This window comes from Thunnus thynnus, chromosome 24, assembly GCF_963924715.1.
Source record: "Thunnus thynnus chromosome 24, fThuThy2.1, whole genome shotgun sequence".
NCBI classification, from domain to species: domain Eukaryota; kingdom Metazoa; phylum Chordata; class Actinopteri; order Scombriformes; family Scombridae; genus Thunnus; species Thunnus thynnus.
Window position 1 is genome coordinate 15,503,905 of NC_089540.1, and position 576,716 is coordinate 16,080,620.

General features: G+C 36.3%; 7 protein-coding genes and 23 long non-coding RNA genes across 37 annotated transcripts in view; 22 read left to right on the forward strand and 8 right to left on the reverse strand.

Moving 5' to 3' along the window:
- Positions 1–13,826: 13,826 nt before the first annotated feature.
- LOC137177291 (uncharacterized) lies at positions 13,827–17,704 on the forward strand. The gene is made up of 7 exons (XR_010926053.1): positions 13,827–13,974; positions 14,240–14,266; positions 14,478–14,501; positions 14,610–14,693; positions 15,004–16,236; positions 17,178–17,247; positions 17,346–17,704. It is a non-coding gene; the product is annotated as an uncharacterized lncRNA (long non-coding RNA).
- Positions 17,705–18,882: 1,178 nt separating this feature from the next.
- Positions 18,883–61,682, forward strand: LOC137177280 (uncharacterized). The gene is made up of 23 exons (XM_067583467.1): positions 18,883–20,972; positions 21,147–21,372; positions 22,487–22,680; positions 22,843–22,897; positions 26,093–26,242; positions 31,881–32,006; positions 32,099–32,253; positions 33,343–33,436; positions 33,725–33,829; positions 33,929–34,024; positions 34,150–34,245; positions 34,444–34,539; positions 35,195–35,290; positions 35,922–36,008; positions 36,237–36,335; positions 36,544–36,630; positions 47,136–47,240; positions 47,873–47,962; positions 48,611–48,727; positions 59,749–59,775; positions 59,940–59,963; positions 61,034–61,060; positions 61,555–61,682. The coding sequence occupies exons 4-23, from the start codon at positions 22,852–22,854 to the stop codon at positions 61,590–61,592; spliced, it is 1,761 nt and encodes a 586-aa protein (XP_067439568.1). The 5' UTR covers positions 18,883–20,972; positions 21,147–21,372; positions 22,487–22,680; positions 22,843–22,851; the 3' UTR covers positions 61,593–61,682.
- On the reverse strand, positions 49,184–50,849 carry LOC137177290 (uncharacterized). The gene is made up of 3 exons (XR_010926052.1): positions 50,596–50,849; positions 50,456–50,517; positions 49,184–49,662 (listed from the first exon to the last, which is right to left on the reverse strand). It is a non-coding gene; the product is annotated as an uncharacterized lncRNA (long non-coding RNA).
- A 1,596-nt stretch (positions 61,683–63,278) lies between the features above and the next one.
- LOC137177297 (uncharacterized) lies at positions 63,279–77,338 on the forward strand. The gene is made up of 4 exons (XR_010926059.1): positions 63,279–63,303; positions 63,866–63,892; positions 64,388–64,402; positions 77,312–77,338. It is a non-coding gene; the product is annotated as an uncharacterized lncRNA (long non-coding RNA).
- A 3,513-nt stretch (positions 77,339–80,851) lies between these two features.
- LOC137177294 (uncharacterized) lies at positions 80,852–107,106 on the forward strand. The gene is made up of 3 exons (XR_010926056.1): positions 80,852–81,177; positions 89,704–89,730; positions 107,082–107,106. It is a non-coding gene; the product is annotated as an uncharacterized lncRNA (long non-coding RNA).
- LOC137177318 (uncharacterized) lies at positions 95,238–96,888 on the reverse strand. Its single transcript, XR_010926069.1, has 3 exons — positions 96,580–96,888; positions 96,191–96,210; positions 95,238–95,775 (listed from the first exon to the last, which is right to left on the reverse strand). It is a non-coding gene; the product is annotated as an uncharacterized lncRNA (long non-coding RNA).
- An 8,602-nt stretch (positions 107,107–115,708) lies between the features above and the next one.
- On the forward strand, positions 115,709–126,142 carry LOC137177288 (uncharacterized). 2 transcript variants are annotated; one of them, XR_010926049.1, is made up of 5 exons: positions 115,710–115,734; positions 116,810–116,836; positions 123,697–123,774; positions 124,824–124,910; positions 125,045–126,142. It is a non-coding gene; the product is annotated as an uncharacterized lncRNA (long non-coding RNA). The 2 variants fall into 2 exon arrangements; XR_010926050.1 differs by lacking the exon at positions 116,810–116,836 and having other exon boundaries at positions 115,709–115,734.
- A 3,804-nt stretch (positions 126,143–129,946) lies between these two features.
- LOC137177043 (uncharacterized) lies at positions 129,947–130,805 on the forward strand. Its single transcript, XR_010925938.1, has 3 exons — positions 129,947–129,965; positions 130,432–130,501; positions 130,592–130,805. It is a non-coding gene; the product is annotated as an uncharacterized lncRNA (long non-coding RNA).
- Positions 130,806–133,974: 3,169 nt separating this feature from the next.
- LOC137177299 (uncharacterized) lies at positions 133,975–136,265 on the forward strand. Of its 2 annotated transcripts, XR_010926060.1 has the most exons (4): positions 133,975–134,436; positions 135,141–135,202; positions 135,312–135,429; positions 135,889–136,265. It is a non-coding gene; the product is annotated as an uncharacterized lncRNA (long non-coding RNA). The 2 variants fall into 2 exon arrangements; XR_010926061.1 differs by lacking the exon at positions 135,141–135,202 and having other exon boundaries at positions 133,980–134,436.
- A 10,498-nt stretch (positions 136,266–146,763) lies between these two features.
- LOC137176731 (titin-like) lies at positions 146,764–192,617 on the forward strand. The gene is made up of 29 exons (XM_067582612.1): positions 146,764–146,894; positions 146,994–147,126; positions 149,643–149,744; positions 150,269–150,418; positions 151,125–151,250; positions 151,343–151,503; positions 151,736–151,823; positions 175,432–175,581; positions 176,272–176,397; positions 176,490–176,650; positions 176,883–176,970; positions 178,454–178,603; positions 181,025–181,150; positions 181,243–181,397; positions 182,451–182,544; positions 182,833–182,937; positions 183,037–183,132; positions 183,260–183,358; positions 183,557–183,655; positions 184,308–184,403; positions 185,038–185,124; positions 185,520–185,618; positions 185,742–185,762; positions 185,960–186,046; positions 188,204–188,302; positions 188,932–189,021; positions 189,424–189,540; positions 192,096–192,122; positions 192,580–192,617. Exons 3-29 carry the CDS (start codon positions 149,699–149,701, stop codon positions 192,615–192,617), a joined length of 2,781 nt encoding a protein of 926 aa, XP_067438713.1. The 5' UTR covers positions 146,764–146,894; positions 146,994–147,126; positions 149,643–149,698.
- Positions 192,618–196,590: 3,973 nt separating this feature from the next.
- LOC137177259 (uncharacterized) lies at positions 196,591–197,998 on the reverse strand. Its single transcript, XR_010926039.1, has 2 exons — positions 197,911–197,998; positions 196,591–197,321 (listed from the first exon to the last, which is right to left on the reverse strand). It is a non-coding gene; the product is annotated as an uncharacterized lncRNA (long non-coding RNA).
- Positions 197,318–204,261, forward strand: LOC137177254 (uncharacterized). The gene is made up of 6 exons (XR_010926034.1): positions 197,318–199,784; positions 202,355–202,381; positions 202,545–202,568; positions 203,585–203,611; positions 204,104–204,127; positions 204,237–204,261. It is a non-coding gene; the product is annotated as an uncharacterized lncRNA (long non-coding RNA).
- An 18,047-nt stretch (positions 204,262–222,308) lies between these two features.
- On the forward strand, positions 222,309–407,941 carry LOC137177249 (uncharacterized). The gene is made up of 11 exons (XM_067583427.1): positions 222,309–222,335; positions 232,283–232,306; positions 235,897–235,923; positions 236,403–236,426; positions 237,868–237,894; positions 238,388–238,411; positions 239,829–239,915; positions 335,077–335,160; positions 338,905–338,991; positions 406,372–406,458; positions 406,593–407,941. The coding sequence occupies exons 7-11, from the start codon at positions 239,831–239,833 to the stop codon at positions 406,634–406,636; spliced, it is 387 nt and encodes a 128-aa protein (XP_067439528.1). The 5' UTR covers positions 222,309–222,335; positions 232,283–232,306; positions 235,897–235,923; positions 236,403–236,426; positions 237,868–237,894; positions 238,388–238,411; positions 239,829–239,830; the 3' UTR covers positions 406,637–407,941.
- Positions 223,768–230,823, forward strand: LOC137177260 (uncharacterized). The gene is made up of 4 exons (XR_010926040.1): positions 223,768–225,189; positions 225,459–225,485; positions 225,833–225,856; positions 230,808–230,823. It is a non-coding gene; the product is annotated as an uncharacterized lncRNA (long non-coding RNA).
- LOC137177258 (uncharacterized) lies at positions 241,227–241,506 on the reverse strand. Its single transcript, XR_010926038.1, has 2 exons — positions 241,391–241,506; positions 241,227–241,313 (listed from the first exon to the last, which is right to left on the reverse strand). It is a non-coding gene; the product is annotated as an uncharacterized lncRNA (long non-coding RNA).
- On the forward strand, positions 243,837–246,417 carry LOC137177251 (uncharacterized). Its single transcript, XR_010926030.1, has 3 exons — positions 243,837–244,306; positions 244,772–244,841; positions 244,932–246,417. It is a non-coding gene; the product is annotated as an uncharacterized lncRNA (long non-coding RNA).
- LOC137177253 (uncharacterized) lies at positions 247,491–251,012 on the forward strand. Of its 2 annotated transcripts, XR_010926033.1 has the most exons (5): positions 247,491–247,696; positions 247,814–247,917; positions 248,624–248,753; positions 250,116–250,177; positions 250,285–251,012. It is a non-coding gene; the product is annotated as an uncharacterized lncRNA (long non-coding RNA). The 2 variants fall into 2 exon arrangements; XR_010926032.1 differs by having other exon boundaries at positions 247,491–247,917.
- On the forward strand, positions 270,836–309,354 carry LOC137177454 (CD48 antigen-like). The gene is made up of 12 exons (XM_067583794.1): positions 270,836–270,878; positions 274,095–274,250; positions 274,931–275,056; positions 275,166–275,320; positions 288,034–288,118; positions 288,406–288,489; positions 289,509–289,535; positions 296,777–296,800; positions 297,741–297,764; positions 298,778–298,801; positions 304,573–304,596; positions 309,335–309,354. The coding sequence occupies exons 1-12, from the start codon at positions 270,836–270,838 to the stop codon at positions 309,352–309,354; spliced, it is 792 nt and encodes a 263-aa protein (XP_067439895.1).
- Positions 309,726–325,125, reverse strand: LOC137177257 (uncharacterized). The gene is made up of 3 exons (XR_010926037.1): positions 324,806–325,125; positions 310,049–310,110; positions 309,726–309,875 (listed from the first exon to the last, which is right to left on the reverse strand). It is a non-coding gene; the product is annotated as an uncharacterized lncRNA (long non-coding RNA).
- LOC137177455 (uncharacterized) lies at positions 353,697–369,215 on the forward strand. Its single transcript, XM_067583795.1, has 20 exons — positions 353,697–353,748; positions 355,557–355,706; positions 356,455–356,580; positions 356,673–356,833; positions 357,066–357,153; positions 358,209–358,358; positions 361,323–361,448; positions 361,541–361,695; positions 362,803–362,896; positions 363,187–363,291; positions 363,391–363,486; positions 363,613–363,708; positions 363,903–364,001; positions 364,659–364,754; positions 365,398–365,484; positions 366,140–366,238; positions 366,874–366,960; positions 367,125–367,229; positions 367,863–367,952; positions 368,606–369,215. Exons 1-20 carry the CDS (start codon positions 353,697–353,699, stop codon positions 368,752–368,754), a joined length of 2,211 nt encoding a protein of 736 aa, XP_067439896.1. The 3' UTR covers positions 368,755–369,215.
- LOC137177255 (uncharacterized) lies at positions 369,242–370,854 on the reverse strand. Its single transcript, XR_010926035.1, has 3 exons — positions 370,592–370,854; positions 370,452–370,513; positions 369,242–369,650 (listed from the first exon to the last, which is right to left on the reverse strand). It is a non-coding gene; the product is annotated as an uncharacterized lncRNA (long non-coding RNA).
- A 3,527-nt stretch (positions 407,942–411,468) lies between the features above and the next one.
- On the forward strand, positions 411,469–411,660 carry LOC137176971 (uncharacterized). The gene is made up of 2 exons (XR_010925912.1): positions 411,469–411,539; positions 411,630–411,660. It is a non-coding gene; the product is annotated as an uncharacterized lncRNA (long non-coding RNA).
- A 1,560-nt stretch (positions 411,661–413,220) lies between these two features.
- Positions 413,221–417,169, forward strand: LOC137176732 (uncharacterized). Its single transcript, XM_067582613.1, has 8 exons — positions 413,221–413,245; positions 413,978–414,103; positions 414,195–414,266; positions 414,524–414,610; positions 415,177–415,190; positions 415,334–415,466; positions 416,168–416,229; positions 416,339–417,169. The coding sequence occupies exons 1-8, from the start codon at positions 413,221–413,223 to the stop codon at positions 416,459–416,461; spliced, it is 642 nt and encodes a 213-aa protein (XP_067438714.1). The 3' UTR covers positions 416,462–417,169.
- Positions 417,170–431,266: 14,097 nt separating this feature from the next.
- LOC137177247 (V-set and immunoglobulin domain-containing protein 1-like) lies at positions 431,267–573,996 on the forward strand. Of its 4 annotated transcripts, XM_067583423.1 has the most exons (17): positions 431,267–431,421; positions 431,654–431,738; positions 436,335–436,490; positions 437,217–437,342; positions 437,435–437,589; positions 438,676–438,763; positions 439,053–439,142; positions 440,699–440,722; positions 441,102–441,125; positions 459,458–459,481; positions 476,179–476,262; positions 485,180–485,260; positions 495,371–495,457; positions 495,933–495,946; positions 496,089–496,221; positions 496,922–496,983; positions 497,093–497,882. In XM_067583423.1, the coding sequence occupies exons 1-17, from the start codon at positions 431,305–431,307 to the stop codon at positions 497,213–497,215; spliced, it is 1,473 nt and encodes a 490-aa protein (XP_067439524.1). In that variant the 5' UTR covers positions 431,267–431,304; the 3' UTR covers positions 497,216–497,882. The 4 variants fall into 4 exon arrangements, with proteins under 4 accessions (XP_067439524.1, XP_067439525.1, XP_067439527.1 ...); XM_067583424.1 differs by lacking the exons at positions 495,933–495,946; positions 496,089–496,221; positions 496,922–496,983; positions 497,093–497,882 and adding exons at positions 572,570–572,656; positions 572,791–573,996; XM_067583426.1 differs by lacking the exons at positions 495,371–495,457; positions 495,933–495,946; positions 496,089–496,221; positions 496,922–496,983; positions 497,093–497,882 and adding exons at positions 572,570–572,656; positions 572,791–573,996.
- On the reverse strand, positions 464,013–465,368 carry LOC137177256 (uncharacterized). Its single transcript, XR_010926036.1, has 3 exons — positions 465,290–465,368; positions 465,150–465,211; positions 464,013–464,976 (listed from the first exon to the last, which is right to left on the reverse strand). It is a non-coding gene; the product is annotated as an uncharacterized lncRNA (long non-coding RNA).
- LOC137177252 (uncharacterized) lies at positions 490,611–493,978 on the forward strand. Its single transcript, XR_010926031.1, has 3 exons — positions 490,611–491,857; positions 492,328–492,397; positions 492,488–493,978. It is a non-coding gene; the product is annotated as an uncharacterized lncRNA (long non-coding RNA).
- LOC137177437 (uncharacterized) lies at positions 535,778–540,408 on the forward strand. Of its 2 annotated transcripts, none has more exons than XR_010926128.1 (3): positions 535,778–535,850; positions 536,638–536,742; positions 540,316–540,408. It is a non-coding gene; the product is annotated as an uncharacterized lncRNA (long non-coding RNA). The 2 variants fall into 2 exon arrangements; XR_010926127.1 differs by lacking the exon at positions 540,316–540,408 and adding an exon at positions 538,357–538,444.
- On the reverse strand, positions 544,378–545,317 carry LOC137176972 (uncharacterized). Its single transcript, XR_010925913.1, has 3 exons — positions 545,231–545,317; positions 545,091–545,152; positions 544,378–544,917 (listed from the first exon to the last, which is right to left on the reverse strand). It is a non-coding gene; the product is annotated as an uncharacterized lncRNA (long non-coding RNA).
- On the forward strand, positions 566,000–572,081 carry LOC137177261 (uncharacterized). Its single transcript, XR_010926041.1, has 3 exons — positions 566,000–566,027; positions 566,515–566,538; positions 572,055–572,081. It is a non-coding gene; the product is annotated as an uncharacterized lncRNA (long non-coding RNA).
- A 2,033-nt stretch (positions 573,997–576,029) lies between the features above and the next one.
- LOC137177000 (uncharacterized) overlaps positions 576,030–576,716 on the forward strand; it is a 1,392-nt gene continuing 705 nt past the window's right edge. The window contains exon 1 of the long non-coding RNA XR_010925925.1: positions 576,030–576,471. This is a non-coding gene — a long non-coding RNA (uncharacterized lncRNA). The remainder of the gene's footprint in view (positions 576,472–576,716) is intronic.

The window sequence follows — 576,716 nt, forward strand, 5'->3', positions numbered from 1 at the left end:
ACACCAGACTCTGTAGAGAATCTTATCACCAGCATAGTGTGGAAACATGGACCTGATCTTGCCATGGAGTGGTATGGAGGCGAGACTTTCTCCTACCGACACTTCAAAGGTTTAAGGTTTAACTTTAATCTAAATCAAGCTGTTTGGTAGCCAGAGATCAATGATTTTATACATTAGTTTGAAGTTTTTGATACATTTAGGTTGAGATTTTGGTTTAAATTAGGGTTCTTAATATTTTCTGTTGTAAATTAATTATATTTTAAGGAATTCTTTTACAGTATTTAATAGTTTTATCCCAGATTTTGGCTAAATTATTGAATTGTATTATAATAGAGGGGTTTTAATGTATTTTCTGCTTTTTTAAAAAGAAAAATTGTATTTGACAAGTACAATTACTGTAATGTAATCCTTTAAATTAAAATATGTTAAATAAGGTTCACTTTCATGTGTTTTGGTCAAAATAACTAAATATCTGAGCATGTTACAATCTATAGATTTATTCATTCATTATCCCTGTGAAACCCAATTAAATATCTTAATTACATAATAATCAATGGGTAAATTAATGGAATTAGGTTACTAGTGCAGTGCCTGTTCAAAATGTGCATGTTTGGAATGGGTTGATTCTCAATACCTAGAGAAGTTGTACCCCTCCCCTAAACGGTAATCGGTATACACTACAATTTACAGACACTCCCTAAATGCCTAAGGTGCAGGCTATTGGTAGACTCTACAGTTTGTCAATGTTCCCTAAATGGCTCACACACAGGCTATCAGTAGGTGCTATAATTTACCCATGTTGCCTAAACACCTCACATGCAGCCTATTGGTAGACTCTACAATTTACTGATGCTCCCTTAACACCTCACACAAAGAATATTTGGAGACTGAAGTTGATCATATGAACTGTAGTAATCATTCAACACGTGCCTGAGACATCCTGCATTATGTCTTGAACACACATACAGTTCTCGCATGTTAGGAACAGGAATAGAACTTAACTTTCTAAACTTTTTCAATTCATTCTCTGGTGGTTCTTATCACTACTGATGTAATCCCACCTCAGACCACAATGTGGGTTGCAAAGGCAGAGTGGCGCTGTCCTAGACTTAAAACTAGACCTTTTATTGTATGAAAATCAGCTGTTCTACAAACATTTTTAGTGTTTTAAAGTGCATAACTCTCCAGCTGCCCACTCTTAAGTGACCAACACTGGAAATAAGTGATTCTTACTGACAACATACTGTAAGATGACGAAAAATCCCTGTTTAGAAGCTAAACTTGTGTATTTTTGCAGATCGTGGTAGGCTGAACACTTCAACTGGAGCGTTGACAATCACAGGATTGACTTCAGACGACAGCGACAACTACACAGTAGAGATCAACAACAAAGTCACCAGCAAGACTCAACTCCTGGTTATCTGTAAGTGGAAGAATTGTGTGTGAAGTTTGTCCTACTTTATCAAAACGGCCCTAAATTCAAAGGAAATGTCTTTTTGTTTCGTTTTCTATCAGCTCCTGTCTCTAAACCCACCGTCTCCGATTGGTGTGCAATGACCTACTGTGTCCTCACCTGTAATGGCGACACCACCGGTGCTGAACCAGTCACCTACTGGTGGACATCAGGTGATACGACGTGGTCTTCAACCAAGGAGCAGAAAATAACAATGATATGCACAGAATAATGATGTTTGTGTGTTTGTCATCAGTAACAGATAAATCATGTTGCAAGAATAAACCAGAATCTAGTCTTTAAATTGATTCACATATTCAGGCATCAGTTGGTGACCAGCTGAGACAGAATCCAGGCTGTGCAGTTTAGGATATTCAGACAGTTTAGAATATTTCTGAAATGAGCTTAAATTATATCTGGTATATTAAATATGTTTTGCATTGTCTCTGGTAAATAAACAATATATAATTAAATAAACTGAACAAAAACATGAACAAACCTGCAGAAAATAAAGATGTCAGATCATGGAAATAGACAGATTTGTCTCTGTAAAGTCATAAAAAGTGACAACAAGAAGTGCATTTGGATACAAGGTTGGACATTTTTATTTGTATCCAATTAACAGGCAACTGTTGAGATGATCTAATATTTTATATGAATGTCGTAGTTTCACAAAACATTCAAAGATATTTCACTACAAGTTTAAACCTTCAGTGTTCAAACATTTTTAAAACTCTTTTAATTTTTTTTAGTATCTCCACAAGTGTCATGGCAATAATAATAAAGCATCACATTAAGTCATTTGTAAATTGATTTATTAATTCCTGTAGTTATTGATACAATTCAATATTAATAAATGAAATGATTTATTACTTTTTATGTGACACTTTTGGTCCTCTATACACCAGATGTGGCTATTTCATCATTTTTGTATCTTTTTTGTTTCCCATACAGTCTTGTGTGCGTAAAAAATGTGATATTAGAAAACTTGACAGGTTTCTCTGTTAATTACTTTATAGCTATTTGTGATACAGAGAAAAATTTAAAAAGATGTTAGAGATTGCCCAAATAAGGTTTTAGTATTCTACCAAAGCATACTAGTATACTATAATTTTTACTGGATAATTCAGTCCTGCAGATGTGCTAAATCGTGGATTACAGCGTATATAGTGAAAAGCTGATGACTAAGTAGCCACATCACTGTGTTGTCTCTGATGTTATTGTTGGTAATCTGGACATACTGTAAAAAGACAAAGTGAGCTCCTCAAAAGATCTGTATGTTTGGATTATGAGTTTTTAGCTAATAATGTTTTTCTCCCAATTTCTAGGTGGAAAAGGAGCTGTGGTTCAGCTGGTTCAGCTGTGCATTTGAAAACCCAGTCAGCATCAACAGCAGTGAAAAAGTCTTCAACCCCTTTATAAGTGAGTTATCACACCAACAAATATCTGCTGTAACACATTTAATGTATTAATGCATCTTACTGTTTTTACTAAACATGACAATGTACTCAATGTCCTCATAGGAGTTACAAATCATGTTTTAACAGCATTAAATGACTAAATGACGAGCTTTGAGTTTATTATTTTTCTGTATTGGGTCACCTCAGAGTGCATTATCAAAGATGGGATCAGCTAACCACATTAGAATACAATACAGTGTCCTTGTAAACCATTTTTTGTTTTAATTATTTATTCATTCATTTTTTTGTAGGGAATCAGCTCATCTTCATGGCAATATTATTACTGGTTGTCTGCGTCATCATCATCACTTTCAGACACAAAGGCATCATCAATTTCAGTTGCAAATGGATAAATGGTAAGAAGTCACAAAATATTGTATTTATTTTGATGCACTAAATATACTGTATTTTTGTGGTTTGATATAAATCAAATCTTTGACTTGAATTTACATTCTTTAACTTAAATGACTAAATGACGAACTTTGAGTTTATTATTTTTCTGTATTGGGTCACCTCAGAGTGCATTATCAAAGATGGGATCAGCTAACGGCATTAGAATACAATACAGTGTCCTTATAAACCATTTGTTGTTTTAATTATTTATTCTTTCATTTGTTTGTAGGAGTTTTGAAATGGACGTTCATCTACATATTAGTGTGTATTCTGGTTGTATTCAACATCATCCTAATCTTTGATTTTAACTACAAAGGCAGAAAAGGTAAGAAGTCACAAAATATTTTATTAATTTTGATACACTAAATAAACTGTATTTTGGTGGTCTGATATAAATCAAATCTTTGACTTGAATTTACATTCTTTATATTTCTTTAGGTGTTGTATATTAATATTTCTGTAAATTTGACTGATAATGTTAATCTAGCTGTGCATCATACATATTCAAGTTCTTTCAAGAGTGTGATTCTACCAACAATATTAGTCCTGATGATGTATTTTCATGCTAAGAGACAGGAAGTTTCTATCCTCATGCAAACATCCACAACCACAACCAATACCAAGAGATTCTCTCCAGATGTTTCATGAATCTGCATAAAAGGATGTTTCAGGGTCGACTTGTTGTCTTAGTGGTTAAAGCTCATAACAAGTATCTGCAACATCACTACTATTATGCACTATTAATGCATCTTGTACTCAGTGCCCTCATAGGAGTTACAAAACATGTTCTAACAGCATTAAATGACTAGATGATGAGTTTTGAGTTTATTATTTTTCTGTATTGGGTCACCTCAGAGTGCATTATCAAAGATGGGATCAGCTAAAGACATTGAAATACAATACAGTGTCCTTGTAAACCATTTGTTGTTTTAATATTTAGTCCTTCATTTTTTGTAGAGGATCTGACAGTGATTATCATTGTAACAGCAGTATTTGGAGTGATTCTGGTTGGATGCATCATGATCATTATCTATTTGAGATACAAAGCCGGAGACTATTTTGCACAGACATTTATAAAAGGTAAGAAGTCACAAAATATTGTATTTATTTTGATGTACTAAATAAACGGTCTTTTGGTGGTTTGATATAAATTAAATCTTTGACTTGAATTTACATTCTTTATATGTCTTTAGGTGTGGTATATTAATATTTATGTAGATTTGACTGATAATGTTAATCTAGTTGTGCATCATACATATTCAAGTTCTTTCAAGAGTGTGACTCTGCCAACAATATTAGTCCTGATGATGTATTTTCATGCTAAGAGACAGGAAGTTTCTATCATGCAAACATCCACAACCACAACCAACACCAAGAGATTCTCTCCAGATGTTTCATGAATCTGCATAAAAGAAAGTGTTGTGGGAAATCTTCAGATGGGCCAATAAATCTTCAGGTCACCCATAACTTAGTATTAAACTCGAAACTTATAAGAGAAAGACTCAAAGAAATGCACTGGAAACTGGTAGAGTTCAATGTGAATAGGTTTACTCTGCATAAAGAAAAATACAAAGCAAACCGAGGCCTTGATCCCGAGATAAAGAACCTAATGAATAATCATAAAACATTAAATTATATACCTCTCATAACCCCTCCTAATGTGGAGCTTATTTTCTAAACCCCACCTTGCTTGATCTTAACACTTTGATAATAATCCAGACATGACTCAGCTTCAGAAAACAATGGTGTCTCACAATTCTCTAACATGTATCAGTTGTACTTGGCCTCTTCCTCATTTGTCTCAATACATATGGCCTAGCAGCCTTCGCTCATTACACACAGGAGATTAAAATGGTATATTACTGATCCTCCCCTTCTGTATTACCTTGGGAACTATCTCTTATTGACGTAAATGTTATCTCTTCACAATTACTGGCCTATTCATGGAAGGGCAGTTTTCCACCACAGATGTTTCAGGGTCGACTTGTTGTCTTAGTGGCTAAAGCTCATAACAAATAACTGCAACATCACTACTATTATGCACTATTAATGCATCTTACTGTTTTTACTAAACATGACAGTGTTCTCAGTGCCCTCATAGGAGTTACAAAACATGTTCTAACAGGCATTAAATGACTAAATGATGAGCTCTGAGATTATTATTTTTCTGTATTGGGTCACCTCAGAATGCATTATCAAAGATGAGATCAGCTAACAACATTGAAATACAATACAGTGTCCTTGTAAACATTTGTTGCTTTAATTATTTATTCTTTCATTTTTTTTGTAGAGGATCTGAAAAGGATGTTCTTCTTAATACTAGTATTATTTCTGGATATATTCAACATTATCATCAATTTAATATATGAAGGCAGAAGAGGTAAGAAGTCACAAAATATTTCATTTACTTACTTTGATATAAATCAAATCTTTCACTTGAATTTACATCCTTTATATTTCATTAGGTGTGGTATATTAATATTTATGTAAATTTGACTGATAATGTTAATCTAGTTGTGCATCATACATATTCAAGTTCTTTCAAGAGTGTGATTCTACCAACAATATTAGTCCTGATGATGTATTTTCATGTTAAGAGACAGGAAGTTTCTATCCTCATGCAAACATCCACAACCACAACCAATACCAAGAGATTCTCTCCAGATGTTTCATGAATCTGCATAAAAGGATGTTTCAGGGTCGACTTGTTGTCTTAATGGTTAAAGCTCATAACAAGTAACTGCAACATCACTACTATTATGCACTATTAATGCATCTTACTGTTTTTACTAAACATGACAATGTGCTCAATGTCCTCATAGGAGTTACAAAACATGTTCTATCAACATTAATTGACTAAATGACGAGCTTTGACTTTATTATTATCTGTATTGGGTCACCTCAGAGTGCATTATCAAAGATGGGATCAGCTAACAACATTAGAATACAATACAGTGTCTTTGTAAACCATTTTTTGTTTTAATTATTTGTTCTTTCATCTTTTGTAGAGGATCTGACATGGATGATCATCTTAACAGCAGTATTTGGAGTGATTCTGGTTGTGTGCATCATCATCATCATCTTTTTAATATACAAAGAAAGAAACTGTAAGAAGTCACAAAATATTTTTTTTATTTATTTTGGTTTGATATAAATCAAATCTTTGACTTGAATTTACATTCTTTATATTTCTTTAGGTGTGGTATATTAATATTTATGTAAATTTGACTGATCATGTTAATCTAGTTGTGCATCATACATATTCAAGTTCTTTCAAGAGTGTGATTCTACCAACAATATTAGTCCTGATGATGTATTTTCATGCTAAGAGACAGGAAGTTTCTATCCTCATGCAAACATCCACAACCACAACCAACACCAAGAGATTCTCTCCAGATGTTTGATGAATCTGCATAAAAGGATGTTTCAGGGTCGACTTGTTGTCTTAGTGGTTAAAGCTCATAACAAATAACTGCAACATCACTACTATTGTGCACTATTAATGCATCTTACTGTTTTTACTAAACATGACAATGTACTCAATGCCCTCATAGGAGTTACAAAACATGTTCTAACAGCATTAAATGACTAAATGACAAGCTTTGAGTTTATTTTTTTTCTGTATTTGGTCACCTCAGAGTGCATTATCAAAGATACCATTTTGAGCATAGTTGTATTCCTTACCGTCTCCTTTGACCATAACGTTAAGTGCTGCAACTTGCTGCTCTGTGTGCCATGCAGTCTTGTCTTGGATTACATAGGCAGCACGGTGTAGCAGGTACAGGTGAAGCTCTTACTGTAGCATACTCCACCGAAAGATGGTCTGACACTTGAACTGATGATTTTAGATTTAATGACAATCCCAAAACCAACGTAAGAGCTGGGTACAAAACACAAAACAAAAAATATATTAGCCACCTTACCATAGCTTAACACTAGCTTGCACTAAGCTAAAGCTAACTCAATTAATTAAACAAACTTTAAGCTTTGAGTTTATTATTTTTCTGTATTGGGTCACCTCAGAGTGCATTATCAAAGATGGAATCAGCTAACGACATTGGAATACAATACAGTGTCCTTGTAAACCATTTGTTGTTTTAATGATTTATTCTTTCATTTTTTTGTAGGGGGTCTGATATGGATGATCATCTTAATAGCAGTTTGTATTCCGGTTGTGTTCAACATCATCAATTCAATATACAGAGCCATAAGAGGTAAGAAATAAATAATTGTATTTATTTTGATGCACTAAATATTAGTGGTGCGCAAAAAATCGATTCACATAAGAATCACGATTCTATCTCTGACAATTCAGAATCGATTCACATTTTTCAGTCTTGCCACAACGCTGTTTTCCATTTTCTCCTGACATGAGTTAGCTCGCTAAATCCCATAGATGGCACAATGACGCCACACTGGTTTTTGCCCGGCCCCAACTCCGGGGGCAAGAAGGAAGAGAAGTGGTGTCATGGAGAGGCGGAGTACTTGGCAGAAAAACAAATACAACCTGGTCCACCGGCAATGAAAGCAATCATTTGGACATATTTAGTTTTTTCTTATCTTGAAGGGAAGGGGGAGCTTGACAAGACTATTTCCATTATCAGGCGTTGCAGTGCACCTCTGCAGGTTTGTGCGGTTGTGGGTTTATTAATTTGTAACCACCGTGAAACAATCAGAAAAAAACATTTTATTCCTCTCATTCATCGGCTTTCTCACCACCACAGCTGCAGGGTTGAGCAGAGGTGTGTGTGGGGATGTTTGTGCTTTAGAATGTAACCGCTGTGAAACAATCAGAAAATAATGTTTAATTGATCTGATTCACCAGCTTCATCACTAAGGTTACTAGCTCCCTCTCTTCATTCACTCTCTAGCTCGCTTGACCACTGCTTCTCTTTCTCTCTCTCTCATCTTTTTTAAAATGAGTCGGGAAGCCGTCAGCAAAGCCTAACTTTACTTTTAACATTATCAAACAAAGAGGAATGTCCTCCCCTCTTCCCAATAATGTTTTTGTCATAATGCAGGGTTGTACAGTGTTACAGGTTACTTTTCTCCAAAAGTTGGTTCTGGTTCAACTTTCTCGCTGCAGCCCCCCTGCAGTCCCCTCCCCCGCAGCCTCAGTGTACAACTCGTCAGACTGCCAGCTGGTTACCTGAGGACGAGAATGGGAAAGTCATTTTATCTCAGTGAAAAACGTCTCCTTGAAGTTTATGACAAACTGCCAAAAACAAGCCAACAAGATGCAGCAGTGAAACAAGCGTTTAAACAGCTGTTCTGTATTTTGAAAAAGTCAATAAAATTCAGTAAATAGTGAAACTGCCCGTTTCATTACTTTATATTCATGTAATAAATATACAAATGTCAATTAGATGGTAATCTGCATGAGAAATTAAGAAAAAGAAACAACATCGGTTGTAATAATAACCTGCTTATAGTGATCAATTTGACCAATTTTATCAATTTTCTGGTTTGCACTTTGCAGCTAAATGTAACAGGCAGCTATTGTTTATTTGATTTTGTTACTTGAAGTAAGAATTTAAGTTATTATTTGAAGTTTTGCACTCAGCAGTTTATCTTTGCAATCATTTTTATTTTTGTATTAAGTATTCATTTGACTCTTTGTCTCAGGGCTGCTTTGGTTTCCTGTTGACTGAGTGAACTAAAGGAACATAAATCTTAGTCAGGGTTGATGTTGATAGCAAATGTTTACACTTGATTCAGTGTGATTTTTTTTCTTTGACACCTATGAAAGTGTCTCCTGCAGTCAAATGGAAAGATTTACTCAAAACATCAATCTAGAATCAAATCTATGAATGTATTGAATTGAGAATTGATTTTGAATCACAAATCAATTGTGAATCGAATCGTGAGATTTCCTGAATCATGCACTCATATTAAATAAACTGTATTTTGGTGGTTCGATATAAATCAAATCTTTGACTTGAATTTACATTCTTTATATTTATTTAGGTGTGGTATATTAATATTTATGTAAATTTGACTGATAATGTTAATCTAGTTGTGCATCATACATATTCAAGTTCTTTCAAGAGTGTGATTCTACCAACAATATTAGTCCTGATGATGTATTTTCATGCTAAGAGACAGGAAGTTTCTATCCTCATGCAAACATCCACAACCACAACCAATACCAAGAGATTCTCTCCAGATGTTTGATGAATCAGCATAAAAGGATGTTTCAGGGTCGACTTGTTGTCTTAGTGGTTAAAACTCATAACAAATAACTGCAACATCACTACTATTATGCACTATTAATGCATCTTACTGTTTTTCCTAAACATGACAATGTACTCAATGTCCTCATAGGAGTTACAAAACATGTTCTAACAGCATTAAATGACTAAATGACGAGCTTTAAGTTCATTATTTTTCTGTATTGGGTCACCTCAGAGTGCATTATCAAAGATGTGATCAGCTAACAACATTAGAATACAATGCAGTGTCTTTGTAAACCATTTGTTGTTTTAATTATTTATTCATTCATTTTTTGTAGGGGGTGTGACCTGGATGATCATCGTAACAGCAATTTTTGGAGTGATTCCGGTTGGGTTCATCATCAGCATCATCATCATCTATTTGAAATACCGAGCCAGATTTTGTAAGAAGTAACAAAATATTTTGTTTACTTATTTTGGTCTGATATAAATCAAATCTTTGACTGGAATTTACATTCTTTATATTTCTTTCTTTATTTCTTTCTTGTTTCTCTTTTTTGTAGGGAATCTGAGATGGATGATCATGTTAACAGCACTTTGTATTTCGGGTGTGTGCAACATCATCACCAATTTAATATACGAAGGCAGAAAAGGTAAGAAGTCACAAAATATTGTATTTATTTTGATGCACTAAATATACTGTGTTTTGGTGGTTTGATATAAATCAAAGTTTTGACTTGAATTTACATTCTTTATATATCTTTAGGTGTGGTATATTAATATTTCTGTAAATTTGACTGATAATGTTAATCTAGTTGTGCATCATACATATTCAAGTTCTTTCAAGAGTGTGATTCTACCAACAATATTAGTCCTGATGATGTATTTTCATGCTAAGAGACAGGAAGTTTCTATCCTCATGCAAACATCCACAACCACAACCAATACCGAGAGATTCTCTCCAGATGTTTCATGAATCTGCAATCCTCTGCAGGCTCCACTTCACTCAGCTGCCCGTCTGCTTCTTCCCACTTTAACCTGAATAACAAACCGGGGCTCAGTGTTCTGGTTGGATCGACATAGAGAGCTGGGGCTAATATTAGTTGGGAGCAGCAGGTCTGAGTGAAATGGAGCCTGTGGAGGAAACACTGGAACCATCAGGGTGAAACAGTCCATTGAAGTGCTGCTATCTTTGGCTGCACAGACAGGAAAAAACTTGACTGAGAGGATATACCACTCTGTTTGTGGTGCATTACCGCCACCTTCTGCTCCGGAGTGTGGACCAGAGATTAAACCCTATACATTAATCCTGTCTGTCTAATAAACTCAAAGAAAACTCTACTGCTCCACCCACTTGGCAAGTTCATTAAAGTTTTAACGCTGAGCTCCTGAACTCCAGTCTTCTTGATCATACTTAATACAATCTATACTTGCATGCACAATAATCTCCTCAGCCAGCTGGAAAAAATATGTTCTTATATCGATATCGGCAAAAAAATCTGATATCGTGCATCCCTACTATTAATGCATCTTACTGTTTTTACTAAACATGACAATGTACTCAATGTCCTCATAGGAGTTACAAAACATGTTCTAACAGCATTAAATGACTAAATGACGAGCTTTGAGTTTATTATTTTTCTGTATTGGGTCACCTCAGAGTGCATTATCAAAGATGGGATCAGCTAACGACATTAGAATACAATACAGTGTCTTTGTAAACCATTTGTTGTTTTAATTAATTATTCTTTCATTTTTTTGTAGAGGATCTGACATGGATGTTCAACTTCATACCAATATGTATGCTGGTTGGGTTCACCATCATCATCATCTATTTAATCATCTTTTTCAGACGCAAAAGGAGAGAACGTAAGAAGTCACAAAATATATTTATTTTGATGCACTAAATATTCTGTATTTTAGTGGTCTGATATAAATCAGATGTGTTTCTAGATGTTTCAGGGTCGATTTGTTGTCTTAGTGGTTAAATCTCATAACAAATAACTGCAACATCACTACCTTTCATGTCTCCATCTACACTACTGAAGGCAAAAATGTTAATTAAGTGAGCTTACTTTGACTGTAAAATCACTCAGCGTCTCAGTACATTTTGCAAACAAAAAAGTACACATTCAACAACAACAAAAAATGATACATTTTATGGCTTTTTTACAAAAAGCTGTAAATAAGGGGAAAAAAATGGAACAAGGCCGCAATTACACAATTAAATTGTAGAAAAATAAAAGGTTTCAGTCTGGATTTAATGGATCAAGGCACCAACCGTGAGATCAGACAATTTTCATGTCTCAATCTATTTAATGGAAATATAACACACACTTATTTATTTTCAATACAGGAGCTGCTGAAAGGAGATGGCAAGGTAAGATAGAACATTTTCAAATTGTTCACCTATTTGTCTTTAATAATTTTAGAGTTTGTAACATGACAATATTATATAATATATATAATATATAAGTCTCAAATTAGACACATTCTTAGTTGTTGTTGATTTAGTAATGTGATGTTTTCCTAACAGACAAATTAAGTTTTACAGTCATCAATCAGCAGCAGTTAAAAAACTTCTAATATGGATTCACTGTGTGATAGATGCATCATGGTTGTGACTATTCTTTATTTATTTCACAGAGTTCCTACAATGGTTGGATAAAGGTAATGACAACTTTTTCTTTTTTCTTGAACCGAAGAATTCGAGCAGCTGCATTTTGGACTTGTTGGATCTTTTCAATAGTACAGAATACAAGACCTGAATGACCATGAATGAGAATTTCTGCATCTGACTGTGTTAGAAATGGGTGAACTTGAACGATGTGTCAGAGGTGGAAGAAAGCTACTTTAGTGATGTTGCTGATGTGTCCCTCAAATCTAAGATAAATGAAATTACAGGACTTCTTTATCTCTTCTGTTTAGTGGCAACATCAGAAGACAACTTCCTAATCAGAGCTGAGTATGTAAAGTAGAGGTTCATTGATAAACACACTGAAAGGCACCAGAGACAGTCTGCCTTTCTGTATCTGTATGTCTGAAGTCTTTGAAGCCATAAAAAAGTCTTGAAGGTTCGATATTTAAAAGGTCAAGACCAGGCGAGTCTTCAGCTGTACTGCAGAGACTGTGTGTTGTCACTAAACTAAAACGTATGACTCTTTACATTTTCTTTGGCTGATTCTTCCTCACCTCTGAGAACATTGTCAGAGTATTAGGAAAACCCATCTCTCATGACTCTACACATATTGTCCACTCTGTTAATACTATTAATATTGTTCTATTTGTTAATGAGAAGCTGTGTTTGTAAAGGTTTAATGAAGAATTCCAGTGAGTTAACACACACTTATTCATCTTCAATACAGGAGAAGCAGCTGAAAAGTCATGCCAAGGTAAGATAGAACATTTTCACATTGGTCACCTATTTGTCTTTAATAATTTTAGAGTTTTTAATATGACAATATTTTAAATAATCTTCTGTTCATTCATCCAGCACTTAAAAAGTAATTAATATCTAAACTTTTACAATCAAAAACAAAATGCATTCAATGTACTTTTTTTTTAATTGCTGAATTTTAAAAATGAATTAAATAAAAAAAAGTCTCAAATTGGACACATTGTTAGTTGTTGTTGATTTAGTAATGTGATGTTTTCCTAACAGACAAATGAAGTTTTACAGTCATCAATCATACTGCTGTTAGTTTTAACAGATAAAAATAAAACATGTATTCTGACAAATTTTTGAAAGATTTATTTGCAACTAAATACTGACAAAGACATATCTGACCAACATTTGTTTGAATAGCAGCAGTTAAAAAACTTCTAATATTGACAATTCTTCATTTTATTTCACAGAGGTGCTGGAAAGGTTGAAAAACAAGAACAAGAACAAGAACAACAATTTTTGTTTTTTTTGTAAGTCTGACTTGAATGAAACCGTAAACCAGTGAATCAGAAGAATTGTAGCAGCTGCATTTTGGACTTGTTGGATCTTTTTAATAGTACAGAATACAAGACCTGAATGACCATGAATGAGAATTTCTGCATCTGACTGTGTTAGAAATGGGTGAACTTGTGTGATGTGTCAGAGGTGGAAGAAAGCTACTTTAGTGATGTTGCTGATGTGTCCCTCAAATCTAAGATCAATGAAATTACAGGACTTCTTTATCTCTTCTTGCACTGTGACAGATTATTATCTTCTATTTATAAAGCAGAGCAGGGGAATGACAGACACATTTTTTACACATACATAGCAGTTCCAAGTTTTAGAGTCATCAATCATACTGCTGTTAGTTTTAACAGATAAAATTAAAACATGTATTCTGACAAATAGGTTTATTTGCTACTAAATACTGGCAAAGACATATCTGACCAACATTTGTTTGAATAGCAGCAGTTAAAAAACTTCTAATATGGATTCACTGTGTGATAGATGCATCATGGTTGTGACAATTCTTTATTCATTTCACAGAGTTCCAAGAAAGGTTGAATAAAGGTAATAACAACTTTTTGTTTTTTCTTGAACTGTTATAACTGCAGTAAACTAGAAGTTTCACTGTCTGACAGATGTACTGTGGTTGTGACAATTCTTTTAACATTTAATACTGATCTCAACAATTTCTGAGGTCCATAAAACATCCACCCAGGACCTTTACTTTTTCACAAAAGTAAACGTAACTTATAAAAGCTAATTATGAAACAAAACATGATTAATGAAGAATTTCAGTGAGTTAACACACACTTATTCATCTTCAATACAGGAGAAGCTACTGAAAGGGAATGGCAAGGTAAGATAGAACATTTTCACATTGGTCACCTATTTGTCTTTAATAATTTTAGAGTTTTTAACATGACAATATTTTAAATAATGTTCTGTTTTCATGCATCCATTTTAAAAATCAATTAAATAAAAAAGTCTCAAATTTGTTGTTGATTTAGTCATCAATCATACTGCTGTTAGTTTTAACAGAAAACAGCTATTTTTTATTCATTTCACAGAGTATCTTGAATGGATGAAAAAGAGTAAGAGGAACTATCTTTTCTCTTGAACCGTTATAACTGCAGTAAACTAGAAGTTTCACTGTCTGACAGATGTATTGTGGTTGTGATAATTCTTTTATCATTCAATAGGAAAGTCAACAATTTCTGAGGTCCATAAAACATCCACCCAGGACCCGACATCTGTTGTGACCCATGATACCAGCAATGAAACTGGTGAGTGAAACATCGATCACATAACAGCAACAAATGTTTCATTTGTGAGTAAGAAACATGAATGTATAATAAGAGCTGGATATGGCTGTGCCACTCAGCTTTGCATTTCGATATGGTCGAAATCTTATTATTATAATATTATTTGTTTATGTTCTGAATATTTAGGCTAAGGTTATGTTCTTCTCTTGAGAAAACTGTAAAATAACCTGAATTTCTATTAGGATTTGGCACTTAAAATAGGAGAAAAACAACTTGCTAGCATCTTGCTTGTTCATGTTTTTCTGTTGATGCTCTTCTCATTAAGAAATAGAAATAGGAGAATGAACAAAGGTCCACCTAGAAGGAGACGAAGCTCAGGAGGACGAGCTGGAAAAACTCTCATCAGCTTGATGCTGGTTCGATCCTCTTTAATGGACTGCTCTCAGTCGTTGCTCTTGATCTTCTTCCTGTTAGAATAAATAGTAGGACAAACTGTATATAACTGTACTGACAGAGAGCTCAGTAGGATGAGCAGAAACACCTGACTTGGTTCCATCCTTCGGTGTTGATCTTCTACTCAATAAACTAAAGAAATAGGAGAATGAACACTTGACCTCATAAAGAGGAATAGCTCAGGAGGAAGAGCAGGTTCCTAAATGAACACCTGAGTAATCAGATGTTGGTTTGATTCTTGATGCAGGATCTTTCTTAAAACAAATGAAACAGGAGGACGAACACACTGATGTTTGTCAGGAAGAATAGCTCAACAGGATCAGCTGATTACATGATGGAGTCATGAAAGACTTAATGTTGGTTCAAATCCTTGTTTGTGCTGCTTTCATTCTTTACTGTTGATCGTCTTCTCAGAAGAAACACAAACAGGAGAACGAGCACACAGCTGTTCGTAGGTACATATAGCTCAGTAGGATGAGTTCCTGCAAATACTGCATCAGTGTAATGTTGGTTCGATTCCCATCTGAGGACAAATGTTGTTGTTGTCAAAACTAAAGCAAAGTTTTTAAAAAAGATTGCAGAGTCCATATACTGCCCCCTGCAGGCTGCTCTGAGTCAGTGTGTCAATAAAAACAATTGATCTCTGGCAAGTGGAATTGGCTGATAATCAATCAACAAAGTGACACACACATATAATAACATGTATGTTTCTAAACTGACTGTAGTATGATTAAAAAGAACAACTAATTGAACAAGACAAAACCAATAAATACATTAAAAAAACCCAAATTGAACAAGAACCAACACCCACCCCCCCAATTCAGAGAGCAGAAACAGAGAAGAAAGAAAGAAAGAAAAGAAAAGAAAAAAACCAACAACCCATAATTGTGTTTATAGGTAAGCAGCTACTTACTGTTATTATGTATGTATGTGTGTGTTTAAGTAAGTAAGTTACTTGGCAAAACTCTTCCAACATTTTTAAAAACATTCGTCTCAACTTCAGTGAAATGTCAGCTGCTTGTGCTTTCCTGTCCCATAACCTCCTGTTGATCCAGGTCCTGGCAACGGGCAAAGACCTTAATGACGCCAGTGAAATGTCCCGCCTACAAACGTAAAAGAATAATGACTTCTATTCAATTGTCATATATTTAATGCCTCTACCAAAATGGCCTGTGTTGAACAAAAATATTATAAATGTGCATATTATTATAACTATTTAGTTAATTACTTATTTATTAAAATTATGATAGAATCAAAGCAGAAATTTGTAAGACATTCATTCAGAAATATTTTTGCTGGGAAGCCCTGCAGCCTGGTGGTTGAACCATTCTTCTAAAACCACATTACAAAGTGGATAAAATTAGGGATGTCACAAGAATCAATACATAGATACCATAAACACATAGGTATCAAATCAAACCAGCAGTTATTTTTTCAGCAGTAATTATACTAATACGGTTTTAGTCATCATTTGTATCAACACTTCACTCTATAAGTCAGATATAGCCAGAGTGTGTTTGTTTAAATGTTGAAACACTTCAAGTTTCAGTCGTACTTACAAGATTGCAAACCAGAATGAGGGAACATAATCACACAGCTGTATTTGTTGTTACAGCATCACGACATTTGAAATGACTGTTTTTGGGTTGCTTTGCTTTCTACTTGAAGGCTACAGGCATGCATGCACGTTTTTAAAGGGACAGCCAGTGCCACCCCTACAATCTGATTGGCCACCTCCGATACCACCTCAAAATTTCTGCCACATCATTGGCTCCAAAAAGAGGTCCAATTGTATGGAAGTCTATGAGATAATGACCCTACTTCTCTCTTGAGTTATTACCTCAGTAAACACTTTCCTAATGAGTCTGTGGTCTCTAGTTTCAAGTCCTCTTCAATACAACATGATGTTCATTTTGTAAATTATGGTCCGTTTGGTGTGAAATAGACAATAAAGCAGGGTATGCTTAAGGCCTAAATATGTTCTGAATAAATTTTGTGAATATGATATTGCTGCTTAGTATCATAGAGTAGCTATTTCTTATCTCTCCACAGGAACATAGGTGAAGTTCCTATCAACAAAAACAGGGAACAAGTCCACCTCCAGGTCCTGATCCTGATGAATGTGAGTTCATTGCATCCTAATAATATTGATGACATATGCCTTATCCTCTAAAAATCATCATGACAATATGTTCCCTGTTGTTTATTTTTTCTTAACAGGTCCATCAACTTCCACCATCTCCAGCACTTTAGCACAGCAACACCACCATCCATAACTAAGGAGTTTATTTTTTACTTTTTACATTTGGAACAACTAACTTAATCAGACACTGAAAAAATAATCACCCCGTAAACATGCCCAATGTAAAGAAGAAAAATCTTTTTTATTATTAGTTATTTGAATAGTTAGCATACATTTGAATTTCAATATTCCATTAAAAAAAGTTGCAAAAACATTTGTGTATGCTGTCAATTATAGTTCTTGGAAAGAAAGTAAATATATAAAGAAAGAAAGAAAATCTTATTAAATTCTTATAAAGAAAGAAAATCAGAATCGGTAAAAATTGGAATTGGCAGGTCAGACTTTTGAAAAAAAAAAAAAATCAGAAATCTGAATCGGTGGAGAAAACTGCAATTAGTGCATCTCTACTTCAAATATACATTTCCTGTTGTCCCAGTTCATGTCAATATGAGCATGTAACGGAAACGAGACTCTATCTAACCTGGGGATGTCGTCACAAAAAATGACTTCACCAAAAAATATATCACAAAACATGCACAGAAATATACCATGATATTATAATTTTCTCAACATGTCAGTTAAAAAATTATGACAGTTTAATTATCCAAAACTTTCCCCTGGCTCTCACTGTGGTCCAGAACATAAAGTAAAACAGCAACATCTTCCTGCTCTCAGTTAGGTTTAAATAGAAGCAAGACACGTAAATTCACGGTGAGTCTGTTCAGTTCAAGTATATAGAAATTTATAAATGTATTAAGAAGGTTAAAAGGTGGGAAATGTTGCCACTGACAACAGAAGTTAAGGAAGAAGAAGGAAGTGAAAGAAGCAGAAGAACAACAGGAAGTGGTTCACCTACATGACGAGCTTCTGACTGAGCGGCTGTCATTTTACTTAAATTTTATTAAATATTTCAGTCACCTTGTAAGTTGCTGTCATAAAGAGAAGTTCAATTTCCTTAAAAGAGACGTGCTTTGATTTACTGGTGCCACTAAAACAAAAACATGCAGAAAGGAAAAAAAAACTTCCTTTCGCATGTGGTTGCTTGGCAACTGGTCCCAGCCAATAAATCATCCGGCATGTAACTCCCCATAAAATGGAGAATTGTCATTTTTACACTGTTTTTTAACGGATTAAACAAATAACATATATCATGTCAGTGAGTGAGCTTTACAGGTGTTTAGTAGGCAGAATAATAAAGGCAAAATAATATCTGCCATGCTTTGGCAACTGACCAGGCGTCATATGTAGGCGGACATTTCTGCCTGGAGCTTAAAGGGAAACTTTGCTGATTTTCAATCAGCGTTGTGTCATAATAATATGGGTAGTATATGCAACAATGTTTAACTTCCCTCTTTGTCTTGGTGCTCTGCCAGATGTAAACACACTGCTAGTAGAGTCAGTCAGTCTTGTTGGACAGAATAGCAATCAACACAATTCAATTTACATTTTCCATGTCTGAAAATGAGCAGGGAGAAGAAAAGCTTATTTTGTCTGCCCCTTACTCAAAACTTAAATAAAATTAAAATCTTAAAAAATAAGAATAGATGGTCTGTCATTTACAGTTAACCACCAATACTTACAGTAACACGAGAAAAGAATCTAAAGCCAAACACAATAATTCACCATCAACTAAGGAAACCCATTACCTGACTTCATATAGTCTAATTATTCTTCATACATTTTCTTGAACTTTCAAGTCACTGTCCACATACAGAGCCGCACCCGTCGCCTCTTGTTGGTTCTATTGATATAATGTAGCTAACTAATAACCCTCAATATGGAAATCAATACCTTTCTCTTGATTTAACCACGTCTCAGATAAGACTATCAATTTGAATTTACTTTTAAATATATTCAAATATTCATTGATCTTAGTGAAGTTCTACATTTGACATTTATTAATAAAAATGCATTATCCACTTCAACATTGTAATTAAATTGATCATCAGTATAATATTTACAAGTGTCATTGATAGAATTAAACACATGACTCTGGATCGACATCATATATTTTATGCTCTGTGTAGTCAGATCTTGAGATTTGTAAACCTGCAGGGAATCACACTCCCTGGACATTTGTCTCTGTTTTACAAATCCACACATTCCTTTACAGTCCTTTGTTCTTTGATACAGATCTAGAGAATCAATTAGTGTCTTCAGTGGTGGATTGTTCGTGCAGTTTGTATGTTTCTTTCTGCTTTAACATTTTTTTGCTGTAATAGAGCCTTGAAATAGTTGATAAAGCTTTTTGTTGTCAGAATTCTTCCAAGATTCCTTAATTGTTTGTGGCGTGATGTATCTCAGTACCTGCTGGCAGCCATCTTGACATGTTAATCAAATTCAATTATACAATAATTAGTCTCTATGTATCCACATATATACCAATTCAATGTTTCTCTCTGTATGTAATAAATAGACTGGCTAACCTGATACTTTGAGATTAAACAGCATTGAATTTGTGAATTGAATCATGAAATATTTGACAATATGACAACAAGGGAGGGCAGGAAATCCTTTAAAGAGGCCAGAATTTAATAAATTACATCTAAATTGCTTTACTTTGATGTAGCCTATCAAGCTAATATTTCAAAGCTTCTGGGGGCTCAACAGAGTTCATTTTTAACAGGAACGTTACCTTTAAGCAATTGTTCAGACTGCTGGTCTGTGGAGAACAGTAACTTCTTGTTGGTCTTCAGACTGGATCGCTCTGATGTTTTCCATGCGCTCTGAACTGGCAGCTTCTCCAGCTTTATACATGGGGCACACCGGCCCTGGAGTGTCCTATCCTGCTAATCAGCCTGTCCTCAGGTACCTGCCCCTAAATTTGGAGTGCACGCTATCCTCACCTTTATGGTAAATGCATTGAAGAGTCAGCGAATTTATTCTGTCAGATGTCTCACTTTCCAAAGACAAGTGTTGCAGTATGAAACTGTTACCTGAAGAGAGGCTCTGACATCTTTATTCTACCCGAGCACATCTAGTACAATACACAGGGTATATTATACATCCACGGCATATACAGAAAATATATATGGAAATTATATTAACTGGATTATATTTACTGGAAGCAAAAAGCATGTTATATGTCCCCCTTATAAATTAAAACGTACCATTAAATTATGAGGGATATTACTTTATTATTAGGTTTTGGTTTGCAAGAAAAAAATCCTGACAATGAACTCTGACTACACACTAACCTAAAATCAAGCATTTTCACATTTTCATATCATTCTAGAGACTTTACAGATTAAATGTCCCACATTTGTACCTTTAAACTGTTTCCTTTCTGAAACTGGTAAATGCAAATGATCTTATTACTTTTAATAGACTGTCTGTATCTGTCAATCTGTCAATCTATCTATCTATCTATCTATCTATCTATCTATCTATCTATCTATCTATCTATCTATCTATCTGTTACACTGGCACAGACTGTAACACCTGCTGCGGGTCACTGTCCCACAGCAGCTTACTGATCATCAGGTCACCAAATGTGACAGGTGACAGAAAATAGTGTAACACCTCGTCTATTCCCGCCTATTTCCTGGTGCCATTTGCCTAATTTACTTTCACTTTCTCTGACATCTTGACGCAGGTTCTTGAAGGTAATGTAACTGACAGTTTCCAGCATTTGACACTTCAATGGCTCTTTGTTCATGTTGTTAGTCATATTAGCCTCTCTGGAAACAACACAAATCTGCCGTTTGGTTGTTAAAAGTGTCGTTTGGTTGTTAAAAGTGAACTCACAACTAACGGCTGGAATTTCCGCTATCTTGTAGTTGAGTGTCCTTGGGTGGTGTGGCCGTTGAATTGAGTTGATCTTCAGTAATTAAACACAGTGTTGTTGTTACTGTGTCCCTCCACCTACTGATGCCTGACGGCAGGTTTTCCTGCCTGAATCAGCCTGTGGAGGAGGCGGAGATGAGCCGCTGTTCTCCCCGCTGTCTGAGACACTAAATGCGGCTCCAGCCGCTGGAGAACAGCTTTGACTTCATGTGTCTACAGGTGAATATAGACCTGTTTATATTTATACTACAGGAATGATGTGGAGACAGTGTGGGAGTCAGAGGGGGAGACTTAACCTGTTAATTTATTACCGTGTTTCCACGTCGTCAAATATCAGAGAGTTAGAAAAAAAACATTTAGTCAAAATGACAGCCGGAAACCGCTGACCTCTCCCTCCTCTCAGGACATTAAAAGACACCATTTTTCAAATGTGTCTTAACACAGCCAGGAGCCCAAATGAACATTGAAATACTTTATTCTTGCCATAATCATCCCTCTTATTCATACTAATCTCTATAAATATCTATTAAATCGTCGATAGTCGATGGGTTCCCGAGATCAGTTCATACTGACCATTAGAAGATCCCTTCATAATGCACTTACAATGGAAGTGATGGAGGACAAAATCCACAGTCCTCCTTCTGTACAAAAATGTATTTAAAAGTTTATCTGAAACTAATATGAAGCTTCATTTGTCGAAATGAATCAAATCAAGTAGATATCTTTCAACATTACAATGTTTTTGTGCCAAAGTTCCTCTTTTTGTTACTATTCTTCCACCACAGCTCAACAGGGAAACACTGTCTGAGGAAACACAAAGAGGGAATTTTTAGCTAAAAAAGACTGTAAATGTGTCAGATATCCACTTGATATGACTAACTCAGACTGCTGAAGCCTCATATAAGCTTCACATCAACTTTTAAATGACTGTGTGGACACACTGTGGATTTTGGCCTCCATCACTTACATTGAAAGCACATTTGAATTTGTCTGCTTTTTAAATTTACTGCAGACAAGACAAGATATAAAGAAAACACAGGGGAAATAGCATATAAAAAGACACATGTAGGATTTCAAAAAAGTTTAAAATAGAAAACAATAAAGATATGAAAATGGAATAAACAGTGAAGATGACAGTAGGTGAAGTGAAAGATATCAATGAATCGTCCCAAATGTAATTTAAGAGAAAAGTTTTGAGCCGTGATTTAAAAGTGAGCAGACCTCCAGTTTTCTGGGAGTTTGTTCAGATATGTGGAGCATAAAAACTTAAGTCCTGTAATAAATTTAACTTTTACATGTTGGTCCGCTCTTTTTTATGATTTAATATTTGCAGTGATATTTGCTGTATAAACAACCACTAAGGGAGCTGCTTCTGGGACACCTCTGAAATGCGCTGCAACGTGTCTGGTGGGATCACCAGCACTGACTAGAGGAGACAGGATCAGCTCCGGCGGCCACATCACAGCCGGGACGCAACGCAGACACGCCCGCTGGGATCAAGCCGTCAGTCATAAGCACGTCATGTAGGTAAGATACTTCCTCACTCTCAGCTTCGGCTGTCAGCAGCAAACTTTCCTACTTTTTCACTGTCTGAATACATTTATAAATCTCTATATACTTGAAATATTTTTGAATATCAACAGAATCATCATGAATTTATGTGTTTTACTTCTATTTAAACCTAACCAGATCAGGAAAATGTGGCTGTTTTACTTCCTGTTCTGGACCGCAGTGAGAGCTAGGGGTAAGTTTTGGATAATTTAAACTGTATAATATGATGTTATATTTCTGTGCATGTTTTGTGTTATATTTTTTGGTTTCAATTTTAATTTTGTGACCCCACTCTCAGGTTGGTTAGTCTAGTTTCTGTTTACCAATGCACATGCCCACATTTAAATGAAATGTGACAACAAATTTATGTTTGAAGTCTATCATAACTGTGAATATTTGGCTGTGAACAGTTTTATAAATCTGGCTTAAGGAACAGTGATGTGATGAGGGGTCATAAGGTATTTGTAAAGAGGTTTTAAAAGGATATTTGTCCCCTAAAATTGAAAATAGACTAGAACCAGTGGTGGAAATTGGCTGAGGCGCTTAACTGTTTTACTATATTGTTATTCTTTATCTGATTGCACACCAGCATCCAGTTATGGATGCCCACATGAGGAGTTACAACCATTTACAAAAACATTAACAAACACTTATATTTGCTAAAAAACAACAACATTATACTGTGTTAAATGTAAAATACTGCTGTAAATGCTAAATAAGGAGGCTTTATGTAAAGTGTTACTGCTTATTATTTTGAGTATTTCTATTTTATTGTACTTTATGGCTCCACTACATTTACTTGACATTGTTTAGTGTAGTTAGTTTACAGATTATGATGTTACATTTTGAAAAAGCATATTTATAAAATACAATGTAGTGTTAAAGATCAAACCAGTGCTCGCCAACCTTTGTGGCTTGTGACCCCTGTGACAAAAAAGCAGATTCTAGTTGGTACCTCTTTACTTTTCTGATTGTTTCATTTATAGAATTGCTAGTGGGTCCAGAGAGGTAAAATGATACAATATTTCACTGAAAAGCAAATTTGAGGCTAGAGAAAGTTCAAACAAATAAATACAGCAGCAGAACTGTCATATAGACTCTGCACCAGTAAGTAACAGTGAATAGCAAAGTCTTTATTGTTTGAGCAGGCAGAGGTGGTGAGATGGAGGCTGGCTGGTGTTAGGGCTCAGGTGAGGGGAAGGAATCCAGACTAAATGCTTGGTTGAGGGAATCCCGAGGATGTGAAGCTGGCTGGCGAGCTTGGTGAGCAGACAAGGCAGGCGAGCAGGCAGGTAATCCTAGAGACAAGGAGAACAGGTGTAAGGCAAACTGCTGGCAGGCAAACAAACTAACTAGCAGATAAGGCAGGCAGGAGATGTAACTGAAATCAAAGCTAGAAGCGTGCACATCAAACCGTTAATGGCACGACGACCCTTAATTGACGTCACCTGGTAAGTGCTTGAGTGAGAGAGGCTGCAAAGGCTCGGTAAGTTATAAATAAGAAGTGGACGGAACTCTGCGACGTATCACGTTACCTCGACGACACCAAAACATGTTACGTACAATTGTGGGTTTGGGACTTTTTATTTTACGTTCTTTGCTTTCTTCATGGCCAAGGCACTTAAGCTTCAATACTTTATTGGGCTCACTTAAACAAAAACAGAAAAAGACAAAAATAGTAAAACCACTCACTCATAAAGCAAATAATACATTAAAAAAGTAATAAAACAGAAAGCTAATATCTGACCCATAAAATAATCATGTGCACAACAGTCAAGTAAGGGACCAACTGCCTGATTTGAGCATCTTCCAGGCTCCTGCCTTACAGAGCGGACGAGAGATAACAGCATCATTAAGCAAAAAGTAAAAGAAATGATTGATAAACTTGTGTAATTTAACTTCTGCTTGCATTCCTCTGATTTAATGTGTTTTTTTATGTACCATCTTAAATCCTTGTTAATGTAGCATTTCTTTGTAAAGTTAGGTATACCAGCGCACCTACGATGCCAGGCTGAACACTCATGTGCCAGTTTGTTAACCATTTTTTTAACGCTTCCAGGCAACCCCTGGTAACCCCGTAATTAACGCTGATTCAACATTACAACACTATGAACTGTGGGTAATTCCCTCAGGCAAAGTCTGCAGAGATGCAGACAAATTTAAAAAAAGTAATTACATTTTATTGAATTAAATAAATTAGAGTAAATGCTGTAATTTAATTCAGTAAAAATTAAATTTTTTATTTAGTGAGATGAGACAAAACAGGTAATACAAGACATGACAAGACAGAACATAATCCAACGGATGACATGACAGGATTTGCGTGATCATACAAACATGCATTTAGGACTTACAGCGGTAACAGCAGAAAAGAAAAATAAGACGTTAGTACTTATGATATGAAATGTGTGTGTTAGGGCAGGTGTAGGGCAGTCTGTTGTACAGGATTTCTGTGTGTGTAGGTGAGAGTGTCTATGTAAGTGTAGAGGAGCCATTGGGGCGAGTTGTTATAAGAAGAAAAAAAAAGATTATAATGATGATAACAAGTACATAAATAAAAATAAATAAATAAAAAGGGAAAGGAATGGAGAAATTTTTGAATTAAAAAAGAATAAGTTGAATTGTCTAGGTAGGGGAGGCTGGTGATGTCTTCATTCACTCATCTCCCCCTCCCGTCCGCCAAGCTGCACCTCACCGGCCACAGCGCCCCCCCCAAAAAATTTAACTAAAAATTCAGTTCAATATCAGACCAATGTTTAAGCCTGGCCTTATTACATGCTGACTGATACAAAATCATGTCATTACATTACAGCCTTGACTGTCTCCATCGCCTTGTTTGACATATATTTATGGAATAATTAGATACTTTTGGACTTTTACTTAAGTAAAGAAAGAATCTTAATACTTCTTCTACAATTGAGTAGAATAGATTATATAACAGAATACACAGTTTAGAAAAAAAGTTTAATAAAAAGAGTAGGCTAAAACTAGAGCAGGACACACTTGATTAAAGAAAAAAAGAAACATCTCAGTAATTAAACAGAGAAATTTGCGTTCACTTGGGGCTGGGCAATATGTCAATATTGTGATATGAGACTAGATATCGTCTTAGGTTTTGCATATCGTAATATTGTGATATGGCATTAGTTGTGTCTTTTCCTGGGTTTAAAGGCTGCATTACAGTAAAGTGATGTAATTTTCTGAACTTACCAGACTGTTCCAGCTGTTCTATTTACCTTTACCCACTTAGTCATTATAGCCACATTACTGATGATTATTTATCAAAAATCTCATTGTGTAAATATTTTGTGAAAGCACCAACCAATTCCTACAATATTGTCGGAATGACTATATTGCCCACTTGTTTTCATTTTATTTTATTTTGCAGAAGAACCACTCTACGGGAAAATAGGTGACGAAGCTGTTCTCTCATCAGACTCTGAAGTGAATCCCATCACCAGTATAGAGTGGAAACATGGAGCTGATCTTGCCATGGAGTGGTATGGAGGCGAGACTTTCTCCTACCGACACTTCACAGGTACCACTTTAATCTAAGTCAAGCTGTTTGGTAGCCAGAGATCAATTATTTTATACATTAGTCTGGAGTTTTTTGACAAATTTAAGTTGAGATTTTGGTTTAAATTGGTGGTCTAAATATTTTCTGTTGTAAATAAATTATATTTTAAGGGATTCCTTTACAGTATTTAATAGGTTTATCCCAGATGTTGGATAAATGAATGGATTATATTATAACATATACATATGTAATATGTATTGTGTTTTCTGCATGAATTGAGTTTTTTTAAGGAGTATAACCCGTTAAATTTGACAAATGCAATTAATACAGACCCTGAATTTATACCTTTATTAAAATATTAAGGCCCTTCACAGGTATACTGCAAAATAAGGTTCCCTTTCATGTGTTTTGATCAAAAAAGCCCGTAACTTGTGCAGATATTCCCCAAATATCTGAATATGTTGCAATCCAAAGATCTTTTCATTCATTATCCCTGTAAAACCCAATTAAATATCTTAATTACATAATTATCAATGGGTAAATGAATGGAATTATGGTTATAAAAAAGGGATTCACTTGCTTTTTCAGTGGGAAACAACACTAAACTTTTTGTATGAAAATCAGCTGTTCTACAAACATTTTTAGTGTTTTAAAGCGCATATTTCTCCAGCTGCCCACTCTTAAGTGACCAACACTGGAAATAAGTGGCTCCAACTGACAACATGCTGTAAGATGACTAAAAATCCCTGTTTAGAAGCTAAACCTGTGCGTTTTTGCAGATCGGGGTTCGCTGAACACTTCAACTGGAGCGCTGACGATCACAGGACTGACTCTAGACGACAGCGGCAGCTACACAGTAGAGATCAACAACAAAGTCACCAGCAAGACTGAACTCCTGGTTATCTGTAAGTGGAGGAATTGTGTATGAAGTTTGTCTTAGTTTATCAAAACGGCCCTAAATTGTCAGGAAATATCTTTTTGTTTTGTTTTCTATCAGCTCCTGTCTCTAAACCCACCCTCTCCATATGGTGTGAACCTGAGATGACCTACTGTGTCCTCACCTGTAATGGCAACACCACAGGCGCTGAACCAGTCACCTACAGGTGGACATCAGGTGACAAAACATTGTCTTCAACCAAGGAGCACAATATAACAAAGGTAAACACAGGATAATGATGTTTGTGTGTCTCATCAGTAACAGATAAATCATGTTGCAAGAATAAACCAGAATCTAGTCTTTAAATTGATTCACATATTCAGGCATCAGTTGGTGACCAGCTTATTGTTGATAATCTGGACAAACTGTAAAAAGACAAAGTGAGCTCCTCAAAAAATCTGTATGTTTGGTTCATGAACTTTCAGCTAATATTGTTTTTCTCCCAATTTTTAGGAAGAGAATGAGCTGTGGTTCAGCTGTGCGTTTGAAAACCCAGTCAGCTTCATCAGCAGTGAAATAGTCTTCAACCCCTTCAAGGAAAGTGAGTTATCACACCAACAAATATCTGCTGTAACACATTTAATGTATTAATGCATCTTACTGTTTTTCCTAAACATGACAATGTACAATGTACACATTTATATGAACTGTGAAACCAGGAAATGTATTTTTGAAGTCTATCATAACTGTGACTAGTCGGCTGTGAACAGTTTTATAAATCTGGTTTAAGGAATAATGATGTGATGAGGGGTCATAAGGTATTTGTTAAGAGTTTTAAAGGGATATTTGTCCCCTAAATTTAGAAATAGATTAGAATCAATGGAAATTAGCTTAGGCGCTTGGGTAACACTTAAAGTCCCCTTATTTAGCATTAATAAGATGTATATAAACATTTATAAACATAAACATTTAATAAATGTTTATAACACACTATAATGTAGTTGTAAGTATATGTTAGAAAGACGGGTTCACATTTAACGTCTGTCTTAAAACAACAGTCAGGAGCCCAAATGAACATGTAAACATGTTTTTCTTGCTGTAATCATTCCTCCTGTTCATACTGACCATTAGAAGATCCCTTCATAATGCACTTACAATGGAAGTGATGGAGGACAAAATCCACAGTCCTCCTTCTGTGCAAAAATGTATTTAAAAGTTTATCTGAAGCTAATATGAAGCTTCAGCGTCCAAATGAGTCAAATCAAGTAGATATCTTTCAACGTTACAGTCTTTTTAGTGCCAAAGTTGAAGACATATTTTATTATTATTACTGTTTTATTAAAATTGTCATCAGCTGACTACAGTTATGGATCCCACATGAGGAGTTACAATCATTGACAAACACTTATATTTGCTAATGAGTGAGTGTGTTGAATGTTAGATACTGCTGTAAATGCTAAACAGGAGGCTTTAAGTAAAGTTTTACCGCTTGTTATTTCGAGTATTTCTACTTTATGCTCCACTACATTTTAGAGGTAAATATTGTACTTTGTACTTTACTTTTTACTTAGTTTTTACTAAAACTAGAGCAGGACACACTTGAGTAAAGAAAAAATTTGCATTCACTTGTATTTAATTTATTTTATTTTACAGAAGAACCACTCTACGGGAAAATAGGTGACAAAGCTGTTCTCACAGCAGACTCTGTAGTGAATCCCATCACCAGTATAGAGTGGAAACATGGACCCAATATTGCCATGGAGTGGGATGGAGATAATACTACCGCCTACCGACACTTCAAAGGTACCACTTTAATCTGAATCAAGCTGTTTGGTAGCCAGAGATCAATTATTTTATACATTAGTTTGTAGTTTTTAATACATTTAGGTTGAGATTTGGTTTAAATTAGTAGTCTAAATATTTTCTGTTGTAATTAATTATATTTTAAGGAATTCTTATACAGTATGAAATAGGTTTATCCCAGATTTTGGCAAAATTAATGAATTTTATTACAATTCAGTATTTTCTGCATGGATTAATTTTTTTTTTTTTTTTTAAAGTATAAGACATTAAGTTTGACAAATACAATTACTGTAATGTAATCCTTAAATGTGCATCTTTAAATTAAAAATATTAAGGCCTATTAAAGGTGTACTGTTAAATAAGGTTCACTTTGTGCAGATAATCCCAAAAATATCTGAATATGATGCAATAGATATATTCATTCATTATCCCTGTGAAACCCAATTAAATACCTTAATTACATAATAATCAATGGGTAAATGAATGGAATTAGGGTTACTAGTGCAGTGCCTATTCAAAATGTGCATGTTCAGAACAGGCAGATTTCTCAATACCAAGACAGAGTTGTTCCTGTCCCCTAAACGCCTCTCATACAGACTATCAGTAGATGCTACAGTTTACCGATGCTCCCTAAATGCCTCACATGCAGCCTATTGGTAGACGCTACAATTTACTGACGCTCCCTAAACACCTCAGATGCAGAATATTTGGAGACTGAAGTTGATCAGATGAACTGTAGTAATCATTCAAAACGTGCCTGAGACATCCTGCACTATGTCCTGAACATACATACAAAGTTCCCGCGTGTGAGGAACAGGAATAGAACTTAACTCTCTAAACTTTTTCAATTCATTCTCTGGTAGTTCTTATCACTACTGATGTAATCCCACCTCAGACCACAATGTGGGTTGCAAAGGCAGAGTGGTGCTGTCTGTATTTCTGCTCATTGAATCCATGTGCAGAAGAAGAACATTGTTTATGAGGTATTTTTATATATTTCTGAACGTGCCTGAGACATCCTGCACTAAGTCTTGAATGTACATGCCAAGATTCATTCACAGTAATGTTGCACAGGTCAATAGTCAAGCTCAAGTCTCTTAAACATTTTCAAGTCATTAACATCATGGATGTAATCCCACCTCCACACACAATGTGGGTTGCAATGGCAGAGTGGCATGGAATGTACATGCAAAGTTTCATTCACAGTAATGTTACACAGTTCAATAGTAGAGCTTAAGGGTCCTATCTTACGCCTGGTGCAAAGCAGCACCAAACGCGACGCTCGTGTCTTTGCTAGTTTGAGACCAAGGCAGTTGTCATTTTCCCGTCCAGTGCTGACGTTGTTTTAACAGCATATGCACTTGTGCCCATCTGAGCGCCCATGGGCGTGTTGGTCCTAAAATAAGGTGTGGTCAAGTGCATTGCTATCTTGATGCAGCAGAAAGCAATTGCGCAATTGACCAACAAAAACGTGGTCTGAAGTCAATGGTGCAGTGTTTCACTGTTATTTTAAGTGTTATCAGGATAGTAATATGCGCCTACAGGCGGGTGCACAATGGACACTCTGCTTGTTACACACATGGATGCGCAGCAGCGCACAAACATGCAAAAGATAACAAATAAAAGGATTACAATGTGAACGATTGTTATTGTGTACATCAACATATTTTAAAAAATACACGTGATACTGGCTAGTCAGAATATTGATCAGAATTAGCTAATCACAGTAATGAGGGATGAAATTGTCTAATTGTTTGACTGAATCGTGGCAATACATGGAGGTATTTAAACAGATCTGTCAGGTTGAAGGTGTCTGTCAAGACCCAGCAAACAGAAATCAACAACAGATCAAACACAGATCAACTTTCCTGCTTCATCAATACATGATGACATGAGGAACACATGAGGAAATAAATGAGGTGAAAACAATGATTCAACTAAAGAAGGAAATAAATCTGGACAGCTTCTAACTGCTGCCAGCAGCAGGATCAGAACCTTAGAAAGTCCTGACAACTGTGCATGATGATTTTTTACATGATTAAAATGATTTAATTTCTGAACAATATTTAACAAATATTCTTTAACATTTTTGAGATTACAGTGATCAGGTTTCCATACTTTCAGCAGTTAAAACCCTGCTGATTTGACCTTTTACTCCATGACTGAACAAAACGATTTCAAAGAAACCAAAGCTGTAACTAAAATAATAAACCTGGTTAAACTGGTGGTCTGGGGCCACGGGAGGGTCCATGATCAGCAGGGGTCAGTGTGCTCATTATGGATCGTGCTCTTTCACTTCACGCACAAGCAGATCCGTTTCCTCTGCAGAGAAGCGCTCATTCTTACTACTTAGCAAATGCACCATTATAATGGTTATAAAAATATATTATAAAGCTGCAAGTGCACCAGGCTATTAAAGGGAATCGGAGATGACACTCTGATTGGTTTATTGCATGTTACACCCAAAACACATCCATGATTAATTAGGAGACTAAGTACAACCCTAAATGCACTTGCGCCATGCGCTTCAGACTGTGCGCTTAGAACGTTCAAATAGGGCCGTAAGTCTCTTAAACATTTTCAAGTCATTATCACTACTGATGTAATGCCACCTCCAACCACAATGTGGTTTGCAATGGCAGAGTGGTGCTGTCGGTATTTCTGCTCGTTGACTCCATGGGCAGAAGAAGAAGCAAATCAACGTTATCAGCATTATTTATGAGGTATTTTTGTATATTTCTCGCGAAGGACAAACCCACATACATACATACATACAGAAATTCCTGGCTTTATATAGAGAGATAAAGACTTGTATTAAAATCAGCTGTTCTACAAACATTTTTAGTGTTTTAAAGTGCATATTTCTCCAGCTGACCACTCTTAAATGACCAACACTGGAAATAAGTGACTCTGGCTGACAACATACTGTAAGACGACGAAAAATCCCTGTTTAGAAGCTAAACCTGTGCATTTTTGCAGATCGTGGTTTGCTGAACACTTTAACTGGAGAGCTGATGATCACAGGACTGACTCCAGACGACAGCGGCAACTACACAGTAGAGATCAACAACATACTCTCCAGCAAGACTGAACTCCTGGTTATCTGTAAGTGGAGGAATTGTGTATGAAGTTTGTCTTAGTTTATCAAAATGGCCCTAAATTCAAAGGAAATGTCTTTTTGTTTTGTTTTCTATCAGCTCCTGTCTCTAAACCCACCCTCTCTGAATGGTGTGCGATGACCTACTGTGTCATCACCTGTAATGGCAACACCACAGGCGCTGAACCAGTCACCTACTGGTGGACATCAGGTGACACGACGTGGTCTTCAACCAAGGAGCACAAAATAACAATGGTAAACACAGAATAATGATGTTTGTGTGTCTGATCAGTAACAGATAAATCATGTTGAAAGAATAAACCAGAATCTAGTTTTTAAATTGATTCACATATTCAGGCATCAGTTGGTGACCAGCTGAGGCAGAATCCAGGCTGTGCAGTTTAGGGTATTTAGACAGTTTAGAATATTTCTGAAATTAGCTTTAACTATATCTGGTATATTAAATATGTTGTGCATTGTCTCTGATAAATAAACAATATATAATTAAATAAACTGAACAGCAACATGAACAAATCTGCAGAAAATAAAGATTTCAGATCATGGAAAAGGCCAGACTTGTCTCTGTAAAGTCATAAAAAAGTGACAACAAGAGCTGCATTTGGATACAAGGTTGGACATTTTTATTTTTATCCAATTAACAGGCAACTGTTGAGATGATCTAATATTTTATATGAACGTCACAGTTTCACAAAACATTCAAAGATATTTCATTACAAGTTTAAACCTTCAGTGTTCAGAATATCTCCACATGTGTCATGGCAAATAGTAATAAAGCATCACATTAATTAATTTGTAAATTTATTCATTAATTCCTGTATTTATTGTGCAATCATATATTAATAAATGAAATGTTTTATTACTATTTTTGTAACACTTTTGGTCCTCTATACACCAGATGACTCAATTACAGTGTTTTTGTATCTCTTTTGTTTCCCAAACAGTCTTGTATGTGATAAAAATGTGATATTAGAAAACTTGACAGGTTTCTCTGTTAATTACTTTATAGCTATTTGTGATACAAAGAAAAAATCAAAAAGATGTTAGAGATTGCCCAAATAAGGTTTTAGTATTGTACCAAAGCATACTAGTATACTATAATTTATACTGGATAATTTAATATTGCAGATGTGCTAAATAGTGGATTACAGCATATATAGTGAAAAGCTGATGACTAAATGACTAAGTAGCCACATCACTGTGTTGTCTCTGATGTTATTGTTGGTAATCTGGACATACTGTAAAAAGACAAAGTGAGCTCCTCAAAAGATCTGTATGTTTGGTTTATGAGCTTTCAGCTAGTAATGTTTTTCTCCTAATTTCTAGGGGGAAAAGGAGCTGTGGTTGAGCTGGTTCAGCTGTGCGTTTGAAAACCCAGTCAGCAACATTGGCAGTGAAAAAGTCTTCAATCCCTTCATAAGTGAGTTATCACACCAACAAATATCTGCTGTAACACATTAAATGTATTAATGCATCTTACTGTTTTTACTAAACATGACAATGTACTCAATGTCCTCATAGGAGTTACAAAACATGTTCTAACAGCATTAAATGACTAAATGACGAGCTTTGAGTTTATTATTTTTCTGTATTGGGTCACCTCAGAGTGCATTATCAAAGATGGGATCAGCTAACGACATTAGAATACAATACAGTGTCCTTGTAAACCATTTGTTGTTTTAATTATTTATTCTTTCATTTTTTGTAGGGAATCAGCTCATCTTCATGGCAATATTATTACTGGTTGTCTGCATCATCATCATCACTTTCAGACGAAAAGGCGTCATCAATTTAAGTTGCGAATGGATAAAAGGTAAGAAGTCACAAAATATTGTATTTATTTTGATGCACTAAATAAACTGTATTTATACCATTTGTTGTTTTAATTATTCATTCATTAATTTTTTTGTAGAGCTTCTGAAATGGACGTTCATCTACATGTTAGTATGTGTTCTGGTTGTGTTCAACATCATCCTCATCTTCAATTCAAACTTCGAAGGCATACAAGGTAAGAAGCCTCACCCACCTCAGAGTGCATTATCAAAGATGGGATCAGCTAACAACATTGGAATACAATACAGTGTCGTTGTAAACCATTTGTTGTTTTAATTATTATTCTTTCATTTTTTGTAGAGCTTCTGACAAGGATGTTCATCATGATAGCAGTATTTGGAGTGGTTCTGGTTGGGTTCATCATCTTCTTCATCTATTTTCTATACAAAGCCGGATGTAAGAAGTCACAAAATATTTTATTTATTTATTTTGGTCTGATATCAATCAAATCTTTGACTTGAATTTACATTCTTTATATTTCTTTAGGAGGGTCACGTCAGAGTGCATTATCAAAGATGGGATCAGCTAATGACATTAGAGTACAATACAGTGTCCTTGTAAACCATTTGTTGTTTTAATTATTTATTCTTTCAGATTTTGAGGATCTGAAATGGATGATCATCTTTATAGCTGTACTATTTCTGGATATGTTCAACATCATCATCAATTTAATATACGAAGGCAGAACAGGTAAGAAGTCACAAAATATTGTATTTATTTTGATGCACTAAATAAACTATTTTGGTGGTTTGATATAAATCAAATCTTTGACTTGAATTTACATTCTTTATATTTCTTTAGGTGTGGTATATTAATATTTCTGTAAATTTGACTGATAATGTTAATCTAGTTGTGCATCATACATATTCAAGTTCTTTCAAGAGTGTGATTCTACCAACAATATTAGTCCTGATGATGTATTTTCATGCTAAGAGACAGGAAGTTTCTATCCTCATGCAAACATCCACAACCACAACCAACACCAAGAGATTCTCTCCAGATGTTTCATGAATCTGCATAAAAGGATGTTTCAGGGTCGACTTGTTGTCTTAGTGGTTAAAGCTCATAACAAATAACTGCAACATCACTACTATTATGCACTATTAATGCATCTTACTGTTTTTACTAAACATGACAATGTACTCAATGTCCTCATAGGAGTTACAAAACATGCTCTAACAGCATTAAATGACTAAATGAGGAGCTTTGAGTTTATTATTTTTCTGTATTTGGTCACCTCAGAGTGCATTATCAAAGATGGGATCAGCTAACGACATTGGAATACAATACAGTGTCCTTGTAAACCATTTGTTGTTTTAATGATTTATTCTTTCACTTTTTGTAGATGATCTGACATGGATGTACATCCTGATAGCAGTATTTGGAGTGATTCTGGTTGGGTTCATCATCGCCATTTATTTTACATTCAAGAGTGGAAAGTGTAAGAAGTCACAAAATATTATATTTATTTATTTTGGTCTGATATCAATCAAATCTTTGACTTGAATTTACATTCTTTATATTTATGTGTGGTATATTAATATTTCTGTAAATTTGACTGATAATGTTAATCTAGTTGTGCATCATACATATTCAAGTTCTTTCAAGAGTGTGATTCTACCAACAATATTAGTCCTGATGATGTATTTTCATGCTAAGAGACAGGAAGTTTCTATCCTCATGCAAACATCCACAACCACAACCAATACCAAGAGATTCTCTCCAGATGTTTCATGAATCTGCATAAAAGGATGTTTCAGGGTCGACTTGTTGTCTTCGTAGTTAAAGGTCATAACTAATAACTGCAACATCACTACTATTATGCACTATTAATGCATCTTACTGTTTGTACTAAACATGACAATGTACTCAATGCCCTCATAGGAGTTACAAAACATGTTCTAACAGCATTAAATGACTAAATGACGAGCTTTGAGTTTATTATTTTTCTGTATTGGGTCACCTCAGAGTGCATTATCAAAGATGGGATCAGCTAACGACATTAGAATACAATACAGTGTCCTTGTAAACCATTTGTTGTTTTAATTATTTATTCTTTCACTTCTTTGTAGGGTATCTCATATGGCGTGTCATCTACATGATACCTTGTATGTTGGGTTTGTTCAACATCATCATTTTAATGTACAGAGCCATAAATGGTAAGAAGTCACAAATATTGAATTTATTTGATGCACTAAATATAATGTATTTTGATGGTCTGATATAAATCAAATCTTTGACTTGAATTTACATTCTTTATATTTCTTTAGGAAGGTCACCTCAGAGTGCATTATCAAAGATGGGATCAGCTAACGACATTAGAATACAATACAGTGTCCTTGTAAACCATTTGTTGTTTTAATTATTTATTCTTTCATTTTTTGTAGGGGGTCTGATATGGATGATCATCTTAACGGCATTATTTGGAGTGATTCTTGTTGGGTTCATCATTGCCATCATCCATTTAATATACAAAAACACAAACCGTAAGAAGTCACAAAATATTTTATTTATTTATTTCGGTCTGATATAAATCAAATCTTTGACTTGAATTTACATTCTTTATATTTCTTTAGGAAGGTCACCTCAGAGTGCATTATCAAAGATGGGATCAGCTAATGACATTAGAATACAATACAGTGTCCTTGTAAACCATTTGTTGTTTTAATTATTTATTCTTTCTTTTTTTTGTAGGGGAACTGAGATACACGCTCATCTTAATAGCAGTTTGTATTCCAGTTGTGTTCAACATCATCGATTCATTATACAGAGCCATAAGAGGTGAGAAATCTTAAAATATTGTATTTATTTTGATGCACTAAATATTAGGCGTGCACAAAAAAATCGATTCAAATAAGAATCACGATTCTATCTCTGCCAATTCAGAATCGATTCACATGTTTCAGTCTTGCTACGACGCTGTTTTCCGTTTTTTCCTGACATGAGTTAGTGTTACGCCCCTGAAACGGGGAGAAATAATCACAAGAGTGATACGAGTGATTTCTTCAGTGAGAGCGTTTACTCGAATGAATTATTGAACATATACACAATCTACAAATAAACAAATAAACAGGCTACCCTGCTTAACAAGCTGGTTATAGTAGCATACATACCCTATTCAAGTTACACAAATATACAGTATTTCTTTGAGACATAATTCCTATTCTCTCTACTGTTACTGGTAAATAATATACTGCTGTAACTCAGTAACCTCTCATAACCTTGTAAAAGTTACTAAATAGACAATATAGAAAAACTGTGTAAAATACATCTGCATATGTAGACAATTGAATTCACAAAATGGCGGAAGCAATTGGCGTAGTTACGGGTTGAACTCTGCTAACAAGCTGGAGCTAGCTCGCCAGACACTTTACCATACTCGGCAAACTTTACTTTAACTCACTTGAAATGTTACACATACATTCACTTGACACTCAAAACATATTAGAAAAATTATTACAACCACCTTAATAGTGTCAAATGCCGACAACATACCTGAAACGGGGAGAAATAATCACAAGAGTGATACGAGTGATTTCTTCAGTGAGAGCGTTTACTCGAATGAAGAAAACACCGCGAGTTCCCCTGGATACGTGGGTGGAGACAAAAGCAATCGATCTCACGCTAGTAGATTAAGACTACTTTGCGGATCACTGATAATACCATTATAGCTGAACCTCTGACAATAAAGGATGAAATGAACAATGAATTAATTAAAGACCTTTTAAAATTTTAACCTCTTTTGACATAATGAATTCCTACTTTTTTTTAACCCATTTTAAACACATCTTATAAATTGTTTCTCATGACTATGATCTTTTTAACCTTATCACAGCATTTTAAGTGTACTGTCCTTTTTAAGCTTGTATGGCCCTTTTAGTGCATCATTCTTTTAACTTATCACATACTCCCCTACAAAATAAATGTCGTCCCGACATTAAACCAATTAATTAAACAATTTTCTCTCCTTTTCTTTTCAATCTCTCATGAGCTTGGCAATGAAGGGCTCCTGTGAGTTGGTACACAAACAAAGGTCACAGTCTGATGACTCAACAGTCCATAATCACAGGGCTACAGTCCATATTCGGTGACTGGCCAATGCATAAACTGTCTATCAGCAGTTTTTCAACAGTCCATTAGTTTTGCATGGCAATGATACACAGACTGCAAATTGTCCATGACAATAGTTTTGAAACAGTCCATGAATAGTCCATGGCAACAGTCTGTGTGAACAGTCTATGTATTGTCCATGGTGTTCGTCAAACTTAGTCAAGTCTGTAGGCTCATGGTTTGCTGGAGTCCATACATGAAGGGGAGCTGGAAGTAGTATGGCTGAAGGGGTGGTAGCCATGGGACCAGTCCTGATGCATGGTAGACAGGTAACATCTGAGTTGCTGGCTGGATACTGTAGCAAGAGGGGATGCCAAGCTGATCGTAGGTCATACGTCTCGGTGGGTGTCTCTCTCTTTGTGGCAGCTGGTAGGATGGCTCCTCAGGTTCAGCAGCACTTGACGAGGGAGAGGCATGTGGTGAGTGTTCATCAGGCAAATTTCCAACAGGTAAGTCTATTTCCTCACCAGGCAGGTTTTCAGCAGGTGTGCTAGACTCCTCCAGCTGATCTTCCCCAGGAGACTGTGCTTGTGGTGCAACAGGAGCTGGCATTTCAATTCTCTCTTCCACTGGTGGGCGCCTATGTTCAAGCGCCATCCTCGATTCACCCAAGGTTTCCTTTCTTTCTGCAGGCACTGTGGGGGCTCGGAGTGGCTCATAATGGAGTTCATACTCATCTCCACTGTCCTCATCAGATTCCTGAGTTTGAGATGCAGGCTGGTATTTCTTTTTCTGTGTCCCTTTTCCATTTTTTGTAAACCCTGGTGATGTCTCGAAAGGTAAGTGATCACAGGGCATTAGCAAGTTTCTGTGCAGAACTCTGGAGCATCCCTTACCCCTTTCTGGTCTCACTTCATAAATTGGCAGGTTAGACCCCATTCGTCTCACTACTGTGTGAACTGTGTTCTCCCAATAATTCCGGAGTTTGCCTGGTCCTCCCCTGGGTGTCAAGTTTTTGATCAGGACGCGCTCACCGGGTTGTAGTGCTGAACTCCTTACTTTTGTGTCATAGTACCTTTTACTCCTTTCAGCAGCCTTTTGAGCATTTCTGTTAGCAATGGCGTAGGCTTCCTCCATACCTTGTTTCCATTTCTCCACATAGTCTCGCTGGTCACTAGAGCCTGATTCTGTGTGCAGTCCAAAGAGCATATCAACTGGAAGCCTGGGTGATCTCCCGTACAGAAGATAGTATGGCGAGTAGCCTGTCACTTCACAACGTGTACAGTTATAAGCATTCACCAGTTTGTTCAAGGACTCTTTCCAGTTTGATTTCTGTGCATCAGTCAGTGTCTTGAGCATCTGTAACAATGTCCTGTTCATACGTTCCACTTGACCGTTCCCCATCGGGTGATAGGGCGTTGTCCTGGACCCAGCCACTCCGCTGAGTTTCTGTAACTGACTGAACAACTGATTCTCGAATTCTCCCCCTTGGTCGTGGTGGATGCGAGAGGGGAAGCCAAACTTCAGGGCGAAATCATTGAAGATTAGGTTGGCAGCAGTTTTCCCTGACTTTGATGTGGTGGCGTATGCTTGGGCAAAACGCGTGAAATGATCAACAAGGACAAGGATGTACTCATATCCGCCTTTGCATCGGTCAAGATGGAGGAAGTCAACGCATATCAACTCAAATGGCTGTGTTGTCACAATATTTGTCAAGGGAGCTCTTGTGTCATGGCAGGGTTTTTTCTGTTTTAGACAAGAGCAGGCTTTAGTCACATAGTGCTCGATGTCTGATTGCATGTATGGCCAGAAGAAACGGTCACGTACTAGGGATACTGTGCGATCAGCGCCTTGGTGACCCATGTTATTGTGCAACTCTTCCAACACCTTTCCTTTGTATCTTTCTGGCAAGACCAGTTGCTCACGGGCAGTGGTAGTTCTGTACAGAACACCATCATCATCTATTGTCAATTTGTCCCATTCCCTGAACAAGCATTTCGTCTTTGGACTGAGCTCTCTCAGCTCCTTAACTGGTGGCTTGGAACCTGACAGTTTGCACTCTAGCACAGGACAGATAACTGGATCAGACTCTTGTGCTTCTCGTAACTGTTCTTTTGGTATGGGGCTGATAGATGCAGTGGCTGGCTCACTTTCAGCTGAAACTGACATGGATACAGCCGTGAGTGACCAAGTTGCAGGGGACTCTTTCTGTACCTCAACAGCTTGGATGGCAGCAGTGATGGTGTTAGGTAGCAGTTCCTCACAATATTCTCTCATTAGTGACTCTACATCCAGCGGCATTCTCGACAAAGCATCAGCATCACTGTTCTCCTTCCCTGGTCTGTACTTGATTGTAAAGTGGAAATCAGCCAACTCTGCAACCCACCTGGAAGTGGTTGCGTTCAGCTTTGCATTCGACAGGATGTAGGTGAGCGGGTTGTTATCACTATACACAGTGAAAGTTGGAGCATAGTACAGATAGTCGCGGAACTTGTCAGTGATTGCCCATTTTAAAGCCAGGAATTCTAGCTTGCCTGCATGGAGGTGATAGTTCTTTTCAGCTGCCGTTAACGAACGAGAGCCATAAGCAATGACTCTAAGCTTGCCATCTTGGTGTTGATACAGTACTGCTCCCAAACCTTGGTGTGATGCATCAGTGTGTACAATGAATGGCTGAGTGAAATCAGGGAAACCCAACACTGGTGGATGGAGCAGGCAGTCAATCAAATGTTCAAGTACCTGTTGGTGCTGATCTGTCCACTTGATCAGTTTATTTGAGGGCACAACATGACTCACTTTCTTTAGTCTTGTTTTTATTTCTCTGCTGTTGACAGAGACTTCATCTGTGTCTGCTTTTAGGAGCTCATATAGACAGCTGGCTTTTCGTGAAAAGTCTTTGATGTACTGCCTGTAGTAGGTGAGTAAACCAAGCATTTTCCTGAGTTGGCCCACAGTCTGAGGTCTGATATCTTTTAGTGCTCTAACAGCTTCGAAGTCGGCTGGATCAACTTTACTGCCCTCTGCAGATACTATTCTGCCCAGGTAGCGGACCTCAGGCTTGAATAGATCACACTTACTTGGCTTGAGTTTGATGCCATGCTCTCTGAGGCGTTGCAGCACTTTTTGTACATCATTCACATGGTTGTCAAAGGTTTTACTGAAAACCAGTGTATCATCCAGATAAGGAATGCAGATGTTATCCCGAAGCCCTTCCAAACACTCCTCCATACAACGTTGGAAGGCCGCTGGGGCATTCATGAGGCCGAAGGGGATGCGAATCCACTCATAAAGTCCCCATGGGGTAACAAAAGCTGTCAGTGGTCTGCTTTCTTCCGACATAAACCCCTGGTGGTAAGCTTTCCCCTGGTCTAAGAGAGAAAACCAGGATTTACCACCTAAACTGTTCATGATGTCTTGGACCCGAGGGATAGGCTGACGATCAGGATGGGTCTTCCTGTTCAGGTCTCTGTAATCTATGCACAGCCGAAGGGTGCCATCTTTTTTTCGCACACACACAACGGGTGAGGAGTATGAGGAGTTTGACTTCCTGACCCAGCCTTGTGCTATTAGGTCGTGGAGGTAACCCTTCATTTCCTGGTACAGGGGGCTAGGCACTGATATATATGTGCGTTTGACAGGTTCAGTGTCTTTGAGGGAAATGGTCATATGCAACTTTTCAATACAGCCGATATCACTGTCTGACTTTGAGAAGGAATGACACTCTTCTCTGAGCATCTGTTTCACTACCTGTCTCTGATCCTCACTAAGGTGACTAAGATCCACTGGTGGATCCCACTGTTCACTGGCACTACTTGTGGGCTTCATGCTGGTGTGACTCACTGTGGCTGGTGTTGCAACTTTCTCAAATACCTGGGCGGGCAGGACTGTCATAATGGTTTGTACTGTGCCAATTAATGTGCACCCTGGTAAAACAATGTCATGGTCAGTTGGGTTAGAAACATCAATTGTGATGACTGGGAATACACCTTTCCTGACTCTGACTAGTGTGTCATAAAACTCAAGACCATCTGGCCATTGTGGGTTCAGGTCTGGCTGAAACAGCATGGTTATGTTCTCTTTGAAGGGCTGTGTAGCTACGCGACAGTTGATTTGGATGCTGCTGTGTTTTGAAACTGCAACCTCCTCTTTCTTCGTTTTTACTGCATACTCATCTTCTTGCTCTGCGCTAACAGCCTGTATGAAAGCTCTCACTTTGTTTCTTTTGAGGCTTGGGAAAGCTTTCCTCACTGTGTGATACCGTTTAGTCTTTTCAGTCTTTGTCAGGATGTGCTCAATAACATTGAAACCTATGATGGGATGAGACAGGTGCCAGCCTTTCATTATAAGCACTGGAATGATCAGTTCTTCTGCTTGGTCAGTTTCAGAGGCTAGCCGGAAAACTGTTTCAATCCATCCCAAGTACGGCATTTCAGTTCCGTTTGCGGCAGTCAATGTCAAGTCATCATGTGAGTCAAGGATCTCTGAAACATCTCTCAGCCTTGTGGTTGGGAAGTATTCCTCTTTCCATCTTTCATCAATTACCGACACCTGAGAACCTGTGTCCCATAGAGCTTGCAGGTGGTGGCCATTTAGGTAACATTCAACAAGACACTGCCTGCCAACTAGCGAAGTGACTTTGCGGGGGTGGCCAACATGAGGTAGGAGGGGCAGAGTATCAGCAATTTTCCTTTTGCAGGAAGCCTTTCCACCGGCGCTTGGCAGGTGAGTGCATTTTCCTTTATGCTCAGCCCAGTTTTGGTTTTGACATGTTTTGGAACAGTACAGTGTCTCTTTGCAGGATGAACATCGTTTCAATTTGTCAGGTGAGTCTGCACTGCCACAATTTGCACATTTCTGGGACTCTTTGCTAGTCACGGTTAGCACCCGTCCCGTGGTGGTAACCATTCCCTGTTTAAAGGAGCCTCCCTGGATGGTCTGATTCCTCTGATTTTGCATCCAGCCTGAAAATGTTCTCCACTTCCACATCGGTAGCAGTGCATGCAGCGTTCATTCGCTCCTGTCTGCTGGCAGACAAAACATCTCCGTGAAGCACGGACAGAGTGATTGGTGTACTGATTCGGTCCATACTGTGGCCGCATTGGAGCAGGTGTTTGAGGCTGGTTGTAGCTGCTGTAATACTGCTGCGGTGAAACAGATGGCTGAGGGTCCCTATCTGGCCTAACTGCAGGTGGGGCATAGGACTGTGGCTGGAACCTAGTCTGATGTAAAGTTTCTTTGATCTGGGCTATCTCTGCACTGAGACCTTTCAGAGAAGCTACACTTGTCTTAAGCTCTTGTATCTCTGTTAACAGTTCTGGGGAAATCCCTGTTTTGGTTTCCTTCACAGAGCACTTAGCAGGTGACCTATCTTCTGACTGCACTACACTTACACTTGTGGCTGACTGTTGGTTGCTAAGCTTCCTTTTGTTTCTCCTTTCAGCCTCATTAGCACAGGCAACATTTAACCTCTCTAGCAGAAGCTCATCTGAGGTCTCAGTATCTAATAGGAGAGGCTGCATGTCTATCCTGATACTTTCATTCTGGAGACCAGTAAGTAGTGTGTGTAAACACATGCGCTGGACTAACGCTGGATCATACTTAAGCCCTGATTCTGACTCTTGGGAAGCAAACAGTACTTTCTGCCTCAAATCTAAAACTCGCATGAGGAAAGTCTGAGGAGTGTCTTTGCTGTTCTGTGCTTCAGAAGCTAGCTGCTTGTAGAGCTCTGTGGCGCTCTTTTCTTGGAAGTGGGAGCGCAGGATGCGTCGGAGTGTGGGGAGAGTCAGGTGGGGCTTTCCTTCCAAATAGCTGCGTAACTGTGAGCCGGGAGATATAGCTCTAATTACAGCATCTACTATTTCTATTTCAGGATAACCTCTGTTCAGTCCATTCTCAATCTGATGAGCGAGGCTAGAAAATGTCAATTTATCTTTCTGGCCTGCTTCGCCTATTTGACCTGAGATTTTGAAATCTTTGCGCCAGCATGGGCTCGGCTGCTGCAGCTGAGCACTGACCAGGGGCTGCATACTGACTGGTGGGCTGACAGTAGGTTGGGACTGGCACTGAGACTCATACCCAGCAGCATTAACAGGGATGGACTGCTCAGTTTCCACTCCTTTACATTGCTTTACAGTTCTCTGCTCCTCTATTTCCCTCTGAGTCCCTGCCCTTTCCACATTCTCCTCAGTTTGTACTGCTCCGTTATCCGTGCCCATGGCCAAACCTGCAATTTTGTCTTTCAGCAGCAACAATTCTGACATGCCGTCATCTTCTAACTCTGCCACTTCTTCTCTTTCAAGATACTTCATTACATGAGTCACTAGTGATATGCGGGACTTTCCTTCAACATTTTCTCTCCGCTCTCCTGAGACGTTAAGAAAATCACAGACTCCGAGCAAATTTTCTCTAGTCAGGGTATGTAGTTCTCCTACAACCTCTTCCTGTAGCTCTTCCAAGGCTGTCATCATGTCGACAGGGCAGGAGCAACTTTTACTGTGCAGGAGTTGACTCTGAACTGGATGGCCTTTAATGTCCCTGATGATCTCTGACTGGCCTCAGGTGACGTGTACTTAACCACCAGCTTCCAGCTCTCCTCAAACAGCAACACGTTCCTCACTACCACCTGTCTGGGTTGTATTGTGGGGGATTTAGCTACCACAGGATTCGGCCGCCAGGTTGTGGACACCGGACATCCAAGGAGCAATCCCAGCGGTGCCTCCAAAATGTTACGCCCCTGAAACGGGGAGAAATAATCACAAGAGTGATACGAGTGATTTCTTCAGTGAGAGCGTTTACTCGAATGAATTATTGAACATATACACAATCTACAAATAAACAAATAAACAGGCTACCCTGCTTAACAAGCTGGTTATAGTAGCATACATACCCTATTCAAGTTACACAAATATACAGTATTTCTTTGAGACATAATTCCTATTCTCTCTACTGTTACTGGTAAATAATATACTGCTGTAACTCAGTAACCTCTCATAACCTTGTAAAAGTTACTAAATAGACAATATAGAAAAACTGTGTAAAATACATCTGCATATGTAGACAATTGAATTCACAAAATGGCGGAAGCAATTGGCGTAGTTACGGGTTGAACTCTGCTAACAAGCGGGAGCTAGCTCGCCAGACACTTTACCATACTCGGCAAACTTTACTTTAACTCACTTGAAATGTTACACATACATTCACTTGACACTCAAAACATATTAGAAAAATTATTACAACCACCTTAATAGTGTCAAATGCCGACAACATACCTGAAACGGGGAGAAATAATCACAAGAGTGATACGAGTGATTTCTTCAGTGAGAGCGTTTACTCGAATGAAGAAAACACCGCGAGTTCCCCTGGATACGTGGGTGGAGACAAAAGCAATCGATCTCACGCTAGTAGATTAAGACTACTTTGCGGATCACTGATAATACCATTATAGCTGAACCTCTGACAATAAAGGATGAAATGAACAATGAATTAATTAAAGACCTTTTAAAATTTTAACCTCTTTTGACATAATGAATTCCTACTTTTTTTTAACCCATTTTAAACACATCTTATAAATTGTTTCTCATGACTATGATCTTTTTAACCTTATCACAGCATTTTAAGTGTACTGTCCTTTTTAAGCTTGTATGGCCCTTTTAGTGCATCATTCTTTTAACTTATTACATTAGCTCGTTAAATCCCATAGATGGCGCAACGACGCTGCGCTGGTTTCCACCTGGACCCAACTCCGGGTGCAAGAAGGAAGAGAAGTGTTTGTCATGGAGAGACCGCGAGCAATGGAGTATTTGATAGAAAAACAAATATAAACTGGTCCATCAGCAATGAAGGCAATCATTTGGACATATTTTGTTTTTTCTTTTCTCGAAGGGAAGGAGGAGCTTGACGAGATTAATGCTGTTATCAGGCGTTGCAGCGCCGGTTTGTGTGGTTGTGGGCTTATTTATTAGTAACCGCCGTGAAACAATCAGAAAACATTTTATTGATCTGATTCACCAGCTTCATCACTAAGGTTACCAGCGCTCCCTCTCTTCATTCACTCTCTAGCTCGCTCGACCACTGCTTCTCTCTCTCTTATCTTTTTTAAAATGAGTCGGGGAGCCGTCAGCAAAGCCTAACTTTACTTTTAACGTTATCAAACAAAGAAGTTTTCTTCCTCTCTTCCCAGTAATGTTTTTGTCATAATGCAGGGTTGTTCAGTGTTACAGGTTACGATTCTCCAAAAGTTGGTTCTGGTTCAACTTTCTCCCTGCAGCCCCCCTGCAGCCCCCTCCCCCGCAGATTAACACACGTCAGACTGCCAGCTGGTTTTCTGAGGACGAGAATGAGAAAGTCATTTTATCTCAATGAAAAACGTCTCCTTGAAGTTTATGACAAACTGCCAAAAACAAGCCAACAAGATGCAGCAGTGAAACAAGCGTTTAAACAGCTGTTCTGTATTTTGAAACACACAATAAAATTCAGTAAATAGTGAAACTGCCCGTTTCATCACTTTATATTCATGTAATAAATATACAAATGTCAATTAGATGATAATCTGCATGAGAAATTAAGAAAAAGAAACAAAATCAGTTATAATAATCATCATCTTATAGTGATCAATTTGACCAATTTGATCAATTTTCTTGTTTGCACTTTGCAGCTAAATGTAACAGGCAGCTATTGTTTATTTGATTTTGTTATTTGAAGTATGAATTTAAGTTATTATTTGAAGTTTTGCACTCAGCAGTTTATCTTTGCAATCATTTTTATTTTTGTATTAAGTATTCATTTGACTCTTTGTCTCAGGGCTGCTTTGGTTTCCTGTTGACTGAGTGAACTAAAGGAACATAAATCTTAGTCAGGGTTGATGTTGATAGCAAATGTTTACACTTGATTCAGTGTGATTTTTTTTCTTTGACACCTATGAAAGTGTCTCCTGCAGTCAAATAGAAAGAGTTACTCAAAACATCAATCTAGAATCAAATCTATGAATGTATTGAATTGAGAATTGATTTTGAATCGTAAATCAATTGTGAATCGAATTGTGAGATTTCCTGAATCATGCACTCATATTAAATATACTGTATTTTGGTGGTTTGATATAAATCAAATCTTTGACTTGAATTTACATTCTTTATATTTCTTTAGGTGTGGTATATTAATATTTCTGTAAATTTGACTGATAATGTTAATCTAGTTGTGCAATTAATAATAATAATTATTTATTCTTTCATTTTTTGTAGGGGAGCTGACCTGGATGATCATCGTAACAGCAATATTTGGAGTGATTATGGTTGGGTTCATCATCATCATCATCATCATGTATTTCAGATACAGAGACAAATTATGTAAGAAGTCAGAAAATATTTTATTTATTTATTTTGGTTTTATATGAAACAAATCTTTGACTTGAATTTCATTCTTTATATTTCTTTAGGTGTGGTATATTAATATTTATATAAATTTGACTGATAATGTTAATCTAGTTGTGCATCATACATATTCAAGTTCTTTCAAGAGTGTGATTCTACCAACAATATTAGTCCTGATGATGTATTTTCATGCTAAGAGACAGGGAGTTTCTATCCTCATGCAAACATCCACAACCACAACCAACACCAAGAGATTCTCTCCAGATGTTTGATGAATCTGCATAAAAGGATGTTTCAGGGTCGACTTGTTGTCTTAGTGGTTAAAGCTCATAACAAATAACTGCAACATCACCACTATTATGCACTATTAATGCATCTTACTGTTTTTACTAAACATGACAATGTACTCAATGTCCTCATAGGAGTTACAAAACATGTTCTAACAGCATTAAATGACTAAATGACGAGCTTTGAGTTTATTATTTTTCTGTATTGGGTCACCTCAGAGTGCATTATCAAAGATGTGATCAGCTAACGACATTAGAATACAATACAGTGTCCTTGTAAACTATTTGTTGTTTTAATTATTTATTCTTTCATTTTTCTAGATGATCTGATAGAGGTGCTCATCTTAACAGCAGTTTGTATTTCGAGTGTGTGCAACATCATCATCAATTTAATATACAAAGGCAGAACAGGTAAGAAGTCACAAATATTGTATTTATTTTGATGCACTAAATGTACTGTATTTTGGTTTGATATAAATCAAATCTTTGACTTGAATTTACATTCTTTATATTTATGTGTGGTATATTAATATTTATGTAAATTTAACTGATAATGTTAATCTAGTTGTGCATCATACATATTCAAGTTCTTTCAAGAGTGTGATTCCACCAACAATATTAGTCCTGATGATGTATTTTCATGTTAAGAGACAGGAAGTTTCTATCCTCATGCAAACATCCACAACCACAACCAACACCAAGAGATTCTCTCCAGATGTTTGATGAATCTGCATAAAAGGATGTTTCAGGGTCGACTTGTTGTCTTAGTGGTTAAAGCTCATAACAAGTATCTGCAACATCACTACTATTATGCACTATTAATGCATCTTACTGTTTTTACTAAACATGACAATGTACTCAATGTCCTCATAGGAGTTACAAAACATGTTCTAACAGCATTAAATGACTAAATGACGAGCTTTGAGTTCATTATTTTTCTGTATTGGGTCACCTCAGAGTGCGTTATCAAAGATGGGATCAACTAACGACATTAGAATACAATACAGTGTCCTTGTAAACCATTTGTTGTTTTAATTATTTATTCTTTCATTTTTGTAGAGAATCTGACCTGGATGTTCAACTTCATACCAGTATGTATGCTGGTTGGGTTCATCATCATCATCATCTATTTAATATACAAAGGCATCATCTATTTCAGACGCAAAAGGAGAGAACGTAAGAAGTCACAAAATATTTTATTTATTTCTATGCACCAAATATACTATATTTTGGTGGTCTGATATAAACCAGATGTGTTTCTGGATGTTTCAGGGTCGACTTGTTGTCTTAGTGGTTAAATCTCATAACAAACAACTGCAACATCACTACTTTCATGTCTCCATCTACATTACTGAAGGCAAAAATGTTAATTAAGTGAGTTTACTTTGACTTAAAATCACTCAGAGTCTCAGTACATTTTATAAACAAAAAAGTACAACAATAACAAAAAAGCATTTTTATGGCTTTTGTACAGAAAACTGTAAATAAGGAACAAAAGTCTGAACAAGATAGCAATTACATAATTAAATTGTAGTAAAATGTAGCATCCTCAGTGCTAACCAAAAGTAGTAATAAGACACAACATCTAACTTGGTCCAATGAGCGGTTGTCTTGAATAATTCAGGGAGTAAATTAACTTATGGTTGAACAGTGACAATTTATTGTCTCAAAACTTTTACACAATAATACACAAGACTTTAATTTTTAAAAGAATGGAAGATAAAAAATAAAATACATAAATCAAATAATCAATAATCAATAGAAATAGTCCGTTATGGAGGTGGAAAACCTCCAATGAAATGTTCTTTAGTTTACTGGTTGTTCCTTTAATCCACGGTTACTCCTTATGATTAAAGAGCTCAAGAGTTCAGTTCAAAGTAGTTTTGTGTTGTATCTGTTCCAAGTGTCTAATAGTGTCACTACTATTACTACCTGGGTAGGATAATTAGTGTGTGTGTCTTATCTGTAACCCAATGAAAATGAATATCACTTTAAATCAGATGTCCTCTGTGGGCAGTTCCTACTGTTGACCAACACCGTTTCTACAACTGTCCACAGAGTCACAGGCTGGACTCGCCATCTCTGATTCTATCTGGTCACAAAAAACCAACCTACACAGATACAGATAATGCAGGATAATAAGTTATTTGGTTCTCTTTATGTGTCTAAGATGAGATCTCATTAAATTCTTTTCTCTCTCAGAATATCATACATCATATAACCAACAATTAAGGAAACACTTGTACTACATTGACCATATATTAACAACTGGTAATTTTAACATGAACAATTTACCATGAATTTCTTTAAAACAGACGTCTTTTTAACTTTAATAATAAATTATTTACAATGAATTTTCCCTCTGTCACATCAACATTTGTATTCTTACAGTAACAGATTGCTTATTATGAATTTCTTATGTCAAAACAATTAGCATTTTAACATTTATCTAGATTATTTGCTGTATTGTTACATTTTTATTTTTAATGTACTGTTAATCATGAAAACGAACTAAATTATCCTTTATGATTCACTTAACATGTACATATAGCAACCATAATCGGTTAAATTACCATTTAATGGCATTACAAAACATTAAAGTGCACAAATCCCATTAAAATATAACGATTTTAATATTAGAAAACAGTGTAATGTTCCTTTAAAGTGTTGACACGGTGTCGGTCGCTCCATTAGCCAGAGCTAGCGATTAGCAGCTAGCGATCTTTTCAGACTATAAAAACAATGATACAGTTGCATCAAAGCATGTAATAAACATCAGACCACATTTTAACAATCAGCGGTTGGTTTTTATGAAAAGTATCTTGACTCAACAGGAAGTTTAATGCAGCTTCCCTCCACAGTGGCTAACACAACAACAGACTAGCAGACAACATGGCAACTCACCGGAGTTTCTCAACATTAATAACTGGACAGAAGTTGTTTCCCTCTCGCTCACAGTTGGACCTCTATTAAAAGAGCAACTTATTAACATTGTTACATGGACATTAATCTGACTTTTATGACTATTTTGCGGTGTCTAATACCAGGAAATGCTCGTTTTTTGTTTGTTTACATGCTCACACATGTCTGCTGTGTTGGTAGTGCTGCTGCGGTAGAAAGAAGAGAGAGCACGTGTCTCCCTCAACATAACAGGCGCACTGTGTTTATGCGCCCAACAACATGTAATTACATCTCTAAATCACATATATGGGTTTTGTAGCCCTATAATCCATGTGGGATACGAAAATAATAGGTGTCAGTCTGGATTTAATGGGTTAAGGCCCCGACCATGAACCGCAGTATCTCTAAGATCAGACAATTTTCATGTCTCAATCTATTTTAGGGAAATATGCCGATAATTTGTTTGTTTTTTTAGTATAAAATCAGTGTCTTGATACACTTGACAAAAAAGAAAGAAGACAATTAGAGAAAGATAAAATAATAACAACATACATTATACTAAACATACATGATACTATTCAGTTATAGGAGTGGTAAAAATTGGATTCAAGAGGTGAAGCGTCGACCATGAACCACAACGTCCCTGATTCATGTTTGATTATCTTCACTGATAGTAATCAATAATCAATAAAAGCATAGAACGCCCAATAAGTTATCACCTAAAATCTGAATGGTGTAATTTTTGGAATAATGAGATAACCTGCATCATGTGATGTGAGTGTTCGTGGGGGAATGTGAGGTCTGAGAAGTTTTGACAGGTCAGGAGGTAATAGGTAGCAGTTTGTAGTTTGACTTGAATGAAACCGTAAACCAGTGAATCAGAAGAATTGTAGCAGCAGCATTTTGGACTTGTTGGATCTTTTTAATAGTACAGTATACAAGACCTGAATGACCATGAATGAGAATTTCTGCATCTGACTGTGTTAGAAATGGGTGAACTTGGACGATGTGTCAGAGGTGGAAGAAAACTACTTTAGTGATGTTGCTGATGTTTCCCTCAAATCTAAGATAAATGAAATTACAGGACTTCTTTATCTCATCTGCTTAGTGGCAACATCAGAAGACAACTTCCTAATCAGAGCTGAAAATGTAAAGTAGAGGTTCATTGATAAACACACTGAAAGGCACCAGAGACAGTCTGCCTTTCTGTATCTGTATGTCTGAAGTCTTTGAAGCCATAAAAAAGTCTTGAAGGTTCCATATTTAAAAGGTCAAGACCAGGCGAGTCTTCAGCTGTACTGCAGAGACTGTGTGTTGTCACTAAACTAAAACGTATGACTCATTACATTTTCTTTGGCTGATTCTTCCTCACCTCTGAGAACATTGTCAGAGTATTAGGAAAACCCATCTCTCATGATTCTACACATATTGTCCACTCTGTTAATACTATTAATATTGTTCTATTTGTTAATGAGAAGCTGTGTTTGTAAAGGCCACCTTCTACATCTGTAATTAATTCAGGTATTTAATCTCTACAACTTTCTCAACTAAACAAAACCACCAGATAAAAGAGCAGTTATGAATGTTACAAATGTATTATTAATACCCATGTTGCACAAGTTTGACATTCACAAAAGAAAATGTAACTTATAAAACCTAATTATGAAACAAAACATGATTAATGAAGAATTCCAGTGAGTTAACACACACTTATTCATCTTCTATACAGGAGAAGCTAAAGAAAGGGACTTACAAGGTAAGATAGAACATTTTAAGTATTAATGTGACAATATTTTAATTAATGTTCTGTTTTCATGCATCCAGCACTTTAAATTAATATATAATCCTTTACAAGCAAAAACCAGTGTTTCAAATGCATTCAATGATTTTTTTTTAATTACTGAATTTAAGAAATAAATTAATAAAAAAAGTCTCAAATTGGACACATTGTTAGTTGTTGTTGATTTAGTAATGTGATGTTTTCCTAACAGACAAATGAAGTTTTACAGTCATCAATCATACTGCTGTTAGTTTTAACAGATCAAATTAAAACATGTATTCTGACAAATAGATTTATTTACAACTAAATACTGACAAAGACATATACATTTGTTTGAATATCAGCAGTTAAAAAACTTGTAACATGGATTCACTGTGTGATAGATGCATCATGGTTGTGACAATTCTTTATTCATTCAACAGAGTATCTTGAATGGAAGAAAAAGGGTAAGAACAACCCTTTTTTTTCTTGAACTGTTATAACTGCAGTAAACTAGAAGTTTGACTGTCTGACAGATGTATTGTGGTTGTGACAATTCTTTTATCATTTAATACTGATCTCAACAATTTCTCAGGTCCATAAAACATCCACCCAGGACCTGGAAACTCTCAATCTATTTAATGGAAATCTGACAATAATTAGTTTATTTTTTAGTGTCAAATCACAAAAAAAGAAAGAAGACAATTACAGAAAGAGAAAATAATAACAACATACATTATATTAAACATACATGATACTATTCGGTTATAGGAGTGGCAAAAATTGGATTTAAGAGGTGAAGCGTCGACCATGAACCACAACGTCCCTGATTCATGTTTGATTAGGGACCTTTATTGATTGTTGTTCTCCATCTCTCTCTCCCCCTGTCCCTCATTCTCTGTCATCTCTTCACTGATACTAATCAATAATCAATAAAGGCAGAAAACATCCAAAAATGATTTCTCAAATAAAATGGATGTAATCTTTGGAATTATGAGATAACCTGCATCCTGTGTAGCAGTTTGTAGTTTGACTTGAATGAAACCGTAAACCAGTGAATCAGAAGAATTGTAGCAGCTGCATTTTGGACTTGTTGGATCTTTTTAATAGTACAGAATACAAGACCTGAATGACCATGAATGAAAATTTTTACATCTGACTTTGTTAGAAATGGGTGAACTTGGACGATGTGTCAGAGGTGGAAGAAAACTACTTTAGTGATGTTGCTGATGTTTCCCTCAAATCTAAGATAAATGAAATTACAGGACTTCTTTATCTCTTCTGCTTAGTGGCAACATCGGTTCAATCAGGAGAGACTCAGTTTTTCATATAAGTGAATGTTATTTATTGAACATGCATGATAGGTGAAAGTGAGAGTCTTTGGTGATTAGACCCCATCGTGAATGTCAACATTTATGAAAGGGGGGAGGTGAAGGCGTGATTAGAATAGGATAACCCCCCGATGGAGTCTAGACACTGGTGGTGGTGATGAATAAAGGGAGCAGATCTTGATGGTGAAGGCAGCAGGCTCCTGGTGAACTCAGACCTGGTGCTGAAGTATGAAGTGGAGAAGATGAGGTGGTGATCAGGAATGAAGAGGAGAGGAGCGAGCTGCTGGAACGCAGCCGTGGAGTTGGATGGGGTGGAGGAGGAGCGATGATCACTCTGAAATGACAACTGACAGCAACAGAGAGGGGAACAGATTTAAAGTTTGACAGCTGAGTTGTGATTGGCAGTTAGAAATTGTGGAGGAATCTGATTTGATGACTAGAGTAACGCCCCTAATCAGCTGATTGGACAGCGGGAGAAACAGGGAGAGAGAGAGGAGTTGGAATGAATGAATGGTTATAGATAGTATTCCTGCCTGAATTTACGCTAAACTCCATTTCAATCAGAAGAGACTCACTTTTTCATAGAAGTGAATGTTATTTATTGAATATGCATGATAGATTACAGTGAGAGTCTTTGGTGATTAGACCCCATCGTGAATGTCAGCAGATATGAAAGGAGGGAGGTGGAGGATTGATTAGAAAAGGATAATCCCCCAAAGAAAGAGAACTGAGGACATACAAACTTACTCAAATATTTGATCCTTACCTTACCGGCAGGGAAGGATTCTAGTGAGATATGCAAAAGGGAAAATTAGACAGAATGCAGTGATAATAAACGTTCATGACAATGTAAACATTACACTTGAATGAATGGAAGATAAAAGAGTTGATAGAAGAGAGTGAGTTAGTGATCACTAGAAGAGTGGTGGGTGGCGTGAGGTATGGAGACCATGTTCTTATGCACATTTCATAAGGAGGGAAGAGAGAGGATAGCCTGAAAGCAGAGTGAAATGACCCGTAGATATGACATAGCTCTTTACCATGCACAAGATTTGTTGTATGAGAGGAAGAACTGCTAGCATGATCAGCAATGATAGCAATGAGCTGCGACACCCATAACTCAGGACACCACCACCAGTTATATGTATGACTTACCAGATTATGGCCTAAGAGATCTTTGATTTGCAAGAACAGTGCTGACGTCTGGACGATGAGGATGTGTAGGCAGAGGGTGACCGCCGACACAGTTGTAGCAGGGAGGCAGATAAAATACTTTGGGTGGGGGTGGAAGTAACCACCACGACCTAAAAGAAAGCCCTGAATAATGCTAATTTAAATGAAAGACAGCGGCAGATGATAAACTACGATGGAACTGTGTCGCTGCTGCTATTGGATAGATGTGACCAGCGGATGTGAGCAACTGATATCTCGATTGACGACCTTGGCAGGGCGACCAGGGAATAACGAGTAACAGATGCATGAGATGTGAATGCAGGATGATAACACACATGAGAAATAAAATAACAGCCTATGCATGCAAAGATAGTCTTCCTGACTGAACTTATCTAAAGCTCAATACATAGGACAACAAGTGAATGAAGTAAAGATAATGTTTATTCTACCAGATGATGATGAGAGATAATTAAGTCTAAATGTATTGCACTCAGACTCTACGGGAGATTTTGAGTTGAGGGAGTCGCCCTGAGCAGCAGCAATATAAATCCCCCCAAAATAAAGGGTGCAAGCCCCCACCACTAAAAGAATACACAGCCTGATGTTTTCCCCTAAATAATGCTTACTTACCAAGCAGGAATGAAACAGGCCTCATTTAGTTGTGAAGATGGTACGATCTGCTAGAGACGAAGCATAATATTGAGCTTGACACAGAAAATATGTTTTTGAACTAGAGAGATTAAAATCAACAGTCAACCGAACATAAACAGGCAGAGACAAAAACCTCCTGTATTGACTAGGTTGGACTGACCTGAAAAGCTACAATATTGAGCTTTAAAATGTTAACATGAAACATAGGACTGGAAAGGAGGCATAGTTTAATATATGAACAATACCTGATGTTTAAATTGCTTAGAGGCTGTAGAATATGAATTAAAGCATTTAACATCGCTACTGTTGAGACAATCAGAGTGAGCCGACGTCGGGCCGTATGAAGAATGATGCTTCCACTGCTGAAGAACATAATAAATACACTGACAGTGACGCAGTGATGTACTGATGAACGTGCTGATACATTTGACTGATGAGTTTGCTTATTGAGAAACTAGTAGCTGTCCTCCTTAGTTGTAGTACCATGATAGCCAGCTAATCAACATCCATAGTAAAACATATTAGGATGCTCCAAAAATATGCAGACTCAAGGTGAGAAGAATGAAAGATTACATGATGCAGGGAAAAGGGCCAACGTCCGCTATGATGGGAGAAGGCCAATGATAATGCAGAGGATAACCAGAAAGCAGGGAAATGATATGAAGATGCAGAGGAGCAAACCGTGATATGAGTAGGCAGTTATTCAGATCATAGTTTGTGGCTCACAGGTAGCATGAGATGAGGAACTGACGTTACTGTGACGTCACCCACTAGTTTGGAACTGCCGTTTTGAAGCCTCGAGTTTAGAGATTTGACCGTCACCATCTTGGAGTTGACAGTCGCCATGATTGATTTGTGGAGCCAGGAGTGACCATATTTGGACGAGAGGGAGGAGCTGATCATAGCGCTAGCTGCTAGCTTGGTTAGCATGGTGCATATAATCTATGGATAACAGCGATAAACTAATGCTAATGCTAATTCCCGCTGGCATAAAAAGGCGTAAAGCCACTGAAATAAGATGTACTCACCAGAGAAACTGAACGTGCGACTCTTTAGAGGGTCTTGTATCACAACCAAACGCTGAACACAATTTTTATTTAGGCGATCAAATGTTAGAATTAACTGTCATGAACTAAAACGCACTGTGAAATAGCAGCAGCTAAACCTATAATCTGTGAACTGAGGTTACGCCATGGTTACGTTACGTAATCAGCGTTGTCACTGGTAGCTACTTGTCAATCACAACGTAGCCACACTCTAAAGCTGCTTTATCATCTATTTATTCAAAATGAGACTAGAGTTGTGCGATTAATTTAATTTTAATTTCGATTACGATTTTGGCTTCCAACGATTATGAAAACAAGATAATTGACATAAAACGATTATTGTTTATTATTGTCATCTCGTAATGATGCTCTCGTTTTGTCTTGTGTTGCAAATCTAGCAAACCTCTTTTCTTTACAGCGGTGCGCTTTCGCCCCTCACCGCGTCCGACAGGCGTTGAGCGTCTCCGTCCACAGACTAACCTGCCTTCACCAGGCTGACTGACAGCTGAAATTTACTGAACCAAAATAGTTTGCATGTGGGATCCACGTGAAGAAATCAAGTGTTTGTACTTATTGATTCATTGGTTTTATTTCCTCGCCCACTGTAGCGAGTGAATCTGCCTGTAGTGAAACCGGGGCTAACTGGTGTTTCCTCCGCAGGCCCCACTTCACTCATCTGCCCGACAGACCCGCTGCTTCTTCCCACTTTAACCTGAATAACAAACCGGGGCTCGGTACTCCGGTTGGATCCAAACGTTATTGATAAGTTAATCTGATGCACTGATTGCCGTGTGCAGGATTCTATGTGCTCTGTATGGGCTGATTTATATCCTGAGTGCTGTATGCTCTTTCCTCCTACTTCCTCCTGATTAAAAAATTAAGCAGAGATGCAATAGAGAGCGTAGGCACCACATAACAGTATAAAATGCCTGAAGGGCATGTTAGGAAGTTCTAGTTTCCCTGCTATGACTATGTGCTGGACTTGTTCACGCAGAACCCGCTGCAGGTGATCGATCAGAATCACGCAGATGTCTTGAATTGGTATGGATTTATTGTCACCATCACAACCACAATCCTTGTACAACAGTCTGATGACTCAGTGGTTCTGAATAAATCAGAATAAACATGTCAGATATCCACATGAAAGTATAACAGGCTAATGTAGAAATGGTAAACTATATTACTTTCTGAATGTATAAATTTCCACTATACAAGACAACACAACTGGCAAACAGCTGGTAAATAATGTGGCCATGTATTAAACAGGCATAGCTGAGGCTGAAGCAGCATATTCCCTCTAACAGTGAGTTAATGTCCATCAGCAGTGCAAAACCGCCATCTATTGGCCAGTAGTAGACATGCATGACATCAATCCGGGGGCTGAACGAGCTGCTAAACTGCACGGGTTGTGCGCGCCCGTTAATTAACGAGCGGACCTACAAGTAGCCGTTCAGTCCGCTATTCTATCGGTAATATAGTAAATATTACACAACAAACCCAAACATAAAGGCCTAACCGTATGCTTGAGGCATGATGCCTATTAACATCTGGTAAATGTGGGTAACAGTAGCTGCTAATATGAAGCTACACAGTTGGCAGATTACATGAATATGAGCCCCTTTAGATCGGCTAACATAGAAATAATTCACTAACGAACAGCAACTATAACAACATGCTCAAACTGGTCACTCACTTGCGCTAGATGACTGTTAGTACAAAGCAAAGTCCTTAATCCTAAAGAGCGTCTGATGCGTGGCAGATTCCAGACTACCATCCTGAGGAAAACTGCGGGTCAACCTAGCTCAGTTCTGATAAGCTCCAAAATCCATGTCACGTGATGCAGAGTTCAGGTGGGGGGAGAGAGGGGGCATTATGTAGTGAAAGTGTTGCTGCTAAATAGGGCCTTTTGGACAGAGCAGATACATAATGCAATGCGTACGTGACACGATGCGTATGTACTAACCAACATGCTGAAATACATAACAGAGATGCATTAACTTACTGATGGGCGAGAGAAAAGCCTGTATGACTGAATGAGTTGAACGTGGTGTGTTCGCTTATTGTTTGAAATTCACTTCCAGATTCGCGTGCTGACATGCCTTGACGGTGATATGTCCACTTAATATAGGTCTACATAGCCTACTGAATACGCTTATAGCAACGTTGCATGTTTAAAAGAAGAAAGAACTAAGGTAGTAGCATTATGAATGTTATAGTTCTGTAGTTTACGAGCGTACCTGAAGCCCTCATGCACTGACCAGGTGAAGGAGAGCCAGAGTAGGGGTGGTCTGGTTGAGATTTGACTGAAGTAGAGAGGTTGACTGAGAAACTCTGAAATGGATCCGGACTCCGCTGGAGCAACTTTGCCGGTCGCTTGCTTTGCGGGGTTCGGAGTGCCGTCGTGAGGAGTTGCAGAGGACAAGCGAGCGGCTTTGAAGCCGCCGCTTGCGTGAGTAACAGAGTGACCTGTGGTCCTAGTGACCGATACAACGACCTGCGTGACGACGGAAGCATACAGCAGCATGACCACTGAGTCGCGATGATTGCGCTGAAATGACAACTGACAGCAACAGAGAAGGGAAGTTAGAGATCGTGGAGGAATCTGATTTCATGACTAGAGTAACGCCCTTAATCTGCTGATGTGAAAGCGGGAGAAACAGGGGAGCAAGAGGAGTGAGAATGAATAAATAGTTAAAGAGAGTCTTCCTGCCTGAGTTTACGCTAAGCTCCATAAGACAACTTCCTTATCAGTGCTGAAAATGTAGAGGTTCATTGATAAACACACTGAAAGGCACCAGAGACAGTCTGCCTTTCTGTATCTGTATGTCTGAAGTCTTTGAAGCCATAAAAAAGCCTTGAAGGTTCGATATTTAAAAGGTCAAGACCAGGCGAGTCTTCAGCTGTACTGCAGAGACTGTGTGTTGTCACTAAACTAAAACGTATGACTCATTACATTTTCTTTGGCTGATTCTTCCTCACCTCTGACAACATTGTCAGAGTATTAGGAAAACCCATCTCTCATGACTCTACACATATTGCCCACCCTGTTAATACTATTAATATTGTTATATTTGTTAATGAGAACCTGTGTTTGTAAAGGCCACCTTCAACATCTGTAATTAATTCAGGTATTTAATTTCTACAACTTTCTCAACTAAACAAAACCACCAGATAAAAGAGCAGTTATAAATGTTACACATGTATTATTAATACCCATGTTGCACAAGTTTGACATCCACAAAAGAAAATGTAACTTCTAAAACCTAATTATGAAACAAAACATGATTAATGAAGAATTGCAGTGAGTTAACACACACTTATTCATCTTCAATACAGGAGAAGCTGATGAAACGAGATGGCAAGGTAAGATAGAACATTTTCACATTGGTCACCTGTTTGTCTTTAATAATTTTAAAGACATATCTGACCAACATTTGTTTGAATAGCAGCAGTTAAAAAACGTCTAATATGGATTTACTGTGTGATAGAGGCATCATGGTTGTGACAATTCTTTATTTATTTCACAGAGTATCTAGAAAGGTTGGATACAGGTAAGAGCAACTTTCTTGAACTGTTATAACTGCAGTAAACTAGAACTTTGACTGTCTGACAGATGTATTGTGGTTGTGACAATTCTTTTATCATTTAATACTGATCACAACAATTTCTGAGGTCCATAAAACATCCACCCAGGACCTGGAAACTCTCAATCTGTTTAATGGAAATATGACAATAATTAGTTTATTTTTAGTGTCAAATCACAAAAAAAGAAAGAAGAAAATTACAGAAAGAGAAAATAATAACAACATACATTATATGAAACATACATGATACTATTCAGTTATAGGAGTGGCAAAAATTGGATTTAAGAGGTGAAGCGTCGACCATGAACCACAACGTTCCTGATTCATGTTTGATTAGGGACCTTTATTGATTGTTGTTTTCCATCTCTCTCTAAATGTAAATAAAATTACAGGACTTCTTTATCTCTTCTGCTTAGTGGCAACATCAGAAGACAACTTCCTAATCAGAGCTGAAAATGTAAAGTAGGGGTTCATTGATAAACACACTGAAAGGCACCAGAGACAGTCTGCCTTTCTGTATCTGTATGTCTGAAGTCTTTGAAGCCATAAAAAAGCCTTGAAGGTTCGATATTTAAAAGGTCAAGACCAGGCGAGTCTTCAGCTGTACTGCAGAGACTGTGTGTTGTCACTAAACTAAAACGTATGACTCATTACATTTTCTTTGGCTGATTCTTCCTCACCTCTGAGAACATTGTCAGAGTATTAGGAAAACCCATCTCTCATGACTCTACACATATTGTCTACTCTGTTAATACTATTAATATTGTTCTATTTGTTAATGAGAAGCTGTGTTTGTAAAGGCCACCTTCAACATCTGTAATTAATTCAGGTATTTAATCTCTACAACTTTCTCAACTAAACAAAACCACCAGATAAAAGAGCAGTTATGAATGTTACAAATGTATTATTAATACCCATGTTGCACAAGTTTGACATTGACAAAAGAAAATGTAACTTATAAAACCTAATTATGAAACAAAACATAATTAATGAAGAATTCCAATGAGTTAACACACACTTATTCATCTTCAATACAGGAGAAGCTAAAGAAAGGAAATTGCAAGGTAAGATAGAACATTTTCACATTGGTCACCTATTTGTCTTTAATCATTTTAGAGTATTTAACATGACAATATTTTAAATAATGTTCTGTTTTCATGCATCCAGCACTTAAAAGTAATTAATATCTAAACTTTTACAAGCAAAAACCAGTGTTTCAAATGCATTCAATGTACTTTTTTTCTAATTGCTGAATTTTAAAAATCAATGAAACAAAAAAGTCTCAAATTGGACACATTGTTAGTTGTTGTTGATTTAGTAATGTGATGTTTTCCTAGTAAACAAATAAAGTTTTACAGTCATCAATCATATTGCTGTTAGTTCTAACAGATAAAATTAAAACATGTATTCTGACAAATAGATTTATTTGCAACTAAATACTGACAAAGACATATCTGACCAACATTTGTTTGAATAGCAGCAGTTAAAAAACTTGTAATATGGATTCACTGTGTGATAGATGCATCATGGTTGTGACAATTCTTTATTTATTTCACAGAGTATCAAGAATGGAAGAAAAAGGGTAAGAACAACTAATTTTTTTTCTTGAACTGTTATAACTGCAGTAAACTAGAAGTTTGACTGTCTGACAGATGTATTGTGGTTGTGACAATTCTTTTATCATTTAATACTGATCTCAACAATTTCTGAGGTCCATAAAACATCCATCCAGGACCTGGAAACTCTCAATCTATTTAATGGAAATATGACAATAATTAGTTTATTTTTTAGTGTCAAATCACAAAAAAGAAAGAAGACAATTACAGAAAGAGAAAATAATAACAACATACATTATATTAAACATACATGATACTATTCAGTTATAGGAGTGGCAAAAATTGGATTTAAGAGGTGAAGCGTCGACCATGAACCACAACGTCCCTGATTCATGTTTGATTAGGGACCTTTATTGATTGTTGTTTTCCATCTCTCTCTAAATGTAAATGAAATTACAGGACTTCTTTATCTCTTCTGCTTAGTGGCAACATCAGAAGACAACTTCCTAATCAGAGCCGAAAATGTAAAGTAGAGGTTCATTGATAAACACACTGAAAGGCACCAGAGACAGTCTGCCTTTCTGTATCTGTATGTCTGAAGTCTTTGAAGCCATAAAAAAGCCTTGAAGGTTCGATATTTAAAAGGTCAAGACCAGGCGAGTCTTCAGCTGTACTGCAGAGACTGTGTGTTGTCACTAAACTAAAACGTATGACTCATTACATTTTCTTTGGCTGATTCTTCCTCACCTCTGAGAAGATTGTCAGAGTATTAGGAAAACCCATCTCTCATGACTCTACACATATTGTCCACTCTGTTAATACTATTAATATTATTATATTTGTCAATGAGAAGCTGTGTTTGTAAAGGCCACCTTCAACATCTGTAATTAATTCAGGTATTTAATCTCTACAACTTTCTCAACTAAACAAAAACACCAGATAAAAGAGCAGTTATGAATGTTACAAATGTATTATTAATACCCATGTTGCACAAGTTTGACATTGACAAAAGAAAATGTAACTTCTAAAACCTAATTATGAAACAAAACATGATTAATGAAGAATTCCAGTGAGTTAACACACACTTATTCATCTTCAATACAGGAGAAGCTGCTGAAAGGAGATGGCAAGGTAAGATAGGACATTTTCAGGAGTATTTAACATGACAATATTTTAAAAAATGTTCTGTTTTCATGCATCCAGCACTTAAAATGAATTAATATCCAAACTTTTACAAGCAAAAACCAGTGTTTCAAATGCATTCAATGTACTTTTTTCTTCAATTGCTGAATTTTAAAAATCAATGAAATAAAAAAGTCTCAAATTGGACACATTGTTAGTTGTTGTTGATTTAGTAATGTGATGTTTTCCTAACAGACAAATGAAGTTTTACAGTCATCAATCATACTGCTGTTAGTTTTAACAGATAAAATTAAAACATGTATTCTGACAAATAGATTTACTTTCAACTAAATACTGACAAAGACATATCTGACCAACATTTGTTTGAATAGCAGCAGTTAAAAAACTTGTAATATGGATTCACTGTGTGATAGATGCATCATGGTTGTGACAATTCTTTATTTATTTCACAGAGCATCTTGAATGGAGGAGAAAGGGTAAGAACAAATATTTTTTTTCTTGAACTGTTATAACCGCAGTAAACTAGAAGTTTGACTGTCTGACAGATGTATTGTGGTTGTGACAATTCTTAATTCATTTCACAGAGTATCTTAAATGGTTGGATAAGGGTAAGAACAACTAATTTTTTTCTTGAAGTCTGCCTTTCTGTATCTGTATGTCTGAAGTCCGTGAAGCCATAAAAAAGCCTTGAAGGTTTGATATTTAAAAGGTCAAGACCAGGCGAGTCTTCAGTTGTACTGCAGAGACTGTGTGTTGTCACTAAACTAAAACGTATGACTCATTACATTTTCTTTGGCTGATTCTTCCTCACCTCTGAGAACATTGTCAGAGTATTAGGAAAACCCATCTCTCATGACTCTACACATATTGTCCACTCTGTTAATACTATTAATATTGTTATATTTGTTAATGAGAGCCTGTGTTTGTAAAGGCCACCTTCAACATCTGTAATTAATTCAGGTATTTAATCTCTACAACTTTCTCAACTAAACAAAACCAACAGATAAAAGAGCAGTTATGAATGTTACAAATGTATTATTAATACCCATGTTGCACAAGTTTGACATTCACAAAAAAAAATTGTAACTTACAAAAACCTAATTATGAAACAAAACATGATTAATGAAGAATTCCAGTGAGTTAACACACACTTATTCATCTTCAATATAGACGAAGCTGCTGAAAAGTCATGGCAAGGTAAGATAGAACATTTTCACATTGGTCACCTATTTGTCTTTAATAATTTTAGAGTATTTAACATGACAATATTTTAGATAATGTTCTGTTTTCATGCATCCAGCACTTAAAAGTAATTAATATCTAAACTTTTACATGCAAAAACCAGTGTTTCAATTGCATTCAGTGTACTTTTTTCTTCAATTGCTGAATTTTAAAAATCAATGAAATAAAAAAGTCTCAAATTGGACACATTGTTAGTTGTTGTTGATTTAGTAATGTGATGTTTTCCTAACAGATAAATGAAGTTTTACAGTCATCAATCATACTGCTGTTAGTTTTAACAGATACAATTAAAACATGTATTCTGACAAATAGATTTATTTGCAACTAAATACTGACAAAGACATATCTGACCAACATTTGTTTGAATAGCAGCAGTTAAAAAACTTGTAATATGGATTCACTGTGTGATAGATGCATCATGTTTGTAACAATTCTTTATTTATTTCACAGACAGGTTGGATATGGGTAAGCGCAACTTTTTTTTTTCTTGAACTGTTATAACTGCAGTAAACTAGAAGTTTGACTGTCTGACAGATGTATTGTGGTTGTGACAATTCTTTTATCATTTAATACTGATCTCAACAATTTCTGAGATCCATAAAACATCCACCCAGGACTGGAAACTCTCAATCTATTTAATGCAAATATGACAATAATAAGTTTATTTTTAGTGTCAAATCACAAAAAAAGAAAGAAGACAATTACAGAAAGAGAAAATAATAACAACATACATTATATTAAACATACATGATACTATTCAGTCATAGGAGTGGCAAAAATTGGATTTAAGAGGTGAAGCGTCGACCATGAACCACAACGTCCCTGATTCATGTTTGATTAGGGACCTTTATTGATTGTTGTTCTCCATCTCTCTCTAAATGTAAATGAAATTACAGGACTTCTTTATCTCTTCTGCTTAGTGGCAACATCAGAAAACAACTTCCTAATCAGAGCTGAAAATGTAAAGTAGAGGTTCATTGATAAACACACTGAAAGGCACCAGAGACATTCTGCCTTTCTGTATCTGTATGTCTGAAGTCTTTGAAGCCATAAAAAAGCCTTGAAGTTTCGATATTTAAAAGGTCAAGACCAGGCGAGTCTTCAGCTGTACTGCAGAGACTGTGTGTTGTCACTAAACTAAAACGTATGACTCATTACATTTTTTTTGGCTGATTCTTCCTCACCTCTGACAACATTGTCAGAGTATTAGGAAAACCCATCTCTCATGACTCTACACATATTGTCCACTCTGTTAATACTATTAATATTGTTCTATTTGTTAATGAGAACCTGTGTTTGTAAAGGCCACCTTAAACATCTGTAATTAATTCAGGTATTTAATCTCTACAACTTTCTCTACTAAACAAAACCATCAGATAAAAGAGCAGTTATGAATGTTACAAATGTTTATTTATAGTTATTAATACCCATGTTGCACAAGTTTGACATTGACAAAAGAAAATGTAACTTCTAAAACCTAATTATGAAACAAAACATGATTAATGAAGAATTGCAGTGAGTTAACACACACTTATTCATCTTCAATACAGGAGAAGCTGCTGAAAGGAGATGGCAAGGTAAGATAGAACATTTTCACATTGGTCACCTATTTGTCTTAAATAATTTTGGAGTATTTAACATGACAATATTTTAAATAATGTTCTGTTTTCATGCATCCAGCACTGTAAATTAATTAATATATAATCTTTTACAAGCAAAACTCAGTGTTTCTAATGCATTCAATGTACTTTTTTTTAAATTGCTGAATTTTAAAAATCAATGAAATAAAAAAATCTCAAATTGAACACATTGTTAGTTGTTGTTGATTTAGTAATGTGATGTTTTCCTAGTAAACAAATGAAGTTTTACAGTCTTCAATCATACTGCTGTTAGTTTTAACAGATAAAATTAAAACATGTATTCTGACAAATAGATTTATTTGCAGCTAAATACTGACAATGACATATCTGACCAACATTTGTTTGAATAGCAGCAGTTAAAAAACTTCTAATATGGATTCACTGTGTGATAGATGCAACATGGTTGTGACAATTCTTTATTTATTTCACAGAGTTCCTAGAAAGGAGGAGAAATGGTAAGAACAACTAATTTTTCTTCTTGAACCGTTATAACTGCAGTAAACTAGAAGTTTCGCTGTTTGACAGATGTTTTGTGGTTGTTGTGGACATTTTGAGCGATGGTCAGCACCTCAGTGGAGAAAAGTGCACACGAGCCTTTGATGTCTTAAAGCTGAAAATGTTTATTGACATACTTGATCAAGGAGAACTTAAATAGCGAACATCGAAGTCATCTGCAACTTGGATGCTTTCTCTTTCCATTCTGCCCCTGAAGGTCTGAATCCTAGTCTTTATCAGCCTACAACATGAAAAATTAGTTTAATTGGTTCACTAGTTTCTAAACAAGGAACTGCATTTTACCCATATGAGTTTAGATCACGTTGCATGGAATTTCAGCAGTTTTGGTTTGAATGTCTGGCTGTGTCAATAGAATCTATGCATCCACCTATTCTGTGTTGCCTAGGAAAGCCTCCTCTGACCTTGGTAACCATGGCAATGCTGATATACCTTCTATCAGAGAGGTTTCTGCTTTCCCCAAAACATCAGACAGCTGGAGTCTCAAGGAGAGGGGAAAATGGCCCCTTCCTGCTTAAGAATTACAGTGTGACCTCAAGGCCCAGGCTTGAGCCAATATAACCCAATCTGTAAACCTTAAAGATGAAAAATTCCATAACAATCCCCTCATATTGATCATAAGATCAATACCAATTACCAATTAATCATTAGATTTACAGACCATCAGAGCACATGTATGGAGTAGAAACAATATGCACATGACCAAATCATTCTCTTACACAGGAACCCAAGAATATATATAAATCTAAACTATTACATAAAACAAAAGTCATCAAGAATCAATCTTTTCAAACCATAATTCAGTTAAGATCAATACATACAAGCAGCAAGTTAGATAAAGCCGCTCTTGTGTACCCCCTCAGCACTCCTGTCATGTGACCCATGAGTTCCGTCTTCCAGCCACCAAGGGCAGTTATGAGGCAAATCCTCAAAGAAGATCCCCTGAAACACCAAGGTGTTAAAGGAGGTCATGACAGAGGTCACTGGTCACATGAACCTACAGACAGAGGCCAAGACACGTCTTGCCTCCTACTAGATGAAACCCTGGCAATTTAAAGGGGGTTCACACAAACACTTGATTACATCAGAACAATAAAACAAATGATTAAACAATCTAGATGAACAACTTTAATCAAAAACAAAATCAATCACAACAATCATCATCATCATAATCAATCACATTGTGAGGTCTTCAACCCATGCACTTTATGTATAGTAGAGGGTCACCACCATGGAGAGGTTACTAGCACATATGATGCATGGTGGTGTGGAGTCCATCCTTGCGGAGCAATCATCTTCACTTTCATCACCTATCAATCACAAACATTTCATAATAATCAAAATACAATCATGTCTATGAAAAATATGAATTGACTAGATCTTAAACAGATTACTAAAATGACTAACTCTACTTGATTACTATTACTACCTTTTTATTCAGATCAGCAATTACACACACCATCAAAGCAAGAATCATCAAAAGCTATGTTAAGATGTTGCCTGCAAATAGAAAATTATATGTTTCTTCAACTTTATTCAGTACAAACAAACATACCTCTATTCTATTCAGCTCTCTGTTTAATTTTCTCTTAGAACCTTTTAGAAGTGTTCTTACAGGTTTGAAGTTTCCTCCTCCTCGTCTTCCTCCTCCGAAGGAGTGTCATCCAGGAAGCCTGCATAATCATAATACCTCATACTCACATTATTAGTACCTGTTGTGTCCACAGTTACATGCACCTTTGGTTTAGATTTGGCTGCAGCAATTGTGTTTATGGATGCAAAGTAACCACTCCAGAGATAACTATCATCCTCATCAGTTTCATCATTCCCACTGATCTTACAGCTTTTCAGCTCTCCCATACCCTCTTGAAAATTAGCACCCCACAGTCTACAATCAGAATAACTTTTCAACTGCTGTTTGGTGAAACACCACAATTCGAGAGGTCTGGTCATAGATACAGTAGATGTGAACGTTACCTTCATTAAGCTGGGTGCCCTCTGCTCCATCTTAATTAGGGCTTTTATCGTGTGCAGTCCACCACCATTTACAGTGCTGTTGAGTCCAGAGGGACTTGTCGATGTGCCCCTATGTTCAGAGCCTGGTTCTTGGTCTGCTTTTTCTGGAATGTTCTGCAAAGGGCGCCCCCGCTTATGGGGCACTGGGTTCATGACATTGGCCGTATCATGAAAGCCTCCCTGCTCTCCGTTGCCTGGAACAAGAGAGACCCCTGTCTCTCCATTGTCTGGACTGCCTTGACCTGCTCCCTGCCCAAGCCCACTAAACAGGAGGGAAAGGAGGAGTAACTGTCCGGTTACTTGCCATGGCTCTGCTCTCCCTCGCTAGCGGTTGGGGGAGCCAGTCTGCACCTTGTGGCATGGATCCATTCTGCTCTGCCTTTGACTTTCAGGGCCATCCTAGTCATCAGCAACACCTGGTGTGGACCTTTCCACCTAGGAGACAAAGACACTTTTTCCAGAGATTTGATTAGTAGAAAATCACCTTCCTGAAAAAGATGAATTGGTTCCTCTGATGGTTTGGGGAGCCTGTCAGCCACCTGTAAATGAAACCTTCTCAAAATCTCTGATAGTCTTTTCACATACTCAATCATGAACTCATCCGTCCAAAGCAGAGTAGCTTTGTGTGGTGTCAGAGGGGGCTTGTCCCTGTGGACATTGGTCTCCCCATCAACACCTCATGAGGACTTAGTCCTGTAGTTGCGCTTAGTGTGCTTCGAATGGAATACAGCACAATAGGTGGACCTCTGTCACTATCTATTCCTTGTAGTACTCCATATCTAGGGATTACATCTTTTAGCAGACACTTTACAACTGTTCTTGCGTCTTCTTTTTTTGTTGCAAAACCCTCCACCCACTTTGAATACCTATCAGTTATGACTAACAAATATTTATAGCCTTGACAGTTTGGCATATGTCCAAAGTCTATTTGCATATTTACAAAGGGACCTGATGAGGGTTCCAAATGGTCATGCTTCACTGTGCTGTTCTCCTTTCTGGTCTGTTGGCATATCATATAGGGGTGCACAATTCAGGAAATCTCACGATTCGATTCGATTCGATTTGATTTCTTGGGGTCACGATTCGATTCACAATCGATTCACGATTCAAAACGATGCGTGATTCAAAATCGATTTGATTTGCGATTCAAAATCAGTTCTTCATAGATTTAATTCTAGATTGATGTTTTGAGTTACTCTTTCCATTTGACTGCAGCAGACACTTTTATAGGTCTCAAATAAAAAAGATCACACTGAATCAAGTGTAAACATTTGTTACTCAATGTCAACCTGAATAAGATTTATGTTTCTTTAGTCCACTTAGTCAATAGGAAACCAAAGCAGCCCTGAGACAAAGGGTAAAATGAATACTTAATACAAAAATAAAAATGATTGCAAAGATAAACTGCTAAGTGTAAAACCTCAAATAATTTAAATTCCTCCTTCAATTCACAAAATCAAACAAACAATAGCTACCTGCTACATTTAGCTGTAAAGTGCATACAAGAAAATTGATCACTATAAGCGAGTGATTATTATAGACTAACCAATTTTGTTTCTTTTTCTTAATTTCTCATACAGATTACCATCTAATTGATATTTGTATATTTACTACATGCATATAAAGTAATGAAACAGGCAGCGTCGCTATTTATTGAATTTTATTGACTGTTTCAAAATACAGAACAGCTGTTTAAACGCTTGTTTCACTGCTGCATCTTGTTGGCTCGTTTTTGGCAGTTTGTCATAAACTTCAAGGAGACTACATTTTTCATTGAGAGAAAATTAATTTCTCATTCCTGTCCTCAGATAACCAGCTGGCAGCAGACCTGCTGTGCGTTGTGAGTTTACGCTGTGGGGGTAGATGGCTGCAGGGGCCACAGCGAGAAGGGTGAACCAGAATCAACTTTTGGAGAAACGCAATGCTGTACAACCTGCTATATGACAAAAACATTACTAGGAAGAGGGGAAGACATTTCTCTTCGTTTGATAATGTTAAAAGTAAAGTTAAGTCGGCTTACCGACTTATTTCAAAAAGACGAGAGAGAGAGGCAGTGGTCGAGCGAGCTAGTGAATGAGGAGAGGGAGCGCTGGTAACGTTAGTGAGGAAGCTGGTGAATCAGATCAATAAAACGTTATTTTCTGATTGTTTCACAGCCGTTACAAATAATCCCACAATGGCACAAACGTGCGGAAGTGTGTTGCAGCGCCTGATAATGGCATCAAGCTCCTTCTTCCCTTCGAGATAAGAAGATCCAAAATATATTCAAATGATCGCCTTCATAGCCGATGGACCAGGTTGTATTTGTTTTTCTGTCAGGTACTCCATTGCTCGTGGCCTCTCCATGACACACACTTCACCTCCTTCACCCCCGGATTTGGGTCCAGGGTGGCGTCATTGCACCATCTATGGGATTTAGCGAGCTAATTCGTGTCAGGAAAAATGGAAAACAGCGTCGTGGCAAGACTGAAAAATGTGAATGGGTTCTTGGAATTTCTGAATCGATTCTGAATCGGCAGAGATAGAATCACGATTCTTATGTGAATTGATTTTTTTGAGCACCCCTAATATCATACAACCATCCACAAATGTTTGTGAGACTTGCGTAATGCCTGGTGCAAACCATTGTGAGCGAATAACATCATTCATTACCCCTCTTCCGAAATGCGCTGGACCATGCGCAACACATGCCAGCACATGTAGGAAAGCTTGAGGGCAAACCGGTCGACCATCAGGGTGGAGCCACAAGCCAGACTGCGCATCAACTGTACAACCTTTACTCAACCAAAGGCTTTGCTCCCTGTCATCAGCGTGACTTTGCATTGTCACGACATCATTAGAGGAAGGTACTGGAATTGGATTGGCAGGTTGTGTGGAGGCACACTGATGTACCATGGAGGAAGAGGAAAGTGCAGCTTGTTTGGCTGCAGCATCAGCCATTGCATTTCCTCGTGAAACAGGATCATTTCCATTTGTGTGAGCAGCACATTTGATAATTGTAAGCTGAGACAGGTGCAAAATAGCATCTAACAGGTCATTTACCAAAGCATGATGCTATAGCTGTTTGCCAGAAGATGAAACAAAATCTCTCATCTTCCACAATACAAGCTCTAGTAAGAGCATACAGCTCTGCTGCCTGAGCTGAAGTTCCTGGAGGCAGCGCCTTTGCTTCTAGTATTCCCCAAATCATTCACTACTGCATAGCCAGCCAGATGTGTGTTTTCAGATGGTCTACTAGCTGAACCATCAGTGTAAAGAACCATATCAGAATTAGGTATTGGTGTCTGCAATAAGTCTGGCCTTAGGGATGTACACAAGTCAATAGTTGTAATGCAATCATGCTCATCATCTGTGTCAATCAATGGAAGGAGAGTAGCCAGATTCAGTGGAGGTGAGCGCTTTAAAGTTATGTGTGGACTATGAGGAATGATAGTTTCATAGCCTGAATGATGTGCAGCTGTCATGTGTTGAGTAGCACATGTGTTCAAGATGTGAAGTACTATATGTGGAATGTGCACAACACAGTCATGAGCCAGTACAATGCGAGAAGATTTGTCAATCATGATGGCAACAGCGGCCACTGTTCTTAAGCAACCTGGCATCCCAAGAACCACAGGGGTTAGTCGAGAGGAATAGTACGCAACTGGACGATAATGAGACCCATGTTTTTGCACGAGAATGCCTATAGCAAAGCTATCTCGTTCATGTATATGCAGATGGAACGGCTGATGATAGTCCGGCAACCCCAATGCCGGAGCCATGGTGAGAGCATGTTTCAGATCTTGAAAAGCTTTGTGCATGCCCTCAGTCCACTGCACCATGGAAGGAGCTGACTGCAGTGTGGCAGCTCGCAAAGCAGAGTCCATAGTGGCACACTCAAAAATCCAATGTCTGCAATAGTTAGCCATCTCAAAGAATGAGAGCATTTGCTCCTTGGTCATGGGAGGAGGCATGTTAACCAGCAGCTCCAGCCTCTCCGGAGACAAAAGACGCTGTCCATCTTTCAAAACATGACCCAAGTATGTCACTTCAGACTGACAAAACTGCAACTTGGCCAGTGATGCTCTGTGACCATACTCAGCTTCTCTGCAAGAGCAAGATAGAGTCCATTTGATAAGCTTCTTGTGATGGTGAAGCTATTAGGAGATCATCTGTGTACTGCAGGAGAGTGGAACCCCCTGGCAAGTGGAGGTTATCCAAGTCCTGTTTCACTGCTGCTGCGTAAACTGTAGTACTCTTGACAAAACCCTGAGGTAAATGCCACCAAGTGTACTGTCTACCTTTGAATGTGAATGCAAACAGATACTGGCTGTCTGGATGCAACGGTATTGAGAAAAAAGCTGAACACAAATCTATGACTGTGTAGTGTGTAGAGTTGGATAGTAATGGGGCTAAAATCGAATTGGCGTCTGGCGCAATTGGAGCTGTAGTTACTACAATGTTATTAATAGCCTGCAAATCTTGCACAAAACGCCATTCATCCGGGCGATTTGCTTTTAGAATGGGTGTGTTGCATGGACTGGTGGTTTGAACCAACACATCTTGATCCAATGGAGATTGAATTACACCTTCAATACCAGCAATTGACTTGTGAGGCAAATTGTACTGTCTGATCGTTGGAAACTGAGTGTGACTTTATGAGATGGAGCCGAATTCACAAAACCTACATGGTTTTTATGTTTAGCCTATAAAATCGATGGAATCTCTGAAAGTTCTGATGGAGGCCCATGCTGTGTGGAAGGAGGTGGCTGGTGCAAAACAAATGTGCTCTGTGGTAACTGAATGTGCTCACTTAAAGATAACATGTACAACTCCTGGCCCAAGTGTGTTATCGTTTGTGTTTGAGAAGCATGTGCAGCTCCTCTCAATGCCTGGCACTGGGCCACCATGCTTCCAAGTTGTTGTGGCTCACAGCCAGGAGCTACTGCTACAGTGATGTGTGGAAATGAATCTTTATCATTAACCAATTTGTGCTGTGAATCAGATAGCAGGATTAGTATTGCACATCCCTGTGGACCAACAAACATTGTTCACACTCCAACCCCTCTTGTGTATTCAAAAGCCCATTAGCCAATTGTTTATACTACTCTGAAGGGTTAAATACTGCTGTACAATGACAATGAAGGAAAGGCCTCATAGCAGACATCAATGTTGCACATGCTGGGGAAGTTTTAGCAACTTTTTGAATGCTGGATACTGTGAAACTGGAAACCATGTTAAAATCTGGCAATGTCCAACAACACAAACAATCAACAGTAGATTACAAAAACTGAAATGCTTGAGCAGCTTTCTTATAATACTGTGTGAGGTATGATGCCGTCTCTGTGTCATTTTGGGTCTGACTACAGGCTCTGTGTCGTCACTATGGTCTGTATCAAACTCCTCCTCCTTGTGTCTGGCTCCTTGGGTCTCAATTTCTACCTCACTGTCCCCTGTGCTGTCCTGTGTGTCTGTCTCTGTCTCTCTCCCTTCAGCTATGACAGCTAACTGCCTTTCATTCCTCTCTTTTCTTTTCTGCGCTTTCTTTTCCTGGTTGAGTAACGAATTAGCTTTCCTTTTGTTTTCTGCAGCTTTCCTAGCTCTTTCTTTGTCGGCTCTGTCTTTCTTTTCCTGCTTAATTCTTTCCCTTTCTCTCTCCTCTCTCTCTCTCTGTAAGTCTCTCTGTACCTGTTCCTCTCTTTCTCTCTCTCTGGCTGCTGTCTGTTGGTCCCTATTTTCTGCTTCAGCCTGTACTCTCTGCCCCTCAACAGCTGTGGCTAATAGGAGAAACTCTTCGTCTGTCTTTGTCTGTAGTGAACTAGTTTGGTCAGTCATATTAGCAGCTGAAAAGGGATTTGTAGTTGACAGTTGTGGATAAGTTGAAATCACATTTTACTTCTGTTAAAATGGTCAGCAAAGCTTGTGGAGAGGGAGCTTTCGTTTGGCGTTTTTCCCAACCATACATAATAGCTTTTGAAATGGCCTCTATAGTATCACCATGCTGTTTAACTTTCATCATCTCTAAAGCTCTTGTTTGCAACTTTGCTTCCAACATTGGTATATGACACGCTGTCACACATTTAGCACAGTTCTCCACTGCTGTTCTGAACTCATCAGAAAAACAGTCTATGCTTTTTTTTATCTAATCTCACTCCACATCGCTGACGAGCAACAGTCAACCAGACATTCACACAGTCCTCTATCAAACGCTCCCTCATACGGCCACCCACCACTCGTCCACTCATTCATAAGGGAAGAAAATGGAAACACAGAAGTACATCCTTTCAGTCTACCAACAATTCCAGCCAGCGATTGTGGGGAGAACATTGTTTTGTATTGTGTCTCTGTGGGTGTGTGTGCGTTTGCTTCGGCATGCTTATCAATGACAGATTGTCTTTTCAGTTCCAAATTGCTACATTTATTTTCTACTGAAATACAGGTACTCTTCCTCTTATCTTTTGGTGAGTTGATTCATTTGATTGTAGATTCTGTTCTACTCACTGCTTTGGACGCTTTGTTGCCCATTTTCACACTCACACATTAAGACATTACACCAACAGACCTATTAAGACATTACACACAAACAGATTTCAACAACATCTTCAGCAGCATCAAAGTTCTTTTCACACTTTTGCCCTTGGCGCAGTAGCAGTGGTCTGAAGCCAGATGGATGAAGCAAGCTCTTTGCCTTGTGTACCTTGTTGTGCCTCAACATTTCTCAAAGGACACAAAGTGGACGATCCCCATACTTGATTTAAATGAAGCAGCATCTATGCACTACCCCAAAAATGTCTTTTCTATAGTTAAAACCTCAGGTGGGTCCCTCTGTGTTGAGCATAGCCCGGAGCTAGCCCAGAAATCACCAGCCACTTTGTGGCACTGCAGGGGTTAGGGACACTAACCCTCACCTTTTTTTCTTTGCAACCACACTGCTCTGCACCCAACTCATCTCAGCCTAACTTAATCAGTTTCAACATCTTTATGTATTAAGATTTTCAACCATCAGCTCCTTTAACTTCTTTTTGTTCAATTTCAAACCAATATTACAGTTAAGTGATACACAGTTTCTTTATGATTTCGTCAAACACAGACATGGTAAGGCACAATAATAATAAAAATTCTGCACTTACCATGTCTTTGTTGTGTTGAAATCCTTGTTCGTAGAGGCAATTGTTGTGGACATTTTGAGCGATGGTCAGCAGCTCAGTGGAGAAAAGCGCACACTAGCCTTTGATGTCTTAAAGCTGAAAATGTTTATTGACATACTTGATCAAGGATACTTAAATAGCAAACATCGAAGTCATCTGCAACTCGGATGCTGTCTCTTTCCGTTCTGCCCCTGAAGGTCTGAGTCCTAGTCTTTATCAGTCTACAACATGAAAAATTAGTCTAATTGGTTCACTAGTTTCTAAACAAGGAACTGCATTTTACCCATATGAGTTTAGATCACGTTGCATGGAATTTCAGCAGTTTTGGTTTGAATGTCTGGCTGTGTCAATAGAATCTATGCATCCACCTATTCTGTGTTGTCTAGGAAAACCTCCTCTGACCTTGGTAACCATGGCAATGCTGATAGACCTTCAATCAAAGAGGTTTCTGCTTTCCCCAAAACATCACAGACAGCTGGAGTCTCAAGGAGAGGGGAAAATGTCCCCTTCCTGCTTAAGAATTACATTGTGACCTCAAGGCCCAGGCTTGAGCCAATGTAACCCAATTTGTAAACCTTAAAGATGGAAAATTCCATAACAGTGGTTGGGACAATTCTTCAATATATTTAATGGAAATATGCCAATAATTAGTTTATTTTTTTTAGTGTAAAATCACAAAAAAGAAAGAAGACAATTACAGAAAGAGAAAAGAATAACAACATACATTATATTAAACATACATGATACTATTCAGTTATAGGAGTGGCAAAAATTGGATATAAGAGGTGAAGCGTCGACCATGAACCACAACATCCCTGATTCATGTTTGATTAGGGACCTTTATTGATTGTTGTTCTCCATCTCTCTCTGAATGTAAATGAAATTACAGGCTTCTTTATCTCTTCTGCTTAGTGGCAACATCAGAAGACAACTTCCTAATCAGAGCTGAAAATGTAAAGTAGAGGTTCATTGATAAACACACTGAAAGGCACCAGAGCCAGTCTGCCTTTCTGTATCTGTATGTCTGAAGTCTTTGAAGCCATAAAAAAGCCTTGAAGGTTCGATATTTAAAAGGTCAAGACCAGGCGAGTCTTCAGCTGTACTGCAGAGACTGTGTGTTGTCACTAAACTAAAACGTGTGACTCATTACATTTTCTTTGGCTGATTCTTCCTCACCTCTGACAACATTGTCAGAGTATTAGGAAAAGTCATCTCCCATGACTCTACACATATTGTCCACTCTGTTAATACTATTAATATTGTTCTATTTGTTAATGAGAACCTGTGTTTTGTTGAAGAAATTTCACTCAAGTCCTTGTTCAAAGTTTGCTGTGGTGGAAGTGGTTTAATAGCATTCCGGAAATGCGGTGAGCATACTGACACAGAACTGGTCTGATACAGTAGACTGACCCAGAGCAGAAGAAGTGGAGAGACTTTATACAGTAAAGATCAAAGCACCAAATGGTGAACAAAAGCTACAGTATGGACCAACAATTGGTGAACCAAAGATAGGAGGTGAGGGCATTTACATACAAGATCAAGGTTTGTCAGGGGCAAGTCGGGAGGGGTCAGATCAGTAGAGGTCAGGAGGGTGACTAACACATGGTAAACAAAAGGGTAGAAAGGGAGGGCATTTACATACAAGATCAAGGCAAATCCAGGGGAAATACAGGAGAGGTCACATCAGCAGGGGTCAGGAGGTGGAAAGGACACAAACTTGGCATATGTTTGATCAAAGAGTTGTCTCAGACGTTATTTGATTATCAGGTCTCCAAACTAAATGTGTTCTCCTTTGATGATTGAGTCTGCTCCCAAAGGGTATTCTTCTTCAGTTTGTAATGGCCACCTTCAACATCTGTAATTAATTCAGGTATTTAATCTCTACAACTTTCTCTACTAAACAAAACCACCAGATAAAAGAGCAGTTATGAATGTTACAAATGTATTATTAATACCCATGTTGCACAAGTTTGACATTGACAAAAGAAAATGTAACTTCTAAAACCTAATTATGAAACAAAACATGATTAATGAAGAATTCCAGTGAGTTAACACACACTTATTCATCTTCAATACAGGAGAAGCTGCTGAAAGGAAATGGCAAGGTAAGATAGAACATTTTCACATTGTTCACCTATTTGTCTTTAATAATTTTAGAGTATTTAACATGACAATATTTTAAATAATGTTCTGTTTTCATGCATCCAGCACTTAAAAGTAATTAATATCTAAACTTTTACAAGTAAAAACCAATGTTTCAAATGCATTCAATGCACTTTTTTAAATTAAAGAAATTGCTGAATTTTAAAAATCAATTGAAAGAAAAAGTCTCAAATTGGACACATTGTTAGTTGTTGTTGATTTAGTAATGTGATGTTTTCCTAACAGACAAACGAAGTTTTACAGTCATCAATCATACTGCTGTTAGTTTTAACAGATAAAATTAAAACATGTATTCTGACAAATAGATTTATTATCAACTAAATACTGACAAAGACATATCTGACCAACATTTGTTTGAATAGCAGCAGTTAAAAAACTTCTAATATGGATTCACTGTGTGATAGATGCAATATGGTTGTGACAATTCTTTATTTATTTCACAGAGTATCTAGAAAGGTTCGATACAGGTAAGAACAATTAATTTTTTTTCTTCAACCGTTATAACTGCAATAAACTAGATGTTTGACTGTCTGACAGATGTATTGTGGTTGTGACAATTCTTTTATCATTTAATACTGATCTCAACAATTTCTGAGGTCCATAAAACAACGACCCAGGACCTGGAAACTCTTAATCTATTTAATGGAAATATGACAATAATTAGTTTATTTTTTAGTGTCAAATCACAAAAAAGAAAGAAGACAATAACAGAAAGAGAAAATAATAACAACATACATTATATGAAACATACATGATACTATTCAGTTATAGGAGTGGCAAAAATTGGATTTAAGAGGTGAAGCGTCGACCATGAACCACAACGTCCCTGATTCATGTTTGATTAGGGACCTTTATTGAATGTTGTTCTCCATCTCTCTCTCCCCCCGTCCCTCATTTTCTGTCATCTCTCCACTGATACTAATCAATAATCAATAAAAGCAGAGAACGCGCAAAAAGTTATTACTTAACTAAAATGTGAATGGTGTAATCTTTGGAATAATGAGATAACCTGCATCATGTGATGTGAGTGTTCGTGGGGGAATGTGAGGTCTGAGAAGTCTTGACAGGTCAGGAGGTAATAGGTAGCAGTTTGTAGTCTGACTTGAATGAAACCGTAAACCAGTGAATCAGAAGAATTGTAGCAGCAGCATTTTGGACTTGTTGGATCTTTTTAATAGTACAGAATACAAGACCTAAATGACCATAAATGAGAATTTCTGCATCTGACTGTGTTAGAAATGGGTGAACTTGGACGAAGTGTCAGAGGTGGAAGAAAACTACTTTAGTGATGTTGCTGATGTGTCCCTCAAATCTAAGATAAATGAAATTACAGGACTTCTTTATCTCTTCTTGCACTGTGACAGATTATTATTTTCTATTTATAAAGCAGAGCAGGGGAATGACAGACATATTTTTTACACATACAGTTCTACAGTCAAATTATAAGTCAGGGACAATATAACAAGATAGATCATGTAAATAATGATACCAATAAATAAATAAAATTTGACAAAACATAACATTTTTTCTAGAAAAGTAGCTGTTTTTTGTGCTTTTTTAAAAAATTGATAGTGCAAAATGAATGATTAACATGAAGACACATGACACAGGACAAGACAAGAGGGACAAACAACAAAACAACAACAAAAAACTGGATTAAAACTTTTAGATTTTCTTATTGTAATACACACCATGTGTGTGTTTCTTGTGCTTTTTGAATTTCATTGATCACTAAGGGATGCATACAAGTTTCCCATATCAATTGAAAAAAAAGTCTCAAATTGGACACATTGTTAGTTGTTGTTGATTTAGTAATGTGATGTTTTCCTAACAGACAAATGAAGTTTTATAGTCATCAATCATACTGCTGTTAGTTTTAACAGAAAATTAAATATGTATTCTGACAAATTGATTTATTTGCAACTAAATACTGACAAAGACATATCTGACCAACATTTGTTTGAATAGCAGCAGTTAAAGTTATAATATGTAATTATTCCGCATTAAAATGTCTAAAAACAACTTGACCTATGTTATACATTTTGTTGAGTTGTGTACTTACATAATCCCAAATGTTTCCAACAATTTTCAATCCCAGAGAAATCTGTAATTTTAATCAAGGTAACGGACCGTTTCATTTGGTCGCCTGTCAATGGCGTCATACCTCTCTACCAAAGAGTATAGTGCACAAGATGCATGCCTCGGCGTTGTGGCTGTTTGCCACAATGGCGTCTACCAAAGAGTAACTTGCACACATACAAGATAATACATCAGTGTTGTGGTTGTTCGACAGAAACTGTTATAAATTGACTTTTATTCAGTTTTAAGTCACCGGTGCTCGCCAAACATTATCAGAGAAACATTGATTTTTTAGGTGAAACAGCTTTATTCAGTATTTTTAATGATTTTAATCTGCGTGTACGTTTGTTTTTGGAGAGGAGGATACCTCTGCGGATAATTCCGCTCCTGGTAGAAACCTGCTGGACATCTTAAATTATAAGAGAAATAAACAGAGCAAACGTTAGCAGCAGCTCGGCTAACAGCCCTTACCGGACGTCCAGTGGTCGCCATACATCGTCGGAGAAACACTGATTTTTTTTTAAGGTGAAACAGCTTTATTCAGTGTTTTTATCTGTAATCTCTGGGTCCGTTTGTTCTGGAGAGGAGGAGACCTCTGCGGGTAATTGGGCTTCCGGTAAAAACATCCTGAATGATTAACACTGGAGTAATCCTATCCCGGAGAAGCCGGTTATTTAACAATGAGGACAACAACTCCCATGATCCCTTGCTACTTCTCACCGTCATCACACTCCGTCTTTTATTATTGTTTTGATTGAGAGACCCCTAGTGGCTGAAATTACATATTTTGCGTTTAAAAGACTTCGTATATGGATTCACTGTGAGATAGATGCATCATGGTTGTGACAATTCTTTATTCATTTCACAGAGCATCTTGAATGGAGGCGACAGGGTAAAAACTACTGATTTTTTTTTTCTTCAACCGTTAAAAGTGCAGTAAACTAGAGTTTGACTGTCTGACAGATGTATTGTGGTTGTGACAATTCTTTTATCATTTAATACTGAACACTAAACTAAAACGTATGACTCATTACATTTTCTTTGGCTGATTCATGACATTCACAAAAGAAAATGTAACTTATAAAACCTAATTATGAAACAAAACATGATTAATGAAGAATTCCAGTGAGTTAACACACACGTATTCATTTTCAATACAGGAGAAGCTGCTGAAAGTGAATGGCAAGGTAAGATAGAACATTTTCACATTGGTCACCTATTTGTCTTTAATAATTTTAGAGTATTTAACATGACAATATTTTAAATAATGTTCTGTTTTCATGCATCCAGCACTTAAAAGTAATTAATATCTAAATTTTACAAGTAAAAACCAGTGTTTCAAATGCATTTAATGTACTTTTTTTATATTGCTGAATTTTAAGAATCAATTAAATAAAAAAGTCTCAAATTGAACACATTGTTAGTTGTTGTTGATTTAGTAATGTGATGTTTTCCTAACAGACAAATGAAGTTTTACAGTCATCAATCATACTGCTGTTAGTTTTAACAGATGAAATTAAAACATGTATTCTGACAAATAGATTTATTTGCAACTAAATACTGACAAAGACATATCTGACCAACATTTTTTGAATAGCAGCAGTTAAAAAACTTCTAATATGGATTCACTGTGTGATAGATGCATCATGGTTGTGACAATTCTTTATTTATTTCACAGAGTATCTAGAAAGGTTGGATAAGGGTAAGAACAACTTTTTTTTCTTGAACCGTTATAACTGCAGTAAACTAGAAGTTTGACTGTCTGACAGATGTATTGTGGTTGTGACAATTCTTTTATCATTTAATACTGATCTCAACAATTTCTGAGGTCCATAAAACATCCACCCAGGACCTGGAAACTCTCAATCTATTTAATGGAAATATGACTATGGACCCTGCTGCCACTGAAACCACGTAGTTGCATGTTGTTGAATCATTGTCTTTGTGTTGTGTAGTTATCTGACCTGTTATGTTATTTGTGTTATTTCATGGAAGTGTTTGATGATGTTATTTCAATTTAAAAAAGTAGAGTTTAAAGTAGAGTTTAGATGGAGAAATTAATTGAATTTGAAATCCAGAATTTGAAGCTTAATGATTGGCTGACTGGAGTATCAGCCAACAGGAAGTATTTTCCTTACTGTCAACGTGTCAAGGTTTTCTTTTAATGATATTTTAACATTTGTCAACAAAAAAAACCACAAAAGTTTCCTTGATAACTCAGCAAAATGATAGGTCAATGTTAAGGCCATCAGTTTTAATTATTTCTCTTTCGATTCTGAGAAATAAAGGTTTTTTTTGTCAGTTTTCAATTGCGGGAGCGGCTTCATTACCCAAAAGCCTCATTGACCGTTACTATGGAGACAAACATAGTCAATTTTGTGTTACGTTACGAAACTTTTATTTACTATTATATGTGCTATTTACTTTTAATTAGTGAATTTATTCCAAACTGATTAAGATTTTTGTGTGCAGTTGGTTCATTGGGTTCCCCCACCCCATTCTCTCACACACACACACACACACTTAGTGCGTTTGACTCCTTTTTGGCTAAAATATCTCAAATAAAACAAGATCTTTACTTTTTCTTAATATAGATAATCTAGATGTAGTGTGATTACTAGTCTGGCTATACTAGACATTTGATATATTCAGTACATATATCTTGTCATGACCCTATTTTACAACTCTACTTTGCACACCGGATGAACTACAACTCTGGTGCTGATTTGTACCAAGCTGCATGGTGCAGCTCGAGGGAATTGTAGATTTTAAAAAATATTAGTGTTTTTCCTAGAATTTGAAGTTGTAAATACTGAATTGAGAGCACTCTTAGGAATTTAAGGGGATGATAAACACATTTGTGTAATCATATATTAAATATCTAATTGTTAAATGAGTGAAACTTAATTCAAACCATATTTTACTCATATCTGACAGAGGTCAAGGTTCAAAGGTCAGTATTTCAAAGCAGGAGCCATGTACAGTCTTCATATTGACATATGTTACTCTCCAGGTTGAGACCTTTCCAACGATGTCTTTGGTTTAGCTCTACGACAAAGTTTTAATTTTCTCATTTCATGGACACAAGCCATCCCAGGCCTAGTTTCAGAGATCACGTTGAAGGCCCAGTATGTAAAATAAAGCTTTGTGTTTGATTGTTTTTTTTTTCTTTTTTAGTGGAAATGAGTCACCTTCAGAGATAACAATACTGCTGACAATCTAGTACATTAGTGCAGGCTTGGAGGAAGGTCTGAAGTGCTTGGGTTATGGTTAGGGCTGAAAAGACCAAACTGTTCTCATTCATGCATAGGTTACTATTCACACAACCCTGGAGATTTTTTGTATCTTTATGATTCTTGGTTTTGGGATTTTATGTCAGCATGACATACAGCAGCCCGTTCAATCTGTTTTATTAGCCAACGCAACCATACAAAGAATCAGTCTTAATGTTTGCTCCCAAAAAATGTAACACAGAAGAATGAAAATAGACAAAAGTAAGGCAAAAATGATAATAATGAAATAAACAAAGTAATATTAAAATGAATTGAAGTTTTAAAATCTATGTACTGAATAGAATAGTAAAAGTTTTGAAATGGGATATAAAACTTGAAATTAAATATTGACTACAAAGGAAATATGGACTGTGCTACATGGACAAAGAAATGAAGTGTATTAAATATATGAAAGTGACAAGAACAAAAATTAAACATGATGTCATAAATAATTAAGTTATGTAACAGTGGAGGTTGAATGCAACGCAGAATGTAAAGTCCAGTTTAATGAAATATATGAAAGTGACAAGTGCAGGAAATAAATGAGGGATGTGAAGTGTAACGTCCAGTTTGACAACCCTGTCTTCAATGTTGTACACACACACACACACACACACACACACACACACACATACACACACACACACAATATGCATTGAGGAGGACTATTTTTTAAGAAAGATGATTTCATATTAAATATCATAAGCCACATATTCTTGAAAATATAAAATTAAATGAGCAACTTCACATTTTACAATCACAGGCTATAAAACACCTTTTCTTAACAGAGATGGTGGCGTTTGGATTCAGGTTACAGTGGACAGCAGCAATTTGAAATGGAATGAAGCCCACTGATGGCAGACAACCCAAAACAGTAGTCGAACGCGCCACATCTGCCCACAACACAATGTTCTTCATTAGCCTTCTGCTATTAAAACCAGACAGAAAAACGTTATTTCTCAGAATCGAAGGAGAAATAGTTAAAACGGATGGCCTTAAGATAAACCTATCATATTGTTAAGTTATCAAGGACACTTTTGTGTTTTTGTGTTGATAAATGTTAAAAATATAATTAAAAGAAAACTTTAACATGTTGACAGTGAGGAAAGTGAGGAAAACATTTGTATTAAAATAACATCATCAAACAGTTTCATAAAATAACACAAATAACAGAACAGCTCAGATAACTACAGAACGCAAAGGTTTCAGCGACAGCAACTACCATAGCAATGATAGAAAATGTTGGATTCTTACAATTTTCTAGCGAGACCTGAAACAACCTTCATAATTACTAACAAACTAAACGTCATATACATTCACTAAACAAATATTATGAAAATAAAATACACATTTCTCGTTAGCATGTCATCAAAATGCATTTTAATGCCGAAACTATCCTAAAATCTTGCATTATCCAATGAGAATAAAAGAAATGTCAGCCATTTTGTTTGTTTTTGCAGGCACAAACTTCACAATAACGTGATGCAAATGCAGTCCAATAGAAAATAATAGGCCAAAGAAAAAACTTAGTCATCTCACAATTTTAGAGCTGTTGTTGTGAAACTAATAAGTTTTGCACCGTGGACCAACGTAGGTATTATACATTTTGATGTGAGACTGGGCTTTTTGACCCAAATGAAACCGTAAACCAGTGAAACGAGTTGGTGTTATGTTTTCAAATCTTTTGGTTATCAGAAGGGTCATAGCAGCTGCATTTTGGACTTGTTGGATCTTTTTAATAGTACAGAATACAAGACCTGAATGACCATGAATGAGAATTTCTGCTTCTGACTGTGTTAGAAATGGGTGAACTTGGACGATGTGTCAGAGGTGGAAGAAAACTACTTTAGTGATGTTGCTGATGTGTCCCTCAAATCTAAGATAAATGAAATTACAGGACTTCTTTATCTCTTCTTGCACTGTGACAGATTATTATTTTTCTATTTATAAAGCAGAGCAGGGAAATGACAGACACATTTTTTACACATACATAGCAGTTCCACAGTCAAATTATAAGTCAGTAACAATATAACAAGATAGATCATGTAACTAATAATACCAATAAATAAATAAAATTTGACAAAACATAACATTTTTTTCTAGAAAAGTAGCTGTTTTTTGTGCTTTTTAAAAAAATGGATGCAAAATGAGTGGATTCACTGTGTGATAGATGCATCATGGTTGTAACAATTATTTATTTATTTCACAGGGCATCTTAAATGGAGGAGAAAGGGTAAGAACAACTTTTTTTTTCTTGAACTGTTATAACTGCAGTAAACTAGAAGTTTGACTATCTGACAGATGTATTGTGGTTGTGACAATTCTTTTATCATTTAATACTGATCTCAACAATTTCTGAGGTCCATAAAACATCCACCCAGGACCTGGAAACTCTCAATCTATTTAATGGAAATATGACAATAATTAGTTTATTTTTTAGTGTCAAATCACAAAAAAAGAAAGAACACAATTACAGAAAGATAAAATAATAACAACATTCATTATATTAAACATACATGATACTATTCAGTTATAGGAGTGGCAAATATTGGATTTAAGAGGTGAAGCGTCGACCATGAACCACAACGTCCCTGATTCATGTTTGATTAGGAACCTTTATTGATTGTTGTTCTCCATCTCTCTCTAAATGTAAATGAAATTACAGCACTTCTTTATCTCCTGTGCTTAGTGGCAACATCAGAAGACAACTTCCTAATCAGAGCTGAAAATGTAAAGTAGAGGTTCATTGATAAACACACTGAAAGGCACCAGAGACAGTCTGCCTTTCTGTATCTGTATGTCTGAAGTCTTTGAAGCCATAAAAAAGCCTTGAAGGTTCCATATTTAAAAGGTCAAGACCAGGCGAGTCTTCAGCTGTACTGCAGAGACTGTGTGTTGTCACTAAACTAAAACGTATGACTCATTACATTTTCTTTGGCTGATTCTTCCTCACCTCTGACAACATTGTCAGAGTATTAGGAAAAGCCATCTCCCATGACTCTACACATATTGTCCACTCTGTTAATACTATTAATATTGTTCTATTTGTTAATGAGAAGCTGTGTTTGTAAAGGCCACCTTCAACATCTGTAATTAATTCAGGTATTTAATCTCTACAACTTCCTCAACTAAACAAAACCACCAGATAAAAGAGCAGTTATGAATGTTACAAATGTATTATTAATACCCATGTTGCACAAGTTTGACATTCACAAAAGAATATGTAACTTATAAAACCTAATTATGAAACAAAACATGATTAATGAAGAATTCCAGTGAATTAACACACTTATTCATCTTCAATACAGGAGACGATGAAAGAAGATGGAAAGGTAAGATAGAACATTTTTCACATTGGTCACCTATTTGTCTTTCATAATTTTAGAGTATTTAACAGGACAATATTTTAAATAATGTTCTGTTTTCATGCATACAGCACTTAAAAGTAATTAATATCTAAACTTTAACAAGTAAAAACCAGTGTTCCAAATGCATTCAATGTACTTTTTTGAATTGCTGAATTTTAAAAATCAATGAAATAAAAAAGTCTCAAATTGGACACATTGTTAGTTGGTTTTTGATTTAGTAATGTGATGTTTTCCTAACAGACAAATTAAGTTTTACAGTCATCAATCATACTGCTGTTAGTTTTAACAGAAAATTAAAACATGTATTCTGACAAATAGATTTATTTGCAACTAAATACTGACAAAGACATATCTGACCAATGTTTTTTCAATAGTAGCAGTTAAAAAACTTCTAATATGGATTCATTGTGTGATAGATGCATCATGGTTGTGACAATTCTTTATTCATTTCACAGCGTTCCTAAAAAGGTTGGATGAGGGTAAGAACAACTATTTTTTTCTTGAACTGTTATAACTGCAGTAAACTAGAAGTTTCACTGTCTGACAGATGTATTGTGGTTGTGACAATTCTTTTATCATTTAATACTGATCTCAACAATTTCTGAGGTCCATAAAACATCCACCCAGGACCTGGAAACTCTCAATCTATTTAATGGAAATATGACAATAATTAGTTTATTTTTTAGTGTCAAATCACAAAAAAAGAAAGAAAAACACAGAAAACAGAGGGATGGATGAGAAAAGATGGTTGAGCGGCCTTTGGTTATGGAGGGTAGAAGGGAGGGGCAGGCAGGCTGGAGAGGGGTTGTGTGGCAGTGAGAGGCAGGTGGCTGGGTGCGCTTGGCGTGGGGTGGCTGTAGAACAACAGATGACCAGGTAGACGGGTTGACACTGGAGACCTGAGGGGTGTCATCAAGCTGGCTAAGTGAGAGCTCCGCTCCATCACTGCGGTTTATATGAGTCCCAGCCCAGTAACCATGGTAACTTAGTCAGCAGAACTAGCTGCTCCGTGGCAGGTTAATGGTGAAGCTTAATTTAGCTGTGTGTCAAAGAATGTCTGACGGACGGAAACAGACTCTTAAAAGACGGTTCCATCAAGTGTCTTTTCCAACTCGCATCACTTGTCCGTGTTCAGAAACATAAAATAGAAGAACTGTGAGAGACTTTTACAAAAATACTTCAGTAAATCCTCATTTTATTTGTGGTCACTTCTGTGTTGGACTGGACTCTTTTCTTTAAAAGCTTAGCATTCATAATTTAAGAAATGAAAGTGTGCCGGTGTTATTTTGAAGTTATTTATTTATTCATTCACTCATTTTGTTCAAGCTGTGAAGACAAAAAGAGAATTAAATAAAGTTCAAACCATGACCTTCTGCTGTGTTTAAATGTATACAGTGGTAACCGCTTATAGTGATCACAGTTACAGTGATCAGCTGTTTATATGGATCAAAAAGCTCTGAGACAGAATCATTCCTATACAAAATGTTTGCTGTTTAAATCAGTCGCCTATAGAAATCAAGTAGTCCACCTACAGAGTTCATTTTTTGTCTCTTCATACATGACAACATATGGAAAAACATTTCAAACTAGATTAATCTATTTTTTGTACTTTACTCCCGTGATAAGCGGCTGCTGCTGCGTAAACACTGAAATCATGACGGAGACAGAAAATCATTTTTTCTCAATGACAAACGTCTCCTTGAAGCTGATGACAATAAAAGGGAGGAGAAATTTAAGTAAAATTCACCGTTATCTTCACCTGTTCTGCCGCCGGGGAAAAGAAGGAACTTGTCACTGGCAAAAGTCAGAACCTGCTGCTTCAACAATGTGTGCACACTGTGTTTGAAACAGCTGTACTGTATTTTGAAACAATCAATAAAATTCAGTAACTTATATTCATGTAGGCTAATAAATATGTATGGGAAATAAAGAAAAAGAAAAGGTTATAATGATAATCTGTTTATAGTGATATTTGACCCGGACAGACGTGATCACTCTAAGCAGTTTCCACTGTATTTATATCTTTCTCCAGTTTCTTCATTTCCAACTGAAACTTAATTTTTGACTTTTATCGATGCTTGTAAATGGACATTATGTGAAAGAGAAAATGTGTCAGAGTATGATAATATTGGAAAGTTGGTTCTCTTAAGTTGCCTACATCATAACTTTAATTATACATCTGATATTATCTAGCCTAGTGATAATATAACCACAGTCACTGATCTGAATGTTCATTTATTAACAAATAAAGATAAAACCATGAACAGGGATAAGCGCTGCTCTTCACTTTCCCCTCGCAGACTCATCAAGCCAGATGAAGGGATTGAACCATCAACCTTTTAGTCATAAGTTCGCTCTTCTAACCTTTAGGCCATCACTACCCATCTACAGTTAGATATTTAATCTGTCATCAGTTTTGTGTCAAACCATCTCCTTCACCTTGTTAATTGTAGCAGTTTTGCCCTTTTTGGTGAAAACCCCTTTAAATTCTTCATATAGTTTCATCAGCAGGTTTGTTCTGCTGTGCTCTAGTTTTCAATTCTTTTTGCGACATAGTATCGTCTTTTTGACAATCAACTGTTCTGGGCTGCTTATGTACTCTGAGCACGTGCACACTGCAAGCTTATTCCAGTCTGGCTAGATTTAGCGTTTACTAGATACGGCTGAGCTGCATTAGTGGAACAGCTTGAGCCTCAAGTGAAAGTTGACGTTAATTCTAGCCAGACTTTTTTAAGTAAGCGCAGCTTTCTTTAACTGTGTTGAATGAACAACCTTCTGGGCACAGGAGAAGTTGGATTAGTGGAAGCACAAAAAGAGAGCACATGAAAATAACTCTAGTATTGATAATACTGAGTGGCCGAGAGAGTAGCTACCACTGAGGTGACTGAACAATCTGGCGATGAGTGGAAGGAGAGCCAGAGTATTTGAGCTGTGGCTCTCTCTCCCCCCGTCCCTCATTCTCTGTCATCTCTTCACTGATACTAATCAGTAAAAGCATAGAACACCCAAAAAATGTATTACTTAAAATGTGAATGGTGTAATCTTTGGAATAATGAGATAACCTGCATCCTGTGATGTGAGTGTACGTGGGGGAATGTGAGGTCTGAGGAGTTTTGACAGGTCAGGAGGTAATAGGTAGCAGTTTGTAGTTTGACTTGAATGAAACCGTAAACCAGTGAATCAGAAGAATTGTAGCAGCTGCATTTTGGACTTGTTGGATCTTTTTAATAGTACAGAATACAGGACCTGAATGACCATGAATGAGAATTTTTACATCTGACTGTGTTAGAAATGGGTGAACTTGGACGATGTGTCAGAGGTGGAAGAAAGTTACTTTAGTGATGTTGCTGATGTGTCCCTCAAATCTAAGATAAATGAAATTACAGGCTTCTTTATCTCTTGTGCTTAGTGGCAACATCAGAAGACAACTTCCTAATCAGAGCTGAAAATGTAAAGTAGAGGTTCATTGATAAACACACTGAAAGGCACCAGAGACAGTCTGTAGCTTATAAAACCTAATTATGAAACAAAACATGATTAATGAAGAATTCCAGTGAGTTAACACACACTTATTCATCTTCTATACAGGAGAAGATGATGAAAGGAGATGGCAAGGTAAGATAGAACATTTTCACATTGGTCACCTATTTGTCTTTAATCATTTTAGAGTATTTAACATAACAATATTTTAAATAATGTTCTGTTTTCATGCATCCAGCACTTATAATTAATTCATATCTAAGCTTTTACAAGCAAAAACCAGTGTTTCAAATGCATTCAATGTACTTTTCTTTAATTGCTGAATTTTCAAAAATTGGATACATTGTTAGTTGTTGTTGATTTAGTAATGTGATGTTTTCCTAACAGACAAATGAAGTTTTACAGTCATCAATCATACTGCTGTTAGTTTTAACAGAAAATTAAAACATGTATTCTGACAAATAGATTTATTTGCAACTAAATACTGACAAAGACATATCTGACCAACATTTGTTTGAATAGCAGCAGTTAAAAAACTTCTAATATGGATTCACTGTGTGATAGATGCATCATGGTTGTGACAATTCTTTATTTATTTCACAGGGCATCTTAAATGGAGGAGAGAGAGTAAGAACGACTCTTTTTTTTTTCTTCAACCGTTATAACTGCAGTAAACTAGAAGTTTGACTGACAGATGTATTGTGGTTGTGACAATTCTTTTATCATTTAATACTGATCTCAACAATTTCTGAGGTTTATAAAACATCCACCCAGGACCTGGAAACTCTCAATCTATTTAATGGAAATCTGACAATAATTAGTTTATTTTTTAGTGTCAAATCACAAAAAATGAAAGAAGACAATTACAGAAAGAGAAAATAATAACAACATACATTATATTAAACATACATGATACTATTCAGTTATAGGAGTGGCAAAAATTGGATTTAAGAGGTGAAGCGTCGACCATGAACCACAACGTCCCTGATTCATGTTTGATTAGGGACCTTTATTGCTTGTTGTTCTCCATCTCTCTCTGAATGTAAATGAAATTACAGGACTTCTTTATCTCTTCTGCTTAGTGGCAACATCAGAAGACAACTTCCTAATCAGAGCTGAAAATGTAAAGTAGAGGTTCATTGATAAAAGCACTGAAAGGCACCAGAGACAGTCTGCCTTTCTGTATCTGTATGTCTGAAGTCTTTGAAGCCATAAAAAAGCCTTGAAGGTTCCATATTTAAAAGGTCAAGACCAGGCGAGTCTTCAGCTGTACTGCAGAGACTGTGTGTTGTCACTAAACTAAAACGTATGACTCATTACATTTTCTTTGGCTGATTCTTCCTCACCTCTGACAACATTGTCAGAGTATTAGGAAAACCCATCTCTCATGACTCTACACATATTGTCCACTCTGTTAATACTATTAATATTGTTCTATTTGTTAATGAGAAGCTGTGTTTGTAAAGGCCACCTTCAACATCTGTAATTAATTCAGGTATTTAATCTCTACAACTTTCTCAACTAAACAAAACCACCAGATAAAAGAGCAGTTATGAATGTTACAAATGTATTATTAATACCCATGTTGCACAAGTTTGACATTCACAAAAGAAAATGTAACTTATAAAAACTGATTATGAAACAAAACATGATTAATGAAGAATTCCAGTGAGTTAACACACACTTATTCATCTTCTATACAGGAGAAGCTGCTGAAATGATATGGCAAGGTAAGATAGAACATTTTCACATTGGTCACCTATTTGTCTTTAATCATTTTAGAGTATTTAACATGACAATATTTTAAATAATGTTCTGTTTTCATGCATCCAGCACTTAAAAGTAATTAATATCTAAACTTTTACAAGTAAAAACCAGTGTTTCAAATGCATTCAATGTACTTTTTTTCTAATTGCTGAATTTTAAAAGTCAATTAAATAAAAAAGTCTCAGAAGTTAAAAAACTTCTAATATGGATTCACTGTGTGATAGATGCATCATGGTTGTGACAATTCTTTATTCATTTCACAGAGTATCTAGAAAGGTTGGATAAGGGTGAGAACAACTCTTTTTTTTCTTGAACCGTTATAACTGCAGTAAACTAGAAGTTTGACTGTCTGACAGATGTATTGTGGTTGTGACAATTCTTTTATCATTTAATACTGATCTCAACAATTTCTGAGGTCCATAAAACATCCACCCAGGACCTGGAAACTCTCAATCTATTTAATGGAAATATGACAATAATTAGTTTATTTTTTAGTGTCAAATCACAAAAAATGAAAGAAGACAATTACAGAAAGAGAAAATAATAACAACATACATTATATTAAACATACATGATACTATTCAGTTATAGGAGTGGCAAAAATTGGATTTAAGAGGTGAAGCGTCGACCATGAACCACAACGTCCCTGGTTCATGTTTGATTAGGGACCTTTATTGATTGTTGTTCTCCATCTCTCTCTCCCCCCGTCCCTCATTTTCTGTCATCTCTTCACTGATACTAATCAATAATCAATAAAAGCATAGAACGCCCAAAAAGTTCTTACTTAAATAAAATGTGAATGGTGTAATCTTTGGAATAATGAGATAACCTGCATCCTGTGATGTGAGTGTTCGTGGAGGAATGTGAGGTCTGAGAAGTTTTGACAGATAAGGAGGTAATAGGTAGCAGTTTGTAGTTTGACTTGAATGAAACCGTAAACCAGTGAATCAGAAGAATTGTAGCAGCTGCATTTTGGACTTGTTGGATCTTTTTAATAGTACAGAATACAAGACCTGAATCACCATGAATGAGAATTTTTGCATCTGACTGTGTTAGAAATGGGTGAACTTGGACGATGTGTCAGAGGTGGAAGAAAACTACTTTAGTGATGTTGCTGATGTGTCCCTCAAATCTAAGATCAATGAAATTACAGGACTTCTTTATCTCTTCTTGCACTGTGACAGATTATTATTTTCTATTTATAAAGCAGAGCAGGGGAATGACAGACACATTTTTTACACATACATAGCAGTTCCACAGTCAAATTATAAATCAGTGACAATATAACAAGATAGATCATGTAACTAATAATACCAATAAATAAATAAAATTGAACAAAACGTAACATTTTTTCCAGAAAAGTAGCTGTTTTTTGTGCTTTTTTAAAAAATTGATAGTGCAAAATGAGTGATTAACACAAAGACACATGACACAGGACAAGACAAAAGGGACAAACAACAAAACAACAACAAAAAACTGGATTAAAACTTTTAGATTTTCTTATTGTAATACACACACACATGTGTGTGTTTTGTGCTTTTTCAATTTCATTGATCACTAAGGGATGCATAAAAGTTTTACACATCAATTGAAAAAAAGTCTCAAATTGGACACATTGTTAGTTGTTGTTGATTTAGTAATGTGATGTTTTCCTAACAAATAAATTAAATTTTACAGTCATCAATCATACTGCTGTTAGTTTTAACAGATAAAATGAAAACATGTATTCTGACAAATAGATTTATTTGCAACTAAATACTGACAGAGACATATCTGACCAACATTTGTTTGAATAGCAGCAGTGAAAAAACTTCTAATATGGATTCACTGTGTGATAGATGCACCATGGTTGTGACAATTCTTTATTTGTTTCACAGAGCTCCTAGAAAGGTTGGATGAGGGTAAGAACAACTTTTTTTTTCTTGAACCGTTATAACTGCAGTAAACTAGAAGTTTGACTGTCTGACAGATGTATTGTGGTTGTGACAATTCTTTTATCATTTAATACTGATCTCAACAATTTCTGAGGTCCATAAAACATCCACCCAGGACCTGGAAACTCTCAATCTATTTAATGGAAATATGACAATAATTAGTTTATTTTTTAATGTCAAATCACAAAAAAAGAAAGAAGACAATTACAGAAAGAGAAAATAATAACAACGTTCATTATATTAAACATACATGATACTATTCAGTTATAGGAGTGGCAAAAATTGGATTTAAGAGGTGAAGCGTCGACCATGAACCACAACGTCCCTGATTCATGTTTGATTAGTGACCTTTTTTTGATTGTTGGTCCCCATCTCTCTCTCCCCCGTCCCTCATTTTCTCTATTGTTAATATTGTTATATTTGTTAATGAGAACCTGTGTTTGTAAAGGCCACCTTCAACATCTGTAATTAATCTCTACAACTTTCTCAACTAAACAAAACCACCAGATAAAAGAGCAGTTATGAATGTTACAAATGTATTATTAATACCCATGTTGCACAAGTTTGACATTCACAAAAGAAAATGTAACTTATAAAACCTAATTATGAAACAAAACATGATTAATGAAGAATTCCAGTGAGTTAACACACACTTATCCATCTTCAATACAGGAGAAGCTGCTGAAAGGAGATGGCAAGGTAAGATAGAACATTTTCACATTGGTCACCTATTTGCCTTTAATAATTTTAGAGTATTTAACATGACAATATTTTAAATAATGTTCTGTTTTCATGCATCCAGCACTTAAAAGTAATTAATATCTAAACTTTTACAAGTAAAAACCAGTGTTTCAAATGCATTCATTGTACTTTTTTTTTAATTACCGAATTTTAGAAATCAATTAAATTAAAAGCCTCAAATTGGACACATTGTTAGTTGTTGTTGATTTAGTAATGTGATGTTTTCCTAACAGACAAATGAAGTTTTATCATCAATCATACTGCTGTTAGTTTTAACAAATAAAATTAAAACATGTATTCTGACAAATAGATTTATTTGCAACTAAATACTGACAAAGACATATCTGACCAACATTTGTTTGAATAGCAGCAGTTAAAAAACTTCTAATATGGATTCACTGTGTGATAGATGCATCATGGTTGTGACAATTCTTTATTCATTTCACAGAGTATCTTGAATGGAAGAAAAAGGGTAAGAACAACCCTTTTTTTTCTTGAACTGTTATAACTGCAGTAAACTAGAAGTTTGACTGTCTGACAGATGTATTGTGGTTGTGACGATTCTTTTATCATTTAATACTGATCTCAACAATTTCTGAGGTCCATAAAACATCCACCCAGGACCTGGAAACTCTCAATCTATTTAATGGAAATATGACAATAATTAGTTTATTTTTTAGTGTCAAATCACAAAAAAAGAAAGAAGACAATTACAGAAAGAGAAAATAATAACAACATACATTATATTAAACATACATGATACTATTCAGTTATAGGAGTGGCAAAAATTGGATTTAAGAGGTGAAGTGTCGACCATGAACCACAACGTCCCTGATTCATGTTTGATTAGGGACCTTTATTGATTGTTGTTCCCCATCTCTCTCTCCCCCCGTCCCTCATTTTCTGTCATCTCTCCACTGATATTAATCAATAAAGGCAGAAAACATCCAAAAAATGATTACTCAAATAAAATGGATGTAATCTTTGGAATAATGAGATAACCTGCATCCTGTGATGTGAGTGTTTGTGGGGGAATGTGAGGTCTGAGAAGTTTTGACAGGTCAGGAGGTAATAGGTAGCAGTTTGTAGTTTGACTTGAATGAAACCGTAAACCAGTGAATCAGAAGAATTGTAGCAGCTGCATTTTGGACTTGTTGGATCTTTTTAATAGTACAGAATACAAGACTTGAATGACCATGAATGAGAATTTTTACATCTGACTGTGTTAGAAATGGGTGAACTTGGACGATGTGTCAGAGGTGGAAGAAAACTACTTTAGTGATGTTGCTGATGTTTCCCTCAAATCTAAGATAAATGAAATTACAGGACTTCTTTATCTCTTCTGCTTAGTTGCAACATCAGTTCAATCAGGAGAGACTCAGTTTTTCATATAAGTGAATGTTATTTATTGAACATGTATGATAGGTGAAAGTGAGAGTCTTTGGCGATTAGACCCCATCGTGAATGTCAACATTTATGAAAGGGGGGAGGTGAAGGCGTGATTAGAATAGGATAACCCCCCGATGGAGTCTAGACACTGGTGGTGGTGATGAATAAAGGGTGCAGATCTTGATGGTGAAGGCAGCGGGCTCCTGGTGAACTCAGACCTGGTGCTGAAGTATGAAGTGGAGAAGATGAGGTGGTGATCAGGAATGAAGAGGAGAGGAGCGAGCTGCTGGAACGCAGCCGTGGAGTTGGATGGGGTGGAGGAGGAGCGACGATCACTCTGAAATGACAACTGACAGCAACAGAGAAGGGAACAGATTTAAAGTTTGACAGCTGAGTTGTGATTGGCAGTTAGAAATTGTGGAGGAATCTGATTTGATGACTAGAGTAACGCCCCTAATCAGCTGATTGGACAGCGGGAGAAACAGGGAGAGAGAGAGGAGTTGGAATGAATGCATGGTTAAAGATAGTATTCCTGCCTGAATTTACGCTAAACTCCATTTCAATCAGAAGAGACTCAGTTTTTCAGTGAATGTTATTTATTGAATATGCATGATAGATTACAGTGAGAGTCTTTGGTGATTAGACCCCATCGTGAATGTCAGCAGATATGAAAGGAGGGAGGTGGAGGATTGATTAGAAAAGGATAATCCCCCAAAGAAAGAGAACTGAGGACATACAAACTTACTCAAATATTTGATCCTTACCTTACCGGCAGGGAAGGATTCTAGTGAGATATGCAAAAGGGAAAATTAGACAGAATGCAGTGATAATAAACGTTGGTGACAATGTAAACATTACACTTGAATGAATGGAAGATAAAAGAGTTGATAGAAGAGAGTGAGTTAGTGATCACTAGAAGAGTGGTGAGTGGCGTGAGGTATGGAGACCATGTTCTGATGCACATTTCATAAGGAGGGAAGAGAGAGGATAGCCTGAAAGCAGAGTGAAATGACCCATAGATATGACATAGCTCTTTACCATGCACAAGATTTGTTGTATGAGAGGAAGAACTGCTAGCATGATCAGCAATGATAGCAATGAGCTGCGACACCCATAACTCAGGACACCACCACCAGTTATATGTATGACTTACCAGATTATGGCCTAAGAGATCTTTGATTTGTGAGAACAGTGCTGACGTCTGGACGATGAGGATGTGTAGGCAGAGGGTGACCACCGACACAGTTGTAGCAGGAAGGCAGATGAAATACCTTGGGTGGGGGTGGAAGTAACCACCACGACCTAAAAGAAAGCCCTGAATAATGCTAATTTAAATGAAAGACAGCGGCAGATGATAAACTACGATGGAACTGTGTCGCTGCTGCTATTGGATAGATGTGACCAGCGGATGTGAGCAACTGATATCTCGATTGACGACCTTGGCAGGGCGACCAGGGAATAACGAGTAGGATGCATGAGATGTGAATGCAGGATGATAACACACATGAGAAATAAAATAACAGCGTATGCATGCAAAGATAGTCTTCCTGACTGAACTTATCTAAAGCTCAATACATAGGACAACAAGTGAGGGAAGTAAAGATAATGTTTATTCTACCAGATGATGATGAGAGATAATTAAGTCTAAAAGTATTGCACTCAGACTCTACGGGAGATTTTGAGTTGAGGGAGTTGCCCTGAGCAGCAGCAATATAAATCCCCCCAAAATAAAGGGTGCAAGCCCCCACCACTAAAAGAATACACAGCCTGATGTTTTCCCCTAAATAATGCTTACTTACCAAGCAGGAATGAAACAGGCCTCATTTAGTTGTGAAGATGGTACGATCTGCTAGAGACGAAGCATAATATTGAGCTTGACACAGAAAATATGTTTTTGAACTAGAGAGATTAAAATCAACAGTCAACCGAACATAAACAGGCAGAGACAAACACCTCCTGTATTGACTAGGTTGGACTGACCTGAAAAGCTACAATATTGATCTTTAAATGTTAACATGAAACGTAGGACTGGAAAGGAGGCATAGTTTAATACATGAACAATACCTGATGTTTAAATTGCTTAGAGGCTGTAAAATATAAATTAAAGCATTTAACATCGCTACTGTTGAGACAATCAGAGTGAGCCGACGTCGGGCCGTATGAAGAATGATGCTTCCACTGCTGAAGAACATAATAAATACACTGACAGTGACGCAGTGATGTACTGATGAACGTGCTGATACATTTGACTGATGGGTTTGCTTATTGAGAAACTAGTAGCTGTCCTCCTTAGTTGTAGTACCATGATAGCCAGCTGGTCAACATCCATTGTAAAATATAATATTAGACTGCTCCAAAAACATGTAAACTCAAGGTGTGAGAAGAATGAAAGATTACATGATGTAGGGAGAAGGGCCAACGTCCGCTATGATGGGAGAAGGCCAATGACGATGCAGAGGATAACCAGAAAGCAGGGAAATGATATGAAGATGCAGAGGAGCACACCGTGATATGAGTAGGCAGTTATTCAGATCATAGTTTGTGGCTCACAGGTAGCATGAGGTGAGGAACTGACGTTACTGTGACGTCACCCATTGGTTTGGAACTGCCGTTTTGAAGCCTCGAGTTTAGAGATTTGACCGTCACCATCTTGGAGTTGACAGTCGCCATGATTGATTTGTGGAGCCAGGAATGACCATATTTGGACGAGAGAGAGGAACTGATCATAGCGCTAGCTGCTAGCTTGGTTAGCATGGTGCATATAATCTATGGATAACAGCGATAAAATAATGCTTATGCTAATTTCATCTGGCAAAAAAGGCATAAGATGTACTCACCAGAGAAACTGAACGCCCGACTCTTTAGAGGGTCTTTTATCACAACCAAACGCTGAACAAAATTTTTATTTAGGCGATCAAATGTTACAATTAACTGTCATGAACTAAAACGCACTGTGAAATAGCAGCAGCTAAACCTATAATCTGTGAACTGAGGTTACGCCATGGTTACGTTACGTAAACAGCGTTGTCACCGTGGTGGCTACTTGTCAATCACAACGTAGCCACACTCTAAAGCTGCTTTATCGTCTATTTACTGAAAATGAGACCAGGGCTGTACGATTAATCAAATTTTATTTTCGATTACGATTTTGGCTTCCAACGATCAGAAAACAAGATAATTGACATAAAACGATTATTGTTTATTATTGTCATCTCGTAATGATGCTCTCGTTTTGTCTTGTGTTGCAAATCTAGTAAACCTCTTTCCTTTACAGCGGTGCGCTTTCGCCCCTCACCGCGTCCGACAGGCGTTGAGCGTCTCCGTCCACAGACTAACCTGCCTTCACCTGTCTGACTGACAGCTGAAATTTACTGAACCAAAATAGTTTGCATGTGGGATCCACGTGAAGAAATCAAGTGTTTGTACTTATTGATTCATTGGTTTTATTTCCTCGCCCACTGTAGCGAGTGAATCTGCCTGTAGTGAAACCGGGGTTTACCGGTTCTTCCTCCGCAGGCTCCACTTCACTCATCTGCCCGACAGACCCGCTGCTTCTTCCCACTTTAACCTGAATAACAAACCGGGGCTCGGTGCTCCGGTTGGATCCAAACGTTATTGATAAGTTAATCTGATGCACTGATTGCCGTGTGCAGGATTCTATGTGCTCTGTATGGGCTGATTTATATCCTGAGTGCTGTATGCTCTTTCCTCCTACTTCCTCCTGATTAAAAAATTAAGCAGAGATGCAATAGAGAGCGTAGGCACCACACAACAGTATAAAATGCCTGAAGGGCATGTTAGGAAGTTCTAGTTTCCCTGCTATGATTATGTGCTGGACTTGTTCACGCAGAACCCGCTGCAGGTGATCGATCAGAATCACGCTGATGTCTTGAATTTGTATGGATTTATTGTCACCATCACAACCACAATCCTTGTACAACAGTCTGATGACTCAGTGGTTCTGTGTAAATTAACATAATAAGTCAGAATAAACATGTCAGATATCCACATGAAAGTATAACAGGCTGATGTAGACATGGTAAACTATATTACTTTCTGAATGTATATATTTCCACTTTACAAGACAACACAACTGGCAAACAGCTGGTACATAATGTGGCCATGTATTAAACAGGTATAGCTGAGGCTGAATCAGCATATTCCCTCTAACAGTGAGTTAATGTCCATCAGCAGTGCAACATCGCCATCTATTGGCCAGTAGTAGACATGCATGACATCAATCCGGGGGCTGAACGAGCTGCTAAACTGCACGGGTTGTGCGCGCCCGTTAATTAACGAGCGGACCTACAAGTAGCCGTTCAGTCCGCTATTCTATCGGTAATATAGTAAATATTACACAACAAAACCCAAACATAAAGGCCTAACCGTATGATTGAGGCATGATGCCTATTAACATCTGGTAAATGTGGGTAACAGTAGCTGCTAATATGAGGTTACACAGTTGGCAGATTACATGAATATGAGCCCCTTTAGATCGGCTAACATAGAAATAATTCACTAACGAACAGCAACTATAACAACATGCTCAAACTGGTCACTCACTTGCGCTAGATGACTGTTAGTACAAAGCAAAGTCCTCAATCCCAAAGAGCGTCTGATGTGTGGCAGATTCCAGACTACCATGCTGAGGAAAACTGCGGGTCAACCTAGCTCAGTTCTGATGAGCTCCAAAATCCATGTCACGTGATGCAGAGTTCAGGTGGGGGGAGAGAGGGGGCATTATGTAGTGAGAGTGTTGCTGCTAAATAGGGCCTTTTGGACAGGGCAAATACATAATGCAATGCGTATGTACTGACCAACATGCCGAAATACATAACAGATGCATTAACTTACTGATGAGCGAGAGAAAAGCCTGTATGACTGAATGAGTTGAACGTGGTGTGTTCGCTTATTGTTTGAAATTCACCTCCTGATTCGCGTGCTGAAATGCCTTGACGGTGATACGTCCACTTGATATAGGTCTACATAACCTACTGAATACGCTTATAGCAACGTTGCATGTTTAAAAGAGGAAAGAAATAAGGTAGTAGCATTATGAATGTTAGAGTTCTGTAGTTGAGCGTACCTGAAGCCCCCATACACTGACCAGGTGAAGGAGAGCCAGAGTAGGGGTGGTCTGGTTGAGATTTGACTGAAGTAGAGAGGTTGACTGAGAAACTCCGCTGGAGCGACTTTGCCGGTCGCTTGCTTTGCGGGGTTCGGAGTGCCGTCTTGAGGAGTTGCAGAGGACAAGCGAGCGGCTTTGAAACCGCCGCTTGCGTGAGTAATAGAGTGACCTATTGACCTAGTGACCGATACAACGACCTGCGTGACGACGGAAGCACACAGCAGCATGACCACTGAGTCGCGATGATTGCGCTGAAATGACAACTGACAGCAACAGAAAAGGGAAGTTAGAGATCGTGGAGGAATCTGATTTCATGACAAGAGTAACGCCCCTAATCAGCTGATGTGAAAGCGGGAGAAACAGGAGAGCAAGAGGAGTGAGAATGAATAAATGGTTAAAGAGAGTCTTCCTGCCTGAGTTTACGCTAAACTCCACAAGACAACTTCCTAATCAGAGCGGAAAATGTAAAGTAGAGGTTCATTGATAAACACACTGAAAGGCACCAGAGACAGTCTGCCTTTCTGTATCTGTATGTCTGAAGTCTTTGAAGCCATAAAAAAGTCTTGAAGGTTCGATATTTAAAAGGTCAAGACCAGGCGAGTCTTCAGCTGTACTGCAGAGACTGTGTGTTGTCACTAAACTAAAACGTATGACTCATTACATTTTCTTTGGCTGATTCTTTCTCACCTCTGACAACATTGTCAGAGTATTAGGAAAACCCATCTCTCATGACTCTACACATATTGTCCACTCTGTTAATACTATTAATATTGTTCTATTTGTTAATGAGAAGCTGTGTTTGTAAAGGCCACCTTCAACATCTGTAATTAATTCAGGTATTTAATCTCTACAACTTTCTCAACTAAACAAAACCATCAGATAAAAGAGCAGTTATGAATGTTACAAATGTATTATTAATACCCATGTTGCACAAGTTTGACATTCACAAAAGAAAATGTAACTTATAAAACCTAATTATGAAACAAAACATGATTAATGAAGAATTCAATTTCAGGAGAAGCTGCTGAAAGGATATGGCAAGGTAAGAAAGAACATTTTCACATTGGTCACCTATTTGTCTTTAATAATTTTAGAGTATTTAACATGAAATATTTTAAATAATGTTCTGTTTTCATGCATCCAGCACTTAAAAGTAATTAATATCTAAACTTTTACAAGCAAAAACCAGTGTTTCAAATGCATTCAATGTACTTAAATTGCTGAATTTTAAAAGTCAATGAAATAAAGAAGTCTCAAATTGGACACATTGTTAGTTGTTGTTGATTTAGTAATGTGATGTTTTCCTAACAGACAAATTAAGTTTTACAGTCATCAATCATACTGCTGTTAGTTTTAACAGATAAAATTAAAACATGTATTCTGACAAATAGATTTATTTGCAACTAAATACTGACAAAGACATATCTGACCAACATTTGTTTGAATAGCAGCAGTTAAAAAACTTCTAATATGGATTCACTGTGTGATAGATGCATCATGGTTGTGACAATTCTTTATTTATTTCACAGGGCATCTTAAATGGAGGAGAGAGAGTAAGAACGACTCTTTTTTTTTTCTTGAACCGTTATAACTGCAGTAAACTAGAAGTTTGACTGTCTGACAGATGTATTGTGGTTGTGACAATTCTTTTATCATTTAATACTGATCTCAACAATTTCTGAGGTCCATAAAACATCCACCCAGGACCTGGAAACTCTCAATCTATTTAATGGAAATCTGACAATAATTAGTTTATTTTTTAGTGTCAAATCACAAAAAATGAAAGAAGACAATTACAGAAAGAGAAAATAATAACAACATACATTATATTAAACATACATGATACTATTCAGTTATAGGAGTGGCAAAAATTGGATTTAAGAGGTGAAGCGTCGACCATGAACCACAACGTCCCTGATTCATGTTTGATTAGGGACCTTTATTGCTTGTTGTTCTCCATCTCTCGCTAAATGTAAATGAAATTACAGGACTTCTTTATCTCTTGTGCTTAGTGGCAACATCAGAAGACAACTTCCTAATCAGAGCTGAAAATGTAAAGTAGAGGTTCATTGATAAACACACTAAAAGGCACCAGAGACAGTCTGCCTTTCTGTATCTGTATGTCTGAAGTCTTTGAAGCCATAAAAAAGTCTTGAAGGTTCCATATTTAAAAGGTCAAGACCAGGCGAGTCTTCAGCTGTACTGCAGAGACTGTGTGTTGTTACTAAACTAAAACGTATGACTCATTACATTTTTTTTGGCTGATTCTTCCTCACCTCTGAGAACATTGTCAGAGTATTAGGAAAAGCCATCTCCCATGACTCTACACATATTGTCCACTCTGTTAATACTATTAATATTGTTCTATTTGTTAATGAGAAGCTGTGTTTGTAAAGGCCACCTTCAACATCTGTAATTAATTCAGGTATTTAATCTCTACAACTTTCTCAACTAAACAAAACCACCAGATAAAAGAGCAGTTATGAATGTTACAAATGTATTATTAATACCCATGTTGCACAAGTTTGACATTCACAAAAGAAAATGTAACTTATAAAACCTAATTATGAAACAAAACATGATTAATGAAGAATTCCAGTGAGTTAACACACACTTATTCATCTTCTATACAGGAGAAGATAAGGAAAAGAAATGGCGAGGTAAGATAGAACATTTTCACATTGGTCACCTATTTGTCTTTAATAATTTTAGAGTATTTAACATGACAATATTTTAAATAATGTTCTGTTTTCATGCATCCAGCACTTAAAAGTAATTAATATCTAAACTTTTACAAGCAAAAACCAGTGTTTCAAATGCATTCAATGTACTTTTTTTTAAATTGCTAAATTTTAAAAATCAATGAAACAAAAAAGTCTCAAATTGGACACATTGTTAGTTGTTGTTGATTTAGTAATGTGATGTTTTCCTAACAGACAAATTAAGTTTTACAGTCATCAATCATACTGCTGTTAGTTTTAACAGATAATATTAAAACATGTATTCTGACAAATAGATTTATTTGCAACTAAATACTGACAAAGACATATCTGACCAACATTTGTTTGAATAGCAGCAGTTAAAAAACTTGTAATATGGATTCATTGTGTGATAGATGCATCATGGTTGTGACAATTCTTTATTTGTTTCACAGAGCATCTTGAATGGAGGAGACAGGGTAAGAACAACTGTTTTTTTTTCTTGAACCGTTATAACTGCAGTAAACTATAAGTTGCACTGTCTGACAGATGCATCATGGTTGTGACAATTCTTTATTCATTTCACAGATTATCTTGAATGGTTGGATTGGGGTAAGAAGAACTCATTTTTTTCTTGAACTGTTATAACTGCAGTAAACTAGAAGTTTGACTGTCTGACAGATGTATTGTGGTTGTGACAATTCTTTTATCGTTTAATACTGATCTCAACAATTTCTGAGGTCCATAAAACATCCACCCAGGACCTGGAAACTCTTAATCTATTTAATTGAAATGTGACAATAATAAGTTTATTTTTTAGTGTCAAATCACAAAAAAGAAAGAAGACAATTACAGAAAGAGAAAATAATAACAATATACATTATATTAAACATACATGATACTATTCAGTTATAGGAGTGGCAAAAATTGGATTTAAGAGGTGAAGCATCGACCATGAACCACAACGTCCCTGATTCATGTTTGATTAGGAACCTTTATTGATTGTTGTTCTCCATCTCTCTCTAAATGTAAATGAAATTACAGGACTTCTTTATCTCTTGTGCTTAGTGGCAACATCAGAAGACAACTTCCTAATCAGAGCTGAAAATGTAAAGTAGAGGTTCATTGATAAACACACTGAAAGGCACCAGAGACAGTCTGCCTTTCTGTATCTGTATGTCTGAAGTCTTTGAAGCCATAAAAAAGTCTTGAAGGTTCGATATTTAAAAGGTCAAGACCAGGCGAGTCTTCAGCTGTACTGCAGAGACTGTGTGTTGTTACTAAACTAAAACGTATGACTCATTACATTTTCTTTGGCTGATTCTTCCTCACCTCTGACAACATTGTCAGAGTATTAGGAAAACCCATCTCTCATGACTCTACACATATTGTCCACTCTGTTAATACTATTAATATTGTTCTATTTGTTAATGAGAAGCTGTGTTTGTAAAGGCCACCTTCAACATCTGTAATTAATTCAGGTATTTAATCTCTACAACTTTCTCAACTAAACAAAACCACCAGATAAAAGAGCAGTTATGATTGTTACAAATGTATTATTAATACCCATGTTGCACAAGTTTGACATCCACTGAAGAAAATGTAACTTATTAAACCTAATTATGAAACAAAACATGATTAATGAAGAATTCCAGTGAGTTAACACACACTTATTCATCTTCAATACAGGAGAAGCTGTTGTAAGATCATGGCAAGGTAAGATAGAACATTTTCACATTGGTCACCTATTTGTCTTTAATAATTTTAGAGTATTGAACATGACAATATTTTAAATAATGTTCTGTTTTCATGCATCCAGCACTTAAAAGTAATTAATATCTAAACTTTTACAAGTAAAAGAAAGTGTTTCAAATGCATTCAATGTACTTTTTTTAAATTGCTGAATTTTAAAAATCAATGAAATAAAAAAGTCTCAAATTGGACACATTGTTAGTTGTTGTTGATTTAGTAATGTGATATTTTCCTAACAGACAAATGAAGTTTTACAGTCCTCAATCATACTGCTGTTAGTTTAAACAGATAAAATTAAAACATGTATTCTGACAAATAAATTTATTTGCAACTAAATACTGACACAGACATATCTGACCAACATTTGTTTGAATAGCAGCAGTTAAAAAACTTGTAATATGGATTCACTGTGTGATAGATGCATCATGGTTGTGACAATTCTTTATTCATTTCACAGTGGTTCACAAAAGGTGGAATATGGGTAAGAACAACAATTTTTTTTTCTTGAACCGTTATAACTGCAGTAAACTAGAAGTTTGACTGTCTGACAGATGTATTGTGGTTGTGACAATTCTTTTATCATTTAATACTGATCTCAACAATTTCTGAGGTTTATAAAACATCCACCCAGGACCTGGAAACTCTCAATCTATTTAATGGAAATCTGACAATAATTAGTTTATTTTTTAGTGTCAAATCACAAAAAATGAAAGAAGACAATTACAGAAAGAGAAAATAATAACAACATACATTATATTAAACATACATGATACTATTCAGTTATAGGAGTGGCAAAAATTGGATTTAAGAGGTGAAGCGTCGACCATGAACCACAACGTCCCTGATTCATGTTTGATTAGGAACCTTTATTGATTGTTTTTGTCCATCTCTCTCTAAATGTAAATGAAATTACAGGACTTCTTTATCTCTTCTGCTTAGTGGCAACATCAGAAGACAACTTCCTAATCAGAGCTGAAAATGTAAAGTAGAGGTTCATTAATAAACACACTGAAAGGCACCAGAGACAATCTGCCTTTCTGTATCTGTATGTCTGAAGTCTTTGAAGCCATAAAAAAGCCTTGAAGGTTCCATATTTAAAAGGTCAAGACCAGGCGAGTCTTCAGCTGTACTGCAGAGACTGTGTGTTGTCACTAAACTAAAACGTATGACTCATTACATTTTCTTTGGCTGATTCTTCCTCACCTCTGACAACATTGTCAGAGTATTAGGAAAACCCATCTCTCATGACTCTACACATATTGTCCACTCTGTTAATACTATTAATATTGTTCTATTTGTTAATGAGAAGCTGTGTTTGTAAAGGCCACCTTCAACATCTGTAATTAATTCAGGTATTTAATCTCTACAACTTTCTCAACTAAACAAAACCACCAGATAAAAGAGCAGTTATGAATGTTACAAATGTATTATTAATACCCATGTTGCACAAGTTTGACATTCACAAAAGAAAACGTAACTTATAAAACCTAATTATGAAACAAAACATGATTAATGCAGAATTCCAGTGAGTTAACACACACTTATTCATCTTCAATACAGGAGAAGCTGCTGAAAGGATATGGCAAGGTAAGATAGAACATTTTTACATTGGTCACCTATTTGTCTTTAATAATTTTAGAGTATTTAACATGACAATATTTTAAATAATGTTCTGTTTTCAAGCATCCAGCACTTAAAAGTAATTAATATCTAAACTTTTACAAAAACCAGTGTTTCAAATGCATTCAATGTACTTTTTTTTAATCGCTGAATTTTAAAAATCAATTAAATAAAAAAGCCTCAAATTGGACACATTGTTTGTTGTTGTTGATTTAGTAATGTGATGTTTTCCTAACAGACAAATGAAGTTTTACAGTCATCAATCATACTGCTGTTAGTTTTAACAGATAAAATTAAAACATGTGTTCTGACAAATAGATTTATTTGCAACTAAATACTGACAAAGACATATCTGACCAACATTTGTTTGAATAGCAGCAGTTAAAAAACTTCTAATATGGATTCACTGTGTGATAGATGCATCATGGTTGTGACAATTCTTTATTTATTTCACAGAGTATCTAGAAAGGTTGGATGAGGGTAAGAACAACTTTTTTTTCTTGAACCGTTATAACTGCAGTAAACTAGAAGTTTCACTGTCTGACAGATGTATTGTGGTTGTGACAATTCTTTTATCATTTAATACTGATCTCAACAATTTCTGAGGTCCATAAAACATCCACCCAGGACCTGACACTCTTAATCTATTTAATGGAAATGTGACAATAATTAGTTTATTTTTTAGTGTCAAATCACAAAAAAGAAAGAAGATGATTACAGAAAGAGAAAATAATAACAACATACATTATATTAAACATACATGATACTATTCAGTTATAGGAGTGGCAAAAATTGGAATTAAGAGGTGAAGCGTCAACCATGAACCACAACGTCCCTGATTCATGTTTGATTAGGAACCTTTATTGATTGTTGTTCTCCATCTCTCTCTGAATGTAAATGAAATTACAGGACTTCTCTTATTTCTTCTGCTTAGTGGCAACATCAGAAGATAACTTCCTAATCAGAGCTGAAAATGTAAAGTAGAGGTTCATTGATAAACACACTGAAAGGCACCAGAGACAGTCTGCCTTTCTGTATCTGTATGTCTGAAGTCTTTGAAGCCATAAAAAAGCCTTGAAGGTTCCATATTTAAAAGGTCAAGACCAGGCGAGTCTTCAGCTGTACTGCAGAGACTGTGTGTTGTCACTAAACTAAAATGTATGACTCATTACATTTTCTTTGGCTGATTCTTCCTCACCTCTGACAACATTGTCAGAGTATTAGGAAAACCTATCTCTCATGACTCTACACATATTGTCCACTCTGTTAATACTATTAATATTGTTCTATTTGTTAATGAGAAGCTGTGTTTGTAAAGGCCACCTTCAACATCTGTAATTAATTCAGGTATTTAATCTCTACAACTTTCTCAACTAAACAAAACCACCAGATAAAAGAGCAGTTATGAATGTTACAAATGTATTATTAATACCCATGTTGCACAAGTTTGACATTCACAAAAGAAAATGTAACTTATAAAACCTAATTATGAAACAAAACATGATTAATGAAGAATTCCAGTGAGTTATCACACACTTATTCATCTTCAATACAGGAGAAGCTGCTGAAAGGAGATGGCAAGGTAAGATAGAACATTTTCACATTGGTCACCTATTTGTCTTTAATAATTTTAGAGTATTTAACATGAAATATTTTAAATAATGTTCTTTTTTCATGCGTCCAGCACTTAAAAGTAATTAATATCTTAACTTTTACAAAAACCAGTGTTTCAAATGCATTCAATGTCCTTTTTTTAATAGCTGAATTTTAAAAATCAATTAAATAAAAAAGTCTCAAATTGGACACATTGTTAGTTGTTTTTGATTTAGTAATGTGATGTTTTCCTAACAAACAAATGAAGTTTTACAGTCATCAATCATACTGCTGTTAGTTTTAACAGATAAAATTAAAACATGTATCCTGACAAATAGATTTATTTTCAACTAAATACTGACAAAGACATATCTGACCAACATTTGTTTGAATAGCAGCAGTTAAAAAACTTCTAATATGGATTCATTGTGTGATAGATGCATCATGGTTGTGACAATTCTTTATTCATTTCACAGAGTATCTAGAAAGGTTGGATGAGGGTAAGAACAACTAATTTTTTTTCTTGAACCATTATGACTACTGTAAACTAGAAGTTTGACTGTCTGACAGATGTATTGCGGTTGTGACAATTCTTTTATCATTTAATACTGATCTCAACAATTTCTGAGGTCCATAAAACATCCACCCAGGACCTGGAAACTCTCAATCTATTTAATGGAAATATGACAATAATTAGTTTATTTTTTAGTGTCAAATCACAAAAAATGAAAGAAGACAATTACAGAAAGAGAAAATAATAACAACATACATTATATTAAACAGACATGATATTATTCAGTTATAGGAGTGGCAAAAATTGGATTTAAGAGGTGAAGCGTCGACCATGAACCACAACGTCCCTGATTCATGTTTGATTAGGGACCTTTATTGATTGTTGTTCTCCATCTCTCTCTAAATGTAAATGAAATTACAGGACTTCTTTATCTCTTCTGCTTAGTGGCAACATCAGAAGACAACTTCCTAATCAGAGCTGAAAATGTAAAGTAGAGGTTCATTGATAAACACACTGAAAGGCACCAGAGACAGTCTGCCTTTCTGTATCTGTATGTCTGAAGTCTTTGAAGCCATAAAAAAGCCTTGAAGGTTCCATATTTAAAAGGTCAAGACCAGGCGAGTCTTCAGCTGTACTGCAGAGACTGTGTGTTGTCACTAAACTAAAACGTATGACTCATTACATTTTCTTTGGCTGATTCTTCCTCACCTCTGACAACATTGTCAGAGTATTAGGAAAACCCATCTCTCATGACTCTACACATATTGTCCACTCTGTTAATACTATTAATATTGTTATATTTGTTAATGAGAAGCTGTGTTTGTAAAGGCCACCTTCAACATCTGTAATTAATTCAGGTATTTAATCTCTACAACTTTCTCAACTAAACAAAACCACCAGATAAAAGAGCAGTTATGAATGTTACCAATGTATTATTAATACCCATGTTGCACAAGTTTGACATTCACAAAAGAAAATGTAACTTATAAAACCTTATTATGAAACAAAACATGATTAATGAAGAATTGCAGTGAGTTAACACACACTTATTCGTCTTCAATACAGGAGAAGCTGCTAAAAGGGACTTACAAGGTAAGATAGAACATTTTCACATTGGTCACCTATTTGTCTTTAATAATTTTAGAGTATTTAACAGGACAATATTTTAAATAATGTTCTGTTTTCATGCCTCCAGCACTTTCAATGAATGAATATGTAATCTTTTACAAGCAAAAACCAGTGTTTCAAATGCATTCAATGTACTTTTCTTAATTGCTGAATTTTAAAAATCAATGAAATCAAAAAGTCTCAAATTGGACACATTGTTAGTTGTTGTTGATTTAGTAATGTGATGTTTTCCTAACAGACAAATGAAGTTTTACAGTCATCAATCATACTGCTGTTAGTTTTAACAGATAAAATTAAAACATGTATTCTGACAAATAGATTTATTTTCAACTAAATACTGACAAAGACATATCTGACCAACATTTGTTTGAATAGCAGCAGTTAAAAAACTTCTAATATGGATTCACTGTGTGATAGATGCATCATGGTTGTGACAATTCTTTATTTATTTCACAGAGTATCTTCAATGGAAGAAAAACGGTAAGAACAACTTTTTTTTCTTGAACTGTTATAACTGCAGTAAACTATTTAATGGAAATATGACAATAATTAGTTTATTTTTTTCTGTCAAATCACAAAAAAAGAAAGAAGACAATTACAGAAAGAGAAAATAATAACAACATAAATTATATTAAACATACATGATACTATTCAGTTATAGGAGTGGCAAAAATTGGATTTAAGCGATGAAGCGTCGACCATGAACCACAACGTCCCTGATTCATGTTTGATTAGGGACCTTTTATTGATTGTTGTTCTCCATCTCTTCACTGATACTAATCAATAATCAATAAAAGCATAGAACTCCCAAAAAGTTATTACTTAAATAAAATAACCTGCATCATGTGTGTGTAGCAGTTTATAGTCTGACCCAACAGTCTCACATCAAAATGTTTAATGCCTTCGTTGGTCCACGGTGCAAAACTTATTAGTTTCACAGTAACGAGCTTAAATTTGTGAGATCAATACGTTCTTTTTTTGTCCTATTCTTTTCTATTGGACTGCGTCCACGTCACATGACTGTTGAGTTTCTGTCTGCAAAAGAAACAAAATGGCTGACATTTCTTTTATTCTCAGTGGAAAATGCAAGATTTTAGGATAGTTTTGCCATTAAAATGCATTTTGAAGCAATTAGTGCGTTTGACTCCTTTTTGGCTAAAATATCTGAAATAAAACAAAATCTTTACTTTTTCTTAACATAGATCATCTAGATGCAGTGTAATTACTAGTCTGGCTATACTAGATATTGAATATATTCAGTAGATGTATCTTGTCACGACCCTATTTTACAACTCTACTTTGTACACCGGATGAATGACAACTCTGATGCTAATTTGTATCAAGCAGCATGGTGCAGCTTGAGGGAATTGTAGTTTTTAAAAAAAATCTTAGTGTTTTTCCTAGAATTTGAAGTAATAAATACTGAATTGAGAGCACACTGAGGAATTTAAACACATTTGTGTAATCAGATATTAAATATCTAATTGTTAAATGGGTAAAACTAAATTCAAACCATATTTTACCCATATCTGACAGCGTCCCCAGTTGTTGACTCTACTCACATGATAGCTGAAGTCAAGAGCTCTCTATAACAGGTGGTCCCATGTCTGAAGCCCCTTTTGTTGCTGAATTATAAGCCTTCAAACATGCACCAAGGTCAAGGTTCAAAGGTCAGTATTTCAAAGCAGGAGCCATGTACAGTCTTCATACTGACATATGTTTCTCTCCAGGTTGAGACCTTTCCAACGATGTCTTTGGTTTAGCTCTACGACAAAGTTTTAATTTTCTCATTTCATGGACACAAGCCATCCCAGGCCTAGTTTCAGAGATCACGTTGAAGGCCCAATATGTAAAATAAAGCATTTTGTTTTTTTGTTTGTTTTTTCTTTTTCAGTGGAAATAGTGACCAAAATGAGTCACCTTCAGAGATCACGATACTGCTGACAATCTATTACATTTACTACAAGCTTGGAGGAAGGTCTGAAGTGCTTCAGTTAGGGCTGAAAAGACCAAACCGTTCTCATTCATGCATAGGTTACTATTCACACAACCCTGGAGATTTTTTGTATCTTTATGATTCTTGGTTTTGGGATTTTATGTCAGCATGACATACAGCAGCCCATTCAATCTGTTTTATTAGCCAATGCAACCATACAAAGAATGAGTCTTAATGTTTGCTCCCAAAAAATGTAACACAGAAGAATGAAAATAGACAAAAGTAAGGTAAAAATAATAATAATGAAATAAACAAAGTAATATTAAAATTAAATTAAAGTTTTAGAATCTATTTTCAGAATGGAATAATAATAGGTTTGAAATGGGATATAAAACTTGAAATTAAATATTGACTACAAAGGAAATATGGACTGTGCTACATGGACAAAGAAATGAAGTGTATTAAATATATGAAAGTGACAAGAACAAAAATTAAACATGACGTCATAAATAATTAAATTATGTAACAGTGGTGTTTGAATGCAACGCAGAATATAAAGTCCAGTTTAATGAAATATATGAAAGTGACAAGTGCAGGAATTAAATGAGGGATTTGAAATGTAAAGTCCAGTTTGATAACCCCGTCTTCAATGTGGTACACACACACACACACACACACACACACACACACACACACACACACACACACACACAAACACACACACAAACACACACACACACTATACATGCATTGAAGAAGACTGTATTTTTTAAGAAAGATAATTTCATATGAAATATCCTCAGCCACACATTCTTGAAAATATAAAATTAAATGAGCAACTTCACATTTTACAATCACAGGCTATAAAACGCCTCATCTTAACACAGATGGTGGCGTTTCGATTTGGGTTGCGGCGGGAATTTGAAATGGAGTGAAGCTCACTGACGGCAGACGGCAGGAGTCAAACGCACCATATCCGCCCACAACACAATGCTCTTCATTAGCCTTCTGCTATTAAAACCAGACAGAAAAACATTATTTCTCTGAATCGAAGGAGAAATAATTCAAATGGATGGCCCTAAGATAAACCTATCATATTGTCAAGTTATCAAGGACACTTTTGTGTTTTTTGTGTTGATTAAAAATATCATTAAAAGAAAACCTCAACACGGTGACAGTGAGGAAATACTTCCAGGCAGCTGATACTCCGGTCAGCCAATCACAAAGCTTTAAATTCTGGATTTCATATTCAGTTCATTTCTGCGCTCTAAAATCTATGTTTCTATTGAAATAACATCATCAAACAGTAACATAGAATAACACAAATAACAACAGCTCAGATAATTACACAACGCAAAGGTTTTACGGGGCCAGAACAGTGACATTTACATTTTAGCATCGAAAAATAAAATTTGGCATTCAAAACAAAACCTGAAATGAAAAAGAAAACATTGGCATTGAAACACTTGTATTGGAAAACGTTGTATTGGCAGTGAAACAAGTTTCACCGCCAGAGCGCAGTGCCATTACGCACGTCGGTTCACTGTGTTTACCTTCATTAAATCAGCTGAAAACGACACCAGGCTCGTGGAACAAATCTCACTCCAAGCTGAAGTCAAAAGTAGCCAGCCCTGGTGCAGGTCTTGGTGATTTACCGCTGACACGACGCTATTTCAGCCATAACTCTAATGTAGCCTATCTCAACTCGTAAATGGTCACATAGTTTAGTAATTAATGTTACACAACAGCATTTACACTGCAATGTGTCTCAAGAATAAAATAAGAGATGTTACTTTTGCTGAAAAGAACGTTGGAATAGAGGATATGATGAGCCCTGCAAACCCGACGTGTCATTCATAAAAAGGTAGAATATCGAGTTATAACCGACCAGTCTGATATGTGTAGAGGTGTGTGTGATTTAATGTATCAGCCTGGTGTCGTTTTCAGACGATTTAATGAAGGTAAACGCAGTGAACCAACGTGCGTAATGGCACTGCGCTCTGGTACAGCACCTCAGAGGCTTCAGATTTATCAACATATCAGGCTGCCCATTTTAGGTGGAGAATGTTTAATTGAAATAACTTTTTATTTTATTTTAAGCATTATTCCGTTATTGCAGCACATTTACAGCAAGTATTTAGTTTGTTCTTGTTGATAAAATCACCAAGTGGCAGCGGAGCGACTTTGCTCCAGAAACGATGTGGTTCTGTTGCCTATTTGCGCGTCTCGTCCCAGCAGTTCACCCTGCATGCAGCGCTGCGCACAACACCACACAAACGAGCAAAGCAAATATCAAGGTCAGGAAAATACCAAACTATCTGTGTGCTGCTTGCGCTGGTCGTTTCACTATCACGAAAAATAGGGCTCAATGTTGTATTTGGTGGTCAAATTATTTAAACTAGTCTGAAGTGGCAACCATCATAGACTACTCACAGTCCTCTGTGTTCTGATTAGGATTGGATTTGAAGGTCCAACATTGTAGAGTAGACATTATCGCTGTGACTGTAATACCTGGCTTTAGACGTCACCACTTTATTACCATAACACCTGAAAGTGGGGACACAAAAAGTCTCATTGTCCTCCCTGTTCTGGCACCAGTGTGTTGAGCACTGGGCAAGTTTGACTCAGGAGAACAAACCTCTGAGGACAGGAAGACGCTTAATAAAATAAAACAAAATGTAATATAGACAGATCTGTTTGTTTTAATACATTTATATTTATGTAAATGTGGTGATATCTGTACATATAGAGCCCCAGAGGCAGCGCTGCTGTTCTGTCCAGAAAGAACATGAAATCAATCAATGAACAGAATAGGCCAAAAAAGACGTACGCATCTCACAATTTTAGAGCCGTTATTGTGAAACTAATAAGTTTGGCACAGTGTACCAACGTAGGTATTATACATTTTGATGTGAGACTGGGTTGTTTGACCCAAATGAAACCATAAACCAGTGAAACGAGTCGATGTTACGTGTTTCAATTCTTTGGTTATCAGAAGAATTGTAGCAGCTGCATTTTGGACTTGTTGGATCTTTTTAATAGTACAGAATACAAGACCTGAATGACCATGAATGAGAATTTCTGCATCTGACTGTGTTAGAAATGGGTGAACTTGGACAATGTGTCAGAGGTGGAAGAAAACTACTTTAGTGATGTTGCTGATGTTTCCCTCAAATCTAAGATCAATGAAATTACAGGACTTCTTTATCTCTTCTTGCACTGTGACAGATTATTATTTTCTATTTATAAAGCAGAGCAGGGGAATAACAGACATATTTTTTACACATACATAGCAGTTCCACAGTCAAATTATAAGTCAGTAACAATATAACAAGATAGATCATGTAACTAATAATACCAATAAATAAATACAATTTGACAAAACATAACATTTTTTTCCAGAAAAAGTTTTTTTGTGCTTTTTAAAAAATTGATAGTGCAAAATGAGTGATTAACATGAAGACACATGACACAGAACAAGACAAGGGGGACAAACAACAAAACAACAACAAAAAACTGGATTAACTTTAGATTTTCTTATTGTAATACACACGCATGTGTGTGTTTTTGTGCTTTTTCAATTTCATAGATCACTAAGGGATGCATAAAAGTTTTCCACATCAATTGAAAAAAAAGTCTCAAATTGGACACATTGTTAGTTGTTGTTGATTTAGTAATGTGATGTTTTCCTAACAAACAAATGAAGTTTTACAGTCATCAATCATACTGCTGTTAGTTTTAACAGATAAAATTAAAACATGTATTCTGACAAATAGATTTATTTGCAACTAAATACTGACAAAGACATATCTGACCAACATTTGTTTGAATAGCAGCAGTTAAAAAACTTCTAATATGGATTCACTGTGTGATAGATGCATCATGGTTGTGACAATTCTTTATTCATTTCACAGCGTTCCCAGAAAGGTGGGATGAGGGTAAGAACAACAAATTTTTTTTCTTGAACTGTTATAACTGCAGTAAACTAGAAGTTTGACTGTCTGACAGACTGTCTGACCACAAATTATTGTGGTTGTGACAATTCTTTTATCATTTAATACTGATCTCAACAATTTCTGAGGTCCATAAAACATCCACCCAGGACCTGGAAACTCTCAATCTATTTAATGCAAATATGAGAATAATTAATTATTTAATTTATTTTTTAGTGTCAAATCACAAAAAAAGAAAGAATATATTATTAATATATTAAACATACATGATACTATTCAGTTATAGGAGTGGCAAATATTGGATTTAAGAGGTGAAGCGTCGACCATGAACCACAACGTCCCTGATTCATGTTTGATTAGGAACCTTTATTGATTGTTCTTCTCCATCTCTCTCTGAATGTAAATGAAATTACAGGACTTCTTTATCTCCTGTGCTTAGTGGCAACATCAGAAGACAACTTCCTAATCAGAGCTGAAAATGTAAAGTAGAGGTTCATTGATAAACACACTGAAAGGCACCAGAGACAGTCTGCCTTTCTGTATCTGTATGTCTGAAGTCTTTGAAGCCATAAAAAAGCCTTGAAGGTTCCATATTTAAAAGGTCAAGACCAGGCGAGTCTTCAGCTGTACTGCAGAGACTGTGTGTTGTCACTAAACTAAAACGTATGACTCATTACATTTTCTTTGGCTGATTCTTCCTCACCTCAGAGAACATTGTCAGAGTATTAGGAAAACCCATCTCTCATGACTCTACACATATTGTCCACTCTGTTAATACTATTAATATTGTTATATTTGTTAATGAGAAGCTGTGTTTGTAAAGGCCACCTTCAACATCTGTAATTAATTCAGGTATTTAATCTCTACAACTTTCTCAACTAAACAAAACCACCAGATAAAAGAGCAGTTATGAATGTTACAAATGTATTATTAATACCCATGTTGCACAAGTTTGACATTCACAAAAGAAAATGTAACTTATAAAATCTAATTATGAAACAAAACATGATTAATGAAGAATTGCAGTGAGTTAACACACACTTATTCATCTTCAATACAGGAGAAGCTGATGAAAGGATATGGCAAGGTAAGATAGAACATTTTCACATTGGTCACCTATTTGTCTTTAATAATTTTAGAGTATTTAATATGACAATATTTTAAATAATGTTCTGTTTTCATGCATCCAGCACTTAAAAGTAATTAATATCTAAACTTTTACAAGTAAAAACCAGTGTTTCACATGCATTCAATGTACTTTTTTTAAATAAAAAAATGCTGAATTTTAAAAGTCAATTAAATAAAAAAGTCTCAAATTGGACACATTGTTAGTTGTTGTTGATTTAGTAATGTGATGTTTTCCTAACAGACAAATGAAGTTTTACAGTCATCAATCATACTGCTGTTAGTTTTAACAAATAAAATTAAAACATGTATTTTAACAAATAGATTTATTTGCAACTAAATACTGACAAAGACATATCTGACAAACATTTGTTTGAATAGCAGCAGTTAAAAAACTTCTAATATGGATTCATTGTGTGATAGATGCATCATGGTTGTGACAATTCTTTATTTATTTCACAGAGTTCCTAAAAAGGAGGGATCTGGGTAAGAACAACTATTTTTTTCTTGAACCGTTATAACTGCAGTAAACTAGAAGTTTCACTGTCTGACAGATGTATTGTGGTTGTGACAATTCTTTTATCATTTAATACTGATCTCAACAATTTCTGAGGTCCATAAAACATCCACCCAGGACCTGGAAACTCTCAATATATTTAATGGAAATATGACAATAATTAGTTTATTTTTTAGTGTCAAATCACAAAAAAAGAAAGAAAAACACAGAAAACAGAGGGATGGATGAGAAAAGATGGTTAAGCGGCCTTTGGTTATGGAGGGTAGAGGGGAGGGGCAGGCTGGAGAGGGGTTGTGTGGCAATGAGAGGCAGGTGACTGGGTGCGCTCGGTGTGGGGTGGCTGTAGAACAACAGATGACCAGGTAGACGGGTTGACACTGGAGACCTGAGGGGTGTCATCAAGCTGGCTAAGTGAGAGCTCCGCTCCATCACTGCGGTTTATATGAGTCCCAGTCCAGTAACCATGGTAACTTAGTCAGCAGAACTAGCTGCTCCGTGGCAGGTTAATGGTGAAGCTTAATTTAGCTGTGTGTCAAAGAATGTCTGACGGACGGAAACAGACTCTTAAAAGACGGTTCCATCAAGTGTCTTTTCCAACTCGCATCACTTGTCCGTGTTCAGAAACATAAAATAGAAGAACTGTGAGAGACTTTTACAAAAATACTTCAGTAAATCCTCATTTTATTTGTGGTCACTTCTGTGTTGGACTGGACTCTTTTCTTTAAAAGCTTAGTATTCATAATTTAAGAAATGAAAGTGTGCCGGTGTTATTTTGAAGTTATTTATTTATTCATTCACTCATTTTGTTCAAGCTGTGAAGACAAAAAGAGAATTAAATAAAGTTCAAACCATGACCTTCTGCTGTGTTTAAATGTATACAGTGGTAACTGCTTATAGTGATCACAGTTACAGTGATCAGCTGTTTATATGGATCAAAAAGCTCTGAGACAGAATCATTCCTATACAAAATGTTTGCTGTTTAAATCAGTCGCCTATAGAAATCAAGTAGTCCACCTACAGAGTTCATTTTTTGTCTCTTCATACATGACAACATATGGAAAAACATTTCAAACTAGATTAATCTATTTTTTGTACTTTACTCCCGTGATAAGCGGCTGCTGCTGCGTAAACACTGAAATCATGACGGAGACAGAAAATCATTTTTTCTCAATGACAAACGTCTCCTTGAAGCTGATGACAATAAAAGGGAGGAGAAATTTAAGTAAAATTCACCGTTATCTTCACCTGTTCTGCCGCCGGGGAAAAGAAGGAACTTGTCACTGGCAAAAGTCAGAACCTGCTGCTTCAACAATGTGTGCACACTGTGTTTGAAACAGCTGTACTGTATTTTGAAACAATCAATAAAATTCAGTAACTTATATTCATGTAGGCTAATAAATATGTATGGGAAATAAAGAAAAAGAAAAAGTTATAATGATAATCTGTTTATAGTGATATTTGACCCGGACAGACGTGATCACTCTAAGCAGTTTCCACTGTATTTATATCTTTCTCCAGTTTCTTCATTTCCAACTGAAACTTAATTTTTGACTTTTATCGATGCTTGTAAATGGACATTATGTGAAAGAGAAAATGTGTCAGAGTATGATAATATTGGAAAGTTGGTTCTCTTAAGTTGCCTACATCATAACTTTAATTATACATCTGATATTATCTAGCCTAGTGATAATATAACCACAGTCACTGATCTGAATGTTCATTTATTAACAAATAAAGATAAAACCATGAACAGGGATAAGCGCTGCTCTTCACTTTCCCCTCGCAGACTCATCAAGCCAGATGAAGGGATTGAACCATCAACCTTTTAGTCATAAGTTCGCTCTTCTAACCTTTAGGCCATCACTACCCATCTACAGTTAGATATTTAATCTGTCATCAGTTTTGTGTCAAACCATCTCCTTCACCTTGTTAATTGTAGCAGTTTTGCCCTTTTTGGTGAAAACCCCTTTAAATTCTTCATATAGTTTCATCAGCAGGTTTGTTCTGCTGTGCTCTAGTTTTCAATTCTTTTTGCGACATAGTATCGTCTTTTTGACAATCAACTGTTCTGGGCTGCTTATGTACTCTGAGCACGTGCACACTGCAAGCTTATTCCAGTCTGGCTAGATTTAGCGTTTACTAGATACGGCTGAGCTGTGTTAGTGGAACAGCTTGAGCCTCAAGTGAGAGTTGACGTTAATTCTAGCCAGACTTTTTTAAGTAAGCACAGCTCTCTTTAGCTGTGTTGAATGAACAACCTTCTGGGCACAGGAGAAGTCGTATTAGTGGAAGCACAAAAAGAGAGCACATGAAAATAACTCTAGTATTGATATTACTGAGTGGCCGAGAGAGTAGCTACCACTGAGGTGACTGAACAATCTGGCGATGAGTGAAAGGAGAGCCAGAGTATTTGAGCTGTGGCTCTCTCTCCCCCCGTCCCTCATTCTCTGTCATCTCTTCACTGATACTAATCAATAATCAATAAAAGCAAAGAACGCCCCATAAGGGCGTAATAAGTGAGTTAACACACACTTATTCATCTTCAATACAGGAGAAGCTGCTGAAAGGATATGGCAAGGTAAGAAAGAACATTTTCACATTGGTCACCTATTTGTCTTTAATAATTTTAGAGTATTTAACATGACAATATTTTAAATAATGTTCTGTTTTCATGCATCCAGCACTTAAAAGTAATTAATATCTAAACTTTTACAAGCAAAAACAAGTGTTTCAAATGCATTCAGTGCACTTAAATTGCTGAATTTTAAAAGTCAATGAAATAAAAAAGTCTCAAATTGGACACATTGTTAGTTGTTGTTGATTTAGTAATGTGATGTTTTCCTAACAAACAAATGAAGTTTTACAGTCATCAATCATACTGCTGTTAGTTTTAACAGATAAAATTAAAACATGTATTCTGACAAATAGATTTATTTGCAACTAAATACTGATAAAGACATATCTGACCAACATTTGTTTGAATAACAGCAGTTGAAAAACTTCTAATATTGATTCACTGTGTGATAGATGCATCATGGTTGTGACAATTCTTTATTTGTTTTACAGAGCTCCTAAAATGGTTGGATGAGGGTAAGAACAACTTTTTTTTTCTTGAACCGTTATAACTGCAGTAAACTAGAAGTTTCACTGTCTGACAGATGTATTGTGGTTTAGACAATTCTTTTATCATTTAATACTGATCTCAACAATTTCTGAGGTCCATAAAATATCCACCCAGGACCTGGAAACTCTCAATCTATTTAATGGAAATATGACAATAATTAGTTTATTTTTTAGTGTCAAATCACAAAAAAAGAAAGAAGACAATTACAGAAAGAGAAAATAATAAGAACATACATTATATTAAACATACATGATACTATTCAGTTATAGGAGTGGCAAAAATTGGATTTAAGAGGTGAAGCGTCGACCATGAACCACAACGTCCCTGATTCATGTTTGATTAGGAACCTTTATTGATTGTTGTTCTCCATCTCTCTCTAAATGTAAATGAAATTACAGGACTTCTTTATCTCTTCTGCTTAGTGGCAACATCAGAAGACAACTTCCTAATCAGAGCTGAAAATGTAAAGTAGATGTTCATTGATAAACACACTGAAAAGCACCAGAGACAGTCTGCCTTTCTGTATCTGTATGTCTGAAATCTTTGAAGCCATAAAAAAGCCTTGAAGGTTCGATATTTAAAAGGTCAAGACCAGGCGAGTCTTCAGCTGTACTGCAGAGACTGTGTGTTGTCACTAAACTAAAACGTATGACTCATTACATTTTCTTTGGCTGATTCTTCCTCACCTCTGACAACATTGTCAGAGTATTAGGAAAACCCATCTCTCATGATTCTACACATATTGTCCACTCTGTTAATACTATTGATATTGTTCTATTTGTTAATGAGAAGCTGTGTTTGTAAAGGCCACCTTCAACATCTGTAATTAATTCAGGTATTTAATCTCTACAACTTTCTCAACTAAACAAAACCACCAGATAAAAGAGCAGTTATGAATGTTACAAATGTATTATTAATACCCATGTTGCACAAGTTTGACATTCACAAAAGAAAACGTAACTTATAAAACCTAATTATGAAACAAAACATGATTAATGAAGAATTCCAGTGAGTTAACACACACTTATTCATCTTCAATACAGGAGAAGCTGTTGTAAGATCATGGCAAGGTAAGATAGAACATTTTCACATTGGTCACCTATTTGTCTTTAATAATTTTAGAGTATTTAACATGAAAATATTTTAAATAATGTTCTGTTTTCATGCATCCAGCACTTAAAAGTAATTAATATCTAAACTTTTACAAGCAAAAAACAGTGTTTCAAATGCATTCAATGCACTTTTTTTAATTACTGAATTTTAAAAATCAATGAAATAAAAAAGTCTCAAATTGGACACATTGTTAGTTGTTGTTGATTTAGTAATGTGATGTTTTCCTAACAGACAAATGAAGTTTTACAGTCATCAATCATACTGCTGTTAGTTTTTACAGATAAAATTAAAACATGTATTCTGACAAATAGATTTATTTGCAACTAAATACTGACAAAGACATATCTGACCAACATTTGTTTGAATAGCGGCAGTTAAAAAACTTCTAATATGGATTCACTGTGTGATAGATGCATCATGGTTGTGACAATTCTTTATTTATTTCACAGAGTTCCTCGAGAAGTGGGATAAGGGTAAGATCAACTAATTTCTTTTTTCTTGAACCGTTATAACTGCAGTAAACTAGAAGTTTGACTGTCTGACAGATGTATTGTGGTTGTGACAATTCTTTATCATTTAATACTGATCTCAACAATTTCTGAGGTCCATAAAACATCCACCCAGGACCTGGAAACTCTCAATATATTTAATGGAAATATGACAATAATTAGTTTATTTTTTAGTGTCAAATCACAAAAAATGAAAGAAGACAATTACAGAAAGAGAAAATAATAAGAACATACATTATATTAAACATACATGATACTATTCAGTTATAGGAGTGGCAAAAATTGGATTTAAGAGGTGAAGTGTCGACCATGAACCACAACGTCCCTGATTCATGTTTTATTAGGGACCTTTATTGATTGTTGTTCTCCATCTCTCTCTCCCCCCGTCCCTCATTTTCTGTCATCTCTCCACTGATACTAATCAATAATCAATAAAAGCATAGAATGCCCAAAAAATATTACTAAAATAAAATCTGAACGGTGTAATCTTTGGAATAATGAGATAACCTGCATCCTGTGATGTGAGTGTACGTGGAGGAATGTGAGGTCTGAGAAGTTTTGACAGGTCAGGAGGTAATAGGTAGCAGTTTGTAGTTTGACTTGAATGAAACCGTAAACCAGTGAATCAGAAGAATTGTAGCAGCTGCATTTTGGACTTGTTGGATCTTTTTAATTGTACAGAATACAAGACCTGAATGACCATGAATGAGAATTTCTGCATCTGACTGTGTTAGAAATGGGTGAACTTGGACGATGTGTCAGAGGTGGAAGAAAACTACTTTAGTGATGTTGCTGATGTGTCCCTCTAATCTAAGATAAATGAAATTACAGGACTTCTTTATCTCTTCTTGCACTGTGACAGATTATTATTTTCTATTTATAAAGCAGAGCAGGGGAATGACAGACATATTTTTTACACATACATAGCAGTTCCACAGTCAAATTATAAGTCAGTAACAATATAACAAGATAGATCATGTAACTAAAAATACCAATAAATAAGTACAATTTGACAAAACATAACATTTTTTTCCAGAAAAGTAGCCGTTTTTTGTGCTTTTTTAAAAAATTGATAGAGCATGAAAATGAGTGATTAACATGAAAACACATGACACAGGACAAGACAAGAGGGACAAACAACAAAACAACAACAAAAAACTGGATTAAAACTTTTAGATTTTCTTATTGTAATACACACGCGTGTGTGTGTTTTTTGTAATTTTTCAATTTCGTAGATCATTAAGGGATGCATAAAAGTTTTCCACATCAATTGAAAAAAAGTCTCAATTTGGACACATTGTAAGTTGTTGTTGATTTAGTAATGTGATGTTTTCCTAACAGACAAATGAAGTTTTACAGTCATCAATCATACTGCTGTTAGTTTTAACAGATAAAATTAAAACATGTATTCTGACAAATAGATTTATTATCAACTAAATACTGACAAAGACATATCTGACCAACATTTGTTTGAATAGCAGCAGTTAAAAAACTTCTAATATGGATTCACTGTGTGATAGATGCATCATGGTTGTGACAATTCTTTATTTATTTCACAGAGATGCTAGAAATGCTTCCATTAACATCCCCCCAGGACAAAACATCTACTGTGCCTCCAGAAACCAGTAATGAAACTGGTGAGTGAAATGTTTTAATATCCAACAAGTTTGATGGCCAAAGCCATAACAGTCAGATTTCACCCGTTGAAAGCACCAATTATATTCCCCACAGTAACTGCATTTACATTCTTTCTGTACTTAAGCACCATTTTGAGGTACTTTAACTTCACTCGAGTGTTTCCATTTAATGCTACTTTATATTTCATCTCCATTTCAGAGGGAAGTATTATACTTTTTACTCCACTACATTTATCTGACAGCTACAGTTACTGGGTACCTTGCCCAGATAGCAAAATTGCTGTGGCCCAGATCCAGCCAACACCCGATACTTTTAGCACTTTCACATACTACATGGAATGATGGCATTTTGACGGTCCGCTCCTGTTTCCCAGCTCTGGGCCACAAGCAAGTCAAATGTCAACCAAGAACAAACCATATATACTAGAACCGGCCCATATCCAGAATACACATAACTGAGAGCACCGCATCTTTACGAAATCATCATGATCATTTGGGATATTTGGGCCATATTTGCTATGTTACATGTGGGCCATTTCAGGCTCACATCCATTTTGTCCAGGCCAGAAGAAGGCCAGCAGTGCAGCATCATTGCTTGAGATGGCCCACTTCTGTATGCTATCTGGGTGTAGATTTCAATTTTACATGTAAAACATGTGATCATCATATAAAATATTTGTTATAAGTAGTTGAAATTAGCAGCACTTTCAACCAGAGCAATAAAATTTTAATTACACATGAATATAACACTCACAGGGGCCATTTTTCTACATAACAAGTACTTTTATTTTTGATAATTTAAGTGTATTTTTCTGCTAACGCGTTTTTACTTTTATATAAGTAAAGTTTTGACTATAGATTTTCATTTACTGGACTAATGGAGTGTGATATTACTACAACTACTACAACAGAAGATAACTGAGACTTTCTTCAACTTGCTTCATGCTGTATTCACTCGGTATTTTAATAGTTTATGAACAGTTTGGATGAGAGATTGCACTGTGCGACAGGTGTATTGTAGTCATGACAATTCTTTTATCATTTGACAGAGAGGTCAACAACAAGTCCAGATGTCCCTGAAACATCCACCCAGGACCAGGAAACTGCTGAGTCACCAGATCCCAGCAATGAAACTGGTGAGAGAAATATTATTGTAACCAGTCAGAATGATGCCAAAAGTTACAGCAGCAACAGCAGTAAACTAAAACTCTGTGTGACCTGCATGTATTAGAAGTATTGTAATTCTGATAGTTCTTTTATCATTTTACAGAGAAGTCAGCAATGATTCCTGATGTCCCGGAAACATGCAGGCTGCTGATAGATGAACAGACAGCAGATCCACAAGATGAGGCCCAAAGCTGAAGTACTTTGGGTACCAAAGAACAGATTTGTTGTCTGTCAGGACAGAAGTTCAGGGTTTCATCACTGAATGTAACTGCTTTGGGCTGATCCTTCCCAACAGATGTGACTACAAACAGTGTTAAATGTTGACAGCTGTGTGCAGGACTGTGTGAAATACCTGCAGCCAGGTGGAGGTTTGTGGTTGTGCATCTCTAAATCAATTCATTAAGTTGGCAGTGGTTACTGTATTTGAGTTATTTTGTTTTATTTCATCCAATTTTGCATTTTGATCTGTTTCATGAGCTGTAGTTTAGTTTTTAGTGTCTCATTGTCTCATTTAGATTTAAGTCTAAAAAAGAAAAGAAGAAACCTAAGTTATTTTGTGATGCCTTTGAACTCATAATATCAATACCAACATGAGCATTTGGTGGCACAATATTAAGACTCAGTGTCACTGTAAAGATGTAATTTTTTATTGCAGAGAAATACACTCGACTATGCAGGATGTGTTAAAACAGCCCAGAAACTAAATAGTTTACAAATGGAAACTCATGTTGTTGTTGTGTTACAACTAAACATTTTATCAGATATAATTTATTCTTTGATCAATCCTTAATTGAAAAGTCAGATTTTTTTTATACTTAATGTATTTTTCATACTTCCAAGTGAACTTCTTAAGAAAGCTTAGAGTAACAAGAATCATCTAACCTTCACCAGAGCCAAATTAAATACAGTACATATCCAGCTTATGAGGGTCAGATGATTACTGGCTTCTACAGGAAGTTCTGAGGTCTGAGGAACATTTTAAACTGCTAACATGCCAAAGAGAAGAAACAAGTTGTTGATTGTGGAGGTAAAAATGGACTCAGCAGGATGTGTTGAGTCCCTGGAAGAGAACGGTTTTATTCCTATTATGTATGTAAAATGTCTCTTACATGTTGCTGCTGCTCCTGCTGATGATGATGATGATGATGATGATGATGATGATGATGACGATGATGATGTCAGCACTTGTGTTTTGTTTCTCTTTATGAAGTGTCTGTCTTTGCATTCTGTGACCCCCCCAGGCCTTACTATTCTTTATCTGCCCACCAGAGGTCCCCACACAGTCACACACTTTGTGGATCTTGGTGTATTGTTTCTATGAACTGCTGCACCTTTTCCTTTGAAATCTGCTCTGTGTGCACTTTTTAGTTTTAATCACCTGACCTGATTCCACTTCCCTGTTTTAGACGTGACAATCACTGTGAACCATCATCACTATTATCTTCACCAGATCAGATGATTACTGGCTTCTACAGGAAGTTCTGAGGTCAGAGGAACATTTTAAACTGCTAACATGTCAAAGAGAAGAAACAAGTTGTTGATTGTAGAAGTAAAAACTTCAGCAGATGATCCAGAACATGGCGGCACGTCTGGTCTTCAACCAGCCCAAAACAGCACACGTCACCCTGCTGTTCATGTCCCTCCACTGGCTCCCAGTTGCTGCTCACATCAAATTCAAAACCCTGACACTCGCTTATAAAACAGCAACTTAAACGGCTCCCACCTACCTGAACTCTCTCATTCAGGTCTACACTACCTCCTGCTCACTACGCTCTGCCAATGAAAGGCGCCTGGTACCACAACAGGGCTCTAAGTCACTACTAGACTCTTCTTCTCTTCTGTAGTTCCTCGGTGGTGGAACGAGATACCAAACTCTGTTCAATCTGCAGAGTCCCTCAATCTTAAAGAAAAGACTGAAGACCCAGCTCTTTCACAAACACCTCTGCACTTGATGGACTGAAGGAAGAGAAAAAACAAAACAATTAAACAAAAACAAAACAAATCTGCTTCTATGCACTCTATGTATTGCCTCTGTGCACTGCCTGTTGGCATCTACATCCTATTGGACTCAAACTTAGTTTCATGGTACTTAACTGGTGTTGTTCTCTCCTGACTAGATCCTTGTTTGTGTTGTATCAGCTCTCAGATGTACGTCGCTTTGGATTAAAGCGTCTGCTAAATGAAATTGTAAATTGTAAAAAAAACAGGATGTGTTGAGTCTCTGGAAGAGAACAATTTTATTCCTATAATGTAAAATGTCTCAGGTTTTTAAATGTTACAAGCTGCTGCTGCTGCTGCTGCTGCTGCTGATGATGATGATGATGATGTCGGCACTTGTGTTTTGTTTCTTTTCTTGATGCTTTTTATGTTCTATGTAAAAAACTTTGAATTGTCTTTTTAAAATGTGCTGTACGAATAAACTTGCCTTGTTCTCACAGTGTGACATCTTTATTTATGTTTTTTGGTTACAAACAGAGGTAAGAGAGAGAAGTGTACTGTAAGAATAAGGGGATCATATTTTGATATTCTATTATAACTAAACATCTTTATTTAAGATTTCAGGGGTAGCGTATTTTAATAGACCAACATCCTCTATCAAATAATGCTCCCACTACAGAATCATTTTATATTACATCACTACTCACTCCATGTATACTGTAAGAATAAGGGGAGCAAGTTGAAATACTCTATTATAACATCTTTATTATTATGACCCCAAAGACAGTAAAATGTTCTATAAATTTTAATTTCATGTGGAGAAATAAAACCTACTATATTTTAAATCCCAGTTAGTTAAAAGGTGGTTTAAAAGCTTTAGATTTTGAGTTACTTGTCAGAATAAACTGGATTAGGAAATATCTCTCTATGTGGTTTCACATAACAGCAACTCCACACATTCTGTATGAGTAAATAAATCATGATACACTACAAATGTTTCATTTATAAGAAAGCAAAACCTTTTACCAACTATTCACTCACATATAGAATATGTAATGTATAAATGTGTATAAAGTCTCGACAGCAAGGTTGCATAGATTGACAGTGGTGCACTATATTGACTCCTGAATCATTTTTCACTATTGTAGTCTTACTTGGAATTATTTGTATATTTGTATAATATATAATTACATGAAAATGATGGTTTAGGTTGAATGTCTTTCATTGCTTGATCATAGTTTGAAAGCTTCAGCGATACAAAGATTGTATAATAATGCTAATTGGTTTTATGTCTCCAAGTGGTTCATTTGTGGGAAAAAATTTTATCTTTTTTTTTTTTAATGTTATCTCAACCTTCGGCGAAAAATGTGTTAACCTCATGTTCTAATTTTTCCCCATTTTTTATAAATTCAGTGTTCAGCTTTGTGTATCAGAACTTTGTTTTTTCTTCTTTCCTCTCCCATTAATCATCTCACGACCCCTCAGATTTATCTGGTGACCCTTTGGAGGGGCCCCAGCCCCTAGGTTGGGAACCACCGGACTAAACTAGCTAACTGTATATAAAGTAGTTGAAACTAGCTCCACCTCCAGCAGCTACAACAGTAACATGCTGCTCTAACACTGATGCTTCAGTATTAATTATCTAATGATGTCATATATAATAATATATCAGTCAGAGGAACCAAACCACTACTTTTACTGCAATACTTTAACTACATCAAGCTCATAATACTTATGTACTTTTACTGCAATACTTTAACTACATCAAGCTGATAATACTTATGTACTTTTACTGCAATACTTTAACTACATCAAGCTCATAATACTTATGTACTTTTACTTAAGTAGGATTTTTCATGCAGGACTTTTACTTGTAATGGAGTATTACTGTATAGTGTACTTAAGTAAAGGATCTGAGCACTTCTTCCACCGCTTGTGTCAGTTGAATATTTTTTGGACTGTACTCAGACTAAATAAACATGGCTGTCAACTCTGGGAACTAGTGACGGGCCTTTTTCATTCATTTCTAACATTTCATAGACTTGACACTTGTGTGATCAACTAAAACTAATCAATACATGAATCAGAAGTGGTTTATTGCTTGTTCTCATGGTCAGTCCAGCAGGAGAGGGAGAATCTATTTAAATAGAGAATTCTATTTTCTCAGTAAGATGTTACTGATCTTTTGGTTTAATTCCACAAAGAAGGATGAATAATGATTATATGATGTCGATGGTCGCATGTGGCTTCTGCCCTCCATTACTGCAGCAGCGAAAATGAAAATACTGTATTTTACCATCAAATCTTACAGTATCCTACTGTTAATGTCTGTTCTTGGTTTTGGCTTCAAAGCATCAAAATTTACAGTGTTTTACCGTATTTAGAAAGAACAGTACTTTACTGTTAGGATTTGGCCGTATTTTTATAGAAAGTTATTACAGTGAATGTGTGTGTATGTGTGTGTGCAGCAGCTGCCCCTGTGTGCGCCACGTGCATGTTGTGGTTAAAGCCTCTGATTGGTCAGCCTGCAGCTTCAGTTGCTGCAGTGTATCTGCAAGGATCATGAATGCAGCTTCATTCATTTCTGTGCTGATATCATTCGAATTCATTCAGGGAAGCCCTCAATCTGATCTAACAAAGCACAGGAATTGTCATTTAAATGCGCAGTTTTAAAGGGGTGGCCGGGGTAGCCAGTGTCACCACTACAATCTGACTGGCCACCACAGATGCCACGCCAAAATGTCTGCCGCCTCACCGGCTTCCACCTTGCTGTGGGGCGGGTGTTTGGCTCTGTCTGTCACTGTCTCATTTAATGGGAATCATTTCAGTGACAACCAGTACAAGAAAACTCAACCTAAGGGGCCCATCTCATCGGCGTTTCTGTGAGCAGCGTCACATCCAGGTGACTACTGTTTGCGTTTACTAACGTTACGCAAAATAGAGTGAAATAGAGGAATTATCCGTCCGGGAGTGAAGAAAGAGAAAGAAGAGAAAAGAAAGCAGGACAGTGACAGGTTTGACGGCCAAAGCCAAGACAGTTGGATTTCACCTGTTGAAAGCACCAATTAAAAGAAAGCAGGACAGTGGTAAGTGGATCATATAATAATGAATGATGATAAATGATGATTGATAATAGTAAATGGGAAGCCAAAAAGTTAGTTAGCAAAGATATATGATGTCATGTAACATGCAAGCTAGCTAGCTAACGTTTTAGGAGTTGGTAAGAACTTGACTAATGCTATCTAGCGAGCTAACAGAGTTTAGCTTGCTAGCTATTTACCTTGAGATTACATGAGACTGATTAAAATCTAATGTAAACTAAATAAATAGTTTTAGCTTTGGAAAGGCTTGTGAAGCCAGCCTGTGAAACTGGTTAAAGTCAAATGGAATTAATCAAAAAATATAAATTTATATAAATTTATAAAATAAATTAATAAGGCCATAAGAAATATTTAAGATTAATTTCAGGAATTCCTATGAACTCATTCTGAATATACTTTGTGAATATTGCTGCTTAGTATCATAGAGTAGCCGTTTCTAATCTCTCCACAGGAACATTGGTGAAGTTCCTATCAACAAAAACAGGGAACCAGTCCCCCTCCAGGTCCTGATCCTGATGAATGTGAGTTCATTGCATCCTAATGGTGTTGATGAGATACGTCATGCTTTTCTAAAAATCATCATGACAAAATGTTCCGCGTTATTTTTTCAGGTCCATCAACTTCCACCATCTCCAGCACTTTAGCAACAGCAACACCACCATCCATAACTAAATGTATTTATTACTGTTAAGAAGTCAGATAAGAAGATTATTATATATGTTTTTTCTGCTAACATTAGTGTGAAAAATGTTTAAGCTAGATGTTGATGAGTGCTGATGTCATACTGTGGGAAGAGAAAGAACATTTAGAGTTAGCTTTGAATTCATTTGCACTTGTTATTTATATTTATTTGTTTACTTCTTTACTTTATACTTTTAAGTTGTTTACATTTCTTATTTCATCTTATTTGGTTAATATTAAACTATGTGTTTTTAGGAGTTTATTACGTTTGATTTTCGCTGTTAATATAAATGTGTCAAAATAAAAATGTTTAGATTCCATAAATGCTTTTTGATTAATATCTGATTATTTAATAGGTGTTCTGGGGAACATAATGCCAACAAAAGTTGGTCAGATGGGCCCCTTGGGATCTTCTGCCCGGGGCCCCATCAGTCCTCACCCCTTCCCCAAACAATCTGTAGCTGTTGGGTTATAATTATTACAGCTGCTGCTGATATGAACATGCCACTTGTTTAATCCAGATAAGAGATAAATACAAATACTGTAGAATATCTGCACTTGTTAATCACATGCCTATTACTTCCACATAGAAGTGCTGCTTGTGCTGTTGTTGACGTTGCACTGTTCTCTCATCTATGTTTCTGATATCTCTGATTGCACATCAACAAAACATTGTTTTCTTACTGCATCAGTCATCAACCTTGTTATCATCCCCAAATCATAACATACATTAGCTTATCATAATAATCATAATTATTTTTGCTGTTCTTATTTAATTTGAACATTTCTGTGTAGCAAACTTTTCTTGCAAACTTATTTAATTATAGCAGAGGTATAGCTTCCATGAAGTCAGTTTATTATTATTATTATTGTTATTTCAGAGTCGCCTACCTTTTGGTAAAAGGTCTCATCAGCTCTTTGAATGGCTTGTTATAGATCCATGACCACAAATACTTGCACAGGTTTAGTTACAGGTCAGAGCATTAATTATATAATAAAGGAACCTGAAGATGGAAATACAGAAGGTGGTAATGGTAATTCAATCAGGAGAGACTCAGTTTCTATGTAAGTGAATGTTATTTATTTAACATTGAAAGGTGGGCATGTCATAATGAATCTTAGCTCTGTGATGCTAAAAGTTGAAGATTGATGGGTGGATGTCATTATATTATCTGTTTAAACTGGTTGGTTCAAGGCTGCATAAGCACACATCATATTTTGTTTTACAGGAAGAAATTGATTGGATTTTGATATAAGAATACAAATAAATTGATTTTTTATTTATTTTTATTTATTTATTATTTATATTGTTAAATAGGTGCACAATATGACCGGGGATGTGATCTAAAAGGGTTAAAAAGACATTTTTCATTTCATCTCGACTTTAAACAGAGAAACTTGCATTCACTTGTTTTTATTTTATTTTATTTTATTTTACAGCAGAACCACTCTACAGGAAAATAGGTGACAAAGCTGATCTCACACCAGCCTCTGTGGTGAATCCCATCAAGAGCATAGTGTGGAAACATGGACCCATTATTGCTGTGGGGTGGTACAGAGGCGGGACTTTCTCCTACCAACATTTCAAAGGTACCACTTTAATCTAAATCAAGGTGTTTGGTAGCCAGAGATCAATGATTTTATACATTAGTTTGAAGTTTTTGATACATTTAGGTTAAAATATTGGTTTAAATTGGGAGTCTGAAATATTTTTCAGTTGGACATTAATTATATTTTTAGGAATTCTTTCACAGTATTTAATGGGTTTATCCCAGATATTTTGGCTAAATTAATGGATTATATTATAATCGAGGGGTTTTGAATGTGTTTTCTGCATGAATTGAGTTTATTTTAAGGAGTATAACTCATTAAATTTGAAATACAATTACTGCAGACCCTGAATTTTCACCTTTATTAAAATGTTAAGGCCCATTAAAAATATACTGTTAAATAAGGTATCACTTTCATGTGTTTTGGTCAACAAGCCCTTAAATTGTGCAGATTATCCCTAAATATCTGAGGATGTTGCAATCCAAAGATTTATTAATTCATTATCTCTGTAAAACTCAATTAAATACCTTAATTACATAATTATCAATGAGTAAATGAAAAGAATTCAGGTTATAAAAAAGGGATTCACTTGCTTTTCTGTGGGAAATCAAAACTAGACTTTTTATGTATGAAAATCAGCTGTTTAGTGTTTTAAAGTGCATATTTCTCCAGCTGCCCACTCATGAGTGACCAACAAAATCCCTGTTTAGAAGCTAAAATTGTGCATTTTGCAGATCGTTGTATACTGAACACTTTAACTGGAGCGCTGACGATCACAGGACTGACTCCAGACGACAGCGGCAGCTACACAGTAGAGATCAACAACAAAGTCACCAGCAAGACTCAACTCCTGGTTATCTGTAAGTGGAGGAATTGTGTATGAAGTTTGTCTTAGTTTATAAAAAACTACCCTAAATTCAAAGGAAATGTTTTTGTTTGATTGTCTATCAGCTCCTGTCTCTAAACCCACCATCTCCTTATCATGTGAACCTGAGATGACCTACTGTGTCCTCACCTGTAGTGGCAACATCACAGACGCTGAACCAGTCACCTACTTTTAAAGTGTGATATGACCACGACTACTAAAAAAGAAGATAACTGAGACTTTCTTCAACTTGCTTCATGCTGTATTCACTTGGCACAACTATAAATCCTCCTGAAGTGTAAAACAAATACATTTTCTTTAACTATTTTAATAATTTATGAACAGTCATGAACAAGAGATTGCATGACTGTTACAGGTGTGTTGTAGTCATGATAGTTCCTTTATCGTTTGACAGAGAGGTCAACAACAAGTCCAGATGTCCCTGAAACATCCACCCAGGACCTGGAAACTGCTGAGTCACCAGATCCCAGCAATGAAACTGGAGAGAGAAATATTATTGTAACCAGTTGTAATCTATTGAAGGCCAAATAAAGAAGTTTATTTTCAATGTTAAATCACAATGTCTCACTTTACAAAAAGTGCTCTCTGTATACTCGTCTGCTTGGGAGTATATTAAGGCCTTAAGGCAGACAGTGAACAGTAAAAACAATTGAGAATAATGCACACAAGAAAAAAAAATTATTAACATGTAATAAAATAAAATAGATTTAAAGTTATAATAATAATGAAATAGAGTGAAATAAAAACTAGATCAAAGAAAAAACAATGAAAAAAACAAAGATAAATAAAATTGATGAGGGATTAAAAAATATATAATAATAATAATAATAATGAAATAAAAAGACAATATAATTTTACAGCATTAATACAATAAAATAAGTGAATAAAATAGTAAAGTAAATAATGTCTATAAATCATTCTTAATCTAAAGCCAGGCTAAAGAGCTTTTAAGTTATATCTGAAGATATCAACACCTCCATCATCTTTGTTAAATATCCACCAAACATCTGAACATGTGATATGTTTTCTTCTTTGTCTCCTTCTCATGTAGAAACCAACGATCAGGTGTGTTTCTGGACAGAGAAGATGCTGAGTCATGAGAAGTGGAGATTAAACCCACTTTAATACAGTATTTATACAAACTTTTTATCTTTCCACTGATAAAAAACTTCTGTATTTTTATTAAGTTGTATCTGTGTGTGTAGAGGAAGCCTTGCAGGAATTACAATGAAGGTGGCTGTTGGAAAGGTGACAGTTGCCACTACAGACATGTTTGCAAGTTCGCCCTGAAAGGAAACTGTCCCAACGGATCCAACTGTCAGCTGAAACACCCCGGAGGTGATTATGGGAAAATAGGAAAAATCCTTCCTATTGTAAAAATAAAGGTCTGGAAAGGGAATGGGTTATATAAGAGGCTTGTCCATTGGATAAAAAGAACAGAAGTTAATGAAATAAACATTTAGAGGTTTTAGACTCTTATTTATGAAGAAAAATAACTACAGTATTACATTCTTAATTCATTTTACAGCAGACAGCAGTGTTGCTGTACCTGAATGTTGTTCAGCAGTACAGAGCTGATAAATGTTAAGTTAGATTACTTAAAGCTGCTGTATGGATTATCTGCTGTTGTTAGTGATTGTAAATACAATATTCACTCTCTATTTAACTTTTCTTTTGGTCTCCACCAACTAATGAGAAAAATATTCAGCTAAATGTTCCACTTTATTCACTGAGTCGTCACTAACTTTGTCTGCTGTTACAGTACCTGCTGGGCAGGTAGCATATAGAAGGTTTATCAGAGCTTTTAAGAAAAAACAAAACAATGAACTAAAAGAGGCGAAGAAAGCTCTAGAGCTGAGAGTAACTGCAGAATTCTTTATAGGTTTGTCATTATGATCGATATCTTTCACATCACACAGTCATTTGATACATTATTCATATAAAAATATAGATTAGTGCAGCTTTAATGCCCCTTAAAAAATAAAATAATAATCACTGTTAGTGTTGTTAAATGTTTCATCTTGCTCTATTTCATCAAGCAGGCACCGAACCACAATGGCAGTTTGAGGGAGTCAGTGGGACATCGTATGAGTTCATATACAAGGTAAGTTATCTGCAGAGTGGACTTCATATTTAGCTGAGAAACTTTATTCGTCTCTGAATAATAAATACATTTCAGCATTATTATGATTTGAATGGCCTTTTTTCTGCAGAGGGGCACAACTGAATGCTCAGTAAACAGTGATGAAATCGAGAGGAAGTACCAGCAAAACCCCAACAGCAAAATGCCCTTCACAGTGAACAGAAACTACTACGAGCTGGACTTTGAAGGTTGAGTTATGCTTTACATATTGTGATAAGAGAAAAAAATGATAAACTTCAATTTCTTTAAGGTTGTCTGGAAATAATTATGCAATTTGGAACTAATTGTGTGTGAAATAGAGACCGCTATCAGAGTTTAGTTAGTTGTGGTGAGTTTAAAGTAGCTGTTGATGCCCAGAGGAATTTCCTTGAAAGAACTGCTCTATTTAAACCCAACGAAATATTCATGAATTATTCATTTATCACTGGTAATGTTATTCCTACAAGATGGTGAATTGTATGCTAGCCTGTAGAGAAATTTCCCCTTTTTGCATCTTCAGCAGAAATTATCTAGTTCTTTCCATGCTCCTTGTGGACAATGAACAACTAATAAAGAATCTTAGTTATAATATACTGTAACTTCCTTTAAAAAGACTCCTGAAACATCACATGGAAAATTCAATTGTTTGATTTTCTTCTTTTCCACAGCGAAGATCCAAACCAACCTGATGACAAAGAACAGACGCAGGGTCAGACGTGTGTTGTTGTGAGCACCAAAGAGGATTTCAAAGACTTCAAGAAGACAGTTGTGCAATACCTTACTTTAACTGGAAATTCATTTATTTTGTGTGTTTGGAGAATATTTTTTTATTTTTGGATTTCAATAGGTTTGGCTCTACTTTGGCCTCTTTATGGGAAATCTAACATTGTGTTTATATAGAGGGGAGTAGACGATACGATTAAACCATCCTGTAGGCTTGGTTTCCATAGGGTTTATATCAAAAGCCTTTGAAGATTACTAAAAATATCCAAATACTGCAAACCTGCACTGAGATATTGTACTGTACCACTTTGGTTTTTTTTTTTTTTTTTTACAAAATTCCAGTTTGAATTACCATTTCTAATAAGTGATAATTTTCCCTCAGCATTCCCCACTGTGATACGTTATCCTCGAGTCACACTTCAAGCCACTATTTCTCAACAATATTGTTTTATTTTTATTATCATTCATTATTTTTATTTATTACTTTATGCTTCATTGTGTGTCAAGACGTTTAGCTTTTAATAAATAAAAATAAATGTTTTCATTTATCCTAAGATGTTGTGTGATTTCTTTGAGCAACAGTAAACAGAGGTCACTGCTTGGAGAAGAAGCTTAAATTCAAGCTTTAATGTTTCCTCCGGACACTAAAGGTTATTTGTGGAAGGTGGTGCCCAGACGAGGTTTTATATTAATAAAAGTATTAATGTTCCAACACGAACAGTGGAAATTAAACATGATTATATGTGTAGTAATTATATTCAAACATGTGCAATGTGGGAGGGGAACCCCAGACTGTAGGAGCTTGACTGAGTGACGTCAGCTGTGCTCCAAGATCATAGTGGTTGTACTGACACTGGCACTGTGATGGTCAGGAAAGAGTAGAGCAGCCAGACTAAATGCACACACAAGATAAACTCTTATATGAATATGTCATTTTGGAAGGAGTAGTAAATTCATGCACTGATCAACAACATCTGTCATCAGGATGTGAGAGAAAAAGTATTATGAAAGGCAAAACATGTCTTATTCCACCACTTGGTTCACACACACAAAAAGGTGGAGCATAGAAAAACATCACATACAGTATGTACTGTATGAAGGATAACTCTCATCCTTAAAGTATTTTGGTTTAGTTTCTGTGTCTATTAGTGAACCTACATGAACTGAGAGCAGAGCGAGCTTAGTGCCAACACAAGAGGATGAACACCAGGGTTCAGGTAAAAGTAATAGTAATAGTATGACTATCATCATTGAATATCTTCATCACCATCATCTGACCAGGGCTCAGTGGTCACAACTGTCTGAAGTACAAAACAAATGCAAATACTTAAAAAATGAGAACTTGCTGCCAGTAGAAATGTCTCCTGGTCACTCAGTGCCTGAACAGTCCACTTACAAACTGTGGATTAATGGTTATAAATATGTTGATGCTTGTCAAACAGCTCATTTTTAGCAGTAACATGCAGACACCAATATATCACATTCTGATATCTGATGTTGGAGGACATCAATTGAAATAAACTGTGCTGACAGTGGTAAACACATCTGTTATTATTTAGACTGTAGAGCTGATCCAGCTGTGTCGAATATAACCACGGGAAACACAAGAAATATTGATCAAACATTATTCACTACATCCAGAAAAAAAATCAAAGACAATCATGAAAAATATAAATACAGGCACTGCTAACCAGAAACCTCCAGTGTAAATTTTGTATATTGACAAACGACACAACGGCTTCATAGCTGTCAAAGTTTATCTGTAACACATCAAAAAATCAACAACTTGATAAAAACAAGACAGTTTTTGTAAAAAGCCTTTTGTTAAAACACATTTCTCTACTACATTGTGTTTGTATTTGCTTCATCATACTGTAGACACAGTCAAACAAACATGTTTCATCAGCTGACATGTAAACACTTTAAACTGTTAACCTCTGTACCTCTCCCCAACAGAAACACAAGTTATCGTTATTCAATGCATTTACCATAAAGATGAGAATAAGTGTGCACTCAAAATTTAGGGGCAGGTACCTGAGGACAGGCTGATTAGCAGGATGAGACACACCTGGGCCCATTGTGCCCCATGTATGAAGCTGGAGAAGCTACCAGCTCAGAGCACATGGAAAAGACAGGAGTTTGTTGAGAAATGTTTTGTTTTTCAAGATAAGAAGTTACTGTTCTCTACAGGTGAGGAGTCTGAACTTGCAGGTAACGTTACTGTTAAAAATTAACTTTGTTGAGCCCTCACAAGCTTTGAAATGTAAGCTTAGTTTTTGATAGACTACATCAAAATAAAGCAGTTTGGATGTGATGAATTCTGGCCTCTGTGAAGGATTTCCTGCTCTCTAGCTGTATTATATCAATGGGACCAACAGGAGGGCTGTGGCTCTGTATGTGGACAATGACTTGAATGTTCTTAAAATTTCTAAATGTATATTTTGATTTTTCTCATGTTACTGTTAGTATTGGTGGTTAAGTAATTGTAATTAACAGACCATCTATTTCTATTGTTTTATGTTTTCAGTAAGGAGCAGACAAAATAAGATTTTCTTCTAACAATCTGCTTTGTGAATTCTGTATAATGTTTGATAAATCTCTGCCAGTATATCAGATCTGGACTTGGATTTGATTTCTCTTATTGTAGTTAAAGCTGCACCTGAATCACTGCATATAATTGAGTTGTCTGCTTTATTGTCCTCTATCCACCAAAGTGCACCTTAATATTGCCAACATCTCTGCTGTGAATACTGACATCTGATACGTCTGTTTTTAATTCTTAATTCAGGAATGATTACTCCAAAGTAACCAATTCTTTATTTATCTTTTATTCTGTAAATATGAACTCCATCTTTGTTGCAGATGAGACTTAACTTCCTTGACTATTTCTCCTGATCTCTATCTTTTGTTATTATTCAGTGAGCATAGATCGACTTCAGGTTCTGGGATTATCCATGATGGTTCAACTGACCAACAGACTGGAGGGCACACATTAATATTAATAATACCAATTTCCTCTGCCTTAGACTTTTGCTTATTTCCAAAGTTTGATTTGGCCTTTCTCTCTTTACTTCCGATTCAAGAGAGGCGATTGAATTTCTGTCCAATTGGTGTCATCCACTGGGTGGCAGTGCAGGATGACTGGATAGGTGATGTAGGGTTTTGAATTAAAGGGCTCTCCATAAGTTATCACGCCAACAAATACCTGCTGTAACACATTTAATGTATTAATGCATCTTACAAAACATGTTCTAACAGGCATTAAATGATGAGCTTTGAGTTTATTATTCTTCTGTATTGGGTCACCTCAGATTGTGTTATCAAAGATGGGATCATCTGCATTTTAATTGTGTGAAGTTTATTTTATCCCTGGAGTGACAGCTGACAGTGTGGATGATTTTTAACCTCTGATTCCTTCACTGCAGCTCAGAATAACATGAGACAACCATGTGATGATAGTTGGAAATAAAATGAATGCTTGTCTTTGACTAAAAAAAAAAATCCACACACTGTTAATTGGCTCCATGATTATAAATGCAACATTTCAGTCATTAACTACTTTCCCAGTCTTTGCTTTGGTAGCAGAAACGGTCTGGCTTTACTTTTTAATTTAAAAAAAAAATTACTTCATTCATGGTTCTGATGATGTTGCTTGTAATTAACAACCCGCCTCTTTCACATGAACACGCTCGTAGCTGGAAAACCCCAAATTGACTGAGCTAGTTGATAGCAGCTACCGGTTATCTGGAAGGACAATGTTAGGCTCAGTGAAGCCAGATAACGAAAAGATATCCTGAGTATGTTGAACTTACTTTGTAGTACAGGGGCCTGTTTCAGAAAGCAGGTTTAGTGAAAACTCTGAGTTTGTTCACCCTGAGTTGAGGGAAACTGGGTTTTCAGTTTCAGAAAGAGAGCTAACTTAAACTTGGTGTCAGTTACCGCAGTAACTGACTGTGAAGCTAACCTGCTCGCTGGCAGGTTTTCTTCAACAAACCCTGAGTTTCTCTCCGTCTCCTCCCTCTTCAGAACCAGACACACGGTTTCATTTCCTCATTCATTCAGTCCGTATCAAAGCGCATTCATTAGCAGAGGTTCACTATCTGTCAGAATCTAAATCCTGGTTGAATATTAGTTTAGTTACTCAAGGACTTTCTAAAGTTACCACTTTATATAACTATATATTTACATTTTATAGTATCATCACATCACCAGCACAGGTCCTCTGACAGCTGAAGAGTCCTTAAATCAAAATATATAGTGATTTCTTCTTCATGGTACAAATTGTTTAATAGAAATAGTACACTGCAGGATTCAGAGCGCCTTAAAAACCTCAGAGAAAATCCAGCTTGGTTATGTGTGAAATAGAATATCATTGGTCACTGGAATCTTTGTTATAAAAGATGCTAAAAATCAAACTTTAGATCCTTTGTGGTCAAGTTCAGTAACACGCAACAAAGCAAACTGTAGAAGAAATTTTGGAAGCAAACTCGAGACTGCTGATTAAGAGGAAAATGTTAATGCTTGAGTAACAGATCAGTACTGTCCATCTGGTTTTATACATGTACACTTGTAAGGTACAATAACCTAGGCAGTGCATCAATTTTGACATGCAACAATCCTGAAATAGTCTGGAAATGCAATAAAAGGTACAGAAGGCTGAATAAGATGAAAGCAAATAAGCTGATGTGAACCGTTTTCTTCCAGGATTTAAGGGGTGATTCTGATGAAACTAGCTCAAGGAATAAAGTCCACTTGAGCCGTTCAATCACTCATGATATGAACACAAAACCTTCCTGAATAAACTGAGTTGGGATTAATCTCAAACTGTGACAATTGCACTCCAAGAATGTCGAGTACAAAACAACAGGAAACCTCCAGCATTTAAAGAACACAGCATAGAAGAAGAAGATCCCACCTCAACCTATGGTCCTTCTGGTCAGGTAGAAATGGATCTCAGGTGCAGGTTAAGTTGCTGAGGCCCAGTGGCCCGCTGAATGTCAGTAAATCAGAATTTAAACCAGGTCAGATTAAAAATACAGACAATAACAGGATATAATAAGATTTTAAATCTTTACTTTCAATCGGTGTCTTTTTTTGAGAGAAATCAAGGCTCTTCTGTCCACAATAATTTAAAAGAATAAGACTGGTAAAACAATGTGCAGACCATTTTTTGCATTCAAAAACAAATTCTCTGTTTTATAAGGCATTATATCATTATAGTCTATTTAAATTGGACTTAAAAATGTTGGATTATTTATACATTTAAAAGTATGATTGTATATTTATACAAACCTTTTATAGGAAATGATGAACTCCTTTTACTTTAAAAGTCAAAACCACCTTCAAAAGTGAAACTTAAAGATAAGAGTAAGAAATACTTATTGAATATAACTTCATACTTCAACAGATGTGGAAGAAATACTATTTTTCTTACCTACAATATGTAAATGACACAATAAAACATATACCTTAATTCAATATCTCACTGCATTTGTTAATAATAAACTTTAAACCATGGAGAGAAGACTGTTAAAATTAATCTAAATGTCATAAGTTATTTTAAATAATAGTTGTGTGAAATTACTGATGTGTTAACATGAAAGCAGTGTTTAAAGGTTGTAGCTGCTCAAAGTGAAGATTAGACCTTTACTGTTATTGATTTTACAGCAATGACTCTTATTGTTGTTGAGTGAAAATCTCACATGTCTCACATAACTTTGGGGATTACCCTTATTTGTTTCCCATTGTCACATTTCACTTTGTGGCAACTCAAAATTCGCAGTTAAAATGGTCCAATTTCATCACATCAAACAGCTGGTGTGACAATAATTCTTAAGGCCCGTATGTACATTGAAATAGTTGTTGGTCTCTAATTGTTCCTTCTGTTCATATTTGCCCTGAAATACTGTCAGACTTAAATGTAAATGATGGGAATCAATTACACAGTTCCTGTTTTATGAAAAAATTCATTGTTAAATTCAACTTAGACTAAAATGAAGGTTCAGTAGCCTGAGTTAGATAAAATCAAGAGGGTACCCTCCACATTTGCAGCTTTTCAATATGAAATCCCTAAAATGACGAACTTCAAAACACAAGACAAAACAAACCAAAATAATAGAAGAAAATGTAAACAACACAAGTTAGACTTCCAGTATATTTTAGACATGGACTTTCAGAACTGTATGTTGGTTTTATGGTTGGTGGAGAGAAGCTGTGGCGCCTCACTCTGAAAACTGGATATGTAATAATGCAAGCATATCAGAATTCCAACATGTATGTTTTGTCACGTACTTACCAGTGATGCTTGCAGGACTAGTTCTTCTCAAACAAGCTCTAATTTCCTCTCTGGTTTAGTCAAACAGGAAGTCACACTTGACAACACACCCTGCAAAGCTCTGAGAGACTCAGACACAAAGAAGAAATCTAGAGAAACAGAAGAAGCAAAGCAATAATCTTTATAAACATTATTACTGTATTTGTTTGTAGATTTCTTCACCTGTCATTTTCCACTAAGTGAAGACTTATTGTATCTTTGATTTGTATAATCTTAAGTACAAATCTTTCTTGAGTAATACATGGATGTGTTTGCATGTGCTGGAAAGCAAAAAACACAATTCAGCTTCTGACAAAAAAAGAAAAAAAAATCCTTTTTATGTAAGTGCAATGAATGAGATGAGATTAAAAAAAATGTCATGAATGTAATACAGATATCAAAACTAATATTAAATTATAAGAAACTGATCATTAATTCAAGAAGGAAGGCTGGTTAGAGTCTACAGTTAAGCAGCTCTGTGAGGCTGCACTTCACAACACAAAGTGAGGTTTCTAGTGTGAATTCAGTTGAAATTTACAACAGTGATTATAGATCAAAAATATTTTTGTGCACTTACTAACTGATTAAAAGTGAAAATACACAGTTGACAGTTTACTTTAACTATGTCCAGATTAGTCTTGTAGGAGTATTAAAGAACAAGCTGTTGTCCTCCTACAACCTGTGTGCATGAGTCAGGCTGTCACAAATGGGAGCTTGTACTAAAGGTCTTTGGAGGTATAGTGATAAGTTTGTTTGGTTTGGTTAAAGTTGCTGTCTCTTAAGCAAACAAGTAGACGTCATTGTTTGCAGGGTTTTGGTGAATTGTAGTAGCAAAGTTCCACTGTTTTCCTCTCTCTGATGGTTGTAATTCTACTCCTTCAAATTAATACCACTCAAGTAGTTTGAAGTCTGAAAATCTATAGTTTTGTCCCCCATCACTTACACTGTAAGTGGATTATGAAGGGATCTTCTAATGGTCAGTATGAACATGAGGAATGATTACAGCAAGAAAAACATGTTTCAGTGTTCATTTGGGCTCCTGACTGTTGTCTTAAGATAGACATGAAATGTGAGCCTGTCTTTTAAACTTTATCTTGGGGCGTTGATATAACTGTTAAATATGTTTGGTGAATATGAAGCCACCTCAAGGAGCCAGTTAGTTAATTAGCTTGGCATAAATACTTAAAGCCTGGTTCTGCCCAATTATCAACAAAAAGAAAACAAAAGTCCACTTACTAAACACCTCTAAAGCTCACTCACTAACATGATATATGTTGTTTGTTTAATCTGTTGAAGAAAGAAAAAACAGTATAAAACGGCAATTTGCCATTTTATAAGGAATTATCAGTGTATGATGTATTATAAGACCTCTTATAATACATCCATGGGAGTTATGTGCCAGACGGTTTATCGGCTGGGACAAGTTGCCAGGCAACCACACGCAGAAGGAAGTTTTTTATTTATTTATTTTTTCTTCTGCTCCGCTCAAATTTCTGAATGTTTTTATTTTAAAGGCACCAGTAAATCGCAGCACCGCTGTCTTAAGGAAATCAAGCTTCTCCCTTTATGACAGTTACAGAGTGACTGAAACATACAGTAATAAAATATGAAATGACGGCGGCTCATCAGGTGTCTAGATGGTAACCCTGGATTTGCAAAAGATCTCGCGAGAGTGATCCCGAATCGTGATTTTTTTTTTTTTACTGTCCCTAACCAAGTGTATTTTGTGCCTGAACCTAACCAGAAGTTAACCACAGCGTTGTCATATCATAAAACATAATTATTTTGTACAACGCACACAATGAAAAAACAACACGTACAAATCTTGCGAGAGATTTGCAAATCTAAGGTAACCATCTAGACCTAGATATGACCTTGCCCAAAGACACTATAAAACATTTATAGTCTCCTTCATCTCGACGTGGATGTAATATAAGAGCTCTTATAAAAACATCCATGGACCTTGCCCTCATTTCACCTTTCATTGTCAGCTTTACTCTCAGTTGCTGTCAGCAGCAAACTTTCCAACTTTTCCACTTTCTGAATACATTTTTAATCTCTATATACTTGAAATATGTTTAAATATCAACAGAATCATTGTGAACTTATGTGTCTTACTTGTATTTAAGCCAAACTGAGAACAAGGAAAATATGGCTGTTTTACTTTCTGTTCTGGATCACAGTGAGAGTCAGCGCCATTAAGTTTTGGATAATTTTAAATGTTTTTAACTGACATCTTGAGAAAATTTTAATATCATGGTATATTTCTGTGCATGTTTTGTGTTATATTTCAATTTTAATTTTGTGACCACATCCTCTGGTTAAATAGATAGTCCATATCTATTGGATAGCGAAGCCCTCAATCTGATCTAACAAAGCACAGGAGCTGGCATTTGTTGGCGGTAAAGTTACTCAACCTTTTTTGGGCCAGTGCCTCCCCATCCATTATCCAGATGCCTTATTAATTGTTCCAACGGAAAACAATAGCAGCCTACCAAGGAAAAAAGTCTGAGGCTACTGGGAAAAAGCAGAAGGATATGTATCCATAGTTAAGGTGTTCAATAGAAAACTGGCAGCATTTCTTCTTGTTCTGCGTCATTTTGCTGATATGATTGTTGTTGTTTTCGGATGCTATTAATGATTAAACATTTGGACCTGCAGTGGTCAAATAAAATAACCAGATCAAAGGTCCACAGGAGTTTTGGTTCGAGTGTTTCTTCCCCCAAGAAAATTTGATGTTATTTAACTAAAAACTATGCTTTTTTTACACAATTTTGGACTATTATCTGTGTGCCATAAAAAAATCACAAAACATTGGTAAAACAGGCTTATAGTGAATGGATTTGAACTGCGATTTTCTCATCCTCCCATAGTCAGGCTGTAGCCACCAGCCAGCTGTAGGGACGACTATGGTTAGAATTTTATCTTTATCTTACCCACAAACCATTTATTTGTCCCGTTTTGCACATATCACAGAGATACAACAGACTACATTAATGCCATCTCACCACTTGCCCCCTGTGTTGAATATCATGTTATGTGTGTATTAATGTCTGTGCTTGTGCAAGGAGTGCAAGGAGTTGCAGGCCTGCAGTTCTTGGCAGCCAGGGAAGTCAGTCCTTCACAAAGCAGCAGTGAAGGACAGCACTCCCCCCCCATGATAGGTGTTATACACAATGATAACATCATGAAAACTGTTTACAACATGAAGAATATACGAAAATAATGTTAATTAAAATAAAGCAGATTATATTTCTTTATCTCAGGAGTGGGGACAGCTCACGGTTCATCTGGACAACAAGTGTCACCACCGAGAGCCACGAGCTGTATTCCCTCTTCATGAGGCACAGTCCCACAGTCTCACTGAGGCCAAGTGGTCCCAGCTGGAGGGGAAGCACAGGATGGTCAGCCTGACTGATGCCGAGGTGATGAAGAGTGAAATTAGTTTCTTTTTTTGCAGCTGCAGTGCAGTATTAAGTTGCCCTAAGGAGGTGTCATTTCTGTGTGGGGTTCTCTAGATTGGTGAATGCCTACATGTGTCATAGTAGTAATAAAGTATAATATAGTTGAATGATGTGACTGCTGTTAGTTATTGGTTTGATTAATGATTTACAGTCTAATAATGTGTGTTGTATTGATTACTAACGGTGGCTGATCAGGCTAATTATCAGCTAATTGTACTCAGTTTCTATGCAATAAATGGTTGTGTGCGTGTTTTTAAACTACTTTCCTGATTAAACTCTATGTGCTTGATTATGTTATTAATGACTTCTGATGAGACTTGAAAGCTATTAGAATTCTGTTGCAGATATCCAGAATGTTCATTCTAGATATCAAAAATGTAATTGTGGATATCTGAAGTTGAGAGCCTAATAGCCTACACATGAATGGCAAAAGTGATGTAATTTGTCCTCGGAAAAATGTCATTGTGAATATTTGAAAGGTTCATTTTGACTAGGAAGAATTGAATTAGATATCTACGATGCATATCCAGTCTAGCTGTTAAATGTATCTTAAATTTATTTTTGACTAGTAGACAATCAGCGTTGTCGGTATCTTGAAATACAATTTCTACTAGTAAGAATGTTATTGTGGATCTCTTTAATTATCATTCAGACTAATGAGAATACAGTTTTGACTAGGAAAAACACTATTATGGATATCTAAAATGTAATTACAGATAGGAATGTGGTTCGATTAAATGTTAAAGACTTGCCATAGCAGACTATAGTGTAGCCTACCTGCTGCGGGTCACTAAATGTGACAGAATATAGTGTCATGACCCGGCTCTTAGGACATGACAAATAAAGGGAAATACTAACGGATGTACCCAAAATCAATCATTTATCTGTAACACCTCCTCTATTCCCTCATATTTCCTGGTGACATTTGCTTTTACTTTTAGGCTACTTTATCTGACATCGTGACGCAGATTCTTTTCTCCATCCTAAGGTAATGTAACCGACAGTTTCCAATGTTTTACACATTAATGGCTCTTTGTTCATGTTGTTATTATTAACTACTGTTAGATTAGTTCCTCTACAAACAGCAGAAATCTGTCGTTTGGTTGTTAAAGTGTCGTTTGGATCTAAAAGTGAACTCTCAACTAACGGCTGTAACATTTTCCGCCATTTTGCAGTTGAGTTTGAGTGTGTGGAGTAACGTTAACAGTTGAAGTAAACTGATCGTCACTAGTTCAGCACAGTGTTTTTATTACTGTGTCCCAACACTTTTCAGGTTTTCCTGCCTGAATCAGCCTGTGGAGGAGGCGGAGATGAGCCGCTGCTCTCCCCGCTGTCTGAGACCCTAAATACGGCTCCGCCCAGCCGGACAGCCGCTGGAGAACAGCTTTGACTTCATGTGTCTACAGGTGAATATAGACCTGTTTATATTTATACTACAGGACTCATGTGGAGACAGAGGGGAGATTTAACCTGTTAATTTATTTTCGTGTTTTCACGTCGTTAAATATTAGAGAGATAGAAAAAACATTTGGTCAAAATCACAGATGGAAACAGCTGACCTCTCTCTCCTCTCAGGACAAGGACACAATTTAACAGATGTGTGTTAAAATAGTCCAAATGGAGCCCAAATAAACATTGAAACATGTTTTTCTTGCTGTAATTATTCCTCCTGTTCATACTGACCATTAGAAGATCCCTTCATAATGCATTTACAATGGAAGTGAATCCACAGTCCTCCTTCTGTGCAAAAATGTATTTAAATGTTTATCTGAAGCTAATATGAAGCTTCAGCGTCCAAATGAGTCAAATCCAGTAGATATCTTTCAACATTACAGTCTTTTTAGTGCCAAAGTTCCTCTTTTTGTTACTATACTTCCACCACAGCTCAACAGGGAAACACTGTCTGAGGAAACACAAAGAGGGAATTTTTAGCTAAAAAGACTGTAAATGTGTCAGATATCCACTTGATATGACTAACTCAGACTGCTGAAGCCTCATATAAGCTTCACATCAACTTTTAAATGCAGTTTTGCACAAAATGACTCCGTCACTTATGCTACTTTATGCTCCACTACATTTTACTCCAGTCCATTTATTTGATTGATTGATTTGTTTATTGTAGTTAGTTTACAGATTTTGATTTTACATTTTGAAAAAATCATACTTATAAAATGCAATGCAGTGTTAAAGATCAAACCAGTGCTCCTCAACCTGTTTGGCTTGTGACCCCTGTGACCAAAAAGCAGCATCTAGTTGGGACCTCTTTACTTTTCAGATGGTTTCATTTATAGAATTGCTAGTGGGTCCAGAGAGGTAAAATTATACAATATTTCACTGAAAAGCAAATATGAAGCTAGAAAAAACAAATAAACACAGCAGCAGAACATTTAGTTTTTCTCTTTTCTTTCCTTTCTGACCCTTTGGGGGGTCTGAATCCTACAGGTTGGGAACCACTGGACTAAACACCAGCTACTTCATTTAAAAAAAAAAAATTATTATGTATTAATTTAATCCAAAAAGTAATTCTTCCATTGTTTCTTTTTTAAGATGTGTGTGTTGTGTCTGGTTGACATGTTTTGCTCCTAGTTATGGAGGTTTTATATGGAGGGTTTTAAGGGCTGAAACTAAATATATAAATACATAAATAATTATATAATGCTTAAATAAATGAATAAATAAATATTATTTCATAATAATTGTCACCATAAATAAATGAATCACAAATTAAATGAGACATTAAATATAAGTTGAATTTATGTTTATTTATTTATTTAAATTATTATTATTATATACTTATTTATTCACACTTTTATTTATCTATTTATAATCTTATTTCATCATTTATATATACTTTTATTTATCCATAGCGTAACTTGCTGCAGCAAAACAAATAAATGTGTCAACTTCATCCATCAAAAGTCAGGGGGCGGGTTAAAGACTCTGATTGGTGAATGAACAGTATTACAGACCAGCAGGATCTGAGATCCTGAATACAGCTTCATTCATTTCTGTGTCAGTCGGGTCAATATCATTCCAATTCATTCAGTGAAGCCGTCAATCTGATCTAATAAAGCACAGGAACTGTAATTTGCCTCCATCTGTTCAGCTACAGCTGACATATCTACTATTGTAACACACAAGATTTAATTTAAATCTGCACCAGGTGCTGCCATCTTGAATTAGGCAAAAGCAGCAGATTCAAGTTCAACCACCAATCACAGGGCAGAGTCCGACCCCCTGACTGCTGATGGATGAAGATGACGCATTTATTTATTTCACTGCAGCAAGTTACACTATGGATACATGAAAGTATATATACAGAAAGAAATAAAGAAAGTTATAAATAGATAAATAACATTTATATATTTAATGTCTGATTTAATTTGTGATTTATTTGTGGTGATAATTAAGCACTGAATTACACAATTATTTATCTATTCATTTATTTAAGCATTTTGTTGTTATAATTATATATTTACTCATATATTTAAGAATTTAGTCATATAATTATTTATGTATTTGTATATTTAGTTTTGGCCCTTAAAACCCTCCATATCACAATAGCAGAAGGAAATGTTTTTATTGATTTATTTCTTTTGTTTCACTCTTTCTTCATGTTTTTGTTTTAGAGGCAACAGTAAATCAACAGCTCTGTCTTAAGGAAATTGATCTTCTCTCTTTATGACACTAACTTACAGAGTGACTGAAACATTTAATGAAATATAAATAAAATGACAGCTGCTCAGTCAGAAGTTCGTCATGTATGTGAACCACTTCTTGTTGTTCTGCTGCTTTTACTTCCTCCTTCACTCTCAGCTACAGCTGTCAACAGAAGCCTTTCCTACTTTTTAACTTTCTGAATACATTTATAAATCTACATATACTTTAAAAAATGTTTTTATATGTTTTTAAATATCAACAGAATCACCGTGAATTTATGTGTCTTACTTCTATTGAAGCCCAACTGAGAACAAGAAGATGTTGTTGCTTTACTTTCTATTATGGACCGCAGTGGCAGCCAACAGTAAGTTTTGGATAATTTAAATTGTTTTAACTGTTAGAATTTTTTAACTGACATGTTGAGAAAATTATAATATCATGTTATATTTCTGTGCATTGTTTGTGTTATATTTTTTGGGTTCAATTTTAATTTTGTGACGACACCCTCAGGTTAGATAGAGTCTAGTTTCTGTTTACTACATGTACACATTTACATGAACTGTGACAACAGAAATGTATATTTGAACAAACACTTATATTTGCTAAAAAAAAACAATATCATAGTGTGTTAAATGTTAAATATTGCTATAAATTATAAACGAGGGCTTTAAATAAAGTTTTACTGCTTTTTATTTTGAGTATTTCTATTTTATTCTACTTTATGCTCCACTATATTTTAGAGGTAAATATTGTACTTTGTACTTAACTTTTTACTTAGTTTTTACTAAAAACTAGAACAGGACACACTTGATTAAAGAAAAAATACATTTCAGTGATTAAACAGAGAAATTTGCATTCACATGTATTTTGTTTTATTTTATTTTACAGAAGAACCACTCTACGGGAAAATAGGTGACAAAGCTGTTCTCACACCAGCCTCTGTAGTGAATCCCATCACCAGTATAGAGTGGAAACATGGACCTGATCTTGCCATGGAGTGGTATGGAGGCGAGACTTTCTCCTACCGACACTTCGAAGGTACCACTTTAATTTAAATCAAGCTGTTTGGTAGCCAGAGATCAATGATTTTATACATTAGTTTGAAGATTTTGACAAATTTGAGATTTTGGTTTAAATTAGGAGTCTTAATATTTTCTGTTGTAAATTAATTATATTTTAAGGAATTCTTATACAGTATTTAATAGGTTTATCCCAGATTTTGGCTAAATTAATGGATTATATTATAATAGAGGGATTTTGAATGTATTTTCTGCATGAATTGAGTTTTTTTTAAGGAGTATAACCCATTAAACTTGACAAATAAATACTGACCCTGATTTTTCACCTTTAGTAAAGTATTGAGGCCCTTTAAAGGTATACTGTTAAATAAGGTTCACTTTCATGTGTTTTGGTAAAAAAGCCCTTAAATTGTGCAAATTATCCCCAAATATGTGAATATGTTGCAATCCAAATATTTATTCAGTCATTATCCCTGTAAAACCCAATTAAATACCTTAATTACATAATTATCAATGGGGAAATGAATGGAATTAGGGTTATAAAAAAGGGATTCACTTGCTTTTTCAGTGGGAAATCAAAACTAGACTTTTTTGTATGAAAATCAGCTGTTCTACAAACATTTTTAGTGTTTTAAAGTTTTTTTAAATAAGTGGCTCCAGCTGAGAACATACTGTAAGACGACTAAAAATCCCTGTTTAGAAGCTAAACCTGTGCATTTTTGCAGATCGTGGTTCGCTGGACACTTCAAATGGGGCGCTGACGATCACAGGACTGACTCCAGACGACAGCGGCAGCTACACAGTAGAGATCAACAACAAAGTCACCAGCAAGACTGAACTCCTGGTTATCTGTAAGTGGAGGAATTGTGTATGAAGTTTGTCTTAGTTTATCAAAATTGCCCTAAATTCAAAGGAAATGTCTTTTTGTTTTGTTTTCTATCAGCTCCTGTCTCTAAACCCACCCTCTCCTTATGGTGTGAACCTGAGATGACCTACTGTGTCCTCACCTGTAATGGTAACACCACAGGCGCTGAACTGGTCACCTACTGGTGGACGTCAGGTGATATAACATGGTCTTCAACCAAGGAGCACAATATAACAAAGGTACAAACAGGATAATGATGTTTGTGTGTCTGATCAGTAACAGATAAATCATGTTGCAAGAATAAACCAGAATCTAGTTTTTAAATTGATTCACATATTCAGGCATCAGTTGGTGACCAGCTTATTGTTGATAATCTGAACAAACTGTAAAAATACAAAGTGAGCTCCTCAAAAAATCTGTATGTTTGGTTTATGAACTTTCAGCTAATATTGTTTTTCTCCCAATTTCTAGGAAGACGATGAGCTGTGGTTCAGCTGTGCGTTTCAAAACCCAGTCAGCTTCATCAGCAGTGAAATAGTCTTCAACCCCTTCATGGAAAGTGAGTTATCACACCAACAAATATCTGCTTCAACACATTTAATGTATTAATGCATCTTACTGTTTTTCCTAAACATGACAATGTACAATGTAAACATTTACATGAACTGTGGAACCAGGAAATTTATATTTGAAGTCTATCATAACTGTGAATATTTGGCTGTGAACAGTTTTATAAATCTGGTTTAAGGAATAATGATGTGATGAGGGGTCATAAGGTATTTGTAAAGAGTTTTAAAGGGATATTTGTCCCCTAAATTAGAAATAGACTAGAATCAGTGATGAAAATTACCCGAGGCACTTGGGTAACACTTTAAGTCCCCCTATTTAGCATTAATAAAATGTATATGAACATTTATAAACAAACATTTAATAAATGTTCATAACACACGATAATGTAGTTGTAAGTATATATTAAAAGGATGGATTCACATTTCAAGTCTGTCTTAAAACAACAGTCAGGAGCCCAAATGAACATGTAAACCTGTTTTTCTTGCTGTAATTATTCCTCCTGTTCATACTGACCATTAGAAGATCCCTTCATAATGCACTTACAATGGAAGTGATGGAGGACAAAATCCACAGTCCTCCTTCAGTGCAAAAATGTATTTAAAAGTTTATCTGAAGCTAATATGAAGCTTCAGCGTCCAAATGAGTCAAATCAAGTAGATATCTTTCAATGTTACAGTCTTTTTAGTGCCAAAGTTCCTCTTTTTGTTACTATACTTCCACCACAGCTCAACAGGGAAACACTGTCTGAGGAAACGCAAAGAGGGAATTTTTAGCTAAAAAGACTGTAAATGTGTCAGATATCCACTTGATATGACTAACTCAGACTGCTGAAGCCTCATATAAGTTTCACATCAACTTTTAAATGACTGTGTGGACACACTGTGGATTTTGGCCTCCATCACTTACATTGAAAACACATTTGAAGGATCTTTTAATATCCAGTATGAACAGGAGGAATGATTACAGCGAGGAAAACCTCTTTCACTGTTCATATGGACACCTGACTGTTGTTTTAAGACACACTCGAAAAACTGTGAACCTGTCCTTTAAGTGTTTATTAATGTACAGTATTTGTCAGCAATTATAATTTCTCCTATGAAGACATATTTTATATTATTATAACTGTTTTACTAAATTGTCTTTATCTGATTACAGTTATGGATCCCACATGAGGAGTTACAATCATTGACAAACATTTAGATTTGCTAAAAAACAACATTATAGTGTGTTAAATGTTAAATACTGCTGTAAATGCTAAACAGGAGGCTTTAAGTAAAGTTTTACTGTTTGTTATTTTGAGTATTTCTATTTTATGTTACTTTATGCTCCACTACGTTTTAGAGGAAAATATTGTCCTTTGTACTTTACTTTTTACATAGTTTTTACTAAAACTAGAGCAGGACACACTTGATTAAAGAAAAAATACATTTCAGTAATTAAACAGAGAAATTTGCATTCACTTGTATTTAATTTATTTTATTTTGCAGAAGAACCACTCTACGGGAAAATAGGTGACAAAGCTGTTCTCACAGCAGACTCTGTAGTGAATCTCATCACCAGTATATTGTGGAAACATGGACCCAATATTGCCATGGAGTGGTATGGAGGCGAGACTACCGCCTACCGACACTTCAAAGGTACCACTTTAATCTAAATCAAGTTGTTTGGTAGCCAGAGATCAATGATTTTATACATTAGTTTGAAGTTTTTGATACATTTAGGTTGAGATTTTGGTTTAAATTAGTAGTCCAAATATTTTCTGTTGTAAATTAATTATATTTTAAGAAATTCGTTTACAGTATTTAATAGGTTTATCCCAGATTTTGGCTAAATGAATGGATTATATTATAAAAGAGGGGTTTTGATGTATTTTCTGCATGGATTGAGTTCTTTTTAAGAAGTATAAGACATTAAGTTTGACAAATACAATTACTGTAATGTAATCCTTGAATTTTCACCTTTAAATTAAAATATTAAGACCCATTAAAGGTGTACTGTTAAATAAGATATCACTTTCATATGTTTTGGTCAAAATAATCCCCAAATATCTGAATATGTTGCAATCTATAGATTAATTCATTCATTATCCCTGTGAAACCCAATTAAATACCTTAATTACATAATAATCAATGGGTAAATGAATAGAATTAGGGTTACTAGTGCAGTGCCTGTTCAAAATGTGCATGTTCAGAACAGGCTGATTTCTCAATACCAAGACAGAGTTGTTCCTGTCCCCTAAACCCCTCTCATACAGACTATCCGTAGATGCTACAGTTTACCGATGCTCCCTATGCCTCACACGCAGGCTGTCAGTAGTTGTTATAATTTACTCATGTTCCCTAAACGCCTCACATGCAGCCTATTGGTAGACGCTACAATTTACTGATGCTCCCTAAACACCTCAGATGCAGAATATCTGGAGACTGAAGTTGATCAGATGAACTGTAGTAATCATTCAAAACGTGCCTGAGACATCCTGCACTATGTCCTGAACATACATACAAAGTTCCCACGTGTGAGGGACAGGAATAGAACTTAACTCTCTAAACTTTCTCAATTCATTCTCTGGTAGTTCTTATCACTACTGATGTAATCCCACCTCGTTCACAGTAATGTTGCACAGGTCAATAGTCGAGCTCAAGTCTCTTAAACATTTTCAAGTCATTAACACCATGGATGTAATCCCACCTCCGACCACAATGTGGGTTGCAATAGCAGAGTGGCATGGAATGTACATGCAAAGTTTCATTCACAGTAATGTTACACAGTTCAATAGTAGAGCTTAAGGGTCCTATCTTATGCCTGGTGCAAAGCAGCACCAAACGCGACGCTTGTGTCTTTGCTAGTCGTCATTTTCCCGTCCAGTTCTGACGTTGTTTTAACAGCAAATGCACTTGTGCCCATCTGAGCGCCCATGGGCGTGTTGGTCCTAAAATAAGGTGTGGTCAGGTGCATTGACCAACAAAAACCTGGTCTGAAGTCAATGGTGCAGTGTTTCACTGTTATTTTAAGTGTTATCAGGATAGTAATATGCGCCTACAGGCGGGTGCACGATGTACACTCTGCTTGTTACACACATGGACGCGCAGCAGCGCATAAACATGCAAAAGATAACAAATAAAAGGATTACAATGTGAAAGATTATTATTGTGTACATCAACATATTTTAAAAAATACATGATACTGGCTAGTCAGAATATTTATCAGAATTAGCTAATCACAGTAATGAGGGATGAAATTGTCTAATTGTTTGACTAAATCGTGGCAATACATGGAGGTATTTAAACAGATCTGTCAGGTTGAAGGTGTCTGTCAAGACCCAGCAAACAGATATCAACAACGGATCAAACACAGATTGACTTTCCTGCTTCATCAATACATGATGACATGAGGAACACATGAGGAAATAAATGAGGTGAAAACAATGAAGGAAATAAATCTGGACAGCTTCTAGCTGCTGCCAGCAGCAGGATCAGAACCTTGGAGAGTTGATCAAGTCCTGATAACTGTGTATGATGATTTTTTACATGATTAAAATGATTTAATTTCTGAACAATATTTAACAAATATTCTTTAACATTTTTGAGATTACAGTGATCAGGTTTCCAAACTTTCAGCAGTTAAAACCCTGCTGATTTTATTTGTTACTCCATGACTGAACACGGTCACAGGAGGGTCCATGAGCAGCAGGGGTCAGTGTGCTCGTTATGAATTGTGCGCTTTCACTTCACGCACAAGCAGATTCGTTTCCTCTGCAGAGAAGCGCTCATTCTTACTATTTAGCAAATGCGCCATTATAATAGCAATCCGCCAAGCTGCAAGTGCACCAGGCTATTAAAGGGAATCGGAGATGACACTCTGATTGGTTTATTGCATGTTACACCCAAAACACATCCATGATTAATTAGGAGACTAAGTACAACCCTAAATGCACCTGTGCCATGTGCTTCAGACTGTGTGCTCTTAAATGTTTTCAAGTCATTATCACTACTGATGTAATGCCACCTCTGACCACAATGTGGTTTGCAATGGCAGAGTGGTGTTGTCCGCATTTCCGCTCGTTGACTCCATTGGCAGAAGAAGAAGCAAATCAACGTTATCAGCATTATTTATGAGGTATTTTTATATATTTCTTGCGAAGGACAATCCCACATACATACAGACAGACATACAGACAGACAGAGATTTCTTGCTTTATATATAGAGAAAAAAAGGGATTCGCTTGCTTTTTCTGTGGGAAATCAAAAAGACTTTTTATGTATTAAAATCAGCTGTTCTACAAACATTTTAGTGTTTTAAAGTGCATATTTCTCCAGCTGCCCACTCTTAAGTGATCAACACTGGAAATAAGTGGCTCTAGCTGACAACATGCTGTAAGACGACTAAAAATCTCTGTTTAGAAGCTAAACCTGTGCATTTTTGCAGCTCGTGGCTCGCTGGACACTTCAAATGGAGCGCTGACGATCACAGGACTGACTCCAGACGACAGCGGCAACTACACAGTAGAGATCAACAACAAAGTCACCAGCAAGACTGAACTCCTGGTTATCTGTAAGTGGAGGAATTGTGTGTGAAGTTTGTCTTAGTTTATCAAAACGCCCTAAATTCAAAGGAAATGTCTTTTTGTTTTGTTTTCTATCAGCTCCTGTCTCTAAACCCACCCTCTCCTTATGTTGTGAACCTGAGATGACCTACTGTGTCCTCACCTGTAATGGCAACACCACAGGCGCTGAACCAGTCACCTATAACTGGACATCAGATGACACAACGTTGTCTTCAACCAAGGAGCACAAAATAACAATGGTAAACACAGAATAATGATGTTTGTGTGTCTCATCAGTAACAGATAAATCATGTTGAAAGAATGAACCAGAATCTAGTTTTTAAATTGATTCACATATTCAGGCATCAGTTGGTGACCAGCTGAGGCAGAATCCAGGCTGTGCAGTTTAGGATATTTAGATAGTTTAGAATATTTCTGAAATTAGCTTTAACTATATTTGGTATATTAAATATGTTTTGCATTGTCCCTGGCAAATAAACAATATATAATTAAATAAACTGAACAGCAACATGAACAAACCTGCAGAAAATAAAGATTTCAGATCATGGAAAGGGCCAGACTTGTCTCTGTAAAGTCATAAAAAGTGACAACAAGAGCTGCATTTGGATACAAGGTTGGACATTTTTATTTTTATCCAATTAACAGGCAACTGTTGAGATGATCTAATATTTTATATAAATGTTGCAGTTTCACAAAGCATTCAAAGATATTTTGTTACAAGTTTAAACCTTCAGTGTTCAGACATTTCTAAAACTCTGAATATCTCCACATGTGTCATGGCAAATAGTAATAAAGCATCACATTAATTAATTTGTAAATTTATTCATTAATTCCTGTGTTTATTGTACAATTAGATATTAATAAATTAAATGATTTATTACTATTTTTGTGACACTTTTGGTCCTCTATACACCAGGTGTGGCTAATACAGTGTTTTTATATCTCTTTTGTTTCCCATACAATCTTGCATGTGATAAAAATGTGATATTAGAAAACTTGACAGGTTTCTCTGTTAATTACTTTTATCTATTTGTGATACAAAGAAAAAAATCAAAAGGATGTTCGAGATTGCCCAAATAAGGTTTTAGTATTCTACCAAATCATACTTGTATACTATAATTTATACTGGATAATTCAGTCTTGCAGATGTGCTAAATAGTGGATTACAGCATATATAGTGAAAAGCTGATGACTAAGTAGCAACATCACTGTGTTGTCTCTGATGTTATTGTTGGTAATCTGGACATACTTTAAAAAGACAAAGTGAGCTCCTTAAAAGATCTGTATGTTTGGATTATGAGCTTTCAGCTAATATTGTCTTTCTCTTAATTTCTAGAAAGACAAGGAGCCGTGGTTCAGCTGTGCATTGAAAAACCCAGTCAGCTTCAACAGCAGTGAAAAAGTCTTTAACCCCTTTATAAGTGAGTTATCACGCCAACAAATATCTGCTGTAACACATTTAATGTATTAATACATCTTAATGTTTAGGAAAAACATGACAATGTGGTCAATGCCCTCATAGGAGTTACAAAACATGTTCTAACAGGCATTAAATGACTAAATGATGAGAGTAAGAGCAACTGATTCTTTTTTCTTGAACCTTTCTTTTAACTTTGTAACATTTTAACAGAGAGGCCAGCAAGTCTTGTAGTTGTGCAAGAAACATCCACCCAGGACACAACATCCACTGGGCCTCCAGAAACCAGTAATGAAACTGGTAAGTGAAATGTTTTAATATCCAACAGGTTTGACGTCCAAAGCCAAGAGAGTTGGATTTCACCTGTTGAAAGCACCAATTATATTCCCCACAGTAACTGCATTTACGTTCTTTCTGTACTAGCTTTATCTCTGGGGAACACCCCCAACGCCTGGGAGTGATGTCCAAATAAGGAAATGTGTGTCATGAAGCAGGTGGATGTGACTCCCTGCGTTGAGACCTGCTGATACACTTAACAGGGGAGCAGAGGAGAGAGACTGAGATAGTGTTGTTACTGACTTCCGTGCTGGTATTTCACGTTTTTTTGTTTTTTTTCCCGAAATAATTTTAAAAAATATTTTCACAGAATAAATGTTCATAAAAAACCCACTATTTGTACTTTGCCAAATAAGGTATTTTTATTCGGGCACAACCCTAGTTGTTACATGTTGCTGCTGCTGCTGCTGCTGCTAATGATGATGATGTCAGCACTTGTGTTTTGTTTCTCCTTATAAAGTGTCTGTCTTTGCTTTCTATGGGCCTTACTATTCTTTATCTGCCCACCAGAGGTCCCCACAGTCACACACTTTGTGGATCTTGGTGTATTGTTTCTATGAACTGCTGCACTTTTTCCTTTGAAATCTGCTCTATGTGCACTTTTTAGTTTTCTAATAAAAACCTGATTCCACTTCCCTGTTTTAGACGTGACAATCACTGTGAATCATCATCATTATTATCTCCCTTATGTGGAGAGTTTAGTATGTGGATGGTTTTACAAAGCTAAATCCAAAACTACAAATAATCCATAGTTACTATCATTTCAAGTTTGGCTTCATGGCCAAAAAAGGCACATTTTCTACACATTTCACTACATGTGTAAAGTTTGCTCCTCTCCCTTTTAACTAGGCTCTGGTTGCCAACATTAACAGTGATGGACAATTTCAGTTAATCATTTAATCGTCAATTTACACAGTTTCAGAGTATTTTGTTCTTCACCAGGGCTTGACATCAAGGCTTGTCTGCTTTAACCAGGAAAAGTGGATTTTATAGGGCAAGTGGAAGAGAAATTTACTTGCCCCACTGGACAAGTTAAGTAAAAAAACAAACAAACAAACAAACAAAAACATGTCTTCATATTATGTGCAGTGTTCCCTGCTGAAAAAACAGCATAGACCAGCTTAAATTGGTTGCTGGTTTTAGCTGTTCTTAGCTGGTGTTAGGCTGGTTTAGTTGGTTTACCAGCCTGGACAAGCTGGTGAGGTGGGTCTTGCTGGTCTGTCAGCATAGTTGGTCAGCTTGGTATGGCTGGTCACCCAGTCAAGCTAAGCTGGTGTCTGCTGGTCAAGCTGATTGGCCAGCTGGCTGGCTGGACTGACCAGCAAAGCCCAGCTGGTAAGCTGGTTAAGCTGGTTAAGATCATTGGATCTTTTATGTATAAACTCATATATTGAGTTTTCCCCTCAAACCTATAACTGAGTGAATTCATAATGACCTATAGACCTGGTTTGTTCTGTTCTTTCTCTCAATAAAAGATTTTTAAATTAAATTAAAAATTTAAATTACATTTATTTATTATACTTTCAGTAAAATGTAATTAATAAATTAATTTAAATTAAATAAATAAATCAACAAATAACTAACAAAGTAAATGAATAAACAAATAAATTTAAATTAGCTAAATTAAGCAATCAATAATAAATTCATATAATCAAACAATTTAACAGTTTACAATAATTCAGGTGGCATATTCCATAGTTTATGTGCAGGAACTGTGGTTTAGATGGACCAATACAGTGGTAATGTTATTTAACAAGGCAATACACTGTGGCTGTGGCTCGGTGTGATGCATCATCAAAAAACAATACAATATATGAAACGCTACAGGGCTTTTAATTTGAAGCGAGGGCTTTTCATTTGAATCTGATACAGAAGTGGCATTTGGCCGACCAATTGTGTAACGCCATCACTCAGTCACGTGGCATTCGGTCGACCAATGGTGTAACTCGGGCCGGCCCCGCTGTTGCCAGGCAGATAATCATCTCTGTCTTTAGGACATGCGTAGTGCCATATCTAGTGACGACGGTTGGCGGGCTTCTACTTTATTCAACGACAGCAAATTCACGCCACTAACCGCCGACTGCTGCTGCGGTAAGTAACTTATACCTGCCTATAATGTGAAGTTCTTTTAAAACCGTCTTACACATACAATATCGATGTATTGTTTTTATAAAGAAGGTAAGATCACATGCAGTCTGATCTAGAGCTAGATATGACCCTCGAGGATTATGGCAATTTACAGTTTACTAACGTTAATTTGAACTCAGCTGTGTTCAGTGAATGTTTTAGCTAGCTAGTACAAATTAACCTAGCTGATAAACTATTGCACTCGATTTTATGCAGCCTCTCCCAAAATCAAAGGCAGTAATGTTATACCCCCTGTGAAACAGCAAGTTGTCTTTTTTTGTTGTATGGATTAAACAAATGAGATACAACATGTTAGCTAAATTTGTCAGATTTAGAGGTGCAGGGAGGGAGATTACCTTTGGCCAGAGCTAGGCTAACTGTCTTCCCTGGTTTCTAGTCTTTATTCTAAGCTAAGCTAACCAGCTGTTGGCTCCAGCAATACAATTACCGTACAGACATGAGAGTGGTATTATATTGATCCTCTCAACTAACTGCTGAATAAGCATATTCCCCCAAATGTCAAACTATTCCCTTTATTGTGTTATTAAATGAATTTGAAGGACACAAACAAAAAAAAATTAAAAAGTAATTTTCTGATCAAGTTCAAATTTGAATGTAAGTTCCAATTTACAGTTTTGGACCTGGGTACCATAGTTTATATTCTAGACTAGGTAAACTAATCTGCATAATGAATGACTATACATACTGTACAAGCGTGCACCATAGTTTTGCCATACCATTATATTTAAAATATGTGTCTCTCTGTTAGTTTCTGCGGGCCCACTGGCAGTCAGACCCCTGCTGTGCCTTTTATGGAGTGGAAGGCACCACCTGCCCCATATTACCTCAGCCAGATAGAAGACTTTTGTCCCCATCCTCTTGGAAGGAGCCACTCTGCACCGCCATGGCACCAGGACAGTCTGATACAGAGAATGTATCTTTACAACAGGTCTATATTTTTGTGTTTTATTGTTGTATGGAGGCAGAATAATTAAATTAACAATTGTGAAATGCTACTTTTTATGATTGATATATGATCATATCTCTAGCAAAATTATTTCTATCAGGTTTACATACTTACACTGTGTGTTTCATCACAAAAGTGATGTAGACAAACTACAGGAAGAACTGAATTAGATATCTGCGATGCATATCCAGTCTAGCTGTTAAATGTATCTTAAATTTATTTTTGACTTGTACAATCAACGTTGTCGGTATCTTGAAAGACAATTTCTACTAGTAAGAATGTTATTGTGGATCTCTTTAATTATCATTCTGACTAGTGAGAATACAGGTTTAACGAGGAAAAACACTATTATGGATATCTAAAATGTAATTACAGATAGGAGTTTGGTTCGATTAAATGTTAACGACTTGCCATAACAGACTATAGTATAACACCTCCTGCGGGTCACTAAATGTGACAGAATATAGTGTCATGACCCGGCTCTTAGGCCATGACAAATAAAGGGAAATACCAACGGATGAACCCACAATTAATCATGTTTATCTGTAACGCCTCCTCTATTTCCTGGTGACATTTACTTTCACTTTTACTTTGACATTGTGACGCAGATTCTTTTCTCCATCTTAAGGTAATGTAACCGACACTTTCCAGTGTTTTACACTTTAATGGCTCTTTGTTCATGTTGTTAGTGTTAACTACTGTTAGATTAGCTCCTCTACAAACAGCAGAAATCTGTCGTTTCGTTAAAGGTGTCGTTTGGATTTAAAAGTGAACTCACAACTAACGACGAGGCTGAAGTTGGCATCCGATTCACAGCCTCCCATTGGAATTTCCCAATCCACCTTAAAATTGGTATAACGCCTGTAGATGGCGTTGTTCGGTCATTTTCGAGCTAATTCATGAGGTGAATAAATAACAAATAGTGGGGAAATGAAATGAGGATGATTAGTAGACCGAAATTGTCCTAAATTTTGATCATTTTAACTGTAGCATATTTTTCTTTTTGCCCTTACTATTAGTAAACTGCTTTTCAGTCTAGTTATTGCTATCTCTGCCTATTTGCTGTGGGCTGCTTAGTTTTAAAAAGTCAAAACAAACTAATACTCCAGTATGACAAGAAATGTCAAAGGGTATCATAATCCTAAGTTTTATTCATGTTGACTGTAATACTTTTTTTTAATGATCTCAAACCCTTTACTCTATTTGAGAAAATGCAAAAAAGGGCGATTTCACTGCTTTTTTTTCCCATCCAGACCACATTCTTAGATCAGAAACCACTATACTTAGACCTGTCAAACCTGGACTGAATTATCACAGAGACTCCAGAGAATCAATAAAACACAGTTTCTGATTTGTGAAACCTTCATTCTATTTTTGAATGCAAAAATGGCAATTTCACTGGTTTTCTTTAATCCAGACCACATTAGACCAGGTCCACATCAGAAACCACTGTACTTAGACCTGTCAAACCTGGACTAGATTATCATGGAGAACCCAGAGAATCAATAAAACACAGTTTCTGATTCGTGAAACCTTTACTCTTTTTGTGAAAATGCAAAAAACAGCGATTTCACTCCTTTTTTGGCATCCAGACCACATGAGACCAGGTCCAGATCTCACTGCTTCTGGCAATGTTAGTCTCCTCACTTTTGCCAAAGCCTGTGCTGTGGCCTGTGTTAGAAGTACCATAATTCAGCCATTAGTGTTCTTGCTCTTCATATATATGTATATGTATATGTATATGTGTATATATATATATATATATATATATATATATATATATATATATATATATATATATGTATATATATGTATATGTATATATGTATATATGTGTGTGTGTGTGTGTGTGTGTGTGTATGTATGTGTATATGTATATATATGTATATGTGTATATATGTGTATATATATATGTGTGTGTGTGTGTATATATGTATATGTATGTATATGTGTATGTGTGTATGTGTGTGTATATATGTGTATATATGTATATATATATGTATGTATGTATATATATATATATATATATATATATATATATATATGTGTGTGTGTATATATATGTGTGTATATATATATGTGTGTGTATATATATATATATATATATGTATATATGTATATGTGTATATATATATGTATATATACATATTTGGACATTTTTATAAAGAGCTTTCTTTCAATACTTTGTTACAGTTATCAATATTTGATTGACTGTCCACTAACATTTTCCATCATTTCAGACCCTGCTTTTCTCCTCCTGCCCACCAGTTGTCCTTATTGTGTTCCTACTTTTTTCATTCACCTGACCTTGCACCCGCCTGCAGTCATGATCCTCATTACCTCATTATCCAAAGAGTTTATACTGTAGACCTGCACAGTACCCTAGTCATTTGCCACAGTGTGTATCATGTCTTCTAGTCATAGCGTTGCAACCCTTTTGTTTTGCCTTAGTCTATACTAGTTTTTTTTTTTTTTGCTTTTTCCTGCCTGCCTTAACTTAACTGCCTTATTTTTATTGCTTTGTGAAGCACTTTGTAACATTTGTTTTTAAAGTTCTGTATAAACAAATAAATAAATTATTATTATTAACCTTTTACCTGTTTAACCTGTTGGTGTCCTGTGTTGTGCCTGGTGACAAAGTAAATTCTTTTCATAATGATCCTGCTTTTTGCGTCTGTGAGTGTGCCTTTGGGTCAAAAGTAGTATTTCCCAGTTTCCCATTCTCTTACCGTCACTATTGCTTGAAAGTACTTCTACAACTTTTGATTGCATTCCTAATATAACTAATACTATTACTAATGTTTCAAGTACCTATGGAGCCCTTTAACTACTGCTAAAACCTCTATATGTAACTCAATCTTTGTTTCTTCCTGATATCCTCTTGCTCCTTTCCATACCAACTGTCGTTTGAATGTCCTGCTTTTGTCTCAGTTTCCTTCAGTCTTACTGTCTGGCCCATTTACATTCTGTACATTTCTGTCTATCTAACTTACTTTTTTCCTTCCTTCTTTCTATCTCCTCTCTTCCATATTCCTGCGTTTCTCATGATCATATGCATAGCTTCCACCATGTTGTGGTGGAAAACTGCCTTCCCATGACGAATGTGCCAGTGAGAGTGCAAAGATAGCATTATGCCAATAAGAGACAGTTCCCAGGAAGTTAGCAAGAAGGCTAATATGTGATATAGCAATTTGGTTTTCTGTGTGAAATGATTAAAGGCCGTTGGGTCCATTTTTAGTGTGAGAAAAAGGTGGAAGATGCTGAGACAGTAATTTTTAAGATAAGCCACGCTTGTATTATCACCAAAGCGGCAAGGTCACTTATGAATCTCAGAAATAATGACCAGATGGTTGAATATAATTAAAATGAGGTAGAGACTAGAAACTAAGCTCCACGATAGGAGGAGTTATGAAAAGTATATAATATGAGGTTTTATGATTGTAGGAGCCATGAATGGATTAATTTCAAGTTTGAACGAATTGCAAAGTAGTAATTCTTTTGTTTTATATTTTGGGTTATTTTGGTTTGTTTGTTATTGCACGATCACGGGGATTGATAATCAGGTCACATGGATATGGGCGGTGGTATCCTATAGTTAATTTAAGCACCTGTTCACCTGCATGCCAGCTGGTAAGAGACAGAGGGTGAGTGGGTCGTCGTATTTTTTGTTGACCGCTGTTTTACACCTGAACGCAGTTTTACACCTGATCGCTGTGATTATTTTGAGTAGCCTATATTTTGTGCAAGTTATAATAAGTTGATCACTTTCATTAATAAAAGTTATTAAACCTACAGTTTTGATCTCAGCGAATCTTTTTGGTAGCGTGTCGGACAAACGGCAAACAAGGCCCAACCTCAGCCTCTCAGCGACTTTTACGTTGTTGCCAGTAGTCGCTACATTTTTGTCAACAAAAAACGGCATTAAAAGAAACATCAGCGGATGGCGCATGGGCTCAAGGATCGATTGGAACGAGATTAAACTAAGCGATCATCAGGGGTAAATGACTGAAGAAGGCACCGGCTGTCAACTATCACAACTTCAGGAGCCGCAGTCAAAGCCAACCACAGAAGCCAGGTAGGCTTACCGGTGTTTGTATGCATTAAGCTGTGTATTAATGGAAGGAATGCGGCTTGCATATTCACTGCTGTGTCCGCTGGGGACGACTGGCTGATTGATTACCGGTGCTGAATTATCTCCGTGATGCAAAAATAAGGAATCTCCGCTTGGTCTCTTTGAAGTTGCCGCTGCGCTGTTGATGTGGAAATGTGATGTTTGCTGGATGAATTGCCTTTCGGTCTGTGGATGTGTCCTTAAATGCACAAATAATGTATTGAAAAAGTCATCGAAAAGGAACTCAAAAGAGGAAAAATGAGTCAAATAAATGCTGGTGTTGCAAGTTCTCAAATGGAGTGTGGGAAAAGAAAAGTTCAACTCACCGCAAAGGCGTTGGTGAATAAAATTGAAAAGCTTCAACGGGAACGCAAAATGACTGAATAAAATTAAAGGGCTCATACCACAAATGAAATCATTCATGAAAAAAAGGGAAAACGTCTCTCATGTACAACCCCTTTTAGAGAGTTTAATTCAACTTTGTGAAAATGCCAACATGTCACATAATATGTTGATTCCTTTACTCCCAGAGGATGAACAGAGGAAACAAAATGAATGGTTTTCCAGCATTGTGAAATACAGCAACACATTTAAAGGGCATGTTGAACAATGGTTGAATGAACCAGAGGAACTGCTCCACAATGACAGTTGTGTTCAATCTGATCCTGTTGGAATCAATGAAGATGTGTCTTTTCTTCAAATAGCCGATGAACCTCAAGTAATAATGCAGGCTGCATCCATAATCATGACAGATGATATACAAGATGATGTAAAGCCAAGTGACAGTGTGTCAAATGTGGGAAGCAGAGTGTCCAGATCACAAAACTCTGCAACAGGAAGAAAGTCTGCTGCTTCTAGTATTTCATCTGCGGACTTAGCAGCTTTAAAGATAAGACAAAAATTATTAAAGGACAAACACGAACTGGAAGAAGAGGAGGAACGGCTACGTAAAAGGAAGGAGCAGCTTCAACTGGATGAGGAAATTGCTACACACATGGCTAAGCTAAATGTGTTCAGATCTCAGAGCATCCTAAGTGGGAAAACCTCTATAACAAAGCAATCAGATGGGATGAATTCTTATTTGGAAAAAAGACAAGGAAAAACACAAACCCTCAGTGCTAAGGCAAATCCATTTATTCCACAAATGTCACAAAAGGAAATCAAATGTGATCACCTGGATACAGGAGCAAGGCCTGAGGAGAAAAATCCATCTCAGTTCTTTCATTTGAAGCCTATGTCTGTAGGGTGCCATGAACTCCAGCAACATTCAGTGTATCGTGATGCTCAAGCAACTACACAAATGCAATATGGAAATGTGTCATATGCAAATATGGGTCCAGAAAATGAAGACCAAAACAACATACTTGGTATTATGAGGAAGCAAAATGAAATCACTACACTGTTGATACAGCAGCAATGTCTTTCATCTTTGCCCAAGCGAGATATACCAACTTTTGATGGTGATCCATTAAAATATCATGCATTCATGAAGGCTTTTGAGGATGGTGTGGAAAGGAACACTGCGAGCCACAGTGACCGACTCTATTTCCTGGAGCAGTACACTAAGGGTCATCCAAAAGAGCTTGTTAGAAGCTGCCAGCACATTGATCCAGAGAGGGGATATGTTAAGGCTAAGGCTTTACTACAGGAGCAGTTTGGAAATGAGCAGAAGGTTGCATCTGCATACATGGAAAGGGCTCTTTCATGGCCTCCGATCAAAACTGAAGATGTAAAAGCTCTTCAAGATTACAGCTTTTTCCTCAGAGGCTGCTGTAATGCCATGGAAGAGGTGCAATACTTGCATGAGCTAGACATGCCTGCCAATATGCTGGCCATTATAAGGAAACTGCCTTACAAATTTAGGGACAAGTGGAGAACTGTAGCCTGTGAACTGCAAGAAAGGCGCAGCCAGAGAGCTACATTCATTGACATCACTAATTTCATTGAGAGACAAGTGAGAATCTTAACTGACCCAGTGTTTGGAAACATACAGGATGCTCCATCGCTGACAACAAACAAAGGTGTAAGTAAGCACAATCCACAATCTCGTTCTGGAATTAAAGGAACCAGTTTTGCTACCACTGTAGCCCCTGTGGGAAAGAAAACTCAACCTAGAACCAAAGGTAAGGAACATGTTCAAACTGAAAGGAAGACATGTCTTTGCTGTGGAGGAGGTCACGCATTGGATTTGTGTCCTCAGTTGGGGAAAAGAGCACATAAAGAGAAGATTGGCTTCTTGAAGGACAATGGTGTCTGTTTTGGCTGTTTGTGTATTGGACACATCAGCAAAGATTGCAGAAAACGGATTTCCTGTGCAAAATGTGGTCTTAAACATCCAACCATACTTCACATTCCTCCAAAGGAAAAGGAATCTGACCTAGCTGAGAGGAAAGCAGAGGTGTCAGTGGACAGCACTCTGGTGGCAAGTGGTCATACTGGGGCTGGTGATCACGATTGTAAACTTCCCATAGTTCCAGTGCAAGTTAAATCCAGAAAGGGGAGCAAGATTGTCACCACCTATGCTTTCTTGGACCAAGGCAGTACAGCAGTATTCTGTACAGAGTCTCTGATGCACAAGCTTGACCTTACAGGGAAGAAGGTACATATTCTTTTACGGACAATGGGCCAAGAGAAAGTTGTGAGCAGTCACATCGTGTCAGGCCTGGAGGTAGCTGGCTTGAATGAGGAGCACTTCTGTGAACTGCCCAAGGCTTACACGCAGATGTGCATGCCTGTTCACAAAGGGAACATTCCGAGACAGAGTGATCTTCAGAGATGGCCTCATTTAAAACATGTCAATTTGCCTGAGATTGAGGCAGGGATTGAGCTGTTGATGGGGACAAATGTTTCTAAGGCCTTGGAACCATTGCAAGTCATACGCAGTGTTAATAATGGACCCTATGCAATAAGGACAATGCTGGGTTGGACTGTGAATGGACCACTGAAAGGAGACAGTGGAGATGCAATGGACTGTGAGCAGCCAGAGTTACAAGTGAACAGAGTGTCAGTTGTGTGTTTGGACGAACTTTGGCAGCAGCAATTTAAGGCAGATTTCCCTGAATGCAGCATGGATGAACAAATTGGCATGTCAAGAGAAGATCAAAAGTTTATGGAACTGGTCACAAACTCAGCAAAGCAAGTGAATGGCCACTATCAGATCAACTTACCTCTGAGGAAAAGGGACGTTAGCATGCCAAATAATAAGAAAATCATTGAGCAGCGTGCCTTACACCTGAAGAAGAGGCTTCAGAAGGATTCCTCATTTCATGCTGATTATATGGCCTTCATGAATGACCTTGTTGCCAAAGGTTATGCTGAAAGGGTGCCTGAAGAGGATGTGGAACGTAGTGATGGCAAGGTCTGGTATATTCCGCACCATGGCGTCTACCATCCTACAAAAGGAAAGATCAGAGTTGTCTTTGACTGTGGAGCGAGTTTCCAGGGAACAAAACTTAATGCTCAGCTCCTACAGGGACCAGATCTTACAAGTTCACTGATAGGAGTGATGACCAGATTCAGAGTCTTTGTTGCCAACCGAGTCTCAGAAATTCGCAAGGCCTCACACCCTTCTCAATGGAGGTATGTTGAAACTGCAAGCAATCCAGCCGATGTTGCCTCCAGGGGTGTGAAAGTAGATACATTTCTCAAGAATGCAACATGGGTGTCAGGGCCTCATTTTCTCCTTCAACCTGAGAGTGAGTGGCCTGTCTCTCCTGACGATGCTCTTCAACTTCCATCAGATGACAGTGAGGTTAAGAAAGCTGTTGCAGTGAATGCTGTACAGGTCAGAGAGGAGGTTGATGCAGTGACTAGCATGATCCATTACTTTGACTCTTGGACCCCTCTGAGAAAGTCTGTTGCTTGGAACTTGATATTTAAGACTTGGCTCTTGTCTGTTTGTCAGAAGAGGAGACAATTGAGCATGGCTCTTGCACAGTCTGACTTGGAGACGGACCAACAAAGACGTTCATTGAAGAAAGACAGCAGAGAGGCCTTGAAGAAAGCTGAAACGGGAGATAAAGAAAAGGATTCTGGGAAGAAAGGCCCCTCCACTACTGGGGCATCAGGTCAAGTAAAGAGCTCTTCAAGAGACAGAGATGGAAAAGCTACAAAGGATGAAAAAGGAGTTGTCAGCAGTAGTAGTAACAGCAGACCTCGTAACTCCTGGGTCATGGGAAGAGTCCTACAAACCTTTCCAGACAGGAGAGGTTTTGTGCGTCAGGTACGCATCAAAACAAAGAGCAGCTGCCTGGACCGACCAATAACCAAAGTCTGTCTACTACAGGAGGCCGAAGCTGGATAAGGAGTGGTTGATGCACATTGTGACACTTTGACCTCCATTTTGACTCTGATTTTGACTGACAGACATAGAGTGATGGTAAAGATCACTCTGATAAGACTATGTGCTAGTAACCTCTGGTCTTACTGACTTATGACTCATGTACAGGATCGGGAGGAAGAAAGAAGATCGAAAATGTAAAGTAAATTTATGGACTTTGATTATTGAGCTTTTAATTGCTTCATGCCTCCTATTAACATCTGTAATGTGAGTAATTATTATGTAATAACCTAATAATTAGGGGCTGGCGTGTAGGAGCCATGAATGGATTAATTTCAAGTTTGAACGAATTGCAAAGTAGTAATTCTTTTGTTTTATATTTTGGGTTATTTTGGTTTGTTTGTTATTGCACGATCACGGGGATTGATAATCAGGTCACATGGATATGGGCGGTGGTATCCTATAGTTAATTTAAGCACCTGTTCACCTGCATGCCAGCTGGTAAGAGACAGAGGGTGAGTGGGTCGTCGTATTTTTTGTTGACCGCTGTTTTACACCTGAACGCAGTTTTACACCTGATCGCTGTGATTATTTTGAGTAGCCTATATTTTGTGCAAGTTATAATAAGTTGATCACTTTCATTAATAAAAGTTATTAAACCTACAGTTTTGATCTCAGCGAATCTTTTTGGTAGCGTGTCGGACAAACGGCAAACAAGGCCCAACCTCAGCCTCTCAGCGACTTTTACGTTGTTGCCAGTAGTCGCTACAATGATTTTGCATCAGGTTTTTTCTTTGTCCCGGGACAAGGAGGCCTCGGTTTGCTCTGTATCTCTTTATATGCACAGTAAACTTATTCACATTGAACTCTACCAGCTTCTAGTGTATTTTTTGAGTCTTTCCCTTCTAAAGTTTAGAGTTTAATACTAAGTTGTAGGTGACCTGAAGATTTATTGGCCCATTTGAAGATTTTTCCACAACAATGTCCCTATTGTTCTTTATCTGTCATTTTATTTTTCCCTTCATACTTCCCTTTTCCTTCTAATTTCTTTTATTTTTCCTACCAATTTTCTGTGCTTTTCCTGTTTACTTCTTTTTTGCTATTATTTCTCACTGCCTTTCCTTCACTCTTTATGTCCTTCCTTCTTCTCTCCCTCTTTTCCTCTGCCCCTCCTTTCCATCTACCCCTCACAATTTTATTGTTATATCTTTTCTGCTCCCTATAGAAAACACAGTGACAATACAGATTTAGTGGATCAGATTTGTTTACAGTTTATGCCATGTATCAGGCACAACCAACCTGACCTGAAACCAAATTTTTCTCCAGGCTGTTTTCAGACATTGCAAGAAGGAGATAAACATCACTTCCTTTGTCCACTATTTTGCCTGCTACTGGGGCTGCTTTGTTGAAATATTGTAGGGGGCGCTGTCTAGCCATTCTGCCACACCCATGCCCACCACCTGTACAGTATTACAGATTTTAAGACCTGTCATGTGTGTACAAAATTTTGTGAGTTTTCAAGCATGTCTAGCCCCTTAAAAACAGCTTCGTACATTGTGGCAAACACCTTGGCTGACCAAATTTTATGTGTTTCTGGCTAACCTACTAGGAGTAGTTAGCAAAAGAGTGGCGCTTAAGACTTCCTGTTGCCAGTAGGTGGCACTATGACTATGACTCAATATGAGCCTATCCTTGCCCTCAGACCAGAACATTTATCAAGCATGGGAAATTTGGAAAAGATCTGATCATTCAGAGTCAAGTTGTAAGTTGTTTGTTCATGGCGAAACATCGAAATTTGCCACGCCACCACAGCAAAGACATTCAGTGAAAACTCACCATTTTCACAATATGGAATCATCAAAGACTTAAGGCTTTTCTAATCAAATTTCAGATGGACCTGTTCATCCTGCAGATGGAACATGTAACTTCCTGTCACCAGTAGGTGACGCTATGAGTATGTCTCAATATTGACACATAGATGTATTCAGGATGGGACCCTCATGAAGCATGAGAAATTTGGGGCACACTGGACAATGTACGTTGGAATTATAAGGACTTCTTGTTTTATGGCGAAACATCAACATCGCTGCATTGCCACGGCAAGGGCGTTCAGCTAAAACTCAAGATTTTGATAATTTTTCATCACAAAGGTCTTTAGATGGCACTGACAAAACTGTGTTTTGTGTTGGTGGGGTTAAATGTCTAGGAGGAGTTTGTTAAAAAACAATACCTGGAAATGGCAAAATCTGCACAAAAATTGAAATTAAATTCAAAATGGCTGACTTCCTGGTGAATTAGGGTATGGCTCCAGCAGGCTTATTTGTGCGTCTGGACATGTTACATCTCTCCATGTTAATCTAGTCCGGATTTGACAGGTCTAAGTATAGTGGTTTTTGATGTGGACCTGGTCTAATGTGGTCTGGATGCGAAAAAAGGAGTATAATCCCCCTTTTTTGCATTTTCACGAATAGAATAAAGGTTTCACAAATCAGAAACTGTGTTTTATTGATTCTCTGGGTTCTCCATGATAATTTAGAGAAAATCAGTGAAATCGCCATTTTTAAGGTGGACCGTAAAATTCCAATCGGAAGCTGTGAATCGGATGCCAACTTCAGCCTCGTCAACTAACGGCTGTAACATTTTCCGCTATTTTGCAGTTGAGTTTGAGTGTGTGGAGTAACGTTAACAGTTGAAGTAAACTGATCGTCAGTAGTTCAGCACAGTGTTTTTATTACTGTGTCCCAACACTTTTCAGGTTTTCCTGCCTGAATCAGCCTGTGGAGGAGGCGGAGATGAGCCGCTGCTCTCCCTGCTGTCTGAGACACTAAATACGGCTCCGCTCGGCCAGACAGCCGCTGGAGAACAGCTTTGACTTCATGTGTCTACAGGTGAATATAGACCTGTTTATATTTATACTACAGGACTGATGTGGAGACAGAGGGGGAGATTTAACCTGTTAATTTATTACCGTGTTTCCACGTTGTCAAATATTAGAGAGTTAGAAAAACAACTGGAAACAACTGGAAACCGCTGACCTCTCCTTCCTCTCAGGACAAGGACACAATTTTTCAGATGTGTGTTAAAATAGTCCAAATGGAGCCCAAATGAACTTTGAAACATGTTTTTCTTGCTGTAATCATTCCTCCTGTTCATACTGACCATTAGAAGATCCCTTCATAATGCACTTACAATGGAAGTGATGGAGGACAAAATCCACAGTCCTCCTTCTGTGCAAAAATGTATTTAAAAGTTTATCTGAAGCTAATATGAAGCTTCAGCGTCCAAATGAGTCAAATCAAGTAGATATCTTTCAATGTTACAGTCTTTTTAGTGCCAAAGTTCCTCTTTTTGTTACTATTCTTCCACCACAGCTCAACAGGGAAACACTGTCAGAGGAAACACAAAGAGGGAATTTTTAGCTAAAAAGACTGTAAATGTGTCAGATATCCACTTGATATGACTAACTCAGACTGCTGAAGCCTCATTTAAGCTTCACATCAACTTTTAAATGACTGTGTGGACACACTGTGGATTTTGGCCTCCATCACTTGTGTTACTTTATGCTTCACTACATTTTAGAGGAAAATATGCACTTTTTACTCCATTCTATTCATTTGACATATATACATATTGTAGTTAGTTTACAGATTTTGATTTTACATTTTACATTTTACATTTTTTTCATCATATTTGTAAAATCCAATGCAGTGTTAAAGATCAAACCAGTGCTCCCCAAACTTTTTGTTTGTGACCACTGTGACCAAAAAGCAGCATCTAGTTGGGACCTCTTTACTTTTCAGATGGTTTCATTTATAGAATTGCTAGTGGGTCCAGAGAGGTAAAATTATACAATATTTCACTGGAAAGCAAATATGAAGCTGGAAAAAACAAATAAACACAGCAGCAGAACATTTAGTTTTTCTCTTTTCTTTCCTTTCTGACCCTTTGGGGTCACCAGCTACTTATTTATTTATTTTTTTAAATGATTATTTATCAATTTAATTAAAAAAGTAATTCTTCCATTGTTTCTTTTTTTAAGGTGTGTGTGTTGTGTCTGGTTGACATGTTTTGCTCCTAGTTATGGAGGTTTTATATGGAGGGTTTTAAGGGCTGAAACTAAATATATTTACATAAATAATATAATGCTTAAATAAATTAAGAAATATAATTGTATAATAAAATGCTTAAATAAATGAATAAATAAATAATTACTTAATAATAGTCACCATAAATAAATAAATTACAAATTAAATGAGACATTAAATATAAGTTAAATTTATGTTTAATTATTTATTCACTTGTATAGTAATTACTTTATTCATTTATTCACACATTTATTTATCTATTTACAATTTTATTTGATTATTTATATATACTTTTATTTATCCATAGCGTAACTTGCTGCAGCAAAACAAATAAATGTGTCAACTTCATCCATCAAAAGTCAGGGGGCGGGTTAAAGACTCGATTCAAGTTCAACCACCAATCACAGGGCAGAGTCCGACCCCCTGACTGCTGATGGATGAAGATGACGTATTTATTTATTTCACTGCAGCAAGTTACACTATGGATAAATGAAAGTATATATACAGAAAGAAAGAAAGTTATAAATAGATAAATAACATTTATATATTTAATGTCTGATTTAATTTGTGATTTATTTGTGGTGATAATTAAGCACTGAATTACACAATTATTTATCTATTCATTTATTTAAGCATTTTGTTGTTATAATTATATATTTACTCATATATTTAAGAATTTAGTCATATAATTATTTATGTGTTTAATATATTTAGTTTTGCCCCTCAAAACCCTCCATTGACAAATAGCAGAAGGAAATGTTTTTATTGATTTATTTCTTTTATTCTCTTCCTGCATGTTTTTGTTTTAGAGGCAACAGTAAATCAACAGTTCTGTCTTAAGGAAACTCATCTTCTCTCTTTATGACACTAACTTACAGAGTGACTGAAACATTTAATGAAATATAAATAAAATGACAGCTGCTCAGTCAGAAGTTCGTCATGTATGTGAACCACTTCTTGTTGTTCTGCTGCTTTTATTTCCTCCTTCACTCTCAGCTACAGCTGTCAACAGAAGCCTTTCCTACTTTTTAACTTTCTGAATACATTTATAAATCTATATATACTTAAAAAAAAAGTTTTTATATGTTTTTAAATATCAACAGAATCACCGTGAATTTATGTGTCTTTCTTCTATTGAAGCCCAACTGAGAACAAGAAGATGCTGTTGCTTTACTTTCTATTATGGACCGCAGTGGCAGCCAACAGTAAGTTTAGAATAATTTAAACTGTTTTAACTGTTATAATTTTTTAACTGACATGTTGAGAAAATTATAATATCATGTTATATTTCTGTGCATTGTTTGTGTTATATTTTTTGGTTTCAATTTTCATTTTGTGACGACACCCTCAGGTTAGATAGAGTCTAGTTTCTGTTTACCACATGTACACATTTACATGAACTGTGACAACAGAAATGTATATTTGAACAAACACTTATATTTGCTAAAAAAAACAACATCATAGTGTGTTAAATGTTAAATATTGCTATAAATTATAAACAAGGGCTTTAAATAAAGTTTTACTGCTTGTTATTTTGAGTATTTCTATTTTATGCTCCACTACATTTTAGAGGTAAATATTGTACTTTGTACTTTACTTTTTACTTAGTTTTTACTAAAACTAGAGCAGGACACACTTGATTAAAGAAAAAATACATCTCAGTGATTAAACAGAGAAATTTGCATTCAGTTGTATTCATTTTATTTTGCAGAAGAACCACTCTACGGGAAAATAGGTGACAAAGCTGTTCTCACACCAGCCTCTGTAGTGAATCCCATCACCAGTATAGAGTGGAAACATGGACCTGATCTTGCCATGGAGTGGTATGGAGGCGAGACTTTCTCCTACCGACACTTCGAAGGTACCACTTTAATTTAAATTAAGCTGTTTGGTAGCCAGAGATCAATGATTTTATACATTAGTTTGAAGATTTTGACAAATTTAGGTTGAGACTTTGGTTTAAATTAGGGTTCTTAATATTTTCTGTTGTAAATTAATTATATTTTAAGGAATTCTTTTACAGTATTTAATAGGTTTATCCCAGATTTTGGCTAAATGAATGGATTATATTATGATAGAGGGGTTTTGTTTGTGTTTTCTGCATGAATTGAGTTTTTTTAAGGAGTATAAACCATTAAACTTGACAAATACAATCAAGAATGAATTTTCACCTTTGTTAAAATATTAAGGACCTGTTGTGCTGTTAAATAAGGTATCACTTTAACGTGTTTTAATCAAAAAAGCTCTTAAATGTAATCCCCAAATATCTGAATATGTTGCAATCTATACATTTATTTATTCATTATCCCTGTAAAACCCAGTTAAATACTTTAATTACATAATTATTTATGAGCAAATGAATGGAATTAGGGTTATAAAAAAGGGATTCACTTGTTTGTGGGAAATCAAAACTAGAGATTTTTTGTATGAAAATCAGCTGTTCTACAAACATTTTTAGTATTTTAAAGTGCATATTTCTCCAGCTGACCACTCTTAAGTGACCAATGACTAAAAATCTCTGTTTAGAAGCTAAACCTGTGCGTTTTTGCAGATCGTGGTTTGCTGAACATTTCAACTGGAGCGCTGATGATCACAGGACTGACTCCAGACGACAGCGGCAGCTACACAGTAGAGATCAACAACAAAGTCACCAGCAAGACTGAACTCCTGGTTATCTGTAAGTGGAGGAATTGTGTATGAAGTTTGTCTTAGTTTATCAAAACAGCCCTAAATTCAAAGGAAATGTCTTTTTGTTTCATTTTCTATCAGCTCCTGTCTCTAAACCCACCCTCTCCTTATGGTGTGAACCTGAGATGACCTACTGTGTCCTCACCTGTAATGGCAACACCACAGGTGTTGAACTGGTCACATACTGGTGGACATCAGGTGTGGACACGTGGTCTTCAACCAAGGAGCACAATATAACAAAGGTAAACACAGGATAATGATGTTTGTGTGTCTCATCAGTAACAGATAAATCATGTTGCAAGAATAAACCAGAATCTAGTCTTTAAATTGATTCACATATTCAGGCATCAGTTGGTGACCAGCTTATTGTTGATAATCTGGACAAACTGTAAAAAGACAAAGTGAGCTCCTCAAACAATCTGTATGTTTGGTTTATGAACTTTCAGCTAATATTGTTTTTCTCCCAATTTCTAGGAAAACAATGAGCTGTGGTTCAGCTGTGCGTTTAAAAACCCAGTCAGCTCAAGCAGCAGTGAAATAGTCTTCAACCCCTTCAAGCAAAGTGAGTTATCACACCAACAAATATCTGCTGTAACACATTTAATGTATTAATGCATCTTACTGTTTTTCCTAAACATGACAGTGTACAATGTACACATTAACATGAACTGTGAAACCAGGAAATGTATATTTGAAGTCTATCATAACTGTGAATATTTGGCTGTGAACAGTTTTATAAATCTGGTTTAAGGAATAGTGATGTGATGAGGGGTCATAAGGCAGGTAAAGAGTTTTAAAGGGATATTTGTCCCCTAAATTAGAAATAGACTAGAATCAGTGTTGGAAATTAGCTGAGGTGCTTGGGTAACACTTTAAGTCCCCCTATTTATCATTAATAAGATGTATATAAACATTTATAAACATTTAATAAATGTTTATAACACACTATGATGTAGTTGTAAGTATATGTTAAAAGGATGGGTTCACATTTCAAGTCTGTCTTAAAACAACAGTCAGGAGCCCAAATGAACATTGAAACATGTTTTTCTTGCTGTAATTATTCCTCCTGTTCATACTGACCATTAGAAGATCCCTTCATAATGCACTTACAATGTAAGTGATGGAGGACAAAATCCACAGTCCTCCTTCTGTGCAAAAATGTATTTAAAAGTTTATCTGAAGCTAATATGAAGCTTCAGCGTCCAAATGAGTCAAATCAAGTAGATATCTTTCAATGTTATAGTCTTTTTAGTGCCAAAGTTCCTCTTTTTGTTACTATACTTCCACCACAGCTCAACAGGGAAACACTGTCTGAGGAAACGCAAAGAGGGAATTTTTAGCTAAAAAGACTGTAAATGTGTCAGATATCCACTTGATATGACTAACTCAGACTGCTGAAGCCTCATATAAGCTTCACATCAACTTTTAAATGACTGTGTGGACACACTGTGGATTTTGGCCTCCATCACTTACATTGAAAGCACATTTGAAGGATCTTTTAATATCCAGTATGAACAGGAGGAATGATTACAGCGAGGAAAACCTCTTTCACTGTTCATATGGACACCTGACTGTTGTTTTAAGACACACTCGAAAAACCGTTAACCTGTCCTTTAAATGTTTATTAATGTACAGTATTTGTCAGCAATTATAACTTCTCCTATGAAGACATATTTTATATTATTATAACTGTTTTATTAAAAATGTCTTTATCTGACTACAGTTATGGATCCCACATGAGGAGTTACAATCATTAACAAACACTTATATTTGCTAATAAATCACGTTATAGTGTGTTAAATGTTAAATACTGCTGTAAATGCTAAACAGGAGGCTTTAAATAAAGTTTTACTGCTTGTTATTTTGAGTATTTCTGTTTTATGCTCCACTACATTTTAGAGGAAAATATTGTACTTTGTACTTTACTTTTTACTTAGTTTTTACTAAAACTGGAGCAGGACACACTTGATTAAAGAAAAAATACATTTTAGTAATTAAACAGAGAAATTTGCATTCATTTGTATTTAATTCATTTTATTTTGCAGAAGAGCCACTCTATGTGGAAATAGGTGACGAAGCTGTTCTCACAGCAGACTCTGTAGTGAATCTCATCACCAGTATAGTGTGGAAACATGGACCCAATATTGCCATGGAGTGGTATGGAGATAATACTACCGCCTACCGACACTTCAAAGGTACCACTTTAATCTGAATCAAGCTGTTTGGTAGCCAGAGATCAATGATTTTATACATTAGTTTGAAGTTTTTGATACATTTAGGTTGAGATTTTAGTTTAAATTAGTAGTCTAAATATTTTCTGTTGTAAATTAATTATATTTCAAGGAATTCTTTTACAGTATTTAATAGATTTATCCCAGATTTTGGCTAAATGAATGAATTTTATTACAATTCAGTATTTTCTACATGGATTAGGTTTTTTTAAAAGAAGTATAAGACATTAAGTTTGACAAATACAATTACTGTAATGTAATCCTTAAATGTACACCTTTAAATTAAAATATTAAGGCCTATTAAAGGTATACTGTTAAGTAAGGTTCACTTTGTGCAGATAATCCCAAAATATCTGAATATATGCAATCTATAGATGTATTCATTCCCTGTGAAACCCAATTAAATACCTTAATTACATAATAATCAATGGGTGAAATTAATAGAATTAGGGTTACTAGTGCAGTGCCTGTTCAAAATGTGCATGTTCAGAACAGGCAGATTTCTCAATACCCAGAGAGAGTTGTGACCGACTACTAAACTCCTCTCATACAGACTATTGGTAGATGCTACAATTTACCGAGGTTCCCTAAATGCCTCACATGAGGGATATCTGGAGACTGAAGTTGATTGGATGAACTGTAGTGCCCGTTCAAAACGTGCCTGAGACATCCTGCACTATGTCTTGAACATACATACAAAGTTTCCGTGTGTGAAGAACAGGAATAAAAAAATAAAAACTTTTTCTATTCATTCTCTGGTAGTTCTTATCACTACAGGTATAGCAAATGCACTTGTGCCCATCTGAGCGCCCATGGGCGTGTTGGTCCTAAAATAAGGTGTGGTCAGGTGCATTGACCAACAGTAACCTGGTCTGAAGTCAATGGTGCAGTGTTTCACTGTTAATTTAAGTGTTATCAGGATAGTAATATGCGCCTACAGGCGGGTGCACAATGTACACTCTGCTTGTTACACACATGGACGCGCAGCAGCGCACAAACATGCAAAAGATAACAAATAAAAGGATTACAATGTGAAAGATTATTATTGTGTACATCAACATATTTTAAAAAATACATGTCATAATGCTTTGTCATAATATTGATCAGAATTAGCTAATCACAGTAATGAGGGATGAAATTGTCTAATTGTTTGACTAAATGGTGGCAATACATGGAGGTATTTAAACAGATCTGTCAGGTTGAAGGTGTCTGTCAAGACCCAGCAAACAGATATCAACAACAGATCAAACACAGATCAACTTTCCTGCTTCATCAATACATGATGACATGAGGAACACATGAGGAAATAAATGAGGTGAAAACAATGATTCAACTAAAGAAGGAAATAAATCTGGACAGCTTCTAGCTGCTGCCAGCAGCAGGATCAGCACCTTAGAAAGTCCTGACAACTGTGTATGATGATTTTTTACTTGATTAAAATGATTTAATTTCTGAAGAATATTTAACAAATATTCTTTAACATTTTTGAGATTACAGTGATCAGGTTTCCAAACTTTCAGCAATTAAAACCCTGCTGATTTGACCTTTTACTCCATGACTGAACAAAACCATTTTAAAGAAACCAAAGCTATAACTTAAATAATAAATCTGGTTAAACTGGTGGTCTGGGGCCACGGGAGGGTCCAGGAGCAGCAGGGGTCAGTGTGCTCATGGATTGTGCGCTTTCACTTCATGCACAAGCAGATCTGTTTCCTCTGCAGAGAAGCGCTCATTCTTACTACTTAGCAAATGCGCCATTATAATAGCAATCTGCCAAGCTGCAAGTGCACCAGGCTATTAAAGGGAATCGGAGATGACACTCTGATTGGTTTATTGCATGTTACACCCAAAACACACCCATGATTAATTAGGAGACTAAGTACAACCCTAAATGCACTTGCGCCATGCGCTTCAGACTGTGCGCTTAGAACGTTCAAATGTGGCCCTAAGTCTCTTAAATGTTTTCAAGTCATTATCACTACTGATGTAATACCACCTCCGACCACAATGTGGGTTGCACTGGCAGAGTGGTGCTGTCCGTATTTCTGCTCGTTGACTCCATGGGCAGAAGAAGAAGCAAATCAACGTTATCAGCATTATTTATGAGGTATTTTTGTATATTTCTCGCGAAGGACAAACCCACGTACATACATACATACATACATACATACATACATACAGAAATTCCTTGCTTTATATAGAGAGATAAAGACTTGTATTAAAATCAGCTGTTCTACAAACATTTTTAGTGTTTTTTAAAGTGCATATTTCTCCAGCTGCCCACTCTTAAGTGACCAACACTGGAAATAAGTGGCTCTAGCTGACAACATACTGTAAGATGACGAAAAATCCCTGTTTAGAAGCTAAACCTGTGCATTTTTGCAGATCGTGGTTTGCTGGACACTTCAAATGGAGAGCTGACGATCACAGGACTGACTCCAGACGACAGCGGCAACTACACAGTAGAGATCAACAACATACTCTCCAGCAAGACTCAACTCCTGGTTATCTGTAAGTGGAGGAATTGTGTATGAAGTTTGTCTTAGTTTATGAAAACGGCCCTAAATTCAAAGGAAATGTCTTTTTGTTTCTTTTTCTATCAGCTCCTGTCTCTAAACCCACCCTCTCCGAATGGTGTACTGGGACCTACTGTGTCTTCACCTGTAATGGTAACACCACAGGCGCTGAACCAGTCACCTACTGGTGGACATCAGGTGACGCGACGTGGTCTTCAACCAAGGAGCACAAAATAACAATGGTAAACACAGAATAATGATGTTTGTGTGTCTCATCAGTAACAGATAAATCATGTTGAAAGAATGAACCAGAATCTAGTTTTTAAATTGATTCACATATTCGGGCATCAGTTGGTGACCAGCTGAGACAGAATCCAGGCTGTGCAGTTTAGGATATTTAGACAGTTTAGAATATTTCTGAAATTAGCTTTAACTATATCTGGTATATTAAATATGTTGTGCATTGTCCCTGGCAAATGAACAATATATAATTAAAATTAAATAAACAGTAACATGAACAAATCTGCAGAAAATAAAGATTTCAGATCATGGAAAGGGCCAGACTTGTCTCTGTAAAGTCATAAAAAAGTGACAACAAGAGCTGCATTTGGATACAAAGTTGGACATTTTTATTTTTATCCAATTAACAGGCAACTGTTGAGATGATCTAATATTTTATATGAACGTCACAGTTTCACAAAACATTCAAAGATATTTCATTACAAGTTTAAACCTTCAGTGTTCAGACATTTCTAAAACTCTGAATATCTCCACATGTGTCATGGCAAATAGTAATAAAGCATCACATTAATTAATTTGTAAATTTATTCATTAATTCCTGTATTTATTGTGCAATCTATACACCAGATGACTCAATTACAGTGTTTTTGTATCTCTTTTGTTTCCCATACAGTCTTGCATGTGATAAAAATGTGATATTAGAAAACTTGACAGGTTTCTCTGTTAATTACTTTATATCTATTTGTGATACAAAGAAAAAATCAAAAAGATGTTAGAGATTGCCCAAATAAGGTTTTAGTATTGTACCAAAGCATACTAGTATACTATAATTTATACTGGATAATTCAGTTTTGCAGACGTGCTAAATAGTGGATTACAGCATATATAGTGAAAAGCTGATGACTAAATGACTATGTAGCCACATCACTGTGTTGTCTCTGATGTTATTGTTGGTAATCTGGACATACTGTAAAAAGACAAAGTGAGCTCCTCAAAAGATTTGTATGTTTGGTTTATGAGCTTTCAGCTAATAATGTTTTTCTCCTAATTTCTAGGTGGAAAAGGAGCTGTGGTTGAGCTGGTTCAGCTGTGCGTTTGAAAACCCAGTCAGCAACATTGGCAGTGAAGAAGTCTTCAACCCCTTCATAAGTGAGTTATCACACCAACAAATATCTGCTGTAACACATTAAATGTATTAATGCATCTTACTGTTTTTACTAAACATGACAATGTACTCAATGCCCTCATAGGAGTTACAAAACATGTTCTAACAGCATTAAATGACTAAATGACGAGCTTTGAGTTCATTATTTTTCTGTATTGGGTCACCTCAGAGTGCATTATCAAAGATGGGATCAGCTAACAACATTAGAATACAATACAGTGTCCTTGTAAACCATTTGTTGTTTTAATTATTTATTCTTTCATTTTTTGTAGGGAATCAGCTCATCTTCATGGCAATATTATTACTGGTTGTCTGCATCATCATCATCACTTTCAGACGAAAAGGCATCATCAATTTCAGTCGCGAATGGATAAAAGGTAAGAAGTCACAAAATATTGTATTTATTTTGATGTACTAAATAAACTGTATTTATACCATTTGTTGTTTTAATTATTCATTCATTAATTTTTTTGTAGAGCTTCTGAAATGGACGTTCATCTACATGTTAGTATGTATTCTGGTTGTGTTCAACTTCATCCTCATCTTCAATTCAAACTTCGAAGGCATGCAAGGTAAGAAGCCTCACCCACCTCAGAGTGCATTATCAAAGATGGGATCAGCTAACAACATTAGAATACAATACAGTGTCCTTGTAAACAATTTGTTGTTTTAATTAATTATTCTTTCATTTTTTTGTAGAGCTTCTGACAAGGATGTTCATCATGATAGCAGTATTTGGAGTGATTCTGGTTGGGTTCATCATCTTCTTCATCTATTTTCTATACAAAGCCGGAGCATGTAAGAAGTCACATAATATTTTATTTATTTATTTTGGTTTGATATAAATCAAATCTTTGACTTGAATTTACATTCTTTATATTTCTTTAGGTGGGTCACCTCAGAGTTCATTATCAAAGATGGGATCAGCTAACGACATTAGAATACAATACAGTGTCCTTGTAAACCATTTGTTGTTTTAATTATTTATTCTTTCAGATTCTGCCACAAATCTGAAATCGATGATCATCTTTATACCAGTATTATTTCTGGATATGTTCAACATCATCATCAATTTAATATACGAAGGCAGAACAGGTAAGAAGTCACAAAATATTGTATTTATTTTGATGCACTAAATATACTGTATTTTGGTGGTCTGATATAAATCAAATCTTTGACTTGAATTTACATTCTTTATATTTCTTTAGGTGTGGTATATTAATATTTATGTATATTTGACTGATAATGTTAATCTAGTTGTGCATCATACATATTCAAGTTCTTTCAAGAGTGTGATTCTACCAACAATATTAGTCCTGATGATGTATTTTCATGCTAAGAGACAGGAAGTTTCTATCCTCATGCAAACATCCACAACCAACACCAAGAGATTCTCTCCAGATGGTTCATCAATCTGCATAAAAGGATGTTTCAGGGTCGACTTGTTGTCTTAGTGGTTAAAGCTCATAACAAGTAACTGCAACATCACTACTATTATGCACTATTAATGCATCTTACTGTTTTTACTAAACATGACAATGTACTCAATGCCCTCATAGGAGTTACAAAACATGTTCTAACAGGATTAAATGACTAAATGACGAGCTTTGAATTAATTATTTTTCTGTATTGGGTCACCTCAGAGTGCATTATCAAAGATGGGATCAGCTAACGACATTTTGAATACAATACAGTGTCCTTGTAAACCATTTGTTGTTTTAATGATTTATTCTTTCACTTTTTGTAGAGGATCTGACATGGATGTACATCCTGATAGCAGTATTTGGAGTGATTCTGGTTGGGTTCATCATCGCCATTTATTTTACATTCAAGAGTGGAAAGTGTAAGAAGTCACAAAATATTATATTTATTTATTTTGGTCTGATATAAATCAAATCTTTGACTTGAATTTACATTCTTTATATTTCTTTAGGTGTGGTATATTAATATTTCTGTAAATGTGACTGATAATGTTAATCTAGTTGTGCATCATACATATTCAAGTTCTTTCAAGAGTGTGATTCTACCAACAATATTAGTCCTGATGATGTATTTTCATGCTAAGAGACAGGAAGTTTCTATCTTCATGCAAACATCCACAACCACAACCAACACCAAGAGATTCTCTCCAGATGTTTGATGAATCTGCATAAAAGGATGTTTCAGGGTGGACTTGTTGTCTTAGTGGTTAAAGCTCATAACAAATAACTGCAACATCACTACTATTATGCACTATTAATGCATCTCACTGTTTTTATTAAACATGACAATGTACTCAATGCCCTCATGGGAGTTACAAAACATGTTCTAACAGCATTAAATGACTAAATGACGAGCTTTGAGTTAATTATTTTTCTGTATTGGGTCACCTCAGAGTGCATTATCAAAGATGGGATCAGCTAACGACATTGGAATACAATACAGTGTCCTTGTAAACCATTTGTTGTTTTAATTATTTATTCTTTCATTTCTTGTAGTGTATATCATATGGAATGTCATGTACATGATGCCTTGTATGTCGGGTTTGTTCAACATCATCATTTTAATGTACAGAGCCATAAATGGTAAGAAGTCACAAATATTGAATTTATTTGATGCACTAAATATACTGTATTTTGATGGTTTGATATAAATCAAATGTTTGACTTGAATTTACATTCTTTATATTTCTTTAGGTGTGGTATATTAATATTTCTGTAAATCTGACTGATAATGTTAATCTATTAATGCATCTTACTGTTTTTACGTAACATGACAATGTATTCAATGTCCTCATAGGAGTTACAAAACATGTTCTAACAGACATTAAATGACTAAATGATGAGCTTATTATTTTTCTGTATTGGGTCACCTCAGAGTGCATTATCAAAGATGGGATCAGCTAACAACATTAGAATACAATACAGTGTCCTTGTAAACCATTTGTTGTTTTAATTATTTATTCTTCCATTTTTTGTAGGGGCTCTGATATGGATGATCATCTTAACAGCAATATTTGGAGTGATTCTGGTTGGGTTCATCATCGCCATCATCTATTTAATATACAAACGGATAAAAGGTAAGAAGTCACAAAATATTGTATTTATTTTGATGCATTAAATATACTGTATTCTGGTGGTTTGATATAAATCAAATCTTTCACTTGACTCTACCTTTCATGTCTCCATCTACACCACTGAAGATGGCTTCAACACCAAATTAAGTGAGTTATCACACCAACAAATATCTGCTGTAACACATTTAATGTATTAATGCATCTTACTGTTTTTCCTAAATATGATTGGGTCACCTCAGAGTGCATTATCAAAGATGGGATCAACTAACAACATTAGAATACAATACAGTGTCCTTGTAAACCATTTGTTGTTTTAATTATTTATTCTTTCATTTTCTTTGTAGGGGATCTGAAATGGATGCTCATCTTAATAGCAGTTTGTATTCCAGTTGTGTTCAACATCATCAATTCATTATACAGAGCCATAAGAGGTAAGAAATCTTAAAATATTGTATTTCTTTTGATGCTCTAAATATTAGGCGTGCACAAAAAAATTGATTCACATAAGAATCACGATTCTATCTCTGCCAATTCAGAATCGATTCACATTTTTCAGTCTTGCCACGGCGCTGTTTTCCAGTTTTTCCTGATATGAGTTAGCTCGCTAAATCCCATAGATGGCACAACGACGCTGCGCTGGTTTTCACCCGGCCTCAACTCCGGGTGCAAGAAGGAAGAGAAGTGTTTGTCATGGAGAGACCGCGATCAATGGAGTACTTGACAGAAAAACAAATATAAACTGGTCCATCAGCAATGAAGGCAATCATTTAGACATATTTACTTTTTTCTTATCTCGAAGGAAAGGAGGAGCTTGACAAGATTAATGCTGTTATCAGGCGTTGCAGCGCCGGTTTGTGCGGTTGTGGGCTTATTTATTAGTAACCGCCGTGAAACAATCAGAAAATAACGTTTTATTGATCTGATTCACCAGTTTCATCACTAAGATTACTAGCTCCCTCTCTTCATTCACTCTCTAGCTCGCTCGACCACTGCTTCTCTCTCTCTTATCTTTTTTAAAATGAGTCAGGAAGCCGTCAGCAAAGACTAACTTTACTTTTTACGTAATCAAACAAAGAAGTTTTCTTCCTCTCTTCCCAGTAATGTTTTTGTCATAATGCAGGGTTGTTCAGTGTTACGTTTCTCCAAAAGTTGGTTCTGGTTCAACTTTCTCCCTGCAGCCCCCCCGCAGATAAACACACAACAGACTGCCAGCTGGTTTTCTGAGGACGAGAATGAGAAAGTCATTTTATCTCAGTGAAAAACGTCTCCTTGAAGTTTATGACAAACTGCCAAAAACAAGCCAACAAGATGCAGCAGTGAAACAAGCGTTTAAACAGCTGTTCTGTATTCTGAAACAGACAATAAAATTCAGTAAATAGTGAAACTGCCCGTTTCATTACTTTACATTCATGTAATAAATATACAAATGTCAACTAGATGATAATCTGCATGAGAAATTAAGAAAAAGAAACAACATCAGTTATAATAATCATCATCTTATAGTGATCAATTTGACCAATTTTATCAATTTTCTGGTTTGCACTTTGCAGCTAAATGTAACAGGCAGCTATTGTTTATGTGATTTTGTTATTTGAAGTATGAATTTAAGTTATTATTTGAAGTTTTGCACTCAGCAGTTTATCTTTGCAATCATTTTTATTTTTGTATTAAGTATTCATTTGACTCTTTGTCTCAGGGCTGCTTTGGTTTCCTGTTGACTGAGTGAACTAAAGGAACATAAATCTTAGTCAGGGTTGATGTTGATAGCAAATGTTTACACTTGATTCTTGATTCAGTGTGATTTTTTTTCTTTGATACCTGTAAAAGTGTCTCCTGCAGTCAAATGGAAAGAGTTACTCAAAACATCAATCTAGAATCAAATCTATGAATGTATTGAATTGAGAATTGATTTTGAATCGCAAATCAATTGTGAATCGAATCGTGAGATTTCCTGAATCATGCACTCATATTAAATATACTGTATTTTGGTGGTTTGATATAAATCAAATCTTTGACTTGAATTTACATTCTTTATATTTCTTTAGGTGTGGTATATTAATATTTATGTAAATTTGACTGATAATGTTAATCTAGTTGTGCATCATACATATTCAAGTTCTTTCAAGAGTGTGATTCTACCAACAATATTAGTCCTGATGATGTATTTTCATGCTAAGAGACAGGAAGTTTCTATCTTCATGCAAACATCCACAACCACAACCAACACCAAGAGATTCTCTCCAGATGTTTGATGAATCTGCATAAAAGGATGTTTCAGGGTCGACTTGTTGTCTTAGTGGTTAAAGCTCATAACAAATAACTGCAACATCACTACTATTATGCACTATTAATGCATCTTACTGTTTTTACTAAACATGACAATGTACTCAATGCCCTCATAGGAGTTACAAAACATGTTCTAACAGCATTAAATGACTAAATGATGAGCTTTGAGTTTATTCTTTTTCTGTATTGGGTCACCTCAGAGTGCATTATCAAAGATGGGATCAGCTAACGACATTAGAATACAATACAGTGTCCTTGTAAACCATTTGTTGTTTTAATTATTATTCATTAATTTTTTGTAGGGGATCTGACCTGGATGATCATCGTAACAGCAATATTTGGAGTGATTCTGGTTGGGTTCATCATCAGCATCATCTATTTGAAATACAGAGACAAATTAGGTAAGAAGTAGCAAAATATTTTGTTTACTTATTTTGGTCTGATATAAATCAAATCTTTGACTTGAATTTACATTCTTTATATTTCTTTAGGTGTGGTATATTAATATTTCTATATATGTGACTGATAATGTTAATCTAGTTGTGCATCATACATACTCAAGTTCTTTCAAGAGTGTGATTCTACCAACAATATTAGTCCTGATGATGTATTTTCATGCTAAGAGACAGGAAGTTTCTATCCTCATGCAAACATCCACAACCACAACCAACACCAAGAGATTCTCTCCAGATGTTTGATGAATCTGCATAAAAGGATGTTTCAGGGTCGACTTGTTGTCTTAGTGGTTAAAGCTCATAACAAATAACTGCAACATCACTACTATTATGCACTATTAATGCATCTTACTGTTTTTACTAAACATGACAATGTACTCAATGCCCTCATAGGAGTTACAAAACATGTTCTAACAGCATTAAATAACTAAATGACGAGCTTTGAGTTTATTATTTTTCTGTATTGGGTCACCTCAGAGTGCATTATCAAAGATGGGATCAGCTAACTAGAATACAATACAGTGTCCTTGTAAACCATTTGTTGTTTTAATTATTTATTCTTTCACTTTTTGTAGGGGGTCTGAGATTCACGTTCATGCTAATAGCAGTTTGTATTTCGGGTGTGTGCAACATCATCATCAATTTAATATACAAAGGCAGAACAGGTAAGAAGTCACAAAATATTGTATTTATTTTGATGCACTAAATATTCTGTATTTTGGTGGTTTGATATAAACCAGATGTGTTTCTAGATGTTTCAGGGTCGACTTGTTGTCTTAGTGGTTAAAGCTCATAACAAATAACTACTCACTACTATTATGCACTATTAATGCATCTTACTGTTTTTACTAAACATGACAATGTACTCAATGTCCTCATAGGAGTTACAAAACATGTTCTAACAGCATTAAATGACTAAATGACGAGCTTTGAGTTCATTATTTTTCTGTATTGGGTCACCTCAGAGTGCATTATCAAAGATGAGATCAGCTAACGACATTAGAATACAATACAGTGTCCTTGTAAACCATTTGTTGTTTTAATTATTTATTCTTTCATTTTTGTAGGGAATCTGACCTGGATGTTCAACTTCATACCAGTATGTATGCTGGTTGGTTTCATCATCATCATCATCTATCTAATATACAAAGGCATCACCTTTTTCAGACGCAAAAGGAGAGAACGTAAGAAGTCACAAAATATTGTATTTATTTCGATGTACTAAATATACTGTATCGTGGTGATCTGACATAAACCAGATGTGTTTCTAGATGTTTCAGGGTCGACTTGTTGTCTTAGTGGTTAAAGCTCATAACAAATAACTGCAACATCACTACCTTTAATGACTCCATCGACATTACTGAAGGCAAAAATGCTTATTAAGTAAACTTACTTTGACTTAAAATCACTCAGAGTCTCAATACATTTTACAAACAAAAAAGTACAACAATAACACAAAAAAGCATTTTTATGGCTTTTGTACAGAAAACTGTAAATAAGGAACAAAAGTCTGAACAAGACAGCAATTACACAATTAAATTGTAGTAAAATGTAGCATCCTCAGTGCTAACCAAAAGTAGTAATTAGACACTAACATCTAACTCGGTCCAATGAGCAGTTGTCTTGAATAATTCAGGGAGTAAATTAACGTATGGTTGAACAGTGACAATTTATTGCCTCAAAACTTATATATACATGTCTTATACATGTCTTATACAAGACTTTAATTTTTAAAAGAATGGAAAATAAAAAATACAATAAATAAATCAAATAATCAATAATCAATAGAAATAGTCCGTTATGAAGGTGGAAAACCTCCAATGAAATGTTCTTTAGTTTACTGATTGTTTCTTTAATCCACGGTTACTCCTTATGATTAAAGAGCTCAAGAGTTCAGTTCAAAGTTGTTTTGTGTTGTATCTGTTCCATATGTCTAATAGAACATCAACATTTGTATTCTTACAGTAACAGATTGCTTATTATGAATTTCTTATGTCAAAACAATTAGTATTTTAACATTTATCTAAATTATTTGCTGTATTGTTACATTTTTATGCACCATTTTAATGTACTGTTAATCATGACAATTAACTAAATTATCCTTTATGATTCACTTAACATGTACATTACATTAAAGCACACAAATCCCATTAAAACATAATGATTTTAATATTAGAAAACAGTGTAACGTTCCTTTAAAGTGTTGACAACGTGTCAGTCGTTCCATTAGCCAGAGCTAGCGATTAGCAGCTAGCGATCTTTTCAGACTATAAATACAATGATACAGTTGCACCAAAGCATGTAATAAACATCAGACCACATTTTAACAATCAGCGGTTGGTTTTTATGAAAAGTATTTTGACTCAACAGGAAGTTTAATGCAGCTTCCCTCCACAGTGGCTAACACAACAACAGACTAGCAGACAACATGGCAACTCACCGGAGTTTCTCAACATTAATAACTGGACAGAAGTTGTTTCCCTCTCGCTCATAATTGGACCTCTATTAAAAGATCAACTTATTAGCATTGTTACATGGACATTAATCTGACTTTTATGACTATTTTGCGGTGTTTCATACCAGGAAATGCTCGTTTTTTGTTTGTTTACATGCTCACACACGTCTGCTGTGTTGGCAGTGCTGCTGCGGTAGAAAGAAGAGAGAGCACGTGTCAATATAACAGGCGCACTGTGTTTATGCGCCCAACAACATGTAATTACATCTCTAAATCACATATATGGATTTTGTAGCCCTATAATCCATGTGAGTTACAAAAATAATAGGTTTCACTCTGGATTTAATGGGTTAAGGCTCCAACCATGAACCGCAGTATCTCTCAGATCAGACAATTTTCATGTCTCAATCTATTTTAGGGAAATATGCCAATAATTTCTTTGTTTTTTTAGTATAAAATCAGTGTCTTGATACACTTAACAAAAAAGAAAGATGACAATTACAGAAAGATAAAATAATAACAACATAAATTATATTAAACATACATGATACTATTCAGTTATAGGAGTGGTAAAAATTGGATTTAAGAGGTGAAGCGTCGACCATGAACCACAACGTCCCTGATTCATGTTTGATTATCTTCACTGATAGTAATCAATAATCAATAAAAGCATAGAATGCCCAATAAGTTATCACCTAAAATGTGAATGGTGTAATCTTTGGAATAATGAGATAACCTGCATCCTGTGATGTGAGTGTTCATGGGGGAATGTGAGGTCTGAGAAGTTTTGACAGGTCAGGAGGTAATAGGTAGCAGTTTGTAGTTTGACTTGAATGAAACTGTAAACCAGTGAATCAGAAGAATTGTAGCAGCTGCATTTTGGACTTGTTGGATCTTTTTAATAGTACAGAATACAAGACCTGAATGACCATGAATGAGAATTTCTGCATCTGACTGTGTTAGAAATGGGTGAACTTGGACGATGTGTCAGAGGTGGAAGAAAACTACTTTAGTGATGTTGCTGATGTGTCCCTCGAATCTAAGATAAATGAAATTACAGGACTTCTTTATCTCTTCTTGCACTGTGACAGATTATTATTTTCTATTTAAAACCACCAGATAAAAGAGCAGTTATGAATGTTACAAATGTATTATTAATACCCATGTTGCACAAGTTTGACATTCACAAAAGAAAATGTAACTTATAAAACCTAATTATGAAACAAAACATGATTAATGAAGAATTCCAGTGAGTTAACACACACTTATTCATCTTCAATACAGGAGAAGCTGCTGAAAGGGACTTGCAAGGTAAGATAGAACATTTTAAGTATTAATGTGACAATATTTTAATTAATGCTCTGTTTTCATGCATCCAGCACTTTAAATTAATTAATATATAATCCTTTACAAGCAAAAACCAGTGTTTCAAATGCATTCAATGAATTTTTTTTAATTACTGAATTTAAGAAATAAATTAATAAAAAAAGTCTCAAATTGGACACATTGTTAGTTGTTGTTGATTTAGTAATGTGATGTTTTCCTAACAGACAAATGAAGTTTTACAATCATCAATCATACTGCTGTTAGTTTTAACAGATAAAATTAAAACATGTATTCTGACAAATAGATTTATTATCAACTAAATACTGACAAAGACATATCTGACCAACATTTGTTTGAATAGCAGCAGTTAAAAAACTTCTAATATGGATTCACTGAGTGATAGATGCATCATGGTTGTGACAATTCTTTATTTATTTCACAGAGTATCTTGAATGGAAGAGAAAGGGTAAGAAAAACTAATTTTCTTTTTCTTGAACCGTTATAACTGCAGTAAACTAGAAGTTTGACTGTCTGACAGATGTATTGTGGTTGTGACAATTCTTTTATCATTTAATACTGATCTCAACAATTTCTGAGGTCCATAAAACATCCACCCAGGACCTGGAAACTCTCAATCTATTTAATGCAAATATGACAATAATTAGTTTATTTTTTAGTGTTAAATCACAAAAAAAGAAAGAAGACAATCATGTTTGATTAGGGACCTTTATTGATTGTTGTTCTCCATCTCTCTCTCCTCCCGTCCCTCATTTTCTGTCATCTCTCCACTGATACTAATCAATAATCAATAAAGGCAGAAAACATCCAAAAAATGATTACACAAATAAAATGGATGTAATCTTTGGAATAATGAGATAACCTGCATCATGTGTAGCAGTTTTTAGTTTGACTTGAATGAAACCGTAAACCAGTGAATCAGAAGAATTGTAGCAGCTGCATTTTGGACTTGTTGGATCTTTTTAATAGTACAGAATACAAGACCTGAATGACCATGAATGAGAATTTCTGCATCTGACTGTGTTAGAAATGGGTGAACTTGGACGATGTGTCAGAGGTGGAAGAAAACTACTTTAGTGATGTTGCTGATGTGTCCCTCAAATCTAAGATAAATGAAATTACAGGACTTCTTTATCTCTTCTGCTTAGTGGCAACATCAGTTCAATCAGGAGAGACTCAGTTTTTCATAGAAGTGAATGTTATTTATTGAACATGCATGATAGATGAAAGTGAGAGTCTTTGGCGATTAGACCCCATCGTGAATGTCATCATTTATGAAAGGGGGGAGGTGAAGGCGTGATTAGAATAGGATAACCCCCCGATGGAGTCTAGACACTGGTGGTGGTGGTGAATAAAGGGCGCAGATCTTGATGGTGAAGGCAGCGGGCTCCTGGTGAACTCAGACCTGGTGCTGAAGTATGAAGTGGAGAAGATGAGGTGGTGATCAGGAATGAAGAGGAGAGGAGCGAGCTGCTGGAACGCAGCCGTGGAGTTGGATGGGGTGGAGGAGGAGCGACGATCATGCTGAAATGACAACTGACAGCAACAGAGAAGGGAACAGATTTAAAGTTTGACAGCTGAGTTGTGATTGGCAGTAAGAGTCTGTGGAGGAATCTGATTTGATGACTAGAGTAACGCCCCTAATCAGCTGATTGGACAGCAGGAGAAACAGGGAGAGAGAGAGGAGTTGGAATGAATGAATGGTTATAGATAGTATTCCTGCCTGAATTTACACTAAACTCCATTTCAATCAGAAGAGACTCAGTTTTTCATATAAGTGAATGTTATTTATTGAACATGCATGATAGATTACAGTGAGAGTCTTTGGTGATTAGACCCCATCGTGAATGTCAGCAGATATGAAAGGAGGGAGGTGAAGGATTGATTAGAAAAGGATAATCCCCCAAAGAAAGAGAACTGAGGACATACAAACCTACTCAAATATTTGATCCTTACCTTACCGGCAGGGAAGGATTCTAGTGAGATATGCAAAAGGGAAAATTAGACAGAATGCAGTGATAATAAACGTTCATGACAATGTAAACATTACACTTGAATGAATGGAAGATAAAAGAGTTGATAGAAGAGAGTGAGTTAGTGATCACTAGAAGAGTGGTGAGTGGCGTGAGGTATGGAGACCATGTTCTTATGCACATTTCATAAGGAGGGAAGAGAGAGGATAGCCTGAAAGCAGAGTGAAATGACCCATAGATATGACATAGCTCTTTACCATGCACAAGATTTGTTGTATGAGAGGAAGAACTGCTAGCATGATCAGCAATGATAGCAATGAGCTGCGACACCCATAACTCAGGACACCACCACCAGTTATATGTATGACTTACCAGATTATGGCCTAAGAGATCTTTGATTTGCGAGAACAGTGCTGACGTCTGGACGATGAGGATGTGTAGGCAGAGGGTGACCGCCGACACACTTGTAGCAGGGAGGCAGATGAAATACTTTGGATGGGGGTGGAAGTAACCACCACGACCTAAAAGAAATCCCTGAATAATGCTAATTTAAATGAAAGACAGCGGCAGATGATAAGCTATGATGGAACTGTGTCGCTGCTGCTATTGGATAGATGTGACCAGCGGATGTGAGCAACTGATATCTCGATTGACGACCTTGGCAGGGCAACCAGGGAATAACGAGTAACAGATGCATGAGATGTGAATGCAGGATGATAACACACATGAGAAATAAAATAACAGCGTATGCATGCAAAGATAGTCTTCCTGACTGAACTTTATCTAAAGCTCAATACATAGGACAACAAGTGAATGAAGTAAAGATAATGTTTATTCTACCAGATGATAGAGATAATTAAGTCTAAATGTATTGCACTCAGACTCTACGGGAGATTTTGAGTTGAGGGAGTCGCCCTGAGCAGCAGCAATATAAATCCCCCCAAAATAAAGGGTGCAAGCCCCCACCACTAAAAGAATACACAGCCTGATGTTTTCCCCTAAATAATGCTTACTTACCAAGCAGGAATGAAACAGGCCTCATTTAGTTGTGAAGATGGTACGATCTGCTAGAGACGAAGCATAATATTGAGCTTGACACAGAAAATATGTTTTTGAACTAGAGAGATTAAAATCGACAATAAACCGTACATAAACAGGCAGAGACAAACACCTCCTGTATTGACTAGGTTGGACTGACCTGAAAAGCAACAATATTGAGCTTTAAAATGTTAACATGAAACGTAGGACTGGAAAGGAGGCATAGTTTAATATATGAACAATACCTGATGTTTAAATTGCTTAGAGGCTGTAGAATATGGATTAAAGCATTTAACATCACTACTGTTGAGACAATCAGAGTGAGCCGACGTCGGGTCGTATGAAGAATGATGCTTCCACTGCTGAAGAACATAATAAATACACTGACAGTGACACAGTGACGTATTGATGAACATGCTGATACATTTGACTGATGGGTTTGCTTATTGAGAAACTAGTAGCTGTCCTCCTTAGTTGTAGTACCATGATAGCCAGCTAGTCAACATCCATTGTAAAATATAATATTAGGATGCTCCAAAAACATGTAAACTCAAGGTGTGAGAAGAATGAAAGATTACATGATGTAGGGAGAAGGGCCAACGTCCGCTATGATGGGAGAAGGCCAATGATAATGCAGAGGATAACCAGAAAGCAGGGAAATGATATGAAGATGCAGAGGAGCAAACCGTGATATGAGTAGGCAGTTATTCAGATCATAGTTTGTGGCTCACAGGTAGCATGAGGTGAGGAACTGACGTTACTGTGACGTCACCCACTGGTTTGGAACTGCCGTTTTGAAGCCTCGAGTTTAGAGATTTGACCGTCACCATCTTGGAGTTGACAGTCGTCATGATTGATTTGTGGAGCCAGGAATGACCATATTTGGACGAGAGAGAGGAGCTGACCATAGCGCTAGCTGCTAGCTTGGTTAGCATGGTGCATATAATCTATGGATAACAGCGATAAGCTAATGCTAATGCTAATTTCAGCTGGCGAAAAAAGACGTAAAACCATTGAAATAAGATGTACTCACCAGAGAAACAGAACGTCCGAGTCTTTAGAGGATCTTTTATCACAACCAAACGCTGAACAAAACTTTTTTTAGGGGATCAAATGTTACAATCGACTTTCATTAACTGAAACGCACTGTGAAATAGCAGCAGCTAAACCTATAATCTGTGAATTTGGGTTACGTCATGGTTACGTTACTTAATCAGCGTTGTCACTGGTGGCTACTTGTCAATCACAACGTAGCCACGCTCTAAAGCTGCTTTATCGTCTATTTACTCAAAATGAGACTAGGGCTGTACGATTAATCTAATTTTATTTTCGATTACGATTTTTGCTTCCAACGATTATGAAAACAAGATAATTGACATAAAACGATTATTGTTTATTATTGTCATCTCGTAATGATGCTCTCGTTTTGTCTTGTGTTGCAAATCTAGCAAACCTCTTTCCTTTACAGCGGTGCGCTTTCGCCCCTCACCGCGTCCGACAGGCGTTGAGCGTCTCCGTCCACAGACTAACCTGCCTTCACCAGGCTGACTGACAGCTGAAATTTACTGAACCAACATAGTCTGCATGTGGGCTCCACGGGAAGAAATCAAGTGTTTGTACTTATTGATTCATTGGTTTTATTTCCTCGCCCACTGTAGCGAGTGAATCTGCCTGTAGTGAAACCGGGGCTAACCGGTGTTTCCTCCGCAGGCCCCACTTCACTCATCTGCCCGACAGACCCGCTGCTTCTTCCCACTTTAACCTGAATAACAAACCGGGGCTCGGTGCTCCGGTTGGATCCAAACGTTATTGATAAGTTAATCTGATGCACTGATTGCCGTGTGCAGGACTCTATGTGCTCTGTATGGGCTGATTTATATCCTGAGTGCTGTATGCTCTTTCCTCCTACTTCCTCCTGATTAAAAAATTAAGCAGAGATGCAATAGAGAGCGCAGGCACCACATAACAGTATAAAATGCCTGAAGGGCATGTTATGAAGTTCTAGTTTCACTGCTATGACTATGTGCTGGACTTGTTCACGCAGAACCCGCTGCAGGTGATCGATCAGAATCACGCAGATGTCTTGAATTGGTATGGATTTATTGTCACCATCACAACCACAATCCTTGTACAACAGTCTGATGACTCAGTGGTTCTGAATAAATCAGAATAAACATGTCAGATATCCACATGAAAGTATAACAGGCTAATGTAGACATGGTAAACTATATTACTTTCTGAATGTATAAATTTCCACTATACAAGACAACACAACTGGCAAACAGCTGGTAAATAATGTGGCCATGTATTAAACAAGCATAGCTGAGGCTGAAGCAGCATATTCCCTCTAACAGTGAGTTAATGTCCATCAGCAGTGCAACACCGCCATCTATTGGCCAGTAGTAGACATGCATGACATCAATCCGGGGGCTGAACGAGCTGCTAAACTGCACGGGTTGTGCGCGCCCGTTAATTAACGAGCGGACCTACAAATGGCCGTTCAGTCCGCTATTCTATCGTTAATATAGTAAATATTACACAACAAAACCCAAACATAAAGGCCTAACCGTATGCTTGAGGCATGATGCCTATTAACATCTAGTAAATGTGGGTAACAGTAGCTGCTAATATGAAGCTACACAGTTGGCAGATTACATGAATATGAGCCCCTTTAGATCGGCTAACATAGAAACAATTCACTAACGAACAGCAACTATAACAACATGCTCAAACTGGTCACTCACTTGCGCTAGACGCATTTAGCGCCAGATGACTGTTAGTACAAAGCAAAGTCCTTAATCCCAAAGAGCGTCTGATGCGTGGCAGATTCCAAACTACCATCCTGAGGAAAACTGCGGGTCTACCTAGTTCAGTTCTGATGAGCCCCAAAGTCCATGTCACGTGATGCAGAGTTCAGGTGGGGGGAGAGAGGGGGCATTATGTAGTGACAGTGTTGCTGCTAAATAGGGCCTTTTGGACAGGACAAATACATAATGCAATGCGTACGTGACCCGATGCGTATGTACCGACCAACATGCTGAAATACATAACAGAGATGCATTAACTAACTGATGAGCGAGAGAAAAGCCTGTATGACTGAATGAGTTGAACGTGGTGTGTTCGCTTATTGTTTGAAATTCACTTCCTGATTCGCGTGCTGAAATGCCTTGACGGTGATACGTCCACTTGATATAGGTCTACATAACCTACTGAATACGCTTATAGCAACGTTGCATGTTTAAATGAGGAAAGAAATAAGGTAGTAGCATTATGAATGTTAGAGTTCTGTCGTTTACGAGCGTACCTGAAGCCCCCATACACTGACCAGGTGAAGGAGAGCCAGAGTAGGGGTGGTCTGGTTGATATTTGACTGAAGTAGAGAGGTTGACTGAGAAACTCTGAAATGGAGCCGGACTCCGCTGGAGCAACTTTGCCGGTCGCTTGCTTTGCGGGGTTCGGAGTGCCGTCGTGAGGAGTTGCAGAGGACAAGCGAGCGGCTTTGAAGCCGCCGCTTGCGTGAGTAACAGAGTGACCTATTGACCTAGTGACCGATACAACGACCTGCATGACGACGGAAGCATACAGCAGCATGACCACTGAGTCGCGATGATTGCGCTGAAATGACAACTGACAGCAACAGAGAAGGGAAGTTAGAGATCGTGGAGGAATCTGATTTCATGACAAGAGTAACTCCCCTAATCAGCTGATGTGAAAGCGGGAGAAACAGGGGAGCAAGAGGAGAGGGAATGAATGAATGGTTAAAGAGAGTCTTCCTGACTGAGTTTACGCTAAACTCCATAAGACAACTTCCTTATCAGTGCTGAAAATGTAGAGGTTCATTGATAAACACACTGAAAGGCACCAGAGACAGTCTGTCTTTCTGTATCTGTATGTCTGAAGTCTTTGAAGCCATAAAAAAGTCTTGAAGGTTTGATATTTAAAAGGTCAAGACCAGGCGAGTCTTCAGCTGTACTGCAGAGACTGTGTGTTGTCACTAAACTAAAACGTATGACTCATTACATTTTCTTTGGCTGATTCTTCCTCACCTCTGACAACATTGTCAGAGTATTAGGAAAACCCATCTCTCATGACTCTACACATATTGTCCACTCTGTTAATACTATTAATATTGTTCTATTTGTTAATGAGAACCTGTGTTTGTAAAGGCCACCTTCAACATCTGTAATTAATTCAGGTATTTAATCTCTACAACTTTCTCAACTAAACAAAACCACCAGATAAAAGAGCAGTTATGAATGTTACAAATGTATTATTGATACCCATGTTGCACAAGTTTGACATTCACAAAAGAAAATGTGACTTATAAAACCTAATTATGAAACAAAACATCATTAATGAAGAATTCCAGTGAGTTAACACACACTTATTCATCTTCAATACAGGAGAAGCTGCTGAAAGGAGATGGCAAGGTAAGATAGAACATTTTCACATTGGTCACCTATTTGTCTTTAATAATTTTAAAGACATATCTGACCAACATTTGTTTGAACAGCAGCAGTTAAAAAACTTCTAATATGGATTCACTGTGTGATAGATGCATCATGGTTGTGACAATTCTTTATTTATTTCACAGAGTATCTAGAAAGGCTGGATGAGGGTAAGAACAACTTCTTTTTTTTCTTGAACTGTTATAACTGCAGTAAACTAGAAGTTTGACTGTCTGACAGATGTATTGTGGTTGTGACAATTCTTTTATCATTTAATACTGATCTCAACAATTTCTGAGGTCCATAAAACATCCACCCAGGACCTGGAAACTCTCAATCTATTTAATGGAAATATGTCAATAATTAGTTTATTTTTTAGTGTCAAATCACAAAAAAGAAAGAAAACAATTACAGAAAGAGAAAATAATAACAAGATACATTATATTAAACATACATGATACTATTCAGTTATAGGAGTGGCAAAAATTGGATTTAAGAGGTGAAGCGTCGACCATGAACAACAACGTCCCTGATTCATGTTTGATTAGGGACCTTTATTGATTGTTGTTCTCCATCTCTCTCTGAATGTAAATGAAATTACAGGACTTCTTTATCTCTTGTGCTTAGTGGCAACATCAGAAGACAACTTCCTAATCAGAGCTGAAAATGTAAAGTAGAGGTTCATTGATAAACACACTGAAAGGCACCAGAGACAGTCTGCCTTTCTGTATCTTTTTTTATTAGTTTATTTGTTAGGGACGATGCAAAAAACATTGTAACAGGTTAAAGTAACATGAAACAGATGTGTTGCATATAGCATTTCTAGCCAAGGCTAATTTGCAACCCCCGTCCCTGGTTAGGCTTCTCCTGTTAACAATAGTCATAACATATCATTACCAGAAATACATTAATTAAATAAAGCTCATAATAAATAATGACATTCTCATTAACAACAGTATTTACATCACATAATCAATTTACATGTGTTGCATATATGTGCACACGTGTATGTTCCTTAATTCATGGCAATGATGTATTTATGTGCATAATATTTATTGGTGTATGTGTCTGTGTATATAAATGCATAACCTATATCAGTGTGCGTGTATGTTTATATGTATCTGTTCCTCTATCTGTTTGTACATGTCCATGTACATGTGTAGCAGTGGTGTACTCTCTCTTGCGTTGTGTTAAGGATGATACGCACGCAGTCGCTTCTCAGCTCTGTCCCGGATTTATTCTGGTAACAAACACAGTGGCATTAGCTTTGCACAGCCAACTCTCACAGCAACAGTTGCAGAAAATATACACTGAAACAAAACAAAATAATTACTCGCTGCCGATATCCAGGTGCATCATGAGCAGTAGCTACAAGCTAACATTGAGCTAGCAAGATCACCGATAACCGGTTCAATAAATTGCTATACGTATATTACACACATCCACATTGTTACCAACACTTGTGGTTACTGAAAGCTTATCTCAACATATCATTCAAATAACACACACTTTTACCCATAAAACAAAATTATAAAATATATGAACGGAGCTTAGTACAAATCGACCTACCACGGGCACCGGGCATAGCAGACTGGTGACTGAACACGGGGTGCACCTGCAAAGTCTGCAAGGGCCTGTTCAAGGGGCGTTCAAGTTCACACTCAAAAATAAGACTCTGTAGTAGCTTACACATTGTAAGAGTAACAAAGTAAATAACATAATATTAAAAGAGTTGGGTAACTAATAATAAATTAGATTCAGTGCGTATTCAAAACAAAACCTGGCAAGATGGTTAGTTATGGCAAGTGGAATCACTAACACTGTTACACATGCACATGTGCATGATCATAGATCAATGATAGCAGATTTGGTTTTGTTTCAGCCAATGTTTCACCTTTTCATTAAATGTTTTCAGATCAGTTTGTATTTTTATTTCTGTTGGTAGGGCATTCCAAAGATGTATCTCTTTTACTGAAAATTTGACTGACTGAAAGTAGTTTTGCTCTGTGCCACCCTGCAGTTGCCATTTGCTGATCCCCCTGTTGATTCTATTGGTGTTTATTTTTGTTACATATTGACAAAATACAGCTGGGGCAAGATTATTCACACATTTAAAATCAGTTTGATAAAAGTACTTGATAAAGCTGTCATAACTAAGCAACTTGTACTTTTCCAGAATTATAAAGTGGCGCCATTTCATTTGTTTTTGGTCCATTATTTTCAATGCTTGTTTGTATAGTGATGTAACAGGTTTAACAGTTGACTGTGAAGTCTGGCTCCATACAGTAACACAATGGGATAAAAAAATATCATGACATGTAGAAACAGTTGAGCTGCCTTAAAGTGTATGTAATGTTTGTAATCTGTATGTCTGAAGTCTTTGAAGCCATAAAAAGCCTTGATGGTTCGATATTTAAAAGGTCAAGACCAGGCGAGTCTTCAGCTGTACTGCAGAGACTGTTAATATTATTATATTTGTTAATGAGAAGCTGTGTTTGTAAAGGCCACCTTCAACATCTGTAATTAATTCAGGTATTTAATCTCTACAACTTTCTCAACTAAACAAAACCACCAGATAAAAGAGCAGTTATGAATGTTACAAATGTATTATTAATACCCATGTTGCACAAGTTTGACATTCACAAAAGAAAATGTAACTTATAAAACCTAATTATGAAACAAAACATGATTAATGAAGAATTCCAGTGAGTTAACACACATTTATTCATCTTCTATACAGGAGAAGCTGTTGACAGGACACGGCAAGGTAAGATAGAACATTTTCACATTGGTCACCTATTTGTCTTTAATAATTTTAAAAACATATCTGACCAACATTTGTTTGAATAGCAGCAGTTAAAAACTTCTAATATGGATTCACTGTGTGATAGATGCATCATGGTTGTGACAATTCTTTATTCATTTCACAGAGTATCTTGAATGGAAGAGAAAGGGTAAGAACAACTTTTTGTGGTTGTGACAATTCATGTATCATTTAATACTGATCTCAACAATTTCTGAGGTCCATAAAACATCCACCCAGGACCTGGAAACTCTCAATATATTTAATGGAAATATGACAATAATTAGTTTATTTTTAGTGTTAAATCACAAAAAAGAAAGAAGACAATTACAGAAAGAGAAAATAATAACAACATACATTATATTAAACATACATGATACTATTCAGTTATAGGAGTGGCAAAAATTGGATTTAAGAGGTGAAGCATCAACCATGAACCACAACGTCCCTGATTCATGTTTGATTAGGGACCTTTATTGATTGTTGTTCTCCATCTCTCTCTAAATGTAAATGAAATTACAGGACTTATTTATCTCTTCTGCTTAGTGGCAACATCAGAAGACAACTTCATAATCAGAGCTGAAAATGTAAAGTAGAGGTTCATTGATAAACACACTGAAAGGCACCAGAGACAGTCTGCCTTTCTGTATCTGTATGTCTGAAGTCTTTGAAGCCATAAAAAAGCCTTGAAGGTTCGATATTTTAAAGGTCAAGACCAGGCGAGTCTTCAGCTGTACTGCAGAGACTGTGTGTTGTCACTAAACTAAAACGTATGACTCATTACATTTTCTTTGGCTGATTCTTCCTCACCTCTGAGAACATTGTCAGAGTATAAGGAAAACCCATCTCTCATGACTCTACACATATTGTCCACTCTGTTAATACTATTAATATTGTTCTATTTGTTAATGAGAACCTGTGTTTGTAAAGGCCACCTTCAACATCTGTAATTAATTCAGGTATTTAATCTCTATAACTTTCTCAACTAAACAAAACCACCAGATAAAAGAGCAGTCATGAATGTTACAAATGTATTATTAATACCCATGTTGCACAAGTTTGACATTCACAAAAGAAAATGTAACTTATAAAACCTAATTATGAAACAAAACATGATTAATGAAGAATTCCAGTGAGCTAACACACACTTATTCATCTTCAATACAGGAGAAGCTGCTGAAAGTGAATGGCAAGGTAAGATAGAACATTTTCACATTGGTCACCTATTTGTCTTTAATAATTTTAGAGTATTTAACATGACAATATTTTAAATAATGTTCCGTTTTCATGCCTCCAGCACTTTAAATTAATGAATATATAATCTTTTACAAGCAAAAACCAGTGTTTCAAATGCATTCAATGTACTTTTTTTAATTGCTGAATTTTAAAAATCAATTAAATCAAAAAGTCTCAAATTGGACACATTGTTAGTTGTTGTTGATTTAGTAATGTGATGTTTTCCTAACAGACAAATGAAGTTTTACAGTCATCAATCATACTGCTGTTAGTTTTAACAGATACAATTAAAACATGTATTCTGACAAATAGATTTATTTTCAACTAAATACTGACAAAGACATATCTGACCAACATTTGTTTGAATAGCAGCAGTTAAAAAACTTCTAATATGGATTCACTGTGTGATAGATGCATCATGGTTGTGACAATTCTTTATTTATTTCACAGAGTATCTTGAATGGAGGAGAGAGGGTAAGAACAACTAATTTTTTTTCTTGAACTGTTATAACTGCAGTAAACTAGAAGTTTCACTGTCTGACAAATGTATTGTGGTTGTGACAATTCTTAATTCATTTCACAGAGCATCTTGAATGGTTGGATGAGGGTAAGAACAACTTCTTTTTTTTCTTGAACTGTTATAACTGCAGTAAACTAGAAGTTTGACTGTCTGACAGATGTATTGTGGTTGTGACAATTCTTTTATCATTTAATACTGATCTCAACAATTTCTGAGGTCCATAAAACATCCACCCAGGACCTGGAAACTCTCAATCTATTTAATGGAAATATGACAATAATTAGTTTATTTTTTAGTGTCAAATCACAAAAAAAAGAAAGAAGACAATTACAGAAAGAGAAAATAATAACAACATACATTATATTAAACATACATGATACTATTCAGTTATAGGAGTGGCAAAAATTGGATTTAAGAGGTGAAGCGTCGACCATGAACCACAACGTCCCTGATTCATGTTTGATTAGGGACCTTTATTGATTGTTGTTCTCCATCTCTCTCTGAATGTAAATGAAATTACAGGACTTCTTTATCTCTTCTGCTTAGTGGCAACATCAGAAGACAACTTCCTAATCAGAGCTGAAAATGTAAAGTAGAGGTTCATTGATAATCACACTGAAAGGCACCAGAGACAGTCTGCCTTTCTGTATCTGTATGTCTGAAGTCTTTGAAGTCATAAAAAAGTCTTGAAGGTTTGATATTTAAAAGGTCAAGACCAGTCGAGTCTTCAGCTGTACTGCAGAGACTGTGTGTTGTCACTAAACTAAAACGTATGACTCATTACATTTTCTTTGGCTGATTCTTCCTCACCTCTGAGAACATTGTCAGAGTATTAGGAAAACCCATCTCTCATGACTCTACACATATTGTCCACTCTGTTAATACTATTAATATTGTTCTATTTGTTAATGAGAACCTGTGTTTGTAAAGGCCACCTTCAACATCTGTAATTAATTCAGGTATTTAATCTCTATAACTTTCTCAACTAAACAAAACCACCAGATAAAAGAGCAGTTATGAATGTTACAAATGTATTATTAATACCCATGTTGCACAAGTTTGACATTCACAAAAGAAAATGTAACTTATAAAACCTAATTATGAAACAAAACATTATTAATGAAGAATTCCAGTGAGTTAACACACACTTATTCATCTTCAATACAGGAGAAGCTGCTGAAAGGAGATGGCAAGGTAAGATAGAACATTTTCACATTGGTCACCTATTTGTCTTTAATCATTTTAGAGTATTTAACATGACAATATTTTAAATAATGTTCCGTTTTCATGCCTCCAGCACTTTAAATTAATGAATATATAATCTTTTACAAGCAAAAACCAGTGTTTCAAATGCATTCAATGTACTTTTTTTAAATTGCTGAATTTTAAAAATCAATTAAATCAAAAAGTCTCAAATTGGACACATTGTTAGTTGTTGTTGATTTAGTAATGTGATGTTTTCCTAACAGACAAATGAGGTTTTACAGTCATCAATCATACTGCTGTTAGTTTTAACAGATAAAATTAAAACATGTATTCTGACAAATAGATTTATTTGCAACTAAATACTGACAAAGACATATCTGACCAACATTTGTTTGAATAGCAGCAGTTAAAAAGCTTCTAATATGGATTCACTGTGTGATAGATGCATCATGGTTGTGACAATTCTTTATTCATTTCACAGAGTTCCGAAAAAGGCACGATATGGGTAAGAACAACTTTTTTTTTTCTTGAACTGTTATAACTGCAGTAAACTAGAAGTTTCACTGTCTGACAGATGTATTGTGGTTGTGACAATTCATGTATCATTTAATACTGATCTCAACAATTTCTGAGGTCCATAAAACATCCACCCAGGACCTGGAAACTCTCAATATATTTAATGGAAATATGACAATAATTAATTTATATTTTCGTGTAAAATCACAAAGTTTAAAAAGAAAGAAGACAATCACAGAAACACAAAAGAATAACAACATACATTATATTAAACATACATGAAACTATTCAGTTATAGAAGTGGCAAAAATTGGATTTAAGAGGTGAAGCGTCGACCATAAACCACAACTTCCCTGATTTATGTTTGATTAGGGACCTTTATTGATTGTTGTTCTCCATCTCTCTCTAAATGTAAATGAAATTACAGGACTTCTTTATCTGTTGTGCTTAGTGGCAACATCAGAAGACATCTTCCTAATCAGAGCTGAAAATGTAAAGTAGAGGTTCATTGATAAACACACTGAAAGACACCAGAGACAGTCTGCCTTTCTGTATCTGTATGTCTGAAGTCTTTGAAGCCATAAAAAAGCCTTGAAGGTTCAATATTTGAAAGGTCAAGACCAGTCGAGTCTTCAGCTGTACTGCAGAGACTGTGTGTTGTCACTAAACTAAAACGTATGACTCATTACATTTTCTTTGGCTGATTCATCCTCACCTCTGAGAACATTGTCAGAGTATTAGGAAAACCCATCTCTCATGACTCTACACATATTGTCCACTCTGTTAATACTATTAATATTGTTATATTTGTTAATGAGAAGCTGTGCTTGTAAAGGCCACCTTCAACATCTGTAAGTAATTCAGGTATTTAATCTCTACAACTTTCTCAACTAAACAAAACCACCAGATAAAAGAGCAGTTATGAATGTTACAAATGTATTATTAATACCCATGTTGCACAAGTTTGACATTCACAAAAGAAAATGTAACTTATAAAACCTAATTATGAAACAAAACATGATTAATGAAGAATTCCAGTGAGTTAACACACATTTATTCATCTTCTATACAGGAGAAGCTGCTGAAAGGAAATGGCAAGGTAAGATAGAACATTTTCACATTGGTCACCTATTTGTCTTTAATAATTTTAGAGTATTTAACATGACAATATTTTAAATAATGTTCCGTTTTCATGCCTCCAGCACTTTAAATTAATGAATATATAATCTTTTACAAGCAAAAACCAGTGTTTCAAATGCATTCAATGTACTTTTTTTAATTGCTGAATTTTAAAAATCAATTAAATCAAAAAGTCTCAAATTGGACACATTGTTAGTTGTTGTTGATTTAGTAATGTGATGTTTTCCTAACAGACAAATGAAGTTTTACAGTCATCAATCATACTGCTGTTAGTTTTAACAGATACAATTAAAACATGTATTCTGACAAATAGATTTATTTTCAACTAAATACTGACAAAGACATATCTGACCAACATTTGTTTGAATAGCAGCAGTTAAAAAACTTCTAATATGGATTCACTGTGTGATAGATGCATCATGGTTGTGACAATTCTTTATTTATTTCACAGAGTATCTTGAATGGAGGAGAGAGGGTAAGAACAACTAATTTTTTTTCTTGAACTGTTATAACTGCAGTAAACTAGAAGTTTCACTGTCTGACAAATGTATTGTGGTTGTGACAATTCTTAATTCATTTCACAGAGCATCTTGAATGGTTGGATGAGGGTAAGAACAACTTCTTTTTTTTCTTGAACTGTTATAACTGCAGTAAACTAGAAGTTTGACTGTCTGACAGATGTATTGTGGTTGTGACAATTCTTTTATCATTTAATACTGATCTCAACAATTTCTGAGGTCCATAAAACATCCACCCAGGACCTGGAAACTCTCAATCTATTTAATGGAAATATGACAATAATTAGTTTATTTTTTAGTGTCAAATCACAAAAAAAAGAAAGAAGACAATTACAGAAAGAGAAAATAATAACAACATACATTATATTAAACATACATGATACTATTCAGTTATAGGAGTGGCAAAAATTGGATTTAAGAGGTGAAGCGTCGACCATGAACCACAACGTCCCTGATTCATGTTTGATTAGGGACCTTTATTGATTGTTGTTCTCCATCTCTCTCTGAATGTAAATGAAATTACAGGACTTCTTTATCTCTTCTGCTTAGTGGCAACATCAGAAGACAACTTCCTAATCAGAGCTGAAAATGTAAAGTAGAGGTTCATTGATAATCACACTGAAAGGCACCAGAGACAGTCTGCCTTTCTGTATCTGTATGTCTGAAGTCTTTGAAGTCATAAAAAAGTCTTGAAGGTTTGATATTTAAAAGGTCAAGACCAGTCGAGTCTTCAGCTGTACTGCAGAGACTGTGTGTTGTCACTAAACTAAAACGTATGACTCATTACATTTTCTTTGGCTGATTCTTCCTCACCTCTGAGAACATTGTCAGAGTATTAGGAAAACCCATCTCTCATGACTCTACACATATTGTCCACTCTGTTAATACTATTAATATTGTTCTATTTGTTAATGAGAACCTGTGTTTGTAAAGGCCACCTTCAACATCTGTAATTAATTCAGGTATTTAATCTCTATAACTTTCTCAACTAAACAAAACCACCAGATAAAAGAGCAGTTATGAATGTTACAAATGTATTATTAATACCCATGTTGCACAAGTTTGACATTCACAAAAGAAAATGTAACTTATAAAACCTAATTATGAAACAAAACATTATTAATGAAGAATTCCAGTGAGTTAACACACACTTATTCATCTTCAATACAGGAGAAGCTGCTGAAAGGAGATGGCAAGGTAAGATAGAACATTTTCACATTGGTCACCTATTTGTCTTTAATCATTTTAGAGTATTTAACATGACAATATTTTAAATAATGTTCCGTTTTCATGCCTCCAGCACTTTAAATTAATGAATATATAATCTTTTACAAGCAAAAACCAGTGTTTCAAATGCATTCAATGTACTTTTTTTAAATTGCTGAATTTTAAAAATCAATTAAATCAAAAAGTCTCAAATTGGACACATTGTTAGTTGTTGTTGATTTAGTAATGTGATGTTTTCCTAACAGACAAATGAGGTTTTACAGTCATCAATCATACTGCTGTTAGTTTTAACAGATAAAATTAAAACATGTATTCTGACAAATAGATTTATTTGCAACTAAATACTGACAAAGACATATCTGACCAACATTTGTTTGAATAGCAGCAGTTAAAAAGCTTCTAATATGGATTCACTGTGTGATAGATGCATCATGGTTGTGACAATTCTTTATTCATTTCACAGAGTTCCGAAAAAGGCACGATATGGGTAAGAACAACTTTTTTTTTTCTTGAACTGTTATAACTGCAGTAAACTAGAAGTTTCACTGTCTGACAGATGTATTGTGGTTGTGACAATTCATGTATCATTTAATACTGATCTCAACAATTTCTGAGGTCCATAAAACATCCACCCAGGACCTGGAAACTCTCAATATATTTAATGGAAATATGACAATAATTAATTTATATTTTCGTGTAAAATCACAAAGTTTAAAAAGAAAGAAGACAATCACAGAAACACAAAAGAATAACAACATACATTATATTAAACATACATGAAACTATTCAGTTATAGAAGTGGCAAAAATTGGATTTAAGAGGTGAAGCGTCGACCATAAACCACAACTTCCCTGATTTATGTTTGATTAGGGACCTTTATTGATTGTTGTTCTCCATCTCTCTCTAAATGTAAATGAAATTACAGGACTTCTTTATCTGTTGTGCTTAGTGGCAACATCAGAAGACATCTTCCTAATCAGAGCTGAAAATGTAAAGTAGAGGTTCATTGATAAACACACTGAAAGACACCAGAGACAGTCTGCCTTTCTGTATCTGTATGTCTGAAGTCTTTGAAGCCATAAAAAAGCCTTGAAGGTTCAATATTTGAAAGGTCAAGACCAGTCGAGTCTTCAGCTGTACTGCAGAGACTGTGTGTTGTCACTAAACTAAAACGTATGACTCATTACATTTTCTTTGGCTGATTCATCCTCACCTCTGAGAACATTGTCAGAGTATTAGGAAAACCCATCTCTCATGACTCTACACATATTGTCCACTCTGTTAATACTATTAATATTGTTATATTTGTTAATGAGAAGCTGTGCTTGTAAAGGCCACCTTCAACATCTGTAAGTAATTCAGGTATTTAATCTCTACAACTTTCTCAACTAAACAAAACCACCAGATAAAAGAGCAGTTATGAATGTTACAAATGTATTATTAATACCCATGTTGCACAAGTTTGACATTCACAAAAGAAAATGTAACTTATAAAACCTAATTATGAAACAAAACATGATTAATGAAGAATTCCAGTGAGTTAACACACATTTATTCATCTTCTATACAGGAGAAGCTGCTGAAAGGAAATGGCAAGGTAAGATAGAACATTTTCACATTGGTCACCTATTTATCTTTAATCATTTTAGAGTATTTAACATGACAATATTTTAAATAATTTTCTGTTTTCATGCATCCAGCACTTTAAATTAATTAATATATAATCTTTTACAAGCAAAACCCAGTGTTTCTAATGCATTCAATGTACTTTTTTTAAATTGCTGAATTTTAAAAGTCAATGAAATAAAAAAATCTCAAATTGGACACATTGTTAGTTGTTGTTGATTTAGTAATGTGATGTTTTCCTAACAAACAAATGAGGTTTTACAGTCATCAATAATACTGCTGTTAGTTTTAACAGATAAAATTAAAACATGTATTCTGACAAATAGATTTACTTTAAACTAAATACTGACAAAGACATATCTGACCAACATTTGTTTGAATAGCAGCAGTTAAAAAACTTATAATATGGATTCACTGTGTGATAGATGCATCATGGTTGTGACAATTCTTTATTCATTTCACAGAGTATCTTGAATGGAGGAGAGAGGGTAAGAACAACTAATTTTTCTTCTTGAACCGTTATAACTGCAGTAAACTAGAATTTTCGCTGTCTGACAGATGTTTTGTGGTTGTTGTGGATATTTTGAGCGATGGTCAGCACCTCAGTGGAGAAAAGTGCACACGAGCCTTTGATGTCTTAAAGCTGAAAATGTATATTGACATACTTGATCAAAGAGAACTGAAATAGCGAACATCGAAGTCATCTGCAACTTGGATGCTGTCTCTTTCCGTTCTGCCCCTGAAGGTCTGAGTCCTAGTCTATATCAGCCTACAACATGAAAAATTAGTTTAATTGGTTCACTAGTTTCTAAACAAGGAACTGCATTTTACCCATATGAGTTTAGATCACGTTGCATGGAATTTCAGCAGTTTTGGTTTGAATGTCTGGCTGTGTCAATAGAATCTATGCATCCACCTATTCTGTGTTGTTTAGGAAGGCCTCCTCTGACCTTGGTAACCATGGCAATGCTGATATACCTTCTATCAAAGAGGTTTCTGCTTTCCCCAAAACATCAGACAGCTGGAGTCTCAAGGAGAGGGAAAAATGTCCCCTTCCTGCTTAAGAATTACAGTGTGACCTCAAGGCCCAGGCTTGAGCCAATGTAACCCAATTTGTAACCCTTAAAGATGAAATATTCCATAACAATCCCCTCATATTGATCATAAGATCAATACCAATTACCAATTAATCATTAGATTTACAGACCATCAGAGCACATGTAGAAACAATATGCACATGACCGAATCATTCTCTTACACAGGAACCCAAGAATATATATAAATCTAAACTAATACATCAAACAAAACTCATCAAGAATCAATCTTTTCAAACCATAATTCAGTTAAGATCAATACATACAAGCAGTAAGTTAGATAAAACCGCTCATGTGTACCCCCTCGGCACTCCTGTCATGTGACCCATGAGTTCCGTCTTCCAGCCACCAAGGGCAGTTTATGAGGCAAATCCTCAAAGAAGATCCCCTGAAACACTAAGGTGTTAAAGGAGGTCATGACAGAGGTCACTGGTCACATGAACCTACAGACAGAGGCCAAGACACGTCTTGCCTCCTACTAGATGAAACCCTGGCAATTTAAAGGGGGTTCACACAAACACTTGATTACATCAGAACAATAAAACAAATGATTAAACAATCTAGATGAACAACTTCAATCAAAAACAAAATCAATCACAACAATCATCATCATCATAATCAATTGGTCATGAATTGTGAAGTCTTCAACCCATGCACTTTATGTACAGTAGAGGGTCACCACCATGGAGAGGTTACTAGCACATATGATGCATGGTGGTGTGGAGTCCATCCTTGCGGAGCAATCATCTTCACTTTCATCACCTATCAATCACAAACATTTCATAATAATCAAAATACAATCATGTCTATGAAAAATATGAATTGACTAGATCTTAAACAGATTACTAAAATGACTAACTCTACTTGATTACTATTACTACCTTTTTATTCAGATCAGCAATTACACACACCATCAAAGCAAGAATCATCAAAAGCTATGTTAAGATGTTGCCTGCAAATAGAAAATTATATGTTTCTTCAACTTTATTCAGTACAAACAAACATACCTCTATTCTATTCAGCTCTCTGTTTAATTTTCTCTTAGAACCTTTTAGAAGTGTTCTTACAGGTTTGAAGTTTCCTCCTCCTCGTCTTCCTCCTCCGAAGGAGTGTCATCCAGGAAGCCTGCATAATCATAATACCTCATACTCACATTATTAGTAGCTGTAGTGTCCACAGTTACATGCACCTTTGGTTTAGATTTGGCTGCAGCAATTGTGTTTATGGATGCAAAGTAACCACTCCAGAGATAACTATCATCCTCATCAGTTTCATCATTCCCACTGATCTTACAGCTTTTCAGCTCTCCCATACCCTCTTGAAGATTAGCACCCCACAGTCTACAATCAGAATAACTTTTCAACTACTGTTTGGTGAAACACCACAATTCGAGAGGTCTGGTCATAGAAACAGTAGATGTGAACGTTACCTTCATTAAGCTGGGTGCACTCTGCTCCGTCTTAATTAGGGCTTTTATCGTGTGCAGTCCACCACCATTTACAGTGCTGTTGAGTCCATAGGGACTTGTCGATGTGCCCCTATGTGCCCTACTCTCCGTTGCCTGGAACAAGAGAGACCCCTGTCTCTCCATTGTCTGGACTGCCTTGACCTGCTCCCTGCCCAAGCCCACTAAACAGGAGGGAAAGGAGGAGTAACCATCCGGTTACTTGCCATGGCTCTGCTCTCCCTCGCTAGCAGTTGGGGGAGCCAGTCTGCACCTTGTGGCATGGATCCATTCTGCTCTGCCTTTGACTTTCAGGGCCGTCCTAGTCATCAGCAACACCTGGTGTGGACCTTTCCACCTAGGAGACAAAGACACTTTTTCCAAAGATTTGATTAGTAGAAAATCACCTTCCTGAAAAAGATGAATTGGTTCCTCTGATGGTTTGGGGAGCCTGTCAGCCACCTGTAAATGAAACCTTCTCAAAATCTCTGATAGTCTTTTCACATACTCAATCATGAACTCATCCGTCCAAAGCAGAGTAGCTTTGTGTGGTGTCAGAGGGGGCTTGTCCCTGTGGACATTGGTCTCCCCATCAACACCTCATGAGGACTTAGTCCTGTAGTTGCCCTTAGTGCGCTTCGAATGGAATACAGCACAATAGGTGGACCTCTGTCACTATCTATTCCTTGTAGTACTCCATATCTAGGGATTACATCTTTTAGCAGACACTTAACAGCTGTTCTTGCGTCTTCTTTTTTTGTTGCAAAACCCTCCACCCACTTTGAAAACCTATCAGTTATGACTAACAAATATTTATAGCCTTGACAGTTTGGCATATGTCCAAAGTCTATTTGCATATTTACAAAGGGACCTGATGAGGGTTCCAAATGGTCATGCTTCACTGTGCTGTTCTCCTTTCTGGTCTGTTGGCATATCATATAGGGGTGCACAATTCAGGGAATCTCACGATTCGATTCGATTCGATTTGATTTCTTGGGGTCACGATTCGATTCACAATCCATTCATGATTCAAAACGATTTGTGATTCAAAATCGATTTGATTTGCACTTCAAAATCAGTTCTCAGTTCAATACATTCATAGATTTGATTCTAGATTGATGTTTTGAGTAACTCTTTCCATTTGACTGCAGCAGACACTTTTAAAGGTCTCAAATAAAAAAGATCACTCTGAATCAAATGTAAACATTTGTTACTCAATGTCAACCTGAGTAAGATTTATGTTCCTTTAGTCCACTTAGTCAAAACAGCCCTGAGACAAAAGGTAAAATGAATACTTAATACAAAAATAAAAATGATTGCAAAGATAAACTGCTAAGTGTAAAACCTCAAATAACTTAGATTCCTCCTTCAATTCACAAAATCAAACAAACAATAGCTGCCTGCTACATTTAGCTGTAAAGTGCATACAAGAAAATTGATCACTATTAGCAAGTGATTATTATAGGCTAACCAATTTTGTTTATTTTTCTTAATTTCTCATACAGATTACCATCTAATTGATATTTGTATATTTACTACATGAATATAAAGTAATGAAACAGGCAGCGTCGCTATTTACTGAATTTTATTGACTGTTTCAAAATATAGAACAGCTGTTTAAACGCTTGTGTCGCTGCTGCATCTTGTTGGCTCGTTTTTGGCAGTTTGTCATAAACTTCAAGGAGACTACGTTTTTCATTGAGAGAAAATGAATTTCTCATTCCTGTCCTCAGATAACCAGCTGGCAGCAGACCTGCTGTGCGTTGTGAGTTTAGGCTGTGGGAGTGGATGGCTGCAGGGGCCGCAGCGAGAAAGTTGAACCAGAATCAACTTTTGGAGAAACGCAACCTGTAACGCTGTACAACCTGCTATATGACAAAATCATTACTAGGAAGAGGGGAGGACATTTCTCTTCGTTTGATAATGTTAAAAGTAAAGTTAAGCTTTGCTGACAGCTTCTTGACTCATTTCAAAAAGACGAGAGAGAGAGGCAGTGGTCGAGCGAGCTAGAGAGTGAATGAGGAGAGGGAGCTCAGAGGAGAGGGAGTTAGTGAGGAAGCTGGTGAATCAGATCGATAAAAAGTTATTTTCTGACTGTTACAGCTGTTACAAATAAATAATCCCACAATGGCACAAACGTGTGGAAGTGTGTTGCAGCGCCTGATAATGGCATTAAGCTCCTTCTTCCCTTCAAGATAAGAAGATCCAAAATATATTCAAATGATCGCCTTCATAGCTGATGGACCAGGTTGTATTTGTTTTTCTGTCAGGTACTCCATTGCTTGTGGCCTCTCCATGACACACACTTCACCTCCTTCGCCCCCGCTTTGGGTGGCGTCATTGCACCATCTATGGGATTTAGCAAGCTAATTCATGTCAGGAAAAAATGGAAAACAGCGTCGTGGCAAGACTGAAAAATGTGAATCGTTTCTTGGAATTTCTGAATCGATTCTGAATCGGCAGAGATAGAATCACGATTCTTATGTGAATTGATTTTTTTGCGCACCCCTAATGTCATACAACTATCCACAAATGTTTGTGAGACTTGCGTAATGCCTGGTGCAAACCATTGTGAGCGAATAACATCATTCATTACCCCTCTTCCGACATGCGCTGGACCATGCGCAACACATGCCAGCACATGTAGGAAAGCTTGAGGGCAAACCGGTCGACCATCAGGGTGGAGCCACAAGCCAGACTGCGCATCAACTGTACAACCTTTACTCAACCAAAGGCTTTGCTCCCTGTCATCAGCGTGATTTTGCATTGTCACGACATCATTAGAGGAAGGTACTGGAATTGGATTGGCAGGTAGTGTGGAGGCACACTTATGTACCATGGAGGAAGAGGAAAGTGCAGCTTGTTTGGCTGCAGCATCGGCCATTGCATTTCCTCGTGAAATAGGACCATTTCCATTTGTGTGAGCAGCACATTTGATCATTGTAAGCTGAGACGGGTGCAAAATAGCATCTAACAGGACATTTACCAAAGTGTGATGCTATAGCTGCATGCCAGAAGATGAAACAAAACCTCTCATCTTCGACAATTTGCCAAAATCATGAGCGGCGCCTAATGCATATCACGAGTCAGTGTAGATAGTGGCGACCTTATCAGTAGCAAGAATACAAGCTCTAGTAAGAACATACAGCTCTGCTGCCTGAGCTGAAGTTCCTGGAGGCAGCGCCTTTGCTTCTAGTATTCCCCAAATCATTCACTACTGCATAGCCAGCCAGATATGTGTTGTCAGATGGTCTACTAGCTGAACCATCAGTGTAAAAAACCATATCAGAATTAAGTATTGGTGTCTGCAATAAGTCAGGCCTTAGGGATGTACACAAGTCAATAGTTGTAATGCAATCATGCTCATCATCTGTGTCAATCAATGGAAGGAGAGTAGCCGGATTCAGTGGAGGTGAGTGCTTTAAAGTTATGTGTGGACTATGAGGAATGATAGTTTCATAGCCTGAATGATGTGCAGCTGTCATGTGTTGAGTAGCACATGTGTTCAAGATGTGAAGTACTGCATGTGGAATGTGCACAACACAGTCATGAGCCAGTACAATGCGAGAAGATTTGTCAATCATGATGGCAACAGCAGCCACTGCTCTTAAGCAACCTGGCATCTCAAGAACCACAGGGGTTAGTCGAGAGGAGTAGTACGCAACTGGACGATAATGAGACCCATTTTTTTGCACGAGAATGCCTGTAGCAAAGCTATCTTGTTCATGTACATGCAGATGGAACGGTTGATGATAGTCCGGCAACCCTAATGCCGGAGCCATGGTGAGAGCATGTTTCAGATCTTGAAAAGCTTTGTGCATGTCCTCAGTCCAATGCACCATTGAAGGAGCTGACTGCAGTGTGGCAGCTCACAAAGCAGAGTCCATAGTGGCACACTCAAAAATCCAATGTCTGCAATAGTTAGCCATCTCGAAGAATGAGAGCATTTGCTCCTTGGTCATGGGAGGAGGCATGTTAACCAGCAGCTTCAGCCTCTCTGGAGACAAAAGACGCTGTCCATCTTTCAAAAAATGACCCAAGTATGTCACTTCAGACCGACAAAACTGCAACTTGGCCAGTGATGCTCTATGACCACACTCAGCTTCTCTGCAGGAGCAAGATAGAGTCCATTTGATAAGCTTCTTGTGATGGTGAAGCTATTAGGAGATCATCTGTGTACTGCAGGAGAGTGGAGCCCCCTGGCAAGTGGAGGTTATCCAAGTCCTGTTTCACTGCTGCTGCATAAACTGTAGGACTCTTGACAAAACCCTGAGGTAAATGCCGCCAAGTGTACTGTCTATCTTTGAATGTGAATGCAAACAGATACTGGCTATCTGGATGCAACGGTATCCAAATCTATGACTGTGTAGTGTGTAGAGTTGGATAGTAATGTTGCTAAAATCGAATTGGCGTCTGGCACAATTGGAGCTGCAGTTACTACAATGTTATTAATAGCCTGCAAATCTTGCACAAAACGCCATTCATCCGGGCGATTTGCTTTTAGAAAGGGTGTGTTGCATGGGCTGATGGTTTGAACCAACACATCTTGATCCAATGGAGATTGAATTACACCTTCAATACCAGCAATTGACTTGTGAGGCAAATTGTACTGTCTGATCGTTGGAAGCTTAGCATCAGGCTTGAGTGTGACTTTATGAGGTGGAGGAACCATGTAGGTTCACAAAACCTACATGGCTTTTATGTTTAACCCATAAAATGGATGGAACCTCTGAAAGTTCTGATGGAGGCCCATGCTGTGTGGAAGGAGGTGGCTGGTGCAAAACAAATGTGCTCTGTGGTAACTGAATGTGCTCACTTAAAGATAACATGTACAACTCCTGGCCCAAGTGTGTTATTGGTTGTGTTTGAGAAGCATGTGCAGCTCCTCTCAATGCCTGGCACTGGGCCACCATGCTTCCAAGTTGTTGTGGCTCACAGCCAGGAGCTACTGCTACAGTGATGTGTGGAAATGAATCTTTATCATTAACCAATTTGTGCTGTGAGTCAGATAGTAGGATTGGTATTGCACATCCCTGTGGACCAACAAACAAATATTGTTCACACTCCAGTCCCTCTTGTGTTTACAAAAGCCCATTAGCCAATTGTTTATACTACTCTGAAGGGTTTAATACTGTTGTACAATGACAATGCAGGAGAGGCCTCATAGCAGACATCAATGTTGCACATGCTTTAGCAACTTTTTGAATGCTGGATACTGTGAAACTGGAAACCATGTTAAAATCTGGCAATGTCCAACAACACAAACAATCAACAGTGGATTGCAAAAACTGAAATGCTTGAGCAGCCTTCTTATAATACTGTGTGAGGTATGACGCCGTCTCTGTGTCATTTTGGGTCTGACTACAGGCTCTGTGTCGTTACTATGGTCTGTGTCAAATTCCTCCTCCTTGTGTCTGGCTCCTTGGATCTCAATTTCTACCTCACTGTCCCCTGTGCTGTCCTGTGTGTCTGTCTCTGTCTCTCTCCCTTCAGCTATGACAGCTAACTGCCTTTCATTCCTCTCTTTTCTTTTCTTCACTTTCTTCTCCTGGTTGAGTAACAAATTAGCTTTCCTTTCTTTTTCTGCAGCTTTCCTAGCTCTTTCTTCGTCGGCTCTGTCTTTCTTTTCCTGCTTAATTCTTTCCCTTTCTCTCTCCTCTCTCTCTCTCTCTGTAAGTCTCTCTGTACCTGTTCCTCTCTTTCTCTCTCTCTGGCTGCTGTCTGTTGGTCCCTATTTTCTGCTTCAGCCTGTACTCTCTGCCCCTCAACAGCTGTGGCTAATAGGAGAAACTCTTCGCCTGTCTTTGTCTGTAGTGAACTAGTTTGGTCAGTCAGATTAGCAGCTGAAAAGGGATTTGTAGTTGACAGTTGTGGATAAGTTGAAATCACTTTTTTTACTTCTGTTAAAATGGTCAGCAAAGCTTGTGGAGAGGGAGCTTTCGTTTGGCGTTTTTCCCAACCATACATAATAGCTTTTGAAATGGCCTCTATAGTATCACCATGCTGTTTAACTTTCATCATCTCTAAAGCTCTTGTTTGCAACTTTGCTTCCAACATTGGTATATGACACGCTGTCACACATTTAGCACAGTTCTCCACTGCTGTATACAGTCTATGCTTTTTTTTATCTAATCTCACTCCACATCGCTGACGAGCAACAGTCAACCAGACATTCACACAGTCCTCTATCAAACGCTCCCTCATACGGCCACCCACCACTCGTCCACTCATTCATAAGGGAAGAAAATGGAAACACAGAAGTACATCCTTTCAGTCTACCAACAATTCCAGCCAGCAATTGTGGGGAGAACATTGTTTTTTATTGTGTCTCTGTGGGTGTGTGTGCGTTTGCTTCGGCATGCTTATCAATGACAGATTGTCTTTTCAGTTCCAAATTGCTACATTTATTTTCTACTGAAACACAAGTACTCTTCCTCTTATCTTTTGGTGAGTTGATTCATTTGATTGTAGATTCTGTTCTACTCACTGCTTTGGACGCTTTGTTGCCCATTTTCACACTCACACATTAAGACATTACACAAACAGACCTATTAAGACATTACACACAAACAGATTTCAACAACATCTTCAGCAGCATCAAAGTTCTTTTCACACTTTTGTCCTTGGTGCAGTAGCAGTGGTCTGAAGTCAGATGGACGAAGCAAGCTCTTTGCCTTGTGTACACACTTTTAAAACTATCTGCGCCTAGACTCCGGGATCTGGAATCCTGAGCCTCAACATTTCTCAAAGGACACAAAGTGGACTATTCTTGATTCAAATGAAGCAGCATCTATGCACTACCCCAAAAATGTCTTTTCTATAGTTTAAACCTCAGGTGGTCCCTATGTGTTGAGCGTAGCCCGGAGCTAGCCCAGAAATCACCAGCCACTTTGTGGCACTGCAGGGGTTAGGGACACTAACTCTCACCTTTTTTTCTTTGCAACTACACTGCTCTGCACCCAACGCATCTCAGCCTAACTTAATCAGTTTCAACATCTTAATGTATTAGGATTTTCAACCATCAGCTCCTTTAACTTCTTTTTGTTCAATTTCAAACCAATATTACAGTTAAAGTGATACACAGCTTCTTTATGATTTTGTCAAACACAGACATGGTAAGGCACAATAATAATAAAAATTCTGCACTTACCATGTCTTTGTTGTGTTGAAATCCTTGTTCGTAGAGGCAATTGTTGTGGACATTTTGAGCGATGGTCAGCACCTCAGTGGAGAAAAGTGCACACTAGCCTTTGATGTCTTAAAGCTGAAAATGTTTATTGACATACTTGATCAAGGAGAACTGAAATAGCGAACATTGAAGTCATCTGCAACTCGGATGCTGTCTCTTTCCGTTCTGCCCCTGAAGGTCTGAGTCCTAGTCTATATCAGTCTACAACATAAAAAATTAGTCTAATTGGTTCACTAGTTTCTAAACAAGGAACTGCATTTTACCCATATGAGTTTAGATCACGTTGCATGGAATTTCAGCAGTTTTGGTTTGAATGTCTGGCTGTGTCAATAGAATCTATGCATCCACCTATTCTGTGTTGTCTAGGAAAGCCTCCTCTGACCTTGGTAACCATGGCAATGCTGATATACCTTCTATCAGAGAGGTTTCTGCTTTCTCCAAAACATCACAGACAGCTAGAGTCTCAAGGAGAGGGGAAAATGTCCCCTTCCTGCTTAAGAATTACAGTGTGACCTCAAGGCCCAGGCTTGAGCCAATGTAATCCAATTTGTAACCCTTAAAGATGGAAAATTCCATAACAGTGGTTGTGACAATTCTTTTATCATTTAATACTGATCTCAACAATTTCTGAGATCCATAAAACATCCACCCAGGACCTGGAAACTCTCAATCTATTTAATGGAAATATGACAATAATTAGTGTAAAATCACAAAAAAAGAAAGAAGACAATTACAGAAAGAGAAAATAATAACAACATACATTATATTAAACATACATGATACTATTCAGTTATAGGAGTGGCAAAAATTGGATTTAAGAGGTGAAGCGTCGACCATGAACCACAACGTCCCTGATTCATGTTTGATTAGGAACCTTTATTGATTGTTGTTCTCCATCTCTCTCTGAATGTAAATGAAATTACATGACTTCTTTATCTCTTCTGCTTAGTGGCAACATCAGAAGACAACTTCCTAATCAGAGCTGAAATGTAATATAATGTAAAGTAGAGGTTCATTGATAAACACTGAAAGGCACCAGAGACAGTCTGTATCTTTCTGTATCTGTATGTCTGAAGTCTTTGAAGCCATAAAAAAGCCTTGAAGGTTCAATATTTATAGGGTTGTAGTCTGCTGGTCGACTGGTTGATTATTTGGTTGATATGCTCTCGTCCGACTAAATTCTCATTGGTCGAATAATATCTGTGTTATTTTCATAAGGAGAAAAGTGCTACATCAATAGCTTTCCAGGAGTAATCCATTATTTCCTGCAGCGGGAGGGACAGACTAACAAATTACCTGTGAAAACGGGGGTGTATTCAAAACACCCCCATTGTTTTCACAACTTTGAACTCACTTGCAGCGTGGATGCAAGCGGGGCAGAGGAAAAGGTTAGTAGTAAGTTGTCAGTCTGGCAGTAAATGTACAGTACAGACTACAGTGTGTCAGTTAATAAATGCTAAAAAATCACGTCTGTTTCTCCAAATGCTGGAAAAGTGAAGGGGGTTAGTTCCAAAGTTAGCAACAATGGGTTAGCCTAACTTGAAGACGCAAAACAGAGAAATACAGAACAGAGAAATGTGTGGCTGCCGAGTTTACTGTGCACTCTTTCCCGTTACAACCCCCACCTGCCGCGACTAATCGATTAGTTGAAGATTATGCACGATTTTAGTCGACCAAGATTTTCTTTGGTTGACTACAGCCCTAGATATTTAAAAGGTCAAGACCAGTCGAGTCTTCAGCTGTACTGCAGAGACTGTGTGTTGTCACTAAACTAAAACGTATGACTCATTACATTTTCTTTGGCTGATTCTTCCTCACCTCTGAGAACATTGTCAGAGTATTAGGAAAACCCATCTCTCATGACTCTACACATATTGTCCACTCAGTTAATACTATTAATATTGTTATATTTGTTAATGAGAAGCTGTGTTTGTAAAGGCCACCTTCAACATCTGTAATTAATTCAGGTATTTAATCTCTACAACTTTCTCAACTAAACAAAACCACCAGATAAAAGAGCAGTTATGAATGTTACAAATGTATTATTAATACCCATGTTGTACAAGTTTGACATTCACAAAAGAAAATGTAACTTATAAAACCTAATTATGAAACAAAACATGATTAATGAAGAATTCCAGTGAGTTAACACACACTTATTCATCTTCAATACAGGAGAAGCTGCTGAAAGGATATGGCAAGGTAAGATAGAACATTTTCACATTGGTCACCTATTTGTTTTTAATCATTTTAGAGTATTTAACATGACAATATTTTAAATAATGTTCTGTTTTCATGCATCCAGCCCTTAAAAGTAATTAATATCTAAACTTTTACAAGTAAAAACCAGTGTTTCAAATGTATTCAATGTACTTTTTTTAATTGCTGAATTTTAAAAATCAATTGAAAAAAAAAGTCTCAAATTGGACACATTGTGAGTTGTTGTTGATTTAGTGATGTGATGTTTTCCTAACAGACAAATGAAGTTTTACAGTCATCAATCATACTACTGTTAGTTTTAACAGATAAAATTAAAACATGTATTCTGACAAATAGATTTACTTTAAACTAAATACTGACAAAGACATATCTGACCAACATTTGTTTGAATAGCAGCAGTTAAAAAACTTCTAATATGGATTCACTGTGTGATAGATGCATCATGGTTGTGACAATTCTTTATTCATTTCAGAGTATCTAGAAAGGTTCGATACAGGTAAGAACAACTAATTTTTTTTCTTGAACTGTTATAACTGCAGTAAACTAGAAGTTTCACTGTCTGACAGATGTATTGTGGTTGTGACAATTCTTTTATCATTTAATACTGATCTCATTAATTTCTGAAGTCCATAAAACATCCACCCAGGACCTGGAATCTGTTTAATGGAAATATGACAATAATTTGTTTATTTTTTAGTGTCAAATCACAAAAAAAGAAAGAAGACAATTACAGAAAAAGAAAATAATAACAACATACATTATATTAAACATACATGATACTATTCAGTAAAAGCATAGTAGACCCCAAAAATTTTTACTTAAATAAAATCTGAATGGTATAATCTTTGGAATAATGAGATAACCTACATCCTGTGATGTGAGTGTTCGTGGGGGAATGTGAGGTCTGAGAAGTTTTGACAGGTCAGGAGGTAATAGGTAGCAGTTTGTAGTTTGACTTGAATGAAAGCGTAAACCAGTGAATCAGAAGAATTGTAGCAGCTGCATTTTGGACTTGTTGGATCTTTTTAATAGTGCAGAATACAAGACCTGAATGACCATGAATGAGAATTTCTGCATCTGACTGTGTTAGAAATGGGTGAACTTGGACGATGTGTCAGAGGTTGAAGAAAACTACTTTAGTGATGTTGCTGATGTGTCCCTCAAATCTAAGATAAATGAAATTACAGGACTTCTTTATCTCTTCTTGCACTGTGACAGATTATTATTTTCTATTTATAAAGCAGAGCAGGGGAATGACAGAAATATTTTTTACACATACATAGCAGTTCCACAGTCAAATTATAAGTCAGTAACAATATAACAAGATAGATCATGTAACTAATCATACCAATAAATAAATAAAATTTGACAAAACATAATATTTTTTTCTAGAAAATTAGCTGTTTTTTGTGCTTTTTAAAAAAATTGATAGTGCAAAATGAGTGATTAACATGAAGACACATGACACAGGACAAGACAAGAGGGACAAACAATAAAACAACAAAAAACTGGATTAAAACTTTTAGAATTTCTTATTGTAATACACATGCATGTGTGTGTTTTTTGTGCTTTTTCAATTTCGTAGATCACTAAGGGATGCATAAAAGTTTCCCACATCAATTGAAAAAAAGTCCCAAATTGGACACATTGTTAATTGTTGTTGATTTAGTAATGTGATGTTTTTCTAACAAACAAATGAAGTTTTACAGTCATCAATCATACTGCTGTTAGTTTTCACAGATAAAATTAAAACATGTATTCTGACAAATAGATTTATTTGCAACTAAATACTGACAAAGACATATCTGACCAACATTTGTTTGAATAGCAGCAGTTAAAGCTATAATATGTAATTATTCCGCATTAAAATGTCTAAAAACAACTTGACCTATGTTATACATTTTGTTGAGTTGTGTACTTACATAATCCCAAATATTTCCAACAATTTTCAAAACCAGAGAAATCTGTAATTTTAATCAAGGTAACGGACCGTTTCATTTGGTCGCCTGTCAATGGCGTCATACCTCTCTACCAAAGAGTATAGTGCACAAGATGCATGCCTCGGCGTTGTGGCTGTTTGCCACAATGGCGTCTACCAAAGAGTAACTTTCACACATACAAGATAGTACATAGTTGTTGTGGTTGTTCAACAGAAACTGTTATAAATTGACTTTTATTCAGTTTTAAGTCACCGGTGCTTGCCAAACATCATCAGAGAAACATTGATTTTTTTTAGGTGAAACAGCTTTATTCAGTATTTTTAATGATTTTAATCTGCCTGTACGTTTGTTTTTGGAGAGGAGGAGACCTCTGCGGATAATTCCGCCCCTGGTAGAAACCTGCTGGACATCTGGATCTTAAATTATAAGAGAAATAAACAGAGCAAACGTTAGCAGCAGCTTGGCTAACAGCCCTTACCGGACGTCCAGCGCTCACCAAACATCGTCGGAGAAACACTGATTTTTTTTTTTAGGTGAAACTGCTTTATTCAGTGTTTTTACCTGTAATCTCCGGGTCTGTTCTGGAGAGGAGGAGACCCCTGCGGGTAATTCGGCTCCCGCTAAAAACATCCTGAATGATTAACACTGGAGTAATCCTATCCCGAAGAAGCCGGTTATTTAACAATGAAGACAACAACTCCCATGATCCCTTGCTACTTCACACCGTCATCACACTCTGTCTTTTGTTATTGTTTTGATTGAGAGACCCCTAGTGGCTGAAATTACATATTTTGCGTTTAAAAAACCTCTAATATGGATTCACTGTGTGATAGATGCATCATGGTTGTGACAGTTCTTTATTCATTTCACAGAGCATCATGAATGGAGGCGACAGGGTAAGAACTACTGATTTTTTTTTTCTTGAACCGTTATAACTGCAGTAAACTAGAAGTTTGACTGTCTGACAGATGTATTGTGGTTGTGACAATTCTTTTATCATTTAATACTGAACACTAAACTAAAACGTATGACTCATTGCATTTTCTTTGGCTGATTCATGACATTCACAAAAGAAAATGTAACTTATAAAACCTAATTATGAAACAAAACATGATTAATGAAGAATTCCAGTGAGTTAACACACACTTATTCATCTTCAATACAGGAGAAGCTGCTGAAAGGAGAAGGCAAGGTAAGATAGAACATTTTCACATTGGTCATTGCTAATTGCTGAATTTTAAAAATCAATTAAATAAAAAAGTCTCAAATTGGACATATTGTTAGTTGTTGTTGATTCAGTAATGTGATGTTTTCCTAACAGACAAATGAAGTTTTACAGTCATCAATCATACTGCTGTTAGTTTTAACAGATAAAATGAAAACATGTATTCTGACAAATAGATTTATTTGTAACTAAATACTGACAAAGACATATCTGACCAACATTTGTTTGAATAGCAGCAGTTAAAAAACTTTTAATATGGATTCACTGTGTGATAGATGCATCATGGTTGTAACAATTCTTTATTTATTTCACAGAGTATCTAGAAAGGTTGGATAAGGGTAAGAACAACTAATGTTTTATGTTTGTCTGACAGATGTATTGTGGTTGTGACAATTCTTTTATCGTTTAATACTGATCTCAACAATTTCTGAGGTCCATAAAACATCCACCCAGGACCTGGAAACTCTCAATATATTTAATGGAAATATGACAATAATTAGTTTATTTTTAGTGTCAAATCACAAAAAAGAAAGAGGACAATTACAGAAAGAGAAAATAATAACAACATACATTATATTAAACATACATGATACTATTCAGTTATAGGAGTGGCAAAAATTGGATAAAAGAGGTGACGCTTCAACCATGAACCACAACGTCCCTGATTCATGTTTGATTAGGGACCTTTATTGCTTGTTGTTCTCCATCTCTCTCTCCTGCTGTATAGGCAGCAGTTTATAGTCTGACCCAACAGTCTCACATCAAAATGTACCATGGTGCAAAACTTATTAGTTTCATAATAACGGCCTTAAAATTGTGAGATCCACGTCCATGTCATGTGACTGTTGAGTTTCTGTCTGCAAAAGAAACAAAATGGCTGACATTTCTTTTATTCTCAGTGGAAAATGTAAGATTTTAGGGTAGTTTCAGCATTAAAATGCATTTTGACGACATTTCTAGCAAGAAATGTGCACTTTATTTCCATAATCTTTGTTCAGTGAATGTATATGATGTTTAGTTTGTAGTTATTACAAAGGTTGTTTCAGGTCTCGCCAGAAAACATTTTCTACCGTTGCTATGGTGGTTGATATGGACCCTGCTGCCACTGAAACCACGTAGTTGCATGTTGTTGAACCATTGTCTTTATGTTGTTTAGTTATCTGACCTGTTATGTTATTTGTGTTATTTCACGGAAGTGTTTGATGTTATTTCAATTTAAAAAAGTAAAAATAGAGTTTAGATGGAGAAATTAATTGAATTTGAAATCCAGAATTTGAAGCTTAGCGATTTGGTTAACTGGAGTATCAGCCATCAGGAAGTATTTCTTCACTGTCAACGTGTCAAGGTTTTCTTTTAATGATATTTTTAACATTTGTGAACAAAAAAAACACAAAAGTTTCCTTGATAACTCAGCAATATGATAGGTCAATGTTAAGGCCATCAGTTTTAATTATTTCTCTTTCGATTCTGAGAAATAAAGGTTTTTTTGTCAATTTTCAATTGCGGAAGTGGCTTCATTACCCAAAAGCCTCATTGACCGTTACTATGGAGACAAACATAGTCAATTTTGTGTTACGCTACAAAACTTTTATTTATTTTTATATGCGCTATTTACTTTTAATTACTGAATTTATTCCCAACTGATTAAGATTTTTATGTGCAGTTGGTTCATTGAGTTCCCCCACCCATTCTCACACACACACACACACACACACACACACACACACACACACACACACACACACACACACACACACACACTTAGTGCGTTTGACTCCTTTTTGGCTAAAATATCTCAAATAAAACAAAATCTTTACTTTTTCTTAATATAGATCATCTAGATGTAGTGTAATTACTAGTCTGGCTATACTAGATATTGAATATATTCAGTAGATATATCTTGTCACGACTATTTTACAACTCTACTTTGCACACCGGATGAACTACAACTCTGGTGCTGATTTGTATCAAGCAGCATGGTGCAGCTTGAGGGAATTGTAGTTTTTAAAAAATATTAGTGTTTTCCTAGAATTTGAACTTGGAAATACTGAATTGAGAGCACACTGAAGAATTTAAGGGGATGATAAACACATTTGTGTAATCAGATATTAAATCTGATTGTTAAATGGGTGAAACTTAATTCAAACCATATTTTACCCATATTTGACAGCATCTGTCTACTCACATGATAGCTGAGGTCAAGAGCTCTCTATAACAGGTAGTCCCATGCCTGAAGCCCCTTTTGTTGCTGAATTATAAGCCTTCAAACATGCACTGAGGTCAAGGTTAAAAGGTCAGTATTTCAAAGCAGAAGCCATGTACAGTCTTCATATTGACATATGTTACTCTCCAGGTTGAGACCTTTCCAACAATGTCTTTGGTTTTGCTCTACGACAAAGTTTTAATTTTCTCATTTCATGGACACAAGCCATCCCAGGCCTAGTTTCAGAGATCACGTTGAAGGCCCAATATGTAAAATAAAGCTTGGTGTTTGATTGTTTTTTTCTTTTTTAGTGGAAATGAGTCACCTTCAGAGATCACAATACTGCTGATAATCTAGTACATTAGTGCAGGCTTAGAGGAAGGTCTGAAGTGCTGAAAAGACCAAACCGTTCTCATTCATGCATAGGTTACTATTCACACAACCCTGGAGATTTTTTGTATCTTTATGATTCTTGGTTTTGGGATTTTATGTCAGCATGACATACAACAGCCCATTCAATCTGTTTTATTAGCCAACACAACTATACAAAGAATCAGTCTTAATGTTTGCTCCCAAAAAACGTAACACAGGAGAGTAAAAATAGACAAAAGTAAGGCAAAAATGATAATAATGAAATAAACAAAGTAATATTAAAATGAATTGAAGTTTTAAAATCTATGTACTGAATAGAATAGTAATAGTTTCGAAATGGGATATAAAACTTGAAATTAGATATTGACTACAAAGGAAATATGGACTGTGCTACATGGACAAAGAAATGAAGTGTATTAAATATATGAAGGTGACAAGAACAAAAATTAAACATGACATCATAAATAATTAAATTATGTAACAGTGGTGGTTGAATGCAACGCAGAATGTAAAGTCCAGTTTAATGAAATATATGAAAGTGACAAGTGCAGGAAATAAATGAGGGATTTGAAATGTAAAGTTCAGTTTGATAAAACCGTCTTCAGTGTGGTACACACACACACACACACACACACACACACACACACACACACACACACTCACACACACACACAATATGCATTGAGGAAGACTATTTTTTAAGAAAGATGATTTCATATTAATTATCATCAGCCACATATTCTTGAAAATATAAAATTAAATGAGCAACTTCACATTTTACAATCACAGGCTATAAAACGCCTTTTCTTAACAGAGATGGTGGTGTTTGGATTCAGGTTGCGGTAGACAGCAGCAATTTGAAATGGAATGAAGCCCACTGATGGCAGACAACCCAAAACAGTAGTCGAACGCGCCACATCTGCCCACAACACAATGCTCTTCATTAGCCTTCTGCTATTAAAACCTGACAGAAAAACGTTATTTCTCTGAATCGAAGGAGAAATAATTAAAGCAGATGACCTTAAGATAAACCTATCATATTGTTAAGTTATCAAGGACACTTTTGTGTTTTTGTGTTGATAAATGTTAAAAATATCATTAAAAGAAAACTTTAACACGTTGACAGTGAGGAAATGTCAGCTAGTCGCTTCAAAGCTTCAAATTCTGGATTTCAGATTCAGTTCATTTCTGGGCTCTAAAATCTACATTTGTATTAAAATAACATCATCAAACAGTTTCGTAAAATAACACAAATAACAGAACAGCGCAGATAACTACAGAACGCAAAGGTTTCAGCGACAGCAACGTCCATAGCAACTACCATAGAATTATAGAAAATGTTGGATTCTTACAATTTTCTAGCAAGACCTGAAACAACCTTCATAATAACTAACAAACTAAACGTCATATACATTCACTAAACAAAGATTATGAAAATAAAATACACATTTCTTGTTAGCATGTCATCAAAATGCATTTTAATGCTGAAACTATCCTAAAATCTTGCATTATCCAATGAGAATAAAAGAAATGTCAGCCATTTTGTTTGTTTTTGCAGGCAGAAACTTCACAATAACGTGATGCAAATGCAGTCCAATAGAAAATAATAGGACAAAGAAAAAACTTAGTCATCTCACAATTTTAGAGCTGTTGTTGTAAAACTAACTAAGTTTTGCACCGTGGACCAACATAGGTATTATACATTTTGATGTGAGACTGGGCTGTTTGACCCAAATGAAACCGTAAACCAGTGAAACGAGTCGATGTTACGTTTTCAAATCTTTTGGTTATCAGAAGAATCGTAGCAGCTGCATTTTGGACTTGTTGGATCTTTTTAATAGTACAGAATACAAGACCTGAATGACCATGAATGAGAATTTCTGCATCTGACTGTGTTAGAAATGGGTGAACTTGGACGATGTGTCAGAGGTGGAAGAAAGTTACTTTAGTGATGTTGCTGATGTGTCCCTCAAATCTAAGATAAATGAAATTACAGGACTTCTTTATCTCTTCTTGCACTGTGACAGATTATTATTTTCTATTTATAAAGCAGAGCAGGGGAATGACAGACACATTTTTTTACACATACATAGCAGTTCCACAGTCAAATTATAAGTCAGTAACAATATAACAAGATAGATCATGTAACTAATAATACCAATAAATAAATAAAATTTGACAAAACATAAAAATTTTTTCTAGAAAAGTAGCTGTTTTTGTGCTTTTTAAAAAATTGATGCAAAATGAGTGATTAACATGAAGACACATGACACAGGACAAGACAAGAGGGACAAACAACAAAACAACAACAAAAAACTGGATTAAAACTTTTAGAATTTCTTATTGTAATACACACATGTGTGTGTTTTTTGTGCTTTTTCAATTTCGTAGATCACTAAGGGATGCATAAAAGTTTCCCACATCAATTGAAAAAAATCTCAAATTGGACACATTGTTAGTTGTTGTTGATTTAGTAATGTGATGTTTTCCTAACAGACAAATGAAGTTTTACAGTCATCAATCATACTGCTGTTAGTTTTAACAGATAAAATTAAAACATGTATTCTGACAAATAGATTTATTTGCAACTAAATACTGACAAAGACATATCTGACCAACATTTGTTTGAATAGCAGCAGTTAAAAAACTTCTAATATGGATTCACTGTGTGATAGATGCATCATGATTGTGACAATTTTTGATTTATTTCACAGGGCATCTTAAATGGAGGAGAAAGGGTAAGAACAACTCATTTTTTCTTGAACCGTTATAACTGCAGTAAACTACAAGTTTCACTGTCTGACAGATGTATTGTGGTTGTAACAATTCTCTGATCTCAACAATTTCTGAGGTCCATAAAACATCCACCCAGGACCTGGAAACTCTCAATCTATTTAATGGAAATATGACAATAATTAGTTAATTTTTTAGTGTAAAATCACAAAAAAAGAAAGAAGACAATTACAGAAAGAGAAAATAATAACAACATACATTATATTAAAGATACATGATACTATTCAGTTATAGGAGTGGCAAAAATTGGATTCAAGAAGTGAAGCGTCGACCATGAACCACAACGTCCCTGATTCATGTTTGATTAGGGACCTTTATTGATTGTTGTTCTCCATCTCTCTCTAAATGTAAATGAAATTACAGGACTTCTTTATCTCTTGTGCTTAGTGGCAACATCAGAAGACAACTTCCTAATCAGAGCTGAAAATGTAAAGTAGAGGTTCATTGATAAACACACTGAAAGGCACCAGAGACAGTCTGCCTTTCTGTATCTGTATGTCTGAAGTCTTTGAAGCCATAAAAAAGCCTTGAAGGTCAGAGTATTAGGAAAACCCATCTCTCATGACTCTACACATATTGTCCACTCTGTTAATACTATTAATATTGTTATATTTGTTAATGAGAAGCTGTGTTTGTAAAGGCCACCTTCAACATCTGTAATTAATTCAGGTATTTAATCTCTACAACTTTCTCAACTAAACAAAACCACCAGATAAAAGAGCAGTTATGAATGTTATAAATGTATTATTAATACCCATGTTGTACAAGTTTGACATTCACAAAAGAAAATGTAACTTATAAAACCTAATTATGAAACAAAACATGATTAATGAAGAATTCCAGTGAGTTAACACACACTTATTCATCTTCAATACAGGAGAAGCTGCTGAAAGGAGATGGCAAGGTAAGATAGAACATTTTCACATTGGTCACCTATTTGTCTTTAATAATTTTAAAGTATTTAATATGACAATATTTTAAATAATGTTCTGTTTTCATGCATCCAGCACTTAAAATTAATTAATATCTAAACTTATACAAGCAAAACCCAGTGTTTCAAATGCATTCAATGTACTTTTTTTAAATTGCTGAATTTTAAAAGTCAATGAAATAAAAAAGTCTCAAATTGGACACATTGTTAGTTGTTGTTGATTTAGTAATGTGATGTTTTCCTAACAAACAAATGAAGTTTTACAGTCATCAATCATACTGCTGTTAGTTTTAACAGATAAAATTAAAACATGTATTCTGACAAATAGATTTATTTTCAACTAAATACTGACAAAGACATATCTGACCAACATTTGTTTGAATAGCAGCAGTTAAAAACTTGTAATATGGATTCACTGTGTGATAGATGCATCATGGTTGTGACAATTCTTTATTTATTTCACAGAGTTCCTAAAAAGGAGGGATCTGGGTAAGAACAACTATTTTTTTCTTGAACTGTTATAACTGCAGTAAACTAGAAGTTTGACTGTCTGACAGATGTATTGTGGTTGTGACAATTCTTTTATCATTTAATACTGATCTCAACAATTTCTGAGGTCCATAAAACATCCACCCAGGACCTGGAAACTCTCAATCTATTTAATGGAAATATGACAATAATTAGTTTATTTTTTAGTGTCAAATCACAAAAAAAGAAAGAAAAACACAGAAAACAGAGGGATGGATGAGAAAAGATGGTTGAGCGGCCTTTGGTTATGGAGGGTAGAGGGGAGGGGCAGGCAGGCTGGAGAGGGGTTGTGTGGCAGTGAGAGGCAGGTGGCTGGGTGCGCTTGGCGTGGGGTGGCTGTAGAACAACAGATGACCAGGTAGACGGGTTGACACTGGAGACCTAAGGGGTGTCATCAAGCTGGCTAACAGGATAGCTTGGCTTATTTTGATAAGCCTCACTAATTTAAGTGAGAGCTCCGCTCCATCACTGCGGCTTATATGAGTCCCAGCCCAGTAACCATGGTAACTTAGTCAGCAGAACTAGCTGCTCCGTGGCAGGTTAATGGTGAAGCTTAATTTAGCTGTGTGTCAAAGAATGTCTGACGGACGGAAACAGACTCTTAAAAGACGGTTCCATCAAGTGTCTTTTCCAACTCGCATCACTTGTCTGTGTTTGGAAACATAAAATAGAAGAACTGTGAGGAACTTTTACAAAAATACTTCAGTAAATCCTCATTTTATTTGTGGTCACTTCTGTGTTGGACTGGACCCTTTTATTTAAACGCTTAGTATTCATAATTTAAGAAATGAAAGTGTGCCGGCGTTATTTTGAAGTTATTTATTTATTCATTCACTCATTTTGTTCAAGCTGTGAAGACAAAAAGAAAATTAAATAAAGTTCAAACCATGACCTTCTGCTGTGTTTAAATGTATACAGTGGTAACTGCTTATAGTGATCACAGTTACAGTGATCAGCTGTTTATATGGATCAAAAAGCTCTGAGACAGAATCATTCCTATACAAAATGTTTGCTGTTTAAATCAGTCGCCTATAGAAATCAAGTAGTCCGCCTACAGAGTTCATTTTGGGTCTCTTCATACATGACAACATGGAAAAACATTTTAAACTACATTAATCTATTTTTTGTACTTTACTCTCGTGATAAGCGGCTGCTGATGCGTAAACACTGAAATCATGACAGAGACAGAAAATCATTTTCTCTCAATGACAAACGTCTCCTCGAAGCTGATGACAATAAAACGGAGGAGAAATTTAAGTAAAATTCACCGTTATCTTCGCCTGTTCTGCCGCCGGGGAAAAGAAGGAACTTGACACTGGCAAAAGTCAGAACCTGCTGCTTCAACAATGTGCGCACACTGTGTTTGAAACAGCTGTACTGTATTTTGAAACAGTCAATAAAATTCAGTAACTTATATTCATGTAGGCTAATAAATATGCATGAGAAATAAAGAAAAAGAAAAGGTTATAGTGATAATCTGCTTATAGTGATATTTGAACCGGATAGACGTAATCACTGTAAGCAGTTTCCACTGTATTTATATCTTTCTCCAGTTTCTTCATTTCCAGCTGAAACTTAATTTTTGACTTTTATCGATGCTTGTAAATGGACATTATGTGAAAGAGAAAATGTGTCAGAGCATTATAATGTTGGAAAGTTGGTTCTCTTAAGTTGCCTACATCATAATTTTAATTATACATCTGATATTATCTAGCCTAGTGATAATATAACCACAGTCACTGATCTGAATGTTCATTTATTAACAAATAAAGATAAAACCATGAACAGGGACAAGTGCTGCTCTTCACTTTCCCCTCGCAGACTCATCAAGCCAGATGAAGGGATTGAACCATCAACCTTTTAGTCATAATTTCGCTCTTCTAACCTTTAGGCCATCACTACCCATCTACAGTTAGATATTTAATCTGTCATCAGTTTTGTGTCAAGCCATCTCCTTCACCTTGTTAATTGTAGCAGTTTTGCCCTTTTAGGTGAAAAACCCTTTATATTCTTCATATAGTTTCATCAGCAGGTTTGTTCTGCTGTGCTCTAGCTTTCTCTTCTTTTTGCAACATAGTATCGTCTTTTTGACAATCAACTGTTCTGGGCTGCTTATGTACTCTGAGCACGTGCACACTGCAAGCTTATTCCAGTCTGGCTAGATTTAGTGTTTACTAGATACGGCTGAGCTGCATTAGTGGAACAGCTTGAGCCTCAAGTGAAAGTTGACATTAATTATAGCCAGACTTTTTTAAGTAAGCGCAGCTTTCTTTAACTGTGTTGAATGAACACCCTTCTGGGCACAGGAGAAGTCGGATTAGTGGAAGCACAAAAAGAGAGCACATGAAAATAACTCTAGTATTGATATTACTGAGTGGCCGAGAGAGTAGCTACCACTGAGGTGACTGAACAATCTGGCGATGAGTGGAAGGAGAGCCGGAATATTTGAGCTGTGGCTCTCTCTCCCCCCGTCCCTCATTTTCTGTCATCTCTTCACTGATACTAATCAATAAAAACATAGAACGCCCAAAAATGTATTACTTAAAATGTGAATGGTGTAATCTTTGGAATAATGAGATAACCTGCATCCTGTGATGTGAGTGTTCGTGGGGGAATGTGAGGTCTGAGAAGTTTTGACAGGTCAGGAGGTAATAGGTAGCAGTTTGTATTTTGACTTGAATGAAACCGTAAACCAGTGAGTCAGAAGAATTGTAGCAGCTGCATTTTGGACTTGTTGGATCTTTTTAATAGTACAGAATACAAGACCTGAATGACCATGAATGAGAATTTCTGCATCTGACTGTGTTAGAAATGGGTGAACTTGGACAATGTGTCAGAGGTGGAAGAAAACTACTTTAGTGATGTTGCTGATGTGTCCCTCGAATCTAAGATAAATGAAATTACAGGACTTCTTTATCTCTTCTGCTTAGTGGCAACATCAGAAGACAACTTCCTAATCAGAGCTGAAAATGTAAAGTAGAGATTCATTGATAAACACACTGAAAGGCACCAGAGACAGTCTGCCTTTCTGTATCTGTATGTCTGAAGTCTTTGAAGCCATAAAAAAGCCTTGAAGGTTCGATATTTAAAAGGTCAAGACCAGGCGAGTCTTCAGCTGTACTGCAGAGACTGTGTGTTGTCACTAAACTAAAACGTATGACTCATTACATTTTCTTTGGCTGATTCTTCCTCACCTCTGACAACATCGTCAGAGTATTAGGAAAACCCATCTCTCATGACTCTACACATATTGTCCACTCTGTTAATACTATTAATATTGTTCTATTTGTTAATGAGAACCTGTGTTTGTAAAGGCCACCTTCAACATCTGTAATTAATTCAGGTATTTAATCTCTACAACTTTCTCAACTAAACAAAACCACCAGATAAAAGAGCAGTTATGAATGTTACAAATGTATTATTAATACCCATGTTGCACAAGTTTGATATTCACAAAAGAAAATGTGACTTATAAAACCTAATTATGAAACAAAACATGATTAATGAAGAATTCCAGTGAGTTAACACACACTTATTCATCTTCAATACAGGAGGAGCTGCTGAAAGGAGATGGCAAGGTAAGATAGAACATTTTCACATTGGTCACCTATTTGTCTTTAATAATTTTAGAGTATTTAACATGACAATATTTTAAATAATGTTCTGTTTTCATGCATCCAGCACCTTAAAGTAATTAATATCTAAACTTTTACAAGCAAAAACCAGTGTTTCAAATGCATTCAATCTACTTAAATTGCTGAATTTTAAAAATCAATGAAAAAGTCTCAAATTGGACACATTGTTAGTTGTTGTTGATTTAGTAATGTGATGTTTTCCTAACAGACAAATGAAGTTTTATAGTCATCAATCATACTGCTGTTAGTTTTAACAGATAAAATTAAATTATTCTGACAAATATATTTATTATCAACTAAATACTGACAAAGACATATCTGACCAACATTTGTTTGAATAGCAGCAGTTAAAAAACTTCTAATATGGATTCACTGTGTGATAGATGCATCATGGTTGTGACAATTCTTTTTTTATTTCACAGAGCATCTTAAATGGAGGAGAGAGGGTAAGAACAACTGTTTTTTTTTCTTGAACCATTGTAAGTGCAGTAAACTAGAAGTTTGACTGTCTGACAGATGTATTGTGGTTGTGACAATTCTTTTATCATTTAATACTGATCTCAACAATTTCTGAGGTCCATAAAACTTCCACCCAGGACCTGGAAACTCTCAATCTATTTAATGAAAATATGACAATAATTAGTTTATTTTTTAGTGTCAAATCACAAAGTTTAAAAAGAAAGAAGATAATTACAGAAAGAGAAAATAATAACAACATAAATTATATTAAACATACATGATACTATTCAGTGATAGGAGTGGCAAAAATTGGATTTAAGAGGTGAAGCGTCGACCATGAACCACAACGTCCCTGATTCATGTTTGATTAGGGACCTTTATTGATTGTTGTTCTCCATCTCTCTCTAAATGTAAATGAAATTACAGGCTTCTTTAGCCCTGTTTACACCTGGTATTAAGAGCCGTCTCGGGTGATCCGATCACAAGTGGACAGCTCTAAATACAGGTGTAAATGTGTCCAAGACGCATTGAGGACAGATTGAGATCCGATCACTCAGACCACATTAAGAGGTGGTCTGGGCTGCATATGGCCACATTCTTTTAGTAGTCTAAACACAATGCTTCCTGGGCCACATTGAAGGACCACCTACTCAACTGATGTCCTCTATTATCTGGCAGACTAGACACGGGAAGGGCATTCCTGCCTCATGGTCCAAAGCTGTTCAACTTGTTTGATAACAGGATAAACAAATTATTTTGTTTTTCATGTGAATTAAAAACGTAATCCACCTCTTGTTTTTTTTCCTGTTTTTCCTGTTCCCCTAACCGGTTTTCCTCGTCAAATCGAGAATTAGAATAGAAATTAAACCAAAACCAGAAAATAACTTCTTTTTCGCTTGTCTGTCTAAAAAGAATATTTCAGAAGCGAAACGTTGCTGGATAGTTTCTTCTCTCCTGTCAAGTTGATAACTACAGTTTTTAGTTTTGCTGCGCTGCTCGATATAATGAGCTCAGGATTTATCAGGAGGATGACTGCTTTACTCCAAACACTTTCACTGTATGAACCTGGACTGTGTGTAACATTGTCAGAGTATTAGGAAAACCCATCTCTCATGACTCTACACATATTGTCCACTCTGTTAATACTATTAATATTGTTATATTTGTTAATGAGAAGCTGTGTTTGTAAAGGCCACCTTCAACATCTGTAATTAATTCAGGTATTTAATCTCTACAACTTTCTCAACTAAACAAAACCACCAGATAAAAGAGCAGTTATGAATGTTACAAATGTATTATTAATACCCATGTTGCACAAGTTTGACATTCACAAAAGAAAATGTAACTTATAAAACCTAATTATGAAACAAAACATGATTAATGAAGAATTCCAGTGAGTTAACACACACTTATTCATCTTCAATACAGGAGAAGCTACTGAAAGGAAATTGCAAGGTAAGATAGAACATTTTCACATTGGTCACCTATTTGTCTTTAATAATTTTAGAGTATTTAACATGCCAATATTTTAAATAATGTTCTGTTTTCATGCATCCAGCACTTAAAATTAATTAATATCTAAACTTTTACAAGCAAAACCAGTGTTTCAAATGCATTCAATGTACTTTTTTTTAATTGCTGAATTTTAAAAATCAATTAAATCAAAAAAGTCTCAAATTGGACACATTGTCAGTTGTTGTTGATTTAGTAATGTGATGTTTTCCTAACAGACAAATGAAGTTTTACAGTCATCAATCATACTGCTGTTAGTTTTAACAGATCAAATTAAAACATGTATTCTGACAAATAGATTTATTATCAACTAAATACTGACAAAGACATATCTGAGCAACATTTGTTTGAATAGCAGCAGTTAAAAAACTCCTAATATGGATTCACTGTGTGATAGATGCATCATGGTTGTAACAATTCTTTATTCATTTCACAGAGCGCCTAGAAAGGTTGGATGAGGGTAAGAACAACTATTTTTTTCTTGAACCGTTATAACTGCAGTAAACTAGAAGTTTGACTGTCTGACAGATGTATTGTGATTGTGACAATTCTTTTATCATTTAATATTGATCTCAACAATTTCTGAGGTCCATAAAACATCCACCCAGGACCTGGAAACTCTCAATCTATTTAATGGAAATATGACAACAATTAGTTTATTTTTTAGTGTCAAATCACAAAAAAAGAAAGAAGACAATTACAGAAAGAGAAAATAATAACAACATACATTATATTAAACATACATGATACTATTCAGTTATAGGAGTGGCAAAAATTGGATTTAAGAGGTGAAGCGTCGACCATGAACCACAACGTCCCTGATTCATGTTTGATTAGGGACCTTTATTGATTGTTGTTCTCCATCTCTCTCCCCCCGTCCCTCATTTTCTGTCATCTCTTCACTGATACTAATCAATAATCAATAAAGGAATAGAATGCCCAATAAGTTATTACTTAAATAAAATGTGAATGGTTTAATCTTTGGAATAATGAGATAACCTGCATCCTGTGATGTGAGTGTTCGTGGGGGAATGTGAGGTCTGAGAAGTTTTGACAGGTCAGGAGGTAATAGGTAGCAGTTTGTAGTCTGACTTGAATGAAACCGTAAACCAGTGAATCAGAAGAATTGTAGCAGCTGCATTTTGGACTTGTTGGATCTTTTTAATAGTACAGAATACAAGACCTGAATGACCATGAATGAGAATTTCTGCATCTGACTGTGTTAGAAATGGGTGAACTTGGGCAATGTGTCAGAGGTGGAAGAAAACTACTTTAGTGATGTTGCTGATGTGTCCCTCGAATCTAAGATAAATGAAATTACAGGACTTCTTTATCTCTTCTTGCACTGTGACAGATTATTATTTTCTATTTATAAAGCAGAGCAGGGGAATGACAGACACATTTTTTACACATACATAGCAGTTCCACAGTCAAATTATAAGTCAGTAACAATATAACAAGATAGATCATGTAACTAATAATACCAGTAAATAAAGAAAATTTGACAAAACAATTAAACAACTATTTTTTTTCCAGAAGAGAAGCTGGTTTTTCTGCTTTTTAAGAGATGCATAAAAGCTTCATCATCATTTTTTTTTTTAAAGTCTAATTGGACACATTGTTACTTGATGATTTAGTAATGTGATGTTTTCCTAACAAACAAATGAAGTTTTACAGTCATCAATCATACTGCTTTTAATTTTAACAGATAAAATTAAAACATGTATTCTGACAAATAGATTTATTTGCAACTAAATACTGACAAAGACATATCTGACCAACATTTGTTTGAATAGTAGCAGTTAAAAAACTTCTAATATGGATTCACTGTGTGATAGATGCATCATGGTTGTGACAATTCTTTATTAATTTCACAGAGATGTCAGTGTTGCTTCCACCTGTCGAAGATACATCCACCCAGGACCCGACATCTGTTGTGACCCAAGATTCCAGTAATGAAACTGGTGAGTAAAATATTTTCATACCAAATATAAATGATAGCCAAAACCCTGAGAGTAAGAGCAACTGTCTTTTTTTTTCTTGAACCGTTATAACTGCAGTAAACTAGAAGTTTCACTGTCTGACAGATGTATTGTGGTTGAAATCTTTTATCACTTGATAGTGAACTCAACAAGTCCAGATGTCCCTGAAACATCCACCCAGGACCTGGAAACTTCTAATGAAACTGGTGAGAGAAATATTATTGTATCCAGTCAGAATGATGCCAAAAGTTACAGCAGCAACAGCAGTAAACTAAAACTCTGTGTGACCTGCATGTATTAGATGTATTGTAATTCTGATAGTTCTTTTATCATTTTACAGAGAAGTCAGCAATGATTCGTGATAACGCTGAAACACGCTGCTGATGGATGAACAGACAGCAGATCCAGAAGATGAGACCCAAAGCTGAAGCACTTTGGGTACCAAAGAACAGATTTGTTGTCTGTCAGGACAGAAGTTCAGGGTTTCATCACTGGATGTAACTGCTTTGGGCTGATCCTTCCCAACAGATGTGACTACAAACAGAGTTAAATGTTGACAGCTGTGAGCAGGACTGTGTGAAATACCTGCAGCCAGGTGGAGGTTTGTGGTTGTGCATCTCTAAATTAATTTATTAAGTTGACAGTGGTTACTGTATTTGAGTTATTGTGGGGTTTTTTTTTTCATCCAAATCCCTTCATTTTACATTTTGCTCTGTTTCATTGTCTCTTTCATGAGCTGTAGTTTAGTTTTTAGTGTCTCTAACTAAGATTTAAGTCTAAAAAAGAAAAGAAGAAACTTAAGTTATTTTGTGATGCCTTTGAACTTATTATATCAATACCAACATGAGCATTTGGTGGCACAATATTAAGTCACTGTAAAGATGTAATTTTTTATTGTAGAGGGTCAGATGATTACTGGTTTTCTAGAGAGATTTGATGATGGAAATGGGGAGTTCTGAGGAACATTTTTAAACTGCTAAGATGTCAAAGAGAAGAAACAAGTTATTGATTGTGGAGGTAAAAACTTCTGCAGATGATCCAGAACATGGCGGCACGTCTGGTCTTGAACCAGCCCAAAACAGCACACGTCACCCTGCTGTTCATGTCCCTCCACTGGCTCCCAGTTGCTGCTCACATCAAATTCAAAACCCTGACACTCGCTTATAAAACAGCAACTTAAACGGCTCCCACCTACCTGAACTCTCTCATTCAGGTCTACACTCCCTCCTGCTCACTACGCTCTGCCAATGAAAGGCTCCTGGTACCACAACAGGGCTCTAAGTCACTACTAGACTCTTCTCTTCTGAAGTTCCTCGGTGGTGGAACGAGATACCAAACTCTGTTCAATCTGCAGAGTCCCTCTCAATCTTTGAGAAAAGACTGAAGACCCAGCTCTTTCACAAACACCTCTGCACTTGATGAACTGAAGGAAGAGAGAAAACAAAACAAACAAAAACAAAACAAATCTGCTTCTATACACTCAATGTATTGCCTCTGTGCACTGCCTGTTGGCATCTACATCCTATTGGACTCAAACTTGGTTTCATTGTACTTAACTTGTGTTGTTCTCTCCTGACTAGATCCTTGTTTGTGTTGTATCAGCTCTCAGATGTACGTCGCTTTGGATTAAAGCGTCTGCTAAATGAAATTGTAAATTGTTAAAAAAAACAGGATGTGTTGAGTCTCTGGAAGGGAACAATTTTATTCCTATAATGTAAAATGTTTCAGGTTTTTAAATGTTGTTATAAGCTGCTGCTGCTGCTGCTGCTGATGATGATGATGATGATGATGTCGGCACTTGTGTTTTGTTTTTTTTCTTGATGCTTTTTATGTTCTATGTAAAAAAAACTTTGAATTGTCTTGTTTTTGAAATGTGCTGTACAAATAAACTTGCCTTGTTCTCACAGTATGACATCTTTATTTATGTTTTTTGGTTACAAACAGGTAAGTGTACTGTAAGAATATGGGGATCATATTTTGATATTCTATTATAACTAAACATCTTTATTTAAGATTTCAGGGGTAGCGTATTTTAATAGACCAACATCCTCTATCAAATAATGCTCCCACTACAGAATCATTTTATATTACATCACTACTCACTCCATGTATACTGTAAGAATAAGGGGAGAAAGTTGAAATACTCTATTATAACATCTTTATTATTATGACCCCAAAGACAGTAAAATGTTCTATAAATTTTAATTTCATGTGGAGAAATAAAACCTACTATATTTTAAATCCCAGCTAGTTAAAAGATGGTTTAAAAGCTTTAGATTTTGAGTTGCTTGTCAGAATAAACTGGATTAGGAAATATCTCTCTATGTGGTTTCACATAACAGCAACTCCACACATTCTGTATGAGTAAATAAATCATGATACACTACAAATGTTTGATTTATAAGAAAGCAAAACCTTTTACCAACTATTCACTCACATATAGTATATGTAATGTATAAATGTGTATAAAGTCTCGACAGCAAGGTTACATAGATTGACAGTGGTGCACTATATTGACTCCTGAATCATTTCTCACTATTATAGTCTTACTTGGAATTATTTGTATATTTGTATAATATATAATTACTTATATTATACACATGAAAATGGTGGTTTAGGTTGAATGTCTTTCATTGCTTGATCATAGTTTGAAAGCTTCAGCGATACAAAGATTGTATAATAACGCTAATTGGTTTTATGTCTCCAAGTGGTTCATTTGTGGGAAAAATTTTATCTTTTCTTTTTTTTAATGTTATCTCAACCTTCGGTGAAAAATGTGTTAACCTCTTGTTCTAATTTTTCCCCATTTTTTATAAATTCAGTGTTCAGCTTTGTGTATCAGAACTTTGTTTTTTCTTCTTTCCTCTCCCATTAATTATCTCACGACCCCTCAGATTTATCTGGTGACCCTTTGGAGGGGCCCCAGCCCCTAGGTTGGGAACCACTAGACTAAACTAGTTAACTGTATATAAAGTAGTTGAAACTAGCTCCACCTCCAGCAGCTACAACAGTAACATGCTGCTCTAACACTGATGCTTCACTATTAATAATCTAATGATGTCATATATAATAATATATCAGTCAGAGAGACCAAACCACTACTTACTGCAATACTTTAACTACATCAAGCTCATAATACTTATGTACTTTTACTGCAATACTTTAACTACATCAAGCTCATAATACTTATGTACTTTTACTTAAGTAGGATTTTTCATGCAGGACTTTTACTTGTAATGGAGTATTACTGTATAGTGTACTTAAGTAAAGGATCTGAGCACTTCTTCCACCGCTTGTGTCAGTTGAATATCTTTTGGACTGTACTCAGACTAAATAAACATGGCTGTCAACTCTGCGAACTAGTGACGGGCCTTTTTCATTAATTTCTAACATTTCATAGACTTGACGCTTGTGTGATCAACTAAAACTAATCAATACATGAATCAGAAGTGGTTTATTGCTTGTTCTCATGGTCAGTCCAGCAGGAGAGGGAGAATCTATTTAAATAGAGAATTCTATTTTCTCAGTAAGATGTTACTGATCTTTTGGTTTAATTCCACAAAGGAGGATGAACAATGATTATATGATGTCGATGGTCGCATGTGGCTTCTGCCCCTCCATTACTGCAGCAGCGAAAATGAAAATACTGTATTTTACCATCAAATCTTACAGTAGCCTACTGTTAATGTCTGTTGTTGGTTTTGGCTTCAGAAAGCATCAAAATTTACAGTGTTTTACCGTATTTAGAAAGAACAGTACTTTACTGTTAGGATTTGGCCGTATTTTTACAGAAAGTTATTACAGTGTATGTGTGTGTATGTGTGTGTGCAGCAGCTGCCGCTGTGTGCGCGACGTGCATGTTGTGGTTAAAGCCTCTGATTGGTCAGCCTGCAGCTTCAGTTGCTGCAGTGTATCTGCAAGGATCATGAATGCAACTTCACTAATTTCTGTGCTGATATCATTCCAATTCATTCAGGGAAGTCCTCAATCTGATCTAACAAAGCACAGGAATTGTCATTTAAATGCGCAGTTTTAAAGGGGTGGCCGGGGTAGCCAGTGCCACCCCTACAATCTGACTGGCCACCACAGATGCCACGCCAAAATGTCTGCCGCCTCACCGGCTCCCACCTTGCTGTGGGGCGGGTGTTTGGCTCTGTCTGTCACTGTCTCATTTAATGGGAATCACTTCAGTGACAACCAGTACTAGAAAACTCAACCTAAGGGGCCCATCTCATCGGCGTTTCTGTGAGCAGCGTCACATCCAGGTGACTACTGTTTGCGTTTACTAACGTTACGCAAAATAGAGTGAAATAGAGGAATTATCCGTCCGGGAGTGAAGAAAGAGAAAGAAGAGAAAAGAAAGCAGGACAGTGGTAAGTGGATCATATAGTAATGAATGATGATAAATGACGATTGATAATAGTAAATGGGAAGCCAAAAAGTTAGCAAAGATATATGGTGTCATGTAACATGCAAGCTAGCTAGCTAACGTTTTAGGAGTTGGTAAGAACTTGACTAATGCTAGCTAGCGAGCTAACAGAGTTTAGCTTGTTAGCTATTTACCTTGAGATTACATGAGACTGATTAAAATCTAATGTAAACTAAATAAATAGTTTTAGCTTTGGAAAGGCTTGTGAAGCCGGCCTGCGAAACTGGTTAAAGTTAAGTAAATCAAATGAAATTAATCAAAAATATGATATGACAGGATAATATAAATTAATAAGGCCATAAGAAATATTTAAGATTAATTTCAGGAATTCCTATGAACTCATTCTGAATATACTTTGTGAATATTGCTGCTTAGTATCATAGAGTAGCCATTTCTTATCTCTCCACAGGAACATTGGTGAAGTTCCTATCAACAAAAACAGGGAACCAGTCCCCCTCCAGGTCCTGATCCTGATGAATGTGAGTTCATTGCATCCTAATGGTGTTGATGAGATACGTCATGCTTTTCTAAAAATCATCATGACAAAATGTTCCGCATTATTTTTTCAGGTCCATCAACTTCCACCATCTCCAGCACTTTAGCAACAGCAACACCACCATCCATAACTAAATGTATTTATTACTGTTAAGTAGTCAGATAAGAAGATTATTATATATGTTTTTTCTGCTAACATTAGTGTGAAAAATGTTTAAGCTAGATGTTGATGAGCGCTGATGTCATACTGTGGGAAGAGAAAGAACATTTAGAGTTAGCTTTGAATTCATTTGCACTTGTTATTTATATTTATTTGTTTACTTTATACTTTTAAGTTGTTTACATTTCTTATTTCATCTTATTTTGTTAATATTAAACTGTGTGTTTTTAGGAGTTTATTACGTTTGATTTTCACTGTTAATATAAATGTGTCAAAATAAAAATGTTTAGATTCCATAAATGCTTTTTGATTAATATCTGATTATTTAACAGGTGTTCTGGGGAACATAATGCCAACAAAAGTTGGTCAGATGGGCCCCTTGGGATCTTCTGTCTGGGGCCCCATCAGTCCTCACCCCTTCCCCAAACAATCTGTAGCTGTTGGGTTATAATTATTACAGCTGCTGCTGATATGAACATGCCACTTGTTTAATCCAGATAAGAGATAAATACAAATACTGTAGAATATCTGCACTTGTTAATCACATGCCTATTACTTCCACATAGAAGTGCTGCTTGTGCTGTTGTTGACGTTGCACTGTTCTCTCATCTATGTTTCTGATATCTCTGATTGCACATCAACAAAACATTGTTTTCTCACTGCATCAGTCATCGGCCTTGTTATCATCCCCAAATCATAACATACATTAGCTTATCATAATAATTATTTTTGCTGTTCTTATTTAATTTGAACATTTATGTGTAGCACACTTTTCTTGCAAACTTATTTAATTATAGCAGAGGTATAGCTTCCATGAAGTCAGTTTATTATTATTATTGTTATTTCAGAGTCGCCTACCTTTTGGTAAAAGGTCTCATCAGCTCTTTGAATGGCTTGTTATAGATCCATGACCACAAATACTTGCACAGGTTTAGTTACAGGTCAGAGCATTAATTATATAATAAAGGAACCTGAAGATGGAAATACAGAAGGTGGTAATGGTATTTCAATCAGGAGAGACTCAGTTTCTATGTAAGTGAATGTTATTTATTTAACATTGAAAGGTGGGCATGTCATAATGAATCTTAGCTCTGTGATGCTAAAAGTTGAAGATTGATGGGTGGATGTCATTATAATATCGGTTTAAACTGGTTGGTTCAAGGCTGCATAAGCACACATCATATTTTGTTTTACAGGAAGAAATTGATTGGATTTTGATATAAGAATACAAATAAATTGATTATTTATTTATTTATTTATTTATTTGGTATATATTGTTAAATAGGTGCACAATATGACCGGGGATGTGATCTAAAAGGGTTAAAAAGACATTTTTCATTTAATCTCGATGTTAAACAGAGAAACTTGCATTCACTTGTTTTTATTTTATTTTATTTTATTTTACAGCAGAACCACTCTACAGGAAAATAGGTGACAAAGCTGATCTCACACCAGCCTCTGTGGTGAATCCCATCAAGAGCATAGTGTGGAAACATGGACCCATTATTGCTGTGGGGTGGTACAGAGGCGGGACTTTCTCCTACCAACACTTCAAAGGTACAACTTTAATCTAAATCAAGGTGTTTGGTAGCCAGAGATCAATGATTTTATACATTAGTTTGAAGTTTTTGATACATTTAGGTTGAAATTTTGGTTTAAATTGGGAGTCTGAAATATTTTTCAGTTGGACATTAATTATATTTTTAGGAATTCTTTCACAGTATTTAATGGGTTTATCCCAGATATTTTGGCTAAATTAATGGATTATATTATAATAGAGGGGTTTTGAATGTGTTTTCTGCATGAATTGAGTTTATTTTAAGGAGTATAACCCATTAAATTTGAAATACAATTACTGCAGACCCTGAATTTTCACCTTTATTAAAATGTTAAGGCCCATTAAAATTATACTGTTAAATAAGGTTCACTTTCATGTGTTTTGGTCAACAAGCCCTTAAATTGTGCAGATTATCCCTAAATATCTGAGGATGCTGCAATCCAAAGATTTATTAATTCATTATCTCTGTAAAACCCAATTAAACACCTTAATTACATAATTGTCAATGGACAAATGAAAAGAATTCAGGTTATAAAAAAGGGATTCACTTGCTTTTCTGTGGGAAATCAAAACTAGACTTTTTATGTATGAAAATCAGCTGTTTAGTGTTTTAAAGTGCATATTTCTCCAGCTGCCCACTCATAAGTGACCAACAAAATCCCTGTTTAGAAGCTAAAATTGTGCATTTTGCAGATCGTTGTATACTGAACACTTCAACTGGAGCGCTGACGATCACAGGACTGACTCCAGACGACAGCGGCAACTACACAGTAGAGATCAACAACAAAGTCACCAGCAAGACTCAACTCCTGGTTATCTGTAAGTGGAGGAATTGTGTATGAAGTTTGTCTTAGTTTATCAAAACGGCCCTAAATTCAAAGGAAATGTTTTTGTTTGATTGTCTATCAGCTCCTGTCTCTAAACCCACCATCTCCTTATCGTGTGAGTCTGAGATGACCTACTGTGTCTTCACCTGTAATGGCAACACCACAGACGCTGAACCAGTCACCTACTTTTAAAGTGTGATATGACCACGACTACTAAAACAGAAGATAACTGAGACTTTCTTCAACTTGCTTCATGCTGTATTCACTTGGCACAACTATAAATCCTCCTGAAGTGTAAAACAAATACATTTTCTTTAACTATTTTAATAATTTATGAACAGTCATGAACAAGAGATTGCATGACTGTTACAGGTGTATTGTAGTCATGATAGTTCCTTTATCGTTTGACAGAGAGGTCAACAACAAGTCCAGATGTCCCTGAAACATCCACCCAGGACCTGGAAACTGCTGAGTCACCAGATCCCAGCAATGAAACTGGTGAGAGAAATATTATTGTAACCAGTTGTAATCTATTGAAGGCCAAATAAAGAAGTTTATTTTCAATGTTAAATCACAATGTCTCACTTTACAAAAAGTGCTCTCTGTATACTCGTCTGCTTGGGAGTATATTAAGGCCTTAAGGCAGACAGTGAACAGTAAAAACAATTGAGAATAATGCACACAAGAAATAAAAATTATTAACATGTAATAAAATAAAATAGATTTAAAGTTATAATAATAATGAAATAGAGTGAAATAAAAACTAGATCAAAGAAAAAACGAAAAAAACAAAGATAAATAAAATTAATGTGAGATTAAAAAATATATAATAATAATAATAATAATGAAATAAAAAGACTATAATTTTACAGCATTAATACAATAAAATAAGTGAATAAAATAGTAAAGTAAATAATGTCTATAAATCATTCTTAATCTAAAGCCAGGCTAAAGAGCTTTTAAGTTATATCTGAAGATATCAACACCTCCATCATCTTTGTTAAATATCCACCAAACATCTGAACATGTGATATGTTTTCTTCTTTGTCTCCTTCTCATGTAGAAACCAACGATCAGGTGTGTTTCTGGACAGAGAAGATGCTGAGTCATGACAAGTGGAGATTAAACCCACTTTAATACAGTATTTATACAAACTTTTTATCTTTCCACTGATAAAAAAACTTCTGTATTTTTATTAAGTTGTATCTGTGTGTGTAGAAGAAGCCTTGCAGGAATTACAATGAAGGTGGCTGTTGGAAAGGTGACAGTTGCCACTACAGACATGTTTGCGAGTTCGCCCTGAAAGGAAACTGTCCCAACGGATCCAACTGTCAGCTGAAACACCCCGGAGGTGATTATGGGAAAATAGGAAAAATCCTTCCTATTGTAAAAATAAAGGTCTGGAAAGGGAATGGGTTATATAAGAGGCTTGTCCGTTGGATAAAAAGAACAGAAGTTAATGAAATAATCATTTAGAGGTTTTAGACTCTTATTTATGAAAAAAAATAACTACAGTATTACATTCTTAATTCATTTTACAGCAGACAGCAGTGTTGCTGTACCTGAATGTTGTTCAGCAGTACAGAGCTGATAAATGTTAAGTTAGATTACTTAAAGCTGCTGTATGGATTATCTGCTGTTGTTAGTGATTGTAAGTACAATATTCACTCTCTATTTAACTTTTCTTTTGGTCTCCACCAACTAATGAGAGAAATATTCAGCTAAATGTTCCACTTTATTCACTGAGTCGTCACTAACTTTATCTGCTGTTACAGTACCTGCTGGGCAGGTAGCATATCTTATTATCAGAGCTTTTAAGAAAAAACAACAATGAACTAAAAGAGGCAAAAAAAAGCTCTAGAGCTGAGAGTAACTGCAGAATTCTTTATAGGTTTGTCATTATGATCGATATCTTTCACATCACACAGTCATTTGATACATTATTCATATAAAAATCTAGATTAGTGCAGCTTTAATGCCCCTTAAAAATAAAATTGTCACACCCTGCCTGGATTTTGGGTGTTTTTTTTGGTCTTTTTATGTTCTTGTGTTCTTTGAGGTCTCTTGGTTTGCACTTCTGTTTAGTCCTTCGGTTCATATGGGTTTTCTTGTTATATTTGGGTGGTGGGTTTGGACTGCCTTTTGTTGTTTAGCCTGGTGTGTTGTATACTTTACTTCAGGTTTATGATGGTTCTTGGACAGGTTGGTGTGGGTTGTATTAGAGTATTGTGTTTTCTGGGTTTTAGTTTTGTTACTGTGTTTCCCTTGTGTGTTCATGTACTCCTCCTCACCTGCCCTGCTTCACCCTCGTTAGCTCTGCTCTGTCTTCCCCACACCTGCCCTGTATCAGTCTCGTCAGCCCTGCCCTGCTTCCTGTGTTTCCCTCAGCCAATCACTCCCAGCCTGCCCTTGTGTCTCGTCACCTGTTCCCCATTCCCTGATTAGTTTAGTCTGTATTTAAGGTCTGGTTTTCAGTTGACTCTTGGTTGGATCGTTCTGTCAGGTGGGGAAGCAGGAGTGGACCCAAACGCAGAGGCCAGAATGCAGATTAGATGAAAAATTCTCCTTTAATCGTGGATGGTCACGAACAGGCAAATAGAGCTGAACAGAACTAGACGAAACAAACAAAACGATCCAAGGCAGGGTGTGACATAAAATAATAATCACTGTTAGTGTTTTTAAATGTTTCATCTTGCTCTATTTCATCAAGCAGGCACCAAACCACAATGGCAGTTTGAGGGAGTCAGGGGGACATGGTATGAGTTCATATACAAGGTAAGTTATCTGCAGAGTGGACTTCATATTTAGCTGAGAAACTATTTGTCTCTGAATAATAAATGCATTTCAGCATTATTATGATTTGAATGGCCTTTTTTCTGCAGAGGGGCAAAACTGAATGTTCAGTAAACAGTGATGAAATCGAGAGGAAGTACCAGCAAAACTCCAACAGCAAAATGCTCTTCACAGTGAACAGAAACTACTACGAGCTGGACTTTGAAGGTTGAGTTATGCTTTAAATATTGTGATAAGAGGAAAAATGGTAAATTTCAATTTCTTTAAGGTTGTCTGGAAATAATTATGCTATCAGAGTTTAGTTAGTTGTGGTGAGTTTAAAGTAGCTGTTGATGCCCAGAGGAATTTCCTTGAAAGAACTGCTCTATTTAAACCCAACGAAATATTCATGAATTATTCATTTATCACTGGTAATGTTATTCCTACAAGATGGTGAATTGTATGCTAGCCTGTAGAGAAATTTCCCCTTTTTGCATCTTCAGCAGACCTGGTCTACGCTGTAAAAGACTCTATGTTACACTTAAAGGAATATAATTTCATATTTTTGGAAATTCATTTATTTGTTTTTTGCCAAGAGTTAGATGAGACAATTGATGTACTACCCTCATATTAGTGGAAAAAGTCGAAACATGGCTTTGTGATTCAGGGTTGATGTAGAATAATGTTAAAATTAGAAGATAACTCCTTTTAGAGGAGTTGAATTAGTTTTCCCTCAGCATTCCCCATTGTGATACGTTAGCCTGGAGTCACACTTCAAGCCACTATTTCTCAACAATATTGTTTTATTTTTATTTTTATTTATTACTTTATGCTTTGTGTCAAGATGTTTAGCTTTTAATAAATAAAAAAAGTTTTCATTTATCCTAAGATTTCTTTGAGCAACAGTAAACAGAGGTCACTGCTTGGAGAAGAAGCTTAAATTCAAGCTTTGATGTTTCCTCCAGACACTAAAGGTTATTTGTGGAAGGTGGTGCCCAGATGAGGTTTTATATTAAAAGTATTAATGTTCCAACATGAACAGTGGAAATTAAACATGATTACATGTGTAGTAATTATATTCAAACATGTGCAATGTGGGAGAGGAACCCCAGTCTGTAGGGGCTTGACTGAGTGACATCAGCTGTGCTCCAAGATCATAGTGGTTGTACTGACACTGGCACTGTGATGGTCAGGAAAGAGTAGAGCAGCCAGACTAAATGCACACACAAGATAAACTCTTATATGAATATGTCATTTTGGAAGGAGTAGTAAATTCATGCACTGATCAACATCTGTCAACAGGATGTGAGAGAAAAAGTATTATGAAAGGCAAAACATGTCTTATTCCACCACCTGGTTCACACACACAAAAAGGTGGAGCATAGAAAAACATCACATACAGTATGTACTGTATGAAGGATAACCCTCATCCTTAAAGTATTTTGGTTTAGTTTCTGTGTCTATTAGTGAACCTACATGAACTGAGAGCAGAGCGAGCTTAGTGCCAACACAAGAGGATGAACACCAGGGTTCAGGTAAAAGTAAAAGTATCATTGAATATCTTCATCATCATCTGACCAGGGCTCAGTGATCACAACTGTCTGAAGTACAAAAATAAATGCAAATACTTAAAAAATGAGAACTTGCTGCCAGTAGAAATGTCTCCTGGTCACTCAGTGTCTGAACAGTCCACTTACAAACTGTGGATTAATGGTTATAAATATGTTGATGCTTGTCAAACAGCTCATTTTTAGCAGTAACATGCAGACACCAATATATCACATTCTGATATCTGATGTTGGAGGACATCATTTGAAAATAAATTGTGCTGACAGTGGTAAACACCCCTGTTATTATTTGAACTGTAGAGCTGATCCAGCTGTGCCAACATAAATATATATATATATATATATATACAGGGATGACACAACGGCTTCATCAAAGTTTATCTGTAACACATCAAAAAATCAACAACTTGATAAAAATAAGACAGTTTTTGTAAAAAGCCTTTTGTTAAAACACATTTCTCTACTACATTGTATTTGTATTTGCTTCATCATACTGTAGACACAGTCAAACAAACATGTTTCATCAGCTGACATGTAAACACTTTAAACTGTTAACCTCTGTACCTCTCCCCGACAGAAACACAAGTTATTGTTATTCAATGCATTTACCATAAAGATGAGAATAGGTGTGCACTCCAAATTTAGGGGCAGGTACCTGAGGACAGGCTGATTAGCAGGATGAGACACACCTGGGCCCGGTGTGCCCCATGTATGAAGCTGGAGAAGCTGCCAGCTCAGAGCACATGGAAAAGACAGGAGTTTGTTGAGAAATGTTTTGTTTTTCAAATTTAGAAGTTACTGTTCTCTACAGGTGAGGAGTCTGAACTTGCAGGTAACGTTACTGTTAAAAATTAACTGTGTTGAGCCCTCACAAGCTTTGAAATGTTAGCTTAGTTTTTGATAGACTACATCAAAATAAAGCAGTTTGAATATAATGAATTCTGGCCTCTGTGAAGGATTTCCTGCTCTCTAGCTGTATTATATCAATGGAACCAACAGGAGGGCTGTGGCTCTGTATGTGGACAATGACTTGAAAGTTCTTAAAATTTCTAAATGTATATTTTGATTTTTCTCATGTTACTGTTAGTATTGGTGGTTAAGTAATTGTAATTAACAGACCATCTATTTCTATTGTTTTATGTTTTGAGTAAGGGGCAGACAAAATAAGATTTTCTTCTAACAATCTGCTTTGTGAATTCTGTATAATGTTTGATAAATCTCTGCCAGTATATCAGGTCTGGACTTGGATTTGATTTCTCTTATTGTAGTTAAAGCTGCACCTGAATCACTGCATATAACTGAGTTGTCTGTTTTATTGTCCTCTATCCACCAAAGTGCACATTAATATTGCCAACATCTCTGCTGTGAATACTGACATCTGATACGTCTGTTTTTAATTCTTAATTCAGGAATGATTACTCCAAAGTAACCAATTCTTTATTTATCTTTATTCTGTAAATATGAACTCCATCCTTGTTGCAGATGAGACTTAACTTCCTTGACTATTTCTCCTGATCTCTATCTTTTGTTATTATTCAGTGAGCATAGATCGACTTCAGGTTCTGGGATTATCCATGATGGTTCAACTGACCAACAGACTGGAGGGCACACATTAATATTAATAATACCAATTTCCTCTGCCTTAGACTTTTGCTTATTTCCAAAGTTTGTTTTGGCCTTTTTCCCCCTATACTTCCGATTCAAGAGAGGCGATTGAATTTCTGTCCAATTGGTGTCATCCACTGGGTGGCAGTGCAGGATGACTGGATAGGTGATGTAGGGTTTTGAATTAAAGGGCTCTCCATAAGTTATCACACCAACAAATACCTGCTGTAACACATTTAATGTATTAATACATCTTACAAAACATGTTCTAACAGGCATTAAATGACTAAATGATGAGCTTTGAGTTTATTATTCTTCTGTATTGGGTCACCTCAGAGTGCATTATCAAAGATAGGAATCATCTGCATTTTAATTGTGTGAAGTTTATTTTATCCCCGGAGTGACAGCTGCCAGTGTGGATGATTTTAACCTCTGATTCCTTCACTGCAGCTCAGAATAACATGAGACAACCGTGTGATGATAGTTGGAAATAAAATGAATGCTTGTCTTTGACTAAAAAATAATCCACACACTGTTAATTGGCTCCATGATTATAAATGCAACATTTCAGTCAGATAGACCTCATCAGTCATTAACTACTTTCCCACTCTTTGCTTTGGTAGCAGAAACAGTCTGGCTTTACTTTTTAATTAAAAAAAAAAAAAAAAATTACTTCATTCATGGTTCTGATGATGTTGCTTGTAATTAACAACCTGCTTCTTTCACATGAACGCGCTCGTAATTGGAAAACCCCGAGTTGACTGAGCTAGTTGATAGCAGCTACTGGTTATCTGGAAGGACAATGTTAGGCTCAGTGAAGCCAGATAACGAAAAGATATCCTGAGTATGTTGACTTTATTTTGTAGTACCGGGGCCTGTTTCAGAAAGCAGGTTTAGTGAAAACTCTGAGTTTGTTCACCCTGAGTTGAGGGAAACTCTGGGTTTTCAGTTTCAGAAAGAGAGCTAACTTAAACTTGGTGTCAGTTACTGCAGTAACTGACTGTGAAGCTAACCTGCTCGCTGGCAGGTTTTCTTCAACAAATCCTGAGTTTCTCTCCGTCTCCTCCCTCTTACAGAACCAGACACACTGTTTCATTTCCTCATTCATTCAATCCGTATCAAAGTGCAAGGTTCACTACCTGTAAGAATCTAAATCCTGGTTGAATATTAGCTTAGTTCCTCAAGGACTTTCTAAAGTTACCACTTTATATAACTATATATTTACATTTTATAGTATCATCACATCACCAGCACAGGTCCTCTGACAGCTGAAGAGTCCTTAAATCAAAATATGTAGTGATTTCTTCTTCATGGTACAAATTGTTCAATAGAAATAGTACACTGCAGGATTCAGAGTGCCTTAAAAACCTCAGAGAAAATCCAGCTTGGTTATGTGTGAAATAGAATATCATTGGTCACTGGAATCTTTGTTATAAAAGATGCTAAAAATCACACTTTAGATCCTTTGTGGTCAAGTTCAGTAACACGCAACAAAGCAAACTGTAGAAGAAATTTTAGAATCAAACACCAGACTGCTGATTAAGAGGAAAATGTTAATGCTTGAGTAACAGATCAGTACTGTCCATCTGGTTTTATACATGTGCACATGTAAGGTACAATAACCTAAGCAGTGCATCAATTTTGACATGCAACAATCCTGAAATAGTCTGGAAATGCAATAAAAGGTACAGAAGCCTGAATAAGATGAAAGCAAATAAGCTGATGTGAACCGTTTTCTTCCAGGATTTAAGGGGTGATTCTGATGAAACTAGTTCAAGGAATAAAGTCCACTCGAGCCGTTCAATCACTCATGATATGAACACAAAACCTTCCTGAATAAACTGAGTTGGGATTAATCTCAAACTGTGACATTTGCACTCCCAAGAATGTCGAGTACAAAACAATAGGAAACCTCCAGCATTTAAAGAACACAGCATAGAAGAAGATCCCACCTCAACCTTTGGTCCTTCTGGTCAAGTAGAAATGGATCTCAGGTGCAGGTTAATTTGCTGAGGCCCAGTGGCCTGCTGAATGTCAATAAGTCAGAATTTAAACCGGGTCAGATTAAAAATACAGACAGCAACAGGATATGATAGGATTTTAAATCTTTACATTCAATCAGTGTCTTTTTTTTGAGAGAAATCAAGGTTCTTCTGTTCACAGTAATTAAAAGAATAAGACTGGTAAAACAATGTGCAGACCATTTTTTGCATTCAAAAACAAATTCTCTGTTTATAAGGCATTATATCATTATAGTCTATTTAAATTGGACTTAAAAATGTTGGATTTTTCATACATTTAAAAGAATGATTGTATATTTATACAAACCTTTTATAGGAAATGATGAACTCCTTTGATCTAAAAAGTGAAAACCACCTTCAAAAGTGCAACTTAAAGATAAGAGTAAGAAATATTTAACAAATGTGGAAGAAATACTATTTTTCTTACCTACAGTATGTAAATGACACAATAAAACATAAACCTTAATTCAATATTTCACTGCATTTGTTAATAATAAACTTTAAACCATGGAGAGAAGACTGTTAAAATTAATCTAAATGTCATAAGTTCTTTTAAATAATAGTTGTGTGAAATTACTGATGTGTTAACATGAAAGCAGTGTTTAAAGGTTGTAGCTGCTCAAAGTGAAGATTAGACTCTTATTGTTGTTGTTGTTGAGTGAAAATCTCACATTTCCAACTTTGGGGATTAACCTTATTTGTTTCCCATCGTCACATTTCACTTTGTAGCAACTCAAAATTCGTAGTTAAAATGGTCCAATTTCGTCACATCAAACAGCTGGTGTGACAATAATTCTTAAACAGAAAACTCATGAGGCCCGTATGTACATTAAAATAGTTGTTGGTCTCTAATTGTTCCTCCTGTTCATATTTGCCCTGAAATACTGTCAGACTTAAATGTAAATGATGGGAGTCAATTACACAGTTCCTGTTTTATGAAAAAATGCGTTGTTAAATTCAACTTAGACTAAAATGAAGGTTCAATAGCCTGAGTTAGATAAAATCAAGAGGGTACCCTCCACATTTGCAGCTTTTTCAATATGAAATCCCTAAAACGACGAACTTCAAAACACAAGACAAAACAAACCAAAATAATAAAGAAAATGTAAACAACACAAGTTAGACTTGCATTATATTTTAGACACAGACTTTCAGAACTGTATGTTGGTTTTATGGTTGGTGGAGAGAAGCTGTGGCGCCTCACTCTGAAAACTGGATGTAACAATGCAAGCATATCAGAATTCCAACATGTATGTATTATCACCAGTGATACTTGCAGGACTAGTTCTTCTCAAACAAGCTTTAATTTCCTCTGTGGTTTAGTCAAACAGGAAGTCACACTTGACAACACGCCCTGAGAAAGCAAAGAAGAAATCTAGAGAATCAGAAGAAGCAAAGCAATAATCTTTATAAACATTTTTACTGTATTTGTTTGTAGATTTCTTCATCCTGTCATTTTCCACTAAGTGAAGACTTATTGCATCTTTGATTTGTATAATCTTAATAAGTACTAATCTTTCTTTTCAATTTTCAGACTGTCAGGATGTTGCATCCACTCATCTTACTTCTCCTATTACAGTCACAGGGTAATTTCAATAAACCATGCTTGAGTAATACATGGATGTGTTTACATGTGCTGGAAAGCAAAAAACACAATTCAGCTTCTGACAAATAAAGAAAAAAAAATCCTTTTTATGTAAGTGCAATGAATGAGATGAGATTAAAAAAAATGTCATGAATGTAATACAGATATCAAAACTAATATTAAATTATAAGAAACTGATCATTAATTCAAGAAGGAAGGCTGGTTAGAGTCTACAGTTAAGCAGCTCTGTGAGGCTGCACTTCACAACACCAAGTGAGGTTTCCAGTGTGAATTCAGTTGAAATTTACAACAGTGATTATAGATCAAAAATATTTGTGCACCTACCAACTGATTAAAAATGAAAATACACAGTTGACAGTTTACTTTAACTATGTCCAGATTAGTCTTGTAGGAGTATTAAAGAACAAGCTGTTGTCCTCCTACAACCTGTGTGCATGAGTCAGGCTGTCACAAATGGGAGCTTGTACTAAAGGTCTTTGGAGGTATAGTGATAAGTTTGTTTGGTTTGGTTAAAGTTGCTGCCTCTTAAGCAAACAAGTAGACGTCATTGTTTGCAGAGTTTTGGTGAATTGTAGTAGCAAAGTTCCACTGTTTTCCTCTCTCTGATGGTTGTAATTCTACTCCATCACATTAATACCACTCAAGTAGTTTGAAGTCTGAAAATCTATAGTTTTGTCCCCCCATCACTTACACTGTAAGTGGATTATGAAGGGATCTTCTAATGGTCAGTATGAACAGGAGGAATGATTACAGCAAGAAAAGCATGTTTCAGTGTTCATTTGGGCTCCTGACTGTTGTCTTAAGACAGACATGAAATGTGAGCCTGTCTTTTAATCTTTATCTTGGGGCGTTGATATAACTGTTAAATATGTTTGGTGAATATGAAGCCACCTCAAGGAGCCCGTTAGTTAATTAGCTTGGCATAAATACTTAAAGCCTGGTTCTGCCCAATTATCAACAAAAAGAAAACAAAAGTCCACTTACTAAACACCTCTAAAGCTCACTCACTAACATGATATATGTTGTTTGTTTAATCCGTTGAAGAAAGAAAAAACAGTATAAAACGGCAATTTGCCATTTTATGAGGAATTATCAGTGTATGATGTATTATAAGACCTCTTATAATACATCCATGGGAGTTATGTGCCAGACGGTTTATCGGCTGGGACCAGTTGCCAGGCAACCACATGCAGAAGGAAGTTTTTTATTTATTTATTTTTTCTTCTGCTCCGCTCAAATTTCTGAATGTTTTTATTTTAGAGGCACCAGTAAATCGAAGCACCGCTGTCTTACTGAAATCAAGCTTCTCCCTTTATGACAGTTACAGAGTGACTAAAACATACAGTAATAAAATATGAAATGACGGCGGCTCATCAGGTGTGTAGACGGTAACCCTGGATTTGCGAAAGATCTCACGAGAGTGATCCCGAATCGTGATTTTTTTTTTTTTTTTTACTATCCCTAACCAAGTGTATTTTGTGCCTGAATCTAACCAGAAGTTAACCACAGCGTTGTCATATCATAAAACATAATTATTTTGTACAACGCACACAATGAAGAAACAACACGTACAAATCTCGCGAGAGATTTGCAAATCTAAGGTAACCATCTAGACCTAGATATGACCTTGCCCAAAGACACTGTAAAACTTTTATAGTCTCCTTCATCTCGACGTGGATGTAATATAAGAGCTCTTATAAAAACATCCGTGGATCTTGCCCTCATTTCACCTTTCATTGTCAGCTTTACTCTCAGTTGCTGTCAGCAGCAAACTTTCCAACTTTTCCACTTTCTGAATATATTTTTAATCTCTATATACTTGATATATGTTTAAATATCAACAGAATCATTGTGAACTTATGTGTCTTACTTGTATTTAAGCCAAACTGAGAACAAGGAAAATATGGCTGTTTTACTTTCTGTTCTGGATCACAGTGAGAGTCAGCGCCGTTAAGTTTTGGATAATTTTAAATGTTTTTAACTGACATCTTGAGAAAATTTTAATATCATGGTATATTTCTGTGCATGTTTTGTGTTATATTTCAATTTTAATTTTGTGACCACATCCTCTAGTTAAATAGATAGTCCAGCTTCTGTTTACCAATGCACATGCCCACATTTACATTAACTGTGACAACAGCAAAATAGTTAAATATATAAATGTTAAATTTATTTTTGAATGTGTTTATTCATTTATATATATATTTATTTAGATATTAATGTATTTATTTATTCATTTATATATATATTTATTTAGATATTAATGTATTTATTTATTCATTTATATATCAATTAATTTGTTTAATTATTCACACATTTATTTATCTATTTATAATTTTATTTATTTATACCTTTATTTATCCATGGTGTAAATGTTTCATCCGTCAATAGTCAGGAGTTAAAGCCTCTGATTGGTCAGCCTGCAGCATCAGTTGCTGCATCATCTGTGAGGATCGTCAGTTTCATTCATTTCTGTATCAGTCAGTATATCATTACAATTTCTTCAGTGAAGCCCTCAATCTGATCTAACAAAGCACAGGAGCTGGCATTTGTTGGCGGTAAAGGTTCTCAACCTTTTTTGGGCCAGTGCCTCCCCATCCATTATCCAGATGCCTTATTAATTGTTCCAACGGAAAACAATAGCAGCCTACCAAGGAAAAAAGTCTGAGGCTACTGGGAAAAAGCAGAAGAATATGTATCCATAGTTAAGGTGTTCAATAGAAAACTGGCAGCATTTCTTCTTGTTCTGCATCATTTTGCTGATATGATTGTTGTTGTTTTATGATGCTATTAATGATTAAACATTTGGACCTGCATTGGTCATATAAAATAACCAGGTTAATTTACCTTCACTTTCTTTTGCATCGTGACGCAGATTCTTTTCTCCATCTAAAGGTAATGCAACCGACAGTTTCCAATATTTTACACTTTAATGGCTCTTTGTTCATGTTATTATTATTAACTACTGTTAAATTAGCTCCTCTACAAACAGCAGAAACCTGTCGTTTGGTTGTTAAAAGTGTCGTTTGGAGCCAAAAGTGAACTCACAATTAACGGCTGTAACATTTGCCGCCATTTTGCAGTTGAGTTTGAGTGTGTGGAGTAACGTTAACAGTTGAAGTAAACTGATCGTCACTAGTTCAGCACAGTGTTTTTATTACTGTGTCCCACTTTTCAGGTTTTCCTGCCTGAATCAGCCTGTGGAGGAGGCGGAGATAAGCCGCTGCTCTCCCCGCTGTCTGAGACACTAAATGCGGCTCCGCTCAGCCGGACAGCCGCTGGAGAACAGCTTTGACTTCATGTGTCTACAGGTGAATATAGACCTGTTTATATTTATACTACAGGACTCATGTGGAGACAGAGGGGGAGATTTAACCTGTTAATTTATTACCGTGTTTTCACGTCGTTAAATATTAGAGAGATAGAAAAAACATTTAGTCAAAATCACAGATGGAAACAGCTGACCTCTCCCTCCTCTCAGGACAAGGACACAATTTAACAGATGTGTGTTAAAATAGTCCAAATGGAGCCCAAATGAACATTGAAACCTATTTTTCTTGCTGTAATTATTCCTCCTGTTCATACTGACCATTAGGAGATCCCTTCATAATGCACTTACAATGGAAGTGATGGAGGACAAAATCCACAGTCCTCCTTCTGTACAAAAATATTTAAAAGTTTATCTGAAGCTAATATGAAGCTTCAGCATCCAACTGAGTCAAATCAAGTAGATATCTTTCAACATTACAGTCTTTTTAGTGCCAAAGTTCCTCTTTTTCTTACTATACTTCCACCACAGCTCAACAGGGAAACACTGTCTGAGGAAACACAAAGAGGGAATTTTTAGCTAAAAAGACTGTAAATGTGTCAGATATCCACTTGATATGACTAACTCAGACTGATGAAGACTCATATAAGCTTCACATCAACTTTTAAATGCAGTTTTGCACAAAATGACTCCGTCACTTATGCTACTTTATGCTCCACTACATTTTACTCCAGTCCATTTATTTGATTGATTGATTTGTTTATTGTAGTTAGTTTACAGATTGTGATTTTACATTTTGAAAAAATCATATTTATAAAATCCAATGCAGTGTTAAAGATCAAACCAGTGCTACTCAACCTGTTTGGCTTGTGACCACTGTGACCAAAAAGCAGCATCTAGTTGGGACCTCTTTACTTTTCAGATGGTTTCATTTATAGAATTGCTAGTGGGTCCAGAGAGGTAAAATTATACAATATTTCACTGAAAAGCAAAGATGAAGCTTGAAAAAACAAATAAACGCAGCAGCAGAACATTTAGTTTTTCTCTTTTCTTTCCTTTCTGACCCTTTGGGGGGTCTGAATCCTACAGGTTGGGAACCACTGGACTAAACACCAGCTACTTCATTTTTTTTAAAAAAAATGTTATGTATTAATTTAATTAAAAGTAATTCTTCCATTGTTTCTTTTTTAAGGTGTGTGTGTTGTGTCTGGTTGACATGTTTTGCTCCTAGTTATGGAGGTTTTATATGGAGGGTTTTAAGGGCTGAAACTAAATATATAAATACATAAATAATTATATAATGCTTAAATAAATGAATAAATAATTATTTCATAATAATTGTCACCATAAATAAATGAATCACAAATTAAATGAGACATTAAATATAAGTTAAATTTATGTTTATTTATTTATTCACTTGTATATTACTTACTTTATTAATTTATTCACACATTTATTCATCTATTTACAATTTTATTTGATTATTTATATATACTTTTATTTATCCATAGCGTAACTTGCTGCAGCAAAACAAATAAATGTGTCAACTTCATCCATCAAAAGTCAGGGGGCGGGTTAAAGACTCTGATTGGTGAATGAACAGTATTACAGACCAGCAGGATCTGAGATCCTGAATACAGCTTCATTCATTTCTGTGTCAGTCGGGTCAATATCATTCCAATTCATTCAGTGAAGCCGTCAATCTGATCTAATAAAGCACAGGAACTGTAATTTGCCTCCATCTGTTCAGCTACAGCCGACATATCTACTATTGTAACACACAAGATTTAATTGAAATCTGCACCAGGTGCTGCCATCTTGAATTAGGCAAAAGCAGCAGATTCAAGTTCAACCACCAATCAACCACCAATGCCAGCTAGCTAACACGTTTATTTACCTTTCTTTTTTTCTCTCTTTCCCTTTCTGCTCCATCCTTCCTCTATTTCCACTGTCCATCTTGCTACTAAGTCATTTAGCCTCTAAATGCACTTGCTGCCAAAGGAAACGTGTAACTGCCAACTTCTCTCTCTCAGTTCAATTCAATGACAATATAACATTGCTAAAGCATATTTACACAAACTATACTATCACAGCAAACAAATAATAAATAAACAAGAGTGTGTCAGATGTGTGTCAAACAATGTGTCAAGGCTGTTGCTGCGATGCTTGTGGTTCTTTCGGACTGCTCCTGTCACTATGCTAACGTTTAGCTATCAAGCTGAAGAGAGAGTCTGTCTTTTCTAAAGAGCTCCTTCGTAAAATACCCGGCAATGAAAATGCTGAATTTTGCATACACTGCAAGAGTACATTTTCTGTTGTGCATTGTGGAAATGCCGATATAAAAGATCATATTAAGATGGCCAAACATAAGCAGTGGCTACAAGTGGGAAGTAGTGATCTCCTTCAGAGGGACAAACGCCAGTGACAGCCTTCTGAATACTCCACGTTGGTGTGCTAAGCGCTGAAATAAGTTTCCCCCCATCCTGATGAAAATACCTAAGGTGCGTGCATAAGCGCATACATATGCGTGTGCGTGAATGTGCGGAAACGTACACTTAAGGGTCTAGGTTCGGGGGTTTGAAAATATGGTCACCCTAATTAAAACTAAATGTACTCACTGGAAAAGCTGATCACCCAACTCATTAGAAGATCTTTTATCACAACCAAACACTGACTAAGACTTTTTTTGGGTGACCCGAAATAGCAGCAGCTACATCTATACCCTGTGACTCTCGGGTTACGCCATGGTTACATGGTTACAAACGGGGCCATGATTTACAAAATGAACATCATGATGTACTGAAAAATACTTGAAGCTAGTTATAGAGACTCATTAGGAAAGTGCTCACTGAGGTAATAAATCAAGTGAGAAGTAGGGTTATTTTCTCCTAAACTTCTATACAATCAGACTTCTCTTTGCAGCCAGTGGAGTCGCCCCCTGATGGCCATTAGACAGAATGCAGGTTTAAGGCACTTCTGCATTGGCTTCACTTTGATTGGGTTAAGCCCTTCATGTCTAGACGGTAACCCTGGATTTGCAAAAGATTTTGCAAGAGTGATCATTCTACTGTGGTCTTTTAGTATCCCTAACTAAGTGTATTTTGTGCCTGAACCTGACCAGAAGTTAACCACAGCGTCGTCACATCATAAAACATAATTATTTTATGTAAAACACAAAATGAAGAAACAACACGTATAAATCTTGTGAGAGATTTGCAAATCTAAGGAACCATCTAGACCTAGTTATGACCTTGCCAAAGGACACTGTAAATCATTCATAGTGTCCGTGGAGGTAATACAAGAACTCTTATAAAAACAACCTTGCCCTTACTTCACCTTCACTCTCAGCTTCGGCTGTCAGCAGCAACCTTTCCAACTTTTTCACTTTCTGAATACATTTTTAATCTCTATATACTTGAAATGTTTTAAATATCAGAAGAATCACCGTGAATTTGCGTGTCTTGCTTGTATTTAAGCCAAACTAATGACAAGGAAAATGTGGCTGTTTTTCTTTCTGTTCTGGATCGCAGTGAGAGCCAACGCCAGTAAGTTTTCTATAATTTAAACTGTTTATAACTGACATGTTGAGAAAATTATAATATCATGGTTTTATGGTATTTCTATGCATGTTTTGTGTTATATTTTTCTGTTTCAATTTTAATTTTGTGACCACATCCTCAGGTTAAATAGATAGTCCAGCTTCTATTTACCAATGCACATGCCCACATTTACATCAACTGTGACAACAGGAAAATAGTTAAATATATAATTGTTACATTTATGTGTATTTAATTATTTATTCATTTATATACATATTTATATATTTACATATTTGTATGTTTATGTATTCATATATTAATTACATTAGTTTGTTATTAATTTATTCACACATTTATAATTGCATTAATTTATATAACTTAGTGTAACTTGCTGTAGCGAAATAAATAAATGTGTCAACTTCATCGATCAAGTCAGGAGCCGGGTTAAAGCCTCTGATTGGTCAGCCTGCAGCCTCAGTTGCTGCATCATCTCCGCGAGGATCGTCAATACATCTTCATTTCTGTGTCAGTCAGGGCCGATGTCATTACAGTTTCCTCAGCAAAGCCCTCAAAAGCACAGGAATGGGCATCTGTATGGTGGTATTACTGTAGCACAGCTATGGTTAGAATTTTATCTTTATCTTATCCACAAACAATTTATTTGTCCCGTTTTGCACGTATCAGAGAGAAAAAAACAGACTACATTAATACCATCCCACTTCCTTGTTGGAATTACAGGTAGACATCAGACTTTCTGGTCATACTGTCTGTCAATATTTGACTTTTGTTCCAGGTTCTTCGTTCCAGTTCAGAGAATACTGGCTGCTGGTTGAGAGGAAGGGCTGTTTCAGCTAGTTACTAAGTGTACATGAGTTTAACACATTTTAGTACACGTTAAAAATTAAGCTAAATACAAACACCGTCAAATAGAGTAGAGGACAGAGAAGCTAGCGCAACCATAAATGACAGCAAACCGCGGTAGAGACCAGACTCGGACTGGCAATCGGGAGCACCGGGACTTTTCCCAGTGGCCTGGCCTGCTAAATGGCCCGACAGCCCGCAGATTTCTCTAAATTTTTTTGACCCTGAACGCAACACTGCTCTGCGCGCTGTGACAGCAGAGAGAGAGAGATGTTTTGTTTGGCAGCAAGTACATTTAGTGCTAAATGACTTAGCAGCTAGATGGACGGTGAAAAAAAGAGGAATACACCCATGGGGTGGGGCAGAGAGATGGCTAATGTTACCGATTCGCTATCATCGTCCTCTGACAATCAATAATAAAAGTGGTAGTTCTCTCTCTAGTTTCCTCAAAATCAATGATGGCATAATTGGCATATCTAGTCTAGTTAATGTGGTCAGTATTATTTAAAAATTCATTCGTTTTGTCAGTGAGTTAATACTTTGAGCTCATTATTTAAAATTATAGAGACAACATCTTCTTACTATTCAGGCTACTGTAATTTGTTGAAACTTAAAGATCTATGTTATTTAATGTTTATGTTGGTTAAAGGGTTATTTTAACCTTTGATGGGTAACTGTTAGTGTATATCAGTAAAGTGAGTAAGGTATTGTGCTCCTGCTCTGTTCTTTGAATAGGTAGAGAGAGTTATTAACTGTATTATATTGGTACATTAAAAGATAAAGGTGTGTTGTGCTCTTGCTTTTTTCTTTTTGAAGGTGGAGAGAGTAACATAGATACCACAGTAGTAGTCGTACTGTTGTCCCCCTCCTTAATGATATGTACCTTTGGTTTTATTTGAGGCTCATAACAGTACATTGTACTAAGTAGTTGTTGGCTCATTAGTTTGTTATTCACATGTACTAAAATTCACCAGAATGCAGGAAATCAAGTCTTTGTAACTAATATTTTCCTAGTGGGGGACCCTGAGACCCCCTGCTTAAAAGTGGCCTGACTGGGGCTGTATTTCCCGCTATATTTCCTGGCCTGAATGATTTTCTCTGTTCAGCCCTGGGCCCTGGACACACTCAAACGTCCCCCAAGAACACCTCAATGCCCCCTTCAAAAATATTGCTTCCAGTACCCTTAGATGTTCTCTGAATGCCCCCTGAGGGGGTACCTACTTGTTGAGAAATGCAGTTTGTTCAGAAAGGTAAAATTATATATTTCACTGTAAAGCAAATATGAGGTTAGAGAAAATTCTATCAAATAAACAGCAGCAGAATATTTAGCTAGTTTTTCTCTCTTCTTTCTTGTCTGACCCTTTGGGGGGTCTGAACCCTACAGGTTGGGAACTACTGGACTAAACACCAACTACTTAATTTTTAATTTTTTAAATTTATTAATTTAATTGAAAAAGTAATTGGATCCTTCCATTGTTTCCTTTTTTAAAAGGTCTGTGTGTTTTGTCTGATTGGCACTTTTTGCTTCCATGTATGGAGGTTTTTAAAGGCTGAAACTAAATATATAATTGCATAAATAACTATTAAAATAAAAAATTAACTAATTAAATGCTTAAATAAATAAATATATCAATAATTATGTAATTTAGTGCTTAATTGTGACCATTATCATGAACTGGCTCAAAGTCAGTGACAAAGAAGGGAATCACACATTAATAAAGCTTCTAAAAATTAGATTTATTGTTAACTTAATATAAAATATAATAATGTTAGTCAGCTAAACAGTCATGAATGCAATGTGTGGATGAGTGAAGTATGTGATGCATGCAAGCAAAACAAAACAAAACCAAAGTCTAACCCATCGGGCTGGTGGAGACCTGGAAGGAAGAGAGAGAAAGAGGTTAACAAGAAGACACCTAAATAGACTGCAGGTCTAAACTACCCAGGTGCAGGTAGTTCCTAGAGGTCCTCTCCAAACCCGCCCACTGGTTCCTGAGCCAAGACGCCAAAGCAACCTCTCTTCTTAAGTAAAAGGCAGAGAGATGGACGTCACATCATAAATAAATCACAAATTAAATGAGACACTAAATATATAAATGTTAAATTCATTTGTGTATGTACAGTGAAGCCCAAAATTATTCATACCGCTGGCAAATTTTGACTTACTTAAAGTGACTTTTATTCAACCAGCAAGTTTTTTCTTGATTGGAAATAACAGGCGTCTACCAGAAGATAAAATGATGTACAAGAGGCATCATTGTGGAAATAAATATTTCTCAGCTTTTATTTACATTTGAATAGAAAGTGGCATGTCCAAAATGATTCATACCCTTCTCAATAATCAATAGAAAAGCCTTTATTGGCTATTACAGCAATCAAATGCTTCCTATAATTGCTGACCAGCTTTTTGCAAGTCTCCACTGGTATTTTTGCCCATTCATCTTTAGCGATGAGCTCCAACTCTTTCAGGTTGGAGGGTCTCCTTGCCATCACCCTGATCTTTGGCTCCCTCCACAGATTCTCAATTGGGTTCAAGTCAGGACTCTGGCTGGGCCACTGCAAAACGTTAATGTTTTTGTCTGCTAACCATTTCTTCACCACTTTTGCCGTGTGTTTTGGGTTGTTTTCGTGCTGAAATGTCCACTGGCGCCCAAGGCCAAGTTTCTCTGCAGACTGCCTGATGTTGTTGCTGAGAATTTTGATGTATTGCTCTTTTTTCATGGTGCTGTTTACTGTGTTCCCTGGTCCATTGGCTGAAAAACACCCCCAAAGCATTAGGTTCCCACCACCATGTTTGACAGTGGGGATGGTGTTCTTAGGGTTGAAGGCTTCTCCTTTGTTACGCCAAATGAGGGATACATCATTGTGGCCAATTTTTGTTTAATCTGACCATAAAACAGAAGACCAGAAGTCTTCTTCTTTGTCCGGATGAGCATTTGCAAAGGCCAAGCAGGCTTTTGTGTGCGTTATCTGGAGAAGTGGCGTCCCCCTTGGTCTGCATCCGTGGAACCCAGCAGTGTCCGTTTGACTGTCTACCTTGAGACATTGCCACCAGCAGAGCACATATTCACCAGGATGGCCTTGGTGGTGATCCTTGGATTCTTTTTCACCTCTCTCACCATCCTCCTGGCCAGCACAGGTGTCACTTTTGGCTTTTGACCACGTCCTCTGAGATTTTCCACAGTGTGGAACGTCTTGTATTTTTTAACAATACTTTGCACTGTAGCCACTGGAACTTGAAAACATTTAGATATGGCCTTATAGCCCTTTCCTGACTTGTGAGCAGCCACAATGCGCAGCCGCAGGTCCTCAGTGAGCTCCTTTGTCTTAGCCATGACTGTCCACAAACCAACTGCATAGTTGCTGTTTTTCACCTGTTGAGTAGATTAAAACAGCTGTTCCCAATGAATCAGGGTAATTAGGATGCTTTAGAACAGCTTGGACTATTTGGAATGGTATAGAACTTTGGATTTCCCCATAGACTGTGACAGTTTGCAAAGAGTATGAATAATTTTGGACATGCCACTTTTTGTTCAAATGTAAATAAAAGCTGAGAAATAATTTTTTCCACAATGATGCCTCTTGTACATCGTCTTATTATCTTTTGGGAGAAGCCTGTGTCATTTCCAGTCAAAAAAAACTTGCTGGTTGAATAAAAGTAACTTTGAGTTCAAATTTGCCAGGGGTATGAATAATTTTGGGCTTGACTGTATTTATTTATTCATTTAGATATATATTTATATATTTACACATTTGTATATTTATTTATCAATTAGTATATTAATTTATTTACTTAATTAGTTTACTCACACATTAATGTATCTGTTTATAATTTTATTTCTTTATTTATATATACTTTTATTTATCCATAGTGTAAGTTGCTGCAGCGAAATAAACAAATGTGTCAACTTCATCCATCAAAAGTCAGGGGGCGAATTAAAGCCTCTGATTGGTCAGCCTGCAGCCTTAGTTCCTGCACTATTTCCATGAGGACTGTGAATACAGCTTCATTCATTTCTGTGTTCGTCGGGTCAATATCATTCCAATTCGTTCAGTGAAGCCGTCAATCTGATCTAATAAAGCACAGGAACTGTAATTTGCCTCCATCTGTTCAGCTACAGCCGACATATCTACTATTGTAACACACAAGGTTTAATTTAAATCTGCACCAGGTGCTGCCATCTTGAATTAGGCAAAAGCAGCAGATTCAAGTTCAACCACCAATCACAGGGCAGAGTCCGACCCCCTGACTGCTGATGGATGAAGATGACGCATTTATTTATTTCACTGCAGCAAGTTACACTATGGATAAATGGAAGTATATATACAGAAAGAAAGAAAGAAAGTTATAAATAGATAAATAACATTTATATATTTAATGTCTGATTTAATTTGTGATTTATTTGTGGTGATAATTAAGCACTGAATTACACAATTATTTATCTATTCATTTATTTAAGCATTTTGTTGTTATAATTATATATTTACTCATATATTTAAGAATTTAGTCATATAATTATTTATGTATTTGTATATTTAGTTTTGGGCCTTAAAACCCTCCATATCAAAATAGCAGAAAGAAATGTTTTTATTGATTTATTTCTTTTGTTTCACTCTTTCTTCATGTTTTTGTTTTAGAGGCAACAGTAAATCAACAGTTCTGTCTTAAGGAAACTGATCTTCTCTCTTTATGACACTAACTTACAGAGTGACTGAAACATTTAATGAAATATAAATAAAATGACAGCTGCTCAGTCAGAAGTTCGTCATGTATGTGAAACACTTCTTGTTGTTCTGCTGCTTTTACTTCCTCCTTCACTCTCAGCTACAGCTGTCAACAGAAGCCTTTCCTACTTTTTAACTTTCTGAATACATTTATAAATCTATATATACTTTAAAAAAAACTACTTTAAATATCAACAGAATCACCGTGAATTTATGTGTCTTACTGCTATTGAAGCCCAACTGAGAACAAGAAGATGTTGCTGCTTTACTTTCTATTATGGACCGCAGTGGCAGCCAACAGTAAGTTTAAAATAATTTAAACTGTTTTAACTGTTATTATTTTTTAACTGACATGTTTGAGAAAATTATAATATCATGGTATATTTATGTGCATTGTTTGTGTTATATTTTTTGGTTTCAATTTTTTTAATTTTGTGACGACACCCTCAGGTTAGATAGAGTCTAGTTTCTGTTTATCACATGTACACATTTACATGAACTGTGACAACAGAAATGTATATTTGACGCCTTTTATAACTGTGAATATTTGACTGTGAACAGTTTTATAAATCTGGTTTAAGGAATATTGATGTGATGAGGGGTCATAAGGTATTTGTAAAGAGTTTTTAAAGGGATATTTGTCCCCTAAATTTAGAAATAGACTAGAATCAGTGGTGGAAATTAGCTGAGGCACTTGGGTAACACTTAAAGTCCCCCTATTTAGCATTAATAAGATGTATATAAACATTTATAAACATAAACATTTAATAAATGTTTATACACACTATAATGTAGTTGTAAGTATATATTAAAAGGACGGGTTCACAATTTTTCAAGTCTGTCTTAAAACAACAGTCAGGAGCCCAAATGAACATTGACACATGTTTTTCTTGCTGTAATCATTCCTCCTGTTCATACTGACCATTAGAAGATCCCTTCATAATGCACTTACAATGTAAGTGATGGGGGACAAAATCCACAGTCCTCCCTCTGTGCAAAAATGTATTTAAAAGTTTATCTGAAGCTAATATGAAGCTTCAGCGTCCAAATGAGTCAAATCAAGTAGATATCTTTCAACGTTACAGTCTTTTTAGTGCCAAAGTTCCTCTTTTTGTTACTATACTTCCACCACAGCTCAACAGGGAAACACTGTCTGAGGAAACACAAAGAGGGAATTTTTAGCTAAAAAGACTGTAAATGTGTCAGATATCCACTTGATATGACTAACTCAGACTGCTGAAGACTCATATAAGCTTCACATCAACTTTTAAATGTATTTTTGCACAAAATGACTGTGTGGACACACTGTGAATTTTGTCCCCCGTCATTTATGCTACTTTATGCTCCATTCCACTTATTTGACATATAGTTAATTGTAGTTAGTTTACAGATTATGATTTTACATTTAAAAAAAAGAAGAGGATAAGAACAGCACACCTAGTCAACTGCTTTTAATTTGAATTGCCACATGGATGTTTCAGGCCAGGCTCCTTTCCTCAGCGTGTATGCTGGCAATCAACACAATCCAGGACAGGTGGACTTAGTTAAAGACATCCACAACTGACACAACAGGGTCAAGTCTGTATGAATTTTAGGAAAAGTGCAATAACTGGTTGTATTGGATTATCTATTCTCTTTCTAACCATATATTTGTACTCCTCCTCATGGATTTGTTCCTCCCGTAGGGCTTGTTTCAAGACAGTCTTAATTTCAGCACCAAACTTTAAAGTGGGGTCTGTATGAATAGGGATGTATACATCTCTATCACTTAATTGTCTTTCCAGTTCTTTAATGTATAAAGTTTTATCCTGAACCACAATGGCCCCACCTTTGTCTGCATGGTGTATAATGATGTCATCATTATTCATCAACTCAGCCAGTGCTTTTTTCTCTGACTATAAAAGATTAGAGGACAAAGTTTGTCGTTTACTGTCTGCACATAAGTCCATAACATCCCTTTCCACTAGTCGACAAAACTGTATACATTAAAGACTTTATACATTAGTTTCTACATTCAGTTCCATCTCCAAGCCACTCCAAAAAGTAGTGAGTAAACACTGGCATATTTTTGAGAGCAACCCCCATATTGCGAGTGCATTCCAAATTCCACCCAGGTATTTTTATAAGAGGTCCTCCAATTTACGTGATCTCTTAGTGAAGACTGATTTACCTGAGAGTTACACGCACTTTTTATCTCAGATTCCCAGTGGTAACTTTCCTTGTCATAATTGTGTACATTGTTATGCTATGATTCAGGGAAATCATTTCACCCACCTGATATCTGGTGTGGAGATTAAGGTTAAAGGCAGGATTACATGCAATACCAAATATGTTGTTTATTTGTTAAGATGTCCACGTAATTTATATTACGTTGGTGAAACAAAACAAGAATTAAAAACTAGGATCTGTGAGCATAAGTGTTCCATCCACAATCATGACGATAAATCATCTGTGACTAGGCATTTTAACAGCCATAACCATAGTTTGTCAGACTTACATTACATGAGCATTGAAACTGTGAATATGCCACGGAGAAGTGGCAGAGACAGAATCCTTCTACAGAGGGAGACGTACTGGATACACTCACTGAATACGTTCATTCCCGAGGGGTTGAATGAGGAGATTTCATTGAATTGAAGATAATACTTCATCATTTGTTTCATTGGTTTTATGTGAAAAATCTGCTACATGATTGAGGTTTTTGCATTTTATTTTATTTTATTTTGTTTTGTTTTATTTTTTTTTATTATTATTATTATTGTTTTTGATCATCATTATTATTGTTGTTATTATTATTATTATTAGTAGTAGTAGTAGTAGTAGTATTTTTTTTTTTTATTTGTTTCCTATGAACTGAACAGAATTTGGTTTTGGGTTTATTGGATTCCTGTTAGATGTTATAATTCTATGTTCTTAGAAACTGTGAATATTCCAAGGAGAGGTGGCTACAGGGACATAGTTATTGTGTAGAAGGAGACATATTGAACACACTCTCTGAATACCTTCACTCTCAATGGATTGAATAGGAGATTTCATTTTCCTTTTATGAACTCAAAAAATTTTCTTCATATGATCTGTATATAGTTCTTTATGATGTGCCACATGAATGAGATTTGATTTCTATTTGTCTTTTTATTTTTTAATTTTTTAAATTATTATTTATTAATTTGATTTAAAAAGTAATTGGATCCTTCCCTTTTTTCATTTTTTTTAGGCGTGTGTGTGTGTGTGCTCCGATGTATGGAGATTTTATATGGAGGGTTTTAATGGCCAAAACTAAATATATAAATACATAAATAATTATATAATGAAATGCTTAAATTAATTAATAAATATATAATTAAATAATAAAATGCTTCAATAAATGAATAAATAAATGATTATGTAATTTAATGCTTAATTGTCACTATAAATAAATAAATCACAAATTAAATGAGACATTAAATATATAATGTTAAATTTATTTGTGTATTTATTTATTCATTTGTATATTAATTTATTTACTTAATTAATGTATTCACACGTTCGTGTATCTATTTATAGTTGTATTTGTTTATTTATATATATTTTCATTTATTCATAGTGTAATTTGCTGCAGTGAAATAAATCTGTCAACTTCATTCATCAAAAGTCAGGGGACAGTTTAAAGCCTCTGATTGGTCAGCCTGCAGCCTCAGTTGCTGCACTATCTCCACAGGATTGTGAATACAGCTCCATTCATTTCTTTGTCAGTCGGGGTCGATATCATTCTAACTCCTTCAGGGAAGCCGTCAAACTGATCTAACAAAGTACAGGAACTGTCGTGTGCCTCCATCGGTTCAGCTACAGCCGACATGTTTACCATTGTAGCACACAAGATTTCATTAAAATCTGCACCAGGTGCTGCCATTTTGATTTAGGCAAAAGCAGCAGATTCAATTTCAACCACCAATCACAGGGCAGAGTCCGACCCCCTGACTTTGGATATTTCACTGCAGCAAATTTCACGATGGATAAATTAAGGTATATATAAATGTATAAATAAATAAATAAATAAATAAAAGTTATAAATAGATGAATAAATGTGTGAATAAATGAATAAGTAAATAAATAAATAAATATACAAATGTGTAAATAAAAAAATAAATAGAGAAATACACAAGTAAATTTAACATTTATATATTTAATGTCTCATTTAATTTGTGATTTATTTATTTATGATAATTAAGCATTAAATTACATAGTTAGTCATTCACTGAAGGATTTGATTATATAATTATTTATGTATTTATACATTTAGTTTCTGCTCTTAAAACCCTCCATATAAAACTAGAGCAGGACATACTTGATTTAAGAAAAAATACATTTCAGTAATTAAAGTTCAGATGAAATGGCATTTCAAGAGTATCTAACTTCCTTATCGTGACGTATTTCAGAGTGAAACAGGACAGACAGGCGGTACGTAACGTTGGGAGGAATTTGACTTGAACGTTGAAAAGATTATTGATGGCTGAATGTTATGAGACTATTGGTTGAAATTGGTTGGCTCAAGCCTGCGTAAGCACATATCATACTTTGATATAAGAATACAAAGAAACTGTTTTTTTTGTATTTTTTGGCATATATTGTTAAATAGGTGCACAATATGATCAGCGATGTGATCTTAAGGAGTTAAAAAAGCATTTTTCATTTCATCTCGATTTTGAACAGAGAAATTTGCATTCACTTGTTTTTATTTTATTTTACAGAAGAACCACTCTACAGGAAAATAGGTGACGAAGCTGTTCTCACACCAGACTCTGTAGTGAATCCCATCAAGAGCATAGCATGGACACATGGACCCAGTATTGCCATAGAGTGGTTTCGGAATGGAGACGAGACTTTCGCGTACCGACAATTCAAAGGTACCACTTAAATCTAAATCAAGCTGTTTGGTAGCCAGAGATCAAGGATTTTACACATTAGTCTCAAATACATTTAGGTTGAGATTTTCGTTAGAATTTTATTTTAATTTATATTTTAAGGAATTATTTTACAGTATTTAATAGGTTCATCCCAGATTTTGGCTATATTAATGGATTGTATAATAATACAGGGGTTTTAATGTGTTTTCTGCACGAATTTAGTTCTTTAAGGAGTATAGCCCAATAAATTTGACAAATACAATTAATACTAACGCTGAATTTTCACCTTTATTAAAATTTTAAGGCCCTTTAAAGGTGTATTGTTAAATAAGATATCAATCTAAAGTGTTTTTGGTCAAAAAAGTCTGTAAATTGTGCAGATAATCCCCAAATATCTGAATATGTTGCAATCCATAGATTTATTATTTCATTATTCCTGTAAAAGCCAATTAAATACTTTATAATTATATAATTATCAATGGGTAAATGAATGGAATTAGGGTTATAAAAAGGGATTCACTTGCGTGAGGGAAATGAAAACTAGACTTTTTTTGTATGAAAATCAGCTGTTCTACAAACATTTTTAGTGTTTTAAAGTGCATATTTCTCCAGCTGACCACTCTTAAGTGACCAATGACTAAAAATCCCTGTTTAGCAGCTAAACCTGTGCATTTTTGCAGATCGTGGTAGGCTGAACACTTTAACTGGAGCGCTGAAGATCACAGGACTGACTCCAGACGACAGCGGCAGCTACACAGTAGAGATCAACAACAAAGTCACCAGCAAGACTGAACTCCTGGTTATCTGTAAGTGGAGGAATTGTGTAGTTTGTCTTAGTTCATCAAAACGGCCATAAATTTAAAGGAAACGGCCATAAATTTAAAGGAAATGTCTTTTTGTTTCTTTTTCTATCAGCTCCTGTCTCTAAACCCACCGTCTCTGTTTGGTGTATGATGATCTACTGTGTCCTCACCTGTACTGGCGATACCACAGGTGCTGAACCAGTCACCTACTGGTGGACGTCAGGTAACACGACGTGGTCTTCAACCAAGGAGCATAAAATAACAATGGTAAACACAGGATAATGATGTTTGTGTGTCTCATCAGTAACAGATAAATCATGTTGCAAGAATAAACCATAATCTAGTTTTTAAATCGATTCACATATTCAGGCATCAGTTGGTGACCAGCTGAGGCAGAATCTAGGCTGTGCAGTTTAGGATATTTAGACAGTTTAGAGTATTTCTGAAATTAGCTTTAACTATATCTGGTATATTAAATATGTTGTGCATTGTCTCTGGTAAATAAACAATATATAATTAAATAAACTGAACAGCAACATGAACAAACCTGCAGAAAATAAAGATTTCAGATCATGGAAAGGGCCAGACTTGTCTCTGTAAAGTCATAAAAAGTGACAACAAGAGCTGCATTTGGATACAAGGTTGGACATTTTTATTTTTATCCAATTAACAGGCAACTGTTGAGATGATCTAATATTTTATATGAACGTCATAGTTTCACAAAACATTCAAAGATATTTCGTTACAAGTTTAAACCTTCACTGTTCAGGCATTTTTAAAACTCTGAATATCTCCACATGTGTCATGGCAAATAGTAATAAAGCATCATATTACTTAATTTGTAAATTAATTTATTAATTCCTGTATTTACTGTTGTTGAAGAAATTTCACTCAAGTCCTTGTTCAAAGTTTGCTGTGGTGGAAGTGGTTTAATAGCATTCCAAAAATGCGGTGAGCATACTGACACAGAGCTGGTCTGATACAGTAGACTGACCCAGAGCAGAAGAAGTGGAGAGACTTTATACAGTAAAGATCAAAGCACCAAATGGTGAACAAAAGCTACAGTATGGATCAAAGTAGTGAGGGCATTTACATACAAGATCATGGTTTGCCAGGGGCACGTCGGGGGGGGTCAGATCAGTAGAGGTCAGGAGGGTGACTAACAAATGGTAGACAAAGGGGTAGAAAGGGAGGGCATTTACATACAAGATCAAGGCAAATCCAGGGGCAATACAGGAGAGGTCACATCAGCAGGGGTCAGGAGGTGGAAAGGACACAAACTTGGCATATGTTTGATCAGAGAGTTGTCTCAGACGTTATTTGATTATCAGGTCTCCAAACTAAATGTGTTCTCCTTTGATGATTGAGTCTGCTCCCAAAGGGTATTCTTCTTCAATCCACACTTTTTTTTTTTTTTTTTGAATGTGGCTACAGTCTACTTAGTCTAAATCTACTTCAATTTTAAACAAAAAGTCTGCATTTTCCAACTCTATTGGTAGGATAGGTGGAGTTGCAGTGGTGTACATGATTTTAGTGGTTGTTTGAGTGATAAATGAGTTACAAATGGATTTAAGACAGGTGATCAAACGGCTTACAACAGTCAAGACTCCAAATCCAAGCAAGACAATTTCAAAGATTACATAACCTAATGCTCCTAATTTCTGTTTAAACCAATCAAACAGACCAGTGGTGACAGGGTTATGTAATGTTTTGGCAATATTATTCAAATGGTTAGTTATTTCTTGTATGGTGGCATTGTGGTCAGGTATGAAAATACAACATTCAGCTCCAATTACTGCACAGGTTCCTCCTTGAGAAGCCAGTAAATAATCCAGAGCAGCATGATTTTGTAAAGTCATTCTTCTCACAGCAGTCATTTCATTGTGAGAACATGGACATGCCTTTTGCGGTAGTGTTTGCAAGATCTTCAGCCGCATGAGAAAGGTCTCTTATTTGATCCAAAGCTGCCATGGCTCCGTAACTTGGAATGGGAGCACTGTTATGGGTGTGTTCCCCTGTTGTTGTATCGAAAGGTCTCGTTTGTGATGTTTGTAGGATCGTCTGATCTGTTCCTTTGATGGCTGTGAGTGTGTTGGGGTTTGTCGTGTATCTTTTCCTGGGTCTCTGGTGTCTGTTATGACTCTCGGTGGGTGTTGTACATGTTGTTCTGGGGCTCTAGGTCCTGCGGTGTTCCTCTTGTTCTCCGGCGGTTGCGGGCGCTGTACCTCCTCTTCTGGGGCTCTGGGCCCTGCGGTGCTCCTCTTCTCGTCCGGCGGCTGCGGGCGGTGTGCCTCTTCTTCTGGGGCTCTGGGCCCTGCGGTGCTCCTCTTCTCCTCCGGCGGCTGCGGGTGCTGTACCTCTTCTTCTGGGGCTGTCAGCCCTGCGTTGTCCTTCGGGGGAGGAGTTTCTTCCCAGAGCTGCAGCCACCCCTCTACGGGCCCACAGGTGAAGAAGACAGCCCACAGGATGAAGATGGGTCCTGCCGTTTTCAGGTGCATGGTGGGGGAGGCGTCTTCTTACAGTGGGATGCGTGGACCCACGTGGGGCGACCTTCACACTTGATTGCTGTGTTGGTGGTAAGCAGGACGTGTTGTGGTTTGGACCAGCGGGGTTTCAGGGCGTTCTTGCGTCGGAACTCTCTGATGCAGACCCAGTCCCCTGGTTGGATGTTATGGCAAGGCTGGTCACTAGGAGGAGACTGGACAGCTTTTACTTGTCTGTGGATTGACTGAACAGCAGAGGTTAGGGCAGAGCAGAATGATATCATTGATTCATCCATAGCATGAAGATCCATCTTCTTCATGCATAGTATTGAATTACTTGATACAGTCATTGGTCTACCCGTAATAATCTCATGAGGTGTAAGTTTGTGTTTCCTGATGGGTGTGGTCCTCATTGACATGAGGGCCAATGGCAATAGTGATGTTCATTTTAGACCTGTTTCAGCACACAGTTTGGCTAGTTTGTTCTTCAGAACACCATTTTGCCGTTCAACTAGCCCTGCAGACTGAGGATGGTATGGATAATGTAGTCTTTGTTTAATTCCCAGTGAGTTACAGAGTTCAGTCGTTATTTGTCCAGTGAAATGAGTTCCTCTGTCTGAGTTGATGCTCTGTGGGATGCCGAATCTTGGAACAATGTCTTTCAGCAAGCATTTCACTACAGAAGCAGAGTCAGCCTTTTTGCAAGGCCAGGCTTCAGGCCAGTTTGAAAACATATCTATACATACAAGAACATTATCATATCCATCACATTTCGACATATGAATAAAATCTAGCTGTAGAGTTTCCAAAGGTCCCTGAGGGGGAGGATGTGTCGACATTGTTGTCTGTACTGTTTTCCCAGGGTTGTGCTGTTGACAAATCAAACATTTCTTACAGTACTTTTGGGCATACGATGTAAATCCTGGAGCATACCAGTCTTTCAACACTGTCAGACACATTCCTCCTTTACTTACATGCGATAAGCCATGTGACATGCGTGCAAGCCATGGGTACAGGGACGTAGGCGCCACAATGCGGCCGTCATTGTGGACCCACAAGTTATTTACATATTTACATCCATGGGAAAACCACAACCTATGCTCCTCCACATCAGCAGTCTACTGTAAGAGGGCTACATCATTAAGAGAAGCAAGGTCGTTAGCAGGTATGGAAGGACAGAGCTTAACATGGACAGGGTTACCAATTTTGGCAGCTGTTTTGGCCGCATGGTCAGCCAAAGCATTGCCGTTTGAAACAGGATCGTTGGATTTGGTGTGGGCTTCACACTTAACAACTGCAATAGATGAAGGTAGTTGACATGCATCTAACAGTTCATCGATGAATTTGTCATGTTTAACGGGTGTCCCCGAGGATGTAATGAATCCTCGGTTCGCCCATAACATGCCAAAGTCATATAAACATCCAAAAGCATACCTGGAGTCGGTGTAAATGGTAACAGTTTTACCTTTGGCCAGGTAGCAGGCTCCGTCATTGCATGCAACTCAGCTACTTGGGCGGAGCTTGAGGGTGGCAGGGCGACGTTTTCAATAATTGAAAAATTATTAATTATTATTAATATTAATTGACAAATTGCATACCCTGCATATGGCACTCCATTTTCTCTATAAGCAGAGCCATCAGTATAGAAAACAAGATCAGAGTTAGGGATAGGAGTTTCTGAAAGGTCAGGACGAGGTTTAGATGAACAAGAGATGACATCCATGCAGTTATGAGTTATCACCATCCTCTTCTGTAGGTAGAAGTGTAGCAGGGTTAAGGATGGTACATCTTTTGAGTGTAATGTGTGGAGCAGTGAGTGTTAGTACATATTTTGCCTCTCTGGTCCCTGTCACATGTCTGTGTGCCTCTCTGGTGATTAGGGTGAGTGCATCATGCGGGACCATGACTGTGAGTGGCGAACCTAGAACAATATCAGCAGATTTGTTGATTGCAAGTGCAGCTGCAGCTACAGCTTTTAGACAAGGTGGAAGTCCTCTCTCTACTGGGTCTAATTTGGAGGAGAAATAAGCAACAGGTCTGTAAGCAGAATTATGGCGCTGAGTAAGAACAGATTGTGCAAATCCACATTTCTCATGCACAAATAGGTTGAAGGATTGATTATAGTCAGGCAGTCCTAGTGCAGGAGCTGACAACAGTTCCTGTTTTAGCTTATTAAAAGATTCCTCGGCTTGTGGTGACCAGGTGAGTGGCTGGGAACATGTTGAGGGTTTGGACATCTCTTGGAGTGGAGCTGCAAGTGATGCATAATCAATTACCCATTGTCTGCAATATCCTGTCATTCCTAAGAATGTTTTCATTTGTGACATAGTAGTGGGTTTGGGCACTTGCAATATGGCTTTTATCCTGGAGTCAGTTAATACTCTTGTTGAACCTGATAGTGTGTGTCCCAGATACTGAACCACATTTTGACACAACTGAGCTTTCTTTTGTGAAGTTTTGTGACCCTTTTCAGCTAAAGCCTTGAGAAGGATGACAGTGTCAATTTCACAAACAGAAGCAGAAGGAGAGGCCAAAAGTAAATCGTCTACATATTGTATTAGGGTTGAACCTCCTGGAAATGAAAGATCTTTGAGGTCACTGTGTAAAGCACGAGAAAATATTGTAGGTGACTCAGTGTAACCTTGAGGTAATCTGGTGAAAGTATATTGTTGTCCATCATAGGTGAATGCAAACAAATACTGGCTGTCTGTATGTAAGGGGACAGAAAAGAAGGCACTGCAGAGATCAAGTACCGTATAGTGAGTTGAGTTAGCAGGTAATGAAGACAATACAGTAGTTGGATTTGGAACTAAAGGGAAACGGGGAAGTACTACTGTATTGATAGCTCGTAAATCCTGTACGAATCTATATTCTGGTTTACCTGGTTTCTTCACGGGAAGTATAGGTGTATTACATGGACTGTTGCATGGCACTAATATTCCTTGGTTAAGTAAAGACTGGATGACAGGACGAATGTCTTCTCTCTTTTCCTGTGAAAGAGGATACTGTGGAATCCTTGGCAGAGAGACATTTTGTTTCAGTAATATTTGTACTGTCTCTGCAGTCTTAATCAAACCAACATCATTAGAAGAAGAAGCCCATACTGACGGGGGCACACTGGACACTATTCTATCATAGATTTTCCCCTTCTCTTCACAAATGGGTTGATTTTGATCTATTAGGGCTGCAAGCACAGCTGTTGTGTTATGTTGATTAGTCTCTAAAAAGATGCCGTCTGGGGAACAATAGATGGTACAGTTTAGTTTGCATAACAAATCTCTCCCTAGTAGATTTACGGGTGTGGTGTGTGAAAGAAAATTGAATAGTAGGTTATCATTTTATAAATCTTTTGTATATATGTTACAAATGTTTTCAAACTAAGGAGTCAATGTTTGTTATCAACTGAATGTGATGTAATGTCATCGTCATTTTGGGGACACATGTTGGTGAAGAAATCCTACTCCTAGGCTAGTTGAACTCTTGAACCTGTTTCTATCTGAGGGTTGCTTGCTGACCTCTGGGGTTAGCTAGAGATATTTGTCTTAAGCCTGCTGTTTTAGAGACCATACTTGTTTGTAAGAAGGTGTAACGGTTTGTGGAAGTGTCCATTTAGGGACCAGACTGTTTTTAGCTTTGCTTCTGGAGAGGTATAAAGCTGTCTAGTTTGAGTTCACAATCTTTAGAGAAAGGGCTGGCTTTAGGGAAAGGGCCAGCTGAACAACATGCTTTCTCTCCAAAAATACAAGATGATTGTATTTTTGTTTGTGTTTGGACATTTGTATAATTGTTACTGATGATGTGATGGATTGTACAGTGTTTACAACTGCTTCAACAAGTAACAATGTTTAATGCTTTCTTTATGTCTCCATGTGCCTTCTTTCTCGAGAGAAAATTTCCACAACATTTGGGGGCTCGTCCGGGATGCTAACCCACTGGCCTTTTTCCTGGGAGAGTTGACCTGTCCAGTGGCCAGGACCGATCCTAGGAGATTGCAGAAACCTCGGGGACCTATGTAGGTTAGGGTCTTTTTGCGAGAAGGCTGGGGTCACCTTCCAGGAAATGGGGACAGTGGTAAGCAATCTTTGGTTTGTTGGTAATTGTGATTAATTCTGTGGAAATTGCATTTGTTATTTGCCTCCAAAATTCTTAGGAAAAGGAAGGGAGTTTAGTTCGAAGGCATGCATTGGTGGTTGTTGAAGTTTTAATGGCGTCATAGATACTCTAAGCTTAGAGAGGGAATTCCTAGGGAATTTGCCTAAAGTGAGAGAAAAGTGTTCTCTTGCCTAAAAAGTGCACAGAAAAGAGGCAGGGTTAGAGTCCGCTGCCAGGGTCCCTTTCAAGGTTAAAGTCCTTGATAAAAGCTAATAGGGGTTAGAGTCCCCTGGGCTAAAAGTGCGAGGTAAGATCGGGAACAACAAACGTGAGCCTGTGTACAATACGAGGTGAGATCAGAGTTCCATCAATATGTGAGCCTGCGTAACTAAAAGCCATATAAATAAAAGGGGTTAGAGTCCCCAAAAAAGCCTAAAATACAAGGTGAGATCAGAGTTCTATCAATATGTGAGCCTGCGTAAATTGTTAAGAAGCGCTTAGTACGGTTCGAGTCCGTGCTGTACAGTACTGTTTTTCTTTGTTTGAGTTACTGCATTTTGCTGTGCGGGTATGTGTCTGCAGCTCCTACCTGCAAAGAAGTTAATGAGAGGAGAGTTCAGAAAAGATTTAACTTTCCAAAGCAAATGTTAGCAATAAGCTGTTAAACTCGGGAGAGTAAAGGAAAAGTGGAAAAAACATTTTAAAAAAAGAAAAAAAGAAAAGAAAAGTGAGTTATGATGGCTCTGTTGCCAAAGTGGCATAAGAATTCAGGATTTCCTCAATATGGGAGTCTACAACATGCTTCTCTTAGGAATCTGAGATAAAAAATAGGTCTTAAGTAAGAAACCAAAGTTATTGAATATTGTTTGTGTTTAAGTGGTTGTACAAGGGTTTGTTTTATTGATGCATCACATGATTAGGCTCTTTCTGATGATGGAGATGTGCTTAGATTATGGAACACAGGAGGGAATCAGTGAGGAACTGAAGAGACCTACAACTCTGATACAGAATTTGTGTATGTCTGTTTTGTTGTTGCATTGCATGGTTAAACATGATGTGTGTTAAAAGGGTACACATGACATGCTGTAGCTTTGGCCCACACCTGTTTCAACTGTCTTTAAGTCGTGTTTCAACTGTGATGTTGTTATTAATTGACTGTGTTTGAGTTTTGGACAGTTTGGTTGGACGAAATGGGACTGTTGAAGATGTCATCGAGTGTCAAGTCATTTTGAAAGGTTTTGTGGGACAGAGTAAGCAGAGAGGCCTACACACAGGCAGGGTCTAAAATAACCCTGTGCAGCAGTTCCCCCAACTCCTTCACATGAAGGCATGTGGTCATGAACGACACTGAACTGAGTTTGGACAGCAAAACTGAAGCTGCTTCGGGGCACCAGGGCTGTGAGAAAGCCACAGGAAGGACCAGGAGGGTCGTGTGGATAAGCCTGGTGTAATACGAGGACAAAAGGACTCGATTCAGCACTTGCTATAAGCTAGTGGCTGCAAGGGTCTGAGCAAGACTGGTTCTGAGAAGAGCCTGCTTGAACTCTGACTGCAAGAGTTGTTCTCACAAGGCTGGGACGAGCAAAATCAAGTTTCTGGGACAGTGTTGAGAGGTTTGGTAAGATCGTCACTATCGAACCCAGGTATATGACCCTGGGACAAGGAGAAACATCACAGCAAGGGACATTGTTCATCATCATGAGACACTTTTCATCTAGTTATTGTACACTGAGTGTTGTATAATACATGCAGTTTCATGTTTGAGAATGTCTTAATGTAAGAAGAGTCAAGGATTTGTGGGTTGTCAAAAGGGCATCTCATGTTTACCTTTTTGGAATGTGTTGAAAGAGGTTTAATTTTACATCAGATGTAGTGTTTTTGTTGCAATGTAATGATGATTAAGTGTTTAGGTGTTTAGGTTTCAAGGAAAATGTATTGAGTTTGGGATCTCTTGAGTTCTGATATGCACAAAGGATTATCAAATGATAAAAGGAGGAAATGTGAAAGAAAATTGAATAGTAGGTTATCATTTTATAAATCTTTTGTATATATGTTACAAATGTTTTCAAACTAAGGAGTCAATGTTTGTTATCAACTGAATGTGATGTAATGTCATCGTCATTTTGGGGACACATGTTGGTGAAGAAATCCTACTCCTAGGCTAGTTGAACTCTTGAACCTGTTTCTATCTGAGGGTTGCTTGCTGACCTCTGGGGTTAGCTAGAGATATTTGTCTTAAGCCTGCTGTTTTAGAGACCATACTTGTTTGTAAGAAGGTGTAACGGTTTGTGGAAGTGTCCATTTAGGGACCAGACTGTTTTTAGCTTTGCTTCTGGAGAGGTATAAAGCTGTCTAGTTTGAGTTCACAATCTTTAGAGAAAGGGCTGGCTTTAGGGAAAGGGCCAGCTGAACAACATGCTTTCTCTCCAAAAATACAAGATGATTGTATTTTTGTTTGTGTTTGGACATTTGTATAATTGTTACTGATGATGTGATGGATTGTACAGTGTTTACAACTGCTTCAACAAGTAACAATGTTTAATGCTTTCTTTATGTCTCCATGTGCCTTCTTTCTCGAGAGAAAATTTCCACAACAGGTGTCAGACAGAAGAAAGGAGTGTGAAGTTGTGAAACTTCACATGCTTTCAGTGAAAGGACCTTCAGATACAGGTCTTCTGCTGGAGGTGCCATAGACAGGGTTTGATGTGGATTGGGTTGCTGCAAATGAGCAATTTCTCACCCCAAATGAAGGAATTCTCAATGCCTCTTCCAGGAGGTCAACTTTGTCCAATTGTGAAGTCCTACAGGGATTCTCTGCCATTTTCTCTGCTCCGCCTGTGTAGTGAGATACTTAGAAAAAAACTGTTATAATTTGATCTACAAACAATTTTGTTTAGTCTCAGATCACCATATCATTCCTACAACAGTCATTTTCTAAGATTTGGAAAAGGAAAAAAAAACATGAAACGCGTTCCTCAACAGTTACAGACAAAGACACATGTGAAGTGACAAACATCAACAAAACTTTGCAATATGAGATTTGGAAAAGGAAAAGAAAACATAAAACGCGTTCCTCAACAGTTACAGACAAAGACATACGTGAAGTGACAAACATCAACAAAAACTTTGCAATATGAGATTAAATCTTTTGATTTAATCATTCATATTTGTTTTGGTGCTTCCGGAAGACTTATCCAATTTTAAGTGGTATTTTGTTTTAGAATTTGTGTTGGTCATTTGGTTCTAGTTTTTTTTTCTTTCTCTAGTTATACTGCATTGTTTTATGCTTTGAGTTGTATTATTTCTTTCTAGCTGTGGCACTAGTTTCATTAGTTTTAACTCTGCGTTGTGTTATTTCTTTCTAGTCGTTACACTAGTTGCACTAGTTTAAACTCTGCGTTGTGTTATTTCTTTCTAGACTCTTAGTTGCATAGGATTTTACATTTGTGGCTAATTTCTTTCTTTACCACATTTTTCTCTTATTTGTTATAAATGTTGTTCCTTCAACATTTATTTTCTCTTATTTGTTGTAAATGTTGTTCCTTCAACATTTATTTTCCGTACTTCAATTTCTATTTTCTTTATATCACGTTTTCTTATTTTTTTTTTTTATTTTTATGTTGCAACAAATTTTAAGCTTTTGGTACCATTTACCATACATGTATTTAACAGGACCAGTCAACACTTTCCCAAACCTTCTGCTAAAATAACTTACATTTTCCTTCTGTAAAATCCCTTCAAAAAACAACTTTCATATACACCTACTTTTGCCCACAATTCACTTACCAAATCTTTCAAATCAACATTCTACTCAGAAGATACAAATCATTTTTTTGTGTAAGGAGAGCGAGTCAGATTCTTACAAATGAAATATACCTGTTTCTGAGTATTGGGAGAACTAGTCAATCCCTGGGAGAACAAATCACCCTACTTCTTCACTGGAACCTGCGTAGGCCTACTCACTAGTCCCCTTTTGGACTATTTCTCAGTGTTACCCAAACACTGTGGACCAACCCTTGGTCTTATCCTCATCAGGATCTATTTATCTGTCACTGGATGTTACTGGAGATATAAAACCTTAAGAAGAGCGAGTCAGATTCTAAGGCAAGGAAGAAGCAAGTAACCTCACAACAAAGTCAAGATTCCTAGGTTATGAAACTACAAGCGTTTCCTAAACATCTACAGAAACATCTCCACAGACTATCTCTCAGTGTTTCCCAAACACTGGGGACCAACCCTTGGTCCTATCCTCGTCAGGATCTAGTTCATAATGGCCATTTTATCTGTAACTGGATATTACTGGAGATATAAAACCTTAAGAAGAGCGAGTCAGATTCTAAGGCAAGGAAGAAGCAAGTAACCTCAGTTATGAAACTACAAGCGTTCCTAAACGTCTCCAGAAACATCTTACAGAGAACACATCTCATTAACCCCCATACACAACCACACAGCAAACTTACTTAAAATCAGGATGGCGTCACCCTTCTCCGGGACTCCAATTCCACAGACCTCCAACAATACACAGCAACAGTAATTAGGTTTTCAAAAGGACCTTACCTCTGAAATTTGGATTTGGTCACTGGTGTGTTTTTGGTCTGGGAAAGGAGTCTCCGTTGAAGGTCTCTTGCCATCCGGGTCACGGCACCATTTGTTGAAGAAATTTCACTCAAGTCCTTGTTCAAAGTTTGCTGTGGTGGAAGTGGTTTAATAGCATTCCGGAAATGCGGTGAGCATACTGACACAGAGCTGGTCTGATACAGTAGACTGACCCAGAGCAGAAGAAGTGGAGAGACTTTATACAGTAAAGATCAAAGCACCAAATGGTGAACAAAAGCTACAGTATGGATCAAAGTAGTGAGGGCATTTGCATACAAGATCATGGTTTGCCAGGGGCACGTCGGGGGGGGTCAGATCAGTAGAGGTCAGGAGGGTGACTAACAAATGGTAGACAAAGGGGTAGAAAGGGAGGGCATTTACATACAAGATCAAGGCAAATCCAGGGGCAATACAGGAGAGGTCACATCAGCAGGGGTCAGGAGGTGGAAAGGACACAAACTTGGCATATGTTTGATCAGAGAGTTGTCTCAGACGTTATTCGATTATCAGGTCTCCAAACTAAATGTGTTCTCCTTTGATGATTGAGTCTGCTCCCAAAGGGTATTCTTCTTCACTGTACAATTAGATGTTAATAAATGAAATGATTTATTACTATTTCTGTGACACTTTTGATCCTCTATAAACCAGATGTGGCAATTACAGTGTTTTTGTATCTTTTGTTTCCCATACAGTCTTGTGTGTGATAAAAATGTGATATTAGAAAACTTGACAGGTTTCTCTGTTAATTACTTTATATCTATTTGTGATAGAGAAAAAATCAAGAAGATGTTAGAGATTGCCCAAATAAGGTTTTAGTATTCTACCAAATCATGCTAGTACACTATAATTTATACTGGATAATTCAGTCTTGCAGACGTGCTAAATAGTGGATTACAGTTGTTACGGCTGGCTCAAACACCTAACATAATAATGGAGACTACACCAGTAGTAAAGTGCTACATGTGAATTTATTACAGAACCTTAATGAAACATGAATGAATAAAGGAAGGCCGGATACCTAACACCAAAAAAGGTGCTGCTGCAGCAGGATGGAGAGAGAGAGAGCTGAACAAAGAGGACTGGCCTATATAGACTCAGCCCCACTAATCAGCACAGGTGCCTGTCAAACAATGATCAACCTAGAGGGAACAGGAAACACCAAAATAAAACAGGATGTAACACAGTATATATAGTGAAAAACTGATGACTAAATGACTAAGTAGCCACATGTTAGTATGATTTTATATGACCCTATGTATTTTACTGATTTTGGATGTTGGACGTGTGACAGAAACATTCCCTGGTCTGTATGACACCTTGGGTAAAATGGCATAGCCCTTCTGGGTGGCTTTTTAGATACAAACAATGGATCCATGGTTAAGTTTGGAACGGTTCCAGATGTGGGCATGTTGTGACACATAATATGTTGTGAGATAGCTGTCAATCACTTGATGGATGGCTCCCAACGGAGGTAGTGCCCCTGGAAAACATGTTATTCATATGATAAGATACAGATGTGTAACCCTATATAAGCTGTGCATCGACAGTGGTACATTGCCCAGACCATCTTTGTATATGGAATGGACCCGATGGCCATCGTCTAATAAACGTCTACAAAACAAGAATTTCGCCAGCTCTTCCTTTGAACGATATCATCACACATCCTTCCTTTCACCACATCACTGTGTTGTCTCTGATGTTATTGTTGGTAATCTGGATCTACTGTAAAAAGACAAAGTGAGCTCCTCAAAAGATCTTTTAATTTGGTTTATGAGCGGTTAGTTAATTTTTTTTTCTCTCAATTTCTAGAAAGACGAGCCGTGGTTCAGTTGTACGTTTAAAAACCCAGTCAGCTCCAACATCAGTGAAAAAGTCCCAAACCCCTTCATCAAACGTGAGTTATCACACCAACAAATATCTGCTGTAACACATTAATGTACTAATGCATCTTACTGTTTTTACTAAACATGACAATGTACTCAATGTCCTCATAGGAGTTACAAAACATGTTCTAACAGCATTAAATGACTAAATGACGAGCTTGGAGTTTATTCTTTTTCTGTATTGGGTCACCTCAGAGTGCATTATCAAAGATGTGATCAGCTAACAAAATTAGAACACAATACAGTGTCCTTGTAAACCATTTGTTGTTTTAATTATTAACTCTTTCATTTTTTGTAGGGGTTCTGATATGGACATTCATCTACATATTAGTATGTATTCTGGTTGTGTTCATCATCATCTTAATATACAAAAGGAGAAAACGTAAGAAGTCACAAAATATTGTATTTATTTGGTGCACTAAATATACTGTATTTTGGTGGTTTGATATAAATCAAATCTTTGACTTGAATTTACATTCTTTATATTTCTTTAGGTGTGCTATATTAATATTTCTGTAAATTTAACCGATTATAGTTGTGCATCATACATATTCAAGTTCTTTCAAGAGTGTGATTCTACCAACAATATTTGTCCTGATGATGTATTTTCATGTTAAGAGACAGGAAGTTTCTATCCTCATGCAAACAACCACAACCACAACCAACACCAAGAGATTCTCTCCAGATGTTTGATGAATCTGCATAAAAGGATGTTTCAGGGTCGACTTGTTGTCTTAGTGGTTAAAGCTCATAACAAATAACTGCAACATCACTACCTTTCATGTCTCCATCTACAGTACTGAAGGCAAAAATGTTAATTTAAAGATTACTTTGACTGTGAAATCACTTAGTGTTTTAAAAACAAAAAAACTACATGTTCAACAAAACAAAAAATAATATATTTGTATTGCTTTTTACAGAAAGTTGTAAATAATGAAAAAAAATCAGAACAAGGTATTAATTACACAATTAAATTGTGGTAAAATAATAGATAGATAGATTTAATGGGTTGAGATACATTTTCTTTGGCTGATTCTTCCTCACCTCTGAGAACATTGTCAGAGTATTAGGAAAACCCATCTCTCATGACTCTACACATATTGTCCACTCTGTTAATACTATTAATATTGTTCTATTTGTTAATGAGAACCTGTGTTTGTAAAGGCCACCTTCAACATCTGTAATTAATTCAGGAATTTAATCTCTACAACTTTCTCAACTAAACAAAACCACCAGATAAAAGAGCAGTTATGAATGTTACAAATGTATTATTAATACCCATGTTGCACAAGTTTGACATTCACAAAAGAAAATGTAACTTATAAAACCTAATTATGAAATAAAACATGATTAATGAAGAATTCCAGTGAGTTAACACACACTTATTCATCTTCAATACAGGAGAAGCTGCTGTCAGGAGATGGCAAGGTAAGATAGAACATTTTCACATTGGTCACCTATTTGTCTTTAATAATTTCAGAGTATTTAACATGACAAACAAATTAAGTTTTACAGTCATCAATCATACCGCTGTTAGTTTTAACAGATAACACTAAAACATGTATTCTGACAAATAGATTTATTTGCAACTAAGTACTGACAAGACATATCTGACCAACATTTTTTTGAATAACAGCAATTAAAAAACTTCTAATATGGATTCACTGTGTGATAAATGCATCATGGTTGTGACAATTCTTTATTTATTTCACAGAGTTCCTCAAAAACTGGGATACGGGTAAGAACAACTAATTTTTTTTTTTCTTGAACCGTGATAACTGCAGTAAACTAGAAGTTTGACTGTCTGACAGATGTATTGTGGTTGTGACAATTCTTTTATCATTTAGTACTGATCTCATCAATTTCTGAGATCCATAAAACATCCACCCAGGACCTGGAAACTCTCAATCTATTTAATGGAAATATGACAATAATTAGTTTAATTTCAATGTCAACTCACAGAAAAAGAAAGAAGACAATTACAGAAAGAGAAAAGAATAACAACATACATTATATTAAACAGACATGATACTATTCAGTTAAAATTATTACTTAAATAAAATCTTAATCTTTGGAATAATGAGATAACCTGCATCCTGTGTAGGAAGCAGTTTTTAGTCTGACCCGAATGAAACCGTAAACCAGTAAAGCGAGTGGGTGTTACGTGTTCAAATCTTTTGGATACCAGAAGAATCGTAGCAGCTGCATTTTGGACTTGTTGGATCTTTTTAATAGTACAGAATACAAGACCTGAATGACCATGAATGAGAATTTCTGCATCTGACTGTGTTAGAAATGGGTGAACTTGGACGATGTGTCAGAGGTGGAAGAAAGTTACTTTAGTGATGTTGCTGATGTGTCCCTCAAATCTAAGATAAATGAAATTACAGGACTTCTTTATCTCTTCTTGCACTGTGACAGATTATTATTTTCTATTTATAAAGCAGAGCAGGGACATTTTCTTTATACATACATAGCAGTTATCAGTCAAATTATAAGTCAGTAACAATATACTTTATAAGTCAGTAACAATATAAATATATAAATTATAAGTCAGTAACAATATAACAATATAACAAGATAGATCATGTAACTAATAATACCAATACATAAATAAAATTTGACAAAACATAACATTTTTTTCCAGAAACGTAGCCGTTTTTTGTGCTTTTTTAAAAAACTGATAGTGCAAAATGAGTGATTAACATGAAGACACATGACACAGGACAAGACAAGAGGGACAAACAACAAAACAAAAGAAAAAACTGGATTAAAACTTTTAGATTTTCTTATTGTAATACCTTATATGCTTTTTCTATTTCGGAGATCACTAAAGGATGCATAAAAGTTTTGAACATCAATTGAGAAAAGAGTCTTAAATTGGATACATTGTTAGTTGTTTTTGATTTAGTAATGTGATGTTTTCCAAGCAAACAAATGAAGTTTTACAGTCATCCCAGATAGCAAAATTGCTGTGGTCCATATCCGGCCCACATTCGACACTTTCATGTGGACCACATACTGCATGGAATGATGGCACTTGGGCGGTGTACTCCTGTTTGCCAGTATAGCACCTTTCTAGTCTTCTGACCACTCAAAGTGCTTTTACACTACAAATCACATTCACACACATTCACCTGCCCATCAGAGGAAATCTAGTCATTCGTACACTGAGCAATTTGGGGTTAAGTATCTTACCCAAGGACACATCTACATGCAGACTGGAGGAGCTGGGAATTGAACCACCGATCTTCCGATTAGTGGACAACCTGCTCTACCTCCTGAGCCACAGCCGCCCAAGAACCAGCCCACATTCATATGGACCACATCCTGCATGGAATGGTGGCATTGTGATAAAGCATTTGTGTGTCACTGGAAAGACAGCTGCCTTAAGCTGTGCAGCCCCAACAAGGTGCTATAAGTTAATCAGTTCAGTTGGGTACATGTGGGGTTCAACCCTAATTGCACCAAACAAGGCAGTGGAAACCAGTTCTTAGACTAGACTGTGGCTGGACTATTAGGACAATGATCCCTGGACTAACATAGAACAGTAAATTCCATGTTTATAAGAGGAGGAGGCCAGAGCACATTTTGCTCTAGAAAAATAATCTTCTGGGAGCATTTCCAGAGAATCTTACCTTCCCAGTTATAAACATCATTAGTGTATGCACCTACACACGGCTTCACCTCTAAAATTTTATGATTCATTTAGAACCACAGTAAATCATATGTCACATCACGTCACGCCACGCCGCGCTGCGCCGCGCCGTGCCACGCCGTGCCACGCCATGCCAGTTTTGAGTGTGCCGTATCTTGGCCAAAACTGGCCCAGATATGTTTTAAGATGACTGGGCCACATTGGCTACATAATATGTTGGCCACCTCAGGCTCACTTCGAGATTAGTCAGCACTAATTGTGCCGCATCTTCACCTATAGTGGCCCAGTACTGTTCAACCATATTTGGGCCATATTCACCATTTCAAATATGGACCATATGGGGTACTACTGGGTGTGAGCCTAGCAAATGTGGCCCGTTTATCTTAAACATACCTGGGCCAGTTCTGGCAAATATATGACACAGCTCAGATAGCAAAATTGCTGTGGCCCATATCCGGCCCACACTCGACACATTCATGTGGCCTACATACTGCATGCAATGATGGCACTTGGGTGGTCCGCTCCTGTTTGCCAGGTCCAGGCCACAAGCCAACCGGGCCCAACCGAGAAATGTGGGCCCAATCAGGGCCAGAATAAAAATGAACTATAGGCCAGATCTGGTTTATTTGTTTAGTCTTTGGTTTACATGTGGCATTGCTTTGGTTTGCTTGTGGCCTGGATCTGGCAAACAGGAGCGGACCGCCCAAGTGCCATCATTTCATGCAGTATGTGGGCCAGAAGAGGATATGGAATGCGGGCCCGATCAGTCAGAATAAAAATGAACTGTGGTCCAGATGCGGGCCAGATCTGGTTTATTTGTTTAGTTTTTGGTTTACATGTGGCATTGCTATGGCTTGCTTGTGGCCCGGATCTGCCAAACAGGAGCGGACTGCCCAAGTGCCATCATTCCATGCGATATGTGGGCCACATGAAAGTGTTGGGTGTGGGCCGGATATGGGCCACTGCAATTTTGCTATCTGGGCTCAGTGTTTCCCCTATAATAGTACAAGCCTGGCGGGCCAAAAATCTTTTTTAAATGTCAAAAATAACGCCAAATATCCATTAATTCGCAAATCAATAGCATTTGGGAGCTTCTGAGCAACGCTGTCTCGAAACATGAGTTAACGTCTTTGTCGTCGCCTGGGAAACTGCAGGTAGCGTAACTCCTTTTAAGGAATAGGGCAGAGCGTAAGCGAGTGAGTGGTTAAGCGAGAGAACGTCAGAAATAATGGTGAATGCGAGCGGAGCGGAGGAAAAGGTTAGCAGCAGTAAGTTGTCAGTCTGGCAGTAAATGTACAGTACAGACTACAGTGTGTCAGTTAGTAAATGCTGCAGCTTGTCAAGACCATGAAAAGTCACGTCTGTTGTTTCCCCAACTGCTGGAAAAGTGAAGGGGTTAGCTCCAGAGTTAGTAACAATGGGTTAGTTAAATAGAAAACGGAGAAATGTGTAGCTGCCAGCTAATCCCCCCCCCCACACACACACACAAAAAACAAAAAGCGATCGACCCCCCCCGCCAGGCCAAACTACTCAACCTAGGGGAAACACTGGGGCTGTGTCGTATATTTGCCAGAACTGTGCCACATCTTTACCTAAAGTGTCCCGATAATGTTCAGCAATATTTGGGCCATATTTACTATTTCAAATATGGGCCACATTAGGCTCACACTATGACAGCCAGTGCTGACTGTGCCATACAATTGCCAAAAGTGGGCCAAATTTGTTGTATAGTATTATATCATATTATCATATTTGCCATATCATATGTCGGCCACTTTAGGTTCACATCAAGTCAAACCAGTGCTTACTGTGCCATATCTTTGTCAGAACTGGCCTAGATATGTTTTAAGATAACCGGGCCACATTTGCTGCACCATATGTGGGCCACTTTTGGTTTACACCCACATTAACTATTGTCGACTGGGCCAGATCTTTACCAAAGGTGGCCCACATTTGTTTTGTGATATTTGGGCCATATACACTATGTATCACATGGGCGACTTTAGGGTCACATCCAGTTTACACATCGCTGAGAGCACCGCACCTTTGCCAAAAACGGCCCACATTTGTTTTGGGATATTTGGGCCATATTTGTTATTTTACATGTTGGCCACGTCAGGCTCACTTCCAGATAAGTCAGTACCAATTGCGCACATCTTTACCTATAGTGGCCCATTAGTCTTCAACCATATTTGGGCCATGTTCACCATTTCAAATAAGGGCCATATTAGGCTCACGCCCTGACTAGCCAGTGCTGGCTGTGCCATATATTTGCCAAAACTGGCCCAGATTGTTGTAAAATATTTGGGCCATATGTGCCATATCATATCCGGGCCATTTTAGGCTCACTTCCAGATAAGCCAGTGCTTACTGTGTGGTATATTTGCCAGAATGGGCCCAGATATGTTTAAGATAACCGGGCCATATTTGCTGCACTTTTGGTTTACACCCACATTAACTATTGTTGACTGTGCCAGATCTTTGCCAAAGGTGGCCCACATTTGTTTTGGGATATTTAGGCCATATATGTTATTTTAGATGTAGGCCACTTCAGGCTCACATCCATTTTGTCCGGGCCAGATCAAGGCCAGCAGTGCCATATCATTGCCTGAAGTGGCCCACTTCCGTATGCTATCTGGGATCAATCATACTGCTGTTAGTTTTAACAGAAAATTAAAACATGTATTCTGGCAAATAGATTTATTTGCAACTAAATTCTGACAAAGACATATCTGACCAACATTTTTTGAATAGCCGCAGTTGAAAAAACTTCTAATTTGGATTCACTGTGTGATAGATGCATCATGGTTGTGACAATTCTTTATTCATTTCACAGAGATCAAAGAAATGTTGGATACGGGTAAGAACAACTTTTTTTTTCTTGAACTGTTATAACTGCAGTAAACTAGAAGTTTGACTGTCTGACAGATGTATTGTGGTTGTGACAATTCTTTTATCATTTAATACTGATCTCAACAATTTCTGAGGTCCATAAAACATCCACCCAGGACCTGGAAACTCTCAATATATTTAATGGAAATATGACAATAATTAGTTCATTTTTTAGTGTCAAATCACAAAAAAAGAAAGAAGACAATTACAGAAAGACAAAATAATAACAACATACATTATATTAAACAGACATGATACTATTCAGTAAAAGGAGTGGCAAAAATTGGATTTAAGAGGTGAAGCGTCAACCATGAACCACAACGTCCCTGATTCATGTTTGATTAGGGACCTTTATTGATTGTTGTTCCCCATCTCTCTCTCCCCCCATCCCTCAATTTCTATTATCTCTTCACTGATACTAATCAATAATCAATAAAAGCATAGAACACCCAAAAAAGTTATAACTTAACTAAAATGTGAATGGTGTAATCTTTGGAATAATGAGATAACCTGCATCCTGTGATGTGAGTGTACGTGGGGGAATGTGAGGTCTGAGAAGTTTTGACAGGTCAGGAGGTAATAGGTAGCAGTTTGTAGTTTGACTTGAATGAAACCGTAAACCAGTGAATCAGAAGAATTGTAGCAGCTGCATTTTGGACTTGTTGGATCTTTTTAATAGTACAGAATACAAGACCTGAATGACCATGAATGAGAATTTCTGCATCTGACTGTGTTCGAAATGGGTGAACTTGTGTGATGTGTCAGAGGTGGAAGAAAACTACTTTAGTGATGTTGCTGATGTGTCCCTCGAATCTAAAATAAATGAAATTACAGGACTTCTTTATGTCTTCTGCTTAGTGGCAACATCAGAAGATAACTTCCTAATCAGAGCTGAAAATGTAAAGTAGAGGTTCATTGATAAACACACTGAAAGGCACCAGAGACAGTCTGCCTTTCTGTATCTGTATGTCTGAAGTCTTTGAAGCCATAAAAAAGCCTTGAAGGTTCGATATTTAAAAGGTCAAGACCAGGCGAGTCTTCAGCTGTACTGCAGAGACTGTGTGTTGTCACTAAACTAAAACGTATGACTCATTACATTTTCTTTGGCTGATTCTTCCTCACCTCTGAGAACATTGTCAGAGTATTAGGAAAACCCATCTCTCATGACTCTACACATATTGTCCACTCTGTTAATACTATTAATATTGTTATATTTGTTAATGAGAAGCTGTGTTTGTAAAGTCCACCTTCAACATCTGTAATTAATTCAGGTATTTAATCTCTACAACTTTCTCAACTAAACAAAACCACCAGATAAAAGAACAGTTATGAATGTTACAAATGTATTATTAATACCCATGTTGCACAAGTTTGACATTCACAAAAGATGGTGGGTGTTAACCTGCTTCTGTGTTGAAACTGTAAACGACATCATCCTGATTCAGCACAAATACTCAACAATGAACATCATGAGCTCAAACAAACCATGTTGTGAATAACACACAGTCTGTTTACTGGCAAATAAACAGAAATTTTAAAACAAAACATGATTAATGAAGAATTCCAGTGAGTTAACACACACATTTATTCATCTTCAATACAGGAGACGCTGCTGAAAGGAGAAGGCAAAGTAAGATAGAACATTTTCACATTGTTCACCTATTCGTCTTTCATAATTTTAGTATTTAACATGACAATATTTTAAATAATGTTCTGTTTTCATGCATCCAACACTTAAAAGTAATTCATATCCAAACTTTTACAAGCAAAAACCAGTGTTTCAAATGCATTCAATGTACTTTTTTTAATTACTGAATTTTAAAAATCAATTTAAAAAAAAGTCTAAAATTGGACACATTGTTAGTTGTTGTTGATTTAGTAATGTGATGTTTCCCTAACAGACAAATGAAGTTTTACAGTCATCAATCATACTGCTGTTAGTTTTAACAGATAAAATTAAAACATGTATTCTGACAAATAGATTTATTTACAACTAAATACTGACAAAGACATATCTGACCAACATTTGTTTGAATAGCAGCAGTTAAAAAACTTCTAATATGGATTCACTGTGTGATAGATGCATCATGGTTGTGACAATTCTTTGTTCATTTCACAGATTTCCTCCAAAGGTTGGATAAGGGTAAGAACAACTTTTTTTTTCTTGAACTGTTGTAACTGCAGTAAACTAGAAGTTTCATTGTCTGACAGATGTATTGTGGTTGTGACAATTCTTTTATCATTTAATACTGATCTCAACAATTTCTGAGGTCCATAAAACATACACCCAGGACCTGGAAACTCTCAATCTATTTAATGGAAATATGACAATAATTAGTTTATTTTTTATTGTCAAATCACAAAAAAGAAAGAAGACGATTACAGAAAGAGAAAATAATAACAACATACATTATATTAAACATACATGATACTATTCAGTTAAAATTATTACTTAAATAAAATCTGAATGGTGTAATCTTTGGAATAATGAGATAACCTGCATCCTGTGTAGATAGTCGTTTTAGTCTAATACCAATAAATCAATAAAATTTGACAAAACATAACCTTTTTTCCAGAAAAGTATCCTTTTTTTTTTTCGCTTTTTAAAAAATTGATAGAGCAAAATGAGTGATTAACATGAAGACACATGACACAGGACAAGACAAGAGTGACAGACAACAAAACAACAATAACAAACTGGATTAAAACATTTAGATTTTCTTATTGTAATACTTTTTATGCTTTTTCTATTTCGGAGATCATTAAAGGATGCATAAAAGTTTTCCACATTAATTGAAAAAAAAAAGTCTCCAATTGGACACATTGTTAGTTGTTGTTGATTTAGTAATGTGATGTTTTCTTAACAGACAAATGAAGTTTTACAGTCATCAATCATACTGCTGTTAGTTTTAACAGAAAATTAAAACATGTATTCTGACAAATAGATTTATTTACAACTAAATACTGACAAAGACATATCTGACCAACATTTGTTTGAATAGCAGCAGTTAAAAAACTTCTAATATGGATTCACTGTGTGATAGATGCATCATGGTTGTAACAATTCTTTGTTTATTTCACAGCTTTCCAAGAAAGGAGGGATAAGGGTAAGAACAACTAATTTCTTTTTTCTTGAACCGTTATAACTGCAGTAAACTAGAGGTTTCACTGTCAACATACATGATACTATTCAGTTATAGGAGTGGCAAAAATTGGATTTAAGAGGTGAAGCATCGACCATGAACCACAACGTCCCTGGTTCACGTTTGATTAGGGACCTTTATTGATTGTTGTTCCCCATCTCTCTCTCCCCCCGCCCCTCATTATCTGTCATCTCTCCACTGATACTGATCAATAATCAATAAAAGCATAGAACACCCAATAAATTATTACTTAAATAAAATGTGAATGGTTTAATCTCTGGAATAATGAGATAATCTGCATCCTGTGATGTGAGTGTACGTGGGGGAATGTGAGGTCTGAGAAGTTTTGACAGGTCAGGAGATAATAGGTAGCAGTTTGTAGTTTGACTTGAATGAAACCGTAAACCAGTGAATCAGAAGAATTGTAGCAGCTGCATTTTGGACTTGTTGGATCTTTTTAATAGTACAGAATACAAGACCTGAATGACCATGAATGAGAATAGTGCAAAATGAATGATTAACATGAAGACACAGGACAAGACAAGAGGGACAAACAAAACAATGACAAAAAACTGGATTAAAACTTAGGTTTTCTTATTGTAATACACACGCATGTGTGTGTTTTTTGTGGTTTTTCAATTTTGTAGATCACTAAGGGATGCATAAAAGTTTTCTACTTTAATTGGAAAGAAAGTCTAAAACTGGACACATTGTTAGTTGTTGCTGATTTAGTAATGTGATGTTTTCCTAATAAAGAAATGAAGTTTTACAGTCATCAATCATACTGCTGTTAGTTTTAACAGATAAAATTAAAACATGTATTCTGACAAATAGATTTATTTGCACCTAAATACTGACAAAGACATATCTATCTAACCCTAACATTTTTTGAATAGCAGCAGTTAAAAAACTTCTAATATGGATTCACTGTGTGATAGATGCATCATGGTTGTGACAATTCTTTATTCATTTCACAGATTTCCTAGAAAGGTTGAATAAGGGTAAGAACAACTTTTTTTTTCTGACAGATGTATTGTGGTTGTGACAATTCTTTTATCATTTAATACTGATCTCAACAATTTCTGAGGTCCATAAAACATCCACTCAGGACCTGGAAACTCTCAATCTATTTAAAGGAAATAAGACAATAATTAGTTTATTTTTTAGTGTCAAATCACAAAAAAGAAAGAAGACAATTACAGAAAGAGAAAATAATAACAACATACATTATATTAAACATACATGATACTATTCAGTTATAGGAGTGGCAAAAATTGGATTTAAGAGGTGAAGCGTCGACCATGAACCACAACGTCCCTGGTTCATGTTTGATTAGGGACCTTTATTGATTGTTGTTCCCCATCTCTCTCTCCCCCCGTCCCTCATTTTCTGTCATCTCTCCACTGATACTAATCAATAATCAATAAAAGCATAGAACACCCAATAAGTTATTACTTAAATAAAATGTGAATGGTGTAATCTTTGGAATAATGAGATAACCTGCATCCTGTGATGTGAGTGTACGTGGGGGAATGTGAGGTCTGAGAAGTTTTGACAGTCAGGAGGTAATAGGTAGCAGTTTGTTGTTTGACTTGAGTGAAACCAGAAACCAGTGAATCAGAAGAATTGTAGTAGCTGCATTTTGGACTTGTTGGATCTTTTTAAAAATGAATGAATGAATGAATGAAATTTTTATTATTTTTTCATGCAAACAACTGTATGCCCAGCCTGCATGGGCTTACAAGACACCATAAATTCCAACAAGCCAGGACCAGGGTACAACACATATATTGTAAAAAGAAAATCTTTCACAGACATTCTAAGTTACTGTCAGAAGCTTACCATATTACTAAAAATTCTAAGTAAATACTAATTAAACAATCTATCTGGCTTTCTTTTCCAAGCTTTTGAGATAAAATTAGCAAACTTCAATACATCAAAATTAAATAGCCATTCCAGCTTTTGCTCATCTGAACACCAGAATATTTCAGGTTTTGTTGAGCAATTTCATGAAACAGTAACTCTCTTAAGTCATCATAATTTGTACAGTACAAAAGAAAATGGGACTCACTTTCCACTTCACCCAAATCGTAATTCTCACAAAGTCTATTTTTCTCCGGAATATTTTTGAATTGACCAATCTCAATGGCCAGCTCTCAACTGTGCAACCATAGATCTTTGGCTTCTAGATAAACGACATATTACCATAGACTGTATAAAAATATGGATGTAGTTACCGTGACGTCACCCGTTGGTTTTTGAAGAGCGGTTTTGAAGCTCAAAGTCATGGATGTATAAAGAGAACTGTATACAGCGCCGGAGGCGGGGCCCCATCAATTCCTATGAAAGTTGCTCAGTGGCGCATGAAGCCAAAAATAATCGACTTACCGGTATGAAAGTACGAATTGTGCGGCCCACAGAGCATGCGTACCAGTGACTTTCGCTGGCCGATTTGGCTACTTCCGGTTTAGCCCTCCGGCTAACTTGAATGGGGATAAAACAACTCAATCATGTGGCTCTTCTAGCTTTTGAAATGTGATCGGACTGAACGGATTTAATTCTGATTAAACAAGTCATTTCGTGGGGGTTGTGACGCTCAGAAAAATTTATCCGCTGATTTACAGATGTCTCTTTCACAATGTAAGTCTGTGAGAAAAAGTTATTTTGGGCCAGTGTGCATCACGTGACGTTGTAATTACATGGTTTTGGCCGCTATGTCAAATTGGCTTCAAAGCCTGGCACTCTTCCTGTATCCAGTTCTCTTCATACATCCATGCTCAAAGTGAGCTGCTCTTGCTGTCGCCATCTTGGCAGTGCGTGGCGCTGCCTAACTCCCAGCCAATCAAAAATGGGCAAAGAGGCGTGCCGAATGGCTGAAACAAGCCACCTAGCAGCTGGCGGACCTGTCACTCAAAGCAGCCATTTCCTTCATTATGCATAACTTCACGGCTTAATAAAATTTATACGTGAGTTATAAAAAAATTCACCCCCCATACAGTTGTCATGAAAGGGGAAATTAGCTATAGAGACCAAAACCGTTTTTTGTACCAGGCTGTAAACATGTTTATTTCTGCTGTAAAGTTGGGCATCTTAACATGGGGGTCTATTAATGACTCGCTTTTGGAGCCTCAAGTGGACATTCAAGGAACTGCAGTTTTTGGCACTTATGCATTGGCTTAATTTTACAGCCCCAGAGGTTGCCGCTTGGATGTTACATATAATTCATTCACATTATAATGCATATATGTCCTTAATTTTGGCTTTGACAGAATGTTTCCAAGCCATTTTTCTTCAAATTTCAGCAAAAGCTCATTTTTAATGGAGTTAACATTACAGCACAGATTATTCCTATAGATATACAGCATATCCACCTCCTCTAAAATTGAGTGAAGCTCTTTTGCCCATGGAGAACTCTATAATATACTCCACATAAAAACTTTCTTATTTATTCCATCCTCTTCCATTTTGATTAGAGGGTTCCACAGTCGGATCATTTTACATTTTGGTTGTACAGACTCTGGTACCCAGCCCATGTCTCCCTGAAGTGCTGGAATCAGAGCAAATCTATGAACCCCCAGAAAACACCTTATAGCTTTATTCTGTATGAAGTCTATAGCTTTAGATTCTTTTAAACCCCACACCCCTGCAGCATAATTCAATATGGGGGAGACACGTGCATCATAGAGTTTGGTATATGTGCAATAACCAAGATCATTACATACTTTCAATTTGTTAATAACTGATCCCAAAGCTCTCCCAGCTGAGTCAGCGAGGGACCCAATTCCAACCTCATATGTTATAAATTCATCAAGAAAGAAACCCAAATATTTATTGACACTAACATATAAAGTGACTGAACCAAAACTAATTATTTGCGTGCTTCTTTCCGTACTTTTCTTTCTGAAATGCATTATTTGTGTTTTCCTCTGATTTATTGCTAATCTCAATTTACAACACCACAAACTAACCATGTTTAACATATTCTGTAGATCAGACTCAGACTCAGCCAATAAAATTATATCATCCGCGTATAATAGAATACCAAATTTGATGTCACCTATACATACTAAATTAGCTTCCTTAATCTGTAGGGCTAAGTCATTCACAAATAATGCAAAAAGAGTTGGAGAAAGTATGTCACCTTGTTTTACTCCACAAGGTGTATCAAACCAGTCAGTAAACATATCATTAATCTCAACACAAGCAACTGGGCAACTATACAAGGTCTGGATGGCTCTATAAAATCTACCATACACACCTGCTTCCATACATTTAAAGGCAAGCAGATCTCTGTTAATCCAGTCAAAAGCCTTTTGAAGTCAACAAAACATGCCTTTTGTTGTTCTCATAATGGTTGATACTGAATGTATGTGATCAATACTTATTTTATTATTCTAAAGTTTTTTGAGTTCTGCATTCCAATATGGCTGAGTCCTACTCATTTGCTGATATACCCTGTTCCTACTTAAAACATCAGTTTTTGTGTTCATTTCCCTACGCACTGTATCACAAAATAATCCATACCAATTATCAATATTAATTTGTGTTTTCTCCTGCCCTTCTAATTTATTAATAAGTTCCAACAGAGCAAGACGACACATATTAGAAGAAAGAAAATTTTCTGAAAATAATCTAGGTCATCTTTTAGTTGGAGAGACCCTAGTATCAGCTTCAGAAGAATACATCTCAGTAGTAGCAATAGTTTTAAATTTAAGCATTAACAAAGAGTGGTCTTGTAACCTGCACCTCTCCCCAATAAGGTCAATACATGCAGGGTTATTGATCAAAAGCTCAGATGAGGTGATCACTTTAAAGTCAATACAAGTGTCCAGACAATCATGGGGGGTTATTATATAGTCCACAACAGCTTTTCCTCTTGATGATACAGATGTAAAGTTGTCATCAGCAGGATTTTTTCTGCCATTTAGAACACAGCATTTGCAGTCCCTGAGAAATTCAAGGAGTGATTCCCCATGGCTGTTTATGCTCAGGTCTATGGCCACTCGATGTGAGATATAATCAATATCACTTAGACAATCATTTTTTTCTGAGATGTGACTATTAAAGTCTCCACATAAGTAAATAACATCAGCATCCAAGGAATAAACCTGAGCCAGCAAGTGACTGAAGAAAGTAACTGGGTCCCGTCCTCTTGTAGATCCCTCTGGTGATTAATAGGAGGAAAAAATAATTAGCCTATACTGCAGCTGGTGTTCCAGACATATTCCTATTATATCATCCATGGTTTTATCCATCATGTTTATTCTAAAATGTTCCAACAAATAGTTTTTAATCAGGATACCAACTCCTCCTGAAGCTTTTTTGGCTCTTACATGTAACTTCCTATTGTTACCAAACCAGGAGTAGCCTGGTCAATTTGATCATCACATGATAGATGTGTTTCATTTAATGAAATGATATCAGGAATTGGAGTCTGCAGTAATAAAATTCTGAGTTTACAATTCAAACTAGTCCAGCCATTAATGTTCCAGTGTGCCAGGGACAAACAAAAAGGATCAGCTGTGCTTACAGGTTGGGCAGATCCTCCTCAGCCTCTCCCACCTGCAGCGGTTGCACCTGCTCGGGCGGCAGTAGCAGTTGCTTCGGGGTTGGTCTGCTTCATCAGGTGGCCGCTCACCGAGATATAGAAATCCTTTACAGCCGGTATCTCCTGGAGCAGTGTCTTGAAGTTTAGCTCAAGGATCCGATCAGTATGGGACTTGGCTGATCTTAAATAAACCTTTTTAAACCAATTGTTGTTATTCAGCTTTTGTTTACATCTTAGCACTGCCACTTTATCCTCCACCTTACCGAAGACGGCTTTCACCACTCCTGAGCCGGATCCTCTTGCTCACATTCTCAGTACTCCAGTAATTTCTGGTACAGGATCACACTCCAGCCCAGTCTTCAGTAGCTCTTACTTTTCATCCAAGTCCTCTCCATCATCTTGAGGCAGGCCCATCCCAACAACTGACATGTCAGGAACAAATTTATCAGTGAGTTTGGTGCCAGTTGTCCATATTTTTCTACGTGAATCCAGACGCAATTTTGAGATACCGATTTCCTGATCAATACTTTCCCTTGTTTCTTAAACGGACTTCTTGAGCTCATCTTTCATAGTTTATTTCCAACGAACCATGCATGCAGTCCACTTTGCTGCTGAATTGTCTTTCAGTGCTATCCATCTTTGTTTGTAGTAGCTTCATCTCCTTCAGCAGCACGTTTGCCTCTTTATTTTCATTTTTGTCCTGCACCTAGTGGTGCGTGTTCATTGATTTTTCCACCATGGTAGCTATTTATCAAGGAATTTTGTCGTTTGTCCAGTAGATAAATGTTTATCCACCAGAATTCCATTTATAACTTGCTTCTTTGTTGTGATTATAATTAGTTTTTACTAAATTTAGTCAGTCAGTTAGAGGTGGAAGAAAGCTACTTTAGTGATGTTGCTGATGTGTCCCTCAAATCTAAGATAAATGAAATTACAGGACTTCTTTATCTCTTCTGCTTAGTGGCAACATCAGAAGACAACTTCCTAATCAGAGCTGAAAATGTAAAGTAGAGGTTCATTGATAAACACACTGAAAGGCACCAGAGAGAGTCTGCCTTTCTGTATCTGTATGTCTAAAGCCATAAAAAAAGCCTTGAAGGTTCCATATTTAAAAGGTCAAGACCAGGCGAGTCTTCAGCTGTACTGCAGAGACTGTGTGTTGTCACTAAACTAAAACGTATGAATTCCAGTGAGTTAACCCACACTTATTCATCTTCAATACAGGAGAAGCTCAAAGGGAAAAACAAGGTAAGATAGAACATTTTCACATTGGTCACCTGTTTGTCTTTAATAATTTAAGTATTTAACATGACAATATTTTAAATAATGTTCTGTTTTCATGCATCCAGCACTTAAAATTAATTAATATCTAAACTTTTACAAGCAAAAACCAGTGTTTCAAATGCATTCAGTGTACTTTATCTTTAATTGCTGAATTTTAAAAGATAATTTAAATTAAAAAAAAGTCTCAAATTGGACGCATTGTTAGTTTTTGTTTATTTAGTAATGTGATGTTTTCCTAAGAGACAAATGAAGTTTTACAGTCATCAATCATACTGCTGTTAGTTTTAACAGATAAAATGAAAACATGCATTCTGACAAATAGATTTATTTGCTACTAAATACTGACAAAGACATATCTGACCAACATTTGTTTGAATAGCAGCAGTTAAAAAACTTCTAATATGGATTCACTGTGTGATAGATGCATCATGGTTGTGACAATTCTTTATTTATTTCACAGAGTATCTAGAAAGGAGGGATAAGGGTAAGAACAACTTTTTTTTCTTGAACCATTATAACTGCAGTAAACTAGAAGTTTGACTGTCTGACAGATGTATTGTGGTTGTGACAATTCTTTTATCATTTAATACTGATCTCAACAATTTCTGAGGTCCATAAAACATCCACCCAGGACCTGGAAACTCTCAATCTATTTAATGGAAATATGACAATAATTAGTTTATTTTTTAGTGTCAAATCACAAAAAAGAAAGAAGACAATTACAGAAAGAGAAAATAATAACAACATACATTATATTAAACATACATGATACTATTCAGTTATAGGAGTGGCAAAAAAAACTCATTACATTTTCTTTGGCTGATTCTTCCTCACCTCTGAGAACATTGTCAGAGTATTAGGAAAATCCATCTCTCATGACTCTACACATATTGTCCACTCTGTTAATACTATTAATATTGTTATATTTGTTAATGAGAAGCTGTGTTTGTAAAGGCCACCTTCAACATCTGTAATTAATTCAGGTATTTAATCTCTACAACTTTCTCAACTAAACAAAACCACCAGATAAAAGAGCAGTTATGAATGTTACAAATGTATTATTAATACCCATGTTGCACAAGTTTGACATTCACAAAAGAAAATGTAACTCAGGATGAATATGAACCAGCAGAATTTGCTGTCAGCTTTTGATGGTGGGTGTTAACCTGCTTCTGTGTTGAAACTGTAAATGACATCATCCTGATTCAGAAGAAATATTCACAACATGGTGTGTTTGAGCTCATGATGTTCATTGTTCAGTAACACACAGTCTATTTACTGCCAAATAAACAGAAATTATATAACAAAACATGATTAATGAAGAATTTCAGTGAGTTAACACACACTTATTCATCTTCAATACAGGAGAAGCTGCTGTCAGGAGATGGCAAGGTAAGATAGAACATTTTCACATTGGTCACCTATTTGTCTTTAATCATTTTAGAGTATTTAACATGACAATATTTTAAATAATGTTCTGTTTTCATGCATCCAGCACTTAAAAGTAATTAATATCTAAACTTTTACAAACAAAAACCAGTGTTTCAAATGCATTCAATCTACTTTTTTTTTTTTAATTGCTGAATTTTAAAAATCAATTAAAAAAGTCTCAAATTGGACACATTGTTAGTTGTTGTTGATTTAGTAATGTGATGTTTTCCTAACAGACAAATGAAGTTTTACAGTCATCAATCATACTGCTGTTAGTTTTAACAGATAAAATTAAAACATGTATTCTGGCAAATAGATTTAATCTGTTAACTTTTTAAGAGTAAAATCACAAAGTTTAAACAGAAAGACAATTACAAAAAGAGAAAATAATAACAACACACGTTGGGCCCTACCTTACACCCGGTGCAAAGCAGCGCTAAGTGCAGTGCAAGTTTCTTTGCTATTTTAAGACCGACGCAGGTGTCATTTTCCCGTCCAGCACCCACATTGTTAAAATAGCAAATGCACTTGCACCCATCAGTGCGCCCATGGGTGTGATGGTCTTAAAATAAGGTGTGGTCAGGTGCATTGACCAACAAAAACCTGGTCTGAAGACAATGGTGCAGTGTTTCACTGTTATTTTAAGTGTTATCAGGATAGTAATATGCGCCTTCAGGCGGGTGCACAATGTACACTCTGCTTGTTACACACATGGACGCGCAGCAGCGCATAAACATGCCAAAGATAACAAATAAAAGGATTACAATGTGAAAGATTATTATTGTGTATATTAACATATTTTTAAAAACACACGTGATACTGGCTAGTCAGAATATTTATCAGAATTAACTAATTGCAGCAATGAGGGATTAAATTGTTTATTTATTTGACCAAATTGTGGCAATACATGGAGGTATTTAAACAACCGATTAAACACAGATCGACTTTCCTGCTTCATCAATACATGATGACATGAGGAACACATGAGGAAATAAATGAGGTGAAAACAATGATTCAACTAAAGAAGGAAATAAATCTGCACAGCTTCTAGCTGCTGCCAGCAGCAGGATCAGAACCTTAGAAAGTCCTGATAACTGTGTAAGATGATTTTTTACATGATTAAAATGATTTAATTTCTGAACAATATTTAACAAATATTCTTTAACATTTTTGAGATTACAGTGATCAGGTTTCCAAACTTTCAGCAGTTAAAACCTCACTGATTTTACCTTTTACTCCATGACTGAACAAAACGATTTTAAAGAAATCAAAGCTGTAATTAAAAAAATAAACCTTTTCAAAAACCAAACAAAGATAAATTTGCAACAAATTAATGACCAAGACCTTAAACTGGTGGTCTGGGGCCACGGGAGGGTCCAGGAGCAGCAGGGGTCAGTGTGCTTGTTATGGATCATGCGCTTTCACTTTGCGCACGAGCAGATCTGTTTCCTGTGCAGAGAAGCGCTCATTCTTACTACTTGGCAAATGCGCCATTATAATAGCGATCTGCCAAGCTGCAAGTGCACCAGGCTATTAAAGGGAACCGGAGATGACACTGTGATTGGTTTATTGCATGTTACGCCGAGAACACACCCATGATTATTTTGGCGACTATGTACAACCCCTCTGAACCATGCGCCTGGCGCATCGACCATTTATCCGCCATTAAAATAGCAAAAGTGGATTTGGACACACCCTCAATGCAATTCTGCCATGCACTTCAGACCGTGCACTTTACATCATTAAAATAGGGCCCAAAATATTAAACATACATGATACTATTCAGTTATAGGAGTGGCAAAAATTAGATTTAAGAGGTGAAGCGTCGACCATGAACCACAACGTCCCTGATTCATGTTTGATTAGGAACCTTTATTGATTGTTGGTCTCCATCTCTCTCTCCCCCCGTCCCTCATTTTCTCTATTGTTAATATTATTATATTTGTTAATGAGAAGCTGTGTTTGTAAACGCCACCTTCAACATCTGTAATTAATTCAGGTATTTAATCTCTACAACTTTCTCAACTAAACAAAACCACCAGATAAAAGAGCAGTTATGAATGTTACAAATGTATTATTAATACCCATGTTGCACAAGTTTGACATTCACAAAAGAAAATGTAACTTATAAAACCTAATTATGAAACAAAACATGATTAATGAAGAATTCCAGTGAGTTAACACACACTTATTCATCTTCAATACAGGAGAAGCTGCTGAAAGGAGATGGCAAGGTAAGATATAACATTTTCACATTGGTCACCTATTTGTCTTTAATCATTTTAGAGTATTTAACATGACAATGTTTTAAATAATGTTCTGTTTTCATGCATCCAGCACTTAAAAGTAATTAATATCTAAACTTTTACAAGCAAAAACCAGTGTTTCTAATGCATTCAATGTACTTTTTTTTTTTTATTGCTGAATTTTAAAAATCAATTAAATAAAAAAGTCTTAAATTGGACACATTGTTAGTTGTTGTTGATTTAGTAATGTGATGTTTTCCTAACAAACAAATGAAGTTTTACAGTCATCAATCATACTGCTGTTAGTTTTAACAGATAACATTAAAAGATGTATTCTGACAAATAGATAATAGATCATTCTTTATTTATTTCACAGAGTTCCTCCAAAGGTGGGATGAGGGTAAGAACAACTTCTTTTTTTTTCTTGAACCGTTATAACTGCAGTAAACTAGAAGTTTGACTGTCTGACAGATGTATTGTGGTTGTGACAATTCTTTTATCATTTAATACTGATCTCAACAATTTCTGACGTCCATAAAACATCCACCCAGGACCTGGAAACTCTCAATCTATTTAATGGTAATATGACAATAATTAGTTTATTTTTTAGTGTCAAATCACAAAAAAGAAAGAAGACAATTACAGAAAGAGAAAATAATAACAACATACATTATATTAAACATACATGATACTATTCAGTTATAGGAGTGGCAAAAACTGGATTTAAGTGTCTAATAGTGTCACTACTATTACTACCCGGGTAGGATAATTAGTGTGTGTGTCTTATCTGTAACCCAATGAAAATGGGTATCACTTTAAATCAGATGTCCTCTGTGGGCAGTTCCTACGGTTGACCAACACCGTTTCTACAACCGTCCACAGAGTCACAGGCTGGACTCACCATCTCTGATTCTATCTGGTCACAAAAACCAACCTACACAGATACAGATAGTGCAGGATAATAAGTTATTTGGTTCTCTTTATGTGTCTAAGATGAGATCTCATTAAATTCTTTTCTCTCTCAGAATATCATAACATCATATAACCAACAATTAAGGAAACACTTGTACTACATTGACCATATTTTAACAACTGTTAATTTTAACATGAACAATTTACCATGAATTTCTTTAAAACAGACGTCTTTTTAACTTTAACAATAAATTATTTACAGTGAATTTTCTCTCTGTCACATCAACATTTGTATTCTTACAGTAACAGATTGCTTATTATGAATTTCTAATGTCAAAACAATTAGCATTTTATCATTTATCTAAATTATTTGCTGTATTGTTACATTTTTATGCACCATTTTAACATACTGTTAATTTAATCATGAAAATGAACTAAATTATCCTTTATGATTCACTTGACATGTACATCTAGTAACCAAAATCGGTTAAATTACCATTTAATGGCATTACAAAACATTAAAGTGCACAAATCCCATTAAAACATAACTATTTTAATATTAGAAAACAGTGTAATGTTCCTTTAAAGTGTTGACACGGTGTCGGTCGCTCCATTAGCCAGAGCTAACGATTAGCAGCTAGCGATCTTTTCAGGCTATAAAAACAATGATACAGTTGCATCAAAGCATGTAATAAACATCAGACCACATTTTAACAATCACCGGTTGGTTTTTATGAAAACTATTTTGACTCAACAGGAAGTTTAATGCAGCTTCCCTCCACAGTGGCTAACACAACAACAGACTAGCAGACAACATGGCAACTCACCGGAGTTTCTCAACATTAATAACTGGACAGAAGTTGTTTCTCTCTCGCTCACAGTTGGACCTCTATTAAAAGAGCAACTTATTAGCATTGTTACAAGGACATTAATATGACTTTTATGACTATTTTGCGGTGTTTCATATCAGGAAATGCTCGTTTTTTCTTTGTTTACATGCTCACACACGTCTGCTGTGTTGGCAGTGCTGCTGCGGTAGAAAGAAGAGAGAGCACGTGTCTCCCTCAACATAACAGGCGCACTGTGTTTATGCGCCCAACAACATGTAATTACATCTCCAAATCACATATATAGGTTTTGTAGCCCTATAATCCATGTGGGATACAAAAGATTTCTACATCAATTGAAAAAAAAGTCTCAAATTGGACACATTGTTAGTTGTTGTTGATTTAGTAATGTGATGTTTTCCTAACAAACAAATGAAGTTTTACATTCATCAATCATACTGCTGTTAGTTTTAACAGATAAAATTAAAACATGTATTCTGACAAATAGATTTATTTGCTACTAAATACTGACAAAGACATATCTGACCAACATTTGATTGAATAGCAGCAGTTAAAAAACTTCTAATATGGATTCACTGTGTGATAGATGCATCATGGTTGTGACAATTCTTTATTTATTTCACAGAGTATGAAGAAATGCTGAACAAGGGTAAGAACAACTTTTTTTTTGATCCGTTATAGCTGCAGTAAACTAGAGGTTTCACTGTCTGACAGATGTAGTTGTGACAATTCTTTTATCATTTAGTACTCTACACATATTGTGGACTCTGTTAATACTATTAATATTGTTATATTTGTTAATGAGAAGCTGTGTTTGTAAAGGCCACCTTCAACATCTGTAATTAATTCAGGTATTTAATCTCTAACTTTCTCAACTAAACAAAACCACCAGATAAAAGAGCAGTTATGAATGTTACAAATGTATTATTAATACCCATGTTGCACAAGTTTGACATTCACAAAAGAAAATGCAACTTATAAAACGTAATTATGAAACAAAACATGATTAATGAAGAATTCCAGTGAGTTAACACACACTTATTCATCTTCAATACAGGAGAAGCTACTGAAAGGAAATGGCAAGGTAAGATAGAACATTTTCACATTGGTCACCTATTTGTCTTTAATAATTTTAGAGTATTTAACATGACAATATTTTAAATAATGTTCTGTTTTCATGCATCCAGCACTTAAAAGTTATTGATATTTAAACTTTTACAAGCAAAAACCAGTGTTTCAAATGCATTTAATGTACTTTTTTTTAATTGCTGAATTTAAAAATCAGTTGAAAAAATAGTCTGAAATTGGACACATTGTTAGTTTTCACTGTGTGATAGATGCATCATGGTTGTGACAATTCTTTATTTATTTCACAGAGATGCTGAAAAGGTTGAGAGAGGGTAAGAACAACTTTTTTTTTTAACTGCAGTAAACTAGAAGTTTGACTGTCTGACAGATGTATTGTGGTTGTGACAATTCTTTTATCATTTAATACTGATCTCAACAATTTCTGAGGTCCATAAAACATCCACCCAGGACCTGGAAATTCTCAATATATTTAATGGAAATATGACAATAATTAGTTTATTTTTTAGTGTCAAATCACAAAAAAGAAAGAAGACAATTACAGAAAGAGAAAATAATAACAACATACATTATATTAAACATACATGATACTATTCAGTTAAAATTATTACTTAAATAAAATCTGAATGGTGTAATCTTTGGAATAATGAGATAACCTGCATCCTGTGTAGATAGTCGTTTTAGTCTAATACCAATAAATCAATAAAATTTGACAAAACATAACCTTTTTTCCAGAAAAGTATCCTTTTTTTTTTTTTCGCTTTTTAAAAAATTGATAGAGCAAAATGAGTGATTAACATGAAGACACATGACACAGGACAAGACAAGAGTGACAGACAACAAAACAACAATAACAAACTGGATTAAAACATTTAGGATAGGAGTGGCAAAAATTGGATTTAAGAGGTGAAGCGTCGACCATGAACCACAACGTCCCTGATTCATGTTTGATTAGGGACCTTTATTGATTGTTGTTCTCCATCTCTCTCCCCCCGTCCCTCATTTTCTGTCATCTCTTCACTGATACTAATCAATAATCAATAAAAGCATAGAACGTCCAAAAAGTTATTACTTAAATAAAATCTGAATGGTTTAATCTTTGGAATAATGAGATAACCTGCATCCTGTGATGTGAGTGTTCGTGGGGGAATGTGAGGTCTGAGAAGTTTCAACAGGTCAGGAGGTAATAGGTAGCAGTTTGTAGTCTGTCACCAAATACAACATTGGGCCATATTCCACACCTTTACTTGAAGAGTTTACCAACTTTTATGTAAACGGTGTCATGGCTCTTGTCAATCAGATGTATTTGTCTTTTTCTGTGTGGTGTTGTGGTGCACAGATCATTGATCAGTCGATGCATCAGCAGATAGTTTGGTCACACTGTCTAACCATCCTGCAGATAAGGTTTATTTTAAAGATGGACAAAGCAAATATCAAGGTCAGGAAAATACCAAACTGTCTGTGTGCTGCTTGCGCTGGTCGTTTCACTATCATGAAAAATAGGGTTCAATGTTGTATTTGGTGGTCAAATTATTTAAACTAGGCTGAACTGGCAACCATCATAGGCTACTCACAGTCCTCTGTGTTCTGATTAGAATTGGATTTAAAGGTCCAACATTGTAGAGTAGACATTATCGCTGTGACTGTAATACCTGGCTTTAGACGTCACCACTTTATTACCATAACACCTGAAAGTGGGGACACAAAGAGTCTCATTGTCCTCCCTGTTCTGGCGCCAGTGTGTTGAGCACTGGACAAGTTCGACTCAGGAGTACAAACTTCTGAGGACAGGAAGACGCTTAATAAAATAAAATGAAATTTATTATAGACTGATCTGTTTGTTTTAATACATTTATATTAATGTAAATGTGGTGATATCTGTACATATAGAGCCCCAGAGGCAGCGCTGCTGTTCTGACCAGAAAGAACATGAAGCTTCACTGTAACTTACATTCAGACAAACTAATGTGGCAGCTACAATTAATCTGTGACTCCAACATTTATCTTCTAAGAGGATGAGACTTTTTGTGTCCCCACTTTCAGGTGTTATGGTAATAAGGTGGTGACGTCTAAAGCCAGGTATTACAGTCACAGCAATAATGTCTACTCTACAATGTTGGACCTTTAAATCCAATCCTAATCAGAACACAGAGGACTGTGAGTAGCCTATGATGGTTGCCTAGTTTAAATAATTTGACCCCTCAAATACAACATTGGGCCCTATTTTTCGAGATAGTGAAACAGTCAGCGCATGCAGCACACAGATAGTTTGGTATTTTCCTGACCTTGATATTTGCTTTGCCCGTTTGTGTGGTGTTGTGCGCAGCGCTGCATGCAGGGTGAACTGCCAGGACGAGATGCGCAGAGAAGCAGCAGAATCACGTTGTTTCTGGAGCAAAGTCGCTCCGCTGCCACTTGATGATTTAATCAACAAGAACAAACTAAATACTTGCTGTAAATGTGCTGCAATAACGGATTAATGCTTAAAATAAAATAAAAAGTTATTTCAATTAAACATTTTCCACCTAAAATGGGCAGCCTGATATGTTGATAAATCTGAAGCCTCTGAGGTGCTGTGCCAGAGCGCAGTGCCATTACGCACGTTGGTTCACTGTGTTTACCTTCATTAAATCAGCTGAAAACGACACCAGGATCATGGAACAAATCTCACTCCAAGCTGAAGTCAAAAGTCACCTTTGGTGATTTACAGGGCCGCTGCTAACCATTTGGAGGCCCTAAACATAATTGGTCATGGGGGCCCAGTTTTCTCTTCTTCTGTTTTTCAGCTTTTTTTCAGAGATTCATGTTGTCTCTTACTTGCCATTAAGCCTCATTCAGGGGCAGAGCTAGACTCTCAGCACAGAGGGGGCGAAGCATTCTCAAGGGGTCTTTCTAAAACAGTCATTTTAAAATTCACAACTGTAAAATAGCTGATATATCCTATTCATAATCACAAATTATTATTGAGCCATGCAAGCCTATGTCTCAGGAAACATACAGTGAAGCCACTTTGAGACAAGCTTGTTCTGAAGAACAAAAAAGAAAACAGGTTTCCAGCCGCGTTCAAATGTTTCAGTACTGAGGACAGCATGTGGTGCTCTACATACACCGACTGATGAACAGTTCAGCACCACCAATAGATAAGGACAAGCCAGGTGCTCTGTCTCCGTACCATGTCTTTCTAACACGGGAATAACATAAACATAAAATAGATACAGCGGTCTACAACACTACAAGACCTGTTCAAATACAAAGCAGACAGTCTACAACACAACAGGCAGTGACACAGACAGGTGCTGAGATGCAGTAAACATGGAGTTAAACAACACATTAATCTCACATTATGACTGATTTCTTCATGACCAACTTTTAAGTTAATAAAGACTAATTATGGATGTTTCACTCATCAGTTGTTGTCCCTGCTTAGACTGCATTTGTGTATTTCTCCATCCTCCATGGAACAAAATTTTTATATATTAGGTAAAAACATCTAATTAGCCTGAATTGAGTGATAGGGTACATACAATGAAAAAACCAACGGTGGGCCTGTCCATTACTAATTTATATATGTTTTTCAATTTGTGTTAAAATGTAATAATGTGGTAATTATCATGACATTTTTATCAACCTTTATTTTGGGGGCCTCCCGCCTGGTACTTGAGGTCCCACGCGCTCTGCGTACTCTGCGTATGCGGAGCGGCGGCGCTGGTGATTTACCGCTGACACGACGCTATTTCAGCCATAACTCTAATGTAGCCTATCTCACCTCGTAAATGGTCACATAGTTTAGTAATTAATGTTACACAACAGCGTTTACACTGAAATGTGTCTCAGGAATAAAATATGAGATGTTACTTTTGCTGAACAGAACGTTGGAAAAGAGGATATGATGAGCCCTGCAAACCCGACGTGTCATTCATAAAAAGGTAGAATATCGAGTTATAACCGATCAGTCTGATATGTGTAGAGGTGTGTGTGGTTTAATGTATCAGTCTGGTGTCATTTTCAGACGATTTAATGAAGATAAACACAGTGAATCAACGTGCGTAATGGCACTGCGCTCTGGCACAGCACCTCAGAGGCTTCAGATTTATCAACATATCAGACTTTATTACCATAACACCTGAAAGTGGAGACACAAAGAGTCTCATTGTCCTCCCTGTTCTGGTGCCAGTGTGTTGAGCACTGGGCAAGTTCAACTCAGGAGTACAAACTTCTGAGGACAGGAAGATGCTTAATAAAATAAAATGAAATGTAATATAGACTGATCTGTTTGTTTTAATACATTTATATTAATGTAAATGTGGTGATATCTGTACATTTAGAGCCCCAGAGGCAGCGCTGCTGTTCTGACCAGAAAGAACATAAAGCTTCACTGTAACTTACATTCAGACAAACTAATGTGGCAGCTACAATTAATCTGTGACTCCAACATTTATCTTCCAAGAGGATTATATCATATATCAAAATGCTACGGAGACATTAGAACCAGCGGTGAATCAACAAAGAGCTGCACAGATCAGTTTTCTCCCCGGGATGACGACGCAGGACTCGGGCTGCTAGCAGCTGAGATGACCGGCTGCTTTCACCCGGCCAGCGGCTCCTCACATCTCCGAAAACGTTGCAAGAGATTTACAAACAGGTGTTATTTGAATAAACTGACCACATATTTGGAGCCTACATAGATAATTTCTCGCCTGAAAAAATATTTAATATTAATAAAGTGAGATATCAACAGTCCTAGAGTGAGAATTACAACAGTCTGACTCAAAATCTCCGCCATGACACCTCGCTCTGGGATATCCAATCTGCGTCGCATCGCAAGGAACACTGGGTAATGTAGGCCCAGCAAGGGCCCGCCTCCCTACAACAAAATGTGAACTGAAAACTGAAAAAAAAACGAAAAAAGAGAAAGTTGAAATTGAAAACCAATGACACTGAAAAAATACTGATAGCGTAAAAAAAAATCTGTCACTGAAGAAAGACAGACATGAAGAAAAATCTGAAGACTGACACTGAAAAACATCATCATGCAAAAAAATATCAAAATAAAATAAGATGATAAAATTGTAAGATTGTAATTTTTTAATGTCCGTGTTTTATTTTTCGAGGAACTTGTTTCAGTGCCAATATTTTCTTTCTCAGTTCAGGTTTTGTTTTGAATGCCAAATTATATTTTCGATGCCAATGTAAATGTCATTGTTCTGGCCCCATACAAAGACATATCTGACCAACATTTGTTTGAATAGCAGCAGTTAAAAAACTTCTAATATGGATTCACTGTGATAGATGCATCATGGTTGTGATAATTCTTTATTCATTTCACAGAGTTCAATGAAAGGTTGGATAAGGGTAAGAACAACTTTTTTTTTCTTGAACTGTTATAACTGCAGTAAACTAGAAGTTCGACTGTCTGACAGATGTATTGTGGTTGTGACAATTCTTTTATCATTTAATACTGATCTCAACAATTTCTGAGGTCCATAAAACATCCACCCAGGACCTGGAAACTCTCAATCTATTTAATGGAAATATGACAATAATTAGTTTATCTTTTAGTGTCAAATCACAAAAAAAGAAAGAAGACAATTACAGAAAGAGAAAATAATAACAACATACATTATATTAAACATACATGATACTATTCAGTTATAGGAGTGGCAAAAATTGGATTTAAGAGGTGAAGCGTCGACCATGAACCACAACGTCCCTGATTCATGTTTGATTAGGGACCTTTATTGATTGTTGTTCTCCATCTCTCTCTCCCCCCGTCCCTCATTTTCTGTCATCTCTTCACTGATACTAATCAATAATCAGTAAAAGCAGAGAACGCCCAAAAAGTTATTACTTAGCCTAAATAAAATCTGAATGATTCTTTGGAATAATGAGATAACCTGCATCCTGTGATGTGAGTGTACGTGGGGGAATGTGAGGTCTGAGAAGTTTTGACAGGTCAGGAGGTAATAGGTAGCAGTTTGTAGTTTGACTTGAATGAAACCGTAAACCAGTGAATCAGAAGAATTGTAGCAGCTGCATTTTGGACTTGTTGGATCTTTTTAATAGTACAGAATACAAGACCTGAATGACCATGAATGAGAATTTCTGCATCTGACTTTGATAGAAATGGGTGAACTTGGACGATGTGTCAGAGGTGGAAGAAAACTACTTTAGTGATGTTGCTGATGTGTCCCTCAAATCTAAGATAAATGAAATTACAGGACTTCTTTATCACTTCTGCTTAGTGGCAACATCAGAAGACAACTTCCTAATCAGAGCTGAAAATGCAAAGTAGAGGTTCATTGATAAACACACTGAAAGGCACCAGAGACAGTCTGCCTTTCTGTATCTGTATGTCTGAAGTCTTTGAAGCCATAAAAAAGCCTTGAAGGTTCGATATTTAAAAGGTCAAGACCAGGCGAGTCTTCAGCTGTACTGCAGAGACTGTGTGTTGTCACTAAACTAAAACATATGACTCATTACATTTTCTTTGGCTGATTCTTCCTCACCTCTGAGAACATTGTCAGAGTATTAGGAAAAGCCATCTCTCATGACTCTACACATATTGTCCACTCTGTTAATACTATTAATATTGTTACATTTGTTAATGAGAACCTGTGTTTGTAAAGGCCACCTTCAACATCTGTAATTAATTCAGGTATTTAATCTCTACAACTTTCTCAACTAAACAAAACCACCAGATAAAAGAGCAGTTATGAATGTTACAAATGTATTATTAATACCCATGTTGCACAAGTTTGACATTCACAAAAGAAAATGTAACTTATAAAACCTTAATTATGAAACAAAACATGATTAATGAAGAATTCCAGTGAGTTAACACACACTTATTCATCTTCAATACAGGAGAAGCTGCTTTCAGTAAATGGCAAGGTAAGATAGAACATTTTCACATTGGTCACCTATTTGTCTTTAATAATTTTAGAGTATTTAACATGACAATATTTTAAGTAATGTTCTGTTTTCATGCATCCAGCACTTAAAAGTAATTAATATCTAAACTTTTACAAGCAAAAACCAGTGTTTCAAATGCATTCAATGCACTTTTTTTTTAATTGATGGATTTTAAAAATCAATTAAATAAAGTCTCAAATTGGACACATTGTTAGTTGTTGTTGATTTAGTAATGTGATGTTTTCCTAACAGACAAATGAAGTTTTACAGTCATCAATCATACTGCTGTTAGTTTTAACAGATAACATTAAAAGATGTATTCTGACAAATAGATAATAGATCATTCTTTATTTATTTCACAGAGTTTTGTTTGAAAAGCAGCAGTTAAAAAACTTGTAATATGGATTCACTGTGTGATAGATGCATCATGGTTGTGACAATTCTTTATTCATTTCACAGAGTATCTTGAAAGGTTGGATAAGGGTAAGAACAACTTTTTTTTTTTCTTGAACCGTTATAACTGCAGTAAACCAGAAGTTTGACTGTCTGACAGATGTATTGTGGTTGTGACAATTCTTTTATCATTTAATACTGATCTCAACAATTTCTGAGGTCCATAAAACATCCACCCAGGACCTGGAAACTCTCAATCTATGGCTGAAAATCACAACAGAAAAAAACAACTTTGCCAAGTTCACATATCTCCGAAATTCAAATTAACCACCAGTCGTCTACCCAGAAGTGACTGTTGTTGTTAGTGTGACGTCACGGTCTGCAGTTCTAATGAATGGCGGAGTAATATTTTTAGTGATGAGGCTTTTTTTCATTTGAGCACGGCGAGGTGTGCTGTCATTCTGATCAGAGCACGTTCTAAATGTCTCGTTGACCAATCAGATTGTTCGGTTGGAGCGTTGTGTTGTATAACTGTAATTAATTCAGGTATTTAATCTCTACAACTTTCTCAACTGAACAAAACCACCAGATAAAAGAGCAGTTATGAATGTTACAAATGTATTATTAATACCCATGTTGCACAAGTTTGACATTCACAAAAGAAAATGTAACTTATAAAACCTGATTATGAAACAAAACATGATTAATGAAGAATTCCAATGAGTTAACACACACTTATTCATCTTCAATACAGGAGAAGCTGCTGTCAGGAGATGTCAAGGTAAGATAGAACATTTTCACATTGGTCACCTATTTGTCTTTAATCATTTTAGAGTATTTAACATGACAATATTTTAAATAATGTTCTGTTTTCATGCATCCAGCATTTAAAAGTAATTAATATCTAAACTTTTACAAGCAAAAACCAGTGTTTCAAATGCATTCATTGTACTTTTTTTAATTGCTGAACTTTAAAAATCAATTAAATAAAAAGTCTTAAATTGAACACATTGTTAGTTGTTGTTGATTTAGTAATGTGATGTTTTCCTAACAAACAAATGAAGTTTTACAGTCATCAATCATACTGCTGTTAGTTTTAACAGATAAAATTAAAACATGTATTCTGACAAATAGATTTAATCTGTTCATTTTTTAAGAGTAAAATCACAAAGTTTAAAAAGAAAAACAATTACAAAAAGAGAAAATAATAACAACACACATTGGGCCCTACCTTACACCTGGTGCAAAGCGGCGCTAAGCGCAGCGCAAGTCTCCTTGCTATTTTAAGACCGACGCAGTTGTCATTTTCCCGTCCAGAGCCCACATTGTTAAAATAGCAAATGCACTTGAACCCATCTGAGCGCCCATGGGCATGATGGTCTCAAAATAAGGTGTGGTCAGGTGCATTGCTATCTTGAGGCAGCAGAAAGCGATTGACCAACAGAAACCTGGTCTGAAGTCAATGGTGCAGTGTTTCACTGTTATTTTAAGTGTTATCAGGATAGTAATATGCGCCTACAGACGGGTGCACAATGTAGACTCTGCTTGTTACACACATGGACGCGCAGCAGCGCACAAACATGCAAAAGATAATAAATAAAAGGATTACAATGTGAAAGATTATTATTGTGTATATTAACATATTTTAAAACATACATGTCATAATGCTTTGTCATAATATTTATCAGAATTAGCTAATCACAGTAATGACGGATTAAATTGTTTAATTATTTGACCAAATTGTGGCAATATATGGAGGTATTTAAACAACAGATCAAACACAGATTGACTTTCCTGCTTCATCAATACATGATGACATGAGGAACACATGAGGAAATAAATGAGGTGAAAACAATGATTAAACTAAAGAAGGAAATAAATCTGGACTGATTCTAGTTGCTGCCAGCAGCAGGATCAGAACCTTGGAGAGTTGATCAAGTCCTGATAACTGTGTATGATGATTCTTTACATGATTAAAATTAATGATTTAATTTTTGAACAATATTTAACAAATATTCTTTTACATTTTTGAGATTACAGTGATCAGGTTTCCAAACTTTCAGCAGTTAAAACCCTGCTGATTTGACCTTTGACTCCATGACTGAACAAAACGATTTTAAAGAAACCAAAGCTGTAACTAAAATAATAAACCTTTTCAAAAACCAAACGACGATAAATTTGCAACAAATTAATGTCCAAGACCTTAAACTGGTGGTCTGGGGCCACGGGAGGGTCCAGGAGCAGCAGGGGTCAGTGTGCTCGTTATGGATCGTGCGCTTTCACTTTGAGCACGAGCAGATCCGTTTCCTCTGCAGAGAAGCGCTCATTCTTACTACTTAGCAAATGCACCATTATAATAGCGATCTGCCAAGCTGCAAGTGCACCAGGCTATTAAAGGGAACCGGAGATGACACTGTGATTGGTTTATTGCATGTTTCGACAAAAATACACCCATGATTAATTAGGAGACTATGGACAACCCCTCTGAACCATGCACCTGGCGCAGCGACCATTTATCCGCCATTAAAATAGCAAAAGTGGATTTGGACACACCCTCAATGCAATTCTGCCATGCACTTCAGACCGTGCACTTTAGATAGTTAAAATAGGGCCCAAAATATTAAACATACATGATACTATTCAGTTATAGGAGTGGTAAAAATTAGATTTAAGAGGTGAAGCGTCGACCATGAACCACAACGTCCCTGATTCATGTTTGATTAGGGACCTTTATTGCTTGTTGGTCTCCATCTCTCTCTCCCCCCGTCCCTCATTTTCTCTATTGTTAATATTGTTCTATTTGTTAATGAGAAGCTGTGTTTGTAAAGGCCACCTTCAACATCTGTAATTAATTCAAGTATTTAATCTCTACAACTTTCTCAACTAAACAAAACCACCAGATAAAAGAGCAGTTATGAATGTTACAAATGTATTATTAATACCCATGTTGCACAAGTTTGACATTCACAAAAGAAAATGTAACTTATAAAACCTAATTATGAAACAAAACATGATTAATGAAGAATTCCAGTGAGTTAACACACACTTATTCATCTTCAATACAGGAGAAGCTACTAAAAGGAAATGGCAAGGTAAGATAGAACATTTTCACATTGGTCACCTATTTGTCTTTAATAATTTTAGAGTATTTAACATGACAATATTTTAAATAATGTTCTGTTTTCATGCATCCAGCACTTAAAAGTAATTAATATGTTTCAAATGCATTCAATGCAGTTTTTTAATTAAAGAAATTGCTGAATTTTAAAAATCAATTAAATAAAAAGTCTCAAATTGGACACATTGTTAGTTGTTGTTGATTTAGTAATGTGATGTTTTCTTAACAGACAAATGAAGTTTTACAGTCATCAATCATACTGCTGTTAGTTTTAACAGATAAAATTAAAACATGTATTCTGACAAATAGATTTATTTGCAACTAAATACTGACAAAGACATATCTGACCAACATTTGTTTGAATAGCAGCAGTTAAAAAACTTCTAATATGGATTCACTGTGTGATAGATGCATCATGGTTGTAACAATTCTTTATTTATTTCACAGAGTTCCTCCAAAGATGGGATGAGGGTAAGAACAACTTTATTTTTTTCTTGAACTGTTATAACTGTAGTAAACTAGAAGTTTGACTGTCTGACAGATGTATTGTGGTTGTGACAATTCTTTTATCATTTAATACTGATCTCAACAATTTCTGAGGTCCATAAAACATCCACCCAGGACCGGGAAACTCTCAATCTATTTAATGGAAATATGACAATAATTAGTTTATTTTTTAGAGTCAAATCACAAAAAAGAAAGAAGACAATTACAGAAAGAGAAAATAATAACAACATACATTATATTAAACATACATGATACTATTGAGTTATAGGAGTGGCAAAAATTGGATTTAAGAGGTGAAGCGTCGACCATGAACCACAACGTCTCTGATTCATGTTTGATTAGGGACCTTTATTGATTGTTGTTCTCCATCTCTCTCTCCCCCCGTCCCTCATTTTCTGTCATCTCTCCACTGATAATAATCAATAATCAATAAAAACATAGAACATCCAAAAATGTATTACTTAAATAAAATTTGAATAATTTAATTTTTGGAATAATGAGATAAGCTGCATCCTGTGATGTGAGTGTACGTGGGGGAATGTGAGGTCTGAGAAGTTTTGACAGGTCAGGAGGTAATAGGTAGCAGTTTGTAGTTTGACTTGAATGAAACCGTAAACCAGTGAATCAGAAGAATTGTAGCAGCTGCATTTTGGACTTGTTGGATCTTTTTAATAGTACAGAATACAAGACCTGAATGACCATGAATGAGAATTTCTGCATCTGACTGTGTTAGAAATGGGTGAACTTGGACGATGTGTCAGAGATGGAAGAAAACTACTTTAGTGATGTTGCTGATGTTTCCCTCAAATCTAAGATAAATGAAATTACAAGACTTCTTTATCTCTTCTTGCACTGTGACAGATTATTATTTTCTATTTATAAAGCAGAGCAGGAGAATGACAGACATATTTTTTACACATACATAGCAGTTCCACAGTCAAATTATAAGTCAGTAACAATATAACAAGATAGATTATGTAACTAATAATACCAATAAATAAATATGACAAAACATAACATTTTTTCCAGAAAAGTAGTCGTTTTTTGTGCTTTTTAAAAAAACTGATGCAAAATGAGTGATTAACATGAAGACACCTGACACAGGACAAGACAAGAGGGACAAACAACAAAACAACAACAAAAAACTGGATTAAAACTTTTAGATTTTCTTAGTGTAATACACACGCATGTGTGTGTTTTTGTGCTTTTTCAATTTCATAAATAACTAAGGTAAGTATAAAAGTGAAGCATCCTCAGTGCTAACCAAAAGTAGTAATAAGACACTAACATCTAATGTGGTCCAATGAGCGGTTGTCTTGAATAATTCAGGGATGAATTAACATATGGTTGAACAGTGACAATTTATTGCCTCAAAACTTATAGACAATAATATACAAGACTTTAATTTTCAAAAGAATGGAAGATAAAAATAAAATAAATAAATCAAATAAGACAATCAACAGAAATAGTCCGTTATGGAGTCCAATGAAATGTTCCTTAGTTTACTGATTGTTCCTTTAATCCATGGTTACTCCTTATGATAAAAGAGCTCAAGAGTTCAGTTCAAAGTAGTTTTATGTTGTATCTGTTCCAAGTGTCTAATAGTGTCACTACTATTACTACTCGGGTAGGATAATTAGTGTGTGTGTCTTATCTGTAACCCAATGAAAATGAGTATCACTTTAAATCAGATGTCCTCTGTGGGCAGTTCCTGCGGTTGACCAACACCGTTTCTACAACCGTCCACAGAGTCACAGGCTGGACTCGCCATCTCTGATTCTATCTGGTCACAAAAAACCAACATACACAGATACAGATAGTTCAGGATAATAAGTTATTTGGTTCTCTTTATGTGTCTAAGATGAGATCTCATTAAATTCTTTTCTCTCTCAGAATATCATCATATAACCAACAATTAAGGAAACACTTGTACTACATTGACCATATTTTAACAACTGGTAATTTTAACATGAACAATTTACCATGAATTTCTTTAAAACAGACGTCTTTTTTTAACTTTAACAATAAATTATTTACAGTGAATTTTCTCTCTGTCACATCAACATTTGTATTCTTACAGTAACAGATTGCTTATTATGAATTTTTAATGTCAAAATAATTAATATTTTAACATGTATCTAAATTATTTGCTGTATTGTTACATTTTTATGCACCATTTTAATGTACTGTTAATCACCTTTATGATTCACTTGACATGTACATCTAGTAACCAAAATCAGTTAAATTACCATTTAATGGCATTACAAAACATTAAAGTACACAAATCCCATTAAAACATAACAATTTTAATATTAGAAAACAGTGTAATGTTCCTTTAAAGTGTTGACACGGTGTGGGTCGCTCCATTAGCCAGAGCTAGCGATTAGCAGCTAGCGATCTTTTCAGACTATAAATACAATGATACAGTTGCATCAAAGCATGTAATAAACATCAGACCACATTTTAACAATCAGCGGTTGGTTTTTATGAAAAGTATCTTGACTCAACAGGAAGTTTAATGCAGCTTCCCTCCACAGTGGCTAACACAACAACAGACTAGCAGACAACATGGCAACTCACCAGAGTTTCTCAACATTAATAACTGAACAGAAGTTGTTTCTCTCTCGCTCACATTTGGACCTCTATTAAAAGATCAACTTATTAGCATTGTTACATAGACATTAATATGACTTTTATGACTATTTTGCGGTGTTTCATACCAGGAAATGCTCGTTTTTTGTTTGTTTACATGCTCACACACGTCTGCTGTGTTGGTAGTGCTGCTGCGGTAGAAAGAAGAGAGAGCACGTGTCTCCCTCAACATAACAGGCGCACTGTGTTTATACACCTAACAAGATGTAATTACATCTCTAAATCACATATATGGATTTTGTAGCCCTATAATCCATGTAGGATACAAAAGTTTCCTACATCAATTAAATAAAAAAGTCTCAAATTGGACACATTGTTAGTTGTTGATTTAGTAATGTGATGTTTTCCTAACAAACAAATGAAGTTTTACAGTCATCAATCATACTGCTGTTAGTTTTAACAGATAAAATTAAAACATGTATTCTGACATATAGATTTATTTACAACTAAATACTGACAAAGACATATCTGACCAACATTTGTTTGAATAGCAGCAGTTAAAAAACTTGTAATATGGATTCACTGTGTGATAGATGCATCATGGTTGTGACAATTCTTTATTCATTTCACAGAGTTCAAAGAAAGGAGGGATAAGGGTAAGAACAACTTTATTTTTCTTGAACTGTTATAACTGCAGTAAACTAGAAGTTTGACTGTCTGACAGATGTATTGTGGTTGTGACAATTCTTTTATCATTTAATACTGATCTCAACAATTTCTGAGGTCCATAAAACATCCACCCAGGGCCTGGAAACTCTCAATCTATTTAATGGAAATATGACAATAATTAGTTTATTTTTTAGTGTCAAATCACAAAGTTTAAATAGAAAGACAAAATAATAACAACATACATTATATTAAACATACATGATACTATTCAGTTATAGGAGTGGCAAAAATTGGATTTAAGAGGTGAAGCGTCGACCATGAACCACAACGTCTCTGATTCATGTTTGATTAGTGTAACGGGTATAGGATGGACCCAATAGCAGCACAAATGACACTGGTATAAACTTTGCAGTCTTTATTTCACACGATGTCAAGGCAATATTAGCACGGTCGGAGAAACACAGTTCTAATGAGTATGACTCCACCGGAAATTGAACCCCGTTCTTCCACTCCCACAGCGGACAAAGACCAGGGAACAGGCAGGCAGAACTCAGAGTCAGGGACAGAAGGCTGGTGGGTTTACAGGGGCAGAGACGAGGAGCGATGGTCGAAGACAAACTGATCAGAAACCAGGAAGGCAGTCCAGTGAAGAAAGCAGGATGACTTAGCATAGTAGCGTAGACAATCTGACAAGGAGGGAGTGGGCCGAGGCAGCTTATATACTGGCTTGATTGCAGATGATGAGCAGGTGGGAGCGCCAGGTGAAGGTGGTTGAACTAATGAGGGGTGTGGCAGAGCAGAGAGTGAGACTGAATGATTGGATGATTCCCACAGCAACAGGTGAGGGGGAGAGCAGACTCTGACAATTAGGGACCTTTATTGATTGTTGTTCCCCATCTCTCTCTCCCCCCGTCCCTCATTTTCTGTCATCTCTTCACTGATACTAATCAATAATCAATAAAAGCAGAGAACACCCAAAAAGTTATTACTTAAATAAAATGTGAATGGTGTAATCTTTGGAATAATGAGATAACCTGCATCCTGTGATGTGAGTGTACGTGGGGGAATGTGAGGTCTGAGAAGTTTTGACAGGTCAGGAGGTAATAGGTAGCAGTTTGTAGTTTGACTTGAATGAAACCGTAAACCAGTGAATCAGAAGAATTGTAGCAGCTGCATTTTGGACTTGTTGGATCTTTTTAATAGTACAGAATACAAGACCTGAATGACCATGAATGAGAATTTCTGCATCTGACTGTGTTAGAAATGAGTGAACTTGGACGATGTGTCAGAGGTGGAAGAAAACTACTTTAGTGATGTTGCTGATGTTTCCCTCAAATCTAAGATAAATGAAATTACAGGAATTCTTTATCTCTTCTGCTTAGTGGCAACATCAGAAGACAACTTCCTAATCAGAGCTGAAAATGTAAAGTTGAGGTTCATTGATAAACACACTGAAAGGCACCAGAGACAGTCTGCCTTTTTGTATCTGTATGTCTGAAGTCTTTGAAGCCATAAAAAAGTCTTGAAGGTTCGATATTTAAAAGGTCAAGACCAGGCGAGTCTTCAGCTGTACTGCAGAGACTGTGTGTTGTCACTAAACTAAAACGTATGACTCATTACATTTTCTTTGGCTGATTCTTCCTCACCTCTGAGAACATTGTCAGAGTATTAGGAAAACCCATCTCTCATGACTCTACACATATTGTCCACTCTGTTAATACTATTAATATTGTTCTATTTGTTAATGAGAAGCTGTGTTTGTAAAGGCCACCTTCAACATCTGTAATTAATTCAGGTATTTAATCTCTACAACTTTCTCAACTAAACAAAACCACCAGATAAAAGAGCAGTTATGAATGTTACAAATGTATTATTAATACCCATGTTGCACAAGTTTGACATTCACAAAAGAAAATGTAACTTATAAAACCTAATTATGAAACAAAACATGATTAATGAAGAATTGCAGTGAGTTAACACACACTTATTCATCTTTAATACAGGAAACACTGCTGAAAGGACATGGCAAGGTAAGATAGAACATTTTCACATTGGTCACCTATTTGTCTTTAATCGTTTTAGAGTATTTAACATGACAATATTTTAAATAATGTTCTGTTTTCATGCATCCAGCACTTAAAAGTAATTAATATCTAAACTTTTACAAGCAAAAACCAGTGTTTCAAATGCATTCAATGTACTTTTTTTAATTGCTGAATTATAAAAATCAATTAAGTAAAAAAAAAATTGGACACATTGTTAGTTGTTGTTGATTTAGTAATGTGATGTTTTCCTAACAAACAAATGAAGTTTTACAGTCATCAATCATACTGCTGTTAGTTTTAACAGATAAAATTAAAACATGTATTCTGACAAATAGATTTATTTGCAACTAAATACTGACAAAGACATATCTGACCAACATTTGTTTGAATAGCAGCAGTTAAAAAACTTGTAATATGGATTCACTGTGTGATAGATGCATGATGGTTGTGACAATTCTTTATTTATTTCACAGAGATGCTGAAAAGGTTGAAAAAGGGTAAGAACAACTTTTTTTTTTCTTGAACCGTTATAACTGCAGTAAACTAGAAGTTTGACTGTCTGACAGATGTATTGTGGTTGTGACAATTCTTTTATCATTTAATACTGATCTCAACTATTTCTGAGGTCCATAAAACATCCACCCAGGACCTGGAAACTCTCAATCTATTTAATGGAAATATGACAATAATTAGTTTATTTTTTAGTGTCAAATCACAAAAAAAGAAAGAAGACAATTACAGAAAGAGAAGATAATAACAACATACATTATATTAAACATACATGATACTATTGAGTTATAGGAGTGGCAAAAATTGGATTTAAGAGGTGAAGCGTCGACCATGAACCACAACGTCCCTGATTCATGTTTGATTAGGGACCTTTATTGATTGTTGTTCTCCATCTCTCTCTCCCCCCGTCCCTCATTTTCTGTCATCTCTTCACTGATACTAATCAATAATCAACAAAAACATAGAATGCCCAAAAAGTTATTACTTAAATAAAATGTGAATGGTGTAATCTTTGGAATAATGAGATAACCTGCATCCTGTGATGTGAGTGTTCGTGGGGGAATGTGAGGTCTGAGGAGTATTAACAGGTCAGGAGGTAATAGGTAGCAGTTTGTAGTCTGTCACCAAATACAACATTGGGCCATATTCCACACCTTTACTTGAAGAGTTTTACCAACTTTTATGTAAACGGTGTCATGGCTCTTGTCAATCAGATGTATTTGTCTTTTTTTGTGTGGTGTTGTGGTGCACAGATCATTGATCAGTCGATGCATCAGCAGATAGTTTGGTCACACTGTCTAACCATCCTGCAGATAAGGTTTATTTTTAAGACACCACACAGACGGGCAAAGCAAATATCAAGGTCAGGAAAATACCAAACTATCTGTGTGCTGCTTGCGCTGGTCGTTTCACTATCATGAAAAATAGGGCCCAATGTTGTACTTGGTGGTCAAATTATTTAAACTAGTCTGAACTGGCAACCATCATAGACTACTCACAGTCCTCTGTGTTCTGATTAGGATTGGATTTAAAGGTCCAACATTTTAGAGTAGACATTATTGCTGTGACTGTAATACCTGGCTTTAGACATCACCACTTTATTACCATAACACCCGAAAGTGGGGACACAAAGAGTCTCATTGTCCTCCCTGTTCTGGCGCCAGTGTGTTGAGCACTGGACAAGTTCAACTCAGGAGTACAAACTTCTGAGGACAGGAAGACGCTTAATAAAATAAAATGAAATGTGATATAGACTGATCTGTTTGTTTTAATACATTTATATTAATGTAAATGTGGTGATATCTGTACATATAGAGCCCCAGAGGCAGCGCTGCTGTTCTGTCCAGAAAGAACATGAAGCTTCACTGTAATTTACATTCAGACAAACTAATGTGGCAGCTACAATTAATCTGTGACTCCAACATTTATCTTCCAAGAGGATTATATCGTATATCAAAATGCTACGGAGACATTAGAACCAGCGGTGAATCAACAAAGAGCTGCACAGATCAGTTTTCTCCCCGGGATGACGACGCAGGACTCGGGCTGCTAGCAGCTGAGATGACCGGCTGCTTTCACCCGGCCAGCGGCTCCTCACATCTCCGAAAACGTTGCAGCAGATTTACAAACAGATGTTATTTGAATAAACTGACCACATATTTGGAGCCTACATGGATAATTTCGCGCCTGAAAAAATACTGAATCTCAATAAAGTGAGATATTAACAGTCCTAGAGTGAGAATTACAACAGTCTGGCTCAAAATCTCCACCATGACACCTCGCCCTGGGAAATCCAATCTGTGTCCCAGCGCAAGGCACACTGGGTAATGTAGGCCCAGCAAGGGCCCGCCTCCCTACGACAAAACGGTGACAGAAAGTTGAAACTGAAACAGGTGACACTTAAAAAATACTGATAGCGTAAAAAAAATCTGTCACTGAAGAAAGACAGACATGAAGAAAAAATCTGAAGATTGACATTGAAAAACACATCATCATGCAAAAAATATCACAATAAAATAAGAATAAAACTGTAAGATTGTAATTTTTTAATGTCCCTGTTTTGTTTTTCAGTGGAACTTGTTTCACACAACATTTTCTAATACAAGTGTTTCAATGCCAATGTTTTCTTTTTCAGTTCAGGTTTTGTTTTGAATGCCAAATTATATTTTCAATGCCAAAATGTAAATGTCACTGTTCTGGCCCCATATAAAGACATATCTGACCAACATTTGTTTGAATAGCAGCAGTTAAAAAACTTCTAATATGGATTCACTGTGTGATCGATGCATCATGGTTGTAACAATTCTTTATTCATTTCACAGCTTTCCTAGAAAGGTTGAGAGAGGGTAAGAACAACTTTTTTTTTTTCTTGAACTGTTATAACTGCAGTAAACTAGAGGTTTCACTGTCTGACAGATGTATTGTGGTTGTGACAATTCTTTTATCATTTAATACTGATCTCAACAATTTCTGAGGTCCATAAAACATCCACCCAGGACCTGGAAACTCTCAATCTATTTAATGGAAATATGACAATAATTTGTTTATTTTTTAGTGTCAAATCACAAGAAACAAAAAGACAATTACAGAAAGAGAAAATAATAACAACATACATTATATTAAACATACATGATACTATTCAGTTATAGGAGTGGCAAAAACTGGATTTAGGAGGTGAAGTGTCGACCATGAACCACAACGTCCCTGATTCATGTTCAATTAGGGACCTTTATCGATTGTTGTTCCCCCTGTCCCTTATTTTCTATCATCTCTTCACTGATACTAATCAATAAAAGCATAGAACGCCCAAAAAAGTATTACTTAAAATTTGAATGGTGTGCAAGCGCCTCGTTCCTGACCTCATCACTGAAGTGCCAACAATTAAGGTAAAGCACACCCTTGAGTGTAATATTGCGATTATACAACACTTACCAACAAAAGATATAAACAAAATGTATTCATATTGTGAGGCAGTTTGCTCTAAAAATAAAAAAGCTTGTGTTATCTCTGTTTCCATGGAAATACATGGGGTATTACTAACACCTGGAAAACAATCATTCATGGCAGTAGACTCATATGTAATGAAACCTAGTTAACTACTCCAGCAAGTAGGCCGACCCTTATTAAAGACCTAGCAACAGAGATGATTTCTAGTCCATGTTGAGTCAACCAGCCAACTTGAGCTAATGCTTTCTGGAGATTGTGGGATTTCCCAAACTGAATAAATACCTCACATATAAACACAAAACTGCCTTGCTAGCTCAATCGTCTTGTAACTAAAGTATGCGCTGAAAAAAAATATTTTTCCATGGGCAGATTTAGCTACTACGTTTACAAACTTCACAGACATTTTTAAGCTAGTGGTGCCGTGTCACCGACTCACCGGCACAGCTGATGGAGGATGCCGGAGTGGAAGCTGAGATATACTCTCAACTGAATGGAAAATGGCTACGTTTTGCTGTGTATGGGGGTGCCAGGTAACGATAAAGAGTGGAGAAGGGTTCAGGTTTTTCAGTGTGTTCGTATGTAACTCGTCCCACAGTCTCAGAGTTCAATCCAAAGGATCCGTTTTGTTTTCTCCACAACCCCTAAACAGTTCAGTTCAATCCAGTTTCACAAACATAAAAGAAAGACAACTCAAAACTCCGCTCTGGGTTTTCACCGTAGATCTAGCAAAGCAACACAGTACATAAAATAAACCCAGCAGAAATGTCAGATAGGTCGGACCACCGTGTTTAACTATATCTCCTCAAACGTTACAGCAACAGCTGAAAATCACAATAGAAAAAAACAAGTTTGCCAAGTTCACATATCTCCACAATTCAAATTAACCACCAGTTATCTACCCGGAAATGACTGTTGTTGTTGGCGCGACGTCACGATCTGTAGTTCTAATGACTGGCGGAGTAATATGTTTAGTGATGAGGCTTATTTCATTTGAGCACTGCTACGTGTGCTGTCATGCTGATTTGACCACGTTCTAAATGTCTAGTTGACCAATCAGATTGTTTGGTCAGAACTATGTGTTGTATATCTGTAATTAATTCAAGTATTTAATCTCTACAACTTTCTCAACTAAACAAAACCACCAGATAAAAGAGCAGTTATGAATGTTACAAATGTATTATTAATACCCATGTTGCACAAGTTTGACATTCACAAAAGAAAATGTGACTTATAAAACTTAATTATGAAACAAAACATGATTAATGAACAATTCCAGTGAGTTAACACACACTTATTCATCTTCAATACAGGAGATGATGATGAAAGGGAAGAGCAAGGTAAGATAGAACATTTTCACATTGGTCACCTATTTGTCTTTAATAATTTTAGAGTATTTAACATGACAATATTTTAAATAATGTTCTGTTTTCATGCATTCAGCACTTAAAATTAATTAATATCTAAACTTTTACAAAAAGTAGTGTTTCAAATGCATTCAATGTACTTTCTTTTTTAACTGCTGAATTTTAAAAATCAATTAAATAAAAAAGTCTCAAATTGAACACATTGTTAGTTGTTGTTGATTTAGTAATGTGATGTTTTCCTAACAGACAAATGAAGTTTTACAGTCATCAATCATACTGCTGTTAGTTTTAACAGATAAAATTAAAACATGTATTCTGACAAATAGATTTATTTGCAACTAAATACTGACAAAGACATATCTGACCAACATTTGTTTGAATAACAGCAGTTAAAAAACTTCTAATATGGATTCACTGTGTGATAGATGCATCATGGTTGTGACAATTCTTTATTTATTTCACAGAGTATCTAGAATGGAAGAAAAAGGGTAAGAACAACTAATTTCTTTTTTCTTGAACCATTATAACTGCAGTAAACTAGAAGTTTGACTGTCTGATAGATGTATTGTGGTTGTGACAATTCTTTTATCATTTAATACTGATCTCAACAATTTCTGAGGTCCATAAAACATCCACCCAGGACCTGGAAACTCTCAATCTATTTAATGGAAATATGACAATAATTAGTTTATTTTTAGTGTCAAATCATAAAAAAAGAAAGACGACAATTACAGAAAGAGAAAATCATAACAACATACATTATATTAAACATACATGATACTATTCAGTTATAGGAGTGGCAACAATTGGATTTAAGAGGTGAAGCGTCGACCATGAACCACAACGTCCCTGATTCATGTTTGATTAGGGACCTTTATTGATTGTTGTTCTCCATCTCTCTCTAAATGTAAATGAAATTACAGGACTTCTTTATCTCTTCTGCTCAGTGGCAACATCAGAAGACAACTTCCTAATCAGAGCTGAAAATGTAAAGTAGAGGTTCATTGATAAACACACTGAAAGGCACCAGAGACAGTCTGCCTTTCTGTATCTGTATGTCTGAAGTCTTTGAAGCCATAAAAAAGTCTTGAAGGTTCGATATTTAAAAGGTCAAGACCAGGCGAGTCTTCAGCTGTACTGCAGAGACTGTGTGTTGTCACTAAACTAAAACGTATGACTCATTACATTTTCTTTGGCTGGTTCTTCCTCACCTCTGAGAACATTGTCAGAGTATTAGGAAAACCCATCTCTCATGTTTCTACACATATTGTCCAGTCTGTTAATACTATTAATATTGTTCTATTTGTTAATGAGAAGCTGTGTTTGTAAAGGCCACCTTCAACATCTGTAATTAATTCAGGTATTTAATCTCTACAACTTTCTCAACTAAACAAAACCACCAGATAAAAGAGCAGTTATGAATGTTACAAATGTATTATTAATACCCATGTTGCACAAGTTTGACATTCACAAAAGAAAATTTAACTTCTAAAACCTGATTATGAAACAAAACATGATTAATGAAGAATTCCAGTGAGTTAACACACACTTATTCATCTTCAATACAGGAGACGATGATTCCTGGGAAGAGGAAGGTAAGATAGAACATTTTCACATTGGTCATCTATTTGTCTTTAATAATTTTAGAGTATTTAACATGACAATATTTTAAATAATGTTCTGTTTTCATGCATCCAGCACTTAAAAGTAATTAATATCTAAACTTTTACAAACAAAAACCAGTGTTTCAAATGTATTCAATGTACTTTTTTAAATAAATTGCTGAATTTTCTCATTTTTAGCTTTAAAGATTTTTTAACTGGTCATCAGTTCAATCAGTTTTAACAGTTATATAACTCTTTACATAGCAGGTTAATTGTAGAGATGTGGAGATGTAACAACTACACTCAGATCACGTTGGAGATTAATCTTCAGTTTAAGCAAATTATATGAACTACTTCATTTAAAGTGAACGTTATTAACGTAACTTTGGAGACGTCTGTCCGTAGAGCTGCTTTCTAAACATCTTAAACCAACAGTCTGTTACATACATGTGTCCTATTTATAAAGCAGAGCAGGGGAATGACAGACACATTTTTATACATACATAGCAGTTCCACAGTCAAATTATAAATCAGGAATAATATAACAAGATAGATCATGTAACTAATAATACCAATGAATAAATAAAATTTGACAAAACATTTTAAAAAAATTCCAGAAAAGTAGCCGTTTTTTGTGTTTTTTTTTTAAAAAATGATAGTGCAAAATGAGTGATTAACATGAAGACACATGATACAGGACAAGAGAAGAGGGACAAACAACAAAACAACAACAAAAAACTGGATTAAAACTTTTAGATTTTCTTGTAGTGCACATACATGTGTTTATTGTGCTTTTTCTATTGGAGATCACTAAGGGATGCATACAAGTTTTCCACATTAATTGAAAAAAAAGTCTCAAATTGGACACATTGTTAGTTGTTGTTGATTTAGTAATGTGATGTTTTCCTAACAGACAAATGAAGTTTTACAGTCATCAATCATACTGCTGTTAGTTTTAACAGATAAAATTAAAACATGTATTCTGACAAATAGATTTATTTGCACCTAAATACTGACAAAGACATATCTGACCAACATTTGTTTGAATAGCAGCAGTTAAAAAACTTCTAATATGGATTCACTGTGTGATAGATGCATCATGGTTGTGACAATTCTTTATTTATTTCACAGAGCATCTAGAAATGTTGGATGAGGGTAAGAACAACTTTTTTTTCTTGAACCGTTATAACTGCAGTAAACTAGAAGTTTCACTGTCTGACAGATGTATTGTGGTTGTGACAATTCTTTTATCATTTAGTAGTGAACTCAAAAATTTCTGAGATCAATAAAACATCCACCCAGGACCTGGAAACTGCTGAGTCCACAGATACCAACAATGAAACTGGTGAGTGAAAGATACGAACCAGCAGAATTTGCTGTCAGCTTTTGATGGTGGGTGTTAACCTGCTTCTGTGTTGAAACTGTAAACGACATCATCCTGATTCAGAACAAATATTCACAACATGGTGTGTTTGAGCTCATGATGTTCATTGTTGAGTAACACACAGTCTGTTTACTGACAAATAAACAGAAATTATAAAACAAAACATGATTAATGAAGAATTCCAGTGAGTTAACACACACTTATTCATCTTCCATACAGGAGAAGCTTATGAAAGGGCGGTGCAAGGTAAGATAGAACATTTTCACATTGGTCACCTATTTGTCTTTAATAATTTTAGAGTATTTGCATTCAATGTACTTTCTTTTTTAACTGCTGAATTTTAAAAATCAATTAAATGAAAAAGTCTTAAATTGGACACATTGTTATTTGTTGTTGATTTAGTAATGTGATGTTTTCCTAACAGACAAATGAAGTTTTACAGTCATCAATCATACTGCTGTTAGTTTTAACAGATACAATTAAAACATGTATTCTGACAAATAGATTTATTTGCAACTAAATACTGACAAAGACATATCTGACCAACATTTGTTTGAATAGCAGCAGTTAAAAAAACTTCTAATATGGATTCACTGTGTGATAGATGCATCATGGTTGTGACAATTCTTTATTTATTTCACAGAGTATCTAGAAGAGGAGAGAGAGGGTAAGTAACTTTTTTTTTTCTTGAACCGTTATAACTGCAGTAAACTAGAAGTTTGACTGTCTGATAGATGTATTGTGGTTGTGACAATTCTTTTATCATTTAATACTGATCTCAACAATTTCTGAGGTCCATAAAACATCCACCCAGGACCTGGAAACTCTCAATCTATTTAATGGAAATATGACAATAATTAGTTTATTTTTTTGGCTGATTCTTCCTCACCTCTGAGAACATTTTCAGAGTATTAGGAAAACCCATCTCTCATGACTCTACACATATTGTCCACTCTGTTAATATTATTAATATTGTTATATTTGTTAATAGTAGAACCTGTGTTTGTAAAGGCCACCTTCAACATCTGTAATTAAAGCTGCAAGCAGTGTTGAACGGGCCCTCGCGCCTCCGCACACGTCAGGCTGAGGTGCAGTCAAAAGGCCTCTGTCATGGGCATGTAGATGTCTTCAGACAGTGCAAGAAGGAGATAAACATCACTTCCTTTGTCCACTATTTTGCCTGCTGCTGGGGCTGCTTCGCTGAAATTTCGTAGGGGGCGCTTTTCAGCCAGTTTACATCACTGATCATGTCACATGATCACTTTCATGTAGACGTGTTCAGGCCAGATTCTTATCAAATATGTAAAGTTTTGTGCAGACTAGAGCATTTACAATAAAGTTAAAGCAACTTCCTCTGCCATGGCGAAACATCAAATCTCAACGGTGTGAGGATGAGAATTTTCTGCAGGGTGAGACATGTCTGTCTTGCTCACACCTGTGTCATCAAAATTATGCAGGTTTTTGGCCCATTCACTTGAATATCAATTAGTAAATTGAAAACTCTTGATGAGTTTGTGTGTAAAATAAATTAATTTCCTAATTTTCATCAAGTTTGTTTTTTGAAAAGTAAAGACTTTTGACCCACATGACCTGGTGAACGTTTGATTGACATGTGTACTGTCAGGTGTGTAGAGACAATAAGTAACTGCAGCTGGACACAGAAAAATACTCATATATTTGAATGGAGAGTGTGAGCGAACCGCTAAGAGCTCAGGCCCTAATAAAGGAAAAACTGCAGTACAGAGCTACACATTTTAGTTTTGATTTCATTTTTATACAGCACTTTATTACTAAACTGTCACCCTCACTCCATTTCTTCCCCTCCCCTCATAGGTCATCCCCACTACTGAATTCTACATATAAGACCTACAATTATTGTAAAATAAATGATAATAATCCTAAACTTTATACAACGTTTGTATATAATGTACTGTATGTATATAGGCCTTTCGCCCCCCCCCCCCTATTCTCTCTCTCTCCGTCTCAGTTGGAGAGGAGGATTTTAGAGTACTTTTCTTGTAAAATATCCTCATAAATCCCATGACTCTGGCTAAATCTTACATTGAAAGTCATATTTTTTTTGTAGGAAATTTCGTCGCGAATCCATTGATACAGGTTTGAAAGTGGTCAGACTTATAGTTTAGACGTCAGACGCCTCAGTTTGGCACAAAGTCCATGCCCAGAGATTGCCTCCCCATTGGTTTACATTCGTCGTATTTTGATGGGCTTATTGCGCACTTCCTGTTGGATTTAGGTCAGGGATGTCAAACTCACCAAATTTGGCACGCACATCAGGTCTGGTGAAAAAATTTGATAAGATGTAACAATTAACTCCCAAAGTGCCAAAATGTGGTCAAGAGCGCCACCTATGTAACGAATATGGCCGCCACGGCCCGTAGGAATATCATAGAGAGATTGAACCAAAACTCAATTATTCATCTCATCAAGATCTACAAATCATACGCGGACACCCCTGACCTAAATCCAACAGGAAGTCTACAAGACAGACATGTCTCACCCTGTAGAAAATTATCATCCTGTCAATCAAACTTTCAAAATAAAAGCGCACCACACTTGTAAGGAATATCCCTCATTTTTAAAAGGCAAAATGATCTGATCCCGACTGGCCAGAGTGCGAGGTCCACCAGATAAAAGAGCAGTTATGGATGTTATAAATGTATTATTAATACCCATGTTGCACAAATTTGACATTCACAAAAGAAAATGTAACTTATAAAATAAACTAATTATGAAACAAAACATGATTAATGAAGAATTCCAGTGAGTTAACACACACTTATTCATCTTCAATACAGGAGAAGCTGAAAGGGCAAGGCAAGGTAAGATAGAACATTTTCACATTGGTCACCTATTTGTCTTTAATAATTTTAGAGTATTTAACATGACAATATTTTAAATAATGTTCTGTTTTCATGCATCCAGCACTTAAAATTAATTAAAATCTAATCTTTTACAAGCAAAAACCAGTGTTTCAAATGCATTCAATGTACTTTTTTCAAAATTTCTAAATTTTAAAAATCAATGAAATAAAAAAGTCTACAATGGGACACATTGTTAGTTGTTGTTGATTTAGTAATGTGATGTTTTCTTAGCAAATAAATGAAGTTTTACAGTCATCAATCATACTGCTGTTAGTTTTAACAGATAAAATTAAAACATGTATTCTGACAAATAGATTTATTATCAACTAAATACTGACAAAGACATATCTGACCAACATTTGTTTGAATAGCAGCAGTTAAAAAACTTCTAATATGGATTCACTGTGTGATAGATGCATCATGGTTGTGACAATTCTTTATTTATTTCACAGAGTTCCTCCAAAGGTGGGATAAGGGTAAGAACATCTTTATTTTTTGTCTTGTACCATTATAACTGCAGTAAACTAGAAGTTTCACTGTCTGACAGATGTATTGTGGTTGTGACGATTCTTTTATCATTCAATAGTGAACTCAAAAATTTCTGAGATCAATAAAACATCCACCCAGGACCTGGAAACTGCTGTGTCCCCAGATACCAACAATGAAACTGGTGAGTGAAACATGATCATACTGACCCAGTAAGACCCAGATTATGAAACAACTGGAACTTTTCTTGAATCGTTTTGTGTTGCGTTTTATCAGCAGTGTGTGACAGATGCATTGTGACTGTGACAGTTCTTTTAACTTCTTAACATTTTAACAGAGAGGCCAGCAAGTCTTGTAGTTGTGCAAGAAACATCCCCCCAGGACACAACATCTACTGGGCCTCCAATAACCAGTCATGTAACTGGTAAGTGAAATGTTTTAATATCCAACAGGTTTGATGGCCAAAGCCATGACAGTCGGATTTCACCCGTTGAAAGCACCAATTATATTCCCCACAGTAACTGCATTTACATTCTGTCTGTACTTAAGCACCATTTTGAGGTACTTTAACTTCACTCGAGTGTTTCCATTTTATGCTACTTTATATTTCATCTCCATTTCAGAGGGAAGTATTATACTTTTTACTCCACTACATTTATCTGACAGCTACAGTTACTGGGTACCTTGCCCAGATAGCAAAATTGTTGTGGCCCAGATCCGGCCAACACCCGACACTTTCGGCACTTTCATCCGGCCCACATACCACATGGAATGATGGCATTTGGATGGTCCGCTCCTGTTTCCCAGCTCTGGGCCACAAGCAAGCCAAATGTCAACCAAGAACAAACCAGATAAACCAGAACCAGAATACACATAACTGAGAGCACCGCATCTTTACCAAATCATCATCATCATTTGGGATATTTGGGCCATATTTGCTATGTTACATGTGGGCCATTTCAGGCTCACATCCATTTTGTCCAGGCCAGAAGAAGGCCAGCAGTGCAGCATCATTGCCTGAGATGGCCCACTTCTGTATGCTATCTGGGTGTAGATTTCAATTTTACATGTAAAACATGTGATCATCACATAGATATTTGTTATAAGTAGTTGAAATTAGCAGCACTTTCAACCAGAGCAGTAAAATTTTAATTACACCTGAATACTCTGGCTCACATACAGCCGTTTTTCTACATAACAAGTACTTTTATTTTTGATAATTTAAGTATATTTTTCTGCTAACACGTTTTTACTTTTATTTAAGTTAACTTTTGACTACAGACTATTATTTACTGGACTAATGGAGCACTTTTAAAGTGTGATATTAGTATGACTACTAAAACAGAAGATAACTGAGACTTTCTTCAACTTGCTTCATGATGTATTCACTTGACTCGACTATAAATCTTCCTAGACTGTAAAACAAACACATTTATCTTGGACTATTTTAATAACTTATGAATGAGAGATTGCACTTTGTGACAGGTGTATTGTAGTCATGACAATTGTTTTATCATTTGACAGAGAGGTCAACAACAAGTCCAGATGTCCCTGAAACATCCACCCAGGACCAGGAAACTGCTGAGTCACCAGATCCCAGCAATGAAACTGGTGAGAGAAATATTATTGTAACCAGTCAGAATGATGCCAAAAGTTACAGCAGCAACAGCAGTAAACTAAAACTCTGTGTGACCTGCATGTATTAGCTGCATTGTAATTCTGATAATTCTTTTATCATTTTACAGAGAAGTCACCAATGATTACTGATGACCTGGATACACGCTGCTGATGGATGAACAGACAGCAGATCCAGAAGATGAGGCCCAAAGCTGAAGTACTTTGGGTTTGTTTTTACTAAAAAAAACCTGCAGGATTATACCAAACAACAGATTTGTTGTCTGTCAGGACAGAAGTTCAGGGTTTCATCACTGAATGTAACTGCTTTGGGCTGATCCTTCCCAACAGATGTGATTACAAGCACTTTTAAATGCTGACAGCTGTGAGCAGGACTGTGTGAAATACCTGCAGCCAGGTGGAGGTTTGTGGTTGTGCATCTCTAAATTAATTTATTAAGTTGGCAGCGGTGACTGTATTTGAGTTATATATTTTTTTTTTGCATCCAAATCTCTTTATTTTGCATTTTGCTCTGTTTCGTTGTTTCTTTCATGAGCTGTAATTTAGATTTTGAGTGTCTTTAAGTTAGATTTAAGTCTAAAAAAAGAAAAGAGGAAACTTTAGTTATTTTGTGATGCCTTTGAACTCATAATATCAATACCAACATGAGCATTTGGTGGCACAATATTAAGACTCAGTGTCACTGTAAAGTTTTAATTTTTTTATTGTAGAGAAATACACTCGACTATGCAGGATGTGTTAAAGCAGCAAAATAGTTTACAAATGGAAACTCATGTTGTTGTGTGTTGCAGCCTAAACATTTTATCAGATATAATTTATTCTTTGATCAATCCTTACTTGAAAAGGCTGATTTTTTTATACTTAATGTATTTTTCATACTTCCAAGTGAACTTCTTAAGAAAGCTTAGAGTAACAAGAATCCTCTAACCTTCACCAGAGTCAAATTAAATACAGTACATATCCAGCTTATGAGGGTCAGATGATTACTGGCTTCTACAGGAAGTTCTAAGGTCTGAGGAACATTTTAAACTGCTAACATGCCAAAGAGAAGAAACAAGTTATTGATAGTGGAGGTAAAAACTTCTGCAGATGATCCAGAACGTGGCGGCACGTCTGGTCTTCAACCAGCCCAAAACAGCACACGTCACCCCGCTGTTCATGTCCCTCCACTGGCTCCCAGTTGCTGCTCACATCAAATTCAAAACCCTGACACTCGCTTATAAAACAGCAACTTAAACGGTTCCCACCTACCTGAACTCTCTCATTCAGGTCTACACTCCCTCCTGCTCACTACGCTCTGCCAATGAAAGGCGCCTGGTACCACAACAGGGCTCTAAGTCGCTACTAGACTCTTCTCTTCTGTAGTTCCTCGGTGGTGGAACGAGATACCAAACTCTGTTCAATCTGCAGAGTCCCTCTCAATCTTTAAGAAAAGACTGAAGACCCAGCTCTTTCACAAACACCTCTGCACTTGATGGACTGAAGGAAGAGAAAAAACAAAACAATTAAACAAAAACAAAACAAATCTGCTTCTATGCACTCTATGTATTGCCTCTGTGCACTGTCTGTTGGCATCTACATCCTATTGGACTCAAACTTAGTTTCATGGTACTTAACTGGTGTTGTTCTCTCCTGACTAGATCCTTGTTTGTGTTGTATCAGCTCTCAGATGTACGTCGCTTTGGATAAAAGCGTCTGCTAAATGAAATTGTAAATTGTAAAAAAAAAAAACAGGATGTGTTGAGTCTCTGGAAGAGAACAATTTTATTCTTATAATGTAAAATGTCTCAGGTTTTTAAATGTTGTTACAAGCTGCTGCTGCTGCTGCTGCTGCTGCTGATGATGATGATGATGATGATGATGATGTCAGCACTTGTGTTTTGTTTCTTTTCTTGATGCTTTTTATGTTCTATGTGAAGCACTTTGAATTGTCTTTTTAAAATGTGCTGTACAAATAAACTTGCCTTGTTCTCACAGTATGACATCTTTATTTATGTTTTTTGGTTACAAACAGAGGTAAGTGTACTTTAAGAATATGGGGATCATATTTTGATATTCTATTATAACTAAACATCTTTATTTAAGATTTCAGGGGCAGCGTATTTTAATAGACCAACATCCTCTATCAAATAATGCTCCCACTACAGAATCATTTTATATTACATCACTACTCACTCCATGTATACTGTAAGAATAAGGGGAGAAAGTTGAAATATTCTATTATAACATCTTTATTATTATGACTCCAAAGACAGTAAAATGTTCTATATATTTTAATTTCATGTGGAGAAATAAAACCTACTATATTTTAAATCCCAGCTAGTTAAAAGGTGGTTTAAAAGCTTTAGATTTTGAGTTGCTTGTCAGAATAAACTGGATTAGGAAATATCTCTCTATGTGGTTTCACATAACAGCAACTCCACACATTCTGTATGAGTAAATAAATCATGATACACTACAAATGTTTGATTTATAAGAAAGCAAAACCTTTTACCAACTATTCACTCACATATAGTATATGTAATGTATAAATGTGTATAAAGTCTCGACAGCAAGGTTACATAGATTGACAGTGGTGCACTATATTGACTCCTGAATCATTTCTCACTATTGTAGTCTTGGAATTATTTGTATATTTGTATAATATATAATTACTTATATTATACACATGAAAACGGTGGTTTAGGTTGAATGTCTTTCATTGCTTGATCATAGTTTGAAAGCGTCAGTGATACAAAGATTGTATAATAACGCTAATTGGTTTTATGTCTCCAAGTGGTTCATTTGTGGGAAAAGTTGTATCTTTTTTTTTAAGTTATCTCAATTCTTTACAGGATTTAATAGGTTTATCCCAGATTTTGGTTAAATTAATAGATTGTATTATAATAGAGGGGCTTTAAATGTGTTTTTTGCATGAATTGAGTTTTTTTAAGGAGTATAACCCAATAAATTTGACAAATACAATTAATACTGACCCTGAATTTTCACCTTTATAAAAATATTAAGGCCCTTTTAAGTTATACTGGTAAATAAGGTATCTTTTAATGTGTTTTGATCAAAAAAGTCCTTAAATTGTGCAGATAATCCTCAAATATCTGAATATGTTACAATCAAAAGATTCATTAATTCATTATCCCTGTAAAACCCAATTAAACACCTTAATTACATAATTATCAATGGGTAAATGAATGGAATTAGGGTTACAAAAAAGGGATTCACTTGCTTTTTCTTTGGGAAATCAAAACTAGAGATTTTTTTGTATGAAAATCAGCTGTTCTACAAACATTTTTAGTGTTTTAAAGTGCATATTTCTCCAGCTGCCCTCTCTTAAATGACCAAGACTGGAAATAAGTGGCTCCAGCTGACAACATACTGTAAGACGACTAAAAGTCCCTGTTTAGAAGATAAACCTGTGCATTTTTGCAGATCGTGGAAGGCTGGACACTTCAAATGGAGCGCTGACAATCACAGGACTGACTCCAGACGACAGCGGCAGCTACACAGTAGAGATCAACAACAAAGTCACCAGCAAGACTCAACTCCTGGTTATCTGTAAGTGGAGGAATTGTGTATGAAGTTTGTCTTAGTTTATAAAAAACGGCCCTAAATTCAAAGGAAATGTCTTTTTGTTTTGTTTTCTATCAGCTCCTGTCTCTAAACCCACCGTCTCCTTATGGTGTGAGCCTGAGATGACCTACTGTGTCCTCACCTGTAATGGTGACACCACAGACGCTGAACCAGTCACCTACTGGTGGACATCAGGTGACACGACGTGGTCTGCAACCAAGGAGCACAAAATAACAAAGGTAAACACAGGATAATGATGTTTGTGTGTCTGATCAGTAACAGATAAATCATGTTGAAAGAATAAACCAGAATCTAGTTTTTAAATTGATTCACATATTCAGGCATCAGTTGGTGACCAGCTGAGGCAGAATCCAGGTTGTGCAGTTTAGGATATTTAGACAGTTTAGAATATTTCTGAAATTAGCTTTAACTATATCTGGTATATTAAATGTGTTTTGCATTGTCTCTGGTAAATAAACAATATATAATTAAATAAACTGAACAGCAACATGAACAAACCTGCAGAAAATAAAGATTTCAGATCATGGAAAGGGCCAGACTTGTCTCTGTAAAGTCATAAAAAGTGACAACAAGAGCTGCATTTGGATACAAGGTTGAACATTTTGATTTTTATCCAATTAACAGACAACTGTTGAGATAATCTGATATTTTATATGAACCTCACAGTTTCACAAAACATTCAAAAACATTTCATCACAAGTTTAAACCTTCAGTGTTCAGACATTTCTAAAACTCTGAATATCTCCACATGTGTCATGGCAAATAGTAATAAAGCATCACATTAATTAATTTGTAAATTTATTTATTAATTCCTGTATTTATTGTACAATTAGATATTAATAAATTAAATGATTTATTACTATTTTTGTGACACTTTTGGTCCTCTATACACCATGTGTGACTATTACAGTGTTTTTGTACCTTTTTGTTTCCCATACAGTCTTGCATGTGATAAAAATGTGATATTAGAAAACTTGACAGGTTTCTCTGTTAATTACTTTATATCTATTTGTGATACAGAGAAAAAATCAAAAAGATGTGAGAGATTGCCCAAACAAGGTTTTAGTATTCTACCAAATCATACTAGTATACTATAATTTATACTGGATAATTCAGTCTTGCAGATGTGCTAAATAGTGGATTACAGCATATATAGTGAAAAGCTGATGACTAAGTAGCAACATCACTGTGTTGTCCCTGATATTATTGTTGGTAATCTGGACATACTGTAAAAAGACAAAGTGAGCTCTTAAAAGATCTGTATGTTTGGATTATGAGCTTTCAGCTAATATTGTCTTTCTCTTAATTTCTAGGAAGACAATGAGCTGTGGTTCAGCTGTGCGTTGAAAAACCCAGTCAGCTTCAACAGCAGTGAAAAAGTCTTCAACCCCTTTATAAGTGAGTTATCAAGCCAACAAATATCTGCTGTAACACATTTAATGTATTAATGCATCTTACTGTTTTTACTAAACATGACAATGTACTCAATGTCCTCATAGGAGTTACAAAACATGTTCTAACAGCACTAAATGACTAAATGATGAGCTTTGAGTTTATTATTTTTCTGTATTGGGTCACCTCAGAGTGCATTATCAAAGATTGGATCAGCTAACCACATTAGAGTACAATACAGTGTCCTTGTAAACCATTTGTTTTAATTATTTATTAATTTATTTTTTTGTAGGTGATAAGACATGCATATACATAATCTTCATAACAGGAGCTGTATATTATCTGGTTGGGTTCATCATCATCATCACCAAGTTCAGACACTAAAGGAGAAAACGTAAGAAGTCACAAAATACTTTTTTATTTGATGCACTAAATATACTGTATTTTGGTGGTCTGATATAAATCAAATCTTTGACTTGAATTTACATTCTTTATATTTCTTTAGGTGTGGTATATTAATATTTATGTAAATGTGACTGATAATGTTTATCTAGTTGTGCATCATACATATTCAAGTTCTTTCAAGAGTGTGATTCTACCAACAATATTAGTCCTGATGATGTATTTTCATGCTAAGAGACAGGAAGTTTCTATCCTCATGCAAACATCCACAACCACAACCAATACCAAGAGATTCTCTCCAGATGTTTCATGAATCTGCATAAAAGGATGTTTCAGGGTCGACTTGTTGTCTTAGTGGTTAAAGCTCATAACAAATAACTGCAACATCACTACCTTTCATGTCTCCATCTACACTACTGAAGGCAAATATGCTAATTAAGTAAGCTTACTTTGACTGTAAAATCACTTAGTGTCTGTGTCCCCTCTGGCCAAAGCTGTGTTCAACTTGTTTGGATAAACAAATATACAATGCAATGTGTGCCCTCTCACGAAAATCAAATGCCCGTCCTATTGATTTGCTCTAGTGCTGCATCTGAACATATATATAACAAATATAGAGTTTTATGCAGGGATCTCCCCACAGCTGCGTCTCCCCATTGAGAGTTGCTGTGTGCATTTACACACGAGGCACAGCAGCATAACTTCATTGATTATTTAAATTACTGACACGCTGACAGGATCGGTCAGAATCTAATGTTAGTTAATGTTCTGTGTTCTTCTACACATCCAAAAGGTGAGCTGTTACACACACAGTCCAGGTTAATACAGTGAAAGTGTTTGGAGTAAAGCAGCCGTCCTCCTGATAAATCCTGAGCTCATTATGTTTAGCAGCGCAGTAAAACTAAAAACTGTAGTTATCAACTTGACAGGAAAGAAGAAATTATTCAGCAACTTTTAGCTTCTGAAATATTTTTCCAGACAGACAAGTGAAAAACAAGTTAGTTTCTGGTTTTGGTTTAATTTCTATTCCAATTTTTGATTTGATGAGGAAAACAGGAAAAAATGGGAGGTGGATTACGTTTTTTTAATTCACATGAAAAATGGAAAAACAAAGTAATGCATTTATCCTGTTATCAAATGAGTTGAACTCAGCTTTGGACCAGGAGGCAGCAATGCATGTCCCCTTAGCGTTTACACTGCTAAATTGCCCAGGCCATGGATGTATAAAGAGAACTGGATACAGCGTCGGAGGCATTCAGCCCATTCATTCCTATGAAAGTTGCTCAGTGGCGCATGAAGCCAAAAAAAATCTAAATATGAAAGTACCTGGATCTTCCGCATTGTGCGGCCCATAGAGCATGCGCACTAGTGACTTTCGCCAGCCAAGCCGGCCACTTCCGGTTTAGCCCTCCGGCTGACTTGAATGGGGATAAAACAATTCAATCATGTGGCTCTTCTAGGCTTTTGAAATGTGATCAGACTGAACGGATTTAATTCTGATAGTGAGACAAGTCATTTCGCGGGTGTTGTGACGCTGAGAAAAAATTTATTCGCTGATTTACAGACGTCTCTTTCACAATGTAAGTCTGTGGGAAAAAGTCTTTTTGGGCCAGTGTGCATCACGTGACGTTGTAATTACACGGTTTGGCCGCTTTGTCAAATTGGCTTCAAAGCCTGGTGCTCTTCCTGTATCCATTTCTCTTTATACATCCATGGCCCAGACCCTCTGAATGTAGTCTGAGTGATTGGATCTCAATGCGTCCTGGGTGCGTTCACACCTGTACTTAGGGCTGTCCACTTGTGATCGGATCATCTGAGACACATGTGAACTCCAGGTGTAAACAGGGCCTTAGTGTCTCAATACATTTTACAAACAAAAAAAAGTACAAAACAGTGTTCGACAAAACAAAAACTAACATATTTTTATGGCTTTTGTAGCCTACAGAAAACTGTAAATAAGGAACAAAAATCCAGGATTAATCCACTATTTCCTGCGGCGGGAGGAACAGACTAACAAATTACCTGTGAAAACACCCCCGTTGTTTTCACAACTTTGAACTCGCCCAACCTAATGGAGACTGCTGGGTCTAACTGCACTCAACGTTTACTGAACGTTTACTGAATCAGTGTTTCTCCTATAATTATGACAACGAGAACCCCCGCCAGGCCAAAAAAAATTTTTTTAATGTCAAAAATAACGCCAAATATCCATTAATTTGTTTGGGAGTCTCTGTGCAGCACTTTTCTGAAACGTGAGTCAACCTCTGCGTCGTTACCTGGGAAACTGTTGGTAGTGTAACTCCGTTTAGGAATAGGATAGACAGGCGTCGTATATTTGCTCAGCGAGTGGGAAAGAGCGAGAGGCAGGAAAGTGACGGTGGATGCAAGTGGAGCAGAGGAAAATGTTAGCAGTAAAACTTTTAGATTTTCTTATTGTAATATGTACCAATGTGTGTGTTTTTTTGTGTTTTTTCTATTTTGGAGATCACTAAGGGATGCATAAAAGTTTTTCACATCAACTGAAAAAAGTGGACACATTGTTAGTCATTCTTGATTTAGTAATGTGATGTTTTCCTAACAGACAAATGAAGTTATAAAACCTCCTAGACTGTAAAACAAATACATTTTCCTGAACTATTTTAATAATTTATGAACAGTTATGAACGAGAGTTTGTGTGACTGTGTGACAGGTGTATTGTAGTCATGACAATTCTTTTATCATTTGACAGAGAGGTGAACAACAAGTCCAGAAAACCAGGACAGAAGTTCAGGGTTTCATCACTGATTGTAACTGCTTTGGGCTGATCCTTCCCAACAGATGTGATTACAAGCACTTTTAAATGCTGACAGCTGTGAGCAGGACTGTGTGAAATACCTGCAGCCAGGTGGAGGTTTGTGGTTGTGCATCTATAAATCAATTCATTAAGTTGGCAATGGTTATATATCAATATAATATCAGTACCAACTGAGCATTTGGTGGCACAATATTAAGACTCAGGCCTTGTCACTGTAAAGATGTCAGTTTTTATTGTAGAGAAATACACTCGAAAATACAGAACAATTTTATTCCTATGATGTAAAATGTGTCAGGTTTTTAGATGTAACATGCTGCTGCTGCTGACGATGATGATGATGATGATAATGATGTTGATGATGTTGATGATGTCAGCACTTGTGTTTTGTTTCTCCTTATAAAGTGTCTGTCTTTGCTTTCTATGGGCCTTACTATTCTTTATCTGCCCACCAGAGGTCCCCACACAGCCATACACTTTGTGGATCTTGTATTGTTTCTATGAACTTTTCTATGAAAAGATCTGAATACTTCTTCCACCACTGGGAGAGGCTGAGAAGGTAAAAGGCCAGTCACTGGTCTGTAGTGGGAGGAAGAGAGGGAGATTAGGTGGCAGCTCGATGTGAGGCTGCACATTTTCTTTGTGTTTTCTTTTGCTTCAACTCAAGTTATTTTTGTAGAATTTCCTGGGGTTCATTTTTGACTTTGTTCCATTAATATTTTTGTCCATAAACACGGTGGTTTGAGATGAGCTGTTGCTCAAATAGCCTAAAGTCTGATTTTACAATATGACAAAAGTGACACCACACCTACAGTATAGATGTTCCACGGTTCTTTGTCACAGCGTCACTCAATACACTGTCACATAACGGCACGGCTGTGTTTCAGAGCCTTTTTCTCACTTAAATGTCATCGTCTGCAGCTGTTGTATCTGTTTGCACTGTTAAAACACCTTCTATACATACTGTGTATTAGCTGGTTAGAACAGTGAATCTGTTCAGGTTCAGCCAATAATAACTCTGTAAACAGTCAAAATAAGATGTGAGTGACAAAGTAGTGCACTATATTGACTCCTGAATCATTTCTCACTATTGTAAAGTCTTAATTGGAATTACTTGTATATTTGTATAGTATATAATTACTTGTATAATTCACGTGAATTATTTTAGGTTTAATGTTTTTCATTGCTTGATCATAGTTTGAGCTTCATGGATACAAAGATTGTATAATGAGGGTAATTGGTTTTCATCCAAGTTATTTATGTCTCCAAGTGGTTTATTTGTGGGAAAATTTGATCTTTTCTTTTTTAAGTTATGAAAAATGTGTTAACCTCTTTTTCTAATTTTTTCCCATTTTTTATAAATTCAACGTTCAGTTCAGTAGAGGCAAGACAACAGTTGCTATGACTAAATGAAAATATATGTATAGATAATAAACCTGTATGCTTGCCTCTATTTTTATTTAATCACTTTTATATATATCACTGAATGATTTATTGGATGTTTAAAAAAATGGGGCTATATGTACAAGCCATTGCTATATGCAGCTATTATCCACAATCTCTTCAAAAACTCTCAGGATAATTTAGGTCTTTGTTGTTTGTTTGTTTTTGTAAAATAAAATAAAATTTTAAAAAGTCTGTTCTCAGTGTTTGTGCACTGGAGTCTTCAAGTTTCTACATCACGCTTGTTCAGAGAAACTTTCCTCCTTCAGCAGATGAATGTGAAAACAAACTCTGTACAGAGAAGAAAGCAACATCCAACTGAAGGAACAAGAAGAAAAACTTTTTTTGAGTGGAGGAAGACTTTTTAACAAATTAGTCAAAGTGCTTCAGAAATGATTTTTATTCAGAGCACATTTTCTTTTACAGTAAATACAAACATAAAAAGGCATCTAAGCAGCTTCAGATGTTGAAATTTCATGACATATTCTGTGATCTTGTTTAACCCATCATGAAAAGTTAGTAAAAACAATGTAGGATATGAATATGTGCTTGATCAAGATGATAGCCTACTTGAAAGAGTAGTAACATGGAAACTAAACATCAGTGACATCACTCCTCTAATGTGAATATGACGACATGCATGGATGTTCAAAGAGATTAGTAGCAACTTCAAAATTTACAACATCTTCATTCAAATGCTGCAGACAGTGGATGTTATATACAGGAAAGGTCTCCACGTAGAATTGCACAGCATTGTCGACAAAGGGTTTCAGCAAATCCCTGGCATAGTTGAGGTATGCTTCTCTCTGATCTGGATCTGACTGTAATATTATTGACATACCAACTGTCAGACACATGTAATTGGTCAAGTTGGCCTTCAGGGAGTCTCAAAGGATAACCGGGCCTGTGAACAGAAGGAATTGATGAAATCCTGTAACACTTGTTTCAGAAACTCTACCAGCTATATTTATTTTGTTTTTTAATTTTTAGTCCCAGTAGCACTCCACTAAGAACAGATCACTGCTTTTGTTGACATGTTTATCATCTAATTTAGAAATGTTCTACTGTGTGGGGATTATTGTAGGATTCCAGCACGCAGTGGAGGCAAATATATCAAAAATGAAACGTAGCGCACACATATTACACTTCATTTGAATTGTTCTCTCCATGCATCCACGGTGTGAGGGACTAAGACGCGAGGAAAAGACGCAAATGAGGGAAATGTCGATGGAATTTCAGAGATTCGGGATGTAACAAGGGAAACTTCCTGCGGGAGAGAGGACTGATGGAAAAAGTTAAATAGTCGGGACCCTGGAGGAGCTGACAGACTCCAGAGGATGACCGTAATGCAACTACATGGATGCCAACTACCGTTAAACGTCGAAGAAGAAGAAGAAGAAGAAGAAGAAGAAGACTTCCTGTTTTCTCCACAAGTTCCGTTGTTGAATGGATAAACCTAAGTCAACAAAAAACTAACTCATGGTAAGGTCTCCAATACGTTAACGTTAGATCACTCTTGCCGCTAACGTTACCCTTTTTAAAGCTCGTGTTTATTTTATTAGCAACTAGCCTGCATGTTTAACTTTATTTTAGTAATCTGTACCAGACTACATAACCTTACAGAACATATCAATTGTAACTTTATGACACTGAGAAGAGGATAGTTACATGAATTCCGCTTTTCAGGCTGCCTTCATAGATGTGAACACTGCCTCATAAGCAATTTTATATAGCATTTTGCAAGAGTAGTTTGTATTAAACACATCTTGTAAACCCAGAGATTCACATGGTTCACTGACATCTCCAAGAATCTACTGTGAACTACCTTCAAACACAGGATGACCAACTTATGGACAGCCAGATATTTAATTAAACACATGAAGTGTGTTAGCCTTATTCCTTCTGTCATATAGCTAGACTGTCTGCGTCTTCTTTGTTCAATTGTCATAATTAATATATCTGCACGGTCAAACAAGGGGGACAAACAGGCAAAAGTGACTTTGTATATTTGTAGTGTGTTCTGAGTTGTACTCAAAGGAAAGAAGGACTACACTCATAACTCCTATGCAGTCTTTTTATTTTAAGATCAGCATTTCAACACATCGTACTTTGTTCAGGAGGTTTGAGCTGTGAAAATAAATAAACTGAGACCAACAAATGTCTGTTTAAGTGGAATGTGTTTGTTTTTAGCAGGAACATTGAAAATATCATTGATGGTATTACAGTTCATGCAAAAGATCTCAACTAATGAGAGAACATGGACGTCAGCCAGTAGAGTTCACTGTTAATCCAACATTCAGACCAACTCTACAACATGAATATAAAACATTAATGACAGAGTTTTAAAGTGAAATTGTGGTCAACATGGCTGATGTCAGATAAGCTATAATCATTTTAACAGGATGAAAATATATTTGGCTGCTCACTCTGAAGACACCTCAAAACCTCTTCTTGAGATAGCAGCTATGTTTGATGATGCAAATAATGAAACACAGTGTTTAATATCTTATTGTTATGTGTTACCAAATCAGGTTTAGTGATCTTTCTAAGAGTAAGAGACATTATTTATGCCAGCCTGTTGACCAAAATACTTGATATCTGACAGTCAGTTGCTGTGACCTTGTTGGTTTTTCTGTCTTGTGGGACACTGCAGAGTTCAGAGTTGTGATTGGACACACAACCGTTGTTGTGGTGGAAAACAGAAGAAGTCACTTTTAATCTCATTAACTGCAGTGTTTAGCAGAGCCCCGTCCACACAAGTTTAGTTCACCTCTGGGTCACAATATTCTGGTGATTATTTCAACTATTGTAGGAACTTAATTCTTTGTGGTTCAGAATTCACAGTCAAGTTTATTTATCAACATTATTTATAGATTTTATTCTACATTTTATTTGGAGTATTTGTGTGTTTGTATGTTTTTTTTTATGTCAACAAACAAAATTATTTGCCCCTAGTGGGATTAATAAAGTTGATTGATTGATTGATTGATTGCTTTAATGTTACTTCACAGTCTCCTCAGTGGTTCATGTATTGGACTCAGTGTGAGTAGTGACAGCACAATGAACACCAGAAACGGTTGAGCCAGTCTATGGGTTGATCATAAAAACGAAATCATTTGAAAAAATAAGTATCAATATAGCAGAAATAATGAGGTTAAACTATGAGTTGTGTTAGTCGAACTGCTAAAAATATATTTATATATAAATGTTGATATTTATGAACATCATGTAGTTTTAATACGTTTTATAATGTTAATAGGCTAATTGAATAACTTTTGCACATCATGGGATCATTCAAGTTTCAAACACGTGCATTTACTATAACATGAAAACATTTCTGAATCTCACATTAGCCTGTGTAGTTTGGTATGTTATTGATAAGGGCTGAACACACCTCCACAATGATTATAATTAATAACTGTCTGTTTTTACACCACATTAGGGGCCCACTAATGCGCTATCATTCACATTTATTACTTTATGATATTTCTGATGAGTCAACAGCACTAGGGGTCCATTACAAACCCTTTACTGGAATCTTCATGAGTGTAAACTATAGGATGTTAATTAATTAAGCATATTTTATTGAAGTTTGGCATTCATCTTTTCTTTTACTGCGTCAACACCGGCTGAGTGGCCGAGATAAACGTTATCATGTTTTGGTCGTGGTGTCCTCTGTGACCCTACGAGCCCACAAACTCCCACAAACTTTCCTCAAGATCATGCTGCGGCTGCAGCTGGATATACTCTCAGCGGAAAGCTTTCCTACTTTCTAAATACATTTTTAATCTCTATATACTTTAAATATTTTAAAATATCAACAGAATCACCGTCAATTTACGTGTCTTCTACTTGAGCCTAACTGATAAACTGGAAAATGTTCTCAGTTAGGTTTCACTTTCTGTTCTGGATCTTAGTGACAGCCAACGGTAAGTTTTGGATGATTAAACTATTATTATTGTTATAACATGTTGAGAAAATTTTTCGGCTTCAATTTAAATTTTGTGACCACACCCTCACCACCAGGTTACACAGATAAGTGATTTTCAAAGTGTGGTCCAGGGATCCCCAACGGTCCTTGAGGGGGTTTCAGGGGGTTCACAGCAAAAAGTGCAATCATTTATTTTCACTATAAATACATCCATTAGGTGACAGTGACAGCATGTATGACTATTTTGGTAATGGGTTTCATACACTTTCTGTAATAAAAAATCTAAAAGCAAAATCTTATCAAATGAGAGTTTGTGGTCTAATTTGTGTCAGTTTAGGGCTCCCTGATGTAAAAAAGTTTGAGAACCACTGACAGTCTAATTTCTGTTTACCAACACATGCCCACATCTACATTAACTGAAAATAAATGTATATTTGTTGTTAAATTTGGTTTTTAACAGTTTTATAAATCTTTTTAATTTATACATATACAAACTAAGGAGTAGTGAAGTGATGAGGGGTCAAAAGGCATTTGTAAAGAGGTTTAAAAGAGATATTTGTCCCCTAAAATTGGAAGTAGACTAGAATCAGTGATAAAAAAAAATTTAGCTGAGGCGCTTGGGTAACACTGTAAGTCCCCCTATTTAGCATTAATAAGATGTATATAAACATTTAATAAATGTTTATAACACACTATAATGTAGTTGTAAGTATATGTTAAAAGGATGGGTTCACATTTCAAGTCTGTCTTAAAACAACAGTCAGGAGCCCAAATGAACATGTAAACATGTTTTTCTTGCTGTAATTTTTCCTCCTGTTCATACTGACCATTAGAAGATCCCTTCATAATGCACTTACAATGGAAGTGATGGAGGACAAAATCCACAGTCCTCCTTCAGTGCAAAAATGTATTTAAAAGTTTATCTGAAGCTAATATGAAGCTTCAGCGTCCAAATGAGTCAAATCAAGTAGATATCTTTCAACGTTACAGTCTTTTTAGTGCCAGATTTCCTCTTTTTGTTACTATACTTCCACCACAGCTCAACAGGGAAACACTGTCTGAGGAAACACAAAGAGGGAATTTTTAGCTAAAAAGACTGTAAATGTGTCAGATATCCACTTGATATGACTAACTCAGACTACTGAAGCCTCATATAAGCTTCACATCAACTTTTAAATGACTGTGTGGACACACTGTGGATTTTGGCCTCCATCACTTACATTGAAAGCACATTTGAAGGATCTTTTAATATCCAGTATGAACAGGAGGAATGATTACAGCGAGGAAAACCTCTTTCACTGTTCATATGGACACCTGACTGTTGTTTTAAGACACAGTTGAAAAACTGTTAACCTGTCCTTTAAGTGTTTATTAATGTACAGGATTTGTCAGCAATTATAACTTCTTCTATGAAGACATATTTTATATTATTATAACTGTTTTACTAAATTGTCTTTATCTGATTACAGTTATGGATCCCACATGAGGAGTTACAATCATTGACAAATACATTAACAAACACTTATATTTGCTAAAAAACAACATCATAGTGTGTTAAATGTTAAATACTGCTGTAAATGCTAAACAGGAGGCTTTAAGTAAAGTTTTAGTGCTTGTTATTTTGAGTATTTCTACTTTATGCTCCACTACATTTTAGAGGTAAATATTGTACTTTGTACTTTACTTTTTACTTAATTTTTACTAAAACTAGAGCAGGACACACTTGATTAAAGAAAAAATACATTTCAGTAATTAAACAGAGAAACTTGCACTCACTTTAATTCTCTAATTTATTTTATTTTGCAGAAGAACGACTCTATGGGAAAATAGGTGACGAAGCTGTTCTCACACCAGCCTCTGTAGTGAATCCCATCACCAGTATAGAGTGGAAACATGGACCTGATCTTGCCATGGAGTGGTATGGAGGCGAGACTTTCTCCTACCGACACTTCAAAGGTACCACTTTAATCTGAATCAAGCTGTTTGGTAGCCAGAGATCAATGATTTTATACATTAGTTTGAAGATTTTGACAAATTTAGGTTGAGATTTTGGTTTAAATTAGGGGTCTTAATATTTTCTGTTGTAAATTAATTATGTTTTAAGGAATTCTTATTCAGTAGTTAATAGGTTTATTCCAGATTTTGGCTCAATTAATGGATTATATCATAATAGATGGGTTTTGATGTATTTTCTGCATGAAGTGAGTCTTTTAAGGAGAATAACCCATTCAATTTGACAAATACAATACTGACCCTGAATTTTCACCTTTAGTACAGTATTGAGGCCCTTTAAAGATATACTGTTAAATAAGGTATCATTTAATGTGTTTTGGTCAAAAAAGCCCTTAAATTGTGCAAATTATCCCCAAATATCTGAATATGTTGCAATCCAAAGATTTATTCTTTCATTATCCCTGTAAAACCCAATTAAATACCTTAATTACATAATTATCAATGGGTAAATGAATGGAATTAGGGTTATAAAAAAGGGATTCAGTTGCATTTTTCTATGGGAAATCAAAACTAGAGATTTTTTGTATGAAAATCAGCTGTTCTACAAACATTTTTAGTTTTTTAAAGTGCATATTTCTCCAGCTGCCCACTCTTAAGTGACCAACACTGGAAATAAGTGACTCCAGCTGACAACATACTGTAAGACGACTAAAAATCCCTGTTTAGAAGCTAAACCTGTGCATTTTTGCAGATCGTGGTTTGCTGAACACTTTAACTGGAGCGCTGACGATCACAGGACTGACTCCAGACGACAGCGGCAACTACACAGTAGAGATCAACAACAAAGTCACCAGCAAGACTGAACTCCTGGTTATCGGTAAGTGGAGGAATTGTGTATGAAGTTTGTCTTAGTTTATGAAAACGGCCCTAAATTCAAAGGAAATGTCTTTTTGTTTCATTTTCTATCAGCTTCTGTCTCTAAACCCACCCTCTCCTTATGGTGTGAACCTGAGATGACCTACTGTGTCCTCACCTGTAATGGCAACACCACAGGCGCTGAACCAGTCACCTACAGGTGGACGTCAGATGACAAAACATGGTCTTCAACCAAGGAGCACAATATTACAAAGGTAAACACAGGATAATGATGTTTGTGTGTCTCACCAGTAACAGATAAATCATGTTGCAAGAATAAACCAGAATCTAGTCTTTAAATTGATTCACATATTCAAGCATCAGTTGGTGACCAGCTTATTGTTGATAATCTGGACAAACTGTAAAAAGACAAAGTGAGCTCCTCAAAAAATCTGTATGTTTGGTTTATGAACTTTCAGCTAATATTGTTTTTCTCCCAATTTTTAGGAAGATGATGAGCTGTGGTTCAGCTGTGCGTTTGAAAACCCAGTCAGCTTCATCAGCAGTGAAATAGTCTTCAACCCCTTCAAGGAAAGTGAGTTATCACACCAACAAATATCTGCTGTAACACATTTAATGTATTAATGCATCTTACTGTTTTTCCTAAACATGACAATGTACAATGTACACATTTACATGAACTGTGAAACCAGGAAATGTATATTTGAAGTCTGTGAACAGTTTTATAAATCTGGTTTAAGGAATAGTGATGTGATGAGGGGTCATAAGGTATTTGTTAAGAGTTTTAAAGGGATATTTGTCCCCTAAATTTAGAAATAGATTAGAATCAATGGAAATTAGCTGAGACGCTTGGGTAACACTTAAAGTCCCCTTATGTAGCATTAATAAGATGTATATAAACATTTATAAACATAAACATTTAATAAATGTTTATAACACACTATAATGTAGTTGTAAGTATATGTTAGAAAGACGGGTTCACATTTAACGTCTGTCTTAAAACAACAGTCAGGAGCCCAAATGAACATGTAAACATGTTTTTCTTGCTGTAATTATTCCTCCTGTTCATACTGACCATTAGAAGATCCCTTCATAATGCACTTACAATGGAAGTGATGAAGGACAAAATCGACAGTCCTCCTTCTGTGCAAAAATGCATTTAAAAGTTTATCTGAAGCTAATATGAAGCTTCAGCGTCCAAATGAGTCAAATCAAGTAGATATCTTTCAACGTTACAGTCTTTTTAGTGCCAAAGTTGAAGACATATTTTATTATTATTACTGTTTTATTAAAATTGTCATCAGCTGACTACAGTTATGGATCCCACATGAGGAGTTACAATCATTGACAAACACTTATATTTGCTAATGAGTGAGTGTGTTGAATGTTAGACACTGCTGTAAATGCTAAACAGGAGGCTTTAAGTAAAGTTTTACCGCTTGTTATTTCGAGTATTTCTACTTTATGCTCCACTACATTTTAGAGGTAAATATTGTACTTTGTACTTTACTTTTTACTTAGTTTTTACTAAAACTAGAGCAGGACACACTTGATTAAAGAAAAAATACATTTCAGTAATTAAACAGAGAAATTTGCATTCACTTGTATTTAATTTGTTTTATTTTACAGAAGAACCACTCTATGTGGAAATAGGTGACGAAGCTGTTCTCACAGCAGACTCTGTAGTGAATCTCATCACCAGCATAGTGTGGAAACATGGACCCAATATTGCCATGGAGTGGGATGGAGATAATACTACCGCCTACCGACACTTCAAAGGTACCACTTTAATCTGAATCAAGCTGATTGGTAGCCAGAGATCAATGATTTTATACATTAGTTTGTAGTTTTTAATACATTTAGGTTGAGATTTGGTTTAAATTAGTAGTCTAAATATTTTCTGTTGTAATTAATTATATTTTAAGGAATTCTTATACAGTATTAAATAGGTTTATCCCAGATTTTGGCAAAATTAATGAATTTTATTACAATTCAGTATTTTCTGCATGGATTAAGTTTTTTTTTTTTTTTTTTTTTTTTAAAGAAGTATAAGACATTAAGTTTGACAAATACAATTACTGTAATGTAATCCTTAAATGTACATCATTAAATTAAAAATATTAAGGCCTATTAAAGGTGTACTGTTAAGTAAGGTTCACTTTGTGCAGATAATCCCAAAAATATCTGAATATGATGCAATAGATATATTCATTCATTATCCCTGTGAAACCCAATTAAATACCTTAATTACATAATAATCAATGGGTAAATGAATGGAATTAGGGTTACTAGTGCAGTGCCTGTTCAAAATGTGCATGTTCAGAACAGGCAGATTTCTCAATACCAAGACAGAGTTGTTCCTGTCCCCTAAACGCCTCTCATATAGACTATCAGTAGATGCTACAGTTTACCGATGCTCCCTAAATGCCTCACATGCAGCCTATTGGTAGACGCTACAATTTACTGACGCTCCCTAAACACCTCAGATGCAGAATATTTGGAGACTGAAGTTGATCAGATGAACTGTAGTAATCATTCAAAACGTGCCTGAGACATCCTGCACTATGTCTTGAACATACATACAAAGTTCCCGCGTGTGAGGAACAGGAATAGAACTTAACTCTCTAAACTTTCTCAATTCATTCTCTGGTAGTTCTTATCACTACTGATGTAATCCCACCTCAGACCACAATGTGGGTTGCAAAGGCAGAGTGGTGCTGTCTGTATTTCTGCTCATTGAATCCATGTGCAGAAGAAGAACGTTGTTTATGAGGTATTTTTATATATTTCTGAACGTGCCTGAGACATTGAGCACTAAGTCTTGAACGTACATGCCAAGATTCGTTCACAGTAATGTTGCACAGTTCAATAGTCAAGCTCAAGTCTCTTAAACATTTTCAAGTCATTAACACCATGGATGTAATCCCACCTCCGAACACAATGTGGGTTGCAATGGCAGAGTGGCATGGAATGTACATGCCAAGTTTCATTCACAGTAATGTTACACAGTTCAATAGTAGAGCTTAAGGGTCCTATCTTATGCCTGGTGCAAAGCAGCACCAAGCACGATGCTTGTGTCTTTGCTAGTTGTCATTTTCCCGTCCAGTGCCGACGTTGTTTTAACAGCAAATGCACTTGTGCCCATCTGAGCGCCCATGGGCGTGTTGGTCCTAAAATAAGGTGTGGTCAAGTGCATTGCTATCTTGATGCAGCAGAAAGCAATTGTGCAATTGACCAACAAAAACCTGGTCTGAAGTCAATGGTGCAGTGTTTCACTGTTATTTTAAGTGTTATCAGGATAGTAATATGCGCCTACAGGCGGGTGCACAATGTACACTCTGCTTGTTACACACATGGATGCACAGCAGCGCACAAACATGCAAAAGATAACAAAAGGATTACAATGTGAACGATTATTATTGTGTACATCAACATATTTTAAAAAATACACGTGATACTGGCTAGTCAGAATATTGATCAGAATTAGCTAATCACAGTAATGAGGGATTAAATTGTCTAATTGTTGACTGAATCGTGGCAATACATGGAAGTATTTAAACAGATCTGTCAGGTTGAAGGTGTCTGTCAAGACCCAGCAAACAGATATCAACAACAGATCAAACACAGATCGACTTTCCTGCTTCATCAATACATGATGACATGAGGAACACATGAGGAAATAAATGAGGTGAAAACAATGATTCAACTAAAGAAGGAAATAAATCTGGACAGCTTCTAGCTGCTGCCAGCAGCAGGATCAGCACCTTAGAAAGTCCTGACAACTGTGCATGATGATTTTTTATATGATTAAAATGATTTAATTTCTGAACAATATTTAACAAATATTCTTTAACATTTTTGAGATTACAGTGATCAGGTTTCCATACTTTCAGCAGTTAAAACCCTGCTGATTTGACCTTTTACTCCATGACTGAACAAAACGATTTCAAAGAAACCAAAGCTGTAACTAAAATAATAAACCTGGTTAAACTGGTGGTCTGGGGCCATGGGAGGGTCCATGATCAGCAGGGGTCAGTGTGCTCGTTATGGATCGTGCACTTTCACTTCATGCACAAGCAGATCCGTTTCCTCTGCAGAGAAGCGCTCATTCTTACTACTTAGCAAATGCATCATTATAATAGCAATCCGCCAAGCTGCAAGTGCACCAGGCTATTAAAGGGAATCGGAGATGACACTCTGATTGGTTTATTGCATGTTACACCCAAAACACACCCATGATTAATTAGGAGACTAAGTACAACCCTAAATGCACCTGTGCCATGCGCTTCAGACTGTGCGCTTAGAACGTTCAAATAGGGCCGTAAGTCTCTTAAATGTTTTCAAGTCATTATCACTACTGATGTAATACCACCTCCGACCACAATGTGGGTTGCAATGGCAGAGTGGTGCTGTCGGTATTTCTGCTCGTTGACTCCATGGGCAGAAGAAGAAGCAAATCAACGTTATCAGCATTACTTATGAGGTATTTTTGTATATTTCTCGCGAAGGACAAACCCACATACATACATACATACATACAGAAATTCCTTGCTTTATATAGAGAGATAAAGACTTGTATTAAAATCAGCTGTTCTACAAACATTTTTAGTGTTTTAAAGTGCATATTTCTCCAGCTGACCACTCTTAAGTGACCAACACTGGAAATAAGTGACTCTGGCTGACAACATACTGTAAGACGACGAAAAATCCCTGTTTAGAAGCTAAACCTGTGCATTTTTGCAGATCGTGGTTTGCTGGACACTTTAACTGGAGAGCTGACGATCACAGGACTGACTCCAGACGACAGCGGCAACTACACAGTAGAGATCAACAACAAAGTCACCAGCAAGACTCAACTCCTGGTTATCTGTAAGTGGAGGAATTGTGTATGAAGTTTGTCTTAGTTTATGAAAACGGCCCTAAATTCAAAGGAAATGTCTTTTTGTTTCTTTTTCTATCAGCTCCTGTCTCTAAACCCACCCTCTCCGAATGGTGTACTGGGACCTACTGTGTCTTCACCTGTAATGGCAACACCACAGGCGCTGAACCAGTCACCTACTGGTGGACATCAGGTGACACGACGTGGTCTTCAACCAAGGAGCAGAAAATAACAATGGTAAACACAGAATAATGATGTTTGTGTGTCTCATCAGTAACAGATAAATCATGTTGAAAGAATAAACCAGAATCTAGTTTTTAAATTGATTCACATATTCAGGCATCAGTTGGTGACCAGCTGAGGCAGAATCCAGGCTGTGCAGTTTAGGATATTCAGACAGTTTAGAATATTTCTGAAATTAGCTTTAACTATATCTGGTATATTCAATATGTTGTGCATTGTCCCTGGCAAATGAACAATATATAATTAAAATTAAATAAACAGTAACATGAACAAATCTGCAGAAAATAAAGATTTCAGATCATGGAAAAGGCCAGACTTGTCTCTGTTAAGTCATAAAAAAGTGACAACAAGAGCTGCATTTGGATACAAGGTTGGACATTTTTATTTTTATCCAATTAACAGACAACTGTTGAGATGATCTAATATTTTATATGAACGTCACAGTTTCACAAAACATTCAAAGATATTTCATTACAAGTTTAAACCTTCAGTGTTCAGACATTTTTAAAACTCTGAATATCTCCACATGTGTCATGGCAAATAGTAATAAAGCATCACGTTAATTAATTTGTAAATTTATTCATTAATTCCTGTATTTATTGTGCAATCATATATTAATAAATTAAATGTTTTATTACTATTTTTGTAACACTTTTGGTCCTCTATACACCAGATGACTCAATTACAGTGTTTTTGTATCTCTTTTGTTTCCCATTCAGTCTTGCATGTGATAAAAATGTGATATTAGAAAACTTGACAGGTTTCTCTGTTAATTACTTTATATCTATTTGTGATACAGAGAAAAAATCAAAAAGATGTTAGAGATTGCCCAAATAAGGTTTTAGTATTGTACCAAATCATACTAGTATACTATAATTTATACTGGATAATTTAATATTGCAGATGTGCTAAATAGTGGATTACAGCGTATATAGTGAAAAGCTGATGACTAAATGACTAAGTAGCCACATCACTGTGTTGTCCTTGATGTTATTGTTGGTAATCTGGACATGCTGTAAAAAGACAAAGTGAGTTCCTCAAAAGATCTGTATGTTTGGTTTATGAGCTTTCAGCTAATAATGTTTTTCTCCTAATTTCTAGGTGGAAAAGGAGCTGTGGTTGAGCTGGTTCAGCTGTGCGTTTGAAAACCCAGTCAGCAACATTGGCAGTGAAGAAGTCTTCAACCCCTTCATAAGTGAGTTATCACACCAACAAATATCTGCTGTAACACATTAAATGTATTAATGCATCTTACTGTTTTTACTAAACATGACAATGTACTCAATGTCCTCATAGGAGTTACAAAACATGTTCTAACAGGCGTTAAATGACTAAATGACGAGCTTTGAGTTTATTATTTTTCTGTATTGGGTCACCTCAGAGTGCATTATCAAAGATGGGATCAGCTAACCACATTAGAAGACAATACAGTGTCCTTGTAAACCATTTGTTGTTTTAATTATTAATTCTTTCATTTTTTTGTAGGGAATCAGCTCATCTTCATGGCAATATTATTACTGGTTGTCTGCATCATCATCATCACTTTCAGACACAAACGCATCATCAATTTCAGTCGCGAATGGATAAAAGGTAAGAAGTCACAAAATATTGTATTTATTTTGATGCACTAAATAAACTGTATTTATACCATTTGTTGTTTTAATTATTTATTCTTTCATTTTTTTGTAGAGCTTCTGAAATGGACGTTCATCTACATGTTAGTATGTATTCTGGTTGTGTTCAACTTCATCCTCATCTTCAATTCAAACTTCGAAGGCAGAAAAGGTAAGAAGCCTCACCCACCTCAGAGTGCATTATCAAAGATGGGATCAGCTAACAACATTGGAATACAATACAGTGTCCTTGTGAACCATTTGTTGTTTTAATTAATTATTCTTTCATTTTTTGTAGAGCTTCTGACAAAGATGTTCATCATGATAGCAGTATTTGGAGTGATTCTGGTTGGGTTCATCATCTTCATCATCTATTTTCTATACAAAGCCGGATGTAAGAAGTCACAAAATATTTTATTTATTTTGGTTTGATATCAATCAAATCTTTGACTTGAATTTACATTCTTTATATTTCTTTAGGTGGGTCACCTCAGAGTTCATTATCAAAGATGGGATCAGCTAACGACATTAGAATACAATACAGTGTCCTTGTAAACCATTTGTTGTTTTAATTATTTATTCTTTCAGATTCTGCCGCGGATCTGAAATGGATGATCATCTTTGCAGCTGTATTATTTCTGGATATGTTCAACATCATCATCAATTTAATATACGAAGGCAGAACAGGTAAGAAGTCACAAAATATTGTATTTATTTTGATGCACTAAATAAAATGTATTTTGGTGGTTTGATATAAATCAAATCTTTGACTTGAATTTACATTCTTTATATTTCTTTAGGTGTGGTATATTAATATTTCTGTAAATTTGACTGATAATGTTAATCTAATTGTGCATCATACATATTCAAGTTCTTTCAAGAGTGTGATTCTACCAACAATATTAGTCCTGATGATGTATTTTCATGCTAAGAGACAGGAAGTTTCTATCCTCATGCAAACATCCACAACCACAACCAACACCAAGAGATTCTCTCCAGATGTTTGATGAATCTGCATAAAAGGATGTTTCAGGGTCGACTTGTTGTCTTAGTGGTTAAAGCTCATAACAAATAACTGCAACATCACTACTATTATGCACTATTAATGCATCTTACTGTTTTTACGTAACATGACAATGTACTCAATGTCCTCATAGGAGTTACAAAACATGTTCTAACAGCATTAAATGACTAAATGACGAGCTTTGAATTAATTATTTTTCTGTATTGGGTCACCTCAGAGTGCATTATCAAAGATGGGATCAGCTAACGACATTAGAATACAATACAGTGTCCTTGTAAACCATTTGTTGTTTTAATGATTTATTCTTTCACTTTTTGTAGGGGAGCTGACATGGATGTACATCCTGATAGCAGTATTTGGAGTGATTCTGGTTGGGTTCATCATCGCCATTTATTTTACATTCAAGAGTGGAAAGTGTAAGAAGTCACAAAATATTATATTTATTTATTTTGGTCTGATATAAATCAAATCTTTGACTTGAATTTACATTCTTTATATTTCTTTAGGTGTGGTATATTAATATTTCTGTAAATTTGTCTGATAATGTTAATCTAGTTGTGCATCATACATATTCAAGTTCTTTCAAGAGTGTGATTCTACCAACAATATTAGTCCTGATGATGTATTTTCATGCTAAGAGACAGGAAGTTTCTATCCTCATGCAAACATCCACAACCACAACCAACACCAAGAGATTCTCTCCAGATGTTTGATGAATCTGCATAAAAGGATGTTTCAGGGTCGACTTGTTGTCTTAGTGGTTAAAGCTCATAACAAATAACAAATAACTGCAACATCACTACTATTATGCACTATTAATGCATCTTACTGTTTTTACTAAACATGACAATGTACTCAATGCCCTCATAGGAGTTACAAAACATGTTATAAGAGGCATTAAATGACTAAATGACGAGCTTTGAGTTTATTATTTTTCTGTATTGGGTCACCTCAGAGTGCATTATCAAAGATGGGGTCAGCTAATGACATTAGAATACAATACAGTGTCCTTGTAAACTATTTGTTGTTTTAATTATTTATTGTTTCACTTTTTTGTAGTGTATCTGATATGGCGTGTCATCTACATGATGCCTTGTATGTCGGGTTTGTTCAACATCATCATTTTAATGTACAGAGCCATAAATGGTAAGAAGTCACAAATATTGAATTTATTTGATACACTAAATATACTGTATTCTGATGGTCTGATATGAATCAAATCTTTGACTTGAATTTACATTCTTTATATTTCTTTAGGTGTGGTATATTAATATTTATGTAAATGTGACTGATAATGTTAATCTAGTTGTGCATCATACATATTCAAGTTCTTTCAAGAGTGTGATTCTACCAACAATATTAGTCCTGATGATGTATTTTCATGCTAAGAGACAGGAAGTTTCTATCCTCATGCAAACATCCACAACCACAACCAACACCAAGAGATTCTCTCCAGATGTTTGATGAATCTGCATAAAAGGATGTTTCAGGGTCGACTTGTTGTCTTAGTGGTTAAAGCTCATAACAAATAACTGCAACATCACTACTATTATGCACTATTAATGCATCTTACTGTTTTTACTAAACATGACAATGTACTCAATGTCCTCATAGGAGTTACAAAACATGTTCTAACAGCATTAAATGACTAAATGACGAACTTTGAGTTTATTATTTTTCTGTATTGGGTCACCTCAGAGTGCATTATCAAAGATGGGATCAGCTAACGACATTAGAATACAATACAGTGTCCTTGTAAACCATTTGTTGTTTTAATTATTTATTCTTTCATTTTTTGTAGGGGCTCTGATATGGATGATCATCGTAACAGCAATATTTGGAGTGATTCTTGTTGGGTTCATCATCGCCATCATCTATTTAATATACAAAGACACAAACCGTAAGAAGTCAGAAAATATTTTATTTATTTATTTCGGTCTGATATGAATCAAATCTTTGACTTGAATTTACATTCTTTATATTTCTTTAGGTGTGGTATATCAATATTTCTGTAAATTTGACTGATAATATTAATCTAATTGTGCATCATACATATTCAAGTTCTTTCAAGAGTGAGATTCTACCAACAATATTAGTTCTGATGATGTATTTTCATGCTAAGAGACAGGAAGTTTCTATCCTCATGCAAACATCCACAACCACAACCAACACCAAGAGATTCTCTCCAGATGTTTGATGAATCTGCATAAAAGGATGTTTCAGGGTCGACTTGTTGTCTTAGTGGTTAAAGCTCATAACAAATAACTGCAACATCACTACTATTATGCACTATTAATGCATATTACTGTTTTTACTAAACATGACAATGTGCTCAATGTCCTCATAGGAGTTACAAAACATGTTCTAACAGCATTAAATGACTAAATGATGAGCTTTGAGTTTATTATTTTTCTGTATTGGGTCACCTCAGAGTGCATTATCAAAGATGGGATCAGCTAACGACATTAGAATACAATACAGTGTCCTTGTAAACCATTTGTTGTTTTAATTATTTATTCTTTCATTTTTTTGTAGGGAATCTGAGATACACGCTCAACTTAATAGCAGTTTGTATTCCAGCTGTGTTCAACATCATCAATTCATTATACAGCGCCATAAGAGGTATTAAATGACTAAATGACGAGCTTTGAGTTTATTATTTTTCTGTATTGGGTCACCTCAGAGTGCATTATCAAAGATGGGATCAGCTAACGACATTAGAATACAATACAGTGTCCTTGTAAACCATTTGTGGTTTTACTTATTTATTCTTTCATTTTTTGTAGGGGAGCTGGCCTGGATGATCATCGTATCAGCAACATTTGGAGTGATTATGGTTGGGTTCATCATCGCCATCATCATCATGTATTTCAGATACAAAGACAAATTATGTAAGAAGTCAGAAAATATTTTATTTATTTATTTTGGTTTTATATGAAACAAATCTTTGACTTGAATTTACATTCTTTATATTTCTTTAGGTGTGGTATATTAATATTTATGTAAATGTGACTGATAATGTTAATCTAGTTGTGCATCATACATATTCAAGTTCTTTCAAGAGTGTGATTCTACCAACAATATTAGTCCTGATGATGTATTTTCATGTTAAGAGACAGGAAGTTTCTATCCTCATGCAAACATCCACAACCACAACCAACACCAAGAGATTCTCTTCAAATGTTTGATGAATCTGCATAAAAGGATGTTTCAGGGTCGACTTGTTGTCTTAGTGGTTAAAGCTCATAACAAATAACTGCAACATCACTACTATTATGCACTATTAATGCATCTTACTGTTTTTACTGAACATGACAATGTACTCAATGTCCTCATGGGAGTTACAAAACATGTTCTAACAGCATTAAATGACTAAATGACAAGCTTTGAGTTTATTATTTTTCTGTATTGGGTCACCTCAGAGTGCATTATCAAAGATGGGATCAGCTAACGACATTAGAATACAATACAGTGTCCTTGTAAACCATTTGTTGTTTTAATTATTTATTCTTTCATTTTTCTAGATGATCTGATAGAGGTGCTCATCTTAACAGCAGTTTGTATTTCGAGTGTGTGCAACATCATCATCAATTTCATATACAAAGGCATAAAAGGTAAGAAGTCACAAATATTGTATTTATTTTGATGCACTAAATATACTGTATTTTGGTTTGATATAAATCAAATCTTTGACTTGAATTTACATTCTTTATATGTCTTTAGGTGTGGTATATTAATATTTCTGTAAATGTGACTAATAATGTTAATCTAGTTGTGCATCATACATATTCAAGTTCTTTCAAGAGTGTGATTCTACCAACAATATTAGTTCTGATGATGTATTTTCATGTTAAGAGACAGGAAGTTTCTATCCTCATGCAAACATCCACAACCACAACCAACACCAAGAGATTCTCTCCAGATGTTTGATGAATCTGCATAAAAGGATGTTTCAGGGTCGACTTGTTGTCTTAGTGGTTAAAGCTCATCACAAATAACTGCAACATCACTACTATTATGCACTATTAATGCATCTTACTGTTTTTACTAAACATGACAATGTGCTCAATGTCCTCATAGGAGTTACAAAACATGTTCTAACAGCATTAAATGACTAAATGACAAAGTTTGAGTTTATTATTTTTCTGTATTGGGTCACCTCAGAGTGCATTATCAAAGATGGGATCAGCTAACGACATTAGAATATAATACAGTGTCCTTGTAAACCATTTGTTGTTTTAATTATTTTTTCTTTCATTTTTTGTAGAGGATCTGACCTGGATGTTTAACTTCATACCAGTATGTATGCTGGTTGGTTTCATCATCATCATCATGTATTTAATATACAAAGGCATCACCTTTTTCAGACGCAAAAGGAGAGAACGTAAGAAGTCACAAAAATTTTATTTATTTTGATGCACCAAATATACTGTATTGTGATGGTCTGATATAAATCAGATGTGTTTCTGGATGTTTCAGGGTCGACTTGTTGTCTTAGTATTTAAATCTCATAACAAATAACTGCAACATCACTACTTTCATGTCTCCATCGACATTACTGACAGCAAAAATGTTAATTAAGTTAGCTTACTTTGACTTAAAATCACTTAGAGTCTCAATACATTTTACAAACAAATAAGTACAACAATAACAAAAAAAAAGCCTTTTTATGGCTTTTGTACAGAAAACTGTAAATAAGGAACAAAAGTCTGAACAAGACAGCAATTACATAATTAGATTGTAGTAAAATGTAGCATCCTCAGTGCTAACCAAAAGTAGTAATTAGACACTAACATCTAACTTGGTCCAATGAGCAGTTGTCTTGAATAATTCAGTGAGTAAATTAATATCTGGTTGAACAGTGACAATTTATTGCCTCAAAGCTTAGACACAATAATATACAATTTTTAAAAGAATGGAAAATAAAAAATAAAATAAAAAAATCAAATAAGACAATCAACAGAAATAGTCCGTTATGGAGGTGGAAAACCTCCAATGAAATGTTCTTTAGTTTACTGATTGTTCCTTTAATCCACGGTTACTCCTTATGATTAAAGAGCTCAAGAGTTCAGTTCAAAGTAGTTTTGTGTTGTATCTGTTCCAAGTGTCTAATAGTGTCACTACTATTACTACTCGGGTAGGATAATTAGTGTGTGTGTCTTATCTGTAACCCAATGAAAATGAGTATCACTTTAAATCAGATGTCCTCTGTGGGCAGTTCCTACGGTTGACCAACACCGTTTCTACAACCGTCCACAGAGTCACAGGCTGGACTCGCCATCTCTGATTCTATCTGGTCACAAAAAACCAACCTACACAGATACAGATAGTGCAGGATAATAAGTTATTTGGTTCTCTTTATGTGTCTAAGATGAGATTTCATTAAATTCTTCTCTCTCTCTCAGAATATCATACATCATATAACCAACAATTAAGGAAACACTTGTGCTTCAATGACCATATATTAACAACTGGTAATTTTAACATGAACAATTTACCATGAATTTCTTTAAAACAGACGTCTTTTTAACTTTAATAATAAATTATTTACAGTGAATTTTCTCTCTGTCACATCAACATTTGTATTCTTACAGTAACAGATTGCTTATTATGAATTTCTTACGTGAAAACAATTAGCATTTTAACATTTATCAAAATTATTTGCTGTATTGTCACATTTTTATGCACCATTTTAATGTACTGTTAATCATGAAAATGAACTAAATTATCCTTTATGATTCACTTGACATGTACATCTAGTAACCAAAATCAGTTAAATTACCATTTAATGGCATTACAAAACATTAAAGCACACAAATCCCATTAAAACATAAAGATTTTAATATTAGAAAACAGTGTAATGTTCCTTTAAAGATTTGACACGGTGTCGGTTGCTCCATTAGCCAGAGCTAGCGATTAGCAGCTAGCGATCTTTTCAGACTATAAATACAATGATACAGTTGAACCAAAGCATGTAATAAACACCAGACCACATTTTAACAATCAGCGGTTTGTTTTTATGAAAAGTATCTTGACTCAACAGGAAGTTTAATGCAGCTTCCCTCCACAGTGGCTAACACAACAACAGACTAGCAGACAACATGGCAACTCACCGGAGTTTCTCAACATTAATAACTGGACAGAAGTTGTTTCCCTCTCGTTCACAGTTGGACCTCTATTAAAAGATCAACTTATTAGCATTGTTACATGGACATTAATATGACTTTTATGACTATTTTGCGGTGTTTCATACCAGGAAATGCTCGTTTTTTGTTTGTTTACATGCTCACACACGTCTGCTGTGTTGGCAGTGCTGCTGCGGTAGAAAGAAGAGAGAGCACGTGTCTCCCTCAATATAACAGGCGCACTGTGTTTATGCGCCCAACAACATGTAATTACATCTCCAAATCACATATATGGGTTTCGTAGCCCTATAATCCATGTGGGATACAAAAATAATAGGTTTCAGTCTGGATTTAATGGGTTAAGGCTCCAACCATGAACCGCAGTATCTCTCAGATCAGACAATTTTCATGTCTCAATCTATTTTAGGGAAATATGCCAAGAATTTGTTTGTTTTTTAGTATAAAATCAGTGTCTTGATACACTTGACAAAAAAGAAAGACAATTAGAGAAAGATAAAATAATAACATACATTATATTAAACATACATGATACTATTCAGTTATAGGAGTGGCAAAAATTGGATTCAAGAGGTGAAGTGTCGACCATGAACCACAACGTCCCTGATTCATGTTTGATTATCTTCACTGATACTAATCAATAATCAATAAAAGCATAAAATGCCCAATAAGTTATCACTTAAAATGTGAATGGTTTAATCTTTGGAATAATGAGATAACCTGCATCCTGTGATGTGAGTGTTCGTGGGGGAATGTGAGGTCTGAGAAGTTTTGACAGGTCAGGAGGTAATAGGTAGCAGTTTGTAGTTTGACTTGAATGAAACTGTAAACCAGTGAATCAGAAGAATTGTAGCAGCTGCATTTTGGACTTGTTGGATCTTTTTAATAGTACAGAATACAAGACCTGAATGACCATGAATGAGAATTTCTGCATCTGACTGTGTTAGAAATGGGTGAACTTGGACGATGTGTCAGAGGTGGAAGAAAACTACTTTAGTAATGTTGCTGATGTGTCCCTCAAATCTAAGATAAATGAAATTACAGGACTTCTTTATCTCTTCTTGCACTGTGACAGATTATTCTTTTCTATTTAAAACCAGCAGATAAAAGAGCAGTTATGAATGTTACAAATGTATTATTAATACCCATGTTGCACAAGTTTGACATTCACAAAAGAAAATGTAACTTATAAAACCTAATTATGAAACAAAACATGATTAATGAAGAATTCCAGTGAGTTAACACACACTTATTCATCTTCTATACAGGAGCTGCTGAAAGGGACTTGCAAGGTAAGATAGAACATTTTAAGTATTAACATGACAATATTTTAATTAATATTCTGTTTTCATGCATCCAGTACTTTAAATTAATTAATATATAATCCTTTACAAGCAAAAACCAGTGTTTCAAATGCATTCAATGTACTTTTTTTTGAAATGCTGAATTTTAATTTTTTTTTAAAAATGTTGTTGATTTAGTAATGTGATGTTTTCCTAACAGACAAGTGAAGTTTTACAGTCATCAATCATACTGCTGTTAGTTTTAACAGATAAAATTAAAACATGTATTCTGACAAATAGATTTATTTGCAACTAAATACTGACAAAGACATATCTGACCAACATTTGTTTGAATAGCAGCAGTTAAAAAACTTCTAATATGGATTCACTATGTGATAGATACATCATGGTTGTGACATTTTATTTATTTCACAGAGTATCAAGAATGGAAGAGAAAGGGTAAGAACAACTTTTGTTTTCTTGAACCGTTATAACTGCAGTAAACTAGAAGTTTGACTGTCTGACAGATGTATTGTGGTTGTGACAATTCTTTTATCATTTAATACTGATCTCAACAATTTCTGAGGTCCATAAAACATCCACCCAGGACCTGGAAACTCTCAATCTATTTAATGGAAATATGACAATAATTAGTTTATTTTTTAGTGTCAAATTAAAAAAAAAGAAAGAAGACAATTACAGAAAGAGAAAATAATAACAACATACATTATATTAAACATACATGATACTATTCAGTTATAGGAGTGGCAAAAATTGGATTTAAGAGGTGAAGCGTCGAGCATGAACCACAACGTCCCTGATTCATGTTTGATTAGGGACCTTTATTGATTGTTGTTCTCCATCTCTCTTTCCCCCCGTCCCTCATTTTCTGTCATCTCTTCACTGATACTAATCAATAATCAATAAAAACAGAAAACATCCAAAAATGGATTATTCAAATAAAATGGATGTAATCTTTGGAATAATGAGATAACCTGCATCCTGTGATGTGAGTGTTCGTGGGGGAATGTGAGGTCTGAGAAGTTTTGACAGGTCAGGAGGTAATAGGTAGCAGTTTGTAGTTTGACTTGAATGAAACCGTAAACCAGTGAATCAGAAGAATTGTAGCAGCTGCATTTTGGACTTGTTGGATCTTTTTAATAGTACAGAATACAAGACCTGAATGACCATGAATGAGAATTTCTGCATCTGACTGTGTTAGAAATGGGTGAATTTGAACCATGTGTCAGAGGTGGAAGAAAACTACTTTAGTGATGTTGCTGATGTTTCCCTCAAATCTAAGATAAATGAAATTACAGGACTTCTTTATCTCTTCTGCTTAGTTGCAACATCAGTTCAATCAGGAGAGACTCAGTTTTTCATATAAGTGAATGTTATTTATTGAACATGTATGATAGATGAAAGTGACAGTCTTTGGCGATTAGACCCCATCGTGAATGTCATCATTTATGAAAGGGGGGAGGTGAAGGCGTGATTAGAATAGGATAACCCCCCGATGGAGTCTAGACACTGGTGGTGGTGATGAATAAAGGGAGCAGATCTTGATGGTGAAGGCAGCGGGCTCCTGGTGAACTCAGACCTGGTGCTGAAATATGAAGTGGAGAAGATGAGGTGGTGATCAGGAATGAAGAGGAGAGGAGCGAGCTGCTGGAACGCAGCCGTGGAGTTGGATGGAGTGGAGGAGGAGCGACGATCACGCTGAAATGACAACTGACAGCAACAGAGAAGGGAACAGATTTAAAGTTTGACAGCTGAGTTGGCAGTTAGACATCTTGGAGGAATCTGATTTGATGACTAGAGTAACGCCCCTAATCAGCTGATTGGACAGCGGGAGAAACAGGGAGAGAGAGAGGAGTTGGAATGAATGAATGGTTATAGATAGTATTCCTGCCTGAATTTACACTAAACTCCATTTCAATCAGAAGAGACTCACTTTTTTATATAAGTGAATGTTATTTATTCAACATGCATGATAGATTACAGTGAGAGTCTTTGGTGATTAGACCCCATCGTGAATATCAGCAGATATGAAAGGAGGGAGGTGAAGGATTGATTAGAAAAGGATAATCCCCCAAAGAAAGAGAACTGAGGACATACAAACCTACTCAAATATTTGATCCTTACCTTACCAGCAGGGAAGGATTCTAGTGAGATATGCAAAAGGGAAAATTAGACAGAATGCAGTGATAATAAACGTTCATGACAATGTAAACATTACACTTGAATGAATGGAAGATAAAAGAGTTGATAGAAGAGAGTGAGTTAGTGATCACTAGAAGAGTGGTGGGTGGCGTGAGGTATGGAGACCATGTTCTGATGCACATTTCATAAGGAGGGAAGAGAGAGGATAGCCTGAAAGCAGAGTGAAATGACCCATAGATATGACATAGCACTTTACCATGCACAAGATTTGTTGTATGAGAGGAAGAACTGCTAGCATGATCAGCAATGATAGCAATGAGCTGCGACACCCATAACTCAGGACACCACCACCAGTTATATGTATGACTTACCAGATTATGGCCTAAGAGATCTTTGATTTGTGAGAACAGTGCTGACGTCTGGACGATGAGGATGTGTAGGCAGAGGGTGACCGCCGACACAGTTGTAGCAGGGAGGCAGATGAAATACTTTGGATGGGGGTGGAAGTAACCACCACGACCTAAAAGAAAGCCCTGAATAACGCTAATTTAAATGAAAGACAGCGGCAGATGATAAGCTACGATGGAACTGTGTCGCTGCTGCTATTGGATAGATGTGACCAGCGGATGTGAGCAACTGATATCTCGATTGACGACCTTGGCAGGGCAACCAGGGAATAATGAGTTACAGATGCATGAGATGTGAATGCAGGATGATAACACACATGAGAAATAAAATAACAGCGTATGCATGCAAAGATAGTCTTCCTGACTGAACTTATCTAAAGCTCAATACATAGGACAACAAGTGAATGAAGTAAAGATAATGTTTATTCTACCAGATGATAGAGATAATTAAGTCTAAAAGTATTGCACTCAGACTCTACGGGAGATTTTGAGTTGAGGGAGTCGCCCTGAGCAGCAGCAATATAAATCCCCCCAAAATAAAGGGTGCAAGCCCCCACCACTAAAAGAATACACAGCCTGATGTTTTCCCCTAAATAATGCTTACTTACCAAGCAGGAATGAAACAAGCCTCATTTAGTTGTGAAGATGGCACGATCCGCTAGAGACGAAGCATAATATTGAGCTTGATACAGAAAATATGTTTTTGAACTAGAGAGATTAAAATCAACAGTGAACCGAACATAAACAGGCAGAGACAAACACCTCCTGTATTGACTAGGTTGGACTGACCTGAAAAGCTACAATATTGAGCTTTAAAATGTTAACATGAAACGTAGGACTGGAAAGGAGGCATAGTTTAATATATGAACAATACCTGATGTTTAAATTGCTTAGAGGCTGTAAAATATAAATTAAAGCATTTAACATCACTACTGTTGAGACAATCAGAGTGAGCAGACGTCGGGCCGTATGAAGAATGATGATATGAAGGTGCAGAGGAGCAAACCGTGATATGACTAGGCAGTTATTCAGATCATAGTTTGTGGCTCACAGGTAGCATGAGATGAGGAACTGACGTTACTGTGACGTCACCCACTGGTTTGGAATTACCGTTTTGAAGCCTCGAGTTTAGAGATTTGACTGTCACCATCTTGGAGTTGACAGTCGCCATGATTGATTTGTGGAGCCAGGAATGACCATATTTGGACGAGAGGGAGGAGCTGACCATAGCACTAGCTGCTAGCTTGGTTAGTATGGTGCATACAATCTATGGATAACAGCGATAAGCTAATGCTAATGCTAATTTCAACTGGCGAAAAAAGGCGTATAACCATTGAAATAAGATGTACTCACCAGAGAAACTCTTTGGAGGGTCTTTTATCACAACCAAACGCTGAACACAACGTTTTAGGGGATCAAATGTTACAATCGACCTTCATGAACTGAAACGCATTGTGAAATAGCAGCAGCTAAACCTACACTCCGTGAACTGGGGTTATGCCATGGTTACGTTACGTAATCAGCGTTGTCACTGGTGGCTACTTGTCAATCACAACGTAGCCACGCTCTAAAGCTCCTTTATCGTCCATTTACTCAAAATGAGACTAGGGCTGTACGATTAATCTAATTTTATTTTCGATTACGATTTTGGCTTCCAACGATTATGAAAACAAAATCATTGACATAAAACGATTATTGTTTATTATTGTCATCTCGTAATGATGCTCTCGTTTTGTCTTGTGTTGCAAACCTCTTTCCTTTACAGCGGTGCGCTTTCGCCCCTAAACGCCTCCGACGGGCGTTGAGCGTCTCCGTCCACAGACTAACCTGCTTCACCAGGCTGACTGACAGCTGAAATTTACTGAACCAAAATAGTTGGCATGTGGGATCCACGGGAAGAAATCAAGTGTTGGTACTTATCGATTCATTGGTTTTATTTCCTCGCCCACTGTAGCGAGTGAATCTGCCTGTAGTGAAACCGGGGCTAACCGGTTCTTCCTCCGCAGGCTCCACTTCACTCATCTGCCCGACAGACCTGCTGCTTCTTCGCACTTTAACATGAATGACAAACCGGGGCTCGGTGCTCCGGTTGGATCCAAACGGAGAGCCGGGACTAGCTGGGAGGCTAGCGGAGCATTAGCCGTAGCATGATCGGAGGGAAGCACAGCCAGTTAGCCTCCGCTAGCCTCCCAGCTAATGTTAGCTCCGGCTCTCTGTGTGGATCCAACCGGAGCACCGGGCTTTGGGTTGAAAGCTAGCATGGAAACAATACCTTCAAAAGTTACTACTGGTACACTTACAAGTTCCATATATGTGTTGTTGAACTGCTATTGATAAGTTCGTCTGCTGCATCACGTTGCCGTGTGCAGGACTCTATGTGCTCTGTATGCGTTGATTTATATCCTGAGTGCTGCATGCCCTTTCTTCCTCCTGATTAAAAAATTAAGCAGAGATGCAATAGAGAGCGCAGGCACCACACAACAGTATAAGATGCCTGAAGGGCATGTTAGGAAGTTCTGGTTTCCCTGCTATGACTATGTGCTGGACTTGTTCACGCAGAACCCGCTGCAGGTGATCGATCAGAATCACGCAGATGTCTTGAATTTGTATGGATTTATTGTCACCATCACAACCACAATCCTTGTACAACAGTCTGATGACTCAGTGGTTCTGTGTAAATTAACAGAATAAGTCAGAATAAACATGTCAGATATCCACATGAAAGTATAACAGGCTGATGTAGACATGGTAAACTATATTACTTTCTGAATGTATAAATTTCCACTATACAAGACAATACAACTGGCAAACAGCTGGTAAATAATGTGGCCATGTATTAAACAAGCATAGCTGAGGCTGAAGCAGCATATTCCCTCTAATAGTGAGTTAATGTCCATCAGCAGTGCAACACCGTCATCTGTTGGCCAGTAGTAGACATGCATGACATCAATCCGGGGGCTGAACGAGCTGCTAAACTGCACGGGTTGTGCGCGCCCGTTAATTAACGAGCGGACCTACAAGTAGCCGTTCAGTCCGCTATTCTATCGGTAATATAGTAAATATTACACAACAAAACCCAAACACAAAGGCCTAACCGTATGCTTGAGGCATAATGCCTATTAACATCTTGTAAATGTGGGTAATAGTAGCTGCTAATATGAGGCTACACAGTCGGCAGAATACAAGAATATGAGGCGTCTGATGCGAGGCAGATTTCAGATTACCATCCTGAGGAAAACTGCGGGTCAACCTAGCTCAGTTCTGATGAGCCCCAAAGTCCATGTCACGTGATGCAGAGTTCAGGTGGGGGGAGAGAGGGGGCATTATGTAGTGAGAGTGTTACTGCTAAATAGGGCCTTTTGGACAGAGCAAATACATAATGCAATGCGTACGTGACCCGATGCGTATGTACTGACCAACATGCTGAAATACATAACAGACATGCATTAACTTACTGTTGAGCGAGAGAAAAGCCTGTATGACTGAATGAGTTGAACATGGTGTGTTCGCTTATTGTTTGAAATTCACCTCCTGATTCGCGTGCTGAAATGCCTTTACGATGATACGTCCACTTGATATAGGTCTACATAACCTACTGAATACGCTTATAGCAACGTTGCATGTTTAAAAGAGGAAAGAAATAAGGTAGTAGCATTATGAATGTTAGACTTCTGTAGTTTACGAGTGTACCTAAAGCCCCCATACACTGACCAGGTGAAGGAGAGCCAGAGTAGGGGTGGTCTGGTTGATATTTGACTGAAGTAGAGAGGTTGACTGAGAAACTCTGAAATGGAGCCGGACTCCGCTGGAGCAACTTTGCCGGTCGCTTGCTTTGCGGGGTTCGGAGTGCCGTCTTGAGGAGTTGCAGAGGGCAAGCGAGCGGCTTTGAAGCCGCCGCTTGCGTGAGTAACAGAGTGACCTATTGACCTAGTGACCGATACAACGACCTGCGTGACGACGGAAGCATACAGCAGCATGACCACTGAGTCGCGATGATTGCGCTGAAATGACAACTGACAGCAACAGAAAAGGGAAGTTAGAGATCGTGGAGGAATCTGATTTCATGACTAGAGTAACGCCCCTAATCAGCTGATGTGAAAGCGGGAGAAACAGGGGAGCAAGAGGAGTGGGAATGAATAAATGGTTAAAAAGAGTCTTCCTGCCTGAGTTTACGCTAAACTCCATAAGACAATTTCTTAATCAGAGCTGAAAATGTAAAGTAGAGGTTCATTGATAAACACACTGAAAGGCACCAGAGACAGTCTGCCTTTCTGTGTCTGTATGTCTGAAGTCTTTGAAGCCATAAAAAAGTCTTGAAGGTTCGATATTTTAAAGGTCAAAACCAGGCGAGTCTTCAGCTGTACTGCAGAGACTGTGTGTTGTCACTAAACTAAAACGTATGACTCATTACATTTTCTTTGGCTGATTCTTCCTCACCTCTGAGAACATTGTCAGAGTATTAGGAAAACCCATCTCTCATGACTCTACACATATTGTCCACTCTGTTAATACTATTAATATTGTTCTATTTGTTAATGAGAAGCTGTGTTTGTAAAGGCCACCTTCAACATCTGTAATTAATTCAGGTATTTAATCTCTGCAACTTTCTCAACTAAACAAAACCACCAGATAAAAGAGCAGTTATGAATGTTACAAATGTATTATTAATACCCATGTTGCACAAGTTTGACATTCACAAAAGAAAATGTAATTTATAAAACCTAATTATGAAACAAAACATGATTAATGAAGAATTCCAGTGAGTTAACACACATTTATTCATCTTCAATACAGGAGAAGCTGATGAAACAAGATGGCAAGGTAAGATAGAACATTTTCTGGAATAGCAGCAGTTAAAAAACTTCTAATATGGATTCACTGTGTGATAGATGCATCATGGTTGTGACAATTCTTTATTTATTTCACAGAGTATCTAGAAAGGTTGGATACAGGTAAGGGCAACTAATTTTTTTTCTTGAACTGTTATAACTGCAGTAAACTAGAAGTTTGACTGTCTGACAGATGTATTGTGGTTGTGACAATTCTTTTATCATTTAATACTGATCTCAACAATTTCTGAGGTCCATAAAACATCCACCCAGGACCTGGAAACTCTCAATATATGTAATGGAAATATGACAATAATTAGTTTATTTTTCGTGTCAAATCACAAAAAAAGAAAGAAGACAATAACAGAAAGAGAAAATAATAACAACATACATTGTATTAAACATACATGATACTATTCAGTTATAGGAGTGGCAAAAACTGGATTTAAGAGGTGAAGCGTCGACCATGAACCACAACGTCCCTGATTCATGTTTGATTAGGGACCTTTATTGATTGTTGTTCTCCATCTCTCTCTAAATGTAAATGAAATTACAGGACTTCTTTATCTCTTCTGCTTAGTGGCAACATCAGAAGACAACTTCCTGATCAGAGCTGAAAATGTAAAGTAGAGGTTCATTGATAAACACACTGAAAGGCACCAGAGACAGTCTGCCTTTCTGTATCTTTTTTTTTTAAATTAGTTTATTTGTTAGGGGCGATGCAAAAAAACATTGTAACAGGCTAAAGTAACATGAAACAGATGTTTTGCATATAGCATTTCTAGCCAATGCTAATTTGCAATCCCTGTCCCTGGTTAGGCTTTTTTGTTAAAAATAGTCATAACATATCATAACCAGAAATACATTAATTAAATAAAGCTCATAATAAATAGTGACATTCTCAATAACAACAGTATTTACATCACATAACAATCAATTTACATGTTTTGCATATGTGTGTACGTGTGTATGTTCCCTAATTCATGGCAATGATGTATTTATGTGCATAATATTTATAGGTGTGTGTATCCGTGTACATACATGCATAATCTATATCAGTGTGCGAGTATTTTTATCTGCATGTATCTGTTCCTCTGTTTGTACATGTCCATGGAAATGTGTACATGCACATGTGTATGATCATAGATCAATGATAGCAGATTTGGTTTTGTTTCAGCCAATGTTTCACCTTTTCATTAAATGTTTTCAGATCAGTTTGTATTTTTATTTCTGTTGGTAGGGCATTCCAAAGATTTATCTCTTTTATTGAAAAAGATGACTGACTGAAAGTAGTTTTGCTCTGTGCCACCCTGCAGTTTCCATTTGCTGATCCCCTTGTGGTTATTTTATTAGTGTTTATTTTTGTTACATATGGACAAAGTACAGCTGGGGCAAGATTATTCACACATTTAAAAATCAATTTGATAAAAGGAAACTTGATGAAGCTGTGATAACTAAGCAACTTGTACTTTTCCAGAATTATAAAGTGGTGCCATTTCATTTGTTTTTGATCCATTACTTTCAGTGCTGGTTTGTATAGTGATGTAACGGGTTCAACAGTTGACTGTGAATTCTGGCTCCATACAGTAACACAATAAGATAAATGTGAAAATATCATGACATGCATAAACAGTTGAGCTGCCTTAAAGGGTATGTAATGTTTGTGATCTGTATGTCTGAAGTCTTTGAAGCCATAAAAAAGCCTTGAAGGTTCGATATTTCAAAGGTCAAGACCAGGCGAGTCTTCAGCTGTACTGCAGAGACTGTGTGTTGTCACTAAACTAAAACGTATGACTCATTACATTTTCTTTGGCTGATGCTTCCTCACCTCTGACAACATTGTCAGAGTATTAGGAAAACCCATCTCTCATGACTCTACACATATTGTCCACTCTGTTAATACTATTAATATTGTTATATTTGTTAATGAGAACCTGTGTTTGTAAAGGCCACCTTCAACATCTGTAATTAATTCAGGTATTTAATCTCTACAACTTTCTCAACTAAACAAAACCACCAGATAAAAGAGCAGTTATGAATGTTACAAATGTATTATTAATACCCATGTTGCACAAGTTTGACATTCACAAAAGAAAATGTAACTTATAAAACCTAAGTATGAAACAAAACATGATTAATGAAGAATTGCAGTGAGTTAACACACACTTATTCATCTTCAATACAGGAGAAGCTGCCGAAAGGAGATGGCAAGGTAAGATAGAACATTTTCACATTGGTCACCTATTAGTCTTTAATAATTTTAGAGTATTTAACATGACAATATTTTAAATAATGTTCTGTTTTCATGCATCCAGCACTTAAAAGTAATTAATATCCAAACTTTTACAAGCAAAAACAAAACTAGTGTTTCAAATGCATTCAATTTACTTTTTTTAATTGCTGAATTTTAAAAATCAATCAAATAAAAAAGTCTCAAATTGGACACATTGTTAGTTGTTGTTGATTTAGTAATGTGATGTTTTCCTAACAGACAAATGAAGTTTTACATTCATCAATCATACTGCTGTTAGTTTTAACAGATAAAATTAAAACATGTATTCTGACAAATAGATTTATTTGCAACTAAATACTGACAAAGACATATCTGACCAACATTTGTTTGAATAGCAGCAGTTAAAAAACTTCTAATATGGATTCACTGTGTGATAGATGCATCATGGTTGTAACAATTCTTTATTTATTTCACAGAGTATCTTCAATGGAAGAGAAAGGGTAAGAACAACTTTTTTTTTTTTCTTGAACTGTTATAACTGCAGTAAACTAGAAGTTTCACTGTCTGACAGATGTATTGTGGTTGTGACAATTCTTTTGTCATTTAATACTGATCTCAACAATTTCTGAGGTCCATAAAACATCCACCCAGGACCTGGAAACTCTCAATATATGTAATGGAAATATGACAATAATTAGTTTATTTTTTAGTGTCAAACCACAAAAAAAGAAAGAAGACAATTACAGAAAGAGAAAATAATAACAACATACATTATATTAAACATACAAGATACTATTCAGTTATAGGAGTGGCAAAAATTGGATTTAAGAGGTGAAGCGTCGACCATGAACCACAACGTCCCTGGTTCATGTTTGATTAGGGACCTTTATTGATTGTTGTTCTCCATCTCTCTCTGAATGTAAATGAAATTACAGGACTTCTTTATCTCTTCTGCTTAGTGGCAACATCAGAAGACAACTTCCTAATCAGAGCTGAAAATGTAAAGTAGAGGTTCATTGATAAACACACTGAAAGGCACCAGAGACAGTCTGCCTTTCTGTATCTGTATGTCTGAAGTCTTTGAAGCCATAAAAAAGCCTTGAAGGTTCGATATTTAAAAGATCAAGACCAGGCGAGTCTTCAGCTGTACTGCAGAGACTGTGTGTTGTCACTAAACTAAAACGTATGACTCATTACATTTTCTTTGGCTGATTCTTCCTCACCTCTGAGAACATTGTCAGAGTATTAGGAAAACCCATCTCTCATGACTCTACACATATTGTCTACTCTGTTAATACTATTAATATTGTTATATTTGTTAATGAGAAGCTGTGTTTGTAAAGGCCACCTTCAACATCTGTAATTAATTCAGGTATTTAATCTCTACAACTTTCTCAACTAAACAAAACCACCAGATAAAAGAGCAGTTATGAATGTTACAAATGTATTATTAATACCCATGTTGCACAAGTTTGACATTCACAAAAGAAAATGTAACTTATAAAACCTAATTATGAAACAAAACATGATTAATGAAGAATTGCAGTGAGTTAACACACACTTATTCATCTTCAATACAGGAGAAGCTGCTGAAAGGAAATGGCAAGGTAAGATAGAACATTTTCACATTGGTCACCTATTTGTCTTTAATAATTTTAGAGTATTTAACATGACAATATTTTAAATAATGTTCTGTTTTCATGCATCCAGCACTTTAAAAGTAATTAATATCCAAACTTTTACAAGCAAAAACAAAACCAGTGTTTCAAATGCATTCAATGTACTTTTTTTTAATTTGCTGAATTTTAAAAATCAATTAAATAAAAAGTCTCAAATTGGACACATTGTTAGTTGTTGTTGATTTAGTAATGTGATGTTTTCCTAACAGACAAATGAAGTTTTACAGTCATCAATCTTACTGCTGTTAGTTTTAACAGATAAAATGAAAACATGTATTCTGACAAATAGATTTATTTGCAACTAAATACTGACAAAGACATATCTGACCAACATTTGTTTGAATAGCAGCAGTTAAAAAACTTCTAATATGGATTCACTGTGTGATAGATGCATCATGGTTGTGACAATTCTTTATTCATTTCACAGAGTATCTTGAATGGAGGAGAAAGGGTAAGAACAACTTTTTTCTTGAACCGTTATAACTGCAGTAAACTAGAAGTTTCACTGTCTGACAGATGTATTGTGGTTGTGACAATTCTTTTGTCATTTCACAGAGTTCCTAAAAAGGTTGGATACAGGTAAGAACAAGGAATTGTTTTTTTTGAACTGTTATAACTGCAGTAAACTAGAAGTTTCACTGTCTGACAGATGTATTGTGGTTGTGACAATTCTTTTATCATTTAATATTGATCTCAACAATTTCTGAGGTCCATAAAACATCCACCCAGGACCTGGAAACTCTCAATGTATTTAATGGAAATATGACAATATTAAGAATAATAAGTTTATTTTTTGAGTTAAATCACAAAAAAACAAAGAAGACAATTACAGAAAGAGAAAATAATAACAACATACTTTATATTAAACATACATGATACTATTCAGTTATAGGAGTGGCAAAAATTGGATTTAAGAGGTGAAGCGTCGACCATGAACCACAATGTCCCTGATTCATGTTTGACTAGGGACCTTTATTGATTGTTGTTCTCCATCTCTCTCTAAATGTAAATGAAATTACAGGACTTCTTTATCTCTTCTGCTTAGTGGCAACATGATTAATGAAAAATTCTAGTAATTTAACACACACTTATTTATCTTCAATACAGGAGAAGTTATTGAACGGGCCTGGCAAGGTAAGATAGAACATTTTACATTGGTCACCTATTTTCTTTTATTTATCATTATTGATATATTATTATTATTTAACATGACAATATTTTAAATACTGTTCTGTTTTCATGCATCCAGCACGTAATTAATATCTAAACTTTTATAAAATCAGTGTTTCAAATGCATTCAGTGTTTTTTTTTTTTTAAATTGCTGAACTTTTAAAAATCAATTAAATAAAAAAAGTCTCAAATTGGACACATTGTTAGTTGTTGTTGATTTAGTAATGTGATGTTTTCCTAACAGACAAATTTATGGAGAGCCCTTACCCAAACCGTGCACCACCTATCCAGTCATCCTGCGCTGCCGCCGAGTGGACAGCGCGCGTGACTCTGTTGCAATGTTAATTTGACAGTGTGCGCCACCCAGCTGATAGCGCGCGATGTCCAACTTGACAGCACGCAATGAAAATTCGACAGCGCGAGATGTCCAACTCAACAGCATGCGCTACCCAGCTGATAGCGCCGATTAGACCAGTTCAATTACCTCTCTTAAATCAAAAGTAAGAAGAAACTTTGGAAATAAGCAAAGATCTAAGGTGGGGAAATTTGTATTATTAATATTAATGTGTGCCCTCCAGTCTGTTGGTCAGTTGTATCATCATGGATAATCCCAGAACCTGAAGTCGATCTATGCTCACTGAATAATAACAAAAGATAGAAATCAGGAGAAATAGTCAAGGACGTTAAGTCTCATCTGCAATAAGGATGGAGTTCATATTTACAGAATAAAGATATATGAAGTTACTTTGGAGTAATCATTCCTGAATTAAGAATTAAAAACAGACGTATCAGATGTCAGTATTCACAGCAGAGATGTTGACAATATTAATGTGCACTTTGGTGAATAGAGGACAATAAACCAGAGAACTCAGTCATATGCAGTGATTCAGCCACAGCTTTAACTACAATAAGAGAAATCAAATCCAAGTCCAGACCTGATATATTAGCCGATATTTATCAAACAATATACAAGAAAAAAATACTGTAACAGAACATAGGCTATAGTTTGTCATTTCAATGTAGACACACGTGGGGTCGCTATTCTGTCTGGTTCGTGGAGGAAGCCCTGCATTGTCTGGTAGAAGAGCGACGAGGAAGACAAGTCAAGTGACGTAATTTCTGTTCTATAAAGTACATTGATGTAGTGATCTATGTAGAAAACTTCAGGTGGTTAACAGTTCAGATGCTGCACTGGACTAAAATGGGGAAACTGATGAGGAAGTCTCAGTACAGGCAGAACATTCCACTTTGTAATTTTATCAACAAGCACAAACTAAATTTAAAATACTTTCTGCAAATGTGCCGCAATAACAGATTAATGCTTGAAGTATAAAAATGTATTTCAATTAAACACTCTCCAAGCAAAATCGGTATGGAAAATAACGTTAAATGTGGTTAGAGCATCTGTAGGCTCTCAATCTGCAAATGAATGTGGGCGGTTCTGCTTTATACTGTATGAAACGCTTCTCTCTTGCAGTTCATTTAATCCCTGCAGCCTCTGAAGGCAGCAGGGCTGATATGTTGATAAATCTGCAACCTCTGAAATGCTGCGCCAGAGTGCACGGCCGTTCACTGTGTTTACCATTATTAAATCGCTTGAAAACGACACCTGAGGCCAGGTGCATGAAGATGCATACTCACAAAAAAACATGCATATGCCGTTTACTGCACATGAAATGGTATTTATAAAAGTGAGAGTGTGCACATCTCACACATCCTTCAGACCAGGCATACACACGTTTTTCTAAAACGATCTGACGGTGATGTGATGAGGTGGAGATGAAATATGAGGCGAAAGATGGAATATTTTAGTAAAACATTGTTCATGTTGATAATCAGCTGCACTGATTGTGTGATTATTTTTTGCATTCACACAGAGATCTGCAAAATGTCAATCAAAGGCGCTTTTATTAAGGTAGCATAGATTAATTACTTATGATTAATTTTATCATTCTCTTAATTTACACAGGAGTCAACATTTTATTTAACTGTTAATTTTCTTTTTATTTTATCCTTAATTGTGATAAACCTTGTAAAGTCAGTTTAGATATGAGCGCTGCAAACTATGACTACATTTCTGAAATATCACTGCATATGCCGTTTACTGCACATGAAATGGTATTTATAAAAGTGAGAGTGTGCACATCTCACACATCCTTCAGACCAGGCATACACACGTTTTTCTAAAACGATCTGACGGTGATGTGATGAGGTGGAGATGAAATATGAGGCGAAAGATGGAATATTTTAGTAAAACATTGTTCATGTTGATAATCAGCTGCACTGATTGTGTGATTATTTTTTGCATTCACACAGAGATCTGCAAAATGTCAATCAAAGGCGCTTTTATTAAGGTAGCATAGATTAATTACTTATGATTAATTTTATCATTCTCTTAATTTACACAGGAGTCAACATTTTATTTAACTGTTAATTTTCTTTTTATTTTATCCTTAATTGTGATAAACCTTGTAAAGTCAGTTTAGATATGAGCGCTGCAAACTATGACTACATTTCTGAAATATCACTGCTGACGATGGTTTACGGTCCATGTGATAAATTAACGATATGGACGCTATAAAGAGCCACACAGCCATGCGTACTGGTAGCTGTTCTGTTGTTGGAGAACCTCGCTGGTGCAACACAATTGATGTAAAAACACTTTTTATTTCCAGCTAGTTTCATTGACAGCTGTACAGACTGGTGGAGCAGGCATCCTGGTGACAGAAAATAGCTGGTTCAAGGCGTGTTTTCACCCATCTATGGCTCATTGTGGGAGTGGAAATGAGGCTTGTGCACACGTGTCCAGTTTCACAATGACTGAGATGTATAAAACACAACCATGCGTATGCACGGCTTTATATATCTGACTAAAAGAATGTGCATGCATATTTCTGGCTTTGTGCGTACGCACAGTTTAGAGTTTTATACATCTGGCCCCAGGCTTCTGCAGAATAACCACACACACCTCTACACACATCAGACGGGTCGGTTATAACTTAATATACTACCTTTTTATGAATGACACGTTGGGTTAGCACGACTCATCACCCTCTTTTCCAACTTTCTTTTCAGCAAAAGTATCGTCTTATGTTTTATTCCTCAGACATGTTGCAGTGCAAACGCCGTTGTGTAAAATTAATTACTACACTATGTGACCATTTACGAGATCAGCCTAAATTAGAGTTATACCAAAAGGCTATGGGAGGACTTGAGAGGATTTATTATAATACAATTTTTTCTCTTCTACCAGACAATGCAGGGCTTCTTCCAAGAACCAGACAGAATAGCGACCCCACGTGTGTCTACATTGAAATGACAAACTATAGCCTATGTTCTGTTACAGTATTTTTTTCTTGTATGTTGTTTGATAAATCTCTGCCAGTATATCAGGTCTGGACTTGGATTTGATTTCTCTTATTGTAGTTAAAGCTGCACCTGAATCACTGCATATGACTGAGTTCTCTGGTTTATTGTCCTCTATTCACCAGAGTGCACATTAATATTGTCAACATCTCTGCTGTGAATACTGACATCTGATATGTCCCTTTTTAATTCTTAATTGAAGGAATGGTTACTCCAAATGCCACTTTCCCGCTCTCTGGATCCGTTGATCCATCTGTTCTTTGTAAATATGAACTCCATCCTTATTGCAGATGAGACTTAACGTCCTTGACTATTTCTCCTGATTTCTATCTTTTGTTATTATTCAGTGAGCATAGATCGACTTCAGGTTCTGGGATTATCCATGATGATACAACTGACCAACAGACTGGAGGGCACACATTAATATTAATAATACAAATTTCCCCGCCTTAGATCTTTGCTTATTTCCAAAGTTTCTTCTTACTTTTGATTTAAGAGAGGCGAGGTAGCGCATGCTGTTGAGTTGGACATCACGCGCTGTCGAATTAACATCGCGCGCTGTCCACTGGGCGGCGGCGCAGGATCACTGGATAGGTGGTGCATGGTTTCGATACTGGGTGTCTGGTTACTGGATAGGTGGTGCACGGTTTGGGTAGGGTTTTGAATGAAAGGACTCTCCATACAAATGAAGTTTTACAGTCATCAATCATACTGCTGTTAGTTTTAACAGTTAAAATTAAAACATGAATTCTGACAAATGGATTTAATTGCAACTAAATACTGACAAAGACATATCTGACCAACATCTTGTTTGAATAGCAGCAGTTAAAAAACTTCTAATATGGATTCACTGTATGATAGATGCATCATGGTTGTGACAATTCTTTATTTATTTCACAGAGATAGATAAAAGGTGGGATATGGGTAAGAGCAACTATTTTTGTTTTCTTGAACCGTTATAACTGCAGTAAACTAGAAGTTTGACTGTCTGACAGATGTATTGTGCTTGTGACAATTCTTTTATCATTTAATACTGATCTCAACAATTTCTGAGGTCCATAAAACATCCACCCAGGACCTGGAAACTCTCAATCTATTTAATGGAAATATGACAATTAGTTTATTTTTAGTGTCAAATCACAGAAAAGGAAAGAAGACAATTACAGACAGAGAAAATAATAACAACATACATTATATTAAACATACATGATACTATTCAGTTATAGGAGTGGCAAAAATTGGATTTAAGAGGTGAAGCGTCGACCATGAACCACAATGTCCCTGATTCATGTTTGATTAGGGACCTTTATTGATTGTTGTTCTCCATCTCTCTCTAAATGTAAATGAAATTACAGGACTTCTTTATCTCTTCTGCTTAGTGGCAACATCAGAAGACAACTTCCTAATCAGAGCTGAAAATGTAAAGTAGAGGTTCATTGATAAACACAATGAAAAGCACCAGAGACAGTCTGCCTTTCTGTATCTGTATGTCTGAAGTCTTTGAAGCCATAAAAAAGTCTTGAAGGTTCGATATTTAAAAGGTCAAGACCAGGCGAGTCTTCAGCTGTACTGCAGAGACTGTGTGTTGTCACTAAACTAAAACGTATGACTCATTACATTTTCTTTGGCTGATTCTTCCTCACCTCTGACAACATTGTCAGAGTATTAGGAAAACCCATCTCTCATGACTCTACACATATTGCGGACTCTGTTAATACTATTAATATTGTTATATTTGTTAATGAGAACCTGTGTTTGTAAAGGCCACCTTCAACATCTGTAATTAATTCAGGTATTTAATCTCTACAACTTTCTCAACTAAACAAAACCACCAGATAAAAGAGCAGTTATGAATGTTACAAATGTATTATTAATACCCATGTTGCACAAGTTTGACATTCACAAAAGAAAATGTAACTTATAAAACCTAAGTATGAAACAAAACATGATTAATGAAGAATTCCAGTGAGTTAACACACACTTATTCATCTTCTATACAGGAGAAGCTGCTGAAAGGGCATGGCAAGGTAAGATAGAACATTTTCACATTGGTCACCTATTTGTCTTTAATAATTTTAGAGTATTTAACATGACAATATTTTAAATAATGTTCTGTTTTCATGCATCTAGCACTTAAAAGTAATTAATATTTAAACTTTTACAAGCAAAAACCAGTGTTTCAAATGCATTCAATGTACTTTTTTTTAATTGCTGAATTTTAAAAATCAATTAAATCAAAAAGTCTCAAATTGGACACATTGTTAGTTGTTGTTGATTTAGTAATGTGATGTTTTCCTAACAGACAAATGAAGTTTTACAGTCATCAATCATACTGCTGTTAGTTTTAACAGATAAAATGAAAACATGTATTCTGACAAATAGATTTATTTGCAACTAAATACTGACAAAGACATATCTGACCAACATTTGTTTGAATAGCAGCAGTTAAAAAACTTCTAATATGGATTCACTATGTGATAGATGCATCATGGTTGTGACAATTCTTTATTCATTTCACAGAGTTCATAAAGAAGAGGAGAAAGGGTAAGAACAAGTAATTCCTTTTTCTTGAACTGTTATAACTGCAGTAAACTAGAAGTTTGACTGTCTGACAGATGTATTGTGGTTGTGACAATTCTTTTATCATTTAATACTGATCTCAACAATTTCTGAGGTCCATAAAACATCCACCCAGGACCTGGAAACTCTCAATCTATTTAATGGAAATATGACAATAATTAGTTTATTTTTCGTGTCAAATCACAACAAAGAAAGAAGACGATTACAGAAAGAGAAAATAATAACAACATACATTATATTAAACATACATGATACTATTCAGTTATAGGAGTGGCAAAAATTGGATTTAAGAGGTGAAGCGTCGACCATGAACCACAACGTCCCTGATTCATGTTTGATTAGGGACCTTTATTGATTGTTGTTCTCCATCTCTCTCTAAATGTAAATGAAATTACAGGACTTCTTTATCTCTTGTGCTTAGTGGCAACATCAGAAGACAACTTCCTAATCAGAGCTGAAAATGTAAAGTAGAGGTTCATTGATAAACACACTGAAAGGCACCAGAGACAGTCTGCCTTTCTGTATCTGTATGTCTGAAGTCTTTGAAGCCATAAAAAAGTCTTGAAGGTTCGATATTTAAAAGGTCAAGACCAGGCGAGTCTTCAGCTGTACTGCAGAGACTGTGTGTTGTCACTAAACTAAAACGTATGACTCATTACATTTTCTTTGGCTGATTCTTCCTCACCTCTGACAACATTGTCAGAGTATTAGGAAAACCCATCTCTCATGACTCTACACATATTGTGGACTCTGTTAATACTATTAATATTGTTATATTTGTTAATGAGAACCTGTGTTTGTAAAGGCCACCTTCAACATCTGTAATTAATTCAGGTATTTAATCTCTACAACTTTCTCAACTAAACAAAACCACCAGATAAAAGAGCAGTTATGAATGTTACAAATGTATTATTAATACCCATGTTGCACAAGTTTGACATTCACAAAAGAAAATGTAACTTATAAAACCTAAATATGAAACAAAACATGATTAATGAAGAATTGCAGTGAGTTAACACACACTTATTCATCTTCTATACAGGAGAAGCTGCTGAAAGGACATGGCAAGGTAAGATAGAACATTTTCTCATTGGTCACCTATTTGTCTTTAATAATTTTAGAATATTTAACATGGCAATATTTAAAATAATGTTCTGTTTTCATGCATCCAGCACTTAAAAGTAATTAATATCTAAACTTTTACAAGCGAAAACCAGTGTTTCAAATGCATTCAATGTACTTTTTTAAAATTTACTTGGCCGTGAATTTTAAAAATCAATGAAAAAAAAAATCTCAAATTGGACACATTGTTAGTTGTTGTTGATTTAGTAATGTGATGTTCTCCTAACAGACAAATGAAGTTTTACAGTCATCAATGATACTGCTGTTAGTTTTAACAGATAAAATTAAAACATGTAGTCTGACAAATAGATTTATTTGCAACTAAATACTGACAAAGACATATCTGGCCAACATTTGTTTGAATAGCAGCAAAAAGCTTCTAATATGGATTCACTGTGTGATAGATGCATCATGGTTGTGACAATTCTTAATTTATTTCACAGAGCATCTAGAAAGGAGGAGAGAGGGTAAGAACAACTAATTTTTTTCTTGAACTGTTATAACTGCAGTAAACTAGAAGTTTCACTGTCTGACAGATGTATTGTGGTTGTGACAATTCTTTTGTCATTTAATACTGATCTCAACAATTTCTGAGGTCCATAAAACATCCACCCAGGACCTGGAAACACTCAATATATTTAATGGAAAAATGACAATAATTAGTTTATTTTAGTGTCAAATCACAAAAAAAGAAAGAAGACAATTACAGAAAGAGAAAATAATGACAACATACATTATATTAAACATACATGATGCTATTCAACTAAAGGAGTGGCAAAAATTGGATTTAAGAAGCTAAGCGTCGACCATGACCCACAACATCCCTGGTTCATATTTGATTCGGGACCTTTATTAGGGCCTGAGCACTGACAAGCGCGAAGCCCTCTTGTTGATTGTTGTTCTCCATCTCTCTCTCCCCCCGTCCCTCATTTTCTGTCATCTCCTCATTGATACTAATCAATAAAATCATAGAACACCAAAAGTGTATTACTCAAATAAAATCTGAATGGTTCTTTGGAATAATGAGATAACCTACATCCTGTGATGTGAGTGTACGTGGGGGAATGTGAGGTTTGAGAAGTTTTGACAGGTCAAGAGGTAATAGGTAGCAGTTTGTAGTTTGACTTGAATGAAACTGTGAAACGAGTCGGTGTTACGTGTTCCAAATCTTTGGTTATCAGAAGAATTGTAGCAGCTGCATTTTGGACTTATTGTATTTTTTTTAATAGTACAGAATACAAGACCTGAATGACCATGAATGAGAATTTCTGTATCTGACTGTGTTAGAAATGGGTGAACTTGGACGATGTGTCAGAGGTGGAAGAAAACTACTTTAGTGATGTTGCTGATGTGTCCCTTGAATCTAAGATAAATGAAATTACAGGACTTCTTTATCTCTTCTTGCACTGTGACAGATTATTATTTTCTATTTATAAAGCAGAGCAGGGGAATGACAGACATATTTTTACACATACATAGCAGTTCCACAGTCAAATTATAAGTCGGGGACAATATAACAAGATAGATCATGTAACTAATAATACCAATAAATAAATAAAATTTGACAAAACATAACATTTCTTTCCAGAAGAGTCGCCGTTTTTTGTCCTGTTTTAAAAATTGATGCAAAATGAGTGATTAACATGAAGACACATGACACAGGACAAGACAGTCCTATAAATACCACCTAACCCTCTCCTCTTCTTCTGCTGTCGTATTCTGCGCTTCACGTACATCAGTCTAAATTCTCAGAATACAAGATGAAGCTACCGTCAGATATCAGCCGTTTCGTTTCTTGATGGACAAAACCGTTACTCCAAAAAACTTGGACAAATGTCGAAATTCTATCAAAGTCAACTCACCATGGATCACAAACTGCAAATCCACACATGCGATTCGGATGAAGATTTGTTTGAAACCGGCTCTCCTCCAGCCACAACACAGCAGTCAGACCAAAGCCAAGCATCCCAGTGGAGCCACTGCACTCAACGGTGTACATACTGGCCTCGTGGGCACCTCCACACATGCTCCCCTAATGTGACTCCCTGCTTCCCGGCAGATCTCAGGCCTCCTCACCTCCGTCAGCATGGGCCAAAAGACCGTGGACACGACAGTTATAGCCGCGGGAGCAGGCAGCCTCAACTTCTCCTCATCACGCTTCCAGGTTCATCGCCATAGCCAATCATCGCCAGAGTCGGCAAGCATGACATCACAGACCCACTGCTGCCTCCACGGCCACAGCCTGCATCATCATCAATTTTAAGTCATTACTGGCAGCAGGATACCAGGCTCTTATTATCCTGTCCCCCATTTATCGGGTTTCTGTGACTGGCACCGGGTTGCCAATTTCTTATTCTATTCTCCATCAATTTCGTTTCACCTCTTTAGTAAATCTGATTACCGGCACCGTCTTGCCTTTCACTAATACAACTAATCTAATGTCACTTCAGTAAATTCTATCGTTATTCGTACTGGATTGCAAATTAATAATGCAACTAATAAAACATCTTTTCAGTAATGGCTGTCATTACATGCACTGGGTTGCAAGTTACTCCAACTACAACATCATTTGATAACATTCATAATTACTGGCACCAGGTAGCCAGTTACCAATTTACGTCACCTCAGTAAGGTCCATTGTTATGTGTATCAGGTTGCTAGTTAATATACTATTGATCTAAAGTCACTTTAATAATGACCACCATTACACGCACTGGGTTGCAAGTTAATAATACAACTAATCTAATATCACTTCAGTAGCATCTGCTGTTACATGCACCGGGTTGCAAGTTGTTGATACAACTAATCTAATGTCTCTCAGTATCATCTGCTATTACATGCACCAGGATGTAAGTTACTAATATAACTAATCTAAAGTCTCTTCAGTAACGTCTGCTATTATGTGCACCAGGTTGCAAACTACTAATACAACTAATCCAACGTCATTTTGGTATCGTCTGCTGTTACATGTACTGCATTGCAAGTTAGTAATAGAACTAATGTAACATCAATTTCATAATTTCCATCGTTATGCGCACCTGGTTGCCAATTACTAATAAAACTGATCTAAAGTCACATGAGTAATGTTCTGCCATTACAAGCACCAGGTAGCAAGTTTATCAACACCAACACCAGCAGCTTACATTATCCAGGGCGAACGACACCGGGATGTCAGTGCCCCCCACCATCCAGCTGCAGCAATCTCAACAGCCAGCCTTATCAGGGGAACCTGGCACCGGGATGCCAGCGCCTCCCTGTCGCCCACTTCCAGTAACCTCAACAGCTGGCTATGGTCAGGGTATCTGGCACCGGGATGCCAGCGCCCCTGCCACTGACTTCCAGCAACCTCAGCAGCTGGCTATAATTGGAGCATCTGGCACCGAGATGCCAGCGCCCCTGCCACTGACTTCCAGCAACCTCAGTAGCAGCCTATAGTCGGGGCATCTGGCACTGGGATACCAGCACCCCCTGCCATCCAGCAGCGGCAATCTCAGCAGCTAGCCTTATGAGGGGAACCTGGCACCAGGATACCAGTGCCCCCCACCATCCAGCTGCAGCAATCTCAACAGCCTGCCTTATGAGGGGAACCTGGCATCGGGATGCCAGCGCCCCCTACTGCCCCCTTCCAGTAACTGCAGCCGCCAAGTCGAGTCAGGGCATCTGGCACCGTGATGCCAGCGCCCCCCGCTGCCCACTCCCAACAATTATGGCAGACATGCCCCAGACAACATGAGCTCTTACTAGATGCTGTTCTTTCTGCTGGTTTTCGGGGGTTTCCATGGTAGATGATGGTTCTCTCTAAATGGTCAGCTGAGATCACACAGTTGCAGAAAATTCTTTAAAACATCTCCAGCTACTCATGAGATCTACTCAGCATCATTGCTTCACAACATATACAGTATAACCTACCCGTCGTTCGATCTCATCACAATGACAGTTTCATTACCTACGTCCCCTCTGTGATGGCCATCATACACTTACCATCCAATGTTTACCTTAGAGGCATCAACTTCTTCTGTAAACTCCTAATCTCATGATCTCCAATCATTCTCATTTAATTTCACTCCTCAGAGAACTTTTACGCCAAGAGTGAGCTAAAAATTCTTGCTGCCTTCCTCTTACTGCCAACTTGCTGTCAGTCAGCATCCACACCATCTACTCCAGATATTGCATTACTCACGTTGCTCATAATTTAGAAGTCATGTTCTCACTTGCATTCCTCAGTTTGCTCATATGCTCCGAATTCACTGCCTCAACTCTTCACTCTGACCCAAGCTGCCATGCCCGCTTTTCAGACTTATCTTATGTCTAAGATGACACCTTCTCACTCTCTCTCAACCCAACTGGTCAATGCAGATGGCCGCCCACCTAGAGCCCAGTTCTGATCGAGGTTTCTTCCCGTTAACGGGGAATTTTTCTTCGCCACCATCGCCAAGTGCTTGCTCATGGGGTAATGTTGGGGGTTCATCTGCCACATAATCTACTTGTCTGGCATTTCTCCCGTTCATTTCGCCAGACACTCCTTCAGGATCAGAGCCGCCACTTCAGCCTTCATACAATTCATGGCCATTGTTCCTCCCAAACGTATCGTCGCTACACCCATTCAGATCTCAAAAATCTCAGATCTGCTCAATCTTATCTTAAGTAACTGGAGGTTTTTGGGCGTCCGCTGTTGCCCGGGTGCTACGGCGGATTCCCCATAGGCTTCCCCACAACACGGCCAGCAACCAGAAGAACTATGCACATCAATTGTTTTCCTTATTAAATCATCCAAACGCATTTTGATGATGGTGTGGTCCTTGCTAGTGAATTTCTATTCATAAAGCAGAGCAGGGGAATGACAGACACATTTCTACACATACATAGAAGTTCCTCAGTCAAATTATAGGTCAGTAACAACATAAGATAAATCATGTAACTAATAATACCAATAAATGAATGAAATTTGACAAAACATAACATTTTTTTCCAGAAAAGTAGCCATTTTTTATACTTTTTAAAAAAATGATATTGCAAAATGAGTCATTCACATGAAGACACATGACAGAGAACAAGACAAGAGGGACAAACAACAAAACAACAACAAAAAAACTGGCTTAAAACTTTTAGATTTTCTTATTGTAATACTCACACGTGTGTGTTTTTTGTGCTTTCTCAATTTCGTAGATCACTAAAGGATGCATAAAAGTTTTCCACATCAATTGAAAAAAAAGTGAAATCAGACACATTGTTGTTGTTGATTTAGTAATGTGATGTTTTCCTAACAGACAAATGAAGTTTTAGTCATCAATCATACTGCTGTTAGTTTTAACAGAAAATTAAAACATATATTCTGACAAATGGATTTAATTGCAACTTAATACTGACAAAGACATATCTGACCAACATTTGTTTGAATAGCAGCAGTTAAAAAACTTCTAATATGGATTCACTGTGTGATAGATGCATCATGGTTGTGACAATTCTTTATTTATTTCACAGAGCATCTTGAATGGAGGAGAGAGGGTAAGAACAACTTTTTTTCTTGAACCGTTATAACTGCAGTAAACTAGAAGTTTGACTGTCTGACAGATGTATTGTGGTTGTGACAATTCTTTTATCATTTAATACTGATCTCAACAATGTCTGAGGTCCATAAAACATCCACCCAGGACCTGGAAACTCTCAATGTATTTAATGGAAATATGACAATAATTAGTTTATTTTCTTAATGTCAGCTCACAAAAAAAGGAAGAAGACAATTACAGAAAGAGAAAATAATAACAACATACATTATATTAAACATACATGATACTATTCAGTTATAGGAGTGGCGAAAATTGGATTTAAGAGGTGAAGCGTCGACCAAGAACCACAACGTCCCTGATTCATGTTTGATTAGGAACCTTTATTGATTGTTGTTCTCCATCTCTCTCTCCCTCCGTCCCTCATTTTCTCTCATCTCCTCATTGATACTAATCAATAAAAGCATAGAACGCCCAAAAGTGTATTACTTAAATAAAATCTGAATGATTCTTTGGAATAATGAGATAACCTGACCAGGCAAGTCTTCAGCTGTACTGCAGAGACTGTGTGTTGTCACTAAACTAAAACGTATGACTCATTACATTTTCTTTGGCTGATTCTTCCTCACCTCTGACAACATTGTCAGAGTATTAGGAAAAGCCATCTCTCATGACTCTACACATATTGTCCACTCAGTTAATACTATTAATATTGTTATATTTGTTAATGAGAACCTGTGTTTGTAAAGGCCACCTTCAACATCTGTAATTAATTCAGGTATTTAATCTCTACAACTTTCTCAACTAAACAAAACCACCAGATAAAAGAGCAGTTATGAATGTTACAAATGTGTTATTAATACCCATGTTGCACAAGTTTGACATTCACAAAAGAAAATGTAACTTATAAAACCTAATTATGAAACAAAACATGATTAATGAAGAATTCCAGTGAGTTAACACACCCTTATTTATCTTCAATACAGGAGAAGCTGCTGAAAGGAGATGGCAAGGTAAGATAGAACATTTTCACATTGGACCTATTAGTCTTTAATAATTTTAGAGTATTTAACATGACAATATTTTAAATAATGTTCTGTTTTCATGCATCCAGCACTTTAAAAGTAATTAATATCCAGACTTTTACAAGCAAAAACAAATGCATTCAATGTACTTTTTTTTAATTGCTGAATTTTAAAAATCAATGAAATAAAAAGTCTCAAATTGGACACATTGTTAGTTGTTGTTGATTTAGTAATGTGATGTTTTCCTAACAGACAAATGAAGTTTTACAGTCATCAATCACACTGATGTTAGTTTTAACAGATAAAATTAAAACATGTATTCTGACAAATAGATTTATTTACAACTAAATACTGACAAAGACATATCTGACCAACATTTGTTTGAATAGCAGCAGTTAAAAAACTTCTAATATGGATTCACTGTGTGATAGATGCATCATGGTTGTGACAATTCTTTATTTATTTCACAGAGTTCCTAGAAAGGTTGGATACGGGTAAGAACAACTAATGTTTTTTCTTGAACTGTTATAACTGCAGTAAACCAGAAGTTTCACTGTCTGACAGATGTATTGTGGTTGTGACAATTCTTTTATCATTTAATACTGATCTCAACAATTTCTGAGATCAATAAAACATCCACCCAGGACCTGGAAACTCTCAATCTATTTGATGGAAATATGACAATAATTAGTTTATTTTTTAGTGTCAAATCACAAAAAAAGAAAGAAGACAATTACAGAAAGAGAAAATAATAACAACATACATTATATTAAACATACATGATACTATTCAGTTATAGGAGTGGCAAAAATTGGATTTAAGAGGTGAAGCGTCGACCATGAACCACAACGTCCCTGATTCATGTTTGATTAGGAACCTTTATTGATTGTTGTTCTCCATCTCTCTCTCCCCCCGTCCCTCATTTTCTGTCATCTCCTCATTGATACTAATCAATAAAAGCATAGAACGCCCAAAAGTGTATTACTTAAATAAAATCTGAATGATTCTTTGGAATAATGAGATAACCTGCATCCTGTGATGTGAGTGTACGTGGGGGAATGTGAGGTCTGAGAAGTTTTGACAGGTCAGGAGGTAATAGGTAGCAGTTTGTAGTTTGACTTGAATGAAACCGTAAACCAGTGAATCAGAAGAATTGTAGCAGCTGCATTTTGGACTTGTTGGACCTTTTTAATAGTACAGAATACAAGACCTGAATGACCATGAATGAGAATTTCTGCATCTGACTGTGTTAGAAATGGGTGAACTTGGACGATGTGTCAGAGGTGGAAGAAAACTACTTTAATGATGTTGCTGATGTGTCCCTCAAATCTAAGATAAATGAAATTACAGGACTTCTTTATCTCTTCTTGCACTGTGACAGATTATTATTTTCTATATATAAAGCAGAGCAGGAGAATGACAGACACATTTTTTACACATACATAGCAGTTCCACAGTCAAATTATAAGTCGGGGACAATATAACAAGATAGATCATATAACTAATAATACCAATAAATAAATAAAATTTGAGGAAACATAAACAATTTTCAGAAAAGTAGCTGTTTTTTGTGCTTTTTAAAAAATTGATGGTGCAAAATGAGTGATGAACATGAAGACACATGACACAGGACAAGACGAGAGGGACAGACAACAAAACACCAACAAAAAACTGGATTAAAACTTTTAGATTTTCTTATTGTAATACACACATGTGTGTGTGTTTTGTGCTTTTTCAATTTCGTAGATCACTAAGGGATGCATAAAAGTTTTCCACATCAATTGAAAAAAAGTCTCATACTGGACACATTGTTAGTTGTTGTTGATTTAGTAATGTGATGTTTTCAGACAAATGAAGTTTTACAGTCATCAATCATACTGCTGTTAGTTTTAACAGATAAAATGAAAACATGTATTCTTACAAATAGATTTATTTGCAACTAAATACTGACAAAGACATATCCGACCAACATTTGTTTGAATAGCAGCAGTTAAAAAACTTCTAATATGGATTCACTGTGTGATAGATGCATCATGGTTGTGACAATTCTTTATTTATTTCACAGAGTATTTTGCAAGGAGGAGAGAGGGTAAGAACAACTAATTTCTTTTTTCTTGAACTGTTATAACTGCAGTAAACTAGAAGTTTGACTGTCTGACAGATGTATTGTGGTTGTGACAATTCTTTTATCATTTAATACTGATCTCAACAATTTCTGAGGTCCATAAAACATCCACCCAGGACCTGGAAACTCTCAATCTATTTAATGCAAATATGACAATAATTAGTTTATTTTTTAGTGTCAAATCACAAAAAAGAAAGAAGACGATTACAGAAAGAGAAAATAATAACAACATACATTATATTAAACATACATGATACTATTCAGTTATAGGAGTGGCAAAAATTGGATTTAAGAGGTGAAGCGTCGACCATGAACCACAACGTCCCTGATTCATGTTTGATTAGAGACCTTTATTGATTGTTGTTCTCCATCTCTCTCTGAATGTAAATGAAATTACAGGACTTCTTTATCTCTTGTGTTTAGTGGCAACATCAGAAGACAACTTCCTAATCAGAGCTGAAAATGTAAAGTAGAGGTTCATTGATTAACACACTGAAAGGCACCAGAGACAGTCTGCCTTTCTGTATCTGTATGTCTGAAGTCTTTGAAGCCATAAAAAAGCCTTGAAGGTTCGATATTTAAAAGATCAAGACCAGGCGAGTCTTCAGCTGTACTGCAGAGACTGTGTGTTGTCACTAAACTAAAACGTATGACTCATTACATTTTCTTTGGCTGATTCTTCCTCACCTCTGACAACATTGTCAGAGTATTAGGAAAACCCATCTCTCATGACTCTACACATATTGTCCACTCTGTTAATACTATTAATATTGTTATATTTGTTAATGAGAAGCTGTGTTTGTAAAGGCCACCTTCAACATCTGTAATTAATTCAGGTATTTAATCTCTACAACTTTCTCAACTAAACAAAACCACCAGATAAGAGCAGTTATGAATGTTACAAATGTATTATTAATACCCATGTTGCACAAGTTTGACATTCACAAAAGAAAATGTAACTTATAAAACCTAATTATGAAACAAAACATGATTAATGAAGAATTCCAGTGAGTTAACACACACTTATTCATTTTCAATACAGGAGAAGCTGCTGAAAGGAGATGGCAAGGTAAGATAGAACATTTTCACATTGGTCACCTATTTGTCTTTAATAATTTTAGAGTATTTAACATGACAATATTTTAAATAATGTTCTGTTTTCATGCATCCAGCACTTAAAATTAATTAATATCTAAACTTTTACAAGCAAAAACCAGTGTTTCAAATGCATTCAATGTACTTTATTTTTTTAATTACTGAATTTTAAAAATCAATGAAATAGAAAAATCTCAAATTGGACACATTGTTAGTTGTTGTTGATTTAGTAATGTGATGTTTTCCTAACAGACAAATGAAGTTTTACAGTCATCAATCATACTGCTGTTAGTTTTAACAGATAAAATGAAAACATGTATTCTGACAAATAGATTTATTTGCAACTAAATACTGACAAAGACATATCTGACCAACATTTGTTTGAATAGCAGCAGTTAAAAAAACTTCTAATATGGATTCACTGTGTGATAGATGCATCATGGTTGTGACAATTCTTTATTTATTTCACAGAGTTCCTAAAAAGGAGGGATCTGGGTAAGAACAACTCTTTTTCTTGAACCGTTATAACTGCAGTAAACTAGAAGTTTGACTGTCTGACAGATGTATTGTGGTTGTGACAATTCTTTTATCATTTAATACTGATCTCAACAATTTCTGAGGTCCATAAAACATCCACCCAGGACCTGGAAACTCTCAATCTATTTAATGCAAATATGACAATAATTAGTTTATTTTTTAGTGTCAAATCACAACAAAGAAAGAAGACAATTACAGACAGAGAAAATAATAACAACATACATTATATTAAACATACATGATACTATTCAGTTATAGGAGTGACAAAAATTGGATTTAAGAGGTGAAGCGTCGACCATGAACCACAACGTCCCTGATTCATGTTTGATTAGGAACCTTTATTGATTGTTGTTCTCCATCTCTCTCTGAATGTAAATGAAATTACAGGACTTCTTTATCTCTTCTGCTTAGTGGCAACATCAGAAGACAACTTCCTAATCAGAGCTGAAAATGTAAAGTAGAGGTTCATTGATTAACACACTGAAAGGCACCAGAGACAGTCTGCCTTTCTGTATCTGTATGTCTGAAGTCTTTGAAGCCATAAAAAAGCCTTGAAGGTTCGATATTTAAAAGGTCAAGACCAGGCGAGTCTTCAGCTGTACTGCAGAGACTGTGTGTTGTCACTAAACTAAAACGTATGACTCATTACATTTTCTTTGGCTGATTCTTCCTCACCTCTGACAACATTGTCAGAGTATTAGGAAAACCCATCTCTCATGACTCTACACATATTGTCCACTCTGTTAATACTATTAATATTGTTATATTTGTTAATGAGAAGCTGTGTTTGTAAAGGCCACCTTCAACATCTGTAATTAATTCAGGTATTTAATCTCTACAACTTCCTCAACTAAACAAAACCACCAGATAAAAGAGCAGTTATGAATGTTACAAATGTATTATTAATACCCATGTTGCACAAGTTTGACATTCACAAAAGAAAATGTAACTTATAAAACCTAAATATGAAACAAAACATGATTAATGAAGAATTGCAGTGAGTTAACACACACTTATTCATCCTCAATACAGGAAAAGCTGCTGAAAGGAAATGGCAAGGTAAGATAGAACATTTTCATATTGGTCACCTATTTGTCTTTAATAATTTTAGAGTATTGAACATGACAATATTTTAAATAATGTTCTGTTTTCATGCATCCAGCACTTAAAATTAATTAATATATAAACCTTTACAAGCAAAAACCAGTGTTTCAAATGCATTCAATGTACTTTTTTTTAAATTGCTGAATTTTAAAAATCAATTAATTAAAAAAGTCTCAAATTGGACACATTGTTAGTTGTTGTTGATTTAGTAATGTGATGTTTTCCTAACAGACAAATGAAGTTTTACAGTCATCAATCATACTGCTGTTAGTTTTAACAGATAAAATGAAAACATGTATTCTGACAAATAGATTTATTTGCAACTAAATACTGACAAAGACATATCTGACCAACATTTGTTTGAATAGCAGCAGTTAAAAAACTTCTAATATGGATTCACTGTGTGATAGATGCATCATGGTTGTGACAATTCTTTATTCATTTCACAGAGTATCTAGAAAGGAGGAGAAAGAGTAAGAACAACTTTTTTTTTTCTTAAACTGTTATAACTGCAGTAAACTAGAAGTTTGACTGTCTGACAGATGTATTGTGGTTGTGACAATTCTTTTATCATTTAATACTGATCTCAACAATTTCTGAGGTTCATAAAACATCCACCCAGGACCTGGAAACTCTCAATCTATTTAATGGAAATAGGACACTAATTTGTTTATTTTTTAGTGTCAAATCACAAAAAAAGAAAGAAGACAATTACAGAAAGAGAAAATAATAACAACATACATTATATTAAACATACATGATAGTATTCAGTTATAGGAGTGGCAAAAATTGGATTTAAGAGGTGAAGCGTTGACCATGAACCACAACGTCCCTGATTCATGTTTGATTAGGAACCTTTATTGATTGTTGTTCTCCATCTCTCTCTAAATGTAAATTAAATTACAGGTCTTCTTTATCTCTTCTGCTTAGTGGCAACATCAGAAGACAACTTCCTTATCAGAGCTGAAAATGTAAAGTAGAGGTTCATTGATAAACACACTGAAAGGCACCAGAGACAGTCTGCCTTTCTGTATCTGTATGCCTGAAGTCTTTGAAGCCATAAAAAAGTCTTGAAGGTTCGATATTTAAAAGGTCAAGACCAGGCGAGTCTTCAGCTGTACTGCAGAGACTGTGTGTTGTCACTAAACTAAAACGTATGACTCATTACATTTTCTTTGGCTGATTCTTCCTCACCTCTGAGAACATTGTCAGAGTATTAGGAAAACCCATCTCTCATGACTCTACACATATTGTCCACTCTGTTAATACTATTAATATTGTTATATTTGTTAATGAGAACCTGTGTTTGTAAAGGCCACCTTCAACATCTGTAATTAATTCAGGTATTTAATCTCTACAACTTTCTCAACTAAACAAAACCACCAGATAAAAGAGCAGTTATGAATGTTACAAATGTATTATTAATACCCATGTTGCACAAGTTTGACATTCACAAAAGAAAATGTAACTCATGACACCTAAATATGAAACAAAACATGATTAATGAAGAATTGCAGTGAGTTAACACACACTTATTCATCTTCTATACAGGAGAAGCTACTGAAAGGAACTGGAAAGGTAAGATAGAACATTTTCTCATTGGTCACCTATTTGTCTTTAATAATTTTAGAGTATTTTACATGACAATATTTTAAATAATGTTCTGTTTTCATGCATCCAGCACTTAAAAGTAATTAATATCTAAACTTTTACAAGCAAAAAGCAGTGTTTCAAATGCATTCAATGTACTTTTTTTTAAATTGCTGAATTTTAAAAATCAATTAAATCAAAAAGTCTCAAATTGGACACATTGTTAGTTGTTGTTGATTTAGTAATGTGATGTTTTCCTAACAGACAAATGAAGTTTTACAGTCATCAATCATACTGCTGTTAGTTTTAACAGATAAAATTAAAACATGAATTCTGACAAATAGATTTATTTGCACATAAATACTGACAAAGACATATCTGACCAACATTTGTTTGAATAGCAGCAGTTAAAAAACTTCTAATATGGATTCACTGTGTGATATGCATCATGGTTGTAACAATTCTTTATTTCACAGAGCACCTAGAAAGGTTGGATACGGGTAAGAACATCTTTTTTTTTCTTAAACTGTTATAACTGCAGTAAACTAGAAGTTTGACTGTCTGACAGATGTATTGTGGTTGTGACAATTCTTTTATCATTTAATACTGATCTCAACAATTTCTGAGGTCCATAAAACATCCACCCAGGACCTGGAAACTCTCAATGTATTTAATGGAAATATGACAATAATTAGTTTATTTTTAGTGTCAAATCACAACAAAGAAAGAAGACAATAACAGAAAGAGAAAATAAGAACAACATACATTATATTAAACATACATGATACTATTCAGTTATAGGAGTGGCAAAAATTGGATTTAAGAGGTGAAGCGTCGACCATGAACCACAACGTCCCTGATTCATGTTTGATTAGGGACCTTTATTGATTGTTGTTCTCCATCTCTCTCTCCCCCCGTCCCTCATTTTCTGTCATCTCTTCACTGATACTAATCAATAAAAGCATAGGACGCCCAAAAAGTTATTACTTAAATAAAATGTGAATGGTGTAATCTTTGGAATAATGAGATAACCTGCATCCTGTGATGTGAGTGTTCGTGGGGGAATGTGAGGTCTGAGAAGTTTTGACAGGTCAGGAGGTAATAGGTAGCAGTTTGTAGTTTGACTTGAATGAAACCGTAAACCAGTGAATCAGAAGAATTGTAACAGCTGCATTTTGGACTTGTTGGATCTTTTTAATAGTACAGAATACAAGACCTGAATGACCATGAATGAGAATTTCTGCATCTGACTGTGTTAGAAATGGGTGAACTTGGACAATGTGTCAGAGGTGGAAGAAAACTACTTTAGTGATGTTGCTGATGTGTCCCTCAAATCTAAGATAAATGAAATTACAGGACACAGGATCTCTTCTTGCACTGTGACAGATTATTATTTTCTATTTATAAAGCAGAGCAGGGGAATGACAGACACATTTTTACACATACATAGCAGTTCCACAGTCAAATTATAAGTCAGTAACAATACAACAAGATAGATCATGTAATTAATCATACCAATAAATAAACAAAATTTGACAAAACAATTATAACAACTATTTTTTTTTCCAGAAGAGACGCAGTGTTTTGTGCTTTTTAAAAAATTGATAGAGCAAAATGGGTGATGAACATGAAGACACATGACACAGGACAAGACAAGAGGGACAAACAACAAAACAACAATAAACTGGATTAAAACATTTAGATTTTCGCATTGTAACACACGCATGTGTGTGTTTTTTGTGCTTTTTCCATTGGGGATCACTAAGGGATGCATAAAAGCGTCATCATGTTTTTATTTAAAAAGTCTAATTGGACACATTGTTACTTGATGATTTAGTTATGTGATGTTTTCCTAACAAACAAATGAAGTTTTACAGTCATCAATCATACTGCTGTTAGTTTTAACAGATAAAATTAAAACATGTATTCTGACAAATAGATTTATTTGCAACTAAATACTGACAAAGACATATCTGACCAACATTTGTTTGAATAGCAGCAGTTAAAAAACTTCTAATATGGATTCACTGTGTGATAGATGCATCATGGTTGTGACAATTCTTTATTTATTTCACAGAGATGTCAGAAATGCTTCCACCTGTTGAAAACCCATCCACCCAGGACCCGATATCTGTTGTGACCCAAGACCCCAGTAATGAAACTGGTGAGAGAAACATTATTGAATCCAGTCAGAATGATGCCAAAAGTTACAGCAGCAACAGCAGTAAACTAAAACTCTGTGTGACCTGCATGTATTAGATGTATTGTAATTCTGATAGTTCTTTTATCATTTTACAGAGGAGTCACCAATGATTCCTGATAACGCTGAAACACGCTGCTGATGGATGAACAGACAGCAGATCCAGAAGATGAGGCCCAAAGCTGAAGTACTTTGGGTTTGTTTTTACTAAAAAAAACCCTGCAGGATTATACCAAACAACAGATTTGTTGTCTGTTTGTTGTAACTGCTTTGGGCTGATCCTTCCCAACAGATGTGACTACAAGCAGGGTTAAATGCTGACAGCTGTGAGCAGGACTGTGTGAAATACCTGCAGCCAGGTGGAGGTTTGTGGTTGTGCATCTATAAATTAATTTATTAAGTTGGCAGTTATTGTGTTTTTGTTCACCCAGATGTCTTGATTTTACATTTTGCTCTGTTTCATTGTCTCTTTCATGAGCTGTAGTTTAGTTTTTAGTGTCTTTAACTTAGATTTAAGTCTAAAAAAGAAAAGAAGAAACTTTAGTTAGTTTGTGATGCCTTTGAACTCATAATATCAATACCAACATGAGCATTTGGTGGCACAATATTAAGACTCAGTGTCACTGTAAAGATGTAATTTTTTTATTGTAGAGAAATACACTCGACTATGCAGGATGTGTTAAAACAGCCCAGAAACTAAACAGTTTACAAATGGAAACTCATGTTGTTGTGTGTTACAGCCTAAACATTTGATCAGATATAATTTATTCTTTGATCAATCCTTACTTGAAATTTTTTTTATACTTACTGTTTTTTTTCATACTTCTAAGTGAACTTCTTAAGAAAGCTTAGAGTAACAAGAATCATCCAACCTTCACCAGAGCCAAATTAAATACAGTACATATCCAGTTTATGAGGGTCAGATGATTACTGGCTTCTACAGGAAGTTCTGAGGTCTGAGGAACATTTTAAACTGCTAACATGCCAAAGAGAAGAAACAAGTTATTGATTGTGGAGGTAAAAACTTCTGCAGATGATCCAGAACGCGGCGGCACGTCTGGTTTTCAACCAGCCCAAAACAGCACACGTCACCCTGCTGTTCATGTCCCTCCACTGGCTCCCAGTTGCTGCCAGCATCAAATTTAAAACTTTGACACTCGCTTATAAAACACCAACTTAAACAGCTCCCACCTACCTGAACTCTCTCATTCAGGTCTACACTCCCTCCTGCTCACTACGCTCTGCCAATGAAAGGTGCCTGGTACCACAACAGGGCTCTAAGTCACTACTAGACTCTTGTCTTCTGTAGTTCCTCGGTGGTGGAACGAGTTACCAAACTCTGTTCAATCTGCAGAGTCCCTCAATCTTTAAGAAAAGACTGAAGACCCAGCTCTTTCACAAACACCTCTGCACTTGATGGACTGAAGGAAGAGAGAAAACAAAACAATTAAACAAAAAATCTGCTTCTATGCACTCTATGTATTTCCTCTGTGCACTGCCTGTTGGCATCTACATCCTATTGGACTCAAACTTAGTTTCATGGTACTTAACTGGTGTTGTTCTCTCCTGACTAGATCCTTGTTTGTGTTGTATCAGCTCTCAGATGTACGTCGCTTTGGATTAAAGCGTCTGCTAAATGAAATTTGTAAATTGTAAAAAATGGTCCCTGGAAGAGAACAGTTTTATTCCTATAATGTAAAATGTCTCAGGTTTTTAAATGTTGTTACAAGCTGCTGCTGCTGCTGCTGCTGATGATGATGTCAGCACTTGTGTTTTGTTTCTTTTCTTGATGCTTTTTATGTTCTATGTAAAAAAAAAACTTTGAATTGCCTTGTTTTTGAAATGTGCTGTACAAATAAACTTGCCTTGTTCTCACAGTATGACATCTTTATTTATGTTTTTTGGTTACAAACAGAGGTAAGTGTACTGTAAGAATATGGGGATCATATTTTGATATTCTATTATAACTAAACATCTTTATTTAAGATTTCAGGGGCAGCGTATTTTAATAGACCAACATCCTCTATCAAATAATGCTCCCACTACAGAATCATTTTATATTACATCACTACTCACTCCATGTATACTGTAAGAATAAGGGGAGAAAGTTGAAATATTCTATTATAACATCTTTATTATTATGACCCCAAAGACAATAAAATGTTCTATAAATTTTAATTTCATGTGGAGAAATAAAACCTACTATATTTAAAATCCCAGCTAGTTAAAAGGTGTTTTAAAAGCTTTAGATTTTGAGTTGCTTGTCAGAATAAACTGGATTAGGAAATATCTCTCTATGTGGTTTCACATAACAGCAACTCCACACATTCTGTATGAGTAAATAAATCATGATACACTACAAATGTTTGATTTATAAGAAAGCAAAACCTTTTACCAACTATTCACTCACATATAGTATATGTAATGTATAAATGTGTATAAAGTCTCGACAGCAAGGTTACATAGATTGACAGTGGTGCACTATATTGACTCCTGAATCATTTCTCACTATTGTAGTCTTACTTGGAATTATTTGTATATTTGTATAATATATAATTACTTATATTATACACATGAAAATGGTGGTTTAGGTTGAATGTCTTTCATTGCTTGATCATAGTTTGAAAGCTTCAGCGATACAAAGATTGTATAATAATGCTAATTGGTTTTCATCCAAGTTTTTATGTCTCCAAGTGGTTCATTTGTGGGAAAGATTTTATCTTTTTTTTTTTTAATGTTATCTCAACCTTCGATGAAAAATGTGTTAACCTCTTGTTCTAATTTTTCCCCATTTTTTATAAATTCAGTGTTCAGCTTTGTGTATCAGAACTTTGTTTTTTCTTCTTTCCTCTCCCATTAATCATCTCACGACCCCTCAGATTTATCTCCTGACCCTTTGGAGGGGCCCCAGCCCCTAGGTTGGGAACCACTGGACTAAACTAGCTAACTGTATATAAAGTAGTTGAAACTAGCTCCACCTCCAGCAGCTACAACAGTAACATGCTGCTCTAACACTGATGCTTCACTATTAATAATCTAATGATGTCATATATAATAATATATCAGTCAGAGGGACCAAACCACTACTTTTACTGCAATACTTTAACTACATCAAGCTCATAATACTTATGTACTTTAACTGCAATACTTTAACTACATCAAGCTCATAATACTTATGTACTTTTACTGCAATACTTTAACTACATCAAGCTCATAATACTTATGTACTTTTACTGCAATACTTTAACTACATCAAGCTCATAATACGTATGTACTTTTACTGCAATACTTTAACTACATCAAGCTTATAATACTTATGTACTTTTACTTAAGTAGGATTTGTCATGCAGGACTTTTACTTGTAATGGAGTATTACTGTATAGTGTACTTAAGTAAAGGATCTGAGCACTTCTTCCACCGCTTGTGTCAGTTGAATATCTTTTGGACTCTACTCAGACTAAATAAACATGGCTGTCAACTCTGGGAACTAGTGACGGGCCTTTTTCATTAATTTCTAACATTTCATAGACTTGACACTTGTGTGATCAACTAAAACTAATCAATACATGAATCAGAAGTGGTTTATTGCTTGTTCTCATGGTCAGTCCAGCAGGAGAGGGAGAATCTATTTAAATAGAGAATTCTGTTTTCTCAGTAAGATGTTACTGATCTTTTGGTTTAATTCCACAAAGGAGGATGAACAATGATTATATGATGTCGATGGTCGCATGTGGCTTCTGCCCCTCCATTACTGCAGCAGCGAAAATGAAAATACTGTATTTTACCATCAAATCTTACAGTAGCCTACTGTTAATGTCTGTTCTTGGTTTTGGCTTCGGCTTCAGAAAGCATCAAAATTTACAGTGTTTTACCGTATTTAGAAAGAACAGTACTTTACTGTTAGGATTTGGCCGTATTTTTACAGAAAGTTATTACAGTGTATGTGTGTGTATGTGTGTGTGCAGCAGCTGCCGCTGTGTGCGCGACGTGCATGTTGTGGTTAAAGCCTCTGATTGGTCAGCCTGCAGCTTCAGTTGCTGCAGTGTATCTGCAAGGATCATGAATGCAGTTTCATTAATTTCTGTGCTGATATCATTCCAACTCATTCAGGGAAGCCCTCAATCTGATCTAACAAAGCACAGGAATTGTCATTTAAATGCGCAGTTTTAAAGGGGTGGCCGGGGTAGCCAGTGCCACCCCTACAATCTGACTGGCCACCACAGATGCCACGCCAAAATGTCTGCCGCCTCACCGGCTTCCACCTTGCTGTGGGGCGGGTGTTTGGCTCTGTCTGTCACTGTCTCATTTAATGGGAATCACTTCATTGACAACCAGTACTAGGAAACTCAACCTAAGGGCCCATCTCATCGGCGTTTCTGTGAGCAGCGTCACATCCAGGTGACTACTGTTTGCGTTTACTAACGTTACGCAAAATAGAGTGAAATAGAGGAATTATCCGTCCGGGAGTGAAGAAAGAGAAAGAAGAGAAAAGAAAGCAGGACAGTGGTAAGTGGAGCATATAATAATGAATGATGATAAATGATGATTGATAATAGTAAATGGGAAGCCAAAAAGTTAGTTAGCAAAGATATATGATGTCATGTAACATGCAAGCTAGCTAGCTAACGTTTTAGGAGTTGGTAAGAACTTGACTAATGCTATCTAGCGAGCTAACAGAGTTTAGCTTGTTAGCTATTTACCTTGAGATTACATGAGACTGATTACAATCTAATGTAAACTAAAGAAATAGTTTTAGCTTTGGAAAGGCTTGTGAAGCCAGCCTGTGAAACTGATTAAAGTTAAGTAAATCAAATGAAATTAATCAAAAATATGATATGACAGGATAATATAAATTAATAAGGCCATAAGAAATATTTAAGATTAATTTCAGGAATTCCTATGAACTCATTCTGAATATACTTTGTGAATATTGCTGCTTAGTATCATAGAGTAGCCATTTCTTATCTCTCCACGGGAACATTGGTGAAGTTCCTATCAACAAAAACAGGGAACCAGTCCCCCTCCAGGTCCTGATCCTGATGAATGTGAGTTCATTGCATCCTAATGGTGTTGATGAGATACGTCATGCTTTTCTAAAAATCATCATGACAAAATGTTCCGCGTTATTTTTTCAGGTCCATCAACTTCCACCATCTCCAGCACTTTAGCAACAGCAACACCACCATCCATAACTAAATGTATTTATTACTGTTAAGTAGTCAGATAAGAAGATTATTATATATGTTTTTTCTGCTAACATTAGTGTGAAAAATGTTTAAGCTAGATGTTGATGAGCGCTGATGTCATACTGTGGGAAGAGAAAGAACATTTAGAGTTAGCTTTGAATTCATTTGCACTTGTTATTTATATTTATTTGTTTACTTTTTTACTTTATACTTTTAAATTGTTTACATTTCTTATTTCATCTTATTTCGTTAACATTAAACTATGTGTTTTTAGGAGTTTATTACATTTGATTTTCGCTGTTAATATAAATGTGTCAAAATAAAAATGTTTAGATTCCATAAATGCTTTTTGATTAATATCTGATTATTTAACAGGTGTTCTGGGGAACATAATGCCAACAAAAGTTGGTCAGATGGGCCCCGTGGGATCTTCTGTCTGGGGCCCCATCAGTCCTCACCCCTTCCCCAAACAATCTGTAGCTGTTGGGTTATAATTATTACAGCTGCTGCTGATATGAACATGCCACTTGTTTAATCCAGATAAGAGATAAATACAAATACTGTAGAATATCTGCACTTGTTAATCACATGCCTATTACTTCCACATAGAAGTGCTGCTTGTGCTGTTGTTGACGTTGCACTGTTCTCTCATCTATGTTTCTGATATCTCTGATTGCACATCAACAAAACATTGTTTTCTTACTGCATCAGTCATCGGCCTTGTTATCATCCCCAAATCATAACATACATTAGCTTATCATAATAATCATAATTATTTTTGCTGTTCTTATTTAATTTGAACATTTCTGTGTAGCACACTTTTCTTGCAAACTTATTTAATTATAGCAGAGGTATAGTTTCCATGAAGTCAGTTTATTATTATTATTATTGTTATTTCAGAGTCGCCTACCTTTTGGTAAAAGGTCTCATCAGCTCTTTGAATGGCTTGTTATAGATCCATGACCACAAATACTTGCACAGGTTTAGTTACAGGTCAGAGCATTAATTATATAATAAAGGAACCTGAAGATGGAAATACAGAAGGTGGTAATGGTAATTCAATCAGGAGAGACTCAGTTTCTATGTAAGTGAATGTTATTTATTTAACATTGAAAGGTGGGCATGTCATAATGAATCTTAGCTCTGTGATGCTAAAAGTTGAAGATTGATGGGTGGATGTCATTATAATATCTGTTTAAACTGGTTGGTTCAAGGCTGCATAAGCACACATCATATTTTGTTTTACAGGAAGAAATTGATTGGATTTTGATACAAGAATACAAAAAAAATGATTTTTATTTATTAATTTATTTATTTGGTATATATTGTTAAATAGGTGCACAATATGACCGGGGATGTGATCTAAAAGGGTTTAAAAGGCATTTTTCATTTCATCTCGACTTTAAACAGAGAAACTTGCATTCACTTGTTTTTAATTTATTTTATTTTACAGCAGAACCACTCTACAGGAAAATAGGTGACAAAGCTGATCTCACACCAGCCTCTGTGGTGAATCCCATCAAGAGCATAGTGTAGAAACATGGACCCATTATTGCTGTGGGGTGGTACAGAGGCAGGACTTTCTCCTACCAACACTTCAAAGGTACCACTTTAATCTAAATCAAGGTGTTTGGTAGCCAGAGATCAATGATTTTATACATTAGTTTGAAGTTTTTGATACATTTAGGTTGAAATTTTGGTTTAAATTGGGAGTCTGAAATATTTTTCAGTTGGACATTAATTATATTTTTAGGAATTCTCTTGCAGTATTTAATGAGTTTATCCCAGATATTTTGGCTAAATTAATGGATTATATTATAATCGAGGGGTTTTGAATGTGTTTTCTGCATGAATTGAGTTTATTTTAAGGAGTATAACCCATTAAATTTGAAATACAATTACTGCAGACCCTGAATTTTCACCTTTATTAAAATGTTAAGGCCCATTAAAAATATACTGTTAAATAAGGTTCACTTTCATGTGTTTTGGTCAACAAGCCCTTAAATTGTGCAGATTATCCCTAAATATCTGAGGATGTTGCAATCCAAAGATTTATTAATTCATTATCTCTGTAAAACCCAATTAAATACCTTAATTACATAATTGTCAATGGATAAATGAAAAGAATTCAGGTTATAAAAAAGGGATTCACTTGCTTTTCTGTGGGAAATCAAAACTAGACTTTTTATGTATGAAAATCATCTGTTTAGTGTTTTAAAGTGCATATTTCTCCAGCTGCCCACTCATAAGTGACCAACAAAATCCCTGTTTAGAAGCTAAAATTGTGCATTTTGCAGATCGTTGTATACTGAACACTTTAACTGGAGCGCTGACGATCACAGGACTGACTCCAGACGACAGCGGCAGCTACACAGTAGAGATCAACAACAAAGTCACCAGCAAGACTCAACTCCTGGTTATCTGTAAGTGGAGGAATTGTGTATGAAGTTTGTCTTAGTTTATAAAAAACGGCCCTAAATTCAAAGGAAATGTTTTTGTTTGATTGTCTATCAGCTCCTGTCTCTAAACCCACCATCTCCTTATCGTGTGAGTCTGAGATGACCTACTGTGTCCTCACCTGTAGTGGCAACACCACAGACGCTGAACCAGTCACCTACTTTTAAAGTGTGATATGACCACGACTACTAAAAAAGAAGATAACTGAGACTTTCTTCAACTTGCTTCATGCTGTATTCACTTGGCACAACTATAAATCCTCCTGAAGTGTAAAACAAATACATTTTCTTTAACTATTTTAATAATTTATGAACAGTCATGAACAAGAGATTGCATGACTGTTACAGGTGTATTGTAGTCATGATAGTTCCTTTATCGTTTGACAGAGAGGTCAACAACAAGTCCAGATGTCCCTGAAACATCCACCCAGGACCTGGAAACTGCTGAGTCACCAGATCCCAGCAATGAAACTGGTGAGAGAAATATTATTGTAACCAGTTGTAATCTATTGAAGGCCAAATAAAGAAGTTTATTTTCAATGTTAAATCACAATGTCTCACTTTACAAAAAGTGCTCTCTGTATACGCGTCTGCTTGGGAGTATATTAAGGCCTTAAGGCAGACAGTGAACAGTAAAAACAATTGAGAATAATGCACACAAGAAAAAAAAATTATTAACATGTAATAAAATAAAATAGATTTAAAGTTATAATAATAATGAAATAGAGTGAAATAAAAACTAGATCAAAGAAAAAACAATGAAAAAAACAAAGATAAATAAAATTAATGTGAGATAAAAAATATATAATATTAATAATAATGAAATAAAAAGACAATATAATTTTACAGCATTAATACAATAAAATAAGTGAATAAAATAGTAAAGTAAATAATGTCTATAAATCATTCTTAATCTAAAGCCAGGCTAAAGAGCTTTTAAGTTATATCTGAAGATATCAACACCTCCATCATCTTTGTTAAATATCTACCAAACATCTGAACATGTGATATGTTTTCTTCTTTGTCTCCTTCTCATGTAGAAACCAACGATCAGGTGTGTTTCTGGACAGAGAAGATGCTGAGTCATGAGAAGTGGAGATTAAACCCACTTTAATACAGTATTTATACAAACTTTTTATCTTTCCACTGATAAAAGAAAACTTCTATATTTTTATTAAGTTGTATCTGTGTGTGTAGAGGAAGCCTTGCAGGAATTACAATGAAGGTGGCTGTTGGAAAGGTGACAGTTGCCACTACAGACATGTTTGCGAGTTCGCCCTGAAAGGAAACTGTCCCAACGGATCCAACTGTCGGCTGAAACACCCCGGAGGTGATTATGGGAAAATAGGAAAAATCCTTCCTATTGTAAAAATAAAGGTTTGGAAAGGGAATGGGTTATATAAGAGGCTTGTCCATTGGATAAAAAGAACAGAAGTTAATGAAATAAACATTTAGAGGTTTTAGACTCTTATTTATGAAGCAAAATAACTACAGTATTACATTCTTAATTCATTTTACAGCAGGCAGCAGTGTTGCTGTACCTGAATGTTGTTCAGCAGTACAGAGCTGATAAATGTTAAGTTAGATTACTTAAAGCTGCTGTATGGATTATCTGCTGTTGTTAGTGATTGTAAATACAATATTCACTCTCTATTTAACTTTTCTTTTGGTCTCCACCAACTAATGAGAAAAATATTCAGCTAAATGTTCCACTTTATTCACTGAGTCGTCACTAACTTTGTCTGCTGTTACAGTACCTGCTGGGCAGGTAGCATATAGAAGGTTTATCAGAGCTTTTAAGAAAAAACAACAATGAACTAAAAGAGGCAAAAAAAGCTCTAGAGCTGAGAGTAACTGCAGAATTCTTTATAGGTTTGTCATTATGATCGATATCTTTCACATCACACAGTCATTTGATACATTATTCATATAAAAATATAGATTAGTGCAGCTTTAATGCCCCTTAAAAATAAAATAATAATCACTGTTAGTGTTTTTAAATGTTTCATCTTGCTCTATTTCATCAAGCAGGCACCAAACCACAATGGCAGTTTGAGGGAGACAATGGGACATGGTATGAGTTCATATACAAGGTAAGTTATCTGCAGAGTGGACTTCATATCTAGCTGAGAAACTTTATTCGTCTCTGAATAATAAATACATTTCAGCATTATTATGATTTGAATGGCCTTTTTTCTGCAGAGGGGCACAACTGAATGTTCAGTAAACAGTGATGAAATCGAGAGGAAGTACCAGAAAAACCCCAAGAGCAAAATGCCCTTCACAGTGAACAGAAACTACTACGAGCTGGACTTTGAAGGTTGAGTTATGCTTTAAATATTGTGATAAGAGAAAAAAATCACAAAGTTAAATTTCTTTAAAGTTGTCTGGAAAGAATTATGCAATTTGGAACTAATTGTGTGTGAAATAGAGACCGCTATCAGAGTTTAGTTAGTTGTGGTGAGTTTAAAGTAGCTGTTGATGCCCAGAGGAATTTCCTTGAAAGAACTGCTCCATTTAAACCCAACGAAATATTCATGAATTATTCATTTATCACTGGTAATGTTATTCCTACAAGATGGTGAATTGTATGCTAGCCTGTAGAGAAATTTCCCCTTTTTGCATCTTCAGCAGACCTGATCTACGCTGTAAAAGACTCTATGTTACACTTAAAGGAATATAATTTCATATTTTTGGAAATTCATTTATTTGTTTTTTGCCAAGAGTTAGATGAGACAATTGATGTACTACCCTCATATTAGTGGAAAAAGTCGAAACATGGCTTTGTGATTCAGGGTTGATGTTGAATAATGTTAAAATTAGAAGATAACTCCTTTAGAGAAGTTGAATTAGTTTTCTCTCCGCATTCCCCATTGTGATACGTTAGCCTGGAGTCACACTTCAAGCCACTATTTCTCAACAATATTGTTTTATTTTTATTATCATTCATTATTTTTATTTATTACTTTATGCTTTATTGTGTGTCAAGACGTTTAGCTTTGAATAAATAAAAATAAATAATGTTTTCATTTATCCTAAGATGTTGTGTGATTTCTTTGAGCAACAGTAAACAGAGGTCACTGCTTGGAGAAGAAGCTTAAATTCAAGCTTTAATGTTTCCTCCGGACACTAAAGGTTATTTGTGGAAGGTGGTGCCCAGACGAGGTTTTATATTAATAAAAGTATTAATGTTCCAACATGAACAGTGGAAATTAAACATGATTACATGTGTAGTATTTATATTCAAACATGTGCAATGTGGGAGGGGAACCCCAGTCTGTAGGGGCTTGACTGAGTGACGTCAGCTGTGCTCCAAGATCATAGTGGTTGTACTGACACTGGCACTGTGATGGTCAGGAAAGAGTAGAGCAGCCAGACTAAATGCACACACAAGATAAACTCTTATATGAATATGTCATTTTGGAATGAGTAGTAAATTCATGCACTGATCAACAACATCTGTTATCAGGATGTGAGAGGAAAAAGTATTATGAAAGGCAAAACATGTCTTATTCCACCACCTGGTTCACACACACAAAAAGGTGGAGCATAGAAAACCATCACATACAGTATGTACTGTATGAAGGATAACTCTCATCAATAAAGTATTTTGGTTTAGTTTCTGTGTCTATTAGTGAACCTACATGAACTGAGAGCAGAGCGAGCTTAGTGCCAACACAAGAGGATGAACACCAGGGTTCAGATAAAAGTAATAGTAATAGTATGACTATCATCATTGAATATCTTCATCATCATCATCTGACCAGGGCTCAGTGGTCACAACTGTCTGAAGTACAAAAATAAATGCAAATACTTAAAAAATGAGAACTTGCTGCCAGTAGAAATGTCTCCTGGTCACTCAGTGTCTGAACAGTCCACTTACAAACTGTGGATTAATGGTTATAAATATGTCGATGCTTGTCAAACAGCTCATTTTTAGCAGTAACATGCAGACACCAATATATCACATTCTGATATCTGATGTTGGAGGACATCAATTGAAATAAACTGTGCTGACAGTGGTAAACAACCCTGTTATTATTTGGACTGTAGAGCTGATCCAGCTGTGCCAACATAAATATATATATATATATATATATATATATATATATATATATATATATATATATATATATATATATATATATATATATATATATATATATATATATATATATATATATACAGGGATGACACAACGGCTTCATCAAAGTTTATCTGTAACACATCAAAAAATCAACAACTTGATAAAAACAAGACAGTTTTTGTAAAAAGCCTTTTGTTAAAACACATTTCTCTACTACATTGTATTTGTATTTGCTTCATCATACTGTAGACACAGTCAAACAAACATGTTTCATCAGCTGACATGTAAACACTTTAAACTGTTAACCTCTGTACCTCTCCCCGACAGAAACACAAGTTATTGTTATTCAATGCATTTACCATAAAGATGAGAATAGGTGTGCACTCCAAATTTAGGGGCAGGTACCTGAGGACAGGCTGATTAGCAGGATGAGACACACCTGGGCCTGGTGTGCCCCATGTATGAAGCTGGAGAAGCTGCCAGCTCAGAGCACATGGAAAAGACAGGAGTTTGTTGGGAAATGTTTTGTTTTTCAAGATAAGAAGTTACTGTTCTCTACAGGTGAGGAGTCTGAACTTGCAGGTAACGTTACTGTTAAAAATTAACTGTGTTGAGCCCTCACAAGCTTTGAAATGTTAGCTTAGTTTTTGATAGACTACATCAAAATAAAGCAGTTTGGATGTGATGAATTCTGGCCTCTGTGAAGGATTTCCTGCTCTCTAGCTGTATTATATCAATGGGACCAACAGGAGGGCTGTGGCTCTGTATGTGGACAATGACTTGAAAGTTCTTAAAATTCATAAATGTATATTTAGATTTTTCTCATGTTACTGTTAGTATTGGTGGTTAAGTAATTGTAATTAACAGACAATCTATTTCTATTGTTTTATGTTTTGAGTAAGGGGCAGACAAAATAAGATTTTCTTCTAACAATCTGCTTTGTGAATTCTGTATAATGTTTGATAAATCTCTGCCAGTATATCAGGTCTGGACTTGGATTTGATTTCTCTTATTGTAGTTAAAGCTGCACCTGAATCACTGCATATGACTGAGTTGTCTGTTTTATTGTCCTCTATCCACCAAGGTGCACATTAATATTGCCAACATCTCTGCTGTGAATACTGACATCTGATACGTCTGTTTTTAATTCTTAATTCAGGAATGATTACTCCAAAGTAACCAATTCTTTATTTATCTTTATTCTGTAAATATGAACTCCATCCTTGTTGCAGATGAGACTTAACTTCCTTGACTATTTCTCCTGATTTCTATCTTTTGTTATTATTCAGTGAGCATAGATCGACTTCAGGTTCTGGGATTATCCATGATGGTTCAACTGACCAACAGACTGGATGGCACACATTAACATTAATAATACCAATTTCCTCCGCCTCAGATTTTTGCCTATTTCCAAAGTTTGTTTTGGCCTTTCTCTCTTTACTTCCGATTCAAGAGAGGCGATTGAATTTCTGTCCAATTGGTGTCGTCCACTGGGTGGCAGTGCAGGATGACTGGATAGGTGATGTAGGGTTTTGAATTAAAGGGCTCTCCATAAGTTATCACACCAACAAATACCTGCTGTAACACATTTAATGTATTAATGCATCTTACAAAACATGTTCTAACAGCATTAAATGACTAAATGATGAGCTTTGAGTTTATTATTCTTCTGTATTGGGTCACCTCAGATTGTGTTATCAAAGATGGGATCATCTGCATTTTAATTGTGTGAAGTTTATTTTATCCCTGGAGTGACAGCTGACAGTGTGGATGATTTTAACCTCTGATTCCTTCACTGCAGCTCAGAATAACATGAGACAACCGTGTGATGATAGTTGGAAATAAAATGAATGCTTCTCTTTGACTAAAAAAAAATCCACACACTGTTAATTGGCTCCATGATTATAAATGCAACATTTCAGTCAGATAGACCTCATCAGTCATTAACTACTTTCCCACTCTTTGCTTCAGTAACAGAAACAGTCTGGCTTTACTTTTTAATGCAAAAAAAATGTGTATATATACTTCATTCATGGTTCTGATGATGTTGCTTGTAATTAACAACCTGCTTCTTTCACATGAACGCGCTCGTAATTGGAAAACCCCGAGTTGACTGAGCTAGTTGATAGCAGCTACTGGTTATCTGGAAGGACAATGTTAGCCTCAGTGAAGCCAGATGACGAAAAGATATCCTGAGTATGTTGAATTTACTTTGTAGTACAGGGGCCTGTTTCAGAAAGCAGGTTTAGTGAAAACTCTTTGTTCACCCTGAGTTGAGGGAAACTCTGGGTTTTCAGTTTCAGAAAGAGAGCTAACTTAAACTTGGTGTCAGTTACCGCAGTAACTGACTGTGAAGTTAACCTGCTCACTGGCAGGTTTTCTTCAACAAACCCTGAGTTTCTCTCCGTCTCCTCCCTCTTCAGAACCAGACACACTGTTTCATTTCCTCTAAATCCTGGTTGAATATTAGTTTAGTTACTCAAGGACTTTCTAAAGTTACCAATTTATATAACTATATATTTACATTTTATAGTATCATCACATCACCAGCACAGGTCCTCTGACAGCTGAAGAGTCCTTAAATCAAAATATATAGTGATTTCTTCTTCGTGGTACAAATTGTTCAATAGAAATAGTACACTACAGGATTCAGAGTGCCTTTAAAAACCTAAGAGAAAATCCAGCTTGGTTATGTGTGAAATAGAATATCATTGGTCACTGGAATCTTTGTTATATAAAAGATGCTAAAAATCAAACTTTAGATCCTTTGTGGTCAAGTTCAGTAACACGCAACAAAGCAAACTGTAGAAGAAATTTTGGAATCAAACTACAGACTGCTGATTAAGAGGAAAATGTTAATGCTTGAGTAACAGATCAGTACTGTCCATCTGGTTTTATACATGTACACTTGTAAGGTACAATAGCCTAGGCAGTGCATGCAGTCCTTGGTGTATGTGATGTTTGTTTTTAAGCCAACCTGTCATCACTTTACACATGCAACAATCCTAAAATAGTCTGGAAACACAATAAAAGGTACAGAAGCCTGAATAAGATGAAAGCAAATAAGCTGATGTGAACCGTTTTCTTCCAGGATTTAAGGGGTGATTCTGATTAAACTAGCTCAAGGAATAAAGTCCACTCGAGCCGTTCAATCACTCATGATATGAACATAAAACCTTCCTGAATAAACTGAGTTGGGATTAATCTCAAACTGTGACATTTGCACTCCCAAGAATGTCGAGTACAAAACAATAGGAAACCTCCAGCATTTAAAGAACACAGCATAGAAGAAGAAGATCCCACCTCAACCTTTGGTCCTTCTGGTCAAGTAGAAATGGATCTCAGGTGCAGGTTAATTTGCTGAGGCCCAGTGGCTCGCTGAATGTCAGTAAATCAGAATTTAAACTGAGTCAGATTAAAAATACAGACAATAACAGGATGTAATAAGATTTTAAATCTTTACATTCAATCAGTGTCTTTTTTTTTTTTGAGAGAAATCAAGGTTCTTCTGTCCACAGTAATTAAAAGAATAAGACTGGTAAAACAATGTGCAGACTATATTTTGCATTCAAAAACACATTCTCTGTTTATAAGGCATTATATCATTATAGTCTATTTAAATTGGACTTAAAAATGTTGGATTTTCATACACTTAAAAGTATGATTGTGTATTTATACAAACCTTTTATAGCAAACTATGAACTCCTTTGACTTTAAAGGTCAAAACCACATACTTTCAAAAGTGAAACTTAAAGATAAGAGTAAGAAATACTTATTGAATATAACTTCATACTTCAACAGATGTGGAAGAAATACTATTTTGCTTAACTACAATATGTAAATGACACAAAACATATACCTTAATTCAATATCTCACTGCATTTGTTAATAATAAACTTTAAACCATGGAGAGAAGACTGTTAAAATTAATCTAAATGTCAAAAGTTATTTTAAATAATAGTTGTGTGAAATTACTGATGTGTTAACATGAAAGCAGTGTTTAAAGGTTGTAGCTGCTCAAAGTGAAGATTAGACCTTTACTGTTATTGATTTTACAGCAATGACTCTTATTGTTGTCGAGTGAAAATCTCACATGTCTCACATAACTTTGGGGATTACCCTTATTTGTTTCCCATTGTCACATTTCACTTTGTGGAAACTCAGAATTCGTAGTTAAAATGGTTCAATTTCATCACATCAAACAGCTGGTGTGACAATAATTCTTAACAGAAAACTCATGAGGCCCGTATGTACATTGAAATAGTTTTTGGTCTCTAATTGTTCCTCCTGTTCATATTTGCCCTGAAATACTGTCAGACTTAAATGTAAATGATGAGAGTCAATTACTCAGTTCCTGTTTTATGAAAAAATGTGTTGTTAAATTCAACTTAGACTAAAATGAAGGTTCAGTAGCCTGAGTTAGATAAAATCAAGAGGGTACCCTCCACATTTGCAGCTTTTCAATATGAAATCCCTAAAATGACGAACTTCAAAACACAAGACAAAACAAACCAAAATAACAGAAGAAAATGTAAACAACACAAGTTAGACTTCCAGTATATTTTAGACATGGACTTTCAGAACTGTATGTTGGTTTTATGGTTGGTGGAGAGAAGCTGTGGCGCATCACTCTGGAAACTGGATATGTAATAATGCAAGCATATCAGAATTCCAACATGTATGTATTGTCACGTACTTACCAGTAATGTGTGCAGGACTAGTTCCTCTAAAACAAGCTCTAATTTCCTCTGTGGTTTAGTAAAACAGGAAGTCAAACTTGACAACACGCCCTGAGAAAGCAAAGAAGAAATCTAGAGAAACAGAAGAAGCAAAGCAATAATCTTTATAAACATTATTACTGTATTTGTTTGTAGATTTCTTCACTCTGTCATTTTCCACTAAGTGAAGACTTATTGTATCTTTGATTTGTATAATCTTAATAAGTACAAATCTTTCTTTTCAATTTTCAGACTGTCAGGATGTTGCATCCACTCATCTTACTTCTCCTATTACAGTCACAGGGTAATTTCAATAAACCATGCTTGAGTAATACATGGATGTGTTTGCATGTGCTGGAAAGCAAAAAACACAATTCAGCTTCTGATAAAAAAGAAAAAAAATCCTTTTTATGTAAGTGCAATGAATGAGATGAGATTAAAAACAATGTCATGAATGTAATACAGATATCAAAACTAATATTAAATTATAAGAAACTGATCATTAATTCAAGAAGGAAGGCTGGTTAGAGTCTACAGTTAAGCAGCTCTGTGAGGCTGCACTTCACAACATCAAGTGAGGTTTCCAGTGTGAATTAAGTTGAAATTTACAACAGCGATTATAGATCAAAAATATTTTTTGTGCACTTACCAACTGATTAAAAATGAAAATACAGAGTTGACAGTTTACTTTAACTATGTCCAGATTAGTCTTGTAGGAGTATTAAAGAACAAGCTGTTGTCCTCCTACAACCTGCATTAGTTAGTACAGTATTGACTAATTGAATATTATACTGTTCAGTAGCTTTAACTTGTGTAATTTTAAAACATCACCTGAATAAGTGGTACATGAATACACATCTTTTTTTTTTTATCAGAACTCCAGAACAGCTCAACAGAGATTTAACATTTAAAAATTAAAGGAAAAAATGTTTAGTAGTGACAGGGTGAAACAGTCTCTTCAGAAAACTGTAATGTTTGAAATGTTGAAAATGTCAGACTCAGTCAACCTTACAATCAGAACAACATGAGAGAAACAGGAGTTCATTCCCACACTCACTTTTCAAATCTCATTTAGTTTCTCTTTCTGTCCGTCTGCAGCTGCTGAGATAAAATGTCACACTGGTTGTTGTTAGAAAAACAGGAAGGTCAAAGATTGAGAAACAGCTTACTGACAGTCACTGACTTCACTTTGCAGTGAGAAACTTATGACAGTCTTCAGTGTCTCCATATACAGCATATTGGCTGAGGACATTTTTATTCCTTATTCAATGATTACATATTTGTTAGTTTTCTTTTAACTTTTTTGGATTCACCTGACTGATGGACAGTCTTTCAGAGCTTTGATTTTCCATCACACCATTATTTATTAAGACCTGAGCACTGAGTAGTGTGAAGGCCCTGTTGTAATGCAAGGAATTATTGTTTTTTGTCCAAATTAACCACAATTTTTGAAACTTTCCACATGCATCAGAATTGTGAACATTTATATGTTTTATGGGTCTTGGACATGGGTGTTGCAAAATGGCTCGATAACGCCCCCTATGAAATGTTGAATATAGGTTTCACCTAGATGTACCAAATTTGGAAGGCACATGTATCATGTCCAAACTTTCGAAGAACCTCTTGGAGCCATACCCTAAGCCCAACAGGAAGTCAGCCATTTTGAGTCAAAACGCCTTCAATTTTGGTAGGTTACATCTATAGACCTTTGCGATGCTAAATTGTGTATTAAGTTGCCCTAAGGAGGTGTCTTTTCTGTGTGGGGTTCTCTAAATTGGTGAATTCCTACCCGTGTCATAGTAGTAATAAAGTATAATATGGTTGTCTGATGTGACTGCTGTTAGTTATTGGTTTGATTAATGATTTACAGTCTAATAATGTGTGTTGTATTGATTACTAATGGTGGCTGATCAGGCTAATTATCAGCTAATTGTACTCAGTTTCTATGCAGTAAATGGTTGTGTGCGTGTTTTTAAACTACTTTCCTGATTAAAGTTGATGTGCTTGATTATGTTATTACTGACTTCTGATGAAACTTGAAAGCTAGTTAGAATTCTATTGCAGATATCCAGAATGTTCATTATGGATATCAAAAATGTAATTGTGGATATCTGAAGTTGAGAATGTACACATGAATGGCAAAAGTGATATAATTTGTCCTGGGAAAAATGTCATTGTGAATATCTGAAATGTTCATTTTGACTAGGAAGAACTGAATTAGATATCTGTGATGCATATCCAGTCTAGCTGCTAAATGTTAAAACAGCCACTTATACTTTTTAAGGATTTGTAGATATCTTAAATTTATTATTGATTAGTACAATCAACGTTGTCGGTATCTTGAAATAGGCCTACAATTTCTACTAGTAAGAATGTTACTGTGGATCTCTTTAATTATCATTCAGACTATTGAGAATACAGTTTTGACTAGGAAAAACACTATTATGGATATATAAAATGTAATTACAGATAGGAGTTTGGTCCGATTAAATGTTAACGACTTGCCATAACAGACTATAGTATAACACCTGCTGCGGGTCACTAAATGTGACAGAATATAGTGTTATGACCCGGCTCTTAGGACATGACAAATAAAGAGAAATACCAATGGACAATTAATCATACTTATCTGTAACACTTCCTCTATTCCCTCATATTTCCTGGTGACATTTACTTGCACTTTTACTTTGTCTGACATCGTGACGCAGATTCTTTTCTCCATCTAAAGGTAATGTAACCGACAGTTTCCAATGTTTTACACTTCAATGGCTCTTTGTTCATGTTGTTATTGTTAACTACTGTTAGATTAGCTCCTCTACAAACAGCAGAAATCTGTCGTTTGGTTGTTAAGGTGTCGTTTGGAGCTTAATTGTGAACTCACAATTAACGGCTGTAACATTTGCCGCCATTTTGCAATTGAGTTTGAGTGTGTGGAGTAACGTTAACAGTTGAAGTGAACTGATCGTCAGTAGTTCAGCACAGTGTTTTTATTACTGTGTTCCAACACTTTTCAGGTTTTCCTGCCTGAATCAGCCTGTGGAGGAGTCGGAGATGAGCCGCTGCTCTCCCCGCTGTCTGAGACACTAAATGCGGCTCCGCTCGGCCGGACAGCCGCTGGAGAACAGCTTTGACTTCATGTGTCTACAGGTGAATATAGACCTGTTTATATTTATACTACAGGACTCATGTGGAGACAGAGGGAGAGATTAACCTGTTAATTTATTACCGTGTTTTCACGTCGTCAAATATTAGACAGAAAAACATTTAGTCAAAATCACAGATGACAACCGCTGACCTCTCCCTCCTCTCAGGACAAGGACACAATTTAACAGATGTGTGTTAAAATAGTCCAAATGGAGCCCAAATGAACATTGACACATGTTTTTCTTGCTGTAATCATTCCTCCTGTTCATACTGACCATTAGAAGATCCCTTCATAATGCACTTACAATGGAAGTGATGGGGGACAAAATCCACAGTCCTCCTTCTGTGCAAAAATATTTAAAAGTTTATCTGAAGCTAATATGAAGCTTCAGCGTCCAAATGAGTCAAATCAAGTAGATATCTTTCAACGTTACAGTCTTTTTAGTGCCAAAGTTCCTCTTTTTGCACCACAGCTCAACAGGGAAACACTGTCTGAGGAAACACAAAGAGGGAATTTTAAGCTAAAAAGACTGTAAATGTGTCAGATATCCACTTGATATGACTAACTCAGACTGATGAAGCCTCATATAAGCTTCACATCAACTTTTAAATGCAGTTTTGCACAAAATGACTCCGTCACTTATGCTACTTTATGCTCCACTACATTTTACTCCAGTCCATTTATTTGATTGATTGATTTGTTTATTGTAGTTAGTTTACAGATTGTGGTTTTACATTTTGAAAAAATCATACATATAAAATCCAATGCAGTGTTAAAGATCAAACCAGTGCTCCTCAACCTGTTTTGCTTGTGACCACTGTGACCAAAAAGCAGCATCTAGTTGGGACCTCTTTACTTTTCAGATGGTTTCATTTATAGAATTGCTAGTGGGTCCAGAGAGGTAAAATTATACAATATTTCACTGAAAAGCAAATATGAAGCTTGAAAAAACAAATAAACACAGCAGCAGAACATTTAGTTTTTCTCTTTTCTTTCCTTTCTGACCCTTTGGGGGGTCTGAATCCTACAGGTTGGGAACCACTGGACTAAACACCAGCTACTTCATTTAAAAAAAAAATTATTATGTATTAATTTAATCCAAAAAGTAATTCTTCCATTGTTTCTTTTTTAAGATGTGTGTGTTGTGTCTGGTTGACATGTTTTGCTCCTAGTTATGGAGGTTTTATATGGAGGGTTTTAAGGGCTGAAACTAAATATATAAATACATAAATAATTATATAATGCTTAAATAAATGAATAAATAAATATTATTTCATAATAATTGTCACCATAAATAAATTAATCACAAATTAAATGAGACATTAAATATAAGTTGAATTTATGTTTATTTATTTATTTAAATTATTATTATTATATAATTATTTATTCGCACTTTTATTTATCTATTTATAATCTAATTTCATCATTTATATATACTTTTATTTATCCATAGCGTAACTTGCTGCAGCAAAACAAATAAATGTGTCAACTTCATCCATCAAAAGTCAGGGGGCGGGTTAAAGACTCTGATTGGTGAATGAACAGTATTACAGACCAGCAGGATCTGAGATCCTGAATACAGCTTCATTCATTTCTGTGTCAGTCGGGTCAATATCATTCCAATTCATTCAGTGAAGCCGTCAATCTGATCTAATAAAGCACAGGAACTGTAATTTGCCTCCATCTGTTCAGCTACAGCCGACATATCTACTATTGTAACACACAAGATTTAATTTAAATCTGCACCAGGTGTTGCCATCTTGAATTAGGCAAAAGCAGCAGATTCAAGTTCAACCACCAATCACAGGGCAGAGTCCGACCCCCTGACTGCTGATGGATGAAGATGACGCATTTATTTATTTCACTGCAGCAAGTTACACTATGGATAAATGGAAGTACATATAAAGAAAGAAAGAAAGAAAGTTATAAATAGATAAATAACATTTATATATTTAATGTCTGATTTAATTTGTGATTTATTTGTGGTGATAATTAAGCACTGAATTACACAATTATTTATCTATTCATTTATTTAAGCATTTTGTTGTTATAATTATATATTTACTCATATATTTAAGAATTTAGTCATATAATTATTTATGTATTTGTATATTTAGTTTTGGCCCTTAAAACCCTCCATATCAAAATAGCAGAAGGAAATGTTTTTATTGATTTATTTCTTTTATTCTCTTCCTGCATGTTTGTGTTTTAGAGGCAACAGTAAATCAACAGTTCTGCCTTAAGGAAACTGATCTTCTCTCTTTATGACACTAACTTACAGAGTGACTGAAACATTTAATGAAATATAAATAAAATGACAGCTGCTCAGTCAGAAGTTCGTCATGTATGTGAATCACTTCTTGTTGTTCTGCTGCTTTTACTTCCTCCTTCACTCTCAGCTACAGCTGTCAACAGAAGCCTTTCCTACTTTTTAACTTTCTGAATACATTTATAAATCTATATATACTTTAAAAAAATGTTTTTATATGTTTTTAAATATCAACAGAATCACCGTGAATTTATGTGTCTTACTTCTATTGAAGCCCAACTGAGAACAAGAAGATGTTGCTGCTTTACTTTCTATTATGGACCGCAGTGGCAGCCAACAGTAAGTTTAGAATAATTTAAACTGTTTTAACTTTTATAATTTTTAATTGACATGTTGAGAAAATTATAATATCATATTATATTTATGTGCATTGTTTGTGTTATATGTTTAGGTTTCAATTTTAAGGTTAGATAGAGTCTAGTTTCTGTTTATCACATGTACACATTTACATGAACTGTGACAACAGAAATGTATATTTGACGCCTTTTATAACTGTGAATATTGGCTGTGAACAGTTTTATAAGTCTGGTTTAAGGAATATTGATGTGATGAGGGGTCATAAGGTATTTGTAAAGAGTTTTTAAAGGGATATTTATCCCCTAAAATAGAAATAGACTAGAATCAGTGGTGGAAATTAGCTGAGGCACTTGGGTAACACTTAAAGTCCCCCTATTTAGCATTAATAAGATGTATATAAACATTTATAAATATAAACATTTAATAAATGTTTATACACACTATAATGTAGTTGTAAGTATATGTTAAAAGGACGGGTTCACAATTTTTCAAGTCTGTCTTAAAACAACAGTCAGGAGTCCAAATGAACATGTAAACATGTTTTTCTTGCTGTAATTATTCCTCCTGTTCATACTGACCATTAGAAGATCCCTTCATAATGCACTTACAATGTAAGTGATGGGGACAAAATCCACAGTCCTCCTTCTGTGCAAAAATGTCTTTAAAAGTTTATCTGAAGCTAATATGAAGCTTCAGCGTCCAACTGAGTCAAATCAAGTAGATATCTTTCAACGTTACAGTCTTTTTAGTGCCAAAGTTCCTCTTTTTGTTACTATACTTCCACCACAGCTCAACAGGGAAACACTGTCTGAGGGAATTTTTAGCTAAAAAGACTGTAAATGTGTCAGATATCCACTTGATATGACTAACTCAGACTGCTGAAGCCTCATATAAGCTTCACATCAACTTTTAAATGACTGTGTGGACACACTGTGGATTTTGGCCTCCATCACTTACATTGAAAGCACATTTGAAGGATCTTTTAATATCCAGTATGAACAGGAGGAATGATTACAGCGAGGAAAACCTCTTTCACTGTTCATATGGACACCTGACTGTTGTTTTAAGACACACTTGAAAAACTCTTAACCTGTCCTTTAAGTGTTTATTAATGTACAGTATCTGTCAGCAATTATAACTTCTCCTATGAAGACATATTTTATATTATTATAACTGTTTTACTAAATTGTCTTCATGTGATACAGTTATGGATCCCACATGAGGAGTTCCAATAATTGACAAACACTTAGCTTTGCTAAAAAAAACAACATCATAGTGTGTTGTTTTTTTGAGTATTTCTATTTTATGATCCACTACATTTTAGAGGAAAATATTGAACTTCGTATTATGACACACTTGATTAAAAAAAATAGATTTCAGTGATTAAACAGAGAAATTTGCATTCACTTGTATTTTTTTTTTTTTTTTTTTTTGCAGAAGAACCACTCTACAAGAAAATAGGTGATAAAGCTGTTCTCACATCAGACTCTGAAGAGTATCCCATCACCAGTATAGAATGGAAACATGGACCTGATCTTGCCATGGAGTGGTATGGAGACGAGACTTTCTCCTACCGACACTTCAAAGGTACCACTTTAATCTGAATCAAGCTGTTTGGTAGCCAGAGATCAATGATTTTATACATTAGTTTGAAGATTTTGACAAGTTTAAATTAGGGGTCTTAATATTTTCTCTTGTAAATTAATCATATTTTAAGGAATTCTTAACAGTATTTAATAGGTTTATCCCAGATTTTGGCTAAATTAATGGATTGTATTATAATTCAGGGGTTTTGAATGTGTTTTCTACATGAATGGAGTTTTTTACAAGAAGTATAACCCATTAAGTTTGACAAATATAATTACTGTATTGTAATCCTTGACTTTTCACCTTTAAATTAAAATATTAAGGCCCATTAAAGGTATACTGTTAAAGAAGGTTCACTGTACTGTGTTTTGGTCAAAAAAAAACCTTAAATTGTGCAGGTTATCCCCAAATATCTAAATATGTTGCAATTCAAAGATTTATTCAGTTATTATCCCCATAAAACCCAATTAAATACCTTAATTACATAATTATCAATGGGTAAATTAATAGAATTATGGTTATAAAAAAGGGATTCACTTGCTTTTTCTGTGGGAAATCAAAACTAGAGATTTTTTGTATGAAAATCAGCTGTTCTACAAACATTTTTAGTGTTTTAAAGTTCATATTTCTCCAGCTGCCCACTCTTAAGTGACCAACACTGGAAATAAGTGACTCTAGCTGACAACATACTGTAAGATGACTTAAAATCCCTGTTTAGAAGCTAAACCTGTGCGTCTTTGCAGATCGTGGTTCGCTGAACATTTCAAATGGAGCGCTGACAATCACAGGACTGACTCAAGGCGACAGCGGCAGCTACATAGTAGAGATCAACAACAAAGTCACCAGCCACACTGAACTCCTGGTTATCTGTAAGTGGAGGAATTGTGTATGAAGTTTGTCTTAGTTTATCAAAACGGCCCTAAATTCAAAGGAAATATCTCTTTGTTTTGTTTTGTATCAGCTCCTGTCTCTAAACCCACCCTCTCCGTATTGTGTGAACGTGAGATGATCTACTGTGTCCTCACCTGTAATGGCGACACCACAGGTGCTGAACCAGTCACCTACAGGTGGACGTCAGGTGACAAATCCTTGTCTTCAGCCAAGGAGCACAAAATAACAAAGGTAAACACAGGATAATGATGTTTGTGTGTCTCATCAGTAACAGATAAATCATGTTGCAAGAATAAACCAGAATCTAGTCTTTAAATTGATTCACATATTCAGGCATCAGTTGGTGACCAGCTTATTGTTGATAATCTGGACAAACTGTAAAAATACAAAGTGAGCTCCTCAAACAATCTGTATGTTTGGTTTATGAACTTTCAGCTAATGTTGTTTTTCTCAAAATTTCTAGGAAGACAATGAGCTGTGGTTCAGCTGTGCGTTTGAAAACCCAGTCAGCTTCAACAGCAGTGAAAAAGTCCGCAACCCCTTCAACAGTGAGTTATCATATCAACAAATATCTGCTGTGGGACCTTTAATGTATTAATGCATCTTACTGTTTTTCCTAAACATGACAATGTACACATTTACATGAACTGTGGAACCAGGAAATGTATATTTGAAGTCTATCATAACTGTGAATAGTTGACTGTGAACAGTTTTATAATTCTGGTTTAAGGAATAGTGATGTGATGAAGGGTCATGAGACATTTACAAAATCCACAGTCCTCCTTCTGTACAAAAATGTATTTAAAAGTTTATCTGAAACTAATATGAAGCTTCAGCATCCAAATGAGTCAAATCAAGTAGATATCTTTCAACGTTACAGTCTTTTTAGTGCCAAAGTTCCTCTTTTTGTTACTATTCTTCCACCACAGCTCAACAGGGAAACCCTGTCCGAGGAAACACAAAGAGGGAATTTTTAGCTAAAAAGACTGTAAATGTGTCAGATATCCACTTGATATGACTAACTCAGACTGATGAAGACTCATATAAGCTTCACATCAACTTTTAAATGTATTTTTGCACAAAATGACTGTGTGGACACACTGTGAATTTTGGCCCCCGTCATTTATGCTACTTTTTACTCCATTGCACTTATTTGACATATAGTTTATTGTAGTTCGTTTACAGATTGTGATTTTACATTTAAAAAAAAGAAGAGGATAAGAACTGCACACCTAGTCAACTGCTTTTAATTTGAATTGCCACATGGATGTTTCGGGCCAGGCTCCTTTCCTCAGTGTGTATGCTGGCAATCAACACAATCCAGGACAGGTGGACTTAGTTAAAGACATCCACAACTGACACAACAGGGTCAAGTCTTTATGAATTTTAGGAAAAGTGTAATAACTGGTTGTATTGGATTATCTATTCTCTTTCTAACCATATATTTGTACTCCTCCTCATGGATTTGTCCCTCCCGTAGGGCTTGTTTCAAGACAGTCTTTATTTCAGCACCAAACTTTAAAGTGGGGTCTGTATGCAGAGGGATGTATACATCTCTATCACTAAATTGTCTTTCCAGTTCTTTAATGATAAAGTTTTATCCTGAACCACAATGGCCCCACCTTTGTCTGCATGGTGTATAATGATGTCATCATTATTCATCAACTCAGCCAGTGCTTTTTTCTCTGACTACAAAAGATTAGAGGGCAAAGTTTGTCGTTTACTGTCTGCACATAAGTCCATAACATCCCTTTCCACTAGTCGACAAAACTTTATACATTGAAGACTTTATACATTAGTTTCTACATTCAGTTCCATCTACAAGCCACTCCAAAAAGTAGTGAGTAAACACTGGCATATTTTTGAGAGCAACCCCCATATTGCGAGTGCATTCCAAATTCCACCCAGGTATTTTTATAAGAGGTCCTCCAATTTACATGATCTCTTTGTGAAGACTGATTTACCTGAGAGTTACATGCACTTTTTATCTCAGATTCCCAGTGGTAACTTTCCTTGTCATAATTGTGTACATTGTTATGCTATGATTCAGGGAAATCATTTCACCCACCTGATATCTGGTGTGGAGATTAAGGTTAAAGGCAGGATTACATGCAATACCAAATATGTTTTGTTAAGATGTCCACGTAATTTATATTACTTCGGTGAAACAAAACAAGAGTTAAAAACTAGGATCTGTGAGCACAAGTGTTCTGTCCGCAATCATGACGATAAATCATCTGTGACTAGGCATTTTAACAGCCATAACCTTAGTTTGTCAGACTTACATTACATGAGCATTGACACTGTGAATATGCCACAGAGAGGTGGCAGAGACAGAATCCTTCTACAGAGGGAGACGTACTGGATACACTCCCCGAATATCCTCATTCTCGAGGGGCTGAATGAGGAGATTTCATTGAATTGAAGATAATACTTCATCATTTGTTTCATTGGTTTTATGTAAAAAATCTGCTATATGATTGAGGTTTTTGCATTTTATTTTATTTTGTTTTGTTTTGTTTTATTTTATTTTATTTTATTTATTTAGTTTATTTGTTTGATTTATTTTATTTCATTTTTATTATTATTGTTTTTGATCATCATTATTATTGTTATTATTATTATTATTATTATTAGTAGTAGTAGTAGTAGTAGTAGTAGTAGTAGTAGTAGTACTAGTAGTAGTATTTTTTTTTTATTTGTTTCTCATGAACTGAACAGAATTTGGTTTTGGGTTTATTGGATTCCTGCGAGATGTTATAATTCTATGTTCTTAGAAACTGTGAATATTCCAAGGAGAGGTGGCTACAGGGACATAGTTATTGTGTAGAAGGAGACATATCGAACACACTCTCTGAATACCTTCACTCTCAATGGATTGAATAGGAGATTTCATTTTCCTTTTATGAACTCACAAAATTTTCTTAATATGATCTGTATATAATTCTCTATGATGTTCCACATGAATGAGATTTGATTTCTATTTGTCTTTTTATTTGTCTTCTTATGAACTGAACATAAGTTATTTTTTATTTTAATTTATTTTGTTTATTATGATGACTCATATGTGTAGCCCTCTCTGCCGGGATGAACCCGTTGTGTCAGTTGTGGATGTCTATAACTAAGTCCACCTGTTGTGGATTGTGTTGATTACCAGCATACACGCTGAGGAACAGCACCTGACCAGAAACGTCCGTGTGGCAATTCAGAATTAAAATCAGTTGACTAGGTGTGCTATTTTCATCCCTTTCTTTATTCAATTTCAATACTTTAAGGATTCAGCAACCAGCTTTTTTGATCGTGAGTTGAGAAACATTCCATTATACAACATTTTTTTAAAAAGCATATTTATGAAATACAATGCAGTGCTAAAGATCAAACCAGTGCTCCTCAACCTGTTTGGCTTGTGACCCCTGTGACAAAGAAAGCTGCATCTAGTTGGGACGTCTTGACTTTTCAGATGGTCTCATTTATAGAATTGCTAGTGGGTCCAGAGAGGTAAAATTGTACAATATTACACTGAAAAGCAAATATGAAGGTAGAAAAAAAACAAATAAACAGCACAAGAATATTCTCTCTTCTTTCCTTTTTGACCCTTTGGGGGTCTGAACCCTACAGGCTGGGAACCATTTGACTAAACTACCACCACCGGCTACTTAAATTTTTTTATTTTTTTAATTATTATTTATTAATTTGATTTAAAAAGTAATTGGATCCTTCCCTTGTTTCATTTTTTTTAGGCGTGTGTGTGTTGTGTCTGGTTTGCTCCAATGTATGGAGGTTTTATATGGAGGGTTTTAAGGGCCAAAACTAAATATAGAAATACATAAATAATTATATCATGAAATGCTTAAACGAATTAATAAATATATAATTAAATAATAAAATGCTTAAATAAATGAGAGACATGAGACATTGAATATATAATGTTAAATTTATTTGTATATTAATTTATTTACGTTCGTGTATCTATTTATAGTTTTATTTGTTTATTTATATATATTTTTATTTATTCATAGTGTAATTTGCTGCAGTGAAATAAATCTGTCAACTTTATTCATCAAAAGTCAGGGGATGGTTTAAAGCCTCTGATTGGTCAGCCTGCAGCCTCAGTTGCTGCACTATCTCTGCAGGATTGTGAATACAGCATCATTAATTTCTGTGTCAGTTGAGGTTGATATCATTCTAACTCCTTCAGCGAAGCCGTCAAACTGATCTCACAAAGTACAGGAACTGTCGTTTGCCTCCATCTGTTCAGCTACAGCCGACATATCTACCATTGTAACACACAAGATTTAATTTAAATCTGCACCAGGTGCTGCCATCTTGAATTAGGCAAAAGCAGCAGATTCAAGTTCAACCACCAATCACAGGGCAGAGTCCAACCCCCTGACTTTGGATATTTCACTGGAGCAAGTTTCACAATAGATAAATTAAAGTATATATATAAATGTATAAATAAATAATAAAGTTATGAATAGATGAATAAATGTGTGAATAAATGAATAAGTTATTATTATACAAATATGTAAATAAAAAAATAAATAGATAAATACACAAGTAAATTTAACATTTATATATTTAATGTCTCATTTAATTTGTGATTTATTTATTTATTGTGATAATTAAGCATTAAATTACATAATTAGTCATTAATTTTAGCATTTGATTATATAATTATTTATGTATTTATACATTTAGTTTCTGCCCTTAAAACCCTCCATATAAAACTAGAGCAGGACATACTCGATTAAAGAAAAAATACATTTCAGTGATTAAAGTTCAGATGAAATGGCATTTCGAGAGTATCTAACTTCCTTATCGTGACGTATTTCAGAGTGAAACAGGACAGACAGGCGGTACATAACGTTGGGAGGAATTTGATTTGAACGTTGAAAAGATGATTGATGGCTGAATGTTATGAGACTATTGGTTGAAATTGGTTGGCTCAAGTCTGCTTAAGCACACGTCATACTTTGATTTAAGAATACAAAGAAATTGGGTTTTTTTGTATTTTTTGGCATATATTGTTAAATAGGTACACAATATGATCAGCGATGTGATCTTAAGGAGTTAAAAAAGCATTAAAAAAAAAAAAAAAGCAACAGAAATTTGCATTCACTTGTTTTTGTTTTATTTTACAGAAGAGCCACTCTACAGGAAAATAGGTGACAAAGCTGTTCTCACACCAGACTCTGTAGTGAATCCCATCAAGAGCATAGCATGGACGCATGGACCCAGTATTGCCATGGAGTGGTTTCGGAATGGAGACGAGACTTCCTCCTACCGACAATTCAAAGGTACCACTTTAATCTAAATCAAGCTGTTTGGTAGCCAGGGATCAAAGATTTTACACATTAGTCTCAAATACATTTAGGTTGAGATTTTCGTTCAAATTTTATTTTAATTTATATTTTAATGAATTATTTTACAGTATTTAATAGGTTTTTCCCAGATTTTGGCTAAATTAATGGATTGTATAATAATACAGGGATTTTAATGTGTTTTCTGCACGAATTGAGTTCTTTAAGGAGTATAGCCTAATAAATTTGACAAATACAATTAATACTAACCCTGAATTTTCACTTTTATTAAAATATTAAGGCCCTTTAAAGGTGTACTATTAAATAAGATATCAATTTAAAGTGTTTTTGGTCAAAAAAGTCTGTAAATTGTGCAGATAAGCCCCAAATATCCGAATATGTTGCAATCCATAGATTTATTATTTCATTATCCCTGTAAAACCCAATTAAATACTCTAATTATATACTTATCAATGAGTAAATGAATGGAATTAGGGTTATAAAAAGGGATTCACTTGCTTTTTCTGTGGGAAATGAAAACCAGACTTTTTTTGTATTAAAATCAGCTGTTCTACAAACATTTTTAGTGTTTTAAAGTGCATATTTCTCCAGCTGCCCACTCTTAAGTGACCAACATTTGAAATAAGTGGCTCTAGTTGACAACATGCTTTAAGATGACTAAAAATCCCTGTTTAGAAGCTAAACCTGTGCATTTTTTTGCAGATCGTGGTTCGCTGAACACTTCAACTGGAGCGCTGACGATCACAGGACTGACTCCAGACGACAGCGGCAACTACACAGTAGAGATCAACAACAAAGTCACCAGCAAGACTGAACTCCTGGTTATCTGTAAGTGGAGGAATTGTGTATGAAGTTTGTCTTAGTTTATCAAAATGGCCCTAAATTCAAAGGAAATGTCTTTTTGTTTTGTTTTCTATCAGCTCTTGTCTCTAAACCCACCGTCTCTGTTTGGTGTGTGATGATCTACTGTATCCTCACCTGTAATGGCGACACCACAGGCGCTGAACCAGTCACCTACTGGTGGACGTCAGGTAACACGACGTGGTCTTCAACCAAGGAGCATAAAATAACAATGGTAAACACAGGATAATGATGTTTGTGTGTCTCATCAGTAACAGATAAATCATGTTGCAAGAATAAACCAGAATCTAGTCTTTAAATTGATTCACATATTCAGGCATCAGTTGGTGACCAGCTGAGGCAGAATCCAGGCTGTGCAGTTTAGGATATTTAGACAGTTTAGAATATTTCTGAAATTAGCTTTAACTGTATCTGGTATGTTAAATATGTAGTGTGTTGTCTCTGGTAAATAAACAATATAGAATTAAATAAACTGAACAGCAACATGAACAAACCTGCAGAAAATAAAGATTTCAGATCATGGAATGGGCCAGACTTGTCTCTGTAAAGTCATAAAAAGTGACAACAAGAGCTGCATTTAGATACAAGGTTGGACATTTTTATTTGTATTCAATTAACAGGCAACTGTTGAGATAATCTAATATTTTATATGAACCTCACAGTTTCACAAAACATTCAAAGATATTTCACTACAAGTTTAAACCTTCAGTGTTCACACATTTTTAAAACTCTGAATATAAATATGTAATAAAGCATCACATTAATTAATTTGTAAATTAATTTATTAAGTCCAGTATTTATTGTACAATTAGATATCAATAAATTAAATGATTTATTACTATTTCTGTGACACTTTTGGTCCTCTATACACCAGATGTGACGATTAGTGTTTTTGTATCTCTTTTGTTTCCCATACAATCTTGTGTGTGATAAAAATGTGATATTAGAAAACTTGACAGGTTTCTCTGTTAATTACTTTATATCTATTTGTGATACAAAGAAAAAATCAACAAGATGTTAGAGATTGCCCAAATAAAGATTTAGTATTCTACCAAAGCCTGCTAGTATACTGTAATTTATACTGGATAATTCAGTCTTGCAGATGTGCTAAATAGTGGATTACAGCTTATATAGTGAAAAGCTGATGACTGAATGACTAAGTAGCCACATCACTGTGTTGTCTCTGATGTTATTGTTGGTAATCTGGACATACTGTAAAAAGACAAAGTGAGCTCCTCAAAAGATTTGTATGTTTGGTTTATGAACTTTCAGCTAATATTGTTTTTCTCCCAATTTCTAGGAAGACAAGGAGCCGTGGTTCTGCTGTGCGTTTGAAAACCCAGTCAGCTTCAACAGCAGTGAAAAAGTCCCCAACCCCTTCATCAAATGTGAGTTATCACACCAACAAATATCTGCTGTAACACATTTAATGTATTAATGCTTCTTACTGTTTTTACTAAACATGACATTGTACTCAATGTCCTCATAGGAGTTACAAAACATGTTCTAACAGCATTAAATGACTAAATGACGAGCTTTGAGTTTATTATTTTTCTGTATTGGGTCACCTCAGAGTGCATTATCAAAGATGGGATCAGCTAACGACATTAGAATACAATATAGTGTCCTTGTAAACTATTTGTTGTTTTAATTATTTATTCTTTCACTTTTTTGTAGGGGTTCTGATATGGACGTTCATCTTCATAGCAGTATTTATTCTGGTCGTGTGCATCATCATCATCTATTTCAGATGCACAAGGAGAGCACGTAAGAAGTTACAAAATATTTTATTTATTTTGATGCACTAAATAAACTGTATTTTGATGGTCTGATATAAATCAAATCTTTGACTTGAATTTACATTCTTTATATTTCTTTAGGTGTGGTATATTAATATTTATGTAAATTTGACTGATAATGTTAATCTAGTTGTGCATCATACATATTCAAGTTCTTTCAAGAGTGTGATTCTACCAACAATATTAGTCCTGATGATGTATTTTCATGCTAAGAGACAGGAAGTTTCTATCCTCATGCAAACATCCACAACCAACACCAAGAGATTCTCTCCAGATGTTTGATGAATCTGCATAAAAGGATGTTTCAGGGTTGATTTGTTGTCTTAGTGGTTAAAGCTCATAACAAATAACTGCAACATCACTACCTTTCATGTCTCCATCTACACAACTGAAGGCAAAAATGCTAATTAGGTAAGCTTACTTTCACTGTAAAATCACTTAGTGTCTCAATACATTTTACCAACAAAAAAGTACATGTTCAACAAAACAAAAAATAAAATATTTTTATAGCTTTTTACAAAAAGCTGTAAATAAGGAACAGAATCAGAACAAGGTAGTAATTACACAATTAAATTGTAGTAAAATAATAGATAGATAGATTAAATGGGTTAAGATGCTGACCATGAACCACAGTATCTCTCAGATCAGACAATTTTCCTGTCTCAATATATTTAAGGGAAATATGCCAATAACTAGTTAATTTTTTATTGTAAAATCACAAAGTGTAAAAAGAAAGAAGACAATTACAGAAAGAGAAAATAATAACAACATACATTATATTAAACATACATGATACTATTCAGTTATAGGAGTGGCAAAAATTGGATTTAAGAGGTGAAGCGTCGACCATGAACCACAACGTCCCTGATTCATGTTTGATTAGGGACCTTTATTGATTGTTGTTCTTCATCTCTCTCTAAATGCAAATGAAATTACAGGACTTCTTTATCTCTTTTGCTTAGTGGCAACATCAGAAGACAACTTCCTAATTAGAGCTGAAAATGTAAAGTAGAGGTTCATTGATAAACACACTGAAAGGCACCAGAGACAGTCTGCCTTTCTGTATCTGTATGTCTGAGGTCTTTGAAGCCATAAAAAAGCCTTGAAGGTTCGATTTTTAAAAGGTCAAGACCAGGCGAGTCTTCAGCTGTACTGCAGAGACTGTGTGTTGTCACTAAACTAAAACGTATGACTCATTACATTTTCTTTGGCTGATTCTTCCTCACCTCTGAGAACATTGTCAGAGTATTAGGAAAACCCATCTCTCATGACTCTACACATATTGTGGCAGAATTTTCTGTCAGCTTTTGATGGTGGGTGTTAACCTGCTTCTGTGTTGAAACTGTAAACGACATCATCCTGATTCAGCACAAATATTCACAACATGATGTGTTTGAGCTCATGATGTTCATTGTTGAGTAACACACAGTCTGTTTACTGGTAAATAAACAGAAATTATAAAACAAAACATGATTAATGAAGAATTCCAGTGAGTTAACACACACTTATTCATCTTCAATACAGGAGAAGCTCAAAGGAGATGGCAAGGTAAGATAGAACATTTTCACATTGGTCACCTATTTGTCTTTAATAATTTTAGAGTATTTAACATGACAATATTTTAAATAATGTTCTGTTTTCATGCATCCGGCACTTTAAAGTAATTAATATCTAAACTTTTACAAACAAAAACCAGTGTTTCAAATGCATTCAATCTACTTTTTTTTGCTGAATTTTAAAAAACAATTAAATAAAAGTCTTAAATTGGACACATTGTTAGTTGTTGTTGATTTAGTAATGTGATGTTTTCCTAACAGACAAATGAAGTTTTATGGTCATCAATCATACTGCTGTTAGTTTTAACAGATAAAATTAAAACATGTATTCTAATAAATAGATAATAGATAATTCTTTATTTATTTCACAGAGTTCCTCCAAAGGTGGGATAAGGGTAAGAACAACATTTTTTTTTCTTGAACTGTTATAACTGCAGTAAACTAGAAGTTTGACTGTCTGACAGATGTATTGTGGTTGTGACAATTCTTTTATCATTTAATACTGATCTCGACAATTTCTGAGGTCCATAAAACATCCACCCAGGACCTGGAAACTCTCAATCTATTTAATGGAAATATGACAATAATTAGTTTATTTTTTGGTGTCAAATCACAAAAAAGAAAGAAGACAATTACAGAAAGAGAAAATAATAACAACATACATTATATTAAACATACATGATACTATTCAGTTATAGGAGTGGCAAAAATTGGATTCAAGAGGTGAAGCGTCGACCATGAACCACAACGTCCCTGATTCATGTTTGATTAGGGACCTTTATTGATTGTTGTTCTCCATCTCTCTTTCCCCCCGTCCCTCATTTTCTATCGTCTCTCCACTGATACTAATCAATAATCAGTAAAAGCATAGAACACCCAATAAGTTATTACTTAAATAAAATTTGAATGCGTGATCTTTGGAATAATGAGATAACCTGCATCCTGTGATGTGAGTGTACGTGGGGGAATGTGAGGTCTGAGGAGTTTTGACAGGTCAGGAGGTAATAGGTAGCAGTTTGTAGTTTGACTTGAATGAAACCGTAAACCAGTGAATCAGAAGAATTGTAGCAGCTGCATTTTAGACTTGTTGGATCTTAGTACAGAATACAAGACCTGAATGAACATGAATGCGAATTTCTGTATCTGACTGTGTTAGAAATGGGTGAACTTGGACGATGTGTCAGAGGTGGAAGAAAGTTACTTTAGTGATGTTGCTGATGTGTCCCTCAAATCTAAGATAAATGAAATTGCAGGACTTCTTTATCTCTTCTTGCACTGTGACAGATTATTATTTTCTATTTATAAAGCAGAGCAGGGGAATGACAGACACATTTTTACACATACATAGCATTTCCACAGTTAAATTATAAGTCAGTAACAATATAACAAGATAGATCATGTGACTAATAATACCAATAAATAAATAAAACGTGACAAAAAATTGATTGTGTAAAATGAGTGATTAACATGAAGACACAGGACAAGACAAGAGGGACAGACAACCAAACAACACCAAAAAACTGGATTAAAACTTTTAGATTTTCTTATTGTAATACACACGCATGTGTGTTTTTTTGTGCTTTTTCAATTTAATAGATTACTAAGGGATGCATAAAAGTGTAGCATCCTCAGTGCTACCCAAAAGTAGTAATAAGACACTAACATCTAACTAGGTCTGCTGAGCGGTTGTCTTCAATAATTCAGGGAGTAAATTCATGTACAGTTGTATGGAGAGCCGATTCATTCAAAACCCTACCCAAACCGTGCGCCACCTATCCAGTCAACGGTGGCGCCACACAGCTGACAGCGCGCCAGGGCTCATGAGCCTCTTTTCCAACTTTCTTTTCAGCAAAAGTAGCTCTCATGTTTTATTTTTGAGAATAAAAATTAAATGACTACACTATGTGACCATTTACGAGATCAGGCTAAATTAGAGTTATACCAAAAGGCCATGGGAGGACTTGAGTAGATTTATTATTATACATTTTTTTCTTTTCTCTTCTACCAGACAATGCAGGGCTTCCCCTACAAACCTGTTAGTATGATTTTTATCTGACCCTATGTACTTTACTGATTTTGGGTGTTGGACATGTGACATAAACATTTCAGAGTCTGCATGTCACCTTAGGTAATATGGTATAGCCCTTCGGGGGGACCTTAGAAATACAAACAATGGATCCATGGTCAAGTTTGGAACTGTTCCAGATGTGGGTTGTTGTGACACATATGTTGTGAGGTAGCTGTCAATTACTTGATGGATGGATCCCAACTGACCTAGTGCCCATGGAAAACCTATGTTATTCATGTGATAAGATACAGATGTGTAACCCCATATAAGCTATGCACCGACAGTGGCTTTTTGCAGATGAGACTTAACTTCCTTGACTATTTCTCCTAATTTCAATCTTTTGTTATTATTCAGTGTGCATAGATCGCCATCAGGTTCTGAGATTATCCATGATGGAACAACTGACCAACAGACCGGAGGGCACACATCAATATTAATAATACAAATTTCCCCACCTTAGATCTTCTCTTATTTCCTAAGTTTCTTCTTACTTCTGATTTAAGAGAGACGATTGAATTTCTGTCTAATCAGCGCTATCAGCTGAGTGGCGCCGCCGTCGAATTGGACATCGCACACTGTCGACTGGGCGACAGCGCTGTCCACTGGGTCACGCGCGCTGTTCACTGGGTGGCAGCACCGTCGACTGGATAGGTGGTGCACAGTTTGGGTAGGGTTTTGAATGAAACGGCTTCTCCATACAGTTGATCAGTGACAATTTATTGCCTCAAAACTTTTACACAATGATACACAAGACTTTCATTTTTAAAAGAATGGAAGATAAAAATAAAATAAATAAATCAAATAAGAAAATCAACAGAAATAGTCCGTTATGGAGGTGGAAAACCTCCAATGAAATGTTCTTTAGTTTAGTCTGGTCACAAAAAAACAACCTACACAGATACAGATAGTGCAGGATAATAAGTTATTTGGTTCTCTTTATGTGTTAAAGATGAGATCTCATTAAATTATTTTCTCTCTCAGAATATCATACATCATATAACCAACAATTAAGGAAACACTTGTACTACATTGACCATATTTTAACAACTGGTAATTTTAACATGAACAATTTACCATGAATTTCTTTAAAACAGACGTCTTTTTAACTTTAACAATAAATTATTTACAATGAATTTTCCCTCTGTCACATCAACATTTGTATTCTTACAGTAACAGATTGCTTATTATGAATTTCTTATGTCAAAACAATCAGCATTTTAACATTTATCAAAATTATTTTCTGTGTTGTTACATTTTTATGCACCATTTTAACATACTGTTAATCCTTTATGATTCACTTAACATGTACATCTAGTAACCAAAATCAGTTAAATTACCATTTAATGGCATTACAAAACATTAAAGTGCACAAACCCCATTAAAACATAACATAAAACATTTTAATATTAGAAAACAGTGTAATGTTCCTTTAAAGTTTTGACACGGTGTCGGTCGCTCCATTAGCCAGAGCTAGCGATTAGCAGCTAGTGATCTTTTCAGACTATAAATACAATGATACAGTTGCATCAAAGCATGTAATAAACATCAGACCACATTTTAACAATCAGCGGTTGGTTTTTATGAAAAGTATCTTGACTCAACAGGAAGTTTAATGCAGCTTCCCTCCACAGTGGCTAACACAACAACAGACTAGCAGACAACATGGCAACTCACCGGAGTTTCTCAACATTAATAACTGGACAGAAGTTGTTTCCCTCTCGCTCACAGTTGGACCTCTATTAAAAGAGCAATTATTAGCATTGTTACATGGACATTAATCTGACTTTTATGACTATTTTGCGGTGTTTCACACCAGGAAATGCCCGTTTTTTGTTTGTTTACATGCTCACACATGTCTGCTGTGTTGGCAGTGCTGCTGCGGTAGAAAGAAGAGAGTATGGAAAGCCCTTTTAGCATCTATTAGATATCCTTGATATCAAACTTAAGTGTCCTCTTATGGAAAGCCCTTTTAGCATCTATTAGATATCCTTGATATCAAACTTAAGTGTCATCTACTAGTTCAGACTTTGGCAGCACTAGTTGGACATTTTGTCGAACTAGTTCGCAACTTTGCCGTACTAGTTGAACAAAAACTCGTACTAGTTACGCTTTTTCAGCAACTAGTGACACTTTTGGCCAACTAGTTCGGACAAAAGCTGTACTAGTTGAGCCCAACGCCGAACTAGTTGAGCCAAAATCCCAACTAGTTGACTTTTTTGCGCACTAGTCGACGACTGGACCCAACTAGTAAAGCTCAAAGTCCTACTAGTTAACTAGTGCGCTGAAAAAACGCCAACATGTTGACTACTTGAGCGCAAATACGCCTTACTAGTGGACTACTAAAGCTCAAAATGCTTACTAGTACTACTAGTAAGAGCCAGAATGTCTACTAGTACTACTAGTAGGAGCCAAAATGTCCACTAGTACTACTAGTAGGAGCCAAAATAGTTACACTAGTAGAGCTTTTTTGGCCTTACTAGTACCACTAGTGAGAGCCAAAATGCCCACTAGTCACACTAGTTGCGCAAAATGCTAATGATGAGACATGAAATGAGACTTCCAAATGGCTCTCTGGTTCAAAATAAAGAAAACCAACCAATCAGGACTCAGAATTTCATCATTATCCCACCCGTTTCATGCGCATGCAGTCCACTAGTACTACTAGTTACCCTATTTCCATACTACTAGTACTACTAGTAAGTTCAAAAATGCTTACTAGTACTACTAGTAAGAGCCAAAATGTCCACTAGTACTACTAGTAGGAGCCAAAATGCCAACTAGTTGCACTAGTGGGCTGTTTTGACCTTACTAGTACTACTAGTAAGTGCCAAAAAAATTTAACTAGTTAACTAATAACACTGATTTTTGCCTTACTAGTTAACTACTAGAACAAATTTCTTTTGACTAGTAAGACTTTGTGCCGAACATGTAAACACTTTGACCGAACATGTTGGAAATTTTTCGTACATGTTGACACTTTCCTTCAACTAGTTGAGCTTTTTGCCGCACTAGTAAGCGACTGCGCGCAACTAGTAAGACTTTTCTTTAACATGTTGGGCTTTTTGCTGAACTAGTTGGCATTTTCGGCGCACTAGTCGACGACTTGGTCTTACTAGTTCGACAAAATTGCGTACTAGTCGACATCTGCGCGCGACTAGTATTACTAGTGACGTAAAAAAATTTCACTAGTTAACATCTATGACAGTCGCAGCGCTTTACTAGTTAACTACTTGCGCTCAGATGTCGACTAGTGCGCAATTTTGGCGAACTAGTAAGACCAAGTCGTCGACTAGTGCGCCGAAAATGCCAACTAGTTCAGCAAAAAGCCCAACATGTTAAAGAAAAGTCTTACTAGTTGCGTGCAGTCGCATACTAGTGCGGCGAAAAGCTCAACTAGTTGAAGGAAAGTGTCAACATGTACGAAAATTTTCCTACATGTTCGGTCAAAGTGTTTACATGTTCGGCACAAAGCCTTACTAGTTGAACAAAATTTGTTATAGTAGTTAACTAGTAAGGCAAAAATCAGTGTTACTAGTTAACTAGTTAAACATTTTTGGCTCTCACTAGTAGTACTAGTAAGGTCAAAACAGCCCACTAGTGCAACTAGTTGGCATTTTGGCTCCTACTAGTAGTACTAGTGGACATTTTGGCTCTTACTAGTAGTACTAGTAAGCATTTTTGAACTTACTAGTAGTACTAGTAGTATGGAAATAGGGTAACTAGTAGTACTAGTGGACTGCATGCGCATGAAACGGGTGGGATAATGATGAAATTCTGAGTCCTGATTGGTTGGTTTTCTTTATTTTGAACCAGAGAGCCATTTGGAAGTCTCATTTCATGTCTCATCATTAGCATTTTGCGCAACTAGTGTGACTAGTGGGCATTTTGGCTCTCACAAGTGGTACTAGTAAGGCCAAAAAAGCTCTACTAGTGTAACTAGTACACTACTGGCTCCTACTAGTAGTACTAGTGGACATTTTGGCTCCTACTAGTAGTACTAGTAGACATTCTGGCTCTTACTAGTAGTACTAGTAAGCATTTTGAGCTTTAGTAGTCCACTAGTAAGGCGTATTTGTGCTCAAGTAGTCAACATGTTGGCGTTTTTTCAGCGCACTAGTTAACTAGTAGGACTTTGAGCTTTACTAGTTGGGTCCAGTCGTCGACTAGTGCGCAAAAAAGTCAACTAGTTGGGATTTTGGCTCAACTAGTTCGGCGTTGGGCTCAACTAGTACAGCTTTTGTCCGAACTAGTTGGCCAAAAGTGTCACTAGTTGCTGAAAAAGCGTAACTAGTACGAGTTTTTGTTCAACTAGTACAGCAAAGTTGCGAACTAGTTCGACAAAATGTCCAACTAGTGCTGCCAAAGTCTGAACTAGTAGATGACACTTAAGTTTGATATCAAGGATATCTAATAGATGCTAAAAGGGCTTTCCAAATGTTCGGTCAAAGTGTTTACATGTTCGGCACAAAATCTTACTAGTCAAAAGAAATTTGTTCTAGTAGTTAACTAGTAAGGCAAAAATCTGTGTTACTAGTTAACTAGTTAATTTTTTTTGGCGCTCAATAGTAGTACTAGTAAGGTCAAAACAGCCCACTAGTGCAACTAGTTGGCATTTTGGCTCCTACTAGTAGTACTAGTGGACATTTTGGCTTTTACTAGTAGTACTAGTAAGCATTTTTGAACTTACTAGTACTACTAGTAAGTTCAAAAATGTGCTACTAGTACTACTAGTCAGCATTTTTGGTGCTTACTAGTAGTAGTAGTAAACATTTTGGCTCTTACTAGTAGTGCTAGTAAGGTCAAAAACACTGCACTAGTGTAACTAGTGGACATTTGGGCTCTTACTAGTAGTACTAGTAAGAGCCCAAATGTCCACTAGTACTACTACTAAACATTTTGAGCTTCACTAGTAGTACTAGTAACACGGAAACTGGGCAACTAGTAGTACTAGTGGACTGCATGCAAATGAAGCAGGCGGGACAAAGATTTTGATTGGTCAGTGTAGAAACTGTGTGCTGGACCTCTTAAAGTGCCCGCTCTGTATAGTAACTTGAGTTTTAGCAGCACTCATTTCAGGAAGCCTGTTAATTTAGTTTATTTTATATTAACATGAAATGGCAATTGAATGCATTTTGGTAGATTAAACATACAACGACATGAAAAACAAAGTAAATGTAACATTAATATTTTTATGTGTAGAAAATTTGCAATTACAGAGAATTAATTTTAAAAAGTCTTTTCTCTGTTCCTCCACCGCGTCTGCTTGGTAACACGAGAGAACTTCTGCTTGCCCCTTCAGATAAGCTGTTTGGGAATAACAACACAGACTTTCAAGATTTCAATGCCGCGGCCGCAGTGAAGAGGCTGAAATAATTGATCCAGGATTAGCTGCAGTGCGGAACAACAACCAGCAGGTGGCAGATGAGAGCCGTCGAGATGCAGCTTCTGTCCGTCTCTCATCCATAGACTGTTTATAAAGATATATATTAATAATATTTATAATATAGTCTATGCTCTCATCATGCTCGACAAGCAGAGAGAACAGAGAAACCCCGTGAAGCTGTCTGAGAATTAGTTATAAGTTATATTTTCTGCCGGACACGTACAGTAAACTAACACGTTACAGTCTTAATTTCATAAAGGACATTTATATTATGATATTTAAACCAACCATCCGTCAACACAGTTTAGACCTTAATATATGAAACATGTAAATTTGTCCCTTCCAAAAATTGTAACCGACTGATCATCAGAAGCCGAAAGAAAGCTGATTGTTCTCCTCAGTATTCAGAGTTAAACTGACTCCAAAACGCGCTGGACGTGAATCATTCACAGAAAACCTGCAGCGTCTCGTTTGTGAGCCAGTCTGTCTCATGACATTCATGAAATAATCATGAAATTTAATCTATCTAGTTATTTTCCGTGACACTCTACACGACTTTCAAACTGATGTATTTCAGTTGGAAGTAGGTTTTTAACTATTTTAACTATAACTACGCCACTCAACATTTAATCACAAGATATTATCCTTGATTTTATTTATTTATTTTAATATTATCAGCCCGGTGGGGCCGGAGAGGACGCGTATGAGTATTTTCCTCACTATTGATTTTAGTATCTTTAACATTTCTCAACATACCGTTACTATGGTGATGACGCCAGCTAAAGCCGTAACATATAGTCAGTATGACATTATATCATACTGCAGATTGGTGGTAACGTACTGTAGTGTATATTGAAGTGTAAAGAAAATAATGTGTGTATGTATAATAAACTCGATCAGCCTTAAACTGCGCAGTAAACAGAATTTGAAGCTCTGTGATTGGCTGACCGGAATTCCCGCCGACCGGAAGTGTTTTCCTCACTGTGATCGTGTTAAAGTTTTGTCTTAATGATATCTTTAAGATTTCTCAACACAACAACACCAACGTGTCCTTAGTAAGTCAACAGTAAGATAGGTTCATGTTAAGGCCATCAGTCATCATTATTTCTCCTCTGATTCTGAGTAATAAAGTAGTTTCTGTCAGGTTGTGGTAGCGGAAGGCTAGGGAAGAGCATTGTGTTGTGGGCGCGTTCGACTCCTGGTTTTGCCGTCTGCCGTCAGTTGGCTTCATTCCGTTTCAAACTGCCGCCGTCCGCCGCAACCCGAATCCAAACACCACCATGTCTGTTTAGAAAAAGCTGTTTTATAGCCTGTGATTGTAAAATGTGAAGTTGCTCGTTTAATGATATTGTAGCGTCCGCCAGGACGTGTTCAAATAACAGGCAACTGATCGGCACTGTACCGTTTATTTAGCTGAACAGGATGGGTTACTGTTGGCCGTAACCACGCCAAAAAAACAACAACAATAATGTAACTCGAACTCACAGAACTGTAGCTGCTGTCACTCGCGCCTCTCGCTCTCTCACTCACTCTCCTCCTCGCGCACGCGCACACACACACTCACATCCCTGCCCCTCCCCTACTCACGCCCTCTTAACATGTGGCTACCAACAAACGCTTAACAGTACAAGAATATTAACAGGGTCGCTACACTGCCCCCCCCTTACAAAGTCCCTCGCCCCGAGGGGTCACATGCAAAGTCTCTGAGGTGGGCTGGGGACTTTCTCTGTCTCTGGGGCTGCCTTGAAGTGGGTTGCACCTGCACTCTTGGACTCTCCAGTTGATGAGCAGGAGTTGTGTCTTGAGGTGTGGGGGTGTGTGCAGGGGGATGTGAGGGGGAATGTGAGGGGTCGGTAAGGGAAACAGCCAGAGAATCTGGGGGTGTGGCTGTCTGCTTCTTTTGGGAATGTGCAGAGTGTGCAGGGCGCTGATGAGGGCGTGCGTCACCTCTATACGGGGCCAACCTATCTCTGTGGAGAACAACCCGCCTCCCCCTAGGCGGCAGCTGGACCCTATATACTACCTCCCCCAGCTTCTCCAACACCTCACACGGGCCCACCCAGTGACAGTCCAGCTTGGGGCACCGGCCCTTTTTTCTCCGTGGGCTATACACCCACACCAGGTCCCCAGCCCCAAAGTCTCCCCCTCTGGCCCTCAGGTCATAGTTTCTTTTCTGCCTCATACCCGCCTTCTGCAGCTGGTTACGGGCAAAGGCATGAGCTGACTCCATACGATCCTGAAGCCTCCTAGCGTACTCTGGGCCAGGAGGAGCTGCTGGGGCATCTGGGGGCCTGCCAAAAGCCATCTCTGCTGGTGTGCGCAGTTCTCGCCCTAACATGAGCAGGGCAGGTGTGCATAAGGTTGAATCTTGCACAGCCGACCTGTAGGCCAATAGGACAAGGGGAAGGTGCATGTCCCAATCACGCTGATGCTCTGTAGTGAGGATTGCAAGTTGTTTCGCCAGAGTTCGGTTAAACCGTTCAACTAGTCCATCACTCTGGGGGTGTAAAGGTGTAGTTCGAGTCTTTTGCATGCCCAGCCGGTCACACATAGCAGAGAACACAGCCGACTCAAATTTCCTTCCCTGGTCGCTGTGGATGACCTCAGCTGCCCCGAACCTGGCGAACATGCCCTCCACTAGAGCATCAGCAACAGTCTCCGCCTCCTGATCTGGTATGGCATAGGCCTCAGGCCATTTTGTGAAATAATCCATGGCAGCCAAAACATACCGATTCCCTTTATCTGTGCGGGGGAATGGGCCCATTATGTCTACTGCCACCCTTTCCATAGGAGCCCCCACCGCCAGCTGCTGGAGCTGGGCACGAGACTGCTCCGGGGGCCCTTTATGTGCAGTACAGAGGTCACAGCGGCGGCAGAAGTCCTCAACATCTCTCCTGAGCTGACCCCAGTAGAAACTCTGCCGGAGTCGACGAAGGGTTTTTGAGACCCCAAAGTGTCCTGCTCCAGTTGTGCCATGAGAGGCTTTTAGCACCGACTCTCTCAGTGCCCTGGGGACTACTACCTGCCACCTCTCTTCTCCTGTGGCTGGCTCTCTCCAGGCTCTTTGAAGCACTCCATCCTTCACTTGGAGAGCCTCAAATTTTGAGACCAGTCCTTTGGTGGCAGGTGAGCATCCTGCAACCTCATTCCACCGCGGCTTTTGTCCTGACTCCACCCACTGCAAAACAGGCTGTAAGTCAACATCCCTTTCCTGCTGTACCTTCCACTCCGTGGAGTCCACAACCTGTGCACCTCTACAGAACAGCCTGTTTCCATTAAGCTCTTCCTCCATACCAAGCTCTTTCTCCCGAGCCTCTCTCTTTTCACAGTACCGGCAGCCATCAGAAGCACAGGGGCGCCGAGACATGGCGTCAGCGTTGGTATGGCGAGCTCCAGCCCTGTACTCCACTTTAAAGACGTACGGTGCCAATTCCTCTAGCCAGCGTGCAATCTGCCCTTCTGGCTCCCTGAAGGACATTAACCATTGGAGGGCTGCATGGTCAGTTCGGACTGTGAAGGGAAGGCCGCAAAGATAGTACCTGAAGTGTCTTATTGTTCTCACAATAGCAAGGAGCTCTCTGCGTGTCACACAGTAGCGTCGTTCAGCTTTGTTGAAAGTTTTACTGAAGTACGCCATTACCTTCTCCCCCTCCGGTCCCACCTGGCTCAGCACCGCACCCATCCCAACATCACTGGCATCAGTATCCAGTACAAAAGGCAAATTGGGGTCTGGGGGGGTGAGGATGGGAGACTCTGTCAGGGCCTTCTTCAAAGAGCTGAAGGCTTGTTCACAGTCAGAAGTCCAGGCAAAATCACAGTCTTTCTGTTGCAGGCGGAACAGAGGGGCAGCTATACAAGAGAAGCCACGCACAAACCTCCTGTAGTAGGATGCCAGCCCAAGGAAGCTTTTCAGCTCTCTCACATTAGCGGGGACTGGCCAGTCCTTCACTGCCCGCACTTTCTCCTCCAATGTGCTGATGCCCTCCTTCCCAACTCTGTGGCCCAGAAACTCTAGTTCTTTTCTCATGAAGCAGCACTTGTCTGGGTGTAGCTTCAGTCCTGCAGCTGCTATTCGATGTAGAACTCGCCGCAGGGCCCCTAAGGCGGTCTGAAAGGAGCTGCCGTGGACCAGGATGTCGTCCAGGTATACCAGACATTCCTGCCGGGGAATGTCTGCCAACACCTTTTCCATCAGCCGTTCAAAGGTGGCTGGTGCGTTGCATAGGCCAAAACAGAGGACTTTAAACTGCCATAATCCCCTCCCCGTACAGAAAGCTGTCTTTGGCCTGGCTGAGGGGCTGAGGGGCACCTGCCAATACCCGCAACGTAGGTCCAAAGAGGAAAACCAGGATGACCCGGACACCAAGTCGAGGCACTCATCAATGCGGGGCAGTGGATATGAGTCCTTCCTGGTCACGCTATTTAGCGGCCTGTAGTCCACACAGAATCTCATTTTTGGACTCTTTTTTTTGTTGACCATCACGACTCCCGAGGCCCAGGGGCTGTCAGAGGGCTCGATGATGCCGGCCTCCAGCATCTCATCTATTGCATCGTCTGCAGCTGACTGATGTGCCAGGGGAAGGCGCCGTGGGCGTGTCTTAATGGGTTGTGCATCCCCTGTGTCAATTTCGTGTTGCACTAAGTGTGTCAGCCCCACTTCTTCCTCTGACAGTGCAAAAATGTCCTTAAATTCCACCAACAGCTGCCATAGCTCTTCCCGCTGATCAGGTTCCAGGTTAACACTGCTGCGTTCCCACACCTCTTTAACTGCTGCCAGTCTGTCCACCTGCCCTCCCGCTGTTGGTGGCTTGATAGGGGCAGGTGGCTGTATATCAGCTGTGGCATGGGGGGTAGGGGCAAGAGGTGCAGGAAGGGGTGGGGGGCTTGAACGTGCCTCTACTGTTCTCACGGTTGGCAGCTGTGGTTCAACAGTTTGAGCAGGGTGTACCATTGCGACTATGGGACCCCCTGGGAAAGCCAGTGTGTTCTTCCCCAGGTCCAACACACACTGGGCAGCCCGCAGAAAGTCCAGTCCTATTATGCAGGGGTCCTGCACTGCCGCTAGCCCCCCCACCTGAATAACCACCACCCATCTTCCCAGCATAGGCGCTAACTCACCAGTCACAGTCCTTAGCCTCACAGCAGTAGGTATCAACTGTGTCCCCACTGGGACCATGTCAGGTCTCAACAGCGTAGCGGTGGAGCCAGTGTCAACAAGGGCAGTGCATGGAGCCCCCGCCAGGGTGACAGGGACATGGCAAAAATCCCCTGCGTGGGTCCAACCCACCACCCTTGCGGACTCAGTGGTGTCATCTGCCTGCAGGGGGTCTAGAGTCTCGCTCCCCCGTTCAAGCTTCTGGGCTCTGTCTACCAGGGAGGAGGTAGGGTGGGACATAGGGGCAAGGGTCTGTGCCGTCCCGCTTACACAGACCCTGGGTCGTTTCCCTGAACATCGATACGTTTGGGGCACCGCACACTGATATGGCCAGCCTGGCCACATACCCAGCAAACAGGGGCTCCTCTGCGAGGACGGGTGTTGCTGTGTGGTGATTGCAGTGACACAGCACGGATCATTTCAGTCAATTCAGCCACCCATGCAGGTTTTTCTTGACCTGGGCCCTCCTGTACCACGGATCTCACAACATGGCTGCCCCCATTAAAGTCGCTTTCAGACGCCCCTCCTACGACCTCTCTCTCCAACGCCAGCTCTAGCGCCTCCTGCAGAGTGCAGGGATGTGCCAGCTGAGTCTGGATGCGCAGCTCCCTTGGGGTTATGGCTCGAATGAACTGGTCCCTTGCCAGCTCGCACTGTACCTCAGCGGGCATGTGGGCATATGCTCTCCTTGCCAGGGTCTCAATGTCATTAGCCAATACACGGAGCGGTTCACCCGGTTGCCTCTGCCTGCTTGACAGCTCCGAACGCAGGACACCAGGCTGGCAGCATTGTCCAAACCTCCGTTGCAGCGCCCCAACTAAGGCTCCGTAGTCAGCTCTCTCAGCTGGGCTGAGGAGCAGCAAACATGTCAGTGCTTCTTCAGTAAGACACATGGCCAGCTGGAGCGCCTTTTTCTTTCCAGACCAGCCTGCAGCCTGTGCTAACAGTTCGAATTGTGCATGGTAGGCCTCCCAGTTCGCCTTACCGGAGTATTTTGGCGTTTTCACTTGGAGCTGGTCACAGTTGCCGCCAATTCCGGTGCGCGCCTCCAAGCCTGGTGAGTCGAAGCCGGCAGCAGCAGCCATGTCTCTCGCTGTCCGTCTCAGGTGAGCGACATGCTCCGAGGTGCGGCCATACTCGTTCACATAATTAGGCTCACCGGCACGCCAGCTGTCCATTAGCACCTCCTCCTTGACTTTCGGACAGGTCCCGGTCCGGTCCCGCTGCGCCGCCATCACCTTAGACTGTAGCAGGCAGCCGAGTCCAACTAGCTGCTAACGGTGAGTAGCCAGGGAAGCTCCGGTGGTTTAACTTCTAACACCAAATGTAGCGTCCGCCAGGACGTGTTCAAATAACAGGCAACTGATCGGCACTGTACCGTTTATTTATCTGAACAGGATGGGTTACTGTTGGCCGTAACCACGCCAAAAAAACAACAACAATAATGTAACTCGAACTCACAGAACTGTAGCTGCTGTCACTCGCGCCTCTCGCTCTCTCACTCACTCTCCTCCTCGCGCACGCGCACACACACACTCACATCCCTGCCCCTCCCCTACTCACGCCCTCTTAACATGTGGCTACCAACAAACGCTTAACAGTACAAGAACATTAACAGGGTCGCTACAATATATTTCCAAGAATATGTGGCTGAGTATATTTAATATGAAATCATCTTTCTTAAAACAATAAAACCCTCCAACGTTGTGTGTTTATAAACGGGATGAAAACGAGGTTATAAAACTGGACTTTATATTTCACTTCCATCATCAAACTGGACTTTAGATTCTGCATAGCATTCAACCTCTTACTGTTACATAATCTAATTATTTATTAATTATGTTAATAATTTCCCTTATTTTAAATTAATAATAATTTATTATTAATTTATATACTTTATTCTCTTGTCACTTTCATATATTTCATTCACTTCAATTCTTTGTCCATATTTGCTCTGTACAGTCAATATTTCATTTCAGGTTTCCACTCTATAAATAGACTTTAAAATTTCAACTTAATTCTAATATTGCTTTATTGACTTAATTATTATTATTATTATTATCATTATTATTATTATTAGTAGTAGTAGTAGTAGTAGTATTACCTTACTTTCGTCTATTTTCATTCTTGTGTGTTGCAGATTTTTGTGAGCAAACACCAAGACTCATTCTCTGTATGTTTGTATTGGCTAATAAAACATGAATGAGCTGCTGTATGTCATGCTGACATAAAATCCCAAAACCAGCAGTGGTTTGTTGTAGTAGTAGTTGAGCAGTTGATGGGTTTTCATCTGTTGATTTTCAAAGCCTTACTTGTCGTTCAGCCACCAAACACTCATTGAATGGCACCTTGACCTCTACTTGCCTTTTGTCCAGAGAACTGGGAGGATTTGTCTGGGCTGGAGGTATAATTGTTACACTTCATTTTAGTGTGAGTGTGGAAGTATTGTTGCACTTTTTGGGGCTCCGATTTAAATCTCACCTAGACCACCAACATAGTCAGGCTGGCCCTGTAGTAGCCTACCCTCACCCTAACCCAAGCCTACAGTAATGTACTAGACTATCAGCAGTGTAATAATCTCTGAAGGTGACTCATTCTGGTCACTATTTCCCCTAAAAAAAAAAATTAAAAAAAAAAAGCTTCATTTTATACATAGCTGCTTGAAAGTTTGTGAGCTCTTAAAAATTTTCTGTATTTCTGTATAAATATGACCTCAAACATGATCAGATATTTATACAAGTCCTAAAACTAGATAAAGTGAATCCAATTAAACAAATGAGACAAAAAAAATCATTTTTTAAATCTTTTTCGTTTATTTATTGAGGAAAATGATCCAATCTAAGATATTTGTGTGAAGCAAAAGTATGTGAACATTGACTGTAGCCACTGCAAGAGAAGCCTTTAGTTTCCTAGGCGTTACCCTGGGGTCTGTTGTGGCCTCCTGGACTATTACACACCTGCTCTTGGTGTGATCTTTGTTGGTTTACCACTCCGGGGGAGGGTAACAGTGGTGTTGGATGTATTCAGTTTATATACAGTCTGTCCGACAGTTGACTAGTGGAGTCCAAACTCTTTAGAAATGGTTTTGTAACCCTTTCCAGCCTGGTGATCATCAGCAACTGTTCTTCTAATGTTCTCAGAAATCTCCTTTGTTTGAGCCATGACACACTTCCACAAACCTTCTTTAAGTAAGGCAGGGCCTCCCAGACTCACACTTGATTGTCGTCTTGTTGATTGAAACACTCGACTCTATTTTCCCTTTCAAATGAAATGATAATCCTAGAGGTTCACATACTTTTTCCACACACACATATGTAACGTTGGATCATTTTCCTCAATTAATTAATGAAAAAGATGAAAAAAATGTTGTTGTTTTTTATCTCATTTGTTTAACTGGGTTCACTTTATCTAGTTTTAGGACTTGTGTAAATGTCTGATCACATTTTAGGTCATATTTATGCAGAAATACAGAAAATTCTAAAGGGTTCACAAACTCTCAAGCAGCACTGTATCTCAGTCCTTCAAAGTTGTCTCTGAAACCAGGTCTGGGATGGTTTGTATCTGTGAAATGAGAAAATTAAAACTTTGACGTAGAGTTAAACCAAACACATCGTTGGAAAGGTCTCGACCTGGAGAGTAACATATGTCAGTATGAAGGTTCTACAGGGCTCCTGCTAAGAAATATTGACCTTTGAACCTTGACCTTGGTGCATGTTTGAAGGCTTATAATTCAGCAACATAAGGGGCTTCAGACATGAGACCGACTGTTATCGAGAGCTCTGGACCTCAGATACCATGTGAGTAGAGTCAACAACTGGGGAGGTGGTAAAATATGGTTAAAATTAATTTTCACATATTTATCAATTAGATATTTAAAATCTGATTACATACATGTGTTTACTGTCCCCTTAAACTCCTCAGTTTACTCTCAATTAACTATTTACAACTTCCAATTGTAGGAAAAACAGTCATATTTATAAAAAATAAAAATACAATTCCCCAGAGACAAACACTGCATCTGGACCGCTCGATGTGCCACCTGCTGGTTGTCGCTGCGCACTGCCTTCACTGTAGTCACATCAACTGAAATGAGTCACATAAATAACAGCCGTGCTGCTAACATATAGGTGTAATATGCTTATTGTTGATCAAAGTGAGCCTGACAGAGTTTATTTTTCTGATATAGGCTCATTCATTGTTTATAATGTAGTTAATAAACAAGGTGTAGTATTCACATTTGATTTTAATTTTTGAACATTACTGTATATGTTGGGTGAGTTACTGCCGCTCATTAGCAAAAATATAGTATATTATTTCTCTGTGGTTACTTGGTTTTAACCATCAGCGCTGCTAAATAATGTGACGATATAATATGAATGATAAAATGTTCATATGACCGTGTTGAAAGGAAAAAGCAAGAAGCAGAGCAGCTGCTTTTCTGTTTTAGAAAATGATTACATAGCTTTTTGTTGTTTAAAAATGCAACAAGGAAAATGAGTCAAGCAGTAAACAACAGAAAAACAATTGAATACCTTTAGATTCATTGTTGTTAATAGAAAAAGTAATTAATTCATGCTTTATTCTGCATGGATAGTAAGCAAAGAGCTGGTTAACAACAGTGAAAACTTATCAGGCTTTACAGGGTTAAATTTTGGCCGGGTGGAGTTCTTGCTGGAGAGCCAATAGGAAGGCACAATGTCCCGCCTCCTGATTAGCATTTAACGCAACTAGTGTTACTAGTGGGCATTTAGTCTCTTACTAGTTCAACTAGTAAACACTTTTAGACTTACTAGTAGTACTAGTAAGCTCAAAAACACCCTAGTAGTGCAACTAGTGGGCATTTTGGCTCTTACTAGTACGACGAGTAAACATTTTGTCTCTTACTAGTAGTACTAGTGAACATTTTAGCTCATACTAGTAGTACTAGTAAACATTTTAGCTCATACTAGTAGTACTAGTAAGGTCAAAAAATCGCCCACTAGTGTAACTAGTGGACATTTTGGCTTCTACTAGTAGTACTAGTGGACATTTTGGCTCCTACTAGTAGTACTAGTGGACATTTTGGCTCTTACTAGTAGTACTAGTAAGCATTTTGAGCTTTAGTAGTCAACTAGTAAGGCGTATTTGCGCTCAAGTAGTCAACATGTTGGCGTTTTTTCGGCGCACTAGTTAACTAGTAGGACTTTGAGCTTTACTAGTTGGGTCCAGTCGTCGACTAGTGCGCAAAAAAGTCAACTAGTTGGGATTTTGGCTCAACTAGTTCGGCGTTGGGCTCAACTAGTACGGCTTTTGTCCGAACTAGTTGGCCAAAAGTGTCACTAGTTGCTGAAAAAGCGTAACTAGTACGAGTTTTTGTTCAACTAGTACGGCAAAGTTGCGAACTAGTTCGACAAAATGTCCAACTAGTACTGCCAAAGTCTGAACTAGTAGAGGACACTTAAGTTTGATATCAAGGATATCTAATAGATGCTAAAAGGGCTTTCCATAAGAGGACACTTAAGTTTGATATCAAGGATATCTAATAGATGCTAAAAGGGCTTTCCATAGTAGGAGTTTTTGTTCAACTAGTACAGCAAAGTTGCGAACTAGTTGGACAAAATGTCCAACTAGTACTGCCAAAGTCTGAACTAGTAGATGACACTTAAGTTTGATATCAAGGATATCTAATAGATGCCCAAAGGGCTTTCCATAAGAGAGAGCATGTGTCTCCCTCAACATAACAGGCGCACTGTGTTTATGCGCCCAACAACATGTAATTACATCTCCAAATCACATATATGGGTTTTGTAGCCCTATAATCCATGATGGATACAAAAGTTTTCTACATCAGTTAAATAAAAAAGTCTAAAATTGGACACATTGTTAGTTGTTGTTGACTTAGTAATGTGATGTTTTCGTAGTAAACAAATGAAGTTTTACAGTCATCAATCATACTGCTGTTAGTTTTAACAGATAAAATTAAAACATGTATTCAGACAAATAGATTTATTTGCAAGTAAATACTGACAAAGACATATCTGAACAACATTTGTTTGAATAGCAGCAGTTAAAAAACTTCTAATATGGATTCACTGTGTGATAGATGCATCATGGTTGTGACAATTCTTTATTTATTTCACAGAGTTCCAAGAAATGTTGGATAAGGGTAAGAACAACTTTTTTTTTTCTTGAACCATTATAGCTGCAGCAAACTAGAAGTTTCACTGTCTGACAGATGTATTGTGGTTGTGATGTTCATTGTTGAGTAACACAGTCTGTTTACTGGTAAATAAACTTTATATTATTAATAAACATTATAAAACAAAACATGATTAATGAAGAATTCCAGTGAGTTAACACACACTTATTCATCTTCAATACAGACGAAGCTGCTGAAAGGAGATGGCAAGGTAAGATAGAACATTTTCACATTGTTCACCTATTTGTCTTTAATAATTTTAGAGTATTTAACATGACAATATTTGAAATAATGTTCTGTTTTCATGCATCCAGCACTTAAAAGTAATTACTATCTAAACTTTTACAAACAAAAACCAGTGTTTCAAATGCATTCAATGTAATCTTGTTTAATTGCTGAATTTAAAAATCAATTGAAAAAATAATCTGAAATTGGACACATTGTTAGTTTTCACTGTGTGATAGATGCATCATGGTTGTGACAATTCTTTATTTATTTCACAGAGATGCTGAAAAGGTTGACAAAGGGTAAGAACAACTTTTTTTTTTAACTGCAGTAAACTAGAAGTTTTACTGTCTGACAGATGTATTGTGGTTGTGACAATTCTTTTATCATTTAATACTCAACAATTTCTGAGGTCCATAAAACATCCACCCAGGACCTGGAAACTCTCAACCTATTTAATGGAAATATGACAATAATTAGTTTATTTTTTAGTGTCAAATCACAAAAAAAGAAAGAAGACAATTACAGAAAGAGAAAATAATAACAACATACATTATATTAAACATACATGATACTATTCAGTTATAGGAATGGCAAAAATTGGATTTAAGAGGTGAAGCGTCGACCATGAACCACAACGTCCCTGATTCATGTTTGATTAGGGACTTTTATTGATTGTTGTTCTCCATCTCTCTCTCCCCCCGTCCGTCATTTTCTGTCATCTCTTCACTGATACAAATCAATAATCAATAAAAGCATAGAATGCCCAAAAAGTTATTACTTAAATAAAATCTGAATGGTTTAATCTTTGGAATAATGAGATAACCTGCATCCTGTGATGTGAGTGTTTGTGTTTACCAACTTTTATGTAAACGGTGTCATGGCTCTTGTCAATCAGATGTATTTGTCTTTTTTGTGTGGTGTTGTGGTGCACAGATCATTGATCAGTCGATGCATCAGCAGATAGTTTGGTCACACTGTCTAACCATCCTGCAGATAAGGTTTATTTTGAAGACACCACACAGACGGACAAAGCAAATATCAAGGTCAGGAAAATACCAAACTGTCTGTGTGCTGCTTGCGCTGGTCGTTTCACTATTATGAAAAATAGGGCTCAATGTTGTATTTGGTGGTCAAATTATTTAAACTAGTCTGAACTGGCAACCATCATAGACTACTCACAGTCCTCTGTGTTCTGATTAGGATTGGATTTAAAGGTCCAACATTGTAGAGTAGATATCATATATCAAAATGCTACGGAGACATTAGAACCAGCGGTGAATCAACAAAGAGCTGCACAGATCAGTTTTCTCCCCGGGATGACGACGCAGGACTCGGGCTGCTAGCAGCTGAGATGACTGGCTGCTTTCACCCGGCCAGCGGCTCCTCACATCTCCGAAAACGTTGCAGCAGATTTACAAACAGGTGTTATTTGGATAAACTGACCACATATTTGGAGCCTACATGGATAATTTCTCGCCTGAAAAAATACTTTATCTTAATAAAGTGAGATATTAACAGTCCTAGATTGAGAATTACAACAGTCTGACTCAAAATCTCCGCCATGACACCTCGCTCTGGGAAATCCAATCTGTGTCGCAGCGCAAGGCACACTGGGTAATGTAGGCCCAGCAAGGGCCCGCCTCCCTACGACAACACGATGAACTGAAAACTGAAAAAAAAAACTGAAAAAAGAGTAAGTTGACATTGAAAACCAATGACACTGAAAAAATACTCATGGCGTAAAAAAAATCTGTCGCTGAAGAAAGACAGACATGAAGAAAAATCTGAAGATTGACACTGAAAAACATCATCACGCAAAAAATATCAAAATAAAATAAGATAATAAAATTGTAAGATTGTAATTTTTTAATGTCCGTGTTTTATTTTTCGAGGAACTTGTTTCAATGCCAATGTTTTCTTTTCAGTTCAGGTTTTGTTTTGAATGCCAAATTATATTTTCAGTGCTAAAATGTAAATGTCACTGTTCTGGCCCCATATAAACCAACATTTGTTTGAATAGCAGAAGTTAAAAAACTTCCAATATGGATTCACTGTGTGACAGATGCATCATGGTTGTGACAATTCTTTATTCATTTCACAGCACTGAAAGTAAGGAGGAGAGAGGGTAAGAACAACTTTTTTTTTCTTGAACCGTTATAACTGCAGTAAACTAGAAGTTTGACTGTCTGACAGATGTATTGTGGTTGTGACAATTCTTTTGTCATTTAATACTGATCTCAACAATTTCTGAGGTCCATAAAACATCCATCCAGGACCTGGAAACGCTCAATCTATTTAATGAAAACATGACAATGATTATTTCATTTTTTAGTGTCAAATCACAAAAAAAGAAAGAAGACAATTACAGAAAGAGAAAATAATAACAACATAGATTATATTAAACATACATGATACTATTCAGTTATAGGAGTGGCAAAAATTGGATTTAAGAGGTGAAGCGTCGACCATGAACCACAACGTCCCTGATTCATATTTGATTAGGGACCTTTATTGATTGTTGTTCTCCATCTCTCTCTCCCCCGTCCCTCATTTTCTGTCATCTCTTCACTGATACTAATCAATAATCAATAAAAGCATAGAACGTCCAAAAATGTATTTCTTAAATAAAATGTGAATGGTGTAATCTTTGGAATAATAAGATAACCTGCATCCTGTGATGTGAGTGTACGTGGGGGAATGTGAGGTCTGAGAAGTTTTGACAGGTCAGGAGGTAATAGGTAGCAGTTTGTAGTTTGACTTGAATGAAACCGTAAACCAGTGAATCAGAAGAATTGTAGCAGCTGCATTTTGGACTTGTTGGATCTTTTTAATCGTACAGAATACAAGACCTGAATGAGCATGAATGAGAATTTCTGCATCTGACTGTGTTAGAAATGGGTGAACTTGGACGATGTGTCAGAGGTGGAAGAAAACTACTTTAGTGATGTTGCTGATGTGTCCCTCAAATCTAAGATAAATGAAATTACAGGACTTCTTTATCTCTTCTGCTTAGTGGCAACATCAGAAGACAACTTCCTAATCAGAGCTGAAAATGTAAAGTAGAGGTTCATTGATAAACACACTGAAAGGCACCAGAGACAGTCTGCCTTTCTGTATCTGTATGTCTGAAGTCTTTGAAGCCATAAAAAAGCCTTGAAGGTTCGATATTTAAAAGGTCAAGACCAGGCGAGTCTTCAGCTGTACTGCAGAGACTGTGTGTTGTCACTAAACTAAAACGTATGACTCATTACATTTTCTTTGGCTGATTCTTCCTCACGTCTGAGAACATTGTCAGAGTATTAGGAAAACCCATCTCTCATGACTCATATATACATATTGTCCACTCTGTTAAGACTATTAATATTATTATATTTGTTAATGAGAAGCTGCGTTTGTAAAGGCCACCTTCAACATCTGTAATTAATTCAGGTATTTAATCTCTACAACTTTCTCAACTAAACAAAACCACCACATAAAGGAGCAGTTATGAATCTTACAAATGTATTATTAAAGCCATGTTGCACAAGTTTGACATTCACAAAAGAAAATGTAACTTATAAAACCTAATTATGAAACAAAACATGATTAATGAAGAATTGCAGTGAGTTAACACACACTTATTCATCTTCAATACAGGAGAAGCTGCTGAAAGGGCAAGGCAAGGTAAGATAGAACATTTTCTCATTGGTCACCTATTTTGTCTTTAATAATTTTAGAGTATTTAACATGACAATATTTTAAATAATGTTCTGTTTTCATGCATCCAGCACTTAAAAGTAATTAATATCTAAACTTTTACAAGCAAAAACCAGTGTTTCAAATGCATTCAATGTACTTTCTTTTGCTGAATTTTAAAAAACAATTTAATAAAAAGTCTTAAATTGGACACATTGTTAGTTGTTGTTGATTTAGTAATGTGATGTTTTCCTAACAGACAAATGAAGTTTTACAGTCATCAATCATACTGCTGTAAGTTTTAACAGATACAATTAAAACATGTATTCTGACAAATAGATAATAGATAATTCTTTATTTATTTCACAGAGTTCCTCCAAAGGTGGGATAAGGGTAAGAACAACTTAATTTTTTTCTTGAACTGTTATAACTGCAGTAAACTAGAAGTTTGACTGTCTTACAGATGTATTGTGGTTGTGACAATTCTTTTATCATTTAATACTGATCTCAACAATTTCTGAGGTCCATAAAACATCCACCCAGGACCTGGAAACTCTCAATCTATTTAATGGAAATATGACAATAATTTGTTTATTTTTTAGTGTCAACTCACAAAAAAGAAAGAAGACAATTACAGAAAGAGAAAATAATAACAACATACATTATGTTAAACATACATGATGCTATTCAGTTATAGGAGTGGCAAAAATTGGATTTAAGTGTCTAATAGTGTCACCACTATTACTACCCGGGTAGGATAATTAGTGTGTGTGTCTTATCTGTAACCCAATGAAAATGGGTATCACTTTAAATCAGATGTCCTCTGTGGGCAGTTCCTGCGGTTGACCAACACCGTTTCTACAACCGTCCACAGAGTCACAGGCTGGACTCGCCATCTCTGATTCTATCTGGTCACAAAAAACCAACCTACACAGATACAGATAGTGCAGGATAATAAGTTATTTGGTTCTCTTTATGTGTTTAAGATGAGATCTCATTAAATTCTTTTCTCTCAGAGAATATCATAACATCATATAACCAACAATTAAGGAAACACTTGTACTACATTGACCATATATTATCAACTGGTAATTTTAACATGAACAATTTACCATGAATTTCTTGAAAACAGACGTCTTTTTAAGTTTAACAATAAATTATTTACAGTGAATTTTCTGTCTGTCACATCAACATTTGTATTCTTACAATAACAGATTGCTTATTATGAATTTCTAATGTCAAAACATTTAGCATTTTATCATTTATCTAAATTATTTGCTGTATTGTTACATTTTTATGCACCATTTTAATGTACTGTTAATTTAATCATGAAAATGAACTAAATTATCCTTTATGATTCACTAAACATGTACATCTAGTAACCAAAATCGGTTAAATTACCATTTAATGGCATTACAAAACATTAAAGTACACAAATCACATTAAAACATAATGATTTTAATATTAGAAAACAGTGTAATGTTCCTTTAAAGTTTTGACACGGTGTCGGTCGCTCCATTAGCCAGAGCTAGCGATTAGCAGCTAGCGATCTTTTCAGACTATAAATACAATGATACAGTTGCATCAAAGCATGTAATAAACATCAGACCACATTTTAACAATCAGCGGTTGGTTTTTATGAAAAGTATCTTGACTCAACAGGAAGTTTAATGCAGCTTCCCTCCACAGTGGCTAACACAACAACAGACTAGCAGACAACATGGCAACTCACCGGAGTTTCTCAACATTAATAACTGGACAGAAGTTGTTTCTCTCTCGCTCACAGTTGGACCTCTATTAAAAGATCAACTTATTAGCATTGTTGCATGGACATTAATCTGACTTTAATGACTATTTTGCGGTGTTTCATACCAGGAAATGCTTGTTTTTGTTTGTTTACATGCTCACACACGTCTGCCGTGTTGGTAGTGCTGCTGCGGTAAAAAGAAGAGAGAGCACGTGTCTCCCTCAACATAACAGGCGCACTGTGTTTATGCGCCCAACAACATGTAATTAAATCTCTAAATCACATATGTGGATTTTGTAGTCCTATAATCCATGTGGGTTACAAAAGTTTTCTAGGCTACATCAATTGAAAAAAAAAGTCTCAAATTGGACACATTGTTAGTTGTTGTTGATTTCGTAATGTGATGTTTTCCTAACAAACAAATGAAGTTTTACATTCATCAATCATACTGCTGTTAGTTTTAACAGATCAAATTAAAACATGTATTCTGACAAATAGATTTATTTGCAACTAAATACTGACAAAGACATATCTGACCAACATTTGTTTGAATAGCAGCAGTTAAAAAACTTCTAATATGGATTCACTGTGTGATAGATGCATCATGGTTGTGACAATTCTTTAATATTTCACAGAGTTCCAAGAAATGCTGAACAAGGGTAAGAACAACTTTTTTTTCTTGATCCGTTATAACTGCAGTAAACTAGAGGTTTGACTGTCTGACAGATGTATTGTGGTTGTGACAATTCTTTTATCATTTAATACTGATCTCAACAATTTCTGAGGTCCATAAAACATCAAAACTACTTTAGTGATGTTGCTGATGTTTCCCTCAAATCTAAGATAATTGAAATTACAGGACTTCTTTATCTCTTCTGCTTAGTTGCAACATCAGAAGACAACTTCCTAATCAGAGCTGAAAATGTAAAGTAGAGGTTCATTGATAAACACACTGAAAGGCACCAGAGACAGTCTGCCTTTCTGTATCTGTATGTCTGAAGTCTTTGAAGAATTCCAGTGAGTTAACACACACTTATTCATCTTCAATACAGACGAAGCTGCTGAAAGGAGATGGCAAGGTAAGATAGAACATTTTCACATTGGTCACCTATTTGTCTTTAATAATTTTAGATTATTTAACATGACAATATTTTAAATAATGTTCTGTTTTCATGCATCCAGCACTTAAAAGTTATTGATATTTAAACTTTTACAAGCAAAAACCAGTGTTTCAAATGCATTCAATGTACTTTTTTTAAATTGCTGAATTTAAAAATCAATTAAATAAAAAAGTCTCAAATTGGACACATTGTTAGTTGTTGTTGATTTAGTAATGTGATGTTTTCCTAACAGACAAATGAAGTTTTACAGTCATCAATCATACTGCTGTTAGTTTTAACAGATCAAATTAAAACATGTATTCTGACAAATAGATTTATTTGCAACTAAATACTGACAAAGACATATCTGACCAACATTTGTTTGAATAGCAGCAGTTAAAAAACTTCTAATATGGATTCACTGTGTGATAGATGCATCATGGTTGTGACAATTCTTTATTTATTTCACAGAGATGCTGAACAGGTTGAGAGAGGGTAAGAACAACTTTTTTTATAACTGCAGTAAACTAGAAGTTTGACTGTCTGACAGATGTATTGTGGTTGTGACAATTCTTTTATCATTTAATACTGATCTCAACAATTTCTGAGGTCCATAAAACATCCACCCAGGACCTGGAAACTCTCAATCTATTTAATGCAAATATGACAATAATTTGTTTATTTTTTAGTATAAAATCACAAAAAAGAAAGAAGACAATTACAGAAAGAGAAAATAATAACAACATACATTATATTAAACATACATGATACTATTCAGTTATAGGAGTGGCAAAAATTGGATTTAAGAGGTGAAGCGTCGACCATGAACCACAACGTCCCTGATTCATGTTTGATTAGGGACCTTTATTGGTTGTTGTTCTCCATCTCCATCAATAAAAGCATAGAACATCCAAAAAGTTATTACTTAAATAAAATCTGAATAGTTTAATCTTTGGAATAATGAGATAACCTGCATCCTGTGATGTGAGTGTTCGTGGGGGAATGTGAGGTCTGAGGAGTTTCAACAGGTCAGGAGGTAATAGGTAGCAGTTTGTAGTCTGTCACCAAATACAACATTGGGCCATATTCCATACCTTTACTTGAAGAGTTTACCAATTTTTATGTAAACGGTGTCATGGCTCTTGTCAATCAGATGTATTTGTCTTTTTCTGTTTGGTGTTGTGGTGCACAGATCATTGATCAGTCGATGCATCAGCAGATAGTTTGGTCACACTGTCTAACCATCCTGCAAATAAGACGGGCAAAGCAAATATCAAGGTCAGGAAAATACCAAACTATCTGTGTGCTGCTTGCGCTGGTCGTTTCACTATCATGAAAAATAGGGCCCAATGTTGTATTTGGTGGTCAAATTATTTAAACTAGTCTGAACTGGCAACCATCATAGGCTACTCACAGTCCTCTGTGTTCTGATTAGGATTGGATTTAAAGGTCCAACATTGTAGAGTAGACATTATCGCTGTGACTGTAATACCTGGCTTTAGACGTCACCACTTTATTACCATAATACCTGAAAGTGGAGACACAAAGAGTCTCATTGTCCTCCCTGTTCTGGCGCCAGTGTGTTGAGCACTGGACAAGTTCGACTCAGGAGTACAAACTTCTGAGGACGCGAAGACGCTTAATAAAATAAAATGAAATTTATTATAGACTGATCTGTTTGTTTTAATACATATATATTAATGTAAATGTGGTGATATCTGTACATATAGAGCCCCAGAGGCAGCGCTGCTGTTCTGTCCAGAAAGAACATGAAGCTTCACTGTAACTTACATTCAGACAAACTAATGTGGCAGCTACAATTAATCTGTGACTCCAACATTTATCTTCCAAGAGGATTATATCATATTTCAAAATGCTACGGAGACATTAGAACCAGCGGTGAATCAACAAAGAGCTGCACAGATCAGTTTCCTCCCCGGGATGACGACGCAGGACTCGGGCTGCTAGCAGCTGAGATGACCGGCTGCTTTCACCCGGCCAGCGGCTCCTCACATCTCCGAAAACGTTGCAGCAGATTTACAAACAGGTGTTATTTGGATAAACTGACCACATATTTGGAGCCTACATGGATAATTTCTCGCCTGAAAAAATACTTTATCTTAATAAAGTGAGATATTAACAGTCCTAGATTGAGAATTACAACAGTCTGACTCAAAATCTCCGCCATGACACCTCGCTCTGGGAAATCCAATCTGTGTCGCATCGCAAGGCACACTGGGTAATGTAGGCCCAGCAAGGGCCCGCCTCCCTACGACAACACGATGAACTGAAAACTGAAAAAAAAAACTGAAAAAAGAGTAAGTTGACATTGAAAACCAATGACACTGAAAAAATACTCATAGCGTAAAAAAAATCTGTCGCTGAAGAAAGACAGACATGAAGAAAAATCTGAAGATTGACATTGAAAAACATCATCACGCAAAAAATATCAAAATAAAATAAGATAATAAAATTGTAAGATTGTAATTTTTTAATGTCCGTGTTTTATTTTTCGAGGAACTTGTTTCAATGCCAATGTTTTCTTTTTCAGTTCAGGTTTTGTTTTGAATGCCAAATTATATTTTCAGTGCTAAAATGTAAATGTCACTGTTCTGGCCCCATATAAAGACATATCTGACCAACATTTGTTTGAATAGCAGCAGTTAAAAAACTTCCAATATGGATTCACTGTGTGATAGATGCATCATGGTTGTGACAATTCTTTATTCATTTCACAGAGTATCAAGAAAGGAGGGATAAGGGTAAGAACAACTTTTTTTTTCTTGAACTGTTATAACTGCAGTAAACTAGAAGTTTGACTGTCTGACAGATGTATTGTGGTTGTGACAATTCTTTTATCATTTAATACTGATCTCAACAATTTCTGAGGTCCATAAAACATCCACCCAGGACCTGGAAACTCTCAATCTATTTAATGAAAACATGACAATGATTAGTTTATCTTTTAGTGTCAAATCACAAAAAAAGAAAGAAGACAATTACAGAAAGAGAAAATAATAACAACATACATTATATTAAACATACATGATACTATTCAGTTATAGGAGTGGCAAAAATTGGATTTAAGAGGTGAAGCGTCGACCATGAACCACAACGTCCCTGATTCATGTTTGATTAGGGACCTTTATTGATTGTTGTTCTCCATCTCTCTCTCCCCCCGTCCCTCATTTTCTGTCATCTCTCCACTGATACTAATCAATAATCAATAAAAGCAGAGAACGCCCAATAAGTTATTACTTAGCCTAAATAAAATCTGAATGATTCTTTGGAATAATGAGATAACCTGCATCCTGTGATGTGAGTGTTCGTGGGGGAATGTGAGGTCTGAGAAGTTTTGACAGGTCAGGAGGTAATAGGTAGCAGTTTGTAGTTTGACTTGAATGAAACCGTAAACCAGTGAATCAGAAGAATTGTAGCAGCTGCATTTTGGACTTGTTGGATCTTTTTAATCGTACAGAATACAAGACCTGAATGACCATGAATGAGAATTTCTGCATCTGACTGTGTTAGAAATGGGTGAACTTGGACGATGTAACAGAGGTGGAAGAAAACTACTTTAGTGATGTTGCTGATGTTTCCCTCAAATCTAAGATAATTGAAATTACAGGACTTCTTTATCTCTTCTGCTTAGTTGCAACATCAGAAGACAACTTCCTAATCAGAGCTGAAAATGTAAAGTAGAGGTTCATTGATAAACACACTGAAAGGCACCAGAGACAGTCTGCCTTTCTGTATCTGTATGTCTGAAGTCTTTGAAGCCATAAAAAAGCCTTGAAGGTTCGATATTTAAAAGGTCAAGACCAGGCGAGTCTTCAGCTGTACTGCAGAGACTGTGTGTTGTCACTAAACTAAAACGTATGACTCATTACATTTTCTTTGGCTGATTCTTCCTCACCTCTGAGAACATTGTCAGAGTATTAGGAAAACCCATCTCTCATGACTCTACACATATTGTCCACTCTGTTAATACTATTAATATTGTTCTATTTGTTAATGAGAACCTGTGTTTGTAAAAGCCACCTTCAGCATCTGTAATTAATTCAGGTATTTAATCTCTACAACTTTCTCAACTAAACAAAACCACCAGATAAAAGAGCAGTTATGAATGTTATAAATGTATTATTAATACCCATGTTGCACAAGTTTGACATTCACAAAAGAAAATGTAACTTATAAAACCTAATTATGAAACAAAACATGATTAATGAAGAATTCCAGTGAGTTAACACACACTTATTCATCTTCAATACAGGAGAAGCTGCTGAAAGGAGATGGCAAGGTAAGATAGAACATTTTCACATTGGTCACCTATTTGTCTTTAATAATTTTAGAGTATTTAACATGACAATATTTTAAATAATGTTCTGTTTTCATGCATCCAGCACTTAAAATTAATTAATATCTAAACTTTTACAAGCAAAAACCAGTGTTTCAAATGCATTCAATGTACAAATAGATTTATTTGCAACTAAATACTGACAAAGACATATCTGACCAACATTTGTTTGAATATCAGCAGTTAAAAAACTTCTAATATGGATTCACTGTGTGATAGATGCATCATGGTTGTGACAATTCTTTATTTATTTCACAGAGTTCAAAGAAAGGAGGGATGAGGGTAAGAACAACTTTTTTTTTTCTTGAACTGTTATAACTGCAGTAAACTAGAAGTTTGACTGTCTGACAGATGTATTGTGGTTGTGACAATTCTTTTATCATTTAATACTGATCTCAACAATTTCTGAGGTCCATAAAACATCCACCCAGGACCTTTACTTTTTCACAAAAGTAAATGCAACTTATAAAACCTAATTATGAAACAAATCATGATTAATGAAGAATTCCAGTGAGTTAACACACACTTATTCATCTTCAATACAGGAGAAGCTGCTGAAAGGAAATTGCAAGGTAAGATAGAACATTTTCTCATTGGTCACCTATTTGTCTTTAATCATTTTAGAGTATTTAACATGACAATATTTTAAATAATGTTCTGTTTTCATGCATCCAGAACTTTAAAGTAATTAATATCTAAACTTCTACAAGCAAAAACCAGTGTTTCAAATGTATTCAATGTACTTTAATTGCTGAACTTTAAAAATCAATTAAATAAAAAAGTCTCAAATTGGACACATTGTTAGTTGTTGTTGATTTAGTAATGTGATGTTTTCCTAACAGACAAATGAAGTTTTACAGTCATCAATCATACTGCTGTTAGTTTTAACAGATAAAATTAAAACATGTATTCTGACAGATAGATTTAATCTGTTCATTTTTTAAGAGTGAAATCACAAAGTTTAAAAAGAAAAACAATTACAAAAAGAGAAAATAATAACAACACACGTTGGGCCCTACCTTACACCCGGTGCAAAGCGGCGCTAAGCGCAGCGCAAGTCTCTTTGCTATTTTAAGACCGATGCAGTTGTCATTTTCCCGTCCAGCGCCCACATTGTTAAAATAGCAAATGCACTTGCACCCATCGGTGCGCCCATGGACATGATGGTCTCAAAATAAGGTGTGGTCAGGTGCATTGACCAACAGAAACCTGGTCTGAAGTCAATGGTGCAGTGTTTCACTGTTATTTTAAGTGTTATCAGGATAGTAATATGCGCCTACAGGTGGGTGCACAATGTACACTCTGCTTGTTACACACATGGACGCGCAGCAGCGCACAAACATTCAAAAAATAACGAATAAAAGGATTACAATGTGAAAGATTATTATTGTGTATATTAACATATTTTAAAACATACGTCATAATGCTTTGTCATAATATTTATCAGAATTTACTAATCACAGTAATGACGGATTAAATTGTTTAATTATTTGACCAAATTGTGGCAATACATGGAGGTATTTAAACAGATCTGTCAGGTTGAAGGTGTCTGTCAAGACCCAGCAAACAGAAATCAATAACGGATCAAACACAGATCGACTTTCCTGCTTCATCAATACATGATGACATGAGGAACACATGAGGAAATAAATGAGGTGAAAACAATGATTCAACTAAAGAAGGAAATAAATCTGGACAGCTTCTAGTTGCTGCCAGCAGCAGGATCAGAACCTTGGAGAGTTGATCAAGTCCTGATAACTGTGTTGATCATTCTTTACATGATTAAAATTAATGATTTAATTTTTGAACAATGTTTAACAAATATTCTTTAACATTTTTGAGATTACGGTGATCAGGTTTCCATACTTTCAGCAGTTAAAACCCTGCTGATTTGACCTTTGACTCCATGACTGAACAAAACGATTTTAAAGAAACCAAAGCTGTAACTAAAATAATAAACCTTTTCAAAAACCAAACGACGATAAATTTGCAACAAATTAATGACCAAGACCTTAAACTGGTGGTCTGGGGCCACGGGAGGGTCCAGGAGCAGCAGGGGTCGGTGTGCTCGTTATAGATCACGCGCTTTCACTTTGCACACGAGCAGATCCGTTTCCTCTACAGAGAAGCGCTCATTCTTACTACTTAGCAAATGCACCATTATAATAGCAATCCGCCAAGCTGCAAGTGCACCAGGCTATTAAAGCCTGGTGCACTTGCACTATCACTATCACCAATCACCAATAAACTGGTGATTGGTTTATTGCATGTTACGCAAAAAATACACCCATGATTAATTAGGAGACTATGGACAACCCCTCTGAACCATGCACCTGGCGCAGCGACCATTTATCCGCCATTAAAATAGCAAAAGTGGATTTGGACACACCCTCAATGCAATTCTGCCATGCACTTCAGACCGTGCACTTTAGATAGTTAAAATAGGGCCCAAAATATTAAACATACATGATACTATTCAGTTATAGGAGTGGTTAAAAATAGATTTAAGAGGTGAAGCATCGACCATGAACCACAACGTCCCTGATTCATGTTCGATTAGGACCCTTTATTGATTGTTGGTCTCCATCTCTCTCTCCCCCCGTCCCACATTTTCTCTATTGTTAATATTGTTCTATTTGTTAATGAGAAGCTGTGTTTGTAAAGGCCACCTTCAACATCTGTAATTAATTCAGGTATTTAATCTCTACAACTTTCTCAACTAAACAAAACCACCAGATAAAAGAGCAGTTATGAATGTTACAAATGTATTATTAATACCCATGTTGCACAAGTTTGACATTCACAAAAGAAAATGTAACTTATAAAACCTAATTATGAAACAAAACATGATTAATGAAGAATTGCAGTGAGTTAACACACACTTATTCATCTTCTATACAGGAGGAGCTGCTGAAAGGAAATGGCAAGGTAAGATAGAACATTTTCACATTGGTCACCTATTTGTCTTTAATCATTTTAGAGTATTTAACATGACAATATTTTAAATAATGTTCTGTTTTCATGCATCAAGCACTTAAAAGTTATTAATATCAAAACTTTTACAAGCAAAAACCAGTTTCAAATGCATTCAATTTACTTTTTTTTTTTAATTGCTGAACTTTAAAAATCAATTAAATAAAAAGTCTCAAATTGGACACATTGTTAGTTGTTGTTGATTTAGTAATGTGATGTTTTCCTAACAAACAAATGAAGTTTTACAGTCATCAATCATACTGCTGTTAGTTTTAACAGATACAATTAAAACATGTTTTCTGACAAATAGATTTATTTGCAACTAAATATTGACAAAGACATATCTGACCAACATTTGTTTGAATAGCAGCAGTTAAAAAACTTGTAATATGGATTCACTGTGTGATAGATGCATCATGGTTGTAACAATTCTTTATTCGTTTCACAGAGTTCCTCCAAAGGTGGGATGAGGGTAAGAACAACTTTATTTTTTTCTTGAACCGTTATAACTGCAGTAAACTAGAAGTTTGACTGTCTGACAGATGTATTGTGGTTGTGACAATTCTTTTATCATTTAATACTGATCTCAACAATTTCTGAGGTTCATAAAACATCCACCCAGGACCTGGAAACTCTCAATCTATTTAATGGAAATATGACAATAATTTGTTTATCTTTTAATGTCAAATCACAAAAAAGAAAGAAGACAATTACAGAAAGAGAAAATAATAACAACATACATTATATTAAACATACATGATACTATTCAGTTATAGGAGTGGCAAAAATTGGATTTAAGTGTCTAATAGTGTCACTACTATTACTACCCGGGTAGGATAATTAGTGTGTGTGTCTTATCTGTAACCCAATGAAAATGGGTATCACTTTAAATCAGATGTCCTCTGTGGGCAGTTCCTGCGGTTGACCAACACTGTTTCTACAACCGTCCAAAGAGTCACAGGCTGGACTCGCCATCTCTGATTCTATCTGGTCACAAAAAACCAACCTACACAGATACAGATAGTGCAGGATAATAAGTTATTTGGTTCTCTTTATGTGTTTAAGATGAGATCTCATTAAATTATTTTCTCTCTCAGAATATCATACATCATATAACCAACAATTAAGGATATACTTGTACTATAATGACCATATTTTAACAACTGGTAATTTTAACATGAACAATTTACCATGAATTTCTTTAAAACAGACGTCTTTTTAACTTTAACAATAAATTATTTACAGTGAATTTTCCCTCTGTCACATCAACATTTGTATTCTTACAGTATCAGATTGCTTATTATGAATTTCTTATGTGAAAACATTTAGCATTTTAACATTTATCTAAATTATTTGCTGTGTTGTTACATTTTTATGCACCATTTTAATGTACTGTTAATTTAATCATGAAAATGAACTAAATTATCCTTTATGATTCACTTAACATGTACATCTAGCAACCAAAATCAGTTAAATTACCATTTAATGACATTATAAAACATTAAGTACACAAATCCCATTAAAATGTAACGATTTTAATATTAGAAAACAGTGTAATGTTCCTTTAAAGATTTGACACGGTGGCGGTCGCTCCATTAGCCAGAGCTAGCGATTAGCAGCTAGCGATCTTTTCAGACTATAAAAACAATGATACAGTTGCATCAAAGCATGTAATAAACATCAGACCACATTTTAACAACCACCGGTTGGTTTTTATGAAAAGTATCTTGACTCAACAGGAAGTTTAATGCAGCTTCCCTCCACAGTGGCTAACACAACAACAGACTAGCAGACAACATGGCAACTCACCGGAGTTTCTCAACATTAATAACTGGACAGAAGTTGTTTCTCTCTCGCTCACAGTTGGACCTCTATTAAAAGAGCAATTATTAGCATTGTTACATGGACATTAATCTGACTTTAATGACTATTTTGCGGTGTTTCATACCAGGAAATGCTTGTTTTTGTTTGTTTACATGCTCACACACGTCTGCTGTGTTGGTAGTGCTGCTGCGGTAGAAAGAAGAGAGAGCACGTGTCTCCCTCAACATAACAGGCGCACTGTGTTGATGCACCTAACAACATGTAATTACATCTCCAAATCACATATATGGGTTTTGTAGCCCTATAATCCATGTGGGTTACAAAAGTTTTCTACATCAATTAAATAAAAAAGTCTCAAATTGGACACATTGTTAGTTGTTGTTGATTTAGTAATGTGATGTTTTCCTAACAGACAAATGAAGTTTTACAGTCATCAATCATACTGCTGTTGGTTTTAACAGATAAAATTAAAACATGTATTCTGACAAATATATTTATTTGCAACTAAATACTGACAAAGACATATCTGACCAACATTTGTTTGAATAGCAGCAGTTAAAAAACTTGTAATATGGATTCACTGTGTGATAGATGCATCATGGTTGTGACAATTCTTTATTCATTTCACAGAGTATCTTGAAAGGTTGGATAAGGGTAAGAACAACTTTTTTTTCTTGAACCACTATAACTGCAGTAAACTAGAAGTTTCACTGTCTGACAGATGTATTGTGGTTGTGACAATTCTTTTATCATTTAATAGTGAACTCAAAAATTCCTGAGATCAATAAAACATCCACCCAGGACCTGGAAACTGCTGAGTCCCCAGATACCAGCAATGAAACTGGTGAGTGAAAGATATGAACCAGCAGAATTTGCTGTCAGCTTTTGATGGTGGGTGTTAACCTGCTTCTGTGTTGAAACTGTAAACGACATCATCCTGATTCAGCACAAATATTCACAACATGATGTGTTTGAGCTCATGATGTTCATTGTTGAGTAACACACAGTCTGTTTACTGGTAAATAAACATTATATTATTAATAAACATTATAAAACAAAACATGATTAATGAAGAATTCCAGTGAGTTAACACACACTTATTCATCTTCAATACAGGAGAAGCTGCTGAAAGGAAATGGCAAGGTAAGATAGAACATTTTCACATTGGTCACCTATTTGTCTTTAATAATTTTAGAGTATTTAACATGACAATATTTTAAATAATGTTCATGCATGTTTCATGTTTTCATGCATCCAGCACTTAAAAGTAATTAATATCTAAACTTTTACAAGCAAAAACCAGTGTTTCAAATGCATTCAATGTACTTTTTTCTTCAATTGCTGAATTTTAAAAATCAATTGAAAAAGTAGTCTGAAATTGGACACATTGTTAGTTTTTACTGTGTGATAGATGCATCATGGTTGTGACAATTCTTTATTTATTTCACAGAGATGCTGAACAGGTTGAGAGAGGGTAAGAACAACTTTTTTTATAACTGCAGTAAACTAGAAGTTTGACTGTCTGACAGATGTATTGTGGTTGTGACAATTCTTTTATCATTTAATACTGATCTCAACAATTTCTGAGGTCCATAAAACATCCGCCCAGGACCTGGAAACTCTCAATATATTTAATGGAAATATGACAATAATTAGTTTATTTTTTAGTGTCAAATCACAAAAAAGGAAAGAAGACAATTACAGAAAGAGAAAATAATAACAACATACATTATATTAAACATACATGATACTATTCAGTTATAGGAGTGGCAACAATTAGATTTAAGAGGTGAAGCGTCGACCATGAACCACAACGTCCCTGATTCATGTTTGATTAGGGACCTTTATTGATTGTTTTTCTCCATCTCTCTCTCCCCCCGTTCCTCATTTTCTGTCATCTCTTCACTGATACTAATGAATAATCAATAAAAGCATAGAACGACCAAAACGTTATTACTTAAATAAAATCTGAATGTTTAGTTTAGTCTTTGGAATAATGAGATAACCTGCATCCTGTGATGTGAGTGTTCGTGGGGGAATGTGAGGTCTGAGGAGTTTCAACAGGTCAGGAGGTAATAGGTAGCAGATTGTAGTTTGTCACCAAATACAACATTGGGCCATATTCCACACCTTTACTTGAAGAGTTTACCAACTTTTATGTAAACGGTGTCATGGCTCTTGTCAATCAGATGTATTTGTCTTTTCTGTGTGGTGTTGTGGTGCACAGATCATTGATCAGTCGATGCATCAGCAGATAGTTTGGTCACACTGTCTAACCATCCTGCAGATAAGGTTTATTTTGAAGACACCACACAGACGGACAAAGCAAATATCAAGGTCAGGAAAATACCAAACTATCTGTGTGCTGCTTGCGCTGGTCGTTTCACTGTCATGAAAAATAGGGCTCAATGTTGTATTTGGTGGTCAAATTATTTAAACTAGTCTGAACTGGCAACCATCATAGGCTACTCACAGTCCTCTGTGTTCTGATTAGGATTGGATTTAAAGGTCCAACATTTTAGAGTAGACATTATCGCTGTTACTGTAATACCTGGCTTTAGACGTCACCACTTTATTACCATAATACCTGAAAGTGGAGACACAAAGAGTCTCATTGTCCTCCCTGTTCTGGCGCCAGTGTGTTGAGCACTGGACAAGTTCGACTCAGGAGTACAAACTTCTGAGGACGCGAAGACGCTTAATAAAATAAAATGAAATTTATTATAGACTGATCTGTTTGCTTTAATACATTTATATTAATGTAAATGTGGTGATATCTGTACATATAGAGCCCCAGAGGCAGCGCTGCTGTTCTGACCAGAAAGAACATGAAGCTTCACTGTAACTTACATTCAGACAAACTAATGTGGCAGCTACAATTAATCTGTGACTCCAACATTTATCTTCCAAGAGGATTATATCATATATCAAAATGCTACGGAGACATTAGAACCAGCGGTGAATCAACAAAGAGCTGCACAGATCAGTTTTCTCCCCGGGATGACGACGCAGGACTCGGGCTGCTAGCAGCTGAGATGACCGGCTGCTTTCACCCGGCCAGCGGCTCCTCACATCTCCGAAAACGTTGCAGCAGATTTACAAACAGGTGTTATTTGGATAAACTGACCACATATTTGGAGCCTACATGGATAATTTCTCGCCTGAAAAAATATTTAATATTAATAAAGTGAGATATTAACAGTCCTAGAGTGAAAATTACAACAGTCTGGCTCAAAATCTCCGCCATGACACCTCGCTCTGGGATATCCAATCTGTGTCGTATCGCAAGGCACACTGGGTAATGTAGGCCCAGCAAGGGCCCGCCTCCCTACGACAACACGATGACAGAAAGTTGAAACTGAAACAGGTGACACTTAAAAAATACTGATAGCGTAAAAAAATCTGAAGACTGACATTGAAAAACACATCATTACGCAAAAAATATCAAAATAAAATAAGATGATAAAATTGTGAGATTGTAATTTTTTAATGTCCGTGTTTTATTTTTCGAGGAACTTGTTTCAGTGCCAATGTTTTCTTTCTCAGTTCAGGTTTTGTTTTGAATGCCAAATTATATTTTCAATGCCAAAATGTAAATGTCACTGTTCTGGCCCCACTGTTTTTTTTGTTGTTTTTTTTTTTTTTTTTTTTACAAAAACCAGTGTTTCAAATGCATTCAGTGTACTTTTTTTTAATTGCTGAATTTTAAAAATCAATTGGAAAAAAAAGTCTCAAATTGGACACATTGTTAGTTGTTGTTGATTTAGTAATGTGATGTTTTCCTAACAAACAAATGAAGTTTTACAGTCATCAATCATACTGCTGTTAGTATTAACAGATAAAATGAAAACATGTATTCTGACAAATAGATTTATTTGCAAGTAAATACTGACAAAGACATATCTGACCAACATTTGTTTGAATATCAGCAGTTAAAAAACTTCTAATATGGATTCACTGTGTGATAGATGCATCATGGTTGTGACAATTCTTTATTCATTTCACAGCATTCCTAAAAAGGTTGGCTGAGGGTAAGAACAACTTTTTTTTCTTGAACTGTTATAACTGCAGTAAACTAGAAGTTTGACTGTCTGACAGATGTATTGTGGTTGTGACAATTGTTTCATCATTTAATACTGATCTCAACAATTTCTGAGGTCCATAAAACATCCACCCAGGACCTGGAAACTCTCAATCTATTTAATGCAAATATGACAATAATTAGTTTATTTTTTAGTGTCAAATTACAAAAAAAGAAAGAAGACAATTACAGAAAGAGAAAATAATAACATAAATTATATCAAACATATATGATACTATTCAGTTATAGGAGTGGCAAAAATTGGATTTAAGAGGTGAAGCGTCGACCATGAACCACAACGTCCCTGATTCATGTTTGATTAGGGACCTTTATTGATTGTTGTTCTCCATCTCTCTCTCCCCCCGTCCCTCATTTTCTGTCATCTCTCCACTGATACTAATCAATAAAAGCAGAGATTGCCCAAAAAATTATTACTGAAATAAAATTTGAATGGTGTGCAAGGGCCTCGTTCCTGACCGCATCACTGAAGTGCCAACAATTAAGGTAAAGCAATTATACAACATTTACCAACCAAATAAAAGATATAAACAAAATGTATTCATATTGTGAGGCAGTTTGCTCTAAAAATAAACGTTTTGCTTGTGTTATCTCCGTTTCCATGGAAATACATCACTCAACAATCACTCACAGCAGTAGACTCATATGTAATGAAACCTAGTTAACTACTCCAGCATGTAGGCCGACCCTTAGTAACGACCTAGCAACAGAGATGATTTCTATTCCATGTTGAGTCAACCAGCCAACTTCAGCTAATGCTTTCTAGATATCGTTGGATTTCCAAAACTGAATAAATACCTCACATATAAAACAAAACTGCTTTGCTAGCTCAATCTCCTTGTAACTAAAGTATCCGCTGAAAGAAATAATTTTTCCATGGACACCATGGACAGATTTAGCTACTACGTTCACAAACTTCACAGACATTTTTGGGCTAGTGGCGCCATGTCACCGACTCACCGGCACAGCTGATGGAGGATGCCGGAGTGGAGGCTCAGATAGACTCTCAACTGAAGGGAAAATGGCTAAGTTTGGCTGTGTATGGGGGTGCCAGGTAACGATGAAGAGTGAAAAAGGGTTCAGGTTTTGTGTGTGTGACTGTGTGCGTGTGTAACTTGTCTTACAGTCTCAGAGTTCAATCCACTCGGTAAAGGATCCGTTTTTTCCCCACAACCCCTAATCAGTTCAGTTCAATCCATTTTCACAAACATAAAAGAAAGACAACTCAAAACTCTGCTCCGGGTTTTCACCGCAGATCTCCCACAAAACAAATGAAAGACACTAGCAAAGCAACACAGTACATATAATAAAGCCAAGAGAAACATCAGATAGGTTGGATCACCGTGTTTAACTAAATATCTCGAAACAGTTACAGCTTAAAATGACAACAGAAAAAAACAACTTTGCCAAGTTCACATATCTCCGCAATTCAAATTAACCACCAGTCGTCTACCCAGAAATGACTGTTGTTGTTAGCCCGACGTCACGATTTGTAGTTCTAATGAATGGCGGAGTAATATTTTTAGTGATGAGGCTTATTTCATTTGAGCACGGCGAGGTGTGCTGTCATGCTGATTTGAGCACGTTCTAAATGTCTCCTTGACCAATCAGATTATTTAGTCGGAACTACGTGTTATATAACTGTAATTAATTCAGGTATTTAATCTCTTCAACTTTCTCAACTAAACAAAACCACCAGATAAAAGAGCAGTTATGAATCTTACAAATGTATTATTAATACCCATGTTGCACAAGCTTGACATTCACAAAAGAAAATGTAACTTATAAAACCTAATTATGAAACAAAACATGATTAATGAAGAATTCCAGTGAGTTAACACACACTTATTCATCTTCAATACAGGAGACGCTGCTGAAAGGAGATGGCAAGGTAAGATAGAACATTTTCACATTGGTCACCTATTTGTCTTTAATAATTTTAAAGTATTTAACATGACTATATTTTAAATAATGTTCTGTTTTCATGCATCCAGCACTTAAAATTAATTAATATCTAAACTTTTACAAACAAAAACCAGTGCTTTAAATGCATTTAATGTACTTTTTTTTAATTGCTGAATTTTGAAAATCAATTAAATTAACTCTCAAATTGGACACATTGTTAGTTGTTGTTGATTTAGTAATGTGATGTTTTCCTAACAGACAAATGAAGTTTTACAGTCATCAATCATACTGCTGTTAGTTTTAACAGATAAAATTAAAACATGTATTCTGACAAATAGATTTATTTTCAACTAAATACTGACAAAGACATATCTGACCAACATTTGTTTGAATATCAGCAGTTAAAAAACTTGTAATATGGATTCACTGTGTGATAGATGCATCATGGTTGTGACAATTCTTTATTCATTTCACAGAGTATCTAGAAAGGTATTATAAGGGTAAGAACAACTTTTTTTTTCTTGAATTGTTATAACTGCAGTAAACTAGAAGTTTGACTGTCTGACAGATGTATTGTGGTTGTGACAATTCTTTTATCATTTAATACTGATCTCAACAATTTCTGAGCTCCATAAAACATCCACCCAGGACCTGGAAACTCTCAATCTATTTCATGGAAATATGACAATAATTTGTTTATTTTTTAGTGTCAAATCACAAAAAAAGAAAGAAGACAATTACAGAAAGAGAAAATAATAACAACATACATCATATTAAACATACATGATACTATTCAGTTATAGGAGTGGCAAAAATTGGATTTAAGAGGTGAGGCGTCGACCATGAACCACAACGTCCCTGATTCATGTTTGATTAGGGACCTTTATTGATTGTTGTTCTCCATCTCTCTCTAAATGTAAATGAAATTACAGGACTTCTTTATCTCTTCTGCTTAGTGGCAACATCAGAAGACAACTTCCTAATCAGAGCTGAAAATGTAAAGTAGAGGTTCATTGATAAACACACTGAAAGGCACCAGAGACAGTCTGCCTTTCTGTATCTGTATGTCTGAAGTCTTTGAAGCCATAAAAAAGCCTTGAAAGTTCGATATTTAAAAGGTCAAGACCAGGCGAGTCTTCAGCTGTACTGCAGAGACTGTGTGTTGTCACTAAACTAAAACGTATGACTCATTACATTTTCTTTGGCTGATTCTTCCTCACCTCTGACAACATTGTCAGAGTATTAGGAAATCCCATCTCTCATGACTCTACACATATTGTCCACTCTGTTAATACTATTAATATTGTTCTATTTGTTAATGAGAAGCTGTGTTTGTAAAGGCCACCTTCAACATCTGTAATTAATTCAGGTATTTAATCTCTAAAACTTTCTCAACTAAACAAAACCACCAGATAAAAGAGCAGTTATGAATGTTACAAATGTATTATTAATACCCATGTTGCACAAGTTTGACATTCACAAAAGAAAATGTAACTTATAAAACCTAATTATGAAACAAAACATGATTAATGAAGAATTCCAGTGAGTTAACACACACTTATTCATCTTCAATACAGGAAAATATGATCACTGGCAATGGCAAGGTAAGATAAAACATTTTCACTTTGGTCACCTATTTGTCTTTAATAATTTTAGAGTATTTAACATGACAATATTTTAAATAATATTCTGTTTTCATGCATCCAGCACTTTAAAGTAATTAATATCTAAACTTTTACAAACAAAAACCAGTGTTTCAAATGCATTCAATGTACTTTTTTTTAATTACTGAACTTTTAATATCAGTGAAATAAAAAAGTCTCAAATTGGACACATTGTTAGTTGTTGTTGATTTAGTAATGTGATGTTTTCCTAACAGACAAATGAAGTCTTACAGTCATCAATCATACTGCTGTTAGTTTTAACAGATGAAATTAAAACATGTATTCTGACAAATAGATTTATTTGCAACTATATACTGACAAAGACATATCTGACCAACATTTGTTTGAATAGCAGCAGTTAAAAAACTTCTAATATTGATTCACTGTGTGATAGATGCATCATGGTTGTGACAATTCTTTATTCATTTCACAGAGTATCTAGAAAAGAAGAGATACGGTAAGAACAACTATTTTTTTTCTTGAACTGTTATAACTGCAGTAAACTAGAAGTTTGACTGTCTGACAGATGTATTGTGGTTGTGGCAATTCTTTTATCATTTAATACTGATCTCAACAATTTCTGAGGTCCATAAAACATCCACCCAGGACCTGGAAACTCTCAATCTATTTAATGGAAATATGACAATAATTAGTTTATTTTTTAGTGTCAAATCACTGAAAAAGAAAGAGGACAATTACAAAAAGAGAAAATAATAACAACATAAATTATATTAAACATACATGATACTATTCAGTTATAGGAGTGGCAAAAATTGGATTTAAGAGGTGAAGCGTCGACCATGAACCACAACGTCTCTTTCTTCCTCACCTCTGAGAACATTGTCAGAGTATTAGGAAAACCCATCTCTCATGACTCTACACATATTGTCCACTCTGTTAATACTATTAATATTGTTCTATTTGTTAATGAGAAGCTATGTTTGTAAAGGCCACCTTCAACATCTGTAATTAATTCAGGTATTTAATCTCTACAACTTTCTCAACTAAACAAAACCACCAGATAAAAGAGCAGTTATGAATGTTACAAATGTATTATTAATACCCATGTTGCACAAGTTTGACATTCACAAAATAAAATGTAACTTATAAAACCTAATTATGAAACAAAACATGATTAATGAAGAATTCCAGTGAGTTAACACACACTTATTCATCTTCAATACAGGAGAAGCTGCTGAAAGGACAAGGCAAGGTAAGATAGAACATTTTCACATTGGTCACCTATTTGTCTTTAATAATTTTAGAGTATTTAACATGACAATATTTTAAATAATGTTCTGTTTTCATGCATCCAGCACTTTAAAGTAATTAATATAGAAACTTTTACAAGCAAAAACCAGTGTTTCAAATGCATTCAATTTACTTTTTTTAATTACTGAATTTAAAAAATCAATTAAATAAAAGAGTCTCAAATTGGACACATTGTTAGTTGTTGTTGATTTAGTAATGTGATGTTTTCCTAACAGACAAATGAAGTTTTACAGTCATCAATCATACTGCTGTTAGTTTTAACAGATAAAATTAAAACATATATTCAGACAAATACATTTATTTGCAACTAAATACTGACAAAGACATATCTGACCAACATTTGTTTGAATAGCAGCAGTTAAAAAACTTCTAATATGGATTCACTGTGTGATAGATGCATCATGGTTGTGACAATTCTTTATTTATTTCACAGCGTTCCAAAAAAGGTTGGATAAGGGTAAGAACGACTTTTTTTTTTCTTGAACTGTTATAACTGCAGTAAACTAGAAGTTTGACTGTCTGACAGATGTATTGTGGTTGTGACAATTCTTTTATCATTTAATAGTGAAGTCAACAATTTCTGAGGTCCATAAAACATCCACCCAGGACCTGGAAACTGCTGAGTCCCCAGATACCAGAAATGAAACTGGTGAGTGAAACATGATCATACTGACCCAGTAAGACTCACATTATGAAACAACTGGAACTTTTCTTTGTAAAAACTTTATAAAATTTGTTACCACTTTAACTGTTTTATCAGCAGCGTGTGACAGATGCATTGTGACTGTGACAGTTCTTTTAACTTTTTAACATTTTAACAGAGAGACCAGCAAGTCTTGTAGAAGAAACATCGCCCCAGGACACAACATCTACTGGGCCTCCAGAAACCAGTAATGAAACTGGTAAGTGAAATGTTTTAATATCCAACAGGTTTGATGGCCAAAGTCATGACAGTCGGATTTCACCCGTTGAAAGCACCAATTATATTCCCCACAGTAACTGCATTTACATTCTTTCTGTACTTAAGCACCATTTTGAGGTACTTTAACTTCACTCGAGTGTTTCCATTTTATGCTACTTTATATTTCATCTCCATTTCAGAGGGAAGTATTATACTTTTTACTCCACTACATTTATCTGACAGCTACAGTTACTGGGTACCTTGTAGATTCCACTTTTACATAAAAAACATGTGATCAGTCAGATCAGGCTATTTTCCTGTGTCAATCTATTTAATGGAGATATGTCAATAATCTGTTATTTTTTTAAGAGTAAAATCACAAAGTGTATAAAGAAAGAAGACAATTACAGAAAAAGAAAATAATAACAACATACATTATATTAAACATACATGATACTATTCAGTTATAGGTGTGGCAAAAATTGGATTTAAGAGGTGAAGCGTCGACCATGAACCACAACGTCCCTGATTCATGTTTGATTAGGGACCTTTATTGATTGTTGTTCTCCATCTCTCTCTCCCCCCGTCCCTCATTTTCTGTCATCTCTCCACTGATACTAATCAATAATCAATAAAAGCATAGAACGCCCAATAAGTTATTACTTAAATAAAATGTGAATGGTGTAATCTTTGAAATAATTAGATAACCTGCATCCTGTAATGTGAGCGTACGTGGGGGAATGTGAGGTCTGAGAAGTTTTGACAGGTCAGGAGGTAATAGGTAGCAGTTTGTAGTTTGACTTGAATGAAACCGTAAACCAGTGAATCAGAAGAATTGTAGCAGCTGCATTTTGGACTTGTTGTATCTTTTTAATAGTACAGAATACAAGACCTGAATGACCATGAATGAGAATTTCAGCATCTGACTGTGTTAGAAATGGGTGAACTTGGACGATGTGTCAGAGGTGGAAGAAAGTTACTTTAGTGATGTTGCTGATGTTTCCCTCGAATCTAAGATAAATGAAATTACAGGACTTCTTTATCTCTTCTTGCACTGTGACAGATTATTATTTTCTATTTATAAAGCAGAGTAGGGGAATGACAGACACATTTTTTACACATATATAGCAGTTCCACAGTCAAATTATAAGTCAGTAACAATATAACAAGATAGATCATGTAACTAATAATACCAATAAATAAATAAAATTTGACAAAACAATTAAACAACTTTTTTTTTTCCAGAAGAGAAGCTGTTTTTTGTGCTTTTTAAAAAATTGATAGAGCAAAATGAGTGATTAACACGAAGACACATGACACAGGACAAGACAAGAGGGACAAACAACAAAACAACAACAAAAAAATGAAACTTTTAGATTTTAGTATTGTAATACACACGTCTTATTTTGTGCTTTTTCCATTGGAGATCACTAAGGGATGCATAAAAGCTTCATCATCAATTTTAAAAAAAAAAAAAAAAGTCTAATTGGACACATTGTTAGTTGTTGTTGATTTAGTAATGTGTTGTTTTCCTAACAGACAAATGAAGTTTTACAGTCATCAATCATACTGCTGTTAGTTTTAACAGATAAAATTAAAACATATATTCTGACAAATAGATTTATTTTCAACTAAATACTGACAAAGACATATCTGACCAACATTTGTTTGAATAGCAGCAGTTAAAAAACTTCTAATATGGTTTCACTGTGTGATAGATGCATCATGGTTGTGACAATTCTTCATTCATTTCACAGAGATGTCAGTGTTGCTTCCACCTGTCCAAGAAACATCCACCCAGGACCTGACATCTGTTGTGACCCAAGATCCCAGTAATGAAACTGGTGAGAGAAATATTATTGTACCCAGTCAGAATGATGCCAAAAGTTACAGCAGCAACAGCAGTAAACTAAAACTCTGTGTGACCTGCATGTATTAGATGTATTGTAATTCTGATAGTTCTTTTATCATTTTACAGAGGAGTCACCAATGATTCCTGATAACGCTGAAACACGCTGCTGATGGATGAACAGACAGCAGATCCAGAAGATGAGGCCCAAAGCTGAAGTACTTTGGGTTTGTTTTTACTAAAAAAACCTGCAGGATTATACCAAACAACAGATTTGTTGTCTGTCAGGACAGAAGTTCAGGGTTTCATCACTGAATGTAACTGCTTTGGGCTGATCCTTCCCAACAGATGTGACTACAAACAGAGTTAAATGCTGACAGCTGTGAGCAGGACTGTGTGAAATACCTGCAGCCAGGTGGAGGTTTGTGGTTGTGCATCTCTAAATTAATTTATTAAGTTGACAGTGGTGACTGTATTTGAGTTATTTTGTTTTTGTTCACCCAAATCTCTTGATTTTACATTTTGCTCTGTTTCATTGTGTCTTTCATGAGCTGTAGTTTAGTTTTTAGTGACTCTAACTTACATTTAACATTTAACATGAGCATTTCGTGGCACAATATTAAGACTCCATCTCACTGTAAAGATGTAATTTTTTATTGTAGAGAAATACACTCGACTATGCAGGATGTGTTAAAACAGCCCAGAAACAAAGTAGTTTACAAATGGAAACTCATGTTGTTGTTGTGTTATAACCTAAACATTTTATCAGGTATAATTTATTCTTTGATCAATCCTTACTTGAAAAGGCTGATTTTTTTTATACTTACTGTATTTTTCATACTTCCAAGTGAACTTCTTAAGAAAGCTTAGAGTAACAAGAATCCTCTAACCTTCACCAGAGCCAAATTAAATACAGTACATATCCAGTTTATGAGGGTCAGATGATTACTGGCTTCTACAGGAAGTTCTGAGGTCTGAGGAACATTTTAAACTGCTAACATGCCAAAGAGAAGAAACAAGTTATTGATTGTAGAAGTAAAAACTTCTGCAGATGATCCAGAACATGGCGGCACGTCTGGTCTTCAACCAGCCCAAAACAGCACACGTCACCCTGCTGTTCATGTCCCTCCACTGGCTCCCAGTTGCTGCTCACATCAAATTTAAAACCCTGACACTCGCTTATAAAACAGCAACTTAAACGGTTCCCACCTACCTGAACTCTCTCATTCAGGTCTACACTCCCTCCTGCTCACTACGCTCTGCCAATGAAAGGCGCCTGGTACCACAACAGGGCTCTAAGTCGCTACTAGACTCTTCTCTTCTGTAGTTCCTCGGTGGTGGAACGAGTTACCAAACTCTGCAGAGTCCCTCAATCTTTAAGAAAAGACTGAAGACCCAGCTCTCTCATAAACACCTCTGCACTTGATGGACTGAAGGAAGAGAGAAAACAAAACAATTTAACAAAAACAAAACAAATCTGCTTCTATGCACTCTATGTCTTGCCTCTGTGCACTGCCTGTTGGCATCTACATCCTATTGGACTCAAACTTAGTTTCATGGTACTTAACTGGTGTTGTTCTCTCCTGACTAGATCCTTGTTTGTGTTGTATCAGCTCTCAGATGTACGTCGCTTTGGATAAAAGCGTCTGCTAAATGAAATTTGTAAATTGTAAAAAAAAACAGGATGTGTTGAGTCCCTGGAAGAGAACAATTTTATTCCTATAATGTAAAATGTCTCAGGTTTTTAGATGATGTTACAAGCTGCTGCTGCTGCTGCTGCTGCTGCTGATGATGATGATGATGATGTCAGCACTTGTGTTTTGTTTCTTTTCTTGATGCTTTTTATGTTCTATGTAAAGCACTTTGAATTGCCTTGTTGTTGAAATGTGCTGTACGAATAAACTTGCCTTGTTCTCACAGTATGACATCTTTATTTATGTTTTTTGGTTACAAACAGAGGTAAGTGTACTGTAAGAATATGGGGATCATATTTTGATATTCTATTATAACTAAACATCTTTATTTAATTTTTCAGGGGCAGCGTATTTTAATAGACCAACATCCTCTATCAAATAATGCTCCCACTACAGAATCATTTTATATTACATCACTACTCACTCCATGTGTTCTGTAAGAATAAGGGGAGAAAGTTGAAATACTCTGTTATAACAACTTTATTATTATGATCCCAAAGACAGTAAAATGTTTTATAAATTTTAATTTCATGTGGAGAAATAAAACCTACTATATTTTAAATCTAGTTAAAAGGTGGTTTAAAAGCTTTAGATTTTGAGTTGCTTGTCAGAATAAACTGGTTTAGGAAATATCTCTCTATGTGGTTTCACATAACAGCAACTCCACACATTCTGTATGAGTAAATAAATCATGATACACTACAAATGTTTCATTTATAAGAAAGCAAAACCTTTTACCAACTATTCACTCACATATAGTATATGTAATGTATAAATGTGTATAAAGTCTCGACAGCAAGGTTACATAGATTGACAGTGGTGCACTATATTGACTCCTGAATCATTTCTCACTATTGTAGTCTTACTTGGAATTATTTGTATATTTGTATAATATATAATTACTTATATTATACACATGAAAATGGTGGTTTAGGTTGAATGTCTTTCATTGCTTGATCATAGTTTGAAAGCTTCAGCGATACAAAGATTGTATAATAACGCTAATTGGTTTTCATCCAAGTTTTTATGTCTCCAAGTGGTTCATTTGTGGGAAAAATTGTATCTTTTCTTTTTTTTAATGTTATCTCAACCTTCGGTGAAAAATGTGTTAACCTCTTGTTCTAATTTTTCCCCATTTTTTATATCAGAACTTTGTTTTTTCTTCTTTCCTCTCCCATTAATCATCTCACGACCCCTCAGATTTATCTGGTGACCCTTTGGAGGGGCCCCAGCCCCTAGGTTGGGAACCACTGGACTAAACTAGCTAACTGTATATAAAGTAGTGTAAACTAGCTCCACCTCCAGCAGCTACAACAGTAACATGCTGCTCTAACACTGATGCTTCAGTATTAATTATCTAATGATGTCATATATAATAATATATCAGTCAGAGAGACCAAACCACTACTTTTACTGCAATACTTTAACGACATCAAGCTCATAATACTTATGTACTTTTACTGCAATACTTTAACTACATCAAGCTCATAATACTTATGTACTTTTACTGCAATACTTTAACTACATCAAGCTCATAATACTTATGTACTTTTACTGCAATACTTTAACGACATCAAGCTCATAATACTTATGTACTTTTACTGCAATACTTTAACTACATCAAGCTCATAATACTTATGTACTTTTACTGCAATACTTTAACTACATCAAGCTCATAATACTTATGTACTTTTACTGCAATACTTTAACTACATCAAGCTCATAATACTTATGTACTTTTACTGCAATACTTTAACTACATCAAGCTCATAATACTTATGTACTTTTACTGCAATACTTTAACTACATCAAGCTCATAATACTTATGTACTTTTACTGCAATACTTTAACTACATCAAGCTCATAATACTTATGTACTTTTACTTAAGTAGGATTTTTCATGCAGGACTTTTACTTGTAATGGAGTATTACTGTATAGTGTACTTAAGTAAAGGATCTGAGCACTTCTTCCACCGCTTGTGTCAGTTGAATATCTTTTGGACTGTACTCAGACTAAATAAACATGGCTGTCAACTCTGGGAACTAGTGACGGGCCTTTTTCATTAATTTCTAACATTTCATAGACTTGACACTTGTGTGATCAACTAAAACTAATCAATACATGAATCAGAAGTGGTTTATTGCTTGTTCTCATGGTCAGTCCAGCAGGAGAGGGAGAATCTATTTAAATAGAGAATTCTATTTTCTCAGTAAGATGTTACTGATCTTTTGGTTTAATTCCACAAAGGAGGATGAACAATGATTATATGATGTCGATGGTCGCATGTGGCTTCTGCCCTCCATTACTGCAGCAGCGAAAATGAAAATACTGTATTTTACCATCAAATCTTACAGTAGCCTACTGTCAATGTCTGTTCTTGGTTTTGGCTTCAGAAAGCATCAAAATTTACAGTGTTTTACCGTATTTAGAAAGAACAGTACTTTACTGTTAGGATTTGGCCGTATTTTTACAGAAAGTTATTACAGTGTATGTGTGTGTATGTGTGTGTGCAGCAGCTGCCGCTGTGTGCGCGACGTGCATGTTGTGGTTAAAGCCTCTGATTGGTCAGCCTGCAGCTTCAGTTGCTGCAGTGTATCTGCAAGGATCATGAATGCAGCTTCATTAATTTCTGTGCTGATATCATTCCAATTCATTCAGGGAAGCCCTCAATCTGATCTAACAAAGCACAGGAATTGTCATTTAAATGCGCAGTTTTAAAGGAGTGGCCGGGGTAGCCAGTGCCACCCCTACAATCTGACTGGCCACCACAGATGCCACGCCAAAATGTCTGCCGCCTCACCGGCTTCCACCTTGCTGTGTGGCGGGTGTTTGGCTCTGTCTGTCACTGTCTCATTTAATGGGAATCACTTCATTGACAACCAGTACTAGGAAACTCAACCTAAGGGCCCATCTCATCGGCGTTTCTGTGAGCAGCGTCACATCCAGGTGACTACTGTTTGCGTTTACTAACGTTACGCAAAATAGAGTGAAATAGAGGAATTATCCGTCCGGGAGTGAAGAAAGAGAAAGAAGAGAAAAGAAAGCAGGACAGTGGTAAGTGGATCATATAGTAATGAATGATGATAAATGATGATTGATAATAGTAAATGGGAAGCCAAAAAGTTAGTTAGCAAAGATATATGATGTCATGTAACATGCAAGCTAGCTAGCTAACGTTTTAGGAGTTGGTAAGAACTTTACTAATGCTATCTAGCGAGCTAACAGAATTTAGCTTGCTAGCTATTTACCTTGAGATTACATGAGACTGATTAAAATCTAATGTAAACTAAATAAATAGTTTTAGCTTTGGAAAGGCTTGTGAAGCCAGCCTGTGAAACTGGTTAAAGTTAAGTAAATCAAATGAAATTAATCAAAAAATATGATATGACAGGATAATATAAATTAATAAGGCCATAAGAAATATTTAAGATTAATTTCAGGAATTCCTATGAACTCATTCTGAATATACTTTGTGAATATTGCTGCTTAGTATCATAGAGTAGCCATTTCTTATCTCTCCACAGGAACATTGGTGAAGTTCCTATCAACAAAAACAGGGAACCAGTCCCCCTCCAGGTCCTGATCCTGATGAATGTGAGTTCATTGCATCCTAATGGTGTTGATGAGATACGTCATGCTTTTCTAAACATCATCATGACAAAATGTTCCGCGTTATTTTTTCAGGTCCATCAACTTCCACCATCTCCAGCACTTTAGCAACAGCAACACCACCATCCATAACTAAATGTATTTATTACTGTTAAGTAGTCAGATAAGAAGATTATTATATATGTTTTTTCTGCTAACATTAGTGTGAAAAATGTTTAAGCTAGATGTTGATGAGCACTGATGTCATACTGTGGGAAGAGAAAGAACATTTAGAGTTAGCTTTGAATTCATTTGCACTTGTTATTTATATTTATTTGTTTACTTTTTTACTTTATACTTTTAAGTTGTTTACATTTCTTATTTCATCTTATTTCGTTAATATTAAACTATGTGTTTTTAGGAGTTTATTACGTTTGATTTTCCCTGTTAATATAAATGTGTCAAAATAAAAATGTTTAGATTCCATAAATGCTTTTTGATTAATATCTGATTATTTAACAGGTGTTCTGGGGAACATAATGGTAACAAAAGTTGGTCAGATGGGCCCCGCGGGATCTTCTGCCTGGGACCCCATCAGTCCTCACCCCTTCCCCAAACAATCTGTAGCTGTTGGGTTATAATTATTACAGCTGCTGCTGATATGAACATGCCACTTGTTTAATCCAGATAAGAGATAAATACAAATACTGTAGAATATCTGCACTTGTTAATCACATGCCTATTACTTCCACATAGAAGTGCTGCTTGTGCTGTTGTTGACGTTGCACTGTTCTCTCATCTATGTTTCTGATATCTCTGATTGCACATCAACAAAACATTGTTTTCTTACTGCATCAGTCATCAACCTTGTTATCATCCCCAAATCATAACATACATTAGCTTATCATAATAATTATTTTTGCTGTTCTTATTTAATTTGAACATTTCTGTGTAGCACACTTTTCTTGCAAACTTATTTAATTATAGCAGAGGTATAGCTTCCATGAAGTCAGTTTATTATTATTATTGTTATTTCAGAGTCGCCTACCTTTTGGTAAAAGGTCTCATCAGCTCTTTGAATGGCTTGTTATAGATCCATGACCACAAATACTTGCACAGGTTTAGTTACAGGTCAGAGCATTAATTATATAATAAAGGAACCTGAAGATGGAAATACAGAAGGTGGTAATGGTAATTCAATCAGGAGAGACTCAGTTTCTATGTAAGTGAATGTTATTTATTTAACATTGAAAGGTGGGCATGTCATAATGAATCTTAGCTCTGTGATGCTAAAAGTTGAAGATTGATGGGTGGATGTCATTATAATATCGGTTTAAACTGGTTGGTTCAAGGCTGCATAAACACACATCATATTTTGTTTTACAGGAAGAAATTGATTGGATTTTGATACAAGAATACAAATAAATTGATTATTTATTTATTTATTTATTTGGTATATATTGTTAAATAGGTGCACAATATGACCGGGGATGTGATCTAAAAGGGTTAAAAAGACATTTTTCATTTCATCTCGACTTTAAACAGAGAAACTTGCATTCACTTGTTTTTAATTTATTTTATTTTATTTTACAGCAGAACCACTCTACAGGAAAATAGGTGACAAAGCTGTTCTCACACCAGCCTCTGTGGTGAATCCCATCAAGAGCATAGTGTGTAAACATGGACCCATTATTGCTGTGGGGTGGTACAGAGGCGGGACTTTCTCCTACCAACACTTCAAAGGTACAACTTTAATCTAAATCAAGGTGTTTGGTAGCCAGAGATCAATGATTTTACACATTAGTTTGAAGTTTTTGATATATTTAGGTTGAAATATTGGTTTAAATTGGGAGTCTGAAATATTTTTCAACTGGAAATTAATTATATTTTTAGGAATTCTTTCACAGTATTTAATAGGTTTATCCCAGATATTTTGGCTAAATGAATGGATTATATTATAATCGAGGGGTTTTGAATGTGTTTTCTGCATGAATTGAGTTTATTTTAAGGAGTATAACCCATTAAATTAAAAATACAATTACTGCAGACCCTGAATTTTCACCTTTATTAAAATGTTAAGGCCCATTAAAAATATACTGTTAAATAAGGTTCACTTTCATGTGTTTTGGTCAACAAGCCCTTAAATTTTGCAATATCTAAATATCTGAGGATGTTGCAATCCAAAGATTTATTAATTCATTATCTCTGTAAAACCCAATTAAATACCTTAATTACATAATTGTCAATGGATAAATGAAAAGAATTCAGGTTATAAAAAAGGGATTCACTTGCTTTTCTGTGGGAAATCAAAACTAGACTTTTTATGTATGAAAATCAGCTGTTTAGTGTTTTAAAGTGCATATTTCTCCAGCTGCCCACTCATAAGTGACCAACAAAATCCCTGTTTAGAGGCTAAAATTGTGCATTTTGCAGATCGTTGTATACTGAACACTTTAACTGGAGAGCTGACGATCACAGGACTGACTCCAGACGACAACGGCAGCTACACAGTAGAGATCAACAACAAAGTCACCAGCAAGACTGAACTCCTGGTTATCTGTAAGTGGAGGAATTGTGTATGAAGTTTGTCTTAGTTTATAAAAAACTGCCCTAAATTCAAAGGAAATGTTTTTGTTTGATTGTCTATCAGCTCCTGTCTCTAAACCCACCATCTCCTTATCGTGTGAGTCTGAGATGACCTACTGTGTCCTCACCTGTAATGACAACATCACAGACGCTGAACCAGTCACCTACTTTTAAAGTGTGATATGACCACGACTACTAAAACAGAAGATAACTGAGACTTTCTTCAACTTGCTTCATGCTGTATTCACTTGGCACAACTATAAATCCTCCTGAAGTGTTAAACAAATACATTTTCTTTAACTATTTTAATAATTTATGAACAGTCATGAACAAGAGATTGCATGACTGTTACAGGTGTATTGTAGTCATGATAGTTCCTTTATCGTTTGACAGAGAGGTCAACAACAAGTCCAGATGTCCCTGAAACATCCACCCAGGACCTGGAAACTGCTGAGTCACCAGATCCCAGCAATGAAACTGGTGAGAGAAATATTATTGTAACCAGTTGTAATCTATTGAAGGCCAAATAAAGAAGTTTATTTTCAATGTTAAATCACAATGTCTCACTTTACAAAAAGTGCTCTCTATATACGCGTCTGCTTGGGAGTATATTAAGGCCTTAAGGCAGACAGTGAACAGTAAAAACAATTGAGAATAATGCACACAAGAAAAAAAAATTATTAACATGTAATAAAATAAAATAGATTTAAAGTTATAATAATAATGAAATAGAGTGAAATAAAAACTAGAATATAATTTTACAGCATTAATACAATAAAATAAGTGAATAAAATAGTAAAGTAAATAATGTCTATAAATCATTCTTAATCTAAAGCCAGGCTAAAGAGCTTTTAAGTTATATCTGAAGATATCAACACCTCCATCATCTTTGTTAAATATCCACCAAACATCTGAACATGTGATATGTTTTCTTCTTTGTCTCCTTCTCATGTAGAAACCAACGATCAGGTGTGTTTCTGGACAGAGAAGATGCTGAGTCATGACAAGTGGAGATTAAACCCACTTTAATACAGTATTTATACAAACTTTTTATCTTTCCACTGATAAAAAAAACTTCTGTATTTTTATTAAGTTGTATCTGTGTGTGTAGAGGAAGCCTTGCAGGAATTACAATGAAGGTGGCTGTTGGAAAGGTGACAGTTGCCACTACAGACATGTTTGCGAGTTCGCCCTGAAAGGAAACTGTCCCAACGGATCCAACTGTCGGCTGAAACACCCCGGAGGTGATTATGGGAAAATAGGAAAAATCCTTCCTATTGTAAAAATAAAGGTTTGGAAAGGGAATGGGTTATATAAGAGGCTTGTCCATTGGATAAAAAGAACAGAAGTTAATGAAATAAACATTTAGAGGTTTTAGACTCTTATTTATGAAGAAAAATAACTACAGTATTACATTCTTAATTCATTTTACAGCAGACAGCAGTGTTGCTGTACCTGAATGTTGTTCAGCAGTACAGAGCTGATAAATGTTAAGTTAGATTACTTAAAGCTGCTGTATGGATTATCTGCTGTTGTTAGTGATTGTAAATACAATATTCACTCTCTATTTAACTTTTCTTTTGGTCTCCACCAACTTCTGAGAAAAATATTCAGCTAAATGTTCCACTTTATTCACTGAGTCGTCACTAACTTTGTCTGCTGTTACAGTACCTGCTGGGCAGGTAACATATAGAAGGTTTATCAGAGCTTTTAAGAAAAACAACAATGAACTAAAAGAGGTGAAAAAAACTCTAGAGCTGAGAGAAACTGCAGAATTCTTTATAGGTTTGTCATTATGATCAATATCTTTCACATCACACAGTCATTTGATACATTATTCATATAAAAATATAGATTAGTGCAGCTTTAATGCCCCTTAAAAATAAAATAATAATCACTGTTAGTGTTTTTAAATGTTTCATCTTGCTCTATTTCATCAAGCAGGCACCAAACCACAATGGCAGTTTGAGGGAGACAGTGGGACATGGTATGAGTTCATATACAAGGTAAGTTATCTGCAGAGTGGACTTCATATTTAGCTGAGAAACTTTATTCGTCTCTGAATAATAAATACATTTCAGCATTATTATGATTTGAATGGCCTTTTTTCTGCAGAGGGGCACAACTGAATGTTCAGTAAACAGTGATGAAATCGAGAGGAAGTACCAGCAAAACTCCAACAGCAAAATGCCCTTCACAGTGAACAGAAACTACTACGAGCTGGACTTTGAAGGTTGAGTTATGTTTTAAATATTGTGATAAGAGAAAAAAATCACAAAGTTAAATTTCTGTATGTGAAATAGAGACCGCTATCAGAGTTTAGTTAGTTGTGGTGAGTTTAAAGTAGCTGTTGATGCCCAGAGGAATTTCCTTGAAAGAACTGCTCTATTTAAACCCAATGAAATATTCATGAATTATTCATTTATCACTGGTAATGTTATTCCTACAAGATGGTGAATTGTATGCTAGCCTGTAGAGAAATTTCCCCTTTTTGCATCTTCAGCAGACCTGGTCTACACTGTAAAAGACTCTATGTTACACTTAAAGGAATATAATTTCATATTTTTGGAAATTCATTTATTTGTTTTTTGCCAAGAGTTAGATGAGACAATTGATGTACTACCCTCATATTAGTGGAAAAAGTCGAAACATGGCTTTGTGATTCAGGGTTGATGTCGAATAATGTTAAAATTAGAAGATAACTCCTTTAGAGAAGTTGAATTAGTTTTCCCTCAGCATTCCCCATTGTGATACGTTAGCCTGGAGTCACACTTCAAGCCACTATTTCTCAACAATATTGTTTTATTTTTATTATCATTCATTATTTTTATTTATTACTTTATGCTTTATTGTGTGTCAAGACGTTTAGCTTTGAATAAATAAAAATAAATAATGTTTTCATTTATCCTAAGATGTTGTGTGATTTCTTTGAGCAACAGTAAACAGAGGTCACTGCTTGGAGAAGAAGCTTAAATTCAAGCTTTAATGTTTCCTCCGGACACTAAAGGTTATTTGTGGAAGGTGGTGCCCAGACGAGGTTTTATATTAATAAAAGTATTAATGTTCCAACACGAACAGTGGAAATTAAACATGATTACATGTGTAGTAATTATATTCAAACATGTGCAATGTGGGAGGGGAACCCCAGACTGTAGGGGCTTGACTGAGTGACGTCAGCTGTGCTCCAAGATCATAGTGGTTGTACTGACACTGGTACTGTGATGGTCAGGAAAGAGTAGAGCAGCCAGACTAAATGCACACACAAGATAAACTCTTCAATGAATGAGTAGTAAATTCATGCACTGATCAACAACATCTGTCAACAGGATGTGAGAGAAAAAGTATTATGAAAGGCAAAACATGTCTTATTCCACCACCTGGTTCACACACACACAAAAAGGTGGAGCATAGAAAACATCACATACAGTATGTACTGTATGAAGGATAACTCTCATCCTTAAAGTATTTTGGTTTAGTTTCTGTGTCTATTAGTGAACCTACATGAAGTGAGAGCAGAGCGAGCTTAGTGCCAACACAAGAGGATGAACACCAGGGTTCAGGTAAAAGTAATAGTATGACTATCATCATTGAATATCTTCATCACCATCATCTGACCAGGGCTCAGTGGTCACAACTGTCTGAAGTACAAAAATAAATGCAAATACTTAAAAAATGAGAACTTGCTGCCAGTAGAAATGTCTCCTGGTCACTCAGTGTCTGAACAGTCCACTTACAAACTGTGGATTAATGGTAATAAATATGTTGATGCTTGTCAAACTGCTCATTTTTAGCAGTAACATGCAGACACCAATATATCACATTCTGATATCTGATGTTGGAGGACATCAATTGAAAACTAATTGTGCTGGCAGTGGTAAACACCCCTGTTATTATTTAGACTGTAGAGCTGATCCAGCTGTGCCAACATAAATATATATATATATATATATATATATATATATATATATATATATATATATATATATATATATATATATACAGGGATGACACAACGGCTTCATCAAAGTTTATCTGTAACACATCAAAAAATCAACAACTTGATAAAAATAAGACAGTTTTTGTAAAAAGCCTTTTGTTAAAACACATTTCTCTACTACATTGTATTTGTATTTGCTTCATCATACTGTAGACACAGTCAAACAAACATGTTTCATCAGCTGACATGTAAACACTTTAAACTGTTAACCTCTGTACCTCTCCCCGACAGAAACACAAGTTATTGTTATTCAATGCATTTACCATAAAGATGAGAATAGGTGTGCACTCAAAATTTAGGGGCAGGTACCTGAGGACAGGCTGATTAGCAGGATGAGACACACCTGGGCCCGGTGTGCCCCATGTATGAAACTGGAGAAGCTACCAGCTCAGAGCACATGGAAAAGACAGGAGTTTGTTGAGAAATGTTTTGTCCTTCAAGAAAAGACAAAACAGTCTTTAGTAAGATAAGAAGTTACTGTTCTCTACAGACAAGGAGTCTGAACAGGTGCTTGCAGGTAAGGTTACTGTTAAAAATTAACTTTGTTGAGCCCTCACAAGCTTTGAAATGTAAGCTTAGTTTTTGATAGACTACATCAAAATAAAGCAGTTTGGATGTGATGAATTCTGGCCTCTGTGAAGGATTTCCTGCTCTCTAGCTGTATTATATCAATGGGACCAACAGGAGGGCTGTGGCTCTGTATGTGGACAATGACTTGAAAGTTCTTAAAATTTCTAAATGTATATTTAGATTTTTCTCGTTACTGTTGGTATTGGTGGTTAAGTAATTGTAATTAACAGACCATCTATTTCTATTGTTTTATGTTTTCAGTAAGGGGCAGACAAAATAAGATTTTCTTCTAACAATCTGCTTTTTGAATTCTGTATAATGTTTGATAAATCTCTGCCAGTATATCAGGTCTGGACTTGGATTTGATTTCTCTTATTGTAGTTAAAGCTGCACCTGAATCACTGCATATAACTGAGTTGTCTGCTTTATTGTCCTCTATCCACCAAAGTGCACATTAATATTGCCAACATCTCTGCTGTGAATACTGACATCTGATACGTCTGTTTTTAATTCTTAATTCAGGAATGATTACTCCAAAGTAACTAATTCTTTATTTATCTTTATTCTGTAAATATGAACTCCATCTTTGTTGCAGATGAGACTTAACTTCCTTGACTATTTCTCCTGATCTCTATCTTTTATTATTCAGTGAGCATAGATTGACTTCAGGTTCTGGGATTATCCATGATGGTTCAACTGACCAACAGACTGGAGGGCACACATTAATATTAATAATACCAATTTCCTCCGCCTTAGATTTTTGCTTATTTCCAAAGTTTGTTTTGGCCTTTCTCTCTTTACTTCCGATTCAAGAGAGGCGATTGAATTTCTGTCCAATTGGTGTCGTCCACTGGGTGGCAGTGCAGGATGACTGGATAGGTGATGTAGGGTTTTGAATTAATGGGCTCTCCATAAGTTATCACACCAACAAATACCTGCTGTAACACATTTAATGTATTAATGCATCTTACAAAACATGTTCTAACAGGCATTAAATGACTAAATGATGAGCTTTGAGTTTATTATTCTTCTGTATTGGGTCACCTCAGAGTGCATTATCAAAGATGGGATCATCTGCATTTTAATTGTGTGAAGTTTATTTTATCCCTGGAGTGACAGCTGACAGTGTGGATGATTTTTAACCTCTGATTCCTTCACTGCAGCTCAGAATAACATGAGACAACCATGTGATGATAGTTGGAAATAAAATGAATGCTTGTCTTTGTTTAAAAAATAATAAGAATCCACACACTGTTAATTGGCTCCATGATTATAAATGCAACATTTCAGTCATTAACTACTTTCCCACTCTTTGCTTTGGTAGCAGAAACGGTCTGGCTTTACTTTTTAATTTAAAAAAAAAAAAAAAAAAAAATTACTTCATTCATGGTTCTGATGATGTTGCTTGTAATTAACAACTCCGCCTCTTTCACATGAACGCGCTCGTAATTGGAAAACCCCGAGTTGACTGAGCTAGTTGATAGCAGCTACTGGTTATCTGGAAGGACAATGTTAGGCTCAGTGAAGCCAGATAACGAAAAGATATCCTGAGTATGTTGAATTTACTTTGTAGTACAGGGGCCTGTTTCAGAAAGCAGGTTTTAGGTTTGTTCACCCTGAGTTGAGGGAAACTCTGGGTTTTCAGTTTCAGAAAGAGAGCTAACTTAAACTTGGTGTCAGTTACTGCAGTAACTGATTCTGTGAAGCTAACCTGCTCGCTGGCAGGTTTTCTTCAACAAACCCTGAGTTTCTCTCCGTCTCCTCCATCTTACAGAACCAGACACACTGTTTCATTTCCTCATTCATTCAGTCCGTATCAAAGCGCATTCATTAGCAGAGGTTCACTATCTGTCAGAATCTAAATCCTAGTTGAATATTAGTTTAGTTACTCAAGGACTTTCTAAAGTTACCACTTTATATAACTATATATTTACATTTTATAGTATCATCACATCACCAGCACAGGTCCTCCGACAGCTGAAGAGTCCTTAAATCAAAATATATAGTGATTTCTTCTTCATGGTACAAATTGTTCAATAGAAATGGTACACTGCAGGATTCAGAGCGCCTTAAAAACCTCAGAGAAAATCCAGCTTGGTTATGTGTGAAATAGAATATCATTGGTCACTGGAATCTTTGTTATAAAAGATGCTAAAAATCACACTTTAGATCCTTTGTGGTCAAGTTCAGTAACACGCAACAAAGCAAACTGTAGAAGAAATTTTGGAAGCAAACTCGAGACTGCTGATTAAGAGGAAAATGTTAATGCTTGAGTAACAGATCAGTACTGTCCATCTGGTTTTATACATGTACACATGTAAGGTAGAATAGCCTAGGCAGTGCATGCAGTCCTTGGTGTATGTGATGTTTGTTTTTAAGCCAACCTGTCATCACTTTACACATGCAACAATCCTAAAATAGTCTGGAAATGCAATAAAAGGTACAGAAGCCTGAATAAGATGAAAGCAAATAAGCTGATGTGAACCGTTTTCTTCCAGGATTTAAGGGGTGATTCTGATGAAACTAGCTCAAGGAATAAAGTCCACTTGAGCCGTTCAATCACTCATGATATGAACACAAAACGTTCCTGAATAAACTGAGTTGGGATTAATCTCAAACTGTGACATTTGCACTCCCAAGAATGTCAAGTACAAAACAATAGGAAACCTCCAGCATTTAAAGAACACAGCATAGAAGAAGAAGATCCCACCTCAACCTTTGGTCCTTCTGGTCAAGTAGAAATGGATCTCAGGTGCAGGTTAATTTTCTGAGGCCCAGTGGCCCGCTGAATGTCAGTAAGTCAGAATTTAAACCGGGTCAGATTAAAAATACAGACAGCAACAGGATATGATAGGATTTTAAATCTTTACTTTCAATCAGTGTCTTTTTTTTGGAGAGAAATCAAGGCTCTTCTGTCCACAGTAATTAAAGAATAAGACTGGTAAAACAATGTGCAGACTATATTTTGCATTCAAAAACAAATTCTCTGTTGTTTATAAGGCATTATATCATTATAGTCTATTTAAATTGGACTGTTGGATTTTTCATACATTTAAAAGAATGATTGTATATTTATACAAACCTTTTATAGGAAATGATGAACCCCTTTGACCTTAAAAGTGAAAACCACCTTCAAAAGTGCAACTTAAAGATAAGAGTAAGAAATATTTAACAGATGTGGAAGAAATACTATTTTTCTTACCTACAGTATGTAAATGACACAATAAAACATAAACCTTAATACAATATTAAACTGCATTTGTTAATAATAAACTTTAAACCATGGAGAGAAGACTTAAAATTAATCTAAATGTCATAAGTTATTTTAAATAATAGTTGTGTGAAATTACTGATGTGTTAACATGAAAGCAGTGTTTAAAGGTTGTAGCTGCTCAAAGTGAAGATTAGACTCTTATTGTTCTTGTTGTTGAGTGAAAATCTCACATTTCCAACTTTGGGGAAACTCAAAATTCGTAGTTAAAATGGTCCAATTTCATCACATCAAACAGCTGGTGTGACAATAATTCTTAACAGAAAACTCACGAGGCCCGTATGTACATTGAAATAGTTGTTGGTCTCTAATTGTTCCTCCTGTTCATATTTGCCCTGAAATACTGTCAGACTTAAATGTAAATGATGGGAGTCAATTACTCAGTTCCTGTTTTATGAAAAAATGCATTGTTAAATTCAACTTAGACTAAAATGAAGGTTCAATAGCCTGAGTTAGATAAAATCAAGAGGGTACCCTCCACATTTGCAGCTTTTTCAATATGAAATCCCTAAAACGACGAACTTCAAAACACAAGACAAAACAAACCAAAATAAGAGAAGAAAATGTAAACAACACAAGTTAGACTTGCATTATATTTTAGACACGGACTTTCAGAACTGTATGTTGGTTTTATGGTTGGTGGAGAGAAGCTGTGGCGCATCACTCTGAAAACTGGATATGTAACAATGCAAGCATATCAGAATTCCAACATGTATGTATTGTCACGTACTTACCAGTAATGTGTGCAGGACTAGTTCCTCTAAAACAAGCTCTAATTTCCTCTGTGGTTTAGTCAAACAGGAAGTCACACTTAACAACACACCCTGCAAAGCTCTGAGAGACTCAGACACAAAGAAGAAATCTAGAGAAACAGAAGAAGCAAAGCAATAATCTTTATAAACATTATTACTGTATTTGTTTGTAGATTTCTTCACTCTGTCATTTTCCACTAAGTGAAGACTTATTGTATCTTTGATTTGTATAATCTTAATAAGTACAAATATTTCTTGAGTAATACATGGATGTGTTTGCATGTGCTGGAAAGCAAAAAACACAATTCAGCTTCTGACAAAAAGAAAAAAAAAACCTTTTTATGTAAGTGCAATGAATGAGATGAGATTAAAAATAATGTCATGAATGTAATACAGATATCAAAACTAATATTAAATTATAAGAAACTGATCATTAATTCAAGAAGGAAGGCTGGTTAGAGTCTACAGTTAAGCAGCTCTGTGAGGCTGCACTTCACAACACCAAGTGAGGTTTCCAGTGTGAATTCAGTTGAAATTTACAACAGAGATTATAGATCAAACATATTTTTTGTGCACTTACCAACTGATTAAAAATGAAAATACACAGTTGACAGTTTACTTTAACTATGTCCAGATTAGTCTTGTAGGAGTATTAAAGAACAAGCCGTTGTCCTCCTACAACCTGCATTAGTTAGTACAGTATTGACTAATTGAATATTATACTGTTCAGCAGCTTTAACTTGTGTAATTTTAAAATATCACCTGAATAAGTGGTACATGAATACACAACTTTTTTTTACCAGAACTCCAGAACAGCTCAACAGAGATTTAACATTTAAAAATTAAAGGAAAAAATGTTTAGTAGTGACAGGGTGAAACAGTCTCCTCAGAAAACTGTAATGTTTAAAATGTTGAAAATGTCAGACTCAGTCAACCTTACAAACAGAACAACATGAGAGAAACAGGAGTTCATTCTCACGCTCACTTTTCAAATCTCATTTAGTTTCTCTTTCTGTCCGTCTGCAGCTGCTGAGATAAAATGTCACACTGTTTGTTGTTAGAAAAACAGGAAGGTCAAAGAGTGAGAAACAGCTTACTGAAAGTCACTGACTTCACTTTGCAATGAGAAACTTATGACAGTCTTCAGTGTCTCAATATACAGCATGTTGGCTGAGGACTTTTTTTATTCCTTATTCAATGATTACATATTTGTTAATTTTCTTTTAACTTTTTTGGATTCACCTGACTGATGGACAGTCTTTCAGAGCTTTGATTTTCCATCACACCATTATTTATTAAGACCTGAGCACTGAGTAGTGTGAAGGCCCTGTTGTAATGCAAGGAATTATTGTTTTTTGTCCAAATTAATCACAATTTTTTGAAACTTGCCACATGCATCAGAATTGTGAACATTTATATGTTTTATGGGTCTTGGACATGGGTGTTGCAAAATGGCTCGATAGCGCCCCCATGAAATGTTGAATCCCCCACATATAGGTTTCACCTAGATGCACCAAATTTGGAAGGCACATGTATCATGTCCAAACTTTCGAAGAACCTCTTGGAGCCATACCCTAAGCCCAACAGGAAGTCAGCCATTTTGAGTCAAAACACCTTCAATTTTGGTAGGTTACATCTACAGACCTTTGCGATGCTAAATTGCAAAGCTTTTTGGTTTTCATTGATCACCATTGGCGTGGCGTGCTAATCAATTTAGCCCAAAACATGTTTGGAGCATTAAACAGGAAGTTGTTGTAACTCAACTTTACATTGTCCAATCCGCCCCAAATTTCTCATGCTTGATAGGAGTCCAAGCCTGAACACATCTACATGTCAATATTGAGTCATAGTCATAGCGCCACCTACTGATAACAGGAAGTCAGCCTTATATGACAAACATCCTCCGATTTACATGAAATTTACATGGTGTGGTCTACACATGATATTGTTGGGGTTGAAAGGAGTGCGTTTGGTTATTAGCTATAATTTGTAATTATCAAAGATAATTATAAATTATGAAATTAAACTTTATTAACTCAGTTAATAATGCGGGGCACCACCCGGAGACCGGGACTAATAACCAACTGTAAAGGTAGTCTCATAAACAAAGTATTCACTTAAGGGGAGCTAACACCTGGGGTATCAGCACCTCTAAGTGAATGGTGAAGGTGAGAGTCCGAGCACTGGCTCCCTCAATCAGCCACTTATCATAATAATAGATGCACAATAATGACAAGAAAACTTCTCTTTAAAGCTACAAATAGTATTTATTAACTTCCACAAGAATTAACAAAGTCAACAATTGCTTCAATCAACAAAATACTATACTACCACTAATACTAGCAAAAAGAACACATAAAACAGCAGCTGGGTAAAGGTAAACCGATGCGTGTGTGTGTGTGTGTGTGTGTGTGTGTGTGTGTGTGTGTGTCTGTGTGTGTGTGAGAGGGAGGAGGTAAGAGTATGTGTAAGCGTGTATGTGTGTGGGTGGGTGTATGAGTCACAAGATGGCCGACGTGGATCACGTGACGATGCAAGTGACTCAAGATGGCGCGGCTTCCGGGGGAAGTCGCGTCACGTTAGGACAACCGGCGGAAGACGCCGCAGAGTTCCAGTTAACAATAGCAGATAGCGCCGACCGGTGGTCGGTAGCGTTTCTGCACTCACGTGTCTGATAGCCGGTAACAAAGGGGCAAGACGGCGCTATGGCCCTCTGTTATCTGACTATCAGATGTGTGGAAAACGTGCGTAGTTAGACGGATGTGCAAGTGTATATGCGTGTGTGTGTGTGGGTGTTAGTAAGGGAAGGAAAGAGAGGAAAGGAGATCGACTCTCGGTCCCGCGACCGTGAGGGGAGAGTAGCGGTTGCTTTGTCTACAGAGAGCGGGGTACGGACGGTAGTCGGTACGCACGTTGTCTAGTTGTGGACCGACAAAGCAACTTACTTTCCACTTGCGGTGGCGCACACAGGAATCCCGAACGGGATAACACAAACAGTTTAGCGTGGTGAACACAAACTAAACAGGCAGCAACTTAGAACATACACTCCTCGGAGTACAGCAGCAAACAGGACTCGGCGGTCCGTTAAACACACAAAACAGTTCAAACACTAAGTTCACAAACACACAACTCTACTACTATCTCTGCCCAGACAACCTCTTACTTGTGTCGCTCTCCGGAGCGAACCGATGTGTGTGGGAAAAGTCCGTCAGTGAAATCCAGCAGCGGGTCCTCCGGTGCGTGATGCTGGCAGAACCGTCCTGGTTTCCCGGGAATGACGGCGCTGGTTCCTCGGTGGGGCAGCGAAGAACGCAGGGTAGTCGACTTAGTCGGTAGACGGCGGGGCGTAGAAGTTATCCGCGTCTCCGTGGAGAAAATCCTTTCTCCCTTCTGCAGGTATTGGGTGAGAGCGCTGGGTTGCAACAGCAGTCTCTCGCGGATCCGGTACGTTACGGTGTTCGGGTGAACACGGGTCGAGGTCTCGTCTCGTCCAGCGAGGGGAGATACTCCAAAAGAAAAAGGGGAAATAGCACACGTGTACGAGTCCCTTTCGTTGGCGATCCAGCTGATCGAAAAGGCGGACCTTCTCCTAAGCAAGAGTACCTGAAAGAGGACGAGATTCTGTCCCGCTCCGTGTTTTAAAGGGGAATGACGTCACGGCTCCGTTGCCATGACTCCCCGTAACGTTGGTGCGTCTCTGCCAATCAGAGACTGTGCTGGGCCGTTTCCTACTTAGCACCTAGGTGCGAAGTGGTGCACACTGGGGGATGGAGTCAGTGGTCAGCCTTTTGGTGCTGATCCTTTGTTTCAAGGGAACAAAGGCGGCCTCGTGGCCAGGCCTCAGGGTTTCCATGTAGGCCCCTTTGTCTGACTGTATGTGGAGGCCCAACATCCCCCCTTTGGTCTGAGGAGTGGGTTGAGGCCACAGTCTTCAGAGCAACCCAAGGGCCAACTAGTCCATGTAGGAGGTATGACCAGTGAGTTACATAGTCCATATTCTTGAAACAAAGAGTCCATGATACCTGAGGAAAGGTCAGAGTCTGTACAGTCCAGTAAGCAGAGGTTTTAGTGTCTGGGCAGATAAGCACTGAGGTTTCGTCTGGGCAGAATGTCACTAACTACGCTACACATCAAAACAAAAGGAAAAAAAAAAAAAAAAAAAAATACGTTCAGGTACACTTACAATCCTTTGCTGCTGCATGTTCACCACTGGCACTAGGGGAAAGCCCAAGGTAGGGGTGAAGAAAAGCAGGAGGGGGTTAGAGGCCATTAGGCCTACTCCTGGAGAGGACTGGTGTTAGTGCGAGGGGCAGACGCAGACTGGTGCGTGAAGCGTCGTGGGACTACTAAAAGGGTGTCCAGTCTGGCCTGCAACCTGCGAATGTATCTGAACATGATGTGTGCGATGACTGCCGTGATGACCCAACCACTAAGAAGGAGCCCAAAGGCGGCCCAACTGACATGATGTTCCTGTGAAGGTGACGACGTGTGGCTAAAGTAAGCCGTAGTGAGTCCAGACGGTTTGACACTAAACTTCACTAATTTGGTTCCTTCAGCCAGGAGCTGTTGCTGAAGGGTGTCGTCAATGGTCAAGTTGTGACCTCTGAATGCGTCCATAATCTCAATCTCCGTGTCGTGTTGGTCAGGGTTGAGATGATGGAGGACAATGTCACCAAAGTGTATGGTGGCTCCCTGAGGAACCGTCAAGGACATTGTCTGGTTGGGTAGGGTCAATTTAGTGGTTGTGTCATGACGATCGTAGGCCATTAGGGCTTCGTTAGCAGGTGTGCTAACGAGCCATCGACTACCCGCTCGTTCTACCTTAGTGTCCATACCTTCGTCTTTAACAGACAGCCTACCCTGACACTTTTGTTCAGGGGACTCGGCTCTTAGGCCGCAGAGATAATTGCTGACATCCCGAATGAAGGGATTGCCTGGGCAAACCCAGTGAACGTCCTTAGTTTTAGTACACAAGTTAAGGTTGGGGCTAAGGTAGAGCGAGGGGTCATCGTCGTGGTATGCGAGTGTTGGTGGTGTTTTGAGGTGGACATGGGTGTTGTCTTGCCAAAAACCAACATTCAGCACTGATTTTAACCTATACACATTCTGCCGTTCTATGATAGGGAGGTTGAGAAGGAACCCTATCTCCAGGTTCTGTGGGTTCACATAAACTGGGATTGCACTGCCAAGACTATATGCCAAGTGAGTTTGTGATGACTGTACCACAGTAGTTGTTGCGGATCTGAGGGTTTGCTCGACCAGGCTCATGGGAACGAGGTAGGTCGGTATTTGCCCACCACTCAGACTGCTAACTGAGGAGCTAATTTCCCTAAGGAGGTCCTGCATTAGATCTCTCACTACGCGTACGTACATAAAATCATCCCTGACTACTTCTGACAACGTCCCTAAGGCATGCAAGGTGTTATTGATGAGGGCAGAATGAAGGTTAACGGTCACTATGGTACCCTGGAGGGTTTTACCCAAGTCTTGTAATTGTTCACGTTGGTTGAGGAGTCTCTGTTGGATTTCTGGCATTTCCTCACTGAGTTCGCCCATGTGCCTTTGAAGGGCTTTAATACTGACAGAGTTGGCAGCCGATAGTCCAATTGAAAACAGCGATCCAATGGCCGAGACTGCAGTGAACAGTCCTCCAAGGAACCTCCTTGGTCGTTTCCCACTACTGAGATCCTTCTCTGTGACCAGGAACTTCTGCAGCTGTTCGAGCATGTGGATGGTTGTTTGTTTGGCGTGCTCAACAGTGTCATGTGTTTGGGTTCCGCTCAGTCTGCCCTCCGTCAGGCGGGGAGGCAGGCGGATGTGCTTGCGGTACACATCCCAAGGATCTAGTCGGACGTAGATTCTTTGGGTGTATAGGCCGCACCGGGTAATTAGGAGTCCCGGTATCTCCTGCAGGACGATACCGGTTGGAGGGCCAAGGTTGACCACATCAGTGGGCACAGCAACCCGTAGGGTGAGGAAGATGCCAAGGATCCAAGGGAGTTTCATCCTAGAACAGACCAAAATGTTGATTACTTGTCAGGAAGGGGAAGTAGGGGTTAGGTGTTAGTGCATGCCGGCGGGGAGGTAGGAGGCATGCAGCTGTCCCTGCGGGGCTACTATACGTCGTCTTCCCCCCTTTGGGGTGCAGACTGCTCCCCCCTTTCGGGTGTGGAGACGGCCTCTCCCCTCGGGAGCGAAAACGGACGGAAAAGCTTGATCTGATTTGCATGGACCCATTTGTAGGTTGGCGCCTGACTCGGTTTGGAAACTCTGATCCGGTAGGCTACCGGAGAGAGCTTTCCCACAACCTCATAGGGGCCAGCCCAGCTGGGTAGGAACTTCTTGGACTGTCCTACCGGGTTGGCAAACCTGAAATAGAGCACTTTGTCGCCTACACTGTACTCACGATTGGACGTTTTCCTATCGTAGTAGGCCTTTGCTCCTCTGGCACTAGTTTCCAGGTTCTTTTGGGCCCATGCAAATGTGACTCTGAGGTGGTCTCGCAGATCAGTGACGTACTGGTGTGCGGTGTAGGCCGTTGCCACACTTACATCCTCTGGGCAATACAGAAGATGTAACGGCAAGGTCATTTCTCTCCCAGTCATCATTTCGAAAGGCGTCACTCCCGTAGAGCGGTGCGGGGTAGACCGGATGGCCATCAACACCAGAGGGAGTTTCACGTCCCAGTCCTTGCCACTACCATTAACATACTTCTTCAGCATGCTGATGATAGTGCGATTGGCACGCTCGACTTGACCTGATGACTGGGGGTGGTATGGGATGTGGAAGTTGACCTCCACTCCCAGAATCTCAAACATGGCTGTCATGACACTCGAGGTGAAGTGAGTGCCTCTGTCCGAGTCGACGGAGAGTGGCAGCCCCCAGCGGCTGAAGACGTGGTTTAGCAGCAGGACTGCTGTGGTCACAGCCGTGTCGTTGGGCACCGGAAGACATTCAACCCACTTTGTGAACGAGCAGGTCACAGTCAAGAGATATTTGTTGCCTCTTGAAGACTTGGGGACTGGACCAATCCAGTCCATCTGGAGGTGGGACCATGGGAAGGTGATCCCTCGGCCCTGGAGTGGGGCTCGGTTCAAGGGTCGTGACGGTTGAAATTGACAGCAAACCAGACATCCTTGGACGTAGAGTTGCGTGTCACGGGCCATGGATGGCCAGTAGGCAACCTGCTGCAGGGTTTTCAGAGTGGCCTTGTAGCTCCGGTGACCCCCGACAGGGGAGTCGTGGGCGTGGGCCAGTATCACCCCCCTATGGTCCGTCGGAACGACCCAACGAGCCGGTCCCTGACCACCAGGACTGTAGACCAGCAGGCCCTTGTCAATTCTGAGATGGGGTTGGACATGGCGAAGGGCCTTCAGTTCTTTGGACTCGTTAGTTGATGGTTGAGGTGTTTCTTCTGGGTGATGGTAAGGGCGCTGAGAGTGGCGGAGGTTTCGTCCGCGTACGGCGAGTATTCCTCCCGCAAGGCTCTGCAGAGGGCTGGGTACCAGTCTCTGGTCTCCGCTGACAGAGATTCCATGAAAACATGGACTTCTCTTGCCGTGGTTTTCCACACCAGCTTGAGCTTTTCACGTGGAGAGGCATATGGAAGATCAACTAGGCACCGCTCAATCTCCCTGAGATAATCATCGATGTTTGACTCGTGATTTCTCGGGTCGAATCGCTCTACATCACGGGCGAGAGACTCGATTTGACGGGTCCTCAAACCGTAAGCTGGCGGCAGCGGGCCATCCGGATCCTCCATCATCCCCTCGTAGCCAAGCTCATCGTGGTGGTGAGACCGGTACCTTGCACCTTGCAGTGTGGAGGGAGTCTGGTTGTAGTACTGACCCCTTTGTTTCAGGGCAGACTGCAACATATCCCTGGATGGCGGAGCGGTCGTGCTCCGTGAGCGGACCGTCGAGGACACTCGGTATGCGTCCGGAACGGGGAGGTGGTAGGCTGCGTCACCAGGGGTCGCTAGACTCCTGGGGCGCGCCCCCATGTCAACCGGGTTAGCCAGTTGCTGCAGCTGGGCAGCTTCAAGTCTCCTGTGCAGGGCGAGCTCCCTCGCCTGCGCAGCTTGAAGCTGCATGCGTAGCAGACTAGCTTCATCCGGTGCATCAGCCTCCTGCACAAGTGGGGGAAGCGACGGTAGTGGACGCTGGTCAGCGGCTAAGATGGAGCTCCCAGTTCCTGTGGGGGGCAGCGGTGGACCTTTGTCGGCACCGCCAGTCTCACTCTTGGTCTCCTGGGGGGTTGGGCTGGCAGCAGTACTTACCTGGCCAACCTCAGTCTCCTCGCTGCTGCTGTCGCTGGCTTCCTGGATCCTTTGGATGGCTGCACGCAGGGCTGCTCGGTCCTCCTGCGTCCGAGCCAGTTCAACCCGGGCGCTCTCAGCTTCCTGCTGGAGCTTGAAATTGGATGTTTGCACAGCTTGGTAGCTGCGCTGCAGCTGAGCCAGCTGCTCTAAGTCCTCTTCTCGCTGTAGCTGAGCTCTGCGTTGCTGGATTAGGAACATCTGACCAATCACGTCTGGGATTGTACGCTCTGGTTTCCCGGCCGGGTTGTTCGCGTACTCCCTTAGTTCCCTCAGCATCTCGTCGCACTCTCTGAGGCTACAACTGGTCAAATGGTCCCTCTCTCGTATGGAGAGGCGGACAAGGGAAGCGACCGTATCCTGTAGGTCTAGGTCCTGAATTCCCTGTGGAGCTTCAGCTCCAGCCGCGTGGGGGTTTTGGCGGCTCATGTTAGCACGCGTCGCACAGCGGCTATGAACGTGTGGTTACTGCTAATGTTGCTAGGTGCACAGGTGAGAGGTTAACCTGTGACTTACACAGTTGATTATTCAAACACTGCAACCTGTCCCTGTCCTAGCAGGACCTTAGTAGTGACTAAAGCACTAAAGGTGAATATCAACTAATTAGTGTGTTAGGGACTATCCACTAGCATGCAAATGCTAACAAGCTCTTTACTAACGCTAACACAACCGCTAGTATACACAATACACAACCACTAGTATATATGCTTGGCAGAGCACTAGAGAAAGCAATTTCAAAAATCAAAATTTTTTGAAAAATCATTAATAATTTAAAAATTATTAATTATGAATTATTGTGCATAAATATTATGACAAGGCTGATATATTAGGGGCCTCACACGGGGCACCACTTGTTGGGGTTGAAAGGAGTGCGTTTGGTTATTAGCTATAATTTGTAATTATCAAAGATAATTATAAATTATGAAATTAAACTTTATTAACTCAGTTAATAATGCGGGGCACCACCCGGAGACCGGGACTAATAACCAACTGTAAAGGTAGTCTCATAAACAAAGTATTCACTTAAGGGGAGCTAACACCTGGGGTATCAGCACCTCTAAGTGAATGGTGAAGGTGAGAGTCCGAGCACTGGCTCCCTCAATCAGCCACTTATCATAATAATAGATGCACAATAATGACAAGAAAACTTCTCTTTAAAGCTACAAATAGTATTTATTAACTTCCACAAGAATTAACAAAGTCAACAATTGCTTCAATCAACAAAATACTATACTACCACTAATACTAGCAAAAAGAACACATAAAACAGCAGCTGGGTAAAGGTAAACCGATGCGTGTGTGTGTGTGTGTGTGTGTGTGTGTGTGTGTGTGTGTGTGTGTGTGTGTGTGTGTGTGAGAGGGAGGAGGTAAGAGTATGTGTAAGCGTGTATGTGTGTGGGTGTGTGTATGAGTCACAAGATGGCCGACGTGGATCACGTGACGATGCAAGTGACTCAAGATGGCGCGGCTTCCGGGGGAAGTCGCGTCACGTTAGGACAACCGGCGGAAGACGCCGCAGAGTTCCAGTTAACAATAGCAGATAGCGCCGACCGGTGGTCGGTAGCGTTTCTGCACTCACGTGTCTGATAGCCGGTAACAAAGGGGCAAGACGGCGCTATGGCCCTCTGTTATCTGACTATCAGATGTGTGGAAAACGTGCGTAGTTAGACGGATGTGCAAGTGTATATGCGTGTGTGTGTGTGGGTGTTAGTAAGGGAAGGAAAGAGAGGAAAGGAGATCGACTCTCGGTCCCGCGACCGTGAGGGGAGAGTAGCGGTTGCTTTGTCTACAGAGAGCGGGGTACAGACGGTAGTCGGTACGCACGTTGTCTAGTTGTGGACCGACAAAGCAACTTACTTTCCACTTGCGGTGGCGCACACAGGAATCCCGAACGGGATAACACAAACAGTTTAGCGTGGTGAACACAAACTAAACAGGCAGCAACTTAGAACATACACTCCTCGGAGTACAGCAGCAAACAGGACTCGGCGGTCCGTTAAACACACAAAACAGTTCAAACACTAAGTTCACAAACACACAACTCTACTACTATCTCTGCCCAGACAACCTCTTACTTGTGTCGCTCTCCGGAGCGAACCGATGTGTGTGGGAAAAGTCCGTCAGTGAAATCCAGCAGCGGGTCCTCCGGTGCGTGATGCTGGCAGAACCGTCCTGGTTTCCCGGGAATGACGGCGCTGGTTCCTCGGTGGGGCAGCGAAGAACGCAGGGTAGTCGACTTAGTCGGTAGACGGCGGGGCGTAGAAGTTATCCGCGTCTCCGTGGAGAAAATCCTTTCTCCCTTCTGCAGGTATTGGGTGAGAGCGCTGGGTTGCAACAGCAGTCTCTCGCGGATCCGGTACGTTACGGTGTTCGGGTGAACACGGGTCGAGGTCTCGTCTCGTCCAGCGAGGGGAGATACTCCAAAAGAAAAAGGGGAAATAGCACACGTGTACGAGTCCCTTTCGTTGGCGATCCAGCTGATCGAAAAGGCGGACCTTCTCCTAAGCAAGAGTACCTGAAAGAGGACGAGATTCTGTCCCGCTCCGTGTTTTAAAGGGGAATGACGTCACGGCTCCGTTGCCATGACTCCCCGTAACGTTGGTGCGTCTCTGCCAATCAGAGACTGTGCTGGGCCGTTTCCTACTTAGCACCTAGGTGCGAAGTGGTGCACACTGGGGGATGGAGTCAGTGGTCAGCCTTTTGGTGCTGATCCTTTGTTTCAAGGGAACAAAGGCGGCCTCGTGGCCAGGCCTCAGGGTTTCCATGTAGGCCCCTTTGTCTGACTGTATGTGGAGGCCCAACAATATACAGCAACATGACATATAATTAGTAGGTGTTCTTTAGAGCCACAGGAAGTGATAGTTATCTCCTACTTGCAATGTCCAATTTTCATGAAAATGCATATCGATTATATTCTGCTAAATGCATTGCTGCATTAATATTTCACTTATACACAATATATTTGTAATATGTTATCTCCAGCGCCACAAACTGCACAAAGTAAATAATATTTTACCCATTCACAAAGTGTCCGATAATTCTGAAAATTCAGAGCCATCTCAACGGACCTCCAGTAGTGATACGACAGCTGGCGCTCCCTCCGATGCACGTGAGGTGTGAGGCCCCGTTCATCGCTGTCTATGATCTGACTTCCTGGATATTAAATGTTCATCTGCAATTTTCTGTAGTTGTCCCAGTGATATTTGTTGTTAAAGTGTTCTGTAGTAGCATATCACATGACATGGTTAAGCTACATTTGAGTCAAAAAAAGGTTATAAATGCAGTTAAAAGAACAATAGGCCTACTTTCCACTTATATTTTAAGATGTTTGATTTAAAAAAGAGCTGATTTTAATTCTAATTATAACTATTCTAATTATCTGTTAACTCCTCTTACTCTTTCATCTGTTTCTATCTGCGGATGTGTCTTGTTTTTCCCTCTGTATTGAGTGTTTAGTCAGAGTGATTGTTATTTGGGTGCTTGAACTGTGCGTTCTCCCTCATGCCTCTATGTGCCTTTTTTCTGCCTCTTTCCTGGTCAATAATCATGGAGACTGCAGCATTTCGGGTGCAAATTCAGGAGGCTTATCTCTGCCCGGTTACCACAGTTATCTAATCAAGCGCACCTGCAGAGCAGCTGCCTCACAATAAACTGATATAACAGCTACATGAGTGTCATATTTTACCTGCAAGACATGCTGTTAATGCTGTTGTTCATTGTTTGTGATGTAAAAACATCAGAGAAATAAAAAGCTTGCGTCCTGGTATTAATTCAGTTATAAAAGCCAAACGCACCGCGGAGTGTCTCTCCTGCCGGCTGTTGACAGCGCTGCCAGCTGGAGAGTCAATCACACAGGATGGTAGAGGAGGAGACGCAGAGACGCTGATATTCTTCTGTTTAAACAGGAGTTTAGCCGACTTCACTGCATTTAACACCAGAGCTGAGAGCGTCAGAGGTGCATTGCAATGCTGTCCTCCGCTCTCAAGTCACAATTTAAATCAGGTCAGATTAAAAATACAGACAATAACAGGATATGATAGGATTTTAAATCTTTACTTTCAATCAGTGTCTTTTTTTTTTTGAGAGAAATCAAGGCTCTTCTGTCCACAGTAATTAAAAGAATCAGACTGGTAAAACAATGTGCAGACTATATTTTGCATTCAAAAACAAATTCTCTGTTGTTTATAAGGCATTATATCATTATAGTCTATTTAAATTGGACTGTTGGATTTTCCATACATTTAAAAGTATGATTGTATATTTATACAAAGCTTTTATAGGGAATGATGAACTCCTTTGACTTTAAAAGTGAAAACCACCTTAAAAGTGAAACTTAAAGATAAGTAAGAAATATTTAACAGATGTGGAAGAAATACTATTTTTCTTACCTACAGTATGTAAATGACACAATAAAACATAAACCTTAATTCAATATTTCACTGCATTTGTTAATAATAAACTTTAAACCATGGAGAAAAGACTGTTAAAATTAATCTAAATGTCATAAGTTATTTTAAATAATAGTTGTGTGAAATTACTGATGTGTTAACATGAAAGCAGTGTTTAAAGGTTGTAGCTGCTCAAAGTGAAGATTAGACTCTTATTGTTGTTGTTGTTGAGTGAAAATCTCACATTTCCAACTTTGGGGATTAACCTTATTTTTTTCCCATCGTCACATTTCACTTTGTAGCAACTCAAAATTCGTAGTTAAAATGGTCCAATTTCATCACATCAAACAGCTGGTGTGACAATAATTCTTTAACAGAAAACTCACGAGGCTCGTATGTACATTGAAATAGTTGTTGGTCTCTAATTGTTCCTCCTGTTCATATTTGCCCTGAAATACTGTCAGACTTAAATGTAAATGATGGGAGTCAATTACTCAGTTCCTGTTTTATGAAAAAATGCATTGTTAAATTCAACTTAGACTAAAATGAAGGTTCAATAGCCTGAGTTAGATAAAAATCAAGAGGGTACCCTCCACATTTGCAGCTTTTCAATATGAAATCCCTAAAATGACGATCTTCAAAACACAAGACAAAACAAACCAAAATAATAAAGAAAATGTAAACAACACAAGTGAGACTTCCAGTATATTTTAGACATGGACTTTCAAAACTGTATATTTTGTGGTTGGTGGAGAGAAGCTGTGGCGCATCACTCTGAAAACTGGATATGTAATAATGCAAGCATATCAGAATTCCAACATGTATGTATTGTCACGTACTTACCAGTGATGCTTGCAGGACTAGTTCTTCTCAAACAAGCTCTAATTTCCTCTGTGGTTTAGTCAAACAGGAAGTCAAACTTGACAACACGCCCTGCAAAGCTCTGAGAGACTCAGACACAAAGAAGAAATCTAGAGAAACAGAAGAAGCAAAGCAATAATCTTTATAAACATTATTACTGTATTTGTTTGTAGATTTCTTCACTCTGTCATTTTCCACTAAGTGAAGACTTATTGTATCTTTGATTTGTATAATCTTAATAAGTACAAATCTTTCTTGAGTAATACATGGATGTGTTTGCATGTGCTGGAAAGCAAAAAACACAATTCAGCTTCTGACAAAAAGAAAAAAAAATCCTTTTTATGTAAGTGCAATGAATGAGATGAGATTAAAAATAATGTCATGAATGTAATACAGATATCAAAACTAATATTAAATTATAAGAAACTGATCATTAATTCAAGAAGGAAGGCTGGTTAGAGTCTACAGTTAAGCAGCTCTGTGAGGCTGCACTTCACAACACCAAGTGAGGTTTCCAGTGTGAATTCAGTTGAAATTTACAACAGTGATTATAGATCAAAAATATTTTTTGTGCACCTACCAACTGATTAAAAATGAAAATACACAGTTGACAGTTTACTTTAACTATGTCCAGATTAGTCTTGTAGGAGTATTAAAGAACAAGCTGTTGTCCTCCTACAACCTGCATTAGTTAGTACAGTATTGACTAATTGAATATTATACTGTTCAGTAGCTTTAACTTGTGTAATTTTAAAATATCACCTGAATAAGTGGTACATGAATACACAACTTTTTTTTACCAGAACTCCAGAACAGCTCAACAGAGATTTAACATTTAAAAATTAAAGGAAAAAATGTTTAGTAGTGACAAGGTGAAACTGAAGGTCTCTTCAGAAAACTGTAATGTTTAAAATGTTGAAAATGTCAGACTCAGTCAACCTTACAAACAGAACAACATGAGAGAGACAAGAGTTTACTCCCACGCTCACTTTTCAAATCTCATTTAGTTTCTCTTTCTGTCCGTCTGCAGCTGCTGAGATAAAATGTCACACTGTTGTTAGAAAAACAGGAAGGTCAAAGAGTGAGAAACAGCTTACTGACAGTCACTGACTTTACTTTGCAGTGAGAGACTTCAGTGTCTCCATATACAGCATATTGGCTGAGGACTTTTTTTATTCCTTATTCAATGATTACATATTTGTTAATTTTCTTTTAACTTTTTTGGATTCACCTGACTGATGGACAGTCTTTCAGAGCTTTGATTTTCCATCACATCATTATTTATTAAGACCTGAGCACTGAGTAGTGTGAAGGCCCTGTTGTAATGCAAGGAATTATTGTTTTTTGTCCAAATTAACCACAATTTTTGAAACTTTCCACATGCATCAGAATTGTGAACATTTATATGTTTTATGGGTCTTGGACATGGGTGTTGCAAAATGGCTCGATAGCGCCCCCCATGAAATGTTGAATCCCCCACATATAGGTTTCACCTAGATGTACCAAATTTGGAAGGCACATGTATCATGTCCAAACTTTCGAAGAACCTCTTGGAGCCATACCCTAAGCCCAACAGGAAGTCAGCCATTTTGAGTCAAAACGCCTTCAATTTTGGTAGGTTACATCTAAAGACCTTTGTGATGCTAAATTGTGAAGCTTTTTGGTTTTCATTGAACGCCATTGGCGTGGCGTGCTAATCAATTTGGCCCAAAACATGTTTGGAGCATTAAACAGGAACCATCCTCCTCTTCAGTGGCTCCACCCCCCCTCCGCCTTCCCCGCCGGCCCGCAGCATCCCCAGTGGCGTAGCCGCCAGAGTCTGCAGCATCCCCAGCGGCGTCGCCCCCTGAGTCTGCTGCAGCATCCTCCTCTTCAGCGGCGTCGCCCCCCCAAGTCTGCTGCAGCATCCTCCTCTTCAGCGGCGTCGCCCCCCAAGTCTGCTGCAGCATCCTCCTCTTCAGTGGCTCCACCCCCCCTCCGCCTTCCCCGCCGGCCCGCAGCATCCCCAGCGGCGTCGCAGCCAGAGTCTGCAGCATCCCCAGCGGCGTCGCCCCCAGAGTCTGCAGCATCCCCAGCGGCGTCGCCCCCCAAGTCTGCTGCAGCATCCTCCTCTTCAGCGGCGTCGGCCCCCGAGTCTGCTGCAGCATCCTCCTCTTCAGCGGCTCCGCCTTCCCCGCCGGCCCACAGCCCGGCCTCCAGAGGGGCCCAGCCTCCGCCTCCCCCGTCGGCCCGCAGCCCGGCCTCCTGAAGGGTCCTGCCTTCGTCGCCGGCCTCCTGAAGGGTTTCGCCATTGCCTCTGGCCTGCAGTCCAACTTCCAGAGGGTTTCTGCCTTTGCTGCCAGCCTGCAGCCCAACCACCAGAGAAGCTCTACACATCCGGCCGCCCTCCAGAGCATCTTCTGCTATCTGTTCTGCGCCCCGGTCGCCCTCCCGAGCGACTTCACCTGTCTGTCTTGCCTCCAGGCCGTCCCCCTGAACTTTATGGCTCTGCCTCTGTCCAGCCCCCTGGCCGTCCACCTGGACTCTTATGCTCTGCCCCTGTCTGGCCTCAGACTTTCCACCTGAGTGCCATCTCCCTGGCTCCCAGTGTCCTGGCCATCTGCCTGTGCACCATCTTCCTGGTTCCCCATGTCCTGGCCCTTCCTGAGCATGACCTCCTTTGCTCCCTGCATTCTGGCTACCTACCCCTGCGCCACTTCCCTAACTACCTGCTCTTTCATGGCCTATGGACTGTCAGTTTTGGCCTCCTCCTCCCCCTGTCTTGCGTCGGCTGTCCATCCTGTGTCCCTTGGTGGCGTTTGTGGGACGTCTGGGATCCGTCCCTTAAGGGGGGGGTTCTGTCACATCTTGCCTGGACTTTGGGTGTTTTTTGGTCTTATGTTGTGTTCTGTGGGGTCTCCTGGTTTTGCATGTCTGTTTAGTCCCTCGGTTCATAAGGGTTTTCTTGTATGATTTGGGTGGTGGGTTTTAGAGGACTGCATCATTAGTTTGTTGGGTTGTGTGCTTGGGTTTGTGTTTGTGGTTGGTTTTGGATGGGTTAATGTAGATGGCATTGAGTTTGTTTTCTGGGTTTTTGTTCTGTTTCCCTTGTGTGTTCATGTGCTCCTCCACACCTGCCCTGCATTTGGACTCGTTAGCCCTGCCCTGCTGTCTTCCCCACACCTGCCCTGTGTTAGCCTGTCAGCCCTGCCCCGCTCCCTGTGTGTCCTCAGCCAATCAGCTCCCTGTATGTTCATTCCCCTCTCGAGTTCTCCACCCATCTCCCCACCTGCACCTCATCTCCTTGTTAGTTCAGTTTCTTTAAGTTCTGGTTTTTGCCTCTGCGTTTGGGTCCACTCCTGCTTCCCCGAGTCTGACAGTTGTTGTAACTCAACTTCACATTGTCCAATCCGCCACAAATTTCTCATGCTTGATAGGAGTCCAAGTCTGAACACATCTACATGTCAATATTGAGTCATAGTCATAGCGCCACCTACTGACAACAGGAAGTAGGCCTTATGTGACAAACATTGTCCAATTTACATGAAATTTACATGGTGTGGTCTACACATGATATACAGCAACATGACATAATTAATGGGTGTTCTTTAGAGCCACAGGAAGGGATAGTTATCTTCTACATGCAATGTCCAATTTTCATGAAAATGCATATCGATTATATTCTGGTAAATGTATTGCTGCATTAATATTTCACTTATGTAGTATACACAATTTCTAATAAGTCATCTCCAGCGCCACAAACTGCACACAGTAAATAATATTTTACCCATTCACAAAGTGTCCGATAATTCTGAAAATTCAGCGCCATCTCAACGGACCTCCAGTAGTGATACGACAGCTGGCGCTCCCTCCGATGCACGTGAGGTGTGAGGCCCCATTCATAACTGTCTATGATCTGACTTCCTGGATATTAAATGTTCATCTGCAGTTTTCTGTAGTTCAGTAGCCTAATATTTGTTGTTAAAGTGTTCTGTAGCAGCATATTACATGACATGGTGAAGCTACATTTGAGTCAAAAAAAAGGTTATAAATGCATTTAAAAGAACAATACTTTCCACTTATATTTTAAGATGTTTGATTTGAAAAAGAACTGATTTTAATTCTTATAACTATTCTAATTATCTGTTAACTCATCTTACTCTTTCATCTGTTTCTATCTGCGGATATGTCTTGTTTTTCCCTCTGCATTAAGTGCTGCCAGCTGGAGAGTCAATCACACAGGATGGTAGAGGAGGAGACGCAGAGACGCTGATATTCGTCTGTTTAACCAGGAATTTAGCCGACTTCACTGCATTTAACACCAGAGCTGAGAGCATCAGAGGTGCATTGCAATGCTGTCCTCCGCTCTCAAGTCACAATTTAAATCAGGTCAGATTAAAAATACAGACAATAACAGGATATGATAGGATTTTAAATCTTTACTTTCAATCAGTGTCTTTTTTTGAGAGAAATCAAGGTTCTTCTGTCCACAGTAATTAAAAGAATAAGACTGGTAAAACAATGTGCAGACTATATTTTGCATTCAAAAACAAATTCTCTGTTGTTTATAAGGCATTATATCATTATAGTCTATTTAAATTGGACTTAAAAATGTTGGATTATTCATACATTTAAAAGTATGATTGTATATTTATACAAACCTTTTATAGGAAATGATGAACTCCTTTGACTTTAAAAGTGAAAACCACCTTCAAAAGTGAAACTTAAAGATAAGAGTAAGAAATATTTAACAGATGTGGAAGAAATACTATTTTTCTTACCTACAATATTTTCTTACCTTGGTCCAATTTCATCACATCAAACAGCTGGTGTGACAATAATTCTTAACAGAAAACTCACGAGGCCCGTATGTACATTGAAATAGTTGTTGGTCTCTAATTGTTCCTCCTGTTCATATTTGCCCTGAAATACTGTCAGACTTAAATGTAAATGATGGGAGTCTATTACTCAGTTCCTGTTTTATGAAAAAATGCGTTGTTAAATTCAACTTAGACTAAAATGAAGGTTCAGTAGCCTGATTTAGATAAAATCAAGAGGGTACCCTCCACATTTGCAGCTTTTCAATATGAAATCCCTAAAATGACGAACTTCAAAACACAAGACAAAACAAACCAAAATAATAAAGAAAATGTAAACAACACAAGTTAGACTTGCATTATATTTTAGACATGGACTTTCAGAACTCTATGTTGGTTTTATGGTTGGTGGAGAGAAGCTGTGGCGCATCACTCTGAAAACTGGATATGTAACAATGCAAGCATATCAGAATTCCAACATGCATGTTTTGTCACGTACTTACCAGTGATGCTTGTAGGACTAGTTCTTCTCAAACAAGCTCTAATTTCCTCTGTGGTTTAGTCAAACAGGAAGTCAAACTTGACAACACGCCCTGCAAAGCTCTGAGAGACTCAGACACAAAGAAGAAATCTAGAGAAACAGGAGAAGCAAAGCAATAATCTTTATAAACATTATTACTGTATTTGTTTGTAGATTTCTTCACTCTGTCATTTTCCACTAAGTGAAGACTTATTGTATCTTTGATTTGTATAATCTTAATAAGTACAAATTTTTCTTTTCAATTTTCAGACTGCCAGGATTTTGCATCCACTCATCTTACTTCTCCTATTACAGTCACAGGGTCATTTCAATAAACCATGCTTGAGTAATACATGGATGTGTTTGCATGTGCTGGAAAGCAAAAAACACAATTCAGCTTCTGACAAAAAAGAAAAAAAAATCCTTTTTATGTAAGTGTAATGAATGAGATGAGATAAAAAAAAATGTCATGAATGTAATACAGATATCAAAACTAACATTAAATTATAAGAAATTGATCATTAATTCAAGAAGGAAGGCTGGTTAGAGTCTACAGTTAAGCAGCTCTGTGAGGCTGCACTTCACAACACCAAGTGAGGTTTCCAGTGTGAATTCAGTTGAAATTTACAACAGTGATTATAGATCAAAAATATTTTTTGTGCACCTACCAACTGATTAAAAATGAAAATACACAGTTGACAGTTTACTTTAACTATGTCCAGATTAGTCTTGTAGGAGTATTAAAGAACAAGCTGTTGTCCTCCTACAACCTGCATTAGTTAGTACAATATTGACTAATTGAATATTATACTGTTCAGTAGCTTTAACTTGTGTAATTTTAAAATATCACCTGAAGAAGTGGTACATGAATACACAACTTTTTTTTTACCAGAACTCCAGAACAGCTCAACAGAGATTTAACATTTAAAAATTAAAGGAAAAAATGTTTAGTAGTGACAAGGTGAAACTGAAGGTCTCTTCAGAAAACTGTAATGTTTAAAATGTTGAAAATGTCAGACTCAGTCAACCTTACAATCAGAACAACATGAGAGAGACAAGAGTTTACTCCCACGCTCACTTTTCAAATCTCATTTAGTTTCTTTCTGTCCGTCTGCAGCTGCTGAGATAAAATGTCACACTGTTGTTAGAAAAACAGGAAGGTCAAAGAGTGAGACACAGCTTACTGACAGTCACTGACTTTACTTTGCAGTGAGAGACTTATGACAGTCTTCAGTGTCTCCATATACAGCATATTGGCTGAGGACTTTTTTTATTCCTTATTCAATGATTACATATTTGTTAATTTTCTTTTAACTTTTTTGGATTCACCTGACTGATGGACAGTCTTTCAGAGCTTTGATTTTCCATCACACCATTATTTATTAAGACCTGAGCACTGAGTAGTGTGAAGGCCCTGTTGTAATGCAAGGAATTATTGTTTTTTGTCCAAATTAACCACAATTTTTGAAACTTTCCACATGCATCAGAATTGTGAACATTTATATGTTTTATGGGTCTTGGACATGGGTGTTGCAAAATGGCTCGATAGCGCCCCCCATGAAATGTTGAATCCCCCACATATAGGTTTCACCTAGATGTACCAAATTTGGAAGGCACATGTATCATGTCCAAACTTTCGAAGAACCTCTTGGAGCCATACCCTAAGCCCAACAGGAAGTCAGCCATTTTGAGTCAAAACGCCTTCAATTTTGGTAGGTTACATCTAAAGACCTTTGCAATGCTAAATTGCGAAGCTTTTTGGTTTTCATTGATCACCATTGGCGTGGCGTGCTAATCAATTTGGCCCAAAACATGTTTGGAGCATTAAACAGGAAGTTGTTGTAACTCAACTTTACATTGTCCAATCCGCCCCAAATTTCTCATGCTTGATAGGAGTCCAAGCCTGAACACATCTACATGTCAATATTGAGTCATAGTCATAGCGCCACCTACTGACAACAGGAAGTAGGCCTTATGTGACAAACATCCTCCGATTTACATGAAATTTACATGGTGTGGTCTACACATGATATACAGCAACATGACATATAATTAGTGGGTGTTCTTTAGAGCCACAGGAAGTGATAGTTATCTCCTACATGCAATGTCCAATTTTCATGAAAATTTATATCGATTATATTCTGGTAAATGTATTGCTGCATTAATATTTCACATATACACATTTCTAATATGTCATCTCCAGCGCCACAAACTGCACACAGTAAATAATATTTTACCCATTCACAAAGTGTCCGATAATTCTGAAAATTCAGTGCCATCTCAACAGACCTCCAGTAGTGATACGACAGCTGGCGCTCCCTCCGATGCATGTGAGGTGTGAGGCCCCGTTCATAACTGTCTATGATCCGACTTCCTGGATATTAAATGTCATCTGCAATTTTCTGTAATTGTCCCAGTAATATTTGTTGTTAAAGTGTTTTGTAGCAGCATATTACATGACACGGTTAAGCTACATTTGAGTCAAAAAAAAGGTTATAAATGCAGTTAAAAGAACAATAGGCCTACTTTCCACTTATATTTTACGATGTTTGATTTGAAAAAGAACTGATTTTAATTCTTATAACTATTCTAATTATCTGTTAACTCCTCTTACTCTTTCATCTGTTTCTATCTGCGGATATGTCTTGTTTTTCCCTCTGCATTAAGTGCTGCCAGCGCTGCCAGCTGGAGAGTCAATCACACAGGATGGTAGAGGGGGAGACGCAGAGACGCTGATATTCGTCTGTTTAAACAGGAGTTTAGCCGACTTCACTGCATTTAACACCAGAGCTGAGAGCGTCAGAGGTGCATTGCAATGCTGTCCTCTGCTTACATCATCTCATGTTGATTCAGTGTGAAAGAGCAACAGCCAATGAGGAAACCCAAACATTGGGCTCGTCAACCAATGGTGTAACTTCATCACTCACTCAGTCACTCACGGTCCGTGGCCGATCCAGCCAAAAAAGAAAAGAAGAAACTTGCTGTATTTTGTGATGTCTTTGAATTTATAATATCAACACCAACGTGAGCATTTGGTGGCATTACGACTGCACGGTCCGCTTCATAGTAAAGATGTAATTAATTTATTTTAGAGAAATACAACCCGAAAGCAGCAAAATAGTTTTCAAATGGAAACTCTTGTCATGGTGTGTGTTACAACCAAATAATTTTATTAGATATAATTTATTCCTTGATCAATCCTTACTTGAAAAGGCAGTTTCTCTATAGACCCAACTCCCTTTATACTTACTGTGTTTTTCATACTTCCAAGTGAAGTCCTAAAGAAAACCTAAAGTAACAAGAATCATCTAACCTTTACCAGAGCCAAATTAAATACATATATCTAATGTATGAGGGTCAGATGATTACTGGCTTTCTACAGAAGTTTGATGATGGAAACAGGGAGTTCTGAGGTCAGAGGAATATTTAAATTCTAGTTTTATTATATGAACAATGTATTTTAATTGTTTACACTCTTTATATTATTTGCATGATATTTAAGATCCTGCTCAGAAGTCCATGTCCAAAAAGTCTGCCGTGCTTTCTATGCAAATTTTTACTTAACTGTTACATCTGTATCATATTAACTATTATAGTTTGACATTTTAGGAAATACACTTATTCACTTTCCTGCCAAGAATTAGATGAGAAGCATCAGACAGCCACTTGTGACGGACCCTCTGCTTTGTGCTCCTTGTTGCTGCTGTGTTCTTTGTTTGCAGGAGCAGGTTCCTGAGCAAACTGATTAGCAGGATGGGACACACCTGGGCCCCGTGTGCCCCATATAAAAGTCAGAGAAGCTGCCAGTTCAGACCGTCTCTTCTCTCCCCCACATACTCCTGTGTTACTTTTTAGTTCATTTTCTTTTGTTTCACCACCCACACAGCATAAACTCATTCATCCACTCCCTGCATGACTGATTTTACAGACTGACCCTGCCTATTGTTATTTTTTGTTTGTTTTGAGTACTTTGTGCTAAATAAATTTACTTTCGTACTATTGAATACCCATGTGACCTCCCATTTTATTGCTACAGTCTAGAGCCGGGCTCCGACAAATGGGAGCTTGTACTAAAAGTCTTTGGAGGTATAGTGATAAGTTTGTTTGGTTTGGTTAAAGTTGCTGCCTCTTAAGCAAACAAGTAGACGTCATTGTTTGCAGGGTTTTGGTGAATTGTAGTAGCAAAGTTCCACTGTTTTCCTCTCTCTGATGGTTGTAATTCTACTCCTTCACATTAATACCACTCAAGTAGTTTGAAGTCTGAAAATCTATAGTTTTGTCCACCATCACTTACACTGTAAGTGGATTATGAAGGGATCTTCTAATGGTCAGTATGAACATGAGGAATGATTACAGCAAGAAAAACATGTTTCAGTGTTCATTTGGGCTCCTGACTGTTGTCTTAAGACAGACATGAAATGTGAGCCTGTCTTTTAAACTTTATCTTGGGGTGTTGATATAACTGTTAAATATGTTTGGTGAATATGAAGCCACCTCAAGGAGCCAGTTAGTTAATTAGCTTGGCATAAATACTTAAAGCCTGGTTCTGCCCAATTATCAACAAAAAGAAAACAAAAGTCCACTTACTAAACACCTCTAAAGCTCACTCACTAACATGATATATGTTGTTTGTTTAATCTGTTGAAGAAAGAAAAAACAGTATAAAACGGCAATTTGCCATTTTATGAGGAATTATCAGTGTATGATGTATTATAAGACCTCTTATAATACATCCATGGGAGTTATGTGCCAGACGGTTTATCGGCTGGGACCAGTTGCCAGGCAACCACATGCAGAAGGAAGTTTTTTATTTATTTATTTTTTCTTCTGCTCCGCTCAAATTTCTGAATGTTTTTATTTTAAAGGCACCAGTAAATCGAAGCACCGCTGTCTTAAGGAAATCAAGCTTCTCCCTTTATGACAGTTACAGAGTGACTAAAACATACAGTAATAAAATATGAAATGACGGCGGCTCATCAGGTGTCTAGACGGTAACCCTGGATTTGCGAAAGATCTCGCGAGAGTGATCCCGAATCGTGATTTTTTTTACTGTCCCTAACCAAGTGTATTTTGTGCCTGAACCTAACCAGAAGTTAACCACAGCGTTGTCATATCATAAAACATAATTATTTTGTACAACACACACAATGAAGAAACAACACGTACAAATCTCGCGAGACATTTGCAAATCTAAGGTAACCATCTAGACCTAGATTCGACCTTGCCCAAGGACACTATAAAACATTTATAGTTTCCTTGATCTTGCCATGGATGTAATATAAGAGCTCTTAATAAAAACATCCATGGACCTTGCCCTCACTTCACCCTTCACTCTCAGCTTCAGCTGTCAGCGGCAACCTTTCCAACTTTTTCACTCTCTGAATACATTTTTAATCTCTATATACTTGATATATTTTTAAATATCAACAGAATCATTGTGAACTTATGTGTCTTACTTCTATTTAAGCCAAACTGAGAACAAGGAAAATGTGGCTGTTTTACTTTCTGTTCTGGATCACAGTGAGAGTCAGCGCCATGAAGTTTTGGATAATTTTAAATGTTTTTAACTGACATCTTGAGAAAATTTTAATATCATGGTATATTTCTGTGCATGTTTTGTGTTATATTTCAATTTCAATTTTAATTTTGTGACCACATCCTCTGGTTAAATAGATAGTCTAGCTTCTGTTTACCAATGCAGGCCAGTGCCTCCCCATTCACTATCTAGATGCCTTATTAATTGTTCCAACGGAAAACAATAGCAGCCTACCAAGGAAAAAAAGTCTGAGGCTACTGGGAAAAAGCAGAAGGATATGTATCCATAGTTAAGGTGTTCAATAGAAAACTGGCAGCATTTCTTCTTGTTCTGCGTCATTTTGCTGATATGATTGTTGTTGTTTTATGATGCTATTAATAATTAAACATTTGGACCTGCAGTGGTCAAATAAAATAACCAGGTCAAAGGTCCACAGGAGTTTTGGTTCGGGGGTTTCTTCCCCCAAGAAAATTTGATCTTATTTAACTAAAAACTATGCTTTTTTTTAAACACAATTTTGGACTATTATCTATGTGCCATAAAACAATCACAAAACATTGGTAAAACAGGCTTATAGTGAATGGATTTGAACTGCGATTTTCTCATCATCAGGCTGTAGCCACCAGCCAGCTGTAGGGACGACTATGGTTAGAATTTTATCTTTATCTTACCCACAAACCATTTATTTGTCCCGTTTTGCACATATCACAGAGATACAACAGACTATATTAATGCCATCTCACCACTTGCCCCCTGTGTTGAATATCATGTTATGTGTGATAACACCCCCCCCCCCCCCCCATGATAGGTGTTATACACAATGATAACATCATGAAAACTCTTTACGACATGAAGAATATATGAAAATAATGTTAATTAAAATAAAGCTGATTATATTTCTTTATCTCAGGAGTGGGGACAGCTTATGGTTCGGTGTCACCACTGAGAGCCAAGAGCTGTATTCCCTCTTCATGAGGCACAGTCCCACAGTCTCACTGAGGCCAAGTGGTCCCAGCTGGAGGGGAAGCACAGGATGGTCAGCCTGACTGATGCCGAGGTGATGAAGAGTGAAATTAGTATTAAGTTGCCCTAAGGAGGTGTCATTTCTGTGTGGGGTTCTCTAGATTGGTGAATGCCTACATGTGTCGTAGTAGTAATAAAGTATAATAAGGTTGTCTGATGTGACCGCTGTTAGTTATTGGTTTGATTAATGATTTACAGTCTAATAATGTGTGTTTGTATTGATGTATTGATTACTAACGGTGGCTGATCAGGCTAATTATCAGCTAATTGTACCGTTTCTATGCAGTAAATGGTTGTGTGCGTGTTTTCAAACAACTTTTCAAATTAAACTTTATGTGCTTGATTATGTTATTACTGACTTCTGATGAAACTTGAAAGCTAGTTAGAATTCTGTTGCAGATATCCAGAATGTTCATTCTAGATATCAAAAATGTAATTGTGGATATCTGAAGTTGAGAGCCTAATAGCCTACACATGAATGGCAAAAGTGATGTAATTTGTCCCCGGAAAAATGTCATTGTGAATATCTGAAAGGTTCATTTTGACTAGGAAGAATTGAATTAGATATCTACGATGCATATCCAGTCTAGCTGTTAAATGTATCTTAAATTTATTTTTGACTTGTACAATCAACGTTGTCGGTATCTTGAAATACAATTTCTACTAGTAAGACTTGCCATAACAGACTATAGTGTAACACCTGCTGCGGGTCACTAAATGTGACAGAATATAGTGTCATGACCCGGCTCTTAGGCCATGACAAATAAAGGGAAATACCAACGGATGTACCCACAATTAATCATTTATCTGTAACACCTCCTCTATTCCCTCCTATTTCCTGGTGACATTTACTTTTACTTTTACTTTGTCTGACATCGTGACGCAGATTCTTTTCTCCATCTTAAGGTAATGTAACCGACAGTTTCCAGTGTTTTACACTTTAATGGCTCTTTGTTCATGTTGTTAGTGTTAACTACTGTTAAATTAGCTCCTCTATAAACAGAAGAAATCTGCCGTTTGGTTGTTAAAAGTGTCGTTTGGATCTAAACTAACGGCGGTAATATTTTCCGCCATTTTGTAGTTGAGTTTGTGTGTGTGGTGTAACAGTTGAAATGAGTTGATCGTCAGTAGTTCAGCACAGTGTTTTTATTACTGTGTCCCACCAATTTTCAGGTTTTCCTGCCTGAATCAGCCTGTGGAGGAGGCGGAGATGAGCCGCTGCTCTCCCCGCTGTCTGAGACCCTAAATACGGCTCCGCTCGGCCGGACAGCCGCTGGAGAACAGCTTTGACTTCATGTGTCTACAGGTGAATACAGACCTGTTTATATTTATACTACAGGACTCATGTGGAGACAGAGGGGGAGATTTAACCTGTTAATTTATTACCGTGTTTTCACGTCGTCAAATATTAGAGAGATAAAAAACATTTAGTCAAAATCACAGATTGAAACAGATCCTCCTGTTCATACTGACTATTAGAAGATCCCTTCATAATGCACTTACAATGGAAGTGATGGAGGACAAAATCCACAGTCCTCCTTCTGTGCAAAAATGTATTTAAAAGTTTATCTGAAGCTAATATGAAGCTTCAGCGTCCAAATGAGTCAAATCAAGTAGATATCTTTCAATGTTACAGTCTTTTCAGTGCCAAAGTTCCTCTTTTTGTCTTTTTGTCCACTTGATATGACTAACTCAGACTGATGAAGACTCATATAAGCTTCACATCAACTTTTAAATGCAGTTTTGCACAAAATGACTCCGTCATTTATGCTACTTTATGCTCCACTACATTTTACTCCAGTCCATTTATTTGATTGATTGGTTTGTTTATTGTAGTTAGTTTACAGATTGTGATTTTACATTTTGAAAAAATCATATTTATAAAATCCAATGCAGTATTAAAGATCAAACCAGTGCTCCTCAACCTGTTTGGCTTGTGACCACTGTGACCAAAAAGCAGCATCTAGTTGGGACCTCTTTACTTTTCAGATGGTTTCATTTATAGAATTGCTAGTGGGTCCAGAGAGGTAAAATTATACAATATTTCACTGAAAAGCAAATATGAAGCTAGAAAAAACAAATAAACACAGCAGCAGAACATTTAGTTTTTCTCTTTTCTTTCCTTTCTGACCCTTTGGGGGGTCTGAATCCTACAGGTTGGGAACCACTGGACTAAACACCAGCTACTTCATTTAAAAAAAAAAATTATTATGTATTAATTTAATTAAAAGTAATTCTTCCATTGTTTCTTTTTTAAGATGTGTGTGTTGTGTCTGGTTGACATGTTTTGAGGGTTTTAAGGGCTGAAACTAAATATATAAATACATAAATAATATAATGCTTAAGTAAATGAATAAATATAATTATGTAATAAATGCTTAATAAATGAATAAATACATTATTATTTCATAGTAATTGTCACCATAAATAAATGAATCACAAATTAAATGAGACATTAAATATAAGTTGAATTTATGTTTATTTATTTCTTTATTCACTATATTAATTAATTTATTAGTTTATTCACACTTTTATTTATCTATTTATAATCTAATTTCATCATTTATATATACTTTTATTTATCCATAGCGTAACTTGCTGCAGCTAAACAAATGTGTCAACTTCATCCATCAAAAGTCAGGGGGCGGGTTAAAGACTCTGATTGGTGAATGAACAGTATTACAGACCAGCAGGATCTGAGATCCTGAATACAGCTTCATTCATTTCTGTGTCAGTCGGGTCAATATCATTCCAATTCATTCAGTGAAGCCATCAATCTGATGTAATAAAGCACAGGAACTGTAATTTGCCTCCATCTGTTCAGCTACAGCCGACATATCTACTATTGTGACACACAAGATTTAATTTAAATCTGCACCACGTGCTGCCATCTTGAATTAGGCAAAAGCAGCAGATTCAAGTTCAACCACCAATCACAGGGCAGAGTCCGACCCCCTGACTGCTGATGGATGAAGATGACACATCTGTCTATCTATCATAGTTATATATTTATTCATATATTTAAGAATTTAGTTTTAAAATTATTTATATATTTAGTTTTGGCCCTTAAAACCCTCCATATCAAAATAGCAGAAGGAAATGTTTTTATTGATTTATTTCTTTTGTTTCACTCTTTCTTCATGTTTGTGTTTTAGAGGCAACAGTAAATCAACAGTTCTGTCTTAAGGAAACTGATCGTCTCTCTTTATGACACTAACTTACAGAGTGACTGAAACATTTAATGAAATATAAATAAAATGACAGCTGCTCAGTCAGAAGTTCGTCATGTATGTGAACCACTTCTTGTTGTTCTGCTGCTTTTACTTCCTCCTTCACTCTCAGCTACAGCTGTCAACAGAAGCCTTTCCTACTTTTTAACTTTCTGAATACATTTATAAATCTATATATACTTTAAAAAAAATGTTTTTATATGTTTTTAAATATCAACAGAATCACCGTGAATTTATGTGTCTTACTTCTATTGAAGCCCAACTGAGAACAAGAAGATGTTGCTGCTTTACTTTCTATTATGGGCCGCAGTGGCAGCCAACAGTAAGTTTAGAATAATTTAAACTGTTTTAACTGTTATAATTTTTTAATTGACATGTTGAGAAAATTATAATACCATGTTATATTTCTGTGCATTGTTTGTGTTATATTTTTTGGTTTCAATTTTCATTTTGTGACGACACCCTCAGGTTAGATAGAGTCTAGTTTCTGTTTACTACATGTACACATTTACATGAACTGTGACAACAGAAATGTATATTTGAACAAACACTTATATTTGCTAAAAAAACAACATCATAGTGTGTTAAATATTAAATATTGCTATAAATTATAAACAAGGGCTTTAAATAAAGTTTTAGTGCTTGTTATTTTGAGTATTTCTACTTTATGCCCCACTACATTTTAGAGGAAAATATTGTACTTTGTACTTTACTTTTTACTTTTACTAAAACTAGAGCAGGACACACTTGATTAAAGAAAAAATACATTTCAGTGATTAAACATAGAAATTTGCATTCAATTGTATTTATTTTATTTTGCAGAAGAACCACTCTATGGGAAAATAGGTGACGAAGCTGTTCTCACATCAGACTCTGTAGTGAATCACATCACCAGTATAAAGTGGAAAGATGGACCTCATATTGCCATGGAGTGGTATGGAGGCGAGACTATCTCCTACCGACACTTCAAAGGTACCACTTTAATCTGAATCAAGCTGTTTGGTAGCCAGAGATCAATGATTTTACTCATTAGTTTGAAGATTTTAACAAATTTAGGTTGAGATTTTGGTTTAAATTAGGGTTCTTAATATTTTCTGTGGTAAATTAATTATATTTTAGGGAATTCTTTTACAGTATTTAATAGGTTTATCCCAGATGTTGGCTAAATTAATGGATTATATTATAATAGAACATGATATGCATGAATTGAGTTTTTTAAGGAGTATTACCCATTAAATTTGACAAATACAATTAATACTGACCCTGAATTTTCACCTTTGACCGGCTCGCAGGCCACAACAAAGGAGGGAGACGCACACCCAAACTCAGCAATAATAAACTGAAGTTTATTAAAGTAAATAACAATAATTGCAATGGGGTGTGGAAGTCAGTATCAGTGGTGGTTGAAAGTGTGTGGATGTGTTGTATAATGTGAGGGGCGTGTTGTCAGTGTAAAAAAAGGCAACGCAAAAAACAACCACAGCGTGGTGAGTGGAGAAGGGATCAGAGAGAGACTGGAATCAGGGCAGGCGGGTTTAAATGCTTTCTGGGGCACTGGCCAGGTGTTCCCAGTTCGTACTCGAATGACATCGGCTCCACCCATCCAAGGACCCGCAAACACAGACACAAACCACAGGACCAAAGGCAACAGAGGCAACAGGCTCTGGGGCTGTCACAGTAAAGTATTGAGGCCCTTTAAAGGTATACTGTTAAATAAGGTTCACTTTCATGTGTTTTGGTAAAAAAAAAGCCCTTAAATTGTGCAAATTATCCCCAAATATCTGAATATGTTGCAATCCAAATATTTATTCATTCATTATCCCTGTAAAACCCAATTAAATACGTTAATTACATAATTATTAATGGATAAATGAATGGAATTAGGGTTATAAAAAAGGGATTCACTTGCTTTTTCTGTGGGGAATCAAAACTAGAGATTTTTTGTATGAAAATCAGCTGTTCTACAAACATTTTTAGTTTTTTAAAGTGCATATTTCTCCAGCTGCCCACTCTTAAGTGACCAATGACTAAAAATCTCTGTTTAGAAGCTAAACCTGTGCATTTTTTGCAGATCGTGGTTCACTGAACACTTCAACTGGAGCGCTGACGATCACAGGACTGACTCCAGACGACAGCGGCAACTACACAGTAGAGATCAACAACAAAGTCAGCGAGACTGAACTCCTGGTTATCTGTAAGTGGAGGAATTGTGTATGAAGTTTGTCTTAGTTCATCAAAATGGTGCTAAATTCAAAGGAAATGTCTTTTTGTTTCATTTTCTATCAGCTCCTGTCTCTAAACCCACCCTCTCCTTATGGTGTGAGATTACCTACTGTGTCCTCACCTGTAATGGCAACACCACAGGCGCTGAACCAGTCACCTATAACTGGACATCAGGTGACATGACGTGGGCTTCAACCAAGCAGCACAGAATAACAATGGTAAACACAGGATAATGATGTTTGTGTGTCTCATCAGTAACAGATGAATCATGTTGCAAGAATAAACCAGAATCTAGTTTTTAAATTGATTCACATATTCAGGCATCAGTTGGTGACCAGCTGAGACAGAATCCAGGCTGTGCAGTTTAGGATATTTAGATAGTTTAGAATATTTCTGAAATTAGCTTTAACTATATCTGGTATATTAAATGTGTTGTGCATTGTCTCTGGTAAATAAACAATATATAATTAAATAAACTGAACAGCAACATGAACAAACCTGCAGAAAATAAAGATTTCAGATCATGGAAAGGGCCAGACTTGTCTCTGTAAAGTCATAAAAAGTGACAACAAGAGCTGCATTTGGATACAAGGTTGGACATTTTTATTTTTATCCAATTAACAGGCAACTGTTGAGATAATCTAATATTTTATATGAGCTCCATAGTTTCACAAAACATTCAAAAACATTTCATCACAAGTTTAAACCTTCAGTGTTCAGACATTTTTAAAACTCATTCAAAACTTTTTAATATCTGTCATGGCAATAGTAATTAATTAATTAATTCAATTGTAAATTAATTTAATTCCTGTGTTTATTGTACAATTAGATATTAATAAATTAAATGATTTACGACTATGTATGTACTATACACCAGATGTGGCAATTACAGTGTTTTTGTATCTCTTTTGTTTCCCATACAGTCTTGCATGTGATAAAAATGTGATATTAGAAAACTTGACAGGTTTCTCTGTTAATTACTTTTATCTATTTGTGATACAGAAAAAAATACAAAAAGATGTTAGAAATTGCCCAAATAAGGTTTTAGTATTCTACCAAATCATACTAGTATACTATAATTTATACTGGATAATTCAGTCTTGCAGACGTGCTAAATAGTGTATTACAGCATATATAGTGAAAAGCTGATGACTAAATGACTAAGTAGCCACATCACTGTGTTGTCTCTGATGTTATTGTTGGTAATCTGGACATACTGTAAAAAGACAAAGTGAGCTCCTCAAAAGATCTGTATGTTTGGTTTATGAGGTTTCAGCTAATAATGTTTTTCTCCTAATTTCTAGATGGAAAAGGAGCCGTGGTTCAGCTGTGTGTTGAAAAACCCAGTCAGCATCAACAGCAGTGAAGAAGTCTTCAACCCCTTTATAAGTGAGTTATCACGCCAACAAATATCTGCTGTAACACATTTAATGTATTAATGCATCTTACTGTTTTTACTAAACATGACAATGTACTCAATGTCCTCATAGGAGTTACAAAACATGTTCTAACAGCATTAAATGACTAAATGACGAGCTTTGAGTTTATTATTTTTCTGTATTGGGTCACCTCAGAGTGCATTATCAAAGATGGGATCATGCCAGCTAATGACATTGAAATACAGTGTCTGTAGCATACTCCACCGAAAGATGGTCTGACACTTGAACTGATGATTTTAGGTTTAATGACAATCCCAAAAATAATAATAGCTGGGTACAAAACACAAAACAAAAAATATATTAGCCACCTTACCATAGCTTAACACTAGCTTGCATTAATTAGTTAAACAAGCAGTAATAAAATGTTACATAAATTACTTTAAGATATGAACCACGCATTAATATTGCACCGAATACTAACCTTGTGCCTCTTCAGGGGGTGCTAAAACATTGCATCTTTCCCTCTTAGTTCTTTCATCTTATTGTTTATCTTTACTGTTGCACGCAGCAGGAACTGGGCAAGTACCAGCGTGCCGTTTTCAAAATAAAAGCTCTTCGAATCAAAACAGGGAATAAGGCAACATAAACTTAAAACAGGAAAAATATGTAATAAAGGCAACAGAAATGATGTTCAACAGGGCTATCTTTTCTTTAGAGCTAAAACATAAATTGGGTTATTTACAGTGTCTTTGTAAACCATTTGTTGTTTTAATTATTTATTGATTAATTTTTTGTAGGGAATCAGCTCATCTCCATGGCAATACTATTTCTGGTTGTGTGCATCATCTTCATCACTTTCAGACGCCAAGGCATCATCAACTTCAGTCACGAATGGATACAAGGTAAGAAGTCACAAAATATTGTATTTATTTTGATCCACTAAATATATTGTATTTTTGTGGTCTGCTATAAATCAAATCTTTGACTTGAATTTACATTCTTTATATTTCTTTAGGTGTGGTATATTAATATTTCTGTAAATTTGACTGATAATGTTAATCTAGTTGTGCATCATACATATTCAAGTTCTTTCAAGAGTGTGATTCTACCAACAATATTAGTCCTGATGATGTATTTTCATGTTAAGAGACAGGAAGTTTCTATCCTCATGCAAACATCCACAACCACAACCAACACCAAGAGATTCTCTCCAGATGTTTGATGAATCTGCATAAAAGGATGTTTCAGGGTCGACTTGTTGTCTTAGTGGTTAAAGCTCATAACAAATAACTGCAACATCACTACTATTATGCACTATTAACGCATCTCACTGTTTTTACTAAACATGTCAGTGTACTAGGGCTGTGCGACTAATCAAATTTTTTTTCGATTATGATTTTGGTTTCCAACGATTATGAAAACAAGATAATCGAGATAAAACGATTATTGTTTATTAATGTCATTTCGTAATGACGCTCTTGTTTTGTCTTGTGTTGCAAATCTAGCAAACCTCTTTCCTTTACAGAGGTGCGCTTTCGCTCCTCCCTAAATGCCTTTGACGGCCGTCTAACCTGCTTCATCAGGTTAACTGACAGCTGAAATTTACTGAACCAAAATAGTCTGCATGTGGGCTCCACGGGAAGAAATCAACAGTGTTTGTACTTATTGATTCATTGGTTTTATTTCCTCGCCCACTGTAGCGAGTGAATCTGCCTGTAGTGAAACCGGGGCTAACCGGTGTTTCCTCCGCAGGCCCCACTTCACTCATCTGCCCGACATGACTGAAGTGGAGCCTGCAGATAAAACACCGGTACCATCAGGATGTGATAGTCCATGTTGGTGCTGCGGTGTTTGGCTGCAAATATAGGAAACCCCTCGGCTGGCAGGATGTACCACTCTGTTTGAAAAAACGTTTTCTTCTTCTTTTTGGTTTATAACAGCGGTTGGCAACCAGCTATTAGGGTCATTACCGCCACCCTCTGCTTCAGACTGTGGATCAAAGATTAAATCCTACATTAATCCTGTCTGTCTAATAAACTCGAAGAAAGCTACTGCTCCACCCACTTGGCAGGTTCATTAAAGTTTTAATGCTGAGCTCCTGAACTCCAGTCTTCCTAAGCTCTTCCTTCATATATTGTCTTTCTTGATCATTAGTGCAATCTATGATTGCATGTATAATAGTCTCCTCAGCCAGGTGGAAAAAAATATGTGCATATATCGGCATCGGCAATCGGTAAAAATGAGAGTCAAGGAGTAATTGTGTTAAATAATCGTGATTATGATTTTTGCCATAATTGAGCAGCCCTACAGTGTATTCAGTGTCCTCACAAAATTACAAAACATGTTCTAACAGCATTAAATGACTAAATGACGAGCTTTGAGTTTATTATTTTTCTGTATTGGGTCACCTCAGAGTGCATTATCAAAGATGGGATCAGCTAACGACATTAGAATACAATACAGTGTCCTTGTAAACCATTTGTTGTTTTAATTAGTTATTCTTTCATTTTTTGTAGGGGTTCTGAAATGGATGTTCATCTACATATTAGTATGTATTGTAGTTGTGTTCAGCATCACCCCCATGTTCGATGCACAGTATGAAGGTAGAAACGGTAAGAAGTCAAAAAAATTTTATTTATTTATTTTGGTCTGATATAAATCAAATCTTTGACTTGAATTTACATTCTTTATATTTCTTTAGGTGTGGTTTATTAATATTTCTGTAAATGTGACTGATAATGTTAATCTAGTTGTGCATCATACATATTCAAGTTCCTATCCTCATGCAAACATCCACAACCACAACCAACACCAAGAGATTCTCTCCAGATGTTTGATGAATCTGCATAAAAGGATGTTTCAGGGTCGACTTGTTGTCTTAGTGGTTAAAGCTCATAACAAATAACTGCAACATCACTACTATTATGCACTATTAATGCATCTTACTGTTTTTACTAAACATGACAATGTACTCAATGTCCTCATAGGAGTTACAAAACATGTTCTAACAGGCATTAAATGACTAAATGATGAGCTTTGAGTTTATTATTTTTCTGTATTGGGTCACCTCAGAGTGCATTATCAAAGATGGGATCAGCTAACGACATTAGAATACAATACAGTGTCCTTGTAAACCATTTGTTGTTTTAATTATTCTTTCAGTTGATGAAGACATTATTATGTTCTTAACCATCTTCGTGGCAGTACAATTTCTGGATATGATCATCAATTTAATATGCAAAGCCATAAATGGTAAGAAGTCACAAATATTGTATTTATTTTGATGCATTAAATATACTGTATTTTTGTGGTTTGATATAAATCAAATCTTTGACTTGAATTTACATTCTTTATATTTCTTTAGGTGTGGTATATTAATATTTCTGTAAATTTAACTGATAATGTTAATCTAGTTGTGCATCATACATATTCAAGTTCTTTCAAGAGTGTGATTCTACCAACAATATTAGTCCTGATGATGTATTTTCATGCTAAGAGACAGGAAGTTTCTATCCTCATGCAAACATCCACAACCACAACCAACACCAAGAGATTCTCTCCAGATGTTTGATGAATCTGCATAAAAGGATGTTTCAGGGTCGACTTGTTGTCTTAGAGGTTAAAGCTCATAACAAATAACTACAACATCACTACTATTATGCACTATTAATGCATCTTACTGTTTTTACTTAACATAACAATGTACTCAATGCCCTCATAGGAGTTACAAAACATGTTCTAACAGCATTAAATGACTAAATGACGAGCTTTGAGTTTATTATTTTTCTGTATTGGGTCACCTCAGAGTGCATTATCAAAGATGGGATCAGCTAACAACATTAGAATACAATACAGTGTCCTTGTAAACCATTTGTAGTTTTAATTATTTATTCTTTCATTTCTTGTAGGGGGTCTGATGGATATGATCATCTACATGGTGCCTTATATTTTGGATTTGCTCGTGATCATCATTTTAATGTACAGAGCCATAACAAGTAAGAAGTCACAAAATATTGTATTATTTTGATGCATTAAATATACTGTATTTTGGTGGTTTGATATAAATCAAATCTTTGACTTGAATTTACATTCTTTATATTTCTTTAGGTGTGGTATATTAATATTTCTGTAAATGTGACTGATAATGTTAATCTAGTTGTGCATCATACATATTCAAGTTATTTCAAGAGTGTGATTCTACCAACAATATTAGTCCTGATGTGTATTTTCATGCTAAGAGACAGGAAGTTTCTATCCTCATGCAAACATCCACAACCACAACCAATACCAAGAGATTCTCTCCAGATGTTTCATGAATCTGCATAAAAGGATGTTTCAGGGTCGACTTGTTGTCTTAGTGGTTAAAGCTCAGAGTGCATTATCAAAGATGGGATCAGCTAACAACATTAGAATACAATACAGTGTCCTTCTAAACAATTTGTTGTTTTAATTATTTATTCTTTCATTTTTTGTAGAGGATCTGACATGGATGATCATCGTATCAGCAATATTTGGAGTGATTATGGTTGTGTTCATCATCGCCATTTATTTTACATTCAAGCGCGGAAGGTGTAAGAAGTCACAAAATATTTTATTTGTTTATTTTGATCTGATATAAATCAAATCTTTGACTTGAATTTACATTCTTTATATTTCTTTAGGTGTGGTATATTAATATTTCTGTAAATTTGACTGATAATGTTAATCTAGTTGTGCATCATACATATTCAAGTTCTTTCAAAAGTGTGATTCTACCAACAATATTAGTCCTGATGATGTATTTTCATGCTAAGAGACAGGAAGTTTCTATCCTCATGCAAACATCCACAACCACAACCAATACCAAGAGATTCTCTCCAGATGTTTGATGAATCTGCATAAAAGGATGTTTCAGGGTCGACTTGTTGTCTTAGTGGTTAAAGCTCATAACAAATAACTGCAACATCACTACTATTATGCACTATTAATACATCTTACTGTTTTTACTAAACATGACAATGTACTCAATGTCCTCATAGGAGTTACAAAACATGTTCTAACAGCATTAAATGACTAAATGACGAGCTTTGAGTTTATTATTTTTCTGTATTGAGTCACCTCAGAGTGCATTATCAAAGATGTGATCAGCTAACGACATTAGAATACAATACAGTGTCCTTGTAAACCATTTGTTGTTTTAATTATTTATTCTTTCATTTTTTGTAGATGATCTGGTGGAGATGCTCAACTACATGCCTCGTATTTGGGGTCCGCTCATGATAATCATTTTAATGTACAAAGCCATAAAAGGCAAGAAGTCACAAATATTGTATTTATTTTGATGCATTAAATATACAGTATTTTGGTGGTTTGATATTAATCAAAGCTTTGACTTGAATTTACATTCTTTATATTTCTTTAGGTGTGGTATATTAATATTTCTGTAAATTTAACTGATAATGTTAATCTAGTTGTGCATCATACATATTCAAGTTCTTTCAAGAGTGTGATTCTACCAACAATATTAGTCCTGATGATGTATTTTCATGCTAAGAGACAGGAAGTTTCTATCCTCATGCAAACATCCACAACCACAACCAATACCAAGAGATTCTCTCCAGATGTTTGATGAATCTGCATAAAACGATTTTTCAGGGTCGACTTATTGTCTTAGTGGTTAAAGCTCATAACAAATAACTGCAACATCACTACTATTATGCACTATTAATGCATCTTACTGTTTTTACTAAACATGACAATGTACTCAATGTCCTCATAGGAGTTACAAAACATGTTCTAACAGCATTAAATGACTAAATGACGAGCTTTGAGTTTATTATTTTTCTGTATTGAGTCACCTCAGAGTGCATTATCAGAGATGGGATCAGCTAATGACATTGGAATATAATACAGTGTCCTTGTAAACCATTTGTTGTTTTAATTATTTATTCTTTCATTTCTTGTAGAGGGTCTGATATGGATGATCATCTTAACAGCAATGTTTGAAGTGATTATGGATGGGGGCATCATCTTCATCATCTATTTAACCGTCAAGCGCAGAAACAGTAAGAAGTCAAAAAATATTTTATTTATTTATTTTGGTCTGATATAAATCAAATCTTTGACTTGAATTTACATTCTTTATATTTCTTAAGGTGTGGTTTATTAATATTTATGTTAATTTGACTGATAATGTTAATCTAGTTGTGCATCATACATATTCAAGTTCTTTCAAGAGTGTGATTCTACCAACAATATTAGTCCTGATGATGTATTTTCATGCTAAGAGACAGGAAGTTTCTATCCTCATGCAAACATCCACAACCACAACCAACACCAAGAGATTCTCTCCAGATGTTTGATGAATCTGCATAAAAGGATGTTTCAGGGTCGACTTGTTGTCTTAGTGGTTAAAGCTCATAACAAATAACTGCAACATCTCTACTATTATGCACAATTAATGCATGTTACTGTTTTTACTAAACATGACAATGTACTCAATGTCCTCATAGGAGTTACAAAACATGTTCTAACAGCATTAAATGACTAAATGATGAGTTTTGAGTTTATTATTTTTCTGTATTGGGTCACCTCAGAGTGCATTATCAAAGATGGGATCAGCTAACAACATTAGAATACAATACAGTGTCCTTGTAAACCATTTGTTGTTTTAATTAGTTATTCTTTCATTTTTTGTAGATGATCTGATAGAGATGCCCATCAACATGGCGCTTGAGATTTTGGGTTTTCTCATGATGATCCTTTTAATGTACTGCGCCATAAAAGGTAAGAAGTCACAAAATATTTTATTTATTTTGATGCACTAAATATACTGTATTTTGATGGTCTGATATAAATCAAATCTTTGACTTGAATTTACATTCTTTATATTTCTTTAGGTGTGGTATATTAATATTTATGTAAATTTAACTGATAATGTTAATCTAGTTGTGCATCATACATATTCAAGTTCTTTCAAGAGTGTGATTCTACCGACAATATTAGTCCTGATGATGTATTTTCATGCTAAGAGACAGGAAGTTTCTATCCTCATGCAAACATCCACAACCACAACCAACACCAAGAGATTCTCTCCAGATGTTTGATGAATCTGCATAAAAGGATGTTTCAGGGTCGACTTGTTGTCTTAGAGGTTAAAGCTCATAACAAATAACTGCAACATCACTACTATTATGCACTATTAATGCATCTTACTGTTTTTACTAAACATGACAATGTACTCAATGTCCTCATAGGAGTTACAAAACATGTTCTAACAGCATTAAATGACTAAATGATGAGCTTTGAGTTTATTATTTTTCTGTATTGGGTCACCTCAGAGTGCATTATCAAAGATGGGATCAGCTAACGACATTAGAATACAATACAGTGTCCTTGTAAACCATTTGTTGTTTTAATTATTTATTCTTTCATTTTTTGTAGGGGCTCTGATATGGATGATCATCTTAACAGCAGTATTTGTAGTGATTCCGGTTGGGTTCATCATCTTCATCATCTATTTAATATACAAAGGCATCACCTTTTTCAGACGCAAAAGGAGAGAACGTAAGAAGTCACAAAATATTTCATTTATTTTGATGCACTAAATATTCTGTATTGTGGTGGTCTGATATAAATCAAATCTGTTTCTAGATGTTTCAGGGTCGACTTGTTGTCTTAGTGGTTAAATCTCATAACAAATAACTGCAACATCACTACCTTTCATGTCTCCATCTACACTACTGAAGGCAAAAATGTTAATTAAGTGAGCTTACTTTAACTTAAAATCACTTAGTGTCTCACCAATAACAACAAAAGCATTTTATGGCTTTTGTACAGAAATCTGTAAATAAGGAACAAAGGTCTGAACAAGATAGCAATTACACAATTAAATTATAGTAAAATGTAGCATCCTGAGAGCTAACCAAAACTAGTAATTAGAAATTAACATCTAATTAGGTCTGATGAGCGGTTGTCTTCAATAATTAAGGGGTGAGTTAACATATGGTTGAACAGTGACAATTTATTGCCTCAAAACTTAGACACAATGATACACAAGACTTTAATTTTTAAAAGAATGGAAGATAAAAATAAAATAAATAAATAAAATGAGACAATCAACAGAAATAGTCCGTTATGTAGGTGGAGAACCTCCAATGAAGTGTTCTTTAGTTTACTGGTTGTTCCTTTAATCCACGGTTACTCCTTATGATTAAAGAGCTCAAGAATTCAGTTCAAAGTAGTTTTGTGTTGTATCTGTTCCAAAAGTCTAATAGTGTCACAACTATTACTACCCGGGTAGGATAATTAGTGTGTGTGTCTCATCTGTAACCCAATGAAAATGAGTATCACTTTAAATCAGATGTCCTCTGTGGGCAGTTCCTACGGTTGACCAACACCGTTTCTACAACCGTCCACAGAGTCACAGGCTGGACTCACCATCTCTGATTCTATCTGGTCACAAAAACCAACCTACACAGATACAGATAGTGCAGGATAATAAGTTATTCAGGTCTCTTTATGTGTCTAAGATGAGATCTCATTAAATTCTTTTCTCTCTCAGAATATCATACATCATATAACCAACAATTAAGGATACACTTGTACTACAATGACCATATTTTAACAACTGGTAATTTTAACATGAACAATTTACCATGAATTTCTTTAAAACAGACGTCTTTTTAACTTTAATAATAAATTATTTACAGTGAATTTTCTCTCTGTCACATCAACATTTGTATTCTTACAGTAACAGATTGCTTATTATGAATTTCTTATGTCAAAACAATTAGCATTTTAACATTTATCTAAATTATTTGCTGTATTGTTACATTTTTATGCACCGTTTTAATGTACTGTTAATTATGAAAATGAACTAAATTATCCTTTATGATTCACTAAACATGTACATCTAGTAACCACAATCAGTTAAATTACCATTTAATGGAGTTACAAAACATTAAAGTGCACAAATCCCATTAAAACATAATGATTTTAATATTAGAAAACAGTGTAATGCTCCTTTAAAGTGTTGACACGGTGTCGGTCGCTCCATTAGCCAGAGCTAGCGATTAGCAGCTAGCGATCTTTTCAGACTATAAAAACAATGATACAGTTGAACCAAAGCATGTAATAAACATCAGACCACATTTTAACAATCACCGGTTGGTTTTTATGAAAAGTATCTTGACTCAACAGGAAGTTTAATGCAGCTTCCCTCCACAGTGGCTAACACAACAACAGACTAGCAGACAACATGGCAACTCACCGGAGTTTCTCAACATTAATAACTGGACAGAAGTTGTTTCCCTCTCGCTCACAGTTGGACCTCTATTAAAAGATCAACTTATTAGCATTGTTACATGGACATTAATCTGACTTTTATGACTATTTTGCGGTGTTTCATACCAGGAAATGCTCGTTTTTCTTTGTTTACATGCTCACACACGTCTGCTGTGTTGGCAGTGCTGCTGCGGTAGAAAGAAGAGAGAGCACGTGTCTCCCTCAACATAACAGGCGCACTGTGTTTATGCGCCCAACAACATGTAATTACATCTCTAAATTACATATATGGGTTTTGTAGCCCTATAATTCAAGTGGGATACAAAAATAATAGGTGTCAGTCTGGATTTAATGGGTTAAGGCTCCAACCATGAACCGCAGTATCTCTCAGATCAGACAATTTTCATGTCTCAATCTATTTTAGGGAAATATGCCAATAATTTGTTTGTTTTTTTAGTATAAAATCAGTGTCTTGATACACTTGACAAAAAAGAAAGAAGACAATTAGAGAAATAGAAAATAATAACAACATACATTATATTAAACATACATGATACTATTCAGTTATAGGAGTGGCAAAAATTGGATTCAAGAGGTGAAGCGTCGACCATGAACCACAACGTCCCTGATTCATGTTTGATTATGTTCACTGATAGTAATCAATAATCAATAAAAGCAGAGAACGCCCAATAAGTTATCACCTAAAATCTGAATGGTGTAATCTTTGGAATAATGAGATAACCTGCATCCTGTGATGTGAGTGTTTGTGGGGGAGTGTGAGGTCTGAGAAGTTTTGACAGGTCAGGAGGTAATAGGTAGCAGTTTGTAGTTTGACTTGAATGAAACCGTAAACCAGTGAATCAGAAGAATTGTAGCAGCTGCATTTTGGACTTGTTGGATCTTTTTAATAGTACAGAATACAAGACCTGAATGACCATGAATGAGAATTTCTGCATCTGACTGTGTTAGAAATGGGTGAACTTGGACGATGTGTCAGAGGTTGAAGAAAACTACTTCAGTGATGTTGTTGATGTGTCCCTCAAATCTAAGATAAATGAAATTACAGGACTTCTTTATCTCTTCTGCTTAGTGGCAACATCAGAAGACAACTTCCTAATCAGAGCTGAAAATGTAAAGTAGAGGTTCATTGATAAACACACTGAAAGGCACCAGAGACAGTCTGCCTTTCTGTATCTGTATGTCTGAAGTCTTTGAAGCCATAAAAAAGTCTTGAAGGTTCGATATTTAAAAGGTCAAGACCAGGTGAGTCTTCAGCTGTACTGCAGAGACTGTGTGTTGTCACTAAACTAAAACGTATGACTCATTACATTTTCTTTGGCTGATTCTTCCTCACCTCTGAGAACATTGTCAGAGTATTAGGAAAACCCATCTCTCATGACTCTACACATATTGTCCACTCTGTTAATACTATTAATATTGTTCTATTTGTTAATGAGAAGCTGTGTTTGTAAAGGCCACCTTCAACATCTGTAATTAATTTAGGTATTTAATCTCTACAACTTTCTCAACTAAACAAAACCACCAGATAAAAGAGCAGTTATGAATGTTACAAATGTATTATTAATACCCATGTTGCACAAGTTTGACATTCACAAAAGAAAATGTAACTTATAAAACCTAATTATGAAACAAAACATGATTAATGAAGAATTCCAGTGAGTTAACACACACTTATTCATCTTCAATACAGGAGCTGTTAACAAGAAATGGCAAGGTAAGAACATTTTCACATTGGTCACCTATTTGTATTTAATAATTTTAGAGTATTTAACATGACAATATTTTAAATAATGTTCTGTTTTCATGCATCCGGCACTTTAAAAGTAATTAATATCTAATCTTTCTGATTGGAGAATCTAAACTGTTTCTCCAATCAGAAACAAGCTACAGTGATTACGCTCACTCTGCACACGCTCAGTTAGATTGTCTACTTGCTTTCAAAAAAGGAGCCACATTTGAAACTCCCAGAGAAACTTACCAGCAAAAGTGTTTTATTTGAGGTAAAAATGTAACTTTTCTATCAGATGTATTTTTTGGATACTGTCCTGAGATCAAATGTTGAGGAATCCAAATAAGTATTATTAGAATCACGGTTTTGTAAGCTAAAAATAGAAATGGCTAACATGTGTCAAACTAGCAATTAAGCTAGTTCACGAGGTGAAAACATGGCTGGTGATACTGGGACGGTTGTAACGCCGTGTTACAACCATCCCTGAACCAAGTTTCATTTATATTTTAAAAACCTGAAGGCCCACATAAACTAGACAGATAGATAGAAAAATGAAATGTAAAATGTCATAAAATTACATGCTAAGTTAATGATAATCAGTTGCATGCTAATAGTCAGTGGAAACACGTGTGTCTGCTTACAGCATGCTAAATATCAGAAAGAGGAAGACAGACAGGGGAGTCCCGCTTCCTTTGCTGCAGAGGGCTTCAGATGAAATAAAACAGGGCAAATCAGTCTGGACAGTGGCCAAATCATACGGCATTTGCCATGTGACCCTGTACTGACTGTTGCCCTCAAACTAATCCATTTTGATTTCATGTTTAAACTTCTTTGAGGATGTGTGTTCTACCTGTTAAATAATTTTCTTGCATTATAATTTGATGGCCCTTTTTTGTCATGTAGTGTGAAAAAAGGTATTGATTATTTAAAAACTGAAATGAATAGCCACAATAACACGAATGATAAATAATCTTTTTCATTTTGAGTATTTGATTGATTGATTATGTGTATTTTAGACATGTTACAACCGTCCCTGTACACTGGGACAGTTGTAACAGTGGAGTGACTGTATTTAAATCAATTTTGCAACCTGTACACAGTTCACAAAACCACTTAAATACATTGTTTCAGTAGTTGACACACTGCAGTTTATGATATAGCAAATGGAGTGTTCCAGTTCAAATGTTTTTTGACTTATTGGGAAAATCGCAAAAAGTGTTACAACTGTCACTCGTCTCCCCTACTTTTTGCTTTTTTTTTTACATTGCTGAATTTTAAAAATCAATTAAATTAAAAAGTCTCAAATTGAACACATTGTTAGTTGTTGTTGATTTAGTAATGTGATGTTTTCAGACAAATGAAGTTTTACAGTCATCAATCATACTGCTGTTAGTTTTAACAGATAAAATTAAAATATGTATTCTGACAAATAAATTTATTTGCAACTAAATACTGACAAAGACATATCTGACCAACATTTGTTTGAATAGCAGCAGTTAAAAAACTTGTAATATGGATTCACTGTGTGATAGATGCATCATGGTTGTGACAATTCTTTATTTATTTCACAGAGTATCTTGAAAGGAGGAGAAAGAGTAAGAACAACTAATTCCTTTTTCTTGAACCGTTATAACTGCAGTAAACCAGAAGTTTCACTGTCTGACAGATGTATTGTGGTTGTGACAATTCTTTTATCATTTAATACTGATCTCAACAATTTCTGAGCTCCATAAAACATCCACCCAGGACCTGGAAACTCTCAATCTATTTACTGGAAATATGACAATAATTAGTTTATTTTTTAGTGTCAAATCACAAAAAAAGAAAGAAGATAATTACAGAAAGAGAAAATAATAACAACATACATTATATTAAACATACATGATACTATTCAGTTATAGGAGTGGCAAAAATTGGATTTAAGAGGTGAAGCGTCGACCATGAACCACAACGTCCCTGATTCATGTTTGATTAGGAACCTTTATTGATTGTTGTTCTCCATCTCTCTCTCCCCCCGTCCCTCATTTTCTGTCATCTCTTCACTGATACTAATCAATAATCAATAAAAGCATAGAATGCCCAAAAATGTATTTCTCAATTAAAATGTGAATGGTGTAATCTTTGGAATAATGAGATAACCTGCATCCTGTGATGTGAGTGTACGTGGGGGAATGTGAGGTCTAAGAAGTTTTGACAGGTCAGGAGGTAATAGGTAGCAGTTTGTAGTTTGACTTGAATGAAACCGTAAACCAGTGAATCAGAAGAATTGTAGCAGCTGCATTTTGGACTTGTTGGATCTTTTTAATAGTACAGAATACAAGACCTGAATGAGCATGAATGAGAATTTCTGCATCTGACTGTGTTAGAAATGGGTGGACTTGGACGATGTGTCAGAGGTGGAAGAAAGTTACTTTAGTGATGTTGCTGATGTGTCCCTCAAATCTAAGATAAATGAAATTACAGGACTTCTTTATCTCTTCTGCTTAGTGGCAACATCAGAAGACAACTTCCTAATCAGAGCTGAAAATGTAAAGTAGAGGTTCATTGATAAACACACTGAAAGGCACCAGAGACAGTCTGCCTTTCTGTATCTGTATGTCTGAAGTCTTTGAAGCCATAAAATAGTCTTGAAGGTTCGATATTTAAAAGGTCAAGACCAGGCGAGTCTTCAGCTGTACTGCAGAGACTGTGTGTTGTCACTAAACTAAAACGTATGACTCATTACATTTTCTTTGGCTGATTCTTCCTCACCTCTGAGAACATTGTCAGAGTATTAGGAAAACCCATCTCTCATGACTCTACACATATTGTCCACTCTGTTAATACTATTAATATTGTTCTATTTGTTAATGAGAAGCTGTGTTTGTAAAGGCCACCTTCAACATCTGTAATGAATTCAGATATTTAATCTCTACAACTTTCTCAACTAAACAAAACCACCAGATAAAAGAGCAGTTATGAATGTTACAAATGTATTATTAATACCCATGTTGCACAAGTTTGACATTCACAAAAGAAAATGTAACTTATAAAACCTAATTATGAAACAAAACATGATTAATGAAGAATTCCAGTGAGTTAACACACACTTATTCATCTTCAATACAGGAGAAGCTGATGAAAGTGAAGGGCAAGGTAAGATAGAACATTTTCACATTGGTCACCTATTTGTCTTTAATCATTTTAGAGTATTTAACATGACAATATTTTAAATAATGTTCTGTTTTCATGCATCCAGCACTTAAAAGTTATTAAAATCTAAACTTTTACAAAAACCAGTGTTTCAAATGCATTCAATGTACTTTTTTTTAATTGCTTAATTTTAAAAGTCAATGAAATAAAAAAGTCTCCAATTGGACACATTATTAGTTGTTGTTGATTTAGTAATGTGATGTTTTCCTAACAGACAAATGAAGTTTTACAGTCATCAATCATACTGCTGTTAGTTTTAACAGATCAAATTAAAACATGTATTCTGACAAATAGATTTATTTGCAACTAAATACTGACAAAGACATATCTGACCAACATTTGTTTGAATAGCAGCAGTTAAAAAACTTGTAATATGGATTCACTGTGTGATAGATGCATCATGGTTGTGACAATTCTTTATTCATTTCACAGAGATGCTGAAAATGTTGAGAAAGGGTAAGAACAACTAATTATTTTTCTTGAACTGGCATGTGTGTGTTTTTTGTGCTTTTTCAATTTCATAGATCACTAAGGGATGCATAAAAGTTTTCCACATCAATTGAAAGAAAAGTCTCAAATTGGACACATTGTTAGTTGTTGTTGATTTAGTAATGTGATGTTTTCCTAACAGACAAATGAAGTTTTACAGTCATCAATCATACTGCTGTTAGTTTTAACAGATAAAATTAAAATATGTTTTCTGACAAATAGATTTATTTGCAACTAAATATTGACAAAGACATATCTGACCAACATTTGTTTGAATAGCAGCAGTTAAAAAACTTGTAATATGGATTCACTGTGTGATAGATGCATCATGGTTGTGACAATTCTTTATTTATTTCACAGAGATGCTGGAAAGGTTGAGAGAGGGTAAGAACAACTAATTATTTTTCTTGAACTGTTATAACTGCAGTAAACTAGAAGTTTGACTGTCTGACAGATGTATTGTGGTTGTGACAATTCTTTTATCATTTAATACTGATCTCAACAATTTCTGAGGTCCATAAAACATCCACCCAGGACCTGGAAACTCTCAATATATTTATTACATTATATTAAACATACATGATACTATTCAGTTATAGGAGTGGCAAAAATTGGATTTAAGAGGTGAAGCGTCGACCATGAACCACAACGTCCCTGATTCATGTTTGATTAGGGACCTTTATTACTTGTTGTTCTCCATCTCTCTCTCCCCCCGTCCCTCATTTTCTGTCATCTCTTCACTGATACTAATCAATAATCAATAAAGGCATGGAACGCCCAAAAAATTATTACTTAAATAAAATTTGAGTGGTGTGCAAGGGCCTCGTTCCTGACCTCATCACTGAAGTGCCAACAATTAAGGTAAAGCACACCCTTGAGTGTAATATTGCAATTATACAACACGTGGTTCCGACCAAGCAATCTGATTGGTCAACTAGACATTTAGAACGGCATATCAGATATCAGCAAAATATCCAATATCATGCATCCCTATTATTAATATAACTATATAACTATAACTAACTATATTTTAGAAATGTCTGTCTGAATTTATGAAGCTACTTTCTTCACAGTTTTAACCAACATTATGTTACATTGGTTTGTCAACATGCAGTTTTACTATATTATTCTACAAATTGCACTGAGTGATTTTTGTTTATAAAGCAGAGCAGGGGAATGACAGACATATTTTTTACACATACATAGCAGTTCCACAGTCAAATTATAAATCAGTAACAATATAACAAGATAGATCATGTAACTAATAATACCAATAAATAAATACAATTTGACAAAACATTGAAAATTGAAAAATGTCTCCTCTGATAAATTTCCAGAAGAGAAGCCGTTTTTTGTGCTCTTTAAAAAATTGATAGTGCAAAATGAGTGATTAACATGAAGACACATGACACAGGACAAGACAAGAGGGACAAACAATTAAGGTAAAGCACACCCTTGAGTGTAATATTGCAATTATACAACACGTGGTTCCGACCAAGCAATCTGATTGGTCAACTAGACATTTAGAACGTGCTCAAATCAGCATGACAGCACATCTTGCCGTGCTCAAATGAAATAAGCCTCATCACTAAAAATATCACAGCGCCATTCATTAGAACAAAAAACCGTGAAGTCACGCTAACAACAACAGTAAGTTGATCACTGAGGTGCCAACAATTAAGGTAAAGCACACCCTCGAGTGTAATATTGCGATGATACAACTTTTACCAACAAAATAAAAGATATAAACAAAATGTATTCATGTTGTGAGGCAGTTCGCTCTAAAAATAAACGTTTTGCTTGTGTTATCTCCGTTTCCATGGAAATAAATGGGGTATTACTAATACCTGGAAAACAATCACTCATGTCAGTAGACTCATATGTAATGAAACCTAGTTTACTACTCCAGCAAGTAGACCGACCCTTAGTAACGACCTAGCAACAGAGACGCTTTCTAGTCCATGTTGAGTCAACCAGCCAACTTGAGCTAATGCTTTTTAGAGATCGTTGGATTTCCAAAACTGAATAAATACCTCACATATAAACACAAAACTGCTTTGCTAGCTCAATCTTCTTGTAACTAAAGTATGCGCTGAAAAAAATTATTTTTCCATGGACAGATTTAGCTACTACGTTTACAAACTTTACAGACATTTTTAGGCTAGTGGCGCTGTGTCACCGACTCACCGGCACAGCTGATGGAGGATGCCGGAGTGGAAGCTGAGATATACTCTCAACTGAAGGGAAAATGGCTAAGTTTGGCTGTGTATGGGGGTGCCAGGTAACGATGAAGAGTGGAGAAGGGTTCAGGTTTTTCAGTGTGTGACTGTTTGAGTGTGTAACTCGTCCCACATGTTAACCTTTGCTGCTTCAGCATCCAGACCGTGGTTGGGAAGCACAATGGAGACTTTGTTTACTACTCCAGGGCCGATGTCACCCCTAACTTCGGGGTCAACTCCCTCCACTTTATCAACAGGTGGCAAGCAAGAAACGGGAACTCAGCATTTATTCTCCGACAGAACAGCTCAAACTGTACATACACTGTACTTTTACTGTCACAGCTAAACTGCTAACTTAACTCTCTCTGCACCAGTCACCGCTATCACTGTCACACGCGCTCACTCTCTCTCGTTTGACCACACACACACGTCATGCGCACTTCCTACACACTGGGCTATTCCCTATAGAAACTACTCCACCTGCATAACACACAGTCTCAGAGTTCAATCCACTCGGTAAAGGGTCTGTTCTTTCCCCCAACAACTCCTAATCAGTTCAGTTCAATCCAGTTTCACAAACATAAAAGAAAGACAACTCAAAACTCCGCTCCGGGTTTTCACCGCAGATCCCCCCACAAAACAAAACAAATGAAACACATTAGTAAAACAACACAGTGCATAAAATAAACCCAGCAGAAATGTCAGATAGGTCGGACCACCGTATTTAACTAAACATCTTTAAACGTTTAAAGAAAAAAAGTTTGCTAAATTCACATATCACCGCAATTCAAATTAACCACCAGTTGTCTAACCAGAAATTACTGTTGTTGTTGGCGGGACGTCACAATCTGTTGTTCTAATGAATGGTGGAGTGATATTTTTAGTGATTAGGCTTTTTTCATTTGAGCACGGCAAGATGTGCTGTCATGCTGATTTGAGCACGTTCTAAATGTCTCGTTGACCAATCAGATTGTTCGGTCGGAGCGATGTGTTGTATAACTGTAATTAATTCAAGTATTTAATCTCTACAACTTTCTCAACTAAACAAAACCACCAGATAAAAGAGCAGTTATGAATGTTATGAATTTATTATTAATACCCATGTTGCACAAGTTTGACATTCACAAAAGAAAATGTAACTTATAAAACCTAATTATGAAACAAAACATGATTAATGAAGAATTCCAGTGAGTTAACACACACTTATTCATCTTCAATACAGGAGACGCTGCTGAAAGGAGAGAGCAAGGTAAGATAGAACATTTTCACATTGGTCACCTATTTGTCTTTAATAATTTTAGAGTATTTAACATGACAATATTTTAAATAATGTTCTGTTTTCATGCATCCAGCACTTAAAAGTAATTAATATCTAAACTTTTACAAGCAAAAACCAGTGTTTCAAATGCATTCAATGTACTTTTTTTAATTGCTGAAATTTTAAAAATCAATTAAATCAAAATGTCTCAAATTGGACACATTGTTAGTTGTTGATTTAGTAATGTGATGTTTTCCTAACAGACAAATGAAGTTTTACAGTCATCAATCATACTGCTGTTAGTTTTAACAGATAAAATTAAAACATATATTCTGACAAATAGATTTATTTGCAACTAAATACTGAAAAAGACATATCTGACCAACATTGTTTGAATAGCAGCAGCTAAAAAACTTCTAATATGGATTCACTGTGTGATAGATGCATCATGGTTGTGACAATTCTTTATTTATTTCACAGAGTTCCTAGAAATGTTGGCTGAGGGTAAGAACAACTTTTTTTTTCTTGAACCGTTATAACTGCAGTAAACTAGAAGTTTGACTGTCTGACAGATGTATTGTGGTTGTGACAATTCTTTTATCATTTAATACTGATCTCAACAATTTCTGAGGTCCATAAAACATCCACCCAGGACCTGGAAACTCTCAATCTATTTAATGGAAATATGACAATAATTAGTTTATTTTTTAGTGTCAAATCACAAAAAAAGAAAGAAGACAATCACAGAAAGAGAAAATAATAACAACATACATTATATTAAACATACATGATACTATTCAGTTATAGGAGTGGCAAAAATTGGATTTAAGAGGTGAAGCGTCGACCATGAACCACAACGTCCCTGATTCATGTTTGATTAGGGACCTTTATTGATTGTTGTTCTTCATCTCTCTCTCCCCCCGTCCCTCATTTTCTGTCATCTCTTCACTGATACTAATCAATAATCAATAAAAGCATAGAATGCCCAAAAATGTATTTCTCAATTAAAATGTGAATGGTGTAATCTTTGGAATAATGAGATAACCTGCATCCTGTGATGTGAGTGTTCGTGGGGGAATGTGAGGTCTGAGAAGTTTTGACAGGTCAGGAGGTAATAGGTAGCAGTTTGTAGTTTGACTTGAATGAAACCGTAAACCAGTGAATCAGAAGAATTGTAGCAGCTGCGTTTTGGACTTGTTGGATCTTTTTAATAGTACAGAATACAAGACCTGAATGAGCATGAATGAGAATTTCTGCATCTGACTGTGTTAGAAATGGGTGAACTTGGACGATGTGTCAGAGGTGGAAGAAAGTTACTTTAGTGATGTTGCTGATGTGTCCCTCAAATCTAAGATAAATGAAATTACAGGACTTCTTTATCTCTTCTGCTTAGTGGCAACATCAGAAGACAACTTCCTAATCAGAGCTGAAAATGTAAAGTAGAGGTTCATTGATAAACACACTGAAAGGCACCAGAGACAGTCTGCCTTTCTGTATCTGTATGCCTGAAGTCTTTGAAGCCATAAAAAAGCCTTGAAGGTTCGATATTTAAAAGGTCAAGACCAGGCGAGTCTTCAGCTGTACTGCAGAGACTGTGTGTTGTCACAAAACTAAAACGTATGACTCATTACATTTTCTCTGTCTGATTCTTCCTCACCTCTGAGAACATTGTCAGAGTATTAGGAAAACCCATCTCTCATGACTCTACACATATTGTCCACTCTGTTAATACTATTAATATTGTTCTATTTGTTAATGAGAAGCTGTGTTTGTAAAGGCCACCTTCAACATCTGTAATGAATTCAGATATTTAATCTCTACAACTTTCTCAACTAAACAAAACCACCAGATAAAAGAGCAGTTATGAATGTTACAAATGTATTATTAATACCCATGTTGCACAAGTTTGACATTCACAAAAGAAAATGTAACTTATAAAACCTAATTATGAAACAAAACATGATTAATGAAGAATTCCAGTGAGTTAACACACAGTTATTCATCTTCAATACAGGAGACTATGATCACGGGATATGGCAAGGTAAGATAAAACATTTTCACATTGGTCACCTATTTGTCTTTAATCATTTTAGAGTCCTTCCTACGTTCTTCCTTCATATATTGTCTTTCTTGATCATACTTAGTACAATCTATGATTGCATGCATAATAGTCTCCTCAGCCAGCTGGAAAAAAATATGTGCATATGTCAGTATCGGCATCGGAAAATCGGCCACAATGAGTTGCAAATATCGGCATATCAGATATCAGCAAAATATCCAATATCATGCATCCCTATTATTAATATAACTATATAACTATAACTAACTATATTTTAGAAATGTCTGTCTGAATTTATGAAGCTACTTTCTTCACAGTTTTAACCAACATTATGTTACATTGGTTTGTCAACATGCAGTTTTACTATATTATTCTACAAATTGCACTGAGTGATTTTTGTTTATAAAGCAGAGCAGGGGAATGACAGACATATTTTTTACACATACATAGCAGTTCCACAGTCAAATTATAAATCAGTAACAATATAACAAGATAGATCATGTAACTAATAATACCAATAAATAAATACAATTTGACAAAACATTGAAAATTGAAAAATGTCTCCTCTGATAAATTTCCAGAAGAGAAGCCGTTTTTTGTGCTCTTTAAAAAATTGATAGTGCAAAATGAGTGATTAACATGAAGACACATGACACAGGACAAGACAAGAGGGACAAACAACAAAACAAAAACAAAAAAATTGTATTAAAACACTTAGATTTTCTTATTGTGATACACACACGTCTGTGTTTTTTTTGCTTTTTCTATTTCATAGATCACTAAGGGATGCATAAAAGTTTTCCACATCAATGAAATAAAAAAGTCTCAAATTGGACACATTGTTAGTTGTTGTTGATTTAGTAATGTGATGTTTTCCTAACAGACAAATGAAGTTTTACAGTCATCAATCATACTGCTGTTAGTTTTAACAGATACAATTGAAACATGTTTTCTGACAAATAGATTTATTTGCAACTAAATACTGACAAAGACATATCTGACCAACATTTGTTTGAATAGCAGCAGTTAAAAAACTTCTAATATGGATTCACTGTGTGATAGATGCATCATGGTTGTGACAATTCTTTATTTATTTCACAGCATATCTAAAAAGGAAGAGAAAAGGTAAGAACAGCTTTTTCTTTCTTGAACTGTTATAACTGCAGTAAACTAGAAGTTTGACTGTCTGACAGATGTATTGTGGTTGTGACAATTCTTTCATCATTTAATACTGATCTCAACAATTTCTGAGGTCCATAAAACATCCACCCAGGACCTGGAAACTCTCAATCTATTTAATGGAAATATGACAATAATTAGTTTATTTTTTAGTGTCAAATCACAAAAAAAAGAAAGAAGATAATTACAGAAAGAGAAAATAATAACAACATACATTATATTAAACATACATGATACTATTCAGTTATAGGAGTGGCAACAATTGGATTTAAGAGGTGAAGCGTCGACCATGAACCACAACGTCCCTGATTCATGTTTGATTAGGGACCTTTATTGATTGTTGTTCTCCATCTCTCTCTCCCCCCGTCCCTCATTTTCTGTCATCTCTTCACTGATATTAATCAATAAGCGATAAAAGCAAAAGTGGAAGAAAGCTACTTTCAGCGTCGGAAATTAGCGGGGGGCAAGGGCAAAAATGCCCCAAGAAATCTCAGAATGCCCCTAAAACCATGATCGAGGGGCAGAAATTGCCCCCAAAAATTCGAAAAAAAATAATTTTATCTTTACCAGTTTAGGTCAATATCCTAATTCTACATGATGCCATCATTTTATTTTCATCCAATTCATTTAATTTCAATTTCAACACACAAACACAAACAGCGCTGTTGTTCACACTAAACACTACGATACCAGACAGAGGTGTTGCTCTCCTGCTGCACCTGCAGTGAAGTTCGCTGCCAGGATGGACCGCCACCTCCTTACAAAAACTCTAACTGCTCCACCCGATGAAAGCCTGGGCCGTCACCAACACCACCACCAGCAAGAAAAATAAATACGAATAAGACAGCAAAGAAAGTTGCGGCTTCAGCTATTGAAAAAGGGAAAATAGACTGGCTTGGTGTCGAATAAATGAATAAGATGACTCTCCTCTACTGCAAGGCATGCAGGGCTCACCCTCCCAAAAATAGCCTGGAACTGCGAAAAAGTAATCACGACTTTATCAAAGGAAGCGAACAGGTCAAAAAAGTGTTCGGCTCATCGGCACTAAGCCAGCAAACATAATCGATTTGCTTATAAGTAATATTAACGCTAACGCTAGTGTCTTTTGTCTGGCACGTTAGCCAATATAGTGTTAGTAATTTGGCTAACTAACGTTATTGTTAATACATAAACGTGGGTCTTGCCGACCGGTGGGGTGTTCATTGCAGTTTTACAGAGGCTGTTTTATACTCTCATCTCATATATTCTCACTTTTTTTATACAGATATACCGCATTATAGCTGTAAAGGAGATCCGTCACTAAGCCACCTTCCCTTTTTTTTTTTTCACTGAACAAAACCGGCATAATGCCACCGTGTGTGCTTTTACATAGCATCCCAGCATGATGTGTAACAGAATAGTGTCAGCTCCCTGTCCAGCCATGACAGCTATCTCGAAGCTTCACACAGACATCCATCCGGCTGTGACTACCTCCGTAGCCGACTTATTGGAGGAGCAACTCTGCCCCCCACTGCGTGTCCATACCTTTTATACAGAACAGCGAGGCGGAATAAAGGCGCAGCATTCCCGCCTTGAACAGGCTGTGTAAAAAGGGCAGCAACTAACATTAATGGACTCAGTGCACCGCGTGAAATGAGCTTTTATTGCCAAATCTAGAGCATATTTTTTACTAACCAATAAGGCAGTACTGGATAATCGAGTCTATTATGTTATTTTCATCATGTCATCGTGGTCAAAACCTCAGCAGGGATAAATTTGGAGATGAAATAAAGAATGCTAAAAAAAACTTCAGCTGAAGGCATTTCCAGAACTGCATCAATAAAGAAGGAATATTACACTCGTTTTGGCTCTTTTGACAGTACTTGTAGCTACTAGTCTGTAATATTGTAAAACTGTGGCATACAACACATCAGACCCACAATGACAACGGTAGACTGGCTTTGACTTGTAGGAGGTCTGAATATGACATTATCCCTCCAATCAGAACTTTTGGTCAATTTAATTTGATCAAACCAATTAAATATCGTCATGATCTCATGATCATTATGTTATACTGTCATCTGGTGGTTTATACTGAAGGTTCTTCCTAAATAAAACCATAGTTGTTGAAAGGAAAATGATGCATTCATTTGCTTTTCATCTGCTTATTATTGTAGTTAGAACATGTAGACAATTATTACAAATGAGACGGTGTTTACTGAAGAGGTTTTGGTTACACAAGGTGATGATTACTGTATTTATCTTAATCTGCGCTCATTTCACCTTAAAAACAGCAACTTTATGCACTAATTACTATTTTTGGCCCCAAAATTCAGTAAATGCCCCAATTTTTTAGACAGTGGGGGCAAAAGTTGCCCCCCCAAATTTTTTTCAATTTCCTACACTGGCTACTTCAGTGATGTTGCTGATGTTTCCCTCAAATCTAAGATAAATGAAATTACAGGACTTCTTTATCTCTTCTGCTTAGTGGCAACATCAGAAGACAACTTCCTAATCAGAGCTGAAAATGTAAAGTAGAGGTTCATTGATAAACACACTGAAAGGCACCAGAGACAGTCTGCCTTTCTGTATCTGTATGCCTGAAGTCTTTGAAGCCATAAAAAAGCCTTGAAGGTTCGATATTTAAAAGGTCAAGACCAGGCGAGTCTTCAGCTGTACTGCAGAGACTGTGTGTTGTCACTAAACTAAAACGTATGACTCATTACATTTTCTTTGGCTGATTCTTCCTCACCTCTGAGAACATTGTCAGAGTATTAGGAAAACCCATCTCTCATGACTCTACACATATTGTCCACTCTGTTAATACTATTAATATTGTTCTATTTGTTAATGAGAAGCTGTGTTTGTAAAGGCCACCTTCAACATCTGTAATGAATTCAGGTATTTAATCTCTACAACTTTCTCAACTAAACAAAACCACCAGATAAAAGAGCAGTTATGAATGTTACAAATGTATTATTAATACCCATGTTGCACAAGTTTGACATTCACAAAAGAAAATGTAACTCAGGATGAATATGAACCAGCAGAATTTGCTGTCAGCTTTTGATGGTGGGTGTTAACCTGCTTCTGTGTTGAAACTGTAAACGACATCATCCTGATTCAGCACAAATATTCACAACATGGTGTGTTTGAGCTCATGATGTTCATAGTTGAGTAACACACAGTCTGTTTACTGGTAAATAAACTTTATATTATTAATAAACATTATAAAACAAAACATGATTAATGAAGAATTCCAGTGAGTTAACACACACTTATTCATCTCCAATACAGAAAAAGCTGTTGTAAGATCATGGCAAGGTAAGATAGAAGATTTTCACATTGGTCACCTATTTGTCTTTAATCATTTTAGAGTATTTAACATGACAATATTTTAAATAATGTTCTGTTTTCATGCATCCAGCACTTAAAAGTAATTAATATATAAACTTTTACAAGCAAAAACCAGTGTTTCAAATGCATTCAATGTACTTTTTTTTAATTGCTGAATTTTAAAAATCAATTAAATAAAAAAGTCTCAAATTGGACACATTGTTAGTTGTTGTTGATTTAGTAATGTGATGTTTTCCTAACAGACAAATGAAGTTTTACAGTCATCAATCATACTGCTGTTAGTTTTAACAGATCAAATTAAAACATGTATTCTGACAAATAGATTTATTTGCAACTAAATACTGACAAAGACATATCTGACCAACATTTGTTTGAATATCAGCAGTCAAAAAACTTCTAATATGGATTCACTGTGTGATAGATGCATCATGGTTGTAACAATTCTTTATTTATTTCACAGAGTTCCTAGAAATGTTGGATGAGGGTAAGAACAACTTTCTTTTTGTCTTGAACCGTTATAACTGCAGTAAACTAGAAGTTTGACTGTCTGACAGATGTATTGTGGTTGTGACAATTCTTTTATCATTTAATACTGATCTCAACAATTTCTGAGGTCCATAAAACATCCACCCAGGACCTGGAAACTCTCAATCTATTTAATGGAAATATGACAATAATTAGTTTATTTTTTAGTGTCAAAACCCAAAATAAGAAAGAAGACAATTACAGAAAGAGAAAATAATAACAACATACATTATATTAAACATACATGATACTATTCAGTTATAGGAGTGGCAAAAATTGGATTTAAGAGGTGAAGCGTCGACCATGAACCACAACGTCCCTGATTCATGTTTGATTAGGGACCTTTATCGATTGTTGTTCTCCATCTCTCTCTCCCCCCGTCCCTCATTTTCTGTTATCTCTTCACTGATACTAATCAATAATCAATATAAGCATAGAACACCCAAAAATGTATTTCTCAATTAAAATGTGAATGGTGTAATCTTTGGAATAATGAGATAACCTGCATCCTGTGATGTGAGTGTTCGTGGGGGAATGTGAGGTCTGAGAAGTTTTGACAGGTCAGGAGGTAATAGGTAGCAGTTTGTAGTTTGACTTGAATGAAACCGTAAACCAGTGAATCAGAACAACAACATTGTCAGAGTATTAGGAAAACCCATCTCTCATGACTCTACACATATTGTCCACTCTGTTAATACTATTAATATTGTTCTATTTGTTAATGAGAAGCTGTGTTTGTAAAGGCCACCTTCAACATCTGTAATGAATTCAGGTATTTAATCTCTACAACTTTCTCAACTAAACAAAACCACCAGATAAAAGAGCAGTTATGAATGTTACAAATGTATAATTAATACCCATGTTGCACAAGTTTGACATTCACAAAAGAAAATGTAACTTATAAAACCTAATTATGAAACAAAACATGATTAATGAAGAATTCCAGTGAGTTAACACACACTTATTCATCTTCAATACAGGAGAAGCTGCTGAAAGGAGAAGGAAAGGTAAGATAGAACATTTTCATATTGGTCACCTATTTGTCTTTAATAATTTTAGAGTATTTAACATGACAATATTTTAAATAATGTTCTGTTTTCATGCATCCAGCACTTAAAAGTAATTAATATCTAAATTTTTACAAGCAAAAATCAGTGTTTCAAATGCATTCAATGTACTTTTTTTTAATTGCTTAATTTTAAAAATCAATTAAATAAAAAAGTCTCAAATTGGACACATTGTTAGTTGTTGATTTAGTAATGTGATGTTTTCCTAACAGACAAATGAAGTTTTACAGTCATCAATCATACTGCTGTTAGTTTTAACAGATCAAATTAAAACATGTATTCTGACAAATAGATTTAATCTGTTCATTTTTTAAGAGTAAAATCACAAAGTTTAAACAGAAAGACAATTACAAAAAGAGAAAATAATAACAACACACATTGGGCCCTACCTTACACCCGGTGCAAAGCGGCGCTAAGCGCAGCGAAAGTCTCTTTGCTATTTTAAGACCGACGCAGTTGTCATTTTCCCGTCCAGCACCCACATTGTTAAAACAGTAAATGCACTTGCACCCATCTGAGCGCCCATGGGCATGATGGTCTTAAAATAAGGTGTGGTCAGGTGCATTGCTATCTTGAGGCAGCAGAAAGCGATTGACCAACAGAAACCTGGTCTGAAGTCAATGGTGCAGTGTTTCACTGTTATTTTAAGTGTTATCAGGATAGTAATATGCGCCTACAGGCGGGTGCACAATGTACACTCTGCTTGTTACACACATGGACGCGCAGCAGCGCACAAACATGCAAAAGATAACAAATAAAAGGATTACAATGTGAAAGATTATTATTGTGTATATTAACATATTTTGAAAAATACATGTCATAATGCTTTGTCATAATATTTATCAGAATTAACTAATCACAGTAATGAGGGATTAAATTGTTTAATTATTTGACCAAATGGTGGCAATACATGGAGGTATTTAAACAACGGATCAAACACAGATCGACTTTCCTGCTTCATCAATACATGATGACATGAGGAACACATGAGGAAATAAATGAGGTGAAAACAATGATTCAACTAAAGAAGGAAATAAATCTGGACAGCTTCTAGCTGCTGCCAGCAGCAGGATCAGAACCTTGGAGAATTGATCAAGTCCTGATAACTGTGTTGATGATTCTTTACATGATTAAAACTAATGATTTAATTTTTGAACAATATTTAACAAATATTCTTTAAAATATTTGAGATTACGGTGATCAGGTTTCCAAACTTATAGCAAACCCTGCTGATTTGACCTTTTACTTCATGACTGAACAAAACAATTTTAAAGAAACCAAAGCTGTAATTAAAAAAATAAACCTTTTTAAAAACCAAACGAAGATAAATTTGCAACAAATTAATGACCAAGACCTTAAACTGGTGGTCTGGGGCCACGGGAGGGTCCAGGACAGGAGGGGTCAGTGTGCTCGTTATGGATTGTGCGTTTTCACTTTGCGCTCGAGCAGATCCGTTGCCTCTGCAGAGAAGCGCTCCTTACTACTTGGAAAATGCACCATTATAATAGCGATCTGCCAAGAGTGCACCTGGCTCTTAAAGGGAACTGGAGATGACACTGTGATTTGTTTATTGCATGTTACGCCCAAAACACACCCATGATTAATTAGGAGACTATGTACAACCCCTTTGAACCATGTGCCTGGTGCATCGACCATTTTTTCTGCTGTTAAACTAGCAAAAGTGGATTTGGACACACCCTAAAAGCATTTGCACCATGCGCTTCAGACCATGCGCTTTATATCATTAAAATAGGGCCAAAAATATTAAACATACATGATACTATTCAGGTATAGGAGTGCCAAAAATTGGATTTAAGAGGTGAAGCGTCGACCGTGAACCACAACGTCCCTGATTCATGTTTGATTAGGAAACTCTATTGCTTGTTGGTCCCCATCTCTCTCTCCCCCCGTCCCTCATTTTCTCTATTGTTAATATTGTTATATTTGTTAATGAGAACCTGTGTTTGTTAAGGCCACCTTCAACATCTGTAATGAATTCAGGTATTTAATCTCTACAACTTTCTCAACTAAACAAAACCAGCAGATAAAAGAGCAGTTATGAATGTTACAAATGTATTATTAATACCCATGTTGCACAAGTTTGACATTCACAAAAGAAAATGTAACTTATAAAACCTAATTATGAAACAAAACATGATTAATGAAGAATTCCAGTGAGTTAACACACACTTATTCATCTTCAATACAGGAGACGCTGCTGAAAGGAGATGGAAAGGTAAGATAGAACATTTTCACATTGGTCACCTATTTGTCTTTAATAATTTTAGATTATTTAACATGACAATATTTTAAATAATATTCTGTTTTCATGCATCCAGCACTTAAAAGTAATTAATATCTTAACTTTTACAAGCAAAAACCAGTGTTTCAAATGCATTCAATGTACTTAAATTGCTGAATTTTACAAATCAATTAAATAAAAAGTCTCAAATTGGACACATTGTTAGTTGTTGTTGATTTAATAATGTGATGTTTTCCTAACAAACAAATGAAGTTTTACAGTCATCAATCATACTGCTGTTAGTTTTAACAGATAAAATTAAAACATGTATTCTGACAAATAGATTTATTTGCAACTAAATACTGACAAAGACATATCTGACCAACATTTGTTTGAATAGCAGCAGTTAAAAAACTTCTAATATGGATTCACTGTGTGATAGATGCATCATGGTTGTAACAATTCTTTATTCATTTCACAGCATTCCCAGAAAGGTGGGATAAGGGTAAGAACTATTTTTTTTTCTTGAACTGTTATAACTGCAGTAAACTAGAAGTTTGACAGTCTGACAGATGTATTGTGGTTGTGACAATTCTTTTATCATTTAATACTGATCTCAACAATTTCTGAGGTCCATAAAACATCCACCCAGGACCTGGAAACTCTCAATCTATTTAATGGAAATATGACAATAATTCGTTTATTTTTTAGTGTCAAATCACAAAAAAGAAAGAAGACAATTACAGAAAGAGAAAATAATAACAACATACATTATATTAAACATACATGATACTATTCAGTTATAGGAGTGGCAAAAATTGGATTTAAGAGGTGAAGCGTCGACCATGAACCACAACGTCCCTGATTCATGTTTGATTAGGGACCTTTATTGATTGTTGTTCTCCATCTCTCTCTAAATGTAAATGAAATTACAGGACTTCTTTATCTCTTGCGCTTAGTGGCAACATCAGAGGACAACTTCCTAATCAGAGCTGAAAATGTAAAGTAGAGGTTCATTGATAAACACACTGAAAGGCACCAGAGACAGTCTGCCTTTCTGTATCTGTATGTCTGAAGTCTTTGAAGCCATAAAAAAGTCTTGAAGGTTCCATATTTAAAAGGTCAAGACCAGGCAAGTCTTCAGCTGTACTGCAGAGACTGTGTGTTGTCACTAAACTAAAACGTATGACTCATTACATTTTCTTTGGCTCATTCTTCCTCACCTCTGAGAACATTATCAGAGTATTAGGAAAACCCATCTCTCATGACTCTACACATATTGTCCACTCTGTTGATACTATTAATATTGTTCTATTTGTTAATGAGAAGCTGTGTTTGTAAAGGCCACCTTCAACATCTGTAATTAATTCAGGTATTTAATCTCTACAACTTTCTCAACTAAACAAAACCACCAGATAAAAGAGCAGTTATGAATGTTACAAATGTATTATTAATACCCATGTTGCACAAGTTTGATATTCACAAAAGAAAATGTAACTTATAAAACCTAATTATGAAACAAAACATGATTAATGAAGAATTCCAGTGAGTTAACACACACTTATTCATCTTCAATACAGGAGACGCTGCTGAAAGGAAATGGAAAGGTAAGATAGAACATTTTCACATTGGTCACATATTTGTCTTTAATAATTTTAGATTATTTAACATGACAATATTTTAAATAATATTCTGTTTTCATGCATCCAGCACTTAAAAGTAATTAATATCTTAACTTTTACAAGCAAAAACCAGTGTTTCAAATGCATTCAATGTACTTAAATTGCTGAATTTTACAAATCAATTAAATAAAAAGTCTCAAATTGGACACATTGTTAGTTGTTGTTGATTTAGTAATGTGATGTTTTCCTAACAGACAAATGAAGTTTTACAGTCATCAATCATACTGCTGTTAGTTTTAACAGATAAAATTAAAACATGTATTCTGACAAATAGATTTATTTGCAACTAAATACTGACAAAGACATATCTGACCAACATTTGTTTGAATAGCAGCAGTTAAAAAACTTCTAATATGGATTCACTGTGTGATAGATGCATCATGGTTGTGACAATTCTTTGTTTATTTCACAGAGTTCCTAAAAAGGAGGGATCTGGGTAAGAACAACTCTTTTTTTTTTTCTTGAACCGTTATAACTGCAGTAAACTAGAAGTTTGACTGTCTGACAGATGTATTGTGGTTGTGACAATTCTTTTATCATTTAATACTGATCTCAACAATTTCTGAGGTCCATAAAACATCCACCCAGGACCTGGAAACTCTCAATCTATTTAATGGAAATATGATAATAATTAGTTTATTTTTTAGTGTCAAATCACAAAAAAAGAAAGAAAAACAGAAAACAGAGGGATGGATGAGAAAAGATGGTTGAGCGGCCTTTGGTTATGGAGGGTAGAAGGGAGGGGCAGGCAGGCTGGAGAGGGGTTGTGTGGCAGTGAGAGGCAGGTGGCTGGGTGCGCTTGGTGTGGGGTGGCTGTAGAACAACAGATGACCAGGTAGACGGGTTGACAGTGGAGACCTGAGGGGTGTCATCAAGCTGGCTAAGTGAGAGCTCCGCTTCATCACTGTGGCTTATATGAGTCCCAGCCCAGTAACCATGGTAACTTAGTCAGCAGAACTAGCTGCTCTGTGGCAGGTTAATGGTGAAGCTTAATTTAGCTGTGTGTCAAAGAATGTCTGACGGACGGAAACAGACTCTTAGAAGACGGTTCCATCAAGTGTCTTTTCCAACTCGCATCACTTGTCCGTGTTCAGAAACATAAAATAGAAGAACTGTGAGGAACTTTTACAAAAATACTTCAGTAAATCCTCATTTTATTTGTGGTCACTTCTGTGTTGGACTGGACCCTTTTATTTAAAAGCTTAGTATTCATAATTTAAGAAATGAAAGTGTGCCGGTGTTATTTTGAAGTTATTTATTTATTCATTCACTCATTTTGTTCAAGCTGTGAAGACAAAAAGAAAATTAAATAAAGTTCAAACCATGACCTTCTGCTGTGTTTAAATGTATACAGTGGTAACTGCTTATAGTGATCACAGTTACAGTGATCAGCTGTTTATATGGATCAAAAAGGTCTGAGACAGAATCATTCCTATACAAAATGTATGCTGTTTAAATCAGTCGCCTATAGAAATCAAATAGTCCGCCTACAGAGTTCATTTTTGGTCTCTTCATACATGACAACATATGGAAAAACATTTTAAACTACATTAATCTATTTTTTGTACTTTACTCTCGTGATAAGCGGCTGCTGCTGCGTAAACACTGAAATCATGACGGAGACAAAGTCATTTTCTCTCAATGACAAACGTCTCCTCGAAGCTGATGACAATAAAACGGAGGAGAAATTTAAGTAAAATTCACCGTTATCTTCACCTGTTCTGCCGCCGGGGAAAAGAAGGAACTTGTCACTGGCAAAAGTCAGAACCTGCTGCTTCAACAATGTGTGCACACTGTGTTTGAAACAGCTGTACTGTATTTTGAAACAGTCAATAAAATTCAGTAACTTATATTCATGTAGGCTAATAAATATTCATGAGAAATAAAGAAAAAGAAAAGGTTATAATGATAATCTGCTTATAGTGATATTTGACCCGGACAGACGTGATCACTCTAAGCAGTTTCCACTGTATTTATATCTTTCTCCAGTTTCTTCATTTCCAACTGAAACTTAATTTTTGACTTTTATCGATGCTTGTAAATGGACATTATGTGAAAGAGAAAATGTGTCAGAGTATGATAATGTTGGAAAGTTGGTTCTCTTAAGTTGCCTACATCATAATTTTAATTATACATCTGATATTATCTAGCCTAGTGATAATATAACCACAGTCACTGATCTGAATGTTCATTTATTAACAAATAAAGATAAAACCATGAACAGGGACAAGCGCTGCTCTTCACTTTCCCCTCGCAGACTCATCAAGCCAGATGACGGGATTGAACCATCATCCTTCTAGTATTAAGTTTGCTCTTCTAACCTTTAGGCCATCACTACCCATCTACAGTTAGATATTCAATCTGTCATCAGTTTTATGTCAAGCCATCTCCTTCACCTTGTTAATTGTAGCAGTTTTGCCCTTTTTGGTGAAAACCCCTTTATATTCTTCATATAGTTTCATCAGCAGGTTTGTTCTGCTGCGCTCTAGTTTTCAATTCTTTTTGCGACATAGTATCGTCTTTTTGACAATCAACTGTTCTGGGCTGCTTATGTACTCTGAGCACGTGCACACTGCAAGCTTATTCCAGTCTGGCTAGATTTAGTGTTTACTAGATACGGCTAAGCTGTGTTAGTGGAACAGCTTGAGCCTAAAGTGAAAGTTGACGTTAATTCTAGCCAGACTTTTTTAAGTAAGCGCAGCTTTCTTTAACTGTGTTGAATGAACACCCTTCTGGGTACAGGAGAAGTCGGATTAGTGGAAGCACAAAAAGAGAGCACACGAAAATAACTCTAGTATTGATATTACTGAGTGGCCAAGAGAGTTGCTACCACTGAGGTGACTGAACAATCTGGGGATGAGTGGAAGGAGAGCCGTAGTATTTGAGCTGTGGCTCTCTCCCCCCCGTCCCTCATTTTCTGTCATCTCTTCACTGATACTAATCAATAAAAGCATAGAACGCCCAAAAATTATTACTTAAAATCTGAATGGTGTAATCTTTGGAATAATGAGATAACCTGCATCCTGTGATGTGAGTGTTCGTGGGGGAATGTGAGGTCTGAGAAGTTTTGACAGGTCAGGAGGTAATAGGTAGCAGTTTGTAGTTTGACTTGAATGAAACCGTAAACCAGTGAATCAGAAGAATTGTAGCAGCTGCATTTTGGACTTGTTGGATCTTTTTAATAGTACAGAATACAAGACCTGAATGACCATGAATGAGAATTTCTGCATCTGACTGTGTTAGAAATGGGTGAACTTGGACGATGTGACAGAGGTGGAAGAAAACTACTTTAGTGATGTTGCTGATGTGTCCCTCATATCTAAGATAAATGAAATTACAGGACTTCTTTATCTCTTCTGCTTAGTGGCAACATCAGAAGACAACTTCCTAATCAGAGCTGAAAATGTAAAGTAGAGGTTCATTGATAAACACACTGAAAGGCACCAGAGACAGTCTGCCTTTCTGTATCTGTATGTCTGAAGTCTTTGAAGCCATAAAAAAGCCTTGAAGGTTCCATATTTAAAAGGTCAAGACCAGGCGAGTCTTCAGCTGTACTGCAGAGACTGTGTGTTGTCACTAAACTAAAACGTATGACTCATTACATTTTCTTTGGCTCATTCTTCCTCACCTCTGAGAACATGGTCAGAGTATTAGGAAAAAACCCATCTCTCATGACTCTACACATATTGTCCAGTCTGTTAATACTATTAATATTGTTATATTTGTTAATGAGAAGCTGTGTTTGTAAAGGCCACCTTCAACATCTGTAATTAATTCAGGTATTTAATCTCTACAACTTTCTCAACTAAACAAAACCACCAGATAAAAGAGCAGTTATGAATGTTACAAATGTATTATTAATACCCATGTTGCACAAGTTTGACATTTACAAAAGGAAATTTAACTTATAAAAGCTAATTATGAAACAAAACATGATTAATGAAGAATTCCAGTGAGTTAACACACTTATTCATCTTCAATACAGGAGAAGCTAAAGAAGGTGAATGGCAAGGTAAGATAGAACATTTTCACATTGGTCACATATTTGTCTTTAATAATTTTAGAGTATTTAACATGACAATATTTTAAATAATGTTCTGTTTTCATGCATCCAGCACTTAAAAGTACTTAATATCTAAACTTTTACAAAAAACAGTGTTTCAAATGCATTTAATGTACTTTATTTTTTTAATTGCTGAATTTTAAAAATCAATGAAATAAAAAAGTCTCAAATTGGACACATTGTTAGTTGTTGTTGATTTAGTAATGTGATGTTTTCCTAACAGACAAATGAAGTTTTACAGTCATCAATCATACTGCTGTTAGTTTTAACAGATAAAATTAAAACATGTATTCTGACAAATAGATTTATTTGCAACTAAATACTGACAAAGACATATCTGACCAACATTTGTTTGAATAGCAGCAGTTAAAAAACTTCTAATATGGATTCACTGTGTGATAGATGCATCATGGTTGTGACAATTCTTTATTCATTTCACAGTGTTCCTAAAATGGAGGAGAGAGGGTAAGAACAACAATGTTTTTCTTGAACCGTTATAACTGCAGTAAACTAGAAGTTTGACTGTCTGACAGATGTATTGTGGTTGTGACAATTCTTTTAGCATTTAATATTGATCTCAACAATTTCTGAGGTCCATAAAACATCCACCCAGGACCTGGAAACTCTCAATCTATTTAATGGAAATATGACAATAATTAGTTGATTTTTTAGTGTCAAATCACAAAAAAAGAAAGAAGACAATTACAGAAAGAGAAAATAATAACAACATACTACATTATATTAAACATACATGATACTATTCAGTTATAGGAGTGGCAAAAATTGGATTTAAGAGGTGAAGCGTCGACCATGAACCACAACGTCCCTGATTCATGTTTGATTAGGAACCTTTACTGATTGTTGTTCTCCATCTCTCTCTGAATGTAAATGAAATTACAGGCTTCTTTAGCCCTGTTTACACCTGGTATTATCATCCGTCTCGGGTGATCCGATCACAAGTGGACAGCTCTAAATACAGGTGTAAATGCGTCCAAGACGCATTGAGGGCGGATTGAGATCCGATCACTTAGACCACATTAAGAGGTGGTCTGGGCAGCATATGGCCACATTCTTTTAGTAGTCTAAACACAATGCTTCCTGGGCCACATTGAAGGACCACCTACTCAACTGATGTCCTCTATTTTCCGACAGACTAGACACGGGAAGGGCATTCCTGCCTCCTGGTCCAAAGCTGTTCAACTTGTTTGAAAACAGGATAAACAAATTATTTTGTTTTTCATGTGAATTAAAAACGTAATCCACCTCCTGTTTTTCCTGTTCCCCTAACCGATTTTCCTCGTCAAATCGAGAATTAGAATAGAAATTAAACCAAAACCAGAAAATAACTTGTTTTTTGCTTGTTTGTCTAAAAAGAATATTTCAGAAGCAAAACGTTGTTGGATAGTTTCTTCTCTCCTATCAAATTGATAACTACAGTTTTTAGTTTTGCTGCGCTGCTCGACATGATAGCTCAGGATTAATCAGGAGGACGACTGCTTTACTCCAAACAGTTTCACTGTATGAACCTGGACTGTGTGTAACATTGTCAGAGTATTAGGAAAACCCATCTCTCATGACTCTACACATATTGTCCACTCTGTTAATACTATTAATATTGTTATATTTGTTAATGAGAAGCTGTGTTTGTAAAGGCCACCTTCAACATCTGTAATTAATTCAGGTATTTAATCTCTACAACTTTCTCAACTAAACAAAACCACCAGATAAAAGAGCAGTTATGAATGTTACAAATGTATTATTAATACCCATGTTGCACAAGTTTGACATTCACAAAAGAAAATGTAACTTATAAAACCTAATTATGAAACAAAACATGATTAATGAAGAATTCCAGTGAGTTAACACACACTTATTCATCTTCAATACAGGAGAAGATAAGGAAAAGAAATGGCAAGGTAAGATAGAACATTTTCACATTGGTCACATATTTGTCTTTAATAATTTTAGAGTATTTAACATGACAATATTTTAAATAATGTTCTGTTTTCATGCATCCAACACGTAAAAGTAATTAATATCTAAACTTTTACAAGTAAAAAAAGTGTTTCAAATGCATTCAATGTACTTTTTTTAATTGCTGAATTTTAAAAATCAATGAAATAAAAAAGTCTCAAATTGGACACATTGTTACTTGATGATTTAGTAATGTGATGTTTTCCTAACAGACAAATGAAGTTTTACAGTCATCAATCATACTGCTGTTAGTTTTAACAGATAAAATTAAAACATGTATTCTGACAAATAGATTTATTTGCAACTAAATACTGACAAAGACATATCTGACCAACATTTGTTTGAATAACAGCAGTTAAAAAACTTCTAATATGGATTCACTGTGTGATAGATGCATCATGGTTGTGACAATTCTTTATTTATTTCACAGAGATGTCAGTGTTGCTTCCACCTGTCGAAAACCCATCCACCCAGGACCCGACATCTGTTGTGACCCAAGATCCCAGTAATGAAACTGGTGAGAGAAATATTATTGTATCCAGTCAGAATGATGCCAAAAGTTACAAGAGCAACAGCAGTAAACTAAAACTCTGTGTGACCTGCATGTATTAGATGTATTGTAATTTTGATAGTTCTTTTATCATTTTACAGAGGAGTCAGCAATGATTCCTGATAACGCTGAAACACGCTGCTGATGGATGAACAGACAGCAGATCCAGAAGATGAGGCCCAAAGCTGAAGTACTTCGGGTTTGTTTTTACTAAAAAAAACCCTGCAGGATTATACCAAACAACAGATTTGTTGTCTGTCAGGACAGAAGTTCAGGGTTTCATCACTGGATGTAACTGCTTTGGGCTGATCCTTCCCAACAGATGTGACTACAAACAGTTAAATGTTGACAGCTGTGAGCAGGACTGTGTGAAATACCTGCAGCCAGGTGGAGGTTTGTGGTTGTGCATCTCTAAATTAATTTATTAAGTTGGCGGCACATCTGGTTTTCAACCAGCCCAAAACAGCACAGGTCACCCTGCTGTTCATGTCCCTCCACTGGCTCCCAGTTGCTGCCAGCATCAAATTCAAAACCCTGACACTCGCTTATAAAACAGCAACTTAAACGGTTCCCACCTACCTGAACTCTCTCATTCAGGTCTACACTCCCTCCTGCTCACTACGCTCTGCCAATGAAAGGCGCCTGGTACCACAACAGGGCTCTAAGTCACTACTAGACTCTTCTCTTCTGTAGTTCCTCGATGGTGGAACGAGATACCAAACTCTGTTCAATCTGCAGAGTCCCTCAATCTTTAAGAAAAGACTGAAGACCCAGCTCTTTCACAAACACCTCTGCACTTGATGGACTGAAGGAAGAGAAAAAACAAAACAATTAAACAAAAAATCTGCTTCTATGCACTCTATGTATTACCTCTGTGCACTGCCTGTGGGCATCTACATCCTATTGGACTCAAACTTGGTTTCATGGTACTTAACTGGTGTTGTTCTCTCCTGACTAGATCCTTGTTTGTGTTGTATCAGCTCTCAGATGTACGTCGCTTTGGATTAAAGCGTCTGCTAAATGAAATGTAATGTAAATGTAAATGTAAATTGTAAAAAAAAACAGGATGTGTTGAGTCTCTGGAAGAGAACAATTTTATTCCTATAATGGAAAATGTCTCAGGTTTTTAAATGTTGTTACAAGCTGCTGCTGCTGCTGATGATGATGATGCTGATGATGATGATGATGATGATGTCGGCACTTGTGTTTTGTGTCTTTTCTTGATGCTTTTTATGTTCTATGTAAAAAAATTTGAATTGTCATGTTAAAATGTGCTGTACAAATAAACTTGCCTTGTTCTCACAGTATGACATCTTTATTTATGTTTTTTGGTTACAAACAGAGGTAAGTGTACTGTAAGAATATGGGGATCATATTTTGATATTCTTTTATAACTAAACATCTTTATTTAATTTTTCAGGGGCAGCGTATTTTAATAGACCAACATCCTCTATCAAATAATGCTCCCACTACAGAATCATTTTATATTACATCACTACTCACTCCATGTGTTCTGTAGGAATAAAAGGAGAAAGTTGAAATACTCTATTATAACATCTTTATTATTATGACCCCAAAGACAGTAAAATGTTCTATAAATTTTCATTTCATGTGGAGAAATAAAACCTACTATATTTTAAATCCCAGCTAGTTAAAAGGTGGTTTAAAAGCTTTAGATTTTGAGTTGCTTGTCAGAATAAACTGGATTAGGAAATATCTCTCTATGTGGTTTCACATAACAGCAACTCCACACATTCTGTGTGAGTAAATAAATCATGATACACTACAAATGTTGGATTTTTAAGAAAGCAAAACCTTTTACCAACTATTCACTCACATATAGTATATGTTATGTATAAATGTGTATAAAGTCTCGACAGCAAGGTTACATAGATTGACAGTGGTGCACTATATTGACTCCTGAATCATTTCTCACTATTGTAGTCTTACTTGGAATTATTTGTATATTTGTATAGTATATAATTACTTATATTATACACATGAAAATGGTGGTTTAGGTTGACTGTCTTTCATTGCTTGATCATAGTTTGAAAGCTTCAGTGATACAAAGATTGTATAATAACGCTAATTGGTTTTCATCCAAGTTTTTATGTCTCCAAGTGATTCATTTGTGGGAAAAATTGTATCTTTTCTTTTTTTTAAGTTATCTCAACCTTCGGTGAAAAATGTGTTAACCTCTTGTTCTAATTTTTCCCCATTTTTTATGAATTCAGTGTTCAGATTTGTGTATCAGAACTTTGTTTTTTCTTCTTTCCTCTCCCATTAATCATCTCACGACCCCTCAGATTTATCTGCCGACCCTTTGGAGGGGCCCCAGGCCCTAGGTTGGGAACCACTGGACTAAACTAGTTAACTGTATATAAAGTAGTTGAAACTAGCTCCACCTCCAGCAGCTACAACAGTAACATGCTGCTCTAACACTGATGCTTCACTATTAATAATCTAATGATGTCATATATAATAATATATCAGTCAGAGGAACCAAACCACTACTTTTACTGCAATACTTTAACTACATCAAGCTCATAATACTTATGTACTTTTACTGCAATACTTTAACTACATCAAGCTCATAATACTTATGTACTTTTACTTAAGTAGGATTTGTCATGCAGGACTTTTACTTGTAATGGAGTATTACTGTATAGTGTACTTAAGTAAAGGATCTGAGCACTTCTTCCACCGCTTGTGTCAGTTGAATATCTTTTGGACTGTACTCAGACTAAATAAACATGGCTGTCAACTCTGGGAACTAGTGACGGGCCTTTTTCATTAATTTCTAACATTTCATAGACTTGACGCTTGTGTGATCAACTAAAACTAATCAATACATGAATCAGAAGTGGTTTGTTGCTTGTTCTCATGGTCAGTCCAGCAGGAGAGGGAGAATCTATTTAAATAGAGAATTCTATTTTCTCAGTAAGATGTTACTGATCTTTTGGTTTAATTCCACAAAGGAGGATGAACAATGATTATATGATGTCGATGGTCGCATGTGGCTTCTGCCCCTCCATTACTGCAGCAGCGAAAATGAAAATACTGTATTTTACCATCAAATCTTACAGTAGCCTACTGTTAATGTCTGTTCTTGGTTTTGGCTTCAGAAAGCATCAAAATGTACAGTGTTTTACCGTATTTAGAAAGAACAGTACTTTACTGTTAGGATTTGGCCGTATTTTTACAGAAAGTTATTACAGTGTATGTGTATGTGTGTGTGCAGCAGCTGCCGCTGTGTGCGCGACGTGCATGTTGTGGTTAAAGCCTCTGATTGGTCAGCCTGCAGCTTCAGTTGCTGCAGTGTATCTGCAAGGATCATGAATGCAGCTTCACTAATTTCTGTGCTGATATTACTCCAATTCATTCAGATAAGCCCTCAATCTGATCTAACAAAGCACAGGAATTGTCATTTAAATGCACAGTTTTAAAGGGGTGGCCGGGGTAGCCAGTGCCACCCCTACAATCTGACTGGCCACCACAGATGCCACGCCAAAATGTCTGCCGCCTCACCGGCTCCCACCTTGCTGTGGGGCGGGTGTTTGGCTCTGTCTGTCGCTGTCTCATTTAATGGGAATCACTTCAGTGACAACCAGTACTAGAAAACTCAACCTAAGGGCCCATCTCATCGGCGTTTCTGTGAGCAGCGTCACATCCAGGTGACTACTGTTTGCGTTTACTAACGTTACGCAAAATAGAGTGAAATAGAGGAATTATCCGTCCGGGAGTGAAGAAAGAGAAAGAAGAGAAAAGAAAGCAGGACAGTGGTAAGTGGATCATATAGTAATGAATGATGATAAATGATGATTGATAATAGTAAATGGGAAGCCAAAAAGTTAGTTAGCAAAGATATATGATGTCATGTAACATGCAAGCTAGCTAGCTAACGTTTTAGGAGTTGGTAAGAACTTGACTAATGCTATCTAGCGAGCTAACAGAATTTAGCTTGCTAGCTATTTACCTTGAGATTACATTAGACTGATTAAAATCTAATGTAAACTAAATAAATAGT

What these genes read in the sequence shown, in the direction of transcription:
- LOC137176731 (XM_067582612.1), top strand. Translation starts at nt 149,699, where the DNA reads ATGTTGTTGCTTTACTTTCTATTATGGACCGCAGTGGCAGCCAACA. An exon ending in GACTGAACTCCTGGTTATCT is followed by an intron (nt 176,398 to 176,489) that starts GTAAGTGGAGGA and finishes ATTTTCTATCAG; the next exon opens with CTCCTGTCTCTAAACCCACC. An exon ending in AATATACGAAGGCAGAACAG is followed by an intron (nt 183,656 to 184,307) that starts GTAAGAAGTCAC and finishes CACTTTTTGTAG; the next exon opens with AGGATCTGACATGGATGTAC.
- LOC137177247 (XM_067583423.1), top strand. Translation starts at nt 431,305, where the DNA reads ATGATCTACTGTGTCCTCACCTGTAATGGCGACACCACAGGTGCTGAA. An exon ending in AGTCCGCAACCCCTTCAACA is followed by an intron (nt 431,739 to 436,334) that starts GTGAGTTATCAT and finishes TTTATTTTACAG; the next exon opens with AAGAGCCACTCTACAGGAAA. An exon ending in CCTCCAAAGGTGGGATAAGG is followed by an intron (nt 441,126 to 459,457) that starts GTAAGAACAACA and finishes TTTATTTCACAG; the next exon opens with AGTTCCAAGAAATGTTGGAT.
- LOC137177454 (XM_067583794.1), top strand. Translation starts at nt 270,836, where the DNA reads ATGGATGTTTCAGGCCAGGCTCCTTTCCTCAGCGTGTATGCTG. An exon ending in CGCGTACCGACAATTCAAAG is followed by an intron (nt 274,251 to 274,930) that starts GTACCACTTAAA and finishes GCATTTTTGCAG; the next exon opens with ATCGTGGTAGGCTGAACACT. An exon ending in CCAAGAAAGGAGGGATAAGG is followed by an intron (nt 297,765 to 298,777) that starts GTAAGAACAACT and finishes TTCATTTCACAG; the next exon opens with ATTTCCTAGAAAGGTTGAAT.
- LOC137176732 (XM_067582613.1), top strand. Translation starts at nt 413,221, where the DNA reads ATGGACCCATTATTGCTGTGGGGTG. An exon ending in CCCATTATTGCTGTGGGGTG is followed by an intron (nt 413,246 to 413,977) that starts GTACAGAGGCAG and finishes TGCATTTTGCAG; the next exon opens with ATCGTTGTATACTGAACACT. An exon ending in TCGGCTGAAACACCCCGGAG is followed by an intron (nt 415,467 to 416,167) that starts GTGATTATGGGA and finishes TTCATCAAGCAG; the next exon opens with GCACCAAACCACAATGGCAG.
- LOC137177455 (XM_067583795.1), top strand. Translation starts at nt 353,697, where the DNA reads ATGTTCTCAGTTAGGTTTCACTTTCTGTTCTGGATCTTAGTGACAGCC. An exon ending in AAACTTCGAAGGCAGAAAAG is followed by an intron (nt 363,487 to 363,612) that starts GTAAGAAGCCTC and finishes CATTTTTTGTAG; the next exon opens with AGCTTCTGACAAAGATGTTC. An exon ending in AATATACGAAGGCAGAACAG is followed by an intron (nt 364,002 to 364,658) that starts GTAAGAAGTCAC and finishes CACTTTTTGTAG; the next exon opens with GGGAGCTGACATGGATGTAC.
- LOC137177249 (XM_067583427.1), top strand. Translation starts at nt 239,831, where the DNA reads ATGTCAGTGTTGCTTCCACCTGTCGAAGATACATCCACCCAGGACCCG. An exon ending in AGATTCCAGTAATGAAACTG is followed by an intron (nt 239,916 to 335,076) that starts GTGAGTAAAATA and finishes ATCATTTAGTAG; the next exon opens with TGAACTCAAAAATTTCTGAG. An exon ending in AATAACCAGTCATGTAACTG is followed by an intron (nt 338,992 to 406,371) that starts GTAAGTGAAATG and finishes TTTATTTCACAG; the next exon opens with AGATGTCAGAAATGCTTCCA.
- LOC137177280 (XM_067583467.1), top strand. Translation starts at nt 22,852, where the DNA reads ATGTGGCTGTTTTACTTCCTGTTCTGGACCGCAGTGAGAGCTAGGG. An exon ending in TACATTCAAGAGTGGAAAGT is followed by an intron (nt 35,291 to 35,921) that starts GTAAGAAGTCAC and finishes ACTTCTTTGTAG; the next exon opens with GGTATCTCATATGGCGTGTC. An exon ending in AATATACAAAAACACAAACC is followed by an intron (nt 36,336 to 36,543) that starts GTAAGAAGTCAC and finishes TTTTTTTTGTAG; the next exon opens with GGGAACTGAGATACACGCTC.